Source organism: Lampetra planeri, chromosome 26 (genome assembly GCF_965212315.1).
Source record: "Lampetra planeri chromosome 26, kcLamPlan1.2.h2, whole genome shotgun sequence".
Taxonomy (NCBI): Eukaryota; Metazoa; Chordata; class Hyperoartia; order Petromyzontiformes; family Petromyzontidae; genus Lampetra; species Lampetra planeri.
In genome coordinates, this window is record NC_136132.1 from 873,714 (window position 1) to 1,450,429 (window position 576,716).

Genomic DNA, 576,716 nt, shown 5'->3' on the forward strand with positions numbered 1-576,716 from the left:
GAAGCGTGCACCGTTATGTTACATAAATCACCGGGAGACCGAGTCGAACCACGCCTGCCTCTGGATTGCAAGGCTTCTTACAATTACACCCACTGTGGCAACGCCCTCCGTTTCTCAGCTAAAACGCTAAAACATGTTACGTTTGTTAAAATTAATATTCGTGGCATACCAGTATTTGTTGCACCATTTTGTCTTGCTATGCGGTTACCGGTAACGCAGAAACACGATTTTAAGCAACCCTACTTTGTAAACACTCAAAACAATCCACGCCGATTTGTTTTAGTTCACTCGCCACGTTGCTCATCATCTTAACCAATTTTGTGAGGGTGAGCGTTTTCGTGCACGATCGCATTACTCGTGCAGAGCCTTTTGCAGAATCCACATTTGGGGCCAAACTCACAGCTACCAATTCTGCATTCAGTGCCTGTGAACAGATATGCCCTTTCTCTTTAACTGCGGCGGCTTAAGTGCATGGTACGTACGGAAATAACCTTCAGTAAAGATACTGGCCAAAGTGTCGAATGTCCTTGTAAATTACATTTCTGTGCGAAGCAATTTTACGTGAAGATGCAACTCGGAGCACTTCGCATGATGCACACGGCGACAGCCTGAGTCGAAACAAAGGGGCTCTTTGTGATGTGATGTGTTCATACGAGAGCTCCGCGTGCACGTGGCGTTATTCAGTTGAACGAAAAAGGGGCTTTGGCGCAAGTACAGAAATGTCTAATTAGCGAGATGGTTTAGCATCTTTTGTTTGTGTAGTATAATGGGGCGTGTTATTCGTAGTAGACATTGCGTTATCGGGTTGTTTTACAGTTCAAATACGTGTGAAGGATGTGTTACTTTAGGGAAAGATGTTTTTTACGTAAAACTATTAAAGTCCATGTAATGTATCCACTCTTAGAACAAGTTAAATACAAAATAAATATGTTCACTTATTTGAAATGTAAATTTCATTCATATTTTTATTTAAGTGAGAGTTTCTTACCACATGAACAGTGTGGTGTGTGTGCACACAGCCATTATATTTAAATCAAGTCACCGTGATTCCCATTTGCTGGAAATACGTAAAATAATTTCAGTAATCATGACACTGTTTCTGCAGTGCAATTACGAGTATGCCTATTTGTCAGCATAACGTTGTGTGGTTGGTAGTGTAATGGTTAACACACTGCGCTACAACCCCAGCGATACAAATTCTATTCTTGCTTCTGGTCAAAATCAATTGCGAATATCTAAATTGGTCTTGGGACTCCCCTAGGTTGACTCAGCCTTAAATGATTACCTGGTGCAGTGTGTCAACATCTGTACTAGAGAGATACAGGCGACCCGCTGTGGCCACACCACTTCCTTGTGCATTGTCTCGGCCTTAATAGGTGCATACTAACATCACTTGCCCCAACAGTTTGTTTCAGGCTTTGAATAATGTTAATATAGCTTTAATATGAATATACTATATACAATTTTCATTCCTTAAATCACCTTGCATCACATCAAGAAAGGTTTTTTTTTTGCCAAGGCTGCTGCTGCTGCTGTGATTTCTTTTTTTGAGAATCCCAGTCCAACTTCTTTGTACATTTATCTGCGTGCGATCTTCTCTGGTAGGTGTGGGCAAACACTTCCTCTGTTTTATTAAAGCCTCATTACATTCACTGTGCCCCGACCCTGGCATTCTACCTGCCATATGGTAAACTACAGTTAAGTTAATGTTCCAGAACATTCCTTAACAATGGAAGGTGTAGAGGAGACTTTGGTCGATCTGAACTTGGCCACTTCAGATGGAGGCAAACAAATCCGTTAGGAGGTTGTGTCGCTTTACATGAGTTTGATCCGGACACCGCGGAGATTAAATCCGTGAAACTCATTCTTGCTCCGTGGAATATTCATCTTCCCATCACTCGGTGATTCTAAGTGGTGCTTAAGTCCATTTGCATTCATTTTTGGGCCGTGGCGCGCATGCAGGGCAGGTGGCGTTGTCATTTCCCATGCACAGCTTGAATGCGGTGGCAGGATGTAAGTCCCACCAGTGAGTCTGCCCCAATGTCTTTTGTAAATTAAAAAAATATATCTTTTTATGCTATCCTCAATGCGCCACTGTCATTCAGTGAAGGTCATAAATTATGCACTAAGGGTTTAATTTTCCACATTACCAGTTTTTATGCAAATATTGTTTTTATTTAATCAGCAATACGTTTTGACTTTCGTCATACATTAACTGAAAACAAAACTATCGGAGGTAATGTAATTATGTTTAACCAGTGCAATAATGAAAACAAGATAACCCAAAATAACAGCTTTTAAGCTTTGATTGCTAGCTTGGATGTATTGCAATGCATGTATTATTTAACAACACGAATATATTTATTATCATAATAATCATTATCAGCCATGATTAATCAACTGCTGGATGAAGGCCTCCCCAAACCATCACCATTTCTTGTGATACTGCGATGTAACAATCCACCCAGCACCTGCACATTACCTGATTTAATCACTCCATCTCTTCGCGAATGTCCTCTCGGATGAGTTCTGCTTTGTAGCTGCCACTTCATTATTATTCTTGACCATCTGCCACCATCCCATCTAGTCACGTGACTCGCCAAATCCCGCTAACTTCTCTTGAACAGAACAGTTTGAATGATGCTTGTAACCTGCATGTGTTCTCCAATCCGTGTGTTAATCTTTCTGTCTCTCAATGCAATGTGTTTTTTTTAAAAAAATGCTTGGAGAGATGCAATGCCTGGAATTATGTCACAATGTTTGCTTAACATAAAAAAAAAAATCTCATCATTTGACAATTATGTCATATTAATGTTATTTGAATACGCACACAGATTGAATAGTGTAGGGACAGAGTCAATATATTACATAATGCATGTCAAATTATTTAAAGTTATTCAACGAAAAGTTCTAATGTGTTTGCGTTATGATACCTCTCCGAGGATTAAATATCAAAAAAAGTTAAGCACATATTAATCTTCTTCTTGAAGAAAATTACGTTAGTATACATACTTGATATCCTCATGGAATTCCGTTCAAACAGTAATAAGTGCGAATACATGTCATTGTTACATATTATGCTTTACACTGAGTGGTTAATTTGTACTTTTTTGCTCATAAAACTATATATCACAATTTCAACGTTTTAGATTAATAAAAAAAATCCCTTTCTGTCTAAATAGGTGAGCAACAAATCTGTGTCCAAGACAACTGATAAGTTATGCTTGCCCGCATTTACCCACAATGCTCCACTGCAACACATTGAGTTTGTTCTCGGGCTTTGATTTTTGTATTCAAATTGAGTGCTCCTTCAATAATATCTGGCAATCCGGCAGCATTGCTTGTTTTACAACTCTAACTGCTGATGAGACCCAGAGGGTTGAAACCATTCCAGAGATCGTGAGCTTCATAAGACGCTGCTTGATAGTGTTGGTCTGGAAAGCTAATTTTGCCGATTGACTAAAATATGTTATTTTATATATGTGGCGAGAGAACTAGATCCCTCTTATATATACTGTTACACATTGTGATTGTGTATGAACCAGATACAGTTTGCATTGCCCAAAGATTCATATCGGCATGATGTTGGAATTGCTTCCTACTGACGCACGTTACAATGAGAAGACAGAGACGGCTTCTTGTCAGTAATGTGCTTAGTGAGCACGTGTGAATGAACTACAGCATGTTGCTGTGCAGGGATATGGTTAGTGCGAACAAGCGTGCAAGTAATGAGAGCTCCATGAGTGACTCGGTTGCCTTTTGTCTATTACGACAGCAACAACTTCAGCAAGCCAGAGCAATGGAGGAGGAGGAGGAGGAGACGGCCTCGGTCTGGCGAGCTCGGGGGTCGGCAACCGAAATAACAAGAGGAGCAATTTTATTCAAATTCGGTAAAAAAAATAAAACTCAGTCTATTTCGAGAGCCGCATTGCAGTGCTTTTGAAGATCCGCAACTTGCGGCTCCGGAGCCGCAAGTTGCCAGCCCGTGGGCGAGAGGACAAGTCGGGCTCGATGTGAATGCGATGAGAACACGTAACAAACAACGGCCGTTGGGTATATGCGCATACCTCAAGATGTATCCGTGTGCCATGGATATCAAGGGGAGGCCGAGGGTACATCTGTCCCCACCTTCACCCACCAAACCTCACCTCCATCTCCTAAAACCCCTCCCCCTCCATCCCTTATTTTCTTGCATTTCATTATATACATAATATATATAATAAATGTTTGTTTCCCCTGATTTCATCCCCGTTCCGCACGCCTAATCTGGCTAAGTACAGAATCCTGGTAGCTGGGATAGAGTCACGTTTGGATATTCTTTATTTACTATTTTAAACTTCCAACTCAGCGCTGACAGGGATGATGAACCATAGGCCTTGTTGTTGACTTTAGGCACATTGTACTTCACGTGAAGTTTTAACCAATGGCCTTTGGAGGTGTAACACAACACTTTCAGCCCCGATAAGGATTCTTCATATTACATTTTCAACAATACTACGAACAATATCTTAGGAAAATGTAAAACGTGATATATTGGGATTCATAGCTAAATTGCTTTCCACTCCATTGAATTCCGTTCCCAACCTTAAGCTGTTGGGTGCGTATCATCCAATTTTTTATTTCTATCCTGCATAATGAAAAGTCAATTGGCTACAAATCCCCAGCCTCTAAAGGCTCACACAGCATTGGTTGACTGGCGATAATGATGTCGTTTAAATGCATTTGCACAGCCCACCATCACGCTAAGCCTTTGACAGTTCTCATTTGGGTCCTCCACATTTTACTCGGAGGCACCTACTTGCCTTCGCTGGCTTTCATTGCAACAACAACAACAAGCCCCGTCCCGTGTGAAAAAAAGAAAAAAGAGCTTTTAATTATATGGATAAAAGAAATTAATGTATTGTAACGATTGGGCAAAGGTGATAACTACTTGTATGCTGCAGATTGTTTCTTTATTTCAAAGGGGAGGCTACTTGTGTAGGATTTTCAGGGTCAGTTTTTAGATCCTTTTGTGGCGTTTTTATGATAAGAGAAACAGTGCTTGCATTAACTGGTCGTGGCATTTAATGTTTATATTGAGCAATGATACTGGTGGCTTTTGGAATTAATTATTTAATCGTAACCATATTCTAATTCAGTAAACATTTTACACCGTATTTGTAGAATGCTGATTAAAGAATATTTAAAAAAATCCGTAAGATGAAATCCCTTCCATATACAAACAGCGAATGGAAGTCAGGACGTCTCATTGCCGTACTAAATGTTGGAAAATAATGATGAATCATCGTGTCACTTCAAATCACAACGCTAATTCGTCTTGCTCTGCACACTCACAAACTTGTGGTCCCCAGCCAGCCGGTCCAATGCAGTGGCCAACAAAACATTTGTGGAAGCAAAGGTCCTATTATGCAAATTCATTTCGTTTCAGAGTAATTCTATCAATTAAGAAAATGGGAGGAAAAAAATGTGCCATCATTAGCTGAAATTCTAAATTAAAACAGACTATTTACCATTTGAAACGTGTGAGAGGGGGAGGGGCAGGAAGTAATGATCAACTAAACTGATGAGAGATGGTACGGGCTATCACGGTGTTTCTGCTATTTTGGGATGTAACTTGGGACAATTCCTGTTCCTTCTGAGCTCTGTAATCTGACGTCTCCAAGTCGAACCCTAGGCCCTCTTTCCCCCCTGCACTCATCGATTGGCAAGTCATCTGAGAGCTGCATCTGCCCTCGACATAACCACTGCGAGCACTGCACTGATTGATGGCCTTAATTTAGGAATATATAATTTAGCGTGGCTGCACGTTAAAATAAAAATGCAATCTCTTATGCCAGCCCTACTTAGAATATAAAATTACGGTAGGCATTAAATAATTATTCTTTAGAAAATATTCCGACCTTTTTTTCCTTATATAACTTTCTAAAGATCACAACAGCATGGGCATGTTCCTACACAGCTGTAATTTCGGCTTGTAAGTGGTTCAGTTTGATTTATAATATAATTATTGTTTGATGTTTCGCGACTGGGGTTGAATTCATTTGAAATGTACAATGTATAATTAAAAACAATTGCCTGTAATGATGTGGAGAAAATCATCATTTTAAGTGATGATTGTAATAAAAAAAATTATGATTCAGAATACAAAGAGCCCTAAATTTAATCAAAACCTTGCACTAAACTCCATGGCTAAAAACAGAAAACGAATTATATAACCTCAGGTTATATAATGTAACCTTATTTAACATGTAAACCCTACACATTAATTATTTTTTTTATATAAATAACACTTTAAATCATTTAAAATAAAAGCTGGAAACATTTCTTTATTATTAAGTTGCACAGGGCCAATACAACTGGACATCCTGTGTGAATAAACACACAACTTAGCCAATTAAATTATGCATTGAAAGTGATATTTGTGAATTATATTTTTTGCACAGTTTAATTTTAGGACGAACTTGGAAATTATGACATTTCCATTACCACGCAGAGTGATATTTTTCACGTTTGCGGGAATTTCCACTGCCAGGGAATGCTTTTTATGAGTCTTCATTCGCTCACAGCAGTAATATTTGCCTCTAACCGTTCCTCCTTAAAAGCGAAATGTGATAACACATCAAGAGCCTTCTTTTAGCATATGACAGGTATGTGTACATGACATACCCAGGTTTAGGTTTGTGAACCACGAGTAGCGCAACTAATCCCGTCTGCTCCATAAGAGAGCGAGCGCAGAGTAGAGTTGTTTGCAGTCTTTAATGTTACACTTGTGGAAGAGCTGTGCACAATGACTGCTCGCTGCTGCGAAGAGTTCGACGGAGCAACCAGAGTTGTCTTGGCAGGTCCAAGCCGTGCAGAGCAGTCCTAGGGGCAGTCCTAGGGGCAATGCTTGGGGCAGTGCTCAGGTCCTCGATCACGTTCCGATTGGGAACCTCGGCACCAGAACTCCAAGGCGTTCGCCGGCAGTCTCCGGTCGACCGCCGCTTCGTTCCAAATTGTCTTGCGCGGCGATCCCAGATCGGGTTCCCGGATTTCAGGCGAGTTCGTGGAGGGTCGAGTGGGCGGAGGTCTTGCTGGAGGTATGCAGCAGGCGTTGACGTTGGCCAGAACGGGCGAGGGGGGGGAGAGACAAACTCGGTGGAAGTGCGGTTCGGTTCACCCGTTGTTGTTGTTGTTTTAAGGACGCCGTTCAACTGTACATCCCATGTCTTTGTTTGGACGCTTGATGCCCAGACTGGCGGGCGGTACTCTGCGCTGGAGGATGCGAGTGCAAGAATGGCCTTGCGTCGAGTTTGGCAGCTCCGCACATTGTGTACGGCCAGGCTTTGCGGCACACTTTATCAATGTGCTTGTTGAACACATGGCTTCTAACGTACGATATGCCAAACGTGTTTAGGATACTGCACGTTTTTGACAAGGTTACCACAGAAAGTTACTACCAACTGGGCATTTACGATGCGGTTATTGAGATGGTGGATTGAGATGGTCGTTTTGGATGGTTTTCGGACATAGTCTCCACCTTCGGAAGTAGTCTTATAATAGTCAGGACAGGTGTTGGTGTGTCGTTCATGGACGTCAGGTTTGTTCCCTGTGTAGCCATTGTTACGTCGTCCACATTGATAAATGTGTCACTCATGAGGGCCATCAAGTGATTGATGCAAGCCAGATTTATGGAAAATAATAACTATTTGTGTCTCTCTCATGACTTCTCTTTTAGCAATTAAGACGATGATGATGATAGTGATGGATTAAAACGTGTTACAGTAGTGGGAAATTAGATGGTAGAATACATTAATGGAAGACATTGATGTAAATTACTATAGCTGGGCAAAAGTTATACTACTCTTTGGAGAATTGTCAAATTATAAGCTGATGGGGCATTACCCCTGGAGCGAGATAAATGCTATGAGCTCTTGCGGATGATGAAAGATGACGATTTTTTTTAATTACACTGTGTAACAATTGTTTTTGGTTCCTGGGTAGTAATTGTTATTTCCTAATTGCGTATGCCTCAAAAGTACAGAAAATGGCTATTATTCCCGACAAACTTTGCTTTTTTGACCAGGACATTGATATTTTGAAATTTAACTATTTTCCAGAACATTCCAGGCAGCCATCCTCAGGTGAAGAACAGGTCTGTCGAGAAGACAGAGTCTGAATGACAGACCTGTTCTTCACCTGAGGACGGCTGCTTGCGTTGTGGCCGAAACGTCGTGAGAATTATTTTATTGTTTTATTTTTATTATTTTATTATTTCCATTCTACGTGACTTTACCGAAAGAACCAAGAAGATGAATCCCTGCAGTCACGAAAGCTTTAAATCGAAAAAGTACTGCAGTTCAGCACACGATCTGCAGCTTTATCTGGGGCGTTGTGTTCAATCTGGTGGTCCGAAACCGCTTTGGAATTGAGATGCTGGTGCTTGCAAAGCAGCATGAGAACTCCCATCTAATGGAAACACTTTGACCATGTCATATAATAATTAAAAAATAAATACACAGATCGCACACGATGGTATTTATTGAGCTATGAGGAATTGAAATGTGAATCGGCAAATGCGTTGCTGCACAATACGGAGAGATGATTGAGCACTCAGATACCAGCCGTGCATTAATTTTTGCCGACTATTCCGTGCTCAATTTCGGTACGCGTTTAACAAGCCTTCAATAAAAAAAATGGAATGCCTTCTGCCTATAGATATCCGTGCAAGGTCAAGTCGTGTGAATAGTCACTACCTGTAAGAGTGCGTGCACGTTATGTCTATCTTAAGCTTTGGAGATAAAACAATTGCACAGTCGATTTTCTTGATTCAAGCACACCGTATCTGCAAAGGTTTTATTTCAAATTACTTGCACTGCAATAGTGGCGGACAATACAATTAGCATTAATTTTCAAGGTAATCCGTTCTATCAAGTGTTTAAAAATTAAGGCATTTCAATGTCTTGCCGAAGAACAGCTGAACATTTTGTGTGTTAATGAAACACAATTGGTCCTGTTATTATGGTGCCTCTGAATATATTCTTTGCTAAGATTACTTTTCACAAAAAATATTAAAGTTAGCTTGAATTATTTTTGAACTATCACGCTCAAACTCTCCATTGCACGGTTGCCATCATTATTTTAACATGTTTTATTATTTTAATGATGTGTAAAAATTATAACTCTACAAAACCTTAATTTGTTTTATTTTCACACATCGCCGTAATAGATGTACAAAATATTCAGTTACGTAAATTTTTTAGCAGCACTCAACATTAAAACCTATTTTAACACATTATATGTGAGACCTTTAAGTTGCATTCATTATTAAATTGTATTACCTCACCAATTAACAGGACGACATTGACAAATTGAGTTGTCTTCAGATGAGCTATGTTCAAAGGAATCAACAGGTAAAGAATGCTAAAGGTGCATTTGGCACTCTGGGAAATTAATCTTGTAGAATTTACAAGCTGAGCGCCTGAGTAAAGGGTTAAACATTGGGCCATGTGTTCCGCCTAATTAAATTATTCTGCCCAGGGGTAAGGCCAAGGTTGTTTTCGACGGTTTCAAAATCAGTCATAATTTTAGCCGTGTGATTGCAGCTGCATTTCAGTCCATTCACAGCGCGATATATTGTACGAGCAACGAAAAGGGAAGAAAAAAGATAATCAGCTGTCTCTCCTATTCCAGAAATGGATCATAATTTCTGCTGCCGACTCACGGACACCCATATTCCATAATAGTTGCCGTCACAAAAAAGAGCCGATGAGAAATGTGCACTTTCCAATTCAGAACAAAACTGTATCTACTCGGCAACATGCCAAGGAATATGCTGGCCGCATGCGCTGGGTGGTTCCGTATTCTCATGGGTAGCATCAGGAGGAATAAACGCGAGCCTCATTAAAGCACTAAGCACATCCCTCATCGTGGAAGAGGCATGCAATCCTGGCTGCATTACACCTCGAAAGGCAATTGACTGTGATGATAAACGCTGCTCCTCCCAGTGTGAAAGATGAATCCTGCATGCGACTTTGGTGAAGTCCTCGAGTACCAATTTGCACCTCCCTTTCCTCGTCCAATGCCGTTTCCCATGTTGGCACGGCTACAGCCTCACATCTCCTCCCTCTCCTCGGGGTCTTTATCTCGCCTTTACCAGTGGCTGCTTTCCAGGCAGATCGTAGAGTGGAAAAATAAAATAATTATAAATCGTTGAACACGATGCCATGCTCTTAATGTGAAGCCTATACAATAATTTGAAATAAAATATATATTTCAGTGTCAACGAAGTATATTTTTAAGAAAAAAACGATGTGGGTGTTAAAAAAAAATATTTAAACTAAAACTCGAGAGGATACAAAAAATTGCTTTTGAATGTGAATGTCTTGAAATGAAACCCATTACATCCAACTTAACCGCTGTGCTGTACTCGCAAGCGCGTCTCAAGTTTTCACGGTGTGGTTGCAGCAATGTTTAGCTGTCAAATTAACTCCCCTTTATCAATTCACCAGAGGGCACAACAAAGATAATACATTTTATGAAAACATTACTTTTTTTACCCGCTTTCAAATTTGATTAACATACAATTTGATGGACGCACGTCAGATGCAATTGCTCAACGTTTAAAAACTACCCCGTGTTATTGAAGGGAAACAGTTGTAAAGGCTGCAAAAAAGTACAGCTGGATTACAGTAATGCCGAGATCGCTGTTCAAAGTGCTGACAAACAGAGGTTCCTTGCCATTTTGGTAAAACAGATACATATAAAAAGTCATAATTCGCTGCTCTTTGTCGATCTTCTGCTAGATAAGGGCCTCACCATTCCATACTTTCCTACACTGGTCACTGTTGAATCTTGACTTAAAGCTTTCGTGACTGCAGAAATTCATATTCTTGGTATCTACGTGACTTTACCGAAAGACCCAAGAATATGGTCACTGTTGGTTGATGAAAGGGGTGGCCCAGGACCGGTCGATACCAAACTCGCCACCAACGTCAACCGCGACTTGAACCACCGAAAGGAAGTGATACAATGGCAACTGGCTTTCGCGCATGAAGCCCTTTGTTTTAAACGAATGCGTTGAAGTGGAGGGACCTCTGCCACCTGCCTGGTTCACCCCTTGGGAGGCTGCATGCAGGTGCTGGTGGCCACAGTGGCCGGGGTGCAGATGGGTTCTCTCGCTAAATTGGTTGAAATATGAGCGCTGCGAAGTACAGATGGGGTTGTTGATTGATCCTCGGTGAGACGGCCGAGGGTTCGTACGTAGCCGAGCCCCCCCAGTCACCAGGGGTGGCATTTATCCCCTCGCCTCCTGCCATCTACCCCCACACTTTTGTCGATGTTGGAAACGCAGCAGATGCCGCTACTGGAACTGATCCTGCCCTACATGTGGGCTCCACTTATTAATTTGTGGTGGACCTTGCCGGCGGTGAGTGCGTAATTACTCATCGGCACGCAAACGCGTACAAGTCCTGATCATAGTCGCTTTTGTTTCCACGTCCACTCTCTCGATGCCGCTTGTGCAGGGGGTGTGGATTGTTGCCCGGGCTTGCATATATTCACACTTGACCACATGCTGCATTTCATCTTGCGGCTGCCTTAGCCACAACACATTTTCACACCCAGTCTGGATTACAATTGGACACGATTTCACCTCGAAGTCGCAAACATAGCGAAGAGTTTACACTATGAGATCTCTTTTACCAGTGGCAAAATATAATGGTAGGTTTTTACCCTTTTAACTGGTACAAAACTGACAGTTTTGTACCAGTTAAAAGGGTAAAAACCTACCATTATAGCGAAGAGTTTTATTACTTCGTTACAATATATATTAACGTGGCACCCTTTACCAATCCACTGCTGGATGAAGGCCTCCCCCACACACTGTCCGTTACGTGTTTTTTTGACCATACTTCACCATGCTGGTTAGTGTGAGTTAGTGAAGTGGAAGGAATGCTAAATGACCGGTTCAGATGATAGTTGCCTAGGAATCGGATTCAGGTGATTAAATATGTAAATGTCGAGAAAACTCATCACAACAGAAAAGAGTAACAGGAAAATTTAATTGTCTTTTGAGTTATTGTTGCCTTTAGGCAAGTGCTAATATATCACCCATAGTGTAGAGGTAATCCATTTCCATGCTCATGGAGCCCCCAGGGCACATCTCAGTGAGCACTGCTGATTGTTTGTTTGGCTGCTGCCTGTTGTTGGGACGGCCACATTTTCTCAAATCGTTGAGTCGGTGGTTCCGACCGACAAAATGGCCACACATGCAGTTCCTCTGAGCTGGTTGTCTGAATAAGGCTGAGAGCTTTTGTACATGCAATGCATATCCCTGTGTGAGCGTTGTTAAATGTCTTTGTTTTACTAAACTCTGCGAGTGCAGAGACCTGTGCCCTGTACTGTGTATTACACAGATGCTGTGCACCTGCTGCGTCGGCATGGTGCACGGCCCGCGACGACGAGAACATCTTCGTGAAACGATTGCTTCGCAAAACAAAATGCATTCTTCCACGCCGACGTTGGATTTAAAGATAAATATTTTTCGCGGTGCGCTCAAAAGTTTCTTCTTCCGTGTCAGGTGCCCTAATTTTCCGGGAAGTTTGAAAGTTTTGCGATGAAGCTTGCACTTTTTTTGGCAAGCGAATGCTACACCTTTTCTTTGAAGCGGGTCGCAGCGTATGTGCCGTGCAGCCTGGTAACAGACTCGCAGCCGAGTTGGAATTGAAACATTCTCTGCCGGTGGAACATGTCTCAAATGTCTGAGTTGGCAGGAAGAGGCTTATCCCTGCATTCCCCTTCTCCTTAAACACGACTCCTTTCTCGGAGCGTGCAAGCGACGAAGAGGCAACCCCAAGGTCACCATCGAGTCCGTTGAGTTGTGTGTGCGCGCGCAGATAACGCTTCTCTCAAGTCACAGGTAATACATCCACTCTTATTTTCCTTGGCATAGGCCAATACCACTCTTTGTAGAGGTGCCATTCAGAGAACTGTGGCTAAAACAGAGCGTTTAACACGTAAGATTTCACGACCAATATCAATGCTACAGGTTTTTTGGGTTAGATCGCGTAAATATAAATGTATCGTTAAAGCCGCCACCACCCGGCACAACCAATTAGTAAGGTTTGTCAAGTAAACAGAAGATGTCAATTCGTTACTAGTCCACACAATCTATCCCTCTATTTATAGAACGAAACAGAAGGATTTCTGCACAAATCTGCCTGCTGCCTGATAATGCCGGTTGTAATTACTGGCGAAACATCGGACTCAGATTGTAAATGTTGTGGATTTTCTCTCCAACACACTGCTGTTGCTGAACTAGTAATGAATTGGCAAGTCATGTTTACGTGACAAACCTTACTAAGTGGCTGTGTCGGGTGGTGGCGGGTTTAACAACACATTCATATATTTACGTGATTTAAACCAAAAAAACCCCTCTATTATGGATCAAACAGAGAGGTTGGGTCTGTTGGCCCTTGGATCATTTGAGTAGATGCGCAGTATTTTTTAGTGGGGCAGTTGATGATTATGAATGGAACACGACTGTTGGGTGATTGTTTCCATTGCAAGGATGAGCTAATTGAAAGTCGAAGTAAGCAGATTTTGTGAAGCCATTCAGCTGGTTGTTGAGATTGTGTGTATTTTTGGGGGGGAGTGGGTTTAAAAAGAATCATCGACCTCTAAGGTTGCAATGTGCTCCAGGATTGTGCCTAATTCATGCAGAAAATCCCATGTGATCCCAAAATCCACGTGATCCCAAAATCCATGTGATCCCAAATTTTGATTTGCGCTTGACCTTGTGTGGCCCTTCAAACCCTTCCATATCGTCCTCTCTTTATCAGATCCTGCTTTAATATTAGTTTACCGGGCCTTCCCTACACTCATACAATATCGCAGTCACTTCATGTTCTGGCATACTAATGTTTGCAAATTATTTTTTATGGTGCCTTACATCACGCTGTGTGGTAGAGTGCATGCACGTGTGCACGCATGTTGTGCATATTGCATTGCGGGGAGACGTAGTGCAGTGGTTAGCACACCACGCTACGAACCCAGCGACCCGAGTTCGATTCCCAGCTATGGCTGGCCGTGTCCGGTTGATATCTGAAACTGTTCTCTCCCTCCCGTGGGTTAACTCAAACATACGTGAGTGTCTGGTGTCGTGTCTCAACATCGGCACTGGGGAGACAAAATTACAGACAGCTGGGCTTTGTTTTGGCCACACCAACAACCTTGATAGGTGATCGCCAACAGGACTTGCCCCAACAGTGTGTAATGCTCTATGAGGGATTGTTGTTTCACATCTCTTATTATACAGTGTTGGGCCAGGGTTGGTGTTGTTACTATTTTAATCTTGACAGATGCTTTCAGAGCTTTAGCAGGAGACGAGATAATGGATGGACTGACTAAACTGTCTCGTCAATGCAGTCTCATCTGTTTTAACTACTCAAGCTGAAACATATTGAAATACTATTTTTATAATAGCTCACATGCCATTGCACTGTGGTCAGTAAGTAATCTATTCACGCAGTAAAATATCGCAAAAATTACATTTCATTTTTAAACAAAGCATACTTGGCACACCGTTTCCCATGATGGGCGTTTTTGTAGTAAGTCTAACACTGACATTTTTTTCGTTGACATTCAATATAAAAATGTAAAAGCTCGCCCATCAAACTGCAGTTGCCGCTGCTTGTACGTGCACACCTCCATACAGTGAACAGATGTGCAATCGCTGCGAGAAGATCGCACCACACTCTTATTTTCTATATTAAAAAAACCTCGATCACAGAATATAATCTGGGGTTCTTTGGAGCAAGGCGGTATCTGGACAAATGCATCTCATCCACTGCTGTGCGCAAATGGCATCGCGCGCAGAGGGCTTGGGAAGTTGGAGCGGAGCGTCGCGCAATCAAGAGAAGCGAAATAATGTCACGGCCACGCACATCAGGTGACCAATCACGAGCAGGAGACTGGAGCGGCAGAATGCTTGAGCCCGGGGAATTCTCTCATTGTCCCGTGGAGCGCAGGGCAGGCCACATCGTGCAGTGCACGAGGCGCGGCGTAGCAGTTTTATTTATGGATATGTTTTGATGGCCAATTGCTTATCCAATGATGGTATCTAATGAATCATGTTATTGTCTTCATTTTAGTACCCCATTTTTAACGAGCCATATAAACCCAATTGATTAAGAGGGCTGCGTCTCACACGTTTATCTCACATTCGTAAAAAACGATAGCATACTTGTCACTTCTAAAACATTGCAGCAAAGCATGCATCATTCACATTTATGCCTCAACGGTGTTTTAGGACAGCAGCCAAATGTACAGTATTTACAGAATTAAAAGACCTTCCAGTAAAATGTCTTCAGTCAAACATGATTTTGCAACGCAGTAAGGTATTTTTTTCCACAATTACGTTTTTGTTTGTCACGACAATCTTTGCGATTTTGATTTAAAGCTTTCATGGCTGCAGGGATTCATCTTCTTGGTTCTTTCGGTAAAGTCACGTAGAATGGAAATAATAAAATAAAACAATACAATAATTCTCACGACGTTTCGGCCACAACGCAAGCAGCCGTCCTCAGGTGAAGAACAGGTCTGTCAGAAAGACGCTGTCTTTATAATGTTTTATTTTTATTATTTTATTATTTCTATTCTACGTGACTTTACCGAAAGAACCAAGAAGATTAATCTTTGCGATGTTGCAAAAACTGCTTTGACTTAAAATGTGGAGTGACAAACAATAGACCGAGCATTTCCCGAACGATTATAGGATCACATTCGTTTCTGGCGATTCTCATAAAAATTAATTGGATTTAAAATTGGTGGCCGCACAGATGGTCCGTGATGCAATTAAGTCACAGAATCACCTTAACGTGGCCACTGTCAATGTCAAGGCAACTTGGCATTTTAAAAGAAGAGAGAAATATATTCTGTATCATAAAAAAAAGTTTAAACAATTAAAATGACAAAACGTGTTATTTCATCACACTTTGCTAGCGTGTACGAAGTGCATCCAAAAAGGAACAGCGCCCTTCCTGGTGCAGCTTTCCAGGAGGTTGTGAATGAGGCACATGGCAATATAGTACATCACTCGTACCGTCACATTGATGGCATCGCCGTAATAACAATAATATAATCACAATGCAACTATATACGTAAACTAATGTCGGCTCAGGATTCGATACGAAATAACAAATGGAGACAACTATGGGCTAGCTGTGACGTCCCGAAAAAAAAAAATCCGTTATCGGAACCCACCGCGGAAACCACCTGGTGCCGACCGTTCACCTGAAAGACAATGGAGCATGTGACTCAATCTAAAGTTGCATGACCCATGACAGATCCGGTCACCACCTTCATAAGTGCAACATCAAGGGAAGCCCAGAATGCCGCTGCGGAGACCATGGCCAAACCGTAGAACACGCTGGATGAACTTCACACGTTTATCGGAGGTGCAGTGACTGCAGCAGCAGGAGCAGCAGCAATTAATTCAGCCTTACCTGAAGCCATCACGTGGCTTTCAAATTTGGACATGGATCTTTAAGTTGCCAGTCGCTATACCATAAGCAAGAAGAACAAGTGATATGCAATAAGAACATCTCCTACTACGACAGTTGAAACAATGGGGCAGATATATATATATATATTAAATTCTCCCATTCCCCCTTGAACCACTCACCACAGTCATTACATTGGCAGGTGGTGTGCAGTGGGTTCAAGGGTGAGTACTCCCCTCTCCTCTGCGAAGGCTTCTGGTCTGCTCCGAGAAATTGGCCAAATACCCTCTTGGGCTATTGGAGGCCCTTTGTAAACAAAAAAAAGTATTGACTAAAAAAAACTATTTATTTGACACAAAATCGATCTCATTGCAGCCATGTGTACTGCATCAAATCTGTACTGCTTCCAAAGATGCAAGTCCACGTGCCCAAGTTCAACTTGGAGTGTCGTGTTAACTTTACAGTGAGCACACTTTTCACTCTGTTGGGTTTGTAAGCAGAGTCCAGCATTGCCAGGCACTGATCCACAGAAGAGAGCCACGGTCTCTTGAGCCTGGATCACAGTTTTCGACCTCCTTTTTTACCAGCGTCTGCAGAAAATTGTGAATACATCCGTACCTTCAGGCACGCCAAGCACATTGCAGCATATCATCTCAGAACATGTTGTCTCGCCTGGAGCTCTAATGCATTGTGAACCACACAGACAGCAGTCACACTCCTAGTGCCTCTCCTACAGGTGCTGCTGGACTCGTGTCTGGACCTGATTTGTGTGCGAGTCCACAGCGGGCCTGATGTACGAACACGTTGTCTGTCCTCTTGACAATCATTTGCGGCAATTGCGCTGGGTAATGCACAAGGGTAATACAGTCAGTGGTTTCCTGTTCAACCGAGTGAGGTGTGAATGGCCATATTTTCTGTTTACAGCCCAAAGCCAATGTTCGAAATTCCACATTATTATGGTGGAGGGTGAGATATTCCATAAAGTGATCGCTGGTGACTTCTCTGCAGCGTGGTGCAAGTACTTAGTTTATTGGCCGCAGAGTAATGACGGGCTGAGTTGACCCTGTGTTTCAATTGTATTTATCCTCACTTTTATGGCATATTATCTTGACTGTATTAGGTTTGGGCATTCTATATCTGCAATAATGTCTTTACTGATTAATTATCTCTAGTGCATGGGGGGAGGCGCTATATAATAATGAATGATGTTTGTGATGACGATCAAGTGAGCTTTGAACTTGCACCCTGCTGGTTGCGAGCCACACACCCTACCGCTATGCGACCCAGTGGATAGACAACACGTGTGTACGCAACGTGCACGCATGAAATCTTGCCAATCCTCAAACCGCCAAAATGTCAACAAGGAACACAGCTGCCGTCATTGGACACACCGCGCATGAAACCTCCCAGCCTCGTCAGAACTTGCTCCACGATCGCTCGCTTGTCAGCGTAGATTAGCCTCAGAAGAATGATAGTGCAGCTGGCATGGCTTGCAGAAGACCCAATTAGCTGCGGGATTATTCCAGATGGTGACTTATACCGTGGGGGTCTGTCATGTCGGTGTGCTCTCAAGGCGTCCCGCTTACCTCGGAGTGCTGTTCCAGGGAGCAAGTCTCTCCTCATGGAGCCTTGAGGTGAGGCTGCACTGTGGACCTTCCCAGGGACTCGTGCCATTATCGAGACCAGAGAACCTCCACAAGCACCGCATTGAAGTCATCAATTGACCTTCTTTGGGAGTCTTACTGCTCCATCCACTTCATAAGACTGAGAACCAGGAGTCTGCCGCTTTCTAGTTAAAGACCTTTGAAACTGACCAGCAATTGCTGCCAAGCAGCAAGGTCGGCCCCAGATGCCTTGTTAGATCTGATAAAGTGATGCAGCCACCTTGACCAGATGGAGAGATTTGTCACTTGCGTACATGGTGGGAGTTCGCATGGCTCGTCTTTGGTAATTGGAGGGTGACCCCTTGCGCTGATCAATAGAGCGGTCCTAATCGCCGACTGAGCCCACTCAGGTGAAGAGCTCTGGGCCAGCTGCCGTAGAATGTCACTCTCAAGCCCGTGCGCCAAATCCTATCGTTGTCCAGTGCCTTGATTGATGCGTAGTGCTGCTGCAGTTGGGTGCGGAGTCAAAATAAATTGCCACGTCTGGCAGCCACTTTCCTGCTCGTGGTCCTGCCATCACGGTGCACCTATCAACGCGGTGGCACTAAACAACCCCTTCCAGAGAAAATAGCCACGCAGCGAACTTACACGGCGATCCACTGCTTTCTACAGCACCACAAGCGTCGGTCATGCAGTTCTGAAAAACTCACCCTGAATTTGGATACCTAACGAGATAAGACAATGATGCCTTCTGCCTGCGTGTTGCATGTGAAGAGTTGACATGGCCTAGGGTCAGCCAATTGGAAGGCCAAAGTGGATGTGGTACATAATAATAATAATAAGAGCAACCCGATGAAGTGGTGTGCAGTGCAAATTATACTTGGAACAGATGTAGAGAATCACAAGGCCATTGCAACTCATCTCCCCTCACTGTTTATTTAATCCTGCGTAGATTTAGAAAAAGGAGCAATTCTCTGGTTCTGTAGATATAGCAAGAACATAGAGAGCAAGGAGTACATCGACACTTAGCCCCTGCTGCTGAGTGACGTCACTTCCCAAGTGGACTGCCCACACCAAACCATGGTCACACTTCGGAGCCTTGCCCGTTGTTTCTTGCCACAATGGCAGTATCATGCGACATTCTACAGGAGACAGCCGCCCCTGTAGTTTCAGTCCAGACACAATGATAGGTTTTGATGGAACTCCAAGATTGCTATAATGTATATAGTGTAAAAATAAGTTGAATTACAAAGTTTGAAAGCGTTGTGTTATATAAAAAAAAAATGTAGGTTCTTTTTGCAATACTGTTTATCGGTGCAACGGATGGCCACAGCAACTCATTAGACTGAAGACTGAGCTGAATTCTAGCACGCTTATTAGACCAGCCAACTCGTTTCTCCTAAAGTTGGAAGATAATTTTCTTTGGCACATCATTACCAGCACCGAAAAGTTTAGGGAATTTAGTGGAGACCCGTGGAAGGGATTCACGAACTGTTGGGTAGCTCGAATCAGAACTCAGGTCATCTGAACTCTGAATGTACTTAAAAAAAAATGTTGGTGTTCATAGTAAGGTGTCAATTTTATCCTACGGACGTAATTGCTTTGCTGGATTTAAGAGATTAGAAAAGGCCATATCACTGATTCATGTGCAAACCAGTAAGACATTGTACAATTAATTTCACAATTTGTGTATGCACGTGCGTCTGTATACAAACAGACACATATGGTCGGTCACTCTCATCAGCATCATTCAGTTATGCCATTATTTACAGAGTTAATTACGTAACTAATTAAAAGTCATGTTTTATTAAGAATCGTTAAGATACAAAATATGTTACGGAATATTAATGAACAATTTTAAACAGATCCACACGATGAATACTTCATCTGCACGTCTGAAGACATTTCACGGACCGAGTTTAATTAATAATCTTCTAATCACATTCAAGTGTGCTGCCTTGATGCATAGCGCACCACTTGTATGAGAGATCGAGATGTAACTCCCCAATCGTTTTTTTCTGTTCTTCGGTGGCATTGCCTCTGAGTGCATCCATGCGCGTAATGCTCTCGTCAAATCGCCGAGATCTCTGCACACAATGATTTGGTTTATATTGCGTCATCCGTCCACAGCGAAGGCGACCTCAAAATCACGCTGCAATAATCTGCGTTTTGATTCCCGCATTGATTTCTGAAGGTAATAACCTCGCACAAAGGACTTTCATTAAAAACAAGTCAATCGGATGAAATACCTGTTCTTCTCTATGGCACAACAAAACATGACATCTACAAATAATATCCAGTTATGGCCAACAGGGTTATGGTTTAATGTTTTAATGAAAATGCAAATGTATCGAATAAATGTATTCCCCATAACAAATATCCATATGATTCTTGGCACAAACTCCTTTTGTCGCATTACTCTACAATCAAAGAAGTTTTGATGTCAGCCAACATTTAATAGATGGTGGTACAGTGCGGTTCTTCATATGACGAGTAGGACGAACAGATTGCGGTGATATCAACAAAGGGAATCTCATGAAGTTGTCACGAGGGTCCACGTAGGACAAGACACGCGTTAGGAGGGGCAGCCGGCAGGGAGATTGTGGCGCAGCTCCGTGTTGCGAACGGGATGAATGTGAAGGATGCGAGTGGAAGGTCACGCCCTGGAGGGTGGCAGGGTCACCGTGAGCCACCCCTGCCGTTCCATGAATTGTCACGCAGGTCAGCGCCACGATTTAGCTGAAGAATGTAATCTGTGTGTGTGTGTATATATGTTATTGTTTTTACCACCTCGTTTGTATTGATTCTCATTGGTATATGTTATCCTTTGTGTTGTGTTGTTGGCTCCATTAGCAATCACTGTGACATTAAAATAGGATTTTCATATCATTTTGCCTGAATAATAAATAACCAATTCTTACATACAACCAGCACTGTGCTACCAACCTGGTGACCTGAGTTCAAGTCCCAGCCACGGCTACATGTCACGCAGTGGAGAGTGAAATCTGTTGGCGGGTGATAGGTAGAAGTTGCAGCAAGACTGTTATCATCAGCAGCAGCATCTTAATCGGTATAAAAAAAATCATTTTCATTTATCGTTATGATCATCCTAATTGGTCGGCTTAATTAGTCACAAGGCGAGCACGATGACATCAGCAAAATATGCCCCGATTCGCGTCGACACGGTTCCAGCTGCTAATGGCTGTAATGGCAATAAGTGGATGGCCAGGCGACTAAAGCACAGCAAGTTGGCACAGAGCAAAGGTGGTGCATCTGTCAGTCATCCCAGTTAGTCAACCCATGGCACCTGGGTCTGTCCCGTGACCTCATACCAGCGAGCCTTCGACATTTCACGTGGCCTGAAAGTTTACATCGTCTGGCTCAAGGGCTGTGGTGACGTCACCCTCACTTAGTGGCGAATGACGGTTGCAGTTATATAGTGGAAGAGTAGGCTAAATACCTGCTAAAGGGGCTGTCCAGAGTCCCCTCTATTGGAGGTCATTCTGTCAGCATCGGTGTACGCAAGTGATTGCAGGGCTTCACATGTATCTCTTGTTGAGGTGGTTATGTACTTGTATGCATCTGCATAAGGTGCACCTCAAGGAGTCGTGACAACTGCACTGTTTAATATACTAAAGCACAATGGTGTGATTGACTGTGGTGCAAAAGCTGGAGGATTCAGATTTCCTGGAAGAAAGGAGATTGCCCACACAAAAAGCAATTAACCTGCAGGCATCGCGTGGAATGAGTCTCACACTCTGTTGATTAAACTTCGATTTTGTTTTTCAGTTTGAGGCTCGGGGAGAGAGATTGACGTTTGGATGTGCGGGGCAGTGGTCAAAACGGTGTCTCTTCTTATTGTGTTACTTTAATTGGGTTTGCGGAGCAAAACAAAATCCCAAATGTTCGTTCGTTCATTTCTCAGTCCGCTTGCCCTGGTGAGGGTCGCGGTGAAGGCAACAGCGTGTTGAGAAGAGCGGTCCAGACCTGCCTTTCCCTGCACCACTACACTATACACTACACTACGACACACTATACACTACTATACAATATGCACTGCTGTACAGAGATTCTAGCTCCTTCTGGGGAATTCCCAGGCGTTCCCAGGCCAGCTGAGCGACATCGTCCTGCCGGGCCCGGGGTATTGCAGAATGGGATGTCGAAAAAGTGTCTCCCTCGGTGTAAAATGGCACCAGCCAGAGGGACCTACAATGGTCGCTCCCTACCGACAACACCCAATGACAACGATGTATTGGCCATCTTTCTGCATCAAGAAAAAAATGTATTCAGCTTTGTAGAGAGAGCACAACTCAGAGGCACGAGGAACCACAGACAAGCAAGAATGCAGCCATGCGATGAGCTAGCACCAAGGATTTCCTCAGCTCTGTGGTCCTCCATATAAAGGTGTTCACGGCCAACTAATAAGTATTCTACATGTGGGGGGGAACTGGAGCACCAGGAGAAACCCCAGCATGCGAGGGAGAAACACTCTATCCCACACGAAGCCAGGATGCCTCAACGCCCACGGGAAGGGAGTTTCACAGCATGTATATGATCCACCCCGCCCCTCACTTCCACAGTGCTGGATTACAGGCCGCGTGCATTACTGCGACCGCCCGGCTAAATATACATCGGCACGTGTCAATGTCTGCGTGTACATGTGCAGCTCTTTGTCAATCCACTGTTAATATGAAGGGCTCCCCACGCCATGTGGGTCTTGAGGGCTATTAGACCACCGTACTGGTCAGTCTGGGTTGGTGAAATGAAAGTGTGGAAGCTATGGTGAAACATCTATGTTAATATCTTACCTTCTGCTGCTTGTCCAGTAGCCCCATCGCAGCCGATAGCAACATGCTTTGCATTGCAGTCACCCGTCCAAGCACTCTCCACGTTAAAGTCTGCTTAGATTCTGACATCTTCGGACATTCGAGGCATTCCTGGTGATTTGGTCACAGAATGTCCTGGTGAAAGGATATTATTACAGTCATGACTGCCTCTGAGGGATGAAAGAGTGTGTATTTGACATTTTTTAAAATTGCATTACAAATCAGTCGTGTTGCAAAGACCGAAAGCTCATTATTTTCCCCAAAATATGAATGTAAAACATTAGACGTTTGCAGAGATATGTCTTATTAATGCTCGAGCGATATTACCGTATGTGCATGTGTTATTAATCAAAAAGTGGACAGCGCATGCCCAACAAGAATTCATAGCGTCTGGGCATACGGGTTGTGTTTACGAACGCCTCCTTTCTGAAACGTTTACCAAACATTTAAAAGTGAGGTACCTCATTATTTTAAAACTAAAACTCAACTTTTTAATTCAACAGGTAAGGCCCACGGAACTATAAAGCTCCTTTTCAGAAGCGGCCTGGCCACAAATGATAGCTCAACGAAGTGGCTTATTGCGTGTAAATGTAAAGTAGCAGCCAAATGCTCTAAACGTGTGATGTTGATTCTAAATGTGGAGGGGGAAACCGGAGGACCCGGAGGAAAATTCACACGAGCACGTGGAGAACATGCAAACTCCAAATATACAGCAGCAGCATCAGGCGTCAGGGTCGACATCGAACCCACGACCTCCTGTGTACCAGGCGAGGTAGTTAACATCTCGGCACTGTGGCGCTGCTCCTGCATTCATCTTGCGCGGCGGAGCGGAGACAACGAATCTGTCCGGAACAGAGAGCATCGACACGTGGAGACGAAGGAGCGGTGGGGAGAGATGAGTCACGCTGCAAAAGGAAAACAAATTTCTACCTTGTCACTTACAATGTCTCTCACTGCGACAGCCTCAATGCACAGCAGCCCTTTGAGAGAGAACGCAATGTGGGATTCGGGCCACACTATCCGCAACGAGGTCGATCGAAAGGTTCTCTCTTACGATCGGTGCGACCGAAGCACGTTGGGGATATCTCACATCATACGTACTCATCGTAGAAAGATGCGTGCCCATACTTTTACTTTTTATGTTTTCAACTTGCCATTTGTCCGCTTTGTATCTCGGTTATATGTGTTACTTGTGTTTAAGTTAATCCACGAAAAATGTGGTTTAAATTGCACGTGTATCAAAATTGTAAACACATTCATTCTGCATTCGTGTGTGTGTATGTGGGCTCAATATAAGCCTGGATAAATGCACGTGCTAGCTGGAAGGAGACGCTCTCAGTCTGGATTATCTTGTCAACGCGAACACGTGTTCTCGAGCAGCAGCAGCAGCAGCAGCACTTGTCAATCTCTACAGTCACACAATATGCAGGTAAACAACAGCGCAATTCTCACATTTCGTGCAATCCATGGACTGCCTTCCGTGAAGCTACGTGTCACAAAGTGTATGTGGAAGCAACACGGTGTGATTTGAAGGAGTGCAAGTCACTCATTATTTGTGCCAGCTATAATTACAAATCTGTGCAGGGCCGCCAGATGCTCTGGGTACAACCCTGGCACTTCCTCGTTTCTTCTTAAGTGCACATTGGCTTTCTGCAACAGAGGCATGTCACAACCTTAATTACATCCTGTGGCTCTTTGCCTCTCTAGCTCCGTGGTGCGTGGTGGGAAAAGTCCATCTTCTCGGCGAGGTTTGTGCAAGCGAGTGTGTCGATTCAGTGTTTTTTTTATGCAAATGCATTAACTGACTGAAACGTGAGTCCATGATCTCAATCTGCTATGAAATAGAAACACAGCGGTGTGGTATTTTGCTAAAAATCCTCTCTCTCCAGTTTAATGGATATTTACCAACTGTAATCTTTAGTCAACAGACCTTTATTGGACGAAATAAGGGGCTTCTGGAGCTAATACGAGCTTTGTTTACTAAAGCATTGGCAATTTTCAAAGCAAATTTCATCGGGAGCAATGTGGATTGCTTTGTTTGGATGGTTCTATAGATATCAGGTAATTGTTGAGTATCAATAGGCACGGTAGAACACCGCTTTTACTGGTAAAATATAGCGACAGATATGTGATTAAATTGATGTTTATTATTATTAATTGATTAAAATGTGTGTATTCAAACACGCACTACATTTGGTGGTTTGATGAAAAAAAAACCCTGAGAGAATACGGCCCTACGAAACAACGTGCTAAATGTTTTCTTTGGTTTATAATAACCAGGTAAGAATGGTGCTGCTCGCTGCTGCCCGCTGCTGCCCGCTGCTGCCTGCCTTGCAACCCAGAGGCCGCCGGTTCGATTCGACCCCTCGGCGTCGCTGTCGAAACCACAGCGACCTTGTGGTATAACCCCCACGCCCAGCCCTGTCCCCGCCCCACCTCTGTCCACCCAGCATTGTAAACGGGTGCCGCACCGCAGTTCATCGATGTCACAGATCGTGTGGTGGGCTAAAGTGCGGGTGCTCCCGTCTTTTCCAATGTGCCGAGCCGGTGTGGAAGAGTAGGCCAAATCATCCACTGGAGGGGTTCCGTAGAGCGCCCTCAATTGGAGGCCCTTCCACCAACAATTTTATCTTTTGCAAAACTACACCTTTACCTAAACATTATACCTTCTTCTTCTTAGGTTTTTTCGGTAAAGTCACGTAGAAAGTAAAATAAAATAAAAAACAAAAATCACGACGTTTCGGAGGCAACACAAGTCTCCGTCATCAACATTATACCTTATTAAAACTGCCATCTTTTAAAATTAATTTCGCAATTTTGCATTTGTTCAAATGGGATTTTTTTGGTATTTCTAAATCAACTACATTATAAAGTATTAGCCTGTACATTATTGTAATTCCACATGTAATTTTCAAAAGTTTGCACGTGATGTGTTTAGAATTCCACTGATCAACCTGCATCCAATACAAGCTATCGTTGGTTTAGAAGTTACAGACCAGCCATTGATTAATGGCAGCACATTCCTGCGGCACAGCATGAAGCAAAGTTAGATTAAAATCCATTCGTTCAAGAGCCCATACAAGCAACATTTACCATGGTAGCATTTCTTAATGCAATCAATTAGAAAGTTAACAAATGTTTCAAAAGTTTTGCTCAAAACAGAGAAAGAAAACTTTTCAATATTTTTGTTTTGTTACGACTCTAAAAGTAGACTAAAAACTACGTAACATTTTTGCCAGGGAAGGCCCACCAAGCTATGTAGCTCTTTTTCATAAGCGACCTGGCCACAAATGATAGCTCAACGAAGTGGCTTATCATGTGGAAATGTATAGCAGCCAAATGTCGAAACGCACGTTTCTAAATGTGGAGGGAAAAACCGGAGAACCATGGAGAGAATATGCCAACTCCAAACATACAGGTGTCAGGGTCGGGATCAAACTCCTGAATACCGGGCGAGGTAGTTAACATCTTGCCACTAAAGGTCAATGTCAAAGTCTGCAATTGTAGAAATTTGAAAAGTTTTTTTACGAAAATTTAATCAGTAGAGAGACATCCAGTTCTTCAAAAAGTATCATATTCCAATTTTTTTTTTATATGTTTGTTTATTCAAGAAAGCCTCACTGGGTCTCATGACGATTCTCCAAGAGGCACCTGCTAGGTTGTTTTGCAATAGGGTGGCGATGTTTGCTATTTATATTCCAATTGAGACGTTTGCGATATAATTACTCGAATGTGTTCTAGATTTGAAGCTTTCGTGACTGCAAGGAATCATATTCTTAGGTTTTTTCGGTAAAGTCACGTAGGTAAAACATCAAAATTAATGAAAATAAAATAAAATAAAACAAAAATCACGACGTTTCGGAGGCAACACAAGTCTCCGTCATCACCTGATGACTGATGACGGAGACTTGTGTTGCCTCCGAAACGTCGTGATTTTTGTTTTATTTTATTTTCATTAATTTCGATGTTTTACCTACGTGACTTTACCGAAAAAACCTAAGAATACTCGAATGTGGTTACTGTGGACCATGATGCTGGCACGCATTGACCTACTCTTGCAAATGACTTCACGGGACACTTTACAATTCACTCTGAAGCAGATAGCGTGTCTTTTTACAGTTAATACCCAGAGCTTACTCTTTAGTTATTTCGGTAAAGTCACGAAGCAAAAGCTTACTCGCACATGCACTTAAAATGAAAGTTCTGGCATCACTTACTCTCATATTAGATTTGCAATGTGTTGTTTTCAAATTGCTTGTGTTTAAATGTTTTACTGTTAAAGACCTTGTTTGTAAGTTTGTGGAATATTCATGAAGGACTCTATACTCTACAATATCGATGTTTTGGTCTTTTTTATGTTGCTGCTGCCGTTCTAAAGCACCAGGGATCTCTCTTGTAAAATAACCGGGCAACCGGCTCAACAGGGCCATCCGTGTAACAAATTAAATAAACTCAAAACCCATCATTAATCAGGGCAGCCGATGGGATCACACCACGAACCTCAGTTTGCAGCGATCGCGCTATTACGAAGAAAAGAGTAGATGAGTGATGTTGTAGTGATGTTACCAGAGCGTCATGATAACATGCCTGGCCATAGCCATGTTTAATTTACTCATTACAATGTATGTCACACAGCCCGGAGACACACCAGCCTGCGTAAAAAGAAATCCACAAAATATGAGCCACTTGTTTTGTCGGTTCTATCGGTCTTTCATGGCAACACGACAAACAAAGTATTGTCATCATTATACTTGCCAATCACGCCATTTCACGTGGTAAGCTTCCATTTAAATAAAAATGTTAGCGTCTAACGATGTTCAGAGGTAACGCTTTATAAACATATTTTGGGGTGATATGATAAAATAAAATAAAATGTGTTTTTTACGAAATGTTTTCTTTGAAAATCGATACAACATTGTTAGCCAACTGCTTAAATTATATAAGGTTTGTCAAGTATGCTTCACACTAATTCATTATATTTTTGAGGCCCACATTGTCAGTAGTTTTAATTGGTCATTAGTGACCTGAGTTCACAGAGACGGAGCAGGATTGAAGAGGCAAAAAACATTCTCTTGAATTTCTCACGTTCAGCTCTAACTGTTGTTGTCAGCCAGTCATAACATGTGTGCACCCGAGCCGATACGTTTACTGAGAATCTTACACCAGCAAAATGTTCCCTGCTGCGGCGCAGAGGCATATATCACTCCCTAATTTTGGAACACGCTATTGCCCTCCAAGATGAGCATCATGACAGTTAAAAAGTAAATTGCCCTAATTTGTTGTCTCTTTTGTGTCTAATCATCGGTGACTGTGCATAGATGATTAAGGTTGCTGCAGGGAAAAGCAACCTTCTGTAAAAATCCGAGGGCAGATGCCCCAGGGCTTGAACTCAATCACAGAAGCACTGTTCTGTACCTGACTTAATATGAACCCCAGTCAAAAAAGTTTCCTGAATTAATGCATTGCCTCCATTATAGCCTCGAGCTTGCAATGTTGGGTCCCCTTCCGCATTGATTCATTGCTATGTAGCGACCCAGTGGTTTCTGGAAGCAGTCCTGGATGCACTGCTCTCTCTGATGCGTTTAAACGTCGCCACATCACGCACTTGCAGGTGCGCTTCTGCGGCCGTCTGGAACGCTCTTCCGTCCGATAATAGGAAGCCACTGGGGCCATGCACTTTTACATCATCATCTAGATTGAAAACTAATTTCTTTAAAACTGCTTTTGTGCTTCGTTTCTTGTCCACCCCCCGCACCTCCGATTAACACGGTTGGCTACGTACGGTGAAAAAGAAGTTAAATATACATTCGTACATACAGGGTTGTACCGCGTGTAGTTTCACTCCACGTACCGGGAGCTTATTCAGCTTCTTCAGGAAGCAGCGAGACAAGGGACCCCGTGCCGGGCAGGGCGCGGTATTACCTGGACACGGATTGGAGACGAACAGAGCATAACTGCGAAAACCCCATCCCACCCACCATCTTCCAATGTAAACTTAATTGAAACAAAAAAGTTGCTTTCTCAACATGTTCTTCTTCCTTATATCGTCCCTACTTGATGTAGTTGACTTGAGATGCTATTCTAATAAAACATGATACATTCCAGTCATTCTCGATCCACCAATGGATGAAGCCCCCACCCACCTCCCTCGCCATGCCATCTCGGGTCTTTTTTCGCCATACTTCACTACGTTGGTCAGTTTCGGTTCGTGAAGGGGCGGGGGGGGGGGCAGGAGGAGGATAGGTGGCAAAACTGGGGGTCGGGAATGGAACACGGCTCACATTGCCGGCGCGTTAGCCACGGCAGCGTAGCCTCCAAACAAATACAAATTCCTGCTGTTGTTGTTTGACTGGACCCTTGAGGTACAGATCGATGTTTCCGTACACACACACTATATAAACAATTCAAGATATAATTTACTCAAATGTACGTGTTGAGACAAGCAACTTATTTCTTTTCAATTAAGTGTTATCTCCACTTGCTACAAAATATAGGTCGCAGCTTACGCACATGAACGATGTAAACATATAGCAATTTATATTCATGACAGCGTTAGCCTGCAACATCGCTCGTTGTCAAACGGGTTGCATGCTGTTCACTTTAACCCCTTCATTTCCATGAACCCACCTTCAGCATTACTGAAACAACTCTGGCACTGCACAGGGAATGGTGCACCATCATAAACAATCAAATACGTAGACATCAACACGTCCGTAAATAACCCTATTACGGCCATTTCGCGAAACATCCGAACCGTGGAGCGTATCGTAAACAGCTGTGGTCTGCGCTCCTTCAACGGAGGAGGAGGAGGAACAGCAACACGACACAAACTCTCTGCTGAAGCCCTCTTGCGGCCAGCAGGCCTCGACATTGACACCTAGCTCGTGGACGTATCGCCATGCACCAGAAGAGAATGTCCGTGGCTGTATTCAGGGCGGCGTCATCGTTGAGTGTGTCGACTCCATCTATCGGTTTGCTTGTAGCAGTGTGCAGGGTGATCCATGTATACATACCCCGCTAAATTAATGTGGATACATTATAAAGAAAACAACATTTTATTGCAAGGCTCATCACAAGTCTCCGACCAATATCAAAAGGCGCATTGAATCTTCGCATTGTCTGCCAGTACACTTTGTCCAACACAGGTATTGCTAACACAGGTATTGCTAAAACAGGTATTGCTAACACAGGTATTGCCAACACAGGTATTGCCAACACAGGTATTGCTAACACAGGTATTGCTAACACAGATATTGCCAACACAGCTATTGCTAACACAGGTATTGCTAACACAGGTGTTGCTTTCACAACATTCACTCACCTGTCAAGAAGAAAAGAAGAGAGGTTGTTAGAAATCAATGGGGTATCTATAAACGGATCATCCTGCGCTTACCAAAATGAGATGACGCACTTAACATTCTAAGCGTGACAATGAAGGTTTAGGCTCCTTATTTAATCGCATCATAGTCACGCCACTTGAGCCCATGGGCTGCTCATGTCACTCTGCCTTCGACTTTTTACTCCCCGAAAAAAAAAATCAGCTCCATTGTGTGACCCAATAGCACTGTGGTTGTTTCTTGTTGACGACGGCTTCAGAGAGGAGATTGCAAGGATCCAGATCGGCTGTGCGGGGAGGGCACCGAGGGGCGAAGTTAAATTGACGTAGAGAGACGAGCGGTCCCTTTGCTCCGAGGGCTCTACTTGATCTGAGAAGCCCAAGATGATAACGGCAGAATGCGTCCGAGACGGCCGCTTTGTTCCACTTTGACGGCGTGGAGTTTTGTTTTCGTCTCTGATGCGACGTCGCGTTACCCTCGCCGTTGAAAGCCTAGCCCCACCCGCACCACGTCGGTGAGGTCACACCGGGGGCTCTTTGACCATACTTCACCATGCTGGCCCGTCTGGGTTGGTGAAAAGGGCACCGGCAAGGATTAGTTCAAATCGCACTCATCTGCCGATGGTCACTGCAGAAGAGAAATACAAATTCAGGTTTGCCGGGTTCGCAGTTCAATGAGCTAACTGCTGTGACACCACTCCCCCTGCAATTAATATGAAGTTGAATGTAATTGCTTATTAATTAATATGCAATTAAATATAATTGCATTTTATTTCACTATGCACCTGCTGATTTGAGTTGAAATCTCATCCACAGCTGACATTAGTGGTGAGTGATATATAAACCCCTCCCCGTCCCCCCATCCCCCATCACCAACCCGCACCGACCAGCGTGGTGAAGTATGGTGAGTTTTGTTTTTGTTTGAAGATCACATGTTGGTCTGTATTCCTTGCGGTTGCATTGCTAAATACAAAACCACGCACTTTGGCCACATTGGAGGATGTAAAACCAGCACTCTTGCCTACATTCGTAGCACCTATAAAACATCCCAGAGCCCTCTTTCACAATTTTAATTCCTAGTGCGTGTCCTGTTGCACTAAAACTGTACCTCGACAAATCTCTAAACGAACTGAGTCACAGGTTTCGTGCTGCATAATGCATACTAATCACGTGTGAGTCCCAGTGATTTTCTCGATCAAAGAGCATTGAGGCAGCACTCGTCCCCTACTTACCACCCTGAACCAATCGTGGAAATGACGATTGCTTTTGGCAGGGGGCGAGTTTATCCATGACAATCACTGTTGACTTTGCTGCAAAGTGGTACTAATTTTAGCGACCGAGAGAGATGATGGGCTGAGTCAAGCCCCTAGCCAGAATTTGAGCTCGAAAATGAGCCCGCTCCCTCTACCCCACTGAGCCACTTGTCTGGTTAATTAATAAATAAGTCAATACGTACAAATAAATCAAGACAGAACAATGCTTTTTTTTTACTGTTTTGTCAAACAAACTCTGTATACATCCAAGCTATATTGTCAATTAATAACATGGATTTACGTAAACAACCAGTGTTCTTCCCTGGGACATTTTATAGACCAAATAAAACCGCATGGTTGGGCTCTGAGGCTTCCTACAAATTACAATTTTTTTCGAAAACCGTCTTGTATTCCCATAATTTAAATGCAGCAGCCACCTCTGTTTGACACTCTGCCACAAACTGTTTCCCTCAAAGTTTTTATTATTTTTTTACTCACGAAGAATCTTCACCTGAAACTAATAATCGGTTCCTTTTGCATTGTGGAGTGACGCAAAGCCTCTGCCATTAAACATATCAAGCATCAATTTCATCCCTGTAATTGGCAGAGATTGTATTGACAACATTGGCCACGATTTGAAAGAATTTTCAAATTTACACAGTTACTCTTCAGAGATAATGCTTTGTGTGCAAATTGTGATGAATGCAATATCAGTATTCATGAATTTATTTCTCTCTCCTTCGTATTCTACTTCAGGGTCTGATTTTACATTCAGTGCGGTTAAGAGTGTGCCGCGCCGCACCTCATTCTGAGCTGAAATATTTTTTTCAAGGATAACACAGAGGGCTTTCCCTCCCTCCCCCAAAGCCCATCGATGCATAATAGCATCTGTGCTGTTCATAGCTATATGTTTAACAAGTGACGCTCACCACACTCATCAAAGCAGAATAATCATAAAGACCGTCTGTCGCTTTATAGCCTCACATTTTGAAGGGTTCTTGCATTGTTCGGGAAGACTTTATCTCAACAGCTTTTCCAGAGAGCAGCTCATGGGCAGAATAAGTTACTGGGTCACCGTAAGCTTTATTGCAGAGACATGATGTGTCTGTGCATTGACTGTAATTTAGGGCTTACTCATCCTGGCTGGTTGAGTTTTTTTTCTATCTTTGGGCCTCCACAGAGAGAAAATGTGATTCGTTTGAACCCAGTTTTAGTCCAGTGAGGACACGTGTGATCGCCTGAATGGCTTTCCTGTGATTCTACAGATTTCAAGGTATTCATTTATGACTTTGTGCTCACCGTCAAATTGCCTTTCCTAAAATACGTGGATGTATACCATTCATGATGAGCTGGATGGATACTGCTGCTGTGTAATGGTTTGAATACTCGACTTGAAATCCCAGTGGTCATCAGTTCGCTTTCTTAGGGCAGCAGTTGAAACAATGATGCAAGTTTGTTAAATATCCCCGCCTCTGTCCACCCATCAATATAAACAGATACACCGCAGTTAATCTATTGGCACCTTGTGGGTGATTGGGTAAAGTGTGGATACTCCTACCTATTTCTAAGACATCTGGCCAGCGTGGCTAGAATGTCACAATGCTGAAGGCCCTCTGGAGCCTCATCTAGCAGAGGTCCTTCTGCCAGCATTTTTATATTTACCTCGTAATTTATGACTGCGTGCTCACTCTCCAAATTGCCATGTCAAAAATATTTGGAGTTATACCATTGGCATGAAAAGAAAATCATTAATACTTATTAATATGGTGAAACAGTAGGCTTAAAGCAATGTAGAAGCATTGCGTTTATATTTTTAAATTAAGCATTTTTAACACTTGATTTTTTTCGTGCCAAGCTAACGCTATCTCGAATGAAAATTAATGTATTTTCTTGTCATATAATTTTATCAGGACGTTTTTTGTAAATACAAATGGTGGCAAACATAGTAGATTGCAATGTGTCAAACACACATGTTAATAGAATAGACATTGCCTGTTTTTTTAAATCAGACCCCCAGCAGTGTTATACTCATCACAGGGAAATTGCAGCAGTGCAGTGAACAAGCATGTATGTTTGGCTTGCTCATTTCCTATCTGCACACACCAGGAGGCAATCCGCAGTCCTCTGAGATCCTAATTGAGGGCATGGATTCATTGCGAGCCCTGTGCCACCCGCAAAATAAGACATCGATTTGTATCTTCAAATAAATATTGGGCCTTGTGCAATCTGCGCGACCTTTGCATAGGCACAGCCTTCCTTGAGCAGCACGCGGGCTGCCTTCCTTGATGGCTCCTCTCATCTCCACGATCACGTGATATTTACCGACCTCGCTGAGCACTCATTGTTGTTGGGAATATCTGCGTGGCTGATAAACCGCGTTATTGATTGTTTTATGTTTCATGTCAAGGCGTTCAATTTTAGCAGTTGTTGCTCATGATGCAGCCTAATGTTGCATGAAGTAATAATTGTAAATGACGTACGGCATGTCATAGCTGTGTGCGTATTATGTCTTCTTTAAAATATATATTAAAGATGAGACGAGTACAACTTGCGGTATTTTATCGTGGTTACGCTGGATGTGTCGCTGTTGTGTATTTAAGGGTTGTCCTGATTGTTGTAGGGAACGAAGTCCAACGTTTCGCTTCACGTGCTTGGAGGAAATTCAGTTTCTGAAGCTTCGGTTCCTGAAGAAGCTCCCGGTATGTGGAGCGAAACGTCGGAGAATGTGCCCAACAGAACGTGGTACAATATGAAAATGCATCGGAGAGGTAAATATTGAGAACATTGCCGAAAAGTGTTGTCTGTACGTTTGCACCAAATGTGAGTTTCTAAATCATTAAAATAATGTATTACTCAAGCAAAAAATATATCAAAATAACTCAAGAACTAGTGCCATTTAAAAAGTATGTTCAACAATGCACGCGTTTATAACGGCCCTTCTATGTTGCTATTTCTCAGAAGGAGGAGGCAAAATTATTGTCAGATGTTTGTTCATGGAAACATGAAAAACCCATTAAACACACCCAGGCAATAAAGCACAGTAATGAGGTCATTTATTTTGAAAGCCATTGGCATGTCTCAACTGAGCAATGTATTGACTTTTTTTGACTAATGGGCACAGAGCAACTGTGTCCGAATGTCCTATGCCCTAGTTGTCTTCAATGAGAGTCTCGTCTCTTTCATTTTACCTTCGTCAGACTCTGGCGATTTGATTTAACAACTCTATCATATAAGTCACTGCCCTAGGAAAATAGAGCCCAGGTTAGCGTGAGTCATTGGCTAATGAAAGGGGCTTGAGAAGGAAAGTAATGGATTTTCTCTTCTTGGTTGAAGAAGAAGAAAATAATATTTTTTGTAGCCTTGAAATCTTCGGATTGTCTGCATATTATCAGTGTGCCCCGGGCACCTGCAGTCGGATCAATTAATTAAAAAGTCGCCAGGTTGTAAATCACGCGCGACAATCTATACACACGCGGAACAAGATAACCCCCCTTCAACGGCGCCGCACTTAAAGGGAATGGATCGCGATATTGATGTACAAACGAGTCGCGTCTGGGGCGCTAACCTGCTCGCAGCACAAAGAGCTCTGGGTGATTTCCACAACGATCCTCTGTCATTCTGCAGGGACCAGAAGCGATCATGCAAGTACAACCATTCCTGTCCGCCCAGAAATGCATTTCTCCCTCTCGCCGGTCGTGCACAGCACTCGTGATGTCACGGCCCTTATGCAACGTCACAATCGACGACAGCTGGTTGGGCTCAGAGGAGGAGCGGTGACGCAGTGGTTACCTTGCAGCGCTGTTGAGCCGGCGAACCGAGTTTGGTACCCGGCTGTGGTTCGTAAACTGTGCCAGCAAGTGAGCTATGCCTTCACCACCACCACCACGGTGTGCTGGCCAGTGGTCAGCATGGCAAAGAACCATCGAACACTCCCCACAAGCGACCCACTCGTTGACTGACAACGGGGCTCAGCATTATATTATCAAGTCCATCAAAGCGAAGTCGTTATTTGTTTATTTATTTATTTACACGCTGTTTAATTAAGCCCCCTCCCTCCTCCACAGGCTGGTTGTTTTGTCAAAGAGCATTGTGGCACGTGTGTGTGTGTGTTCTCCTTGTGTGTGTGTGTTCTCGTGTGTGTGTTCTCCTTGTGTGTGTGTGTGTTCAACTTGTTTTCCGCTCCCAACCACCACCCCTGTATAATCGTGACAGCAGGGAGAGAAGGAACCCAGAGAGATGTAGGCGAGATTTGAATGTGAAAGCAAACCGCGTGGATAGAAACCGCGTGGATAAAAACCGCGTGGATAGAAACCGCGTGGATAGAATGCGCCGGCAGCACCGTTGTGAAGGTGAACCGCCTTTGTCAATGTAACAAACCTTGTGTGTGTGTGGTAACAAACCTTTTGTGTGTGTAGTAACAAACCTTTTGTGTGTGTAGTAACAAACCTTGTGTGTGTGTAGTAACAAACCGTGTTTATCGGCAAGCAGCCAAACGCCACTGGGAACGCGGAGCGTAGGAGCAATGAGGGGGCATCCGTGTCTCAGATCAAATGAAGACGGCACCGGGGAGGAGTTTGGACTTCGACAATAGCAGCATATTGACTAAAATAAGCAGAGTGATGAATGTGCTCCGTCACACTCGGCAGCTTATGCAATCCTAAGACCCCCCTCCCCCGCTTCTAATCTCCCCCCCCACTCTCCCTCTTTGTTTCCCCTCGCTCGGCTGCGTTAGAAGCGTGACTGTCAGCAAGTCCCTTCACCAATATCGCATGCAAACATCTGTCAGCATCACAGAGAATGTTGTCTTTTTCTTGAAGGACAGTTGTGGTTCCTCACATCGATTTGTGTAGTGCGGCGTGTGAGTTTTGCTTGTTTTGCCTTTTAATACCGTTCCTCGTGTTACATTGTGAGAAAAACTCACTTTCAAACAACACTAGCACTCGTCTTTGCTTTGGTTTAGTAAAAAAACAAAGACTCGTACACGTGCAGGTTTTTTTACTTCTTCTATTCAAGCAATTAACGATTCTACAATTGTATTTAATGTTTGTTAACTTGTGCTCATTAAGGATACTTCCAAAGGACTGCAGCAGCTGTTTCTGCTTCGTACGTTCGCGCTAAATAGCTTCTACTTTGTACGGCAATGAACTTTTATAGAACTGTATTTAACTTTTAGATGGACTTTCTGATGCTGCACTTTTGTAGCACCTCCGATTTCCAAGCTTGGCTACATACGGTGCGAAAGAAGTTCAACATAAATACTTACTCTGCTGGAAGTGCCGTGAACTTGACTCTAAAGAGCGAGTTCAGAAATGCCATGCTTATCATGCACATTGCAACGCTTTCTGACAGGTGGTTACCCTCGGGAGTATTGAATTAGCAGTAGAGAAGCCGATGAGCGAAACTAATTTGCATGTTTTAAAATAGATTATTTTTACTTTGATTTGTGTCTCAGAGCTATGAGAAACCCCTCGATCCGTGTTGCCGCTTTCAATAGGTCCAGATTAGGAACGCAACTTTATACGGACATTACGTTCATACTGAATGACGTTTACCAGAGTTATTATCATTATTATGCCTTCCTAATTACAAACATAGCGACAGAATGGAGCTAATGCATACATAACCTTCAATCTTAGTAGGAGTGTTAATAACGTAACGGGTGCCTTTTTGGTTTATTTAACAATAAACAATATCCCTCTTGCATTTCAACACATCTAAACACATTTTCCCCACGATGTTTATATTGTGCTTAGATATGTGACCAAAACCAAATCAGATCTCAGAAGCTAAGCAGATTTACGGCTGGATAGTGCTTGGATGAGTGACCGCAATGCATACAACAGGTTGACGTGGGGTTTGTGGGGCTATGTGGTGGACAGCAGAAGGTTGTGTGGCCAAATCCATCGTTGGACTATACTTCTATGTGTTCACGTCTATGCCTCCCCACCTTCACCAACCTGCACCAACCAGTAAACTGAAGCTTATTCGAATAGCCCCTATGACGTGCACGGTGTGCGGAGGCCGTAATCCAACTGTGGAATTGAAATAAACCGCTGCACATGCCCTGATGGTAAAGCCATGATACAGCATTCTTGACAATTAAATTTTTTAAAAAAATCTAAATCTCAGTTGTGGCTAAAGCGATCTGCGACTCTACATGAAACAAATGCCATGTAGCTGAGATGACAAGAGACGGGACATGTATCTGCCTCGCGCAGAGCGTTTGAGCCTGCACCGTGGCGGGATGACCTTGGACGCTCCGTGTCGTTGCAACCTACTGAGCTGATGCACTCCAAAGGAATTCAATTCAGAGTCACGGTTTTTTTTTCCCGTGGTTGAAAAGAAAATTATCCAGGGAATGACATTGTTTTATAGCTTGAGTAAAACACACCGGGGGTCGCTCCCCCTCCCTTCGTCCCTACGTTCCTCTGCTTCCACTCCCTGAAGCAAGTCTGGCCATGCGCATCAGTGTTTTTAACTCATCTTCTCCCAACACATTCACAGTTAAGCCCCCCCCCCCCATTCCTTTCTTCCCCAGCTCACACAGCCTCTTGCATACCCTAGTATCCAGATTATAAGACGCTCTACAAACTAAGACGCACTCCAAGCTTGTAGCCTGCCTGTCAATTGATACAAATCTGGTCTCGCACGCACACACGCACACACCGACTGAATTATACGATACACCCTCACCCTTTCCTTTAAAATACAGGGGCGAAAAGAGGGGCATCATCATTTAAAAATACGGTCAGCATTTCATGTCACTAAGAACCAGGGGACTCAGCTCCTGGAGGCCTGGGGCACAATCCTCCACGGGGCCACGTGTTCTTTCCTTTCAACAACCACAGCGCCCCCAGATCCATTGATGGAGGCGAATTTCCCCCTTGACGCCCCCCCCGACCACCCTCTCTGGCTGCTGATTGGCCCTGCTGGAGACCAGAGTGAATGTGAACTTGCGACCAAAACAAAATCGTCGTGGCGTTGCATATTAATAACCAGGGCGATGCGGCACGCGGGTGAGCGACTAGTGCGTTCTGCTGCGTGTGAGCGATAAGTGGACGGGACCGTGAGCCTAGGAGCGGCAGCTGAATTGACCCCAGCCTCGCGACACGCCGAGTGCAGGGCCGTCGTGCGCGCGGGTCGTTGTGTGGATTGTGTTCGCGCATCGATTTTCTTAGAAAACCATTATGACATTTTTATGATCACCACGCTTTTGCCTTTTCTGTAAACATCAATGGGTTTTTTGTTGTTGCGTGCTGACGTCAAGTGACACCAAACACATTGTGGGCATGATTATTTAAATGCACTCGTCATAATGCTCCCCACGTCGACACAATTTGAGAGCCGGAGGCTTCACAATGCAGGGATTTAAAGGCACAATTGTTGATGTCTGAGATCAAATAGGGGAATAAAGCAAATATTCGTATTGTACCAATATAATGTGGGTGCCAAGTTTCGTTCATCGACATTTGGTTCCCATCACTTTCTAACAAGGCATCTAATATTTTAATCTATTCTCATTATCAATGTTTGGGTTTTATTTGTATTTTTCAATGCACTTGCGTTAATTTAATCTGCATTAATTCCCCTGCATCTTCCAAGCCAGCTATCACTCAACTGGGTGTATTTTAAGTAGCAATTTAAGTTTAAGTGAGTTAAACACGTGACACATTTTTGCGAGCCCTTTCCCATTTTTGTAATATCCATCATAGCAACTTTTCTCACTCCGACGTCTGCCTCTCCCATTATCCTCTCCACAGTGCTTGTGTGGTTCCTCCTCCACCCATTCTTGCACTCTCCCCTTACACCACAGGGCACTTAAGCTAAGAATCGAGCAAGACAAACAATATGTAACTGGTATTGGCCAAACATCTCAATGCTGAAAAAATATCTGCATCTTACTCAATTGGGATAACGCACGGCAACATTCTCTCCCTCCTGCAAAACCTGGCGGACCCTCCTGAGGAAGTCTTGGGAATGAGTGAGGCTTTGCCGGGTAAACAAGTGTAATGTTAATAATACATCATCTGCACGCCATGTCTATTGCTCTTCTTCCCACAGTCAGTGTTCATAATCAAATAGTAGATGTGTTTGTTTTCGTGGCTGTCACTACATTAAAAAAGGTGATTTTAGGAGCTGCAGAAACAAAAACAAAGGTCCCCCCTATAGACGACGGGACTGTGGGGGCAAGTGCGGTAAGCAAGGACAGCACCTACTAAGCTAGATTACAAGGGAGTGGTGGTGCGGGCAGCACTACCAGGATCTGTAGTTCTACTGGAGGAATCCGATGAGCTTTAAAGCTCTTTTTTATAGATGTCCAGTAGAGACAGACTTGCCAGCACATGCACAATATTAATGCCCTCTTGACATGCAATGTATGCTGTTATTCCTCATATGCTTTGTTGTTAAAACATGTTTTAATTGTGTATGTATATTATACTAAACACAATATTAATATCTCTCTTTCTTTGAGGTGGCTCAAAATTAATTTGTACTTTATTAATGCACATTCGTGATGCATGATGATTATTTTTGGAGAAATCTTCAAATAATATTGGTGATTTTTTTTTATACAGCATCATTTATGCAAACTGCATCTCAAAATGCTGCACAATCCACATGCACACGGAGGTGCTTGTGTATTGAGAAGCTTTCAACCATTTAATGAGTTGTTTATATTTTATATTTCTCGAGCGGCTTGGCTCAAGGCGCTACGCATGAAAATCGGTGACAACAGTCGAGTGATTCAGGTGGCAGGGGCATGCAAGTGCCGGGGAGTCAGTGGCCGCAGCAGAGGACACGTGGGGTCACGAAGGGGCAGGGGAGGGACGGGGCGTAGTGGAGGGGCAAGGGGAGGGAGGAATGGGCAATTGAGAAGAGGTGGGACGTTGGGAGAGGACCAGGACACCCGGAGAACAAACTCGTCACGTGCCAGGGAGCAACACTCTATCCCAATAAAGATGGGACAGATGGTATTCGTCTGCATATATGCTGTACCACCTCTGCTGGCAAGTCAGGGTATATGACACTTTGATGCCTATGGGAAGGGAGTTTAGCGACATTTATGTAATCCACCAACCCTTGCCTCCACGATGCTGGATTACAGGCGGGCATTGCAAGGACGGACTCATTGTGGCGTAGCGCACACGCCCAGCTTACATAATCAAGGGCTGTATGGAGTCAGAGTAGCACAAAGTTGTCAATTATGGCAGGGGTGTTGTTATTATTGAGTACATTATAAGCGTGTCATTACATTTAATTGGTGTTTGTAACAATTTGGTATACATTAGCAATGTAATGTTTATCCAATTATATTTATATATGAGAGAAACTAAAATCTGAGATGCTACGAACGATATGTAAAATTATTTATATCAGTAATCATCGCATGAAACAAAAATGCGATTGTAGGCATTAGCATCGTGTAAATAACTTTCACTTTAGCTAGAGGGTACAGTGCCATTTTATCAAAACTGTGCTTATTATGACATTGACTTGTGGCGTGGCGAGTTCCCAATGGTGACGAGATGTTAACTACCTCACCTCGTATACTGGAGGTCGTGGGTTCGATCCCGACACTGATGCCTGCGTATTTGGAGTTTGCGTGTTCTCCCCCGTGGTCTCGTGGATTTTTATCCGGGTCCTCCGGTTTTTCCCTCCGCATTTAGAATCGGCACGCATTTACAGTATTTGTCTGCTATACATTTCCACGTGTTACGCCACTTCGTTGAGCTATCATTTGTGGCCGGGTCGCTTCTGGAAAAGATCTACATAGTTCAGTGGGTCTTACCTGGTAAAATAAAAAAAATAACAATTAAATAGTGCAATGGTACAGGCTGAATGAAACTGCCAACCCCCACCCTCTCCCCATCACTCCACTGCCCCTCACCTCCTCCTCACCTCTTTCCACCCAGCCGTGTATGCGGCTTCGCCCTAGCGAGTCGATCGTGAGGCCGCGCGCGTTGGGGCAGCGTGCGGCTAACTCCCATCTCTTCCAAGACGTCGGGGCCAGCGAGCAAGAAGTAGGCCTCACGCGCCCTCGAGCGAGCTCTTAAGTGGAGGCCCTTCCACCACGAGTGGCGTGAGGCGGCACTTGCAGGGCTGCGCGCTTCATGCCAATCGGTGCATTCATTGCTCACCGTTATGAACCGGTTGCCGACTTTTGGAACCGGTGCTCGCTAATAAGAACGGTTACCGGTTTACCGGTTGTCGTTTAGCAAACCCTAATAGAGATACCGAAGTGAGATTTATGCTGCCGGTGTTTATTTGTAGGAGTGCAAACGGAAACAAAGATTAAAATTTACAGCCGAACCGCGAAGATTTATGATCCTCCGTCGCGTGTAATCCTGTTAAACTTCTGCAGTCGATATAGACGCACATAAATTATACGTCCCACGAGCAGATATTGATCTGTGAGCTAAAGAAGAAAATCAAAACAAAAACTCGCCAGGCCAGGAATTACTCGATGTAAACATTGCTGTATTCATAGAGGAGACATTGCATTCTCTGTAAGATAGTGTGCATGCACATGTCCTCTGTGTATATTTTATAATAATAATAATAATAGCCATGTGATACAGTTACTATTACTTACACAACTCTATCGCAATCCACTGTTGGATGAAGGCCTCCCCCACACCAAGTCAGTCACAAGGGTCAGTTTAACCATACTTCACCACGCTGGTCAGTACGGATTGGGGGCCGTCCATAAATGACGTCACGCAATTTTGGACGATTCCCCCCCCTCAAATATGACGTCACAAAGCTCTGCCCCTCCCAAAAAAACATGCTTCAAATCGCTTTAAACTATTGTCATTGTAGTGCGTATTTAATGTGGCGCTGCACTCCGATGTTGTAGGAGAAAACATGTATTCAAAAGTATATTTAATTAAGTAGAACGTGTTGGCTATATTTATTTAAAGTTGCGCATTTTGATGTGACGTCATATTTCTCAACCCCCCCCCCCCTTGTCACACATCGTCACAAATGTCTGACCCCCCCCCCCCCCCACTAGGTGCGTGACGTCTTTTATGGACGGCCCCTTGGCAAATTGGGAGAGGTGGAAACCGGCAGGACTAGGTCGGATGTCGCTCTCCACTGATGCCAGCCGTGGCTGAAGGCGTCACGCGAACAAGCCACGTGGGCACCGCGTCTGCCGTGTTGCTCGTGTTTGTGGCAGTGGCGTGCTCCTGTCATCCAGCTCTGGGCAGGCAGGGACCATTGCAATGTCCCTGTGCAGAGGCAGTACATCAAGTAGGTCGCCTGGACTCTCTGCGCGAAGTCTGAGGCACTGCGGTGATTCTTCCACGAGCCAAACTCCTGTACAGTAAGCCACTTTGGCCAAACACCCCAAAGCAGAGAGATACCTTATTAAAATGAGGCCTGAAACGTCTGGTGCACTCACAAAGTCCCAATGCCCCATTCCACTTTGCAGGTGCTTGCGGCTGTGCTGTATCGCCGTGCAGCGTGATGTCCGCTGCTTCAGGAACTCAATCGACCGTCGCTTGCAGCTGCTATTGCGACGTTAGCAGCAGCGGTGAGGCAACGCTACGTAATGCCGGGAGAAAGTGAACTGTTCACCTACGTTCCTGAAGAAGCTCCCAGCACTCGGTGCGAAACGTCGGACATCATACTGAACAACACGTGGCACAACCCGGAGAGCTGCCGACACACAATTGTCGTTTTGTTCGTGTATTATTGTTTTATTGTTGTTTCTAGGGTATATCCGGTGCGATGTGAATCACTTAGCAGGGCGCTCAGCCACCCACTGGAGCAAAGAACCGGAACCACGTCTCGCGTGGAGCCCAATTATTTGAGGCACTGTCCGGGGAATTGTCTTGTCCACCAATCTTACGGAATCAACGTCACTGCCTCCCAAAAATCCACTTACAGCAGCACCTTTATAAAACTTTTCACGAGCCGTGTCCTTGAAACCACCACCCCCCTCCCTCCAAAAAAGTTATCTCGAAAAGAGCACACATTGACATTCTTATGCTGCAAGATGTATTTCCAGCAGTTGTTGTGATTTATAAAATTATGACGTCTGAAAGTAAAATAAATAAAATAAGTTGAACCGCAAAACTGTCAAAAGTGAGAATCGAGGCTTTTAAGGTTGTTGGGGGGGCAGGAGGTTGCCCTTTCCTTAAAAATGTCATGAAAAAAATCCATTCCGCAATACTTCTGACAAATTTGCTAAGTGTGATTGATGAGTAATACCACTCAGCCTTTCTTCTGGCTAAGAAAAATACATCACACGTATCAGTTGTCACGAATAGGATTCCATCTGAACCCTATCGGTACAGCAAATGTGCCAGTCGGTTTACAAAAAAGCATACGTCCGATAAGACTGCTGTACATACTCTACAGCTACCTTGGGACTGTAATTGGAGAGATAATTTACCTGGTTTGTCAGAATACCTTTTGCAGCTGTCTAGAATGTGTTTGATTTGACTATATTTGATATAGTCGGAGTTGTAAGCTTTGGTACGCTCGTATATAAATATGTTTTATTGCTCGCAAAGGTGTAGCTGCTTTGCACGTTTTCACTTATCGTCATGGCACTCTTTATCAGTCGTCTTTAGGCAAAGCAAAGTGAAGGCAGAACAAAACATGCGCGTGTGCTACTCACGTGCACAGGTTCGCGTGTGCCTATACATCGGCACTGAGTGCATTTCTGGAAGCCATCAATTTCAAGGGGCAAATGTTAACGTCCCCGGACAACCTCTTTATCTGAAAGTGTCTCACTCGGGCGAGAGCTCTGCGGGCTTTCAAATGTGTCCTTCACAGGGCGCGGCGATCTGCCGAACGTCCATCACAAAGCAGGGGCGACGATTCCAAGTGTGTTCAGCTGCCTACAATGAGCTTGAAATTACCAAACGTAACGAAATGAACAATCCTGTGTCATCTGTTGAATTAAATGTTTTTAGGAAATAAAATGTGAAAAAACATAATTGCACAACATCTGCAACCGTTACAGCTAGAATGCATTTTGTGTGATTTGGCAGTGTGCACCATCTAGTTATTTTGTCTTCTGACTGGGTACAAACCGAAGAAGTTCTATATTTAAATTGCTCATATACGTGTCATTACGCGTTTGCTATGTGATAGTCGACACCCTGGACAACCCTTACAAACGAGATCGTTTCCTCTCAAGGGAATATTTTGGCGAAATACTTTAATAAACTAATATGCAGTTAGATATTTGGTGATGCGTCACGTTATGACCTCGCCATTCATTCAGTCCATCCTGCTGGACGTAGATACAAACGGGTTAAATGAACAGCTTTCCAAAACGTTGCCAGTAAGAAGGAATCATCGGATGACTGCAAACTAAACGTGATAATCTGTGCGGCGAGCACAAGGGGTTAACCTGCCCACCGCAATGATGTTGCTGTGTTGTCTTTGATAACGTCAAACAAACGCAGCGGTCCGTCTCCTCCCAAACCATTCCACGTGGAGAGCGAGTGCCGACTGTATCATGAAGACGGAACACCTGCCAGCATTAGCTAATGACACAGCTCATTAGCACGACCTGATTTACTCGCTCGGGCATCAATCTGGACTCGCAGGCGCTCGAGAGCAGACGGGAGAGCCAGTGGCAGCCAGGGTCGACCACGTGGGCCCTTTTGAGCATGAGACACCGCCGGGCGAGCGAGCGAGCGCCGCCAAAAATCTGCCCGGCAGCCCCCAGCTCGGGCCCGTCTCATTAAGCCGAGGAAACGCACGGAGCGTGGCCGCGACTTAACGACGCAGAAGGGAACGGGCGCTAGCTATCATCATCATCATCATAATCCCCTCATTATTGCAAAGGTGTTCTGTAATTATAACTCATAATACAGTGTGTAAATGCGTGTCCACGGAAATGTGAGTGCGTTAGTGTGTGCACGCTAACAGCACCCGCCCCAACAGTCTGCCAAGGCTATACAGGGGATCTTTGTCTTTGCGCCCACCGTGATGTTGTCATGTGTATCGCGCGAACCTTCTCTAGTGATGGAGGCACGTCGGCACGTACGTTTGAAATGGGTTTTATAAGGAATAGATTCATAATTGTCATCATTATTGGCCACAATCATTCCACTGCTGGAGGAACGCCTTCCCAAGCCATCGCCACTTCTCATGGTCCTGTTATGTAACAATCTACCTAGCACCTGACAACAGCTGATATCATCGCTAATGAGCTGGATGAATTATTATGGGATGGAGTGTTGGTTACACGATGATTAGTGAGTTGAACGTTACACCCCATGATCCAAGTTCGACAGCCAACCGCGAATAACAATCTGAGTGAAGGCCACCAAACTCACGAGTGGAGCCTCGTGCACCACGCCCAGGCCCACTAGACAGGATCACTCCAACTTGTTGGTTCTTTCGGTAAAGTCACGTAGGTATAACATAAATCACGACGTTTCGGGCGCAACACTAGCGTCCGTCATCAGGTGGGAAAGCATGGTCTGCTGCTGAGGCAGACTGTTTAAAAAGGTTTGAAATGGGTGTAGCTCAAGGGTCATAAAGAAGTGGCCGGTGCTAGTGATGTTAATGTGAGAAATTAGCATGTTAATGTAAAATAGGAGAGCGGCCACCTCGACGAGGGCACGGAAGTGGCTGTGTTACACGATTTTTTTTTTCTATGACGGAGGTACTCTGCAAACATACCGGCTACCTTCAGAGATTTGTTCATGAAGCCATCCAGATATATAATCACAGACACACGGAGAAGATGGGTACAAACTGAGCAATCATTGGAAGGACGTTATTAACCAGGTAAAGTCTTAACAGACTGTGATGTTTCCATTCTACCTGCCTATGTCAGCTGTTATTTCCGACTCGCTGTGTCTCCCTCTCTCTATGCCTCTCTCTTAGATCTCTCATGCTCACATATCCTTGGCATTGCACTCTCATGCCTTTGCATTGCACTCTCATGCTCACCGGCCCTGCGGATTGCACCCGCTGGGTTGCGCTCCCTCGTCGAGGAGGCCTCTCTCCTCCTTTTCTACAGTTACATGCTAATCTCTCACATTAACATCATGCTAATCTCTCACATTAACATCATGCTAATCTCTCACATTAACATCATGATAATCCCTCACATTAACATCGTGCTAATCTCTCACATTAACATCATGATAATCTCTCACATTAACATCATGCTAATCCCTCACATTAACATCATGCTAATCCCTCACATTAACATCATGCTAATCTCTCACATTAACATCATGATAATCCCTCACATTAACATCGTGCTAATCTCTCACATTAACATCGTGCTAATCTCTCACATTAACATCGTGCTAATCCCTCACATTAACATCGTGCTAATCCCTCACATTAACATCGTGCTAATCCCTCACATTAACATCGTGCTAATCCCTCACATTAACATCGTGCTAATCCCTCACATTAACATCGTGCTAATCCCTCACATTAACATCGTGCTAATCTCTCACATTAACATCGTGCTAATCTCTCACATTAACATCGTGCTAATCCCTCACATTAACATCGTGCTAATCTCTCACATTAACATCGTGCTAATCCCTCACATTAACATCGTGCTAATCTCTCACATTAACATCGTGCTAATCTCTCACATTAACATCATGCTAATCTCTCACATTAACATCGTGCTAATCTCTCACATTAACATCGTGCTAATCCCTCACATTAACATCGTGCTAATCCCTCACATTAACATCGTGCTAATCTCTCACATTTACATCGTGCTAATCTCTCACATTAACATCGTGCTAATCCCTCACATTAACATCGTGCTAATCTCTCACATTAACATCGTGCTAATCCCTCACATTAACATCGTGCTAATCTCTCACATTAACATCGTGCTAATCTCTCACATTAACATCATGCTAATCTCTCACATTAACATCATGCTAATCTCTCACATTAACATCGTGCTAATCTCTCACATTAACATCGTGCTAATCCCTCACATTAACATCATGCTAATCTCTCACATTAACATCGTGCTAATCCCTCACATTAACATCATGATAATCCCTCACATCAACATAGCCACTTCCGTGCCCTCGTCGAGGAGGCCGCTTTCCAATCTTACATTAACATGCTAATTTCTCACATTAACATCACTAGCCCCGGCCACTTCTTTATGACCCTTGGGCTACACCCATTTCAAACCTTTTAAAACAGTCTGCCTCAGCAGCAGACCATGCTTTCCCACCGGATGACGGACGCTTGTGTTGCGCCCGAAACGTCGTGATTTATTTTCTACCCACGTGACTTTACCGAAAGAACCAAAGAGTATGGATTCCTGCAGTCACGAACGCTTCAAATCAAGATTCAACTCCAACTTGTTGCGCGCAACGTGGACAGAGCAGAAGGACTCATGTGGAAAATGTACTAAATATAAAAGAGTATTTGCAAGGTTGCTCTGGACCAGACATCACAGTGTATACATCCGCCGATGTCTGAGTGCTGTCTAAAGCACGTCTGTGTGGATGTGTAAGTGTCTCAAAAATATATACGCACCATGGCAACCGGGGCCAATGCACTCAATGTAAAGTGAAATTTGCCAACAAAAGGACATTCAAGAGTGGTCTGGAATGTTCTTTATTTTTATAATGCCATATTTCAGATCAGAGCCATGTCTGGAAATCAGGCAAATGTTAATGCATTGCTAGGTGCTTGAGATACTTTCCAAATACAATGTTTTATTTGTATTGCCATATGTTCTTTTGTTTTTTGCAATATGTGCAAAGTGGCAGAGTACGCAGCACTGTGAAGCTGGTGATCTGAATACAATTCCCAGCCACAGTTACCATCAGGAGTGGGTGGGGGGTCAGAACCACTCCAGACATCCACCTTCACCGACCTCCAGTGACCAGTGTGCTGATGTATGAACTCAATGCGTCGGGGAGGAAATAATCCAGCAGTAGATTGACAAAGGAGTTGAAAGTCATTTCATGTTTTTAATTGGTGAATATGAATGCAATAACAGTTCAAACTTCAGTGTGTGTTTATTTGATGGTGCTGATGACAAATTTAATAGAGAATACATCCCTTAATGAATGACTCTAGGGACCTAACTTTGTATCAGCTTTGTTTCCTGTTCATCATTGTTTAAATTGCCCACCATATGTCGTCTGTTGAGTATGAAGTTGCGGTGTTTATCGAAAAACTAAATTAACGCAACAGTCTGTACAATTAGTAATACATTACAATATTTTGGCATGGTCGAAACTCATTACAGAGCTTACGCAATTGAAATTAACCTACTAGGAATGGCAATTGCATTAAAAATAACACTATTATTGGTTTGGACTATATGAATTACCCAATTACTGAAGATATGTTTGTGTGCACATTTTCATTTTAAAAAGGATAAACGCAATTTGTTTTCTCGCTGTGAAAAGTGAGGCATAACCATTAAATGTGCTAATGTGCCTTTCCCAATAATACCCATGTGTGTCATATTGTATACATATACAATTAGAATCACCGTGCCATTTAAATAATAGAAAAAAACGGAATGTTCAAGGCTTCTAGCTGACTGCAAAATAACGGTCGCTCTCTTAGAATCAGTGACAACGTTTATTTTATTATAATGTACCCTTTGGTTCTTTCGGTAAAGTCACGTAGAAATAAAATAAATAAAATAATAGAATACGACGTTTCGATTGCAACACAAGCAACCGTCATCAGACACACACAAAGACACGCAGTGTGTCTCTCTCTGCTTGTGTGTCTCTGTATGTCTCCGTGACAGTGGGGTTTTTTTCCGTCTCAAATTTAGCAATCAACCAGGTAAAGTGTTAACTGTTGTGTTAGTCGAATCTCTGTGTTGCATTGCATTACATTGCTAAGTTTACTTGGTTTGTTTTCTCATTCATTCACACCTGATGACGACTGCTTGTGTTGCAATCGAAACGTCGTATTCTATAATTTAATTTATTTTCTTTCTACGTGACTTTACCGAAAGAACCAAAGAGTAACTCCTGTAGTCACGAACGCTTAAAATATAAAACATTTTACACCATCAGACCATCATGTAAAGAGCTCTATTAGTAGGACATTACCAAAACGAATTGTTGTGACGGTAGAATAAAGACAAATCTCGCATTTCCATAACTGTAGAAACTTACACTGGAATATGCTGATATATATATAAACAGTATTGACTCATTGTTAAAAAGTTTAGCTGAAATAACGAATTCAGAAAAACCTTGAAATAAATATTTTATCTGACGTATACTTGTTCAGGTGAGTCAGTCATCGGGGTTGTGTGACCATACTTCACCACGCTGGTCAGTGTGAAAGCGGGTTTGGCATGATGGTCGATCGTCAAGACTAATGTTTGAGTGCCAATTTGAGGAATGGAACACGTTGGGAATCAGCTCACATGCTGTATTACGAGGATTGTTACATTGTAGAATTATGAGGAATGGTGGCGAGTGAGGCGAGACTTTCATCGAGCAGTGGATTGACAATGGCACATGATGATATGTGTTAAGTCCACCTCATTACATCTTTCTGGATAAGTCGGCTCCGAAGACTTTGTTTTTCCGGCCTGCGTTTCCCATCCACAAAATCCTCCTGCATTAGCACGAGATTTCCCCAAAGTCTCACCCATCCTGGAAACAAACCCAACCACAAATCCGCATTATATTTCAGGACAGTTTTAAGCTGCTACTTTCACCTTTATCAACATTACTTTATCGATACTACGCGAACGTACATTACAATGCCGCGTGCCAAGGGAAGAGCCACACATTGTGTGCATCGAGACAGGAATATGAAAGAGATTGAAGTCAAAATCTTTCCTCTTGATGGGAGTGGGCAGCACATATAATAATACTACTACTAAAATAACATCTCTTTTATGAAGCGCCTTTCATATGGAAGTACTGTATCTCGAAGCTTTGTAAATAAAAAAAACTAAACTCACAAGTAACGATGAATTGTAAGCGAAATAGAAAGCTGAGAATAACAATATCAATGACTGCACTCGAAAATCCAATTAAACGAAGAACTATGATAAAACCTAACATAATAATTACAGAGTAATCCAATCAGACAACAAAATTGTTTTTCAAACCTTAAACTACGGGGAAAGCCGGGGGTACAAGTCGGCGAGCTTCAAGGCGTGGTTTTAAACGAGCGAGCGACTCGCTATCCCCAGCAGGCACTGAAGAGGCTTCCACAATCGCGAAGTGTCTGGGAGCCTACTAGGGTCCGCCTGAGCCAAGCGTCTACGATGTGGTCATGTGGATGTTGAGCAGGGCTGTCGTGCCATGCAGCAGCTGAACGAATCTCCAGCCGTGAACACCGCCGTGCCACCGCCTCTCTGTGTGTGTCGGGTCGTTGTCGTGATCGTGCTCGACAGCTCCCCGAGGTGTTCTCGCGTTGTACCGCCGCGCGTTGTTCGCCAAATTCCGTCCAACGTGTCGCTCCGCATGCTTCGACTTCCTGAAGTTGCCGAAGCCAAACGAGTTCCCAGCACATGGATGTGAACGCCGGGTATCTCCGCACAGCGGGGTATATTCTGGTGTTAACCGTCGGGAGCTGCCGTGTCCCTGTGAGCCACCCGTCTCACCGTACCTCCTGACAAGTTGTTTACAATGTTTTTGTGTATTATACTTCACGAGTCCGGCACAGAGCACGAACCGCAAAGTAGGGGAGAGAGGGGGGGGTACATAAACTCCGCCGACATAAGTCCTAGTGCTGATTTAGGGGAGGGAGAGAGATTGGACTCGCTGCTGCCCTACCGAGTGATGCCCGCGAGTGTGGCGTTTGTCCTCCCATGTGGGGAGGGGTGGGTGAGCGAAGCAGAACTAAGGGAGGAGGGAGTAGAGGGGAATCTCTTGAAGCCAATGCTCTAAAATCGCCATTTCCTCAATTTACACGTGGCCTTGAAATGTGGAGCAGCGTCCTTGCAGGAGTGGGTCCTGCCGCGCTGAGCGACACGCACGCGCCTGGCCAAGCTGCGGCAGGCCGGGGTCGCCAATGGAAGAGAACCCCTCCCTCGCCTCGGATCGCTCTTGCTCGCCACTTGTTCACTCTCGCGCAGGGCATTGTCCTTGATGCCTTCTCTGGCCCCGAATAATCAGAAGAGGGGATTAGAGTGCATTTTCATGATCCGCCATGAAGCAATGACAGGGTGCAGATAAATAAGGGGATAAGTCCTCGGGATTTGCTTACACAAACCTTTGGTTTTAAGGAGCCCATCTGACTATTACACTTAATATCGCGTATAAATCCAGCGGTGTTTCACTTGAGAAGCTCACAGCGGTATAATCTCCATCAACGTCAATGTTTGTTTCATTATATGTGCTTGTACGCGTGTGAGTATGCAGACAATTTGTCAAAGGCGTCCTTTACAGATACAGCGCATATATATTGAAGGCTTTTACATTTCACACTTGTCATTGAAATGCGATACTCATGTTGACGTCGGGTAAGGAAAATGTAAATTTAGATTTTAGAAGAATGTGTGCTCTTAGCCATATCCACCCCTTCACTCCCTCGTGCGTGAACTATCAAAGAGAAACTGCGACACAAATCGTTTGGCTTAACAGGATTGTTAGGATTCAGAGGGGAAAAGATTTAATTTCATTCCTGACAGTGATTCAATATACAGTATATAAAATATATATATATGACCGACATATATCACGCCAATATGCTGTGTATATCACAGCAGTCTACCAAAGTGGATATGACTCCTGAGTGCTTCGTAATTGATTGTTGGGCAACGTGTGTATGGAACTTATTTCGCACAGTACGTAGCCAACCACAACAATCGGAGGTGCGTGTGTGTCGTCCGCCCTCCTCCACCAGACACAAACGTGCCCATGTATTACCGCTTCAGCACGGCGATGTTTTGTTGGAGAGTAATGCGCAAACATTTTACTATTGGATACGGACGTTAATCTGGTCGTTACAACCAGCATCATCATGCAGTCTCCGGAATTGTGCCTGAGTGCGTTGAAGGTTTTTTGCTGAGTAGAATCGGTTATTTATTAGTACTTTTAAATGGTGTAACTCTCAAGATTGCAGTTTTATGGCCCATACATTTCTGGTATTAAAGTGAGAACAATTAAAAAACACAAAAAATATAACGCACGGAGGGGACCGTTACATGAACGTGTATTTTTTTTCTTTCCGCTATCACTAAATGTCGTGAAATGGTTTGTGAGCTTTGCATGCACGACAAAGATCGAGTGAATACGCAGCAAACAGCGGAGCCGATGGTGCAAGTGAAGCCCACGCTCGCGGTCACTGCGTGGGACTGACGCTTGTACCATGTTCATGCCTCTTTGCGGAAAGTTCGCTCGGCCTAAGCGCTTTAATGAGACCACTGCATCATAGAACATATCTCTGCACTGAGTCTATATATAGAGGCAATGTGTACGTGTACACAGCATAGCCCCGTTTGTCAAGCCACTGCCTCCAGCAGTGGATTGTGACAATACTACACCGTGCTTGGCTAGTGCCGATGGATAAAAGCAGTCAGAATATACTATATGGGAGCATAGAACTACAGTGAAACAATGTTTTTGCTGCATTGACCTCTGTTGGCCATCATGTAGCCTCACAGCCCTATGGCAACCTGTATGTGCATGGTGGTTACTCATCCATGCACTCTCCAGTCTCATTTCTGCTTAGCTTCTGAAACCCGATGAGGTCGGACACATTACAGGTGATTTGGTCACATGAATGTGTATTTATGTTCTCATAGAGTAAAGACATTTTTGTTTTCATATCGTGATGCAGCGGTAAGCGCGCTGTGCTACGAACCCAGCGACCCAAGTTCGATTCCCGCTCACGGCCAACATTAGAGCGATTATCTTTACCAACCCTGGGCCTCCCCTAGGTCGACTAAGCCTTAAATGAGTACTTGGTGGGTTGTGTAAACATTACCACTAGGGAGAAAAAGGCGGTCGGGAGTGGTGCTGGCCACCCACCTCCTCGTGTGCCGAGCCGGCCTTAATGGGTGCTCGCTAACAGCACTTGCCCTACTAGTCTAACTGCTAAGGCTATACGGGGGAACTTTGTCATAGAGTAGAAGTGAAATTATATTTCGTTGTTACTGTCTCTTCTCAGAACCTTGGGCTGCCCATGGGACGCTTTGTCTCACTGTAGGCTACTGCGGGAAACTAAGATGACACTTTGCTAACAGCACCATGCAGGAGCGCCGACCACGAAACTTTGGTGGATGTGCTCCTCGCTCCCCATTGGCTGACGCTGAAGCCCGCGCGCTCTGAGTCGGAGGCCCACGTGGGTGGATGGGGCGAAGGGGTCACCCACAGCCACTTGGCTGCATCAGATCGATCGCTACGGTCGAGAATTGGAAATGAAAGGAGCTCACTTGGGGACTTTGTCAGGAAGTACCCCTTGGAAGGGGCTCGCTTTGGGGCTCTGCCAGGAGGGACCACGGGGGTTGTCGTCGGAGGGTGAATGCTGCGATGCGCTTCTTGGCGTATGCTCAACAAACTGGATTTGACTGGAATGATGCCTGTATTGAATTGCTTCTGCAAAAATCAATGCGTTTTATTATACATTTACCCTGCAGCCGGTAGAGGTGCTGCCATTCACTGCATTGAAAGGAATGCATCCTTGACTAAAATCGTTATCAACATTTGCGATATTTAATCGAATTGGCGGGATGGGAGAGGTGGTAAACAGTTCCGCCCTTTAATTTACCCTTGCTGATTAATTCAACACTCCATTATTTATCAAAATAATAACATTGTCACAACGCCATGCTCAACATGATTGCCGTGAATATCAAACCGCTGCTGGCGTGTCAATGCGCCACGTTGCCTCTCTGTGTGTCGACCTTCTTGTCACGTGCCCTCTCTGGGGGGCAGCCACCCACGCGACTTGCTGCCGCTGAAATGGAACACCCTGATTGGGGCTAGCTGCAACAGTTCTGCGATGCAGTCGTTTTAAGGGAACCGTTTTTGCACGTGACGAGAAAGTGCCGGTTCAAAAATGCAATTATGACATTGAATGACGATGATGATTTCATTAAATGACTGGCACACTCGTCGGCAACGTTGAAGCATTTATCTAGCCACTGCATCAACTTGTGAATTGCTCAGCGAACATTGCTTTTGTTGGAAGTGTTTTCAAGGTAAACAAAAACATTCGTACGCATTCACGTATATATATAAACATCTGCTCAGCAAATTAAATAGTATATATTTACAATGATTTGTTTCGAAGCACCAACGCCTCAACTTTATATACTGTCGGTGCAATGATGCATTGCTTTGTCAATTCATATTGATTAATCTCAAATTGTTGGGTGTTGGTTACAAGTTGCTCGTTACCGTTTGTCAGTCCACTGCTGGATGAAGGCGCAGCCATACAGATACGGGGTTATGGGATTTGTTTGGCCATACTTCACCACACTGGCCAATGCAGCTTGGCGAAGAAGGGTGGAAGAATTGGTTCCCATATCACTTGCCACTGTTATTAAGGAATGATATCTTCATGGCCATCAATGAAGTGATATAATTCATGTCTTGATTCTAATAGGTTGAATGAAAGCAGTCGAGTGACTTTGAATTCGATATATGTCACTACATCTGTTGTCAAATGTGAAACAAATTCAGCTCTACTCTATGGGTAACTTTCACGTCTTAAAATATAAATGTATCTTATTTAGGCTTTTGTATATTTCCTGGCTTGACATATTGCTCGTTTTTTAAATCAAAATTTTCATGAGAAAGTGGCATCCTCTGCATGTGTGGCAATCGTCAAGATATACCTGATGATGATTGCTTGTGTTGCAATCGAAACGTCGTATGCTATTATTTAATTTATTATTTTATCTTTATACGTGACTTTACCGAAAGAACCAAAGAGTAATCGTCAAGATGAGAATGACACCTTAGAGGTGGACTCACACCCTGCTCCCCTCTCGTCACCGTGGCGTGCGCGATGAACACCACCACCACCACGTGACTTTTCTCTCGTGTTGTGCGCGGTGCATTTAGCGCCACAGCGCGTGGATTTATACCGGTTTTTTTGTTTGCTGGTGACTGTGTATTTCATATCGGAATTGCTGGCGGCAATAAAATTTGTTTAAAAGTCAAAAGTCTCTCTCTGCACCAAGGACTGCGAGCGTCAGCCTCTCTGCCTGGAACGCCATCCTGCTGCACTTTGACGGCAACGCTCCGTCTGCTCCTCCTGTTAAGAGACACGGCAAGGCTCCACCTCTATCGGCTGGCTGTTAAGCGACACTGTACTTGGCTCCGTGACGCAGAGCTACGGTCATGTATGTCTGCGAAATATTATGTGGGTTACAAATTGTATTATTGTTGTAATGTTGTTAGAAATGCAGCTGCTATGGTGCTTCTTGTTCGCAATCGATACATTTGTTTATTCTAATTATGACTTATAAAACACTACTCTTTACACACAAAGGGATTGCACACAAAATGAACCACAATACCTTGCTGATCTCGTCTAGGAGCATAAACCATCACTCAAACTCCGCTCATCCTCGCAGCGGCTTTTGGCTGGTCATCAAACAAAGACGGCCACTGCATCGCGCGCTTACAAATGCGCTTCTGCGGCCGTCTGGAACGCTCTTCCTTCCGATATTAGGAAGCCACTGGAGCTATGCACATTTGAATATACATTTAAAACAAATTTCTTTAGAGCTGATTTTTGTGTGTAGTTTGTTGTCCTTCCCCCGCACTTCCAATTATCACGGTTGGCTATGTACGATGCAAAATAAGTTCAACATACATACCTGCACGAAATGCAAAATAAGTTCAACATACATATATACACGAAATGCTAAAGAAGGTCAACATACATGATGACGTCACCCTGCTGCTGCTCTATTTAAGACCGGGAGCAAGAGCAGCGCCTCACTAGTCTGGCGAATTGCCCGATGGTGCTGGATGCAATTACCAGCGAAACGTTGTACTCAAAATATGTAAATGTTGTTGTTTCACTCTTCAACACACCGGTGGGCTAAAGTAGTGAACTATTTATCTTTTGTCAACGTGACACTTTTTTGCTGATTGGCCGTGTCGGGTGGTGGAAGGTCACGACACATTTATAAATAACGCGATCTAACCCAAAAACGTGTATTATGAAGTTCAACATACATACATACACAAAATAGATTGGCACCAGATTATCTCAATGTGATTGTAACTGCACAACACTCTGCATGTACATTGAGGTCAGTTAATGCTGGCCCTCTATATATCCCAAGAGTAAACCTCAAAAGGAATGGAGATGCTTTATGCTTTTATGATGCCTGTAAATTATGGAACTCTCTGTTCTCCTTTTTCAGACATGTTCCTTCGATTGCTATTTTAAGTCTAGGTTTAGAACATAAGATACGTTTTTTTAAAAGATGATTTTAACTTCTGTTTCATCTTTGTTTTGGTAATTATGTATTACTTTCCCACATGTTTAATTTAACCAGTACGCTAAATACTTTGGGATGTTTATCATGAAATACTTGGATGGCGCCATATTAAGTTAATAATTAATCATTATTATTTCTACGTTGTGATTATTTATCACGCCGTCCATGACACCAGGGACAATGCCGATCATGCTCCACCACCCGTAGATGTGCATCCGAGATTCGACCTGGCTGCACGCATCTGTCCTCCCAAGGCGATGTGGAGTTCCGTGCCGATGCAAATGTTTCCGAGGCCGAGAGAGCCGAGTGTCTGCCCTCAGGTTTTCTTTTCTTTATTTTTACTCTGAACAAATCTCCCTCAATGTACCCAAGCTCATGACACCACGGAAGTGAAGCAACGTTGAACCTATAGTTAGTACTACATACGGTGCGAAATGAGTCCAACATTCGAGACTGCCTTGGAATACCAAATGTTGCAGCTGGGATTTCAAGGCGGCCAAGCGATATCAGTAGAGCAATGCAGTATGCGATCCATACGTGGGGGACTTGAGTGCTATCCCTTCGTAAGCACAGGTCTTCTCCGGGTCCTCCAGTTTCTATCCTCATGATAAACACTCATTCACGGAATTTGCCAATCATCCAATTACAGAAGCCTCCTAAAAATATCCTTGAAACTCGGTGGATATTCGCATGTACAGTATATTTATTGCGATATATTTTATTCATAACCACCGGAGTCGCCAGCTTTCTGTCAAAGTTCGTGTCACACTTCACAGGAGGCAATTCACTTGGTTCACTGATGACAGGGATCATCTACTTTAAAGTAATTATCATGAGTTTTCAGGCAATGTATAACTTTAGGTTGATGCTGTCGTATGATTGAAAGCTAATGAACCTTTGAGTCACGTTATTTTGTGGCTCCAAATGTGGAAATATAGTTTTTAGGATTATTCTAGCTATATATAAACCCCCGCTATATTTATGTCAAGTTGAATCACTCTATTCATACCAGAACATCACAACAATTTGCATCAATCAGTCAGTCACAATGGTCTGTGTGTGCGCACTTTGTTGCTTGTAATCCCAAAGTGTCAATCTCTCACGAATCCTAACACTCTAAGCGTAGGAGATACACAGCCCTTAAATGTATTAACATATTTACCGATAAAATATTAAGAATGAAGTAAACATAAAGCCAAAACCATGTATAAGACCTTGACAGCTTTTCATGATTCTCCAAGCTGTAATTTTTGCTGCATGAAATATAAAAGCGTGATATTTTGCCAGTTTGACGTAAATGTGTTATGTCATATAAACCCAGAGCTGTAACGTGAAGGGTTTCAACATGTGATGGTCCGTAAATAGGAAAAACATGTTGAAATTACTTCTTGATTAAATGAGCATTGATGTGGTGCTCATCTTTTGTTGACAACCCAGAACCACTGGCGAAAATTGTATATCCCTATGGCAGGGGTGCGTCTCCATATGACAATCACTGTTGGCTTTCCCACAAAGTGTTACTCGTTTTAATGACCTCATAGGGATGATGGGCCGAGTCAAGCCCTAACCTGGATTGAACTCACCACCTTTTGATTGTGAGCCACTCGCTCGACGACTGAGCCACCCAATAAAAGAACAAAATGTATAAGCAAACAATGTTTCCTTCATATATGTCTATCCACATAAAACAATCTATTCTTAACGCAAGCCATCAGCCCCAGAGTCTCCTAGGAGTGAGTAGTTTCAGCAGCATAGATCCAGTACAAGCAAGCGATGCGCAAAGCTAGTCGACTGCAAAAGTTCGTCAACTACATAGAAGCCAGCCAATCGGATCGACTGTGATTTCAGCAACAGACGAGTGAAACTCCAATGGCAACGTGAAGATTTCCACTTGTCCTGCTTTTCCTAGGGTCGTCCTCTTCTTCAGGCAGCTGTCCTGGTAAATATTTAAGTCTTCACTGGACATGAGGTGTCCCAATTCATTGTCTTCTTCTGCCATGTCAAGCCCTGGGCTCGTTGTCCCTCAGAGGCGGCAACCCTCGGCAGCGTGCGTGGGTGACCAATCAACTGGCAGCGCTTTTGCAATTGGATGTGTGTCTCCTCGTGAGTACGGACTCCTCTTCACTGACATGCATCATACATGTCAGTGGACCTATCCACTTCACGAACGTGTCAGTAGTAGGGGATTGCGCGCAAATCGCAGAAACTCCATTTGAAAAGCAAATGCTCGATTCTCTTAGCACGTGGTTACATACCGTCTGCATTTCCCTGCTGCAGACTCTACCAATTAAAAATTGTACATCTGCTTCAGTCATAAGAAAGAAAAGAGTTTCTCCAATGATATGATGATGAGATCCATATTTCCATTGTCAATATTGACTCGAGGAGTAGAATGTGTCCAAGAGGACACCAGCTGAGGAGATGGTTGTTTGTCTGTTTAACTTGTTTTGCTCCATACGGAGCCAACCTGCGCATCGCAGGGTGTGGGGGAAGGACATCATAGATGGTGGCGGCTCAACGTCTTCATGTAGAAGAAGATTTTCCAGGGCTGATGATGATAATAATTGCATCATATATCAGGACGACACGTGCTGAGGTTTTAACCGCAGCACTTAAGGCAATCACTCGCAATATTATGATGCATCGGTTGATTCATTAAAATTGACTGCTACACTCATGATGCATTCATTAAACTACGTGCGTAAAAATCAATAAATTGCGATTAATGCATAGGACATGCCGATGTTTTATTTTGGCAAATCGAACGAGCGAAATCGTATGAGACTGTGAGCAACGAGAAGAATGAAACGCAACAAATGAGACAAAGAAAGGAATTGCAACCTTGAATCCACGAACCGCTGGGAGCAGTGGTGTGGGTGGCAGTGATGGGGAGTGGTTTCATTGTGAGTCGCCTATTAATTCCACGCCTATGCAGACGTTCGCACTGAGATTATTGCAGACGTAGACAATGCAGGCATGGAAATGTTGGACACACTCCGAATTACCCAACATTATAGCATTTGTTTTTATGGCACATCTGGCACGCCGAGCATCTGTGTACATACACAGGCACCGTGAATGTGTACAACACAGTCGAGCGCATGCATATGTTCAAACAGGGGGGTGGTAAAATAAGTGAAAGTGAGATTTGCAACATTATTAAACATTCACACCGATCGACGTTCTTTCATCGCCCCGAGTTGTTGTGTGTGTTTATGAAACTGGATTCCTAGAGTGTGCGAGCATTGTCACGTAATTGAGATGAAGTGTTCCTTTCAGAATTCTCCCAGAGCAGTGCATCATCCAATATCAGAAACAAGCCCGTGGAAGGGAGTTTAATAGAGCTACCTCTGAGATTCCTTCAAGTTAAATCACTTATTTTATCCACACACATAAGTCGGGGCACGTTTTCCCAGACAACCTGATACCGAGGAATACCTGTCATTCCTATACAATATATTTGTTATGCTTTATCAAAGTTGGGTTTTTGCCAAATGAAGTGGAACATGAATAAATAAAATGAATGTGTTTTCGTTCAGTCATATGTGACCAAGGCTGAGACCATCAACTAACTGTACCCGTTTAATCACTGCCGATTTACCCAAATTCAAACCAACGTCTCAGTGGTGCTCTGAAAAAATGTCAAGGGCCACACTTCAACTTTAATTTTCAATAGATGGGTGCATTGCCTTTAAGGTACACCTCGAAATCACATCAGAGGGAACCACACAGCTCAACTGCAAAAAAAAAACCCTACGTGGTGGAAGAATATGTGAATTTGCTGGTGCGACAGGAGTTATAACGAATAACAGGTGTAAAATGTATGTGTGTAAAATAAGGCATACGAGTTTTGGATATATGTGTAGCGTGTGTGTTTGTGCATGCACAACCCACAGTGTTGCGGGGAAATCATCAAGAACAACACCCTTACTTTTCCTGCACAAATAAATAATGAGGATGTCTCTCCTTTCAGATTTCCAGATGGATGGATGCACACACCGGGAACACATACTCTCTCTCTCAGCTCCTACTGCCTCTCTCTCGCACACAGCCTGTGGCAATATTTGCCCAGCTTTATTGGCCCCAAAAAACATAATCAATGGCGAAACACGTTGTGTAATGCAGATGAGTAACTGAACAAAATGTTTCACGAGTTTGTGTGCTCTGCACTGACGCTTATTGAAGAAGTACAGTGAATACATATACCTCCATGCTGTATCGCTGCATAATAATCTTCCTTGTGTAGACTGTCAACATATTGAACCTTCCAGGCTCGGTTAACTAGCAGTATTTGTTTAAGCAAGCAAACTCTGGGCCTGGTTTCGACCTTCTGGGTCTCATCATCAGTCAGGCTTGTTAAATAAATTACTGCCAATGGAGCATAATGAGTTTATATTTGATAGTGTTTGGTTTTGGCAACACTAAACATTTAGCCCATGTAGTCTGTCTGCGACTACAACAAAACATTGATCATCTTCGTGTTCATAAAAGTGCGACCACACGTCATCTTTTCTTCTTGTAACAAATCACATTGTGGAATTATAAACTCGTGTAGCAGTAGTAGTAGTAGTACCAATAGTGTCACAAATCTGGCAGACGCCAAAAGAACAAGAGACTGCCAAGTCAGCACACACAACCCGATAAAACATTCGCGTTTGTCCGAGATTATGTTTATTTAAAGTCAAGTTGTTTTTATACATTGCTTTCCAGTGGAGTTCCATACATAACCTATCAGGAATCAATGCGTAGCATCTGTTTTAAGGAGGACTTAGCAGCGTGTTGTTTATTGAGTGAGGCCTAGTGCACCGTAAGCAACATTCGTTACGTATAATTTTTAAGGAGCACTAAATATATGAAAAGACGATTCAATTACCCTGCTTTGTGGCGACACGAAAATCCGCTGCAACGCCTGCAAGATCATTGCAGCCCATTACGGCCACAATTACGTTGAGGCCGCAAAAGTGGCATTAAAAATGGATATGTCAGGATGAATAAGGACTTCTGTGCTGGGACTTTGTCCACAGTGCTCAAAACAATACATCTTAAAATAATTTCGCTGTTTGAGCACATGTCTTTGTCGGTGCCACAAGAGGCACGGTATACATTCACAATCAATGCTGGCTGCTTAACATTATTTGACCGCGGTACAGCCATGGTTGTTTCAGGTGCCTGTGTTTTCGCGACGGGCTATGGGAAACCGACAAGCAGGAGCTCAATGCGTTGACGAAAGGAACCTGCATGGCCACGGCCACTCAAATCACCATCGTCGTCGTCAGTCATGGTCAATCCACTGCTGGATGAAGGTCTCCCACCGCTGTCTCTGACGATCCTGCGATGTGATAATCCACGCAGCACCTGCACGCGAGCTGATTCCATCGCTCCATCTCCTCGGCGGACGTCTCTCTCTCGCTGCGTGCCGTTCCTTGGCTGCACCTCCATCATACTTGACCATTGGCCATCAGCTCTGCTAGCGACGTGTCATGCCAAAGCCAACTTTTTTTTTTTTCAACAGTGTGGATCACGTAAATTCGCCTGCATAGGTTCTCTAATGCACGTATTCCTCTTCCTGTTTCTCGATTTAATTCCACGCATGCATTCCTTCATGCCTTTTTGTACACTTTTCATATTCCCCCCCCCCCCCACTTCGTTTTTAATGACCCACATTTTTTAACCATATTGAATAGATAGGAGTGCACACCGACGAAAAGCGTTGTACTCTAGGCACATCGGCCGCTCAGTGCTCCATCCGAAAGGTGTTCGTTTTCAAAGTGGAGCGAGATTCTATGTGGGCAGGTGCCAGTTACGGTGATAGTCCATCATTGTGCCGTAAAAACGAGGTCATTTTTTAGTACAATCGCCCAATTCATCTCATCAGGTGTGCTTGGCTTGGCAATAATCGCAGCCTTAATTAAAATTTCCCCCCGTCATGACTCCGAGCTCGGTCATGCCGGGTGAATTTTATGAGCAGCGCGCTGTTGTTGTCGTTGTTGTTATCTCATTGTTTATGGGGTTTTGTGGTGGGTTTTCCACATTACAATTCCGAACCTGTCGTGCCGCATCCTGCGGCCTGTAAAGTCACATTAAATCACGGTACAGAATTCTGCTTTACTCTTTAATAGTTCATCTCGGGCATAAAGCAAGTGGTACACAATCCTTACAGTCCATCACTTTATGCACCGTAGCCAATGCAGTTGCGGGCACCACCTATTGATTAAGAATGGAATAGAAGCTTCTGAGTGTCACAAAATCAGAACGGGGCGATGTGTGTCATCACACAATCACGACAATCCACACGAATCAGTTTAATCTGCAGATCATTCATTGTTAAAACGAATGCAACAGAATGTATGTATATTCTTGGTTCTTTCGGTAAAGTCACGTAGAAGGGAAACAATAAAATAATAAAAATATTATAAAATATAAAACAATCAAATTCTCACGACGTTTCGATTGCAACACAAGCAATCATCATCAGGTGTGAACCCCACAGCAAGAACATTTGAAAAATGTATGTAGTACATGTATGTAGTAAATGTATGTAGTAAATGTATGTAGTAATTGTAACCACTGCCGGTTAAATAATGTTCTCCGTAAATTGCCCTAATTTACCTGGTGCGATTTCTCAAACGTGTGCGTCGGTTTGCATTATACATATATGAGCATGCATATTTAGATTGTCTTCGTGTTATTTTTTTGTCTATGTATTCATTCGTTTGTTTACCCCAGTTGTATCCCGATTGTGCTATCGGCAACACGTCATGAGGCAGAACCCATTTAGAAGTCTTCGCAGAGCAGTTCAGCTCCCCTGTGCCGGGGAATGGCCCGGAGAAGTCATTATTATATAATGGGTTTGAGATTTTACTTAATCGTAAAACAAGCAAAACAGCATTTGCAATAAAGTTCGAAATGCATTTTAAATTTCACAAACAACAAATCGTTAGCCCTCCAAATGCAAAGTTACAATTTACGTTTATGGACGGTTAGACAAATTGATAAACGCCTGTTTTACTGCACAACACTCCGTTTAAAAGCGTGTTAGTGTGCCATTTCAGCATTACGAAAATCACTCCATATATTTTTTATATCCAGATGGGGCGATGCGGCATCTGTACTGCGAGGGGTAGAGTATGTCGTAAGCTTATTTTAGTCTGTTAAAAGCATTAAGCCCATTAAAAGGGCCGCATCGGAGTGGTGAAACGTGGAGAGCGGTGCATTATCACCAAGGATAGGCAAAGGACATGTATGCAGCAGGCTGCTAAGGATGTGTTTTGGGAGGGTGAGTGACCCTGGAAAGGTTATCGCGTATGCCTGGCTGAGCATGTGATTCTAACGGGGGCCGACATCTCATCTCAGGAAATGGGATGCGGTGCTGTGGGAGGCTGACATGGACGTGGAGGCACACGGAAGAAGAAGAAGAAGTGAGAGCTGTTTGATTTTTGTTGCCGTCCCCATCGCCCGTGTATTGTCCGTCTGTGCGCTCTCTGCAAATCCCATGCACGAGAGACGTTGCGAAAACGGCACAGATCCACGCTGATTATTTCATCCCAAGCTGACTTAACTTTCCCAGCGATTATTTTAAAAAGGTGCAATAGGATTAGCCTACTTAAGTGCTCTGCTAGTGCATGAGATGTGTAATAATGGTGGTGGGGGGGGGGGTACACGGGGGGGGGGGGGTGAGTACAAACCCTTTGCAAATCCACTGCCTAATGAAGGCCTCATGGTGTCGATGACAGGTCTGCTTGGCCCTTCTTCATCACGCTGGTGAGTGCAGAGCAACGGCGGGGTTGGGGCCCAGGACAAAAGCAGATATCAATCGCCACGGATGTTAGTCGTGGCAGGGAACCGATACAAGGCGCATGGGTCCATAGTGCATCGTGCTAATCACTACGCCCCGCGTGAAATAAAGTGGAGATATCATTATCAGCCATGATCAATCTGCTGCTGGATGAAGGCCTTCTTCACAATCTTGCAATGTATGTCTGTTGAACTTCTTTCACACTGTACGTAGCCCAACCACACTAATTGCAGGTACAATGTAACAATCTAGCACATTATTTAATGTGCGTACTCGGATGTCCTCTCAGACATGCTTCAAACCTTTGGTTGGAATTTGTTGTACGAAAAAATACTTTTAATGCGTTTATGTAAATTCCAGAATTTCAAATTGTACCAATTAAATTTTATTTTTTTTGGCTTGGGATCGGTGGCAATGAACCCGCTGGCAAATTGAGTTTTCCACTTGGCCTGTCGCGTACATGATTGGGGTTAGTGGCAGTTCTAGAAATAATCAAACTGTGGCCGAGCTTCGGGCCCTCGGCAGCTCAGGGGGTCCTGAGTTCATGAAGAAAGACGAGGGGTGCATTACATGTCAGCTCAAATTCAAACCCAGGTAACACATCACAAGTGAAATTACATATTTTGGCAAGCCATCGAACAAAGGCGGTCACTGCATCACGCGCTTTCAGATGCGCTTATACGGCCGTCTGGAACACTCTTCCTTTCGATATTAGGAAGTCACTGGAGCTGTGCACATTTAAATATAAATTGAAAACTCAGTTCTTAAGAACTGAGTTTTGTGTTTGTTGTCCTTCCCCCGCACCTCCGATTAACATGGTTGGCTACGTACGGTGCCAAAGAAGTTCAGCATTCATACAAACATCAAAAACCAAATCAATCTCTCGCATCTCTATCGTACCTGCACAGCTGCTCATCGAAATACATCTCTATTTTTGTTTACAATTCTCTTATATCACTGCATCTCTACATCTTTGTCTAAATTTCAGTCGTCGTCTCACTCGGAGTTTAGAAAGTGAAGGGGGCAGCCCCCCCCCCCCTCCAAAAAATATTTCTGCTTAGGACCCCCGACAATAGCTCAGCATGATCGCTCACCGGGGGCGTCTTGTGTTGCCGTGGTCGGGAGGCCTGCTTTGGTGCTTGGATGCTCCGAGTTGGGTGACCTTGACTTTTAATGCACGGCAGATTCGCGGTCGCTGCATGAAGATGTCTTTAAAGGAAATAACCCACTGCCGTTCAACCTATTTGTAGTTCTTACCCGTAGATACATGTGAAATGTTTGCCGTCGACTTTAAAGAAACCGTGCTCATTACTGGTGTGCGTTTAACAGATGGGCAGACTACAGATAATCCCTTGCGGTCAATATGCTTTAAATACACAACTTTAGCTACCCATCGGTGTATAAATGTGTGCGCGTTTAATCAGCGTTCAGAAAAGCTGCTGTCTGAAAGACGCATCTTGATTAGATGGTCGGAAGTCAAAACTGATTACAATAACCAATCGTTTTGTTTTTGTTTCAAAATTGTGCACTAAATAAGATGAATGCATCGGATGCTTTGGTTGCGTTGTTTGGGCTCGGATGCGCCATGCTAATTGAGTTTCGTGTCAAACGACGGATGCCCTGTCCCAAAAGTTTCATGGATTCATTTCTTCTCAGGACGTTGCTCTGTTGCTCCTTCATGGATGAGTAGCCTGTGTGTCCACGTGGAGTTTAAGTTTCTTTGACCGGGAAACATTCTGTTCTCCTAGTCACTGCTTGGCAAAAAGCTTGGAGCTTAGAATTTTTTATATATATAAAGAAAATAACAAAGCAAAACAAACACCAAAAACAAACTGCAGCTCGTGCCTACACATACCAAACTTCTCTCGACAAGACGTTATGAGAGTAATGTTAAAGATAAAGGTGCAGCCCTGCAATTTCTTGCTTATGCCACTGCCGTCGGAATGGTCTTTACTAGAGGGAGCTCTAGCGAGCCGCTCTCGTGGATACATGTGAGGGCATTGGGCCTACTCTTCCACACTGACCAGAGGACTTGGAAGAGGTTGGAGTACCCAACATTTACCAAACCACTCGCAACCTGCCGACTGTCTGACTGTGGTTTGTACCCTTTTATACGACTGGGTGAACAGAGGCAGAGGGAGACATTTAAGAAACTTCACCGATTGTTCCAAATGCTGTTCGCTAAGATGTCGAATTGGCACGCTCTGGATCGCAAATCCACCATTACATCGCAGCAGCCGCCACGTTTATATATAAAGGTAAAGGTAAATGTGAGGCCGTGGAATTGCTTGCCCCTGCCACTCCTGGCAGAAGGAACCCACAATTCAAATGAATGCCAGAGCATATTTGGTGTTCTCTTTCACATTGGCCAGACGTGTCGGAAGAGATCCTGTTTATATAACATAACGGGACTCTCGTAGTAATAATAATAAAATAAAAAGCTTAACATAAACCCAAAGGTAAACTGAAGCTCGTGCCAACACATACTAAACTTTGCCAGAGCAACAAATCCTGGGGGCAATCTCGTGAGCTCTTTTTTATTTTACTGCGGAGTGACCCCTTCCTACGGACGGAGAATTAGAGGTCAAACGAGCGCGGCCAGGGCACGGAGCAGTGGAGAGGCTCGCCGAGATGAAGAGCGGCCCGGCCCGGCCTGGGAAACGAACGACTGCCAAATCGGTCACCGGTGAGCGCGCGCTCGATGTTGACGGCGTCGCATCGAAAGGCACCCCCCCCCACTACCCCCCCCCACTACCCCCCCCCCTCCCCCACCACCCCCCCCCACGCAAATTGATTTGCGGCGCGAGTGGAGTGGGACCGTGGCGGTAGCTGCTGGGAGCCGAGCACCGCAGAGAATTTGTTCTCGTGCAGACATCCCCATGCACGTGTCTCCCGCCAAGCCATTAGAGAGGCCCTCCTACTCCCACGCCCAGCACGTCGCCCCCCGTTCTCTAGCGCCTTGCCGCGTGCTCGTGCCGATGTCCGGGGTAATGAGGTAGCCGTGCCTCCGTCACAACATGCCTGCCGTGTGTAACATGCGGGGGTGGGGGGGGTTATAGGCCGCGGGGAATGCTCAAACATTGCTGCTATGGGATATGTTGATTCGCCCGGCAAGGCGCGTTGTGTTTAAGCTTCATGTTTATAAGGATGATGCAGTGGCAACGCATGGGCCAAGTTTGATTACCGACGGTGGGAAGTGAGATCTGAACTCATCCTGTCCCCCACCAATCCCACACTCACCAACGTGGTGAAATGTCGACAAATGATCCCGATGGCCCAACACAGCGGCGGATTGAACAAGGTCTGTAAGTGGGTGAATGATGGGTGTGTCTATAATTTGCTGAAGTATTAATAACAGGCTTTCTTGTTTGTTGATCAAAACATAAACAGTTGACTCGGCTGTGGGTTTCAGGGTTGTTGTGCCTCCTCTCTTGCTCTGCGGAGCTGAGACATGGACACTCAGAGATTCACTTTAGGGGCACAATCTAACTTCTTTGTTCTTACTGCGTCTCTTTTCAGAACCTTGGGCTACCCATGGGATGCTTTGTCTAACCGTAAGCTCCTGCAGGAAACTAAGACGACACTTGCTAACTGCGTGATGCAGGAACGCCAACTCCAGAACTTTGGGCATGTGGCCTCTTCGCTCTCCATTTGGCTGACCCTGAAAGCCCCCGGGTCTCCCTGGGCTGGAGACCCACGTAGTTGGAGGAGGAGGCCACAATGGGGACCGGGGGGGGGGGGGGCACGGCCTCGTGGCTGCATCAGATCGACCGCTACTGTCTAGAATTGGGGATATGAAGGGGGCTTGCTTGGGTGCTTAGCTAGGGGGAGCCCTTGGAAGTGGACTTGCTTGGGTGCTTAGCCAGACGGGACTCCTAGGAACGGAGCTCACTCGGCGCTGGAGGGTGAGTGCCGCTCGGCGCGTCTCGCACACTTCACTGTACTCACAGCAATGTGAGATGATTAAAATTCGAGTATTTATTATAATGCTATCTTAATGTGCCGTGGTAATGTGGAACATAAGTGCAGTATTATTTTTACGTAAAGAGTGCCAATGATTGGCTGAACTAGAAAGATGAGCCCTTCCTTGCCCTTGCGTACGTGAACCGAAACTCGCATCTCGGACGCATTCGCTCCACACCATCCCCCATTGCTCAACCTGGTGCAAGTCTTTAGCAATCACGCGATTCGTGCCATTTTTGCATAATATATGAAGCCATACGGAATCTAAAATACACCTGTTAGCAAGCTGTTAGGATGTAAAGAAAAAATCAATACGGAGCCAGAGTTACAATTTTAAATCAGTTTTATTATCCCAGTGCAAGTAAATTGAATGAATTTACCACAACAACAATGCGGCCCACTGTAAGTGCTACCCACTTAAACCAAGAATACCATTAGGCCGAACACAATAAGAACATTGAGACGTTGGAATGTGGCCCTTCTGGTTGATTTTTAACACCAAAAATAAATGCACAAAATATTGTAGCCAGAACAAAATGAAGCTAAGCTGTCATGACCTGGATATCAATAGTGGTGGTGTTTTTTTTTCGGTTTTAGGAAGAAGAAGAAAAATCATTGCCCGTCTCTTCCCCGTCAGCTGGGGAAGCGACCCCCCGCGTAGTTGTGCACATTGGAAGCGACTTGAGCGATAAATTCGCCCGAGCCCCCGAGGCTCCAAGGAGTTTGGCTGCGACACCGATGTCCTCCTGAGGCCGCGCGTAAATTACAAGACTGGGCGGCCACTAGCGGCGCTCACGGCGCGCCGTCTCGTTATTGATGTAAGTCATTAGCGATGGGTCTACACCTACACAACATTCACGGCAACGCGCTGCTCCGAGCGTGGCCGGGGCCACGTCTTGACTGATGGCATTGCGCATCTCGGGGAATTGCATTGCATTGCTGAAGCTCAGAAAGGTTTGAATTGCTGGGGGTGGGATTGTTGAGAGAGAGAGAGAGGAGCCGCGTGAGGGTTCCGGATGGCGGCGGGTCCTCCTGGATCCTGTAGTGACAAGGCCACCAGAGGAAACGTGACATTTGAGAAAGCACGTTGGGAATAAGTGGCCAAATGTCTTTAATTATAAAAAAAAATCAGTCAAAAGGGTCTCCGTGCCTGATTATCGCGCGTACATTGTTCGAGCACACAGGCTGTACTTGTGAAATCACACCGTGGGGCTTTAAGGACAATCCAAAGGTTGTGCTCTAGATATCGAATCATATATTCATTTATCCATTCGTATATTTACAACCTTTCCACGGCCCAATTTGTGCAGACATACCGAGTCGGGTTTTATTGAAGCCCTCTGTCCAATGCACTGGCGTTGGTCGTGCGCATCCGTTTGACCATACTTCACCACGCTGGCCAGGAGAGTTTGGCGAAGGGAGGGGTGCACAAGAACCGGTTCAGGTATCGCTCCTCACTGATGTTAGCCGTGGCCAGCAATCGAACTCGGGTTTCCGAGTTTAAAGCGCAATCCTGAAACCGCGATGTGCACCGCCATTACTATATCTCAACAACAACAACAATAATACAAACGTCTTCACATATATTTCGCCTTTTGTGAACAGTCGACAAACTATGATTTAGCGTCAAACATCTCTCTTTCATTGACGCTTCAATGCATTTTACTAAATCGGCGTTAGTCCCATCGACTAACGCGTGTGTGTGCTCAGGGGCTCAGGACTCGCGTGTCTCCAGACTAATTATCCCTCTCGGATGCAAGGGCAGCGAGACGCACACATATATATAGGGAATAGCGGTAGGTAATTAAAGTCCATACGTTGCAAAGCCCCAAGGTGTCAACGGAGCAGTGAGGCTAAAGCTCTGCGTAATTAAATTTCACGCTTTCCATGTGGGAAAGGGCAACGGGTTTTATCATCCCTAGGTGTGAGGCGCCGTAAAGTGTCCACTTGAGTGTGACCCCCCCCCCCCTTTCCTTACCGGCGTCATTGAGTCGCACTGCCTCCACTGCTCGTCGGAGCCACGCGGCTCCTGCTGCCCACTGCTGCGCACGGCCAGGGCATCGTCTCTGGCTTCGAGAAAGTTGTCTCGTTTTGCTGCACATGAACAGAGAATCAAATAAAGCCCCACAACACGGAGACATTGTGCGCGCTTGCACTCGTACACGAAATATTGCAACGCTTAGAGCCCGAACAGCGAGTATTAGCAAATAATAACCTTTCGGTAGCTGTTAATGGAGAAATCAATACACTTAAATTTTCAGTCGTAATTTAGTTTCCACCAGAAAGAATACATAATATGTGCAACCCGTTATTCCTAGATTTGTCATCATTCTATCTACAGACCTTTATCGAGGCCTCCTCGTAACGTGTCGGTCACGTGGGGTGTTTTGAGCATACTTCACCACACTTGTCAATGCGGGTTGGTGAAGGGGGATTGGAACCAGGACCATATTTCACTCGCTGCTCGCTTTCGCCGTGGCCGGAAATAAAACTCAGATCGCCCGGGTGCATCGAGGAGAGAACCAACCACTGCGCCGCCACTCCCCCCACTGTCATGCAACACATTCTACTAGAACAGCGACACTGGTAGTCGACTAGTTTTGTGATTGTGGTCGTGAAAGAATCATCCTACGCGGATGCTGAAGGTCAATTTTATTTTCCGTCCTAGTTGCACGATTCAATCATTGATTAAAATAGGTGCAGTGGTCTCCAGGGGTGATCACGTTCAAAATAAAGGCACACGCGTTGCTTAGAGGCTTTTATAATGATCCTATTTATAAAAGGCGCCTGCTGCCCCTTCACACAGAGTCGTCGCTTTCCTTTCCCAATCTCTCCAAGTCTCACAATCCCAGGCATGGGAGGCTGTGTCTGTGGGGAAGTGTTGAGGCCAAGCGTTGAGATTTGGCGATAAAGAATAATGGACAGCAGGATTTGATAAAAAAAAAATGAAGTACCCGACACGCTCGTGTTGCTTCGGACATAAAATGTTTCGGCAGCTTTGCGTCTCCACGAAGTGCCACATTTTTTTCTAATGAAAACGTCTAAGGTCATAGATATTGGTATGCTGCCGTGGTTGTATTGGTTAGCACACTGGGCTTACAATCTAGAGGTCTCTGGTTTGAGTCGATCTCCAGGCGTGGCAGCTGAAACAACGGTGTAGGTTTCTTCAATTACCACGCTCTGTCCACCCAGCAGTATACATTGGTACACCACAGTTATTCGATTGGTATATTCCCCGTGTGTGGGGTAAAGTGTTGCGTATTCCCACCGCTTCCGCAATGCCTGGCCAGCGTGGGGGACGAGGCGAACGCATCGCCTCCACGGTCTCTAACGCTACCTGGAGTGGAGGCCCTCCTGGAAATCTGGGTGCCCTTCCGCCAGCAGTGGTGTTGCTAGTTTGTTATGCTGCCCCTTTACCACAGGTGGTATGTGAGCAAATATACAATTTTTATATTTTCATATTATATACAATTCTCACCCACTCCCCGAACCCTCGGGATTAGTGCAAGCGTCTCTTTGCCGAGGTACAAGATGAACTGAGTTTGAACTTCATTACTGGTTGGCCATTACAGAAGGCGAGCAGGAGTGGGAGAGAGAGAGAGTATTATGGAAACTCTATTTGACAGCTTCAGGATTTAAATTAGAGGGAAAATGCTATTCACCGAACCTCCAGTCATTTGCGATTCACCCAATATACATACTCTGCACATGACCCTTACCCCATGCTTAAACCAGGTACGTGGCATTTATATTATATTGTAGGATGTCGCCGAAATATTCTCCGACCAATTAGAATCGTGGCTGGTATTGGAAGTAATTGTCATGTGTCGCATGCAGATCTAAGAGGCGTCGGCTTCCGATGGATGTATGTTAATGTGGCACAATTCACAGATAATGGAGAGGACAGCGTGTAGCATCCCATTAGCGTCTGGGTGGGTCAGACACGGAGATCGTCTTGGATCTACCAGGAGGCACTCGGCTGGATGTACATACTTTTTTATATGAAATATCATAAATGTGCAAACCTGACAAAATATTAAAATAATTGTTTCGATTTCAATGAAAGCTTACTTTTTGTTTACGTATGTTGAACCTGTCCGGCATTTTACTGCATAGCGGGCATAGCTCAACATATATTTGCCGCTGTCATATTTGTGTCCGCATTTCATAATTAATAAAACCATCGTCCCAAATAGGATATTTTCATACGCAAAAGAGGAAGACAAGGAGATGGGATGTGAGGCGATCCGAGATGATCGTGCTCATTGGCAGCACGGCACATCATCGTTGACCGCAGTAACATTTGCAGAATTTATGGCTGAAACGATGAAAAAAAACACCTCTTGTAGGGCTCGCACAAATAAAAAAGAACAATACATCTTACAACAGGCCAACTCTGCTATGAGGTGGCGAGCTATGCTGATCAATTAAATCCTTGTATATATATAACAAAAATGTGTTCCAGTTTTAACCTGAAGGCAGACATCTCGACCATTATGAGCACTGTCCATTGGTCACAATTTCTTTATCAGATAAAAGTGCTCATTTAATAAATGCAACTTGTCTTAAAATGTAGCTCTAGTCCATGTTTCAGGCCGTGGATTTGAACTATTATAGTAATAATATTACATGTAGGGTTTCATGACCAATAGTATGATTGGTTTATTTTCGGATAGGTCGTGTAAAAATGTTGCGTAGTAAACCCTCCTCCACCCGACATAGGTCCTGTCCACAACCTGACGATGCACCCGTTTAAATGTGATGAGATTACTCTGAAGCTCGTTGTAATTACTCAGATGGTAAATGTTGTGAGATTACCCTCCAACAACACCGGCGGTGCTGTGGAAGCACGCGTACGTTTGGCTCGTTTGAGTCACGTGACACTTTTATCAATTGGCCGTGCCGGGTGGAGGAGGATTTAGGGACACATTTGTACACGTGACTTAACCCAAAATAAAACAATTGTGAATAATATGTTCAGCCCTTTGTTAAATCAATGCGGTCGTGGGGGTTGTTTGACCATGCTTCACCACACTGGTCAGTGCAAACTCATACATTTGGGATTGCCCAAGACCAGCCCAAGATATCTCTTACCACGAATATCCGTGGCATGAAATGGAACTAACTCAGGTCATTGTATTCATCGTGCACAGTGCTAACCACTGAACTGCACCTCCGATTAGCACGGTTGGCAACGTACGGTGCGATAGAAGTTCACAATGCATACGAATCACCACTCACAAATATATCCAGAGTTAAACATATTTTATGAGTACTAGTTAACTTGGAACATTTTTCAACAGGTATTTTTTGTTTAATCCTCTATATATAATAATAATAAGTGCTTCCTCAAGCTCCTGCTACTGGAGGCCCTCCTGCCAGCAGTGGCATGAGCAAAGCAATTGTGCGACTGCGCCTTCACCTGTTATATACAGTAGTAATAATAATGGCACTGTCACGGAAAATAATCTTGTGTTGGTCATGGTAACAAGTAGAATATCAACACATGCTAAGAAATGGACTGTCATGCATGAAGCAGTTGTTCACCCACAGACAGGTCGCCGCGTTATTTTGCTAACACGCATCTAATGCAACTGTCAACAGATTGCTCATGACACATTCTGTCATAAAAACGTAAGTTGATATATCTAACGGCTGTGTTTATGAGCCAGTGATAGTTTTAATTAAATCATTAATAGAGGGGCATTAGGCTATCTTCATTATACAGGCCAATTTTTTTTATGACCGCGACATTAATTGGAAGCACGTTTTTATGACAACTATCAATTCAAAAATTTCAGAACTCCAAACTCAGGTTGCCAAATATTATTGACTTTTGTTGTACCAACGTCTGTACTTGGACAGCGTGTGTAATTGTTGATGGACCGGCAGGATCCCTTCATGAAAACATATTAAATAATCTCAATTTAGCATTCATGAAAATGCAAATGTTTGAAGGTATGAAATAATGTTTTTTTATTGAAAAATCTATAAATGTGCACAGAAGGTTAATTGATGCATGAAATCAATGTGCACAGACATGCGCCGTGGTCCCTGTCACTCGCCCTGTGTAGCTGTAATGGCTCCGCTCCGATTTTAGATTTCACGATTTGTGAGCGTGACCTCGCTATGCTTCCTGAACCTTAAAATAAAATGAGCCCCCACAAAATGGAAAGTCTTTCTTAAAATCACAATAGATATGTCGTGGGTTCAATTGAGGCACACACTCGAACGTGGAGGCAACACGATTATTCACAACCCAACGGGGTAACTATATAACCACTCACAGGATAACGACATAGGGTGGTGACCACCACTGCTAACTACTAAACCACTCGACGGGATACTCTCTATAGTGGTAACCACCGCGGGGTAACTATACAACTGGACCCGGCTAGTTAACATCTTGTCTGGTCCACGACGCCGTGCGCGAAGACCCAAGAGCGAAGAGTTCCGTTCCCAGAGACAGCCAAGATCGGACTCGGAAGGGGGTCCTTCTCGGCCCCCCCTTCCACCTCGTCCGGTCACGTGCCCTCTCGGGTTCACTCAGAGTACCATGTCCTCGCCCGACCCCTCTCTCTCTCTCTCACCGTCACCAGGGCTATGCCCCCGAGAGAGCCCTTCCATGGCGCACTCACTCTGCTGCTGGAGGGAGGCTCCGCACATACAGTACCACTCTTCACGCCGTACCGTCGCTACACTAGTGACACCATTTATGTCACTACAGATACATAACAGCAACAACGCATGTCTATTTTTAAGAAGTGTGGTATACTGCCACGTTGTCATGGGTGAGCACAATGGACTTGTAATGCAGAGGTCGCCTTTTAGTTCATCTTGCCTTCGGCAGCAGCTTAAATTCTCTCACTTCTGTCCACCCAGCGGTATAAATTGGTGAACCGCGTTTGCTGAGGTGCAGTCTGGTTGCTCCCACTTCTTCTGAGACATCTGACCAGCGTTGAGGCGTCGCTCTAAATGCCCTCAAGAGGGACTCTCTCCTTCTACTGGAGGTCCTTCCTTCCTGCAGCAGTGACACGAGGAAGCAATTGCAGGGCTGCACAGCTCTGCATGTGCGGTTCATCAGAAAGGCAGGATTCATGAGGCTCGTCTCCTGACTTGTGAAGACAATAAGCCAAGCCTGATTGTATGCGTGCCGACAGAGGCTACGCTTTAAAGGGCAACATTCTGAGCGTGCCGTGTGACAGCAGGCATGTTGCTCTTGAATAAATAATGTTAGACAGTAGCTTTGCACTATTGCAACAACTAAGGGGATGATACCGAGGTGTGCATCTTGGTCTTGCGCAATTTTGCAAATGGAGAAACTGTGCACATCTGTCAAGTCGCTTCACATCCATTGCTAATCGACATTCAGAGAGATCCCTGTTGTAGTTTGCTGTCAAAACCACGTGCGGTTTTTTTTGCATGTCATGTTTCACAAGTACGAGTGTGGGGCTGCTCCTGTGCATGCAAATATTTATCTGCATTCCGTCGCGTCTTTTGAAAGGCAAGTTGAAGCTGTATGAAGAGGAATATCTTATGCATATGACACTCCGACAGTTTAGAATTCAGTTTTCTTGGATTTCGCATGATTGGATTCATCTGAAACAAAACAAAATTCTATATTTTTTTATCGAGCCCATCTTTTTGGATTTTAGTCTGGAATTGGGAGAAATATCCGTCTCAGGTTGCTACCCGAAGTCAATGTGTACCCGTGCTAAGCTGGGAGTAGTCACCTACTCGATGTGCAGTTCTGGGTGAGTGCAAAACGTTCTCCATTTATACAGCAGGATCTGTATCTCCTCCTCCAGCAATCCCTGTTGACGAATGAGCAGATTTTACGTGACAATGCGATTTGAAATCTGTCTTGTTTGGGCAACATAGCTTAAAACTGCCTTCTTCATGATTATATAAAATTGTGCACATTTAAGAAGAATAAAATGTAAGCAGCTAATTAATCCAGGCTCATGCCCAGTGAACTCCACATGCAACCAAAGTGTGCCAGTGAATGTCCTCATGTGCCAGGATTGGAATTAAACAGTTGCATTTATACGATGGAATTAATCATAATAACAATAAGTAATTATTTATCCTGGAGAAAGCCACTCTAGGTCCAATGACTCTTTTTCAGCAAGGTCCTGGATTGGGTTTTTATATCAAATGCTTTTAGACAATTAATACGCATTTATACGTGTGGGAGGATACTGGAGCACTCGGAAAAAATGTATAAGGCATGCGAGGGAACAACGCTCTATCCATGTATAGTTTCAAACAGATGGCGAGTAGTCGATTTGCTGTGCAGCCTTCTCCTGGCAAGCCAGGGCGTGGCACCTCGACGCCGATGTGAAGGGAGTTGCACAACATCTGTGCTGCTCTCACAGTCCTGGATTACAGGCAGCCACGCGCGGTCTAGCCACCACCACCACCACCAACAACAACGTAACCGACACTGAGCACTGACTTAACAAGCAACGCTGTGCATCGATGGTCTTTCAAGAGCGATCTTTCAATAAATTGCATTACGAAACCTATGGCTTTGATAGCTAATACCAACAGCATTTACAAACGCCAACCACCAAACTTTACGATTACACATTTAAGGGCTCAAATCGTTGGAGGAATGTGGCTGCCTTTGTCAACACTGGTTCTCTGAAGTCGGTTTGTGTTTTTATGAGCAGCCGTTGCTTCTTCAATTTTGATAAATGGCTGTTTTCTGGTTTCGCTGCTGCTGCCGCTGCTTGTGTTAGCATCTCGCAGCACAATCGCACGCACAAAGCAACGTCGCCGCAAATCATTTCACAGGTAATAGATTGATTGGGCTCAGCGTGCATCTCGCGATGTCGCTACCCCTGCTGGCTTGCTGGCGCTTGCCGTGAGACGAGACGGCAGCAGGAGGCTGGTGCGCCGTGGAGGCGCGGACGGCGCTGTCTGTCTGCTCGGCGGCTTCTCTGCTGATCGGCAGCTGCCGGCTCGATCCGACACGTCCCGACGGCGGGAGGAAGGGGCGGTGGTGCCAACATTTCTCGCATTTTAAATACAGCCCCACATTCATAACATATAATTAAATGAGTCGATGTCTTTTCTCCAGGAAATATGAATAAAATATAAATTCCCCAGTGGCATGGGTGGGGGTGATTGCCCCCCTCCACACGCGCCCCCCCCCCACCTTTATCCCCCACTGCTGTGTATGACTGAACTAAAGCAAAGAGCATAGTTTATTATTTTCAGTTGGCTTTAATTGGATACAGCTTCTGTGTGCTTTAGATAAAACAAAGCTCCTCTGTACAAGCCTTCGTTGCTAGCGCATATTAAAGTGTTAACTGAAGGAGCGTAATGTACATACGTTGGACTTCTTTCACACCGTACGTAGATGACTGTTAATCGGACGTGCGGGGGTAGGACAGCACACGGAGATAATGGAACGCTTCACAAATTCGCGTGTCACCCGTGATGTGGACAACACCACACGGGCCAACCTCAGTTTCTCCACTGCTCATGTTTACACCCTGCATCAGATCCTCAACCAAGGCTATATCAAGCTAGCAGTGCTAAGAAATGTCCCACTGGTGATAACTGTGATTGACAATCAATGCAATCCGCCAGGTTCCAATATGCGGAAGTGATAACCATTTCACCATTCCTCAGTTCTAGATAAGGACAAAGATCCCCCGTATAACCTTTAACATGCTATTGTTAGCGAGCACCTATTAAGGCTGGAATAGCCCCTGAGGAGTGGGTCACCAACACCACGCCGCCTTTGTCTCCCCGGTGCTGGTGTTTAAGGCTGAGTCACCCTCGGGGGGGCTCAGATATTAGTCACCGAGCGGGAATGGAACTCGGCTTGCCAGGTTCGGAGCGCAATGCGCGATCCGCTACACTGCTGCTCGCCACTGGAGAATAGACACACACACACCTCTCGGTTTCAAACTGCTTCTTTTATCTCGTGTGTCCGGGCTATTTTCACATGCCCTTCCAGTGAACCTTACTGTTTTAATAAGCATTTTAATTAATGTTGTGTTTCATTATAAAAAAAACACTTTTCATTATAAACGAGGTCGTCAAAACTAAAAAGAGATGGCACCGCCATTAGACGCCTCCACATACATTCACGCGAGCAAATTGGGAAACATCTGAGAGTTAAAAATAAAGAGCAGTTGCAGCAAAACAAAAATAACTAAGGCACAAATGATGATCCAGCCGTGTTGCTCTATAGTTTGTGTAGCCGTTACTTTTGTTATTTTGTGTTTATTCATGAATCCCATTGACCAAAAGGTTTTAACCAATATTTATATCACTTGCAGGACACACCATTTGTATGAGGCTTGTAAAATCCATAGCAATTCCCCTTGTCTGTATTAATATACCGGATTGCATTCCCGCATTTATGTCCCCGTGGCAAGAGAGGGCAGGGTGCCAATTGCATCGACGTGTAAGGGGCAGGAATAACGGAGAACGCGCAACAATTGTGGATTTTAATTGGTGGCAGATGGACAGTGGTAGTGCACATTTCCTATCATTCTCTGATAGCCGTGCAGGGCTCTGCAGCAACGTGCCCTTAGCTCACATGCATTGTAGACCGCTCCTCCGCTTCCCAGCCAATGGTACACTGCCACTCGTGGGTAATAACCCTAATGGATGGAGCGAGCCCGTTCTCAATAAGAGTATTTGATGCTCCAACTAAGAAGACCCCACAAATGGCCATGCAGGCTACCAATGTCTTTCTGCGCTGGCGTGAGGGTGAGGCTGCTTATTTAATGGGTTATGGGAATGCACATTACACAGACCCACACGTGACATAGCAGGGTCTTGACTGCGGCGTAAATGTTAAAAAGAGGCCTTTACACTTTTCTGCGTGCACCGTGCCTATGACCAAATGACCCAAACTATTCTCGATCTTGTCAGATCTCAGGAGCTAAGCTGAATTGAGCCGAGCTTGTGTTTCAGTGGGTGACCCGCATACACAAGAGAATGTTACGGGCAGCTGGGCTACGTAGTGGGCAGCAGAGGCAGAGCAAAATCCATCATTGCTCCAACGTATATGCTTCACCAACCCACACTGACCAGCGTGGTGAAGTATGGTCAAATAACCCTCATGACCAACACAGCTGAGTGAAATGTTCATCCAGCAGTGGACTGACAATGGAAATGCGTCTTGAGCAATGAGACAAGCAAGTGAAAATATCATTCCAGTTGTTTATTATATAGGCATATGCCATTCAAATGTTTCAACATGAAACAATGCAATTGCACAGTACATTTTCCAGCATATAAGATGCAGAATATAACGTCATGAATGGTATATTGGACAAGGATTCAAATAAACAAAGTTTATTTTTAAAATACGATAATAAACCTAGAAAAAGCGCAATAATGTTTTTTTTTCAAATTCAAACTTAAAAATAGAGTGTATGAGCGTGTGTACATTCAGTGTAAAATGTATCTCAGAACATGTCAAATCTCCAAACGTATTTTTATATTCGTACAAATGGACGTCTTTCCCCCCCCAAAATTATTATTCAAGATGTGCTTTCGGCATCATGCAATTAAACAAAGAATAAAATGGGCTTCACACTTTACCATACACCGCGCTTTGAGATTGTCACATGGCACTTAAACCTGATATGTTTAATTCTTAGAGCTGGAATTTAACCAAAAGAAATCGATCTCAAAGCGATGTTTTGTGTTTGTATTGAACAAGAGTCCATTACTAATCACGAGCATTAAGGAGAAAGGGGTCGAGTCATTGCGTGGACGACGAGCCCGAGGCCAGGTGCCAACGAGCCCAAACCCCAAATGCGGTGGTTTGTGTGTGCAGTCGCTGGTGAGCAAGCTGAGAGCGCCAGCTCGCTCTACCCACTTCATCAGTGGCAATTACACAAATTTAAACGAACATCTCAGCGGTGTTTCGGACTCACAATGCTCGACAGCCCGGTTTAGTCACGGACGGCTGCCTGGATTCAAGCCCCAACATATCAGCAGTTCCAGCTCAGTGCTCTGACCTCAGCAGCCACCAATTGTTCCACATTTTTCCGAGACAATATATTTTTTGTTTTTTTTTCATTCAACAGCTTCTAGATGACATGATTACTGTGAAGAACAGAAGCCGATGAAAGCTTGTTAAAATTGCGAGCTGCCGTCCGCAACGCGAAACATTCCTGGGCAAATTGTGTCAAGTTCAAATGCGCTCCAGTGTTGCAGTTACTGACGGTTTGACATTTCGTGGGAATAGAATTTCTCCTTCGAGGTGTTCCCACATAACAAAAGCTGATGATGCTTTGCTTGTACCAGTCAGCGCAAAGAGGCTGCAATCCAGAGGGCGCCGGTTCTATTCGATCTCCCAGTGCGGCAGTCGAACCAATGAGCAAAATATGTAACCCCCCCTCCCCCACCTCTATGTCCACACAGCAATGTACTTTAGCACACCACAGTCCATCGGCAGGTCGCGTTTGATGGGGTAAAGTGTGGCTTCGCTGACCTTATTCAAGACATTAGCAAGTACGGAAGGTTGGGCATTGTGTTATGGAGATGGCCTGTCTTGTTCGAAGAGCCCCCTCCGACATTGATCACAACTGGAATTAAGGGGCAGGTGGCAATCAAATGACACGGTGCACTTGGTATTTGTGCTATGGTTCTAGCAACACTGCTAAGGCCCTGTGGATTACAGACGAGTAGACAAACACTGCGGCATGTTCACAGTAGGGGGTGATGTTGCCATGTGGGTTTACTAAAGTAGGCGATTTGCAAATAATCATAGTGATATTTGGCAGCAAAATTGACATAATCAGAATAAGAAGTTTCCTTCCCAAGTGAAGCATGTTGATCTACAACGCTCTTTTTTCAAGGTTGACTCAGACAACATGCACGCATACACGGCCCGCTGCTTTCGTATAACATCGCAGCATCTATAATGTTGGCAGTGAATGAGATGGCCCACAGTTTCGGCTATGGCACCCACAGTATTAGCCGGAGCAGCTGCTGGGTTTTAACTGAGAATCTCCACCCAGAAAGCGCTGAAGCGTTGCCACGTCACGTCGCTCTGGTAGCAACTGCGTGCACTCTTGCACCAAGAAACCCTTTTCGCTGACAAAATAAATGTTTAAATCAATCACTTGAATTCCGGGTCACCGTGTAGATGTATATAGACTAAACATGTAAAATAAGGACTTCACAGTTAATTAGTAATTGAACACTAATTGTGCAATATAGCACATGGAAGTGATTTCATAATTAGGCTTTCAATTACTTTTCTGTAAAAGTTACATCAGCTATTACTGGGATAAAATACAAGTATTGTTTTAATGGACGAGTTAAATGTGATGACGGCGTTCATTATGAATGTGCTTCGTCTGTGTGGATCAAACCGTAAACTCGCAAAAGCACGAACACCGACAGAGCAATTTTATGAGCAAATATTATGCAATAGTGGCACTAAAACGTAATTAATTGCCAGTGATCCTCAATTAACACCCGTTTATTCGCAGAGAGGAATCGAGCCAAGTGGCATTCATTTCATGACTGGAATACTTCACTCGCTCCTCTTCATTACGAGCATCGGCAGACAAATCGCGCGCGACACAAATTCCTTCGTCTTGCAAGTAGTACAGCGGGCCGACCGTTAATTGTGTTGAACAATAATTGTATTTGAAAAAAATGACGGTAAATAATTTGTAAGTCATTTTAACAAGTAAGTTTATACAGCCGCCTGTATTTCAAGCGGGTTTCTTTCCTCTTCCAGGCTGTGCTGAGTGTTGACAATGTCCTCTCTCGTGCTTTCGCCGTGCAATCCTCAGTGGCATCTTCCACTCCTGCCCATCTGTTCAAACCTGAGTCGTGCTCGTCAACTCACGAAGATGCCCGCAGAAGTGCGTGGCAAAAAGCATGAAAGAATAAGTTCTCAGCACACGGACCCAACCAGAAACATCAATCTTGCTGTGTATGTCATGATATTAATAATTCTATGAAAAACATTGAGAGGTAATTGTAACGGGAATAATTATAATGCCTCGTTCTCTAGATTATAAGATGCTCCACGAATTAAGACGCACCCCAAACTTGCACCCATTCGGTGTCAATAAAGTTATACTCATTTGGTCTCATACACAAAAAAAGACAAAGATCTCCCACATAGCCTGTAACAGACTGTTGGGGCAAGTGCTGTTAGCGAGCACCTATGAAGGCTGGCACGGCACACGAGGGTGTAGATGGCCAGCACCACTCCCGGTCGCCTTTGTCTCCGTAGTGGCGATGTTTACACACTGCACCAGGTACTCATTTGAGGCCGAGTCAACCTAGGGGAGGCCCAGAACCAGTTCAGATAATGGTCACTGGTTTGGCCGTGAGCGGGAATCGAACTCGGGTCGACGGGTTTGTAGCGCAGCGTGCTAACCACACATGCACACACAGACACACACAGAGACACAAAGACACACACACAGACACACACAGACACACACACAGACACATATACAGACACGAAGACAAAGACACACACACACCGACCGGTTTTAAGATGCACCCCCCAACTTTTTCCATGGAAAAGAAGCATGTTATATAATTTAGGGACTGCGGTGAATGTAATTGAAAAACAATCGGCATTGAACATGAATCTTAAAACAATTGCATTGTTGTATGTTGTATTTACAAGCAGTTGCAACCGTGCGGCAAACACAGACTTGGAAAATAATGTTTTTGTTTTCCTTTGCAAACAAAATAAAATATGGCAACGAGTGAACTCCTGCTGCGCATGTAACTCAACATTTGTGTTTTGCTCTGCAAGTGCAACAACCTCAGCACAGTAGCTCACACGTGTTTGAGAGGAAACAAGATACGCAAGGATATTTTGTACGTGTTTGATGCAAAAGAGACATCTCTTTGTGCCTACAGTCTTTTGCAATGGAACGCGTGAGGAAAAGCTGTATGTCAAATTAATATCACATAACTCGATGAAAGCTCTCGAATAATGTATACGCATTTGAAATTGACTTATTATGATGTTTTCATAGTAAATTTGTTAACACATTCATTTGCCCATTATATTATATAATGTTTTTATTTTTTATGTATGCCAGATGTCAAGGTCTCTGAGGGATCCGTGAAGTTTGAGGTAATGATACATTTAGCAGGAGAAAATAAAAATATCATAATGAAATGTCTGTACATGTTACAGCTCTACATATAAACATTTCTACAAATATACAATTTCTTTAACAATTTCAACAACAAAAAAGTCTATCCAGGAGTGGTAAAAGACGAAATGACTAAAATGTCGTGGCGGATTGGTCAGCAGAATCGACTTTCCCTCCAGAGGTCGCCAGTGCGATCTCCTGGCACGGCAGTTGGAACGGCGAAGAAGATTTATTCCATCCTCTTTGTTTTTTTTGGTAAAGTCACGTAAGTGACTTAAGTGTGTGAAAAGTCACGTAAGTGAGTATGAATCCTTGCAGTCACGCAAGCTTCAAATCTAGAATGTCTTCCATCCCCCAGTGCCTCGCCCCTGTGCACCCAGTCGTCCAAGTGGGGGGACACCGGCGGTAGTCGATTGGCGGTTGGTGTGCGGTGGGGCGCAACGTGTCGCTGTGCACAGCTCTTCCATGATGTCAGGCCAGCGTGGAAGTGTGTCAACATGCCACCCAAAGCCGCTCTCCCTCCAGAGGAACTGTCTAGAATCTAGAGCTCCCGCTTCTTCTTCTAGCAAATGGCGAGCTTGGGTAAATTACCCGTCCGGGTTTAGGTTCGTGAGCCACGTGTATCGCTTCGGAAGAAGCGTAGAAATGGGCCATTGTTTGGTTCTGGTGAACGCGATCTGAGCACGGTCGGTCACAGCTCATTCTTGTGGAGGCCCCCTCCGCCAAGAGCGGCGCGAGGAAGACTTTGCAGGTCGACGCCTTCACATGCACGCGGCAGAATGAGCATTTGTCAAGCTGGGCATGGTGTCGGATTCCTGTAATATGGAGCTATGGATGCAAGGGTTGATAGATCATGAAGATCTGTGAAACTCCTAAATTGGCTGAACTGTGACGTTGCGATTATATCATATGGCAGTACAGCAAGTAGATTCATGAGCCTGAACTTATGACCATTATTTCCTCATATGCCTCGAGATCGTGATCGTTTGTGGAGACCGTCACACAGCATGGCTGCTGATCATTTAGATTCACTCCCACCTGCAAATTACTTTTCCCACAAGGAAGTGGCCAAATGTTGCAGTGTAAAACCCTCCTGTAAAAGAGTGATGTTTTTAAATTAAGCCAGTGAAATTCTGTGAGACGCAAGTGCGGTTTTCAGACGCGCTTTAATAATGCACTCATCATATACACGTGCTGTGCTTCATATGACGTCATTTAGACATGGTTTTAAAATTATACGTCAGAGACACAGTCTGTAAACATTGTGGGATTTTTAAATAATATACATTAATTATCAGTCCCTATGATAAAGCTACTCCACAACAATATTAATCTTGAGTGATTGATCATATCATCAGTCGACTGAGCAGAGTGAAGGGACATTTAGTATTTTAGGAGCAAGCGCATGAAATTAATAATTTGCAAACAGAATCTTTTTTTTCATACCTTGAACTAAATTAATTAGTAGTTACCTTCTCTTATAATACACGAGGTCATACAAAATCTGAAGAGGTATTTGTCGTGTTTAATTATGTATATATTTCCACAGATGCCATTCATTATTGAGCAGCATGGCGATGGCAGTGATCTGTTCAAGCACAAAGACGGGGCGGGGCGGAGGGGCTACACGTGACGCTAAATTCACGCTTCGCCCGTGTAGCAGCACATGACAGATCCAACGTTACAGGTGGGTTGAAGCGCCCCTGTGGGATCTCGCAAAATCATCAACACGAAGACACGTGTGTGTGCTTTTGCCTCTCGCAGGGAATGCCGCGATTGTATTTTGAATGCCAACGTTTGAGTGTCTGTGGCTCCCAGTATTGCTCACGCCAGTTTAGAAGTCATGCATAACCTTCCATTCTACTTCACAAATGTGGGCGAAGACTCTGTAAGCTCCATCCCAATCGCACGTGATATCTTAACATGTGCAGTGTCTTGATTTAAAGCTTTCGTGACTGCAGGAATTAATATTCTTTGAGTCTTTCGGTAAAATCACGTAGATAAGGCATGACCGTATCTACGTTACGTAGATAGGTATATAACTACGACGTTTCGATCGCAACACAAGCGTGCGTCATCAGCTGGTGGACAGCAGCGGCAAGTGATGACAACCGCTTGTGTTGCGATCTAAACGTCGTAGCTTTCTGTTATTTTCTTTGAACCTATCTACGTGAGTTTACCGAAAGACCCAAAGAATATGTGTAGTGTTAAGGATTCAGAGACAGAGTTTCTAGGAGGCACCTTCTTCATTAACAACTTCCATGGTCTCGTCCACACACTCTCCCCAGTAGCTCAGCCCAGCCTGTACACAACACTAGCCGTCTAACACTGACGGCGCCGACTGAGATAGCCAACTCCTCTCCTTCGTAGCGCAACGTCTAGCGGAGACGTTTAGCGACGACGGCGACGAGACGACAGCGACGACGAGACCAGTTCACTCCCAGCACCGGCAGCCCTGAGCTCCCTGCTCTCGGCTCCTTTTATGCTCCCGGCGCAGCCTGGCTCCGCCCTGACCACGCCCCCTTCTCGAACCCGCCAGCAGGTTCCAGGGGCCTCCAGACGGGGTCCTCCGTGACCCTTGCCCCAGTTCCTCCGCCCTGCCACACACCGTGCTCGCCGTCACTGGCGTGTGCGCTGTGTGTCCACCACAGCTGCCACTGCTCGCCACCAGCTGGCGCTATTACACTACACATGCATTCTCTTCTTACTGCAGATTAACAGAATGTGTGTTTTATTGTTTTATGCTATAGATGTGTCGTTACGTTTACATTTAGCCCCAAACATGTCTAGAAATTGGCAGCAATGCTTGAACTTTGTTCAATGAGGATATGTATCAATGTTACAATACGATTAAAATATATATTCAGATATGGAAAAATGGACACGCAATTACACTAAGTTGTTTCTTTCAGCGTAGCATTCGCCTATGTGTAGTTTGCCAATGGCTAATGGCTTTTGAAGATGAGTTGTTTAATTACATTGGCATTTCTTATCTCGTCGACAATGAAATGGATTAGCGTAGCAGAGCTATTAAAAGCCACGCATGTGTTATTTCATGTTTCCCCAGAGATTTGAGCTGGAGGTTGCTGGTAATTAATGGTGCAGAAATTAGCTATATTGCAAAGAGAGATGAAACAACTGGTAATGAATCAAGACCTATGTTGTTTAATAGATATTAATTTTGTTTTCATAATGCAGAGCGCTACTTGTATTTCATACAGATGGAATTACTGGCACATCACACATTAGCGCTCCATTTTTTTGTCCAAGACAGATTTACTCAAAATTATGTTTGCCGATGCCTATGAATGTGTCAGTGATGGAAGCAGTCGGAGAGACGTTGTGTCAAAACAAACAAAAACACCCCAATGCAATCGATTTACTTTTTCACAAATTGCAGTCTGTTGTAAGAGATTATTTCGGAGCCGTGCTGGAAAAAAGGCAAGCCGGGCAGCACCCTGGCTTGATATGCAGCCTTACCTCAGGAGTGTCAATTTCTTAAAACCTCCCACAGCGAGCGCTCGCTTTTGTTTGCAATATGGACGGGAGACTGCAGAGAGCCTAAATAAGTTAACACATTGATCACATTCCAATATCTCTCTCACGGTTGATGTGAGGAAAAATGATTTATCTGCGGGGAACAACGTTGACAGCCCAGCAGGGGGTTTCATCAGCGTTGAGCTCAAGTTCAACTTAATGCCGCCGAATCATGCTCGAGGGAATAGTTCTGCGGGAGGCTAGCGTCCTTTGTGGGCAATGATAAAAGGAGGCCCTGCCAGCAATGTAGGCATTAAAAATCCAGTAAAGTGCAAAGGTGTTAACCTCAGTGTGATGGATGCAATCCCCTCTGCAGCTGAGGTCAATAAAATTCTACGTGCCCCTTGCCTTTCCCTCTTCCAGGCTAAATTCTCAAAGAACAAACAAATAAGTTGATGAGTTAATGCAGCCTAAAAAGGAATGCATTTCACTGGCCAAGCAGCGGGACACCTTGAAGAACTACGTCCAACGAGGAGACGAAGCCATGAAATCAGTTGGTGTTAACGGGCGCTCGACAGATGGTGGGACCGTGAGAGGTGGTGGACGCTTTGGGAGGCCTTCATCTAGAAGTCGATTGGCCATGGCCGATTATTATTATTACATGAAACAGCATGCACGAAAGAAAGTGAAGACTAATTATTGTGAATACATGTATATATAGCATTTGAAAAGTGCTGTTAGAAATGTTTCATTGTCAGTATTTATGTAATATTTGTTCTTGACGTAAAATCTGGGAAGGTTTTAGTTTGTTAACATTTGCATCACTTGTAACATGGGAATTGCGTAAATTATCTTTCTCCCTCATGAGGAGACTTTTATCTTTTTGTCTAAGCACCACAAATTATTTTAGTTTGTACTGTTATGACTGCAGAGGGTTGATTTACCCCCTGTGAAAATTATGCTTTCATTTTGCTGCCCCAGATAAAGCGAGGGGATATTAGTCCCATCGGTCCGCCTTGCAATGTGTTAAAAAATGTATCCAGCCACCATATATGGCGTTGGCAGACTTCGTGCCGCACAGTGTCGACATGAAGGCCTTCGTCGACATGAAGGCCTTCGCGTCGACATGAAGGCCTTCGTCGACATGAAGGCCTTCGCGTCGACATGAAGGCCTTCGCGTCGACATGAAGGCCTTCGTGTCGACATGAAGGCCTTCGTCGACATGAAGGCCTTCGCGTCGACATGAAGGCCTTCGTCGACATGAAGGCCTTCGTGTCGACATGAAGGCCTTCGTCGACATGAAGGCCTTCGCGTCGACATGAAGGCCTTCGTGTCGACATGAAGGCCTTCGTCGACATTAAGGCCTTCGTGTCGACATGAAGGCCTTCATGTCGACATGAAGGCCTTCGTCGACATGAAGGCCTTTGGAAAACTCAGGGCTCTGGCCGCCACCCCGAAAACCATAGCCCACGTCTGTGCCTCTGTTGCTTAAATAATAGTAATGTTCAATTGATTTGCAACAGAATGTTCTGACAAATTAAAATATGCAAACGTTATCCACTTTTTGGTGGTCCTTTGAAAAATCAAGAGCACTGAACATTTTGTTTTCAGTCGGATGGAATGTGACGATTAATAATTGTGTTAGTTCTGTGAGCACGCAAGGAGCGAACAGACCCGGGTAATTGCTCAAGCGAGAATTCTAATTAAGATGAAAACCACTGACATGCAAGACGCACAATGCAAGCGTGTTCGGTTGTGGCGGTTTAAAAGTGGCACCACAAGTGTGTTCTCATCCTAAGCCAGCCGTCTTATCAACATCTACAACGTGAACAACCCTGTTTGAGTACTGTCACGTGTTCTGTCGACATGGCTCAGTGGCAGAGTTAAGGGGTGTGCAGAGGTGGGGGAGGGGGGGTGGAGATATTTGTCGTGGGCCTCACACAAAAGATGGCTCCACGACGGGCCTGTGGACAGTGGGGAAATGTATGGCCTCGTGGCATCTGCCCCAGGCCTCCAGGGACCTGTGGGTGGCCCTGCTCAGTTTCTATACTTTGAGCTCAGTATCACGGCAGGTGCTCCTCGTTCACGTTTCAGTTGCGGTAACATTCCACGGAAATGTCATCACGTTACCTTTACGCCATAGTAGCTGTACGTCATGAAAAGAGTCATCTGTGACAGGTATTTACTGGGCATGACACAATTAACTGCACTGCCACTTGACACATTTCACAATTCAGCCCTGAATTGCAAGAAATAAGATTTAATAATTGATTTTTTTTGCACAATTGGATGATGTTGTCATACGTTGATCATTTCTCGTTTGTAAAGCGTGTATGTTTACATGCTGTCTGTCTCGTTTGTTCTATCTCGCGTATATTGTCTCATCAGTAATCTCCTTGTTTGATGTTCTCACTGCGTCTTGTGCATTATCTCTCTCATTTCTTCATTCTGTCTCATGTCCCATGGGCGACAATTGGCGTTGGTATGTACTGTACTTTACGAATGATGTGCATACATCGTGATGCATTGATTGTTGCATGCACAATCCAGTGTGTGCATCAGGAGCATAAGAATACATTTTAGTTAATGAAGCGATCCTTCGTTGCATGCAGGAATTCATTTCCGCCAGGTGTGTCCGAGTCACAACACGTAAACAATGTAAGTAGTTGGCACACAACATCCAGGATACCTCTCGCTATGGATGGCTATGGCTACGAGTCACATGCCACCGACTGCAGTCGTCCAGTGACCTGGAAAAACATATTGAGTGAGAAATGAAAGCCTGATTCACATTCCCTCCATCGACGTCTATGCCTGTAACGACTCACCTCCACGTCGCTGTCCAAGCGACCACCTGTCCAATCAAAGTTAAATTCTGCTGCAGATGTCTGGGTGCGTAGCCAGGCTGGCTGCCTATTATCTGGCTTCAAAGACCCACGTGATCCCCGTGCGTGCACTGCGCACACTTAGAGAACATACATCAGAGAGCAATACAACAACAGCAGCAGCATTGCATTATTCCACTTGTTTTTTTTTACTTAATGAAATAGGAAGAAAGACATCCGTATTCCAATTCATGTTTCCATCCTCGGAGGCAAAAGTCCCGGCTCGCTGTGCCTGAGCACCGCGCTCAGCACGCTGCTCGGCTTGTTTAAAGAGGCGATGTAATCCTCTGCCAGGCCTCCTGCTAACCAGCTTCTGTATAATAATCCGAGGATGGAACAGTGATGGGGCATTGGGCCTGTTGCCGGGCTGTACAAAGTGATGCCATACAAAATGGAATCGCCACATGGGTGAGGATAGTGGAGTGTAATTAAGCAGCGCTTTGCTAATGCATTACCAGAACGTCGCGAATACAAAAGCTAATCTATGTTTATATTACCAGATACACGACCACTGAGCTAAATAGCTCTTTTCAGAAGCGACCTGGCTATCACAAATGATAGCTTACAAAGCGGCTTATCGTGTGGAAATTGATAGCAGACAAATACTCTAAATGCATGTTTATCAATGTGGAGGGAAAACCCGGAGAAGAATCCACGCGACCACGGAGAGAACATGCAAACTCCAAATATACAGGCGTCAGGGTCGGGATCAAACCCATTACCTCCTGCACACGAGGCGAGGGAGTTACCGTCTTGCCACTGCGGCCCCTGTGATTGCCGGAGAGCTGCTGGAACTTGAACTTCGTTTGCACCGCACGTAGCCAACCGTGCTCATCAGAGGTGCGGGGGAACGAGAACAAACTCAAGCAATTAGAAAGCGATGAATCGTGCACTTTTTCTCCCCCGCAAATCTCACAGTTCAACATCGACCACGTGAACAGCTGATCGCCTGCTGTATCGTGCGACGACGCTAAAAACTCAAAGTTTTGCCCGTTTTCGGAATCAACGCACATGCGTAGAAGTGACACCTTACTTTGTAAAGTATAGTGTTGAAAATAATTACTTTAATTATTATATGTGAATTGCATAAAGCGTCAGTATTTATTACAAATATGCAATGCAGTGTACATCATCATCAACCATGATCTATACGCTGCTAATGAAAGCCTCCACCAAGTAGCCACCATCGCCCCACGCTCTTGCGATGCGACACCTCGTCTAGAACCTGCACGCACGAATGATTTCATCGCTTCGTCTCTGCGGTGGATGTACGCTCTGTCACACTCCGTTCCACTTGAATGTTTGGGAAACTCCTTTCACGGGTATTTTAATGTCACATAGGGAAAGATGCCGGAGGGCAGAGAGAATGCCCACCCCGAGAGGGCGCTCATCAACACAAGTGGAGTCCATGTGCAGGCTCGGTCGAGAACGTGGACCGATTCTACCCGTGGAGCGAATTCGTTTCTGCAATGCCATCTGCTGGCACCTTGAAGACCTGTGCAGTCCTATGCATTTTATTTGCGAAATAGTGATTTTTGCTGACACGTTTGACTTTGAGCTGGCAGTCCTTGCTATTAGCGAAAACAACGTTTTCATTTTCGTTTTTTATCTGTATGCATGAATTTAAAAAAACGTGATGTTTTTTGTTAAAGTAAGAACAATGACAGGGCAATACATTAACTTCCTCTTATTATATTTTTAGAATTGTCCTGGCAAAAAAAATATTTGCCAGAATGATTGACCTATACGAAGATAAGTTTGTGAAATTAAAAGGCAGTGTAAAATAGTCAAATTTGAAAATAAGGCGGCGGATTTATCTCTCGTATATCTCTCTCACGACGAAACGCAGTAACAGTTGTGCCGTGGGGGAACATACAGATCGCTGCTCATGCTCACAAAGCGGAGACCTACTTTTAGAAGTTTATTCAAGATAAAAGCGAATTTCATTAATATTCGCTGTCTTCTTTTCTGCTCCACCGAACGTAATCACATCACGCGGCTACTCCAATGATCATCTGCGTGTAAACAGTAAGTATACGTAACCATACAACATATGTGCGTGATTATTATTAATATTATTTATTGTTATTGCTCTATTAACCCACATATTTATTTTTATGACAGTAATAACACAGTGTGTGTGTACGTAATTACAATCGCCGTTTTAAGCTTGACTTCACAAGCTGACCTTCAGAAATTAGTTTGTCGCATATACTTTAGTCTTAGACTATTAAACAATTTGTGACTTTTTTGTTTACCAGGTAAGGCCCACTGAGCTATGTAGCTCTTTTTCAGAGGCGACCTGGCCACAAATGAAAGCTCAACGAAGAGTGGCTTATCACGTGGAAACGTATCGCAGCCAAATACTCTAAATGCGTGATGTTAATTCTAAATATGGAGGGAAAATCCGGAGGACCAGGAGAAAAATCCACGCGACCACGGGGAGAACATGCAAACTCCAAATATACAGGAGTCAGCATTGGGATCGAACCCCCGACCTCCTGCATACCAGGCGAGGTAGTTAACATCTCGCCACCACGGTGCCTCAAGGTCCTGCTGTAACCCTACATGCTCGACACTGGCTGCATTTGGAAGCGTGCCATGTGTGTATTGTTTCAATCTTTACACGGCGCACATGCCCAGTGTGTGACTGTGCTTGTGCAAGCACACCACGTGCATGTTGACGTGTGTGCGTGTGCGCGTGTGCAAGTGGGAGGCGATAGTGCAACGGTTAGTGCGCTACGAACCCGGCGACCTGAGTTCTATTCTCACTCACGAACAACACCTGTGACGACTTCATGAGACCTCCTTTGCCAGTACCAAAATATGAGAAGAGGTTTTCCCCTTTTTTCTGGCAACAAAGCAGGTGTTGAGATGTTAAAACACCAAACTGAAACCTTTTACAAGGAATCATGTCTGTATTAACCACAATACTTGTGGTCAGAATGCAAACAAAAAACAGTCTGATAAAATAATATGCATTGTCTTTGAAACTGATTGGTCCACACCAGAGGCAGCTTTCTTTTGAGCCTCGTCTCAAACGGTGTTATGCCAGAGGACGCCGTGGTGGCTCAATAGAAAGCTGTCTCAGCACCCCCTGCTCGCACTCTACGCTCCAACAACCAAGAACTATCTGTCAAGGCCCCCGTTTAGCCTTCGCTCCGTGGGCGGTCACTCCTTCTCCAACGCTGCCCCCGTGGTCAGGAACTCCTTTACCTCAACCGTTCACGCTATCAACCCCAGACTCAAGACTTCCCTCTTTCCCCCCCACCTATGGATCTTTATTTCGTCCATAATTAAATAAAGGGATACGTTCCCCCAGGATGCCCACGTTCTATTTTTGTTGTTGTACAGCACCTTGAGAGACGGCTGCATTCAGACGATGTATACATCCGAATTGCATCTTAATTGAGATGTGTGTGTGTGTGCGCACAAGGGAGTTCCATTTGTGTCCACACGCGAAAGGTAGGGCGCGTGGTCGTGTAGCAGCCATCCAGGCATACTTTCTGGAGGCATTCGTTTTTGCCAAAGGCATGACATGGCATTTCTAAAATGTCAGTTGTAGTGGTCTGCCCTTTGGGGACATAAAGTAAAATAATAATAAAAACAAACAAACCCCGTGAGTTTCATCCACGTTACGTGTGTGTCCATGCCATACTTTGTGCCTCCAAACTATTCAACATTTTATTTTAGTAGCGTTTGGGCTTGTGACATCCATATGTTAGACGTCATTACAAAACGGTCATGTTTTGCTATCGTGTTCATATGTTATGCTTGGAAAAGACTTAATAATGTTTGAATATATTAAGTTGTGGTGACAAGTGAGCCATGATGCTGATTCTCTTTAATCAATTGCAACTATGAGGTCAATTAACGGAGATTTTTATGTTTTTGTACCAGCTCGACATTTTTTGCAAAGCCCTTGGTCTTTGTATTATATTTATATTTTGCCAAGTGAAAGGGACCAAGTAGGTGAGGTTATCTATAATGCGATGCTAATGCGAAGTCCTGTGGATAAACACAAGTGTCGCATTCCAGACAATTTGCATGCATACCACTGTGTGTTGTGTGGAACGAAAACATAAGCCGTTGTCAAGATATGGAGGCAACAAAGGACACCACCAGAAATGTTTTTCTCATAATTTACTTTGAACAAAGTTCTCTTATTCCACACTGATGAGTCGAGAGTGATTAAAACACGGCAATGCTCCGCCAGTTTGAGTTTCCTCGCAAGCGCCTCCGTGGCCCTGCCTTGAATCACCAGGGGACACTCACAGACAAAGAATCAACACGTTTCATTTTCTGTTGCCGCATAGATTTAAAATCCTCGGCGAAAAATTATCAGTTCTAAAATATGATGAGTCGTTTTTGTCATCACATTTCTTTTCGCTAGCTTTAATTTTAGTTCACTTAGGTTATAATTGCAATTAGCACTTTTTATATCGTTATAGTTTTTATAACAAAAATGTGCTTTAATTTCGATTTAAAGCTTTCGTGACTGCAGGGATTCATCTTCTTGGTTCTTTCGGTAAAGTCACTTAGAAGGGAAATAATGAAATAATAAAAATAAAACATAATAAAATACAATTCTCACGACGTTTCGGCCACATCGCAAGCAGCCGTCCTCAGGTGAAGAACAGGTCTGTCGGAAAGACAGCCCTGTTCATTCAGCCGCTGTCTTTCCGACAGCCCTGTTCTTCACCTGAGGACGGCTGCTTGTGTTGTGGCCGAAACGTCGTGAGAATTGTATTTTATTATGTTTTATTTTTATTATTTTATTATTTCCCTTCTACGTGACTTTACCGAAAGAACCAAGAAGGAAAATGTGTTTATTTTGCTTTGCTTGGACGGATGCATCATATCAACATATATAAATGCACGTGTCACATATTAACATAATGTATTAAATGTAAATCAACACAAACTGAGCATTAAAATTTTATTTCGATTATCTATTATACCTCAAGGCTACAAATGCTCCCAGTGCACTGTTGTGATTTTTTTCCATTACATTTGAAATGACAAAGCTAGGGAGTTACAGTTCCTTGATCGTTTTGCTGAGCATAGTATCTAAGCCAAAACTAATTAGTTGGAAATAATTGTTAAAATGCTGATATACACTTTCCTAGAGGCGCCAATGAAGATCCCAGGCAGTGAGGCCTACTATTATGTTTGTTTACAATAATCATTGCACCCATGCGATGCTTGAGCATTAATATATTTAAAATACTCTCCTCTGTGCGAGTGATCCACATTGCATGAGGGCTGGCCGACTAGACTTTGTGTCCGGGCCAGGGTGTGATGTGCATCGCCTACTTAAATTCTCCATCGCACGCAACAAGCCACATTCGCCTCGCTGGCTTCGTGCTATCGCTCTCCAGGCTGCTCGCACCGAGAAGCACGTCCCAACATGCGCTCACAATTCAAATGACGTTTGAACCAACAATGTGACACGGAACCTTTGGCGGTGGCAAGGTGCCAACGACTTCACCTGGCGGAGGGTTCCATCCCGCCCCTGGCATCTGCTGTATCTTTGGAGTATTCTACGGGTCCTCCAGTTTTCCCCTCCACATTTACAATCAACATCACGCGTTTAGAGAGTATTTGGCTGCTATAAATTTCCACGCGATGAGCCACTTCGTTGAGCTATCATTTGGGGCCGGGTCGCTTCTGAAAAAGAGCTGTATAGCTCAGTGGGCCTTACGATTTAAAATATTTTTTTTTGCATTTTTCGATTTAAAGCTTTCGTGACTGCAGGGATTCATCTTCTTGGTTCTTTCGGTAAAGTCACGTAGAATAGAAATAATAAAATAATAAATGCACATTAAAAAATTGTCCGAATGTATGTACAGAAGTAAAATTCTGCTAGAAGAGTGGCAAGCACCGCAAACACCACCATCAGGAGGGAAAACAAACGAGTGCAGCAAAACGTGAAGCTCCCCACACAGTGAGAGATCACCGGTAATGAGCTGATTGGTCGGAGACTTTGGGAAGAACTCGCCAGATGCCCAGTGATGTCGTGTTCTCAGGTATCGCTCTGCTGTTAGTGTGAGCTTGTTGATCAGCAATGGAATCTTACTTGTCTATATTAAATAATATCTCACTATGCTGCGATGGACAGTGCCTAATAAGAAAGCACTTCGGCCACTCGTTATGCCTCACGTTTAGCTCCAGGGACCGGCAGCTCCTTCAGGAACTTAATTTGTGTACATATGAAGAACTGGGAGCAAGTTCTGTTTGGTCCCACATTAGCCATTGACTGAATTCATGATGAAGAAGCGTGTGGAGTGAAACGTCGGACATCATGCCCAACAGCAACCGGCGCAAGCAGAAAACACACCCACGAGATTGCACGCGAACAAGCGTGAGAGCGGATCGATGTCGGGGTGAGTAAGACCCACAGCGCGCCCGCCTGCTGGGACATTGTGTGTCGTTAATCCCCAAGCCGCACAAACTGCAAGGCCCTATTCTGCCTGTATGCTCAGAAGACACAAGCCACACGAATAAGAATAATAATCTGTCTTTGATATTTATTTTGACAAAGCATTCAGAATTTTGTTCCAATTAAATAAATAAATGGTGAAATCACTCTTTACATTACAGTATTACAACAAGCAGAAGGGAAGGCTACCTTTGAAGAATGTGGATATCATGCCGCTGCTGTATCTTACGGAGGGAGAGCGTAGATTGATTTGGGGTTTTTCTGCAGGCAAACTTCTCGCCCTCCTCAAAGTGGAATGTTTGCTCGCAGATTCAGGCACTTTGCAGGAAGTACTTCTGTGGGAGTTCAGCCCAGCTTGCTTTCCTTCCAACGCAGCACTTCTCCAGAGACATGGCAATTCCACACGCGTTCATTATGTGGGTGCATGTGCCGATTGATGAATGCAGAAGCCGAACAAATGTGCAGTCTTAAGCACATGGAATGCCGAGCTCAATTTTTTCGTGGCGTAAGGTATGAAGGAAAGTCTTAGTGTATGAGCTACGTGCGATCAAGCATTCCTCGCTAACCCCTTCACTACGGAGAACGAATTGTTTAATGATGTAATAACAAAAATAATTACTCAATGATTTCTATAATCATTTGTCAGTCCACTTCTGAATGAAGCCCCCCCTCCCCCTGCTTCATACAAGTCACGAGGACTCTTTGATCATAGTTCACCACGCTGGATGCTGCGATTTGGAGGGGGGGGGGGGTGTTTGGATATCACTCAACACTGATGGTAGCCGTCGCCGGGAATTGAACTCAGCTCACTGGCTTTGTAACGCACTGCTCTAACCACTGCACCATTGCTCCCTCCTTCACAATGATTTAGGGTTAAACAAATGTTTACGGTTATTGTGCAGTCCTATGTTTGATTAATTGATTATATTCACTGATAATTACGTAGAAATTAGGAAGCAGGCAATGGTTAAATATTTGGATAGCCTGAAAATTGATTTCAAATAGTATTATTTTACCACGCTCATACATATCAGCGAAAGGTGCAGCCCTGCAATTGCTTGATAACAGCACCCGTTGGTGGAAGGGCCTCCGATGTTGATGTTTTGGCCTTCTCTTCTAGACTGGCCAGACACCTCCTGCATGCCGCCATTGCTAACCTTGGGACGTGAAGCTCAGTATGACTATCCTACTGGAAGAAAAAAAAACCCGCACACACATATTTCATGAGGCACAATTTCACAAAGCAAATGCTAGCGGACTCCTGAGCTAATGTCAACCCACACGTTCGGCAAACAAGACGGGAATGGCTGCTGTACTAAATGAGAAACATCATTAATCAATGGGGAAGCAGTGGAAATTGGCTTCATTACTGCGTTCCCTTTGTCCCTGCGGCGCTGTTTGTCTACCGTAAAATTCGCTCTGAATGCGTCCTTTAGCTTTGCAATCGGAAAACTGCTGCCGTTACGTGGCTTGTGCTGGGCGACATTAGTGCGAAGTTCGCCATTCCGCTCAGCAACGAGTAACACTGTTTTTCAGCGCGCATCCAACACTGCATTCTCTCGCTAAGAATCACGGTTGCGTTTTTTGGGCGTAAATTATTTATTTATATTTTGCTGAGCAATTTCAGTGATTTGCAATGATGTAATTGTCTAGGCAACATACAAAAAGCCACGCCAGAACACGACACGATGAAGCTATAGAATACTCAATCTCCTTTTATTGTCTTTTTCGCCCCATTTTGTATTCTGAATGTGGCATCAGCGTCACGTCTTGAGACAAACAACAGCCCCTAATCTCTCGCAGAGAGCAGCGCGACCCGCTTCGTTCGAGACTGGTCCACAGAAGTGGACTTCACAGAGCTACCTCTGAAATCCCTTCAAGTGACCTCTGGTCCACGCAGTATGGTGCAGAATTGTCCACCTGCTCTGCCTAAGAGCGACAACGTTCGTCACTTTACGAGCACGATGATGCGTTTCATTCTCCGAGCTTGGATTTAGGCAAATTAAGCGCAGTGCCACATTTCATGTGGTGGGTGTTTTTGCGAATGCATCGAAGTGACCAAACTGAAACCACCATCTCTCTACTCTTGAGACCCCAATTTGGATTAAAACCGATGACAATCTCAGCATTCTAACCTCTGAGCCGCGTGGCCACTTCTATATTCATTTTCTTTAACAAGATTGGCAGGAAGTCTGACGTGTTATGAATAGATATGGAGCCATCTGCAGGCAGGCTGCAGATAGAACTAGGCAATAGCAGGAGTGGTTACCAGCAACAACCACACAGTCCCGGCATCACAGCCTGGCCTAAACCTCTGTAAGGAGGTCTTTCTGTAATTGTGAATCGTCGTCGTGTTATAAATTGACCCACAGGATACACTGGCGCATTCGTCTATCCATATCTACTCGCCACTAAAGGTTTGGTTGCCTAGGTCCAAAGGTTTCTGTGACGCTGTGCTAACAACGTCCAATTTACAAGAGGGACAGATTCCTAAAATTAGGGGATAACACGTGATTCTTACAATCGAAGCTGTGTATATTTTTTCACGCGGTTGGTGCAATTTAATGTAAAATTGCATGCCCATAAACTCTGTTTTTGCGATTTCTCAGAATGTGTTTGGCAGTTGATATGAATCCCCTCCAACGCCCCCCTTTAGCCATTTAAAAATAAGCGACGATACGCCGCCGCTGTGGGATTCTGTGTGGAGTCTCACTGTGAGTGGTGTGATGTACCGGGGAACCTCTGGGCATTAAAACAAATTCAGTGTCTCAGAGCTTCAGACGAGCAGCCCGTGGCTGTGTCAGCTCATGACTTCACTCGCATCGACTCGCGCCTGACAAAGGTCGTGTGTTTTTAGTCTTCTGGTGACCTTAAGATGGCTTGGGAAAAATACCGCCCCGAATAATGCTCACCACATAAATTATACAGACGCCGATCTGCCGTAATGCACAAACATTGCGTGTTACAGTCATGTATCATTGATTTACGAATTAGCGCTCTCCTTGGATATTTATGTTGATGAGTGCTTTAAATTTCACTTTCTTTCCGATACAAGTATGAACTGTTGGCTTGCTTTGCTGGCTCGTTTAGGCTGTCAGCCACAATTCGCCTGTAACCAACCTGATAGGTCATCTGCCTCCTTCTGCCAATTCGTTTTATGCTATGCATCTGCTTTGGCACGATATTCGGAATGAAATGTCGAGCCTGAGTGTCTTAAGCTTCAGCTATTATATCTGACTGGTGGGAGAGAACATAAACGCATACAATTGCGCTTTAATGTGCTCTATTCATGCTGTCACAAAAGCACAGCACATGAATGAATGTAAGAAGCTCAGCATATTTGAACCTGGATGGTGCTAGGATGGGCGACTGCCACGCAATGAAGGTGTGGGAGTCTGCAGGACAATGCTGTGGGCAGGACAAAGCAGTGCAGCAACATCCCTTGTTGTACTCTACTGCTATGCTCCCACGTCTATGTTCCCTAACTTTACCAACCGGTACTGACAAGCGCGGTGAGGTATTGTTACACCGACAGCCTCCATGGCGTGGGGAGGCCCTCATCCAGCAGTGGATTAGTGTTGAACTGTGGCACATCAATGCCGAGTCCAATTCCATTGTTTGTGGCTCATCGAATAATGTTTTTTTTTATTTAGACATGTACACGATCTGAACAAAACAAACCTGTATTATGTATTTGTATTGCTCGAGATCAGGGCTTTCACAACATTGTCTGTGATGCACAATGGCTCACGGCAAACAGAATGGAACTGCTACATTTACGAAGTGTAACATTTTGCATTATTAAAAATAACACCGAGTAGCACTGTGAAAATGCAGTGCTGCAAATGATAGCACAATAGTGGCCCATGCCACTGGAGAACCGCTATCATTTAGCTCGCTGTATCACCGTGACGATTGCACAACATTATCACGGATCTGGCTTGGTTACAGCTCAATAATCCATGCATCCTGGTGGTGAAAATTCCATTTGATATGTTTACTAATATCATAATCCGCGCCGTTTAATCAGACCAAAGCTCTCCTATCAGCCTGTGGCTTGTGGAAATGTTACATTCGTGTCCTTGTATATTCTCTGAGTGTGTCCTGGAATTGGATCAATCCATCTACTTTAATTTTCTCATCTTTATAACGCAGAGCCCCATCATCGGCTGAGCACATCATGAGCAGAAACGCAGGTAGTTTGATTTGTTTCAGCATTGCACTGCGTTCTGCAGTAAATGTAGGGTCATTCACTTTCAGGTTTGCGCTAAATTGGCTTCTGCGCCAGTCAGGGAGGGCCAGCGGTGTGGACTTGTGAAAGCCGGGGGATTAAAAGCGGCTGAGTGAAGTGTTGGTTCATTTCGCGATTAGTGTGCTAAGCACACTTTAATCAGGTGATTTGGGGCACTTAAAGCTCAAGTCGTTTTCTTTCCAAGTTCATCTTTATTCATTCATCATCATTATATTATAATTACCATCAATTGCTTTGCCAGAGCATTGTTCATTGCGTTCGACATTGCTAAAGCACACACCTTTAATCTTGATCTTATCGCTCACCTTATTGACCTATGTGTATATATGTACGTAGGCAAACTGATTTCCTGCTCAAATGAGCATTGGAACGTTTCTCATCTCCTGTTTACATCTCTGAACCAATCGTAGACATGCCGCATCGGATGGTGGGGGTTAGTTGACATCCACAGAGTGGTACGATAACTGTTTTACCGACCCCGTCGGGATGATAGGCTGAGTCAGCCTCACACCCGGATGTGACCTCACGGCATTCCGCTTGCGAGCCTGCCCGCTCTGCCGCTGAGCCCCCCAATTTAGCAACGTGCTAGAAGCACATCGCAAGTCGTGACGTGCGTAAGAGCATCAGCGGCAGGCGCACATCTCAAAAAGATGGACTAAGCGCGAGAGGCGGGTTCCGTGGGGTGGCCGGACTAGTCACCTAAATAAATAAATAACCACACCTCTGGCGAGTCGGATGATGCGGAGCTGTGTTCTTTTGCGACGTATCACTTGTAGCATTGCCAGGCCTGCCGACCTCCCACCCAGCGCACCCGCTGTCCCCAGGCGGAGAGCCCGGCCTGCCGGCTTCGCTCACGAGCGCCCGAGAGCGGCCGCCCAACGCCCGCGGCTGCGCACGTGAACAGACGGGCGCGTTGATTCTCCCCGCCTCTCGTGGGCGCACTGCGGAAGAGGCTCCCGGCCCCCATGGCCCCGTGTGTGTCCCGCCTGCTGGCACGAACTTCAAGTCGATGCACGGCGCATGACGATGACGGCGTGCGGAGATGGACGCGAATATTTGTTTTCGCGCAGTGAATCGTGTTCAGTAAAACATGAACTGGAGATTTTTTACATTAATCATCGCTTATTTAAGTATGTGTAGCGCTATTGGAGGTCCACAGCACCGTGCTTTCTTCAATTTATCTGATTATAATCACACATGGGCTTTAGATTACAGTCGGGCGAATCGCTCGCGATGGCGTATCGTTTGCCCATATTGCCCACCTGTTCACTGAATTGCGGCGTGCAACACGCTTCGATAATGACCGAGGTATTCATGAATTAAATGGGTCTGGCTGCTGCAACGCTTGGCGATCGCAATTGCTGACAGCGGAGTAAACAAGGGCCGTAAATCACATCGCAGGCGCGTCGATGGCGTGGCTTGTGCCCGCAAGAGCTCCTGCTCTTTAGAATGTGTCTCACTCATCCTGACTCGACAATGCTCCCTCCTGCAAGCCCTGCACCTGCCACCGTGACATTCAAACACCGCCTGGCCAACTGCGTTCTTGTACACACCAGCGGCATGCAGAGTGACGCACGCTGTCAACTACGCTGCAGACATAAATAACAACACATCGGCATCATAGTAACTGTTTACAATGGTTAAATTGCTCAGCACGTCCATCAATAAAAACCACCAGAACACATGCTAAGAAGAAAGGCCATTGCCCGAATCATTGCCTATTACGTATCTTGTATATTTGTGTTTCACTGCGTGACGGACGTGTGGAGTTTTTGTTGTTGCTGTTTGTGCCTTTGCACCGCTGTCAAAGCAGTATCGGCGCAACGATTTGGAGCGACAGAATCGGTGCGGCTGGGCGGGGAGGGTTGGCGAGACAGCGGGAAGAGGAGCGCGAGCAGAGAGGGTCGTTCTTTTTTTACGATCAGTGGAAACAAGAAGATGCTCGGTGTAGTCGGCACTTTGCTTCGTTCATCATTTCGTTTTTTTTTTTAAACTTTGCTTTATGTTAACCTCCATCTCTCGTCAAAACTCTCTCGCTCACTCGCTCCCTTCCTCTTTTTTACGATCAGTGGAAACAAGAAGATGCTCGGTGTAGTCGGCACGTTGCTTCGTTCATCATTTCGTAAAAAAAAAATATTTAAACTTTGCTTTATGTAAACCCCCACCTCTCGCTCACTCTCTCGCTCTGCATGCAGCCCTTCTCGCACGTGCGGGCCCCAGACGGATCGCGACATCGCAGCACGGTGGGTCGCAGTGACGATGTGGGGCAGCTTTCGTTCAGCAGTGGCTGCTACTGCTGCTGCTGGTGACGACGACGATGTATGTTGAACTTCTTTCGCACGGTACGTCACCAACCGTGCTCATCGGAGGTGTGGGGGAATGACAACAAGCTAGACACAAAAAGCAGTTTCAAAGAAATTTGTTTTCAATCGAGATTATTTAAAAGTGCATCGCTCCAGTGGCGTCGTCATATAGGAAGGAAGAGCGTCTCAGACGGCCGCAGAAGCGCATCTGAAAGCGCGTGATGCAGCGACCGTCTTTTATCGATGGTTAGCCAAAAGCCGCTGCGATGGTGACCCAACTGCGTGGTCCAGCAGTGTACTGTGTGTACTGCGTGTACTGTGTAGTCCAGCAGTGTACTGTGTGTACTGCGTGTTCTGTGTGGTCCAGCAGTGTGCTGTGTAGTCCAGCAGTGTACTGTGTGTACTGCGTGTTCTGTGTGGTCCAGCAGTGTGCTGTGTAGTCCAGCAGTGTACTGTGTGTACTGTGTGTTCTGTGTGGTCCAGCAGTGTACTGTGTAGTCCAGCAGTGTACTGTGTGTACTGCGTGTTCTGTGTGGTCCAGCAGTGTACTGTGTGTACTGCGTGTTCTGTGTGGTCCAGCAGTGTTCTGTGTAGTCCAGCAGTGTACTGTGTGTACTGTGTGTTCTGTGTGGTCCAGCAGTGTACTGTGTAGTCCAGCAGTGTACTGTGTGTACTGCGTGTACTGTGTGTACTGCGTGTTCTGTGTGGTCCAGCAGTGTTCTGTGTGTACTGCGTGTACTGTGTGTACTGTGTGTTCTGTGTGGTCCAGCAGTGTACTGTGTGTACTGCGTGTTCTGTGTGGTCCAGCAGTGTTCTGTGTAGTCCAGCAGTGTACTGTGTGTACTGTGTGTTCTGTGTGGTCCAGCAGTGTACTGTGTAGTCCAGCAGTGTACTGTGTGTACTGCGTGTACTGTGTGGTCCAGCAGTGTACTGTGTAGTCCAGCAGTGTACTGTGTGTACTGCGTGTACTGTGTGGTCCAGCAGTGTACTGTGTGTACTGCGTGTTCTGTGTGGTCCAGCAGTGTACTGTGTGGTCCAGCAGTGTACTGTGTGTACTGCGTGTTCTGTGTGATCCAGCAGTGTACTGTGTGGTCCAGCAGTGTTCTGTGTGGTCCAGCAGTGTACTGTGTGTACTGCGTGTTCTGTGTGGTCCAGCAGTGTACTGTGTGGTCCAGCAGTGTACTGTGTGGTCCAGCAGTGTACTGTGTGTACTGCGTGTTCTGTGTGGTCCAGCAGTGTACTGTGTGTACTGCGTGTACTGTGTGGTCCAGCAGTGTACTGTGTAGTCCAGCAGTGTACTGTGTGTACTGCGTGTTCTGTGTGGTCCAGCAGTGTACTGTGTGTACTGCGTGTACTGTGTGGTCCAGCAGTGTACTGTGTGGTCCAGCAGTGTACTGTGTGGTCCAGCAGTGTACTGTGTGTACTGCGTGTTCTGTGTGGTCCAGCAGTGTACTGTGTGTACTGCGTGTACTGTGTGGTCCAGCAGTGTACTGTGTAGTCCAGCAGTGTACTGTGTGTACTGCGTGTTCTGTGTGGTCCAGCAGTGTACTGTGTGTACTGCGTGTACTGTGTGTACTGCGTGTTCTGTGTGGTCCAGCAGTGTACTGTGTGTACTGCGTGTTCTGTGTGGTCCAGCAGTGTACTGTGTAGTCCAGCAGTGTACTGTGTGTACTGCGTGTACTGTGTGTACTGCGTGTTCTGTGTGGTCCAGCAGTGTACTGTGTGTACTGCGTGTTCTGTGTGGTCCAGCAGTGTACTGTGTAGTCCAGCAGTGTACTGTGTGTACTGCGTGTACTGTATGTACTGCGTGTTCTGTGTGGTCCAGCAGTGTACTGTGTGTACTGCGTGTACTGTGTGTACTGCGTGTTCTGTGTGGTCCAGCAGTGTACTGTGTGTACTGCGTGTACTGTATGTACTGCGTGTTCTGTGTGGTCCAGCAGTGTACTGTGTGTACTGCGTGTACTGTGTGTACTGCGTGTTCTGTGTGGTCCAGCAGTGTACTGTGTGTACTGCGTGTTCTGTGTGGTCCAGCAGTGTACTGTGTAGTCCAGCAGTGTACTGTGTGTACTGCGTGTACTGTGTGTACTGCGTGTTCTGTGTGGACCAGCAGTGTACTGTGTAGTCCAGCAGTGTACTGTGTGTACTGCGTGTACTGTGTGTACTGCGTGTTCTGTGTGGACCAGCAGGGCACTTTCCCAACTGTGTTGCCGGCAATCAGTGGCTTTGTCAGGGAGTGGGGTGAGTGGGCGGGATGCTTCAGTTCGGTTGGACGCGAGTGGATAATGCCCCTTTTGTCGAGGATGGCACAGCGACAAAACGCTTAATTATTACTGCACTTCATCATCAGCCATGATCGATCACCTGCTGGATAAAGGCCTCCCCATGCCACCTCTTAAGATTTTGCAATGTGATAATCCACACAGAATGTCATCAATTGTACGTTAATACACTTATTATTGACATTATGTAGAGTCTAATATACATATTTATGCTCCTATTTGGTACTTTAAAAATGGGAAATGTTGCCTTTGTTACTATACATAGACATTTGTCAATCCACTGCGGGAAGAAGGCATCCGTTTGCCATGGGGGGGGGGGGGGTGTTTGACCATATTTCACCACGCTGGTCACTGCAGGTGTGTCGAGAGAGGAGGGACCCCACTCATGTTGGTCACTGCCTTGGATCGAACTCTGGAGGTCTAATTCATCGTGCAGTGCGCAAGCCACTCTGCTACCACTCCCCTCGTCATTATTGTATTGTATTAGTTGTTTATTTGCCTCGACATTACTCTTCGATGTTACAAAGGAATGTGTATAGAGGTACTGTCTGACGTCTCTCATATCGCAAGATCCGTAGATTCGTCGCATACCAGCAGCCACGTGTGAAGTTGCCAGACTTCTGTCCCGCACACATTGAAGCCGTGTTGATGTACGCAGTGAAGTATTTTTGTGTAACCAGTAACCAGTTGAGAACTCAGCCTCGTATGCAAGAGGGATATGTGTACATATCACGCAGAGTAGGATCAAGACGGGTCACAACTGGTGTTTCATAGCGAGCATGTCGACATCAGTGGCGTCAGTGATATCGCACTTACCGCCCATGCTGTCCCATCAGGGCCGTGTCTATTTTGCTGTCAACGTCGGGTTGGTCAAACCAGTTCACTTTTGTACCTCGGCTTGTGATCGTTCGGCGTGGCCCAATCGTGAGTTGCAAAAAATGTTGCTGCTGACACGTGGATGTTGCAGTGAATTGTCTCGGCGGACTGCCGCTGTTGATGGTAGTGCTGTTGGTGGTGGTGGTGCTGTGGTGGTAGTGCTGTTGGTGCTGGTGGCGGTGCTGTGGTGGTGGTGCTGTGGTGGTGGTGCTGTGGTGGTGGTGCTGTTGGTGGTGGTGGTGCTGTGGTGGTGATGCTGTGGTGGTGGTGCTGTGGTGGTGGTGCTGTTGGTGGTGGTGGTGCTGTGGTGGTGGTGCTGTGGTGGTGCTGTGGTGGTGGTGCTGTGGTGGTGGTGCTGTGATGGTAGTGCTGTTGGTGGTGGTGGTGCTGTGGTGGTGGTGCTGTGGTGGTGGTGCTGTGGTGGTAGTGCTGTTGGTGGTGGTGGCGGTGCTGTGGTGGTGCTGTGGTGGTGGTGCTGTGGTGGTGCTGTGGTGGTGGTGCTGTTGGTGGTGGTGCTGTGGTGGTGGTGGTGCTGTGGTGGTAGTGCTGTTGGTGCTGGTGGCGGTGCTGTGGTGGTGGTGCTGTGGTGGTGGTGCTGTGGTGGTGGTGCTGTTGGTGGTGGTGGTGCTGTGGTGGTGATGCTGTGGTGGTGGTGCTGTGGTGGTGGTGCTGTTGGTGGTGGTGGTGCTGTGGTGGTGGTGCTGTGGTGGTGCTGTGGTGGTGGTGCTGTGGTGGTGGTGCTGTGATGGTAGTGCTGTTGGTGGTGGTGGTGCTGTGGTGGTGGTGCTGTGGTGGTGGTGCTGTGGTGGTAGTGCTGTTGGTGGTGGTGGCGGTGCTGTGGTGGTGCTGTGGTGGTGGTGCTGTGGTGGTGCTGTGGTGGTGGTGCTGTTGGTGGTGGTGCTGTGGTGGGGGTGGTGCTGTGGTGGTAGTGGTGCTGTGATGGTAGTGGTGCTGTTGGTGGTGGTGGAGATGGTGGTGGTGCTGTTGGTGGTGGTGGTGTTGGTGGTGGTGGTGGTGGTGCTGTTGGTAGTGGTGCTGTTGGTGGTGATGGTGGTGGTGCTGTGGTGGTGGTGGTGCTGTGGTGGTGGTGGTGCTGTGGTGGTAGTGGTGCTGTTGGTGGTGGTGGTGATGGTGGTGGTACTGTTGGTGGTGGTGGTGGTGGTGTTGGTGGTGATGGTGGTGGTGCTGTTGGTGGTGATGCTGTGGTGGTGATGGTGGTGGTGCTGTGGTGGTGGTGGCGGTGGTGCTGTTGGTGGTGATGGTGGTGGTGCTGTGGTGGTGGTGGCGGTGGTGCTGTTGGTGGTGGTGTTGGTGGTGGTGCTGTTGGTGGTGGTGGCGGTGGTGGTGTGGTGGTGGTGGTGGTGCTGTGGTGCTGTTGGTGGTGGTGTGGTGGTGGTGCTGTTGGTGGTGGTGGTGGTGCTGTTGGTGGTGGTGCTGTTGGTGGTGGTGTGGTGGTGGTGGTGGTGGTGCTGTTGGTAGTGCTGTTGGTGGTAGTGCTGTTGGTGGTGGTGGTGGTGGTGCTGTGGTGGTGGTGGTGCTGTTGGTGGTGGTGGTGCTGTGGTGGTGGTGCTGTTGGTGGTGGTGGTGGTGCTGTGGTGGTGGTGGTGGTGCTGTTGGTGGTGCTGTGGTGGTGGTGCTGTTGGTGGTGGTGGTGGTGCTGTGGTGGTGGTGGTGCTGTTGGTGGTGCTGTGGTGGTGGTGCTGTTGGTGGTGGTGGTGCTGTGGTGGTGGTGGTGTTGTTGGTGGTGGTGGTGCTGTGGCGGTGCTGTGGTGGTGGTGGTGCTGTGGCGGTGCTGTTGGTGGTGGTGGTGCTGTTGGTGGTGGTGCTGTTGGTGGTGGTGCTGTTGGTGGTGGTGGTGCTATTGGTGGTGGTGGTGCTGTTGGTGGTGGTGCTGTTGGTGGTGGTGGTGCTGTGGTGGTGGTGATGCTGTTGTTAGTGGTGGTGCTGTAGTGGTGGTGGTGCTGTTGGTGGTGGTGGTGCTGTGGTGGTGGTGATGCTGTTGTTGGTGGTGGTGGTGGTGCTGTAGTGGTGGTGGTGCTGTTGGTGGTGGTGATGCTGTGGTGGCGTTCCGCCTCGTGATGGGAGTGCTGCGCTGTTTGTCCGCCACTCTGCTGAACTGCACTTTCCAGATTGGAATGTGTTCTCTATGCGAAAACTAAAAAATCTCTCTCACTTGTTAGCCTGCCAGCAAGCGTGAACGTCTGCTCTCACACAACTTCTGGGGGAGGTATTGTATTAGTTGTTTATTTGCTTCGACATTACACTTCGATGTCTTCCTCTCGTGTGTTTTTGTAACAAAAATAAGAATATATTTCTACGTTGGTGTCACATACGAATACTGTATACAGCTGGCAAGGTAACTCGCACGTAGAGCAAGTGGCTCGCAATTGGACAGATGTGAGTTCAAATCCTCAGGGAGTTGACTCAGCCAATCAGTCCTCATTGGCGGATAAAATTACTACCACTTTGGGTGTTCGGACATTAAGAGTGGTTTGTCCTCTGGAGAAACTCACCCGCATCATCGGAATGTGGAATTTCCGCCACTGACTTGGGTCAGTGAAGAAAAGACGAGGACTGGCTACGATTTTCCTTTGAAAAAAGTCAATGACTTTGACCTGTTTTGGTATGAGTATTTAATGTTCCATTGACTGTTGTTAAACTTTACAGTTTAAATGGTGCGGTACAATCTGGGAATTACGATTTAACGAGAAAAGATGCGCACGGACGATGTCAAGCCCAAACGAAAATGAGATTTTTACATTAAAATTTATGATCATCAAAAATGTAATGTAAGGTGCCCCATGAATAATACAAGAGCACTTGAATCGCTTGACCTCGTGCATTATCTATCGCCTGGTGGTCACCTGCGGCAGGTGAAAGTGCAATTTGATTTCTTCATCGAGGGCTAATAAATGTATCCTTTCTTTGAACGGCAGGGCAAGAGGGAGGGGTGGAGGTGACTTTCACTTCCCCGAAATAAGAGTGGACACATTCTTTGATGAGCTCCGCGGTGATCCAGAGATATCCGGCGATGCTGTGCCAGCCGCCTGGAGGAGACAGCAGAGAGGGTTTCTCCACGGATGAAGAGCCCCTGATTCAGCCGGAACAACGTGACGACTTGCGACCTCAACATGTATCCCGCTGACCAAAACAAATTGCAACAGAAAACATGTTCCGCCTTTTTATGTGGTCAACGTTTGCAATCTTTGTTGTTTTCTTTCCAGATTTTGAAGAAAAGTATCAAACAATATATATTTTAAACGTACAGTACCTGTACAAAGCTTGCATCGAAGCACGACGTTTAGATAGATAGTCTTTAACAGATTGTGCTAACTCTGTACGCAATTCATTTGATGCAGAAAAGTCTCTGGGCAAGAATGTTGGTGCTGCACATTATCACGTAATGATGCATAGCTTTATCAATTAAATGCGATTCGTATGCTTGTGATGCATGCATAGAACGCTAGTGCAATAATCTATGATCTATAATTATACAAATCATATGCTTATGTTACATTAATGCGAATGGGGCAAAAACATTTCTTACAAATGAGACGGAACCAATAATGAATAAAACAAATGATATTGTTACGAAAAAACGAGACAAAATTTCTCAATTCTTGAATCAAATATTATCATTAAATGGTGACATTTCGTCGAATTGCTCGAGGTTGGGTGAGAGTGAATTGTTGCGGCATAATTCACACGCAAGCAGTGAATGACTCTTGCTGCTGCTGCGTTTTGTGTCAACTGGGCCAGGTTATACGGAACATCAACCAGTACGCTCGGACCAAGACGCTGGCGCAGGGCTTCCTGGACATGGCTCTCTTCACGGCCAACGTCTCGCAACTCAAGCACTTGCTGCAGCAAGGAGCAGCCACAGACTTCTACTACTTCCTCTTCGTCCTGCTCGTCAGTTCCCGCTCACATCCGCCGCACGCACACACACACACCCTATCCTGGGAGTTGAAAGACTTGTGGGAGAGTGGGTGGGAGATTCCTGGGAGCTGGGAAATTTGGGGAGAGTGGGTGGGAGATTTCTGGGAGCTGGGAGACTTTGGGAGAGTGGGTGATTTTCCGACATGCCCCTCCCCCTGACAATTATCAACAACAACCATGATCTAGCCACTGCTGATCGAAGGCCACCCAAAGCTGTCACCATATATCATGATGTCGTGATTTAACAATCCGCCAGATTCCTGCGCAGGGGTTGATTTTATCGCTCCGTCTCCATAGTAGACGTCCTCATGAGCGTATTGTCTCTATTGTCTGGCACTCCACCGTCAGTATAGACCACTGTCCATCGTTCCCTCGAATGACGTGTCCTGCCAAAACCCCTCTTACGTTTCACAACTGGCAATGTGATGATGCCTCTGTAGTCAACGTACGTTTGGTCGTCATGGTAATAGGGCCGGTGCCATTTTCTTCCAGTCGTTTTGCACAGTGAGGGCAGAGCTCTGTTACGAGTTGCCGCCTTTCGCGGTTGTTCCCGTTTTTCATTAATATTAAAGAGTTCCATTGTTATCAGGCCATCGTGAGTTTGGTCATCTTTGACTACATAAGTACGTAAGATGCCGAATTAGAAAGCAGACGAAACCTCTGCTGCCCCTCAGTGTAATTCCCAGCATGCACCTCTCCATGCCTCTTTGCATACTTTTTTCTCTTAGCGAGTAACTTTTCTCTGAACTACAATCACCTAACTCTGACATGTAAATGCTTTTTCTACACGAAATTGGCCATATTGTATTGGCGTGCACATCTTGTTTTCATATCTATTGGGCAAAATGTCAACATACAGAGAGGCATTTGGTATTGAGAGGACAAGTGTATTGTATCCGGTGTGTGGGTAGAGCCCACTGCTGTTTTTACTGTCGCCGACAATGAAAACGAGGTTCCATGTCAATTAATTTATGAAGATTCGATAAAAACGCCCAACCTAAGTAAACGCTAAATGGGCCATCTCACGGAAGCGTAATAACAAGAACAATGCATGCATATTGAACGAGGGAATGACACGGCCTCTTTTATGTATATTGCACCAACCTGCTACATAAAACAGTAAATAATGTATTACATTCAATGCTGTGATTGTTAGGTTCTATTTCGTAGTTTCACGATTGTGGAACTGACCGCATGCATGATAATACAACATTCTTTCCACAAGGCACATTTCTCAACAGGACATGGCATCAATAGTCATTAGCAAATACTGTAACTATTCGTTGAATGTTATTTACAAATAATTATCATTGAAACGTTTTTATTTGCGACGCAGCTTAGCCTATATCAGCTTGACCTAGAAACCCATGCGTGATTGTTCGGGTGTAGTCATTAATCTTTCACTTCTTGCAGTGCATTTCAGTTTTATTGCAGCTTATCGTGGCCGGCCTGCTGATCTACAAAGGCTCCATGAATGTTGAGAACGACGACCCTGAGCGGAAGCTGGGCGACAGGTGAGCATGCGTGAGAGATTGCGTCACAGTGCTGGACAGGTGTTTGTCTGATTTGTCATTGTCGTGGTCTTTGCTTTTACCAAAGAAAGAAAACTTCCCGGCGCTTATTTGAAACATGTTGTTTTCCTTTTGCTATGCCCGCACGAGTGCAGAAACATTAATATAAGGTTGAAATATCCAGATCAATGCTGTCTCGTGCACCAAACAAGGGGTGGAATGGAATAATAGAGCCCTTGCAAGAGAATTGAGAATAAAGCCATCGATTTTCTAACAGTCAATTCTACTGGGCGGTCAATAGCCGCTACATTTTCACTACGCACCAACCTGGGATGTTTTCACGGAGCCGTTTGGGATTTAAACTTTACCTGCTTTACCCTGAAACTCTGAACCATTATTTGCAAAGAGGAGTGGTGAAAAGTGTCTATATTATTGGTGTGTTGATGTTGTTGTTGTTTCATTGTTTAGTGACATTTCCGGACTGCTCTGTTGAACTGTGTGCTCTTGCCAGGCAGGCATTGTCACAGTGGGTGGCTTCATGTGGCACTTGCACTACTCTCTGTCGGCAGTCATCGCATATGCATATTAATTTATGAATAACGCAATTGCCATACAATTGAAAATTAAAATGCACTTTTTTACGACTGTATTTTGGTTTTAAATTAGTGGGTGATTAAACAGGTCTTCTTAAACTTGTTTTTGATTGGGATAAGCATGGTTGGAAATAGAATCAAGCTATTTATTTAAGATGGGATTTTGCGACGTTGGGTTAGAGTGGTAGTACAGTGGTTAGTGCACTAACCAACGAAACTCGGACACTCGAATTTAATTCCTCGCCACATCTGGCATTAGTGGCGAGTGATATCCGAACCGGTCCTGGAACCTTTTCTGTTCACCACTCTACACTAACCACCACAGTGAAGTAAGGTCGAACAACCCCCATGACCAAAAAAGGCACAAGACGAGCCAATGCCTCTTTCGCAGTCGGGGTGGGGGCTTCTTTTTCAGAAGCGAAGTTCCCGGCAGGTGCAGCGAGCGAAACGTCGGACGCGACACCAAAGAGCACGCTTCACAACACGAAAACCCGTCGTCGAGTCATACCGCACGACCACGCTCGTGAGATTAGAGACGCTTCTTAATTGGTGAAAACTATGGGGGGGGGGGGGTGAGGGAGAAAAAAACCTCGCCACTGCCATCCCATCGCAGCAGATAAAACAAGAAAAACAATCATTTACCGCTAGCTTGCTCGCATATCTTCACGGTGTCAGTCCGCGTCACCTTTTCCCAGGTCACGACCTCCACCTGCCCATTTGTGCCTCAATCTGACGCTGCCGCTTTCACGCGTCGTTGACGTAACCCCGGTGGCTGAGCCCCTGAATTTCGAACAGTGCAAATATTATAGTCCATTTGTCGTGCCCGGGCTGTAGTGCGCCATAGGTTTCACGATGGATGATCTTGTCGTCTACGTGAGCCAATCTTACCCCTTTTTTCAAGGCTTCCTTGCTGTCCTCTATCAGCCTCCCACTTAGGTCAAAACCGAGAGCTCACCGCTTTATTCTGTGATGGTCTCGTGTCTATTTTGGGGCAGTCAGGGGGGGGGAGGTGCTTCCCCATACATCAGCCGATGCCTCATCTTGCAGGCAACGGCGCTCTCTTGTTCTGTTTAACCACGCTTTCCTTATATTGCCCCAAATAAGGCCGAGCCACGACAGTAAAGGCCGAGCGTCAGTGCTTCTCGCCGCGTGCATTCCCTGCAGCCACCCTGACACCTCGAGCCACGGCAGGCACAGGCTGCACCATAGGTGCTAATTAGAATTGATGCTTTTAAATTAGTTTTGGAAAACTGTCCTCGGTTTTTTTTTATCCCCCCCACCACACACCCTCCCCCCTGATCATTGTTATTATTTTATTATTAATTATAATAATTAGCTACAGCGGTGGAAATATTTTGCCCGTACATGTCAAGGTTACAAATGATCTGCAGTCTGTAATGGATGAGATTACCTTGTGTTGTTGATTCCTATTCGTGTTTTTTAAAAATAAAAAATAAAATGAATCGTCTATTCACCCACCAGAGAATGTGCACGTGATTCTTCGAATCCCTGTCGTTCCCAAGGGGGATTCCTGAATGCGTGCCATTATCCTCTCGGAGTATTTTTTGCCGTGGGCAATGCTGATACCAACGTAAATAAATGAACGCCGTACGTTTGCTCTAAACGCCGTGCCTAAAGCACAAAGGCTATCACAACGTTTCACAGGTGGGATAGAGTCTGCCATGCTGTTGCCTCATGGGTTGTTTCCCACACAATTGTCCAGTTAGTAAAAAAATATCTCGAACCATCACATCAAGCGCTCTTCGCTTCCCTGTGCCCCGCTGTGCCACGCAGGATGCATCTGGTGAACAACTTGGCAACGGGTCTCATCCTGGTGATCACCGCTGTCAACGTCTTCATCACTGCCTTCTGGTTCACGCCGCAGCCCCAAGGCAATCCCCACTAAATCCGCTCCGACGAGAGTCTCCGGGAGAATCCATATTGTGTGTCAAATTTAGGCCAAACAAATTGCGCTTCGTTTGAAGTGGTCAAAGCTCGCGAATTCATAAGGATTTCCATGGGTGAAGGAACGCGACTTGCGATAAGCTCGCCGGAGAGAAATAAACGATTGTGTTCGAGATCCAAATGCAGCGCGCGGAGGTCGCCGCGTGTGCCAAAGTGGAAACGTCGCTGTCAGATGGAACGGGAAGCAGAAAGGAATTCGATTTGAGTGATGTTGGGAAAGATACTCGAGGAGTGCAGTGACAAAAACGCTGCATCCGGTTCAAATCTGCTGCGATGTTTCTCGGGGTGCGGATGAAGTTCTCATCTTCGCTGAACGTGTGCTGCATTTAACAAGGGTGGCATGAAAATAAATAATCGTCTTGTCTCATGGACAAAGGCCATGTCATTCAGATTGACCCGGCGCACTTTAAAGGAATGCATTAACGTGCGTGTCAAATTCTGGTCAGCTCTGCTCGATGCACCGAGACGAACAAAAATCACTAAAATAACAATGCTGCTCACAGTTGTTTCACCATTTACAATTTAGAGGCACGCATTGTACACTGCGGCTTAATGGCATCAATATATTTAATATAAAAATTATAACAGTTTGGCAAAATTTACTTGCGTGAATCGTTCCAATGTCTATTCTTTTGAATCCGTTATTTGTGCCGAGTAAAAAATAGAGTTGGGACATCATTGAGAAATAAAAAGGTTTAATTGGCTTAAATAGGTTAGTACGGTGACATTTTATTGCCTGCAAAAATAAAGTTTCCTAAACAATTTATCTCGTTCCAGTCACGCTGCTGTTTAGCACTGCAACCGCCATCTCGATAATTGCGTAATGGCATTCTAATCGCTTGTAAATGTATCTATCGGGTCATGAGAGCCACTTTTGGATGTGGCGCCAATTGGCGGCTGCTTTTTGGTAGGCACACTTAGAAGAGAGCATGCCTGAGCCCTGCAGGTCTTGGAAGCGAAGCAGGTTTGAGCCTGTTTGGTAAGCCTGCTTGTGTGGGGGACCACCAGTGCTTGCCAGGGGTTGTCGGAACGTGGAAGTGAAGATGGCCAGCAGAGGGTAGTGGACAGCGGTGGATGCGATTGGCACGTCATTAATAGTCAATGTGCTGGAGGTCGATCTGCGGAACGAGCCTATCTGTGCAAAGCTTGGAGTATTATCTCCTCGTATATGTGAGTTGGATTTCTCCAGATCGTATGTACGTTGAACTTCTATCGCACCGTTCGTAGCCAACCGTGCTAATCGGAGGTGTAGGGGAAGGACAACAAACCAAACACTCATAAGGCGAATTGGCAAAACATCCCAGCTGCAGCAGGAGCCTCTGCAGAGGAGTCTTGAGGCCCGGCGAGGCTGTCCCAAGCAATGATTGAGCGTTCCACATGGCAAGGTTGGAGCGATGGCGCTTTAATCGTGGCAACCCGAGTGCAACTCCCAACCACAGATGCGTGCAGTGGTAAGTGGCATATGAACCGGTTCACCAACAACCAGCGCTCACCAGCGTGGTGCGGTATGGTCAAACAACCCACATGAACGACACTGCACAGGGGAGGCGTTCATCCAGCAGCGAATTAACAAAGGGCTATACATTGTTATCATTTATATACGTGTGTGTGTGGGCATTGAGTCGGCTTCAGTGTGCTGTGTATCTTTTTAGTACAGTATATACCATTATCGCATGGCTGACAAGGCAGGAACGCCGCTGAAAAGGAGTCTTGAGACTCAGCGGTTCTTTCCTGGACGCTTAGTATAGGGAGATGTGTATATATACGTGTGTGTGTGTATGTGTGTGTATGTGTGTGTATGTGTGTGTGTATGTGTGTATGTGTGTGTATGTGTGTGTATGTGTGTGTATGTGTGTGTGTATGTGTGTGCTCGTTGGAAATTCCTTCTGCGCGTGGCGCAACTTTTGTACGCTGTGGGCCTTGGAGCAGCATGTGCTGTTATCCTGTGGCTGCCAAGCTGCGCACGTTTAATCATTGAAAGTCCATGCGACGTTAATTGAATTTTAATCAAAACGCCGCTGCGCCGCTAACGTCGCCCTGATTCGGCTTGATGGGTGCGCGAGGGAGAAGACTGATCTGACACAAGCAGCGATGGTTGCCTCTAACGAAGGTTCTGCAAATATTTTGCCATGATTAAGGATGTGTTGCTATCCATTCACCGGCTCTGTTGTCATGCTCACAAAACGGTGCTCCAAATAAAAATTATAATAAATGCTTCCTACAATTGCGTCCTTGCTTGCTCCGGATAAAATAAATACCACGTGAGATTGTAACACCGAACTCCACCTACCACCAAAGCATCCTCCGCACAACACTCTCAGATTTGTATTTTCGTGTTACAGCCATACGCCGTGAATCCCCCCACGAACCGGCATCATCCAGCAGTGGATTGTGGATTGACAAGGGTTGTCATGGTCAATATTATGCTTTGTCATCACCAGCCGTGGTAAATATAAATACACTGCTGGACGAAGGCTTCCCCAAGCCACCACCGACTCTCACGAACCCAGAAATGTGACAATAGTCCACCCGGCACTTGCACGCGAATTGATTGCGTTGCTTCCATCTCCTCCATCATGGATATCCTCACGGAATCGTTTCATCCTTGGCCGCCACTCCGTTATTAGTCTTTGACCATCTGCCATCATCCTTTCTAAGCGATGTGTCCTGCCCAAGCCCACTCACTCGTCTTTAGTAGGTGGGCTTGCGCAGCACACGCTGAACGATGCCGTGAGATCGAGCGAAATGAGTATACTGTGGACGAACAAAGAACAGACAAAGATCCCCCGTGTAGCCTTGAACAGTACTGCCAGGGCCAGTGCTGTTCGCGAGTGCCAATTCAAGTCGACACGGCACATGAGGAGTTTGGTGGGCAGCACTGTGCCTGACAGCGTGTTTCCCGAGTGCTGATGTTTAGACACTGCACCAGGTACTCAATTAAGGCAGAGGCGACATAGGGGAGGCCCAGGACTGGTCCAGAAATGCATGAGTGATGTTGTCTGTGAGCAGGAATGGAACTATGGCCACCGTGTTTGTAGCGGAGTACTTTAAGCACCGCGGCACCAGTCCCCACAAAATAAGCACACACAGAGAAGCCCATGAGATATATTTGACACCTTTGCGAAAATAGGATTAGATGTGGTCCAGACGCGTGTGTGCTATTCAAGCGCACGTCTACAACTTAAAAAAATAACTCTCTGTTTCTTCTAACAAATGCATCAACTTTCTTCACACGAATAAGACGGTGAAAGAACTGCTTTGCTACACTCACAAACGGACCCGTTTGTCTCTCGCCACCTTGATAACCATCGAACATGGGTGGCTGCATCTGTTGCAAATTCGCAAATGACTGTGAGCGAGAGGTTACTTCACTATAAATAGTCTCTTTCTTAAAAACAACATGGGACATTCATCTGTTGTCGTCGTATTCTTGGCAGCAGCACGGCGTTGTGCAAGCGTCAGGTGAAAGCGATTTCATTCTGAAATGAGCCTTGAAACGTCGTCACTGGTGTGAACAAACTTCTCTTCACAGCCCTGAGCCGGTGATGCTGGAAATTCCACATTCCTGTGGTGGGGGCGAGTACCTCAAGAGGACACGTCCCAATGCGGAACGATGACCTCCGATTTGGATCGCACAATTGCGACATCTCCTCCTGCTGCAAAAGTCTTGGCAGGGCCCTCGTCCTGAACAAGAGACTCAGTGGGGCTATCTTGAGTGAACGAACAAACAGAGAGGATCGTGTGGCCTTGCTCACCTTCGTTGTGTTGTTGGGGGCCGGAGTTGAGTTGACCCTCGACGAAGATTTTAATTCAGATTGCGAGCCTCTCGCTCAACTGCTGAGCAATCTGGCCGAATATGTTTCATATCCTGATTCATCACTCTGTATGGTAGGTCATGTATCCATAACCTACCATACATTTTTCCATGCAAATTCTCTTTTTATCCGGCGAGACTGCGGAAAGTAACGTGTCAACAAGCTAATCCGCGAAGTCGCGGTGTGAGTGGACACGACTTGAGAGAGGAAAGGTGATGCACGCGTCGCTCTCCAACACGTCTTCGGTTTGTTCGGCATGATGTCCGACGTTTCACTCCACATTCTGAGAGCTTCTTCGGGAACGTAATACAACATCGGAGAGCTATGCACGCGTGTACCTGTGTAGAGCTACACAGCAGACCTGAGTGTGTGGTGGTGCTGCTGCTGCTGCTCTGTGGATGTCTGCAAAGCCATGGCACCATTTTCCCTCTCCGTCCGCTGGCCCATCGCCTTCCCTTCCTCTCTTACCCCCCCAACCCCCACCTCTCCCTCCCTGCACCTCAGCAGCACTCACCAAGTCCCCTACCAATCTCTCACCCGCATCCTCTTCAACCAGCTCCATACTCCAGGCTGCCAACGTCTCCCCTCGATCCCACCCGCAACTCCTCACCAACTCCTCACCAACTCCTCACCAACTCCTCACCAACTCCTCACCAACACCTCACCAACTCCCCACCAACTCCTCACCAACACCTCACCAGACCTCACCAACACCCCGCCAACTCCTCACCAACTCCTCACCAACTCCTCACCAACTCCTCACCAACACCTCACCAACTCCTCACCAACTCCTCACCAACAACTCACCAACTCCTCACCAACACCTCACCAACTCCTCACCAACACCTCACCAACTCCTCACCAACACCTCACCAACACCTCACCAACACCTCACCAACTCCTCACCAACACTTCACCAATTCCTCACCAACTCCTCACCAACTCCTCACCAACACCTCACCAACTCCTCACCAACACCTCACCAACTCCTCACCAACACTTCATCAACACCTCACCAACTCCTCACCAACTCCTCACCAACACCTCACCAACTCCTCACCAACCCCTCACCAACTCCTCACCAACTCCTTCCCTCCATCCATCGCTCCCTCTCGACGTGGCTCTCCCGTCGAGAACAAGCGTTCCCCGAGCGACCGTGTGCGCATGCGCGTGGAACTTCCTGCGCACCGTACGTCGCCATCCGCGCCAACCGGAGGATGCGGGGCAGGAGCTGTCGCCCGCCCGCCCCGGAGCCGGGAGACGACTTCGTGGTGCCGCGCTGAATTAGCATGCACGGCGCGACGTGCCCTGCGCTCGGAGTGGGGGGCGCCTTTCGATTTAGCGAGCGAGCCAGCGAGCGAGCGAGCGAGCCAGCGATCTCGTGGGTAAAAGAGAGAGGGAGAGCAAATGCTTTGTGACGCAAATATCTGAGAAGCGACATCGGTGTGGGTGCTTCGCGAGCCCCAAGGTCGCCCCCAAAACACCAGCAACGACTTCACTCTTTCGCGCACATCCTCCGTCTCTAAAGTACCCTCCGGTTGATGCGTTTGTTCTTTTGGTGTTTGTCTCTGTGCGTGTTGCTGCTGCTGTTGGTGTGTGTCTGGGCTATATGCGAGTCCACACACTGGCTTGGTGAGCACGCTTCCTAATTACCGATAGGGGCGGTGGGAGGGGGGGGCGACTCGAGCGCTTGTGCGCAACGCGAATCGCCCCCCCCCCCAAGTCACCATTCTGGCGTGGCGTGTTTGCCAAAGCGCGCAGCCAACCCATGGGATAGGGCGGCATCATCATCAGCAGCAGCAGCGGCGGTGGTGGTGGTGGTGAGCGGCGCGAGTGGATCTTGAGTGAGTGAGCCAACAACGTGTTGGGTGGTGGTAAGGTGGTGGTGGTGGTTGGTGGTGGTTGGATTGTAGGAGGAGGTGGAGCTTTAGGGGTTGGGGGATGATGATGAGTGCTGCAACAACAACAGCAGCAGCAGTTTGTGTTTTCTGGTGCGACTGCTAGAAGGCAATCTGGGGGAGATGTGGAGCCGCTCCGTCTCGGATTAAGCCCCTCGCTCGCTCGCTCTCTCTCCACCCCCTCGCTCGCTCTCTCCTCCACCCACTCGCTCGCTCTCTCTCCACCCCCTCGCTCGCTCTCTCTCTCCACCCCTCGTGTCTTGCAGGGTCCGAGCCGGCGAGTGACACGCACAACGAGCGGCCTCTTTCTTTTTGTTTCATTTGTGAATCCGTGGTTCTGAAAATGGAATTGAAAAGTCGGTAAAATCTACCAAAAAGAAAGCACGCGGAAAAAAGGCGGAACAAGCAATAAGTAAAGCGACACGGGTAGGTGGTTTGATGTCGTGTTCTGATTTCAGAGCGAGATGGAATTTCCGCGGTGTTCATGCAAGCGTCGTTCTGTGCGCTTCGCCAAAACAAATGCTGACTGAATGTTCCCCGGGCTCACCGAATGCGTTTGCGTGTAAAAATAATGACGAGTTTGTTGGCGAAATGTAAATGGATTGACGATTATAATTGTTATTATTATTTATATACATACTAATCATCATTATTATGATAAAGACATGAGAAAAAAGGTTTCAAAACTCTGTGTGCCCGCCATTTCACCCTCGGGATGCTCGAGTCGGGCAGATGCTAACGCACACAGACACACACAGACACGCACACCGACACACACACACAGACACGCACACAGACACACACACAGACACAGACACACACACACAGACACGCACACAGACACACACACAGACACGCACACCGACACACACACACAGACACGCACACAGACACACACACAGACACGCACACCGACACACACACACGGACACGCACACAGACACACACACAGACACACACACAGACACGCACACAGACACCCACACAGACACACAGACACGCACACAGACACACACACAGACACGCACACAGACACACAGACACGCACACAGAACCACACACAGACACGCACACAGACACGACTAGCGCAAGCGACACGCACACAGACACACACCGACACGCACACAGACACGCACACAGACACACAGACACGCACACAGACACACACACAGACACGCACACAGACACGACTAGCGCAAGCGACACGCACACAGACACAGACCGACACGCACACAGACACGCACACAGACATAGACACAGACACACACACAGACATGCACACAGACACACACACAGACACACACATAGACACACACACAGACACGCACACAAACACACACACAGACACGCACACAGACACACACACAGACACGCACACAGACACGACTAGCGCAAGCGACACGCACACAGACACGCACACAAACACACACACAGACACACACACACAGACACGACTAGCGCAAGCGACACGCACACAGACACGCACACAGACACACACACAAACACACACACAGACACACACACAGACACGCACACAAACACACACACAGACACAGACACGCACACAGACACGCACACAGACACGCACACAAACACGCACACAGACACGCACACAGACACACACACAGACACACACACAGACACGCACACAGACACACACACAGACACACACACAAACACGCACACAGACACACACACAAACACGAACACAAACACACACACAGACACGCACACAAACACGCACACAGACACGCACACAGACAACAACAACCGCCATTCGCCACTAAGTGGCGGTGACGTCACCACGACGCTTGTGCCAGGCCATGTGCACCTTGAGGCCACGTGAAGTGTCGAACGCCCGCTGGCAGGAGGTCACGGGGCAGACCCAGGTGCCACGGGTCGACTGACCGAGATGACCGAGATGACTGGCTGATGCACCACCTGTGCCCCCTACTGTGCCAACTTGCTGTGCTTTAGCCACCCGGCGCTCCGCTCGTTGTTGTGAGCGTCGCTCCTCCGCCCTCCGTTGTTGTTGGAGGGCGACTGCCTCCAACTGCCCAGTAGCGTCCTTCACGAGCCTCCTCCACTGAGGCCGATCTTGACACCGCTGGTACCAGTCATCGGCAAGTCCACTCAGCTCCACGTCCTCCTGTACCACATCACTCCATCTCTTCTCTAGCCCGTGCCGCGCCCGTTTAGCCCCCTCGATCCGGCCGAACAAAAGCTGTTTAGGCATGCGGTGGCTGGGCATGCGGGCTACATGACCCAGCCAACGCAGCCTTGCCTGCCGGAGGAGCTCACTGATGGGACTTTGCCCAGATCTTTCAAGGACTTGTGAGCTCCTCACACAATCCAGCCTGGTCAAACCCAGGATGGATCGTAGGCAGGCCAGCCTAAATGTTTCCAACCGGCGAAGATGCTCCACTAGGGGGGTCCACGTTTCGCAAGCGTAGAGAAGGGAGGGAATGACCGTGGCCGAGAAGACCTGAAGCTTCGTGCGGAGCGACAGACCAGGTAGCTTCCACACAGCGTTACGCAACCGATGAAAAGATATTGCCGCTCGACTGATTCGGAGTGAGACCTCTGCTGATAAACTGGAGCTGGTCATGAGCACACTGCCCAGGTATGGGAAACTCTCTACTCTCTCCACAACTGCCCCATCACCGATTGGGAGTTGTGGGGGCGGAGTGCCCGATGGTACAAAATACCCAGGCAGGTGCTTAGTTTTGGTGGGGCTGATGGTAAGGCCCCACCTCTTAGTGGCACACTCCAGCCTCAGCAGCAGCGTCTCCAACTCCTCTTCTGAATGAGCAGCTATTACCAAATCATCGGCATACATAACGTGGTTGACCAATAGGGAGCCATCCCTTGATCGCACCCGGGCGTCGATCAGCCTCCCATTATATCTGTACCAAATGGTAATTCCCCCGGTACAGCTATTGAAGGCTTCACGAACTACGCAGTCGAAATAGATGTTAAATAATGTGGGAGCCAGAGGACATCCCTGTCGCACCCCAAGGTGTACAGGGAAAGGCTCCGACTCCCGGCCACGTAGTTTTACCCGGGCCCGCTCACCATCATGAAGGTCCTTAATGATCGTGAGCAGAGGGTCAGGGACTCCGAAAGCACGAAGAACAACCCAGAGCCCAGTCCTACTGATGGTATCATAGGCCTTGACCAGGTCAATAAAGCAGAGATGTAGGTCTTTTTGGAATTCCCTACACCTCTGCTGTAGCAGACGGACAGAAAATATGGCATCTGTGCAGGACCGCCCTTTCCTGAAACCACATTGGGGCTCCGCAAGCCTCTCCTCAGCATGCCTAGCAAGGCGATGTTGAATAATCCTTGCCAGGACCTTACCCGGCACACTGAGGAGTGAGATGCCCCTGTAGTTGTTACAGTCTGTGCGGTCCCCCTTCTTAAAGAGGGGGACCACCAGGGCATCCTTCCAGTCCTGCGGAACCCGTCCAGTGGTCCAGACTGTTGTTATGATGTCATATAGGGCAGTCTGTGCACAAACGCCACCCTCCCTCAGCATTTCGCCTGGGAGATCATCTCTGCCCGGTGCCTTCCCTGGTCTCAGACTCCGGATCGCCCTCAGTACTTCCTCAACAGCCGGTACCTCAGCCAGCCACTCACAGGGGGTGACCTCTTCCAATATTTGAGGCACCGCAGCCTCAGCAGGGTTATCCCCACTTTGTGCCATGATGTTTTCCTGGCTGAGAGATTTTCCCTCCCCCAGGACCTCACAGAAATGCTCAGCAAATCTGCAAACCTGTTCCTGGGGGTCGGAGATTGGATCACCGTTTTTTCCTCTAATGATGGTAATAGGTGTGGCGCTGCAGGTTACTTTTTTGATGGAGTTAAATAGTGATTTGTGATCGCGGGCCACTGAGGCAGACTCCATCTCCTCAGCAACCCGCGACCACCACCCATCCTTACAGCGCCTTACGGCTCTCCGAACCTCCGAGCGAAGGCTGCGGTAAACCTCCTCATTCTCTGACGTGGGATGCTGTAGGCGATGAGAGTGGGCCTGTCGCTTTTTCTCAATTAACCTGAACACCTCCTCCGTCAGCCAGGGTTCCCGGGGAGGTCTGGACCGCGTACCCAAAGCAGCCATTGCAGCTGCATGAGTCACAGTCTTAAACCTCGCCCATTTACCCTCGACATCAGGTGGAGTGGGGGACGATGCCAACCCCAGCTGCAAGCGATGATGAAATTCTCGCTTGCAACTTTCATCAGCTAACTTAGACCAGGCCACTTTTGGTTGGAATGGGATCCTGGGTGTACACCCACCACCGGAGTGGAAGAATGGCAGGCGCATCTTACAGATGACTAGTCGATGGTCAGAGGGCAGATCAGCTCCACGGTAGGTCCTGGTGTCAAGGACATGGGCTCGCATCCGCTGGTCCGTCACTACGTAGTCCAGCAGATGTTCTTGCTTGGACCCGGCATGCATCCATGATGTTGTGTGGATGCGCCGATGCCGGAAGAGCGTGTTGGTAATTACAAGCCCATGGGCTGCACAGAAATCTAGCAGCCTCCTACCGTTGTTATTGAGCTGATCTGGCCCATGCCTTCCAATCACTCCAGACCAGGTGCCAGCATCATGACCAACTCGGGCATTGAAGTCACCCAACAAGATGACTCTGTCCCGAGTGGCCACTTTAGCCAGCACCTGTGACAGTAGGTCATAGAAAGCGTCTGACTCATCGGCTTTGCCTGCATCCCTCCACGGATGTTCGTCTTCGGTGGGGGCGTAAGTAACCACGACCACCACTCCTCGCCTCTGGTTGATGGGAAGGCGAGCCCAAAGTATCCTGGGGCTTACAGCTTCCCACACCTCACCGCCACGCTCCCACGCCCCCTTCATTCTTTTGTTCAGAAGAAGAGCCACACCCTGTTGTTTGGCAGTCTCCTGCCCCGAGTAGAGGACTGTCCACCCCTCATGGTGGCAGGAGCCAGAACCGGCACACAGACACACACACAAACACGCACACAGACACGCACACAGACACGCACACAGACACGCACACAGACACGCACACAGACACACACACAGACACGCACACAGACACGCACACAGACACACACACAGACACACACACAAACACGCACACAGACACACACACAAACACGAACACAAACACACACACAGACACGCACACAAACACGCACACAGACACGCACACAGACACACACACAAACACGCACACAGACACGCACACAGACACGCACACAGACACGCACACAGACACGCACACAGACACGCACACAAACACGCACACAGACACACACACAAACACGAACACAAACACACACACAGACACGCACACAAACACGCACACAGACACGCACACAGACACACACACAAACACGCACACAGACACGCACACAAACACGCACACAGACACGCACACAAACACGCACACCGACACGCACACAGACACACACACAGACACGCACACAGACACACACAGACACACACAGACACACACACAGACACGCACAAGGGCACGACGTTCATTGTATTGGGCAATACCGCATGCAGTGTGTTCTCTTCTCTTCCCCTCTCTCATGAAGGCCTGCACTTCTAGCCGCTTATTATTCATCACCCCAATTAGGCTAAGTTTAATGTCGTATTAATCGGAGTTTCTATTTATTCAATGCATAAGTCATCAGCGTTGAAATCATGCGAGGAACGCCAGTCGCGTCTCAATCAGAAGCGAGCGCTGAAGCGGAACCAACGTGGAGGGGCAATTAGCCTCGCGGCTGCTGTTGCTGCTGCTGCTGATGATGATGATTAATTTGCATCGATAATTTTGTAAATGCATCCTTGATTATTATGATTCCTTCGCGCTCTGTGTGTCTCAAAAAAAAGTCGTTGTTAATTATAAACATATGTGCAAATATGTTTGGTGTTGAGCGGGGGTGGCAATGCATCCACCTCGTCGTGTTTCACGAATCGCGCAGCGCCGCACCGAATTCTGCCGACACTGAGACGCTCCGAGAAGTCAGACGCGCCCGTAACTACTTGTTCCCGGTGTAACATAACGTCACACAAATCTGGTCACGCGCACACGCGCACGAGCCTACCCGAGTATAAAACGCACATCCCTCAACTTTTGTTTAAATATACGGGAGGAAAAGAGCGCCTTATAATCCGGAAAATTGCGTCCGTATTTGTGTGCGTGAAAGGGAGCAGAGATTGGGGACAGCCAGACTCGTTTACCTGGTCCCGGTAACGGAATAACGATGCGAACCGAGAGCTGTTGGTCTCTCGTGAAAAGCCAAAATCGAGAAGAATTCTTAAGGGAACTGAAGCCGCTTTCAAAAGCATTCGCATACCAACAACGGGCGTGCTTTGTGTACACTGCACACGAGCGGGCCCTGGGCTTGCAGTTTGCGAATGTCAAAAGTGAAAGCGCCACCGTGAATTAATCTCGCACGGCGCTTTTACAACTACGCTCCGTCATCAGCATCATCAGTTATCACCATTCATCAAGGTTACTCTTTAATCCATCCACCACCAGCTCACCGACCAACCTCGACATGAACACATTAAACCTTGTTGATCAACCCCACCGCCAACTCTACCACATTCCCACCATACGAAAAAGCACCATCATCATCATCAGTTATCATCATTAACGCAAGATTCTGCGCCCTTCGCACACGCGGTATAAACACGACTCGGACGTGCCATGGGGGGGGGGGCTTGACTGCAGTTAGAATCAAGCAAGGACGCTCTGAATGGGAGCATCTACCGCCGATCTCACATCGTGGATGTGCCGCGTGGATGATTGCACTTGCGCTGCGCAGCTCGCTCTCTCGCTCCTCTCTCGCTCACACTCTCTCTCTCGCTCACTCTCTCTCTCCTCTCTCGCTCTCTCACTCCTCTCTCGCTCTCTCACTCCTCTCTCGCTCTCTCGCTCCTCTCTCGCTCACACTCTCTCTCTCGCTCACTCGCTCGCGCTCTCTTTCCCTCTCTCTCTCTCTCTGTACATCTTCAGCCTGCGGTCCCTACGGGAGGGTCACAGGAGCTCCCGGAGTCTTTCATCCCAAGCCGGACAGACCCCTCCACCTCTGGACAATTCACACGAAGCGTGGTGGGGGTGCCCATTGTACCCACTTGACGGCAAAGCCATGGGTCTGGCGCCTTTCTTAATTGTGCAACTCCATCTGTTCGCCTTAGCACAGGGTAAGTGCGCTTTTGTCTTCAACGTACAGCAGGGCTCTGCGCCTGACGCGCGAAAGTGCACTGCGCTTGTCTGTAATTGCAAACACGACATTCTTATGCGGCGTTGTCGGTGGTGCAAAAGCACAAAAATAATAAAATCGACGAATTCGTCAACAACACTGCCCCGAAACGGCAGAAACGCGTTCCATTGGACGGTTGGGGCCAATTGCCCTTCTCTGCAGCAGAGATGTTGTCTCTTCATAGCGGCGATCACCTTCCTGCTACGATCAACGGTCACTGTGCCCTATACGTCGTCTGTTTTATACGATAGTTTACTACACGTGAGAACATATATTTGTTTTCTATTGTGGAATTGTTATTGATAAATGTGGTGAGTTGTTGCGGATGTGCACTTACAAATTTCGCATTGCTCAATTAGAGACAGCAACAAGGTGATCTCGTAGGCAAGTCTGATAATAAGTCGCGTGCGTGGGATTTCTTGGTGGGTTTTTTGCTTAAAAGCTAAACGCGTGCAGATACATTTGAGATAACAAAACTCAAGGGCATGAATTGCAGAACAAATTAGCCGATAATGTTTTTTTTACAAAGGCAATGGCGTTGATAACTCTACCGGCAGGTAAATATTCACGGGAATTTGTCAGAACTCCGTGTTGGTCATTAAACTCAGATAAGGTGCCCTCAATGAGTCTCGGGGAGGCGGGGATGGGGGGCGGTCGATACGGGGTTACCTGGATACCTGCAGGTCCCTTTCTCGGTGCTCGGGTCAAAAGAGACGACCTCTAATCCTCAGGGCATCGCGAGAGAGTGCCATCGATGATGATGATGACAGCACCCGACTGGACGCGCGTCGCCATCCACCCGCTCGAGTATCAGCCGCTTATCTCCGCCAAGGGGCAATGGCAATCGCGTTAATAGATTGATTCGTACACACACAGGTGGCTTACTTGTATAGGTGTCTGTCAATGTTATAGTCACATGGTAGCACGACTAAGATGATGTATACATGAATGTTATTTTTACAAATAATAATAATCGCTTGCCTTTGTCGCTATTGTCGTCGTATTTTGGAGGCTACATGTATCTAATCAAATGTTGTGAGTCGTGTGCTATGCTATACAATCTAGTTTGTCAAGAAATGTTCTATATAGTTAAAGTAGTGAATTATAATGTATCTACAAAAGGATGGCGTTCGGTGTGTGTCGGAGATGGAGCGATGACATCGGCTCGCGTGCAGGGTGCCGGGTGGATTATCACATCACGGGCTCGTTAGAGACGGTGACGGATTGTGGGGGAGAGTGGGGGGGGGGTCATCCAGCAGTAGATTTATCATGGCTGACAATTAGTAAAAAAAAACTCTTACGGCAGCACATTTAACAATCGTTGATGTAACACTGAGATAGATGGGTTTTTTTGCTTTTAGCGAGTACAAGCACCGCTTTCTGTTGCCGTTGCCAGCTGTTAATTGCACGACACGCAACACCCCCTTTGAGCACCGTATTGTCATGCAAGCACGGTCCTTTAATATGCAACGCGTCTACGCATTTAGCATGCGCAAGCTTAACCGGCTGCCGATGGCACGTAGATACCGTGCCGGATTAACGCGCGCCTAATCTCTAACACAAGTTAGAATGTCAACATCGATCGAGATTTCTGGGGACAGAAACCCGCGGCCATACGGAGGTGGCCAGCGGATGGCCGTCCAGCAATGGGATTCGTGAATCCATCTGTGCGGTCTTTTTTATTTTAAGAAACTCATCCCGTTATGTGTGTTGTGTTTTTTTCAGCTACTAGAGCTCATCCCATACGCAAACCACGTATTATACATTTGAGCAAACGTCCCAATTAGTAGCAAGATCCTCGTGCAAATTACTCTTGAGACTCAGTGAGGCTGTATTAGAAAACGAATCAAGATTAATTGTCATAGATTTCTGAAATTAATTAGTTTGTACTATGGAGTTAACTATTGTATTTGGTTTAGATTTATTTCCATTAAATTGGTATCCAAAAAAAATAATGATGCCAACAACTGGGTCATGTTGTTATTCAATTAAATCGACTTCACTACAATTCCATTAACCAACATCACACAGGAAAAATCTTGACTTAAAGCTGTTGTGACTGCAGGAATTCATATTCTTTGGGTCTTTCAGTAAAGTCACGTAGATAGGTTCAAATTAATAAAAATCAAATAAACAAAAAAACTACGACGTTTCGAAACGTCGTTATTTTATTTTTGTATTAATTTGAACCTATCTACGTGACCTTATCGAACAACCCAAATAATATCCCACAGGAGATTAGGGTCAGTTCGCCTCCACGGCGCTGTGCGTTTCCCCTTTGAAGAAAGTTCTTCCAAAGCACCTCGGACTTCACGTGCCCGCGTGCTCCACGGTTGCTCTCCAGCCTTCGTGGAGGCTTCTGCTGCATCTGTGCCGCACGCATACAATCACATTGCAAGCAAGTTGCTTTTGAATTCAGATGAGATAGCCACACTTGTCCAATGGTGCGGCTGGTGTAGTGGCGCCCTCTATGGGGACAGCAAAGAAAGACGACTCAACTGCCGAACCCGAATCATGGAAAACATTGCATTGAATGGGGGGGGGGCGGTCTAACAGTAAAAGCAGGACTCGGAGTGGCGTAGCTCTCGAGCGTGCAGGCGGTGTCACTGCACCAGGGCCCACGGGGCGGGGCTGGCTATGCACGTGGGCTGTAACCCAGCCCTGCGGAGGGAGCGGGAGTTGGTGGGTCGCATGCAGATGTCTTGAAACTCCCTTCCCGTAGGGACGTCGAGATGGTGCCATACCCTGGCTCGCCAGGAGAGCGCTGTAAAGCAAATATGGACGGATCTCCATCTGTTCCATTTGTATGGGATAGAGTGTTGCTCTCTCGCACGGATGGGTTATCTCTGTGCGCTCCAGTTTCATACCACCGGTGTAAACACTCTTTTAATTGGCTGAAAACATCTTAATATCTTGAGAACCGCAGAGCTTGGGCTCACCGCCTGATTATCTGTGGTTCCTCACGCATCCGTGCATTAAAAATGTAAAGGCATTGTGAATGCAACGTGCATGAACGGTGTTGTATAAAACATGAATGATGCGATGTAAAACTGAACAAGGTGATGAATAAAAGATGTCTGCCATTAATTATCCATCGGAACATTGTCACCGTGAAGTCGGCTTCCCACCTTTTCCACTGCAGATCAACGCCAACGCAGGCATATCTCTCAGTCAGCCGAGGTCCATTCGTAAAAATATTCCGGACACGGTAACCATATCTCGTCACAAATCAATTCCTGCAGCCAAAACACAAATTACAATACCGGCTCACACCCAGACGGGTGAACACCCTAACGCGTATGAATTATTTACTGAAGTTTTTGAAATTTGGTAATTGCAACTAGATTGAAATGCAAAAATAAATCAGTGATTGCATTGCACCGTTGTTGGTTTATTGAAAAAAAAAATGTGAGCGGCTTGCGACATGAGAAGCAGTGTCCAACGAGGCTGGGCAGTGGCAATAATGGTGTTGTTTATTTCGTGATTATGTCATGATGTGTTTGAAGCTACATTTCTGCCGATACTAATACCATATCTATTAATGGCATGTTTATTTAGCCTTAAAAGCTGTGTGTTTAGTGGCCTGCATTAGGCACCGCTTTTTTTTCACCGCTCATTTTCCCCCAACATATTTTCGTAACAGGGGAGAATTAATTTTATGCCAGTGCATATATTTCAATCTTTCTCAATCCGTGAAATGTATCAATGTTTTTTCGCGTCGTAAATTCTTACGGACTGCGTCGGCGACAAATATACGGTGGTTAAGGCTGAAGCTTGTGTATGCGGTACTGTTTTTTTATTATTTTAACAACCAAAAAAATCCAAGCCGCTGCTAAATGTGACCACTCCATGGATTTAAGTCAGAGCCAGCTGGGTGCAATCCATTTCAGGTGTGTCCACCACAGCTCACGTCAATACACGACTGGAGAGAGCCCCCTATTTAATTACATCTATTGACCACACCTGGCACTTAAAAGTTGAAAAACCCGGGACAAATTCACTCTGCTAACTCCTAAAAGACTCCAGGACTGAACGTTTCTGTAATTTAATGGCGTACCATTGAGCACGATGAAGAGACAACACGGACAGAATCGCGCGTGGGAGTGTTGACAATCTGCCGGCGAGAATTGTTTCCGCGACAACAGTTGGCAACTGCGGAACATTTCCGTTTATTGGGAGAAAATCTGCGAGAGATTGATAGCCAGTGTGAACATTGTACCAGGGGCTTAATTTTTCACCAAATATTTTATCGGTCAGTGCGAGACCGGAGTAGATGCCACGTGACTTGTAAATGGCCACAGGGGTAGCCACAGATATCCTGTATGCAATGTGCCGGACAGCCGGACTGAAACGCAGCCCCAGATTTACCACCCGTTGTCTGTCCCCACCATCAGCAGGCATGTTCACCGAGGTGCCCCAGGACGTGATGGCAGTTGAGGGGGACGACGTGGTGCTCATATGCGCCTACCAGGGCAGCGGCCCCACCTCACACTCCATCGAGATGCAGTGGTGGCACATGCGCGGGGAGCCCTACCGCGGGGGACCTGCCCCCAAGGCCCTGCTGCCAGCCACCAGCCCCGCTCGTCCCCAGGTAGTCACACGGACAGCTCCCCGTCGAGGCTTCAACACAAGCTGTGATGCTGCATGGGTGGCGGTGGTGCACGAGCATGCATAACAGAAACGCAGTGTCAATGACACTGCGCTCAAATTATAATGCTTTCAGTGGATGCTCCTCATAACCAACATGAACAGACTTTCAGTATGAAGAGATGCAAAGTTACCAGCTTGCCTGAGCGCCTCCTGCTACAATACAGATGTTCGTCCATCTATACATCCAGAACAAATATTGCATTTGCAAGTTAAACATGTTTATTTTACAAACAATTGAAATTCACTTTTTCCCTTGCCACAGACATCCAAGAACAGCGACGCGACTAAAATTAGCGTGAGTACTTCACAACGACGTCTTCCTCCCCACCAACCCCCATATCGACATTGCCGCAGCCACAACGGTGCATTTAAAAGCCATGGGCCCGAGGTTTTGTGGGATGGCGCCAGCGTCGTGGTCGCCAAAGGTGCGGTGGGGAGGCAGCCAGGGAGCACGGAGGGGAATCGGCCTCGACCAACGCGGAGGATTTGCAACGGCAGCTTTGCAATTGGCCAGGGGAGAAATTCGGGGTGCCCCCTGGCATCTTGCACAGGTGCCATTCCGTGGGAGTGCTTTGCATTGGCCAATGAGATTGCGAAGATTGGATTGTGCAGGTATCCCTCGATTTACGAAAGGGTTGCGTTCTTAAGCAACAACAAAAAACGCGCAAAACGACATTTCGTGAATGGGAACGGCTTTTCCCATTAATTTAATACAAAAAATGAGGGGTGTGTTTCGGACAGCAATTCCAACTGTACTGCTAAGCCGAAACATATACACCACCTATATCGCTATTCGCAATACAAAAACAATAATAATTATGAACATAATATTAAATAGATTGAATAATGATCAATTTAATACAAAAATAGTTACCTTTTTCAGGAAACTCACCAAAAGATCTGCACAGTGACAATGACTGTGAAGCGGATGTGGAGGCGTCGCTGTTCCACTGCAGGGACACCGCGACGCTGCCGTGGATGAGTGACGACGCAGCCTCCTTGTTTGATGATCCCATGGCACGTGCCGTAGTGAAATTTCGTGATCGCGTGAATTCGATTTCACTAATCGAAAAGTGTCTATCATTTGTGAAATGCGTGAACGAAAAATGTTTGGTAAACCGAACATTTGTAAATCGAGGGATACCTGTACTGGGGCGGCCAGACCAGGTGCCCCATATTTTGAGTCAATTTTTATTGATTCTGTGTAAATCGATTCGAAATGCAAAATACATAAGTAATAAAATATTAAAAATAGCCACTTATTAAAAACCACGAAATTGTAATTTAACAATTTCTAGCATTACAATCAGACACATTTCTGTAGTTACAAGTGCATGATGTTAACTTGGAAGGTGTAACAGCGCCCCAAGCCTAAGTCTAAGAATCGTGGCGACGGAAGGCAGCATTCCGTGCCATTCGCGGCGGTGGCGACGACGGCTGCTGTGTCGTCACGCAGGCCGTCAAGGTGATGGGGAGCGACATCTCCAACTACCTGCGGCTGTCGAGCGTGCGCCGCGAGGACGAGGGCCTGTACGAGTGCCGCGTGAGCGACCGCAGCGACGACAACACCCAGGAGCACAAGGCCCAGGCCACGCTGCGTGTCGACTTCCGTCTGCAGGGCGACATGCAGGTAGAAGCCCCCCGCTCACTCGCTCGCCACTCAACCGGGGGGCCTCGCTAAGATACAGACACCAATGGACACTTAGCGCCAGGTGAGAGTAGTAGGGAACTAGACTGATGCAAACTTAGCACCAGGTAAGAGTTTCCTACACTCTACCTACCAATCGCCCGTACGCCTGGGACGAGGGGGTACGGACGACAGACACAGGCCACCTTGTGCCCTGCCTTCAGGCTGACATGACAGGTGTAGCCTGACTCACGTGCAGGTGTAGCCTGACTCACATATCATATCGTCTTTATTATCAAACAGCAGTGGCTAGCCACCAGGACATCTCGCCAACCCCGCGTCGTGAGTGCTGACGAGGCTGAGTCGTTTAGTCTGTGTTTATTGAGGGGGCGATACACTACATAGTTAACCATGACTCCATTTAGATTACAGTTAATTCTTACGCTCACGATACATGTGTGTAAAATTATCTTATTTACAAGTATAAAGACAGGTAGGCCATGTTCGGTAGAGATTACAAATGAGGCAATACAAATGAGATGGAAAAAAATCATCCAAGACTTACGAACTACAGAGACAGAAAATGCTATCAATATAGGAGACTTGAAGCACAGTCGATACAAACAATGCAAAGCGACCAGAATATGCAAGACGGCTATTACCAGTGAGACACAAATTACATACAACAGAAATAGTGCGAACAAGTGAGAAGTACAAAAACAACAAGACAAAAAAATTGCATATTTTTAATCAAATCACAACCTTGAACCATGACAATGTATTAGGCAGTCAATTGTCAATTTCCTGTGCAGTTTTAGTGGTGACCGTTTAATCATGGTTGGGTTTGGTCTTGGGGAAATGTGTTCAGTGGTATGAGGCTCTGTGTGCTGCCTATAATTGGGGCCAATTGCCGCGAGTTCTTTTTTGCGAATAATACATCGCACTGATGTGCAGTTTTAATGGAAAATATAAATGGTGTGTTACATACATCTCCTGCCATTGCCGATATGACAAATGGAACACATGGCACATTTCCACGTGTGTCTAGTAGCGACAATGGCAATATATATCCTGATCACCGTTTAAATTACCTCCCGGTGCCTCTTGCTACATTACGTACATTGGAGAATGCAGATTTATTGTTCTTAAAAACAAACACACCTGTGTTTGGAGTTCAACTCACCTGCGTGGTTCACATCGTTCACAAAACCGACAGAGCAGCGGGCGGTTTCGGCTGGTGCGTTCCAAATTTACGATCAGCGCAGCTCAGATGGAAAACCCCACACCACATCTACGCAGCACCGCATAACAACAAAACCCTGCATCGTCCAAGTTGTGCCGTGCTGCGCAGTGTCTCGTTTCGTACACGCATGTCGCGGGGGGACTTCCTATACGCATGATATGATTCGGCATGCTCTAACAATGGACGTTGATTATCTTTATCTTTGGCATATAACTAAACATTTAACAGCATCGAGGGCACGCAGCTAATCACCGACATGTGTGAGGTGAGGCCTACATAGGTAGCGGGCATGGCAACATTCACCCATCCCAGTGGTTTGATTCAGCATCGTGATTCGAGTCAAGAATCAGTTTTCTTTTGTCTCGTTTTACTGACTCATTGATCTGGTTTCACCTTTTCACCGCGTTTGTACAGTTTGCTCCACTAGCATGAATGTAACGTGAGCATAACATGTGCATATATTTACATAAATTAGAAATGCAATTATAAATATGTCAATTGACGCGTGTATATGTGAATCGTTACGTTGTTACATGCCTAATAGCCAGACTTGTGTGCTGAAAATACAGAATCAGAATCTGTATTTATCCTGGACGAATCCGATGAGATATGAAGATCTGTTTTCACACATGCCCAGTAAGACGATGGTCCTGTCCGGTGCAGATTACAAGGAAAACATTCAGAGCAAAAACACTCCACACGCTCGTCAACAACACTGCCCAAAACGAAAATAATGTCAATATATGATGACATTTCAGGACCATGGACCCTCCTCATAGCACATCAGCAGACAGGCCAGAGAGCGAGAGACAGTAAGGATGAGAGAGATAATGAGGGTGAGAGATAATGAGGGTTAGAGACTGCATTTAACATGACGGAGCCTGATGAGAACAAAATAAAATATTCATATTACCAGTTTGTAAATATCCCTATACATAGTTGCACTCTTAGTAGCTATTGAGTAGCACACAAACCTTCAATGCACAGAGCGCTTCGACTACGAGAACCGCGCAAATGCCGAATGGACTTTGCGCCATTCTTCCAGCACAACGCCGTCACCATACCGAACGTGCTTACTTACACGTGTTCGCCAAGCGAATATCCTAACGCGTGAGCGCATCATCATCGTCATCGTTGTGGCCGCCATCCTGAGTGCACGGCGCGCGCGATATGCACAATGTACACACGGACTGCGGCGCACACACGCGCACACGTGCACACACACACGCACTCCCACACACTCACACACACTCAGACACACGCGCACACACTCACACGCGCACACACTCACACACGCGCACACACTCACACACATTCAGACACGCGCGCATACACTCAGACACACGCGCACATACTCACACACACTCAGACACGCGCGCACACACTCAGACACACTCGCACACACACACGCACTCACATACACATACACACTCACACACGCGCACACTCACACACACTCACACACGCGCACACACTCAGACACACTCCCACACACACACGCACTCACATACACACTCACACACACACTCATACACGCACACACACACTCACACGTGCACACACTCACATACACACTCACACACGTGCACACACGCGCACACACTCACTCACACACACACTCACACGCGCACACACACACACGCGCGCGCGCATAACGGGGGCGGCAAAGCCAGGCGACGACAACAAAAAACGCGACACAAAAGCAAGCCGCATGCGTCAGCATCACCGTGCAGGTGGCTTGTTTCTCAATGTCCTCCGCTCGCACAAGCACGCTCCGGAGGCTCGGCCGCTCATCCGCGGCAACCCCGCCGTGGGCAAGAGGCAGGCGCACGCCACTCCGCCCGCGCTGCGAGAGGCGGGCGGACACAAGCGGCAGCAGGCGAAGCCGTCGTCCACGAGCGCGCCCAGCCAGGGCCAGCCGGCCGGAAGGCGGCAACCCACCGGTGGGTGAGAGGTCCGCAGCCCTTCTTACGAGCTACAGAATTGTTTTCGATTTAAAGCTTCTTTCGTGACTGCAGGGATTCATCTTCTTGGTTCTTTCGGTAAAGTCACGTAGAAGGGAAGTGATACAATAATAAAAATAAAACATAATGAAAATAATTCTCACGACGTTTCGCCCACAACGGGGAGACAGGTCTTCACCTGAGGACGGCTGCTTGCGTTGTGGCCGAAACGTCGTGAGAATTATTTTATTATGTTTTATTTTTATTATTTTATTACTTCCCTTCTACGTGACTTTACCGAAAGAACCAAGAAGATGAGCTACAGAATGTTCTCCTTTTTTGGTGGGGGCGAGGGTGGGCACGGTGTGTGTCTGTGTGTGTGAGTGACCAAGTGTGGACGTCAAAAGGGTTGCGACTTTTGACGTACAACAATAGCGGGATGTATCGTAGAATAAGAATAGCATCTCGCAATGCTAACAGAGGGGAGACTTCAATGTCAATGCATTGTCCAGAGCGGTGTATTATTAAGGAACTGACAAAAAACTGAACTTTAAATGGCCCGGGAAGACTTACAGGTTTCCCAGGACAGCTAAGAAGAAAAGCAGGAGAATGACAACACGGCATGGGGTCCCAGCAGCTCAGTGCGGCTGACTCTGGTAGAGGTTAAACCGTCTCCCACTATGGCATTCTGACAATTTTAAATCCCCCTCCCCCACCCCACAGAGTACACGGAATGTGCAGAAATTCCCAGAAACAATAATCCTAAATAAATGAATACACCCAACTGACATGTTTGTGTCTGCGCTATTGTTGAGCTAAGCTAAAATACAGGAGATGTGTCTGCATATTTGACAGGGCATTTCCGAATTATTCTTAGCACAATATTTTAAACATTTTCTTTATATAGCTCGTTACCTCATGCCTGAAGGCTCTAATAAGGTCCAGTCCCCAACTCTTATGTAACCGTTGCTGTGTTTGCATCTTCTACTTTGTCTCACCACGTGTGACAAAAAAATCAACCTAAGCATGCTCACGAGTGGCTCACACAATGCGGCTAAAATCACTCCTTCACCACACCTCGCCCGGAGCCATGCGAGTGCCTACGCGGCACACGCTCCAAGCGGGGTGTGAATCCCACCGTGACCTCTAAGCTACCCCTGTGCCCTGGGAAAGTGGACGGCACTGGCCAGTACTGCAAGCGACGTGGTCAGCCGTGCTCAAGCCAATTACATTCAACCAAACGGGCCAATGACACTGGGCAGTTGCCAGAGGTGCCCTTCCCCGTGGGCACAGCCACGTGACGCTGTTTGTGAAGACGGGTGGATCCAGCCTCTGCTAATTTTAGCATGAACAAAGTAGGTCAGGCCTCGTTCATTGTAAAGTATACGGGAATGTGGCTTTGCGTGTGTGATTGCTAGAGCATGTATTTTGCTTTCAGACTAATTCATGTAAGGAGTAAATACTAAACATAATAATGAGAATATGTGATGTGAACATCAGTGAAGAATTAAAACTAATCCATGTTATTACTTATAACACGCTCAGTGAACATGCTGGGTGGGCAGTAAACTGTGCGTCACTATGTATATATCAGGATTCTGCTGTGTTGGAGTGGTTCCCATACTGGACTTCAAAGCCAGAGGTCGCCGGTTCAATCTCCCGGCGCAGAAATTTGGAACATCGGTGCAGGTTTCTTAAATGTCTGCCCCCACCAGCCTCTACCCACCGAGCAGTATGAGTGGGTGCCACCACAGTCGGTCAATTGACACGTCACATGTGGTTGGGTCACAGTGTGGGTACTCCCACGTCTTCTAAGATGTCTGTCCAGCATGGAGTAGTAGGCCAAAGGTTCCCTCTCGAAGCGCAGTGATCGAGCTCCCTTCAAATGAGGTGGGGCCTTCCACCAGAAGTGGTGGCACCAAGCAATCGGAGGGCTCTAACCTTAACCAGAAATATTTTGTTTACTTTTTCGTGATGTCTGCTGTGCAAGTTGTCTTGGGAGTGTGTTGGATGGTCATGGTGCCGCAGGTTCACTTGTGTCTTGTTTTTGGCGCAGGCAGTGGGGGCCCACGCTGGGCCTTGAGCGGGTTCACACTGAGTCTGCTGTTAACACTCCAACTTCTACCTTTCTGAAATCTGCTCAATCCCTGGAAGATTAACCCCGCTCCCTCGGCACTCCTCCCTAGCACTCCCCCCACACTCCAAAAAGAGATCACACATCCCCCGCTCTCCCCGTCCTGAAGATTACGACAATCTCCCCCCGATGACGTCTGCGATCAGAATAAAAACTGCTTGATTTATATTATCTAAAACACTTCGCCCGGGTTTAGACAATACTATAAGCCATTAATAACAGTATTATTAAATAATTGTACCGTGTCAAAATAGGATGACTACAAATTTTAACCGAATGCCCGGTTGTGTTGCATGTGTAAAACATTTATCAGTTGGGCTTCGAACATGTAAGCCTGTTCATACTACACTGGCGGGGCATGTGTCACACGGCGAAAAGTAATTTGAGAAACAAAAGATATTGCTCTTCTTTAGGAATGTACATACTTGTGAATCAAATTGTGTCATCACTTTCAGTGCACTTAATAGTTGAACATCGAAATGAAACCGAGAGATACGTTTGCCGAGTCTTTGATTTTTTTTACATATATATATCTAGAATGCTGTTGTTAAAGGAGTACGTGGATTAGAGTCGTTGATTATTGATATTCATTACAACGGGCGATGTGTTTATTGATGAAAACGTCAATGGTATTGAATTATGGACAGGGTGAAATTTCAAGAGTGGAATGTTAAAAGAGTGTAACGGTCAGAGCGTTTGTAATGTGCTAAGAGTAATTCCACATTTTACAGTGTTCAACAAAAGGATTGCGAATAAACGTTTGGCGGACATATATCCCGAGGGTGTTATTGTTTCACATTTCTGCATTACAGCTGCGATAAAATGGTTCGCCGTATATAGCCTAATAAAACAGTAAAACACTGGATCACGTAAAAAGGAATATCGTGTAAAACATTGAAAAGTAATTAAACACTGAAACGTATGATGTTGCACGAAATTGCACACACGTTACATTTCAATCACATCAAAAATATAAACTCAAGTGGCTTCATTGTATTGCTTCTAAAATATATTTAAAAGGCATTTATAAGTGACGAATTTACCGACAATTACAGCACATATGGGTTTAATTGGTTTTCCACTATTGGAATCATTTTTTACATATGTTATTTACAAATATGTTAATTTAATCAATGCCAACTTCAACAGTAAGAGCAGTGCTGTATATCAGTGTAGATACGAACCACATCACCGCAACAAAACATTCAGCGAACAAAACGGCTGCTTGCTAAGAAAATCAGATGACAGGGGTGATGTAATTCACGCAGCTGTTCCATATCCTTGGCTTTGCTGAAATAACCACTGAACTGCGCCTAAACGCTGTCGGGGAAGAGAGCTCATCGGTACGTACACGTGTATGTATTCTTGTCTGCACTGTGTGTCCGTCATGAGTGGCATGATCATAACAAAAACATCTGGCATCTCCCTCGGCGCAGCTCGGACACCTTCTTGCGGCACTTCCTGTGTGTTGTTTTTTTACGAGGAAATGACGTAAATTCATCGGAGATAGCTTACCCCTTTAATTTCCAGTTGGACACCGAACAAAAAAAATCTTTGTGGACAAACATTAAAAAACATGTGAACGTTGAGAGAGTTCGTGTAAATAAATAAACAACAGCTTCATCCGAATATTGCAAGCTCTGTAAAAAAGACACAAACGATGTATGTGGGATTGTTACGTGAAAAATGTATTCGGTTTGATAGAATGAATTTATTGGATATATTAGTCTTACGCTTATCTGCACAGTAACAGGTGTTTTTTGATTCGCCTATATCTAAAATGGAACCTTTTTAATTTCTTGTCAATTTAAGGACTCATTTGTAACCTTTAACGGCAGTTTTGCCTGGTAATTTCAACAGCACTATTTTAATGTATTTTTTTACGTGGTGCACTTCGCCTACAGGTTCCATTAATTTCGTCTAAGGATGTTCATTGTGCTTGTCAAACACTTTACAATGAAAATGAACTGAATGTATTGTAACCTTGCAATGCTCTTAAACCCAGTAATGCTTCATTACGTGTATTTATTTATCTCATCAGAGTGCACCACCACCACCAGTCTTTGAAATGTAGTTACCGGTATATAAATTATTCTAAACTTGTACAAGAACCAATAAAACACTTTTTTCTGCATTATTGGTTTTTGCTGCATTAACATGATTAATAGATATAGATTTTTTCATTCGACATCTAAGATATTCTTGTTCGTGCAGTCTGCACCAGTCATCGTGTGTATTAAAGTGTCAACACTTTTATGATTTAAATAGCATTACACCAACTGCAATGCGAAATTGAAGCACGTGACCTGGTGCGAGAAATCGACTCGGGCTCGCCTCCCCCCACCTTCGTGGCTCGGTGGCTGAGCCCCTCCGGCCCGTGGGTCCCGTTGCAGTTGCACCGCCTGCACACTCGATAGCTCTGCCACTGCACATTTGTGAATGACCTTCAGATTCATCCGCACCTCTGACTTGTGTTAGCCACTCGCTGCACACATTCTGCGCTATGAATCGAACTTATTGTTGTAATAATTATAGTTTCATTTTTTATAGCGTCATTCATGCAATTACATCCCACAACGCTGCACATCAACTGTCCAGTTCCGTACACAGATAATACAAAAACCAAACCCCAATACTTAACAAATAAAGAAATGAATACATAAATAACGATAAGAAAATGCACGTAACAAGGAAAAAAAATGATCGCGGAGAAAATAAATAAAAATAAATAAATCCGTTTGGTCTCCATACCCCAGACCACAATCCCAACATTTCGCCGGATTTTGGAGAACCTTCGCTGGGAGAGATGGTGGAGTGGCCAACACGTTACGAGCCAGTTGGACAATCTTGTAAATGCCTATTTCCCAGCTTATGCCAGGACAAATAAATAGGCCTTTAGTTCAGCTTTGAATAAGTTAATTGATTTGATTTGTCGTATATGTAGCAAGAGAGTGTTCCAGACTGTGTCTTCTTCTTCTTTAAGTCGTCTGTTTGGAAGCTGTTAGGCCCAACCACAAAACTGCCATTCAGGCGACTACCGCAGGCATGGACCACGCAGCACGGCGACTCAGTAGTGAGCTCCTGGTGGCAACTTCACGAACTACTCTCTCTTCTTTGTATCACAACGTTAAAGCTCATGGAAACGCATTTCATTGTTGGTGGAGTTTTAAGAGTGGCTTTAATGGCCATGATATGCTGGCACAGTATGATTGTGACTCCTGATTGCAATCTTAGAGGAGACAATGATGGAAAAGTTATATTCAATCCACAGCAAAGAAAATGTTTCCTACCCCTGCTTTATATATATACTCTGGACGTTCATGCTCTCACGGTTATTATATACAGTGCAGTGTGTGGTTAGCATTGCTTTGAAAGTAACTGAATGTTGCCAATGTGTGTCACTGCTGGAATGTCATCACAGCAACCAGCTCCAGCTACTTCTGAAGTTGATGAACGCTAAAGCGTTGCACGACATCTGCCATCGTTCCACTACATGGTGGAGAGGCCTCATGGTCAGACACGATCAAATATGCTTCCATTTCATTTAATGTTTGTCATCATTGCAGTATATGCCTCTTTACGGTTTCCCAAATAGTTACGTCACCGCTTATTGTACAAACAGTGCTTGTAGACATTACCTTCTGAGCAATATGATGGTAAATCGCGAGCATGAATGCTGAGGAAGAAAGACAGAAGATTGGAAAGGTCTCAGACGTGGGCGTAGTGTCACAAGAACATTGCAAAAAGTAAAAAAAATATCTGCAGCCCTTTGTCATTCTACTGCTGGATGAAGGCCTCTCCTGCCCACTTGGGTTCTGTCCTGGGGGTTGTTCAGCAGTCTTCTTCAGTTCAGTTTCGAGAATGGCGTTTGGAGAAAAAAACCCAACAGGCTACAATTGTATTTTAATGCTATAAGCCATTAGATGGTATATGGGGTGCCTGCGTGGAGTCTGCTTGTTCCACCAGGATATCGCGTTTTGTATTGTGCAGTTATCAGTGATATCCGTCTGCTGGTTCGCATCTCACCATCTTCAGAGTTTGGTGAGTCCCTGTATTCTTTACCAGTGCGGGGATTGGTGAAGGCCGTGGGGAAGGAGGGATTGGTGAAGGCCGTGGGGAAGGAGGGATGAGGACCGATGTAGATGCCACTCACCACTTGGCTGGGATCGGAGCTCAGGTCGCTCTGCCCATGACTTGGCACAGTCTCTCTCTCTAGAGCACTCACCCACTGCACCATTGAGCTACCACAGATACATTTAATTTATGGAATTAAAGAACAATGAAGTGCTCAGAGGGGTGAGTTCAAGAAGAGAAGAAAAATACTGAAACAATTCAGAGAAGGGAAAATATCCAGATTGGACATTGTTATAGGAGAATGCTTACCAATTGGAGCCTCCTGAAGGACAGATCAGGGATGTATAATTTGAATAATTCAGAGAAAGAAAAATATCTGTAACGGGAATATTATTGAAGTATGCTCTCGAATGGGAAGAGGTGTCTACTTGGATCAATTCTGAGAGGACGCGATGTTTAAATTGTTTATATTGTAAGAGGGAATGGCATGCTGAAGGGAGAAAAGCCAAGAGGTAGAAACATTAGCACAGTGTTCGGTGACTTGAAGTGGATATCGTGTGACGAAATGAAGTGCAAGATGGGACAAGATGGCGGGAACTTGAATGAACTTGGACTTGCCCCGAGGCAGAGAACCGGGGAAGATGCCTTTCCAACATGACATCACTTGTTATAAAGCAAAGTGGCAATAGTGTAATTGCTTGCAAACATCTTACTGAATCATGGCATTGCTATAAACAACTAATGATGTGCAAATAATAATGTCCTTGAGTTGAATATATTTTCTCAGGATGTTTAATTTATTTCCTGACTATAGATTTTGATAGATTTAACAAGTCACAAAGGTGTGCATTGCATGTACAAAAGCTCTCAGCCAGATGTGATTTACAGAATAGATTTTTCAAGCCCCGTTTGTTTGAATAACAAAAATATCTTACTGGCAACCCAGTGGATGCTATCTAAAGAGCCCATAGATGGTCAAACTCCCAATTGTTTACCTAATTTAGCAGATGGTGCACTCATGAATAATTCAAGTTTAATGAAAGGATTCTCCATAGTAAACAGTATTAGATCATACCACGTGAGCAACATGCGGCAACACATCATCTTCGACTCTGATGAAATTGACACGGTGCACATTGAGGTGAAACCAGGCATACACAATAGCGTGTATCAGTTCATCGATTAAAACTGATATATAAACTGCCGTATATGCATACAATGGTGCATGTAAACATTATTTACAATTCATTAATTTTACATGTAAATAATATGCGAATGTTACATTTACGCGAATGGAGAAAAAAAGGCAAAAAAATTACAAGGGTAAAACAAGGGCGATGTGTAGTCGATGCATCGGAAGATAAGCAGGATTAAGCCTGGGTCGTGCTTGGATGGGTGATCACTACCACGCATAGAACACGTGTTGGTTGGAGGCTGCTGCCAACGTCTCCGCTCTCCGCTTTCACCAACCCACGTCTAGCAGTGGATTGACGACAGCGCTGTACATTAACCTTCATTCTCATGGAACGCACGAGACAGAATGAACAAATGACACAATACAACCAATCAGGGCTCAATTTCTCACTCGATATTTTCCGGGACGCTGCTCGGCTGGCTTGGAATGGGGGTTAACGGCCTAAAGCACGACCGCTAGATTACAAGGAACGCCGATCCCAAACAATCCCTGGCACTGTCCTTAAGGACATATGGTAACCCTGAGCACTCGATAATAGAGGTTTTTGGGTTAGATCGCGTACATATATAAATGTGTCGTTAAAACCCGCCACCACCCGACACAGCCAACTAGTAAGGGTTGCCACGTAAACAGAACGTGCCAATTCGTCACTAGTACAGCACGCCGGTGTGTTGGAGAGCGAATCCACAACATTTGCAATCTGAGTACGACGCTCAGGTTAACGTTTAGTGTTAACCTGAGCACTCTATTGCAGACCACGACACACACCCCACCACACACACCACCGCACACACACTAACGCACACACACACACCACCGCACACACACTAACGCACACACACACCACCGCACACACACTAACGCACACACACCACCGCACACACCACCGCACACACACTAACGCACACACACACCACCGCACACACCACCGCACACACACACCACCACACACACACCACCGCACACACACTAACGCACACACACACCACCACACACACACCACCGCACACACACTAACGCACACACACACCACCGCACACACCACCGCACACACACACCACCACACAACAACAACAACAACCGCCATTCGCCACTAAGTGGCGGTGACGTCACCACGACGCTTGTGCCAGGCCATGTGCACCCTGAGGCCACGTGAAGTGTCGAACGCCCGCTGGCAGGAGGTCACGGGGCAGACCCAGGTGCCACGGGTCGACTGACCGAGATGACCGAGATGACTGGCTGATGCACCACCTGTGCCCCCTACTGTGCCAACTTGCTGTGCTTTAGCCACCCGGCGCTCCGCTCGTTGTTGTGAGCGTCGCTCCTCCGCCCTCCGTTGTTGTTGGAGGGCGACTGCCTCCAACTGCCCAGTAGCGTCCTTCACGAGCCTCCTCCACTGAGGCCGATCTTGACACCGCTGGTACCAGTCATCAGCAAGTCCACTCAGCTCCACGTCCTCCTGTACCACATCACTCCATCTCTTCTCTAGCCCGTGCCGCGCCCGTTTAGCCCCCTCGATCCGGCCGAACAAAAGCTGTTTAGGCATGCGGTGGCTGGGCATGCGGGCTACATGACCCAGCCAACGCAGCCTTGCCTGCCGGAGGAGCTCACTGATGGGACTTTGCCCAGATCTTTCAAGGACTTGTGAGCTCCTCACACACCACCGCACACACACTAACGCACACACACACCACCGCACACACATTAACGCACACACACACCACCGCACACACACTAACGCACACACACACCACCGCACACACACTAACGCACACACACACCACCGCACACACACTAACGCACACACACCACCGCACACACCACCGCACACACACTAACGCACACACACACACCACCGCACAGAAACTACCGCACAGAAACCAACGCACGCAAACACCACCGTACAGATACAACCGCACACACACACCACCCACACACACACCACCCACACACACACCACCGCACACACACACCACCACACACACACATTACCGCAGTACTTGGACGACAAATAGTTTCAAGTTGTATGTTGTATATCCAGGTGAGAAGTCAAGAGACCACGATAGTCTCATTTTCAAGGGTGACCTGGGGAATTAGTCTGCCAAGAAGGGGGCAGTGATTTCTGTGTATAAACCATAATGAGTGCTTTGCAGGTAATTTAAAAATTTGGCAAATTTAAAGTCTGCAACCGGCACAAAATGGGCCAGTCTTGCGAATGACTTTACGTAATCTTTCAAGGTATTTATGCAGTTATTACACCCGCAGTAATAATCAGGGCAGCCGCTGGAATCAAATCGTGAACCTCTTCAACAAGCGGCGAGAGCGCTGCACCTCAGGCCACGTTCCCAGAATGAGGCGAGATTGAGGCGGCACGCCGAATTAACTCCCGAAGCAGCAATCCTGACTGCACGGGCTGAACTTCATCACTCCCACCAACACGAGCAGACATCGTCAGCGGTTGGCAGGGTGGCACAGTGGCGGCAGCAGGAAGGACCTGGGTTAAATTCCTGAACCTATCTGTGTGGAGTTTGTACGCTCTCCTCCTGGTCCTGTGTGGTTTTCCTGCGAGATCTTCGGTTGTTGACCAAACATCCAAATGTAGAATCCTCCTGGAAAAAAAAGGATTTATACTCTGTGTAACTTTCCTGGGCGAATACATAATTTATTGTTATATGCACATGCATTGTCACCTCGAATTATAACAATTCTATCTGGATGCGAATGAACAAAGGTCCATTTCGCCTAGATCAGCGTTCTTCACTGCAAGGCCCGCGGGCCACTGGCGGCCCCTGGTGGCCTTTAGTGCGGCCCCTGACAATACACCACGTGACAACAGCCCCTCACGCTGTCAGACACAACAATGGTTTCAGATGTGTGGCGACCCTCACACTGACGATGTCTTATCGGCAAAAGTGCCCCCCCCCTCTGAAAATGTGTGAGGAAAACTGGCCTAGATGATGGTAGAGTATTAGTCATGTTTAAGGTAACATGGCAACACATAACAGGTGGGCCACCGCTAGAAGGTTATGGTTACCCAGCCATATTCCCCCAGAGGCAAGCAAAATACGGGTGAGGGTGCACATGTTCGTGCCAATGATAACCAACCTACCCATCATCAACCCAGGCCTCAACTGTGCACCTCGCCACCACCGAGCCAAGTCCCGATCCCCCTTCTGGGATCGCCTTTGCAACATCCTCACACAGATGCGGAAGGACTCTGGGGATACAGAGAAGAACAACACAGACGTCCAAAATAAACTCCTCATTCGAGACCCAAACGTTACAACCACCGACTGGCTTTGACATTCCTCCTCGTAGACACTGGTAGCGTAGCCATCAGCCGTATCAGAACATCAACAGTCAGATGCGCACATCTCCTTCACGAATTAAACATTAAAGACAAGCCACATTCATGCGATTGTGGCCAGGCAACACAAACTATGGACCGTCTAGTTAACCACTGCAGTCTGCACTCATTCAACGGAGGAATAGCAAATCTACACAAACTCTTACCCCTAAAGCTCTCTCGGTATGGATATCAGACTCAAACATTGGCATGTTTTAGCTCCTGAACATATTTACATCTTCAAGATCACAATAATTATTTCAAAAAATGTATTTTACCATGTAAGGCCCACTTAGCTATATATAGCTCTTTTTCAGAAGCGACCTGGCCACAAAAAGTAATATCTCAATGAAGTGGATTCCCACGTGCAAATGTATAGCAGTGGAATACTTTGAACGCATCTTTCTAAACGTGGAGGAAAACCCCAGAGGACCGGGAGAAAAATCCACGCGACCACGGGGAGAACACGCAAACTCCAAATATATACAACAGGCGTCAGAGTCGGGATCAAACCCACGACCTCCTGCATACCAGGCGAGGCAGTTACATTTCACCACCGTAACAAGTCTATGATGGGGAGGGTAGAGGTGAGGGAGAATTGTCAGAACTCAATGTTTAATTGTATTTTTGCGTGGCACAGTGACGAGGTGGGCTGCCCAGTTTGGGTGCAAAGTGCACACGTCCAGGCACGCTGCTGCACAGTGTCCCATTGTTGTCACCGCCAGTCATGGATCGCCCAGCCCTCGCGCCGAACCACGTACATCTTGTACAAGGAAGCCCAACATCGACGGCAACTGATAAAAACGTTCTCGTATTTGCATTTCACAGTGCTGCATCATTCCTCCGTCGAATGATAGGATGGCGTTGAGCCATTGGTGCAAAGTCAATATTCCTATGACGGGGGTCAGATGATCCATAAGATACCCAATGTTAGTACTGACGTATACACTGATAATAATTGAGTAATGTACATCTCTTTGTCAGGCTATTTCTGGATGACGTCCTCAGTTGAAGGACGGGAAGCTGCGCTGTCCTGTGATGTGTTGTTGCAGCCCTTTGTCAATCCACTGCTGGGTGAAGGCCTCTCCACGCCGTGTTGGAAGTGGGAGTCGTTTGACGATGCTCCGTCACAGTGGTCAAGTGCGTGTTGATGAAGTGGGAGGGCAGTGTCCGTTCTGCCGTCTCTCGCCACTGATGACAGCCGTTGCCTTGGGATAAACCGTCGGTGGTTGGTGGCCAGGTTTGTGCATCTCAAATCACGAGACCCACCACCCCTACAGGACCTCAAATCACGTGACCACTGCTCCTACAGTACCTCAAATCACGAGACCACCACTCCTACAGGACCGGATGGACAAAGACACGAAGTTGTCCCGCGAAGCCTTCAGCAGGTTGAAGCGGCAAGTGCTTGTGAACGAAAACCTGTGAAGGCCGGCACGACAGGACAAGACGCAGATCCCCGTATAGCCTTATGAGACTGTTGGAGCAAGTGGTGTTAGCGAGTAGCACCTGTGAAGGACAGCACGGCACGGGCTGGGTGGCCAGCTCCACGCTCGACCGCCTTTGTCTCCCCAGTGGCGATGTTTACATACCGCGAACCAGACACATACAAGCACAGACACGCATGGTGGCTTTCATCCAGCCATCCGCACTGCACGACTTATTGATGTTTTAAGGCTGAGTCGACCTAGGTGAGAAGGCTCAGGACTAGTTCAGGTGCAGTCTATCTTGGCCACTGATGTTAGCCGTGGTGGGGGTAGAGCAACAACTCAGTCGGCGACACTGCCGTTTGAACAACTAAGCGGCCGCCCATAAATGACGTCACGCACCTGGGGGGGGGGGGTCAGATATTTGTGACGATGTGTGACGAGGGGGGGGGGGGTTTGAGAAATGTGACGTCACATCAAAATGCGCAACTTTAAATAAATATGGACAACACGTTCTACTTAATTAAATAGACTTTTTAATAAATGTTTTCTCCTACAACATCAAAGTGCAGCGCCACATTAAATACGCACTACAATGACAATAGTTTAAAGCGATTTGAAGCATTATTTATTTTTGGGGGGGCGGGGCAGAGCTTTGTGACGTCATATTTGAGGGGGGGTCTGACTTTTTGTGACGCCGTGTGACGAGGGGGGGGGGTCAAACATAGTCAATAAATCGCGTGACGTCATTTATGGACGGCCCCTAACAACACAAACTCAAGACGTTCGTCAATAGCTCTGCCTTAGTCGACGTTTCTGGCAACGACCCTCATTTATGGCACGGCACACACCCACACAGATGATGTAGCTCTTCGTGCTTTGTGGAAGAACCAATTCGGAGGCAGATCGCCCGTGACACACGAAGCGAACTCACCGCTCCACCCCATCCATTCTTTATGATAATCGTGACCATAATTATTTAGCAGGGGAGGAGGAGGAGGGAGGGAGGAGGAGGAAGCCGAGACTCGTTCTGCGCTTCCTACAACACAGAGAGAGAGAGCGCGCGCCAGCACTCCGGACGTTGTACAGACGTGAGTCGTTCTACGTTGTTCAAGAAGGTTCCGCAGCCGGCTGCTTGAAGACACACCGCACGGAGTTGTCCATACCGAACTGCCGCCCCTGGAAGGTAGAGTCTGTGCAGGTTCTACAGATGATCATGACTCTTGAGAGAAGTTAATCACTTGTAACTCCCCCCCCCCAGCCGCTTCGCCCTGCCGGCTTCTGCCGCGCTGAACAACTTACAGCCACATCCCCGTACGCGGGGCTCCGTACAGCGAACATCGACAGCACAGGACTCGGCGACGACATAACCTCCACCACATTGTCCATAGACACACACACGAGAGACACACACACACACGAGAGACACACACACACGAGAGAGAGAGAGCCATGGAAGATTTGGAGGAGCTGCTGTGCCGGGTCCAGTTCATAGACGACACGGACCCCTTCAACAGCACCAACTTCCCGGAGCCATCGCGGCCCCCAGACGTCCACTTCGCACTGCACGTGGCCGTGGGCGAGCAGCTGATCGCCATCCACCGCCTCCTGCACCCGCCGCACGAGGTGAGGAGGAGGAGGCGACGATGCCTGTGGGTGACCATTCTGTTCCGGGGGTGGCAGAAAGTGTGAGTTTAGCACGTCGGCTTTCGCGACTAATATCATCCATCATATAGGGGGGGGGGGGGGGTTCTATCGATCTAAGCCGATCTAGCCCAAACAAACTTTTATTGTGTCAGCAAATGTGTTTGGGGAGTTCGATGCCCCAGGTGTGCTCGCCACGACCAGGCGGCTTCAGCTGAGAGACACACAGAGGGTGCCTCCAGTCGTGCTGATCCTGCTGCAGTAAACCACTGTAGCAGCACTGACTGCAGTGGTTCACCACAGCTTATGATGCACACACTAACATTGCCCAGAGACTAACATTGCCCAGATACTAACATTACCATAGACTAACATTGCCCAGAGACTAGCATTGCCCATAGACTAACATTGCCCAGATACTAACATTGCCATAGACGAACATTGCCCATAGACGAACATTAACCATAGACTAACATTGCCATAGACTAACATTCCCATAGACGAACATTACCATAGACTAACATTGCCCATAGATTAACATTGCCCACAGACGAACATTAACCATAGACTAACATTACCCATAGACTAACATTGCCATAAACTAACATTGCCCATAGACTAACATTGCCCATAGACTAACATTGCCCACAGACCAACATTGCCCATAGACTAACATTGCCCATAGACTAACATTGCCCACAGACCAACATTGCCCATAGACTAACATTGCCCATAGACTAACATTGCCCACAGACTAACATTGCCCATAGACTAACATTGCCCATAGACTAACATTGCCCACAGACTAACATTGCCCATAGACTAACATTGCCCACAGACTAACATTGCCCATAGACTAACATTGCCCATAGACTAACATTGCCCACAGACTAACATTGCCCACAGACTAACATTGCCCATAGACTAACATTGCCCATAGACTAACATTCCCATAGACCAGGGGTCGGCAACCTACGGCTCCGGAGCCGCATGCGGCTCTTTGCGGGCTGCTTCTTGACAATATGTACGTATGTACAGTATGTACTCAGATGCATTGCGGCTCTTGAAATACTGAATTTTGTACCGAATTGGAAAGAAATGGCTCTTCTTGTTATTTTTGGTTGCCGACCCCTGCCATAGACGAACATTGCCCATAGACTAACATTGCCCATAGACTAACATTGCCCATAGACTAACATTGCCCATAGACTAACATTGCCCATAGACGAACATTTCCCATAGACTAACATTGCCCATAGACGAACATTTCCCATAGACTAACATTGCCCATAGACTAACATTGCCCACAGACCAACATTGCCCATAGACGAACATTGCCCATAGACCAACATTGCCCATGGGGGCCGTCCATAAATGACGTCACGCACCTAGGGGGGGGGGGTCAGACATTTGTGACGATGTGTGACAAGGGGGGGGGGGTTGAGAAATGTGACGTCACATCAAAATGCGCAACTTTAAGTAAATATAGACAACACGTTCTACTTAATTAAATATACGTTTTAATAACATCAGAGTGCAGCGGCACATTAAATACGCACTACAATTACAATAGTTTAAAGCGATTTGAAGCATGTTTTATTTTTTGGGGGGGGGCAGAGCTGTGTGACGTCATATTTCAGAGGGGGTCTGACTTTTTATGACGTCGTGTGACGAAGGGGGGGGGGGGGTCAAAAATCGTCAAAAATCGCGTGTCGTCATTTATGGACGGCCCCATAGACTAACCTTATCCTTTACTACCATTACACATAGGCGATTCTCTTCTTGCGTATGGCAGCAATATGTCCGGGAGGAGCTCGTTAGATGCCCGAAGGCTGAGGTCTGCGGCTGTCCGCGACGAGAGAGAGAGAGGGCTTCAGCAGAGCGCGAGCGCGTGAGGCTTCCTCAGCACCACACAGATGTGCTTCAGGGGTTCACCGCGTGACCCCAAGTCTGGATTAGATGGCCACGTGACCGTGGCTGTGGCTTGGCTTGAATTTTTCGTTCACGAAGGAGGTGATGAGAATGCAACGTGATAGATTCTAATACGCCGCGGAGAATAATACCCCCAGAAGTGTGCCCGGTAGGTATATGGTGTGTGTGTGTACCGTCTTTAAATACACAAATCAGCCATGCCATACCTGGTCTAATGCACACTCATCGGGTTATCAGTCGCACCGCCAATTTGTCATGGGGGTTGCGTGACCATACTTCGCCGCGCTGGTCATTGCGGATTAGTGAATTGGCGAGGCGTCGATATCACTCGCCACTGGTGATAGCCATGGATGGGATGCGAACTCTGTTGTCCAGTTCGTGCCCTCACCACCGGTCTATAAATGGCTGCACGTGAACACGGCGACTCCCGCCATCAGCTCTATCATGCACCGTGCCGCAGCCGACTCTGCGTCGTATTTAACGTCGGGCTGCACCGGTGTGTGTGTGTGTGTGCATCCCCTAGATCGACTCATCATTAAATCAGTACTGCACTTGGTTCGGTGGATAATAATGCCAGTTCTTTAACCCAGAAAAGCCCCGCTCTGTCGTAATACTTGTTTTCATGAGAGATGTTAATTGGGATGTTTGGCTAGTTCCATTAATGAACGCTTGGTATGTGGTAACATTTGCTAAATATAAACACTTTTAAATAAAGACGTGTGGGGCCTGGTGCTGGACACATGACCCTCACGCGTGCCCCGCAGGCCCTAAGAGGTGCCCACTGACAGCCCCCAAAACGGTGTCCACAAACCTACATGTGGCTTCTTTGGGTGGACATAGTACAGCCGTCGCTTGGTGTTCACTCTAAAGTAATTTCTGAATTGCAATTGCCCCGAAGAGTGGAAGAGTGATAACGCCAGGCTTGTGATCTCTTCTCATTAATTGACTGCCGAGAATGTTAGCTTGGCTGTCTGGGATAACGTCTTTCATGTTTGTTGCATTCATTTCCATAGAACAATTGCCTGAGTTACAATAATTTTTAGTCCAACCTTGCAGTTTTCTTTATTAAATTCTTGTTTCTCTCTCCATACAATGACATTTACTTAATTAAGTAATTGGGCTTTGTCAGGACACGTCTCAAGAATGGATTATGGCCAGTGGTCGAGGCTTATGATGAAGTGTCAACCATCGTGAGGTCTGTGAGAGATGGCCTTCATCCAGCAGTGGATAGATCATGGTTGCTGCTGATAATGATCGACATGCCGTTGTTTTAGGAATGTTCTCTAGACAGAATGTACCGTTAGTTACATGTTAGGCCTATCAAAATCCCCTTATCCATATGTCTAGGAGACCTGATAAGATATATGAATACTTGAAATAAAAGCCAGAACAGCATTTGTTTTACTCAATGGGCTAGCTACAGGCGCTGATGTAATGCTTTTGTGTGGGCTACTCTAAGCAGAGCCACGGCCATATAAATGTGGAATTTCCTCGACTTGCCCAGTTTGATCAAAGGAGGGGTGAGCATTACCGCATGATTGTGTGATCATTTAAACAAGCCGGTTGCCTTTACAGTGAGGACCTTCCATCTGTGCTCCATATCTGTAACGTGAGCACATTATTCTATTATTAATCCGATTATCATGAAAAGGGTTATATGACAACAATAATTATTGAAGGGAATAGGGTAGACCCAGAACCGGTTCTGACATTAGCCATGGCCAGGAATGAAACTGAGGCTTCCGGGTTAATCGTGCAGAGAGTTACCCACTGTGCCACCGCTCCACGCCCCAGACAGTTGTGAATTGTTTATTCTGAAACTTGGACTTGCACCTCGCCACTGGTGAATGAATAGCTGTGGTGACAACCTGTTCACGCTCCTGGGGAATGCGCCATGCCTATTGGTGCACATTGCGGAGGGTGCCCATTGCAGAGTCCTTTTCTTGCGCATGTCTGAGTGTAAAAACCCTGCACTGCACTGTTTATCAATGCTGCACAATTTCAAACAATTCTCCAATGCCATTTTATTCAGTATTCCACAAACATAGAGCACAGTTATTTCATTATCGTGGCAGAGCAGCGCGCAGATGTTGCGAGTGCCTGATACGCTACTAACCGGTCATGTGGCTCAGCAGTAGGTTTGGGGTCAAGGTTTTATTTTGGCACAGGTAAAACCCATTGGGCAATAAATGCTCAGTCCATCAATCTTGCCAGGGTTGGTAAAATATGTACCACGTTGTGGTGAAATCAACACTATTGTGGCGAAATTTGTACTACCTCGCCGCGTATACAGGAGGTCGTGGGTTCGATACCCACACCCTGATGCTTGTATATTTGGAGTTTGCATGTGTTCCCCGTGGTCGTGTGGATTTTTCTCTGGGTACTCAAGTTTTTCTTCGAAAAAAAGAGCTAAATAGCTCGGTGGGCCTTAGCCGTGGAAATGTGGAATGTTCACCACAGTCTCAGGGCTGTTAAGGAGGAGACGGACACTGGGCCTGATTCTTTATTGGAGCAAGAATCACTTTGACTTCAAACTGGATACACCGTTACGGCGGCGTGGCAGCCAAGTGCAGATTAATGAAAGCAATAAAGCGGCAGAGGACATCCCAGCGAGTCGGCCCACCTGGGGCTTTGTTATTTGCACATCATTGCTGGATCTGTTCAGACTTGCAAGGCATCCTCACTCGATGGATGCAACACTACACGAAGCGATTAACATGTGGCCTCTTGTGTCGCCACGTTATTAAAATGCAGTACATTTGTCGTCTTGCTACTAACTTAAAAGTAGAAGTGTACAATAATTGTACCTCCATTTGTGTTAACCGTGATAGGAAATTGTACTGGTTATGTTATACATGAGGTGCCATCTACAGACTATTGAAGCCTATAAGCAAATTGGCCTAGGTTATATCAGAGCTCCCGCCTGGGCAGTTTTCAGCAAAATGTATGAATGCTTGTCTTGACAGCTTTGCATTGCCAACACAATAAATGCGTCCCTTAGGCCTCGGTTGACATGACTACCATTACCGACGGCGTTAGAACCAGGGCCACCGCTGATGTAATACTCTGTGTGTGTGTGTTAAAGAGAATAGGGTGCAGCAGTGCTGTCAGACACTGCCATGATATTGGTCTACGGAAACCTATATTTTATCTCATCACTTTATCTCTCATCACATTACCACATCACATTCTCTCTCATCACTTTATCTCATCACAGCAGTGTAGAGTTTCAGATGCGATTCGCGGATGGCGAAAATCGCGGATAGCAAGTTTGTGATTAACGAGGGAACTCCTCCGTGCACAGAGACCATCCCAGTGGGCCCTCCCATGTGCTTTTGGAGTGTACCACGTGTTGATCGGCGTGGCTTGCGAAGTTTCGCTGCACGCACTGCGAGCTTCTTCAATAACCGATTTCAGGGCCTCTCTCCACCGATCACGTGGCATTGCCAGCTGCTGCCGGAGAGCAAGCTACGTGTGATGCTGGCTCTTCTTCCGCTGCTGCCGCAGCAAGAGCATCGCACGAAAACGTTTGCGAGGATGAAGCCGATTGGCATCTAGAATGCAGTTATTGTGTGGACAACACGGACCCGCAACAGCTTGAACCTCCCCCCACAGGCACCTGTAGAGGTGCGTGTGGACGCAGCGTAATACCGGCGTGGGGTGTGTGTGTGTGTTGCAGCTGGACGACTGTGCCCTGCAGCTTTCGCACTGGTCCATGTACCTGGATCCCGAGTGCACGTTGGCCGAGCAGATTGAGGACCTCGATGGCTTCCAAGAACAAAATGGGTGGGTGCTGCTGCTGCTATTGCTGCTTCTGTCGCTGCTTTTACTGCCGCTGTTTCCTCTCACCTCCTAGCACTCCTCCCCTCTGACTCGCTTCCATACCCATTGTCCCTCCATCTCCTCTCCCACTGTGCCTTGCCGCCGCCCCTTTTCCCAACCATTGCCTGCTAAGCCCCCCCCCGACCCCACTCTGCATTCCCAGTAGCCACCCACACATCACTTGTGTCCTCATCATTCCTTGTGCCCTTCAGCTTCTCGTGCCTTCTGCAATGCACGCACTTGAACCTTCGCTGGCCTTGATCAAAGCGGCTGCTTGAGCCCATTGCTTGCCCGGCACATACTTGGAGGCCCCCACTTGTCCGGCCACGCAGAAGAATATCCTACCCTTCTTTTTGTTGTTGCCGGTAGAATATTTACGGATTGCCAAAGCTAGAAAATAAAAAAAGTGCTAAATGTCATTTTTGATACAGAGTAAATGCGTGCCAGAACACATTCCAGCCACTCAGTGCGAATGTTGAAGGGCTTTTTGTTCATAGGTCTTGCGGGTGAGGTCACAGCCTTGTCGGACTTCCATTTACAAGTACATCGGGTTTGCTGTCTTGTTGTAAAGTTAGCACTTCGTTTTTCATGATATGATGGAAACACAAAGCGATTCCCTGCTCAGGTGGTGCTCATTTCCTGTTTACAGCCACGAGCCAGCCAGTGGTGATAACTCCATGTTGTTATAGGGTGGTAGGGAATGATGGAAGCTCTCCTATCCACAAAATCTTACAACGTTTTTATTGACTCCAGAGGGAAGATGGGCGGCGTCAACCCCTCCTCACCAGGATTTGACCTCGCGACCTTACCATTTTGAGCGGCTCACTCTGTGGCTGAGCCACCTGATGGGAGCACGTTACGGTGCCTGTCCAGTTTTGCTTTCCCAGTACTTGCATTTGCTAAAAACGAGCACGAGACGTTCGTACCCGGCGCACAAATTACGTGCAGTGCCGAACGAACTCTTCTCTATCATAAATACTCAATGGCACTGAGTAGATAAACTCAAACGCAATTAATTCCCTGCCGCGTTGTGCGCATGTGTTTATGTGTGTGCAAGAAAACTTGACGGGTTTTTTCCCATTACAGTGCCCCTGCACTGGTATTTAAGTGGTTGGAATTTCGAGAAAAAAATGTGGGATTTTTTTTTCACTCTGACATTTACAAATCTCTAAATAGATGATGCTAAGTGATCAGTAAAATAAATGTTTTACTACGGGTGAAATATAAATATGCCTGTTTTATCACGCAGTTAAACAAAGATAATTTTACGTGCACCGACTCAAACGGCTTCAGACTTTTGTTTTTATGTCAACTCATCCGATCTTCGTCATGACGGTGAACCGAAATTGAACATGTGTGTCAAGTGAAAGTACTGTCATCCCCTTGCTCTCTCTCTCTTTCCTCTACAGGAAGGTGAAAAAGCACACTGTTATCCTGCGCACCAAGCTGTCAGTCCGTGTGCACGCCTGCATCGGTAAGTGCACAACATTTTGTTTTGCCATTTACTTACAAAAATTGTACAAAAACACGGGGGAATTACTTTGAGAACAAACAACATAATTTATTCTAGAGCACTTTGCTTCTTCTCCAGGTCGTGAGTCCAGGATGATGCTTGAGTGATTTTATTCCTGCGGTCTTTGACTCCTTTGGCGCGGTCAACAACGCAGAGTGGAGTAGTTTGCCATGAGTGCTTGCTCCGTGTTTTTGCTCATTCGCTGTTTCTCCACAAATGGTCAGGAATGTTTTTTACGTCCCTAACTGGGTTATTTTGCGATTGCCGCAAGTGATGTTGGCAGCATCAGCATTTTCCTTTCTTTTTTTTCTTTCACGAGATGCAAGAGAATTCGGCTGACACAAGGAGTACGCGCGTAAAACTCATTGTTAACGGATAATGAATTTCACACTTTGTTGTTCGCACGCGGGGAACTTTTTGTTCCGTCGTGAACAATTTCTAAAGTCTTTAACGTGGAGGAGCAGCGGAAGCAGCAGCAGCAGCGGGAGTTTGGAAACAAGGTTTGTTACGTTAGTAACATCCGTGCCTGGAAATTAAGAAACTGCTCGTATGAAAATAGCCTGTGACTAAATCAACTGCAGTGCGCCCGATTTTGCCAGATCTTGGAAGCTAAGCAGGGCTTGGACCTGGATAGTGCTCGGATGGGTGACCACCACCACGCATGTGAAGTTGTGACAGGCGGTTGTGGGGCCGTGCTACGTAGTTGCAAGTAGAGAGGGCAGCGCAGGCAAATGCCACGTTTGAACTGTGCTTCTATGCTGCCTGCCATCACTAACGCTCACTAGCCAGTGTGGTGAAGTACAGTCCTCGTCAAACAACCCCCATGACCTTACACGGCAGAGGTAGGCCCTCGTCCCGTGGCGGATTGACGAAAGGGCTGTCACGTGTACACGGGATGAAAGTCGCCCGCAGCGACGCGTCTTTTGTTTGGGTGAACTGCGGCCCACCTTTTACGGCGCTTGCAATATTGGTGGCTCTCTCAAGCTGTAACAGGAAACGTGGGTTGGGCCCCCTTGATGGCTGTCCACCACGATAACAACGCAAGCGAAACCGCAGGCGAGGGCTGGCCACTGCAGGCTGCCGCTGCATGAGAGACAGTCAACCCGCATGCAGATGCACCCGCTGTCTGATCAGGCGGCTGAAGAGGCACCAGTTTGTTCGTAATGTGTCGAGCTTTTTTGGTGTTTAGTTTACATATGTAGCGTTGCCGCGTAAAGCGGCGTACGTTCTAGAAACGTTGGGAGAGGTTTGTTCAACGCAAAGTTAGCCCCTGATATTTTGAGACGTTTTTGAATGCCTCAGAGTTTGCATTGTTGGCCGAGCGCGGCGATAACAAAAGAAACCATAACCAAAATAGAAAGCGGGTTATTTTTTCAGCCCTGAACTCAAGTTTCATTCATGCCCAACAGTGCTGTGATTCAGACCTATAGGGGGCCAACTTTATTTATTTATTTAACATACACTTTATACGAGTAATAAAATAATAAATAAACAAACAAACCGTTTGTTGTTTCATTTTAATAAATATCATACTTTAGCCCCAGCAGCCTCTGGGCCTCTCCTGTCACGTCTCTGCCTGTGAAGACACGCTGTGCACTCTGCGGTATTGGCATATTACCCAGAACATTAGCTGTCACGTTCTTTGGGTCTTTCGGTAAAGCCACGTAGATAGAAAAAAAAATAATCAAAATAATAACAATATCACGACGTTTCGATCGCAACACAAGCAACCATCTTCAGGTGAAAAAAGAGCTATGAATTCCTGCAGTCACGAAAGTCACCTTCATCATCACGAGCCATGGTCTACCCACTGTTGGATGAACGCCTCGCCAAACCGTCACCATTTCTCACGGCCTTACAATGCAGTGACCCATCTTGCCCCTCTGCACACCAGCTGGTTTCATCACTCCCATTCCCACGGTGGATCTTTTAGTCTCGACCCCGGCTATCGTCTCCTCTCTAAACTAACGATCTCGCGACGTGTCCTGCTCAAGCCCGCCTCCGATGAGCACGGTTGGCTACGTACGGTGCGAAATAAGTTCCACATACATCCTACATACTTTAAATAATAAAGGCATTGTCGGATCTGAAAGTTTTACCCTTTCCATAAAGCAATGTAATGCTTATAAATAAAGCAAACAAAAGTCAATGTAGGCCCTCCAGACAGTGCTGTGCAGGAGGATTTATAGAGGAGGCAAACCCTGGAGTGGTTTTGATTTCCTGAGCTTCATCAGCAGTGTCAGATCTGTATATTTGTACACGTGTATAATACATACATATATATCCTCAGGCAGAATTTTAAGTTAAGGAGAGCTTCAATGTGATGGTAGTGTAATTCGGGATGTTACATTTAGTAATGTCCACCAATTTCTATTAACTCTTTAACTTACACATTTCATGTTGTGTCATGCCAAGAGCAAGGTAATCACAATACGGTAGATTGTCCGTACACAATGCACTGTGTCTTCTGCGGTTTAGACACAGAGGGCAGAGGTAGATCAACGGGTCCTTGCCGAGCTCACTGATGAGCATGGGGAAATATGGTCGAACAACCTCTGACCAAAAGTTAAGGGGCGGCCTTCTTTCAGCAGTCGATTGATAGAGGTCTGTAAAGTATTGTTATTTATTGTTATATTGCTTGTGTGCATTAAGCTCCGACCTAGTCTTACAACTATAGTTCTGTTTAAATAACATTGAAATCGGGCATTCCAAATTATTGTTTTGTTAAATCAGAATAAAGATAAAATGATAGCATTTAAATATCCATCGTTACATTGCAATGTCTTGATTTTATTTCATAAGGGTCATGTCATTTGTTGTTCTGCCCAGCGCCACTGAAGAATTGGTGAAATTCGATCAGCGGGCTCTGCTTTGTGGCAGTAAATGACCGCTTTAGCCAAACTGAGCCAGCATGTGAAACGAGAGAGATGCCAGCATCCCTCCAAAAGGGAGGCGGATGCTTGCATTTTGCAGCATTCCTTTTGTTTTGCTAAGACCCCCAGCATTTTCGCACAAAGATCCAGTTCAACTCGATTTTTTTCAGACGCTGCCACGCCATACTTGTTAGAACACTGGACTAGCAATCCAGAAGTTTCCGGTTCGACTCCGTTTCCCTTGAAACGATGGCGCAAGTTTATTAACTCTCCCACCCATACCATAGGCCTCCGTCAGGTGAAGGCCCTTTCACCAGCAGTGGCATAACCCAGTAATTGCAGGGATACGTCTTTACCTTTTTTAAATACTCGCCCAAACACCTCTTCATTGGCAAGGATACGACCGGGCGTATTCCTTTGAACATAAGAAGAAAAGCAATTGTGATTCCATTGCTGTGTGTTAAAAAAGAAAACCCCCCTCAGGGAATCCAGGCTGCAGCAGCCTATTGGGAGATGGCTGTATTTATGCCTTTGATTTAACGAGAACCTTCGCTTTTGGCGCAGGCTTGTGAGAAAATGTAATTGAAAGCACCTGGCCTGTAATTACGGCTGCCGTTTAAAAGAGTTCTATGCGAGCGCCGGGGCTGGAGGAGAGAGGGCCACTGGGCTGTCCACACACTGAGCTGTAATTTGTGTTGTTTTTTTATTTCTCGTACAACGTTTCATTAATGCATGGCTTTTAATGGGCAAAACAATACTCCTAAAGAAATTACTTTCTACCAAACATTTTTTTCAAAGCCACAGCAATACATGTACCATTTATGTTGGCCACTGGCTATGCAACAATTAATCGTCCCCCAGACCCCCACCCTGGAGATGTGATCAATTGTCATTATTCGGAGGCCTGATTCAACTTGTTTTACTCCTGTTTGCCTTGTTTATGTTTTTCTGCCTCTTTTAGAGTTTTGTATAAATTAAATATCAGCAACATTCGCATATAATGTTCACACTATTTGCATAATAAATGTTCACACACTAATGGCCTAGTAATATAATACAGTAGAATATTTTCCCAATGATTCATGAATGCAACTTTATATAATGGTTGAACGATGCATATATTCATCAATTTGTATCGATTATTAATATCATTATACCTGCATAGCATCCCAACTGTGTAAGAGTCGATGTTGCTTACACCCCGTGTACGTTGCACCAAATGGATCCATGCCACCTCTGCAGCCACTGGAGGTGCTACCAGTAGCTGCAATATTACAAAAATAATCATTGAATCTGGCATCAAATCGTGACTGAAGCTGGACAATGAATTGACTCGCCGGAGTTGGGCGTAGTGCGGGAGGGTAGTTAATTGTGTCGGACAACTCATAGAAATGTGTAAAATGTAATTTATTCAAATCAAATTGAACAAATGTGAATTTAATTCTTCCACTCCTGGTTACATGTATATTGGCACCAAAACAAACACTGTATTCAAAATCAAATCGCTGGAATGAAACCAGGTGAAAACATCGTCGACAATTACCGTGTTGTAGCTAAAGCCCTGCAAACAGCAGCCGTGGGTATATGCGAGCTGTTGGTCTTGCCAAACAAACGCTGTTGAAGACTTGTCTGGCTGGTTTAGCTCGTCTGGTTGTATGCCAGCCATGCAGCCACATTGCAGGTCACTTTTGTTGTTACTGAACAACAGTGGTGGAATTTGTGCTCGGGGTGGGTGGTTTCTGTCCAGCTGACGAGGAGCAGCACATTTGCACGAGCTAGAACGATATCGGCAGTTTATTAAAAAAATGTTGTTCTGCGGTCTTGCCCACCTTCACAAACTCCTCACTTGACCAACGTGCTGAAGTTTGGGGAAATATCTCCCTCATGGCCCTCGTGCGTCCAGCGTCGGATTGACAGAATCAGGCTGGATCATGGGGGTATTAATTAAACATATTCATATGAACATGTATTGTGAGTACATAGATCCAAAAATACAAGCTTACACAGGAATATACAAGCTTACAATTATGCGTGGCACAGTCATCTGCGACGCCTTTTATCCGTGACAGCTGTAGGATCCGCAAGAACTCCCCTATTATCCATGACCCTATTTCTTCCTATTATCTGTGGTCACCTGCGATTTTACCCAAAATGAATAACGAAGCGGCTTCATAATCACAATTTCCTACGCGGATGAGAGCAGTTACGTGGCAAATTAATGTTATTATCCACTGGTTATCTGCAAAAAAATTACCCGCAGAGATAAGAGTAAAATAAAACTGTTAAAAATATATTTGTTTTACCAGATGAGGCCCCCTGAACTATGTAGCTCTTTCAAAAGTGACCTAGCCACAAATGATAGCTCAACGAAGTGGCTCATCATCGTGTGGAAATTTATAGCAGTCAAATACTGCGGAGGGAAAAACTGGATGACACGGAGAACAATCAACGCGATCGCGGGGAGAACACGCAAACTCCAAATATACAGCAGCAGGCGTCAGGGTCGGGATCGAACACATGGCCTCGTGTGTGCCAGGCAGTTTACATCTCGTCACCGCGGTGCCCCCTTTCACTCCGCAGGTAATAGGATCCATGCTATTATTACCCCACATGGCCGCTTTTATTCATGAATTCACATCTATATGTATCAAATAGTACTTGTAAGAGACAGCGTGTATTCTATTAGCTTATGCGTTCCATGTTACTGGTTCACTTGACTCGTGCAGCCACAAGAGGCTGCCATATGTATCGCATTGTCAAAAAATAAATAGCACAGACTTGAATCGAATTGCGGCCCTGAATCGCGACAGTTTATTAAATCGCGAAGGCGCTGTAGATCCTCGCTCGCCTTAATGCACAACCCTGGGCTGTAATACACGTGTGTGCTTTAATGAACTAACACGATTGAGTAACCTTTCACGGACAAATACGAACGGCAAACGCTGAAACGCAACCGGACAAAGCACCGTTAAAAAGAACGGAGCGTCAACTTACAAATTACAAGTTGTTCCCTCGCAGGAGAATAACCAGAGGTAAAAATAGACAACCACAGCAACAACAACAGCAGCAGCAACAACAACAACAACGGCGAACCCCATCAAGATGCGGTGAAACAACAGGCATTCCGGACACGAAGGGGGGTCGCCCATTGTGTGTTCGTGCTCCAGGGGCAGGGAAGCTGGAACACGTTCTTGTGAGCGCGCCCACCACTCAAAACCTGCTGCTTGGCAGTTCTCTAACGTCATTCATTCATGCCTCTGCGGTGTTGTATTCTTGTCGAGTGTCAACATAACTTACGCCCCTTCACCAATACGCCTGCCCGATGAACGCCTCCGCATGGTGTGTCAGTCGGTCATGGGGAGTTTTTTTGACCATACTTCACCATGCTGGGTAGGTTCATACGGGTTGGCGAAGTGAGGGGGGGCAGGACTGTATCGGTTTCCACTCGCCACTGATGTTGGCCGTGGCCGGGAATCGAATTCAGGTTGCCGAGTTAATTGCACAATACACTGAACGCTGTGCCATTGCTCCAAACCGCCGATGTGTTTGAACGCAGAGGAGAGAATGGTGCGGCCGTTTTTTTATTTTTCTGCCGTGCCTGCATTTGAATGTGGCATTAGTTTGTATCATGGGGCAGATTAGCTGGTAAGCGAATCGTGTTGATGAACTGTTGTAATGGGGTTTTCTCATCCTTTACAGATTTGGCTTTTCAAACAGGAAGGAGCCACTCCTGCTGTACACAAATACACACGCCTGTAAACATCGCATGCATTGTGTGAAGCTATCTTTAGAGGGGTTGGAGCATTGGGCCAGGGCGGCAAAGATCCTGAATTGAGAGCCAGATAGACAGCTATTATTAACCAGGTTCTCCAGGTGTCTTGAGTTGGTCGAGTTGATTACAGCCCCGTCACAGATGACTGCTCACAAAACACTCATTGTTTCACTCAATGTGCCTCACTCCAGCTCTGATGGTTAATTATGGTCTGATTGCCACGCAGCTATAAACCATCTTTGCAGTGAGTTTAAAGTGGTGCCCTGAGTGTGCGCGAGTCGGCCTTCTTGAAGTAGCTGCGGAGATTCGACCCGTAACATCATCTGAGTGATGCACTGCTTAGCCCCGCAGAGTTCCGAATGGAAAATGTTTGGTCGATCTCGTGCAATGGGAATGAATCTCACCCAAAGTGGAACAATGCCGACGTGCAGAATAAACGCCTCATTCGAGACCCAAACATCGCACCTCTTCGCTTTGACGTTACTCGAAGACGCTGGTATACCATCAACCACATCAGAACACTTCGTGCGTAAATGAAAATTGATGGCAAGCCGCGGTGTGGCTGTGCAACCCAAACTATGCACCGTGAAGTTAACCACTGTAGTCCCTGCGCCTTCAATGGAGAAACGGCAAAGCTACACGAACCTTCTCCTGAAGCCCTCTCCTGGCGAGCACACCTCAACATTGACATTTAACTACGGAACATATTGCCATGCGTGAGATTAGAATTTAAATGTGCTAGGGAGCATATTTTTGTTAAAATGCCAACATGTTGTTAATGATGTCATCGCATATTGGTCTGTCATGCGCCACACCATCAACACTGAGCACACGAGTGCGTCGTCATCGTCGTCATCGTTAATATTCGTACAGTGCCTCCCATGCAGTACATCTCGGCGCCAGGACACACGTGGTAATTGAGATAATTGCCCGGGAAGGAATTGGAGGGATCGTTCCATTGCAAGATCATTAGAGGTGGCGGTGGTGTGGATGATGCCTTCATCCAGCAGGGGATTGATCATGGCTGACGATGATTACAATGCCTTAGTAGACCAGATAAAATGTTCAAAAACAGTGCAGTATAGACAATATGTACAACAAACGAGTGTAAATTAAAATAGAAACCCGAAAAGTGTTTGGGGACTACTCTCTTCCTCGAGGCATCCCAACTCTTTGCGTGTGCACTGAGCACACTCCGTTTGACATGTATAGATGCACACACATGACCGATGACTCTGCCCGTTTTCTGTGGCGATTTGAATTTCCATGAGCAGGCTAGAGTGAGCGGAAGTCTTTTTTTCCCCTTCTGCCCGAGTGAATGGGATTAATGGAAATGGATTCCATGATCCTTCGTTTTCCGCTGCGCTTCACTTCATGCTTCGGCGTCTCGGTCGGGAATTGGGGCCGAGAGTGAAACGACGGCGTGAGCTCGCGGCGTCGTGCCGAGTGCCACTTTTTCAGAAGGTGCTCATTATGAGATTGCTGCATCAGCACAGCGTTGTGTCCTTGAGCATTCTCTTTAATTGCAGTTTGAGGGCTCGTACACCTGCACAGGTGCGTGCGTTGTGAATGAAAAGCGTTTCAAACCATTGATGTATTATCAAAAATACATATATATGCGTTCTCAAAGTTACATTGCGTTTATAATTATGAAGCGTTCAGGCTTTCTTACACACGTGGACAAATATCGTTATGGTAATTGTTTTTTTACCCTTTAATCTGGCAACAAAACTGACACCTTTTTTACAAAGAGTCATGTTTGCATTGACCGCAATACCTGCGGTCGGAATGCAAACAAAAAACACAACTCTGATAATGTATGCACTGTCCTTGAAATTGATTGGTCCACACCCGAGACAGCTTTTCTTAGAGCCTAGTCTCACATGGTGTTGGACCAGGTGACGCCAAAAGGCGCACAGCTCAAAGGCAATGCACCATCAGAGTATGAGAGCTCGGGGTAAGAATTTACACCATTGGAACCTCCTTTGCCAATAGCAAAATATGATAATTGTTTTTTTACCCTTTAATCTGGCAACAAAACTGACACCTTTTTTTACAAGGAGTCATGTTTGCATTGACCACAATACCTGCGGTCGGAATGCAAATAACAAACAAAACTCTGATAATGTATGTATTGTGGTCAATGCAAATATGACTTCTTGTAAAAAAAGGTGTCAGTTTTGTTGCCAGATTAAAGGGTAAAAAAACAATTATCATATTTTGCTACTGGCAAAGGGGAGGATCCAATGGTTTAAATATCGTTATCATCGTCTTTGCGATTCTTGATCCTTGTTTTACCCATAAAGATGTTCTTTTAATAATCTTTAAAATGTTTGCTTTCATTCCAAGACACTGACACGAAGTGACCTTTATGTGTGAATAACATCACGTGCTTTTTTCTTTTAATATCCTTTGGATGGTGACACACCTTGGTGATACCCTGCCGAACTGGCCAGGCGGGGTGGCAGTCAAACCATCAGCCCTTTGCAAATTGTCATCTACGGCAGTCGTGCTCGCCACCGGGCCGTACAGCGAGCTCAATAAAGACGTTGATTGTTATACCCGCACAAATATGCTTGGTGTGCACGCGCGCACGAACAGGCGGCAGCCCTCGGCACATCAGCCACTCGGCTGACGTAGAACGCAGCAGTGTCGGGCGAAGCAAGGTGTGACGGGCATATAAACCGCGAACGCCTCTTTCATCGTCAGGAGGGACGAGCCGCCGAGATGCACGCGGCGGCACGAGATGAGAATCTCCGACGCCACCTCGCTCGGCACAAATCGAAAAAACATTCCACGCGGCTTGCCAAAAGAGTCACCAGATCGCAGTGAAACCAAGCGAGTCATGTGAATACGTTCGCCGCTTGATGGAATTTTCTTTTGAAAAATGTGCTTTTGTTTCAAGTCGTATCTGCCCAAAGAACAAATCTAATTGTAACTCATGAAATCTTCCAAGCGTAACTGTATTTAATTTTTAACTGGCTCCTCATTTCATCTAATTGATCTAAGATGCCGAGTAAATCACGCGTTTATGCATATGTGCGCACGTGTGCTGTATATGCAATGTATTAGAAAGCTGTGTGGAGTGGTCACGTAGTTGGTGTTGGCTCCCTATACAAAGATCATGGTCACCTGAGTTTTATTCCACGCTGTGTCTAACATCAGAGGCGAGTGATATGTGAACTGCTCCTGAACGCCCGCTTCGCGAACCCACACTGACCAGCGTGGTGAAGTATGGTCAAACGACCCCGATTCAACGACACGGCGGCATGGGGAGGCCTTCATTCAGAAGTGGATTTATAAATGGTTGCAAATTATTCTCATTGTGTTGTGAACACTGCTCTCTGCTCAACTGTGTATGCAACATCTATAAACTGTTGTATTTATTTTACTTTCAAATTTAAATTTCGTGGTTCCTTCATAGATGTTTAAACTGGTGAAGGATAGACCACAAATACAGGCAAATGTATTTAACTTGTTACAGCATTGTGACCTTTGCCATATTGGCATGCATGGAACAATATCAATAATCTTCAGCCTTTTGTCAATCCCCTGCTGAATCAAAGGCCTCACTACCATCCTAGAATTCCCAGATGAGATGTGCAATCCTTCAAAATGCTGTTAAGATAGGCCCAAATGCTTGTATAGATATGGACACAGGCACACAGAAGGGTAATTCCTCATTCCCCTTGGCCTTTGGTGGCTAATCCACTGCTAATAATCATTTAATAATAAACAAACATTTTAATCAGCCCAAGCATATATGTATTTAATAGAGTACAGCATTTTTTTCTCACCCAATCACCATCAACCGCGATCAATCCACTGCAAGATGAAGGCTTCCCCGAGCCATCGCCATCTCTCACAGCCTCGCGATGTCACCACTGGCACACGGTCGACTACGCACCTCCGATTATCACGGTTGGCTACATATCGTGCAAAATAAGTTGAACATACAAACAACAATCCATCTAGCTTCTGCACAAAGTCTTATTGTATCGCTGCATCTCCATGGCGGACGTATCTCGGATGAAAGAAGTGTATTGCTTCGTGTTCACTTAAAAAAATGGTGTTTTGTAAATTGCACTCAAAGCAAAAGCGTGGCATGTCTGCGAAGAGTAATGGTAATTTCTCAGGAATGCTAGATATTGCTGTGCTGTTAGGTTAAATCGGACTTTGCAAATCAGTGTGTCACTTTAATAGCACTGGAGCATGAGTGCAGGGTAAGGTTACAAGTGTATCCTGTGCAGGAGCGTACGTCTCAAATGAAAAACATTGACACCACATCTCTCGGGGTCTGTCGACTGCTGTTTGTGGTACCTGCGGTAGTTTTAGTGGTTAGCGCCGCTGTGCTACGAACCCAGCGACCCAAGTTCGATTCCTGCTCATGGCCAACACCAGTGATGAGTATCTGAACCGGTCCTGGCCCTCCCCTAGCTCGACTCAGCCTCAAATAAGTACCTGATGTGGTGTGTAAACATCGTCACGAGGTAGACAAAGGTGTGGTGCTGGCCACTCATCCCGTTGTTGTGCCGTGCCGGCCTTCATAGGTGCTCGCTAACATCACTTGCACCAACAGTCTGTTTAGGTTATATAGTGGAATAGTAGTATTATAGTATTATACAGCCCCATGTCAGTCCATTCCTGGATAAGGCCTCCCCATGCTTTGTTGGTCATGAGGGCTTTTGACCAGACCTCACCATGCTGGTCAGTGTGGGTTAGCAAAGTTGGAGGAGGGGGGGGGGGGCAGTACTGGTTCAGATATCTCTCGCCACTGATGTGCGCCGTGGTGGGAAATCGAACTATTGTGCCACTGCTCCAAACCACCGATGCATATTAACGGGAAGCAGAGGATGATGCGCTATTTGGGTGATGATCCGCTCTGTGGTTAATGCTGCGACATTGTTTTTTTTGTTCGGTCATACTTCGTCATGCTGGTCAGAGAGGGCTGGTGAAGGCTGTTCCCAGGATGGCTTCACACATCACCCCGCACTAATGTTCGCTGTGGCCAGAAATCGCATTTGTCGTTCGTTTTCTAACATTCAGATACCACTCAGCACTGATGTTATAGCTGGTGCCAGGAATCAATTTCAGGTCACCAGGTTCATTCTGCGGTGTGCTAACAACGACGCTGCTATTGCTGCCCTATATGTACACTACATAATAATTCTAATTATAATAAAATAATAATGAAATTGCAATATATGTTAAAATTATACGTGATAATTTATTGTTATGCTTTCACTGTTGCAAGCAGAAAAAAATGTATCTGGTAGAATAAAATAGCATGTGTTATTTACATAACATGAAGGGAAGTCATGGGAATTGCAAACTCACACGGTAATGTTGGTGTTTAAAGTCCGAATTATCCAGTTTGGCTGATAAGTGTAAGTGAATGCAGCTGTGTAGTGTTTACCGACGACGATGACTATTCACCGTGTCATGTCACCCTGGATGGGTGAGCGAGCTTGGAGTGTAGATTCAAGTGAAGCGGGATACATTGATTCTTCAGCTGAAATCTTCTACTCGCAGTACGTGCGTCAAATTGCGTGCATGATAGTTCATAGATGACTTTGTACGAATGCTAATTTTAACGAATGACGTGCCCTCTGATCTGCTGTACGGGGTTTTTCCACGCGTTGCTCATGAACTGACTTTACCGAAAGAACCAAGAATATGAATCCCTGCAGTCACGAATGCTTTAAATCAAAATTTTAAGTGAACAACTTCGGGAACAATTCTGTTCCTGAAGAAGCTCCCAGTACGTGGAGCGAAACGACAGACGTCATGCCTCAAGCTGTAAGAAGCCCCTCTGAGAGCTGTGTCGAGCACAGATTTTTTAAAAAAACCTCCCTCGTTAAATGCTTTGCGAATGTTACCTTTAGACTTATGGGGTAGGCAACACTGTACAAACTAGACAGTCATAACGAGATCAAACTAATTATTAATTTTCAAATTGAATTGCTGTTACTCGTTCTTGACAGTTAATTGAATTGCGTCAATACGTCCTGGGGATTCGACTATTAATGGAAAGAGGAATAAGCCTGGTAACCAGCCACACACATTGGTGTGGGGCTGTTCAGTATGTACAGTTTGGCGACTTGTGTTTTTCCAAAAATACTGGCTCTGAAATGTATGTACGTTGAACTTCTTTCGTACCGTACGTAGCCAACCATGCTCATCGGAGGTGCAGGGAAAGGACAGCAAAATAAACACAAAAAGCAGTTCTTAAGAAATACGTTTGCAATCTAGATGATTTTAAAGTGCATAGCTCCAGCAGCTTTCTAATATCGGAAGGAAGAGCGTTCCAGACGGCCGCAGAAGCGCATCTGAAAGCGATCGATGCGGTGAACATCTTTGTTTGATGGTTAGCAGAAAGAAGCTGCGAAATGAAGTAAGAAAGCTTGAATTGCAGTGGTTCCCAACATTTCCAGAACTTCGGACCACTCTCCACCCTCATATTTTTGCTGACCGCCACACAGTGAACAAACCTGGCGTTGTCTGAACAAAAATGGTATTTTGCGGCGGTTCTGTTGACCACCAGTGGTCCATTGACCACAGGGTGGGAACTACTCTTTTAAGCCGCTAATATTTGCCCTTTTAAAGTTTATAATGTTAAGTTTTAATTGGATTTTTGTGTCAGGTTTGTGCTTGGGTAGTCACAAGTCAAGTGGACTGCGTATACATGCCGTCTGTACAGGAATAGCGTGACCCATCCGACTTGCAAGGCGCAAACATTCCGCTGTTTGGCTGAGCGATAAGTGTGAGCCGGACATGCCTGGGCAGGCATTGTTTTATTGGACTACAATGCATGGAGCAGGAACCTAAAAAAACAAAACAATTGGTAATGCAACGGGAATTTAAAAAAATGTATGTTGTATAGAAGAAAACCACAATTCACTTTTATTGATTGAATTAAAAAAAATAGACATGGGTCTATTTCACCAGAGGTGTGGACTCGAGTCATGTGACTTGGACTCGAGTCAGACTCGAGTCATGAATTTGATGACTTGCGACTCGACTTGGACTTGCATAACAATGACTTTGTCCCACCTATGAGATGTGGACTCGAGTCATGTGACTTGGACTCGAGTCAGACTCGAGTCATGAATTTGATGACTTGCGACTCGACTTGGACTTGCATAACAATGACTTTGTCCCACCTCTGTATTTCACCATGTAAACATAACATAAAATAAGATAGCTCTCAACGCATAAACAAAACCCAGCACACGTGTGTGTCAATAACACTGCCCCGAAGAGGAGAAAGCAATGCCACAGTTGACATTTTCATAAATTGGCCCTTATTCACAGAAGATATAGAGAGGCCAGAGATATTGAGTTGGAGACTCCACGAGACACCATGGGGCCCTGCTACCACGTCCTGGATAGAGGTTTGTGCCCCAATGTTTTCCAGCCTTAATTTAATCGAGCAAACTCTCGATTGGGTCGAGAACTCATGAGCCTCTCCAGTGGAACACTCCTGTGCATCTACAGCTCTTCTGTCAATCTACTGCTGGATGCTAAGGGCCTCCCTACACCATACGGGTCATGGAGGTTACTTAACTGTAACTCCACCAATGCAGGTTGGTGAATTGTGGATGCATGGACTTGGAAGCTTTATAGTACGGTACAACTATGAATTTCGCTACACTGCCCACGACTATCTACAATGTAAACCGCGACCTTTAAAACCTGACATGCATGGTGGTCGACCATCAGAGGGCTATCCAGGCTTAAACCTGCTTATCTTAGACCTGCGTATCTTATACCTACTTATCTTAAACTTACTTATCTTGTGCCTGCTTATCTTAAACCTACTTATCTTCCGAGGTCTGACGAAATTGCCCACATTCCCTGTGATTTAATCAAAGCCAATCTGCAGAGTGTAGTGGCCTGTAAAATTATCCTGGGGTGATTCCATACCGCTGAAAATATTTGTCTCAATAGCATATCAATTCTTCATGATGTATGTGCTGCAGATTATAGTATAGCCACATATCCAGCGAGAAATGCACGTAAAACAACGAGGGGCTTTAAAGGTTTTGTCTTCACACTTACATTTATATTTCTCGTCGTAAGCAAATTTACAGCGATTAATTTGGAGATGATTTTAAAATCTGCCTTGAGAATGAAGTCATTAATGCGCAGCACCCCTTTCCTGCAAGATACCAGCGGCACCAATTTGCTATAATTACGAAGCAACATTAGCCTTCCTGTTTGCATGCCAGTGGGGGGAAAACATAACTCACCCTAGTTTGAAAATGGGTGTTTTTTTCTTTCACAATAAGGTCAGACCAAAAAAAAGATTCCAGTGAATGGTTTTAGTCTTAAGCATGGAATTTGCCATTGTGCCGTATTTGTGCAAACCCAACTTGGGCTAATGTGAAGCCAAGACCATCAAAATAAATACCAGAGGTCTGGACAAAATGAATTTGTAGATAAGCTGTCCTCATCCAATGTGAATATCAGATAAGGGTAATATGTTCCAGATTTGTTCTTTTTAGGTATCATATGTTTACATCATACTATTTGGAATTTTCATGAGACTTTAGCTTGACAAATTTACGCTGGCATGAAAATTGGTTGCCGCTCGCAGGAGGTTTGCATATTATAATTTTTTTATGGGAATATGAAGAACAAGACCGTTTTGCTTGGCTGAAAAAGTCAAAACGTCGTATACTGTCACCAGACATTACTTTCTCCCCGAAATATTTTCTGTAAAACAAGCAGCCGCATAACCAGACAGACCCTGGCCGAAATGAAGTCCCGGCTATCACCGTTAAGCACTGAGGGTGTGTTTCTTCAAGCATGGGATGGACGGCTTTGTTCGGCATAAATTCACAGTGCATAAAGCACCGCCGACTGTTCCGCTCTTATGGGCAAAGGGGCTTTAATTAAAGAGGTTTATCAGCAGCGGAATGTGCACACAGCACAATGCGGAAACTTCGTGACACAAACTTTCTTCCGAAAAGCCTGTGACTTTTTACTTGCTTTTATGTTTAATACTTGACACTTTATTTTTTGTGTTAAACCCCAACCATCTAGATTCTCAATGCATTCGTCTATGTTTAGCTGCCCTGATAATTTGATGTATAATTCATGAGTCTAAAGCAAGTGGGACAAGACTGGTGCAGCCCAGCAGTGCGTGTGTTACGTTCAACCCTTTCACTATCAATCCGGCAACACTCGCCAATACACAAGTAATCGCTGACTACTAAATACCTCCATAATGCAGGTGTTTTGGGGTTAGATCGCGTAAATATATAAATGTGCCGTTAAACCCGCCACCACCCGACACAATTAGTAAGGTTTGTCATGAAAACAGAACGTACCAATTCGTCACGAGTACAGCAACACCGGTGTGTTTGAGAGCCAAGCCACAACATTCACAATCCGAGTCCAACGTTTCGCCAGTAATTACAACTAGCTTCATCAGGCGACGGCCAGATTTGTAACGAATTTGCACGTTCTGTTGACGTAACAAACCTTACTAGTTGGCTGTGTCGGGTGGTGGCGGGTTTAACGACACATTTATATATTTACACGATCTAACCCAAAAAAACTGTGTTATGGATGATATTTGTCGCAAAAGCCTCCTGCGTGTTAAACTTGCCAAATACCTCGTTGGGTAAGGGGGGTGGGAGCGTGGGGAGCGTGGTCTTAAATCGGCGGACTGCCACACCAACGCGTAGAGGGACACCGCGCTAACCGCTGCACTACCCCCGAGTGGAGCGGTGGGCGGTATTTTGCTCTACAGGGGAGGAAGGCCGTCGCGTTCAGAATCTCGCGTTTATCACTCGAGAATCACTCGTGAATGTAGACGTCTTGAGCATCACGTGGTTGTCTGTCTCTTCAGCGTCTCTCATTGTAGACGTCTTGAGCACCACGTGGTTGTCTGTCTCTTCAGCGTCTCTCATTGTAGACATCTTGAGCATCACGTGGTCGTCTGTATCTTCAGCGTCTCTCATTGTAGACGTCTTGAGCACCACGTGGTCGTCTGTCTCTTCAGCGTCTCTCATTGTAGACGTCTTGAGCATCACGTGGTTGTCTGTCTCTTCAGCGTCTCTCATTGTAGACATCTTGAGCATCACGTGGTCGTCTGTCACTTCAGCGTCTCTCATTGTAGACGTCTTGAGCATCACGTGGTCGTCTGTCACTTCAGCGTCTCTCATTGTAGACGTCTTGAGCATCACGTGGTCGTCTGTCTCTTCAACGTCTCTCATTGTAGACATCTTGAGCATCACGTGGTCGTCTGTCACTTCAGCGTCTCTCATTGTAGACGTCTTGAGCATCACGTGGTCGTCTGTCTCTTCAACGTCTCTCATTGTAGACATCTTGAGCATCACGTGGTCGTCTGTCACTTCAGCGTCTCTCATTGTAGACATCTTGAGCATCACGTGGTCGTCTGTCTCTTCAGCGTCTCTCATTGTAGACGTCTTGAGCATCACGTGGTCGTCTGTCTCTTCAACGTCTCTCATTGTAGACATCTTGAGCATCACGTGGTCGTCTGTCACTTCAGCGTCTCTCATTGTAGACGTCTTGAGCATCACGTGGTCGTCTGTCACTTCAGCGTCTCTCATTGTAGACGTCTTGAGCATCACGTGGTCGTCTGTCTCTTCAACGTCTCTCATTGTAGACGTCTTGAGCATCACGTGGTCGTCTGTCACTTCAGCGTCTCTCATTGTAGACGTCTTGAGCATCACGTGGTTGTCTGTCTCTTCAACGTCTCTCATTGTAGACGTCTTGAGCACCACGTGGTCGTTTGTCTCTTCAACGTCTCTCATTGTAGACGTCTTGAGCATCACGTGGTCGTCTGTCTCTTCAGCGTCTCTCATTGTAGACGTCTTGAGCATCACGTGGTTGTCTGTCACTTCAGCGTCTCTCATTGTAGACGTCTTGAGCATCACGTGGTTGTCTGTCTCTTCAGCGTCTCTCACTGTAGACGTCTTGAGCACCACGTGGTCGTCTGTCTCTTCAGCGTCTCTCATTGTAGACGTCATGAGCATCACGTGGTCGTCTGTCTCTTCAGCGTCTCTCATTGTAGACGTCTTGAGCACCACGTGGTCGTCTGTCTCTTCAGCGTCTCTCATTGTAGACATCTTGAGCATCACGTGGTCGTCTGTCTCTTCAGCGTCTCTCATTGTAGACGTCTTGAGCACCACGTGGTTGTCTGTCTCTTCAGCGTCTCTCATTGTAGACGTCTTGAGCATCACGTGGTCGTCTGTCTCTTCAGCGTCTCTCATTGTAGACGTCTTGAGCACCACGTGGTTGTCTGTCTCTTCAGCGTCTCTCATTGTAGACGTCTTGAGCACCACGTGGTTGTCTGTCTCTTCAGCGTCTCTCATTGTAGACGTCTTGAGCACCACGTGGTTGTCTGTCTCTTCAGCGTCTCTCATTGTAGACGTCTTGAGCATCACGTGGTTGTCTGTCACTTCAGCGTCTCTCATTGTAGACATCTTGAGCACCACGTGGTCGTCTGTCTCTTCAACGTCTCTCATTGTAGACGTCTTGAGCACCACGTGGTCGTCTGTCTCTTCAGCGTCTCTCATTGTAGACGTCATGAGCATCACGTGGTCGTCTGTCTCTTCAGCGTCTCTCATTGTAGACGTCTTGAGCACCACGTGGTCGTCTGTCTCTTCAGCGTCTCTCATTGTAGACATCTTGAGCATCACGTGGTCGTCTGTCTCTTCAGCGTCTCTCATTGTAGACGTCTTGAGCACCACGTGGTCGTCTGTCTCTTCAGCGTCTCTCATTGTAGACATCTTGAGCATCACGTGGTCGTCTGTCTCTTCAGCGTCTCTCATTGTAGACGTCTTGAGCATCACGTGGTCGTCTGTCACTTCAGCGTCTCTCATTGTAGACGTCTTGAGCATCACGTGGTCGTCTGTCTCTGCAGCGTCTCTCATTGTAGACGTCTTGAGCACCACGTGGTTGTCTGTCTCTTCAGCGTCTCTCATTGTAGACGTCTTGAGCACCACGTGGTTGTCTGTCTCTTCAGCGTCTCTCATTGTAGACGTCTTGAGCACCACGTGGTTGTCTGTCTCTTCAGCGTCTCTCATTGGATTCACACCCCACGGTTCACAATTCCCATTCTGCTGCCGTAGTCAGAGGGCCAAGCAATTGAAGCTGCACCTTCGGCTTCGCGTTTGCTGCACGTGGATATCATTTGGCAATGAAAGGCAGCAGCAGCCTTTGTGCAGTGTGTTGTTGCCGCTGGCAGTGAAGCTGCCTGGTGCACAGTAAATTGGGCCTTTGCTCCATTAGAAACAAGGTATGTGCGTGTTTATCCTCATCGATTAAATTACTTGTTGTGCCCCCGATACTTTCATCGTTGCGTGTGTGCTTGTGTGTGCAAGAATCAATCGCTGTATTTGTATTTGTGCACCTTGCGCCGTTCTTCACGTAAGCAAGTGTTCTGAACGAGCACGACAGCAGACACTCGAGATTGTTGCAATGAGATGGAATAAAATCGGGGCAGACAATTAAAGAGACCACACATAGATAGCACGCAAACAATATAAGAGCAGGCGCGGGCAGGTAGTACGAGTGAAACCGTACAGGACGCACACGTGAGAACAGCAGGTAGCACAGAGACAGTAGTACAACAGCACCGTACAGAGAGCACAAAGAAAACAATATATATGCAACAGAAAGTACAAACGCGGCAGAGTAAATAGGGCAGACGTAAGGGGAAACCAGGAAACCCATACACTACATACCTACCAACCAAGGAACCAATGAGTCACTTCACACATGTAAGAGTCGGTCACTTGGCATCTACATGCGGCTAGACCTTGGTAAGCTCTGATTTTCTAGAGCCCAAATAGTCCGTTAGCCAATGCCATAATCAGTCTTTTTCAATGATCAGACGTGAGGAGGGTATGAAACGTCACCTGGTGATTCGACGAGTCGCGATTGGATTCACGAATGAATGTATTCCGTTGTGGTGAATGTCGGAGCCTCTAGTGGCTGCAGGGGTCAGCATGTGAACCCAGTGCAGACACCAGCTTCTATGAACGGAAACACATACTGTCATTTCTTACACGTGCAGTGCAATGCAATACATTGTGAGCTTTAACAATTAATATTAATTTATGTCTTTAAACATTTAAAAATAAGATGTATGCAGAGATTTTATTCAGCCAGATCTGTCCGGATTGGTGTCCTGGATAATTACTTACCCGGAAACACCACATCCATGACACCTCTTGCCATGGATGTGGTTATTCGTCACGTGTCTACTCCAGTCGACTGGTGATCTTAAGCCCTCGATATAAGCGTAGCACATGGGTTCTCGCGGATTGTGTCAAAATACCAAGCCCATCACCTTTGAGGTTCAAGAGTTCCATGCCACGGGCAAATCGGTGAAAAAAATGTAATCTCTCTTGTTTTACAAATCAGGAAGTTTGAGCATGTCAGAAATGTCAGAAATTATTGAAAAAAAATCCATCTCAATGCCATTGCGGTGGCAGCAGGATTGACAGCACAGCGCTCTGAAAAGAGTGCAAATGAGGTGATGGGTGGCGGGCTGAGTGGGTCTGTGCACACGTGCGTTAGATACAGAGTTATTGTCCTACCCCCGCTCCTCCGACTATCACACGTGCTTACGTAGGGTGGGAAAGAAGTTCATCGTACATACGTACAAAGCGCGGCTCGGTAAACAGGGCGGCACGGTGATTGTGGTGATGGGTAAATGGGGGAATGGTGATCATGGTGATCGCTAAACGGGGGCACGGTGATCGGCTCGATGCTCGTGGTGCCGCACCTTTGGGGGGGGCGGGGTGTTTAGGTGCCGCTTTGAGAAGCACAAAAGACTGAGAATGGCAGCAATGCGATGATGGTTCTGCTTTTTGCGTGCCGGACATAACTGGCAGGTCGTGTAATCATAATATCGCGAAGAATATTTTTTTTTTTAATAGGTGAAGATGTGCAATGCTGCAACGTCCTGGCTCACGCCACGGCTGGCAAAAGGGCCCCCACTGAATGGAGCTCTGGAGAGCTAAATCTCGAGAGAATGTGGCCTACTCTTCCACGCCAGTGCAGAATAATACGCGTGGCAGAATGAAGCCATCGTAAATAGTCAGCAGGTTGTGTGCATTCCCGCACCGATGTGGCTCTCCCATCTTTATGGCCGTGCCTGATGAATGCTGTGTTGGAATGCCGTATCTATTGTTGGAATCAAATAGCGAAATTGAATGGAGTGGGAGCATGGCATGAATTTGGCGGGACATTATTGTTGTTGTGTGCTGCTATGATAAAACACAAAGATCTCCACCCTTATAGTCCACACAGGCTGATGGGGCAAGTGCTGTTTGAGACCGCCTATGAAGGCCGGCACGGCACGTGAGGCGGTGGTTGAGCAACACCCATGCCCAGCCGCCTTTGTCTCCTTCGTGGAGATGTTTACACATTGCACCGCGTACTAATTTGAGGCTGAGTTGACCTAGGGGAGGCTCAGGATCGATTAATATAATCGTCACTAGTGTTTTTTGTGAGCGGAATCGAACTCGGGTCGCCGGGTTCATCGCGAAGTGTGCTAACCGCGACACTACGGATCCCCGAAAAAAGCACTTACACGGACACTCACACGGACACTCACACGGACACTCACACGGACACTCACTCACACGCACACTCACACGGACACGCACACTCACACGGACACTCACACGCACACGGACACGCACACTCACACGGACACGCACACTCACACGCACACTCACACGCACACTCACACGGACACTCACACGGACACGCACACTCACACTCACACGGACACGCACACTCACACGGACACTCACACGCACACTCACACGGACACGCACACTCACACGGACACGCACACTCACACTCACACGCACACTCACACGCACACGCACACTCACACTCACACGGACACGCACACTCACACTCACACGCACACTCACATGCACACTCACACTCACGCACACTCACACGGACACGCACACTCACACTCACACGCACACTCACATGCACACTCACACGCACACTCACACGCACACTCACACTCATACTCACACGCACACTCACATGCACACTCACACGGACACGCATACTCACACTCACACGCACACTCACACGCACACTCACACTCATACTCACACGGACACTCACACGCACACTCACATGCACACTCACACGCACACTCACATGCACACTCACACGCACACTCACATGCACACTCACACGGACACGCACACTCACACTCACACGCACACTCACACGGACATGCACACTCATACTCACGCACACTCATACGCACACTCACATGGACACTCACACGCACACTCACGCGGACACTCACACGCACACGCACTCACACAGACACTCACACGGACACTCACACGCACACTCACAAGGACACTCACACGCACACTTACACGCACACGCACACTCACACGGACACTCACACGCACACTTACACGCACACTCACACGCACACGCACTCACACGCACACGCACTCACACGCACACTCACACGGACACTCACACGCACACTTACACGCACACTCACACGCACACGCACTCACACGCACACTCACACGGACACTCACACGCACACTCACACGGACACTCACACGCACACTTACACGCACACTTACACGCACACGCACACTCACACGGACACTCACACGCACACTTACACGCACACGCACACTCACACGGACACTCACACGCACACTTACACGCACACTCACACAGACACTCACACAGACACTCACACGCACACTCACACACACTCACACACACTCACACATTCCTACCAGACTGCTTTATTGCAACCACTCATCTTTACTCCATCCCCAGCAATAAAAATGAAAATGCATTTAATAATTGGTGCATCATCCTCCTTTTTATTTCCAGAAAGATGTCTGTCCATTACTCCCATAAAACTTCAGAATCGTGTAGAGTCCAAGGTTGTGAAATACACCAGAAATCAGGGAAATTTTATCTTCCAAAATGCTTTTTTTTTTACAGGGAGAGCGGCAATAACCTTTAACGGAGAGGACTGATAGCTCCGAGCCCGCTGCCTCACTGCCAGCTGCGAGTTGCAAAGCAGTAGATGTTTAGCAAATACGAGAGAGTGGGCAAAAGTGTACGTTTGGACAAGGTGAAGAGAGAGGCTAGCGATTACACGTCATTCATCATTGATGTATCGAGCAACGAACAGATTGCAACTGCTGGGCGATAGCCATGGCAGTGAGATTGCGTCGAAAGTAGTTTTAGCCAAGGCAGTGAATGATTGCTCAGCTCTGTAATTTTCAGATCTTAGTAGTTCAATCGACAGAGAAGAGCCAGTTGAATGAATCATAATTTTTATCAGCCAACATCTATCCGTTGCTGGATGAACGCCTCCGCATGCCATCACCACCTCTCTTGTCACAATGCAGCAATAAATTTAGCACCTATCCACACACGAACTGCTTTCATCTCTGATTTTGGCGACGTTGGATATCACCTCAGGCGTGTTGTCCTCCTTTGGCTTCCATTCTGTCATTAGTCTCGACAGCCAGCCATAATACTACCTCGCGTTGCATCCCTACCCAAGGCCACTTATTATTATTATGAACATCAACATGCTGTTTCTCATGTGTGCATTTTTTCTCATCCAAGTGCTCAAATTTCCAATGTCTTCCTCTCATTGTCATTCCAGGCACACACCTCCCCAATGCTTCTTTGTGCACCCTTCAGCTTTTATTCCATTTTTCCTGTCAATGTCCATGCTTCTGACCCATGTGTCATTGCAGGTAATATAAATTTCCTTCTTCCATTCTTGCTCTTGCCCTTATTCATATCGCACGCCTACCAACCCATTAACCCCCCCCCACCCCTCTTGTCCAACAATCTTTGTTTACTTTCCAACCGGTAATAGATACCTCAATATAAAAAAAGAGTTGGTGCTGTTAAAAACTAAACTGCATGAAGCGTGCAGGGGGCTGTTGGTCACGTTCACACCTTTTAACCGTGCGTCTTGCACGATGAAACAGAGCGAGAAGACAGCGCACACGCAAGGTGTGGCCAGCGTCGCACGTGACGCCAGATCTCGGGCCTTATTCCAGGCCATCGTGCGGCCATTTTGTCGTTGAGAACAAATGGGCCACTCCAAAGGGTCGAGGAAATGTGGTCACTGCCGCGGGCGGCAGTGATAAACGCGCCACCTCTCTTGTGTTTGGGTTTTCTTGTCGTTCGAGGACCTGAATCGATGTGCAGAGCGAGCGTGTTTCTTTCGGACACAAAATGGACTGTTGTTATCGTTCCCCATGACTTATATGGTCTCAATAACCCATTTTACAACCCCTGTTTACGAGACTACTCTACACAGTCCTACGTGGCTGTGCCTGTACAAGGTTGTGTGTTTTGTCTAAGTAATTGAGCCTCTAATATCGCAGCAAATTCACCTAGTGACAGTAGTGTTATAGGAAAGTAAAGTATTCAGTAATTACTTGAAATGCGTTGTTGGATTTATACTGCGTCTAAATTTCTTTACAAGTGTAAGTGGTGCTGAAATGTAACATATCCATTGTATGTAACCCTCAGATGAATTTTCCAGGTTGTACCGCATGTTTTTTCTGCATGATGTCAGGACGTTTCGATTGTAATGTTGGTAGCTTCTTCAGTAATGGATTATGCAGCTCACTTTCTCTGCTGCTCAATTTTCCACTGCTTCCACATTGCGACTAATCCCATCCGCAGATATATGCGGATAGTAAGATGCATTTTTGCCATTTCTCGGGTATTCCTGTTTTCTGTGAAAAAAAACACATCTGGGAGACCGTTTCCAAGTAAACTTATTCGTACATAAACATGGAAACTAGGATGGATTTGCGACAACTTCTGGGCCGCTTCTTAAAAATGATACTGTATTTGTGTGTATTTTTTATTGATTCACAACCCGGAATTGTGACGACACATCACATCACTGGAAGGGTGGCTGCGCTGCCCATTCAATAAAAAAAAGTTTCCCAATCACATATTAACAATTGGTGCGGCAAGCATGGTTGCCCTTGGACTTGTGCATGACCATTCACCATGGAATTGTTTATGATTCACCAGAAGTGGCTGCGTGACGGCGCCAGACAGCCGTGAAACATAAACTACGGCCTTCTGTTAATAGATAAAGGTTTTGCCTCTGGAGATAGGGGCCTGAAGTGCCTACGTTGAGTGAGCATGAATTTCCAACGAATGTCTCAGACGCCGTATGTTGACCGGTAAGTGAACCGTAGAGCCTTTGAATAGAGCTCTTTTGTTTAGACATGCTGAATTCTAACGTCTTAATAAGCACTCTGCGACTACACGTGACCTTCTCCATCAGCCACATCACCGCCGCTTGCCCGGGTTGCGTACATGTGTGTCGCAGACACCTCTCCGTGCCAGTGCCTCTGAAAGCATGCTTGACTTTTGTTTTTGCAGAGAAGCTGTACAATTGCAGCGGCCGTGAATTAAGGAGAGCGCTGTTCTCATTAAAACAGATATTTCAGGTAAATGGGATCCACTTACGCATTGATATACAACAGCAGTACACGTTCTGACGAATGTGCTATCCCCGTCTCTCTCTCTCTGTCTCTCCCGTCTGCCAACGATCAAATTGATTTTGTCGGCTTTTGTGTTTTGTTTCCGAGCAGGACGACAAGGATCTGGTGCACGAGTTTGTGAATGCCGAGGGCTTGACGTGCCTTATTAAAGTGGGCACCGAGGCAGACCAGAACAACCAGAGCTACATCCTCAGAGGTACAGTCTCGTGCGTGACTAACCCACCCCTCTTCATATGTCACGGCCAGACCTTTGAAAGGTCACCCGTAATCGAAGCAGTTTTTTTTATTTATCAAGTCAGGTCAGCACATTCATTGTCCGGTTATATTTATTACGTAAGCCTCGCGTGTCGGTGCAGGGAGGTGATGTTTTATAAAGGGGGCAGCAGTGGCGCGGCGCTTTGCGCACCGCATGCTACGAGTTATATTCCCAGCTGCTGCGGCTAACATCATTCGCAAGTATGTGTCTTTTATGTAATGACACAAGGCATCAAGTCTGCATCAACCAAACATGCCTGTTGTAGAACATGCAAAACAAACATGTTTTGGAAATGTACGGGCGTTGTCCCAGAACCAGATTGGGCCTACACCAGAGGCCGCCTCCTTCATGGCCTTGTCTCGCCACCAGCGTTAGGCCAGAGAATGCCAACAGACGAAAAACAAAGGCAATGCAAATGTCAAAGCATGAATAGGTCAGGTCGAGTAGCTATATCTACGGGACTCTTTTTGCCAGTATCAAGATGATGAACATCTAAACACCTACATTTTTGCCCGCAAAGATTAGGCCTATTTTTATTTTTCATCATCGTGTATCCTTGATGTAACCAGGAGATTAAATAACCCCACTGAGATGCGTGAAACATTTCCTTCTCTTGCAAGAGCGACCCAAGTGATTACTGAGCTGCTCGATGTTGCTCTCTCCCCTTTCACAAACCCGCTGTTGACCAGCACGGTGAAGTAGGGCAAATCGGCTCCCCCAATACCGGCACGGCACCGCAAATCCGACCCGGCGGTGTGGATTGGCTACGATCTCTTAAGTTATTCCAATAAACATTTTGGGCGTAAATTAAATGAAATGCACGCGTGAGAGAATACATTAATCGATGACGGCAGGCCTGTAAAATACAAAACACGAATTCTCATACATATCACGTGACAACAACCCCCGTGCTGTAACGTCGTTGTTATGGCGGCGGTAATTGCGATGCGCCTGCTGCGTGCCTCGGGTCACCCGACAGGCCGGGCGGCAACCACCTCCGGCACGCACCGCGAGAGTCACGAGAGCGTTTGGTCACACCCCTCCACCCCGCGCCGCCCCCCCTCCATTCTGATTCATCTCTTCAAGGCTGCATGCTGAATCATCTCAGCAGTAGCCAGGGGAACACTTGGGGAGTAAACAAAGAGAGAAGTTTGCTGCCGTGCCTCTCAGTGGGATGATGTTCATTTCAGAGCGCTCCGACCCAGGGCCCCTGCAAACAAATTTCCGCTCTCTATTACCTCGACGATTAAGAACACACGAAGCTGCACCGGGTTGCACCTACAGAAGCCCTTGGTCTTCTTCAGACCACCAGCTCAAAATAACTGAGTGTGTGGCCACTTTGACAAAATGTGGCTGTCCCCATACGGGCAGCCTGCATGAATCTCTTTGTTTCCCAGCCTGCCTAATCGATTTTTCTGTTGCTGATGGGTTTGCTCGTCAAGTTGGCAGATTAGAATTTCCCAGTTGCATCGCGGAGTTGAAAAAAAGATGACCCCACTTGCTCTGCACTTGGTCGCGTCAGCCCCATTGTGGACGTAGCGTCTCTTGTATCCGCGTTTTTCCGTTCATCGATCCTATTACCTGTAACTAGCTGTGGAAGAAGCTCACCCTTGTCCGCACAAACAGCCGCGGATAGCTGGGCACTTTAAATCGAAATTGTCCTTTCCCCCCGCACCTACGATTAGCGCGGTTGGCTATGTACGGCGCAAAAGAAGTTCCACATACATGCGCACATGCAATTCGATTCACCGTTACTTCTGGGCTGATTCCTTTTGGCCGAACGACAGTTGCGGGACGATAGAAGCAGTGCATCCAGTCAAAACTGAGCTTTGCTCGGATAAAATTTGGCCGTGGGTGGCAGGAGTCGCGTATAAAAGGGTCCCGTAAAAGGGGTGCTCCACTGCGGATGAAGAAATGCGTCGTAAAACACTTTTGACATTTGCGTGGAGATGTGGCCACGGAACCCAGCAGTACAGTAGCCACAGCGATGGGTCCCTTCCACAACGACGGCTCTCTCCGTGGGCGCTGAGTGAGCTCCATTGAAGGATGCAGTGGGAAAAGTGACGCAGAGGTTCCTCCCCCTCGGTCTGTGTCACCTCCTTGCCAAGATGTTGCAGCAGCAGCAGCCTCCGCTACTCTGCGTTTGCTTGTTTTAAGTCACACTTGCCTGCCGGACGTTGGGAGCAGAGGCCCAAAACGCGACAGCGGCCAGAATCAAAAAGCACCATTGAGGGCGCGATAAAGAAGAGTGAGAATGCGTGTCGATTTGGACAGTGTTTATAACTGCTCGGGGATCGAGGCGATGGGAAGAGTTCCACAAGTGGAGCAGCTTGAGTGAAGCGGCAGACAGGGGAAGCGTCGTGGCGTGCAGTGTGGCGGGATGTACATGGTATGGATGGACGTTGAACTTCTTTCGCACCGTACGTAGCCAACCGTGCCAATCGGAAGTATGGGGGAAGGACAATTAAATGGATGAGTCGAAACAGTCAACAGACATCTCGTCTCTAAAGGACCGTTGAGTTCAGAGAATGTCATTGTTTTTGTTTATATAACGCATGCCCCGAGGACATATATATAAATATAATTCTAAATAAACATTTCGATTAAAGCTTTCGTGACTGCAGGGATTCATCTTCTTGGTTCTTTCGGTAGAGTCACGTAGAAGGGAAATAATAAAATAATAAAAATAAACCAATAAAATGATTCACCTGAGGACGACTGCTTGCGTTGTGGCCGAAACGTCGTGAGAATTATTTTATTATGTTTTATTTTTATTATTTTATTATTTCCCTTCTACGTGACTTTACCGAAAGAACCAAGAAGATGTGTCCAAATAAACATGTTGATACCTCTTCAGCAGAAATCGCCCTCTCTGTGAATGTGTGTGGGTAGGCTGCAGAGGTGATAATTAACAGCACTTGCCCCAAAATCCTGTTAAAGATGACATGGGGGATATTTGATTTGTGAGTGGGTATGCATGTTTTGTGTGTGTGTATCTGCGTCATGGATATGCACATAACGATTAGCCTGTGATGAATGATGGTTCACTTTTTTTTTACATTATAGTGAATATAGCAGAATTTAGCGGGGGTCATAGCAACACTTTACATACAAAATAAATTAAAGTAAAACCATTGATGCATGCATTGTGGCGATGAGATTTGCATCATTATTTTGCATGCGTAATAATGGGGAGTGGTGGTGCAGTGATTAACACGTTACTCTACAATCACGGAAACGTGGGTTTGATTACCAGCCATGGATAACATAATTGGCAAGTGGGATCTGAACCAGTACTTGGCCTCTCCTATGTCGACTCGGTAGTAAAGTAAAGTAACAAGTGGCGTTGTACGTATATACAGCATGCATGTATATATCATTACTGGGAGACCAAGGGCATGGTTCACTTAGGTGGGAGACTCAGATGTGCCACTAGGCCTGGGGCAGAATGCCACTCGGTGCCACGTTACTCAACCACCCGCAGGCCCTCGACAATTTACTCCTCCAGCCTCCCCCCCCAAACTCCCCGCTACCCAAGGCCCTCTGGCCGGCTCCGCCACTTGGTAGGTGTTCACTCACAGCATTTGCCACGACAGCCTAACAATCTAAACTGATGACCTTTGTGTGTGTGTGCATGCCTTGCCAGCTCTCAGCCAGATCATGCTCTTTGTGGACGGGATGAACGGCGTCATCGCTCACAACCTTACCGTGCAGTGGCTGTACGAGCTCACCGCCAGCGACGTACGTGTATCTCGCCACTTCCCATTCGCCAGGGAGTGGAGGGCCCACCTGACTTAACGCCGTCCAAGTCGATGGCGATCATTGACTGTATTGACGACTTCGTATCGCTTTGCTCTGCTTTAAATCTGCCGTTCCCCAGCAAACGTGCGCGCTGCGGCAATCAGAGCTGACTTATATCCCCCCCACCACCCCAAAGCGGAGTTTTATTTACTCCACTTAATAAGCGTTCGCCTCGCTCCATTGCACCCAAGACACACGCGCCTGCGTGCTGTGACGCACGCACACACGCGAGCAAGCCCCGCGCGTGTGCTCGTTGCGTTTTATAACGAAATGAAATTTGCACATTTATTGCTTATTTCGTCTTTCTTACGGGGCCCATGTTCAGTGAAAGTAATGAATAGTACTCACTGTAAACATGCACGCGCTCTGTTCTGCTTGCGTGATATGAACTGGCTTTAGTGTGCGCCGCCGTCTGGATTGCAAATTTTTCCCGGGGCATGAAAAAAATCGCCCGATTCACGGGTCACGATGTTTGTTCCCTGTTCATTATCAGTTAAAAGACACCCCGAGTAGATGATCGCCGCAGCGTATGATCGCTCCACCCTCACGCTGCGCGTTTCCTCTGCCTCATTTGCCGCGCTGCAGAGGTCACCGCAGATCTGGCAGCGGGTGTCACCTGGGCCTTGACAGGACAAAATGAATGTCAATTATTGCCAGGCATTCCAGATTAATAAATGGCAGCAACTATCCCCCCCCCCCTACCGCCCCCCTCGGTGCATCCGATGCCAAGCTGGGCCAAAAACAAGGAGCGCTCCCTCGTCGCTTGACTGCCGAGCATTGGGATGGCAGCAAATATCATAATTTTTGGTCGATTGGCAAAAATACACAATGAACATTCCTGTGACTCCGGGCAACAGCCAACTTGCCGAACTTACCGGTGAAAGCGGGAGGCTGTAACGTTTGAAGTCCTTTTGTCGTGTACCGATAAAAAAAAAAATCACCAAGTTTTTCGTTTTGTGCCAAACTTTTAGGAAGCGGTGCGATTCTCTTTAAAATAGGCATGTGGTTAAACGGTGAAACGAGATTGTCAGCCTACCGCTGAATCGCTCGGATCGATCGCGAGGCAAGATTGGAGGTTACCGGCCGCGTATTGCGATGCTTCGAGGACACGCGGGACCCCCCCCACTTTCCCCCCCCGCCCCCCTCCCCGGCGTCGCGGTGCGAGGGCGTCCCTCACGCTGTGCGCTGTGGGCGAGCAGTCGCGCCTGGTGGTCAAGACGGCGCTCAAGCTGCTGCTCGTGTTCGTGGAGTACACGGCCACCAACCCGCGGCTGCTCATCCAGGCCGTCGGCACCGTGGACCGGCGACGCGGTGAGTGGCCCGGCGAGCGGCCCCCGCCCACCCACACACCACCACCGAGTTGGGTGTTTCATCTCCCGGTCGGGTAAAAAACACGTGAGAACTCACACCGCTGACACCCTATCCTGGGCTCTCGTGTGAGCGAGCCCTTGTGCAGGACACGTCGCTGGGAGGGGTGATGGCCGACGGTTGAGTCTAGCGACGGATCGGGAGTTAAAGGAGTGAGTGGGCCAAGAGTTGACTCGCACCGTGGTGATGTGCAGGAACTAGATGGCTTGTTGCGTCACAAGGCGGCTAGATGGCAACAGCTTGGGGTGGCCTTTATCTAGCAGTGGATAGATCATGGCTCATGAAAATCATCCAAATACTTAATGTAATTTTGTAAAATATGCTATTATTTTTGCACCGTCTTTTCACAGATGGCTGCACAAATTACTAAGTAATTCACCGCAGTGTTCCCCAAAATCTGAACGAATCTCTACAAAACTGTAATGTGCACAACGAACTTTTGTCGGTAGTAAATACAAAAATTCCAGTACAACCCTCAGTTTTCTTCCGGTTAGTTTATAATTTAGTTTAGCAATAATAATAATCGTAATGTACAGTCCTTTGCTACATCTACATTCCCTGCTGGATGCATGCTTCCCCACTCTACGTCAGTGATGGGGCAGTGACGTGGCCCAAATTAATCTGAAATTACATTCACGCTCAAATATTAAAATGCACACACACATACACACACATACATACACACACACATACACACACATACATACACATACACACACATCGGCACAGCAGTGGACTGACAAGAGGCTGCAAATAGCTATTTTCTAAAAGGACCACACAGCCAATCATTCCTGTGGTAATCAAATTGCCTGGTACACTCCCCCTGATCTTGTTTGACCTCACAAGCCATGCAGAGTTGAGGCTGGATAGCCACTGCAGCGTAGTGTAGCGGTTAGTGCACTGCGCTATGAACCTGGCCACCCGAGTTCGATTCCCGGTCACGGCCAACACCAGTGGCGATTATCTGAATCGGTACTCGGCCTCCCCTAGGTCAACTCATCCTCAAATGAGTACCTGGTGCGGTGTGTAAACATCGCCACTAGGGAGACAAAGGTGGTCGGGCATGGTGCTGGCCGCCCACCCCCTCGTGTACCTTTCCGGACTTCGTAGGTGCTCGCTAACAGCACTTGCCCTACAGTCTGTTAAAGCTATACGGGGGACCTTTGTCTTTTTGTGTGTACGTGTATGTGTGTTTCTTCGTCATTGTTTTTTCTCCCCCACCAGGCGCCAAGCCCTGGTGCAACATGATGGCCTTGCTGAGCGAGCGAGACAGCGGCGATCCCGAACTCCTGGTCATCGCCATGACGGTCATCAACAAGGTATCGGCGCGGTCGGAGTAAACAGAAGCCGCCCTGTGGTTTTCCAAAATCTTCATAATGGCCGAGGAGATTATGAATGTCAGGCAATTAAAATGTCCAGCACTGCCGCTCGTTTGCATGGAATATTCACCGCTGCTTTGTCCGTATGTAAACTATGTACGTATGTACGTACGTATGTTTTTTTATTTCACACCGTACGTAGCCAACCGTGCTAATTGGAAGTGCGGGGAAAGGACAATCAACAATCTACATACAAAGAGCAGTTGGAAAGAAATTAGTTTTAAATTTATATTTAAAAGTGCATAGCTCCAGTGGCTTCCTAATATCGGAAGGAAGAGCGTTCCAGACGGCCACAGAAGCGCGCGATGCAGTGGCCGTCTTTGTTCGATGACCAGCCAAAAGCCGCTTTGAGGATGACCGGAGTTTGCGTGAAGGTTTACGCCAAGGCTGTAATTATAATATATATTCAAATATGCTCAAAATGTCCCCCCCAATATATTGCTATAAAATAGATTTCTGTTTATATGATTGTGGTTATGGTTGTACTTTATTAGTCCCGCTCACGGCCAACACCAGTGACGATTATCTGAACCGGTCCTAGGCCTCCCCTAGGTCGACTCAACCTGAAATGAGTATCTGGTGCGATGTGTAAATATCGCCACTGGGGAGAGAATGGCGGTGGGGCGTGGTGCTGGCCATCCACCCCCTCGTGTGCCGTGCCGGTTTTCATAGGTGCTCGCTAACGGCACTTGCCCCTACAGTCTGTTAAGGTTATACGGGGGATCTTTGTCTTTTGTTTTTGTGTTCACCCGTGTCTCCTTGCCGAACAGACACTGGTGTCCCTGCCCGATCAAGACTCGTTCTACGACATGACCGACTGGCTCGAGGCCCAGGGCATGGAGGACATTGTGAAGAACCACTTGAGCACAAAGACGTCCAACCCAGAGTTCGTGGAGCAGCTGCACGCCTACGAGGTTCGGTCGCAACTCTCGCTCGGGTTCCAGGCATCGTCGGGACCGGTGCAAAGCGGCGTAGCGGGCACAGCGTGCGGGCTCGCAATCACTCTTTCAGGTCGAGGGGGCGGCTCTTGGGGTGCCACGGTAGCGAGATGTTAACTGCCTCGCCTGGTATACAGGAGGTCATGAGTCTGATTCTGACCCTGACGCCTGTTGTATGTTTGGAGTTTGCCTGTTCTCTCTGTAGTCGCATGGATGTTTCTCCGGGTCCTCCGGTTTTTCCCTCCACATTCAGACACATGCCTTGAGATTATTTAGCTGCGATACATTTCTACTTAATAAGCCACTTCGTTGAGCTGTCATTTGTGGCCAGATCACTTCCGACAAAGAGCTTTTTAGCTCTATGGGCCTTACCTGCTATAATAAAAAATAGTAACAATAATAGTTGTAAAAGGTTGCGAGTTCAAATCTGGGTTTGGCGGACTGATTGGCTGGTGCACCGCCTTCGTTAGAAGTCAACGGTGGCGATTCCACATTCGACACATTCCTGCGGTTCAGCGATCTTGTCAGGAGATGAGCTCTTCCCTGTGTGTCTTTGAGTGGAACACCACTTTGCATATTTTAACAAAAAATCAGGACGAGTGCTTCCCAACTCCTGACCTTGTGACACGTACAAATCCCTTCTATTCATTGCTAAATTAAGCCACTGCACACTGCACGCACCTAATGTTGTTTGGCAATCATAGAAAGTTGAATCCAGAATCTCAGCATCGCCGGCTCCGCGCCGTGACCCCCTCGTGCCGGGCCGCACGAAGAACGAGTGAGTGGAATTGGCCTCAATTGCGAAAAGCCTCCTCCGACTGCCTCTTTCAAGTGCCATGGTCCCACCGAGGGAGACGGTGGAGAACACGAGCATGAGGATTTGTGTCTGTGGTGCCGTGCGGCCGCCGGTGTGCCGTCCCGGCTTGTGTGCCGTCGCCCCCGTCGCCGCGTTCGCGCTCCGTCTCGGGCCGCCCCCTCGCCGTTGACGGCCGTCGCCCCGCGGCGCGGCAGACGGCGCTCAACCTGGAGGACGGCGAGGAGGAGTCGCGGCGGGAGCGGCGCCGACTCACCCCCGGCGGCGACGCGGACTCGGTGGACCGCGGCGCCCGCGGCAACCGTCGCCGCTCGGGGCAGCTGCCCGCCTCCCCCTCATCCGCAGCCTCCCTCAAAAGCCTCCCCGCCGGAAGCCACCGCTCCGAGGCCGCCCCGGCGACGGATTCTGCGTACTCGTCACTGCCGGTCCCGATGTCGCCCGCCAAGGACTACATCGGCTCGCGCGTGTCCGCCAACGGGTGCGTAATGGGGGATGTGGTGGGGGGGAAGGGGCAGCGATAGTGGGGGGCCTTCCCAAGTTGTGTCAGCGCGTCGGGTGGCATTGAGGCGGTGGCGGCTCGTTATTCGGGGTCGTTGGTGCCCGGGCCCTCACTCGTGACAAAAGAAAAATGAAAAGGAAGAATTCTTTAAGACATGCCGGCTCATGATATCATGATAACGATCAGAAACTGCATACACCCACCCCCCTCACTGCCGCTCTCTCCCGTGCTGCCTGTCCCACCTTCCGCTTCCCACTCCCACTCCACATTTTCCCAGCCCCCGTGGCATTCCACGGATGTACACATGTATGTTGAACTTCCGCACCGTACGTAGCCAACCGTGCTAATCGGAGGTGCGGGGGAAGAGCAACAAACTAAACACAAAAAAACAGTTCTCGAGAAAAATTTGTTTCAATCGAGATGATTTGAAAGTACCGTGCTCCACTGCCTGACGCTGCGTTTGCCGCACTGAGGTTCGCTGTGGCAGCCAAGACATTTTTCCCCGATTAAAAAAAAAAACACCGTGGTGATGCTGCTGCATTGTCAATGGTGTGCGCAAGTAATAAAAAACTGAACACATTCATCAAGAACACTGCCTTAAAAATATATATTAATATAAATAACAAGCGAATTTACGAGCAACGGCTTTTTTTCTATGCACGATAATTCCCTCATTCCTCCTGTCTCAGTGGCCAAAAGCGCCTGTGTGGAGGCAACCTTAGTTTCTCACCAGGAAGACGGGGGAATAGGCGGCACGAGACGGGGAGCCGTAGCCCAGAGTGAGCGCTATCCAGGATGTCGTGTGAAATGCGACCCGCCGTGGGACGTGCGACGGTCCGTGTGTTAATCGGCGATCGTTTCCGTTGCCATCCTGATGCCAGAGCGAATTTACTGGAACCCGTAGAGAGGACTTGGTTCGTGAGATTTTGTTTTGCTTAGTTTCTTGAGTTTATGACCGCAGTTCACTGCTGCGGTTTCTTTTGCTTTTGCACCTGAATATTTTCAAATGAATTCACACCTGCAGATCTTAATTCGATCAGGAAGTACACTTTACCGAAAGCTGATTCGGTGGCTTCTCAAATTAGGAAGTTGTACCACATTAATTAGCCGTTCAATTTATCGTTCCATCGATAATTATTTCCCTTCGTCAACAAGGAAATTCCCGAGAACAATTTGAGTTTCCCACAGTCTAATCACTTCGCTGACGGGTCCACTTTTAAGGCGACACTCTATATTTCTTGGCACGGTCGGTACGCACAAACCCCTGCCATGCCAGTGGCAAGCGCTCTCAAGCGGTCTCGAGCACCTGCGCTGGAAATGGCCTCCGTGGGATTTCACGCCAATCCGCATCGTGGGGGCCCCTGGACGCTGAGCCGCCGTGCGTGAGAACGGAGCGCGGAGATCGGCAACGTTCCCTGGCTCCGACGACATCGCGCGAAACTTATGCGCTTGCGCTCAGGGCCCTGGGAGTCCTCATGGATTTAGAAACCGAATCCTTCTCCCGAGTCTCCTTCATAACCGGAACGCGCGGGGCGGACTTCGGCGGCAAGCGCGCCCCCCAGGAGTGTAACGATGCGTCGGTTCATCGGTTCATCTTCTTCCTTCGTATGGCATGTAAGCAACGGTTTGTGTAGATGATGTCACAGTTGAATGTTGAGGTGCTTCAACCAGGAGACGCTGTGCGGATTGCAGCAATTCCGCCAGGGAGTGCACCCTGGATGATGGCGCACTCATCGGGGAGGCATTTGATGGTTTGCGCTTCACCACGGTCACAGTTTGGCGATTCTTTGACTTTCCATTTATCCTTAGGCTCGTGTTACATGCGTCGATTTGTGTGTACGTATTCATGTTCTTTTGAATTATGCCGATTCACGCAGAAATGCTTTGCGGGCATCAGAGGGGTAGTGCAGCCACATCCATCGCACTTTCTCTGCCGAACTTTCTTGGCTCCAACGTCAATGTTCCCACGCCTTCACAAACCCGCGCTGGCCAATGTGCTGACCAACTGTCATGGAAGCTTCCCCACGACATCTGGTAATGGGGAATCCTGCATCCAGCAGTGCATTGACGAAAATCTGTATACGTACAAATGCTGATGTTACATTTACGCTCGTAAAATGAGCAACACTTTTCCAAAGAGACGGGAAGAAATAAGAAATGCTACAAACAGTACGGTGAAAGCATGGACGCAACAAATCGATGTTTCAATTGCATCACGGCCCTGGATCTACGACAGTTCACCGGGGAGATGACTCCTCACACCTTGAACGCCTTCCTCGTTGGGGTTAAGATCGGCTCGCTAAGATGCTGGTCGCACGTGCGAGTTGTAGATGTTGCCCGCAAGCGAGGAATGTTTGACTGTGCGTCCAAACAGGCAGCCCCTGCGTGGATCACGGGTGCCAACAAACGCTTTCGCCTTCAATTTTTCAAATGCTTCTCCTCTACATTTTAAAGATAGCCACGGCCACACGCACCAGCCAGACGTGCTCACGGCGAGCGTCTGCTCCGCCCCTGCCCCGTGGTATTGCAGGCAGGCTGTGGTGCCCCTTTGAATGGAAAGCTATTATTTACCTACCTTTTAAATACGCTGCATCTCCTACCACCCCGCGGGAGACCTATCGGCAGCATTCCCGGCAAACTAATAACTTCCGCTGGGTTCGCGGCTCGCCGCTGCCGACTTGGCAGAGCGGGTTTCTGCGCTCATAACAGCCGTTGCTTTCGGTGAAAGAGCAGAGTGGCAGGATTTAAAGCCCCTCCGATGATGGAGTTCACGGTTTAATGGCCAGCGTCTTAACGTCTGCCTTGTAGCCCTCCGCAGACCCATTGGCCAGATTTATTTATTACGAGCCGTGCCCCGGAGCGCCGTTTGGATTGAGGGCGCATCCCAACCGCGCGGCATACGAGGTATGGTTGTGAGGTCGCCGACGGATTTTCATTGGCTTGTTTTAGCATGCTGAATGCACGCGGTTTATTTTGTTACGTGCCCTGTGGCTCTGTCGTTGCCATTGAATGCGGTATTAAGTTTCATATTGCTGCTGCTGACGCCGCTAGCAGGCGTGTAAACGGTTGCGTGCGCGGTCGTGCCGCCGCTCCCAAGGCGTGCGTGCCCGTGCCGTGCCGATCCAAACGAGCGTTTACATTTTTCCGTTTGCGCAGGAGGCGGTTTTTCGACAACTCTGGCAGCGTCGAGGCGGACGCGGCGACGGAGAGGAGCAGCCCGGTGTCGCGGCGGCCGCGCGAGTCGTGGGCCACCCGAGGGGGGGACACCCAGGGGGGGGCCACCCAGGGGGGGGCCACCCAGGGGGGGGGCACCCAGGGGGGGGGCAACGGGCGGGCTGCCGTGTCCCCCGGCGTCGCGGAGTGCTTGGTGGACGGCGTCCCCGCTGCTGGCGGGCCGGAGGGCCGGTGGAGGGGGGCGGCCGAGAGGAGGCTGCCTGAGCCGGGGAGCCCTCTGGGAGCAGCGCCCTGCCGGAATGACGCACAGCGGCAGGGCTTCAGTAAGACCGCCGTCGCGTCCTTTGCTCTCGTTCTATTTGTGCGCGTGCAGTTTTATTTTTATTATTATATATATATATTTTTTTATTCCCATGCCAGAACATTCCCAAAATCAACGTGCGCCCGAGTCGCCATGTGTATTTCGTTTGCGCAATAATTGCTTACAAAATACATGAAAATGTGGTCGTTTAAAGCCTCAATTTGCGTTTAAAAATCATATTAAATGATCAGCCTGCTTTTGTGCTTAACAGCAATCTTGTAAATGAGTCTTGCTGACGGGCATGAGGTTTGCGGGACTGGTTATTTTCCACACCTGAATGTGAGTTTCTGGTGCTGCCCTCTTATAATATCTGCCAGCCCTGGCGCTGGTCAACGCCCGTGCACTCGGCCTCGCTCGGCTCAGCCCGAGCCTCGAGGTGCAGAGAGCTTGAGGGGGTTCGTGCTGTGGGACTATTACGTTTTTGAGTCAAACATCGCGCAGGAAATCTACTGCCAATTACAGCTGTGCGTGTGTGTGTGTGCGTGTCTTTGTGTGTGTCTGCGTGTGTGTGTCTGCGTGTGTGTCTGCGTGTGTGTGTCTGCGTGTGCGTGTCTTTGTGTGTGTCTGCATGTGTGTGTCTGCATGTGTGTGTCTACATGTGTGTGTCTGCATTTGTGTGTCTGCATGTGCGTGTCTTTGTGTGTGTCTGCGTGTGTGTATCTGCGTGTGCCGTGCTGGCCTTCAGCACTTGCCCCAACAGTCTGTGAAAGGCTATACGGGGAATCGTATCTGCGTGTGTGTGTCTGCGTGTGTGTGTCTGCGTGTTTGTGTGTGTGGCTCCGAGAGTGCTGGACCGCTGGCGCAAAGTTGCAGTGATTTTTTTTTTCGTTTTTTATGATTCAAAACGTTTTTACGAAATGTGTACACAATGTGCCTTGTTTTAAATTAAAATAAAATGTGGTGCATGCGTATTAATTGGAGCCAGAACGCTTACAGCTTTAAGTTGTTTTAACGTTACCTTGCAAAAAAAAAAAAACTCCGCGTGCAAAACAATGTCCCGCAGCAGAGCAGCCAACTTTGATCCCTAAAAGGCTGCGGAGGTTTTGAATAATAAAGCCGTCGTGTGGGTCACCGGGAGGGATTGCGTGAGTGTTAAGTAAGGTGGCTTGTCGGGATATTTGAATGGGTAAATTATTGACTTTGTGTTTATTACGAAGGGGGGAAAAGTCAATATTAGATTAACACTTTTAAATAAGTAGCTTTCTTGTGATACAGCTTAGGCCTGTTACAGAATTGGATCGTTATCTTAAAATGTATATCAGCAAAATGTCATTTCCTATTTCTTGAAATGGATCCTCCAACAGTTTTCTCTCCTCCTTTGAAGATCATTGTAGCGTTTGACTCTCGAGACGAGAGATCGTCGCCTCACAATCCCCCCCCCCATCCCCTGCGTCGCAGATTCCATCACGCGGCCCCGCGAGCTGAACACGGACTCCGGCCGGGCGGGGAGACAGGCGGAGGCGGACGAGGGGACGGGCTCTGTGAGCCGGGGAGACGTGGCGATCGCGGGTCGCCGGCCAGGTGACCCGCCGCCCACTTCCCCATGTGGCGCTCCTCGCCAAGCCTCGCGGCAGCCTCTCGCGTACCTCGAGGAGTTATCTCGTTTTTAATCAGAATCGTTATTTAGGCGGCAGGAGGAATCCGGTGAGCCGTGAAGCTCTTTTTCGGAGATGTCCAGTATGGGCGCGTCTACTTGCAACTCCGCTCGTTCGTGGAGGATTGCAGCGATTTGAAGGCTGCCGTCGGAAGTGTGTCAATGTTGCCGTGGGGGGGGGTTGTTTTTCTGTCTCTACGACGCGTGCGCGCGAGTCTCCTTCGTAGCACGCGAGCAATCATCGACAAACCTCCTGCCGGATGAATAGGTCAATTGTCAACGCTGCGTTGCGAATCTGGAACAAAACAGTGCTGCGGGCCCAGCTATTAAGTGGATGGCTGGAGCCATGTGGGTGGGGGGGGGGTCGGTGGGGGGCATGTGCCGGAGCGTGCGCTGGCGGGCGTCTTGCGCAACACGTGTGCCGAGTGGGGAGAAGCTGTAGTAGTAGCTACACTAACTCTATAGCAGTGTGTACTGGCTGTAGTAGTAGCTACACTAACTCTATAGCAGGGTGTACTGGCTGTAGTAGTAGCTACACTAACTCTATAGCAGTGTGTACTGGCTGTAGTAGTAGCTACACTAACTCTATAGCAGTGTGTACTGGCTGTAGTAGTAGCTACACTAACTCTATAGCAGTGTGTACTGGCTGTAGTAGTAGCAGGGCCGCTGTCCCCACAGAGCAGCGTGCACTAGAACACCGTAAACAAAGATAATCGCCTCTTTCCTGTCGATTGTTTAACAAGTCGTCAGAACACCGATTACATGAAATACTTCTTCTTGCCCTTGCGGTAAACCCTGCGCGGGAGCGCGCTCCCCGTTTCTAACTGAGGGCGATTGTTCCTGCGATCGCCCGCGGCTCGGCGCTGCACTCTTGTTTACCTTTTCCGCGTCGTGATCTTTGACCTTGGCCGGGCAGCGCTTGCGGCTTGATGTCCGAGTCACCCGGTTGAGCGCGCGCACAAGCGACCGCGAAATATTTACGAGATATTTTTTAAATTTTATATTGTTTTAACTAATGATTTTCCAACCGTGCTGACGCGGAGATAATTCTCCCGTTTTGAAATGCCCAGCAGTGCAGAGGGAACGGGAAGATGGGAGCGATCCCCTGAGCCCGATCTCCGGCCAGAAGCGGTTTGTGCTCGACGTGCTCTACGCCGGCAAGCCGGCGGGGCCGGCGGCCGCCATCGGGGCGTTGCCCGGCGACCGTCGGCGCGGCGAGACGCCGACGGGCTCGCCGAGCCGGGACGGGGCGCGCGCCTCCCGCCCGTCGTCCCGGACGGACGAGGGCGCGGCCTCGAAGAGCGGGAGCGAGCCGCGGGACGGGCCGGCGTCGCAGCACTCGGACAAGGCGGAGTGGGACGACGCCCGGGGGTCGCCTGGGGACGGCACGCCGCGCAGGAGCTCGTGGAAGTCGGGCGAGGCGAGCAGCCCGGAGCCGCGCTACTCGGCGCGGCTCTCGGAGAGCCGGCCGGAGGAGACCCCGACCGACCCGCGGCCGCTGAGGATGAGGAGGAACCCGGCGCGGCTCTTCGACGAGGAGGACGGGGAGGTGAGGAAGAGGTGCGAGGCGGAGCGGAAGGCGATCCTGGAGCGGACTGGGATCAAGGGAATCAGCAGCCGCATCGCCACGCTGCAGAGCTCCGACAGCGAGACCACCAGGGTGAGCAAACGCCGCGTGTGGGCAGCACCGTGACCGTATGCTCCGGATTATACGTGGCCCGGACGGTTTGGTTCATCCCACACGCACACCTACTCTTTACAGCTGTGACCCAACTTAGTGAGAGACCTGGGGTCAATTACAATTGTAAATGTGCAATTCAAAATGAACGGCAATCGCAATGTTGTTTGAGCTGACGATCCTGCTGTAACTGGACCCCGGGTCGGCTCAGAGGGGAGCTTCACACCGACGGTGCTGACTGTTTTCGTTGCAGGCAAAGCCGACGGTGGAGAAACCAGAAATCCTCACCAGCGTGCGAACCCAGGTGGGAAAGTTTGGTTTGCCGCCCGCCGAAACTCCGCGCTCGCCCACTCGCGTGATCCGTAAAACCGAACCGGCGCCCATCTCGGAAGCGCTCGCTCAGAGGCACGGAGCGCACGAGGCCAGCTCGCTATCCCGACTCGAGGAGGACCACACCTGGGACCAGCTGGCAGTGCAGCCCAAGGTGCTGCGGATCAAGGACATGGACTTCACGGACCTGCGCGACGAGGACGACAGGGACGTGCTGCGGCTGGAGCAGCAGGCGGCCCTGTCCGCGTCCCCCGTGCCGATGCCGCCGCCCCCGCACGACGGCGCAGCTCCGCCTCCCCCCCCTCCGCCGTTGCTGCTGGGCTCCTCGCCGCCGCCTGCGATGGGAAGGAGCGAATCGTCGTGGCCGAACGCCTCTCAATGTGCGGCGAACAGCTCCGAGAGTTCGGCTCCACCGCCACCGCCGCCACCACCGCCACCGCCACCGCCGCCCTCGTCGCTCGCTCCTCCCCCTCCTCCGCCACCCCCCATGCCTGGAAGAGCGCCGCTGAACGCCCCCGTGCAGGACTCGATGAAGAAAGTGAAGACCGTGCGCTTGTTTTGGCAGGTACGTTTGGTTGTCTTTGGTTCTTCGTTCGCACGCACGTTGCACGTTTTTTGCGGAGCTGTGTTTGTTGCTTCGGAGTGGTCGCCCCTTGATGACATCACCAAGCGATTACAGGTGAATAGCGCCGCTCAGTTTGTCTAGTTTGCCGCCTTTAATTTAGTCAACTGTTGTTTAGTCCTCATTGTGGCATCCATCATTTTGTGTGGTGGCTGAGTGCCTCATCAGCAGTGTTGGAATGATTTTGCTCGCGTCGATTCCATGTCACGATTCGTGGTCGTGGCTCAATTCAAGAATGTATTTTATTCCTTGTTTTATATTCAGCCAGATGGCAGCTTTGCGGGTTTTACACGAAGCCATTACGGTAGCGCATTTTCGAATCAAAATAAATCGTCTATCCTAACGCGCGAAATTCTATGGATGCATTGGGAGCATAGTAATCTCGACGATACATAGGAGCATTTCCCATTGGCATGACCTTGAAAATTTTGAGATTATCATCCACGATCATCATCTCCCAATCAATCGATTATCGTCAGATCCCACGGTCCCACAATGCGCGAGGCGCTTCTGAGATCGCCGCTGCGCGAACGAACTCCGGCCGTTGTTCCCGAGCCGTCCGGCTTGAGCGACCGGGGGTCGGCGCTGATGGCGCCGAGCGTGCGGCCGAGGTGAGGCCGAGCGGCTGACCGACCGCGATGCGCGCGCCGCCAGGAGGTGCAGTCGACGCGGCTGAACGTGAGCAGCGCCCGCTACGGCCGCGACACGCTGTGGAGCCAGCTGCAGCCCGTGGAGGTGGACGGCTCCCGCCTGGAGCACCTCTTCCAGTCGCGCACCAAGGAGCACCTCTCCAGCAAGGTGCTCGCACGCTCACGCTCGCACACTCACGCTCGCACACTCACGCTCGCACACTCACGCTCGCACACTCACGCTCGCACACGCACGCTCGCACACGCACGCTCGCACACTCACGCTCGCACACTCACGCTCGCACACTCACGCTCGCACGCTCACGCTCGCACACTCACGCTCGCACTCTCACGCTCGCACACTCACGCTCGCACACGCACGCTCGCACACGCACGCTCGCACACTCACGCTCGCACACTCACGCTCGCACACTCACGCTCGCACACGCACGCTCACGCACGCTCGCACACTCACGCTCGCACACTCACGCTCGCACGCGCTCACGAGGGCTCACGAGGGCTCACGAGGGCTCGTCATTGCGGTATGTTTCGCATTGCTGATCGTGTGAGTGCCAAACACGATGATTCAACCCCCCCCGCCGCCGCATGCCTTTAACCTTTGACAGGCTGTCGAGGCAGTGACGTTAGCGAGCAGCGACTAAGGCCAGCTTGATGCTCGAGGGGCGAGTGTAGTAGCGTCACGCCGGGTTGTCTGCCCCATACTCACATTTACTTAACACCTCAGGGTCTCCTATAAGGGCGAGTTGACCTAAATGGGGAGTCCCCGGACTGTTTACATATTTGCTGGTGATGTAAATTGAACTCGGGTTCATAACGCAGTGCGCGAAACGCTACGCGACCAACCCCCTAGGACACAAAGTCAAACTTCCCCCGTGTAGCCTTAACAGACTGTTGAGGTGAGTGTTGTTAGCGAGCACCCATGAGGGTCGGCACGGCACACGAGACGGTGGGTGGCCAACACCACGCCTGGCCGCCTTAGTCTCCCCAGTGCTGGCGTTTACACGCAGGACCAGGAACTCATTTAAGGCTGCGTAGGCCCAGGACTGGTCTAAATATTAGTTGCTGTTATCGGTCGCGGGCAGGAATCAATCTGATCACCGAGTTTGTAACTCGGTGCGCTAACCACGACATAGCAACCGCTCCCCACCCACAAACGCACACAACCGCTCCCCACGCACACCGCACGCGCTCGGGGCTGCCCGCAATCCACCTCGCGTTCTCCCCCCCCCCCCCCTGCCCTGCCTGCCCCCTACCCAGCGCCTGATGAAACGTCTCCACCACCCGTTGTACGCTCGCAGATAACCACGACCGACGTGAAGAAGCAGGAGCTCATGCTGCTGGACCACAAGAGAAGCAACGCCATCAACATCGGGCTCACCACACTGCCGACACCCAGCATCATCAAGGCCGCCATCATCACCTTCGACGAGTTCGCCCTCAACCGGGAGTGCGTGGAGGTGAAGACGCGCGGTGCTCTCGCCTGAATTATGATTCTGTTGTTAATTAACGTCGCCGTGGCGGGATGGTAACTCTCTCGCCTGGTATGCGGGAGGTCCTCGGTTCGATCCAGAACCTGGCTCCTGTATGTTTGGAGTTTGCGTGTCTCTCTCCCCGTGGTCGCGTGAATTTTTCTCCCGGCTGTCTGGTTTTTCCCTCCACATTTAGAATCAACGTCACGCGTTCAGAGTATTTGGCTGCTATAAATGTCCACGTGATAAGCCGCTTCGTCGAGCTATCATTTGTGGCCATGTCGCTTCTGACAAAGAGCTACATAGCGCATTGGGCCTTACCTGGTTAAAAATATAGTAATCGTAGTAGTGGTGTGTAATTGTCATTGTTAATTGTTATTATTGTAATCACTGTTGCCGTTGTTGCCACATCAATGTGATCCTTGTGCCGTGTGTTGCTCGGTGCAGCCGTGAGGTCTCCGCTATCCTTGGCTAAGCGCTCTGCTTCTTCTCAGGTGACGCTCACCTCTCTCAGGTCGGGTTCACCGCTCTCACCGGCCTCTTGCGACTTCTCTAAATCCACGTCTCGTGCCATCGCCGCTTCGCGGGCTCCCTTCTCACTGCACCGCTTTCTTCTATCTTTAATGAGCGACGAGATTTTTCTGACCTCTGTCGACCACGAAAATGTGGAAGACTAGGCCACACCTGCTCGAGAGGGCCTCTCTCATGGCTCCCCGTAGTGGACGCCCGCCCTCCGGCGGTGACGCGAGCAAGCGGCCACACAGGGTCTGTCTCCTCACCTCTCCGCCCAGGTGGCTCAGCGGCTGAGCGAGCGACCCGCAACCAGATTGACCCGGCCAATCATCCTACCGCGGTTGATAAGTTCCACTACATTCGTAAATCAAGAGTGGTTGCCTTATTAAGAGACTTGTACCCGCTATGAAAAAAAAAATTATACCACTGGCTCAGGGCTCTAAACTGTAGATGTTGACCATCTCACTGCTCGTCTGAGCAGGAAATCAACTTGATGTTGCCAATGGACCGTGACGCGCGGTGTCCTCACACGCTATGGTGTGTGCGTGATGCTCGCGGTCTTCCTCCACCACACAGTCCATGAGCGCGAGAGCTCATCAACTGTCGGTACTGTCTGAGGTGGCGTAACTTTAGCCGTTCCCATTTAGTTGTGCGACCATTAACAGTGAATCAGGTGGTAACCACTTGAGATGAGCAGCGTTATTAAATAATTCCATTCTTGTTTGCTGTATGAATACAACGCTATGACTCACGTTTTTTTGTACCTCAGTTGCTACCAATATTTGCTCTGGCTCATGGACTAACACTGCCATTCTCAGCTCTGTCGGTCATCAACCACCGCACACGGAAGCCGCTGGTAGTTTTTCACAAAAAATAATATAGCGATGCGTTAGCGGCCCCCGTCAATCGCGTTTCATCCCATGCGCCAGAAACTTCTCAAGATGATGCCCACGGACGAGGAGAAGCGGAGGATCACGGAGGCGCATGTGGCGAATCCCGACATGCACCTCGGCTCCGCCGAGCACTTCCTCTTCATGCTCTCCTCCATCAGCGAGCTGTCAGCCCGCCTGCAGCTCTGGGCCTTCAAGCTCGACTACGAGGCGATGGAGAAGGTGAGGCCTCGCTCGGATCTCCCAGAGTTCGTCGCCGGATGAAGGTCAACGCAGCAGTTTTGAGCGAAACGTCGTCGCGCGTTGACGTCGAATTCGGTCGCGAGAAGCCTCCGGCCCACCGGTGAGGTCAGAATCCGATCGACACATTGGCAACTTTGTAAGTAAAATCTCTGTCAACGTGACAATCTACAACCTTGTCGGGTGGTGGAGGGTTGACAACACGAATTGTGGCATAAAACGAACACCAACGTGGATGATGGTGAAGGCACAGGGTGAGTTCTGCGGTTCCATGGTGTTCATCGTCGGCACGAGATCACACCGCATGGCAAATAGACCTGCATCTCAGTTGAGGTTAGACGAAGCAGCAGTCATGGTCCCTACAGGCAGGCTAATGCCCCAGGTCACTCTTGCCAATGGGACTATCCTGGTCTGATGAGTTATCTTACCCGGTTAAAAAAAATAAACTTGAAACTATATCCTACTCCGATGGGACAATTAATACTCGCCCACAGTGCGACTGTGCTCACCAATGTCAAACCATCGATCACAAGTACCGCACTGCTGCTCGCTTCAAGCCTTCAACGGTAGAATTTTAGATATACGTCACGCCTGCGTGCGAGAGTTCATAGGTGACTTTGTGAGTCTGCGTGTCTGGACGTAAGTCTAGGAATCTCCATGGGAGTCTATTTATCGAGCCATGGGCCACAGAAGGAATATCACTGCCCACTTAAATACTTGGCGAGCAGCATTTCAGATGTTCACCATGCGGCCTCTCCCAACGCCTCGCACGCTGGCTCACTCTCACCAACCTTGGCCATCTCCCCCACCATGCGATAGAAGCACACGGAGTGCGGAAGGACGTGTAAAGTGGCGTCCGTTGAGACTCATTGTGGCCATTGTCTCAGGTTTAATAATGTGTGGTTGAGATAAGGAAAAAAAATTGAGTGTTTATATTGGAAATATATATATATAATTATTTCCTAAGTTTGTCTCTAATAAGGCAACATTATGGAATTGAACACAAATTATTTGGTGAACATTTTCAATTCAGGCAAGGTGGGGACCGCTTTTTATGAACGTCCCCAACTTAAGCTGCCGTTGGGAAAGCTGGCTGGACTGTGGAGCAACACAAATATCGCTGCAGAGGAGCGTGGCTTGAAAACCCCAGGACGTGCGCCGTTGATGACGTGTGTCCACCCTTGCACGCGCTGCAGGAGGTGGCCGATCCGCTGATGGACCTCAAGGACGGGATCGAGCAGTTGCGCAAGAACTACACGCTGAAATGCATCCTGTCCACACTGCTCGCCATCGGCAATTTCCTCAACGGAAGCAGTGTAAGCGGTTGGGAAGCTAGCGTCTGTTGCGGACATTTAACTCGCGGGCTCAAGAATGGACAACGAGCCCGCGGGCTCGCGTTGTGAGTGACAGAGTATGGCGGTGTTGTACTTCTTGTTGCATGCGTGCTCGCGCGGGGAGCGCGAGTGCAGCGGTAAGCACGCTGCGCTATGTACCCGGTGACTCGTGTACGATTCCTGCTCATGAACAATAAGGGTATCGAATTTCTAAACCGGTACTGGGCCTCCCTTAGGTCGACTCAGCCTTGAATGAGTACCTGATGCAATGTGTAAACATCAGCACCGGGGAGACAAAGGCGGCCGGGCATAGTGCATGCCACTCACCCCCCTCGTGTGCCGTGCCGCTCGCTAACAACGCTTGCGTCAACAGTCTGTTAATGGTCTTTGTCTTTGTGGTGGGCCGTGCAGGCGAAGGGCTTTGAGCTCTCCTACCTGCAGAAGGTCCCCGAGGTGAAGGACACGGTGCACAAGCGCTCGCTGCTCTACCACATCTGCAACATCGTAGTGGAGAAGTTCCCCGAGGCTTCCGACCTCTACTCCGAAATCGGAGCCATCACGAGAATAGCAAAGGTCAGAGGGAAGTGCCGGTGGTTTGTTTGACCTGCTGGGGTTTTTGTTTGCTCGCTCCTTCCCGCGCTCACGAAGGACGCGAGTTTGTTCAAGATGATAATCTCTGACTCGGTAAAGCGGCGGGAATTAAATGATGAAGTGGTTTTCCGTGGAATGGAAATGCGTGGCATTGAATTAGCATTGAAAGTGTCTGGTCGGAGTTTCTGCGAGAGTCTCGGACGGTATGTGGGGGTTTTACAGACTCGGGCAATACGGGGGATCACCCGTTATTGAAGCGGCCTCTCGAGTGTAGCAAGTTGCTGTCTCAGACCGCTCAGCGACGACTGCACATGCACAATAACAGTATAATCCAGTTGATTTCACTTAATTTGAATTATCCCCACTCTGAAATTTTTTCATGTTGGTTTGATTGATGCGTGACAAAGTCTTCACTGAACACTCTTTGCAGGCCAGTGTCAGGTGTTCTCGTGTGGGTAGAGCGGTCCACAGCAGTGACTTCGGAAGTAGTTCTGTTATGTCATCTTCCGGGGTCGTCTTACAGTTCAGCGATATACTACACAGCTCGAAATGGATATTTTTCATAATCATGACATTAGATAAATGGGGGTACATTTTAAATAATTTAGTAAGATGCTGCCAACAATGTTGAGTTCTTTGCCACTTCCACATGTTGCCTGCCACCCGGCACCACCAACACGGAAACAGTTTTGGGAAATTGGCAACATCCCAAACAACCACCTGATCACTCGCTGATCCCACCCAAAAGCAACTCATGGATTGAATTCCTCGAAAACAGTGGCCCACGTGAAATTACATCGGCACGTGTCATGGCAGATCCACGCACCATGGCCTTCACGTGTGGAAATTCACAGAAATCCCATGGTGCAGTTGCAGAAACATCGACCAGACCCTTGACCACACAGCAGTGAACTTTTGAACTCTTTGCGAGACCATGAGCCTCTCTCTGAGTCTCTATGTGATTCCGTGAGTAACGACTATCAGTTGACAATAGCCACTGAACGCCACGTGAGTCTTTGTGTCGATATGTTATTCAACGTGAATCTGCGAGACTGCAGCAGTGAATCATCGTGAACTCTGAAAGTTCATCTGAGGCACTGGAGGACTGCACCACACACCAACTGTTGTGGCAGTTTTCCAACTCGGTAGCAATCCAGACACGCAGACTTCCGCGTTGATATTTATCTAGCTGTGCGCGAGAGAGACCAACGCTGCGTGTGTGCATGTGTGTGTGCATGTGTGCGTGCGTGCGCGTGTTGTTTCAGGTCGACTTTAACCAACTGGCGGAGAATCTGGCGCAGCTGGAGCGACGCTGCAAGGCTTCATGGGACCACCTGAAGGCCGTGGCCAAGCACGAGGCGCGGGCCCAGCTCAAGACGCGGCTGTGCGACTTCCTGCGCGACTGCGCCGAGCGAGTCGCCGTCCTCAAGGCCGTGCACCGCCGGCTCGACAACCGGTAGGCGACCGCGCGGCGCCCGTCTCGCGCAAGCCGCGTGCGTCTGTCGGTGCTTCGCGCCGAGGTCGCGACGTCTTAATGCGATGTCTGAATGCGACGGCTCCGTCGTCCGTCCGCCTGCCAATAGGCCCGTAAAGACGGCGAGGCTGTGTCGCTATTGGGGATCGGCGGGGTAGACAACTGGCTACATTGTAGAGACCAGTGATGGGATAGCAGCCCAAGAAAGGAGCGCGCTGATGAGGACGTCCGCCGGGGAGGCGGCGTGGTGAGATGAGCTCGCGTGCGGCGGCTCGATTGCTGCATTGCGTGACTGTGAGCGGTGGTGACGACTTGGGGAGGCCTTCATCCAACGGTGGATAGATCATGGCTGATTGTAATGATGAGCGATGTTTGTGGTGTCCGGGAGTATCGGTCTTGTGTTCGAAACATTGTTGTTGCGTAAGTAGCAAAACATTTTGGTAAACTTCCTTGCCAAAAGACCTCTATCATTTTTTATTTTAGCCAAATGAGTTTTTGTAACATGGCATTGCTGTAATGAGTTTATGAAGGAAAGAGAAAAAAGGATGCTTTTGAATGTTCAAGATGTTTATAAATCAACTGAATATGAATTAAAAAATGCTGTAATTTTTTTTCCAAACATTCCTTTGTATAGATTAATTGCATCTTATCACAACAGTACATTTGTGCCATGAGCTATCGCACTCTTGCAGGTCCCCAGTGTTCAGAGTTCTTTTGTCGCCCCCCCCATCATTTTTATTGCAGGGAAGTTGCCATGCCACAGCAGTTCGTACGCTGAACATGCTGCAGTTTGAAACGATGGTGCAAGTGTTGTTGTTGTCAATCCCACTCATTGCCTCGTTCCACCCAGCCGTAATAAATGGGGGTGCACCACAGTGATTCGATCGGTGGGTCGCGTGCGATGGGGCCACCTCTTCCACGAGGTCTGGCTATCTTGGAAGAGTAGGCCAAAACATCCTCTAGACCGGTGGTGGGAGACCTAGATGAGCTAGTGGGCCACATCCGCGGCGCTCGCTCACCTCGAGTGGGCCGCAAGCTTGACACCGTCCCCGTGCACTCGTCGCGACCCCCGCGCGTCTCGCTCGGCACGCCGAGGCCAGGCCACCACGAGGGGCTCCGCGCGACGCAGGTCGCCCGCCGCTGCTCCCGAGGAGTTCTCTCCCGGTGCACCCCCCCCACCCGCCGGCGGTTGCGCAGAGAAAGCAAATCGCGCCTTCGGCCTCGTTAAAGAAATGTTCTGACGACTGCAATGGTCGCGCGGCTGGTCTGCGCTGGGCAGGTTCCGCGCGTTCCTGCTCTACCTGGGCTACTCGGTGGCGGCGGCACGGCACGAGACGGCGACGCGCTTCTGCGGCGTGCTCAGCGAGTTTGCGCTCGAGTACCGCACGGTGCGCGAGCAGGTCCTCGCCCAGCGCCTCAAGCGCGAGAACGTGCGCCAGCGTATCAAGACGCGCGGCAAGATGATCACCGAGGTGATGCCACCCCCCCCCCCCCCCCCCCCCGCGCTTCTCCCCGGGGCCCACTCTGTGCTTCTTTCCCACCGTAGAAGGGAGCCGGCCCTCAACGCGGCCTAGGAGGGGCGTGCCAGTTGTTTTCCCACTGAAGAACCCGTGCCGTGCCGAGCCACCACACGTAGATTACGCAGTGACGCGTTGTCCTCGCGGCGTATCGAATGAAGTTACCTGCAGTTAATGCGTCCTTATGTATTGCAGGCTTGTATTTAAATCACTCGGTGTTTTGTAGACCAGCGATATCACGTGGAAACACGATTGCACTTGATGTGCTTTTACTCTTTGTGATAATGGTTGCATATTGAATACAATTCATAGCTTGTGCACTCGTCTTGTTTAGGACACTTGCACTAATTACTTTTCAGTATCTACAGAGAAAAATGCTTTGGCAACGAGTCTCTGACGATGACTGCATAAAATAAGATAAAAAAATACGCGCTTGTATGGGTTGGTATGTTTTATTAAACGTACGAGTCTGGTGGTTCAGGGATCAAAGCACCAAATCAACGGCGTTGAGAATGTGGGTTCGAATTCAGATTTCAACCGCTTGCGGTTAAACCTGAAGTGTCGCGAGTTTGTCTCAGCCCAGTCACCCCGTTACGTTGCTTTTCTTCACTTCAAATTCTCACCGCTGAGTATTTATCATTTCGCTTTGACTGCCATGCAATGAATAACCCTGCACCAAGGCAGGTGAACAAGTTTAGCACCCGTGCTGTCGATGAGAGGCCACTTGAAGGGCTCTCAAAAGCCGTTCTTTGAAATCTGTATCCACTGTCCACTTTATAACACGACGCTATGCACCGCTCTACGGGGTGTTCCAAATGGACATTTATTCACCTCGTGTACCCTGATGTCAACGTCACAATGTTTTTATACGTGTCCTGAAAATCAGAGTTGAAACAAAACATCCGTCTCCCCCGATCGCCGACCCCTGACCCCCCCCCCCCGACCCCCGACCCACGGCCTGTGACCCCCTCACTCAGATGGGCCACTTCTCCTTCGACATGGAGACGGAGGCGACCGCCTCGGCGGAGAGCGGCTCCCCCTCCGCGGCCGAGCACTGCAAGGCCCACGACGACATGACCTCCCTGCTCATGGTGGACGACGGCACGCCCTCTTCGCTGATGCGGCGATCCCGAACACGCAGCAATGGTACGCAGCTCCGTCGTCCGTTCCCGTAGGCGCATCGCGCCCCCCCACCCCCCCCCCTAAGTGCAGCCAACGATCGAGAGTGGTGATGGGATTTATTTTTTAAGCCTCGGAATTGGGTGGTGAGGCGATAGGGTGCAACCAGGCCCTCTGATGCGTCACTTTGGAGTGTAGGATTGCAGTGTCCGAGGTACAAAGAAACCCGGGTGCATCGTGGGAATAATACGTCCCTGGGAATAGGGGAGAAGCACACGTGCAAGCATTGCCTCGGGTTGGTGTGTTGACAACAAAAAATTGGACTTCCCATGTCCCGGGAAGACTTACAGATGTCAAATAGATCGGCGTGAACTATTGTTTCTCCAGTAGAGCGGTGGCACGGTGGCTTGCACACTGCACAGTGAAGCCCACAGCAGATGCTCCATCTCTGCCCTCATGTGCCTCTTCCAAAAACATCGTTGAGCATTTCTCCACAGCTGATTTAGGGCCCCACGGTCAGCGGTGCGCGTACATGTGCCCGACAGAAATGCCCCTCCTGTCCGTTTCCCTTTAACCTTTGGAACGCCTCAAAACGATTCATCGCGAGGTTATCTCGTCGGCGTGCCGAGCCCTGTGCCATTTCCTTTCAGCACGGACGAGCAAAATGAGCCCGGCTCCATCGCAAGAGGACCTGCTGGCCACGGAGGACGACACGACCGAGATGCTGGACTGCATCGTGCGCTCGTCCATGCACGCGCCCGTGCAGCGCGCCACGCCCAAGGAGCGCAAGCGCTCGCGCGCCAACCGCAAGTCCAGTGAGTTTCACTCCCCCCCCCCCCCCATTCCGCCCCGCACTCCCCCAAGGCCGGCGCTGCTCTCTCCCTGTTTGTCGTTGTCGTTTCTAACCCCCCTCGTGTTTTATTCGGGGTTTTTTAAGAAGCTTCCCGGGACCGGGAGCGAATCGTCAGACTTTGCGGTAAAACCCAAAAACGCAGGAGAAGCTCGCCCACTAAGGTTGAAAGTATTCACGTAACACGTTCCTGCGGAGGGAGCTGGTAGGAACGTTGGGTTGCTCGGTCAATGGCCTGCAGGGTCAACGGCGGCGTGGTGTATTCCGCAAATATGCCCGACTGTGAGGACGGGCACAAGCCGGCGTGAGTAGGTTAAACTTTGAGTTTTATAAGGGCACCACGGGGTGACCAGCCCCTCCCCACCCAGCCCCACCCCCCACCCAGCCCCTCCCCACCCAGCCCCTCCCCACCCAGCCCCACCCCTCCCACCCCCACCCAGCCCCACCCTCCCCACCCAGCCCCTCTCTACCCTCCCCTCCCCACCCAGCCCCTCCCCACCCAGCCCCTCCCCTTTCCACCCAGCCCCTCCCCACCCTCCCCTCCCCACCCAGCCCCTCCCTGCAAAATGAACAAAACATTACGATAAAGTTGTGTGGCCATCGGGGACTCTATTTAAGCTGGCCAAATAGATCTCGGGTTTGCCCAGAAAAACTTGGAGAAACAAACCCGGGCAAAAACATTTTTCCTGACAGACACCCATCGGCTTCCACGCTGTTCATGGAATATTTTGAAAAGACAAACGCACGTTGCAACGTTTTACACAATCAAATGCATATGTATTTTCCCCAAATGTCTTTATTCTGCAGTTGACATATGTAATTCATTTCATGAGAACCGATGCCCGGGGAGAGGTGGCTGGGTGGCTAAGGGCTCAGGAGTGTTCAAAATCATCAATCCGTGGTTTAACCACCTGACTGAATTGCAACGATGCATTTAATTGCCGGGGTGGATGGGGCGAAGCGGTGAATCGTTCCACATTGGCTAATGACCGCTTCCCGCAATGCTTTGGCGTTACAGTTCGGCGAACGCTGAAATCGGGACTGTCGTCGGAAGAAAAAAGAGCATTGGGCATACAAGAGGCGCAAGGAGTGAAGGTTTGAGAGATTTGCACATTCGAACTCGCCGAGCAACCGAGCCGCATGCACCGTGCCCTCGAGGAGACCGCTGGCAGTCGTTGGGCGCACGAGAGAGGTGTGTGCCGGCATTCCAGCGCCGTGCCACCAGGACAACGCCGCCGTCGCAGCACCTGATCGAAGCGGCGTCCGCGTCGGTGCTCTTAGATGTAGCGCAGCCATCGTGCGAGCCAGCATTTGAATATTTGGTATTAAAAACAAACACCCCAGATGTTTTGTCGTCCAACATCTGAGTGGCATAATTAAAAATGAATCGAAGAATTGCACTCTTGAATTACCGTCAATATAACTCTTGTGCATACACGCGCGCAAGCACAAAGGAGCCTGACTAAACAGATGGAAGTATTTAAACGTTGCCTCTGTTACTGTTCAATGCGTGGCGCTTTGCTGTGGCCCATTCAAAATGACTGTGGAAACTATTACTTGTTTAAGTTACAAATGCGAAGAGATTATAAGCTACTTTATGAGCATAATAAAGATGTAAGGTGAAAAGGCATTGTGGGAAATTTAGTGATACACTGTGCAATTAGCATTGTTTCCTGTGATTGAATGGCAATAAGCTAAATAGCGTTTATGTGCCAATACTTTAGCGCAGCACAAATGCAGCAATTTATAAAGACACAAATGAAAGGTCAAGCGCTATTTATGTTGTCCGTTCCAGAGAGAACACTTTGTTTTATTTTCTATTAAATTCACACATTACAGTTCACCCAGAGATGGGTGTTCATTTTCAAATGCTAATTTTATAGCGGTGGTTACATCGTTTAAAGAACATCAGTTGCTTTTGTGATACAAGTGCACGTAATACTATCGTACTATTAATGCTCAGTTGTTTTCAGTACTGTGATTGGGAAGTAAATAAATTAACATTCTGGATAGAGGTGTGTGTCCGAGTACTTGAGTTAGTGCGCACGGAGAACTGCTAATCCTCAAGGGCACTTGGCAAGGTGAAGCTCTCTTGTAGTGTTTGTGAACTTTATCAAAGGCACCATTGTTACCAGGCATGTAACCAGGCATCAACATTTCATTCGTAAAAATGTATACTGATTGCTAATTATAAACGTATTGAAACGGCAATCACATTGATGATGTGCGCGAGTTGTAAGCAAATGTTGGCAAATGCAGTGGACAGATCTGTCAAAATGAGACAAAACGAAGAAACTACAGACGAGACAATACAATTGAGACAAAGGTAATTATTGAATTGAAGGCTGCGCCAACAGCAATGATTGACTTTCCATTGATTGTAATAATTGTCCCAGCTCTATGGGCGTAGGAGAAGGTATAGCGGAAGCAAGATAATATATCATGCAAATATTATCAGAGCATGTTTTTTGCTTGCATGTTCACCACAAGTACTGTATGTGGTTATTGCAGACTTGATTCCTTGCAAAAGGTTTCTATTTGGTGTTTGAACAATTTAACATTTGTTTGATTGCCAGAAAGGGTAAAACCTATTCTTATTTTCTCATACTTTGATACGTACAAAAAAAGGTCCCATTTAGCAGAAGTAAAGTTCACAGCGGCTGTGTTGATAAATGTGATGGCATAAAAAAAAATCTTGCGGCTCTCAGTGTTGCCTCTGTGCTCACGTGATGGATGGTACAATGGAAGCGAGTTTCGGCATCAAATCCAGACCGACAGTTACCAGCCCCGCCTCTTGGAGACAGTCGGAATACTAACGGCACTCGCTTTACCTTTGTTAAGTTTGAATTTAAAGAAGTGGCCTCGGGCCAGGGCACATCGCGCGAAGGAATTGATGGGACGACAGGAACAGCGATGATGATGATGAAGTGGCAGCCGAGCAATGGAGATGGAACGCCTCGGAGCGAACGCCCAACGCGGAGACGGAGCGACGAGATCGGCTCGCATGCACACGTGGTGGGCGGAGCGTCGCACCGCCGGACCGCGAGGGAATGGCCTTCATCCAGCAGTGGATCGATCCTAGCTGCTGGTGACGGATGACCAAGAGCGCACTATGGTCATCATCGGCGGCACGTGCGCGTGGCCAGGGGTCAAGAGAAGAGTGGTTGGTGGAGCTGTCTGTGTAAGCGCCTGGGCCTGCACACATTGCACCCTTCTCCATTACCCGAAGTGCCACGTCAACACCGGCTCCCGGTACTTTATGTGAAAAGGTAATGTCTGGAGGGCGACAGCCTTCGATGTTTTGTTTCGCTCTGCCCCTTCCTCTCGCGCGAGCACAATGTTGCGTGTTTTTAAATCGGGATAAACCACGTACATCCCGAGTGCATGTGGGGCATGCTTACATGGTGGGCAACATCTTTGCATGAGATCAGTCCCTCGACGCGATGCACGAGCCAAAAACACGGCGAGACAAGTTGTCTCCTTTTTGCAAGTGATGCCTAAAAAAGTTACGAATTGAAAGCGCTCTGGAACGCGACGTTTCATTCCCCTTGTCTTCAATAACGAGCCATTGTTACGGAGCGCTCGAGTGGTTCAGGGGTCAGAACAAATGAGCCAGCACTGCCGAGATCATGGATTAGAGAATATGCGCGGGCTGCTATCAATTCACAAAAAAAGTAGAGCGAGCTTTTCACTGACGGTTGCGACTCATTGACTGTACGCATAAAAAAAATTCGTCTTTTTTTTCCCCCCCCCCACTTTATTTGCCTACTTGCAGCTGAGAATTACTAGCATCGGTTTGACCGACTGCGTTGCGAGAAAACAATCGTTACAGTGGTGCAAGTGGGGCAAATGACATCCGCTGCGTATGGATAACAGGTCACTCGAGGGAGTGGTTCTGTGAAACACTTCCTTGCGCTCTCTCACCATCACAAGTGTCACGCAGCGGAGCTTGCGTGTTCCGGCACAACCTCTCTCTTAACATTTCTGCAATTGTTTAGGAAAGAGGGGATTTGTGTTCGCCATCATTGTCAACACGTGCCTGGAATCTTCTCCAGGTGGTCTACAGAGCCCGGAGGCACATTTCTTGTGCCATTGTTGCAAAGTCTCAGAAGTGTTAAAAAATAATTTGAAGCATCCTGTGTATAAGCAAAGCATTTGATCCGGTGGAAAAATGGGGGAGGGGAGGGAGGGAGGGGGACGCCATCATGGCCGCACGATGACCCTCTTGCTCTCGTGGGCGTCCCTGATGCGGTCGCTGTTGAAGACCACCGAGAGCAGAAAGGTTCCCGGTCGGCTGGGTGCCAACTCCGCCGCCACGGTGAGCGTCTCCCCAGGGCCGATCTCGGCAGCTCTGTTGAGAAGAAGACAACATCAGAGCTGTGGTTGTGTAGCACTCATCGGGGTTTTATTTATTTATTACAGCCATGCGATACAGCTGTCTGATGCGTTTTCGGGTTGTACAGCGCGTTGTGTGGCACTGTGTCCGACGTTTCGCTGCGCGTGTCGGGAGCCTCTTACGGAACGGATTTGAGCAGCTCCATTCACTTTCAACTCACAAGTGAGCAGTTCCATTAACTGAGCCTCGATGAGTGGGGAGAAAGAGTAAGCTGGTCAATTCAGGTCCTAAAGAAGCTACCAGCACGTGGAGCGAAACGTCAAGACATCACGATTCATAAACTACGTATAACATTAAAGTAGAGGACATCGTATTGATCAACATGCGGTCGAACCAAAAAATAAACCTCGGGAGAGCTGTACAACACAACCGTAAAAGCCTATGTGGCGGTTGAACTGTGTTGCATTAAAGCAGCTTTGCGATGCTGTATTATTCAGTATTGCAGCTTTGTGGATTTGAAAATAGGAGACGGATAAAAGGAATATCAAGACTCACGGCTCTGGGATTTTCTGCAGACTTGTGAGGCCTTCGCCGTCTATAGAGAAGACGGAGTGGATAAGCTTGGAAGGCAAAGGGTTTGTGAAGGAGATTCTGGCCTTTATCTTCCGATTTTGTCTCGGTTCGCCCACAATCTGCAAAAGAGAATGAAACAAACCCATTACACCGGTTTCAATCAGGAAATCTCCTCCAGCCTTTGTGCAGACAGCGCATGCATTGCTTACCAAGGGTCTCCTGCAGACTATGCACAAACGGTTACAGAGGAATGGGGGAATTCACCAAACACCGGTGAACAATATCTTAGAAAACAAACAAAAACACACCGTGCCGCTGATTAACATGTCGCTGAATTGAATACTTTGCGAGAGAGGATCTCTCAATGCTTTATTGACCTCAAAGAGCAGGTGGGGGAACCAACAACCGCACGCAAGTGTTGCATTTGCACTTCCAACAGCGGTAGCAATTCCGGCGACTTTCTGCTTTGGAGCAGCTTTTGCCTTTGATACAAAGGATCGCTCGCTCACTCGCTCGCTTCCAACAGCTGCCACATGCCAGGCTCCCCACGGTGGAGTGTGTGCCGACAAGGTGTCGCACAGTGCAGAGCCAGCCTGCCTGATGGATTCAAAGGCACGATTCTAAGCAATGGCTCTCTGTGTTCCAGTGCGCCGGGCAAACTTAGGCACCGCTACTGCATGTGTATATGTGTGTGCGTGTGTATGGTAGTGTGTGTGTGAGGCATGGGGAGCGGTAGTGTAGCGGTTAGTGTGCTGCACTATGAACATGGTGACCCGGGTTCGATTCCCGCTCACGGCCAACACTGGTGACGATTATCTGAACCGGTCCTGGGCCTCCCCTAGGTCGACTCGGCCTCAAATGACCTCCCCCATCTCCACTGTCACCAACCCACTCAGCAGTCTAACAAAGTAGGGCCAAGTATCCCTAATGGCTTACAAGGCAGGCTCACAGAAAGGGCTGTGTGGCTGTAGATGTACAAAGCGTCAAATGACAATTTTGACGACCTGAGAAGGTCAAAGGTCGAAGCCTACCGCTTTCAGGAGCTGGCAACAAAGGCCACCGTTGTTCACTACGCGACGGCGACATTACCACGGCGTTCGTGCCAGACTAGGTGCACTTCGACTTCCCGCCGCTTCCGCGGACGTCTGCGCGGGGTCAGGCCCTCACCGCCACGGTGATGCGGGGCCTCTTGAGCGTGATGTTCCTCTCCATGATGACGAGCTGCCCTGACGAGGGCTCCTCCAGCAGCGATGTCACACGCAGCAGGTTCTGGTCCGTCAGGTGCTCCCCGTAGTCCTTGTACTTCACACGCAGGGTTTCGCGTGCGGCTGCGAGGCGGCAACAGGGGCCGGCAGACGGGCTCAGGAGGCGTGCGGGCGCGGCACGTGAACGTCTCTGTCACGGGAGTCACGTGACCATACTTCTTCACCATGCTGCTCTCTGGTGTGGCTTGGTGAAGAGGGCCCAGAGACTGATGTAAGCCACAGCTGGGAGTTGCACTCGGGTGGCTGGGTTAATAGCGTGGTGCTCGAACCACTGCAACCCTTAACACTACCTTAGTCTATTTAGATAACTATTACAAAGCATCTTTCTGCACGTCATATCTTGACTGGGAAATGTATTTTAAGTAGTCTGTTCATTAATTTCAAATGTGACTATTGTGGGTCCTCTGCACATTGCATTGTTCAGATATTTCTGATCAATGCAATGATGTAACATCTGTGCTCTTACATATCTGTATACGGGATGTTTGTACGTGACTCCAAAAGTTAAACCACGAACAAGTGTTCACGTACAAACTCTTAATGTGCAATGACTCAGGACGAGGCGCTGGGATTTTTGGCTGGACTCTGATCCACAAAGAAGGAGTTTACTAAGAGCCTCGGTCTACTGAGAAACTGTGAAAGATGCACATTGACCAACGAAGGTGACAGCCCATAGCAGGTGAAATTACAACTTTCAGAAGGCTTTTAGCAATATCGTACAAAGACCATGTTTGCAAAGGTATCTGTGGCGAGAATGAAGGCAAGTGGTGAGAGCGGACTTTTATAAGTAATCAAGCGTGCGTGTGACGAGCACAAGCGGCGACAGGCGGGAGGATAAGCGGCAGAATGATCAAGAGGACGAGGCAGAGCTGGACATCAGCTGGGCAAGCGACATCAAAGAACAGAGCGAGGGGTGGACACGCCGGGGAAGAATAACTCCACAGGCAGCAGCGACGACAGGGGCAGACGAGCCCCGGCGGTTACGGCGAACGACGCAGAAAAAGAGGAGAATGTGAGCATGACAAAAGATTATGATGAAGCTGTAGCAGAAGAATTAAAATAATAAGAAGAATGTGAAGCAAATGAAGATGAAGAAAAACCAACGTGATGAAGAAGTTGAAAAATAAGGAGAAAAATGTGGAGCAGAAAAAAGACCGCGAGATGGAGTTGACAAAGAAGGGTCGCTGGAGGCGACGACTCACTCTGTCCGGCCGGCACGGTGACGCTGCAGGAGCGCGCGCCGCACTCGGCTCCGCACTGTCCCGTGTAGGTGAGCGCCGCGGCGGCCGAGGTGAGCGTGAGCGTGAGGTCGCGCCCCGAGCGGTTGCGCACCACCGTGTGCGCGTCCACGTTGCTGCCCACGAAGGCCGAGGCGCTGAGCTTGATGAGCGCCTCGAGGTCGCGCAGCACCACGGCAGCGTCGCGCGCCCCGCGCCCCGCACGCTCGAACGCCTCGCGCTCCTCCGCCGAGCCTGCGCGTCACCGCCGCCGCCACGCCGCCGAGGAGAAGACGCGCAGCGTGAGCGCGGCCTCGTGCCCAGTTACCGGATTCGCCACATTTCACGGCGCACATTTTGATTCCTCCTCTCCACCTGCCCCTCCCCCTCTGTATTGCAAAGCAAATGTTTGGAGGGATAATTTATAATCCTGCTGGGGTAGGTGTGTGCGTGTCTGTGTGTGCAACACCGGTGACGATTATCGGAACTGGTCCTGGGCCTCTCCTAGGTCGACTCAGCCTCAAGTGAGTACCTAGAGCGGTGTATAAATATCACCACAAGGGAGACAAAGGCGGCCCGGTGTGGTACTGCCCACCCACCCCCTCGTGAGCCGTGCCAGCCTCCATAAGTAACTCGCTAACAGCATTTGCCCCAACAATCGTTTAAGGCTATAGGGGGATGTTTGTCTTTGTGTGTGAACAGATTTGTATAACTTCGTGTTTCAGCCCCTCTTGATTAAACCGGGTCCTCGAGTACAGCCAGTTGATTGACTCGGCCTGGTCACCAATCTTTCTATCTTTCGTATGACCTATAACTACACTCTAAAAAATACCACGTTTAATTCGGTTCTGTACTTTAATTTGGCTGAAGTCTGTCTGAGAATTCAAAATATTGGTTTAACTTCTCAGGCGACGAGCATTGGTCTCAGTCGAAGAGCGGTTGGAAAGCAGTGTGTTGACCCCAGGTCATTTGAAGGGATCTCAGAGGTAGCTCTGTGATATCTGCTTCCCGGGGCCGTTCTCTTAACGTGAAGGGTCCAAACAGATGGTCACGTCTCATGACGCAACATCGATAGATAAATCGGGATAAAACTTCGGTAAAACTTCTTCGTAATAGAAAAGAAAAAAACATCGGCGCCCGTCGTGATTGAGCAAGCGTGCGGCTGACCCTCGGGGTGCTTGTAGAGGTGCGTGATGTCTTCCCGCTCGTCCGAGCCCACATGCTTGGTGCTGATGTTTTGCCCCACAAAGCCCGTGAAGCAGTTCGCGCGCCGCTTCTCTCCGCCGGCCGTCACCACCCAGTTCACGACGTCGGCGTTGACCTCGGCGAACACGAACGCCGCCTCGTAGGGGTGCCTCACCTCCCCGTCCCTCACCGCCACCACGGGGGCCGGCCCCACGCAGAACACGCCTGCGCCACGCCACACGCACACGTGCCACCGGATCGTCGTTATCATCATTGAGCAGCAGCAGCAGCCATGAGCATTCCACTGCTGGATGAAGGTCTCCCCATCTCTCATGGCCCAGTGATGCACCGATCCGTTTAGCCACCTGCACGCCTTCACAAGAGCGATCCGCTCCTCCGGCTGCCAAACGGACGGAAGTCTTAACCACTGGCTGTCATTCCGTCCCGTGACCTGCTCTGTCCAAGCACCACTTACTCTTCATGGAATGACATACAATTGGGAACGTGGCCTCGACGTGTTTCATGATCGCTCCTCTTCGCCGCAAGTATTTGCAATCGTCTTTATCTTTTTCTGACTTCATTTAATACATCCTTAAACTGCGTCACTGCGGCCTGGGCTGATCGTCTTAACTGGCACTTTACAGGGGACGGGGGAACAAAAACCGCACATCGCAGGCACAGCGAAGTGGTGGGAGGCCACGGGTCACCAGCTCGCCACACGGCCAGGCTCCGCTATCACGGCTGCAACGATAAGTACCGCAGGGGGTCGTGACAACAAGATGAGCTGCGAGTGCATTGGTGAAAGCTGGCCGTTGGCTTACGAGGCATGGCCAAAGTCTAGCGAGTAACGTGCTGTGCGGGGGAGGTGGGGGTTTGGTCGTGTCGACCAGATGAAGGGCCCCCCCCCCCCCCCCGGCGCTCACCGTTGCTGCGCTCCTGCGGTGTGGGGTCGATCACCTGCCAGCCGTCGTTCCCCGGCGGGAGGTCGGGCCGCGCCATCCAACTCTCCACCCAGCAGTGGAAGTTCCTGGGGACGAGGAAACGCGCCCCACACCACAAACGATGGCGTCGGCTCGACTGTAGTGGAGTAACAAAAGGACTCTACAGGAATTACCGTATGAAGTTACATTATTCTAACTGTGTCTATCAATGCCCCCCCTTCCGTAATTATCCATCATCGCACAATAAAGGTTTGTGGGTTAGATCACCACCTCCCGACACAACCATTTAGTAAGGTTTGTCAAGTAAACACAATGTGCCGATTAGCTATTACTGAGGACACTGGTGTGATGGCGAGTACACATTTACAAGTGAGAACGACGTTTTGCTCCTTCGCTCGCTCCTTTGGGGCTTTACTCGCCATCTCTCCGCTGAAGTAGTAACTGACTGACACATTTTGTTCACATGACAAGCCTTACTGATTGTTGGGTGTATGTGTGTATGTTGAACTTCTTTCGCACCGTACGTAGCCAACTGTGCTAATCGGAGGTGGTGGTGAGTTAAAGACACGTTTCATTGCGATAAACACCGGTCATGACAGCCCACGTGTTAAATCCATCGTCACGTTCCACCCCTCGTCGCCAAGCCCAACCGCGTCGATCTCGGGCTTTTTCTTGCGGGATTTATGCTCCCCACCACATCCGTCCTTCTTGTCCTGTGACCGGTGCTACGTCGCGGGCTCGCGTTGAGTTGGAAACAAACACAAAAATCCATTGTCGCAGCAGCAGCGTAGAGAGGAAGGGGGGGGGGTGCTCACCACACCGAGTCGTTGCGCCCCTTCAGCACCTGCTGCAGGTCCTCCTCGCGGAAGAAGCGGTCGCAGGCGAGGTTGCCGTCCGTGTCGTGCGCCGACAGGTAGTTGGTCACGCAGCGGCTGGGGATTCCCAGAGCGCGCAGCACTGGGCGGAAGCCGGGCAGGGGGCACAAAGACAACGATGTGTGTACAATGTTCTTCTGCCGTGGGGGGCAGCAAGTGCGGTCTGCGAGCAGCTGCGAAGGTCGGCGTGAAGCGACAAGGAGGCCAGGAATGGGCAGCACCATTCCTGGCCGCCTCTTGTCTCTCCGGTGCTGATATTTACACGCTGCCCGAGTTTCTAATTTATGTCCGAGTCAACCTAGAGAAGGCCCAGGACCTGTTCAGATAGTTACCGCTGATGTTAGCCGTGGTCGGGAATTCAACTTTACGGTCGCAGCGCGCTAACCGTGACCAGACAGGGAAAACAAACGAGACAAAGACGAAAACAAAGTTCCCTTGTACAGCCTGTAACAGACTGTCGGGGCAAGTGCTGTTGGCGAGCAGCACCTCTGAAGGCCGGCACGGCACACGAGGGGGTGGGTGTCCAGCACCACTTTACACATTGCACCAGGTACTCATTTGAGGCTGAGTCGACCTAGAAGAGACCCAGGACCGGTTCAGATAATCGGCACTGGTGTTGGCCGTGAGCGGGTATCGAACTCGGGTCGCCGGGTTCGTGGTGGAGCGCGCTAACCGCTACAGTCCCACTCTCCACGACGCAGAGACACACGTGCACACACAGCGGACACAATATGCATCGAGCAAGTGCATTTATGTTACAAGACTGACCCTGCTGACGAGACCCTGGAGGTCGAAACCAGTGCAGGATTTGCTGCCTTAAACAAATACTCCTGGATAATGTTGGTCTGAAAAGTCAATAGACGGATTGGAGGGTGGTTGCTTTGCTCTCTCCGTGAGATGCCCGTACCTGTCTGTACGTTAATAGGACACTGATTCGCTGGGCTTATTCTAAGGAACCTTTTCCCTGGAAATAATTTATTGCCGAGCGGTGTAAATTAATATACAGCATACATGAGTGGCACTCTAAAGTTGTACTGACTGATGTAGTTCCTTTTTTTACGACGTAAATTGTATGATATATTATCACTTACATCATTTGTGTAACTGCCACCTATTGAATTATGACTCCCTGCTATAAAATGTAGAATAAGTACTTGGTAATATATTGCTGTCAAATGGAATATCATCATCTTCATTTTCCGCAGCAGCTCTATTGAAAAGATTCTTGAACCTCGGAAATTCGATGGCACATTTATATTTCGATGTATTCTACAAAATGTTCTCCCAAGTTTAATGGGGAGGTTGTAAATGAATGACTGAAAAAAATGCGGTAATTTCAGAGCAGTGCTTTCATGCGTGAATACAACACGTTTCAATTAACGTATACTGCCTCTTTTTACCCAAAGCACACTTCTCCACTCACCCTTTAATCGAGAAGCATTCACCCCATTGCAGTGAAAGAAATGCGTTTTATTTCTCGTCGTTTAGATTTTGTCAAATTGAGAAAAAAAACTTTAGTTTTTTTTTATCCATCTATTCATTGATGGCTGGGCTGAGACTGTAAACTCACTACACTTGAGAACCCGTTCTAATCACAAGTGGCTGAAACCTGGAAGCCTCAAATCCAGGATTTCCCCAATGCTCTGACCAGGCGTCTGCAACCTCTGGCCCGCCATGTGGTTTTGAGCGACACGAACGGCGAGCAACTCGACGGGCTGTTCACCGCAAAGCCCGCTGCTCGTGACGCCACGCGGAGAGCTACGAGATTCTCGACGTGGCCCACGCTCAAAAAGTAGTCGTAGAGCCGTGCGTTAGTCCACGGGCGTGCGTCCCGAACGTTACCGGTGCAGGCGGCAGCAGCGAAGACCCAGCACTGGCCGTATCGGACCGGCTCGAAGCCGCTGTCGCTCCACTGCCGGAGGATGTTCGCGCTGCCGGTCCAGTGCATGGGGTTTGTGCCGTCCGTGTAGTGCTCGTTCCACCGCCCGTTGAGCACCCCCCGGTCGTCGTTGGAGTTTATCTGCGTGGGGAGGGCGTGCACGACGGACGGATCAGACGCTCCGTGTGAATCCGTGTGGTAAACGTGAACAGTGGTTCGTGCACTGAGCTACGAACCGTGCGACTTGAGTTCAATTCCTCCCTAAAACTCTGCATCAGTGAGAAGTGGCACGTGTGCCTTGCCCTGGGCCTCCACGAGGTTGATTCAGCCTTAACCGAGTACCTGGTGCAATATTTAAATAAATACAAGGGATGTCTGTATTTTGTGTTAACTGCCACTCCACTTAATATGCTCGGTCTTGTGGGAAAAACTGTGCCGCGGTTACTGAAAACTCAATTCTTGAGAACTCCTTGTTGTGTTTAGTTTGTTATCCTTCCTCGCACCTCTGATTAGCATGGTCGGCTACGTACAGTGCGAAAGAAGTTCAACATACATACACACATACTGGCCAGTTCACAAAGTTAAGTTGAGCACAACGTTAGTTCTTTCAGTTGGATTCCATTGCAATTCATGAAAAGCAGCACCGCTGACCGTCGCGTACCATGGCCGACACGACACGGCTCACGTGGATGGGGTCTGCCCGTCTCGGCACGTCCTTCTCCAGGTCGTCCAGTGCCGAGTTGCTGTTGTCCATAATCTGGAAGCAGATTTCTACCACCCGATCTGCAAACTGTCGACATAACGAGAGGCGCCACAGGTGAAGCCAAGGTGGAGACGAATCTTGCCGGGAGCGAGCAAGAGAACGCAACGCAGCACGACGGGCGGAATGCGAGTCGAGGATTGGTGCGGGAGCTGCTGCAAACGGTGACCTGCGAGAAGTCCCACGGGATGGAGTAGATGTAGTCGTTGGAGCCCATGTAGACGAGCCCCTTCTCGTTGAGGACGTATTCATTCACGCCGATCTCATCCTCCATGTAGACGGCGTCCCCTGCCAAAACGGATTCGTCGTTAACGAATCGTTCCCCAAAACGTCTCCGAAGTGGCCCCCCGCCTAAGAGTCCGTTTTGCTACTCGGCGAGGCGTTCGTGGGCGACATGCATCGCCGAGTTCAAACCCTGCGTGGGCCACACCACATTGCAACGTCTGTATTTTGGTTTGCGTTCTTTAAACACACACATCGCACCGCCTACTGTTTACGTAAAATCAAGGCTTTGTTCAAGCAATCGAGATTTAACCGTGCTGCACCGGCGCTCTTGCAAATTGGGTCTGCTTCCCAGTGGCCATAAACATGTAGAGCATAACCGCTCGCCAAATGTGGACACGAATCTTCTACGCTGGAGCCGGTGACGATGTTTGGGGGTCGTACCGGGACACCACGGGTTGAACACCATCCAGACCTTGCCCACGGTGAAGCCTGTGATCTGCAGGGGCTCCACGCCGACGATGAGCTCCAGGCTGAGGAGGTACTCCCCCACGATGGCGTCCGCGGGACTCCTCACGGACAGACGCAGCCGTCCGCCGGCCGGATGGCCCCCCGCTTCGCCTCCGCCAATCGCGACCGCCGAGAGGTCGAGAGACAGCGATTGTCGTTCCTCCCACGCCGTGGTGCCGGGCTCGGGGACTTCTATCGCTGCTTCCTCCTCCTCCTCCGCCGCCAGCGGCTCCACGTCAAGGCTCCAGCCTCCGCCGTCCCCGTTGGCGGCGCCGTTCGAGCTGAGCAGGATCAGGGTCCTGTCACTCTCCTGTGGGTTTGGGCCTGCGGCACGCGAGGAGCGTTTGATATTAATGGTGAAAGTCTTTGCTTGCCATCCTCTAAAAGTGGCTCCAATACAGCAACCTGGAGTGGAGGCCCATCTGCCAGCAGCGGCCTGTGCAAGCAATTGCAGGGCTGCACCGTTGGCTTTATTTACTAGGTTTGGAAGAATTCGCCCACTTTCCAGGGCTTTGAGGTCATTCACTTAGAGTTGTGATTCGATTTTAAATATATTTTTTTGCCTTTGCCTTGTTTTTCTAATTCCATTTGTATGTTTTCCCCGTTTTGTGTCTCATTGTTCCATGCTCCACTCGTTAACTTCAACCTAAATGCAGACATGATGCGATATGAATTAACGATGTCCATTTCACAAAGATGACCGGTATTAGTTGCGTTTAAGGTAACACAAAAACACGCCACGGGGGGAGCCAAGGTGAGCAGGCTTCCGTCTCCCACCCGAGACCCAACCATCGCACCACATGGATTTGGCACTCCTCCTCGAAGACACTGACGTAACCATCATTTGCTAAGAACAACAACAGGCCTATGCACACATATCCTCCATGAATTGGAAAATTAAAGACAAGCCACAGTGTCATTGTGGCCATGCATCCCAAACGAGAGACCAGATAGTAAACGACACGATCTCTAACTTGAAGCCCTCTCGTGGCTGGCAGACCTCCACATTACCATTTAGCTCCTGAACATATTGCAATACGCAATAATAGAACCAAACACAATGCAATGCATGTATCGTGAGTGTCGGAGGTCATATTAAACAATTAATTGAGGCATTTATACATGCATTTTCATTATCCATGAAATTTTAAGTTTGAATTTTTTTTTTATAATCCTCCGTCGGTTAACTTCTTTTGGGTACTGGATATTTTTTTTTTTCTCATGGGGAGCAAAACTTTCCACTGTCCCTAAAATGTCCACTCGTACAAGAGAACCCTTGGCAGAGAGGTCTGAAACCTACTTTCTCTACTGCCTCCTACAAACACCCCATTGCTCGGCAAGTCAGTGGATCGTGCCCTCCATGACTCCACCAACCCTGCCTGCCTGTGTCGCTGGATTGAAGGCGTGCATCACTGCTTCCACACCCACAGCAAGATGGGTTTCAAATGTCAAAATACATTTCATCTCCCCCACGTTTGCATCCGGATGTGAGCCCACCCTGTATTTAGATACTCGCTAAAAAAAGGCATAACTGCAAATGTCCAGCCAAATTAGGCATGCTCAATGGATTTATTGTCCCCTTGCTTTGCACGGCGTTGCGACCGTGGCATGTCAGCTCTGCCAGAAATGTTTACGAGTCACTCGCGCTGCGAGCTAGCGTCACAGTGAAGCCTTGTCTGCCATACGAGGACTGCTCCGTCACTCCGACAAATTTCCGCTGTTTGTCGACAAGTCGCTGTAACGGGTTGGGAGCGGCAGGGATTTGCCGCCGGTGTTGCAACATTCGCCATGAAACGGGAGCACCGCTTCAGGAAGAATGAGAGCGCGGTTTGAGAAACGTTGCGCAACGCGAGCTTGTGTGTGATTCGTGTTCCTTTAAATACAGCTTGCCTGTTTTTAGTCCCTGCATACCATCTCGGTCATAAAGTATTTATGCTCCCTACCCTTGGGTAAGATGTGAGTTGTGAGCTGCCTTTATTAACTCGACTTTCCAAACGCTAAGGGTTCCAGATGTTTGGCTCACAAACCGCCCGCCCACCTACCGATGGTGGCGAGATATTTTCCGTGGGAGCTGTTTATCTTGGCGTCACTCACACAATCCCTTCAAGTGTCCCGTGTACAGTGTGGCAATAAATCTTTCCATTCTGGCACTTGGCCCTATCTCCCTCAAGCAGTACGTGTCCTGAACAATGTAGGAGAGAGGTGAACCTCAATGTCCAGATTGACAAGTGTCCGTTTCCAATGACTCAAAAATTATGCTTGGGCAACAGTGATATAATTCTCAAGGCAGTGACAGCCCACAGTGGCTCCACTGTGCAGTGAATGCAGAAGGCTCACGTCGTGCAATCATTATCTTGTCTTTATAAGGAGCAGCCCTGCCGAGACAATGTGCCGGGTGGCGTATCTCCACATGGGGATTGGCAAATGCGCGACTCATTTCGAGTGGCGCGTGTCATGGTTGACTTGGCACCCGGTGCTGGGAACGAAATTGGGGCACGAGTCCGATGGCAGCACCCCTCTCGGTCACCTTGCGTCCGGCAGATATGTGGCCCACAAGCACTGGCCATTCACAAAGTTCGTTTTCATCTGTGCGTTGTTTGCGTGGGTGCAGGGGTACAGCGGCGCTGCGACACAAACCCGGTGACCTGAGTAAAATTTTCCGCTGTGGCTAACATCAGTGGCGAGATATATTTGAACCATTTCCGGGCATCGCCTAGGTCGCTTCAGCTTTCAAGGAGTACCTGGTGCGGTGTGGAAACACCGGCGCTGGAGAGGCAACGGGGGACGGGCGTGGTGCTGGCTACACTGATCCCTTTGTGTGCTCGCTCACGGCACTTTCCGCAGAGGTCTCAGTCGGCTACACAGGATTTGTGTTCCTGTCAACACCTTGATGACATTAACAGTGAGGGCACTACACAGGCCCAGAGGGAGCTCAGGTGAAACCGTTGAGCATGAGATGGCATGGGAAGGGGGCATAAGATAGCAGGGAAACATGTAAGTAAACACTCATGAATTGGCCAATAACACCTTAATACCGAGAGAACCACAGAGCTTGGTAAATGTTTGTCACGGCCCATCCGCGTGGCTGCCTTCCTGCTCATCTGCGGTCCCTCGCGCCTCCAAGTCGCTCTCTGTCTACGAGTAAGTGAATACTGTGTGCGGTACAAGTTGAAATTGCATTATCGACATGATGTGCTACGTGCCAGTTGTCGACAGGAAGGACTTGCTTCAGTCTGGGGGGGCACTGCTTTGTCGTGGGGGGCCAGACCCTGTCAGGGCCTCTTGTAGTTACTGGCCTAATTTAGTAATGACAGAAATATTAAAACATTAAGTGTTGTAGCTTTGTCAATTGAATGGAGTATGGATAAAGCTAATCACGTATCTATGTACATATGGGTATAAGCGAGTAAAAAGGACTACTTATATCGTAACCGTGTGTGGGGATAGTGAATTTAGTGATGGTAATAATGAATAAAGTATGGGTACGGTGAGCAAGGGATGTTATATAAATTGATAGATATCGTAAATAAAGTGTGTGTGTGTGTATAGCAGATAAACTGAGTAAATGAACGACTTATGGGATTAATGAATTAGTACGGATAAAGTGAATCAACCGGTAATTACGGTACAGTAAGTGTGGGTATAGTGGATTAAGTGGTAGGTAAATTAAATTAAGTGGTTGGTATATTAAATGATTTATGGGTATAATTAAACAAGTATGGGTATTGCAAAAGAAGTGTGGCTACAGTGAAGAGAGTGGCGGGCACAGTGAATGTAACGCCGGCTGGACTCTCATACCCAAGCGCAGGGACAGGCTCAGCTCATCGCGGTCGGGTTCAAAGCGATAGGAGTCGCCCAGGTGGACATCGATGATAAACGGACGACCCCGGCGGGCGAGCAGGGAGGAGCGACTCTTTGATGGCGAGCTCGCCAGGCCCCCGCCACCCCCTCCTGCCGACGCAAGACCAACTTCACGTGAATAAACAGATCATATATACACAACAACAACAATAACGACAACAACCGCCGTTCACCACTAAATGGCCACGATGCTTGTGCCATTCTAGGTGCACTTTGAGGCCATCAGGTGAAGAGGCGAAGGCCCGCTGGTAGGAGGTCACGGAACAGACCCAGCAGGTGCCATGGGTTGACTAACCAAGATGGCTGCCAGATGCACCGCCTATCCTCCCCGCTGTGGCAACTCTCTCGAGTCGCCCGCCGCGTCACTCGTCGTGAGCATTGCTCCTCTGCCCTCCAAACCCTGACCCCCGTACGGTCCTTTTGTCAATACACTGCTGGATGAGGGCATCCCCACGCAGTGTTGGACAGTGGAGTTGTTTGACCTTACTTCACCAAACTGGTCGGTGGGAGTTAGTGGGATATAAATTAGCCCAAAACTGATTTGTATATCGCCAACGATGTTAGCCATGGCCGGGAATGGAACTGGGGAAACTAGGTTAATTGCACATTGCACTAACCAATGCATCACCTTCCCAGCCCTTATTCATGCTAATATTGCATACATATACTGCACTTCAAATTAAAACGAAATTGTTTCGTATAAGGGAGGGCAAACTGTTGCCTTGGCAACAGTAAAATGGAGACGAATATTATGAATGCACAAAATCATTATGGAAGATGGAAATTGGCTACTTTAATGCTTGGCTCAGCCTTCAGATCACATAAACCCCCTTGTGGTTTGGCTTGCATGAAAAACAACTTTAATGGAACATTGAGGACAAAACATGGAAGGGGTTGAAATGATTCAGAGTGAATTCAATTAACAGTGGGAGGATGTTTCTTTTATCCTGACTTGAATTCTGTCGGACCCCATGGACTCTTATCGGCCTCTGAAAATAAACTCAATTGGGGAAGTTGGGGGAGGAATGTGGTGGCCACGCGCGTTCCATTGTTGCTGGTAATCAGCTCTTTGCAGGGACTCCAAGAGACGCCCCTCGCAGACTTTTTTTTCTATTATCGTCCACGCGTGCGTATGGGTGAGTGTGTGAGTGAGTGTGGGTGAATGTGTGGGTGAGTGTGTGGGTGAGTGTGGGTGAGCGTGGGAGAGAGGACTGTGGCGAGGTTTTTCATGCCCTTCACTTTGAACCCAGTGACCCCAATTTGATTGCCGAACGCGGCTAACATCAGTGGCGATGATCTCAACCGGGCCTGGGCCTCCCGTGGGATCGACCAAGCCTCAAATGAGCACCTGGTTCGCAGTGCGTGAACATCGGAGAGGGGCAGACAAAGGCGGTCGGGCGTGGTGCCGACTCCACCCACCCCTTGTGCGCTATCCCAGCCTCTTAGCGGGTGCCTTGTAATTCCACTCGCCCCAACAGTAGGGCTCACCGCACGGGCGGTGGGATCGGTGTGTTCGTGTGGTACTGAGTTCATGTGAAGCGCTCTCCCGACCTTGCAGCTTGCACAGCCAGCGATTCACTTGGTCGGCAGTGCAGTGGCCCAAGATGTGCGACTCCAGTAGCTCGGGGTGAGTCTCCAAGAAGTCGAGCACCGTCGACTCGCTGGGACTCGTGCGATGATGGCCTGTGCCTGGAGTGGATTAGAGGCGGACCAATGTCTGTATCAGAAACATACGTGGATATCTGTTTTAATAGGTTATCCTTGAAATAAGAAAAGACTGCTAGTCTCAATGGACCCATAATACAGGTTTGTTTTTGGGGGGTTAGATCGCATAGTAGCTAGTCTCAATGGGTTATAATAAATTCAACAGCCCTTGTGTCAATCCACTGCTGAAGGGCCCGTCGTGGTCACGTGGTTGTTTGACCAATGCCGGTTATTTGTGGGTTTCAGGGTGGCCCAAGGAGCGGTCCAGACATCACTCGTCATTCATGCTAGAACGTGGCCAGGAATTGAACCTCGGCTCGCCATGTTTATCGCACAGCGCACCAACCACTGTGCCACTGTTATACCTTAGAGACAATGGTTGTCTGTCTGTTTATACTGGAGGTGACCGCACCGCCCATATAGGTCTAACGCTCTTGTATATGGCAAAACAATACGCTGAGGATAATGAATGTTCACATTCCCGTGGATCATGCTGTTTCTAACATCCATTTAGAATCATTAATTAGCATATGCATTTATCTCCACCTGAAGAAGACTGCTTGTGTTGCGATCAAAACGTCGTGGATTTTTTGCTTTTAATTTTGATTTTTGTTTTCTATTTCCGTGACTTTACCGAAAGAACCAACAATATAGCATATGCCTGTGTAATATTTTATTTTTTACTTTACGTGAAAGCCATTTGTACGCAGTAAACCATGACTGCTGCAAACAATACAGTAATTAATTCCAATCTTTAACAAAAACGTGTTAAAATTGTATCACGCGTTTTCAATCTAATGGCTAAAATCTGTCTTGAAAGATTGAAAGATACTGTTTTTGTTTTTCACAGGGTCAGCGCTTGTAGTGGGACATTTCACAATGTTTGGTTTGGATCCCCATAGGATTCTGCGATTATGAGCAGCACATACTTTCCATTTCCCGTCACAGTATAACTTTGCCATGGTCAGACGTTGGTCAATACAGTAATGCAAACACTGTACAGCCCTGTGGAATCACTCTTTGTGTTTAAGCATGTCACATTTAAAGCATGTCATTGTATGACAGTATAATGAACGTAGCGATAGGCTGTTGTGCTTGGGACATAATGTGTGAGTACTTTTAAGAGTAATACACGGCGCTCCGTGAGTTCAAAGATTAAACAAATGAATGTGCACACGCTCAAACACCATTACATTTACAGAACAACATACGCACGTGCTCTCCATTAATCAAACCCCTGAAACGGAAAGCCACTCATTACACAGCACTGCTCCGCCTAACGGGCACCAAACAATGCACAAGTCTCACAGCGTATCCTCACGCGGTTGATAGATGCGTGAACCTTTTCCTACGATTTTAAACTCAATGTCACTGCACTACGGTGTCAAGGGTCACCGTCACCGTTATCTGTGCTGTGCGGCCATACTTCACCGCGCGCGGGCGGCTCTCTGCGTGAGTGTTGATACAGTCGCGGGCGCTGTGGTGAAATGCACGAAACCACCACCACCACCATTGCTCCACTCCACAAAGCTGCTGTCATGAACAACACTCGATCCACTGCTGGATGATGAACGTAGTTCTACAGCGTGGTCCAGATATCCCGTTACTCCCAATTGATTGACGCCTGAGATCTTTGTTTTACTTTGCATAGTGAATGAAATGGGGGGGGGGGGGGTGGTCACGCTACATCTGGACCACACCGTGCGTACAATAATCATGAAGAGTGTTGACCGCAGGCAACGGCCACTTACCTTCCATCGTCAGCGCTTGCAAACTTGAACTTTAGCGGGTTCGGTCTGCGACGTCCCCCCTCTCTCTCTCTCTCGCAACCTCTCGGAGTCGCAGGCAACTTGCGGCAGGCTCTTTATGTGCGACACACGCGGACTTGGGAGGGCGGAGGAGCAGAGCGAGGAGGGATTGGGGCGGGGTGCGGCGACTCCCAAACGCGAGTGACATCACCGCGAATGGGCCATGGCACATGGGTGCCGAGATCGCGGCTTCGCAGGAGGAAGAGAGTTTTGTTATTCGAGTGGGCGGTGCGCTGAGAATTTGATGGGTTCACACAGTCACTCCAAACTTTTGTTGAACTGGAGGTTTAGTAAAGTTGGGGGTTTTCCGGGGGGGGGGGGCGGGGGGGTTGTGGCTTATTCGGAGAGGAGAGGTCCCAAGAGACAGCAGCAGAGAGATGGCAGCAGCGATGCGATATTAAAGGTCCCGAGGCCACGACTGAACAGTAAATGAGGGAGGTATTAATAGTATTCAATTAGGAAGGTGTTATTATTACGCTTGAAACCCTCGAGTCGCATTGCTCGTTTCCTTCTCTTGGCAATGTTTTGCAGTCAGGCGGTGATGGTTTAACACACAGTCGGCTTTCACGACCAATATCGTGCATTATACAGTAGAACCTCGGAGATCGAACGCACCAGAACTCGAACAAATCGGTGTTCGAACGATATTTCCGAACATTTTTTGCCCCGGAAACCGAACGAAATTCGGAGGTCGAACGGCCAATCGCGACTTGAAAGAACCTGTACGGCTGAGACGCGCATGGGCAGCGTGCATGACGCTTGCCCAGACAAAGGTTTTACCACCTCCTCACCACCTCACCACCTTCCACTCAAGCCATCAACTCTCCTTACTACAGGTAAAGTGAAGTTCAATGTTCATTTATTTCATTTATTTCATATTTTTTCCATTTATTTATTTGTGTTTCTTGTCTTTTTGTATGCTTTTATGCATGTAATTACTGTAAACTTCGTGTAAAAATGCTTTATAATGAGAGATTCCTTGTGTCTGGAACCAATTAATGTCATTTACATTCATTCTTATGGGGAAAATTAATTCGGTGTTCGAACAAATCGGTGTTCGATTTGCCTTTTGGAACGAATTAAGTTCGATCTCCGGGGTACCATTGTACAGGGGTGTTTTGGGGGGTTAGATCGCGTAAATAGAAATGTTTTGTTAAACCCGCCAACACCCGACACAGCCAATTAGCAATGTTTGTAAGCAGAACATGCCAATTCGTTACTAGCACAGCGCACCGGTGTGTTGGAGAGCAAATCCACAACATTAGCAATAGTTTTTATAGGGTGATGGTTACTTTGCATATTCCGATTGACTAATGGTCGTGTAATTCTTCAAATTTGACCCTTTTGAGCCATGGCACAGTTGCCTCGTATTGCGAGCGACGCCATCGGCATCTTTAACGTGCCGAGGTGAAGCAGACGACGCATCCACTCTCGACCTTTCGTGGTCGCTGTGGTCGCTAAGCCCGCGGTATTAATCAGGGCGGCCGTTGGGATGGAACCGGGAACCAAACAGCAAGCGGCGAACGCGCGCGAGTCACAGCGCCTCTGACCAAGAGCGCGAAGTGACGAGGCTGACGACGACGACGACGACAACAACACCGACTGTTTGGTTGGTTACACAGACGGTGGGGTGCTACTCTACGTGACACACGCGACAGGATTTCACAGACCATGTTTTAGTCATAAGCCTTGGTTTGTTCGACAACTTGTGAAATGTGACACGTCTCTCTCTCTGCGCCTGTGGATTTGGCTGGCGGGGCGCTTGGTGGTGGCTACGCACCCGGCCTGTAAGCCCTGTGGAGGCGGCGAGGATTGGTGGATCACACGCAGATGTTGTGAGACTCCCTTCCAGTGGGTGTCGAGGAGGGGCCATGTACCCCGCTTTGCTTGCCAGAAGGCGGTACAGCAACTTTGGAAGACTCCACCAGTTCCGTGTGTATGGGATAATGTGTTGCCCCCTCGCTCTGGTCTCCCCCCACATGTAAACACTCATTAATTGATTGGTAACACCTGAATGCATAGAGGAGCGCAGAGCTTGGGGGGTTGAGTGTTGGCGCTGACTAATCACGTGGCTGCCTTTCCGGCTGCGCTTCGCACCTCTGAGTCTGTCTCTTCGCGAGTGAGCGAATACTGTCCTTTAAAGCAGTCTAACGTTTTGTCATTGTAGTTATTAAATGTTGAGAGGCGTCAGTTTTATTCCTAACCAATATTATTAGGTCATCCAATCAGTGAACGGAGTAAATATTAACAGACGTCAGGCCAATGTTCATTGCACATCGTGGCCCACTTACCCTCGATATGCTGCTGCTGCTGCTCGAGTGCAGAAGCAGGTCAAAAACAAATACCATCGAGCAATGGATTGTGGAGCAGTCTACTCTGCTGCCCACCACGTAGCGTTATATATCGGAACAATAACATTCTGAATTGAGTAGCGTTTCAGTTAAGCGTATTGTTTTGATACATTTACATAAGGGACTTTGTTGCCATCTCGTGGCAATTTTGCGATTAAGTGAAGATGTCAAAAATATATTTGGCTTTACACTTCTCCAAGACATGTATTTTCCCGAAAATTTGTTCAGAATCTAAAAATATTTTACATATTTAACATGTCCCAAAATAACCAAATGGTGGTATTTTTCCAAAATAGCCTCCGTGTTAAACGGTGGTATTTTTGTGATATTTGAAAAAACTGGAGGTGTTATATCTATAACCGTAGCATTGCCAAATGAAAAACTAATTCTAACCTGTCCATCAAAAAAAAAGACTGATAAATAATGGTTGACTTGCATTAAAATGAAACCTCCAGCAAACATGTAAGTTCCCCAAATGTCCAAAATACTGAAGGTGAAAAGATAATAGTGAAATGTGTGAATATTTTGTACAACAATTTTTCTAATATACTTTTTCCAAACTGAAAATGTGCACCAAATATACATAAAACTTAAAAAAAAAATCTGAAAATGGTAAAATTTCGACCATTTAATTTTATTTGACATACTAACATTTTTTTCATGGTTCACTTTTTTTTGTAATATCTGCAAAGTGCAATGGCAAATGTCTTGACAATGATAAAACCAGAAAAAAATACAGAAATTTTGACAAATCCACCATCATACTGTTAAAAAACACGATGTTATTTTGCTTTTGGATAAAAAGTTTCACACAAAACAAGGTATTGAAAAGGGGCAGATGGTTATTATAATAGGCCAGAAAGGCATCAAATAAATAAACATATCCAAGTGCTGTGGTTTTAAATAGGCAAGTGCAACGTTGTCATATATTTGACACACCACATCTATAGTCATTACACAGTGCACAACAGATTCCATTATTGAGGTATCATTGACAGATCATTATTGAGGTAGAGTATTACCTTCAGGAAATCGTCAATAATACTTTCTTTAAAAGGGGACCAGTGTATAATGTATGCCAGGATGGACAATCTAACCATCCCATTAACATAATACAAATTACACACAATACTCAGATTGCAGTTCCTTCAGTATACACATACACAAGCTTGCATAACTTACAGCATACATCATTTTTTTCACATTATCACAACATAAAAATAGAACAAATTATCCCTTAACCCGACACAAAAACCATTTCGTCACCACCCCTTGATGCACGCCGAGATGCCGCTAAGTGACTCGGATGGAACTGGGCTTCATCAGCGCGACAGCAGCACGATCTCGGTGACCTCGGCGGTGCTGCCCAGACGCATGGGCATTCCGTAGAAGACGCTGCCCTGCGAGACGTACACCTGGCTGCGCTCGCCGTGCCGATACAGCCCCGCGAAGAACGGGTTGTAGAGGTACACGGCGAGAGACACGGGAAAGAACTGTCCTCCGTGCGTGTGCCCTGAATGGGATGTGGGAGATGAGGGGTGGGGGGTTGTTGGCATCGGTCGATCATAGCCTTTATTCAAAGCCAGGCGAGAGCTCTGAGACTTCAAGAGTCTCGTTTCCAAGGCAGATCGGCGATAGAAACTATTACAGCATGAAGACAAAAATTCTAAGCATAAACAAAACAAAAGTATAATTGTACAAATGTGAGAGACAAGTTAAATTGTTTACACAATAATTAAATTGATAAAAATGTCCAAATTTGGTCCGTAATTATAAGGCATTAGACATTTAAAAAATACATTCACGATAAGCAAGCAAAGAATATGAAATCTTATTAAAGGATTTCGAGTATAAAGTGTCTGTAAATGTAACATAGATGCAATATAGTAAATGTGGGTAAGGGGAGTGCAGGAACTCGAGAAGACTGGACAAGGTGCCATGGTGTTAAATTATAAGAATTTTATTTCCAACTAAACTTTGACTTTTTATTGTGAAATCTGGGTACGAAGTGGATGGGAGGAGAGGAATTAAGAAATGTGTAGTACTGCTTGTTTTTTTTTATGTGAGGCATATAGTTATGCACCGAGTCATCAATTAAAACATTCCTTAAATCATGATGAGTTGAATCATGCATAAAGTATTAATGTCAATTACATGTCGGCTAATGGAGTGAATAAAACCGTACAAAAGAGCTAAAAAGCAAGAAACAATACAAACGAGACAGTAAAAATTTGGTAAAAAAAATATTTTTCATCGAATCGCGACCTCAAATCACATCAGTGGATTGGTGAATCGTTAAATGTCTATAAAACATCCTGATGTGGCTGTGAGCATCAGATTTGGCTTGCCCCTTGGGATGATGGCCTCATCTCTGTTGCGACCACGTAGGACATTGTGCTGCCCCCTCCTCCACCTCCCTTAGCCCCCCCACTCCCTTGCCATTGTTGAGCGTTGTGATGCATGTGCAAGCACCTGCAAGTACGAGGTCGATGTCCGGACGCTGTTCTAGCGCCGCTTGTGCAGCCCGCGGCTGGTGGGCGAGCAGGATGATGGCGCTCCCTTCCTCGCAGCCCGCCAGCGCTTGTCCCAAGTTCATGCCGTGCCCCGGGTACCTGGCACAAACATCAAAAGCCCTTATCAAAGCAGGATAAGCAAGCAGGAACAATGTTGCTTAAAACAATGTTGGCCACGTTGATCTGTTTAACAGCCTGCATCACCAAGTAAATCAAGTTACGCGTGGCTCTGCAACACCCAACTTTGTTCAACATTTATTTTTCTGCACATGAAAAACACGCTCATAGTAACTTAATGGCTATATTCAATGTGGCTGCAATGTTTTAGAGGAACATAGAGATGGGATGGATATATTTAATCAGAAAACTAAATGTATATATCTTTAAAAAGCAAATCATAAATGTGTGTTTTTACTTGTGAAAAATGCCCCCCAAAAATATTCATAGGCCGAGGAGATTGGCTTTCCTCGCCTAGATCACCGACTGGGCTCCTTGGTCTAGATCCACCACAGGAGGCGAGAGCCAGGGCCAGGCATCGCAGCCGAAACTTTATTGTGGACTTGAGCTTAATGACTTAGTAACAGGCAACTGTGCTGCAAAAATTGCACTCAACACAGGATTTTATGTGACACTTGAAAATTGCAATAAAGTTATGTGCAGTAAAGTTGTACCATATAACTTCAGCTTAATAACCTGATGTGAACATGCTTGCGTGTGCACACATTGAGCGAGGCATTTATCACACTCCGAATAGGGCTGTGCAGTGGTTTTTCAAAGATACAAGGGATGTTAAGAAATATTTTCGATACACACATGACAGATGCGCAAAGTATTGTTGGTGTTCAAAGCGAAGGGTGTTGTTATGCAACAGTAGAAATCATTACATTCATCTATTTAACTGCATTTTCTACTCTCATAAACTTCATTTAGCAATAACTCACTTAAAATTAATATCCACATTAATATTTTGGGCAACTCGAGTCCCTTCCAGTGTCAATATCTCAGTTAAGTGGAGACATTGTGTGTCCTTGCTAAACTCACCCCATTGTGTGTCCTTGCTAAACTCACCCAATTCTCTGCCATTCCCATCTCATCTCACCCTGCTCTCCACCACTTTCTCTCCACTCTGGCAGCCAAGGCATCCTGACAAGGCCCCTTGTTTAACATTTGAACAATGGGCAGTCGCCGATTTCCCCATGGCTTTTTACACTGTTAACTCCATTCCCCTTTGCAAGTTCAGGCTTAAGACCTACGTATTCTTATCTCTGGCTGTCCATTGTCATTTGTAAAAGTGAAATTTATTTTGTCTTTAGTTTTATCTCGATTTGTCCAAATATCTTGATTGGCACTAAAATTATATTCCACAGCACCTGACCTTTCATTTCTTTCCAACTTCACCCTAAACAAAAAAAAACCTTTGCCTTTCCCCCCAACGATCTAACAATGTGCGTGTCTTTTTGCACGGTGTCTTGAGAAGCGGTCGCATTAATAATTGAGACCATTTGATGAAATCATGTTGCGTTATCGCGTGCACATTACGAGCTGAGCTGTTGGCCAGACCCCACACACGCATACCCAATCCTTAACGCCTCAATGTCATCGACACCCGCCAGGCACACGCGCTCCCCCGGCCCGCCGCCAAGGTGCACGTGCTGGTTGTGGAGAGGGTGGACGTTGAGCGAGCGCAGGTACTGGAACCAGGCCTGCACGTCGTGCGTGTAGTACTCGTGGTTACCTGTGCGGACACACAGGGACGTCGTATTGAAACCTTCGCCTTCTAAAGACCGAGCCTGTACTTGCTTCTTGCAGTCCAATTCTCTTGAACGTAACATTAAAATGCGTGCACTTTTTAAAGAATCTTGGATATGTGCATGCTTGAAATTACACTCAGACAGGAAGGTGAAAACGTGGGTCAGAACAAATACAAGTTGGATGTCATATTGATTGTAAGTAAAGTGGCCTTGGGCAGGACACATCACGAAAAGGGATGGAGGTCGATGGTCAAGACTAACAACTGAGTCACATCCAAAGCAGTGAACACACCCGTTTGTATGCCCACGACAGAAATGGAGCAATGCAATAATTTAATGTGCAGGAGCCAGTTAGATTGTTGCATCCCAGCAAGGACTGGCAGTGGCTTGGGGAGGCCCTCATCTGTCAGTGGATAGATCATGGCTGATGATGGTGATGATGATGAAGTAAAACCTACTTTCAATAATGAACGTGTTTACAACTGCATGGCATGCCTGTAACAAAGTATGTGCCCAGGCGTGGGTTCAGCCAGGACAGTGGCTGAGCAGCATCCTTCAAGTTGGACACCAGAGAGTCTGCGAGGTCTCCTACGATGACCACCAAGTCTGCGCCAGTGACAACAAACACACGGTTTAGAGAGGACCATTTTTTTTTCTCTCTTTGATCTGTTGTAGCAGGTATGTAGTTGTACCAAGTTTCCATGGAAAGTCCAATGGAGTCAATTTAAGTGCACTTAGGTTATCAAAGGAGCGGCCTTGCCTTAATTGTCCGAGTTCATCAAATTACGATGGAAGTATGGCTGATCTTTCCAAGAAAAACTTCCGATGCAAGACTTTCCAAGAAGTATTGCAAGCAAAAGGTTAAGAACGTGTTTCTAAATAAAAGTATATGTGCAGCCCTGAAATTATTTAGTCCACTGCTGTGTTAACAAATGCAATGTTAAGTATTAACATAAATGTACATTTAAATGTTCCTGACGCCGATAACAATTTAGATTTTAACATGTTTGTTCGAGTGATGCAATTCCGCTCGGCCCGAGGTTTGACACAGGGAATGCAGGCCAGCCCACGAAGTGACATCAATCCAGTGGATTCGGCCTCCAGGCCCAAATGGCAGCCAACTTTAGCTAACAAAAAAAATAGAAAAACGGATCCTGAGCAGAAACTTCAGACCATACTCAATTCCTGCGGCTCATGGAAATGCAGTACAGTACTGTATTGCACGTGATGTCTTTCATACTGAGAGGCCAATGGCTTTGCTACAATACAAATTGTTCCATAACGGCCGGTATATATAACAATCGAGTTTATGCTTTTAAAGTAAAAAATCCGAAAACCAACATTTTCAAATTTGGGCCCTAAAATAGTGCATCCGTTTTACTCAAGGGCAGGGACCCTCGTTGCCGCTCAAGCGGATAGGCCACATTAAAAGCTTCCAACTGATTGCTCGGACAATGTATAATGCATAATTCAACATGCAATTTTAACTATTTAGTAGGCATACAGCCATCCGCGATGGCCATACGTCTCGCAACATGTAGGCTGTGCACACTGCTGCATCATAAGGGACCCCCATGGTTTATTGGAAGCCGTAATGGATGAGCTTTTTATGGTGGCGCATGGCTGGGAACCAGTCCATTGGTGGCAATGGGTGGTGGATCATGCAGACAGAATGTCAAATGTCCACACCCGATGGACTGCGATATGGCCTGAATTGAGAATGGCAGGAGACAAAGTGTAATCAACCTCGCACGTGTAGACTATTAACCCCTCTCGTATGCGTGGTGGCTTTTCTCCAGGTACCCACATTTCCTTTCCCCACAAGCAAATACAGTAATCCCTCGCCACTTAGCGGTTCAAGTTTCGCGGCCTCAGTGCATCGCGGATTTTTCGAACTGATTTAAAGGCCTCATTATACCTGTGCAGTAACACCATCATCATCATCATTCATCATCACATTCATCGAACTGCACAGGTCTGTCATCGTCATTGTCATCGTCGTTATTGTCATCGTCGTCATTACTGGAGTCAAGTCTCAAGATACGACTGTCATTGGTGAGTGTAGAACACCATAATACGTATCGTATGAGAGAGAGTGAGAGTGAATGTATAATATTAAGGTTTTATAATTAAATAGATTTAAGTAAAATATATATATAAAGTATAAATATACATATTTTAAACATTCTGGTACCCACACACATATACAGAAATTCCTAGGGGGCCAATCCTACTTCGCGGATTTTCACCTATCGCGAGGGGTTCCGGTCCCCATTAACCGCGATAAACGAGGGATCACTGTATTCACGAAATTGACCAAACACAATGTAAAGCCTCCTAAAAATGAGTAAGGCTTTGAATAAATAACAAAATTAAACTAAAGTTACCCGATGTTTCAACCACCGTTAGCCAAAACAGTCTGGCGAAGTTGTGGACAGCAGAGGAAAGTACAGCAAAATGCATTCTTGTAATGTAATTCAATGTTCCCTCACCTATGCTCCCACTTTCACCAACCAGCATGGTCAAGAATGGTCAATTAACCCCCACGACCCACACGGGGTGGGCAGGCCCTCGTCCAACAGTCGATTGACAAAAGGGGCTGCACATGTACAGCTGAATTCTAACTTGTGAAAAAAAATCCAAAACGGTTCAAATGCTTTTGTTCACCCAGGTGCATCACCTACCTGGCCTCAGCCCGTTAGTAATGTCCACCACCTGGGCCAGCTTGCTGCGGCCGACCGTGGGGCCCAGGTGTATGTCTGACAGAAGGGCCACCTTGAGGCCACTCAAGTTGGATGGCAGGCGCTGCAGTCGCACCTCTACCCTGGGTGTGTGGGGTCGCCCGGCAGCGTTGTGCACGGCCAAGAGGGTCATGGACACGGTGAGGAGCAGGGCTATGGCGAGTATCGCGCGGGCCCTCTTCCTTCTCTCGATCTTCTCATCCTCCACCTCCTCATCCTTCTTCATCGCCGGAGTCAGCGCACTGACCGCAAATCTCAGACAGCGGTCCGCGGTGAGCAGGACCAGCAGCCAGAAATTGAGCAGAATGTAGGCGCCCAGACAGGTGCTGGACACCAGCGAGAAGACGTGGGGCTCGATGTGAACCAGAAAGAGGGCGGTGAAGAGGCTGGTGTGGACCAGCAGCAGGAACGTGGCCACGCACGTGGCCCACAAGCCGGACCAAGACTCGCATTTGCCACGGCTGCAAGCGGCGGTGGGCTCGGTCACGCACCTGGTCCAGACGAACTTGGAGGGCAGATAAATGACCACATTGAAGATGGCTATCATCTGCAGGCGGTGCACGCGCGCCCGTGCGACGTGGCTCAGGCGATGGGCGAGGAGGAGTCGCTCGGCGAAGACCGAGAGGACGACCACGGCCCCGGCCACGGCCACTGCGACCCCGAGTCGCAATCTGCTCAACGGCACCTTCATGATTCTCATCAAGTGCGCGAATGGAAGACTGCCACGTGTCGACCACGGCGGCCGGACACTCAATTGTTGTTGTCCAGCGAAGTCGTCGCTTAATGTTTCTGCGAGCGTCGGCAGACGCAGCTCTGGATTAATGTTCCCAGAATTCAACTGTCAGGAGACAATCATAAGAATTATTGCGTTGGCCCTCGCGAGGTCACCCTTGCACCGAGATGCGAGCAAAAAACCCACCACCGTCATCGTGGGCTTCCGCTGCGCGTCAAGTCCACTGGCACTCCTTGGACTGACACGCTGCGTCTGTTTTTAGATTCGATCGCCCCCACGCATGGCACGGCCACACCGGACGGGGGCCTCGTCCCCGTCGTGAGGGTGTGCAGGGTGGTCCAGATGTCTCGTGACCCCCAACATTAATTGACCCCTAACGTTGTTGTACTTTGCTCAGCCATTTGAATACGTTTGCTCAAGTGGAACTGGAAACGTTGCGTAATATTTGTCGAGGAAATGCTGGTTCTCATACACACTTACCGGGCCCCTTTACGAAGACATTGACATACACAATTTAATCTAATTAAGTCGTCATCTTTATATTGCTACACAATTTTTTTTAAGTTTTATATAATTAAATGTGGGGAGGGGGGGGGGTCACAAGACATTTGGACCACGCTGTCAGCTACCAAATCACGGCTTCCCGGCTATAAACCTCCCGGAGCCGTCGCGGCCACCCACGCGGTCGGCGTTGGGCATCTCCGCTGCTCACGGACAACATCGCTCGCTGGCGGTGCCACCGCTGCGACAGGGCAGCACGCACATTCACTCCGCGAGCAAGTTCAAGTTCATGTATTAGGTGTAGCCCTGTGAGCCATTCGGCTCTTGAATCGGGTGCAACCGCAACAAACAAAAAACATGAACAAGCGACGGCGGCGTTCAGTCGGGGCGGTGCAGCGAACGCGCCCGAGCCGGGAGACGGAGCGACGAATATTGAAATGATCTCACGCGCAGGCGACTCGTGGCGGAGTTGTTACCCCGCAGACAACGCCAAGTGACTACGGCTTCTGGAAGGCATTCGTCGAGCGGTGGTGGACTGGCCACTAACACGCACAGAGAGGAGGCGTGGCTCGAGCCGCTTCCGCCAAGGCTCGGAACGATTCGTGGCGGCGATTCCGGCTGCCGTGAGATTCTGGGATCGGTGGCTTTGTTCTCGAGTGCCCTCTAGCGGCCAGGGGGGGGGGGGTTACCTGCGTCGCAACGTGAAAAATACGAATAGAAATAGGTAGGACAATGCATATAATCATCTTCTTGGTTCTTTCGGTGAAGTCACGTAGAAGGGAAATAATGAAAATAAAACATAATAAAATTCTCACGACGTTTCGGCCACAACGCAAGCAGTCGTCCTCAGGTGAAGAACAGGGCTGTCGGAAAGACAGGGCTGTCGGAAAGACAGCCCTGTTCTTCACCTGAGGACGGCTGCTTGCGTTGTGGCCGAAACGTCGTGAGAATTGTATTTTATTATGTTTTATTTTTATTATTGTATTATTTCCCTTCTACGTGACTTTACCGAAAGAACCAAGATGAATCCCTGCAGTCACGAAAGCTTTAAATCGAAATGCATACATTATCAGGGTTGTGTTTTTTGTTTGCATTCCAACCGCAGGTATTGTGGTCAATGCAAACATAACTCCTTGTAAAAAAGGTGTCAATTTTGTTGGCAGATAAAAGGGTAAAAAAAACAATTATCGAAATAGGTATCCCAGAGAATGGTGACCAGTTTGGATGTTCAGAGATTAGCATCCGAATTCTTAACATCGACGGCATCTCAAGAGGCTGCACAGAAGCAATGGGAAGGTGGATTTTATAGAAACAGAACAGCCACAGGCAGAGGGGAGGGGGAAAGAAAGGGAATGTATTGAAGCTGGACACCGACAAAGGTCTGTTAAGTTGACATCACGGATGACTTGGGGCAGCAGTGGAGAATGAGCGACTTCCCACTGAGCCTACGTTGCATGTGGTGTGGGACAGAAAGCCTTTGTTGTTGAAGCAAAACGTGGGTGGGAGCGTAGTGAGATGATAGGGGAGAGGTAGGAGTGTGTGTGGAAGGGAGTAGAGCGAGATAATAGGGGAGAGGTAGGAGTGTGTGTGGAAGGGAGTAGTGAGATATGGGAGAGGTAGGAGTGTGTGTGGAAGGGAGTAGTGAGATGATAGGGGAGAGGTAGGAGTGTGTGGAAGGGAGTAGAGCGAGATAATAGGGGAGAGGTAGGAGTGTGTGTGGAAGGGAGTAGTGAGATATGGGAGAGGTAGGAGTGTGTGGAAGGTAGTGAGATGATAGGGGAGAGGTAGGAGTGTGTGTGGAAGGGAGTAGAGCGAGATAATAGGGGAGAGGTAGGAGTGTGTGTGGAAGGGAGTAGTGAGATATGGGAGAGGTAGGAGTGTGTGGAAGGTAGTGAGATGATAGGGGAGAGGTAGGAGTGTGTGTGGAAGGGAGTAGAGCGAGATAATAGGGGAGAGGTAGGAGTGTGTGTGGAAGGGAGTAGTGAGATATGGGAGAGGTAGGAGAGTGTGTGGAAGGGAGTAGAGCGAGATAATAGGGGAGAGGTAGGAGTGTGTGGAAGGGAGTAGTGAGATGATAGGGGAGAGGTAGGAAAGTATGTAGAGGGGAGTAGAGTGAGATGATAGGGGAGAGGTAGGAGTGTGTGGAAGGGAGTAGAGTGAGATGATAGGGGAGAGGTAGGAGAATGACAAAGGGCTGGCAAGTTGTGGTGACATCGACAACATAGGCCATCATGACCTCGAATAATATTAAACGTGTTAAGATAATCTTGAAAGGAGTTAGAAAATAGATGCACTTGCTTGTCTATTTCGAGTACATGCCTGTTATTCACAGGCGTTTGATTTACAAAAGCAAAGCAATCCAAGAGACTGCGTTAACCACTTGAGTAATGGTTGTATTTTTATTGTCAAGGTAGACAAACGTAAATCATTATATAGTATACCTGCTGTAATGTGTGTTGCACAGCTTCAGAATTAACAAGTGATCCCACCAATACTGGATTTTACTTAAGACTTGAACATAACTTGAAGTAGCCTGGCATACCAAATAATGGGTCAAAATTTGAAATGGGGGTTTTAAAGGTTACAGAACAGAATTCACAAACCTTTATTCGGCATCGCTTTCATCACAATTGTTGCACAGGGTCGTGAGGGATGGCGGTGGCTTGGACAGGCCTTGATTCAGCGGTGGATTTGGTTGTGGCTGATGGTGACGGCGAACTCGTGTATTTTCACGTTTTTCTTCGGTTCATTGTAATTAAGGTAAAAATACAGTATTCCCTCGTTATTCACGAACTTGCTCTTCGTGATTTTGGCTATCTGCGAATCGAATCTGGGACTACACAACTGTATCGAGAAAGTGATGACAAAGTGATGAGAGATAAAGTGAAGAGATAAAGTGAAAATGCGCAGCAGCAGCATCATCATAATTTAAGGTAAGCTCATTTATAAACTAGTATTTAAAACATTATTTATTTAATATCCTTAATATAACCAATTTTTCGTGCAATTATGATCATTTCCATGTATTTTTAAGAGCTTGTTTATGTATTTATTTTCGGTAATTCAAAAATCTTAGTTTTCGTAGGCCAATATCTGAGAAATGTCCTATTCGCCAGCGTCTCCAGAACGTATCCCTCGCGAATAACGAATCAAAACTATGAGAATAAACCTCCAGACTTGTGTACAGTAGAAACCACACATTTATTTCAGACAGACAGCCAAAATTCCGGCTCCGAAATACAAATAGAGCTCAAGACGGCAACGTGAATACATTATTGTACAATACTGTACTTATCGCAATGAAAAACATCAGCGTAATACATAAGATTGTTCCATTCCGCAACGTATTTCACCCTCCAGCACATGCAATGATTCAGTGCAACATATCCAATAAAGCCACCTTTCAATAAAAAATGAACATTGATCACACACAACACATCTGATTGTACGCTGTTCACAATGAAAGCGTGTATAACTTATATCCACACACAGTTTAAAATCTACTTGGTAATCATCCTCCTCTTAACAAATATTTTGATTCCCATCAGCTCATCAAGTAAGCTTCACACTTAGTGACTGTACCAATTAAAGCCCTTTGCATTATGCAACACAGGCACGCAAAGACAACATAATAGTGTACGGACGACCTGAAGTGTAGTCAAGAAAATGTAATGAGCTCTTCAATGATACTTTTGATATACAATGTCGGAGAGGATTAAAAAAAAACATTATCAGTGTACCCTGAATCATGAGCCAACTGCCACTATGGGTAGTGGGTCTGTCTTTCAAAAAGCAATTAGCCACAAGAGCTGAAAAGCCTCTCAAGTACCTACATTGTATTCCATCAATAATAGATGGTGTTTACACATCTTACTGCTGGGTGAGGCCAGAGGAATGATAAATATATACTCACGTACCGCAAGATCTTCAACAAATGTTTAATAGTAATAAATGAACGTGAATTAAACTCATCAACTCGGGGGTTCAACATGTTAGCCTCCACACAGCACTCTCAAAATAAATGTAGCGTGTGATTCATCATGTATACGTCATGAAATTACACTTACAAAGTAATACCCTAACATTTTAAGTAGCAAAACAATTCTACCATAGAAACCAAAACATGAGTCATTAAAACAATCATTACACATTCAAATTCCCAATATTTTAGATGATCTAAAAAAAGCGAATGAATATATTTTAACATTCCCAAAGTTTGAAACCGATGTTTGAGCAAAGAAAATTATAGCAGCAAAATTTGGTGTCCAGTGTAAATTGTGGGGTGGATTTCCCCAGAGAATAATAACGAGCGAGGCATTTGCGTCTGTACAAGTGCTAACATTTCTAAGATGCTGTACAAATGTATGTACCTTATTTTTTCCGCTTCAACATGCTTGTGAACGCAGTACTAGAACTGGTTGTCAGCTGACCAACTTTGCTAAAAAACTTGTTTTTCGCATCTTCCATGAGCACGGGGCTGGGCAGGCTGCCAAATAATATTACGCACAAAACACACAGTTTTTTTTCGTTCAGTCTTTTCCCTCACTTCATCATGAGTGTAACATCTCATTATAATGGAACGTAAATACGTAGAGGGTATTCAAATAAGTGGTAGCAATGCACGTGTGAGTCAACTCATTGTAGAATCTTACCTGGGATCAGCTGTGGCTTTGCCATCCAGTTTGAATTCAAAATCCTTTATCATTGAGCTAAGGATTACCTGCACGGAACGCAGTAAGCACCCATGTTAGATGGATGTATTTCAAGTAATTCAGCAGTTGAGGAGGCAGACTTTCTTACCCAGAAACAAGATAAATGAACTGCAGACTTTATTCAAAGTACACGACAAAACAATAACAATTTCAGATTTCTTAATCGGCTACGGAGAAATACAGTGCTCGCTAACTTTAATGCATTTCGTTAACGATTGTGTGAACGTGGGAATTATTTTGGGAATGAAAATAGAGACTGACTTCATGCTCATGAGAAAGATGCTCCATGTCTGTACGGAGGGCCCGGAGGCCCGGCAGGAAGTGCTGCACCATCACGTCCTCTCCGATAACTGGTGGCCAGACAGCGCAGTCAAGGAAAAATAATATGCCAGAAGAGAGCTTGGGGGTTGGAAAATATCAAAACAATGTAATAATACGAAGAAAAAAAAATCACATTTTCCAGATGGAATGTCCTTGGCGAGAATTCAGTAAAAACACTCTTGACGTGCATGGGTGGTGTTAACATCTCCCGATTTTCCAAGCAGATAAGTGTGTTTTTTCCAAACAGACACTTGTGTGTCACAGCAGAGATATGAAACAATAGAGGAGAAAATATTTGATCGTGATAAATGATAAAAGTACATTCATGTGATTTGGATAAAACAGCGCGCAATAATACGCCCTGGAATGTCCTTTCCATATTTGTTGAAGTGCGTGAACCCAAGTACTTTAAATTCCTGAAATGTGTACAGCAACAACGTGGCAGCGATTCTGCTATGGGTTTTGATGACACAGGGAGCCCCCCCCCCCCATGTGAAGGATACAGCAGCAGGCCAGCGCGCTGTACGCCTCAAAGAGCTGCACAGCCACTTCCATTCGCTTGCCGTCCGTCGCTTGCTGGTTGTTACCCATGCTGAGCACGTGCAGGCTCGGCAGCATGACTGCACATGCACCACAGGGAAAACCAAACAAAATAAAACATTAAATCAGCGGTGAATGACGACCAAAAAATCATCCTCCGTAAACTAACATATTGACCGATCACTGTTTTTTGTTATTTTTCTTTAATTGTATCCTGATCGTGCTATCGTGTAATTTCATGAGACGAAGTATCTCAGGCAGAGCAATGCAACCCTTCGTGTTTAGTGAATGACCCACAAAAGCAGATATCCCCTTCAAGAGATCGCTGGTCCACACAATCTCAGATAAGCACTTTCCCACGCACCCTGCCACATGAGAGTAATGTGACTTACATGACATTAGTAAAACCAATATTTTACGAGTTAAATTAAGTACAAAACAAAATATGTCACGTTTTATTGCATGTGCAGTGGATTGGCGTCTGGGCTAAGATCATCAACTTAATTGAGAACCCGGTTAACCACGGGCGTCTGCCTGTGATACAATTGTAGCGAGGATGCACGTGTGCACGTTGAGGCAGCCAGGTGGCGGCTGAGCACCGAGCCAGCGCTGCAGAGTCCTGGGTGCTAAGCTGGTAACCAGCCGTCGTCTAACCCGATGCTCAATGTTGCGCGAGAACGGTCTCAAGCTTGACACACAAATGTCACATTTGCTCAAATTTACTTTTATGGTTTTCTCAGACACGAGGACCACAATGCACTCTTTTCTAGGAAATGCTGATGGTTATTTTCTACATCCACAAAGGCTATGTGCTTTTACACATTTTAACATCTTGTTATAGTCTGCACTATTATTCTGTTTTGATCGGTTTATCTCATCATTTACCAATTAGATTTTTGTTGCGATAATGGTATCAGCCCAGTCACCACAGATCCACAAAAATCATTAAAAAAAGTTTTACTCTGGATTCATTGAAATGCTGCAATATTTGCAAGACGTAATGATGTATGCTGCTAGTGTTTACAAAAAAACAAGTTCAAGTGAGTTCAGAAATAGTTGTGCGATGTCTTCATCTCGGGCGATTCTCCGACAGATTGGTATAAGATTAGCTGCAGAGCTCATTACGGAAAGGTTTTGACATGACGTCCGTAGCTAAATTGAACTATAATGATGAACAAATGTAAAAAATAATTATTTTAAAAAATCCATGTGCGTATGAAGGCAGTAACAATGCCAGCTTTAACAGCACACATTGAGAAGACGGCTGAAACCACACCAAGTGCCGGAATACTGTATATCCTGCGATCACGCACGCATTTACAGCTGCACGTTTGTCAGTGCAGACATATTTATAGACGATGCCACTTTACAAAACGGCCAAAATAATTGCCTTTGTCAAACCACTTCAAAGTGCCCTCTCTGCGATGTGTTTTCAGGTTGTACCTTGTGTAGGTTGGCATGACTGACATTTAACTGTGCACGCACCTCCGATTAGCAGGGTTGGCTACGTACAGGTGTGAAAGAAGATCAACATACATACATAACAGCTCCATACAAGTGGGGAAAATCAATTCACTTCCTGAAGACGCTCCCAGCATGTGGACCGGAAGGTCGGACACCGTGCCAAACACCACGCAGTACCTTTAAACACTTCAGAGAGCCACAAGGCACAACTGCGAAATCCTACGCAGTAGAACTTCCAGAGCAGTTTCAAGATAAGGAGCAGTCACCCTGGTGGGGCCCCATCATCTTTGGCAGTGTTGGAGGAACTGTGATAAGCGAGCGAATGGGCTGGGTCAGTGGCCGAATGAGCGCATCTCACATTCGTCCCGGAAGCGCGGCTCTGCATTGGGCCCGACGCGGCCCAGGGTTCGGATGATCTCCAGCTGCAGCGCGTGCTGCTCCTCGCCCGGCCCGTCATCCAGGAAGGACGCCAGCTGCATCTTCACCCGCTCCAGCAGCTGGTCGCGGGGGTGGGGGTAGAAAACAAATGGCCACGTAAAATAGGTGAACACATCTCAATTAAGTACTGCAGCACGTCCATCTAAAAGGAATAAGGCCAGTCATTTAATTGTTAGTAAAAGCCAATCACCAAGAAAACTACTTGTTTTATTAACCTGAGGATGTAGAACTGGGTCCAAGAGACCGTGCATTATGGCTTTGGTATACACACTACAGGCGCTTGCATGCCCTTATACAAAACATTTAACACCTTATTACAAAATAGAACAAGTATCATTGCTAGTACAGGTCTTCTTAGACCCAACCACAGAAAATCTAATGTTACATCAGTGAAAGTCACGAGGCTGAGGTGTTGGGCGTTTATATGGGTTTACCAGTCGCGTGCTTACACTTTGTGACCATTAATTAGTTACAAACATGCTTATAAGTGAGGTATGGTAAACAACGCAAGTTGTAAGGTCAAGGTTTACATTTCTCCTGAATGTTAAATTGCCATTTGTTACGTTTGAATACAGGATACAGTTTCACTGGTGACACCGGCAAGAAACACAGGGCACATTTCATGTGCGTGCGCATGTACAAGGAACACATGCCACGGCCGTGGCAATAATGAGCTAGCAGCAAGTGGGATAAAAAAAAACGAGTTGTGTTGACAGGGCTGTACCCTACTGGGTGCCTCTTATCTGCCAAGGGTTTCGTTCGGAGCCCACGAGGTGCCTGGCTCCACAGCCACCACCATCAAGAGTCTCGCGAGGGGTGTGTTTTTGGCACCAGTGGACAAAGCCAGGTTTTGTTTGGTTGACTAAGCGCAGCAGAAGGATGTAACGTACCTCTTTTTGTGTCACAGTTTCAATTATAGCTCCCAACGCAGGAATTGTAGCTATTCGCACTGAACTGCAAAACGAGAAAAAAGCATAATTAAAGTGAGCGAAACATACTTATCAATAACTGCACACCGTGCTTTCCAGTGCACTCCACTTCCCAAAAAAATTTATTAAATACACCCTCCCGCCATGTAATAAATGAACAGTGTGTAATTTACTAAGTCTCTTACCAACAGTGGCAGACGACAATAAAAATTAAGCGACGATAACGCTACCGACAAACACTCACAATTCCGGGTCGCTTGAGAGGGTGACGAGAGCAGGTGCCACTCGCTTGTCGATCAGGGCCTCGTGCATCCCTCTCAAAGCCAGCTGAGACAAAAAGCACCGATTTGTTAAGATCGTGGGTAGAGTCCATTCATCAACAGCTCGATAAATGTGGCTTCGCGTGCCAAAGCTGCCACACGGTTATTGGTTCTGCATACAGTTTCCATTACTTGCAATGCAACGTGATCAATACTTTATAAATGGTGAAAAAGTAAAAGTTATGGTGTTTTCATGGAACAGCCAGCAGGAAAAAAGCTAGAATGGAGGAAAGCAATGTTTGCGACGAGTGTTGCGGTGAACAATACTCACAATTTCTATTGCACAAACTAAAAAAGAATACTAGCATATCCAATGTATTATTTATATTCAGCTAATTGACGTGAAATAAATTGAGGTTCGTCATTTAAACTAAAAGGATACTTGAAACAACTACATCACCGGTCGCAAACATTCGGTGGTGCGCGAGGGAGGGGGGTGGAAAAACGGAATGTGAATGGGACGGCACATGTAAATAGGTCGTATATACACAGAAGCAAACATTCCTGCACAGAACCCCACACTTACTGTAAAGCATCCCAGGGAGTGCAGAGAAGGCTAAGAGCAGCGACAGGCCTCAGTGCTATCAGACTGTCACACACACCCTCCTGAGTGGATACCGATGCACAACAGAAAACATACATGCCACTGGATGGAGGAACAGAGAAGAAGGCGGTGGGGCACGATTACCACTACACATATACAACAGGTCATACGGCGGACAAGTTACACAATGCAGCAAGGCCCGTATGACACTAATCAAAGAGTGTAAAGCCAAAAAAACAAGAAATGACAAGAACTGGAAGAAGAAGAAGATACAGCAATATGCAAAACGTGTAATGACTCTGTAATGCATTTTCAAAAGCATGTATGCTTAACGAAATGCCATAATGGAAAATAAAAATGAAGAACTCAACTGTCATACCTGTAGATTCTAGGCACTTTGTCAATGGCTCTGAACACTGGACGTTTGTAGATTAAAATTTGATTTGTGTGTAAATGTATTATTTTGAAAAGCAATGTTTTTTTTACTGCATGTACGACTTCAAATTGTGTTTACGTTGAACATTTTTAACCGGAATAAAAAAGAAAAAACTTTTTACATAAATCTCATCCCAGTTATTAAATAGAAAAGTAAATTATTCAAACCTCCCAGAAGAACTATGTTCGAAAATGAATAACTACGTCTAGACGCCAATGCAATGCATTAAATAGACTCTCAAATGAAACATTGAAACTAAATTTTGCAGATGTCAGAATGACTTACATAATGCGTATGAATCAGGAATATTTTTTTAATTAAGTCTTTAAGGTCACAGTGTTGTTGAACAATAACATGCCAGCTCTCATTTTATAAGACAAGGCCTTCATGCTCGACTGCCTAAATCCCCTACATAAAAAAAACATTGTGTGCATGAACCCAACATACAAGAGTCTATTCAATCTCTTGCTAAACTTAGAATTAATTAATTTTCTTATTTCACGAAACAACATATGCTGGTTAACGAGTGTGAGACATTGCAGCAAGCGAGGTCTCCTGGCTGACAGTGACATTGAGCACCTCCTTCATTTCAGAGTGAACCTGCCCTTCCGTCACGCTCTGTGGCGTGCTCCCGATTCATTGTGTGCACGGAAGTCCGCTCGTGAGCACTGCACACATCATGGTCACGAAGCCCTCGGTGTGTTGTCGGCATGTACACGCTCGAATTCAGTACCTCAAACATCTTGGCGGCCGTGCAGCGCACCTGCGGGGAGGTGTGCACCACCCCGCACCACAGCACAGCCAGTAGCATCTCGTGGTAGGCTGGGTTGGCCCTGAGATGGGGAGGCACAGAGGTAGCAGTGTGACCGTACAGACTTCTCGTCACACCACATCATCATTTAAAATGTATACGCTGCTTTTCATGCAGTGCATCTCAAGGTGCCAGAGCAAAGGGGTATTTGAGATCGGACAAAGTGAGAGTCAGTGATTTCCTGCTCAAATGAGCATTGAGGCAGTGCTAATCTCTCGTTTACAGCCGAGCCAGTGGTGGACATCCAACTAAGCTATGGCAGCAGCGAGTCCATCCACATGACGATACATGAATCCTATAGTACATGATTGCACACTAAATACGTTGCTTAAAAACAATAAAATATATAGACAACATATACAACACGAATAAACTAAAGCTAACGAGTGATCGAGTCTTCTCTCTTTCTTGTCCACTTCATTTGAATTATTCAAAAGTTATCTGGAAATAATGTCTTTAATTTCATCAAGGGTTGATGAATCGTGAGTGCATTAAGGACATTGCTGAGCAAGCCATTCCACAGCGTTAGTACCAAAACACCAAATGCCCATTGGGCCATTCCGAAATTCCTCCACCGTTCTCGTCATTTAAAATATCTCTCTACCACAGCGGAACCACGCAGCACGGAGCAATGCCATCTACACCGCTTTGGCGTGCAGAGAATTTGAGAGTCTGCAACGGATTCGTGTAAGTTCACATTACCGTCCCGGAATGCTCGTTTGATTGTATTACTCGGGAAGAGGTGGGGGGGGGGGGTAGGAATGACAGCAGGATATGGAAAATTTCGTGCCAGTTGAGAGAGTGCTGAGCTGCAGGTGGATAATGGAATTACAATGCTGCCAGCTAACCATAAGGGAGGACGCTACACACACAACACCTAGCGCCAAGACTCGGAATAACAGACATTTTAATGGATATTCCACAACAATGTTTACAGTTTTTGGATTCTGAATGCAGTACATGCTGGTATGGAAAATTAAACAAAAGTAGTAATGACAAGAGATTTAATAGAGGCCCTCCATGCCAGGATATATATGAAGGGATACTGAGCTGGTGGAGGACAAACTTCGTTGTACGAGTTCACAAACAACATGTGAGAAAGTAATAACGTGGTGCTGACAGAATATTTAATTATCTTTTGGAATAACACGGTTTGGAGGGGTTTGCTTAATAACCATTCACTTGTCAGCTCATGAAAATATATTTACGGATTAAGCTAAGGGCAAAACATAATAACTAGAAAGTAAAATTACATTTTGGGAAAAAAATCATTGTATAGGCAGTCTTCAAAAGATAAGCACACTCACCCAAGTTCTACAAATGTGACCTTGAGGCTGTCTAGAGGCAACTGATTTACAGAAAGTTTCATCATGACATCCTCCATGAAGCTTGAAAGCAGCTTACGATCGGATTCCTAAGATGAAAATCCACAAAAAAACGATTAAATAAACTTCAAACACCATCACTTTCACAAAAAAACCACTGCATAACAGGAACATTAATTCGTGGATGCGGTGAAGCAGTAATAATTTGGCACATTTGATCACGTGACTAGCTTAGTTATTAGCTACGTCGCGTGAAGGTGGACGATAAATATATTTTACTTCATCGATCGGACCCAAAAATCAATTATGAAGCATGTCTTAAGTAAAGAACGTATACAAACTACATCATGTCAATCCACTGCTAAATGAGGGCACCCCCACATTGATCGTGGGGTTATTTGACCGTACTATGCCATGGTGGCCAGTTGGTGAAGGAGTATAGATGTGGGGGCATACAAGTACAGGACAACAATTAATCTTGCTGCACTGCTACCCACCTCGAAGCCCCACAGCCAACTATCGTACATGGTGGCCACCCATCCAAGCCCTACACAGGCTCAAGCCTGCATTTTTCTTTTGACAACTGAAGAGATCTGATGAGATTTGCAAGTACTGTACTTGGTTTAAAATATATCACGTAATGTTATTACAATCGCAGTTCTTATTGCCAATGCACTGTTACTTTATCATTAGCATTTGAGTAAAGTGTATGGACTCTTATATACCCAAGCCAGCTGGTTAAAGCATTCAATTGTTAATGAATGCATCCGTACCTCGGTGTAGCAGGTGAGGATACCCAAGGCATAAACAGGCACTGTGGCTTTGGCCAACAGAGAGTTTGCAGTCACGGTGGCAGCATCTATTTAAAATACAAAAAATACCTGTTAATAAGTTAAACGAGACTTCCGATGTAGGAAATATTAAATTCTTTTGCAGGGCTGTACATAGAAAGCAAATTATTACAATGAACTCTGTTGTGCCACCTTACCAGGATTGTTCTGTAATGCGACCAAATGCTTTTGGAACAGGGGTTTGACCTGAAAGTAAACACCAGCAGATACTGTTCTTAGTAAACTGTGGACAATAAATCGTCAGACATGTTCGTAAAGACCAGTTCAAGCGTTGAAAGAAATTGCCTTATTTGAGGCGGTATCCACTTGTAGATAACGCCACGATGAAAAGCAATTCAAGTTTTGGAAGAAAATATATTAACCACAGTCACAAGCTGCTACAAAGCAAGTTGACAATGTCACAAGACCACTCGTAAGTTGTCTCACTTTGCCGCTTGTGAACTGGCGTCCAAAAGTCCTGCATAAGGTGGACACAAAGGTCGCCAAATCGTGAACAGCTGATGGCGACGTCACCGGGATTTTACAGGCCACCTCCACCAGCCGGGGTAGCCTGCGAACAGACAAAACACAGCAAGCCAGGAGTTAGCTCTGAGCTGGGCACCAACGCCTTCCGAGTTGCGATTGAACTTTAGCTGGTTTGCGAAATCTGCATGGTACAAGTTGTGTTATCAGTTATGGCATCGGCACTTCAATGGGGGGCAAAAAAATGTGATGCAGTACTGAAATGAACTCTGTCTTGGAATATAAATGAGCATTTTTTTTCATGCATCTTCCCCAAGTTTTATTTGCGTTTGCTTTATTGGCATCTTGTCATCAGATGAAGAAACCATCAGGAACTCGCAGAGCAGTGTGACACCCTGTATTAGAAAATGGTCCGCAGATGCAGATAACACAGAAGTACTTCTGAGAACCTTTCAAGGGACCACTATTGAGAGGCAACCCTTGTCCACCTACCCTATTATAGAGATACATCTTCATCACATTACAGTGAATCTGATATTTTAATTCTCACAAGTGGAATTTCGTCAAATTAAGTCCACAGAACTACATTTGAGAGCCTAGTGCAATCACGGGCAACTCTCAGCGGTAACCAGGCGAGCGCTCCGACCTCTGAGCAGCCGCTTGGTCACCTGTACGTGCGAGTTTTACTGTGATACTCTGTTCACAATGTGTGCTACGGCATGCTGACATGTTGTGCTGGATCCAGCGCATGCTCTCCCAGGCCTGGGTGTCCGGGTCGTCGGCCAGACCACCCAGCCGGCGCTCGTACAACACGAGCAGCGACGAGAGCCTCTCTGGACCACCCGCCGCCACCGTCACTTCCGCGAGACGGCACGCCGTGCTCGGGAAACGGCCCACTGGGAACACACGAGACACACGTGTGGAACACGAGCGTGGTTGTTGATTAAAGCAGAATTTTACAAATACGCCTACATGGCTCGATTCTTAATTTCTGGGTATAATTAAAAAGTGAAGCCGATGCCGGCAGTAAGGTATGGTGTGTAATGATGTATGTTGATCTATCACACCGTATGTAGCCAACTGTGCTAATCGGAGGTGATTCTCCCTTCGCCATAATTCAATGCAATGTCATGATTCGGGGGAATCTATTCCATGTCTCAATTGTATTGTCTGTTGCTTCTACTCTTATATATATGTTTTCTATCTCATCCATTGCATAAGCTGAAAGGTAACTTGGATGAGTTCTAAATACAGTAATCGACATATGATTCGATGATTGAATGTATCGTGAGCTCAAACATCAATTTCGATCAAATAAATAACTTTCAGGCTCGAATACACCAACAGCAAAGTTTTGTACCTTCGATTTTGGGGGCGTTGGTGCAGGCCTCTGCTTCTTCCGCGAAGGGAGATGTTTGTAGCACAAACAGGAACAGGAATGGAACCAAGGACTGCAGGGCCAAGATATACTGATGCAACTTGCTCTCGTCGAGAATGGAGTTCTCTTCCTGTTGATTTAAAAACACGTTCCACAGAATTGTGACGTGCGGTCAGTTTAAATTACACAAGAAGAGTTTTTGCACTGGAGTGCCTCGTGTGGGACTGACCAGCATAGGCCATAACCTTAATGGGGGCAGAGGGGACTACATCTCCCTTACCCCTGGCAGACTCTGGGGGAAAACAAGAGACCTCACTTCAAAACAATAAACCTCACCAAACATACTCGTGCACATCGATGGAGAGAGTCTTATAGCCGAGGGGGTTGAGGGAAACATCATGTACAGTCAACTGAAGTAGGGAATCATACCAGAAACATTTACATGTTAAACTAAGAAACCGTGTATTCTATCCCCTCGACTACAGCACCTTCATGCAGTAGGAACTGATTCTTTCCTACTCCATATCGACAGCGTCACTTATAGGCATTCATACCAGCTGCTCACCCACTCAATGAGCCCCCCCCCCCCCCCCCCCCCCTCTTAACTTGTACAAGGATCGGAATGACAGCCAAAGATTGTCCGGCACCGTGCTCACTCACCAGGACGGCCGTCTCCACCTTGCTGAGCAGCGAGTTGGCGAGGTGCGTCTGCACGCGAGCCAACTCACAGGCCCACATGCCAAAGGCCGGCAGGAACGTCTGGTGAGTTGCTGCCAGCACCCGCTCCGACGTGTCCCGTAGAGCCATGAGCAGCAGATCAAATGCCTGCAGGAAGTAGAGGCGTTCGTCGAGTTGGTCAGAAAACCGAGCATGCACAGCTGCAAACACGTGCAATATGCAGAGTTGTTTTTAACATTAGGCATGTGACAATGCAATGATTCGTCAATAAAACATGAGTCTTATGCTAAAAATATATGCATCATATTGTGCGCGAGAAGAGATCATTTAAGGTTTATACAAATTGAACGAAAACAAATAATGTATATCCATGTGCTTTGATGCCACCACCAATTCTACCATTTTATTTACGCTCTTCAACTGAACATTATTTTTACGTTTCAGACACTTTGGCTTTTGACCTGGAAGTACTTGTCAGGGTCATCAATGTACGAGATGACGACTCCCAGGCTCCGAACCGACGCCTCCCGCACCGTCTCCGTCTTGTCTTCGTGCAGCATCTGCTGCAGCATGGACAGCACCAACGAGCTGCGGATCGCCATCTGGAAATGTGCCGATGGGGATGGGTGAGCCATGGTTAACCCGCATCTGTCAAGTCACGTTATATCCAACCACTACCCGGTGGCGGGCAAGTTACTGGCATTGCATATGCTACAGGAAGGAAGGAATCTAGAGCTCATATTGAAACAACACATTTGTTTGACAGCAAACCTCCGGGTCTGGCAGTGGACTCACAGGCAAGTAAGGAGCCAGGACGCCGCATGCCTCCGCAACAAGCTCTCGCCTCTCCGGGTACTTGTGACTGATCTGTAACATTAGAGAAATACACCACAAGCCAGTGTATATATTCAACAAACATACAATATTTTTTTCCATTACTTTCATTTTGTGTGTTTTCCCCAATTTTATCGCAGTTGTGCTATCGGTGTCATGTCATGAGATCTTTCGCAGAGCAGTGAACGACCCTTCGTGTGAGAGAACGTCCCATGCAAGTGAATCCCATAGAGTTACCTCTGCTATCCTTTCACGTGACCTCTGGTCATCACAGTGGGAGCAGCGCTTTCCCACCCATTCTGCTACAGAGCAATATTCATGGCATGAAAGTCAAACCAATATTTTAAAATTTTACGAGCTGTAATTTATCCAGACTTAGGTGCAGAAAAAAATTAATTCGGTGTGATTACTTTTTAGTGCACTCATTGTTGGCCTGGCTGAGAACATCATCTTATTACACGAGAAAAACCCAGTTTAATCACAGGCGGCTGCTTGGATTGGAAGCCAGGATCTCAGCGGTGCCAGCTCAGCGCTCTCATAGCTCTGAGTCACCCAGCCACCTCAAATGAACATGGAATACAAATTCCCAAGCTAATACAAAGTAGCTGTGCTGGTACACGCACCTGTTCCCAGCACTGTGGAAGGAGTTCCGATTCTGCCCTGGCTGGTCCCACGTGGCGTGCGAAAGCCACACAGCCAACCAAGATCGTTTTCCTGATATTTGCAAGCACGCACATGAAAACCAACATGAATCATCACACCCTCGAGTGTACAAATCAGGGTCCTTGTCCACAAAATTTGGCAGTTCACCAGCAAACGGTGCAAACAAACCTGATTCAGTTGTTGAGACAATGCGTGTCGAAACCAGTCCAGGGTTTGCTTGTTTGGAACCAACGCTACTGAAATCATTCACTCCCAGAAAGCTATGTGGCTGACAGGATGTGTAAAATCTACTTTTATTTTTTATGTGGATAGAGGGAAAGATATGAAGAGGAAAAATATGCTCTGCTTATGTATTGTTACGCATTCTCCACAATCAGGTTAATGAATATATCGTGTTATACCCCCATAGGTGAGGCTTTGTTGCAAACATAAACAAACCGCTTCATGCAAAAACTATGGCTACGCTCGAATTAACAATTCGTTAATTACCGCTGCTGCTCGTCTGGTCGCTTGATGAGGTTGAATAGGATGTTGAGGAGTTCATCTCGCTGCTTGGATTCTGGGTGCAAGCACGCCGTGCATAGGAGCACAGGAATTAGCTCCTAGGGAAAAAAAAACACAGAGGATTACGAGAAGCGAATTTCACAAATCAGCCAATCGTGTAATCACGACTCAGGGCAGGTTTACATGAATTTGTTTTGTTACATTAACTGTTTCACTATGCTGTGAATATTTGTGACTTCTGAAAAAAAAAATTCTGCCTTTAAGAACCCACATGGCATGTAATATATGACCGCTGTTCTTTACGAGATATGCGTCTTCATAATGGAAAAAATATATTTGCAGATGGAATAAAATACAATCAAATCCTACCAATGGCTGCTTATACCACACTATGATTGAGTGTGGTATAAGCAATGCTTGTGTTTGGGTTATGTATTATTTGTATACATGCTTTTTTTTTGCTGACAAAGCAAAATAAATTAGAATATTAACCAATTTGTTGTTCTCTGGTTTTGTGGAACGCTTTGATCAATCCGACCAGTTTTCCCAAAGACATCATACCAAAGTGTCGTTCATGTCGGATCATCGTTACAACGGTGATCATGATGGCATCTTACCAAACAAAAGGACAAGCGAGCGGATGGACAAGAGCCAATGCTGGAGCGCTTTCAACCTCAACTGGATAGCAGCAATAAAAAGGCAATGGTCATCTCGATGCCTAAGGCATGAGGAGTACCATCAACGAAACGCACCTCCCGTTTGGCGAGCAGGACATTGGGCACAATGTGAGGCAGACATCGCCCCAGCACAGAGATCACACTCTTCTCCGAGTCGGCAATCTTCGCCACCTAAGAAGTGAAAGTTGACACATTTTTGGCTCAAAGAACATCCGAGAGGACAGCGACTTCGCAATTTCATCTGCAGCTCAGCGTTGTTCGACTGAACTAAGAAATCCACCTACCTCACAGCCAAGCCTTGAGTTGGAGGTCGTCATGCAGCACTGCATTAAAGTTCTCATAAATGTTTCTGGCAGTTTCCTGAAAGATAAAATAAAAAGCACTTACAGGCACATCCTGAGGACTGACAACCATTTAGGGTTAAATATTTTTTGAAGGTGCAAAAAAGAAAAACTCGTCGGAAAAATTATACCTCTTAGACTTTTCAAGCTGCACTTGGTCATCCAGGTCTTGTTCGCTGATCACGTGATCGTCGACGTCGCGGAGTGTTAGATTATCTGGTGGGCTGCTGGAGCTCGGGGGACTAGAGGCCACATCTGAGCGTGTAGTCTCTCCCTGTAGTGTGGCATCTAAAAGTAAACGGAGGAATGTTCAGCATATTAATGTGGATACATTTCACGTATGCAATTCTTATAAAACATCACGCATCTTTAACAGAAATCTATTTTTTATTTTAATATATCCAATCATCATCGACAGCCGTGAACTATCCACTGCTGGATTATGTCCTCCCCAAGTTGTAGTCATCCCTTACAATCTCAAGATGTAACAATCCATCTCGCTCTAGAGTTGATCTTTGCGCTCCATCTTTTTGGTGGTTTCCCTTTATAGGAAATGTTTCCTCCTTTGACTGCTATTTTGTTGTCAATCTCAACCATCCGGCATCTTTCCTTCTTGTGATGTATTCTGCCCAAGTCTACTTACTTTCTACAATTTATATAGTGTGCGATTGCTCTCTGATCCATTTGTCTCTCGGTGGAATTCCAAGTTTGTTGAACTCCTTTTGCGCCGTACGTGGCCAACCGTGCTAATCGGAGCGTTGAGATCTTGCACCTCTCCATGCTTCTTTGCATACTTTTCCAATTTTGTGCCATCTTCTTTGATATCATCAATGTTTCAGATCCACGCGTCAAATTAGGTAATGTGCACTGAATAAAAGATGTGTTATCTAACACACTGGTAGGCACTTACTCCTCTTGATGTTTCACATTGCTGGAATAGAGGCAATTTTTGCGAGATATCTGCAAACAATTTCTATGATTATTTTTAATAGTCTTAATCGTGTTATAGCTTCATCGCTGTCACCAAAGGTTAACATTTGTGGATTACCAAAAATCAACCTCCTTTGTGCTGCTTTAATGTTTGTCATTGTTTATAAAGATGTCTTCAGTAATGTGTCCGATTTATTTTTCTACTTCAATGCTTTCATTCGTTTCCTAAACTATGTCATGTCTTGGTTCTCCAAAAAACAGTAACGAATTCATTTCCAATAGGTACGTGTATTTTTGCTTTCGAAAGGGTGTGGGTGCATTTGCAGTCTGAACGCGCAAGACTAGTCATGCATATTAGCTGCGGGGCTGAACGTAGAAGATTAACATGCACATAAAATTAATACACCTGACCTCGCGAAAATACACAGACACAACATGGCGACATGAAAAATTCCATCGTCACCATTAATGCTCACAAAACAACAGCCTTCCATATGTAAACAACTCAAGGCAAATTACAAATATTGACAACCAATTTCAGGAAAGTATCTCATCCGTGATTTAAAATAATATACCAACATACAAATGTGCCGTTGTCATATCGAGCGCCTTGAGCCAAGGCAGTCTATAAACATAAGATATGTTTTTAAAGATACCGAGATCGGTCAATGGCCATAAGACATGCACAAAGTGTATTTGAAGGATTGGAATTAGATACTGGGCAGATTTAAATAAAATACATAACTGTGTAATTGTTTATTTTTCTTGGATTAGCATTTTTTTCAGAGCTGTTGCTCTCATGGTCATGAGATAACGCATCTATTCAGAACTGTTAAGGAGACGAGGGCAAAGCTTACGTTTCAGAGAGCAGCTCGCAGAAGAAAATGTTCACAGAAATTATTCTGAGATCCCTTTAAGTAGCACATTATCAGGCACACTATCAAACAAAACCTCCTATGGAGATACATATTCTTTGTAGGACAGTCAACCCAATCATTTTACATCTCAAAGTTACTATTTAGCCAAATTAAATAAAACAGACTGAATATGTTTTTTTACAGCACAGCTATTGCTAACTGGACTGAGAACCCAGTTTTATCACAAACGGCTGAAAAGCAATCAGAATCTTTATTTATCTTTGAAGAATCCGATGAGCTATGAAGCTATTTTTGTTTACAGATATCCAGCAGAAATGGGTCAGCGAGTTCTATCAACAAACAAAACAAAAGACAAGATGAGTAAAAGATAGAGAAAATGTAATAAAGTCGCTAAAATAAATAAGTATAAAGAATGGAAGTATAAATTGCACAAGTACATGAATTCCTGCTGATTTGTCAAAACCAAATGCAAGCTTGGGCAAGGCATCAAACAACCACAACAAGAGTCCCAGACCACACCAAGACAACACAGCTGGATTCAAACGCAGGATGTCAGTGGTGCCGGCTCCGTGCCCTAAACGTGAGCGTTGAATAAACTCGCTGGCACTAACCTTGTACAGTAGCAGTCTTCTGCGTGGGGGCCACATCACGGATGGTGATGTAGAGCTCCCCTTCGTCTCCTGGGGACCTAGGGGTGGCAGCCTCCTCCTGCCTGTTTTCTGGCACCGTGACGGACATCCCGGCAGGGAACTGCAGTGCTGCAATCTCACTAAATGTGGTGCAAAGTCATACGAATCGAGTCAATAAGCGCTGCATACCTACCTATTCGCATTATAATTAGTACTCTGAAACAAATCTATGCAACTTAAACCAGTAACAAAAATTCATTTGTATTCAAGGTAATATGTGGAGATTGGAACTTGCCTCTCGAGTTGTCTGATCTGAGCAGTGAGAGATTCATTTTCATGTCGAAGCCGTTCCACCAGCTGGTTTAATTCCTTCACCACTTCTGCCTGTTGGAAGTTGAAATTGCAAAGTTATTTCTCAGACTAATGACCATTGATCTCATTATTATTTTCCACATTTCAATTGATATTTAAGCTACCAATGTAATAATCAGAAGGACCTGGTTGTTGGACAAGCTGCCGTCTGGAAGATCTCCAAGGGTCAGGCTGGAAGGGTCATCCTCTGGGTCGGGGTCAGGATTTTCTACGTGGTCAGGCCCCACTCCAACATCCAAGGTATCACTGGGAGGCACGATCCTGCTCCCATAGTCTCGGTAGAGAGTCAGTAGATCAGGTGGCTTGGGGATATTGAGTCCAACATCATCCCACACTTCGATGTCCTGCAGGAGAAATCAATATCATTGGTTACATAAACCAAACAAAAACAAGAAACATCATGAATATGGATGGATTCTGTAATGTTTTCCCACATGCGTTTGTCTTGGAGGTATTTAATGAGCAATAACAAGAACGTTCCATCCATTGGGCCATTTTTCTCGAGGGCAAATCCAGAAATAAAAACACAAATTTATGGAAAAGTTTCTTCATGTTGGATCATCTTTAGGGAAGTGAGTGTGCCCCTACCTTACAGATAGACAGAGTATTAATGCTCCCAACCTAAATTGGAAATCTTTTTTAAATACAAATGCGGAAGATGCTAGAGCAGAGCTCACCTGTTCGCCGTTCTCATCTGAGAATGTGATGGAGGTTAGCTTGAACTCGTTCTTCAGAAGAAACTCATTCACGAGGAAGTTGAGGGCTCGCTTTTCCAAAGGCCTCATTGGATCCTGGTATGTGACAGGGAAACCAGCTGATATGCAGTGTCATCATCTTCAGCCAGTACCTTTTCTCGGTGAAGGCCTCCCTTAGCTGTCACCATCTCTCATGGCTCCGCAATGCAACAATGAATCGGAGCCAAATTCATTGTTCTATCCCCAGCGTTAATAGCTAGTCAATTCCTCATGCGATCGTTTTGATTTGTTTAATATTAGTTTTACTTTTGTAATTGGTGACCCAAATCACTATTGTGAATTAAGCCATCCTAGTTTCTTGAGTTCTCACATGGTTAAACAAAGTGAGTTTGAAACTTAAACCCAAACTTGTACAAAGAGTCACAATAATGAAGCACAGCTTACACAGTCCTACCGAGGCATCAAGCTCGATATTGTATGTATGGTGAACTTCTTTCGCACCGTACAGTCAACCATGCTAATCGGAGGTGCAGATATATTTAAATCTTGGACCCTGCAAAAACTATGTTAACAACTGCCATAATGGTTATATTAACAACCACAATTGTTATGAATATAATCTATAATAATATAACCAATGCTATGACATTCGTTAGAGTGCCAAGTTACCTCACAGGCCGGCATTTGTTCTTCATTGTTTTTTTCCTGGGTGGGTGTGTTCGTTTCTGGAGAAAATACAGTTTCAAGAATCCGTTACAATATTTAAACAAGTTGTCTTTGGAAAACCAGATAATGTACATTCGCATAATTCACACATGAAGAGGAAGATTCTTCTTCTAACCATATTTGGGTATGGATCTGTGTATTAATGGAGGTAGAATATGAACTGTGATTTAGGTAGTAGAAGCCTTTAATCTAGAGGGCGAGGACGTTGAGCTTAGCTCCGCACCTCAAGAGTCCACGGTGAATCATGTCCGTGGAATATTCACACGCATTATAAATTGCATTATAATTATATTTGGGTTATAATAATACATCTAGAGGGCAAGGACAGTGAGCTGAGCTCTACGTGCCTCAGAGCCCATGGTGAATTATGTCCGTGAAACATTTTGAGGGCATTGTAAATTGCATTACTATTATTATATTTGGGTTACGTTTCATAGGTGTTGTAAAACACGCGATAAAAATGTCCATCGTGAAGGTGATAGCGGCATTACCGGCAGCTTGTGTGAGGTCGGTCCTGAGTGCCTGGATGGTCTCTCGGGCTTTTCTGAGCTCAAACTCCAGCACTGCCGGTGGGTGGCACAACACAAAAACGCGAGACGTCAACTCGACGGTGAGGTGCTCCCAGAACGACCATTGAAACGAACATACTTGCAGGAATGCCACATGCCTAGAGATAAGAATGTGCCAATGTGTGTGCATTTTTCTCTCTTTGCGGAAATGCATGTTTTATAGCAACCAACATAGGACACGCAGGCGCACGGCATCACACAACACATTACAGCACAGCACTGCATACTTTGAAAATTAAAATTGCGTGTGATAGAAAGCCTTTGAGCCACTAATGGATTGAAAGAGCCTAACGATGTTGCCTCTCGGCATTAGGAGCACACAGCACAGAGAGATCACAGCACAGCAATTCAAACAGTGCAACTCTAATTATGGAATGAATGACCAGCGATGTGGGAGTGTCATAATTAACATCCAGGAAATACAAATTTAATATAAGATTTTAGATTGTTCTGTTAATCCTTCTTTAAATATCATAGTCGGTGTAAAAAAACATTTTCCAAAATTTAGCAGAATATTTTTTTTATACTATTATTATGTACAACTATGGATATTAATAAAATAGCATTTTTATCACATGAAATCATTCTCTTGTTGTATTTAAGCATGTAATGCTATCAACTGTAATTGTATTGCCACACTTGTGTGTCACACCGAATTTAAACCCAACGCTCTGAACTGAATAAAACACAAGGCGTCTCACTGTTGCCCAGCACGCATGGGCACAAAGCAATTATCAGGCCTGGGTGTAATACGGTGAGACATTGATTATCCAAACCATCTGGGAATAAATGTGGAGCTCAATTGTGTCAAGCAGCTACTGTAATATGCAGATAAGGATACATAATGCACGATGTTAAGCCTTCTTTGTTAGAATGTGCTCGTTCATTGAATAACATCAATGAATAAATATTGTATGCTTTACAAATGTGAAGGCAATATTCCACAAAATCCCAATTTTTCCAGTCAACTCTCGATTATGTGGGGTATGGTGCAGGGTGGCTCGGATAAAACAAAAACGGATAATGCAAAATACATGTACATTAGGCGATATAAACCATATTTTAATTTTACATCAGGAAAATTGGGGTAGAGACGCAGACTGCTGCCCTCCGTTTTTATTGCCAACATGTTTGCGGTCACGTGGAATCTGAGTCATTGGCATGAGATGAGTGAGATACAGCTAATAATTAAACCAGCTTAACACCTAAATATATTTTTCTGCAAGAAAGGTTAATCTGCAACCCGAACAATGCTTCCACAGATAATCGAGAGTATTTCTTTGGATAATCAATTTTTTTTTCACAGAAAGCAAATGCACTTTATGAAACCGCTCGTGTCACAAACGCCCGTTTCATTCTCTTTTATTTTGCGGAGCCAAACGCCTCTGCGGTCTCCGCACTACCATCCCAGAGCCACAATCCCAGGTGAGTACCAACCCTTGACATGCTCCTGCCACTCATGAGGACAGCTCCGGCCCTGCCGGGCGCCTGGCAGGCAAGCCGCAAAAGCAAGGAAGCATCAGAGAGAGAGGCGGCGAGTTGTTAGGGGCGCACGGCATCTTCAAATCTAAGCCTTTTTTTTTTGATCTGGCACATAAACACATGGAACGAACGCAATCCGGCCTATTGTGCACACACAAAAACAAAAACCAACTGGCTGCTGCGTGGAGCACGTGTGCAATCTCACGCGCTTTGTCATGCATTCATGCAAAGGTAACCGTTTACATTATCGCTGCACAGGCACTGGCGGGCACTGTACAGTATTTTTCCTAATGAGCCCATTAATGGTGTCGTTTTGTAAATAAGTTCAATTATTTTGTGGGATTTAAAGAAAATGCATTAGATTATAACAAAATGATAAACATTTGCAAAGAGTTAATTTTATTTCTAAAATAATTAACAGCTTTGCAGCTGTTGATTTCGACAGGGAGTAAACAAGCTATAACCTTTCAAAGGTCATAAGTGTGTAGTTTTCTGCATGTGTTTTCCAAGGGCGACAGGGTTAAGAGGTGCAAACACAAACAATATCATTGTTGCCACATAGACTGTTGTCATACCTGCCACACGCTCGTCCACGTCTCTGTTTCCGTCATCCGAGTATCGCGCAAAATCCAGCGAGTCCAGCGTTGTCAGACTGCCCGCACGGTCTGCAGAAGAAAATTCATGGTACCTTTTCAGACTAGAAATACTTAATAACATTTCAATAGCACTGTTGAGGCACAACATATTATAAATTTACCTTTTCCTGAAAAAAGCAAAAAGGAAATCTAAAAAGGAATGGATAAAATAACCCCCTTCAGAACGGCTTATTTACAACCTACCATCATCCCTTAAAAAAATGGTACACAGTGCAAAGAAGGTAATCTATGTAATGTCCATACAGTAGCAAATGTCAGTTTAACACGTAGACTTTCGCAAGCAATAGTATCCATAATAGAGGAACGACACATTTATATTTATGCGCTCAAACCCAAAAACCTCTATTATGGATAATATTGGTCGCGAAAGCATACGTTTTAAACGGACTAACTTCTATGGGGAGGATACTTTTCGTCAAACAGTGGTTGCGGGCTTGACGGCACATTTATATTTACGCGATATAACCCAAAAAATCTCTATTATGGAGTACCAAATATGCAATTTCAATGGCACAGAGCTTACGGTTTCTCTCTTTTAAATATTGGCGATATTTTTTTCTCTGGATGCATAGACCGTAATTATATATCTGTTGTGCTTTCTTCAAACTGCCCCATGGTGCAAGTTGCCAATATCCAACAACTTGTAAACAAATAAACAATCTGGAATTTCACCGAACATGATACAATGCGACTGTTTCATGACGTTATGTTATTTTCCACAGGTTTTCACAGTTGTGCTATGTGGCTCCCTGGTGTGTTATTCGGTTGTACCACGCGTTGTTACGGTTGTACCACGTGTTGTTCGGCATGATATCTGACATTTCACTCCATGTGCCAGGAGGTTCTACATTCCAAATCCTGAAAATTCTCCCAGAACATGAAGCGAAACGTCGGACATCATGGCCGAACGACACGTGGTGCAAACAGAGCTAGTGCTTTTGTTTTAACTTCAGAAAATAACCTAAAACTTCTGTCAAGGCCACAGTTACGAATAAAGAATGAGCTAGACACATCAAATACAGTCGCATACGATTACGTAATAGCCACACAACTCCACCCAGTTCTAATTTAAACTGAAAAGTGTGTAACATGCACTTTAAATACATGAGTCACATGCAACACATACCGATGCAGTGTTACATTCCTTTTCACACTGCGGGGAGGTAGATATGCTATGCTTGTATAAAGACAATACAGTGCGAAGCGCGGGGGAATGATGTCAGCAAAACAAGATACTCAGGTAAATTCTTTTGTTGGCAGAATTACTGCAGGCAGAGAGACCCCACCTTCTACAGTAATACAATGGCAGTCCTTAGGTTGGAGAGAATGGCACAGCTCCTGCGCCCCTTCAACACGCTTTTGATAAAGCCTCAAGTTTTCTCCAATGGGTTCAAATCCAATACTTTCTGTAAATTGTGTGAAAATCCACCACAGCAGGAAAATGAATGCAGGGCGGAAACAAATAGAAATACCAACATTCGAATGCGTGCTCACAAACAGCAGGAAGGCATGACTCCCATAAAACACTGCATGCACGTCATGTGACCACCACATTAAATTCGACAAGGCTCAGAACATGAAATGTGTTGGTCACATGACATGTATGTGAGGAGCACATCTCATTTCTTGAGAACAGCATTGTGTTTAGTTTGTCCTTCCCCGCACCTCCGATTAGAATAGTTAGCTACGAATGGTGCAAAAGATGTTCAACATATGTACCTACATTTTTGTGTGTTTTTAAATCGATTTATTCCATATGACCAAAGCAGAAGCAGAGGCATAACCAAATAAACAATCTGTACATCACGTGTCGCCTATTTTACCATGATTCGGTTGCCTGCGTTCCACATCATCGTTATCACTATCAACATCATCAGGAACTGTACTTAAAGATTATGAACTCTGTAACACAATGTCTCTCACCTAATGTCCCCTGCTAATCTCATGTGAAGATGCAATTCCTGTATCAATGTGACACAAAACTAATGTCTAAAGTATTCTAAGCATAATCAGTTTCCAAAAATTTGTACCATATCACCTTACCCATTTTCACTGAACTATTTATATTCTGAACTCTGTAGGCTTGAATCTTTAAACAATTCAAGTACATCTGAGCTATGCTAACACGACAACTTTGTCTCTGAATGATTACCTTAAGTCAGCCGATGCCTATCCCAGAACTCACGCCAGTAACGACACGTGGTAAAATAATCTCACTTTATGTTTATGTATCATATGAGTACAGCCACTTCTCAAAGTTACATCTCGTTTTAACCCAATAAATGGCATCTGCACCATACAGAGGATGAATGCCAATGAGAGCAGTTGCAAAAATCCACCATACATACGGGTTATTGTAAAACAGCGGATGCTTTTCTTGCGTAAGGTTTTTGAAGGACTCCACATGAAAACTCTAAAACGCTCATGAAACCCAACAACACCCTCATCGAATGAAACGACCCACAAGTTGCATCGCGTAACCAAGCCAACAGGGAGCGGCCAACACGAGGGTCAACGGTTATGTTCACTTACATTGTTTAAAGGAAAATCTCCAACGAAATTTCCATCAAACGCACAAGTTACTTATCGAAATGACAGGGCACATCGATGGTTGAGAACAATGAAAGAGTGGCAGCTAACGGAAGGAATGTGTCGCATCCCCCAAGGAGATGGAGCAATGAAATCCACTCATGTGCGGGTGTCGTCTGTGAAAAAGAGCTTCATAGCTCATCGCATTCCTCCAGCCTTAAACAAAGATTCTGATTCAGGTGGATTATTATTCAGGCGGATTATTACAAGATCAAGAGAGATGGCAACGGCTTGGGGAGGCCTTCGTCCAGCAGCAGATCGATCATGACGACTTTAAACACACAAAACCTGCTGGAGCTGAAAATTACGAACGTTTCTTTTGGAAATCGTGATTGTGACATTTACAGTGAACAGCAGAGGTGTGGACTCGAGTCATGTGACTTGGACTCGAGTCAGACTCGAGTCATGAATTTGATGACTTGCGACTCGACTTGGACTTGCATAACAATGACTTTGTCCCACCTATGAGGTGTGGACTCGAGTCATGTGACTTGGACTCGAGTCAGACTCGAGTCATGAATTTGATGACTTGCGACTCGACTTGCACTTGCATAACAATGACTTTGTCCCACCTATGAGATGTGGACTCGAGTCATGTGACTTAGACTCGAGTCATGAATTTGATGACTTGCGACTCGACTTGGACTTGCATAACAATGACTTTGTCCCACCTCTGAGATGTGGACTCGAGTCATGTGACTTGGACTCGAGTCAGACTCGAGTCATGAATTTGATGACTTGCGACTCGACTTGGACTTGCATAACAATGACTTTGTCCCACCTCTGGTGAACAGTGAAGCATCAATAACTGCTGTTGATGCATAACTTACAGATTTATATATATAACCAGAACTCTCGGCAAAATAAACTTTCAACATACTGTAATATAATTGCGTCTGGAACAATTTGAAGGCGAAAGGCTTACTGAGAAACTTGTGGAGCCTAAGTCTCAAACTCTCGTCCGGAAAAATCATCGATGCCCCGAAAAATCACTTCGTCCGACTGGATCTTGTAGTTTTCATAAAGTAAACAACCAACTCCCAAGGTCTGCTCTTGCAGAAGCCAAGATCTGGCTTTGGGTCACTTCCAAACATGACCATCATCATCCATGATCTATCCACCGCCGGATGAAGGTATCTCAAAGCCATCGCATTTTCTCACGATTTCACGATACAACCATCCATAGAACTCCTGCACACGAGATAATATCACCGCTTCATCTTTGTGGCAACGTTCCCCCTGGCGCTGTTCCCTTCGTTGACTGCCATACCGTCGATTGTCTCATCCACCCGGTTCATCCTCCCAAAGCACACCTGCTTCTCAAAACAATCCCTCCTCAACGTGACGTTAAATACAATCCACCCAAGAGGCATATTGTGAACCCCTATTCATTAAGAGCTTCTTAATAGCAGGGTTCAGCAACTACCACGTGTGTCCATTCGACAGCTTACTTTAATTGGCCAGATGCGGTTACAGCTGGGGATACAGTCTCAACTCTAAGCCCATTTATCTTCCGGACGGATGTCACAGAACACCACCAGTGTATAGACGACGCATGGGTGCTCAAGCGTGAAGATGTGGGAAGTTAAATGGCTCGTCCAGCTCAGACCGAGCATAACACATCAACATAACTTTTGCCAATGCACTGCTGGATGACGGCCTCCACATGCCGTGTGGTGGGTTGGATGTTGGTCGCTCTCGGCTTACGGTACAGCCATGGATGTTGCTGCAGTGCCCTCTGTGCAGACCCACAGAAGCCTACACAACAACTCGACACGCATAGTGGTCACCCCTCACAGCACGACGCAGGGTCAACCCTGACAGAGCTTCCGGGATCAGGAAAACACAACGCAACAACATTTCACTACACAGATGTTAACCTCAATCCGCCTCCACTAACAATCAATCTTATCCACTGCTGGATGAAGTTCAGGCCTCCAAACCCACACTGACGACCTCGGTGCAACAATTCCACGAGCCAGCAGCCTGCACACACACCAACGTAGGTGTCTTGTCCAACTCACGCAGATGTGTGGGCTGGACAGACAGCTGCAGGTGATGCTGCTGCTGCTGTTGCTGCTGCTGAACTTGCTGCTGCTGCTGCTGCTGGGACTGGAGGCCGGGTCTCTCGAAGTTGCCGGGGTTGGAGAAGAAGTCCCGCAGCCGCGGCAGCTCCTGGTCGCGTTCGAGCAGCTCGCTGTGCAGCTCGAGCGCCGTGAGCAGCAGCTGGTCCCGCAGCAGCTGCGCCGCCACCACGTCCAGCGGCAGCGGGCGCGACGCGTGGCCTTGGCCGCGGTCCCTCTCATTGCCTTGGTCGTGGCCACGCTCCAAGCCCGTGCCCTTGCCAGGCCCCTGTTCCATGCCCGACTCCTGCCCATACCCAGATTCCCACTCATTCCCCTGGCCCTGTTGACTCTCACTCCCCTGAACATTGCCCTGCCCCGACTGCTCCTCCATTGACTCCATCTCCTCGCCACGCTGGGATGCCCGCGTCTCAGCAGCAGCAGCGGCTGAGGAAGACGACGGGGACAAGGTCCGTGAAGACGGGGTCAGGTCCTGGCCCCTGTCGTCGTCGTCTCGGTTCGAGTCCCGGCGCAGGACCTGCTGCTGGTCCTCCTCCTCCTCTTCGGAGTCGCTCACGAAGGGGTTAACAGGCGTGGACATGGCGACCCATGGGCATCGGGGCTGTGCTTCCAGCTGTAGCGTGTGGTGACGATGCACTTAGTGACGCTCTCGTCGTGATAGATGAAGACGCGCGGTCGTCGTGGTCGTTGTGCTGCTGGAGACGCCGCCACTGACGCCCAACGAACACGGATCGGTGGGGCCTGATTCTAGCTTTGAATTCCCACAGCGCGTAGGCGCGTATTGACCCAACGCGGGCACGCTATTGGCTAGTGCTCCGACACCGATGTTAACGCGCGAGGCTGATTGGTTAATCTGGGGCTGGTAGGCGGGACCCCAGCGCTGGCTGTCAACGCTCTCGTCCAATGGGAGACCGCGTTGTGCTTATCCGCTCTACGGAATGTAATCGCGTGGATTCACTGTCGGCGGCCAACCACCCCAGGTGGCGATTTCCTGGTTCCAGAAATGTTTTTAAAAATAAATATTTAATAAAATATTCGTGACTTTACGTTTCGGATTAAATGTCGTAATTAACACGTCTTACATTTTTTCACGTTATAAATTGTAAAGTAAAAAAGTATATTAAAACGTTGCCTCTGAGCGGTTGGGAGTCCCAGTCCCGGTCTTCCGGGTTGGGACACGCGTGGAAGAAGGTCCCGGCATGTCCCCCACGCGTCTCTCTGTGTCTCTCTGTCTCTTTGTCTCTCTGTCTCTCTCATCCATGCCATGCTCTCCGTACCCAGTGTCTCCTGTGTCTATGTCTGCGTGTCACTGTGCGTGTATCTGTCCCCGTGTCACTGTGTCAATGTGTTGTGTCAACATGTCACCTTTATCTGCCCCTCTGTATCTCGATGCCCCGTGTATTTGTGTTCCGTCACCTGTCCTACTCGAACTTTATATCACCTGTCCTGTGTTTCAGTGTCACTCATCGGTATCTCTGTGTCCCATGCCCCCTGTCCGTGTCTCTCGTGTCCCTGTATCTCCACGTCTTCAGTCTCCTCATCCCCGTGTCCCCTTGCCCATGTTTGCTGATCCCCGTAGCAGCAGATCCACCTATCCCACCTCCCAGACACTCCCCGTGTCTACATTCCCCACATGGTCCGTGATTCCGGGTGTTGATGTCTCTGTATTTTTAGGTCCTCGGAAAGTCGCGCGCTCCACTCCCAGAGATGCTGCCCAGATCCAGCGTGGGTCTGCGGGCATCTGTGCAGGATGGCAGGTGCCGTAGGAGATTGCTGGACATAACGCAGTGATAATGACATTCACTTGCATTTCACTTTTGGGATCCGTTCATTCATTCGTTTCACAGACGTGTACACACGTCGCTGACACGGATATCCCAGATATGCCGTTTGCACCGATGGGCCCTCCTATGCAGACTGTAGTTCCAGTGCTCACCTCTACACACACACACGTGGAAGTGTTACTGGTAGGAACCTCCTGGTTACACCAGCCCACAGGGGATTATACTGGTAGGAACCTCCTGGTTACACAATGTTCCATTGATTGTCCCATTGGGGCATAAGAATGTTCACCTTAAAATCACAGAATAAAATACATGCAATTGCCTGCCAAATAGGCCCCCTGTAGAACCTGACATTCAACTTACATTTTACTCTTGTAAAGTCAACACCCGACCTGCTCTTACCATCTGGCTTCGGTCCCCAACCTAACAGGAAGACAATATTTGCTAACCCACGCTGTACAACCAGCATGGTACCTGAGAGGACTGCTCAGAGCTTGTACTGTATATCCAAGCAACATCTGAGCCAACATGTGGGGCATTTGGTGGCTGGCAGGGAAACACTGAGAACACATACCACTTACAAACAAATCTAGAACAAATCTAGAACAAATACAATAACCTGAAACTTCACCCCACTCCGTGTCGCAGTGTCACCGACGTGCGCTACCGTCGCTTCATCCTGGTGGCGCTTGTCATCCACCTGGTGTTTTTCGCCTCCATCTTCGAGATCTACTTCAGCTCCCCGCTGGTCCATGGCGCCAGCCCCCACGCCGCGCCAGGCCCCGCGCCCGCCCGGCGCCTGGTGTTGTTAGTGGCGGACGGGCTGCGGGCAGACTCCATCTACCGTCCCGTGAGCCTCGGACAAAGCCGTGCACCCTACCTGCGGTGAGGACATGGAGAGTGGAGGACACGGAGGCGCAGCTCATTGTTTATTTTTGTCCTTGATGTTCCTCGCACGTGTTATGGGAATTTGATGTGTTATTTGGTCACTGGTAAAGGATGCACTTTTGACCTGCAGTATTTGTGAATCCCTTGCTGGATGAAGGCCTCACTATGCTATGCCACTGATGGGGGTTGTTTGACCATGCTTCACCATGCTGATTAGTGCGGGTTGTTGAAGGGGGTGCCTAGGATCGATCTATATATCCCTTGTCGCTAATATTAGCCATGGCCAGTAATTGAACTCGGGTCAACAGCTTCATAGTGCAATGAATTATCCATTGCACGACCACCTCTCCATACCCTCACATAGTACAGCTAAAATGTATCACGCTGGAAATATTTTTCGTTTATTTTAGATTGCTGAATTATTAATTGCTGTCGGACATTTTTTATGTTTAATGTTGAATATTGTTCATCACTCTAAATTTGTTCTCATGTGTATGGTACTGGTTTGTGACAGATTCCCCTTGAAAATGAGACTTTTAGTCCTAGTGGGCTGTCACTTGGTTTAAATATCGACTTTGTGGTTTCATAGGAACCATTCATAAACCGATCCAGTGATCATCTCTCATTTTCATTCCCGGCTCTTGCTGCCATCCACCTCACCTCCACTATCCTGCCTTCATCACTTACATTATACGAACAAACACATTACAAGGTCGCACTCATTACACACACAGTGCTTGCTACAAATGAACCGCAATATTTAGCTGATCTCGTCAAGGAGCATAAACCATCACACAAACACCGATCATCCTCGCAGTGGCTTTTGGATAACCATCGAACAAAGACGGTCACTGCATCGCGTGCTTTCAGATACGCTTCTGTGGCCGTCTGGAATGTTCTTCCTTCCGATATTAGGAAGCCACTGGAGCGATGCACTTTTAAATTTAGATTGAAAACTGATTTCTTTAGAACTGCTTTTTGTGTTTAGTTTGTTGTCCTTCCCCTGCACTTCCAATTATCATGGTTGGCTATCGTGGGGATGATATTGTGATGTAATCCAGAGGACACTGGTTCGGTTCATTCTACTGGCAGGTCAGAAACGATGTTGTAAGCTTCTTCAATCCACATCGCCTCTGTCCACCCAGCAGTAGAAATGGGTAGACCATCATTGCTATGCAAGTCACATGTGGTGGTTGTGGTGTAAAGTGAATACTATCACCTCTTAGAAGATGGTTATTGAGGGAGACGAGACCAAGTTCCCTCTCGAGTAACTCGAGAGCCAACTTCTATTGAAGACCACCCTCCAGTAGTGGCATGAGCAAGGCATTGCAGGGCTGCACCTTTACCTTTTTTTTTTATAGAATCGTGACTCGTAAGAATTTGCGAGAAGCGCAGGGTGCTTGTAACATGCCTAATAACTTGCTCACAGCTCGCCAGAGATTGCAAATGTGTGGAACACGCTGCTATATGAATCGCTTCTGTTGTGCAAACCGAGATGATGCAGGAGAGTGATGGAGGAATTTGGCAGCTGGGGCATCTCCCACACGCGGGTGCCTACGGAGTCACGGCCGGGACACGTGGCCCTCATTGCTGGTTTCTACGAGGATGTCAGTGCTGTGGCTAAGGGTACAAACACTGCACCTTAGTCCACATCAATTGAAGCCAATTCTTTAGCATCATTAGTTCCACGGGCTAAAACATCTAACACTAGTTATTGGCTGCATATTTACACTACCCTTTTAAAATAAAGTAAATCTTATCGCGCAGTGCTACATTTGGGGCCAGCAGAGGACGGTGCAACAAAATCTGTCGTTGTACAGTTTTTCTATGCTCCAACGTCTTTGCTCCCCACCCTCACCAACCACCACTGATCAGAGTGGTGCAGTTTAGTAAAATAACCCCCAGGACCCGTACAGTGTGGGGAAGCCCTCAGTAGTGGATTAACAATCCGACTGTCCATGTGCAAGTGGATGAGCTCATAGTAGCTTCGCTCACAACTATTTACAAAATCTGATTAATATTGATGTAAAATTTTTTCACGCAGGTTGGCAAGAAAACCCAGTGGAGTTTGATTCCGTCTTTAACGAGAGCAGATTCACTTGGTCATGGGGAAGCCCTGACATCCTGCCCATGTTTGCCAAAGGTAAACAAGGCTTGCAGCACACAATCTTTAAAAAAAAACACGGCTATTTGACAAAACTGTACAATCCTGTGCTGGGAAGTCTTTCAAGTTGTTTATGATTAATTACAGGAGCAAGTGGGGATCACGTTCACACATTTTCCTACGATGCAAAGAAGGAAGATTTCGCTTCGAAAGACGCCTCTAAATTGGACACTTGGGTTTTCGATCATGTCAAGGTAATCTCCCCCCCCCCCATTCAGAAGAGGCCATATTTAGTTTTATGGTAACCCTACGGTGCATTCGCGGTTAAATTTACCGTGTGTGAATGTGTTAACCATTGCAGAGCTTTTTAAAAGATGCATCCTCAAACGAAAAGCTGGCCACCCAGCTGTCCCAGGATAAAATCGTTTTTTTTCTACATCTTCTGGGACTGGACACAAATGGTCACGCCCATCGTCCTGCATCGAGGTACATCAAACACTCGCTCTCAGCGTGACATCTCAGTGGATGAAATGTCGACGACACACTTCCGTTTTGTTTCATCGTCGCGTAAATCCTGCATCGATGGCGAGTGCACACGTTGTGTCGTTTTTATTCACATATTTATTTTGTATTTATTTGCAGGGAGTACTTGGATAATATCGCAAGTGTGGATCACGGGATTGAAGAGATTGTGTCTGTAATCGAAGATTATTTTGGCAATGACAAAAAGACCGCTTACGTATTTACTTCTGATCACGGCATGACTGACTGGGGTGAGCTGTGCAAAATAATAAAGACATGTACTGGATTTTTGCACAAACAGAAGGCAACTTGTAATATACACCATAAATATAGCGTGCTCTTAACCAATTTGCCAAGTACACCATAATAGACCTGGAATTCAATATGCAACGGAGTAGCCAAACTGCCTTCGTCATGCATTACTGTTTAACGGCCTTAGTCAGAGAATATAACCGCATACGACCCGCAGTGGATCTCACACCACGTTCAGTAATTTTGCACCACTGCTGACATGAGTTTGTGAAATGACGTATGTTCATAATGAACATCACTGGATAGTAGGTTTCTCAAACATTTAGTCATGGCAGAGATCAGTCTGTGAGCAGCCCGTGCCTTCCAATTTGAGCCTTCTGGACCAATGTAATCACATGCTTCTGTTCAATTCAAACATTTATATTCTATTGAGAAGCCCATTGCGATTCAATGGAAGTAAAATACTTTTGAGGGGAGGGACACACGCTGATGGGTAACTCATCACTGGCACCCACTCCTCCCTAATGGCACAGAGCCACCCGTCGTAATATTTTGTAATGTGGTTTGTGTCACATTTCAAACCATTGTAAATGGTGGAGCCGATAAGCAGCATTGGGGCCAATGAGCCAAACTACCTGTATTTTCAGGTCAATGGTAAACAAAAACATCTTGCTCCTTTTCTATGTAACTACAAATAATACACTTTCAAATGATTACCCGTTCATTGGAATTGGTGGAACGGAGTAGTAGAGTTACTCTGGATAAACAAACACACATACGTGCCTACACATTATTTAGTGATGCTGCGTTGGCAGTTGTGCACAAATAAAACAAAAATCGACACATTTGTAAATAATTCTGCCTTAGAAAGTAAAAAATATCTAAGAGGTAACGTTTTTGGCATTGGCCCTTCTTCACAGAACATAGGCCAGAGAGGTAGAGTGGATAAGAGTTTCTATACCTTAGGACCTGATAAGAATTGAAAGAATGTGTTCAGTTTTTTCTGTGATTCATACGTCCATGCATACAGGTTAGCTGTGTATTATGTAGATGCTCAGCCCTTCAACGCGTGACACCGTCGTTACCACCGCAGGGTCCCATGGCGCCGGGCACCCGTCTGAGACTCTCACTCCGCTGATAGCCTGGGGTGCCGGGGTGAATAGACCACATCCCCCGGGTGGACAGATACACACAGACACTCACTCACAAGGTAAGCGTGATGTGTTTGGCTCTCACTCTTATGCAGGGCACTCCGTGCTAGCAAGAATTGCTTGTGCACGCCTGTCAGAGCAAAAGGAATCATTGACTCATCGGACACGAGTTGTGAAGTTTGTACCAAACTTTTTTTCAATTTTATTTCAGATTGGGGTCTTGGCCACCTTAACAGAATGGATGTGAACCAGGTGACTACATTTTCATTGAGAGCACCATTTGTTTTAATGTACTGGTTTATGAGTGTTTGTGAAACGTAAAATATCATTTCATTTGTGTTATGCAGTTGAAGATTTTTGTTTATGTCTCCAAAAGGCTGATGTGGCGCCTCTTATGACTTCTCTCCTTGGGATTCCCTTTCCTCTCAATTCAGTGGTGAGTCCAGCACAGACAAATTAAGGCGTAGTAGGATTACCACTTTTTTTTTCCTTATGCTATAAGCAAGCATGAAATGAGTGATGTCGCAAGTGGTACAGCTCTGTAATTGTAAAACGTGACCAGTTGTGAATGTCTCACATTTATAATTGATTAAATGATTATATATATATATATTCTTGGTTTTTTTGGTAAAGTCACGTAGAAGGGAAACAATAAAATAATTGTAAAAATATTGCTTTTATATTTGTATTTAATTTTTTATTGTATTGTTTCCCTTCTACGTGACTTTACCGAAAGAACCAAGAATATGAATCCCTGCAGTCACGAAAGCTTTAAATCTGAATAAATGGTTGTTTTACAGTTTTATCCCTTGTTGTTTTGAGGAGATTAGGTTCGTTAGTAGAAGATAAAAAGGAATGGTATTTTTCAGAGGTTGTGAGTTGGAAAGTTTTTAAGTGTGTGGCTTGTGTGAAAATGTGAGTGTTTATTAAAGCACTAAAACACACCAGTAGTGCAACTGTCATTTTTTACAGACACATTTAAAGGAAAATAATACAAATTTAAGCCACGTTTGAGCAGTTTTTTTACGAATTTTCTTCCAATTGTATCTATTTGAATTCGTGCTGGAGAAGAGCCAGCAGGAGTTTACTTTTCTTAACCAAACGTCAGAGAGCACTGCACTTTCCCACACTGCTACAGAGAAATGTTTGTCACACAGCAATTAAACCGATATATTTTAATTGTCAGGGCTGGAGAATTTATCCAAATTCAGTTAAAAGTCACATTTAATTTGATGTACTTTTTGTGCAGTCATTGGTGGCCAGGCTAAGATCATTGACTTTTTACACTTCACAAAGCACATTCAGATGGCCTACCCAGATTCTAACGCAGAATCTCAGAGGTACCGGCTCAGTGCTCTGACCCCTGAGCCCCCCGACCACCTGTGTGTGTGTGCTTGTGCGCGCGACCGTGCGAGCGTGTTTTAATGCATGGGATGTGTTTGGCAGGGCGTTCTGCCTCTGGGCTACCTCAACAACTCGGAGCTCTTTAAGGCAGAGAACATATTTGCAAATGCTCAGGCAATATTGGAGCAGTTCCAGGTCAGTGGAAAGTTACACGGGGTTTTTGGTGTATTTTGGGTGGGATAGTGCATTTTCGTAAACTAGTCCATGTAATTTGGGAAAGCTGCACAAACTTGTCCTGTTCTTGGTTCTTTCGGTAAAGTCACGTAGAATGGAAATAATAAAAATAAAACATAATAAAATAATTCTCACAACGTTTCGGCCACAACGCAAGCAGCCGTCCTCAGAGCTGCTTGCGTTGTGGCCGAAACGTGAGAATTATTTTATTATTTTTTATTTTTATTATTTTATTATTTCCCTTCTACGTGACTTTACCGAAAGTACCAAGAAGATGAATCCCTGCAGTCACGAAAGCTTTAAATCGAAATTTAAACTTGTCCTGCTTTAAGTAATGTGTGTCTATTTAATGATTGTATGCATGTATGTTGAAATTCTTTGGTATCGTACATGGCCAATCGTGCTAACGAAGTAATGACTACTCGTTTCCTTGTTTTCACTTTTGCAGCTGAAAATGAATCAGAAGAAGGAAACTCTGTCCCCTTTCTTCACACCTTACAAGTAATGTTCTCCTCAAGTGTTACATTATTAAAAGGCTTTCTCACACTAATTCTTCACTGTTGAAGGAAAATGGAGCATGATGCGAGGTATTTTACTGTCCATGTGTGCTATTGAGACACTGCTGTTTTGGTTTACCCCCTTCCTTCCACCCCCTGGCTCTTGAACCCTCAGGCCTCTGTCCGACAGCAGGTGGCAGGATTTGTTGGCAGTGACCAGGACCCACATTGAGCAGCGCAGGTTTCAAGAAGCCGTACGTCCTTGCTTGACAATATGTTCATGTTGCAGCAGTCTGTATTTGCTTTATTTGCAAAGTCATGTTTTGGATCGCTCTTTTCCTCTTCAGCCAGGTCTCCTAAGAAAAGTTTTAACTAAAGGTATGGCAAAGGGCCCCTCTCTTGGTCTATTTGAAATGATTAACAACAATGCCATCTACTTAACCAAGCCTTATTGAGTTTCAGGACCCTTTCAGGAGTTGCTTGGCCAATTTCACGAATGAGTATGACACGAGTTGTATAAGGTCCAATCTAAATATAACAATGACAGCAGTGTCCTTTGTTTAACACGTAGGAGGCTTTCGCAACCAAAATATCATCCATAATAGAGTTTTTTTGGGTTAGATCGCGTATATATACAAACAGTGTCCTCTGTTTATCCCGTAAAACCTTCAGGGGGGTTTCTCGTATTGTAATGTCTGACTGAATTAATTCAGGAGTGTTTGGTAAGATTGCGAGGCCCACGACGGCCAGGATTCGTGCCAGACTCCTCCCTCCTACTGCGGTGTGCAGGTCAGTGCCTGCCGAGGGCTGATTGACGTGGCGCTGGACGGGCTGCGGTATTACCACACCTATGACCGGGCCTTCCTGGGCACCAGCGTGGCATTTGGTTTCCTGGGCTGGATCAGCTACGTGGTTCTGCTCGTGCTGCGCAAGCACACGGGCGTGCTCACGCCCTCCAGTGCAGGCACAGCGGTGCGTACCTCTCGCACGCATAGCGTGTGCACCTCCGATTAGCACGGTTGGCTACGTACGGTGCGAAAGAAGTTCAACATACATCCATAGACTACCTGTGCCAGATCCGGTTACCACCTTAATAAGTGGAAATCAAGTAAAGCCCGGAATGTGACTGCGGAGACCCTGACCAAACCTTAGAGCGCGCTGTGGGAACTTCACAAATTCATCGGAGGTGCAGCAGCAGCAGGAGCAGCAATTCATTCAGCCTCACTTGAAGCCTTCGTGTGGCTTTCAAGCTTGAGCATAGATTCTCATGTGCTGTGCACTAAAGCCATGCACAATAATAAGAAGAAGCAGGTCCTCAACATCAGGGGTGGGGTTCTCTGGTGTCTGCATTTAAATAACAAATACCAAACGTTTTTTTAATGTAAAACAAATTTAGCCAATTGTTCTAAGTGCTCAACAATTCATACTGTATTTAAATAGTGTATAATATTTAGATCTACATTAACTTAACATTATTAAGAAACTTGCCATGGTTTGGAGGTGTCCTGGAGCGGTACTCTGCTGTAGTTACTCTGTAGTGCCTTACTGAAATGGGACGGGCTGCGTTGTGATATTTCCGTGTAGCATAGAGACATACACGCGGCGTCTGCTCTCGCCGTTGGGGCGGCGGTCGTCGTGCTCCTGCTGCTGAAGTTCTCTCCGTGGACTCACTACGTCTACTGCCTGCTGCCCGTCGCCACCTGGGGCGCTGCTACCCAAAGGTAGGCAGGCGCAACCCGCCGGTCTCACCGTGTCACCAAACGCCCGCGCTCAATGCATGCGTGCAGCCCACACATTAACGAGATCTGTAAACGATGAGGAACAGAATAAATAGTGCAGGCTGGAAAACCATGTGTTTCAGACATCACACAAAAATGTGTATAAAGCACACGGCCTTTTTTGCATATGTATGTATGTTGAACTTCTTTCTAACCATACGTAGCCAACCACAAATAGGAGGTGCCCTCGAGTTAACGTTTAAGCAACGTGACCATCCAACACTGCTGTGTGCATTGCCCCATCGTAAACAATACAGGACAATCTCATTTGTTATTATCAATTTTGCAATGTCCTTAAAAAAATATATATTGTATTTCTCTAGGTCAGCGGTAGGTCAAAAGTTTTAGAACCCATAAGAGTAAAGTGAAAAATATCACGTAACATTCTGTGGTTTAGGAGGAACAGGTTTCAGATTGAATACACAGCAGCATGAGACTTTCATAAGGACATAATGGTTAATGCATTCTCCCCAGAACAGTTCAAAAGGGTGCCCACCCAGCTGGATCAGAAGCCTCATTTGGCTCAAATGATCCAAGGAAAGATCCACAGTTAACAAATGTAATATTTCTCTCTTTAAATCCGGCCGCAGCACGGAAGATTGGCGCAAGGTTATGACGACATTGCGGCTTTGTGGCCTCAAATCTTTGCTCGGAGGTTTGCTCTTGTCAGTGAGTGGAATTGAAATAATGGTGAGTGATGATTAAATTACTCCCCTCGGTTTTGTAAGGCTTTTATATCACACAGCAGCAGCAGGTTTCTTCAGGAATTAATTTTAAATGTATACCTGTGCCTTGAATCCTTGCAGGTTTTGAGTTTCTTTTACCGCGAGATGCTGAGTGTGGGGCTCGTAGCGTTGGCTGTGTGGCCTTTTACGACTGTCCTCTGGACTAAAGACAAGGTGAACAAAACCTAGCCCATCCAACATTTCAATACTGTATTCAAACCCAAAGGCTATGAGCAGAACAATCTATAGTAGATGTTCAATCTCCGAGACAGTGGCGGTGCTTGCTGTGATTCGCTGGCGTCTCTATCATCCTGTCTGCAGCTCGTGTCTGGGAGCTGGTCACTCGCCTGCCTGTTGCTGGCCATCCACCCCCTGCTGCCGGTGGTGGGGAGGGATGCCAACATCTCCCTCGTGTGGGTTTGCTCGCGTCAGCAGAACTCCGTGTGCAGACGGGCCGCTGCAGCGACTTTTGACATCGGCGTGTTCACAATGATCATCTTTTGAAAATGTTGTTTGTTCACCTTTCAGAGTGCTGGCCGGTGCTCTCACCGTCCTGCTGTCAGCACTGTTGATGCTCGCGCTCCATCGGGTGTTGAAAACGTCTGACTTCTCATGGTGGCAGACCGCCACATGTCTGACACAAGTAGGCTTTGATGTTCAACAAACTCTGACTAAGCTGTACGTTGTACACAGTGCCCACAGGGCTAATGATACTGGAGAGTAATATCTGAACCACTCCTGGGCCTCATCCATCCAGCACTGACCAGCGTGGTGAAGTATGGTCAAACAATCCTCACGCACGGCAGCGTTGGGAGGTCTTCATTCAGCAGTAGACTGGCAAAGAGATTCAAATTACGATTATTAATATTCTCCTACATGCGCAAGTCTACATTTACCACATGGGCTGAATGTAGAGGGTACCCAAAATGTACCTGGAGCAGCTCCTTCACCAGTTTGCAGCACTGTAAACTACCCACTACACGAGTTTACCATCCCCACGATTTGATGACGTCACAAAATCAGGGCCACGATTTCAATCAAGAATCTATTTTACATCTCGATTTGTATTAAATGTCTCGATTGTTTTACCTTGTTCTGTCTTATTCGATCCATTTACATGGAAGAAACATTTGTATAGAATGGTCACATATAAATAAAGCGTTTTTGCAAAAAATATTTTATGAATGCATTATGAGCATAAGATTTGATTCTACTCAATGAACCGATTAAATGTCACACTTCGAGTGTGGAACTGCTCAGTGAACAGAGGTAATGACATAAAAATAATACGTGATTTTAAACACCGCTCACTGGCACTGAAATAATGTTGATGTACGTCTTTGGATGACATGCTTCTCTCGTCTCTGGACAGATGTGCAGCGTGGCGATGTCGGTCTACATTGTGAGCAGCACACATGGCAGTCTTGCCGCAAAAGAGGGCCTCCCCCTCTTCAACCAAATCACCAGCTGGGCCACGCTGGGTCAGTGTTTTCACGCACAATGAAGACAAAGATCCCCAGTATAGCCTTAACTGACTTGGCGCAGGTATTGTTAGCGAGCACCTGTGAAGGTCGGCGCAGCACACGAGAGGGTTTGTGGCCAGCACCACGCCCAGCTGCCCTTTGACAATAACGTGAGAGTGTATAGTTTTTAATTATGAACAATGCATTGCTAAGACCAATTTACTAATCATTCGAAGGTGCGATGACGCACTGGTTAGCCTATTGCTCTGTAAACTCAGAGACCCGAGTTCAATTCCTGGCCACAGCTCATATCAGTGGCAAGTGATAACGGGAACCAGTCCTCAACACTCCCTTCACAAACCCACGCTCGCCAACGTGGTGAACTGTGTTTACACAACTTCCATGGCTGACATGTGGAGAGTCGTTCATCCTGCATGGATTGATAAAAAGCTGCGAATTTTTGTTATGAAACCATGCATTTCTACTTGAACGTAAATGCGTTATTTTTGCCATGCCATCAGGGTCGTCTCTTCTGGTGCCAATGCTGAGTCCCACCCTGGTGATTCACCGCCTGCTCAGCGTGTACCTGGCTTTCATGTCCCCCTACCTCCTCATGAGCACATCGTATCCTTCGAAAGGCGCATTATTGCGCAGCACATTCAGTGGGAATTCTCTTGTAATTTTCAACACCAATTTATGTTTTCAATTACATCTTTGGGCATATATATGACACATACATACATAAATAAGCAGAGAAACGTCCGTCTCCATGTAAAACATAAATATTGTACTAATTCATCAACATGATCCTTCCAGACTTCCTTTCCAGCAGTAATTGTTTAAGGGAGCAAACTCATTTTCAGTCTCCTGGGCCTCATCAGCAGAGTTAGCTCCTTAAATAAATGATACTGGGTTGGCAGATTTTGTAGGCAACAGCCGTCTAGCAAGATCGCGTAGCCTGTTCAGAAGACCCCCATGTTTATGAACTCAAACGCATTGCATATCTACGTGTATAATATGCCAATTGTCTAATTGTTTTATTCACCATAGTCCCCCACGGCAGTACTTATTACACTTCTATAACAGCTACATTTGTAGGCAGACCACTGTGAAGTCCTTTGATGGCGGTGAATTTTGAGGCATCACACGAACCCCCGCCACCACCCCCCTTCCGATGCGACGGCCCTTGAGCCTCCTTGACGGAGCCTGCAGACACGAGGCCCTGTTCACGCTCTCGCTCGAGGGCCTCATGCTGGCCTGGGTGTGCGTGGAGGCCAGGACGGCTCGGCTCCAGGGCCTGGCACCTCGTGGCGAGGTGACGCGACGACTCCTCCACCACCACCACACGGCACATGTTTCTACGCTGTGCGTTAAGCCGTAACGTGGGGCGCCACAGTGGCGAGGTGTTAACTGCCTTGCCTGGTATGCAGGAGGTCGTGGGTTCGATCCCGATCCTGACGCCTGTACACTTGGAGTTTGCGTGTTCTCCCCGTGGTCGCGTAGATTTTTCTCCGGATTCTCCGGGTTTTCCCTCCACATTTAGAAACGTGCATGGAATCGTGTGTGTGAGAATTTTTTTTTAACAATACGTGTAAATTATAAGCAAATTACATGCTAATGTCATATTGCAGTGACGTATTCAGTAAACAAAACTGTTGAAATCAGATAGAAAAACAATAAACAGAGACTTAAATAACGATACAATATAATTGATTATTGAATTGAATTGCGACCCTTAGTCATCGTTGAGAGTGGTAAACTGCTCAACAACATTTCTTAAACTATGTAAATTTTCTATCATATTTGCTCACACTGGTAAAATTGGTGAACAAAGGTATGCCAAACGATTGTTTTTTTTACGTTGCAGAAAACTACGCAGGTTTCCTCAGGTACAATACAGGCAAGATGGCTAAACCCCCATAAGGTCAAGACAATAATTATTGCTATGTTATTGCTTTTCATCAGTTATCAAAAATGGATTTCACCTCGTCTGCCTTTGACACGTGGAGACATCTCAAACTGGATGACATCCGAAGGGGTTACTTTTTTGTATCCTTTGAGCAAGCTTGCACACGCGTCTTATTTGATTCGTGAACACAAGAGCACTTCATAATATTCACGTCCTTTTCGATATACCATTGTTTTTCTTGACTCTCATCACCAGGTGTTTTTTATTATATCGGCTTTTTTTGGAACCGGAAACATCGCCTCCATTAACAGGTAATTACTGTACCTGGCAACTACAGTCATACACCGGTTTGCGTTGGGGATGCGTTTCCTAAAAGGTGAACGACGAATATCGCAAACGATGTCAATCAAAGTGAAGACATATTTTGTTCTTTGCTCTCTCCTAGCTTTGACCCTGCATCAGTTTACTGTTTCACAACAGTGTTCAGCCCCTTCTTGATGGGGGCACTCATGATGTGGAAGGTAAGTCCCTTTCACGACAAACCTCTGCACACCAACCATGGGCTGATTTTTCTCCTCTTATCGACTAAAGGTCATTGTACAAAGACAGTGAATAGGCCGGTGGGGGGGTGCAGGAAATTACCTTTTTATTTACATAACACAAACTGTAGTGGGAATAATATAATGACGCAGCATTCCCTCGGCAACCATTTGTGGTCAAAACATGATTTAGCACAGCAACTACACATTCCCAGACTTCAGGAGTAAGATTTCATTTCGACAGTTCGCTAGTAGAGGGTGTAACAAACAACTCTTTATCAATTCATGTTAATGCTTAAGCTCACGATAGATGCATCTATTCGTGTTTGTAAGAAGCAATGTCTTTCGATTTGTATCTTGTGATGGGTTCACGTCACCGTTATAGCCACTAGAGGTCGCTACATTCACCATAATGTTGACAGACGAGATTGAATCACAATGTGACCGAATAATGACAATTGATTTTCCATCGGGGTGATTTGCTACAGCCCAACTTTCTAGACAAATTAGCTACCTACTTTGCATTTAAGTGATTAGACAATATCAAAATCCTTGCAAAATTGTTACTGGTGATACCATCTTACCGTATTTATTGTCTTATTTCCCCCCCAGATCCTTATTCCTTTCATCATAGTTATGTGTGCTTTTGAAGCTGTTCAAGATTGCACGCGACTTTCCTCTAAGAGGTAATGTAACGAACACCACTACATCTACACGAGTACACTTTTACATATTTGCAATTGTAGTGTATACCTGAGAGCCGCCACTATTAATAAACATAGCCACAGGGAAGACACTGAAACTAAACTTTTTTTACTTTACCCGGCAAGGCCCACTGAGTTATGTAGCTATTTTTCAGACGCGAAGTTGCTTATTATGTGGAAATTGATAGCAGCCAAACACTCTAAACGCATGTTTCTAAATGTGCAGAGGAAAACCGGAGGATCCGGATAAAAATCCACGTGACCACCGGCAGAACATGTAAACAGCAATGAGATGGCCCTTCAATGACCCCAAGGTCATGTTTATTGTTATTTTAACTACAATAGTTACATAAAATGATCGGGGTGATGTAATTAGGTGGGAGTTGAATTGTTTTGTGACCACATTTTTATTCTGCCCAATTCCAGCCTTTTCCTGATTGTGCTCATCTTGTCTGATATTATGGCGGTGGTGAGTACCAACGCAAGAACACGTCACCATCAGACTGTTATAATCATTCGTCACAACTTAAAACACCTATTAAAACTCGCGGCATATATTTAATATAAACTGTGTGCATGTATAAATACTAGCCAGAGTGTATTCTGTTGTCAAGCCATGAAGCATTAACATTCACTAGAAAGGCACAATATATCACATTCGGTGTCTCGAGGTACAAATGCATTGAAATATTTATTAAATCCATCATTGTATTGTCTTAACCAAATCTTGATAATTTTTCCAGCATTTTTTCTTTTTGGTACAAGACTATGGAAGCTGGCTCGACATTGGAACAAGGTTTTTATTTCATTTTTTTTTATCTCAGCAGCCTCTTGCCATCACATTACTTTTCTACACCCACCACTGTTCAATATAACATTGAGCATTGTGACTCACTCTCAGCAACAATTTCGTTTGTAAATGGCAATGTGCACCTTTTGCGTGTCATTTTCTTACCTCTTGGAATGTATTTTCTTTCTCTGCAGCATCAGCCACTTTGTGATTGTGATGTTAACAACGATCTTCCTCATGCTGCTGAATGGCCTTGCTCACATCCTGACGAGAAAATGCATTGCATTTCACAACCACCACGTCAAGATTCTCTAGCCATGAGTGAGCTCCAGGTTTTAAGGGTTCATTTCGTGATGGGTTTAACTGCAAATGTTTTAGTCAGTAATGTGCACGACTTGGAAGGCGAACATTGTCATAACGTCCTCATATATAAACTAAGCACGTGACGCTATTTCACTTTTACAGAACTCTGCTCACTTGGAGCAGTTGTAAAAGCCTGTTGGAATAATGTATCGCCCCAATAATTGACTATTAAGATTGCACATTTCGCCGTGTAAATATTTTTGGTTACCGACCGATGTTCACTATTATCATGGTGCAATGATTTTTGTAATTGCATCGCCAATGTTGTGCTGTAAACATTTTGTATTTATACCATTCTAAATGGGGACCTACTTATTTAAATAAGCTGACTTACAATGAAGCATTTTGTACTCTGGCCTAAAAGAAATGAATAAAATTGGTACAAATCATCTTTGATACACATTAGTACTCAGTATCTGCACCTTTATTGAGTTCGACGTTGGATGCACTGGGCAGTTTCTTTATGATTTAGAGTATCATGTCACATCGCCAACGAGTTGGATATGGAAACGTATATATGCACGGCCACTTAAAAGCCTTCAATAACTGTCATGGGAAAAAAAAACTGGACCTAAAAAAGGAGGAACGTTTGTGGACACAAGCTTTTGCGATTACTTGGTTCTGATACTGGCACCCGATGCGACAAGGTGGTGCTGCCGCACGAGCGCTTTACATCACGCAGCCAGCACCTTTAAAGATGCACCTCCAGTGGATGCGGTCCCCCCTTTGAGCACACACGTTGACCCAAAACCTGGCCTGCAAACGGGCATTAACCTACCAGTAGGGGGCCAAGATTGCGATGTGTCATCACAATTGAGTTTGCAGGCAATTTCCAATTTGCACCTCTGACACTGGCACACAATAGCCTCCTCTTGCAAATTATGTCAGGGGATCTTTAGCGTCCACTGGGAAGCACTGTTGCTGTATTGTGGTTATTACTCAGTGCAAACCTTGAACCCGAACACGTGGTGAACGCGCTCCTGCTAGTACATGTCACCCTGTTGTATATATAGTCTTGAAAAAAAGTCATTTTAAAATGTAATTATGCAAATGCATGCAATTGTGATATTTGGGCTCGGCTTCGTTGTCTCCGGGTGTATTACCAATTGTGATAATACAATGATTCTCGCTGTAACTTTTACTGATTGTTTCAGTGTATTTATGTCAGGTCTCAAAATTCAGATTTCACCACAGGATACAGTTCTTATAATTCAGATTATTATGCATGATCTTAGGAAGGAACCACTCAGACTTGTGTTAAGCAACTTTAATATCTAAAAACACTCTAATATGCGAACGCTTATTGCTCGGAATTGTCAACACAGTACTCCGGGAGATGCCCTAATCATTGATCCGCACAATTAACCCTCAATAGTTAGGTTTGTTCAAACTCAGCAACAGAACAATCGGCTAATTTCTCGGAGTAGCGCGACCATGCACGGCGATAGGAAGTCCTTAAAAAATAATGACAATATTCATACGAACAGTGATAAAGAAACAAGTGCCCAAGACAAAAGTAGACACCAATGAATTAATTGGTAAGATTATGTAGTTAAGAAATGTCCCGTAACAATATGTGCGAGTGTATGTTTAGCTAACAGACGCTTATCAATTGGCTAATGGGTTTAATTAGAACAATAGGCTACCCCTCAAGAGTAGCGCGACCCCACACGACGATGGGATACTTATGTCTAGTGTGTCATAAATGAGTTAATTGGTAAGATTATGCAGTTAACGAAATGTCCTGGAACAATAGTGTGCGGCAGTGTGCCTGTTTGCCTAGCAGATGCTTATCAATTGGCTAATGGGACATCAATGAATTCGCGGTCAAGTTTACGTGATCAAAAGAAAAATCTCAACACTAGTATTCCTATGAGTGTGGATTCGTAACATAGATGCTTATAAATGTTTAGTGTATCATCAATGTATTCATTGGTAAGGTTATGCAATTAGCGAAAACGAATGACTAAAATATGCTTAACTAAGATTTATTGTATACAATAGTTGTTACCAAGGGTATTCCAAGAGTTTATTAACCTTTGTTCCCCGTCTGTATCGCCAGGGATCCGTGCTTCTTATTCTCAAGTTATATTTTGATATCCTGAGGTTGAAGATATAGCTACTTCGAATTTCACTGTTGTATTTTAAAACCCCAGCCCGCCCGCAATGCCCAACCCCGTCCCTGGCTGGCTCTCACTGTCCGGGGAGCTGCGTGACCCCTGCTGTTTGTCCGGTGTACGTGTTGTTCTTTTATGGCATTTTCCTCTTGATGTCAGTTTTGGAATTTACCACAGAATCTCCTTAGCCCCCCTGCATGGGGGTTTCTTTAAATTACATTTTATGACCTCCACAGCTGTCCCTTGTGTGGCGAGGCAGGAGGCAAAATTATTAAAATTTCAACAAGGCAGAATTATTAATATTTTTTTTTAAACGACATATATACAACACCCCTCCCACCCCGAGTTCAATGTAGATGAATGTGTAATGCTATCGCCATTTGGTGGATTGAAAACATAATTTGCATGAACTTCCCAAGTGTACAATTGAGCAATCTTATAAAGAATTCAAAATCATCAAGATCCAAAGCATGAACACAGCTCTTACGGATCCCCTTACACATTAGGAAGTAATACAACATTCAATCCGTAATCCATTACACTTTATTGAATATTTGCATGGTACTGTTAACAATGTTAACATGCAAAATAAATCAAGGTCTATACATTTGCACTACACTAAAGTGAATGCATTTAAGTGAATTTAAATGGGAATTAACATTTTCATCAGCAAAGTGTGTTCGGGAACTTATAATTTCCATGACTGTCCGATTAAAGTAACATCCACGTTGTAATTTAGTACTGCAATTACACAAGCAAACAGCTGCCTATGTCAATGTAACACACCGCATGCCCGTCTTGCTGCATCTCAACTTTAAGACATACAATCCAACCCTTCTTCCCCGATCTTCAGTCCTAGGGGAGACTATAACTTGTGCATGCAAGCGTGCACAGGCAATAACTAACTACTGTATAAACCAATACATGACTCAATAGAAGAACAAAACCCCGAGGTTTTGTGTACTTAGGACAGCGGGCAGCCAATGCCTTGCGAGTATTCATCAACATGTGGGGTGTTATTACTCCTTAAAGTACTTACCTGCATTTTACTTGTTTGGCTTCAGAGGGGAGACGTAATCAGGAAAATTAAGGGTTGGTGAGGTCATAAGCGCCATGAGGTTTTTGTTAAGTGAAAGAAGTGGCACACTGATGTCTCACCAACATTGTTACAATGCTTTCTGCTGGTATAGAATAATACGTTTGACGACTGATAAACTGGATTCTGGTCCATTTCAAGATATTTACCATTGTTCCGACCGAATAATTTTTCACCGTTAAAATCATCGACACTCGCATGACATGGCTACATGCCCCTACCGTACAGCCCTATGGGTAAACGTATGCATCGACTAACAAAATGTCGATTACTCTTTTCCTAACGCGAAACGAGTACCAGTGGTACGCCAAAGCAGTGCACCCCACTTCGAAGTGGTTCATTTTTACAAATCATGAATTCCTTCCATCAGCTTAGCTGCAACAGAAACAAAACTGCAACCTGAAAATTAGTTTAATGCTTGGAACGTGATTTTACTCTCGGAATTTCTCATCCATGCTTTTAACCTCTCCACATAAACGGAAATGACACTGGAAAGAGTTGTGTTCATATTGTTACACTAACAGTGATAATTAAACTGCACAAGTGTTGGAAGTTTTAAAGGTATCTAAGTTACACATTTTTTCAAAGATACTCAAAACATTTGTAGATATATGACAAGACAAACAAACATAATGATGCCCAACAAGAAAACTTCATTAAATCACGATCACAACTTGTTGCAAGAGAAATATAGAATTCCTCTGTACACAATTTACCGATGGGATTAGTTACAAAATAAAAATTTGCACAAGAAAAAGCATTGGGTCCATACCAACACTGAGTACATATTTGAATTGGCTATAACATAGTAGCATAATTTGTAAGTAAAACAAAAAAAACTACTCCCTTCCAAAGTAGTAGCCCATGTCCAACGATTAGATCCCACACCTGTTTCAAAACACTCGTATAACACCTTTCAACAAGTGAACTCTCATCCAACATGCCAATGACCCTAAATGCAGCCATCAACTCAAGCACAACACGGACATGTGACAGTTTTCAATGCAAAGCAGTTGGAAAGTCAACTCTGGTAGGACAGAAAATGTCAACCCTCATCACAAATGGCCCCAGTATCCACGGTTAACATTCAACATAAGAGAATGTAATAATTTACAGTCTGAAAAGCTACAACTCTTCAGAAGCAATATATCCATCACCAATTAATATTGGTTGAGAAGCAATATATCCAGAACATTAATCTGCTAATGCTGTTTTTTGAGCTTGTGACATATATTATGGACAGTAAATACTGTGTCCAATTTTTTTTATAATAAAAAGCATGGAAAATCACATAGAAACTGACTTGTTTTTCCTATTTTATTTTAAACATGGCAATAAAGCATGAACATCCACTGATTTCAGTAAACAAGTCCTTTACAACGTTTGGCAATTACTTCCTACAGAAATGTGCAGAGGTTAAGCAACTAAACATATATCTGCAACAATATTAAACAGGATATGGGTGGCTGGTAGTAGCTATTCAATTATGGATCAACAATATTTGCTAAATAAAGTTTGTGCCCAGATTACAGATTCATGTAGATTCTACATCTAACATGCATTGTCTAAGGGGAAAATATTAAACAGGCCCAGACAAAATAAAGGACTCAAGTGATGTTAAGAATGTCATACTTGTAATGTAAATTTGAATAAGGCACATTCCTAATGCATCTTTCTCTGCCAGGTAAATAATTTCGGCATGCAAGTTGAGAAACAAAAAGTGCAACAGATGTTATGAAATATTAGTTTGTAATCTGTGAGAGATTATCACGAAACAACCATCAATACTGGGATGGGCAAATAAATGACAAGGCCAACAGCACAGAACAAGGCAAAGTGAGCCAAATAATAATAAGGTACAGTCAAGTCATTCAGCACGTGTCAATTCACCCAAATAACACAGGCCACTGCCACGTGTGAACGAGTGCATGCAGCCTGCACAAGAGCCCAATAGGAGCACATTGAGGACGCACAGGGTCAGTGCTGGACTGAGAAAGATGCAAGAGGAGCAATGGACAGAATGTGTGGGTGTTCGGGCACAAGAAGCGGCGCTGGAGGGGGGGGGGGGGTTACAGGACAAGGCCGTCGTAGGAGGGCCCGTCAGATTCAGGAGACTCCTGTCGCAGCCGCAGGTGCTCCAGCGTGTTCTGAAAGTGCTTGCTCAGGTGTTCTGTCTCCTCGTTGGACTCCAGGTTGGGAAGCTCTTCCCGGATCTTTTGGATGAGTTGGTTCAGCACCTGGATGCTAACCTGCAGAGCAACATCAGTTTGGTTAGCCTGCACATGTCGGTATAAGGGTGAGATCCCAGTACGCGTTGTCAGTTTAAAAAATAAAACTACAATCAAAACAATCTTTCAAGCCATGTACATGGATTATGAATTGGGGGGGGGAGCATAAGATAAAAAGGAACATTTGCTGATTGAACTTATCAAATTTATAAAGTAAATGACGGGAACAAAAATGTGTTAAGCCATACTCACAGCTTCATTTCCCTTCTCATAGAAGAATATGTATCTGTTGAGGATCTCTGTGAAGAGCTGGACCTGCAAGGAGGTGTCCATGCACTGGTTGGCGATCTTCACAGCTTTCTTCAGGCACTCCATGACCCGTTTCCCATCACGGAGCTAGTATGGAATGCGGAAAGATATGCAAGTTTTTTTCTTTAATAGTTACAAAGCAAAAGTTGAATGATGCGATACATGTGCATCGTTTCTAAAATGATATAATTACAAAATATATAAAACGGCATGGCTATGCACTACTTAAAAAACACTATTATACACATTCCGTAATTACGTAATGATAAGTGCACTGGGTTGCATAGGACACCACAATCTTTCTGTAAAGCACAAGACAGACGTGGACAGGTCGCCAAGGTCAGGGCACGGAGCCCCACTGCTCAGATTCTGGGCTCAAATCTGGACAGCTGTCTGACTAAACTGGGTTCTCAAGTGCAGTAAGCTAATGTTATCAGTTTGGTAATGAATGATCGCATAATACAACATTATATTAAGTATGGTTTTGCACTTTATTTGGCTAAATTCCAGATCTGAGAATTACACTGGTGTAAAGGTAATGCAACAATATATTTCATCGTTCATGTGAAAACGCATCCCCCTACCCTCGAAAGGATTTTTTTTTTTATTCCACTTAAATATTTTTCACAAATCCTATGTAAAAACCTCTTCGACGGCTCAATCTCTGACATATGCAGCAAACTGCTTTGTGATATTTCCAAAGTAATCCTTTGTCTCATGACGTGACGCCAAAAGCAAACTGGAGGAAAAGGCAATGAGTAGATGGGAATACCACGATCCACGCCCTCCCGTTGTACGCACTGATACCCAATCCCGTTTTAAATACTGTGTGACCTCGCCGTAACGTACTCGAGATTTACGACTTTGCCATTAACAACACCACGTTAGTTTAACACAGACTTTCGCGACCAATATCATCCATAATACAGGTTTTTTTGGGTTAGATCGCGTAAATATATAAATGTTTCGTTAAACCCGTCACCACCCGACACAGCCAATTAGTAAGGTTTGTCACGTAAACAGAACATTCCAAATCGTTACTAGTCCAGCACACCGGTGTGTTGGAGAGCAAATCCACAACATTTACAATTTGAGTACAACGTTTTGCCATTAGTAATTACAACTAGCTTCATCAGGCCACAGCAACACCACGTTGCTGACGTGGCACGGCGACATTCATCCACCAGATGGCGCCAGAGCGTTAGCGTTTCTGATTAGTCATCTTTCATACGTTCACGTACAGTTAATATTTTTTCCCCCCACATATCGTTTCTATGGCACCTATGTTTATACAAGTGTAAAATAAGTCTTACATGATAAACTAATAATAGTAAATACAAAATAGCAGAAATCGCAATACAGTTTATCATCGATTATCTGGCATGTGGTTTTCCGGCTTTCAACATTATCTGGCGGTCCTGGGCCAATCCGGCAAAACTGCTCCAAAGGCTGTACCAGTTTGGCGATCGGCATTGTGTGCGTGACAAAAAAGCAGCTATGCTTAATTTCAGTGTGATATATTAAATACAGTAAATTATACACTACATAAAACTTAACATTGAAAATACTGCACTATATTATATTTTTGTGACTAATAACAACAGTAATAAAAAATAAAATATACAGTGCGATCTGGAGAAAAGCGAGTGTAATTCAGTGTTTGCCGGAGCACCGGTCTAAAGGCTGCATCGGTCCAGCGAGCGTCAAAAACATGTTTTAAATAAGCGCGTACGTACATCACCCCATGCAGAGTTTCCGAGATTAGAGTGGTAAGTACGGTACAGTAAATAGCAACTTTTACAGGATATATATTTTGTCTATTTGTATGTTAATGGCGATTTCAAATAATAAACAAATGTAAAACACGAACAAATAAAACACCTAAAAACATGTAATACATGAATGTGCAAAAATAAGATATTTTAAATGTGATTATCCAGCATTTTAAAAAAAATCTGGCACTTCCTTGCCCCCAAAGCCACCGGTTAATCAATGGTCTACTGTATATCAATAATATACACTTACCTTTCACACCAATGGTTTAGCAATATAGATGTGCAATGGCTTACCGAGCATCCTATGTTTATGTTCTGTACTACGTTACGATCCACCATCCCATCTCTTTGCTTCGATTCAAGTACTTTTGATTACCGTCCAGGTTTTCAGGAACGCATGCATCCTGGGCGTAAACTGGGGTAGGCCTGTATATCTAAAAGACAGCGAGTGTTCACATTACCTCATTGCCCCCTGACTCAGTGGTGCGGCCAGACCAGAAGAGGTGAGAGCACACGGTGACTGCACGGCACTGGTCGGGCTTCTTGAGCAGCTTGGAGGCCGCGAGGGCGCACTGCGTGCGCAGAGGCTCGTGGTTCTCCTCTGAGAAGCAGTGGCAGCGCTCGAGAGTGCCCAGGATGAGTGTGATTGCTGCCAGCTGCGCTTTCGAGTCGCTGATCTCATCCTCGTACAACGAGAACGCCTGCAAATCGACAAATTTGTTTCCTGAATGTGTGCGCGCAAAGTAAGAAAAATCTAATCAAATCATGCCAACAGCTAAATGTAAAAAATTACAACCAAAATTCAATTCTAACCACAATAATTTAATTGAAAATTATGCCTGTTCCTTTTCCAATAAAAAGCCTCAAGTATCAAGACCTTTTCACTCATGTTCTGAATTGTGATATTTTTGAAGTGGCATATAAGAGGGCACCAGAGACCGAGACAACCCATGCATGAGAGACAATATTCACATATATGCAAAGACAGATTGTAGAATTCATATTCTATACTTTGACCTATATGATCTGCCAATCCTTGTCCCTCTGTCGTACCGAATTATAGGCATGAGTCAGAGGAAAACGATTGCACCGACATACATTTCCATGCGACGTCAGTCATTCTGAAATGTCAGTTGCGGACATTTCAAAATGTCACCAGCCCCAACTGCTGTGGTTCAAGCCCTCACAAGAGAGCACGCAAACGAACCTGTGACATGAACTCGTAAGCGACCGTCTCGTGGTTCTCGAAGGCAATCTCTCCAGCTGCAAGAGCCCCCTGGAGGTAAAGGCGCAAAGGAAGCTCCGCAAGCTCTGCCTTGATCAGAGCACCGATGGTTTGGTGACAGAATGTGAAGATCTTCTGGCATTTCTTTTCCCACTTGTCATCCTGCAAGTAGATCAATAGATATTCAATATTATTTTCTAAATGAAAATAATTTAAAAACTAGGAATGTTTATTATGACAGGGAAATGGTGCAGCACGTAATATATCCACTGCAGCATGTGGCCGAGATCACCGTTAACACATTCTTTCCATCTTCTCTCACTTACCATCTGCGCACATTCCTTGTACCAGAAGGCCAGTCTGTAAGCAGCAAAAACCAGGGGTGGCAGAGTATGCCGTATTCTTTGGTTTCCTCCGGCTCCAAAGTGTTTTCTCGCCGTGTTTAGAATCTGAGAGGGACAGAGTAACACCATGACTTATGTTGGTCTATATAAAACAAGTGTGCAGCCCGATATACAGATGGGGAGACGTGAAACTCACATGACACGACATTCACCTGACCCATGTCAGACATTCACCAGGCACCTGACACTGACCACTCATCAACGCAACCTTCTCTTTACCACTCACCAGTTTATAATAATGTCAACTTGCAATGCGCACAGTGTTCACTCACTTTTGAAAAAAGAGAATTACTCGAGGTACAAGGAACCAAAGACAAGCAGGAAAGGCAGCCAGGCTGTGAGCTGGTGCAAAAATCCCCAAGCTCTGTAGTCCTCTATATATTGAGGTGTTGCCACCAAATTAATGTGTTTACAGGTCAGAGAGAACCCATAAAGATAGAACAGGTGGGGTCCACGTTTGCTATCCTGTATTCTTCTGGCAAGCCAGAATATTGCACCCCGACACCCATGATGTATGCCTCCAACATCAGCTAAATATAATGGAAAGCCCGTTGAGATTCACTGGCTCACCGCACACACCAATGGCACATGTCTCTGTGATCTTATTGTTAAGGACTGCAGGGCTCAGGTCATGCACCAGGGCTGATAAGCCAAATTATTGGGTGAAAGGTATTATTTTTTTGTAATTTCAACCTTGATCGCATACTCCATGTCATAAGCCCATAAATAATACCTCATTGACCGAGATGGATGGAGCAGTCTAAGAGTTCTTCAGACAAAGATACATAAACACAAACACACAGAGGAGAAGCTTATTACGAGTATATAGATTCTGATGATGCACGAGTTTGATGTTCTAAGGGCAAATCATATGCATGGATACATACTTTCCTATTGGTATACATGAATAATATACAACGCTGCGGTGGCATGAATTGAATATTCTTCATAATTTGAATTGCATTAACGTCAGTGTGTGGCATACAACCAAAATACACAATTAGATAAGCATAAAGTAGACAAAATACATGATGGTTAGATCCATATTTAGCAAAGTCCAAAAATGACCTGCAAAATAAGTGCATGTTCCTGACTATTTTAAACGAGATATGATGGAGAGCCCTAAAGACCTGCTCGCCCTAAAAAAAAGGTTAAGCACATGCAGTAAACTGTGTATTTATTCTCTTATATTCCTTTAAAGAGAAGTGGTTTATTATGCACTCACTCTCAAAGTATATGTCAGTTATTGTGCTGAAATACTATCCAGGAGAGCTTCACTCAGTTTTCAAGACTGTTTTAGGTGAGTTAGCCAATTCATTATAAGACTTTTTTATGTGCTGAAGGAAAACAGTGCAAGAGTAAATGGAGAAAACCGACTTGAACAAGAGGATAACTAAATTCTGCAGACAGGTTCACAAACCCATAAAGTGCACTATCATCTCCTGGCCCCCCAGCAGTTTGGAGAGTTTTACGAATCAGCCTGATACACTACCATTGCCTCCTAAGCGCTGGATTACAGGCATGCACCATTACAACTTGCTGTGGTGAGTGCAGGAGCCTGTTAAATGTAGGCCATCACTTTATATTCCAATGGTGGTAAGTGTTTAAAAGTTTCAATGAGGAGTGTATGTGTGCAGTACCAGGTACTGCTGGTCAGGGCTCTCAGCCTTGAGCAGGTGGATGAAGCGCCCCACCAGGCCCTGCTCCTCGGCAAAGTCCTCGGGGTCCGGCTCCTCAGTTGGCTGGTCTGGCTGGTCTTGCACCAGCGATGAGACGAGGGTCAGCAGCGAGTCCACCTGGGCGGGATGGCAAGAGGGTTCCATGTCACTACGATGCCACAGTTCACAATTTTGGACTTCCTGTAGAGATCATGCACCAATGACAATAAATATCTTATCTTGTAGATTCATTGTCATACTAAAGCCTACGCGTTAAACTTGTAGATACATACCTAGGGTGTGTGCTGGGCTATTAGACATGGTCTATTAGACGCGAGTGCTAAAGTTTGATAAGAAATAAAGAGTTTACAAACATTAAGTGCATAATTGGCAATTTAGTGACATCACTTCCACATGTTTTAACATATTCCATTTAATGACATCACTGCAGAGCAAAGCTTTCGACTGATGTTATGATCTTGGTTTTTGTCCTCATTGATGACGTGTATCCATAGCCTGGGAAACACTGCAGGTGCACATCTATAAAGTATGTTATTTGTATTTTGGGTTCCACACTGTACAACATTCATGTTCACAAGTTTATATCGACAACAAGTATTTTTTTACAGCGGTTATATTGAACCTCTTGTCATCCACATTGTATTATGCGTTATTTATGTAATTACAAAAAAACTCCATTTAATGGATAATTTTCTCTAGCCTAAAAATAACTATTGATAATATCGCTGTATAAAATAAATATTCGCTTCAAAGAGTGTCTTTTCAGCTTTTCATTAAAACGATTAAACTATTTACATTTTACCAGGCAAGGCCAACGGAGCTATTATAGCTCTTTTTCAGAGGCGACATGCCTACAAATGATAGCTCAATGAAGTGGCTCATCACGTCGAAATTTATAGCAGCCAAATACTATAAATGTATGTTTCTAAATGTGGAGGGAAAACCGGAGGATCACAGAGAGAACATGAAAACTCCAAATATACAAGCGTCAGGGTCGGGATCGTACCCATGACCTCCTGTATGCTAGGCAAGGCAGTGAACATCTCACCACCTCGGCGCACCCATAAAAACTATTTCACTACTTGACAATCCAGCCTGTATATTTATGACTTTGATGCAAAGCATAATTCTTCAAATGTGCACAATATACATGTCTTTAAGCACCTCTGAATAATAAGTATGAGACGCATGCATCCCACACAGAGACAAGGGGGAGGGGGGGTCACAAGCTAACCTGATCCTGCATGGGGACATTGGTGTCATGCTCAAGGGCATTTCCCAGCACATAGCAGCTCATGTTCTTGCGCGACTGGTAGTCAAAGTACTCGAACAGCGGGCGGAAGTGCTTCAGCTGCAGGATGGTGAGCACGTTGTTGTACGAGTCCACCGGGATCTTTAGTAGACGCGTCAGCTCCTTGGACACGGCACTGCTCGTGGCCACACTGCAAAAACACAAGAAAACCAATTTTAATTTCTACTTTTCTTCTCAAGTCTTGAATGCATTGTATTAGTAATGGCAGCGCATACATCTTCTCCACAATTAACTGTTAATTTAAACAATATTCGTAAATGCATTTAGTTTTCATGAGCTTCACGTGTATAAAAAAACGATGTTATCCTAATTGTACTATCGGGTGTTATGAGATGAAGAATCTGTTTGGAACTCTCGCAGGGCAGCACCGCATGTTAGAGAACAGTCCATGGAAGGAGATATCACAGAACTACTTTTGAAACCTCAACATTACAGGGCAGCACTTTGCCACCCGCTCTACTACAAAAAGAGACGTTTACGAGTGCAACAACAAATTCATTATTGACCAGGCCGAGACCATCAACTAACAACTTTGCGAAGCCGGCGTAATCACGGGCAGCTTCCTGGATACACACCCAAGATGTCGGCAGTACTTATTATTTACTAAATACAGCCAAACTTATGAAAACATTATTCTGACCATTCGTAAAACACAGGTTGACTCACTGCTCCAGGTTGAGCTTGCCAAAAATGTCAGCTGTAGTCTGCAGGACCTTGTCCACATAATCCACTCGGTCTGGGTAGCACTTCATCGCCAGGTTGATCAGAGACACTTGTAGTGACACCACATCCTCCGTGGGCATATCTTGCCTGGACTGCAATTCCACAGTACAGTTACAACCAACATGAAATTAAGCATTTGTGCCTGGAAATCTCAGTGGCACCATTTACACCAATTGCATAAAGAGGGCACAATGTATAGTATGTATTAAAACAAAGTCTGTTGAAGACTTACTCCCATTTATTATGTACCTGAATGACAGTTGCGACCTGCTGCGAGAAGATGTCAAACAACTTCACTTCTTGTGGAATGCCAGGCCCATCCTCACGGTGTGCAAAAAGAGCGAGTCTGCAGCAAAGAACATGATCACTTCACTTGAGCTCTTTGACACAAAAAGCTGGTTTACCCCTTCGCTAAGAAGCAGGTTTTACAGCAAAGTGTGTAGGCAGCTATTCAAATACATGCCCCTGCATTACAAGAGTGTGAACTCAATATCTCAACACACACCTGTCAATCAGGGCGATAATAATGTTCTTGACATTGACATTCTGGTGAAGCTCGGCACATGCTCGGAGGAAGAGATTCAAGGTCTGGAGGTGGAACTCATCAGGGAACACCTGCAGAGATTATGAACAGAGATTATTTGTGTGCAACTGCTACGGGGAACAATATTTTTGGGTGCAGTGGATGGCTGCTTTTAGAAAACAACTATTTCAGCTCTGCATCTGTAATTACTGCTTCAAGTGAATATGCAGGGAAAGCAACAAGGCTCTGGCCAGCACACACCTGTATGATGCATTCCATCAGGTACTCCTGTGCGATGGCGTCTCTACAATTCACTACTTGCTCCAGAATTCCGGGCAGCACCACCTTAAAAAAACACATTCCATTTACTAATTGACCAAAATATTTCGTAACATTCTGTAAACGAAGCAAGCAGCACATCAACCATACAGACAGCACAACAATGAAATGCCTAAAGTGAAAAATACAACAAGGGTACTCTCTTGCGAGTGGCCTACATGTGGAGACAAAACAATTGAAAGAGGTCACCGACCTGCTTGAACCTGTCCACATTGACGCCCTCCAGCTGGCTGAGCCGCACCAGGTTGGTGCCGACGAGGATGCGCAGCTCCTGCCGCTCGCGCTCGCGCTTCTCCTTCTCACGGCTGTGCCCCTGGTGCTGCATCCGCACCCACAGCTTGTTCATCTCCGCAAAGTTGAGCAGCACAAAGTCCAGCGAGTCTCCGATCTCACCCGTCGCCTTGTCACTATCGGGGGTAGCAGAGGAAAGAAAATGTTGCATTTACCGTGTCCCTGACTTATTTACATAAATATCGTAGATTACATTGAGCTACGTAAAATCCCTCTTAAATCAAGAACTAAAGAGGTGCATGAAAACATGTTGGAATAATGAAAAGCAAAATACCAATGTGCCTGAAGAAAACATTTCTTAATCATAGATGATGATGATGATCATATACTTAAAAATAGTTTAAATGCACAATAGAGGTAAGATCCTGTGGTTTACAGATGATATTACAAATGTACACATACTGGTGAACAAATAGAAAGGAGTGGTAACAGTACTCACTCGGTAACCTCTCCCTCATCCGGCAGCACGTTGCGTGTACACTGCAGCAGGTAGTTTCTCAAAAAGAGCCCGCGCAGGGGATGTTGAACTCCCCTGCACATCTCCACCAGGTCCTTTAATATATCTTTGCGTGACTGCGCAAATGTCTTGATGTAGACCACCCCAACAGTCACCAGCAAGTACCTTAGATTGGAAAGTGCATGGCCAAATGTTAACAATGATAATGTTCTGGGTGAATGGCACTATGCTGATCGTCACAAAGATTTAGAAACATTGTTGAAACTAGAAATGCAACCATCTGGTTCCGTGGTAAGCTCCTGGTGACACTATTACTGCGATGTATGGGAGAGAAGATGCTCACAGACGGGGGATGATGTTTCCGGCATATTGCACCAGTTCATAGAGATCGGCGACTTTCCGACCCTTCGTGAACTCGTCAATAAGGAACACCTCCAGGTGATGAAGCTCATCTGTCACAGCCATGTCTGTGCACCCACCAGGCGTCAGGGAGTGTAATAATACAATATGAATTTAATTAACAATGACACCGTTGTGTGTCCTAGACTATAGCGTAACATATCGGTTTCGTAACAGTAAACTAAAAACGATTCGTTACAAAGCGTTGTGCCAATTCTAGAAAGCACTGCTCATTCTAAGATGTGCGACAGTAGCCAAATGTGTGCGGTCATGTGAATGAAGGCATTTCATAATACAAGTGAAACAGTACCTTTATGTATTCTTTGGTTTTTTTCGGTTAAGTCACGTCTAAAAATAAAATAATAAATTAAATATTTTATTTTTAGACGTGACTTAACCGAAAAAAAAACAAAGAATAATTCCTGCAGTCACGAAAGCTCCTAAATTACCTTTATGTATTCATCATAATACGATTTGAGGTATGCAAACCAACACTGAAAATAGCTGGAAGAATAGCAAATCAAGTTAAAAGGATACACAGCTCATAGTAGCACTTTGGAGACAGCATAGATGTACGGAGCTCCCCCAGCATGTTAGATGCATGTTTCAGTCCATCCATAAGCTTGTTCTTGTCCTTTCACAAAAACAGATATACATTTATAAGAAAAAAGTAGATGCTTGCTAAAATACCCATTTCCCTCGTGTTATACTCACAAATAATATTTTGAAACCACATGGAACAAGACAGTGCACATCAGAGTGTAACACCATTTTGGAAAGAATGAAAAAGGATTCTTCAGCTTTGCATGAGATAACTTAATTTGTATCTTATTAGTGTGAAAAATGGAAGTGGACAGGTAGCCCCACTTTACCGTACGCTACCAAAACCAACCCTGTTCATACAGCTCTTTCATCAAATAAACCGATTAACTTTTGCAAATGTTCTAACTAAAAATGTGATTTCCACACATTAATTCACTGTGCGTAGCAATGGGGTGAACCGTTTGTAATGAAAAACAACATTCGTTTGAGAAAAGAAAAACTGCCTTACCAGGCACCGTTTCATCTGGAAGGACTGCACCTTCACCACCTGCAGGGCTTCATCCAGCAGCTTCTCTTGTTCTTCCTGGGCAGATCCCTATATCACAGGCTAAAGCGTAAGCTAAACCCGCTCTGTTCCACCAGCATAAACCTGGCAAATTTCTAGCCATGCCGACAACCGCTTTTTAACATTTCAATCGCAAAATGCACACCAGCATAAGTATTTCTAAGCTTGTTCATACAACACAAGACTTTACACGGCACATTGTTTTACCTGATTTTCAAATTTTAACAGGATAACGTGAAATAAGGATATTTAATTAAAGCCCTTTTAACAGCCCTATAAAATAATTGCAAAAATAATCACAAACAGTTCCTGTAAGTTTTTATATCTACGAATGAAAATGTAAAAACATAAAAAACTACTTATTTTTTGTGTCGGGCACAACACAGAAAAGGAAAATACTGTACAGTAGTTCCTTTTTAAAGCACAACTGCTAATTTTATTTCATTTTCAGGTTGTAATAATAAAAGCTCGCGCCTTGCAATTATTAACTTTTACTTACAGCAAGGTACAAACCAAACAAGAAGTTACATTCCTGAAGGGAGTTTTTTTTTCAAGAAGACTACAGGACAAACATGTTTTGCCCTTTCAGGGAAGCTTCAACACAATTAAACGTCCATAATTTAGAGGACAACATAGAACTATGACACAGCAAATGAAATGCATCATGTATAAAATTGGTCTCTTACATAACACTCATTCAAACACACTTGTGACAAATTCCAAACGGAAAACTGAACAAGCGGAGGAGATTTAAAGGAAGAGTACAGGATTGTACTTTACATTTAACACATTCTCAAATTCACGGGAGGCAATGGTTAAAGTTGTATAGTACGGTATGCAATTATTAATAATGCAGCTAAATGCACTGCAGTAACGGGAAGACAAATTACACAAATAAAGGATGAAGATATGGACTTCTGATCTGTCAATTCAACAGTGACTACTGCAATACATCTCTATGGCTTCTTCAATGTTTAACCTGAAAATGATCTAGACCAGTGTTAGTGTTCTTCACGAATTTCCAGAAGTGGGCCACTTTCGCCTTCAAGACATCAGTGGGACAACCGCGACACATTTGAAAGCATTGCGGTTGACAGCATGATGGGGGTCGCACTAAAGGCCACAAGAGGTCGCCAGTGGCCTGCGGGCCTTGCAATGAAGAACGCCGATATATATGGAACGTCACTGCAAATCTTCTCACTCGTGACCATAATCGAGAGCAGACCATCTCAAGTCTTCAGATCCTTCTGTCGGCTCTCACTCCAATCTCAGATCAATTGCAGGATGGCGTTAACTTCCTTAAAAATACCTCCATATTACCCTTTGGCTACTTCTCTTCTCCTCTTGACTCTTATCGCTCAAAATCTTCACCAGCTTCAAGAACCTCCATAGCCTCCCTGGCAATAACTTCTCCCATTTCATCTCGCTCTGCCCCCCTCTTTGTGCCCTCTGCTTCAGTCAGCAAGGCATCCTGCCTGAACCCTCAGTCAAGATCCACTGACTGGAAAGTAAATCTCTGCTGCATGCCGCTAGTGTGGAACGCCCATCTTCTGGCCATCCGCGACTCCTTCTGACATCAATCCCCATATTCACGTGCAGATTTGAGTCCCTTTCTGTTCTCTATGTCCAACTCTCGCAGTGCCTTACATGGTATAGTTCTCTTCCCTCACTTAACATGTACATTTAATCATTCTCAACATCAAAATGTCAGTGGTCTTTACTGGTACAATCCGGAGATACGGTGGCATTTAGTCGATTATTAATAAAAAAAAATTGCATTACATTTAATAGTTGACGGGGGAGGAGGGAGGCGCCTATCGCCCTACGGAACTTCCCGCTCCCAAGCCCGGCAGGGAAACTAAACAACACAGGAGGGACCGTAGCGGCCTAGCGGATGGGGCCCCCTCAAAACCGCTCGCCTTTCTCGCCCACACCGCGTTGACCCAGCGGCGCCCTCCATGTGCACGGTCGACGCCCAAGCGCGCCGCCGTGTACCGTGACGCGAAACAATAATTGCTGAAGCAATCCGAGACGTTTGTGAGGGATGTTAGAACTTACCATGATCGCTGAGGCCTGGCCGCTCGGGTCCGATCTGCGCCCTCGTCATGTGACTGCGTCGCGGGGGGTGGGGGCGGGCGGGGGGGGACGACGACGAGAGGGGCGGGGTCGTGAGGGGCGGCGTGCGGGCGCCGATTGGATGGTTGGGGCAGTGGCGACGTCATCTCGTCGTTGTTCGTGACGTCGTCGCGCACGCCAACGTCACGCCGCTAAGGTTGACGTCAGCGTTCATTTCTCGTGTACGCGCGGTGGGGGGGGGGTTGGAGGGTGCGGGAGTGGTGGGGAGGAGGGGTGTGGGAGAGGGGGGGTTGTGGGGGGAGGGTAGTGGGGGGGTGTGGGAGTGGTGGGAGGGTGGTGGGGGGAGAGGGGTTGGGGGGCATCTTCCAGTGCGCGGAAGACTTCTGCCGGAAGTGGTTTAACGCGAAGCCAATGTTCACCACGCGGCCCAATCAGTTCGCCTTGTCACGTGACACAAAACGTGGCCAATGAGTCGCTGCTTCAGCACTCACCGGCGGTGTGTTGGGGAGAGTGAACCCACCACACATTCCCTTTCGCTCATCCGCCAGGGCTTCATTTGAGCCAGAAAATGCTTGGCACCCGGCACACCACGTCAAATATACCTCTGTGTACATAGCTGTGGGTATAGAGAGTATATGGTGTGCGGAAAAGGCAACCCGATGGACATAACGTTTGTTATGAAGAAGGGCTATTGCCTGAAACGTCCCTTATTTAATGTTTCTACTTTAATTGTTTTTATATTTAATTGTGTTCCACTGTCTACCCAGCATCACCAGCTAACTTTGGACAAAATATAATTTCATTTTTTTGTTGGCGATAGTTCCACATTTATTAAGTTATCCACAATTCACTATTGATACATTTTTCTAAAAGCAGTGAACGTACGATCCATTCGGCAAATGCTGACCATGCTAGCGGCTTTAAATATTTCTGACCTATCTGTACATATTGTTTCTATAGTCTATACGCATGGATTGACTGAATAAAAGTTGTCTGAGGCAGGACAAGTAACGAGAAGGGATGGAGGCAAGTGGAGTGGCTGTCACAGGAGGGACACCAGTCGATGTCCTCTGCGGAGATGGAGCGATCAAATTTGCTCGTGTGCAGGTGCTAGATGGATTGTTACATTCATTGCAGGACCATGGGAGACGGTGATGGTTTAGGGTGGCCTTCAGCCAGCAGTGGATTCATCATGACTGATGACGATGCGTGGATTTCTGCTGGTATTGTGGCTTCATTCCGTGTGCGATCGTTACGCATTAAAACACGCTGTGTTGTGTTGTCGATGAAAATACTGCGTTGGTAATTCGACAAACATCAGTTTCACCTCCAAAAACCGTCGAACAACATGTAGTTCAACCAGGATACAGCATGTACTTTAAGACCAATGTTTAATAGGCCACATTGCTGACGAGATTTAGAAAAGTGATTCAAATCCATGTTTTACTTATTTATAAATCACTAAACATACAGGGTATCCTGTAAAATCATCTGGATATCCTTACTAATCTTGATTTGAAGCTTTCGTGACTGCGGAAATCCATACTCTTTGGTTCTTTCGGTAAAGTCACGTAGGTAGAAAAATAATAATGGTTCAGCAGTTCCACTGCTGGATTATTTTTTACGCCTGAGGACGACCGCTTGTGTTGTGATCGAAACGTCGTGATATATTATTTTATTATTTTATTTTATTATTTTTCTTCTACCTACGTGACTTTACCGAAAGAACCAAAGAGTATCCTTACTAATGTTAGTGTTTTACCAAAGTGATTGAAGGTTTGTGTGTGTATCCCTCTATTAACTCCGAGGGTCTGATGTGGCTTTGTGACAGCACACCCACAGGGCAAGTGAAACAAGTGACTGTGATTGGCTCATTGATGTTGCTAAACTATGCCAGTGCCCACTGACATGCCTGAGTAAATGTAGTTATGTTAGAATAATCCGTAAAATATATTTTGGCAATTTAGATTCATGCTCATACTGTATTCGCATTCTACCGTCAACGGCTAAAACGTGTTGTTTGTAACATTTAATGATTTTTTCAAAGGAATATAACAATATGGAAAGATTTATATTTGACATTCTTTATTAGTTCTCCATGTAGACTTACACAAACAGACATATTGATTACAACAATAAGTTAACAGAAACTGTAACTGCCATTCCATTAATCTGAACCTCACAACCCCATCATACGCAACCTTCATGGAAGGCGACACGTTCTTTATAAACTATTCACTGATACTCAAAACTGTGAACTAAACTAACGCTCCAATTTGGGTAGAGTCAACGGTCTACGCAATTTTCCAAATTTCCCGCAAATCACGACTGGCTAAATGACAGCCCACAATTCTACTTCCCTTGATATTTTGGCGGCTTATCGTCGAGTGGAGATCTGTAGAGGACTTACTGCACTCACCTAAATCTTAGCCTGATTTTAGTACGGATCAAATCATGATTGATCCCTGGGTGGTGAAGCAATATCATTAAAAGTCAACTGTATACTTGCATTAATTAAATTGACTTTCAATAAGCTGTGCAATTCATGCGTAAGCCACCATTTAATAATGTATGATTTTTGACGCAATGTTTTTTTAACATGCAGGACCAAACTTAGACGTACGAAAGAAGCATTGTAATCCAATCCACAGCAGGTAAATATAATAAACCCATTCTTTAATATACAGTATCTTCATTATTAACTCATGGATTCATTGTTTTAGTGAGTTCAATTACATATTTTACGTGAATCTCAAGTGTGGTGTTAAGGGTCATGCTGCGTGTTGAGCTTTCTCAAGTCACCACGCAACACTGCGGGCATCTTCAGGAGTTGAATGATGTCATCTCGCCCGAGTCTTTGCACATTTAGGATACTAGGTGAGATTATCAATTAAACTCCTGAAGATTCCCGCAGTAGTGCATGGCGAAAGATTGAGAAAAGATATACAGTAATTAACGTGCAGCCCAACCAGGAACACCACACTTTACGTTTTAAACTTTTTTTTTCTTTCACAGGTAGCACATTAAACATTGTTCAAGGAGCCCAAATTAAGTTTTTACTTTGCAGTTTAAAGAAAAGTGATAACTTCCACAATGGCAATTCCGTCGTTATTTCAGTAAAACAGTAACACAATTTAAATTAGGTTAAACAATTGGGCGTTTGGGACCTTGCAAATTAACAGCCGATGAACCGATCTCGTCTTAAGAGTTGACCCTGAGTCAATGGCCTACAATTTAGTCCCATCAGAAGGGTGGTAGCATAACGCACAATGCCGTATAATTTTTTTTAATAAAGTTGAACTTTACATTACTAAGTTTTTAGGTTGTACCGCGTTTTATTCAACACGATGTCTGACATTCCATTCCGCGTGTTTGAGAGCTTTTCCATGTGCCGGGGAGCTTCTTCAAGAACTGAATGCAGTTCCTGAAGCTCCCAGTAAGCGTAGCAAAACGTCAGGCACCATGCCTGACGGCACGTGTTGGGACAACACGACAACACATTGGGTAGCTTGCCTTTACTTTGCTGAATCAATACACGCCTACTACATTGCTGAGAGAAAAAAACCAAACATTTAGATCTCACAGCCTTAGGGCAAATAATTTTCGCAAATACCGCTTGGGAATTTTTTAATGTGATTTTTAAACAATCTTTTCCAAGTACTATCATGAGATATTTCTAATTTTGGGATAAACTGTGACCTTAGAGATGATTTTATATGAGCACACATACATAGCTAACAAAAATCACAATATTGTGCATAGGGGATATTTTTTTAAGTTTTAAAAACGTCAGAATAAGTTTGTTGTGTTAGCTTATCGTGTGTATTATTTCCCTAGCCCGTCGGTAACCCTTTATAAAAACAGAACAATAAAAATAAACAAGTGCATTGAATATTGAACAAAACATCCTGGTAAAACAACTTGATCTCTTGAGATTCTAGCAAAATAAAGAGCCATCGTCATCCACATCTCCATGACTTTGGACGAACTAATTAATTCAATTCAATAATATGCAAATGTGCAAATTACTTTATACAATACCACGTGCAAGGACATTGACAAATGATCCATCTATCATCAAGAAAAAAACGGTATTCCTCAAAACGTTTAATAATGTTTCTGCCAGTATGCAGTTGCGTAAAAGTTCACATACCACAAGTTAATTTTTTTTTCCACTCAATCCAAGAGAGTGTATTCCCAGTGTGTGTATGCAAGCGTAACTAGGCTAGCCGATATGTGCATGGAGAATACAATAAAGTAACATACTCTGTCACTCCACGTAAAAATATATATTTTTTTTTCATCCCATAAGCCAAATGGTCTTCCAGACTTACATTCTCCAGCAGCATTTGTTTAAACAAGCAAACTTTGAGTCTCATGGGCAGAGGCTTGTTGTGTTAAAAATACTGATAAGATGACCAGGCGTTATTGGCAAGAGCACTCCCTCTTGTACATAGGGAAGGTGGATTAAATACGGACATCGCTGGTGCTTTGTGCCTGGTGTGCGAGGCAGTTTGACCTAACCCGCACTCTACAATCAATGGGTTCCGCCTCTCCTGTACGTGTGCTTATGCAGCAGTAACATAAAAGGTCAAACAGGGAGAGAGGCATGTGCAAATTAATTGACTATATAATATATGCATCCTCATAGCAGTTATCATTTCCTCATATAAAATACAATGCCTGCACAAATTCAGATTTACTTCGTAATTCCCTACTGTAATTAAATACTCAAGTTGCTATGTTGTTACAAAAAATAAGTCGAACATGCTAAATGTAAAAAAGAAATTCAGATAAACCACTCCAAGCTTCAATTTATATTGAACGTCAAACTCTTTGCTTGGCATTGCATTACCCTAGAGTTTCATGATAGGAATATAAAACCATCCAGATATAATGTACAATAAAATTACAATTTATTGATAGTTAAGTGTATAAATTCCACGCAAACAACTTTATTCAATGTTGCGTTTCTTAAACAGTGCATGCTAACCAATTACTCAATGAGAAAATATCACGTAAAATTTCCGCATACCCAAACACTGTCGTGTGAAAGGGAACGGTGAAGGTGCAGCCCTGAATCTATTTCTCCCACCCCTGCAGGCGGAAGGGCCTCCACTAGGGAGCTTTGGAGAGCCCATCGATAGGATATCTGGCCTACTCTTACACGCTTAGTAATGCTTGACTTACAAATACATGATCTTTCCATTTTAAAACATGAACTTTCCTTTAATCGCACTAATCCTAAAACTAGTTTTTATTTGCTACATTGGGAGTGAAACCTAGTGACGGAAGTGAGGAGGCTCCACATTAAAATGCCTGCACAATTTACAGCCGCTTCCATCTCGAGCACACGCCTGACTTCATGAACGCCAGACTCATTCCATCTTTTGTGGAGATCGGAGCTCACTGACTCCGCTGACATTTAGAAACCAAGCCACGTTTAGAGGTCAATTTTAAACAATCTCAGAGGCGGCTCTGCGATATCTACTTCCGTGGGCCATTCTCGCACACGAACGGTGGCACTGCACTTCAGGAGATCCGAATGGATACTTAGTTCTGTCACATGACGCTACTAGTACGATCGAGGTACTTTTGGGAAAAATGGTTAAAGAAACAAGCTAATCTGAGTGACTCGTGCAGAGCTGAGCAATGCACTGAACAACTTGGTTTCATTTTTCACTTCCTTCCAAGGCCAGGCTGGTGGAGCTGCTGATTTTGCGAAGTCTGTTCGCCGCTGTTACAGCAAAGAAGTTTTTCTGTTAAGATAAAGAAGCGCACACTTCAAATGAGACGGGAAACAAATAAATGCCATCACGTGTAATGTGCAACCAATAAAAACAGAGTCCCTGGCATAAAGAAGCCCATGAAATTCCTGTTTCATTCCATTGGCTGTAAATGTTAAAACTGACATGTCTACACTGTATTGCATACATCATTAAGTACATTCATTTCTTTAACGTTGCCCATATTAGAGAGCATTCTGTGTAAAACGAGAGCCCCTGAGCTTATCGTCGTTATGTAAATACAATAACCTATTTGCTTATTTTAGCCGAGTTCTTTACCAAAATGTCCATTGCACATCGCATGCATTGCGGGAAAGTGATATCAAAAAGGTGATTTGTCGTTGTGTATGTATTAGCCTAAATATCCCTCTCTAATTATTAGAGAGATACGCAAGCCTCGATTTCACTCCAGGGCATATGGAAAGGTTAATTGGAAAGTTAATAATGTTGTATATCACGTAGTATACAATAGATGTATTAGCTACACTTAACCTTAGCACTCCAATAAAAACACACATTTACCAAAACCACTAATTGGGATGGATTTAAGGTTCATCTCTTGTACATATGAGGGCACAATTCACGATTTAGAGGAGGCCTTTTAAAACCTGGTGGAGCTGCTCTCTGTGTGTGAATGTTAGCTCTGCCATGAACGAGAGCGATGGCGTAATCTATCAAGTGTGCAGGCGGTGGAACTGCACCGGGTCCCATGGGCCCCGAGGGACTCAAGATGCCGGGCAACACCCCTTGTGCCAGTCCCATGCCAACCACCGCACGATGCCACTTATAAAGCTGCTGATGAATAGCCATCCGGCAACACGTGAATAATGGCACTACATTGCACATTATATCTATTCAATTATTTTTTTTAAACAAGAGCTTGAGGTCATATTTTTTTTAATAGACAATGATGATGCTTTTGCACATTTACACATTCTTGTATATTCAACAGCGTTCAGTAAATTCCAACTAAGCGCATTATGCATAGGCAAAATGCACATGAAACGCTTTCTTGGTGACGCAAGTCAGAGCAAGTTCCATAGATTACCATCCTCTGCATCATCACCCCCAACATTTAATCTCCCAACATTTAATAGCACAAAATAACACACAGCATAAGCAGAATACAGCACAGTGAAACACCTCGTGTGCCCACTCTATACCCAACTCTTGCTATTACCTGCAAATCCATTCTTCCTGTTATCCACACTCAAGCACGGATAAGAGGAGGAATCAAGAAGTTGCGGCAAATTCATCCTTTTCGATCTGCCTTCATCAGTGGACTTCACCCGATTAAAATCCACTCAGAACGTTGTTCATCCGGTTATCCACTCTCTATTAAATAAAGATAAAGGTGCAGGGCTGCAATTGCTTGCTCACACTACGAGAGGGAGCTCTAGAAAACCTCTCCTGCGCATTAATGGCCTAACCTTCCACGCCGGTGAAACATCTCGGAGGAGGTGGAAGTACCCACACTTTACCCCACCACACGCATTCTGCCGATCGGCTGCTGATCGGAGTAAAATGTTTGGATCAGCACGGACAATAACATCTGCACCTAACACCCTCAATATCAGTGTGGGCACGAGGGGGTTCACTGCATTAATGTGCAAAAAGCAGCGGGGGAACAATGGAAGACACGGCAAGTGATGTTAACACAAACAAAGTTGCAGACCAGAAGTCTTAGTAAGCGATACTCTTCTTGTATGCTCTGCAGGTGTAGGCCAGCCAGTGTTGAGTGAATTTCCATTACAGGTGTGAGTGTGAGTTAATTTCGATTACAGGTATTAGTGTGAGTGTGAGTGAATGCCGACTTATACCGTGGGGATGGGGGGAGGGGCAGAAAATAAATAAATTATAAATCGCCGAAACGAGTAAGAAAAACTATCTTGATTTGGCTAAGAGATTTCATCACCCCGATAATTAACGTTGTTCTTGTTCATAGGCGAGGTGCAAGTCTCGTCGGAGGACGCAATGCCGTCTGCTTGTATCGCTACCAACACTGCGCTCTGATAATTTGCCGGAATAACAAAAACACACAAGTCCATACGCACATGCAGTCGGGTCGAGCCACCACGTTCGTGTCAGTCCACTCCACACGCCACGTGCGGGGCTATGTAGCCGTACTTCACCCCACGCCGGTTAGCGTGTGCGAAGACGTGAATGGTAAGTCCAGTACAACACTGTCCCCCGACTGACAACCTCACCGTTACCGGATGACAACAAAGACAGAGCAGTCTAAGCCGTCTCTGTAAAATCATTCGCACCGCCACCGTTCCGAAACTAAAATGCAGTCCGTAACAAATTGTATAGCAAAGCAATTGAAGCTTGGCGATTTGTATTCGAGTGTTCTATTGCGGGCAATTTGTAAATAGAGCAGAATTTAGAGAGAAACAAATGTGATGTTGCATTCACTGGCAGAGGCGCATTTGCACAAATAACAAAAATTCAGCACATCCTTCAATAACACTGCCCTCAAAGGGAAAAAAGCACACAGATGCGATTTGCTATGATGAAGGGTCATTGCCTGAAACGTCGCCTATACATTATTTCCTGTCCGGGCGGTGTTATTGACGAATGTGTTGAGTTTCTGGAATTTCTAAAATATTTTCTCATACGTTGCTTGCTTTGTAATGTGCATTCTTAACGCAAGTGTTGCAAAAGCGAGCACTTCAAGCGGAAAGTTACGTTCTCAAATTTCAAGGCCCCAGTGGACATGGTGCACGCTGCGGACAGCTTTCGGCTATGGTACATCTTTTTCATACGACGTGAATTACGTTTTTCCTGGTATCGCATTTTGTCTTTTTTTATATAGATTACAAGAGCTAAATCAATACCGTATAGAATTACCTAATCGCCTTGCAGAATTTTTTTGTAATTGAGTCATTAATTACAAATTGACTTTGAAATTGTTACACTGTTGCATCATCGGTGATTAAATGAGAGGATTAAAACACTTAAAATATAAATGTTAGGGAAGGCAGAGGGTGAACAATTAGGGTTTTAGTCTTAGCAGAGAAAAAAATCATTCGTGGAATTATTACATGAGGGAGTATATGGATTAATGTTGACAGTTAGATTTTGTTAACATAACTAACCAATAAATTTGAAACTGTTATTGAATTAGCTCGTGAGGTTATTTAGTAACATCGACTGGACACGAATGAGATGTACCTTCCACATTCGTCGCACCATGTACGTATGCAGAAGCAGCTGTGACTTCAGGCGAACCTTACATTTCTTTGCGCGCTCCGAGAGATTGACTAGCCAATTGTGCTTCAGGCACTGAGACGCACTCATTCGGCCACTGCAGGGGGGGGGGGGGGGGGACAGAGGCCAAGGTTTAAGCGAAGACATCACACGCAAAAAATAATGACGACAACAAAATTGGTTGTGAAATTTAATTGGGTAAAATTCCAGCTCTGAGAATGAGGATGTCGGTAGAACTCTCGTATACAGAGGCAGGTGGGAAAATGCTGTCTGCTACTACTTTGTGGACCAGGGTTAGAGCTTGAAGGGACCTCGGATGTAGTTATGAAGCATCCAATTATGTGGGCCGTTCTCTAAGACTCAGGGGTAGCAACTGCTGTGCGAGAGATCCGAATCAATGCTTCGTCTCACGACATGATGCTGACGGCACAATCATTATAAAAATGGGGAAGAACAAAGTATAGAAATAAAAAAGACTCCACGACAAACTACAAATATTGGACATGGTACATTCTATAACAGTGCTGAGTCTACGAGACTAAATTCATTTCTCACCAGCAGAGTGCAGATTGAACAGGAAAAATAATGTTGTGTTAGGTAACATTTACTACAAGCCAGCGCCACTGCATGGATGGCATGGATCTTGGTGCAAGGGATGATTTGGAGCCCCTTGTCCACATTCACCCCTATTCATAGCCCAGAGCCTGAGCCCCTCTGCTCTGTGAATCCTGGTGCAGTTCCACAGCCTGCACACTCAATAACTATGTCACTGTGCAAGCATAACATGCCTTTATCCAGCAGTGAATAATTGCTGATGATGAATTGTAAAATGTGCGGTGACAAATGTAAACACATGTATTAGATATTCTCTGAATGTTATATCATCATCATCCAAATGCAATATTGATGAAGATTAACCCTACCCAGCTTAGCACAAGGACATTTTATCCCAGAAAGCATTGAAAAAGGGGATAGACTATAATTTTTGTATTTTATTTAGTTACTACGCATGTTCTAAATACATGTAGCACTGCAGTATATATATTGCCCTGTTGCCGCCAGTAATGTCAGCAACAACTGTTCACACTTCATCCTGTTTTTTGTTGTTGCTGCAGCCACCGCGATAAGCACCACATGACAATGGCATGGTGACATGCAATGCTTACCCCCTATCGTGCAACAGGCCCCAGTATCCCCGTTTCAATTCGCCCTCTGCCATTCAGGCCTGTGCCAGAGTAGAGGGCATTTTATCTCGTGCGTAAAATGGAATTGCCTGCACGCCACGCTGGCCTCTAAATAACCACTCTGGATTGCCAAGCTTCTCAGTGTCCCCTCCATTCTGCCTCTTGCTCACATACCGTCCCTGGCTTTCTCTTGGGGGCATGGCAGGAACATGGATTTAGTTTTTTGGGGTCCGATTCAAATTTGTCCCTTCTCCAGTGATTGCGCACAGCTCAGCATAGACCAGTACATGTGGATCTAGTCTTTCAAAACTATGACCCACATGTCTGTCCAATTGATATTAAACAATTACGTTTGTGAAGTGTTCTTTTTTTATTTCAGATCTAGAGCAGTGGGCACGGAACATGAGCAAGGCGATGGCAAACACTGGAAGCACTTTCACTCCGTCACAATTTAGATTTTCAGTGGGGGGGGGGGTTCTGCTTTCTACAAGGCCAATGCCCCCTGATTCTCCCCATGACTGCCAACTTGATAAGGCCAAACAACTGATGTTACCCTGTGTAAATAACTGATTATGTCTGCATTTATGTTGAACCGTGCATAGCCACCCTTGCTAATCGGAGGTGCGGGACATTTTTTTTAATAGTATGTTTTAGAAATGGTTATTCAACCTCTGGCGAGTGGTTAGTGCACTACACAATGATCCTTGCGACCTGCAATAATTTCCTAATCCTGGCTCAAATCAGCGACGGGATATATGAACCGATCCTGGGACCATGCCCCTTCACCAACCCATACAGACAAATGTGGTAAAGTTTGGTCAAACAATCCCCAGGACTGACATGGCATCAGGAGGACTCATACAGCGGTAGGATGGAGGCATACAGCAGTGGGAAGGGTGGTGAATTCGATTAAACTTTGAAAAAGAAGCTGTATTTATGGCCATTGTTTGCTCGTGTTCTAAAAATACAGTGTGCCCCTTGTCAATCAATGCATCTTTATTTTGCGTGCCAACAACGGCCTCAATAAAGTAGTGCATCGGTGTACATTACAGCAGAACAGGAACGCTACGGGGGGCATAGAGCAACAGGAATGAAAAAGGAAACCTGTCACGACCTCAGCGGCTGACACCGACTGGGCAAAGTAAATTGCAAGCGCAAAATGAAGTGCAATCAAGAGGAAGTCATAAACTGTCACCATTGAAGTGACACGAATAATTGACATATTGACCCGAGCAAAAAAAAATTTAATCCATGAAAAATATTCAATCAAACAAAAGGAAGAAAGTTCACAAGGTGTGAAGCTGGTGCAATACCTCTTTTCCTTGATGAGTAGCCGAGAGATGAAATCTTTGGCTTCTTCCGACACGTTCTCAAAGGCTTCGTCGTCAAAGTCCCAGTTGACGTTCACGATGTTGGTCAGGGTCTCGTTGTCGTCCTCGCCCATGAAGGGGGACAGCCCGCTTAGCCTGGGGGGACAACACAAAGAAGGTGGCGCTGCCAGTCAACGAGTCACCGAGCACGAAGCCTCCGCCTCCTCCTCCCCCTCTCGGCGCAATCCCGTACTCGTTACAATCTCGCCGCAATATTTACGTTGCACACTGCCTCTAAACCGACCTTCTGGCATCGAAGTCTGAATTATCAATAATTTACCAAGCGCAAATTCATCAGCGTGGCGCCCCAAGTCCCAGATGCAATTGGCTGGGGCTCCGCGTGGGGTCACGGATGCCGTGGGGGAGAAGCGACGCGACTCACAGCATGTAGGCGATGACTCCCAGAGACCACATGTCGGTAGGGAACGAGACGTAGTCGTAGTTCACCACCTCCGGCGCCAAGAACTCCGGGGTTCCAAAGTGCACCTTCAGCTTCTCCCTCGGCTTGTACCTGTAGCACACAGCAGGGTTTTTTTTTCTTGGTAAATAACAATAGTATCATTATTTTATTTTCCTAACGACTAAATCACCTGGAAATACGTCCGGCCTCATCAAATCTCGGAAGCTAAGCAGGCTTGAGCCTGGATACTACTCGGATTTACGACTAACACGCACAAAACAGGTGTTGTAGGTTGCTGCTAGGCTCCATTGTGAGCAAAGCAAAGTGAAGCACACATCCGTTGTTGTACTGCACTATGTTGTACTGCACTATGTTACAAAAGTCTGCACTCCTTTGCCTTCACCGACCTGCACTGACCAAGTGTGGGCAAATAGCCGCCATGGCCTAAATGGTATGGGGAGGTCGTCATCCAGCAGCAGATCGTCAACAAGGCCTTCACTTAATTCCATGTAGTTCTTACAGCAGTTCGGCCTGATGACACCTCAACTCAGTATGCGGGATTCTTTACAGACAATAACAATGATACCACGACTGTTTTTGTTAACGGTTCTACAAGAATTGGAAAGAAAAAGAACTCGTGTAAAAAGGGGAAACACTTACATATCAAAATAATGTACACGGAAATATTTTGCACGCGATGTTCATCAGGCTGCGTTTAATTATATTTAACTTAGCGTCGCACGCTGATATACGTCAGGCAGACTGAGTTGCAGACGCACCTCCTGGCCAGGCCAAAGTCAATGATCTTGATCTGGTTTCCTTTCCGGTTGACGCAGAGGATGTTTTCTGGCTGAATGATAGAACAGCAATGAGAGGAGAGAAGAGAAACAAAGGGTCACTCAAACATGCTGGTACTATAAGAAGGTGAAGCCCTGCAATTTCTCGCTCACACCACCGCTGGCAGAAGGGCCTCCAAATCGCGGGAGCTCTCGGCACCCATCTAAGAGGGGATTTGTGCCGACTTCCCCACACTGGCCAGACATTTGGAAGAGGTGTGAGTGCCCACACTCTACCACGTGACACATGATATATCGATCGATGGTCGTGGGTGCACAGAGGAGTTGGGGGAATCTTGTTTCAACTGGCACGCTGGGAGACTGAACCGACGACCCCTGCATTGCAAGTCCATTGTGCCGCTGACCATTACACCGCGGCAACATCCCTGATACAATAGGTAATGTCAGCAACACTTTCTGAAAAGCCTAAGCTAAAAATTCAATCTGTACTGCCGCTAAGCACAAAATCCCTCGGAGGTTTAGGAGTTACCAGCTCTCTTGATGTTCTACAGCGGCCAATGATACAAGCAGCAGGGCATTGACTTGGCCCTGCAAAGGATGCATACAACCATAGACAAGAGCCATAACGCCAACACTGCCCTGGCTCAACTTTGGAATTTTGCCAAGGGCAGGTTCATGTCCACGGTTCAAGCTCTCTGCATCACATTTCATTCTGCTCCCCACTATTAGCCATGCAATGTCACACCCTGCACCAGAGTTGCTGAGCCCTAACAAGCGAGGGAGAGTTAAGGTGGCTTCCCTCCCCTTCCTCACCGGTGTTTCTTTTGGGTAGCACCATCAGTGGATGCAGTTTAATATCACACCCAGGACCAGGGAGCATGTCCACCTTTTGTAATATGGAGGCATCGTCATCATGATTGGTCCTTTTGGAGATGACAGATAGGATCCGCGACTCAGCACTGAGCCTACTGTTCGTGCACTTGTGTGTATTTAAAGATTCCATAAGCAGCATAACCAGAACTTCTGTCACCTTGTCAGAAATGCCAGGGTTTTGTGTCGTGGTATTTTTTGCAGGGTGTCTATTACCAAAAAATGTTGGGGGTGTCCAGTCACCCACCACACCCAGAGTTGGCTGGGCACCAGCCAAGGAGCGGACCGTTGTAATGTGCACTGATGCCTACTTTATTGAGGGCGATATTGGCACCTAATATACAAATGTATTAATTGATTGAACCATGCGAACTGTGGCCAATCTCGAGTGTATGGGCCACGAACTGCCGTGGGATTGGCTGCAGCGGTGAGTCCCAAGTGCGGTGTGGGAGGTGCAGGCGACGCACCTTGAGATCCAGGTGCAAGATGTACTGCTGGTGCATGTAGTGGATCCCTTCGCAGATCTGCCGGATGAAGATGATGGCGTCCAGCTCGGTGAGATTGTAGTCCTCGCTCACAATGCGGTCAAACAGCTCCCCGCCGTGTATGCTGCGGAGAGTCGACCAGGCGTAGACCATTATTAAATCCTTTATATTAAGTTCACTTGCTTGCTTGCGCGCTTACGACCGTGCAAATCTTTCGGTCGTTTTTTAACCCACTTCCCGTGATCCAATCGAGCTGAAATTTTGCACACAGACTCGTTGTGCGTGACAGTTTATTTTACACTTTTTAGGAAAAAATAAATAATATTTAATTACAATTGCTTAATGGTGGCAGGCAATCATCTGACCCATAGGTGGCAGCCATCTCAAGCCAGAGGACGAGAGGACTCTAGCCGCCACGCATATAAAGGATTTATAGTGAAAAACTTTGTTTTTACGGGTACATTTTTTGCCTCTCTCAGGTTGTCTTTCCTCAAGGCACCATTGTCGAGTTTGCCGTGCACACAAGAAGCAGTTTGTGTTACTCAGTGTGAATTTCCCTAAACCGATATTAACCTATCTAAATCCATCGCAACAAATATGCGTGATGTTGCTTTGGCAGTGGTGCACAAGCACAATCAACATAAATGCAACACGTTCGTCAATAACACTCCCGCAAAGGGGAAAATACATATACGTAACAGGTGATATTTCGAGCAGTGGATATTCTTCGTCGTGTAGAGACAGAGAAATTGAGAAAATAATCATTTGAGACAGCGTAGAAATGTCATTTTAAGAATTCTTCAAGGTGAACAGACTCAAATACAAGTGCGTATGACATATGCACACACGTTTTAGAGCGAACATGAGATTATTTAGTAATAAGTGTAGAGAGCAGCTTAAAATATATCTGACAGAAACACTTTGGGCTGAATGTGTTTTTGGTAGTAGTTAAGCAATTTAGATTTCCCTTATGGCATCATCTGGTTTTTGTTGCCTCTGTTGGATTCGGTGCCTCAGCAATAAAACGATTCCAGGAAGTGATGTTCTAATTTTAACTTGGCATACACCGTCCATAAATAATCATTTACAGCCGTTTGTCAACTCATTGCAGTTTGAAGACCTTCCCACACCGTGTCAGCAATGGGCGTTGTTTAACCACACTTCACCACGTTGGTCAGTGTGGGTGTATAAGTCCGGTGCCAGCGGTGTCAAGATCGGCCTCTGTGGAAGGGACTCGTGAAAGACGCTACTGGGCATTTGGAGGCAGTCGCCCTCCAACGACAACTGAGGGCAGAGTAGCGACGCTCACAACAATGAGCGGAGCGCCAGGTGGCTAAGACGCAGCAAGTTGGCACAGTAGGGGGTACAGTTGGTGCATCTATCAGTCATCTCAGTCAGCCAAACCTTGGCACCTGGGTCTGCCTGTGGATCTCCTCCTGTCAGTGAGCCTTCGACGCGTCACGTGGCCTCAAAGTGCACCTGGCCTGGCACAGGCGCCGTGGTGACGTCGCCGTCACTTAGTGGCGAATGGCGACTATTGCTATATCCTTCACCAGAGACGTTGCCTGCGGCTGGGAATCGAACTCGGGTGGCCAGGTTTATCGCGTAGTGTGCGTATACGAACTGCGTGGCTGTGCAGTGATGCACAGCCCTTTTGTCAATCCGATGCTGGATGAGGGCCTCCCCACGCAGTACGGGGTCATGGGGGTCATTTAACCAAACTAAACCACGCTGGTCAATGGAGGCTGGTGAAGGCGGTGAGCGTGGGCTGCAGATGTGAAGAGGCAGGCCATATAGTGCACGTATATTTAAAGAGAAACCTTATATATTCCATCTTTACGACTCCAAAACGGAGTTTGTTTTTAACTGTCATGAAATGAATAGGCGTTGTATTTCACTCGGCGTTGTAAAAGAGCCAGATGTGGGCCCTACGTCTAACCATGTCACACGCGTGACAAATCGAAGGGTGGCTTCGTGTGCTGTGAATGTGTGCGGCCAGGGGAGGCTCGGCCATTCGGGGCCCGGTTGGGCCATACAAAAACATTAAAAGTTTAACACGTAGGCTTTTGCGACCAATATCATCCATTATACAGTTTTTTTGGGTTAGATCGCGTAAATATATAAATGTGTCGTTAAACCCATCACCACAGCTAATTAGTAAGGTTTGTCACGTAAACAGAACATGCCAATTCGTTACTAGTACAGCACACCGGTGTGTTGGAGAGCCAACCCAAAGCATTTAAAATCTGAGTACGATGCTTGCCTACTCATCACAAATATGATAAACGGCATCCATCAAACACCCCACCCCTCCGGCGTGAGTGGGGTGGCACGGGCCAGGATGGGGCGGGCGGGGCAGCTGCCCCAAGGCACCACCAAGCAGTTGGTGGTTGGTGGTTTAAGATCTTTGTTGGGGCCGCAACAGTGGGGCTGGGAAGATGGCACCTTGGGCCGGGTGTCAAAATGAAGGGAAATGCCTCGGTGCCCACGGGCCACCCCGTGTGTGTGCGTGAGTGTGTGTGTGCGTCTACGAGCCACTCACTATTCCATAATGAGGACGAAGTCATTCTTGGACTCGAACGCGTCGTACAGCTGCAGGAGGTTGTTGTGCTTCAGCTGGTTCATGATGCTGATTTCGTTGTTCACTTCGTCCTGCTCGCACGTGCACACACATACAGGCAAAGATCCCCCATGTAGCCCGCACAAACTTATGGGGCAAGTGCTGTAAACTAGCAACTAATAGGTGCCCACAAACAAAAACAAAACAAATATCCCCCGTATAGCCTTAACAGGATTTTGGGGCAAGTGCTATTAGCGAGCACCTATAAAGGTCGGGACAGCAAACGAGGGGGTGAGCGGCCAGCACCACGCCCGGCCACCGTTGTCTGCTTGATACAGCAGATCTGGCTGTGACGGTCCCAGCTGATGACGGAGACTTGTGTTGCCTCCGAAACGTCGTGATTTTTATTATTTTATTTTTATTAATTTTAATTTCATTTTTTACCTACGTGACTTTACCGAAAAAACTAAGAGTACAAATAAATAACGTATATAAGTTCCAATTGCATGAGTACATCAATTTCCAAGCTTGGGCAAGGCAGCAAAACAACAGTAAAACAGTCCCAGACCACACCAAGACAACAACACACAGTCCCACACTAAAATGGCACGTGAAAGTTGAACGAGGATACGTGGGCAAGGATGAAAGTTACAAATCACGATCGCAAGTGCGGTCGTATCCGGCACGAATCGCACTGTACCACTCACCTTTTCCTTCACTCCTTTGGCCTTGATGACCTTGGCAGCCAGCGTCATTCCAGACGTTCTTTCAACACACTTGTGCACTCGTCCAAACCGTCCCCTGCGACAACAGGCGAACGCGTGTGCTTTCATTGCGACACTTCGTTTACATGAAATACGAAGAATGATTCCAAGAACACAGGATGAGATGTTACTATCCTTTGTGCAAGCACTTCCAAGAGTTCATTTCAAAGCAGTTTTGGCAGTACCAATTGGCAGTACCAATTGTGAAAATTCGGTCACAGTTCCTATGACCACTGTTTTATTGTTTTTATGGCTTTATTTTGGTGATTTGAGATACGTTTTTTGGTTTGGCCATGTTTGTTTGTTGTAGTACAGAGTTAGACTGATGGCCTTAATCTAAGTTGTCTTGTGGTTGTTGTTGTTTGACTTCTCATTTTTGTGTACGGTGCTTTCTCTGCAATATTTTACTGTCTTTTCTTAGATTTTCTGTTTGCACTCAGTCACATATTCACTTTAAGATGTTTTTTTGTTCATGTTTTTGTTTGTTGCGGTTGCACCCGATTCAAGAGCCGAATGGCTCACAAGGCTATACCTAATAAATGAACTTGAACTTTAGATATCCGTGGAAACAACTTGCGTGAAATTTCCATAACGGCAGATTGTACACTTGCCTCGTGCGCTTTAAGTCTGATTATTTGATGTTGAATTGGACAGAAAAATAAAGTGACTGCGTGCATCGGCACAACTCAGTTATCATCTCATTGCAGGAGTGATAACCTCATGATAAAAGGTTTTTGGTTTAGATCGCATAAGTATAAACTTGTCGTTAACGTATAAATGTGTCGTTAACGCGTAAATGTGTCGTTTACGTTAACAACACATTTATCCATAAGAGCGATCTAACCCAAAAACCTTTATTATGAGTGATAACAAATTAAACGTGACGTGTAACAGCTGCGAGCCCTGTCGGAGGGTACAAAGTGTCGGTGAGGTGTTGCCTACAACTTGGCGAGGACAAAGAGCGACAATCAAGAAGCCTTGTGAGCCTGAGTGATGACGTCACACGCCACGCGCAGTGTGACGTCACCTCACTGCGTGGCTCAGTAAGGTGACGTTATCGTCGCTAATTTAAAACTTCCGAGGACGTGCGCTCAGCTGGAGAGCGTTTACAGAACGCGGCGCGTACGAACGACGATTCGTCGTCACTCCTTGTTCCCCAGAACTGCGAGGTGTGCGCACACTCACCCTCCGAGCACGTCCTTCTGCTTGATGGAGTAGGAGGTGCTGACCGCTTCGCTCTGTGGCACCACCATGCGGTGTTCAAACGGAGCCGGAGGTGGAGGGCAGTCATCTACATCACACACACACAAAACATCCGCAAAGATCCCCCACGTAGCCTTCGACAGATCGTGCTCATGCAAAGTGCTGTTGGCGAGCGCCTATGAAGGCCGGCGTGGCACACGAGGGGGTGTTGTGGTCAGCATGACCGCCTTTGTCTCACGAGTGGTGATATTTACACATTGCACCAGGTACTCATTTGAGGCTGAGTCAACCTACGGGAGAGCCCGGGAGAGAAGGGGGGGGGGTGCCATGCCAACCACACTAAACCACCGGTCTCAACCAAACAGCAACAATAAGTGCATGCGTGTTGCATAGTAAATGGCACTTGATCACCCGCTTACAATATCATTGACACACATGACGAGTGGGATAGTCCAGAGTCGACACACTTTACTTCTACCGTTGCTCGAGTGCTCGCCATGGGCATCACGACTTATCGGCTCGAGCGACGGCATCGCGTGCGCGCCACCTTCATGCGACTAAACCAAAAAACCCCGTCGCTGCCCGCGGGCCGCGAGCAATCACGGACTACAAACCTAAAACGTCGTCGGAAGCCTCTGAGTTCGGCGTTTCTTCAGACTCGGCCTGCACCGTGCGCACTTGAGTCTCACTCGAGTCCTTGCTCTCAGTCGCACTCAGTCCCTTGCCCGTCGGCTTGCTCTGGCCATCGCTCGGCCCCTTGCTCGGAGCGCCGCCCGTCGGCAAGCTCGGCCCGTCGCCCAACGTTGCCTTGCTCGGTGACTTCTTCTGAGCCTCGCTCGGTATTTTGCTCGGGGCGTCGCCCGGAGAGGCTTTGCTTTTTATCTTCAGCTCCTTTGTCTGGGTAACAACGGGCGCAACCTTTGCATCGTTCCCCTCGTCGACTTTGCTCTTCTTGCTGTCTTCTTTGGGACCTTTCCCCTCGGTCGCCCTCTTCTTGGTGTCTGCCTCCCTCTTGTCCTTTCCGCCTTCCGCACCCTGGGAATTCGTGCAGCTCGATGGGCCTTTGTCCTGCGACCTTTCAGATGGGGCGGGGCTGTTGAGACGCGGGTAAAACACACGGAGAGATTATTGAGCACAAGCCCCGACTGCTTTTGATATCACAGCAAACAGGCAATTGATTGACATAAAAACCTCAACACATTCGTCAATAACACTGCCATACAAGGAAGGGCCAGTGTTTGCTATATGTGCTTGTGTACCATGGCCAACAAGGCATTATGTGTTTTTGTTGAACTATTTGTATTGGTTCAGCACAAGCTCTGCAGCAAAAGAGCACACAATGTAAATGTATAAAGCATCTCAATGCGACAGCGTCACAAGATGGCGTCGATAACGGGTCTGGGCGACTTGACGATTTTCGTGATTTGTTCTTGTAACGGTGGTTGGGGACACGGGAGGGCTGATTGCTGGGGAACGTCACTCGGCGCGCATCTCACTTTGCCGAGAAGTCTTTACAAGGACTCGGCAGAACAGGAGGCGGCTCTACGGCAGCAGCGGCGGCGGCGGCGACAGCTTTCTCTGCCACGAGCGAGCCTTTCCTAACTCTCGCAATGTCCACGCGGGCCTCGTCGTCCGTCGGTCGCCCATTGACGGCGGCGGGGCCCGTCGCGACCGCCCCTTCGCTCTGCGGGTCGCTGTCCCCCGCCGCGGGCGACTCCTCGTCCGTCTCCTTCTCCGTCACCGAGCCCTCCTCCTCGTCGTCGTCGTCGTCGCCGTCGTCGCCGTTCACGCCGCTCACGTCCCTCTTGGTTTTGCGGGCGCCGGGCCTGGCCAGCGGCGCGTTGCCCGGCGTCACCTTGGACTGCACTCGCTCCACGGCGGCTCGCACCGACCAGCTGCGGCTCTGGCCGAGCCCGGCGGCGGCACCGTCGCCGCCGGCCGCGCCCATCGACGCCCGCGACTTGCGCGAGTTCTCCTTGTTCAGCTGCTCGATCGCGTCGTCCGATTTGTCCGACTCGGAGTCATCGGGATCTGCACGGTTGCGCCGACGACACAAATCGGATCATTTCACGTTTTGGACGTTTGCCCGATCGGTTTAATTTAGTCGTAACTATTTTGGCCACTCCCCCGCCGCTCCTCTGTAGGTTTCCTGCCTTATGTGAGAAGTTGGGATTGTGGTCTGGGATGTGGAGAGTTAATGGACGAATTTATCAGTCATAACTTTTGTATTTTTTTGTCTTTTGTTTTCGTGCCATTTCCTAATTTGTTTGTTCAGTTTTATCAAGCGACCAGCAACAAACATCACTATTTGAGTGCGTACTAGATAGCAGTTAATAGAGTTCTTGAATTGAGCAAGGTTGTAAGAACTTGGGAAAAGAGACGTGGGGAGGGAATTGCAAAGCGGAGCAGTGCAAGGGAAGAAACAGAAAGGGAAGTGTTTAGATCTGCAGTGTGGTGGTTGAACACAGGATGAGACAACACAGTCAGTCTGATAGAACATTTTATGGAGCTATCAATGGGTGAAGATCATGCGGAACATTAATCATGGTAGGAGGTGACTAACCGCCAAATCATGAATGGAAGTTACGCTGTGGGTCTCACGACATATGTTTGGGTGAGGTCATTATGTGGCCTAATTAAAAAATCTATTTTTAATAGGAATATTGGCTGTGAATAACATACTTGTTAAATTCAATGTGAGTCACGCAAGCTTTCCCTTCCCCACTAATAATTATCAGCAAGCAGCTCTGTGTACTTACCAGTCTTATCATGGTGCTTTTTCTTGTGGCAAGGTTTTATTTCCGCCAGTCCAATCGGTGTCTTAAAATGCTTATCCTTGTGACCTTTCACCTGGTGAGATACGAGTACATTTATACACACAAAGGAAATATTTATATTTTTTTAAAATGTCATTATGATTTTTGTTCAACCTATAAATATTTGTAAAGCCACTCACTATGCATTGCTGTGTAGCATTGTGGGTAACGTGTCTTCATAATTCTTACGTACCACATATAAGTATTGAAAATGCTCAGGAAATTGTGTAATACTGAAGCTGAAGGAATCGTATAAAATAATATGTGATTTAAAAAGCATCGTGTAATTAAAATATTATTTTTAATAATTAAGAGATTAGGTCTGAGCATTTACAGAAAATATAAAAATGACACATACAACACTGAAACGTATTTTTTATAATTTGAAAGTGGATTTGTAGAGACCTCCTATGACTGACCACATCGATGTGCTTGCTCATGCCTCACTCAGTACAGAATTTCTATTTCCCCCATGATACTCTCTTCTCCTCAAGCCTCATTTTGCTGACAACGCACCCCCCTAAAAGTACCTGATCTCCTCGAATCTCGGAAGCTAAGTATCGTTGAGCCTGGTCAATTCTCTCCCGCAGAAAGACAGACAAAGAGGAGGGCATAGTTCAAGATGAGCAGCAGGAGGAGAGAATGAAGAGCACCGGGCAGGAAAGGGACAATGAAAGGCCGGGCCAAGACGTCGCGGCTGACAGGGTGATGATGAGACGGGAAGAAAGAGAGGGGGGGGGAGAAGGGAGGCGCAGTGTCCGGTTTCACGGGCGGGCAGCAGCAGCAGAGCGGTGCCCGCACACAAGTCACGTGACCTACGGGGTGCCCGCACACACGTCATGTGACCTACGGGGTGCCCGCACACACGTCATGTGACCTACGGGGTGCCCGCACACACGTCATGTGACCTACGGAAGGCTTGAGCTGATGTGGTTGATATATTGCAACTGCTACAGCCCACGCCACAACATAATGGCAGTGCGTGTGCGCACATGCAAAGGAAGATCGCCTCGGTTCTATATAAAGCTCAGTGCTCGCCTGTCAATCTGCGGCAGGTGACAGGATGGTTACGCGATATCCGCGACCTTCCACCTGGAAGTCTACCTGTTGTTCCTTGACAGTCACCGCGTCGACAATACGCCTGATAAACAACTCGGCTTATTCTATATTTGTTTCAAATAGAAGTTGAGTAATTTATATCGCCGTTAGCCATGGTGATATAAATCCACTGCCAGATGATCGCCTACGATGCAGGCACCGTTTTACAAAGTGGCCTTATTGCTCTTTAACGGCCACTGCTGGTCATGCTCACAAGTAGAAAAGTTTTTATATACTCACATAAACATCTTCATACTTTGTATTTGTTCGCCCGGGGTTTCTGAAATTCCCACTGCCTCTGTCCATCTGCCCGAACAACATGAACGGCTGCACCGCAGTCAATCAATCGGCAGGTCACGTGTGGTGGGGTAGAATTTGGGCACTCTCACGTTTTACAACAAGTCTCGCCTGCGTGGCAGTGCAGGCCAATGTAGCTGCGTCTGAAGGAAGCTCTCAGGAGCTCTCCTGAGTTGAGGTTCTTCTACCAGCAGTGGCATGAGCAAGCAATTGCAGGGCCGCGCCCTTGGCTTTTTTCTCTTATTATTTAATTGTCACTGGCGGTCCCTTTCCCTTGGCGTGATTTGTACGTGTCTCACGGTTCAACGGGCCCCTTCTCGGGAGAATATCAAGGGATTTTTTTTTAAAGCTGTGCACGGGGTGGGTGGGGAGGGTGGCGTGACGGCCACGCAAGCCGGACTTGGGGTTACAAATTGGGACAACATAAGCTGACGTGTGTCACCCCCCCCCACAACTCACGTTCAGATTCTTCCTGACCAAGTTTGGAGGGGGCCCCCGATTCGGTGAGTAACGACGCATTGATTCATCGATTAAAATAGATGCGTAAGCTCATGGCGCAAGAATCCGCGTATCAAATTTCGCGTATTTAGAATGGATTATAACTGACCAGGACAGTGATATTTAGAAATTTACTTATTTTCAATGAAAAAACGTGGTGTGTATTTGTGCCATTCCTTCACATAAAGTCCTGGTCACAAAAGCAAACTTTGTCGGGAATAATAATCGCCATTTTCTATACTTTTGAGGCATAAGAAATTCGAAAAGAACACTTACTACCCAGGAACAAAAAAATCATGTTACCACCGATTCGTCGACGCGAACCCCCGCGGCCACTCGAGGCACTGCACGACGCCCCCGAGTCGTAGAAATGAGGAGCGATTTCAGTATTTGCAATTTGGGCCCGTGGTGGTGCCCATTGGTGAGCGCGCGATCCATGGCCACAGCTAGCATCAGTGGCGAGTCATCTATAGACGGGTCCTGCCTTCGCTCCCCCTCCCCTACCCCCACCATGCGTCACCCCACACCGAGCAGCATGGTGAAGTATGGTCAAATAACCTCCACGACCTACACGGCACGGGTAGTCCTTTCATCCAGTCGTGGATTGACAACGGATCTGTAATTATTATAATTATTACATACCATTATGTACAACGTATTCCCTGTGCTGCTACATTTAGGCTACTTTGGGAAAACTTCAAATTAAGATTAAAACTAAGACTGTACAAATGATGAATCGTGAATTATAAACAATACAAACAAGACGGTAACAATTACACGCAAATTAGTTCATCCTTGAATGGAACCGCTATGCTGAATTGTGATCATTATCCAATCGCCGGGAGAGGAGGGGGTGGCGTAAGAATTTACTTGGCGCGGTGACTTGTTGCCGAGGCTCTCGGTTCGAATCTGGCAGGCGGCCCTGGTTATAACCGTGGGCGTATTCGCCATGAAGCACACACACCGCCTGCTTCGCAGTAGGCGTTTGAGATCTTTTGACATCAGTCGAAATTAATTGAGCCATTTGTGTTCCGGCGCCATGGCCGGAACGTATTGACGGTACACCGGTGATACGAGGTATATATATAAAAAGGAAATTTTATCAATCATTCTTTATTTTCCCGCGATTCACAAACCCCGGTCAGAAAATCTTGTGGAGTGCGTCAAAATCAGTTCTCGTGATGTCGAAGCAGTCGGAAGACGAATGTTAGGAGCGGCTAAACACGAAGCTTCACAGCCTGTTGCTGTAAAGCAGCACACAGCCTGATGACCATTGGCTGCTTCGTGTTACAAAGGCAGATTTGACTCCTCGTGCGCTAGACTTGGTCGGATGGTTCCTCGATTCAACGAACCCAAATCAACGATCAATATTGACCTCAGCAGACTGAATAAACTTTCGAATCGCGTCAAACCTGGGGACAGGGTCAATTAAAGACCGATAAACAGATTTGCAGATTAAAATTTAAATTTTAGACTGTTTTATATGGACTGGTGTGTTATGCTGTACCGGTGTACGGCCAATACGTCCATTTATCAAGTAAAAAAAACCTACCTACTAATTGCTCAATTGGTATTGCACACAGTAATCATCGCCCCCCCCCCCCTACTGGCAAAAACAAACCATCATCATCATTATTACTGCATGATGAGGTCCAAATGGGCACCGACTTTACTGTGGGAAGGAAGCGGCAGGAAAAGTTGGCTGACGACGTAGAGCCCCATGTGTCACAGCCCCATCTGCCCCTTGACAGCTGATGGAGTGCACGGTGGTCACCAGTGATGGAAAACAGCAGCGGCCCTGCTGCGCTATTGTGCTTAATTGCATCCGGGAGGATCCTCGCTATAACACTTTATGGAGTGGCGTTTGTGGTCCATTTGCCAAGTGGAAACCTCAGTGCGGAGCCTGCTAAATTGGGTGGACACTCCATCTTTGGTCCGGAAACTCCCTGGATGGGCTCGTGAATACACGAAGCTCTGGGCTGCCTGCTCTTATGTCACTCATTATTATGGAATTTCACACCACAATGGGTTTACCCAAAGGATTGTATAACAAACACTTCCCTTAGAGCCCGTCAACCCTGACACATGAACTGATAGCACGAATAATTGAACAAATGTCAAACAACAGGACACCTCTTGAAAATATAAATAGATCCCTGAGGCCTGGTGCAGGCTTTCTCGGGTAACGTGCTTTAATCATTATCATTGTAAACGTAATTGCCTGCTCATCAGTGAGGCGGTACCCATCTCCATTTACATCCCTGAGCCAGTGGTGGAAATTTAATTTAATTAGACCTTCCTATAGCAGGGACGAGACTCTCTGTAGGACAACCACTATTGACTTATCGACCCCAGAAAGACGATGAGTCAACCACCAACAAGGCTTTGAACTCGCAACCTATTTCCCATCACGAGCCACTTATGCTCACGCAGAGCCATTTATAAAGAAAACAAACAATCGATCCTAACCATCAACATTTTCATGATAAAGTTTTTGGGTTAGAACGCGTAAATCTAAATGTGTTGTACACCCACCAGCTAAATAGTTAAGTTGTCGCGTGAGCAGAACATGTCAATGCATTACTACATCAGCGAAAGCCTACGTGTTAAATAAACGTCGTTATTCCATAAGTTGAAAGCAAACCGTCGTGGCAAAATTTGAGAGCGGCCATTGAATGCCATGGCCAAAAAAGAAAGCGCACAACAACAGTGATTCCAAACGGCCCATTGTCCACTGACAGGGCTGATGAGACGAGGCAGATGCCAGGCTATTTTCTGTCCAAGTGCATCAAAGTTTATCAGGCAAACGCATCGCATGACAGGCCCTCAACGGACATGCGCATGCCGGTGGCCCTTAAAACAAAGGCGGGCAATTCTATTTTTCTTGCTGTGTGCAGCCCATCCCGTAGGCAAGTCTGGGAGTCCTGTGGTTTACTTAAGGATAAAAACTAAATCTTTATAAGTCTTGGCAATTCATCGCTAGATGAAAGCCTCCATAAGATGCCGGCCGCCTCCCATGATTCTGAGATGTAACGATCCAGCTAGCACACAAACCGATTTCATCACTCTATCTCCTCTCGAACGTGTACCATTCAAAGTACTGTACAGTACTGTATGGTCGAGCGCCCACAAAAAAAATGGGGAATAATGAATAAATGTTGCACTTGTTTAAATACAGCAATGGTATAACGCTCGTGGCATGTATTGGCTGATTGGCTCACAAGTGACGACATCACATGTATCCCTCTAATTAAGACCGAAGCAGGAGGATTTCTCCACAACTTTGGCTGTCCGTCTGATGATGCTAGTTGTAATTACTGGCGAAACGTCGTACTCGATTTGTAAATGTTGCAGATTGTAATCTCTAACACACCGGTGTGCTGAACTAGTAACGAATTGGCATGTTTTGTTTATGTGACAACACTTACTGATTGGCTGTCGGGTGGTGGCAGGTTTCACAACACATTTATATTTACGCTCTCTAACTCCCCCCAAAAACTTTATTATGGATGTATTTACTGCACTGCCACAGTTGTGTGGCCCCCCTAGGTGGATTGCCTGGTTTATAATGTCCAGCCGTGACTGCTCATGTCTGGCTTTACATCCAGGTGAGATCCAACGGAGGTGTGCAGCCTCTTCTGCAAGCAATGCCAAATTTGGTCATAAATGAGGGTTTCCTCAATTATATATCACGCATTCATCAATTATGTATAATTAATCAATAATTAATTGCCTAAAATGCTTGACGATATAGAGGACAACAGACCTTGTGCAATAGTTTGAAGCACCAGCTCACCACTTGACTGCCTTCCATCTTGGCTGCGGTTCCTCAGCGATTTTGAGATGCGATGTGCACGAATAATAACATTTTATGAAACTAAATATTGCATATTCTTTCCTAAGATGACCCATGCTTACTTCATTGGAACAATTTACAATCCACTTTTGCTCATCTAGCCACAGATGGCCACACAATGAACATTATGATTAACTTTTGTTGTCCACTTAATCTACCAACCCCCAACAAGATCCTGCTCTTTGGACAATGATATTTGGAGGGTCTTTTTCTTTCACACGGCGGCTGATGTAGATGCAGTACAACAACTACATGGTCACATTCAGATGGTAAAGCCAGATAACCGCGCCAGAAGTAGCTGGGTGTATCGCTGTGATGTCTCCTTCGTATTTGTGGATGGGACATTGCGTCGTTATATGTTGCATGGTCTGTTCTGGATGACCACAGTCGCACAATATTATCGTTTTTTATTACATTGTTATTTTTATATTTTTTGGAGTAGAATATGGCAGCCTTCACGTGGCCCACTCTGTTAAGAGATAAATCGCGACAAATTCCATCAATTCCGTGACCGAACATCGATCATCGATCTCCCGGTCTCCAGATCAAAAACACATTTGGTGAGATATCAAGTTTTATTTTTCCAGGACAACCTTCAATCATGATATTGGACTTTTTTTATGATCCATCGACAGCTGCATAACTGTAATGCCTAGTATTTGAGCGATGGATTTGCCACAATAAACCAGCAGCCTTGCTAAAATTACATTGCATGAGGCAGCACGCACTTTGGAAATGCCCTCCAGCATTACTGGGTAGCAGTGGGGATTGAAATCCTTGTACCCAGGAAATGTGCTGGCTCAGAGTCAACAATGCAGACCACTAGACTATCACTGCACCGTGGCATGCTCCCATCTTGAGGCTCAAGGTTAGCCAATGGAACCCCCGCCCCAACACCACATCATCACCCCTGACAAAGTACTGGGAGCATCGTAACGACACGCAAGAAGCCACGAGCTTCTCGGCCAAGTCTGTCGACAGTTTCGTGTTACGTCAGTACCCAAGCAGTCACCGTTGAGAGTTTCACCGACAGCTGAGTGCCATTTAGCATCAGCGGCCAATTGCACTACAACGGAGACTTATTTATACCTATTGTACGTGCGCACATGTAACAGCCCTCTTGCCAATCCACTGCTGGATGAGTCCCTTCGCACGCCACGTGGGTCGTGGGGGTTATACGACCGTGCTTCGCTACGCCGGTCAGTACGGTTGTGTGCGGAAGCGGGGGAGCATAGACAGTGGGAGAGTAGTACAACAGTGGATTTGGTTTCTCTGCCTTCTGCTTCCCACAACGTAGCTCCACAGCAGGAGGAGTCGCAGCAGCCTATAACACCGCGTTATGCATGGTGGCTACCAGTCCAAGCACCAGCCAATGTACATAAATAGATTGGATAGTGCTCGGATGGATAAACACCCATCCATAGCAAAGAAGTTATAGGCTCCTGCTGAGGGACCACGTGGTGGGTAGAACGAGGTAGAACAAAAATGGTGAAAGTTTATAGATACAGAATCGAAGAAAACATTGTAAAACAATGAAAGATCAGAAATTGTAAACAGTGATAGGTACAACTGAAGATTAATTGAAAAAAATTTTTGATCTGAATGGGGTTTCTTCTGGTTATAATAAAAGTAAAAATACATAATGAAAGTACAGAATAAAAGTTTTGTCTTTGTCTGATTAATTCCAGTGCTGGTGTGGATTTCTATAATCAGGATATATACTGCATATAACAGTACATGTAGAATTCCAATATCAGGTATCTCATGATAGGAATACAATTATGAGTAGTCTTATTGCTGGTACATTCAGATACCACACTTCAGCACCTCACGGCCATGAGGAGGTGATTGTGTTAATCGTTCATGACCAATGGTCAAAAATAAAGAATAATTGTTTTACAAACATTTGTCCATCCACTGCTGGAGTAAGGCCTCTCCATGCCATGTCAGCTGTGGCCGTTGTTTGACCATACTTCTTCATCGTGCAGCTCAGCGTGGGCTTTGATGGTGGGAAGCTCAGGACTGGTTCTGATATGTATTGCCACTGATGTTAGACGTGGCCGGGAATCAACCCGCTTGGTTCATAGCGCAGTGCACTATCACCACTTTGTCAACGCTCCACCTGTTCCGAAATAAGTTACATTTAAGAGGCATAATTTTGTCTGACATGGCATTACTTATTTACAAAAACTAACATTTTGCCGATATTTTCAATTGTATTTATTCCCAATTTTGTGGTAACACAATGGTACTTTTAAAAAAAACTTTTCCATCTTCCAGAAAATGTCGAGAATGGACATGAATCTCGCACATGGCAGTGCGGCACTCACGCCCTGTAGCACACAGCACGGACCAGAGTGTCCTTGTGGGAACCAAATCGTCCTTGCCCACGGCTTTGCGATTGTGCCCCTCTGTGGCTCCCTCCGCGCCAACATCTCTGTCCATGGCCGCCCTTCTCGGCATAGCGTGTCATAACACGAGCGTGGAATGCTGATGGATGGATGGCATATGTTACAATGTTGTGCTTAGGGAGCTGTTACACAACACCGAGTTGGAACGTCTGATGGAGCTTCTTTGGGAAATATACCTCTGTATAAGTCATATAGCCACTCGCCGAAGGTTTAATGCCACCGGACGAACGAGCCCCTTGTTACGTAAGGCTTCGTGAGAATGAGAGCGAAATTAAAATGCGACGACGAATTAGCGCGCGACGACACACGAGCGCCCACTTTTAAAAATAGCCACCGCGTGAGAATATTTTGAGATTATAACATTCTTCATTAGAGAACAAATGCAGCGGGAGTTGTGTGTCATTTGTGAGAGAGGGGGGGGGGGAATTCCGTATATGCATCGACGCATCATTGTTAATTCTATCCTTTGCTCTGTACTCAAAAGATAAACTTTCATGCGGGAAATTGAATATGTAGAGAGAGAAGCGCCACCCATAAAGTTTGATTTTCGTGCCTCTGCCTAGACCCACACTCACATAATCTACCTTGACATCTTGCTTGGCTCTGGAATTCGATATCCCGTCTTCGTCTTCGCCCCTTTCCGCCACGCTCCCATGCCGAGACGGCGCGCGTCCCTTCAGAACGAACTCCACGAGGCGCGAGTTCTTGAACGTCTCTCCGAGAAAGGAGATGACCCCCTGCAGGCCGGACATCATCCTCTCGAGTCCCTCGATCTTGCGGCCCTGCTTCTCGCTGCTCTGCTTCATGGAGGTCATCATGCCGCTCATCTCCGCGTAGAGCTCCTGGATCCTCCGCTGGCTTTCTGCGTCGACGCTCTTGCGCCTGACCTGACTCACGCCGCCCCTGACCACCTCCTCCTGGTTCACCTTGATCGCCTCCACGTCCTTGCCCAGGTCCGTGATCTCCTGAGACATCTCGTCCAACTTCTCGAAGACCTTGTGCTGCATTTCGAGCAATGCGTCGACCTTGAGCGTGAGCAGGTCCAGCTTGATGTCCACGGTGCTCACGCTGTCGATGGAGCTCTTGCGGGAGAGCACCGGCAGCTTGCGTACGATGCCGAGACCGCCGGCCGGCCCTTGACGCCGACAGGCGTTGGCGTCGAACACCTTGGCCATGTGGTTCACCAGCGTGGCGTCGATTCTGCCGACCTCCCCCATGCTGCCCCACGCTGCCCCCGCGCTGCCCCCGCGCTGCCCTGCGCTGTTCCGGAGGAGCGAGGGCACCGACTCACAAATCGCCTCCTAACTTTTGTCAACGAGAGGTGACACAAGTTAAGAGAGGTGACACAAGTTAAATTGAACAAGAGGCAAACGGCCTCGCGGTTGATTTGGCGCGTGGGAAAAGGAAAACAAAGACGCAGGTGGAAAGGCTTCGGCGATTTTCATTCAAAACCTTTGGCACGAAGAGCACGAACGAGGGTGTCGATCCGTGCGCAGCTGTCGTCGTCTCGTCGAAGCGGAGCGCGGCTTGTGGCGAGCGCACGGAGCCCCGCTGGGAGCCGCCCGCCTTGTGGCGCTCCGGGGCCGCTCGCCGCAGCTCTTGGACCCGCGCGTTGCCCCCCCCCCCTCACTGGGGGAAGGGGGGGGGGCACGGTGGTCAATCCCCCCCCACCACTAGCACCGATGGCGATGATGAATGAGAGGCAAGGGGCTTTGCTGCCCCCCCTGCGCCCTGCTGCGTCACGCATCTCGGCAGAGTCGGGGGGGCGGGATTCCTGCCGCGCCCGTGGTGGTGGTGCCAGGCAGGTGAAGTGGAGTCACGGCTCAGGTGACGTCTGTGTTCAACTCAGCGCAGGACTCACGTCCCACTCGATTTAGAACTCGAATCACTTTTGCGGCGGCGGAGTGGGAGCGCGATTATCAGGGCAGAGTGCTACGAACACGTCAACCTGAATTCGATTCAGCCGGCCACGACTAACATCATCAGCGATCGATATCTAAACTGGTTCTAAGCCCTCTACCCTTCACTAGCTTGCACTGACCAGCAGGGTGAAGTATGGTCAAACAACGCCCATGACTGAAATATTGGGAGGCCGTGTTTTGACAATGTACTCAAGTTTGTGATTGATGGGTAAACCCCATCGACAGGAAAACCTTCTGCATGTCCATATTTTACACAGTTTGGAATTTCGCTCGACACCAGCACCTAGCAGCACTGACATTACACGAGCACATGTCTCCTTGTAAATATGGAAACAGAAGTAGCTGCCAAAGAGGACTCACTCGCGCGTCACCTTCACGTCAACGAGCTGCAACCGCTCACTTTTGAATACACAAACTAATTTGCGTTGCTATGGAGCATTATGGGTAATGGCAAATATAAGCAGAACTCCATTTTATCTTCCCCCATTAATGTAAAACTATTTATATTTTTGCCTATCAGTCGACTGGATTTTGAGAGCAATGTGTAAAAGCGGCGTTTGTTTAAGCAAGCCAACTCTGGACTGGTTTTGATCTCCGCGGTTTGCGTACTTAAACAAATGTTGCTTGATCAAATGTTGGTGTGGAAAGCCATAGATTGAGAGACAAAACAACGTACAGTACTGTAAATTTGTTGATGTACAGACACAGAATGGAGTGTTTTCTGGTACTGACATTGTAAGTGTACGTAGTTTAAATACATGCCGCAGGGCAAATGTGGGCAGAGAAAGGTAGGGAAAACTTCCAAATGTATCCGAGTGGGATAGAACTCAGCCAGCGCGAGTGAGGGCCTCTTGTAACCGACTATCTCAGCCCAATCGATCAAGACCGACGTAATACGCTCATTCAATTGTCATGTTGGTTAAGCTTCATCTCGCTCAGCTCTACGATTACAAAGTGCATTTAAAAAGCATCTCAATATAGCTGCATCTCGAGACAGTTTATCACGGGAGAGAGGAGGAGGTGGATATAATGGTTTAAATTCATCACTATTTTTTTTAAGATGAGGCAATCAGTCACTGGCAGAAGCGACGAGGAAGGGCATGCGTGGTCCTGGGCTTGGACAGGGGACAGAGGGAGTCAGCAGCACATTTGGCAGAGAATTTCAGATGATGGCTCTGCATAAACCGAGGCTCTAAACAGAGTAGTATAGAGCCATCATGTGGCCTTTCTACTGCGTGGGGTTCACACTTGCGGACGATGCTGAGACTGCCGGCCGGCCCTTGACGCTGAACACCTTGGCCATGTGATTCACCAAGGTGGCGTCTGTTCTGCCAACCTCCCCACGCTGCCCGGTGCTGCCCCACGCTGCCCACGCTGCCCACGCTGCCCCAAGCTGCCCGCGCTGTGCTTGAAGGTTTTCGTGGTTGAGCCGCGTCGCTCTCCGGGGTGGTTCCAGGTTGTCCGGCGCGTTGCCTCGGCACGATGTCCGAAGTTTCGCTCCAGGTGCTGCGAGATTTTGCTCGCAAACCGAATGGCTTGCGATGAGAGAGTCCCCTTGAGCATTGGAGACGCTTCTGTCGGCTGTACTTCTGTGGCGCCTCTTCAAGGTTTATTTCGCATCCTCACGAGTCGCTTTTGTTTAGGAGAGAACATCACCGTGATGCGTGGCCCCATGGCTCGTGAATTGCTCTCCACAGTGCCATTGGCACATACTTGGCAATCATGATCAAGCAATTGCATTATATATGAACATCATTGACGTTGATTAATCCACTGCTGGATGAAGGCCTCCCAATTCGATCACCATCCCTCTTACTGTGTAAGCTGAACTCATTGCTCTGTCTCCGTGCTGCTTGTCGTTTTGGGTACGTTCCCTCCTTTGCCTGTCGTTCCATAACCAGTCTCACCCATCGGCCAGCATGCCTACCAACCACGTGCTCTTATCAAGCTTGCTGACCTTCCTTAGCAGTGAACGTGCGGTAAGTTCCCGGTGGTGGACCTCGGTATCAGCCCGTCAGTATACACCAGGATGGGCATTGACAGCATTACACGGGCAGCAGCACATACGTTTCCTCGGCAATTCCACTGGCATCACGATCCCTGCCTTCCTGCCGGAATGGCGTTCCAGGCTCCACGCAGCCCGATCACCCCACAATGCCACAAGACTGCTGATCCCCAGGATAATTTAACAATTTTACCTTTGCGTTGACATGATGCTTTGAATGCCTCGACATCTCAAAGGGTATATCCTCAAATGTCTTCCTCACGCTTGGAAGGGAACCCCCCCGCCGCAGCCATCCCTGTGATTCGGCAGCGTCCTGCACTAGTCTGCCAGCAGGGGTAGTAATCGTGATGCTCTCACGAGGAATCTCGTTTGATTCTCAGAACGTAGTTGGCAGGAATCGTGGACATCACCCAGGTCAAGTGCATGCCATCGATCTGATCCTGGGAAAGGGATATTAATATTAAATACTCGGCGGGTGGCGGTGGCGACGCACGCCTCTAACCCAGCACTGTGGAGGCAGCGAGGGTTTGTGGATGGCACGAATGTTGCGAAACTTCCTTGCTGTGGACATCGAGGGGCCATATCCTGGCTCGCCAGGAGAAGGCGCTACAGCAGAGGGCGACTAATGTCATCCATCCCGTCTCGATGGGATAGCGCGGTGCCTCCTCGCTCGCGTGGGCTGCCTCCGAGTGCTCAAGTTTCCTACTACACGTTAGAAACACTCATGAATTGGCTGAAAACTATATATATATTAATATAAAGATAACTGCCTGGCTGCCTTCCAGCTTGTCTGTGGTTCCTCGGTGATCGTGAGATGCAATTTGCAGGGACGATGCTACAAATATCACACTAAACAGTATACGGCTGCCCTTTGCAGAGACTGAAAAGGCATTTAAATCAGTGGAAATTGTTGTAGTCGACCTAGAACTCACAAACGACCACCTTTTCAGGTGACTGTACACTGCACGCACCACACTTATTCATATCACAAGCTGAGAGCAATCGACATTTCACTGCCCAACGCGCAGATACTCCACCAGTAATCGTGGTGTTAACTGGCTCGCCTGCTATACAGGAGGTCATGGGTTCTATCGCAACCCTGACGCCTGCTGCTGTATGTTCGGAGTTTACATGTTCTCCAACGTGGTCGCGTGGATTTTTATCCGGGTCCCTCCGGTTTTTATCTCCACATTTAGAATCAACATTTGGCTGCTATAAATTTCCACATGATAAGCGACTTCATTGAGATATCATTTGTGGACAGGTCACTTATGAAAAAGAGCTATATAGCTCAGTGGGCATTACCTGGTGAAGTAAAAATTGTTTAGTTTTAAATAGTTGAGTCACCATTGACTTCAACACAGTTCTTGATTTGGTGACAAAAACCTGGTTACTTTCAACAAAGCAATTACGGTATCATATGAGGCTGAAAGTTCCAATTTCCTCCCATCATATTTAACAATGATATTTGTATCCATAGTAAAACCATGCATCTCCTTGGCACAATGATTAAAAGTTTGAAGCAACAAACAAAACACGTGCAAGAATCACTCACCGTTTGTGCCTTATGCCAAAACAATACCCAACAGCAGTTGCTGATATGATGGAATAGCTTTTTATCATCATTTACGGATTTGACAACAATCTCATCCCATCTGTCACGAAATGCCTACACGACTTATCTGGCGAAGGAGGAATCCAAAAAGCGTGGTTTTCTTCTCCTGCCAGAGCATTCTTTAACTCCAAACAATAATTGCTGCGATTACTCCTGTACAAGACACACATTCGGTCAATATTGAAACACCGTTGTCATGTCCTGTAGTGGAGCATCAAGTCTCTACATCGCAATACGAGACTGGATTCAAGGTACAGCAGTCGGGTTGATTGATGACCCAGCACTCACTGACTCACTCCGCTCACTCGCTCACAGCAGTCAGCCATCTCTCGATCACTCATCGTTCACTACTGCCGTGGTTACCGTTCACGTGCACTTCACTCAACGATTCCTCCACCCATGTTGATGACTTGGTCTACAAGGCTGACTGCTTTCAACCACCACCATACCGCAGGTCACACCACGTCTCTTTATGCGTCTTCCCACGCAATGCTTCATTTGAAATTCCCTCCACTCGTCTCTTTACCCGAGCTCTAATGACCTTGCTCAATTCAAGAAACATGTGAACCCATATTTCTTGCGGGCCACTTTGCATTTGAAAAAGGCCTTCATAAAAACGATGTATACATTATAACTACTAGCTATCACTATGGAACCACTGCATTGAGTTTTCATGAGGAAAATATTTTCCCAAAAAATTGGGTGACAGAAAAAAAGGTATGAACTTAAATGGTGAAAGTATTAGTCAATTTAGGTTATGCTGGTGACATGGTCATTATAACAACCAATAAAAATAAACCAAGGGAAACGATAGAACAACCTAACATATATATTGAATACCTACCTTTAAATAAAAAAAAGTAGTACGACTCAAAAGAACTGTACTGAAACGTTTGAGTGTGAGTTAGCTAACAGGTCACATTTCAAAGCAATGCTTTCGTCACCAGGCCACGATGATCCGTGAATTAAATAGTTCCTGCGGTGCCACGTTACGGCCCCTGCCACTCGAACAAATACATTCCTCGCGATGGCCAGCGGATTAATGGCATACGACTAATTAGAAACACGACGATTAAAAGTATCGTTGGAGGTGATTGCCCTTTAGCGGCTGCGCATTGCGATGGTCATAATGGAGTGGAAGCGAAGTGTGCGCTGAGTTAGACGGCGCGTCCTGTCAACGGCGCGCTCAGCCTGGTGCCCCGAGGAATGGGAGACACGCAGCAGCGGCTTGCCACTCTCGCAAGGCCCTCTCACACCGTCTCCAGGCTGACACTTATTTATTCAAGCGAGTGTCACGTAAATACATAAATGCGGGGGGGGGGGGGGTAACTGCACTACATCCATTCTCGATCCACCAAACGATGAAGGCCTCCCACACCATGTAGGTCATAGGGCGTTGTTGTTGTGGGTGGTGGTGGTAGTGGTGTTTTAATTTAAACCATACTTCAGAACGCTGGTTAAGCTCGGGTTGGTAGAGGCAGGACCAGTTCGGATATCACTTGCCACTGAAGTTGACCAGGGCCAGGGATCCAACTCAAGGCTCCATGTTCAGAGAGCAGTGCGCTCACCACTACGCCACTGCTTCGTTTCTTATTTAATAAAAAAAACTGTAACTTTGATAAATGGATGAAAAAAATATCCTTCCAATAAAACGCATCCTGCTCACAAACAGAAAAGTAAGTATGTGAACGTCCTTCATATATTGTCAAATAAATGCGTGTAGGGCGCAGCGAATCGGTTTTAAGTATAAATTATCCATATCAGAAGTACCTAATGCCAGTAGTTGCCGTTATGTTCTGGGGTATGGTAGAATGTCTAACATCTAAAATACGTGATTGAAATAAGTTGGGCTTTTTCTCGTAATTATCGATGGAAAGAAATCCAGTGTGAGGTGTTGTGACGAGACTAGTGTGTGGTGGTAACAAGAGCTGCACAACGTGTGAAGAGGGAACCCTTAAAAGAGTTGAACTGAGCTTCACTGTCGTCCATGTATTTAAGGCACTGCAACATGTAATGCTTTGTATCGTATAATTTAATCCGAGCACTGATGTTGTAAAACATTTATGTTGAAATATAAAACTACTCATGTGACTGGGCATAATATTCACGGATTATTTTAGTAGGCAACTCTCGCGACTGAAGAAGAGTAACACATCCACTGTCTAGAATTAAAATGATACTTTTAAATATTCCGTTTTTATACACCATGAAAATAAATAGAAATGTTGAATCTATTGGCCTATTGGCTTAACGGGCCAATAAAGTCCAGCAGCATTTGTTTGAAGCAAACAAATTCTCGTACAGCAATAAAAACAAATAATAAAATAATAAAAATAAAACATAATACAATAATAGAATACATTTATTATTTCCCTTCTACGTGACTTTACCGAAAGAACCAAGAAGATGAATCCCTGCAGTTACGAAAGCTTTAAATCGAAAAACAAAAACAAACTCCATCAGCTGGGAACGGGGTGGACCGACAATTACATTTAGAGTCATATCGCTGACGAGGGCGGGAGCCAACTGATATGCCCACTCACACTGGTGCCCTACGTACACTGTGTGTCACTTGGAGAGTGCTACCCAGCAGGGGTCCGTACAGGACAATCATGAACCATGTGCTGCCACCCTCCGCCGTGTCAGGTTGCGTGCAGCGGTAGCCCGGGAGACGTCACGCAAAGTGGGCAAACCACGGCAGCTGTGTCACAAGGCGCCGCGCTTCGTCTGCACGCGTCCCAGGCCGACAGGGACAGGGGAATCTCTCTCTCTCTCTCTCTTAGCTCTGTCTCTCTCCCTTGAGAGTGAGAGAGAGACAGAGCTAGCCCCTGTGTGTATGTATGTTGAACTTCTTTCGCGCCGTACATAGCCAACCGTGCTAATTGGAGGTGCAGGGGGGGTGGGACAACACACTAAACACAAAAAGCAGTTCTAAAGAAGTGAGTTGTCAATTTATAACCCTTGAACTCAACCAATGCTCACCCTGCCAGTGACAACAATAAACGCCCTGCTTTGTACCCAGCACGTATCAAGCTGAAGGACGTCAGGACAGACAGTTGAACGGTCGGACAGAGGGGCGGACCGACAGGATGGTCGTATATATTTAAATATTTATATTCTGTGGAATGTGAAGTTTGGTCATATTACGGGCCGCTGCCCACATTGTTGGAGGGCCCTCATTCAACCATGCGTCGACGAAAATGTATGTAGATTTACACAAAGTATCGTTTCAAAAAAATCTCACAAACTTACCACAGCAGTGCTCTGAAAATGGCAATTTTCCAACATCAGCCGATTCCATCTTATGTTGGTTATTCGGCAGGGTTAATGACAATTACACCGAGTGCTTATTCTTTTTTAAACTCGTGCCAGCGCAACGCAGCAGCTCAACGGTTGCTGTTGATGACGATGATGACGAACGCACCGCTGACAATCAATGCACACGTGTGCCTTCACTTTTCTGCCATTTTCCCCAAAATTGTTGTGAGCAAGGAAGCAATTCCGTTTACTGTATTTGTTTTTCTTTGCTGGAAAATACCCAGTGGCTCTGGAGGGATCCCTCTCCGATGCTTTTCCTCTGCTTGTCCCGAGAGCTTCTGTGGAACACTATCACGATCGGAATCAGTATTTATACTGGAGGAATCCGATGAGCTATAAAGCTCTCTTTCACAGATTTCAAGTAGTTCCTCGAGCGGCTCCCAGCACGGTGAACGAAACGTCGGACATCGTGCCGGACAAACACGCGGTACGAACCAGAAAACGCATTAGGGAGCCGTGCAGCGACAACCCGCGAAAGCCTACGCAGTAGTTGAGCTCAGGGGGAATGTTCGCGCATGAGCTTGTGCTCCGGTTAGGTGAGCGTAGAGGTGACAGGGCCCAGCTAGCTGCTGGAATGGCTCAGGAGCTCAAGTCTGGGAGCATTGGGGCTCTCTATTTTTGCACAGGCTTTGACGCAGGTCTTGTCAACACCTCTGGCGAGAGCCAGATGATTTTCCACGGTGACGCAGGGAACATTTCGCACATCCTGGTTACAGAGTGTCGCCCGCGGCCTAACGGCATACTTTCCTACCGATTCGCTATATATACACACGGCAATCATTTTGAAAACATTGGCAAGAGAATAACGTATGTTTTGGTCATTCTGATCTGGCCAGGTTGGAGGTAAACGATGCAGGGGCCAAGGTAGGCCTCGTCATACTGACACAGAATGCAGGAATAATAAAACGGTATGCTGACATGTCAATCTACTGTTTGATGAAGGCCTCTCTGAGTCATAAGGGTTGTTTGAGAATAACTCATTCATGTAATTTACAATATTAGCCATTGTATACTCCACAAATCGAAATGGAAAACTGATAATCCAAACTAATGGTTAAATAAGATTATTAATGATGTGCAGTTTCTTGGTTCTTTCGGTAAAGTCACGTAGAAGGGAAATAATAAGATAATAAAAATAAAACATAATAAAATTCTCACGACGTTTCGGCCACAACGCAAGCAGCCGTCCTCAGGTGAAGAACAGAGCTGTCGGAAAGACAGCGTCCTAATGTTATGCACCTGAGGACGGCTGCTTGCGTTGTGGCCGAAACGTCGTGAGAATGATCTTATTATGTTTTATTTTTATGATTGTATTATTTCCCTTCTACGTGACTTTACTGAAAGAACCAAGAATATGAATCCCTGCAGTCACGAAAGCTTTAAATGAAAAATGATGTGCATCACAATTGTGAGTGCACTGATGGATGCATGTCGGCCTCCCCATTTAACGTTGGTCATGACGGTTGACCATACTTCACCACGCTGGTCACTGCGAGTTGGTAAAGGGGGCAACTTGAACTGGTTCGGATTTCGCTGACCACCAGAGGTGGCCATGGTCAGGAAACGAACTCAGGTCTCAGGTTTCACGTCACAGTGGCGTGAGTCAAGGCACCGCGGCGTTCTCCGTATGCAGTGGCGTACGTTGACATATTTAGCATTTAATAAAATGCAGACCTGACTGTCCACTCTGCTGTATGACCAACATACGTCGTCAGCCAATTAGTAAGTGCGAGAGGGGGGGGGGTTAATTAATGCATATAAATGACTATGGGTATCCATTGCCGGTTGGGTTATTCATATGGTGATGAACGAACATTGTGCATGCACATTGCCCTTGTACCTCCTGTCGTTGGCGTGTATTACAACAGCAGTGCCTGTTATTGTCCCCATTCACGACTGGTGACCTGGAGAGGCATCCATTTAAACAGACGTCGTCTTTCATGAATCAGCGTCGTCACAAGTGGCTGTGTTCTATCAGCAGCTGGATGACGACGGTCTCCCCCACAGGGTCCCGAGATACCACGACCCATCTCACTCCTGGGCAGGAGGAGCTGGTCGCATCACGACGCCGCCTCTGCGACGTTCATCCTCGTGGACACGTGCGGCCACTGTAGCGCCTATAGTGGCGGCAGTGCGTGCAGCACGCACGTGCACATCTACAATGTGGGCATCCTGTTCGTGCACGGACAGGCCAGTGCGTGTGTCGGTGGGAATAAGAAGCAATTGCAATCGACAATTTAATGCATTGTTACAAACCTAGCCATTGGGGGCTAATCTTACCTTCCTGCTTAGCCTTTTACTACGTGGGGCTATGTCGTCAGTCTAGGGCAGTACCTCTAGAGTTAAATGCAATGTTGTCCTGCACTTGTTTTACTCCAATGTCTATGCGTCCCGCTACCGCCCAACCCTGCACTGCCCGGCGTGGTGAAGTATGGTCAACCCCCAGACCACCCCTCGCCGTGACCTGCACGCGGCACCAGGAGATCCTCATCCAGCAGTAGATTGGCATAGAGGCCTACACACGTAGAACCTACATACAGCATTTCAGACGACGCTTGATTCATTGTTTGGTTTTCAAAGTCAACTCTGACCGCGTCCACAAGACGAGTCCTCGTATCTCTCTCCACCCTGAAGCCGCTGCTGTGTTTCGTGCACAATTTGAGTCAAGTTCACCAACCGCACTCACACATCCATGCGTGGTATCTCATGGCCATGTGCACCGCGAGTTAATCCACCGGTTCTCATCCTCCTTGGTACATATAATGATGCTAATAAGTTACACTTGGTAATTGACCTTTCACTCAGTGGTTGCAAAGCGCTGTAGAGCGCAAAAAAAACAGATTTTTTTTAATTATTAGTCGTGAAAACCGAAAGCACGCAGTCTCGTCATAAGAACACCCCACCAAAGAAAATGAAAACAAAAACCATGGCTAAAAAAATATAATATTAAGGAAGTGAAGAGATATTTTAGAATAGATGCAATGTCGGATTATCCTTGTAGCAAAAATAGCATATGCTATGGGCCCCGCACTTTCAAGGGCCCCTCGCTAAATGCTTTAAAGCTATCAATTCAGGTTCAGTGATTCTGCACTTGCTATATTACTATAGTACTGTACCGCCTTCGAGTTTTGCGAACGACTGGGTGTTTAAGGTGAGCGATTTGTCGTATTATCTGGTTGTATAGCAAATAAAAAATATACAATAAATTTACTATGCAAATGAAACATTTGTGTTTTAATATTTAAGTGTTTATTCTATTTAGGTCCCCTTTATAACATATGCTGCAGGCCCCGCACTAAATAGATGGTGTCTCAGAGGCGGGATTTGAATAGGCTGAGAGATCTCGGCACGGACCGAATATCTGGTGGAAGAGAATTCCACTGGCCGGGAGGGCGTGGGAGGTAATCCCGGATCACACGTCAAGCGGCGGTATGGAGGCCCCCCAGTCGACAGCACTGCCCCCCCCAAGTCTCCAGCCCAGCTTACGCAGGCCACTGTACACAGAGAGATCCCATGTCCAAGTAGGGTTGTATGTAAGTGTGTTGAACTTTTGTTCGCGCCGTATGTAGCCAACAGTGCTAATCGCAGGTGCACAAGGAGATCGCATGTCCAAACTCGGACGTGTTTGTCGGTCACCCTAGGTCTATGAAGAACAGTGTGCATGCAGTCTCAAGCGATAAAGTTCAACACATTCCTCGAGTCAACGTGGTGTGAGTGGTGCATGTGATTCATGTTGTGTATTCATGTATTTTGTTGCATACATGAATACACAACATGAAATGTATCCTGCACGGTATCCATGCCGTAGCCTGCACCCCCCCCCCCCACCCCCACCCACGGGGTAATGCACAGCTTAAGAAGCGTCGATGAATCGCTCCGTCTCCTGCTTTGTTGGGCATTTGCTTCCTCTCTCGTGGATGCTGAAAAGTGTAACGGTGCCAGATAAAGAGAATGTGCCTGCAAGGTCACACAACCACCACGACATGTCGAAGAAGCACACAGACAAAGCTACCACGTATCGCCATACAGGGTGTTGGGGCAAGTGCTGTTAGCGAGCACCTGTTAATGGCAGAACGACGCGCGAGGGGGTGGTGTGGCCAGCACCACACCTGCACAGATTTGCCTCCCCATTGCTGATGTGTATAGGCACCTCACCAGGTCATCATTTAAGGTTGAGTTGACCAAGAGGTGGCCCAGGGTAGTTTATGATACAAACTTGCCACTGATGTTATCCATGGCTGGGAATCAAACTCAGGTTACCGGCGTTGTAACGCAGTGTTTTCGCACACACACATACACAAAGACAAAGATCCCCCGTGAAAGCCTTAATCGACTGTAGGGGCAAGTGCTGTTAGCGAGCATCTATGAAGGCCGACAGGGCACACGAGGGGGTGGGTGGCCAGCACCACATCCTTTGTCTCCCCAGTGGCGATGTTTGCACATCGCACCAGGTACTCATTTGAGGCTGAGTCGACCTAGGGGAGGCCCATGACCGGTTCAGATAATCGTCACTGGTGTTGGCCGTGAGCAGGAATCGAACTCGGGTCGCCGGGTTAATAGCGCAGCGCGTTAACCGCTACACATACACACACTAATAATAGTCGGTATAACAGTTTCCAAAACAAAAACTCTACATATGTATTGTCAAGCGTAGCGATTTGCTATTTTAACTCCTTGCATGTTCCCTTCACCGATCACAAGACGGCTGTTTCCATCGCTGCGCGGATATCCACACGCAGCGAAGCCGATAACTAGAATCACAATGTAAAATATGCAGTATTTGAATTCGCCACCGCGCTGATATTTTTACACGGAAGGATCAATGACACGCCGCCTGGCACGATGCCGTCTTGCGCCAGTGGCCCCACTGGACGCTCGGCTGCCACTCGCGTCCTGCCGCAAGCCCAGCGCGCTGCTCGGCTGCACGCTGAGAAGCCTGCCCTCTGGCGCGGGCTTGGACACGCACGCTTTGATTTAGAGTGGAGCCCGCATCGGCATTGTTGGCTTTTTGAGTGGGGTGGGCAGTGCGGGCCTCAACAATGCACGGGAGAAATGCAGGCGTTCCTCTTGCGTTATATTCGGCAAACGTATCAATTCCACTTGGCTTAAGAACCGCCTTGTTACCCTGATGGGTTGTGTGATTTGTGTGCCGTACAGCGAAGCACCACGCATATGTGCTAACAAATTCGGTTTCAGAAAGCCCGCCACTCCGTTTAGAGTTCCGAACGCAAATTAATAAGAACATGTATTATTGTTATCATACATACAATCGTGAGCATTTTCACGCCCATAATTTTGCGACCGATATCACGATTCATAATTGATTTTTGCGTAAGATTGTGTGAGCAACAAGTGCATCGTTCACGCATCCTCCACCCAGCGCAGCCAATTAATAAAGTCCTCATTTGAGCAACAGTGCCAGTGTATTACTGCCTCGGCACGTAGGCATGTATGTTGAACTTAAATTTCGACTTATTTCCAACCGTGCTAATCGGTGTATTGGGGAGCAATCCGCTATCCAATTGTTAAATGTTGCGGATCGCTCTCCAACATTTGGCACAAATGTTGACGTGACAACTTTATTCACTGGCTGCGCTGAGCGGAGGAAGACGTGCGACACACATTTCACTCACGTGATCTGACCTACAAATCAATTACGTCGTTTTAAATGATGATTATTTTCTGAGAAAGGCGATGAGCATAGAAGCACCAGGGCGGAGACAGAGAGGACATCCTGGAAAGAGGTCGTTTGCAGTGGTGAACCGGGATACGAATGACTTAGAAGTGGGCACATATGTGCCACTGAACTCAGACAGCTTTTCACTCGGTTTAGAGTTCCATAAGCAAAGGAATGAGTAAATGAGATACCGTAGCGGGAAGTGACCTGGATAACAATTTTCTAGAATAACGACGGTTTCGAAAGAGGTCATGAAGATGTCAGCACCAGATGGGAGACAGAAAGGCGGGACTGTAAAGAGGTGGTTTGAAGTGGTGTCTATTTACAGCCACATACGTCAAGTGAGTATATCCCGTGATAACGGCGACATTCCTCTTAACTGAGGTCCTCACAGTCATGGCTGTCCCATTTGATCCGTGGAAAATCCTGTCACCTCCGTATTGATTCCTCCATTTTTTCTGTCGTTTTCCACAGATAATTGCAGTCAGCCAGAAATGAGAATTAATTAATTCAGCCTCTCATAATCCGATGTTTCGGCAGTCATGAGTCACCCGGACATTGTTTTCTGAAAGCGTTACATCATCGCTACTATCTGCATCTCCTCCGAGATAAGAGGCGTACACACTGAAGTGGTGGAAATTTCATCCTAGGATCTGCATCTTATCCAGGGATAACCACGGCGGATAACGGAAGGAATTTCCACGGATAAATACGCATGACGAGTTCCTCCAATAGCGACTCCAACATCTCCAATATCTAACATGTTCAGTGTCGTTAAACACGAAGGCTTTCTCGACCAATATCATGAATGTCATTACCGTGGCATGGCCGAGTGGTGGCACGCGTGGCCGCCTGTTGCAGAGATTCGTAGTCAAAGTCCGGAGGCTGCCCTGCCAGGTGGATTCACCATGCAAGTGCGCGCTGTCTGCGTCACAGTGGACGTTACAGATCCCGCGATAACGCCATTCGAAATAAAGTTAGGCCACGTGTGCCGGCTTCGTGGTCCAAATAAGCGTCGGATAATTGAATCAGTTCCTCGCAAAATTAACCGAATTGGAAAGCCACCACAGAGCACTGTCGCGACCTCCTGGCAGACTCATGCCCACCCGCTTGGCTTGTGCTGCATTCACATTGAGTCGCACAGGGACACCCCTGCCGCACGGCACGTCAAGATGTAGGTGGGGGCTGTATAAATGTCAAGTGACTAAAGATTTACTTTTTGTTCATTTGACGCTTTAACTTAAAAAAGTACTCAGAACGTTCCATCCAGCTGTCGGATAGCAGCTGGACACAGCAGCTCAAGCAAAAGGAACGTTCGTAAATTACACTGTAAACAAATAACTATTGGAAAGAAAATATTAAGTATTAACACCTGTTTGATGCCATTAGCAAAAAAAAATGCAGCTCACTGTATGCGTATGCCCAACCAAGCCGAGCTGGAAATGATCGATAAACGTGGTACCTTGAGCTTCATAACCAGCAGCAGAACCCTGTCCTTGGAGCGTGGCCGTAACCAAGAAGCCCTCTCGCCACGCAGAGTCGTGGCCACTCATCACGCCGCTCCACAAGAAGGCGAAGAGCAAGGAGTGCGTAATGCACACGGCTGGGTACGCTCTGCACGCGTTTGTCGTTTACAACTTGTGCTTTTACAGCTTGAAATTAATATTTTTTCCATGACGACGATGGCTTTTCTCGTAATTTGCAAATTTGGGGCCGTAAACTCTTTAACGTCACAATTGTTGATCCACTGCTGGATGAAGGCCTGCCCATGGCACGTGGTGTCTGTCTGTCGCGTGTGGGTTTGTTGGAGCATACTTCACCGCACTGGCCAGTGCAGTTTGGCTACGTACGGTGCGAAAGAAGTTCAACATAGCTCCATACATGGTTTCAACTGCCACACCGGATGATCGAGTTGAACAGGGGACGTCTGAACAGTACGAATGTAAACGGCCTTTATTTACCCAGGAAAGACCCACACAAGTCTCAGGGCCCTTTTGCAGCTGGGTTCTGCATTGACACGCTCCGATTGTTCCACTGCAGCGTGTGCTCAGTGGGTTCTCGCTATGTTAAGTAAGGAATATCATTCTGGTAATGTGCAGGCAGGAATTTGTGGAATGATAAACATACGCCATGAAATGCAAACATCCCCTTTGTTAGAAAGTCAGCAGTGGTTGTTACCCTTTAGATCGGTTCCAGCTAATAGAAATGTGGAATTTCCACCACAGGATCAAGCACTTAAGTAGATACCCACATTACCCATTCATCATCATGGTCGTATTCGTCTTCATCATTATAGGAGTTGATATTCCACGTAATAAAAGTGCCTCTAAGCACGTAAAAGATTCAACGCATGATACATATACGTATGAATGACCATATGTTTGCAATATATAAATATATGATCAAATATGTACAATACGACCATGTATTAATACAAGATATATTCTTGTTAATGAGTCATACATGTACGACTCTACATCCGACCAGCCCTTATTTCTCATATATGTATGGCCAAATATGGGCATGTATGATGTTACAAGTACATGTATTGCCATGTATGTATATCTATAGCCATGCATGTATTGTGATATATGAATATGTATGGAGGCATGATATAACTCTGAGGTTATTGCAATGATGTTTTTGGAGATTTATAAATGTGAGTTAGAAAATCTTCAAAGAACAACAGCATCGTTTGATTTAGTTAGCATTTAGAGGAATCTTTGTGTTTTTCATTTTACGTAAAAAAAATTGGTGAAATTGAGCAACTGAAAATGAACACTGAAAGCAACGACAGTGATAGAGAACCTGAAAGTATACGATTTTTCATCAACATTTCCATCAATGAATGCGCGATTTTCAATCAAAATTCACGAAACACAAAATGTCATTCAAAGTATATAAAGTGTAATGTCACGTACCATAACTTCAACAATCATCGCATCGTAGAAATGAGAAGTCCTGCTACTTTTCACATTTGTACGATCCGCCTGTGCAACATTGTTCCGACACTACGACGCTTCAAAACATATTCACCCGCACGATGTTTTCTCTTTAATCGGAAAATTACAAACCAAAATATCGCAAGTGCCAAATGGGAAATGGAAACTTCTACCTTGATATCTCGCGAGAGTGCCAACGTCTTATCAGCCACTTGAGCAAAAAATATGTCCAAAGCCCGTCTAAGCTGCCGTATAAATACAAGCTCCCCGCAGCCCTCCCTCCCATCCTCCAACCCCTCGGAATGTCACTTTCAGTGTGTCAGACTTCATAACTGTCTAAGCCCAGCCAAGGGGAGCGAGCGAGCGAGCGAGCTTCCCCATAATTACATTTACATACCCTGGGAGGGCAGCACTGGCACAATCGTGTTCAGTAACTGGGATCGGTCTGGCTATTAAATAATAGAACATTGTGCGCACTGCCTGCCATGTGTTCCCCCTCTCTTGCCAATTCAAAGAGTGCCCAATGTTTTAGGAGTTTTAAGAGTGGGCACAATTGCTACGACGTTTGAACTGGTGGTTCATATATCGATGTGGATAACAGATACTGCTGCCACGGCGTAGTGCTCAGCGCACAGCAGCTTAAACAGCGGCGCGAGTTTCTCGTTGTCCACCCGACAGTGTGTGAGTGTGCACGCTGAACTTATTTCGCAGCGTGCGTAGCCATCCGTGCTGATCGGAGTAGCGGGAGAAGGACAACAAACTCAACACAAAAAGCAGTTCTAAAGAAATTCGTTTTAAATCTAGGTGATTTAAAAGCACATAGCTCCAGTGGCTTCCTAATATCGGATGGAAGAGAGTTCCAGACGGCTGCAGAAGCGCATTTGAGAGCGTGCGATGCAGTGACTGTCTTTAGTTCGATGGCCTGCCGAAAAGGCGTGCCGCAGTGAGTTGATCAGTAGGTCGTGCCTGCGGTCGGGTCAAATGTGGGAACCTGAACCTTCTTCCAAGATGTCCTGGCCAGCATGCGAGAGAAGGCCAAATGCCCTCTACACGGGCTCTCGAGAGTTCGCTGCCGTGAAAATCCTTGTGCCAGAGGTGGCGTAAGCGGAGCACTTGCAGGGCTGCACTTTTGCCTCCATTTCACTTTGTACACGTACCCCTGAGCCATGCCGGGTCTTTTTCACGGGACGCCTTTATTATGATGATCATTTATTTGATTTTATCCTTTTATAATTTTTATTATTCATCTAATTTATATTACGTTTAAAAACATATATTGTTTTATTGAGGCCATGCGCGGACCCGATACATCACGTTGTGATGCACGTGCACACACCGTCAACATAAGCTGAACCGGTTATGGAAATCGGGGAGGGATGCTTTTTTTTGAAGTACAGAGCAAAGCAGAATTCAAACTTCAAAACGTTTCTGGAAAAATAGCATCTGTAAAGAAAAAAGGAATGTCCAACACAGTTGATAATACGTGAGCAATAAAAGCTACTTGTAACAACACTACGTGGCGTGCGTTGTGACGCTTTTACATGTTCAAGTTAAACGGGGTGTGCAGAATAAAGTCCTCAAGATTCCGGACGGAGGGGGGGTGGGAATCCACTGCCGCTATAATTACTATTTTATTACTATTTTATTATTACTATTTTATTATTACTATTATAATAGCAGGGATAATTCATTGTAGTTTAGCGCATTCTATGTTTTCAGTGTTTAACATGATGTAAACAGTTCTGAAATATTTGTCAGCCCTTTGTCAATTCGCACCTCCGATTAACGCGGTTGGTTACGTACGGTGCGAAAGAAGTTCGGACATAGGTACACGCACTGCTGGATGAAGCCCTCCCGATTCCATGCCAGGTTGTTTAGACTTCGCCACGCTGGTCAGCGAGGGTTGGTGAAGGCGGCGCGTGCACCGGATTGATTGTGATATCACCCGCCGCTGGTGCGAGCCACTGGCACGAAGCGAATTCAGATCGCTGGGTTCATGGTGCCCCCCCCCTCCTCCTGTGATGCACAGGACAAGTGCGTCAAGCCATAGCCAACACGCACACCGGCTGGTGGGAAATAATCTACGGCTGTTCAACTAAAATAACATTTCCTGCTGAGTGAGATAGAAATGAAAATAATTTTAGTAACGTGATTGTTTCCCCCCTCGGGATGAACATCTCTACCTGTTCAGTGTTTCATTTGTTTAATACACACGCCCCGCAATGTTGTGCAAACTCTTGAGATGCGAACGAGTTTAAATGTCAAGGAGCTTTTCAATTAAAGTAGAGGGTGCCAGTTAACGCGGTGCCATGTGAAGAGGACGGTGCCAATTGAAGAGGAGGGTGCCAATCGGAGCGTCCCGTCTGACAAGGAGGTTGTTGTCTGAGCGGTGTTCGCCGTTCCCATGGGAGCCCCATCGCCCGCGACACCGTCAGCCGCCGCGTGTGGCCCACGGGGGCGGCTCTCTCGCCCCCTCTCGACCCAGCGGCGCGGCTCTGCGTGCGGGACCGCCTCGTGCATCCATCACTCCGGAGGCTTTGCTCCCTGCGCATATTTCGCAAGATTTACGGTGACTTTAGGAATCGCGAGCGTTTTAATCCCCCCCCCCGCCCCCCGAAATGCGACGGTAAGCGGGTTTCGACAACCATCTGCGCTGTTCCATCAGTCGGCGGGCACAGTCCGATCAAGCCGACCGGCTATGAAAACGACGCTGACGGCACGTCAATGAATGGGTTTGCTCTGTCCATCGGCAGACAAAAGCTGCCTTCTTGCGTGGTTTACATATTTAAATGAACTAGAGACCGAGACTAAATCCGTGTTACGAAACACTTACAGTATAGTTTTAGTGTGATAAGCATTTATCGTGAATGTGTTTGTTTCGCAAGCAGTGGTGCATTTTTTTCGTTTTTGAATCATTTACAGAGCCGTGCTTCGTGCCTCTCGCATCTTGGGCGGTTTTACAAATTAAGCAGGTTCACAGTCGAAAATATTAAATCATCCGGAGAATACACACGGCTACGGCTGGGCGATTTGAAGGGTCATCCGTCACGAGGGTTATTTGTTAAACGAGTTAGCGGCTTGTTAGTTATACACAACTGAATACAAGCATCACCAGCATCTTAGTATGGACGAAAACAACACACTTCGTCTGACTACATCCGACACCACCGTGATATCTTATGAACATTTCCGCCCTTATCTTACCGAATTGCAATCCTGATTGGTTTCCATACCGTGCCCAAGTAAATACCCACTTCATGATAACACGATTGATAACGGGAGTCTTTTGCAATATCTGACGTTGCATGTCTACAATCGTGGAACTGCCCGTTTGTTATGTATACAACTCAAGAATGTCTACAACTATTCTTCCGTGACCGTCGAGTCAATGAAAATGCAACAACGGCAAATCATTATTTGGCTTTGAATCACCCGGCCTGTGTGTGGCTCAAGTACATCTTGGACGAGTTATCGAGCCCCTCTGAGCGCTCAGACAGACGCTGTGGTGTCGTGCCACGCAAATCCCGCGGCACAACCCGAGGCGGATTCATTACCCCCCACGCAAGCCAGCCCCAGAGTTTGGACAGGAAATTTAAATCCATGTCAGCATCATCAGCAGTGGGTCGAAACGAAAATGCGCATATGTCCATATGACAGCACGGCAACCGCACCAGTCAGCGTTCCTATGACAGGCACCGTAAGCTCTCTTCACTCTTAGTGGCCACAGTCAATCGCTCACTGCTAATTCGACCCGTGGGTTAACTGGGTGCAACGTTGGGGTTTGAGGCTGCACTGCGTAGCTCTCCGATGTTTATTTCTCGGGTTGTAGGGGCAAGGGGCGAAATAAACTGATCTGAGCTGAGCACAGATCGCAGCGAGGACCGCCGGCAGAACGATGGAAATGAGTGAGTTTAAGTTGGCGTCGGATGTCGAAAAAAAAGAGGCGAATGGGCTTCAATAATGCGTCAACAGGGACCAGGTCGCCAAGCGTTGAGTTCGTTGATTGGTGTGGGTCACCAAAAATGTGCTTTAAAAATAAAGTGCCAAACTACGAAGTGACATCACCCAAATCACTCAGATCTCGGAAGCCAAGCAAGGTTGTGCCAGGATAATGTTTTAGTTGGACGACCGCCATGCATGCTAGGTATTATAGATTGCTGTGGGGCTACATTGTAGGCGATACAAAGTCACGCATCGAAATTCGCTGCTGTACTGTACCTCTGTGTCCCTGCATCTTTACTAGTTGACTTCACTAACCTGCACTGATCAGCACATGCAAGCATTGTATTGGTCAAATAACCCACATGTCCCACACACAGTGGGGAGGCCTACATCTGTCAGTGCATTGATAAAGGACAGCGCATGTTCAATTAACTAATACACTTTAACAATCAGTTTAACACGTAGGCTTTCGCGACCAATATTATTCATAATAAATGTTTTTGGGTTAGAACGCGTTATTTATAAATGCGTTGTAACCCTCCACCACCCGACACGGCCAAACAGTAAAAAATGTGTTACGTTTACAAAAGACAATATGGCTAAAGTAGTGAACTATTTGTCTTTTGTAAACGTGACACATTTTTTACTGTTTGGCCATGTCGGGTGGTGGAGGGTTACGACACATTTATAAATAACGCGATCTAACCCAAAAACCTTTATTATGGACACTTTAACAATGTTCTGTAAACTATGTCAGTACGTTTATGGTCAAGATTGCAAAGTGAATGTTTAATCTTGTTCTTGTTGCAGATATTGCTGTTAGGTCTCAGAAGTAACATGCGCTAATGATGGTCTCACAATTGTACAACTATGAATAAGAAGGGCAGAGAGTTTAGAATTGCTGTTGTTGTCGCCCAGATTAGAATGTAAAGGTAAAGTGGCATGACGCTGCAGAATCTGTATGTCCACTTATCGCGATGAGTGCTGTTGAGTGATTCATTCATGTTCGTCTTTCTTTCAAAATCAACCTCTCGACACGCGCAATGACGGCTGGACCTGAGGCATCTTCTGGCCTGCCGCTTCTGCTGTCGTCACAACACACACTCTCCAATTTCAGACAATCCACCTTTGTTTGTAAATGTTGCAAGGATGCATGAAGTCATCATCAACATTGCGTCATTCCTCAATACATTGTTACTCGTCTTTACACCATCGGAGGGAAAAAGCACGAATAATAGGTGACTGTTCTTCTAATGTGCAGTTGTGCAAGGGCGCTGGCATCTAATCACATGATAAATTGAACCGTCTAGTGATACAATATCGAAGAAAGTATTACACATGCGTTCCACAGATGTTCCCTATTAACGACGCGATTTTGACCAAAATTGCTCTCACATTAGTTATGGAATTATCAGCGTTTTTTTACATATTTAAATACGCCTGTGTTAGTTTTTATATCATCTCATTTATCTATTAAGTTAAGTATAATTGCCATGACCTCTTGCAAGGGTTTTGACGATTGCAGTTATAGAGTGATTACAGTAAATGTTTACAATTCAGGTGTGGGTCACTTTGACATGTTTGTTACGAGCTAACCGGTACACGACATCCCTTCTTTAGAACCGCGAGTCCAGAGGTGGCTCATGTTCTTTATGGCGATAGCATTCCTCGGCACTGTCACACGAAATAGAGTGGCTAAATAACACAATACACGGATGTGGTACCATACACTCAATTCAGGTCTAAATCATACTTCAGCGGCTCTGGCCAGACTACATGAGTCATCTCATGTTTACAACTGATGTGCCTTCAATAGAATATTCAATAAAATAATAATATTCCATTTACACAGCGTTTTTCGTCAAGGATCTCAAAGCGCTGTACAGGACACATATATTATAAATATATTTTTAAAAAGCCATTTACTAAATTAACTCAACGTTACATAAGCGGAAGCATATCTAAAACTTTAATGATTTTTTTTATATAGCTTAAACATTTACTGGGATAAATGCGAATAATAAAATGAGGGCAGCAGGAATGGCAGGGTAGCCCCCGTGCACTGCAGGACACACAGAGGACGCACAGCCCCCGTGTGTCCTGCTGGCATGGATCATTGCCCCGCGCTCGTAGACGTTAACCCGTCCGTGTAGTGCGCTGCACTGCAGAAGGAGGCAAGGCACTGCACCCAAAACTGTGCTGCGTGGACGGGGCAGGCAAGAACATTGTTGTCACCCTCTGTCTGGAAGTGACGGATATGCAGAGGAAATATAAATTGTTTTTAAGCAAGGACATCCCCTGCAGCTACGAAATGACAAAACGGATACCGTTTTTACTCTGACCACGCGTGCTCGTTTTGGTCACAAAACAGAGCGAAGGAATTTTGAAGCCGCGTCTGTTACTTTGCAGCTTTATTTTTCCACAAGCAAAACACCAAATGGCGGTCGTGGGTGATGTTACTACGCGCCATTAATACATCTGCATCACGAAATACAGACAGCACAAAATTACGACCATTGATTGAAATTAGACACCACGTGTGGCTTTGTGGTTATATGGATAGGTATGCTGTCATTTGTAACGGTAGGAATGCACTCGATGTTGAACTTCTTTCGCACCGCACGTAGCCAATCGCGCTCATCAGAGGTGCGTGGGAAGGGCAACACTGAACACAAAAAGCGGTTCGAAAGAAATTAGGTTTCAATCTACATGATGATTCAAAAGTGCATAGCTTCAGTGTGTGCCCAATATCGGCAGGAGAAGCGTTCCAGACGGCCGTAGAAGCGCATCTGAAAGCGCCACGCGATGCGGTGACCGCCGCCTTTGTTCGATGCAGCTGCTGCTGCTGCGAGAATGATCGGAGTCGTCGCGATGGTGGTTCATGCTCCTTGACATCATTGCCGCCCCTCGTACATTTGGGTCTAATTAAACATCTGCGGTGTACAGTGCAGTCTCCAAATCGTCTCCACTCCATCTCTCTCCGTGCTACGAAGAAGATTGACCATTCTCAGGAACGTCACCTTTCATACACTTTGGTTCCTGTTCATGTTGCATTTCAACAAAAAAATGCAATCAGCGATGAGCGTGTCGCACTACAAACCTAGTGACCCAAGTTCAATTCCCAGTCACGTCTGACGTTACTGGCGAGTGATATGTGAATCGGTCCCGGTCTCTCCCATCACCAACTTGCACTGTGCAGCACTGTAAAGCATTGTGGAACAACCCCCATCACCGATCTGGCACGGGGGTCATCTTTATAAAGCAGTGTATTTACAAGCGACTGTAAATTATTATTGTATCATGACACTAGGCAGTGCAATAAATAAGTTGTTGCCGCAATTAATTCACTATTTGAGCAGTGCCTGGACACCAATGCCACTGCAACCCTTTCATATTTCTGCATAGTGACAAACATCTTGCTGTTTCTTCAAAACTCAAAAGCAATCGTACAAAAGCTGCTACCGTGGCAATGTCACGCGAGTTGTTCCGACAAATTCCAAAGTAGCTCGATGGTTTGCGCTTACCAACATTTTTTTTTCAAAGGGCCCCGAGGTGAGAAACGCGCAAACATCTCTAGCCGGCCCGCACGCAGGTCATTACGGGCAACAAGACGGGCAAACAGCAGGTGGGCCAGGGCACCACGCTGCCCACCGGGGGAGAAGACCATGCAAGGAGATCGGGGATATCACAAGAAACATGACACGGCCCCGCTGCTATAAGAGGAGTCCCGTTTAAGACCGCCACGGGAAAGTCGTGTGGTTACGAGCCAAAAGGTGAAAAGATAAAAAAACGACAAACTCACGCCGAAGGACGCTAACAGCGGCACGGGGCCACTCACCAAAAGGGGCGAAGCGAACTGAGTTGTTGTTGTTGTTGCGCCTGGCCCACGCGTGTGGGCAGCTGGTGGTGGGGGAAGCATCGTCGGTGTTGGCTCCGTGGGTGGGGTTGGTCATGTTGGGTCCGTCAGTATCCAGGGAGCTAAAATGATGCTTTTCAATGACATGTAAACTCAATAAATGTATTTTCTGTTTTAAATAACAACTTGATTTCGCCCTTTTCGCAGCTGTTTTGCAATTGTGCTGTTGGTGTCATTGGATGAAAAATGCCTTTGGAAATCTCGCACAGAAGTCTGCAGAAGCAGACATCACAGAACAACTTTTGAGATTCCTTCCAGGTGACCTTTTGTGTCCTAACAGTGGGTGGTATACTTTACTACACACCCTGCTAGAACGACATGCTTAATAGACGGCAGTACAACTGACATCGTTTCATTCTCGTCGTTTAATTTTAGCCAAATTAAGTGAAACAACAAATGTAACATTTAGTTGTTGTGCAGTCTCGTGGCTTGACTGGATTTAGCCCTTCAACTAACTACACGTGAAAGCCCAGTTTGATCAAGGGTGGCTAAAACCCAAATTCTAAACTTGAATCACAGCGGTGATCCCTCAGTTACCTGTCGACATTGAACTGTCTCAGTTACGTTTTTCAAAAAGCCACAAATAATACTGACTTCTTTTTGTTATTGACTAATGTTCATGATCGACAGGTGTTACATCATAGGAATTATTGAAAATATACAAAAGGAACAACTACTTAATCCCGTTAAACAAAACGTAAATTCAGTTATTTGGGAACATCAATAGATCTGTAAAACTATCCCAAATCACCCTTTCATGCACTATGGAGGGGACTTGAGTGTACAACGTGTCACGCTGGACGGACTGATACCACAACCAGCTGATCCGTGAGGTTGAGGACCAGCCAGAGTTGACGGGACATCACGACCAGGGCGTCCAGCGTGAACTAATATTGCACGTCTTTGCAATTGGCAATGAAATTTACTTTCTGTCACATTCCGCTATAATTTTGCACTTACTCATCACCTTCGGAAAAAAATGCGTTTCTCCCGTCCATTTATCTCACCCTTAAAATAACAGCCCCCCCCCGCCCCCCCCGTGGGGGTAGATGTCGTCCTTGCTTTGTTTGTGTGCCCATTTTCACTCCAACCTCCAGCGGGCTGCTGACCTTGCGTCGGATATTAGCGGCGTGAAATGCCACACCTCAATAATGTAATAATATCGTGTTGTCACAGTGGCACTTGATACTTTACGGAGGTCATCGCCGGGAGAGTAATGGTGTATTGATTCGTCAATTCATACCGATTCTTAAGCTCGCGATGCGCGTATCAGATCGATCGTGAAAGAATTCACGCTCTTTCATTTGCATGTCGTGTGCGGTTAAGTCGATTGGCAGGCCGTGTGTGGTTGGCCTCATGCGTGGGTACTCCCATCTCTTCCAAGGTAGCTTGGCTCACGTGGAAGAGTAGACCACGTACTCCACTAGAGCTCCCTCTAGTGGAGCAACTTCTGCCAGCAGTGGCATGAGCAAGCAACCTTAGGGCTGCACCTTTACCTGTGTAGTGTGCAATGGGTCAACGTGGCCACTCTCCACCACACTTGTCATAGTGTGAATAGAAAGTATCAATTCTCAAATCGAATAGTGGCGCTGATTCTCAAGGATCCATTGAATCACAAGAGGAAGGCAGGGGGGCAGGGACAAGCAGTGACACCCCGAGACAGCACTTCGCCACAAGGATGAGTCAGGAGGACGACTTAAATTTGGACGATGTAAGCATGCCCCTTTGTACATACAACTATAAACCTCTTTTGTACATAAAATTATAATAAGACAAATATTTTACCAGGTAAAGCCCGCTGAGCAATGAAGCTCTTTCTCAGAAGCAACTTGGCCACACATAACAGCTCATCGAAGTGGCTTATCATTCTGGAAATTGATAAGCAGCCAAATATCCAAAACGCACGTTGATTCTAAATGTGGAGGGAAACCCCGGAGGACCCGGAGAAAAATCCACAGTCCAAATATACAGGCGTCGGGGTCGAACCCACGACCTCCTGTATACCAGGCAAGGAAGTTAACATCTTGCCACCATGGCTCCTAAGCAACATCAACGTCACTGAGACACGAGGGTCCTTTGTTTGATCAGGTCAATCGGAACGAAAATTACAAACAATCTGGAAGGATGTAAGAGAAAACATCTTCTTGCGAAGCACAGTACTGTGCGTGTGGACATCTGAACATCTGTGGAGAAGATCCTCATCGCTCATCGGATTTCTCCAGGATAAATAAAAAGATTCTGGTACCGCACCACGTCGGAGATGGACTTTATGTACATGAACGACCATTTTGTCAAACCACTGCTGGATGAAAGGCTTTATGTGGGTCCCGGGAAATTGACAAACAAAAATGAGGATGCCCGCTAATGAGCCGGAACCAAGCAGTGCGGAAGGAGCTAGCATCTTGCAGGAGGCATTCGGTTGGTCGATGTGCAGGTGACAAGGAACAGACTCGGTACTCAGCGAATAAGTAAACAAAATAATTTAGCAAAAAATATTCCTCCTTCATACATAATTTATGTCGCTCCACATGTTGAGAAAAATTCATTCATGAGCTGCGCGACATCCTGGCAGTGCATCATTTCAGCAGCAGAGCATTGCTCCAACACCAACGCAACACAAACACAAGCTACTGGACCGGTGTTAGCACTCAGCGTCTCACCAACAGGCGTGCTTGAACCAATGATGGTGATCTGCCAGGTGTGTGTTTAGGCAATGAAGGACCTGTGTTAGATATGGGTCCGATTTCGACGCTGCTGGTGCAGGAGAGACACACATAGAGGGAATGGAACAGGACAGTTCTATTCTTGCAAATGGTGACACATATATATTCAGGAACTGCCAATGTTGAGGTCTGCTCGCCACGTCGAGAGAATTGGTGCAGTTTTTCTTTTCCTCTGTTGAAGGGACGCAGACGAGAGTGGTTTACTATACGGCCCATAGTTTGGGTGGCATGGTCACGATCGTAACGGATGCGGTGATCACGAAAACTCCGGTCATCCTCACAGCGGCTTTTGGCTAACCATCGAACATCACGCGCCGTCTGGAACGCTCTTCCTTCAGATATTAGGAAGCTATTGAGAGCTATGCACTTTTAAATCTAAATTGAAAATTTCTTTAGAACTCCTTTTGTGATTATTTTGTTGTCTTTCCCCCGCACCTCCGATTATAATAATTACGGCTGCCTGCGTACGGTGCGAAAGAAGTCCAACAATGGGCACAGAAAAGAGGCGATGGCGCGGTGGGTACCTCGTCGTCCTTGTGCAGTAGCAGGTGCTGGGTCGTGTGCTTCTCCCAGAACCCCGTTCGCGACTCGACGCGCTTCAGGTAGTGGAAGAAGGCGAGATGATGTCCCAGCCGACGCTGGCTCCCCCTCCGCTGGACCGCTTTTGTTTTGCGCTGCGTCCGAGGCTTCCCCCCGCCGCCGCCGCCGGCGTCCCGAGCGCAGCCCTGCGCCTCCTGCCGCTGGTCCTGTTGTTGGTTGGGGGGCGAGTCGGCCGTGAGGACATCGGGCGGCCGGTCCGGCGAGCCGCGGCCGGCCACCACCCCGGCGGAGGAGCAGCCGAGGGGCAGCAGGGTCCGCGTGGTGTCCTCATCCACCTCGCAGACACAGCTGCTGCCCTGGTGTTGCGTCCTGCGGGAAAACATTCGCGATGGCTTTGTCGGTGTTTACAGAACCGTCCCGGTGTATTATCATCATCATCAGCAGCAGCAGTAGCAGAAGTCGTGGTCAATCAGCTGCTTGATCTGGATGAAGGCCTCCCCCAAGACACTGCCATCTCTCGCTATTCAGCAATGCACGAATCCGTCTAACACCGGCGCACAAATGTAATACATTGCTCCATCTCCTTGTGGTGGACGACCCAACGGACATGTTCTGTTTGCCGCCACTCCGGTCATTATTCTGGATCATCGCTTCTCGTGATGTGGCCTGCCCAAACACGCTAAATGTTATATAATCCATGTTTTCATCTTTCTGTCTCTCCGTGTAATTGCAAGCAGCTCTTTTAACACTTTTCCAACGAAGGCTGTAAGCGTTACGCATCACCTCGACCCTCTGTCTGTGACGTGGCTGACAATAACTCTCATAAAGATGATCCAATGTGAACAAACGTTTAGTGTAACGCTGCGTTACGATGACGGACTCACCCTAGATAAATCCTGGCCTTGCCCGCACTATCCCTGCCAGAGCTGATATTCCAGCCCCCGAGCTCATCACGACGTACGGACGCACTCCTGCTACTGTGGCTGATTAAATACAGTACAATTACATATTTTAAAAGGTTAATGCGTTTCACGATAGATACAGATGTAATATTATCCTTCCATATTTATGGACTGTAAATGACATAGCAGTTAATGAGATTGAGTTAATATGTAAAAAAGTGTAGAACATATCTGTAATATTTCCATGTTGTATTGCCAAATGTGACACTTGAGTAATTTTTGGATGCAACACTATATCTAATTTTACACAGATATACACGGTCTGTATAATAAGAGGGCTGTAAATTATGTTTTATAAATAGGGTAGGGCGGAATGGTTGATACACTGAGCCATGAACCCAGCGACATTAATTATATTCCCGACCGCGGCTGACATCAGTGACAAAGTGACATCTGAAATGGTCCTGTGCCAAAACTTCAACAATGTGCACCGATCAGCCATGGTGAAATATGGGGGGAGGCGGTTTACCGGCAGTGGACTGGCAAGGGGTTGTGTTTAGTTGAACAAATATAAAATAAATAAGCAGGGGCGAGATGGGAATTTGACCATTGCAGGATCATGAGGGACGGTGATTATGTAGGAAGGTCTCCATCCAGCAGTGAACAGATAACAGCCGATGATTCTGATTATTAATAAACCACAATATTGTCAACAACCGTGGTACCACCTGTGATAGCGAGTTACTACATTTTTTTCCCCATAGATTTACATCGGTCAGGTGGTGAGCATCAGTTGTTGTGACTGACTGCATTCCCTCTTAACGAGACATTCATTTTCTATAATGGTGCAAGAAAAGGCATTGCATAACATATAAGCGCTCCGTGCAATGGGCGGTCCTTCATGTAACACATCTTAATGAGAACACCAGATTTCCTGGTGGAGTTATACGCATGCCGACGCTGTTTATACCCAACGTCATGCTCATGTAATCAACTTAAACTACGCTTCATTATGGCTGAGGCTGTATTTACTGTTTAATCACGTAGGATTTGTTTTACATTGTTTATAAATGCTGTTTATTGTTTATCTTGTTTGCAGTAAGGTCTGTTGTAGGTTTCGTGTAAATAATTTGCCGTTTTTTGATGTCGCTAATTTGCACATTTCCATCCTGCGACGATGCCCGGCAACTGCCAGCACGGCCGACAAGTCTTTGGCTGGGGTCTTCCTCGTGACACAGCTGCCTGGCTCGATTGCCTTACCAGCTGAAATCAAGCCGCTGAGTCTGAACTCCAGGACAACGTCGCACATCAGACTCGCCGGGGGCCGAGGTATGGACGGATATGTGAGCAGGTCAGGAATGTGACCATTCCTTGGAGCATGGCAGTTTCACCACGCACAAAAATGCGTCACCAGTGGAAAACGAAGTGCCAACTCCTCCATCCCACTCGACAAACAGGACAATGTACACGAGGTTAAGAGCGCACAGCTGCATTTGATAGAAAATGAGAATTACGCCGAGCAAAAATATTGCGCTGGGTGTGGGCAGTTGATGGGTCAGGACGGATGTGACGGTCGGATTTACTGTACTCTCATGAGATATGTTTTTTTTATTAAACAAAACGTGTTTATGTTGTTCAATCGGTTGACCACTTGCTTCAGGACAATTGTTGGAGGGACATAACCGAAACGCATAGCAGAACGTGTGCAACTCGGGGCAGTGATTCAAGGTCGTTGGGAACGAAAGCGATGACAACAAAGAGGTGAGAGAAACAGCTGGATGGCAAGACGAATCACTTTGATGATCAAACTAATTTGATCATCAAAAGCAACATTAATGATCCTTAAGAAGAAAGTTTCCATCTGTGTATATTACCTGCCTTGCCATGTTAATTGTAATATGGAGGAACGTGGAACAAACGGTGAAAATAATGCATCACATTGAGAGACCGTAAAATAACCACGTGGATCAAATAGCACAGTAGAAAATTAGACTCAACACACTCTTCAACAACATAGCACGTAACGAGGAAGGCCCATTGCCCGAAACGTCGCCGATTATATACATCTTCTTTTAAGGCAGTGTCGTTGACGAATGTGTGAAGCGTTTGTGTCACTGTGCTTGTACCATTGTCAACGCAGCATCATCAAATGATTTGTTTTTAAATAAGTAACTGACCTTGGGCAGGACACACTGTATTGATGTATCAGTGATGACAGCCAGTGGACAATACGGGTGACAGAAGAGCAACTAAAAGAGTGAACACTGCCGACATTATGGACACTACACTGAAATGTCACAAATTAAATCAGTTCCTCCACAGGAGTGATATGGATTGTGGCATACCTCAACCATGAATAATAGTACCGACTTGGGGAGGCCTTCATCAAGCAGTGGACAAGCAATGTCTATGGATGATGGGTGATGAAACGCGTTAGGCCAACGATCACACTCGTTTTTGTAAAATGGCTTTGTCAAAGGGGCATAATCTCCCGAGAGGTGATGGAATGTGCCTTGAGTGCTTGGCACTTTGCTGTCCACACGACCTCTGCACCCCGATTCTAATCCAGATTAATCTCTCTTAATTTGCATGCCAGGGACACTGGCTCGTCGTCATCACCACGCTCTTCACATACCGTCCACAATTACGCCATTCTCCACCAATATTACCCAGTGAAGTCAGCTGCTCATTAAATGCACACTTGCGAAGATAGTATTTGCTTTCCTCCCACAAAAGTTACAGTAATTTGTAGGTCATATTTAGTGTGCTCACAATATTTAATCATTCAGTGATGTAAAATATTAAGTTTAATTTGACACTCACACATGCTCTTGTAAGAATATTTTTTTCAGAGTTACAACTCCCGGCACAACAAAAAAATAGATAAATAGGCACTATCTCATTCAGATATCTCCACATAAATAAAGTATTTCTTACACAACACATTGCCCCAATGGCCTTCTGGGAGTGCATAATCAGTAGCATGATTCAGCACAAGAAAACCGGTTTTGACACGCAATATCTCATCAGCAATCTAATCAATGCTGGTTAAATTGCCAGATGTTAAGTGAAATATTGGTCCTAATCGACGCAAAATTATCAAAGACAAAATTATCAGTTTGCTTGTGCTGAATCAACACTGCTGAAATTATGGATTCCCAGTAGGCCACTGAGCCATTTATCTTTTTAACGTGGAGACACAATTATGTGACGTGTCTGCTTACCGATTGCTTATTTAATTCTCTACAGTACTGTATAGGATAAGCACAATATACTTGACACATCATCATCATTTACCACAGCCAATAATGATGAATGTTACTTCAGTAAGTTTTATGTTGTTTTCTAATTTATTTCACTATTTTATGAATGTTTTTAACGGAGGAGCTCTGTGTGTTCCACGGTTTTTATTGCAGTTTTTCAAGTCAAGATGAAATGGCGACACTTGCATGCAGTAACACAACACCAATCAGGACTCAGGCAAGGAGATACGCTCTCACGAAGGCCATTCACGACAACACTAGTCCATCATTATAATCATCATCAGTCACGATGAATCATCCACTGCTGGATGAATTTCCCTGCCCAAGCTGTTGCCACATCACGGTCCTGTGACACAACAATCCATTTAGTTACATTGTGCCAACTGTCCATATATACACACACACATAATACAGGATGTTCATGGCCCAGTAGATATTTTATTTCGTGCAACATATTTCACTTTAATTTATAAGAAGCACCTCGCCTCGATGTCCCCTGCGTGTTTACCCTTAGCAATAATAATAAGAAGAATAAGAAAAGAAGGTTCTACACTGAAGCGCTGCTGTAATGTGCGCGCGTTCTCCGATGTCACTCGCGCTGGTGCTCCGGGATGCCCTACAGCCGCTGTTTACACAACGCGTGCGAGGAGATGCACTTCTCGTTTGGCAGTGGCCCTGCTCCCTTTCCTCCACCTCCTCCTCCGCCGTTTGATGTCGAACGAGGGCCGTGCCGCACAACAATTAACTGCGGTCTTTGATGCAGCACTTACACCGGGGGGGGAGGCTGCGGGCGGGCAGGGGGGCACAGAGGCACTCACGTGATGGCCCAACTGTTTGATGTCGACGCATACTTTCCATTTCGTACGCCATACCTGCCAGCTATCGCTCCATACAAAGCTGGCAGTGAATGTGTGTCCCGTGAATGCAGGGCACACAGCGGGGCAGGCCCACAACGCGGCGACACAGCACGCGCGGCATTAGCTCGCACAGCAGCGGGCGGCTCAGGGTCACGGGCAAGTGTGAAAACATTCATCTGGTAGAGGGAAAAGTTCCACTGCATCGCCACGGGATGTTCAATTTGCGGGACTCATCCAAATGGGGTTGCGCGAGCAGTGGCATGGCTGTCGAGTGTGCAGGCGGTGCAACTGCGCCACGGACAAATGGCCGCAGTGGAGGTCCACGCGTGGGATGATGGGGAGAAGGGGGTTTCAGTGTCACGCCATGTCACAGGGCCCCGTGCTCATCACACTTCGCCACTGGTTATAATAAACTAATGGCAAGCCAGTTGAGATTAAAAGGCAATAAATTATTCTTGAAGGGATATGCTGCCAAATTCTCGTGTTTTCAATGGAAATTGATTTGACGTGCCAGGTTTGGAGGAAGGGGCATGTGCTCACGGGTATCTTGTCACGCTAGCACCCTCCCCACACACTCCCAAGACCCCCCTCCCCGACTCCCCATCCCAATGACACCCCCCTATCCTGTGCATGCTTTTAAAATGGGGAACATGTCACAAACCGGACCATTGTAAATGGTGGAATAGATGAACACGCTGGAGGCCAATAAACTGAATGAGCTGAATTCGCTGATTTTTGGGGTCAAGGGCAAAACGTGGTTCTGTAATTTCAAACCGATTTGGATTGACTCCACGTTATACGCTTTCAAATGACACGTTAATTTAACATTGCTGGAGTTTTCCACACATCATCATCCGTCCACTGTCAGATCGGCAACGATGGAGCCAAACAACTTCCCGCCATGGTGCTGTCGTTCTTTAGCCAGTGTCACTGCGTCGCACAATCTCAGTCTTTGTCTTCTAGATGTCCTATGGCTCATTCTATGCACCCAGATTTGTCTTCCCGTTACTTCTTTGTCCGTCCACTTGTGTGTGCATCTCCAAGTAGCACGGGATCCTGTCCGGGTTTATTCTCGTACCGTGTTGGAACCACATGAACAACCATAAATATATACATGCGAACACACATACACATAGTCAGCGTATCTAGCAGATTGGTAGCGTACATTGCAAAAACATTAATACGGCTACTGAAAGTGTGCCCATCATTCCTGAATCCAACACTGTGAAAGTGATCATCCACAGCGGCTGCATTTCATCTAACAGTACTGGATATATATAGAAGAGTAGTGTGAGCTCATAATAATATAATTGACTGGTATTTAAATAAATTATAAATATACATACATGTAATGTTTACATCGATGCCCTGTTGACACACAACTGTAATGCGACGTCTACATTTAAAAATCACTTATAACTAATTTTAACAATGAAAACATTTCAAATGACGCTGTTTTTGTGACATAATACGCTGCTCACATCATAAAACATTACCTCGGTGTGTTGCGAGCTTTGACAAATCGGAGTTTACTTACCATGCATTTTCCAAGGGTCCCATACTCATATCAGATCCAGCTGTTGTATGGCAGTCTGGGACAACACTGTACAGAAACTCAATGACGCGCTTTTAAAGAGCGTGCTGTCACGGCCCCTATGCCAGGCCGAATTAAACCCTACACCCGGTACAGACCTGCTGATGTGAACGATGCAACCACCTATCACAACATTGTTCTCAATGAGTCGGGCACCATCGTGGGAGTAATAATGTCTTGCAGTGGTCGCCTTTTTCATTATGAGGACGTCGCTAACAAGCGGTCCAAAAATAACACAATTGATGGGTGGCCGCCTGGCATGCCATGGGTGGAGCTATCACGGAACAAACAAAGCCATGCTCCCACCAGCCAGGAATGCCCGATTTTGTTTTTCAATTGCTCGGCACATCATTGTGTTACGAGCACCACGGGAATACAAAACGCATCTGAGGTGTAAATCAAAACCATAATGTTAGGACCTACTCTCTCTTCGGAAATCACACGCTGGTACCAGACCAAAACGAGCGTGTGATCAATGAGCTAACCAGTCGTGTCCTCATTAAGCAGACCGGATGAAGCATGTTATTCTTGGCCTTCGAACCAATTATAGTTGAACAGTGTCTCATTAGCCCCACTTGCTACCTTTCGAGTACAAAGGCCGCATGGACACTCCAGATTGGCACATCGTAACCGAGCCTTTCCGAATTACTTTGCCATGTTAATATCGCGCAGCTGTATGGAATACTTTTAATTTAGGGTGCAACTTTAATTCACGGCAATATATGTGCGCATGACCCAAGATGACCTCAGCGTTTGTCAACCGCTATTCGAGTGTGGTTCTATTAAAAGATCAAGTGCGGATATAACACCACGCTCTGGCGTCACGCTTATCTCCACCACTTCTGCTGGAATTCACACATGGCTGGGCACTCGCTCAGACCGATCGAGCCTTTTCAGGATATCTTAGCAATAGTTCATTTCTGCGTTTGACCAGAAGCTGTGGCCGGTAAACAATGCATGCGCATACCACGCAATGGTGTCATGCTTAGGTCATAGTAAGGTTAGGGGCGTGTGGATGGCTGGATACACGAGTCCTGTTCAGGCATAGTCTATTTCACATTTGGGTGGCGATTGACCCCTGCTGGAAAAGTTTGTGTTGCAACACACTCCACTTTGTTGTCCTTTAAAATGCAAGTTTACGGTGCGAAAGAAGTTCAACACAGGTACATGGTGTTGCATTTACAGGCACCCCATTAATTTCTAACGACCCTTTTACTCTTCCTAAAAGGCGATTGTATACCATGAAAAAAATGCCTCCACGTCTTAGTGTTAAAATATTTAGTAAGTGTATCGAGATTTGTAGGAGTCGCATACAGGGTTTTGAAATAAAATATTTTCTCGAGAATATATACCCCTATTATTTAGTGAGGGTATCTATGATAAATGGATCAATGCGGTTGATGAGAATAATTATTTATACTGGAGGAATCTGAGGAGCTGCTAGGCTTCTCTTTCACAGATGTCCAGCAGAGGGCGGGATTGAAAGACTTTCTACAAGTTGGTAACGTTTGCTGTTGGCTTTACCAAAGCACTGCACAATGTATTGTTGACGAAACACATTTATCGTTAACAGAATTGGTAAAAATGGCAAAAAATTATCACATAGAAATACATTAAAGTAAATATTCCATCAGTAAATGCAAACATGCTAGGAGAAAAATTACAGACTATGGGTAGGTTTCTGTGAAAATAACATTGGAGCCAAATTGAATCAGATCCAAATTTCAGCCGAGCTTCCAAAATTGAAACTGAATGAATCCACAGCTTTATTGCTCGAATTAAAAATGCACATTAAGAAAACAATTGACAAAGCAAAATACAAATGTCAGAGACGACATCATGGTAGTTAACTCGCACACCATGGTACCTGTTTACTCTCGTATTATAGCAACTGTTTTTTAACTCTCAAACTGCATTTTTTTTTTATCACAGTAACTGTTAATCTCTCGTGTGTGCTTCCGGGTTGTGTCGTGCGTTGTTTGCCACGGCGCCGACTTCCCTCCATGTGCTGGGAGCTTCTCTAGAACATGAATTGCACCATCGCACATTCTTCCTTGCTGATGATTATGGCTCCTGCTGGGTGTCTGATGTAAGCTGCCCAAAGTTGTTTAATTGCTTTGTCTGAGAGTAAAGCAGATGACAGGGATCTTTTTTCCCAGTATCAAAGTATGAAAGAATAAGAATAGGTGTGTACCCTTTCTAGCAATTAAACAGGTGTTAAGATGTTCAAACACCAAATAGAAACCTTTTGTAAGGAATCATGTCTACACATTAACCACGCGTGCTTGTGGGGAACATGCTCTAATAATAATATGCATCGTCTTTGAAACTAATTGGTCGACACCACACAGAGAGAGCCTTCTTTCGGGCCTCGTCTCACCAGTGTCAGACCAGAGAACGCCAACTGTTCGCCTTTTAGCGTTCTCTGGTCTGCCAATGGCGAGACCAGGCCCGAAAGAAGACTCTCTCTGGTGTAGACCAATCCGTTTCAAAGACAACGCCATATATTATCAGATCATGTTTTGTTTGTATGTTCACCACAAGTGCGTGTAGTGAATGCAGAAATGATTCCTTGCAAAAGGTTTCTATTTGGTTAGAACATCTTACCACCTGTTTTATTGCCAGAAAGGGTAAAACCTATTCTTATTTTTCATACAAAGTACAGGGAGTAAGCTCACCACGCGTGCATGCGCGGTGAAACCGTCGCACATAATAAAGTTCGCCGGAGTCTATGAGCGGGAGGACCTACGTAACACGGTTACTTTAAAAAAAATTCTTGACACCGTGATAACTTAATTCTCACACCATGGTAACTGCTTTTAACTCTCGCAACCATGGCAACTCCTAACGTTCATCATCAGTCTTCATCTATCCTTTTGCTGGATGAAGAGACCTCCCCAAGTGTCACCCCTCACAATACTGCACACGCTGTGGAAACTCGCCAGCGTTCCCTCCTTTAGCTGGCACTCTAAGTCACGTGTCGTGCCCCGGCCTCTAGCTTGCGTACGTTCCAGTCCTGCAGTGTGACCTTGTTTTAAGGGGAGCATACACAACAACAAAAACCCAGCAGAGGCATGGCCGTCAACGTTGAACAAACTTTAAATAAATGCTGAAACCTATACAGAATAATTAATTATATAATCAGCGTTGTATCTATAATGCATGCTCGTCTCCCACACCATATAAGAGGAAAGGCTGCGACACCCATTGTTTTCTCACTTGACGTTAAGAATTATGAAGGGGGCTTTGTCATCACACCGATGGGGGGGGGGGTGCTCGGGCCCCCTCCAGCTATGGGACTGCTGTGACGTCTGTGCACAGAACATGATGCGATTTTATGGTACAAAGCATGAAGTTTTGTTGCAGCGCATGCCGTGATGTCACGGTGTAGATAGATCCCACCCTGACGTCACAGTGCACAGTGATAAGAGTCCATCAAAGCACGCGATGATGTCAGGTCACAGAGCATGATATGATGTCACATTGCACACAGCATACAGTCACATTATACAGAGCACACTGTAATGATCCAGCCCTGTAATGTGACATTTCTTTTAAAGGGAGGAAATACAAAAACACAGAGGAGCAGGACAGGGTATATTCTAAACACGTGACACACACGTGTAACATGCATATTGCTCTAGTTGACTCACTAGGTATGAGGAAAGGCTGTGAAGCCCATATCTTGAAACTGGTGTTAAATACTGTACCAATATTCTGATTTTTACGAATTTTCCAATAAGTGTTGCCACGTCTTTTGCAGCCACGTGCGTGCCACGCCACCAACGAACACCAGCCAAGAAAACACAGCCTTTGTTTCCGCCTATAGACTCAAGATTCCGTGATTCTTTAAAAAGTGCCAATTCTGAATGGAATTCAAAAATGGGATTTCAAATTGTCCCATTCAGAGCTGAAATGTATCAAGTGTCAACATTCAGATCCAGTTCCCAATTCAAAAACCAAAATAGTCATCATTCCATTAATATTTTATTTACATTTTATTAACTGCAACAATATACTGTCGTAACAACCCTAGGTTCAAAGCTACTGAAGCTGTGAAATGGCCTGTCCATTTACTTTACTTGGAATAGATGGATGAATTCAGTATGTACACACTAAAATCATGAGTGAAAATCCTCAGAAAACAAAATTTAAACACAACAAAGGAGAGAAACTTAAGTTGGCAGAATAGAAAGAACATATTCAAGGCTTTTGCAGACTTACTGTGCGAGTAAAGTTCATACATTTTACACAGAACATGTTTAAAGGTAGGTATACAGTATTTGACAAAAACCATGCAAAACAGTTACAAAACCCAACGACCCAATAATATGACGAAGCTTTTTTTTCTCTCATACAATAATCACTTAATGAGACAGAGGCATTTGCACTAGCCTTGGGGAACAGCTTGTGAACCGGGTAATGTTTGCGAAACCTTGAGCGGTTTACAAAATGCTAATTGGCAATATTAAAAAAAAAGTGGGAACAAATATCCGGGTTGTTTTGTTGTTGACGCACATTTCTCACCACCGTTAAGAACGACGGCCATCCTCTAGAGGCAGCTGTAATGTTTACAATTTGGCGACAAGTGGATTGGAGCGTGCATTATTTTGAAACGCACCCGTGTGTGTGTTCACCATTAACATGCTCATAATGCGCCTGACTGGTCATTTGATGACATTAATAAAATAATTGGGGGGGGGAGGGAAAGTCAGTTAAGTCATAATAGAATTAATGATTCTAAATAATCACCTGTCGGTAATACGCAAACCAAGGGAAAGGGCCTTAAACAGCTGTACAAGTACTTATCCTGCGGTATAAATGTTGGCGCAATCCATTGATAAATACCAACTTCTAGCCTGTCTCAGCCCTCTTGGCCAAAGTCGTCTGTGAACTTCTGGAGCTTTTTGAGGTCTTCAGAGTTGACGGTGGGCCGTGTAGTGGCGAGTGAGCGCAGCATGTCCGACTGCAGAAAATATTTAACAAAGCACAATTATTTAATCGGCAAATGCATAAAGAGTTCCATGTCATATTCAATACATAACATTATCTGTATATGAACATGTAAACAAAAAATAAATGCAGCTTATGATTATATATATAAAATTTTACTACATAACTTAGCATCCGTTTAGATACATTATCTCATTGTCAATTAACTTTCAAGCAGGAACCCCAATTGGACAAAATAATTATAAAATATAATCTCTTCCTCGCTGCACCAGTCACAGTTCCACTGCTGGGTTATATTGTTTCCGCCTCAGGACGACCGCTTGTGTTGCGATCGAAACGTCGTGATATATATGTATTTTTTCTACCTACGTGACTTTACTGAAAGAACCAAAGAGTATGGATTCCTGCAGTCACGAAAGCTTCAAATCAAGATTGACGTACATAAATTTCAGTGAGAGTTTTTGTTTCACTTAGTATTAAAATAGCAAGCTCAAGGACTCATCGGACACTAAAACTAATTTTAAATCCCACATTAATCTTAGAAAAGATGCATACCAAAGTACAAGGCACCACCGCACACTATTACATTTCCCAGGGTTTCTATTGGATAAGTCCCTAATAGCAATGGAACATTATATTAAAGTTTTGTTAGTATTGAATGTGTACAGTAGTTTTTATGTCCCTCCCCAATTTAGACAGAGCCAATACATAACCATTTAAAACCTTGGTGAAAAAACATTGAAAAGAAAACCAGAAACGGTTTTACCGCAGAGACGACAGGCTCCAGCAGCTTATCTCCAGGGACTTCCATCCAGGTCATCTCAATGGCATTGGGGTCCCCAGGAGAGCATGGAGTCAGCAAGTCATCCACAATCATATCTGGGTCATCTCTTGAAGGTCCTCGTACCTGCTCGACACAAACAACAGTATACATGTGAGCTCAACGCAGAGCTAAATAGAACTCTTACACAAAACCAACAGAAAGCAGCAAAGGTGCTCTTTTCATCGAGACAAGTGGCTGGTGGGGCAAGCAATGTGAAAACAAATCTATTGCAGCGATAGTGATGCACCATTTTCTTGACCTCAAAGTTGTCAACAAAATGCTGAACTGCAGCCTCACTGTGTATGGGCTCTACTAAATCATCAACGCACTGGACAGGGTCAATAGATGGTCAACGAGGCCAGATGGGGCATCCAGGATAACCCTGTAAATGCAAACAGGTGCCAACTATGACGCATATTGGTGGACTTCAGAAATGCTCACAAGAGCGTGAATTGGGCACGAATAACCCTGGCAGTAATTTTACTCCACAGTGCTGGTACTCATACATAAAATACATAATTATAGTTGATTCTACAATTGCATTCAACCTCTTCCAAGATGATGGTAGAACTTATTTCGCTAATCGGAAGTGCGAGGAAGGACAAACTAAACAAAAAACTGGTCTAAAGAAATTCGTTTCCAATCCAGATTTAAAAGTGCATAGCTCCAGTGGCTTTCTAATATTAGAAGGAAGAGGGTTCCAGACAGCCACAAAAGTACATCTGAAAGTGCGCGATGCGGAAACCGTCTTTGTTCAATGGCTATACAAAAGCCGCTGCAAGAATGACCGGAGTTTGCGTGATGGTTTATGCTCTTTGACGAGATTAAGGAGATGTCCGGACATTGTGGAGGTGGAGGCCAAACGACAGATTAAAGGTGCTCGAGTGCTATTTCTAATAAAGGCCCTCTGCCAGCTATGGCATGAGAGAGCAATATGCAGGGCTGCACCTTTTCCTTTACCTTACACACACACACACACTATGCCACTTTGTGATGTTATGGTTTTGTAACATGAAAGAGGTTGAAAGTCTTTTCAGTATCAATAGCACCAATAGCAATTGAAAGACTCGCAAGTTTAACAGTCGAACTAAAGTCACTCATCGTGAATTATGTACAGTGAAAACCACGATGCAGATATTCCCTTAAAGTATGCACACATAAGAGTGTTTTACTGAAAACAGCAAAGACAGAATGATGTATTTCCAGGTTTATACCAGCTGGGTTACCCACATTGATAAGGGTATGCTAATGTGAAGAGCTGGGACAATTAGTCGATTACTTTGTGTGTAGTCGAGTAGTCTACTTAATCGACTAATTGAAATGGCTAACTTTCCCAATATCCTGCATCCTGGAGGCAGGAAACCCCCAACACACCACAACCAAGCAAGAGACAGCTGATGATAACGCTGTGACCCAGAGACACATGTGGGGTGAGACCTTTTTCCCCCCAGATATGTTTGTGTTAGTGACCAGTGGAGTAAATCGAGTGGATGATCAATAATCGCTTACTTATAGAATCACAGAGTCCAGCTGCTCTACTCATGCAGACACCACTCACCCTCTTGAAGTGTGTGGCGGACTGCACTTTGCGCACAGGCTGCATGAGGGCATCGCGCACAACGATGCTAATGTCGGCTCCAGAGTAGCCCTCTGTCTTTTTGCCGAGTTCACGGAAATCCATATCCGACAAACTGAGCGGAGTGTTTCCCAGGTGCAGTTTGAACATGGATAACCGTGCCTGTTCCTCTGGCAGTGGAATGTAGATCCGTTTCTCAAACCTTCGTTTACAAAAACACAAAGCACCACCTTAGAAAATGTAGGCATACCACACGATAAAACACTTTTCCTTGCTGGTCAATGCTTTTTATCGCAAAAACTTTATTTTTTTTTAACAATTTGAAAGTAAATGATACTGAATCATACTTCATATTTCATACAACAATTTACTTCTGGAAAAATGTAGAGTAAATATGGAAACTTGCAATGCTGCTCCTGCTTCGTTGTACTGAAGAAAAGAATGAAGACATTTTGCTGGTCTTTATAATAAAAAAATAACTGTTTTAACTATGTACTGTGCTATATAGGTTGGTAAAGGGGGGTGCACAGCACCGGTTCAGATATAATTCACCACTGATGCTAACCAACCGTGGCTGGGAATCGAATCCAGGTTTCTGGGTTTATAGTGCAGTGCGGTAACCACTGCCGACACCTGGCATTTGCTCATACGGAAGAAGAAATACTGTTCAAAGATAGGACAAAGTGTGGTGTTACAACCACTTCATCAGATAATGATGGGAAGCATTTGAGGTGGAAGCCACTCACCTCCTGCGAATGGCAGAATCCAAAGTCCACGGGATGTTGGTTGCCCCCAGCACAAGAATACCATCATTGTCAACTCCAACGCCTGTGAAGTGTAAAAAGCGTTCATCAAGCCACAATCCTTAATGGCAAAGAAACAAGCGTTAAACCGGTGGTTCTCAATCTTTGTGATATGGCAGGCCCCAAAGAACAACACTGGTTCCCATGCCCCCACCACAGTCCCCACAACACTCTTCCCTCAGGTTCCTAATACAACAATACAGTCGTAACTCGGTATACGACCACTTTGGAATACGTCGAATTTGGTATACGTCGTGTTTTTACGAGACAAAAATGTCTTGGGATACGACGTCTTGCTTGGGATACGAGGCGCTTGCTAGAACTTGTATGGGTCGGGATGAGTCACCGCGTACCTGCGTATACCCCGTTCACGACTCCTCCCCTTCCTCACCACCATCCTCGTAGGCTATCAACTAGGAAAAGTGATGTTACATTTTATTTTTATTTCAATTTATTTAAATTTATTTATGCATTTATTTTAATTTATCTATGTATTTTAGTAATAAGTAGTGTCTAAATTATTTTATACAACCCCATTAATGTATATGCCATATAAAATATAATTTCTTATACTCTGGAACGATTATTTCCTTTCCCTTTATTTCTTATGGGAAAAATGCATTTGTATACGTCATTTTCGGTATAAGTCCTACCTTCTGGAACAAATTAACGACGTATACCGAGGTACCACTGTACATCGACCACATGTCTATGCCTCAAATCAATGCTGCGTTAAGGCATTTTAAAAATGTTTTTAATTAGTGTTCTTTGGCACTGCAACATGTCGCTCACATTCCCCACGCATATTCAAAATGTATCTCACGCAGTATCCATGCCGCGGCCTGCGCTGCCCACCGAAAGGCTTAGTTGAGACCCGCTGGCTGCCTTACAGGAAGTGATATTGTGCCACATACCCTGCATCTGGACCAGGAATTCTGTCTTGATGCGACGTGCCGCCTCGCTCTCATTTTCATTGCGGGAGCCACACAGGGAGTCTACTTCATCGATGAAGATGATGGAGGGCTTGTGCTGACGTGCCATCTCGAACAGATTCTTCACCAGCCTGAATAGAAAATGAAATTACATGTGCATGTCATTGTCTACCATGAGCCACTGATCACGGGAAAAAAAGAATAAGCAGAGATGAGCTGAAAGACTGCCTGGATATACTGAGTTTTATATAGACTTGGGTTGCAATGTGGACAGTAAATGACAGTACAGTAATGGATTTCTGAAGCTATCTGTATACAGTTTTCAGTGCTACACCCTTTGTTTTCTCCAGGTACACTCGTTACCTCCCACATGCCAAACACCAATTAAAGGAATTCTTCAAAGAATGCAATACATGACTTTGTTGAGTAAAAGGGTTTGGATTAAGGGAGGTTTTCCTGGGCTAATTTTTACAGGCCTTTGTTAATCCACTGCTGGACGAAGGCTACTTTACCCTGAATCAGTCACGGGAGTTGACTACACTTCACTGTAATGGTTAGTGAGGATTGGTGAAGGCTAGTGGGGGGGGGGTCCAAGAGTGGTTTCAGATACTCACTAAACACATTAGCAGAGACCGAATCGAAATCACGTTGCAGGGTACATAGCGCAGCACGCTAACAGCACTTGCACTCCTGCTACACCCCACTGGTTAAATACTTTGCATTATTATTGGGCTTAACAATGATGTCAACTGCTGATTATACACAACTTTTCAGTGCAGGAACAATACTTACTTTTCACTCTCACCCAACCACTTGGACACAAGGTCCGATGAGGAGACAGAGAAGAAAGTGGAGTTGTTAGCTTCAGTGGCCACAGCCTTCGCCAGGTATGACTTCCCTGTGCCGGGTGGTCCGAAGAGCAAGATGCCACGCCATGGCGTGCGTTTGCCTACCCACCATATAAATGATTAGGCGAATGATAGCAGAGTTGAGTACATGAGAGCCTGCAAAACCAGTCCTAATACACATTACAAAGACAGTGACTAACAACCAAGTTTGAGGATATTATGTTGTGCCGTTATAGAGTACTTTTCGGGGATTGTTACGTCAAAAAAAATGTACGCTAAACAAAGAATCATTAAAGTAGGTCTAATGACTGAACACAATGTTCACATTTAAGGGACATACAAAAACCATAGATATGTGATGAAAACATGTGCACATCCAAGTTTGGCTTAAATACAAAAAGCATAAATGCATGAATGCATCTTCAAATGGCAAACACCAAACAATGAAAACTTAAATACAAACATGAACTTAACATAAAACTATAAACGCCTGAAATAAAAATAAATGTAAAAGATACATAAAGGAGTATTTTGTCAATGGCACATTATGTAAAAAAATGTAACCAAGACAATGCTATAGGAGGGATCTTCGTTGCTATTACAACAAAAACTAATTTCCTCTACCTGTGAAAAGATGTGGGAATTTTATAGGCAGAATGACTGCCTCCTTCAGCGCCTCCTTGGCCCCTTCCAGCCCAGCCACGTCACTCCATTTCACATTTGGTTTCTCCATTACAATTGCACCTGAGGGCAATATTAATCCATGTCAATAAAACCATCAACAAGCCGGTTTTCTCAGTCACCGACTCAAGACTTATTCAAACAAACTTACATGTTAACAATTCAAACCACTAAAATAAAGCACCAGCAAAAAACAAGGACACATTGCGATACTGCATTGGCAGTGGTACACAAGCACAAATAACAAATGTATAATAGGCAACATGGCCCCTCTTCACAGCAGTCTGCGGAAGGCTATGAAAAAGGGTCATTGCACAAAAACTTGTCTATTATATAAATGTTCATCCCGAGGGCAGTGTTATTGACAAACAACGTTGTGTTTTTAACAATCAACAGTCTTACTTTGAAGCTGCTCTTGCATTTTTTTCTTTTCTGGATTTTCACCTTCACTGTCACTGTCGCTGCTGGTGCAAATGGTAAAAACGCATGAAGCTCAATCACTGAACTTCACTGAACAGTAAGTCTTGCATTTTATAATAAAGCACAGAAAGTACGTAGAACTGTCAATGTGTGGATGTGTACAGGATGTTTTATTCACCCTTTGTCGTTGGACTGCGACTCCTTGACAGGCTTCTTGCCACCCTTCTCCTTGGTCCGGAGGTATTCTTTCAGCTTCTCGGCGCGCTCCAAATACTGCTTGCATTTGGCTCTAATGCTCTCTTTGGCCTTCTCGCTTTGGGCTTCATCTACAAGACATTCAAAACCGTGAGTGATATTCACGTACCGCATAGAACGTAGTCAACGCAGCGTAAGGGCGCAGAAAAAGCAAATGTATCAGGCCCTTAATTGCAGAGAAAAAGGTCATTTGACTTCACCAGTCTTTGTGGACATGGATAAAAACAAGATGCCTTTTACGTGTTGTTCCTTAATTAATTCCACTTTTATAGTTGAAACTTACACTTAATGGCATGGAGAAAATACTCCACAGAATGTTGGTAAAGCCTCAGTGCTTCTTCATAATTCTTAGCTTTGTCTTCCTCTGTAGCTTTGGTGACAAGATCTATCGCTTTCTGTAAATGGAAAAAAGTTGAAGCAGTAATTAAAACAAAGTAAAATATCGCCAACGGAATGCACACGGATCAAGTGGATGAGACTTTAACTCACTTATGCCTTTTTACACACAGTATATGAGTACATCAGAAAATATCAAATACAGTGAACAATATAAAAAGATTAATACAGATATGTCGGCATTTTTTCTCAAGTAATAAAATGATCTGCACGATGCACATCTTTCGTGGCATTTTCGCTGTTCTGTAGTTCCATAAAAAAATGTGCATTGTTTAACCTCAAACCATAACATAGTTGTGATATGTCGGGAACACTGACAGAGCCACGTATATCTAAGATAAATAGAGTTTCACGTAAAAAACCATGGCATCCAATTAAGTGAAACACATTCCTTATTCAGCATTGATATTGAATGAAGCAGGTATGCTGAATAAAAAAAGACAACCAAGGTGGAAATTAGTTTGGTCCAATTGTCGCTAATGTGCTTAGAGAAGACAAACAAGATGATGATCCTCAACTCATGTAGCCATATTGGACATGCACTCAAACATTTTCATTCAGTACAGTATATGTATGCAGAATATTTAATGCTTAAAAGAAAAACACATTTGAACCTGGCAATTCAATATCACTCGAATCTTAGCAATTAACTAATAATTTACAAATATCAAATAGTGACAGTGGAGGGTAAGAGATTGTAGCATTACAGGACCATGAGGAATAGGCAGCAGCTCATGATGACGCATTCAAGCATCCTCTCTGAATGACAAAGGCGTGATGCTGGCCACCAACCCACTCGCGTGGGATGTTGGCCTTCATAGGCGCTTGCTAACAGCACTCGCCCCAACAGTCTGTTAAGGCTGTAGGAGGGATCTTCGTTTTTATATGGGGGAAAAGTGCAGTGGATGGAACACTCTGCTATGAACTCAGCGACACAAGTGCAATCCCAGCCATGGCTAAGGTCGGTGGCAGGTAACATCTGAACCGGTCCAGGGCTTCCTCTAGGCTCTCTTGGCCTTTATTGAGTGCCTGATGTTGTTTGTAATCATCAGCACTAGGGAGGCAAATGTGGCTGGGTGTGGTTCTGGCCACACCATCCCCTTTTGTGCTCTGCGTGCCTTAAGAGGTGCTCCAGAACATCACTTGCCGAACAGTCTTAAAAGTCGATACGGAAAACTTTGCCACCGTAAATGTGTGGGTGTACACATGTTTACATTTAGATGAAGCAATCAGACCAGTTAATGTGTAGGAATAAGAGTGATTGCGGAATTTCAAGAATGCAATGGATATTGATTTGACGAGGAAGATTTTATCCAGCAACGGAGACGTCTCATGATGATGCATGCCATTATATCTATGCATGTGTACATCCTGTGTAAATGTGTCAAAAAATATACAAGTGCACGTGTGTATAAGCGTGTCATTCTGAGTTTAATAATAATCTATGTGTCATGACTACCAGCCATGTTCTATCCAATGCTGAATGAAGGCCTACCCAAGTCGCCATTCATGACTGTCTTGCGATGCTAAAATCCATCTTGTTTATACTTACGAGCTGATCTCATCATTCCACCTCTGCAGTGGTCTTACTCTCAAGCGTGTTCCCTCCTTTCGCTATCATTGTCAGTCCCGTTCATAGGATATCACCCCTTCTAGCGATGTGCCCTACCCAAGTATGTTTACTTTATTTCACAGTAAATATGTTCAATTTGCACGAGTTCCCCAATGACTATATTTATCTTCCTGTTTCCGAGCGTAAATCCCAACACGCATCCTCCGTCGATCTTTATGCAGTTTTCATTTTTCGTACCTTTCTTTCCCCCATTTTCTGTCAATGTCCATATTTCTCAGTCATGTTAGGCAACACACACTAGTTGGACACTTACTTTTAGAACACTGCTTTTCATTATAAAATGTTAGTAACCAAAGGACATTCCTGTCCTTTCTTACCTTTCTTATGTCATCATTTTTATCCCACCTGGCTACGATAATTGCCCTATAAACTCTTCCAATTGTGTTCTACCAATTATTATTTCCTTTTAATCTGGAAACCTGTTTTATATGACATTTAATTTACTTACATTCATATTCAATCTCACTTTGTAGTTTTCGTTAACTGCTTCCATAATCCCCTGTAATTGCAATCGGTTGTTGTATGGACTGTCATCAGCAAATGTGAGACGTTGATAATTTAAATTTTCATTATGCCTTATTTTCTGAAATCGAACTCATGGGGAATATCTAATTCTATCAAGAGTATCTCGCTGTTCGACATCTTCTAACTTAGGTGGAGATATGTATAGTTGGAATTCCACGAAAAAAACTGAAAGATGAAGAAAGCATGGATCCGGTCAACAATCACAAGTCGGTGCCATCACATTGACTTTTAAACCGTGGACTTGGGCAATGACATGGCGAGGGGGGTCGTGGCTGATGGACGAGCGAGCCCGAGAGTAGCGCTGCCGCAGAGATGGCGCCATGAGATCAACTCATATGTAAGAGCTCGATGAAGAGTGCCATCAACAGGACCGTAGGGACACCTTTCCTACCAATAGCTCGACAATTGGCTGACAACGAAATTAACGTCTTAAATGTTGGTGTATACGCGTGTAGGCCAGAATGATTTGAATACTCGAGGAATTCTATGCGCTATACAGCTCCTTTTCACAGATGTCTGACGTACATACGTTTAATGTAAAAGTCGCATTCATCGAGCACTGACCAGTTGACACACCACGTCTCATAGCTATGAGATGCTAAGGACTTTTATATTTCCCAACTTCAAAACCCACACGACACACGCGCAGCAAACCTTATCCGATACTTTTTCGACATTAGCCTCACTACGACACCCAACCGCGGGAGTGGCCGCTCCGCTTAGCGCCGCTCGCCGGCCTCGGAGCTCCTTGTCGGGCTAAAAATTCCAGGCAACGCGTAGGTGCCACAGGCCCAACTAGGCCTCCGGGCCATCGCCCAAACAGAATGCTTCGGGGATGGGGGCCGAACGCTCGCAACCGCCTCGTGGCAGCCGCGGTGAGCGGGGGATGTAAGTCGGCGCAGCAGCAAGTACCTGCAGAGTCGGTGTCGACGCCATCTAGAAGAAGTGAGAGACGTCCCGGGGAAGCAAGGCGCCACACAGGGGCTGATCGCGCTCCCTCTTCCGCGTCTCGGCAATGGCGGAAGTGTACGTCACGTGAGGGGGAGGGGGGGTTAGATTCCGTAGCGTGGATGAGTGGCGGGCGGGGGGGGGGGCTCAAGGGGGTTGGTGTGAGGGGTGTTTCGAGGGGAATGTCAGGGTTACGACGGTGTTGGTGTGAGGTGAAGGGGGTTGAGGTATGGATGAGGAAACGGTGAGAAGGTTGGTGAGGGAACATGAGAGTTAGGAGTAGGGATGGTGAGGCGTGTTCTCTCCCCGCGTGCGCGTGTGAACTGGGGAATGTAGAGGCCGTTGACAGGTGACGTGAGCCCGCGTGTTGCAACCCGCATCACGTGGGTGACGTCACTAGCCCGTGGTGGGCACACACCTGAGCCCCCACCCTCCGTCCCTCCCACTGTTGAATAACATTCGACAATGGGGCAGACACACGCACACAAACTCAACAATTGTTTATTTTACCAGGTAAAGGCCCACTCAGCTACCTCGCTCTTCTTACCAAAGCGACCTGGCGATCACAAATGATAGCTCAACCTAGTGGCTTATCGTGTTTATAACAGGAGCCAGATACCAGAGGTGGGACAAAGTCATTGTTATGCAAGTCCAAGTCGAGTCGCAAGTCATCAAATTCATGACTCGAGTCTGACTCGAGTCCAAGTCACATGACTCGAGTCCACATCTCATAGGTGGGACAAAGTCATTGTTATGCAAGTCCAAGTCGAGTCGCAAGTCATCAAATTCATGACTCGAGTCTGACTCGAGTCCAAGTCACATGACTCGAGTCCACACCTCTGCCAGATACTCTAAACACGTGATGTTGGTTCTAAATGTGGATGGAAAAACCGGAAAACCCGGATTAGAGAAAAACCACAAACTCCAAATATACAGCAGCAGGCGTCGGGGACGGGTTCGAACTCACGGCCTCCTGTGGACCAGGCAAGAGGTAGTTAACATCTCAAACTAAATTTTTTTTTACCAGGTAAAGCCCGCTGAGCTATTTGTTTATTTTTCAGAAGCGACCTGGCCACAAATGATAGCTCAACGAAGTGGCTTATCATGTGTAAATGTATAGCAGCCAAATAAATGCATGTTTCGATGCCCCACTGATTTCAAATGGCCCTCTTTTTTCACAACAGGTGATTGAATACTGTACAGTCAACCCCCGGCTAACCGGGCTAATTGTTAAAAACAAATGCTCCATCTTTACAGAAGAGATTAGTGTTAACACATGTAACACCGTGCATGACGATTGGGAGCTTATGCAATGTATAATTCTCGCCTATTATTTTAGTGCAGTATTTATAAATAAATGACCCTTTATAATCCTTAAATTTCTGAGATAAATGATGAGTTGTATCCAACTGTGTGTGTCCCTCTTTGCACATTGCGCAACACGCATGGTATTGTTTTCAATCGTGAGATTTCAGCAAGGGGTGCCTCTTACACAATTTCCAGTGGCATGTAGTCGTTGGTTACGTAGGTCATGTTACTTACAATGTACAGAACTGCACTTTGTATTCCAAAAGGGTTCTAATGTTATGCAGTGTAATAAAACATTACATTATCGATACATTGTTTCTATATTCTTGGGTCTTTCGGTAAAATCACGTAGATAGGTTTAAAGAAAAGAATAAAAAATAACAGAAAACTCAGTTTTTTTTTCCTGTTGACGATTGCTTGTGTTGCGATCGAAACGTCGTAGTTTTTGGTTATTTTCTTTGAACCTATCTACGCGACTTTACCGAAAGACCCAAGAATATGAATTCCTGCAGTCACGAAAGCTTTGTCAACATTGTTTGTCGTCTATTAAGACCCTAGTTTACATCATCTGTGATTGTGTAACAAATCATTATGAACTATAATTATCGTCGTATTTCAGAAGCTAAGCTGGGTTGAGCATGGTTAGTACTTGGATGGGAGATTGAATGCCAGGTGTTGTCAGCTGTGACTGAAAGGTCACCAGATGGCAGCATAGCAAGTTGAAACCATCTTTACAAATTTTGTGTATCATCCCCCTCTGGGTACTTCAGTTTCCTCTCACATGCCACCGAGTAATGGAACTGGCTAAACATCCCAAAGCATGATCGTCCAAAAATGGCCTTGAGACTTGAGGCTTTTGTGAATGGGAATTGTTAGGTAAAGTACATTCATTGAGCTTTTTGAAGGCCTTGGCAGTACCCACCAGCAATAAACAATGTATCTTCCCTGGGTGGTTACGAGCCATGCATAGAAATGTGTTCACTGGTCACCGATCAAAAACCAGACTAAATAGTACACCACTGCCCACTTCCATCATGCCCTGGTATTTCAGATATTCATCAGGATACTCCTGAAGCTGTTCACCAACTAGGCAAGGACCCAACACACCAAGTCTCATTAAGTTATTTGGCAAATTACTATCACCTGCTTGGAGGGGGCAAAGATGGCAAAATAATCATTTTGGTAAATTTGGATTCCGATGCCAGTACACAATGGTCTACTATTGTGAAGGACAGATGACAGATGCTCCACATGGGAGCTTGCAGCATTCTGCCACTCGTCATGGCTGGAGACCACACATCCAGCACGCAGCTTTCCACAGCAGTTGGCAGAATCTGGCCGAACTTCATGGCCGTTTGCGGCATTTCGATGCTTTAAACCAGGGGTCCTCAAACTTTTTAAACAGGGGGCCAGTTCACTGTCCCTCAGACCATTGGAGGGCCGGACTATAGTTAAAAAAAACTATGAACAAATTCCTATGCACACTGCATACATCTTATTTTGAAGTGAAGAAACAAAACGGGAACAAATACAATATTTAAAATGAAGAACAAGTAAAGTTAAATCAACAAACTTGCCAGTATTTCAATGGGAACTATGGGCCTGCTTTTGGCTAATGAGATGGTCAATGTCCGGTTCCATATTTGTCACTGCTAGTCGTAACAAGTGATGCAAGTGTGCATCCGTTAGTCTAGATCTGGTTGGAGATGTCAAATGTTTCATTCTGGAAAAAGTTTGTTCACAGACATAAGCGCTGCCAAAGATGGTTGCCATTTTGAGTGCATGGTTCCTGAGATGAGGATGTCTCAGAGGAGAGAAATGCATAGAAATTATGAAGGCTGCTTGACTTGAATGCGTCTTTCAGTCACAATTCTGCAGTTCAGCCATTTGGTAAATTGTATCCACATTTTCAATGTCAATAGAAAATGGGTTACGGAAAAGCTGTATGTCCTGTTCATGGAGATGAAGCTCTTTAAATCTAAATTGGAACTCCTTTTGCAATTTTTCCAGTGAATCCACACGTTTTGTTTGGGAATGCAACCAATGGTTTTTCCGCTAACAGATTTTGAGTTGTGGGGAGATGGCAGAAGTTTTCCTCCTTCACTTGTTTGATGAGGAGGCCTAATTTTACTTCAAATGCTTTGACATGTGATTGCATATCACAGATGAGCTTCCCCTTTCCTTGAAGTTGCACATTGAAACTGTTGAGTAGCTCTGTTACATTTGTCAGAAAGGCAAGGTGCCATTTCCATTCTGCATCATTGAGCTCTGGTACTTCTTTGTTTTTCGAAAACAGAAAAGCTGTAATCTGTGGAAGTAAGTCATATAAACGTTTCAAAACTCTCCCTCGACTCAGCCAACGGACTTCTGTGTGGTACAGAACATCTCCATAGTCAACATTTAGGTCAGACAGAAATTCCTGAAATTGTCTGTGGTTTAGTGCATGAGCTCTAATGAAGTTAACAGTCCCACTTCAGTGATTTACTACACAGCGCTTGTTGGTGGATGAGGCAGTGTATGGCTATTGGATGAGAATGGTTATGTTTGTCCATCTCTTGGTTAATGCGAGCAATTACTCCTTTCTTAGACCCCACCATGCTAGGAGCACCATCAGTTGTCACACTGGCTAGTTTAGCCCAGTTCAGCTCCAAACCATTCAGTTTGGCAAACCTTTTCATAGATATCCTCTCCTGTAGTTGTTCCTTTGATGCTTTGCAGTGCAGAAAGCTCTTCTGTGACTTTGAAATAGTCATTCGTCCCACGAATAAAAATTAGAAGTTGTGCAGAATCACGAACATCATTGCTTTCGTCGAGTGCCAAGAAAAAATAGGAAAGTTTTTTTGTGGAGTTTTGCAAATGCTGATGGAAATTGTCTCTCATTTCTTCAATCCTCCGTGTAATTGTAGGTCCTGAAAGACTCACTGTACTAAATAAATCGGCCTTCTCTGGACACATCTCTTTGGCAACAGAAAGAAGGCATTCTTTAACAAATTCTCCCTCAACGAATGGTCTGCCAGTGCACACTATTAGCTTGGCAACTTGAAAACTTGCTCGCAGTGATGAAATATTTAGCTGCTTCTGCTTCACAAAAGTATTTTGCTGAGTTGTTAATGTATTCTTTTCTCACTTCTCCGACCAAACAATCATATTTATCTTTATGTTGAGTTTCAGTGTCGACGTAAATTGTATTCTTTGAACACAGACACTATATTCTGGCATATCAGACACACAGCTCTTTCCTTGTACTACATGAAAAAGTAATCATAAGTCCACTGTTTTTTGAATATCCTACACTCCGAGTAAATTTCTCTTTCTTGACATCATTGTTTCCTAGGGAGTCAAAATTGATATTAGTAAAATACCAATATACAGCGCTACAAAAACAATATACCAGCAATAACTTTGCCCACACAGAGACATACAGACTGCACTGCCCATCAATGCAGTCTGATTGGGGGAACTCCGCTTTTACCCCAGGCTCACACTGGTGCGGGTGCCATTAAAAAGTTAATTACACCTGCAGTTTTGTTCACAGATCGCAGCCCAATGAGTGCTCACCAGCGCAGCCCAATGAGTGCTCACCAGCGCAGCCCAATTAGTGCTCACAAGCGCAGCCCAATTAGTGACCATGGGCCGGATAAATGCCCTCGGTGGGCCGCATGTGGCCCGCGGGCCGTAGTTTGAGGACCCCTGCTTTAAACAATCTCCACATTGGCCTGCAGCCTTACCAGCTGAATGCCCATTCAGCCATGCGGATTCATTCAGCAACTCGCCAGTCCTCAGTGCAACGGTCGAGTGTTGGACTGAAGAAAAAATCTTAAATGCAGCACTCAAGTACGAAATTATCTACCAAAACATTTTATTTTTCATATTCAAGCACATTTTCAAAAATCTCACAAAACTGTTATACATTTCAGTTTCCACAGATGGCACACATCCACTGTCAAATGCCCAGGCTTAACCCAATATGCACCTCTCAACCCCATTTGCAAACGCCACATTTCTTACAAGCAGCACTACACCTCCTTAAGAAAAAATATAAACAATACATGATTTTTGTTAAAGATTGCCATCAAGCAATTTAAAACTATGTAACATTTACAGATTTAATAAAATGCAAAGCACTCAAATGAACACATATGGCAGTAATGCGTATCTATAAAACAAAGTGACCATGATTTAGCACTCCATCCAGCACTTGTTAAAAATTCTAAAATGCAAATTCATTGTGCATGTTGATTCATATTAACTTAATATTAAAGAGCCACGTATACATTATATTTACTTAAATTCATGAAATATCCCCAAACTGTTGAATATGCAGCAATTCCCCACATACAAGCCTGAAAGTCTTTTACAACCTTCAATAAACTAAAATACTGAACTTTAAAATAAAACTTGTCTTGGGTATGTTTAATTCAACAGATTATCAGTGCTTTCAACATGTGCTTCGACGAAACATGTACGTGTATACAAAGCTATTCTATTTTCCCTTTGATCATACTAAGAAAATGTATTGACAATCAAAATCAATGCTGGTATGTACATTTAATCTTGAAACATGTCATCACGGTATCTAGCGTGTTGAATTTTGACAGACCATACATATTGCTTTACATTTTTTTCATTTCTTACAATATAGTTTAGTAGTTGAAAATAATCTATGGTATCATGCACTGTGATGTGCCTTGAAATAAACACGCACATCCACAACCATCCAAGAGGATTTTACTTTACCTTAGTGTGATACAAAAATAATACTGGTTGTTAGCTATGGACAAGGCTGTTGTGGGAGACCATTTTATTTTCCAGTTGTCCAAGACTTCCTCGAAGCTCACAATGGGAGGAGGAGGCATCACTTCTTGTTGCTGTTGGGTGGAGTGAGAAGCATGCACGGTGTTGGAGATTCCTGCGATGATCTGCTCAACTCGAGCTGCAGGGCCTGTGCTCTTTCCTACAGCACATGTGGTGTGAAAAGGACGATACAATTTTATGTTTTTATAAATGAGTCACCGATAAAGAATGGAAACATTTTGCACTTGAGCATTCTCTATAGTTACTGCAATATAGTACTATAATTGAAAGTCTATATACAATTTAGAGAAATAGATCAACTATTGCATGAAGGCCCCTTGTAAATGGGGGCTCTATAAAGACAAATGCACGATTATTTTGCAAGAAAGGTATACAGGAAATCTACACAATTGTGGTTATTACCAGTAACCACATTGCAAAAACTGGTATAAAACCAGTAACCAGTTTACCAAACGCAGAAATGTGGAACAAACATAAACTTACCGTGTTTGTCTGTCACCGTATGTCTTTTTTTATCATGTGCTATGAAAGGCCATTGGCCAAACGTTGCCCATTTCTGTACATATTTTCTTTAAAGTCCAGTGTTATTGACGAATGGAGCTGTTCGAGTGTAATGGTTAACACAATTGACTTGCAGACTTCAGGTGAACTACTCTTATCCACAGTAATGTGGGAGACCAATTTTACTCTTATGAATTTGCCACACCACTTCGCTCATCAACCAAAACAAAAATCACAGATAAATAATCTGAGTAATGATGCATTGTGCACACCAGGAAAGGGATCAGACAATAGCCATGGATAAACCACAGATATTTGCTGTCATTTAGCAGGCATTGACACTTATTCGTGAAAAATCGTGGATAAGTGAAGGTGCATTTCAGTATCTGTGGGGGGTATCGGTCTGAAGAGCAGAGGCGTTCGTTAACACTCGTTGTACTGACAAACGTCTGACATGTGTCTGTGCTTCAGTCGCTCTCCATCTCCTGTATTTGTACTATACCTTTCCCTGTCAATATCTCCATATGTATCCGTTCATTACTATGTGTACCATGTAATGAACGAGTGAAGGGAATACATCGATACAGAATCCGGCACGAGAATACATTTTGGTGCCTTCATTCCTAACATTTCACAACAATGGTTGCTGGTTTTCAAGACATTTGGAACTGGTGTAATTAATGGTACCAACGGTAACTGGATTAGCAGTTGTCGTATAACAATCCAAAGAAAGCCCAAGTCATAAGGTCTTCTTTTCAGAATCCTGTAATAGTAATAAGTTGGCAAAATTCTATGTGAGTGAAGATGGAATATTTCACAATGCTTATGGCCCATGTATCCAGCAGACTGAAAAGACAAAACTCAGAAATCTAGATTGCCTGTCTGCACAACAGACAGGCAACCTCCAAGATGTGACCTCGCAGTATCTAACCATTAGACAGAGCAAAAAAATTTGAGACATGGGTGTATGCGGGGTCCCACCAGCAGCAGCATGCTGACGGAGTGCGTCTGGATGTTGTGTTGGTCCTCCTCTGGCACGTTCTTGAAACTCTTGAGCGTTGCCCGTGGAGACTCGCGCATCACCATGGCGAACGGCAGCGTCCACCGTACACACTCCTCCATCTCGTCCCAACGCAGCCCTGGGTCATAAGCGCAATGCATTTACGCTACTGTGGGCACGCGATGGTGCACCAATTGCGATGCTCACACGCTTATAATTGTGAGTGTAAGACATTATTACTTTCATTTGTTTACAAGTACAATATTTTGATGGAATCCCCATGCCATGCGAGTCATGGGGTTATTTCAGCAAAAATCACCATGCTGGGCAGGGTGGGTTTGCAAGTGAGAATCGTAGACATGGGAGTAGAGAATCACAGAAAAACAAATAGATTTTTCCACACCGACCTCTGCTGCCCACCACGTGCATTGCAATTTTGTCATACGCGGATACCCATCCAAGTACTATATAGGATCTACTCCATTTAGCATTCCGGGTCTTTTAGCCAAAAGCTCAATTGGAAATGTAATTAATTTACTTGCTTCTTGCAACTGTGAGAGGTGTTTATCACCAATGTAAAAAATACCGTCAAATTTAAAGAACCCAAATGACAATTCATTGTGACGAATGGCAATCTGGCTGTATAGTACACTCATATACATCCATTAACATGTCACTGAGATTACACTTCCAAGCATATTGGTGTTTACATTTAAACAGAATTTAACATTTGCTATTCAAATCTATTTTTTTAAAAACCCTCCTGAGGCACACATTTAAGATACAGTGTCATCAATCTAGATCAGTGTCATAATTAATTAAAGGAGGCTGAAATAATAACATATTTTACAGGCATAAGAATCCACTTGTTGAAGGAATAATTCTTCATATGCCAAATAGGATAACACACATAGCTTTCCCTAATTTCCATACCATCTCCACGCCAAAAATAAAGCATAATTATATCTGAGCCACGGATATAGCTCTCAAAAAGGTATTTGGCAGCATAACCAAGTCTACCACTCAGAAATATGGTAAGAAATGACAATAATTTTATTGACACTATTTAAATATGCAGTGTGATGCTATCACATACCCGAAACTTTCTGCACTAGCTCCTGGCATGAGAAATGAAAGAGCACGGATGCAGCCAGGACACTATAGGAGAACTCCAGGCAACCCACATCCAGTATGCACAGGTCCAGCAGCTGGGACAAACACAAACCACAATGTAATTTCATTTCATTGACATTGTGCTCCAGATAAGCAACGAAAAGGGAAATCAATGCATCCACTAATTGAAATTACATTACAATAAAATGTAAAGCATAATAATACAACAAAAAGCAATGTTGATGCACAGCTTGAGTATGTATGAGAAAGACTAGGTACCGTCTTTAGTGTAAGACCAGTGCTTTAAATTCAAAAGCAACAATTCAATTAAAATGTAAGGTTCCAGTTAATGCATACTGCAGAGCATTAAAGACTGTACACTACTTATGAAAATGACTCGTGACTTTAAAGCATAATTGCCTTCTTAAAATACATCTTAAGGTGTAAAAATTTAAGCTAAACTACTCCAAAACCTTATCTGGAACGTTGGGTACATATGCATTAAAAACCATCGATGTCAAGTTTCTCAAATACAGCCGACATCCCTTGAGCAAGCATAGACACGAGATGGCATTTATGCTGAACTTCTTTCACGCTGCACGTAGCCAACCGTGCCAATCGGAGGTGCGGAAAAATCAGGTGTGGGCATTGAGGCAGGCGGCTTCAGTTCAGACCTGGGCTTTCTGTACAAAATCTTCCCGTGAGAACTGTGGTTCGAGGAGGTGTTGGTCATCAGCGATTGTGGCCACTTGCATGTAGAAGTTGAGCCAGAAATTTAAAGTAATGGGACACAAATTCCACTGCAATGCCTGCGGATATAAAGAGCAAAACATTTCAGGCAATACATTCAGGTGCTTGATTAACAGAAAAAAAATCACCCTAAATGCAAACATTCGTATCACAACCATGTAAGTTTAGCAAGATTGACCCTGGTCATTACTTGGATGAGAGACTGCCTGGGAAACCAGGTGCAGACCACAGGGTTGCTAAGAGATGGCAGTACTGCAGTGGATTTTTAATCCATCCCTGCCGAGCTCTCATCCCCTCTTCATCAGTTACCTTCAGCAGGTGAAGCTCCATAAGGATAATTTCATCTTCGCTGCAGGCGCCGTCTGTTATATAGGAAAATTCCACCAACTTGGGTGGATACATTTCCTACAGGGAAACATGTGTGTGCAGATATAGAACATTGCATTTACATAAATGGTATGACTACAGGGCGATCCATTTATTGAGATACCACACGGATTTTTAATAACTCCCTTCTCAATAGTTTATTTAATAATCTGAAAGCGATGGCTCCCCATCTTACTAAGGAGTGTTAAAATATGTTACAAGTATATTTATATTGGCGGGAGACAGAGGCTGTGAAATAAAACGTTTATATAATTTGGCCATTATTTAAGAGCGGTATTTATAAGTGGATCACCTTCTATTACACATTTCTGTACAGCATGTCCTTGCTTAATGCATGTTCACACGACACGTTTTTGCTATAATACTGATCTTCTACAAGAGAACACTTTTCGCACAACGCGAAAATGCGCCTGTTACAACATGTTTTCTGAACGGTCGACGACTAACTACTTTCTGGAGCTGTGAGGCCGAGCGGTGTGGGAATTCGGGGTATACTCATGGAACGATACAGTAGACTGCGTATCCTCATTTCAGTTGTCCTGCCATCTTACTTAGCTGATATAAAATGTGAACCGTATGCTTCTTGACCAACCAAATAAAAAGCAACATGAATAGCTACCTCAGCCTTGGCCGCGATGAACAGAGCGGTTATGCCGATGAGCTGAAGCCGAGACTTTCCGACATCGTTCTGGGTGGACATGTAACGGTCGATGAAGTCCTGTGCCAGGTAGAAGGTCTCCCTGTGCATCTTGTACTCCTCGCACACCTACACCAACACAAGACCCGTATAACGGCACTCCATATATATATATATACACACACACACAGGCATTACGCCCAGGACGCACGAGTTTCTGAAAACTAGAATATAAATCGAAAGTACTTGAATCGAAGCAAAGAGATTGGATTGGAAATTAGAAACAGGTATCGCCAGATCGAAAATATTCCCCTAGAAACAATTTAGTGGGGCCGAAATGTTTGCAGTGATGGATAAGTATCATTTATAGGCCCTTTCAAATGGGTTAGCTTTATCTGCATGCAAACCATATAAATAAAGTGGGGGGCTGAATACAGCCCGTGGGATATAAGTTTCCCTCGCCTGATATACACAAACTATACCTGGTAGTGGGGAACCACCAATTCAGCTCTTGTGAGAAGTAGGAAACTTGCAACTAACACTGAGGTTCTAGGGCAAGAGGAAGACCACGATCCAACTGGATGTCAAACATTCAACGTTTGATGGGATGGCAACTAGGTCAGTTGAAAGATGCAGTTGACGGGACAGTAGTGGAAAAGGCATTGCAAAGAGAGATATTGATTAAGTCATGACCCAATCGCCCAAAAGGCCAAGGGACTAAAATAATAAGAACTGATACCGACCTATTGCTCTGGTGAATGCGTTGAGGAGACAGAGCTTGCAGTACCCTCACCTCAGTTAGCCAGTCCAGGAGGATGGCTCGCATCTTTGGTTCCAGCGACAGATGGTGTTTGAAAAAATCTCTGTCCCGTACGTACAGTTGCTCTCTCTCCAGGAGACTCGACCAAATCTCCCCACCATTGACCATGCTGAGGAAATGCAAAAAGATGTTAACATCAATTTTGCTACTCCAATTTTCTATGACTCCCATACCCTAGCCATCTGTTCTGTCGATTCCATACCCTGCTTCAAGTAAAAAAAAAAATTGGGATGTGATACGTCTCAAAGAGCAATGCAGAAGCGATAGAAATCCAGGTTTGATAGTATTATATATTAATTAAAGTCACTATCTATAAATGCTTGCCCTTATCTTAAGAGTAGCCTGTGAGCAGCAGGTTTTATAGGTCAGGACAGCTGCATAATATTAATGCCATTTATTTATCCAGAAAAGTCTCACCTGGAAATCACTCTTTTTCAGTGGCAATTCCATTATTATTGTTTTAAATGCAGATGAAATCAGAGTACATGGGGAAAGCCCCATCATGCAAGGGGCTCACACACCAAGGTCCATATGGGTTCACAACCTATTTACTGTGCTGTTATCTCATGCCATTCACAGCTCAATTCCGCACGATTCACAAACCTTTGCCTGCACAAAGTTCTGGGATTACGGCAGTGGTGCCAACGTGGCTGATATAACTGTTACAATGCGCCAATGTTTTATCCTACAGTTACAGCATCCACACTGGGGTACAGGTTTCTATATTTAGAACCTTCTCCACTTATCTCTCATTAGATAGTGCACATGGTTTGGCAACTGCTCAGCAATGAAGATGGACTACTGGCAATTTAAGCAACATTGACATACATATACGGTCTACGCAAGGGGTCGCAGACATTTGGAGTGAGGAGCTCTACCTGAGGATGAGCTGCGGACACGGCCTGCTGGAGGTTAGGAAGAGGTTTGCGAGGCGGCACTGGTCAAAGCGCGTGCCGGCCGGAGGAGTACAGTCCTCGTTCTCTTTTTGTGGCGTCAGCACAAGGCGGCAGACTCCAGGGTTGGCCGAGACCGCACCATCCCAGCATGCCTGAGCAGCACAGAGAGGCATGTATGAAAAACAACAAACACAGCCATGGAGCAGTGGAGATTTTTGAATTTGTGCCGTTTAACTCTTAGTATAACCCAAAAGCATATCGGAGGGCTACAGACATGTTGTTGAAGTCTTCTCTAATTTACGGACAAATAACTCAACTCCGCTATAAACAACCACTTAAATTTAGACTAATTTGTTCGCAAAATGTTCGCATAGCTAGCGGAGACCGATCCAGCGTATGCATTCCGTGTTGGCAGGGTGAGTACGGCAGCCAACAGCCATTCGTTTACCAGTGCTCCTGGACTGCGTGCTCACGTATTTCATATTGTGGGGGAGGACAGCCTCGATGTGGCACTAATGGGTGGGAGAGGCAGCACCAATTAATTTCAGACGCTGAAGACAGGCGTCTGCAAGCAGTGGTTCTTAAATGGTGTGATTTTGATGTTTTATTACTTTAAAATCATAATTCCTATTTCGCGTGAAAAAAAGTTGTTCAAGAATGGAAAATTTAGGGGCTGAAATATAACTCAAGATTTTTTACATGGGAGTCAATGGGAAAACGACAATCGTTTAACGAGTTTTCGCTTACCGAGACATTTTCACGGAACGTATCTCGCTCGTTGAGACACGCCTGTATCGAAGAATGGATTCTTCCTATTTTCCACAATTTTGTAGATAAAGGAGGAATGACCCAGAATTTGTGGCAATGTCATCCTTTTCATGTGGCGGGGCAGTGGTGAGCGTAAGACAAGTTAGATTACTGGTCTCGGAAAAACATCATTAAAGAGTGACATCTGAACTGGTCTTGGCACCGCCTGGAAAGCAACCCAGTGAACGACGTGAAGAATGAATAAACAACCAATGACTGGCACGGCCATCATTAATGAGACTGACAAAGTGATGTGAATTCAAATAAATGGTGAAGTGGTATCCCACAAGAGATTAATTAATTCTATTTGCATTATTGCAAGATAGCGATAGTAAATCAATCCTATTATCCATGGAGAACTATGCGAATATCTCGAATTATTTTTACACATAGGCACAGAGAAAAAAATACGATCCACTACCAGTGTCCCCCCATGTCGAAGGCGAGTTTCACTGCAGCATAATGGCGTTTAAAATAACAATGAGTTAGTCATACGAGAGTCTAATTGCTTAAACAGGAGGCCCAACTGCAAGCCACTGCGCACACCTGTTCTGCTTCATTGTGATGTTAGTAGGGCAAACACATGTCGGCACACATGCCTACAGGGCAGTCCAGTCCATTATTCATTAGTCAGGCTTTCAACCCCCTCCTCTCAAGTTGTTAAGCACTGTATAGTTGTAAAACAAAAATAGGGTCCCATCCATTATTTTTTTCAACACCAACGGCACATGGAATATTACCGCAATGTACTGTGGTAGTTTACTTTGAAATCATAATGATCAATAATCAAGAGGTGTAGCAAAATAAGTAAAGCTTTCTAAATTGTAGAATCAGCAGTCATTTCACATAACAAATTAATCATATTAAAACTGTCCAGGAAACAGGATGTGTGCTTTTACTTAAGTGGAATTATCCACAGCTTTCTCAAAACTTCAGACACAAAAGCGTTAGCATCGCTTTATGTGTTTAACTTCTTTCGCACCGTACATAGCCAACCATGCTAATCGGACATATATATATAAAACGCATAGTAATGTCCCCAGTACTACAGCACATTTAAGACGTATACCCTGCCTTCACTAACCTGCATTGACCAGTGCGAAGTATGGTCATATAACCCCCATGGTACATGGACATTGACAACATAGTTTATATGCGTGCAGAAATATAGTATACATCATTGGCTGTATTTGAAATTAATTTGCTTTGGGAAAGATAAACCAAATAGTGAAACAATATGCAACTCCACAAAGACTGAGAACAAGACACATCAAACACCATGCATTTTCACCTGCATTTCCAAGGACTTCACTTCATCATGGTCCTGTTGAGTGTGTTGTGTCCTGTGATTTGGAGGGGTCTGCAAAAGATACCATGTGGTCACATTACATACTCCAACACATGGGATGCTGTCGTGGTGTAATGGTTCGTACATTGGGACTTGCACGGTGCAGCAGTTGAAACTATGGGCAAGTTTTTTTTATATCTCACCCAGCAGAATAAATGAGTCGATGGAATCGGCAGGTCGCGCATGGTGCGGGCAAGTGTGGGCAACCCCCACTTCTTTCAAAGAATCCACCAGCATGGAAGTGGAGGCCAAAAAACTCTAGAGCACCCACTAAGTGTAGAGGCCCTTCCACCAGCAGTGGTGTGGAAAAGATATTGCATGGCTGCACGTTTATCTTTTTTACAGAACATAAGCCAATACAGTACTGTACACCTTTATCTGCAGCCCTTTGTCAATCCACAGCAAGATGAGGGCATCTCCACACCATGCGGGTAGCTTGGGTTGTTTGACCATACCTCACCACATAGTGGCAACCAAGTTGATGAAGGCTGGGAGCATAGACAGACGTTGGGGCATATACGTATAACAATACAGTACTGTCCCCCAAAAAATGCCAGTATAATACATAGCTCAGCTTTAAGAGCAGTAAGTTCCCAATTGTGATATCACAAGTTCTAATCAAAAAGGCAAGCTCACTCAATGCGATCACCATCCCTTGGTAGCCGATAAAATGGAAGTTCCTGAGGTGCATGGTGATATGGCTCAAAAATAGTAATTCTCGTTTGGCGAGACTGATTAGAGCCAGAGTAATATGTAATGGTCAGTCTGGTTGAGATAAAAGCTCGGTATGGCATACACACACACACTCTTGGTCATATAAAAAAGTTTTAAAAATAATCATTGATATAAATATTGGGAGGGAAATGGCGAGTAGTGTTACATTTTAGCGCCACTCACTTTCCTCCTCCTCGCACGCAAAATGAAGGGCCCACTCTCTTCGGTCTTCTGTCTCTTGGCTTTCATCGGATCTTCTCCGACTTGCAAGCAGACGTGCATACTCAGATTGCTACCTGTACATTAAAAGATACACAAGCAGAAATATTACCCCAATTGTTATGACGGTTCTGTATCGCAATATTATTATTATACGCTCAGTAAAACTCGCTCCCGTGTCTCTCTCTCTCCCCTTCCTCATCCTAGTTCGGAAAATGTCGCCACACTTTTTTTTCCTCCGAGCGAATTCTCGGAGCAACCCGCGGAGTGCAAATCCCTCACCGCCCATCGCACACACAGACAATTGGCGAGCACGACCCCCTCATCAGTACTTGGGTATATTACACATCCGTGAGGGGGTATGTAACTCTACAGAGTTATGATGATACTTTAATGCGCACACAGCGCCGAGCGTCTGGAAGGCCACGGGGCTCCACACGTCACCAGGCCGCGAGTCCACGCTCCCACTCCACAAGTCGACAACTTTACATTAAAATAACATCGACGAATGCCACAAACTACAACGGGGGCAGACGAAGCCCCGATGCTGATACAGATCATCATTTGATCGGCATTTGTGGATGTAAAATTAAGTTTATATATTGCGAGCCGCGGGACCGGCCTTAAGCGCCTGGTGATTTTTTGGCGCAATAACTTCGCTCTCGAGTAATTGGCGCGACTGTGAACGCCGCCGATTCAGTTTCCATCTCCCTCCAAAACAACAAAATGTAGTGGCACAGTTGACAACGACGACGATATCTCGCGGGGATAATTAACGTTGGTAAACTTAGCACAAAGCAGGCGCAGACATTTCGTCAAAAGGCTTTACCCGCCAACGTGGAGGCAGACGGCCGTGGTTCGATACAAGGCCCTGGGACAGGGCGCGGGTAATCCACGTGAGATTAAACGACTAAATTAGCCAAATAACCGATTACATACCGAGCAGACGAGTGAATTACTTGTTAAGGCTAAGAAGGAATGAAGCCAAACGCTTCTTCGCCAAGATTAAACGGCGCCGCTTGCGACACCAGCAGCTGTCACTGGGAGCCTCTTAGGCAACTCTTTACCGGTGGCAGCTGCGAGACACAGCACGCTCTGAACGGGCGCTATTGTTGGTTTAATCCATCACAATCCTCGCATTTATAATACACAAGTCAAGTATCGCTCAACGTAGATGTGACTTTGCTTTAACAAAATCCAACGACGACCCCCCACCACCACTTGCTTGCTTGCTTCAACACACACTCCGGCCATTGTTAACACAGCAACAGCGGCAGCAGAGCGGTAATTACCCACCAATAACAACAACTACTACAGAGAAAACAACACACACATCTGCGACGAAGAATCGCTGTTGAAGAGAGAGAGATATGAGCAGATAAGGCGACGTGACCTACGAGCGCGAGAGACGAGCCCGCGGTGTTGTAGCAGCAGCAGCGGCGGCAGCGGTGACCTCCCGCCAAACTTCACTTCCCGCGTTTAAATCCCAGGGACCCGGCCCGTGACGTCACCACACTTGGGGTGGGGAACCTCCCCCCCCTCCCCCCACTAATAAACCCATGCTACAAACAATTGTGTGTATTTTTATTCAGCACCGCGCGTGTCAATCGCTTGCGTCTATTTTCTCCGTGAATTATCAAGAAGCGGATGTTTTTTGTTGTATATTTTTTTTTTGGGGGGGGGGGGAGCTTTGGTTTAAAGTTGCGGCGCACCAGGAGGAGGGGTTTGAGAGGAGGAGGGGTTTGGAGGGGGGTTTGGAGGGGGGCGGAGCCGGGCCACAGCTGTGGCTGGATGCGGAAGTGCGCGGGCCACGTGGCTCGCGCGCGTAAACACGGCGACCTGAACGCCGGCCCCGGGCCGCGGGTTCGCAGCGCGCCGCGCGGAACGAACTCGCCACGCACGCGGTTCGGTTCCCGACACCGGCGACGAGTAGCCGTGCCGGTCGCGGGCCTTCCCTCGGTCGACTCAGCGGTGTGTTGTCAACGTCGCCACTGCGGAGGCGCAGGCGGACGGGCGTGGTGCTGAGCTCCCCCCCCCCACCTCGTGTGCCATGCCGGTCACCCACACTCCCACCTCGTGTGCCACACCGGTCACCCACACTCCTACCTCGTGTGCCGTGCCGGTCACCCACACTCCCACCTCGTGTGCCACACCGGTCACCCACACTCCCACCCCGTGTGCCGTGCCGGTCACCCACACTCCCACCTCGTGTGCCACACCGGTCACCCACACTCCTACCTCGTGTGCCGTGCCGGTCACCCACACTCCCACCCCATGTGCCGTGCCGGTCACCCACACTCCCACCCCGTGTGCCGTGCCGGTCACCCACACTCCCACCTCGTGTGCCACACCGGTCACCCACACTCCTACCTCGTGTGCCGTGCCGGTCACCCACACTCCCACCCCATGTGCCGTGCCGGTCACCCACACTCCCACCCCGTGTGCCGTGCCGGTCACCCACACTCCCACCTCGTGTGCCACACCGGTCACCCACACTCCCACCTCGTGTGCCACACCGGTCACCCACACTCCCACCCCGTGTGCCGTGCCGGTCACCCACACTCCCACCCCGTGTGCCGTGCCGGCCTGCATCGGTGCTACTCGCTAACAGCACTTTCCCCAACAGTCCGTTAAGACAATACGGGGGATCTTTGTCTTTGGGGCGACTGTGAACCCGGTTTTAATTTCCCTTCGTGGAGGAGTTTTAAGTACCTCGGGGTCTCTTTCGCGTAGTGGTGGTGAGTGGGAGATCGGCCGGCGTGTCAGTGCGGCGTCCTCAGTGGTGCGGGCGCTGCGCCGTTCCGTGGTGGTGAAGCGGGAGTTGAGTTCTCGCACAAAGCTCGCGGTTTACAGGTCAATCTACGTTCCCACCCTCACCTATGGTCATGAGCTTTGGTTAACGACCGAAAGGATGAACTCGCGGGTACAAGGGGCCAAAATGAGGTTACTCCGCAGGGTTGCCGGGCCTCACGCTTCGTGATCGAGCTCGGTGCTCGGTAGTGCGGGAGAGCCTCCGAGTCGAGCCGCTGCTCCCTCCGGATCGAGAGGAGCCCGTCGAGGTGATTCGGGCACCTGGAACGGAACCAACCCCGGCAGACTCCCCTGGAACTCTACTGGGCAGCAGCACGTCCCACTGGGGCCGGCCCAGGCGACTGCTTAAGGCGGGACGATGTCGCTCAGCTGGCCTGGGGACGCCTGGGAATTCCCCAGAAAGAGCTGTAGTCTCTGCACAGCAGTGTATATCAGAGGTGTGGACTCGAGTCATGTGACTTGGACTCGAGTCAGACTCGAGTCATGAATTTGATGACTTGCGACTCGACTTGGACTTGCATAACAATGACTTTGTCCCACCTATGAGATGTGGACTCGAGTCATGTGACTTGGACTCGAGTCAGACTCGAGTCATGAATTTGATGACTTGCGACTCGACTTGGACTTGCATAACAATGACTTTGTCCCACCTCTGGTGTATATTGTCTAGTAGTGTATAGTGGTGTATAGTGTAGTGGTGCTGGGGTCTGTCGCCACTACCGAACACGCTGTTGCCCTCACCAAGGCAAGCGGACTGAGAAACGAACGAAGTCCCAAATATGTTCTATGGACGAGAAACAACCACCTCTCCCCCATGACCCCCCCTCCCTCCCCATCATCATAGAATAATGTATAATTTTACGCGGGAAATCTTACACAAAAATGCAAGATGCAAAATTTAATGACGAGATATGCATCAAAACCGCAACACTGACACCAACACGAATCTCCTGCCTGGATCCCTGTTCTGGCGAAGTCTGTCATCAAATATGCGCAGAGACGTGATCACACAATGCGAGGGAGTGTTTTTAACGTGTTCCTGCCAACGAGAACCACATACCCATCATCGACCAAGACGTCAACAGTGGACCTCGCGTCTGGGATCGCGCTATGGAACAACCTACAATCTCGGGAGTAACTGGCGAACAACGTGGGACATCCGGAATAAACGGCTCATTCGATACCCGAGCACCATCGCACCTCCTCCTGGCTTTGACATTCATCCTGGAAGGCACTGGGTGTTAACCATCAACCGCATCAGAATGTCAACAAGCCGTTGCCGCACATCTTCTTCGTGAATGGGAAAATTAAAGAAAAGCCGCCAGGACTGTCGTGCGAGTGTGGCCACCCAAACTATGGACCGTATAATGGTAAACCACTGCAGTTTGCACTCCTTCAACAAAGGATCTCGACATTGGCATACTAATCTTAATTTTGCTTGCTGTGCCATCGTACTCGCAGCACCACGTTTCTTTTGAACCACTCATTGATATGCTAATTTTTCTAACCCCCCTCCCCCTCTCTCTGCCTCCGCCCCCCCTCTGTCTATTTAAGGCCACCCCACAGAGACGATCACCCCTCTCTGTCACCTGTGTTGCTCTCGCTATGTATGTATCTTGTGATATCTGTCTGCTAATATGTCTGTCTATAGTTTTCTGGTTAGATATTATGTCGCTATTTCATTATACCTGATGATGATTGCTTGTGTTGCAATCGAAACGTCGTATTCTATTATTTAATTTAATTTATTACTTTATCTTTAGACGTGACTTAACCGAAAGAACCAAATAATAATTCCTGCAGTCACGAAAGTTCTAAAATTAAAATCCATTGTATTATACACATGACTCAACGTCTATGCTCCGTGCTGCCTTCAACCCACACTGACCAGCGTAGTGGACTGGTCAAATACACCCCAGGACATACACGACATGGGGAGGCTGTGCATGTACAACATCATTAGTGGCGCACATTCAGTCATGGATTCACTTGATCGTTGCCCCAATAACTCCAGATTTTCCATTCTCAATGGAGCCTCGACCTTACTGCAAAGTAGTTACTTCAGCTTCGTGTACAGAATACTTTAACCCCCCATGAATACTGTGTTTAAGAAAAACTTCCAGACATGTAACAACTGATTTGACTGTCATATCATGATCTTTAGAATAACTTTTTACTCTCGATCATACACTATAATTGGACTGAATTTACAGTGGTTTCATTACAGCCATGATTAATCCACTGCTGGATGAAGGCCACTCCAAGCCATTGCCATCTCTCATGATCTGATGCAACAAATCCCCACACCTCCAACTAGCACACATCTTGCCTGCACACAAGCAGATTTCATCGCTCCATCTTTGTGGAAGGTGTCTTTTTTGGCTCGTTCCCTCCTTTGATTGCTACTCCAGCATTAGTCTTGACCACTGGCTCTTCATCTTCCATCTCGTGGTGTCCCGTTCATCACAGAAACAGTGTTCATGGGTTGTCATGACTTCTCTTCAGGATATCAGAGATGATGAATATATTTTTATAGACTGTATTTATACATTTCTAGAAACCTATATGTTTGGAAAGTATCTCCTCATGGCAATGAATAACTTTGACGAAAGCGTATATCCATGTCTGACTCTCACAATATGTATTTTGGTATTCTCAACGTAGGTGTTATTTAAAAAGAAATGGTTTACCTTTAATACAAATAAGTTCCGTCTCAGTGAGAGCTTAAATGAATATAGAATTCAACCAAGTAAAAATGAATACATTTGTTTTATATACGGCACTGCGTTGGTAGTAGTACATATGCATGCATACCAAAAAAATCTGCACATTCATCAATAACACTGCCCTAAATGGAAAACACTGAAAAAATAATAGATGACATTTCGGGCAATATCCATACTTAATAGCACATATGTGCTTCCTCAATGTCTCAAGACTTATGGATATTAAATAATATCTAGTCTTTAAATCTCTTCATGGTCTTGCCCTCTCTTATCATCTTCATTCAATATCGTCTCTCTCTCTGTCCCTCCTCCTTGTGCCCAATCCCATTTTCAGTAATTCTTCCTCCTAGAACCTCGCCACTGGAATCAACTTCCCTTGCACATTAAGCACAGTCCCCCTTCATTAACCTCCTTCCATTCCTCTCTTAAAGCCTCACCTTCTCTCCTGCTCATTGTCTTCCTCTTCCCTCCACTCATCCCATCCATACCCTACCCTTTCGCGATGCATAAGTACCCCCTTATCACTGTCACCCATTTCTCAACCCTTGCACGCCCCTGCCATCTAAATCATTCGATTCTGTCACCGTTTTTTTACCGTCAAGTGCCGTCAGTGAAGGCGCTCTATAAATATAAAATTAGATTAGATTATAAAAGGCAGTGGGTTACAAGGGGAAAAAATAATGAATTATCCCTCATACGCCAGTTTCTATATTTTATGCTGCGTAGTGATGTTAATGACAAACTTGGTGCGAGTTTGGTTTTGCTAGCCAACACTGCACTCAGCTATGGAATCTCATTGCATAGGGCTACAGTGCTGTACACACTTCTACAGAGGCACTTACTGAATAACATCGTGCATATTTACTCATATTTACTCAGACTTAAAATAAATGCAATTGCCAGCGTGTAACTTTTGCATAGTTTTTTATTATTTGTTTTTTTAAACGTATTTTAGTTTTTTTTGTTTATTTTATATTTTACAATTAAACAGTTTCGTGATAAAAAAGGCACAATTTACAGTGAACACAGAAAAAGGCAAGGTTACACAAAAAACGCCAGAAGCAAACGTGCTTGAAATAAAGCTGTACAACAGAACCCAAGCTCAAGAGACGCAGCAGCGACTCAACAGCTTCTCAGCCATTTACACTGCAGCACACACACGTACATATGTCAGAACATCATTTACACATGGCAAGCGTCAGGTTCATTTCTTGAACTTTCTATAGTTACTTACAGACTCGACATATTCAAACGGAATAAAATGAATATAAAAGCGACGGATTATATACAGATCACCATCATTTGCCCATATACCTACTAAGCATTACTACCATAATCCAAGAAAGTTGTCGTCTTGTTTACATGAACCTTAAACCAAAGTTAGGTTTTTATAGTGGATACGTTCTAACGGTGATATGTGCTAATATTATTCCAATTAAGGACTCTACACATTGACTTTGGAATGTGTATATCCTTTTGCTGAATACAGTGGCATATTCAACTTCTACTGATCATGAGAATTTTAAACTTTAAACTTTTATACCACCTTACATCTTTAAATGTCGCTTTCACTCTTTAAATATAGAGTAGCGGAATGTACGGACACTCACAATCACAGTAATGCAGGCATAAATAAAGTGAACACCAAACTGCTTTCAGTCCAACAACCGTGTGTGCGCGACTGTTCATGTTACGGATGCACAACATTCTAAAACACTCACGCCATGCGTTCACCTCAACCATATGAGATATGTCAGCTCACCATAATGACCACAAAGCAAGATTCTCACAATGCCCTTTTCTGTTGCTTTGCTGAAACAATTACTTCCACACATCAAGTATACCCTGAGGTTTTTTTTGCTACACTGTACACATGCGATATTACACAATCGGACCAACCGACGCCAGACCACAAACACGCGTAAGTTTTTTAACAATTTTTTTTTTAAACACAAGTTCGATTCCCGACCGGTCCTCAGAAAGAACTGCACTTTCTATATTTATGTTCATTTCCACCAGCATTTTGCTAAATTGTCAAGTATGACGCACTTCAACATTGTCGAAATCTTTAGGTCAACATTTCTGTGAAGACAGAAAAGGCTTTTCTGTAAACTGTGTTCTTGTAGCACCATTAACACAGAACCCGAGATTGTAGCCGATTGGCTTTAGAACCTAAACTACACAGTACATCAATTTATGTACACAAATACTCAAAACATGTTTTGTCTTCTCATAATATGACATTAAAACACAAAGCAATTGCGCCATATGTCTCTATTCAGTACAGGTACTTCGTTTGAAACTATGAAACTGGCAAAAAAATATATACATTAATGTAGTGGGTCACATTAACAGCATGTTCATCTGCACTCGGGGGCCAAACCACGGTTTCCAGAGTGTCAGCCTGGTGTAGAGCTGACCTTATATTATCTCTCAATTTCTGCTTAATTTGATTAATCAAATACAATAAACTAGCATGTAATTTGCACAATTTTCATAAATAATGATGCTGGACGCAAGATTGAGGTAGGCAAGGATTAGCGATGTCGTCATCAGTGCATCACGCTGGGCGTGCACCGCTTTGAGTTTCCTGTGTATTGGAGACTAATTAATTAAAAAAATGTATAATCAATGAATCCAATAGTTTCAACGAGAGTATGGTGCTGCAAATATATATAATAAAATACAAAATGATTTACTGGTCACATGTGCGCACTCAGAGGGCTCACATCTCCTGTTTACCATCCTGAGACAGTGTGGAAATGTCACATTCTTATGGCGGGGGCAAGTCTATCCATAGGACATCAACCGTTGACTTCCCCGCAGCGTGTTACTCATCTATCAATCCGGGGAGGGGAGGCGGGTGTTCAACCCCCAATCAGGACTTGAACTCGCAACCTTCCGCTCACGAGCTGATGGCTCTAACATGGAGCTACCTGCAAGTCATGAATAGCTACCAAATGTCATTCTATTTACTGGCTAGACATTCGAGTGGCACTTCGGGACAACCGATATAGCATTTACTACAGGTGAATATGCTGGCAATTATTTCCCACAATACCCTTTCATTAATGTGCCATGCTTGCATTTAAAACAAAAATCATAATATGAAAACAAATATTAAACAAAAACGTTTCAATCTAAATGTATTTCAGAGACGTCAATCACTCAATATTAATCATTGTGAAACATGCATTTTCAAAGCTTAGCATCAAATGGTAGTCAAAGTACAACTAATAAAACATTACTCAGTTTACAAAGATAAAATAAAGCACAATAAAATATCCTGAAAGTGACAAATATTAGGTAAACACACAAAAATTACCTTCATGAACCATAAAACGGTCAACAATCATTTTAAACAGATGATGCCAATGCAGTACAGTACTTGAGTACAAAAAACCTACATAATATGCTAGTAAAAATGTTACTTTTAAACAAATATATTCAAAAGCAACTGTAAGGACGCTGTGAAACCAGAATATTTAAATACACTACAGCACAGTATTAAATTAGAAGGTGCAATATTGGGGTTGATGTTTGACTTTGCAATCTGTTGAACATCTACTTTTCTTGTTTACACTATTAATTAATGACATTCCTGATTGCGTATTGAAATATATTTTCCCTGGAATATTTAACTAAAAATAATATTTTACAGCCCCTAGTCAATTTACAGCTGGATGATTGTGAAGGTTTAACCATATTTCATCGTACTCGCAAGTACGAGTTTATGAATCACATTGGCCCGGGACCGATTCATATATCACTCACCACTGACTGTGGCTGGAAATAGAACTCAGGTTGTCGGGTTCATAGCGCAGCACTGCTGCACCCCAAAAGGAGATTATTTACATTTGCAATGGGTTAGACAAGAATGACTAAATATTCATAGCGGTGATTCACGTTAGTAAATTGAAACCATTACAATAAATTTTATTTATTTATTAAATATTCCAGTGAAACCAGATTGATTTTGGTTTTAAATCATATAGCAAGCAGGGGGGGGAGGGCAGATAAAATATTCACTAATATAGCCAAGCTACAAAACTGCACATTTTCCATGTTGCTCACATACGGCAATTAAACAGTTGTGCACTTTGACAATTGCAATAGTTGAGCCGTACATGACAAGGGTAAATTATATTATTAAGCTTTTTCGGAGATTTGGAGTGTAAGTATGGCCATGAATTTATAATTATTTGTTTCTGGCAGCAAGTTGAAGTTCATATTATTTGTTACATGGATCATCCCGTTTAGCCAGTTTCCTGACTATTTTACAAGGGAGATTCATGGTGCGTGAGATCCACGTGAACGATGTCCTCATGTTTTTTGTTTGTTTTGGCACTGTGAAAAGCCTCAACTGAATTCGAGAACAGCACATCGTCACAGGGGCAAGTTACTTTGCTTCTACATTTTTTTGCAAGACATTTACTGGATAATTGGTTTTTTACCCTTCTATCTGGCAACAAAACTGACACCTTTTTACAAGGAGTCATGTTTGCATAGACCGCAATACCTGCAGTCATAATACAAACAAAAGACATAACTCTGATAATGTGCACTGTCCTTGAAGTTGATTGGTCCACACCCGAGACAGCTTTCCTTGAAGACAGCTTTCCTTAGAGCCTAGTCTCACATGGGTTGGACCAGATGACGCCAAAAGGCGCACAACTCAAAGACAATGCACCATCAGAGTATGAGAGCTCGGGGCAAGCATCTACACTATGGGAACCTCATTTGCCAGTAAAAATATGATAATTGGTTTTTTACCCTTCTATCTGGCAACAAAACTGACACCTTTTTACAAGGAGTCATGTTTGCATAGACCGCAATACCTGCAGTCATAATACAAACAAAAGACATAACTCTGATAATGTGCACTGTCCTTGAAGTTGATTGGTCCACACCCGAGACAGCAATCAACTTCAAGGACAGTGCACATTATCAGAGTTATGTCTTTTGTTTGTATTATGACTGCAGGTATTGCGGTCTATGCAAACATGACTCCTTGTAAAAAGGTGTCAGTTTTGTTGCCAGATAGAAGGGTAAAAAACCAATTATCATATTTTTACTGGCAAATGAGGTTCCCATAGTGTACATTTACTGGAGTTGTAAGGAAGTTTCTGGCCCGAGAATATTTTATTTCTTCCAGAACATACCTATTCAATAAGCCTGTTTTATGTGTACATTAACCGTCACAGCAATGCGTTAACAAAAACAGTTGTAACTGCAATTGAGTATTTTTCTTTTATCCTCCGAATGATTTGGAACATTGGGTGAAGGGGGTGCGTTTTGGTCCTCAGTCTTCAAGTCTCTCATCTTCAGCCTCTTCTGCTGCTCTGCGAGCCATGAGTATATTTCCACAGTCTTGTGTCGCGCCGGGTACAAAAGTACAAAATGTCCATGTGAACACTTTCAAATCAACACCATCAGTGCAAATTAAACAGGGGCAGGGCCTTGTGAACATGGTTCCATAAATAAGGTAATCGATTCAACATTAAAACGCAGACCCACCAGAAAAATAAACATTTTGATAAAATGTGCATGAAATTCTGACTCCCCCCCCCACCCCGCGTGAACCCGTGATGAAAGGTTGACAACGTGAGAGGGGGACACACAAACGTAACTGGGTGGTAACAGGGTTCCTTGATTTACCAAAGAAGCATCACAAACAATATGGAAGAAAAAATATTTGAATATGCACATTTAAAACAGAAATGAACTATACCTTACGATGTAAAGGTACCTTTGCTTTTAAGTGTACTAACTGTATATTTGAAAGGCTGAACTCTATACAACCATTTTATGGTGTAATATTTCAGCAACAACTTGTCACTGGAAATCACTTCTAAAAAGACCGCATTGCCTACCTTTGCGCCTGCTTGTGAATCAAGATCCAGGTGATGTTTAGTCAAGTCGTTTGAGAAAAAAAGCATGCAGCTCTACACAAGTCTACTCAAATTCCAGACATTTACATCTTAAAAAGCGCAACCACGTAAAAAAACAATAAGCTATGTTCATAAGCACACACACACACAGAGAATGACACCAGGGCATGCAAACACACTGACTAAAAACAGTCCTTTTCCCATGTAACTCATGGCTCCAGTCCCATCAAAATTTGTGAGACCTGAATCCGGGCTGCTTTATAACATTTCCCCGGTGCTTGCCAGAAAAGGAGGCCCGGTTCCTGGCGTCATTCTGCCTCTGGAGCTGGCGGCGGCTGGGCTGCAGGCGCGGGCTGCGCAGGCTGACGAGCGTCGAGCGGTGCAGGCGGCGGGCGTTTTCCAACAGGCTGCGGGCCGCGTTCGCTGCCACGCTTGCAGGGGAACGGCGTGGTGCACGGCGCGGGGAGCTGGGCGCTGTGTTGCTGAAAAACAATGTCCATTTTAAAGCTAACTGTAAACGACACAAGCTCATATTCGACGTACAGTAATGCGTATATAAGCTCTCCGATGTGTTTTCGGTTGACATCGCATGCTGTTCGGCACGATGCCTAATAGGCAAAGAGCTTCCGTTCAGTTCCCGATGACGATAGCACAGCACATGCAGTGTCTCTCGTGACGAGAGCACAAAACTAAAAATTGGGTTGAACAGCGTATTGATTGACACGTACGACGTTTCACTCCACGTGCTGGGAGCTTCTTCAGGAATTGAAGCTCCTACACGTGGAGCAAAACGTCACATCATGTCCAACACAACATGCAGTACAATCTAAAAAGGAAACAGATCTATACAACAGAATGACAAAAAAACATTTTTGGTAATTTTACTAATTTTATCCCGATTGTGCTCTCGGTGTCAGATCATGCGAGGTGGAATCCATTTGGATCTCTCACAAAGCGGTGCAAACAGTCCAGTTAGAGAATGGCCCACAGAAGCAAATACTACAAAGCTACCTCTGAGATTATTTCAAGTGACCTGGTCTACACAGTAGAGGGCAGCACTGTCCTATCAACACTGCCATGAACGTATTGTCACATGGCATTCTAACCGATATTTTAATTCTCAGAGCTGGAATAGCCAAATTAATAGCAGAAACAAATGTTGCGTGACTATTTTTTGTGCGCAGTTATCGGTGACTGGGCTGAAACCATCAACTCACTATAATTTCAAAACTAGTTTAATCAGCTTCAAACCCAGAATATCAGCAATGCCAGCTCAGCACTGTAACCTTTTCGGCCACCGAGCCACTGAACTTATTCTAGGTGTTAATTATGCATTTAATGATAACAGTTATAATATAATTATCGCATTAGTACACCATGTGAAAAACACAAGGCTCTTTCACCACTAAATGGGCACTGCTTGCCAGCTAAAAAAGGCACAAACTTGGTCCAGCCTGAATAATCCGCATGTAACGATGCACACATAGATTAAAAGTAATTCTTACGATCATGATACATGTATTGAATCGTGCTTGGGAGAATTGTTTTATATTCATACATGTTGTAAATAATTGGCTCATGTTATCTCTGCGGCCACTTTCGGTTGAATTAACAAGTTAGGAAAAATCATGCATACGCATGGATTATGTAACACTTTCCAACATGTGTTTCTCTTTGGAAGTATTTCATTATCAGTATGAAAGCCATTGGTAGCTATCAGGGCAAAACGCATTTACATCTTAGCAATTCATCTTTTTTATATCTGGTTTGTGTCTCCAAGTTTTGGGAAATTATGACCAATTTGGCCAATTTTCAATAATCTAAGTCCCAAACGGCAAAGGAACTTTATATTACAGGTTAATTCATATTGGATCATAAGAGTTACTGTGCCCTTCGGTTCTTGACTGACAGAGAGAGTTAATAAAGACAGAGTTAACACTTTCAGCCTTTATTGGAAAGCGTAAAAATATGTAGAAAAATAAGTAGATCTTGAATCAGACTACAACCTTAAACGACGACAACACATCACATCGCAAGGGCACAGATTCGTCACACGCCGTATAATCTGTTACCTTTGCGGAGACTCTTGCCCTCCCCTCTGCACGGGGAAGCGTGTCCGATTCTCCGGCCTGCGGCCCTTGGCCTTGCGCCGGGAGGGCTCCTGCCGCGTCCCCCGCGCTGCGGCTGCAGCCACGGCACCATGCAGAGGCTGCCCGCTGGGCCGGCGACGGCGGAAGGCGGCATACACCGACATGCTCGGGTGTTCGATGAGGAGGTTCTCCAGAGGGCTGCTCTCGAGGCCCCGATTGGAGCTGCCTTCTCCCGGTGCTGAGAAACACGGCGGGGGAGCGAGCAGCCAGCTCTCCTCCATGCCCCTCGGAGTGCTGGGCTCGCTCTGGGAGCTGCTCCCGTCAGAAAATTCCGCTGCCAATGCACGGCCGTCCGGGAAGGAGAAGTCCTCGTCATCGTTGCTGCACTCGGGACAGAGCGGAGCTGGGGGCGAGCCCACGCGCTTGGGCAGAATCCAACTTTCCTCAAGTGTGCGTGGACCTTTAAGGCCACTACGCGCTTGAACCGTCGGGCACTCAGTATTTTTGGCTTCTATAGAACAGGCTGAGGAAGTGGCTGGTGGAGGCTCAAACCAATTGTCCACAAAAGAGATCAGCTCGGTAGGTGCAGAATCAAATGAACTGTCACCGCAAGCATTGCCGGTAGCACCAGGGAAATTCACCTGCAGTGGTAGCGTAGGCTGACAATTTCTCGAATCTTCTGCCTCTCGTGAAGTCTCTGCAGGTTGTGTTGGAGTGCCATCCTCAGAGTTGCTGGTATTGGAGGAAGTAGGTTGCTGGTGAGGAGGGTTAAAGCTGTCATTGTCAACTTCATCCGTAAGGGCATCGCGGGTAATATTGCCATTCACGTCTTCTTCGTTCAACGTTGAGTTAAGATTCCAAAGTGACGTTGGGAAAAAGGACAAGCAATAAACACCACAATTAAACCCATGCATATTCATAGCAGACATTCATATAATAACAGCTTAGGTTTATTTAAATGTTTTAAAGAGCGATTAAAACAAAAATAACATTAACAGTATGCTATAAAACCGTGGGCTACATTTTAACTACATATTACACTCGTGGCAATGCTTATGTGATGGATCATTATACTAAATACCTATGATCAAATAATCCGGCACATGTCCAAACCCTTCAGATTTCAGAAGCTAAGCAGATTTTTGCCTGGATAGTCCTTGTATGCCAAGTGTGATCGGCTATGTTCTGCGAGGCTGCGGGGTGACAGTATTGTTGTACTGTAGCGATAAGCTCGAAACATCTATGCACCCCCCGTCTTCATCAACCCGCATTGGCCAGTGAGCAGAAGTATAGTCAAGTTATCTCCGCAGTTCGCATCGCGTGAGGGATGCCCTCATCCAGTGGATTGTCAAAGGGCTGTGCATAAACACTTCTACACACATACTAACCAAGATGTCACCTCACTAAGCATCCACATCAAGATTATATTCTCAACACCTATAGATTCTTAGCTGCATACTGTAATTCATATGAGTAAAGGTGCAGCCCTGCATGTGCTTGTTCACACCAATGCTGGCAAAAGGGCTTCAGCTAGAGGGATCTCGAGTCAGCTTTCTCAAGGTGGTATTTTGGTCTACACTTACAGGCTGGCTGGACATTATGGAGTTAGCATAATTAAAATCACAGTAATATAAGTGAGGTGCGTATCACTTGCCAGTAAGGTCGATGATTATCCAGCCTTCGTCGCCGTCCGACTCGGTCAGTGAAGATGCGCGCCTGGACTGAGGGGCTGGGTTCTCTTCCTCTGGGAACAAGAACCCACTGAGCCTCTGAAACATGGCAGGTCCCTTCACAAGTGAAGGAGGAATGTGTCCGCCCAGGTGTGGCAGGCTTTAGCACCAGTGGTGGCTCGGTCGAACCGTCCCTCGGCAAGTGAAGGTCTCCCCCCTCTCGAGGATGTTTTCATGCGACCCTGAGACACTGCAACAGAAGATGTAAAGCAACTTTTAACCAGCTGAGAATTTTTCTGTTCAATCAAAATGCCTTGAAATTAATCTTTGGGAGAAAATAAATGACATGTAGTATGGATGTTGAAGTAACTTATAATGAATTGATGTGAATTCGTTTTTTTATCAAGTTGGGAAGGGGGGCTATGACAGCTCAAGGTTGAAGGAGACTCAAGTTTGTAATAAGGCATGTCTGAACAGGCCCTTTTCTGCTAAAGTCATCAGAATCCTTGCTTCTGGTGAAGCTAAATGTTATTAGTCACACAAAGTATTGCGCACATACAAATGCCAGGGCATAGAAGTGAATTTGATAAAGGTAAACAGACCTTTCTGCGTGTTCAAAGTCGTGTCAATGTTTCACAGTTATCGTCGTAACAATGTGCAGCAAAATTGGAAGGTGGATGACCCTTTGACCGCATTCTTTCTCATGGAACCAAGGAGCTGGGAGGGCAGATGTGACCCAACTGCGTCAGCTATTTTGTGATCCATCACTTTAATTATGCGCCCACTAACAGTTGGAACAAAAAAATATCACATCCCCTTGTTGTGTGGCTCTACCCGAGCACTTGGGGTGGTGTGAATAAACCATCGCAGATCCATCACTACCTCCAAGAGCAGATTCGAGGCTGAAAACCACAAAGCATTATCAGCATGTTATGTGGTAACCCTGGACCATGCCCTTTTTATCTGCTGCCCTACAAAGTATGGCAGGAAAATATCCCTATGCTTGGTTACGTTGATGTTTTATATACACCACATCGACACGTATACCATTAAGCGGCTAATAACAAATTAAATTCATTGGTGTTGTGGGCTTAAATCACGCAACTTTACCTCCCTGGGGATGCTCTGTGGTAAAGTATAAGAGACAACAACAGGAAGGCGTATTTGTCTTATAACTGGACCTTATTGAAGGAATGTTCTATATAAACCGCAGCATTGACATAGATGGGGCATGGAAAGTCATATCAAAGTAGCCACAAAATGTGGGAAGTGCCAAAAAGCCATCGACAACACGTTGCTAAGCTGTTGTGCAAGATCTGGAAAACAAACGTTAGTGCAAATAATTAATTATTTTAAGGGGATTATGACCATGTCTTTAATACCATCACACTGGCATAATGCGGTCCAACAGTTCTGTGTTAACCAAGGCCGTAGCCATGGAGTCAACATTGGGGGCCCCCAAACCTTCCAGGGGGTCTGGGGGTCCCCCCCCTCAGAAAAAAAAATCTGAATTTGAAAAGAATTTCCTGCCTAAAATATTAAAAAATTCACCAACACATAAGATGGACTTTTTATTTATTTTTTACAATAATGTCTAATAGTGTATTGTATTACATTGCTCTGTTTTTTTTTATTTTTTTACCTTATCTTGTTTCATCATATGTAATGGCAGAGATTACGGATTAATAAAGTACAATCATAACCACAATCATATAAACAGAAATCTATTTTATAGCAATATATTGGGGGGGATGTTTTGAGCATATTTTAATATTGGGAGGGGATGTTTCCCCCCCAATATATATTATAATTACGGCAATGGTGTTAACAGCAAATCATTGGGAGCTGCGTATTGTGTGGAGAACGAGCGTGATTCACACTGTAAAGGGCAGATGGATCTTTGACGCATAAACACGTTTCATAACAGCGAGGTCATAAAAGCCATATATATACACACACACATGTAAACACAATTACAGGACCATTAACTAGTGCGGTAAAAATAAAGTCTTATCAAAATGACGCTATTTGTTTGGGCCATGCGTTGTTAGATGTGTTTACTCCCCCAAGGTGTTATTGATGCGCAAGGGGACAAATGATCGATCACGTTCACGTCACGGTGAGGAGCCGACGTCTCAACTCTCGACCAATGGCAACGGCGACAAAACAAAGCACGTCACGGAATCCTGTTTTGAACCAGGCTCCAATTTTTATCCCCGTCTCTTTATTTAGCTGCAGTTTCTGGTTTGGCATGCCGCTCTCTTAGCAATTTTTTTTGGGGGGTTACAAAGACAACAAAACGTTGCGTTCCAAAACTTGTGAAATACTTTTTTCTCCCCCTCTCACTTTATTACTTATCGTACAAGTGTCATGATAAGATGTGCAAAAGAATGTAGCGCGATATATAAGTGTTGGGCGAAGCAGCGGCTGCTCGGGGCATGTTTGGACTCGTCCGCTCCACACGCAAGTGCGAGAGACGTGGTGGTGGTGGTGGGGGGGTCATCTCTGACAAGGCTACGACAGGGACTGCGTTGACACGGAGCAACAACAAACGTGGATTGCACCAGCCATCGAGAGCAGCCCTGCCCATTGCCTGGGACACCCAGCCCACAGTTTATTTCTGCACCTCAAGCATCACCGTGAACCCTATATACCCAGGTCATAGCTTATTAAAATAAACATCTATTTTGCACGTAAGAATTGGGGATCAATAACTGTGATTTATCAGCAGCCATAATGAAATTATCCCCCAGTCTCCGTCTCTCACGGTTTTGTAATTCGCCTAAACACCTGCACACGATCTGGTTTCAATAATAATAATGTTCAAATCTAGAATAATAATGTTCATTTTAATCTAATAAAGCCTCACCTCATTTTTTTTTCAGGAGGGTCCTACATTGGGGATGTTTCGTCAAATCCAATTATAAGTGGCTTGTGGGGATAAACTGTAGAACTCGGAAAACCACTTAAACACACACACTTGGGGATAACACTCAGAGCGCAGCAAAGATAGATTCAATAATCTGTACTGTCCCACCATACTGGCCACCTCGCAGCACACAACCCCAAACCCTGGTCCGCATCCTTCTCTGTGGGCAGTGTTCCATCCAACTACAGTCGCTAACCAATCCTGCCCCTACATCTTTACTTAATTCCTGCCCATACCCCCACCCACCACCACCACCCCTATCGTCCCATCACCAAAATTCAACCCTCAAAATAACATCCCGTAACAGCCGCTCTCCCGAACCAGAACAAAACACTCAAACCCCGGCCTGCGTGCTGTGTTCCCCCCCCTCTCTCTCCACCCCTGCTTTTCATTTATTATTTATTCGCTTTTTGTACACGATGTTCCGCGGGGCCCCTGTGTGCGCGTCGCTTAGCCCAAAGGACGTCATCCGAAACACTGGGAAGGGCTTCAAACCTCGCTCGCTCGCACGCAACCACCCACACCCACCCACGCCTCCTCCTCTGCCCTGCCGAGCAGAGGAGAGACCTCGGCCCCATTCAGCTCTTTGCCTGCACACCCCCATCCATTGGCGCCTAGTAACAAGCCTTATTCCGAACCGGGCTGCCCAATGATTGCTCAGCGTGTGGACGTTGCTGGGTCATATTTCTAGCCGGCGTCAGCGGAATCCCACAGCCACCACCAACCACCACCACCACCACCACTTTGTCGTCCACCACTACCACCACTATCCCCCACCATCAGCAACTACCTCTTTCTTCATCCCCGCCACCACCACCACCACAAATCAACAAGCCACTGCCCCCCACTCTCCTCCGCCCTCCTGCCCTCAAACAAAGAGATTTCCTCGACATCACCGCTGCTAAGGGACACGAAGTTCCTCCCCAGGATTATGGTCTGCAGCTTTAGGGACAAAGACGCACCTAATGTTATTACCCAGTCTCACGTGTTAACACACACACACGCCCAGAATCAGCAGCTGTATTTATGCTGGGGGAATCCGATGAGCTATAAAGCTCTTTTGCACAGATGATGCCCAAACGCACAGTAGTAGTGTGCATAGAAATATATTTTCTTTTCAACCAAAAATGTGTCACTCTACCAGTGTGTGTGTGTGCGACACCACGCCAGCCTCACGTCAATGACCACCACAGTCCTGGGTTTATATTGACGTGAAATTGTTAGCAGTCTCTGCTGTGCCGATTTTAACACGTTTAATTGTTGGTATTATCTTGTAAAACAAAACCAACAACCCACGTCTCATTATTAACGTGTAGACATATATACGTGTATATATATGGGTATATATATAGTCCTTCAAGCCAACGTGTGCCATGTACTGTATAATACCACAACAACAGCTTTTTATATAATTATTATTATTCTCACGCTCCGAACGCGGATGTATCCAGATACAATAACATTACGCAGTTGATGTTGACTCTGGAGTAACAATGTTGGCGATTGCTCAGGCCAAGCATTGGCCATTGCAGCAGTGAACTAGGAAGGGAGTAAACAACTCACGGTTACCGCAGTCCACAGATTATACAATGTACATACCCCATGTGTACACACGTACATACATATTCCATGTGTGTAACATACACATGGGCGTACAGTGATGTGTTACAGCACCATCTGTAGGGCAAGTGTTGCCTAACGGCAGTCTGGTCTACCACGCTACACACACGAAGACAAAGATCGCGTCCCCACCACCATCCAGTTCTTGCGAGCACCTATGAAGGCCGGCACGAATAAGTGGTGGTGTCGTACATGGTAGGGCCAGTACCATCCCCGCCAGGACGATCTTGTCTCTCCCCAGGTGCTGGTGTTTACACACCGCAAGCACGCACTCGTTTGAGGTCAAGTCGACCAAGAAGAGGCCCAGAACAAACGCACACACACGCATATTCCCTGCGCAATAACAAAAAAACCCAACCTCAAACGCACCAAAGTCAGCCAGCTGAATAGGAGCCAAGGGCAGGGGAGTCTCGAAAAGCCCAGAGCAGGAGGGAGAGACGCCATGGTGAACGAGAAAGTCGTAGCAAAGACAACGCCAGGCGTCTACGGCAGCAGCAACAGCAGCAGCCACACAAGGTGGTGGAGGGAGAAGACATTGGCCCGCAGAGCATAACCAGAATGCTGGGGGTTCAACCCCGGGATGTGTTGTGTGTGCGTGCGTCTCTTACCTCGGGGGGGAACAGGGCAGCAGCTTGCACCCGCCGCCGTCGTGCACCGCGATATTCGTCGTCGTCGATTTAAACACACACACGCGCACAATAATGTAATAATTATAGATATATATTTAAAAATATGATTTTATTTAATTGTTTGTTACAAAAATACGGTATATTTCCCCGACGCTCCGAGCCTGCCTCCGCCTTTGTTTATCCCGAGCTAAGTGCTTTAATACTTTTCTCCCCTCCTTTTTTGTTGTGTTTTTTTTTCCTGGAGCCCGAAACAGCTGATCGCGCGTGACGTCACGCCCCCAACACCATACAGGGCGAGGCCGCGCCCCCCCCCTTCCCTCCCCCCCCTCACAGCTGCTCGAGCACGCGCAACGCCCCGCACCGCCCCCAGCACCATATAAGGCGAGACCACGCCCCCTTTTCCCCATAGCCACTCACAGCAGCTCGAACGCGCGCGACGCCCCGCCCACCACCAACACCGTATAAGGCGAGGCCACGCCTTCTCTGTTCCCCGTAGCCACTCACAGCTGTGTTTTTTACGAAGTCGTCGACACGCCCACCGCCACCAAGCTCGAGAGGCTCAGGCGAGGCCCCGCTCAGCTGTTCGGTAAGCCGGGGGGGGGGGACCCAATCGGGAGAGTCGCACACCCGCCGCGAGTTTACGGGGGTTGGTGGGGGGGGCGTGGCGATGCCGCTGCACCAATCGGGAGCCGCCCCCCCCCTTTCGCGGCGACGTAACGGCGCGGAATGGGCAGCGGTCACGTGACGTGCCCAGGCCACCGCGCTGTTGCTATGGGCGCGCGTGCGGCTCCCAGGCCTCTCCTCCCTTTCTGTTCCGGATTATAAGACGCACCGGAGAATAAGACGCAGCCCAAACTCGTGGCCCCGGTGACAAGTGTTAAATCTGGTTATACCCGCACGAATACCGGATTCTTAGACGCACCCCCCCCCCATGATTTGCATACGTTTATTGACATTGGGCACACGTTGGAAGCGCGTCTTTCAGTAGCATACGGTGACAAAGAAAAATAAAAAGTTGCCGTGCTGATTTGGCAGTGGTACTCTGCAATGCAGAACGTCTACTGCTCGAAATGCCGCCTATTATATATTTTTTCATTTTAGGACGGTGTCATTGATGAATGTGTTGAGGTCTTTTTGTTATGTGCATCCGTTTAACAAAAGTGAGTGAGCAGACTGCATTATCTGATCAGAATCTCAAGCATGCTAAGCATGTTGAAGCCTGGTTAGCACTTGGATAGGAGACTACCTGCGAATACCCAAAGCTTGGCAGTGATGTGGCCATGACATGGCAGTACAGCTATTATTTAATCCATCTGTGCGGAGTTTTTTTGTTTTACCCACTCGTATGCTTGATTACCTTCCATGTGAAGACAGAAACTCTTTAAAAGGAATTCACCAAATACCCCAAAGCACGACCCTCCTACAAATTAGTATTGAGGCTCAGTGAAGGTTTTCTTGGAAACTAGGCATGTAAATACTACGAAAGGTCAGTCATGCAGGGACGGTGAGGAATGCATCTGTGCATAGGAATACAAACATCGCAAATGAAGTATTTTGTTTGAAAATTAGTTGTGTAGTAAAGTACTAAACGTTGGGTTATCCGAAAAATGTTGCCGTAGGAAAGGTTGGTTTTGCATCTTGAGAAGTACAAGATTCGCAGAATTAGCTATAGAGCTGAAACTGGCTCTACCGTCTCCTTAGATACTGGCTAAGAATAGAGAGCTCAGTCACGACATCTATGCAATAACCCAAACCCTAATGTTAACCCTTTACTCTTTTATGAGGGTGTATTTTTCCATCACGACTGCATACGAACTAAGCATGACAAAATTCGACTATTTCAGCACTGATGTGGATATTTTGGAGTTTATATTTTTCAATCGCTGTTTGTTTATCCCCCCCGCCCCTCCGACTAAATAAAGTTATGTTTGCAAAAACTCCCATCCAAATACAGCATGAAATATGCCAAAAAATAAAAAAAATAACACCACGTGACAATTCATCTGGAATCACTGCTTGGAAATGTTGAGTGCAAATGTGTTTTTGTTTATTGTTCTACCACACTCATGTAACTTCTGTAATAGCTTTTGAAAATGTCCACCTTTCAAGTTGGAAAAAGTAACGTTTGTGATATATACCTTTGTAAACCAGGTCTCTTGAGAAAAGAGATGGTATTCTCAACGAGCCCTTAGTGGGTTAAAATAAAAGCATACCTACCTATTTGCACAAGTCCGAACCAATGGGAATGCGCCCACTCTCGTCAGGTCTCGGAAGCTAAGCAGGGTTGAGCTGGGTGGCCTTATTTGGTCGACCACCATGCATTAAATATGTTACAGGCTGGGGGCGACGTTGTAGACAGCAGAGAGAAGTGCAGCAACATCCATTGTTGCACTGCACTTCCATACTGCCGTGTTTATGCCCCTGCCTTCAGCAACCATCACTGATCAGCGTGGTGAATTATGGTCAATTAAGGCCCGCTGCCAGGGATGTACGGCATTGGAGACGCCCTCGTCCGGCAGACGATTAACAAAAGAGTAGTTAAAACACTGTGGGTTTAATTATTCACTGAATATTTCCCAGGTCGCTGACAGACTGGAGTCGGAGGCATGTGACTAGTGGCCACAGTCAAAGCAAGAGAATACACTGGATGTGATGTGCTGTGCGTGCAAACATTGTCGAGGCCATCAAGCGAAAATACTTGGCTGAAATTAAACCCTGCATGTACGCCTAATATAGCCTCATCACAAGCTATGAATGGATAGAATGTGAAGACACAGTGATTCTGAATTAAAGCATCTGTTGGGACAGAAGAAGCCACGCACAAAGCCACAAGCAGTGTCCATGACTCTTTTATTACCCAGCCTCAGAAGGAACAGTTTTGGCACGCGGTGATTCGAAATTGATTTTTTTGTTCAGATTGCGTAAGTAAAATGTGTTGTCAACCCTCCTCCATCTGACACAGCCAATTCATAACGTTGTCACGTGAACAAACGTGCAAATATAGTACGGTACTGCTTCAGCACACCGGTGTGTTAGAGGGCAATCCACATTTAACAATACCAGTTGGAACAAGAAGGCTTGGCAATTCCATTATCCATGATATGGGTATTTCATATCAAGGCAGATAATCGAAGTGGAATATCTACTGAGGTTTTGTACTATAAACATGCCTACAAAGGTTATACCTGCAAAGGTTATACTCGAGTGTATGGTCACACTGCTGAGTGTTTTTAATTTTAGGTTAAACGATTTGTGGATTAATATAGATTATCAGGTCCTTGATACATGCATTGAGTTGCTGGTGTAAATATCACCGTTTTACAATTTGTAGATATTGTATTAATTGGCTTCAGGTGATCCCTGAAATCGCTAGAGAATGCTGCATTCAAGAAAATGTTAAACATATCATTGATATTTTCATGTATTCGTGACGAGTCCTCGAATCTACGAGGAGCGGGATTGTGGGCCTCAATTATTGCACCTCTGTTTTTCACATGAGATTCACGATTGCCTCTTTTTTTGTTCCATTTTCGTCATTAATATCCATGTTTTTTAATCATGTAATTTACAGTAGGTAAATTCAGAGTAATTTTAAATATAGAGGGTTAATGCTTGTTGGAACATTACAGAATTAATGTTTATGCTTAATCGTACTTCCACGTATAGGTACTGTTTTGGGAAAAAAGGGATGTCTACGCAAGTCAAACTCAGTCATGGGGCAATATTTGCCAGTGTGTCTGTACATCATGGACACGTTAACGTTGATGCTGATGTCCAATGGGGATTAGAGTAAAGCATATGTTAATTATTGTCCTTGATCATCCACGATTCCAAGTAAACTTTGCTTTAGAAGCTAAGGCGATACGAGGTGTAAATACTTCAGTGGAATCGAGTTTCGTGTACCAAAGTTATTCACGCAGGCGTGGCTCTCACGTTGCGTTTATTCATTACTCTTCGGTCCATTGTGTGAAAGACTAAAAGACAAAGATTCCCAGTGTAGCCTCAACAGACTGTTGGGGCAAGTGCTGTTCGCGAGCACCTATGAAGGCCGGCACGGTACACGAGGGGATGGGTGACCAGCTCCATGCCCGACTTCCTTTGTTTCTCCAGTGGCGATATTTTTACACACCGCACCAGGTACTCTCATTTGAGGCTGATTCGACCTAGCGGAGGCCCAGGACCAGTTAAGATAATCGTCACTGGTGTTGGCTGTGAGAGGGAATCGAACTCGGGTCGCCGGGTTCATAGCGCAGTTCCTGCTGACACAATACACACCTGAGTTCAATTAAATAATTTCACCTCCCCGTCTACAACGTCATAGAACATTTTAATGATGAAATAACTGAGAGCCCTTTGTCAATCCACCTCCGAATAAAGGCCTCCTCCCCATGCTGTATTACGGAGGTGTTTAATCATGACGGTCTGTGGGGGTTGTTGAAAGGGGACCCTACTACCAGTTGACATATAACTTACCATTGATGTTAGCCGTGGCCACGAATCAAACTCAGGCAAGTGCGCTAACCACTTCGTCATCGCTATAGAAAAACAACCCATAATTTTTGTGCAAAATTATGGCCCATCAAATCAATAAATAGGCTTCTGTTCATCTCTCCACACAACAATATTGTGTACAGTACATTGACTACAAGTCTAGCCTATCAACATATCGGTCTTTCATACCAATATCCAGGATATGTTTAAACAGCAGATTCTGGACCGGTTATACCTTCAGAATCCCAAATCTGGAGTTTGTTAAATCTCGTTGGCTAGAGCACTCCTACAAGATTGGTCCCGAGTCAACATACAAAGCAATGCTGCTCAGTATAAAAACACATATATATTGAGTTGTGGAACATTATGTAACAGTAATATATAACTCAAAGATGGGAATTCAAAATAAACGCAAAGACCGTTAAAGTTGGTGTGACTTTAAGAAACTTGTAAAAACTTTCGTTTACTAACCATCCATGAATGTATGATTACTTACCTGTTGATTGTGTATTAACACATTTTGTCACTTATTAACATGTTTTCCATACCTGTCATTGACCCTCACTGGCCTGAGTGGTGACGTATGTTAAAATAACCCCCATGACCTGCACACAGCGTAACAAGGGCCTCATCTAGCAGTGGATTGACAAAGGGCTGCGCTGTATATGTACCTACAGCATGGGTAGATTTCCAGTGAACATGGAGTGTACTTTGGGGCAGCGGTTGCAACCACGTGCCCAAGTTGGCTCAACGTTTGCTCAACGTCAGCATGTTGACTGGGTGTACACCTACAATCCTTGATATGTAAAGATCTTTACCAAATCACCCTGCTCTGTACGGAAACACACTCATAATGGCAATGTCCACATGGACATTGCCTGCATTAGGGTGTTTCTGCTGCCAAAAACACGGTGTTCTTGAACGTCGTATTTCTTGTTGTTGTTGTCCCACCCCCTCCCCCTCCTCAGAGACTGGGATTGGTGGGCGTCGTCGGGGGGAGATTACAAACTTCTACAAGCTTGTTATTGTACTGCCTTCCTCATTCACACTGTTTACATGCGTCAAACGCATGGCGTTTTCCTGCCCCTTAAACCCCAGCCTATCATGCAAGACACTACTGCGCACTGGATATGTCATGTAACTATTTAACTCGTCCCCACCCCCTGTATTTGAGGATGCTGGCTCCGTCGAGCAATGGTTTTCAAACTGGATTTGCCATCCACAGGTCACCGGTTGTACGGCAACGATCTCCCGGCGTAACAGTGGAGAACAATGGGGGCATGATTCTGAAACTCCTCTCCCTTCCCCCTCTGTACGCATCTCTCTACAAATGAGTGACACCACAGTGAGGGTCAATTGTGGGTGCTCCAGTCTCTTCCAAGCCGTCTGGCGGGCGTGGAAAAATAGGCCAAAAATACCCTGCAGAAGTCCGCCTAGTGGAAGCCCTTCTGCCAGCAGATGGCTGGAGCAATACAATACAGGGCTGCACTTTTGCCTTTACCCACGATTCTATCACATTTTACTTTGTGATTTTATTTTGTTTTGGTCTCGTTTGTATTGCATGCAGTTTTGCCTGTACTTTGTACGGTTTGTACTGTTAATTTGTGACTGATATACATTCTTCCGTGCTGTTTGTATGTATATAATACTTTATTATTCTTCCTGTCTGAAATGCTTCATCTCCTGTCTCGTTGGTAATGTATGCTTTCTTGGCACGTCTATGTTATGATCTGTTTGTTCTCTCTGTATTATCTGCTTTGTAGTGTGCTGTTTGTAGATGTACGTAAAGGACGGTACTGTATATGCCAATGTCACGGTCAAATGTCGCAAGGAAAACTGTACGAACGAGACACAACGACACGAGAAGCACTATGGATCAGACAGTTAAGAGGAAACATCGATTATTGAATATAACGGCAGCCTGAGTCGCAATGGCTGTGAATATTGGACCCTATAGTCGTGTTGAACGCAGTCCCATATTTTATACGGACCACTCTTGAAAATAACATCTGGTAATCAACACGCCTGACTCGTCTGCTGGTGAGACCCAGAAATTCGAAACAGGTCCCGAGTTTGCCTGCTTAAACAACAAGCTGTTTGATTATATTTGGAATCGAGAGCCAATATTCTGATCGACTAAAACACGTTTTTGTTTTTACGCGGAGATACAGACTGGAATTCTGCTTTACATTTGCAGAGAGTACAAATGAATAGTTGTGGAAACCTGCCGGTACTGCTTTCTGATGCAATTCTCATGCGAAGTGGCGTGCCCTCTGTCGACTGCTCCGGATCGTTGGTATGAGTCAATGCTATCGCCATTTGCGTCACCTTCGCGTGTTACACTTCGCCCTGGCCCTGAAGCACAACATTCCTGTCATGTTTTGTGACTGAAATTCAGTGCAGGCAAGTAATTTATACCACATTTTTTCGTGTGTGAGATTCATTTTAAGCAATCCGCATTTCCAGTACAGTGATATCTAATAAGGTACACCCTTCAAATGTCTTTGTGTGACAAGCAAACAAACCAATCAATGGACAATTGATTCGGAGCTTTGATTGATCAAAGTAATTGATTCGCATCTCAGTGGGCTGTCGCATGGTTAAATAAAGTGCGTGACTCATTGCGTATACGTTCTCTTGTATATTTAGCGACTGTACGGAACATTACGTTTACACATCACCGGAATTCGGAAAGCTTTGGAAAACTTTTCACAGGCGGCTTTTGCTTAAATTCCGTATGCGCATGTACCCTAGAGGTATGATGGTGGTGGTGGAGTGGTGAGCGCACTGCACAATACACCTGGCGACCAAAATTCGATTCCCGTTTGTGCCAAGTGGCGTCTTAACATGTCCTGCCCCCTCATTCACCATTCCACACTGAACAGCGTGGTGAAGTATGGTCAAACAATAGTAATGATGTACACTTATTAGGCGCCTTTGACAATGTCTCAAGGTGCTATGCGTGTTAAGGTCATTGCTAATTAGGAACTGGGTGACAAGATGAGTGCCAAAGAGAGAGTTAAACAAAGCGAATGAGAAGGAAGATGTTTTTTTGTTGCTGTGGTTTTCACACCTGATGATGATTGCTTGTGTTGCAATCGAAACGTCGTGAGAATTGTATTGTTTTATTTTTATTATTTTATTATTTCCCTTCTACGTGACTTTACCGAAAGAACCAAGAATATGAGAAGAAAGCTGTTTTAAAACGATGTGTTGTTGTTTAGTCTGGACTTAAACATATCAACACTGTCAGAGAGCCTGGTCTCTCACGGTCCTGAGTTACACACAACCACCACAGCAAAGGCCCAATCACCCTGAGCATGCGGCCCAGATCGAGGTTTGTAGATGTGGCCGGTGTGAGCTAATCTGCGATTATTCACACCTTGTATAATTGTGCATTCTGTAGCATATTACGACCAAAGAAACCATTATGTATAGCTGCGGGTAGCGGGTGCGTTGTTTTATTATGATTCTACTATTGTAGGGCTGTTACGGGAGGGCTGTAAGTGCATACGATCCAATGGGTAACAAACACAGTGGGCGGAGTTACGGGAGTACACGGGGGGGGGTGCCCGCAGCGACGTCCGCATCAGGCAGCCTGGGGGGTTGTGATCCTGTTGGGGGGTATAAAGGGGGAGGACAAAGAGAGCTCGGGGCTCAGTCTGGGAACGAAGGAGGAAGAGTGAAGATCCTCTAGCTAGAGCCCTGGACTCCCCTCGACGCCGCCCTTGTCAGGGCTGCAGAGGAGCGAGCCAGAGGCGTGGTTCCGTGAACCAGGGTTAGACCCTGGGACTCCGGAGACCGTAGCCCGACTCACCAGTGTCGGGCCAGTTAGCCTCCCCTAGCTCGTTAGAGGAGGACTTGGGGATAGGTGAGATTAGCTAGGGGGTATCCCCAGTTATCCGGGTGAGGGGGCCGCTACCCCCTCTAGTGTTGTCCTGTACCGATAAGCTGAAATAAATATACGTGTGCCTCAACTTGGGTGTCCAGCGTCTTCACCGGTACTTCATCTGGTGTCAGAAGTACTACGGACATGGAAACACGTCAGACAGCTCGAGCCAGAGTACCGGAGGAGGACACTGCTGAAGTCGTTGAGCCCGAGGCGGCTCACCAAGACATGGCGCAGCCGGGGGCCGACGCGTTCCTACCGGGGCATCGGCATGAAGAGGGGCCGCAGCCAGACGCGCTACGGCTGGCTCACGAGAGACTGGCGGAGCTACTGTACGCCGCTGCCGCCACGCTGGAAAACATCACGCGGCTGGGGGCTGGTGGTCCACCACGGGGCGAGGGGAGTCGTCAACCTGAGCGCCTTCCCGCCATTTCTGAAAACTCAAACTTTGAATTTCCCGCCATCGTCACGGCAGCTGCGGAGGGCGTGGCCGGGCTCAACCTTGGGTCCGACACCGCTCTCGCTGGGACAGCTGCGTCATCTCCAGCGGAGGGAGCGTCATCACATCCGCGACAGGCGATTCCATCTGCCATTCGCGCCGACGCACAGCCGAGTCCCGGGGATAGCAGCCTACAGACGTCCAAGGCGAACGCTGCGCTACAACAACGGCTGCCTCCGCTGAAAGAATTTGTTGGTGCAGAGGGCGACTGGGGCGGCTTCCAGCGACGCTTCATCGCCCACCAAGAAATGGCAAGGTGGTCCGACGATGAAGCCCTCTGCGCGCTGCCGGCGCTCCTCGACGCAGACGCGCTCGCCGCCCTCACATCGGCGCCGAAAGAGAAGCGGTCTACTCTGCCGAAGGCACTACAGCTGCTGGCCGGGGTCTATGGACCTTCAGCGGAATGCAGAGAGCGGTTCTACGAGCGCAAGCGGGGTGAGAAGGAGTCGCCCCTGGCATACAGGACGAGCCTCCTAGCGCTGGCTAAGACGGCTTTTCCCCGTATGGACGACGATGGCGTGGACGCGATGGTCACGGAGAAAATACTCCTCCTGGCAGACGACCTGGACATCGCTGTCGTCGCACAGGAGGACGCCGAGATGACCTCTCTTCAGGCGGCGCGCCTCCTTCACGCCAACCTTCTGTCCCTGCGGCGGAAAGCCAGCAGGGCATCGGCAGGGCGTGCGGTGGCTGCAGCCACCCTTCCGACGGAGGAGCTCTTCGCCGTCGACCATCGACGGCAACAGGCGCAAGAAGTACGGTCGGCCCGGGACGGGTCAAGCCGTTTCAACCGCCCGTCGTCTCCACCGGGGCTCCCGCGGTGTTTCAACTGCGGCGTCCGGGGCCACGTCGCCTCGGGGTGCCGCTCTCCTCGACAGCGGGGGACGACGGCTCGACGGGACGCCGGGCCTCCTCCTCCCAAGCTCCAGCAACATGACCCGGCGAGTCGCGGCACCACACATGTTTGGCCAAAGCACCTACCCGTTGCACGCTCTCGCACCACAACAAACGGGGGGCCGATGTCGCGTTGCGAGGGGCCAGCGCGGATCACTGCGGGGACTCAAATCGAGCCCAAACAGTGGTCCGTGTTGGCCCATCGCGTGGTAGCCGCGTCGTCAGGGTCGTCGGCCGTAGTCGGACACATTGACGGGGTAGAAGTACGCATCTTGGTCGATACGGGGGCATCGGCGACAATCATTTCGGAATTAATTTACAATATTCTGCCCGTACAAAGCCGGCCTTTACTGCCGGTTAACGTCCCATTCTATGCCGCTAACGGGGGCTCTCTCGGCATCATGGGACAGATTCGAGCGCAAATTTCTATTGGGGACATCAAATTGTCGGGGCCGATTTTCGTTTCCTCCTCGCTGGCGGTTCCGTGCCTGCTGGGGACGGATTTCTTAGGTAAAATGCCCATTCGTATTTTGATCGACCAAGGATGCATTGAGCTTCCATCGGGGCGGCGCATGGCGTTCCTGCCATCCCCTGCGGCGGCTCGGTCGGCGTTCGCGACGGTACCGGCGTTCGTCGTTGAAACTGTTCGTGTGCCGCCGGGAGCTCAAATGCTAGTGCCTCTGAAACTTCGTAAGCCCTTCGCTAAGGGCATAGGGGATCAGGGTGTTTTGCTGGGACCGTCTAGGGCCGGGGTTAATGGGCCTCATTTGATTCCGGCCCAGACCGTCGTAAGAGGGGACGGGGACCCTTTCATCGCGGTCCTAAATGTGGGATCGCAGACGGTGGTGGTTCCTCAAGGGACGGTGCTCGCTCACGCGACGCCAGTGCCCTGCGAGGAACCTGTCGCGAACCACGTTGGCACTGCTTCCCGGATGCTCCCACATTCGGACAGCGATGAAGGGTGGATCGACGCGCTTTGTGCGGGATCGACGGACCTGACAAATTCAGAGCGCCAACAGCTTAGAACGCTACTGAGGGAATTTTCCGACGTTTTCAGTCGTGATAAATATGATTTGGGTTGCACTCACCTGCTGCGTCACCATATTGACACGGGTGACAGCGCGCCAATTCGCCAAAATCCGTTTCGGTTAAGTCCCGCCGAAAAGGACCATGTCAAATCGGCTGTTGATGACATGTTAGCCGCCGACATCATTTCTCCCTCCACCAGCCCGTGGGGAGCGCCGATCGTCCTGGTTAAAAAGCAGGACGGCTCGTTGCGGTTTTGCGTGGATTTTCGGCGCCTTAATAAAATTTCGGTTGCCGACGCATACCCGCTCCCACGGATGGACGAATCGCTGGACGCTTTGGCGGGAGCGCGATTCTTCTCCACACTAGATTTACTTTCGGGATTCTGGCAGCTTCCTCTGGACGATGATTCTAAGCCTAAAACTGCTTTCCGTACACCGCACGGCCTGTTCCAATTCAACCGGTTGCCGATGGGCTTACACTCAGCGCCGGCAACTTTCCAGCGATTGATGGAATTGGTTTTGGCTGGATTGCAATGGGAATCGTGCCTGATTTATTTGGATGACGTTATTGTCTTTGGTAAAACTTTTGATGAACATCTCCAGAGGTTGCGGGCGGTTTTCCTAAAGATGCGGGCTGCTAATTTGAAATTTAAGCCCCAAAAATGCCATTTGTTACGCGAGTCGGTGCGTTATTTGGGGCACATCGTAGGGCGCTCGGGTATTGCTACCGATCCCGCCAAAACGCAGTGTGTCAGCTCCTGGCCGACTCCCACCTCGGTGGGAGAGGTCAGGAGTTTTATTGGCTTCGCATCATATTACCGACGCTTCGTCGCTAATTTTGCAACAATTGCCAAACCCCTACACGCGTTAACATCTAAAGGGGTTCGGTTCCACTGGGGTCAGGATGAGGAAGCTGCTTTCTGCTCCCTTCGGGACGCGCTGGTGAAGGCTCCTCCCTTGATTTACCCAGATTTTTCGAGGCCGTTTTTGCTCGACACCGACGCGAGCAACACGGGTATTGGAGGCGTGCTTTCCCAGGTGGTTGACGGCGTGGAACGGGTGGTCGCGTACGGCAGTCGGGTGTTGTCTCCAACGGAGCAAAGATATTGTGTCACCCGTAGGGAACTGTTGGCAATTGTCTATTTCATCCAACAGTATCGCCCATATCTGTACGGTCGGCATTTCACCGTCCGCACAGATCATGCGGCACTGCAGTACGCCCTGAAGGTTCAACAGCCATCGGGACAATTGTCCCGATGGCTGGAGGTCCTCCAGGATTTCAGTTTTGAAACCACTTATCGTAAGGGCGTTCGCCACACCAACGCTGACGCTCTGTCACGGATGCCAACCGCCTCCGAATGCGCATGTCTCCTGGGGTCGGGGCGTTGCAAGCCAGTGGGGGACGTGATGGTTCCGGTCCTGGCGGCGGCCGCCGACGATGAAACGGTAGTCCCCATTGATATCGCCGAACAGGGGAGAGATTCCCTGCTTGGATTGCCCGTTGATGAATGGGGGCGCCTCCAGTTGGAGGATGCCTCCCTCCTCGCGTTGCGTCGTCGCGCCGGGGAGAGGGGGCGTGTGACGGGTCATGCCGACGCATGGGAAACCCATGCGGGCTTGCTTATGCATTGGGACGGGAAATCCCAGCGTCACCGGCTGGTGGTCCCTTCTGGCCTACGAGGTAAGGTGGTGTGGGCTGCTCATGAGCGCCTCCTCCACCTAGGTACCCAGAAAACACTCGCCTTGCTTCAGCTGAATTTTTTTTGGCCGGGTATGACAAGGGATGTCGCTGATCTGTTGGCGGCATGCCCTCAGTGTGCGCAGCGCAAACCACCGGCACGGGAGTCGAACCCGCCCTTACAATCCATCCAGGTCTCCAGAATAAATGAACTGGTCGCACTGGATATTCTGGGGCCATTCCCCGCCACCTCCAGGGGAAATAAATATTTGCTTACTGGGGTCGAATATTTTACGCGCTGGCCTATGGCCTGGCCCCTGGCGAATCAGTCGGCAGCAGCCATCGTCGACGCCTTTGTCCAAGGTTATGTCATGGACAAAGGTGCCCCGGAGCGGTTGTTGACCGACCAGGGTAGAAATTTTTCGGGGAAACTCCTAAAACAAGTCTGTGATCTCCTGGGAACGAAAAAAATTCGAACCTCCCCCTATCACCCGCAAACGGACGGGATGGTCGAGCGTCTGCATCGCACCATCACGTCTATGTTGTCGCAGCAAGTTTCGGACTCACAGGCTGATTGGGACTTACAAATTCAAGGGGTTCTAGCGGCATACAGATTGGCTCCCCATGCTGCGACGGGGTTTTCACCTTTCTTTCTTATGTATGGCCGCGAACCCGACCCACCTGTTCGGGCACAGTTGCAGATCCCCGTGCCGCTGGGCAAATCTAAATTGGACGATCACGTTAAATTTAACCTTGACAAACTGACTGAGGCGCGGGATGCGGCGAGGCTAAATTCTGACAGGCGTCAGAAGGCGAACGAGCGCCTCAGACTGGCTCGCGCGCACGTGCTGCAGTGGAAGCCGGGGGACAGGGCATGGCTGCACTGTCCCCAGGTACCACTCGCGACCTCCTCTAAACTCGTACGCCCGTGGCGGGGCCCCGTCGAGGTTATTGAGGTTTTGAGGCCTCAGTGCGTTCGAATCCAATGGGGGAGGCGCCGGTGGTTTGTACACCCCTCTAGGCTGAAGCCGTTTGTTGCGGTGCGGGGGCCCACGCCACGCACGCGAGGCCAAGCATGTGGGGGGTCGACCGACTCGGAGGGTCCGTCGCTGCTCTCGCCTGATGTGTTGCCGGCTGTCCCACCCACAGGTGCACCGGGAATGACGGGCTCACGCCCTGGAACCCCCACAGGTGATGCCGACAGTCGCGCGACTTCAATCGCGACCTCACCTCGCATGGGACAGCCGCCACCGGATGGTCCGCCGTCCGGGGTTGCCCCGTGTGACGGGCCTGCGGCAAGGACGCGCGCTAAAATGCGCAGACTCTTATAATATACAGCAGGAAGAAAAAGAAAAAAAAAAAACTTTTCTTATTTATTTTCCTTCACGTGTCATGGTTACTGTATGCTGCGTCGGTGGTGTGCTCCTTGCACACTGAGTGTGTTGTGTTGTGTGGGCGCGGTGTGTGTGTTGTGGGTGCGTTGTGTGTCGTGGGTGTGCTGTGTGTGATGGGGGAGTTCCTGGCTAGTTGTACATACGTGCTTACGGATTTCGTATTTATGCGGGGGGGGGGTGCGTCGGACATTCCCTTCGGGGGTATGGTTGTTGTTCTTGTTGTTGTTCTTCTATTTGCATTTTGTTGAAAAAATGAGGCACACACGGGGTCGAGGGGTAATTGTTCCTTTATTTGGAATTGTTGCAGCCGGGACGGCTGCGAGCTGTAATGGGGGGGGTGATGTAGGGCTGTTACGGGAGGGCTGTAAGTGCATACGATCCAATGGGTAACAAACACAGTGGGCGGAGTTACGGGAGTACACGGGGGGGGGTGCCCGCAGCGACGTCCGCATCAGGCAGCCTGGGGGGTTGTGATCCTGTTGGGGGGTATAAAGGGGGAGGACAAAGAGAGCTCGGGGCTCAGTCTGGGAACGAAGGAGGAAGAGTGAAGATCCTCTAGCTAGAGCCCTGGACTCCCCTCGACGCCGCCCTTGTCAGGGCTGCAGAGGAGCGAGCCAGAGGCGTGGTTCCGTGAACCAGGGTTAGACCCTGGGACTCCGGAGACCGTAGCCCGACTCACCAGTGTCGGGCCAGTTAGCCTCCCCTAGCTCGTTAGAGGAGGACTTGGGGATAGGTGAGATTAGCTAGGGGGTATCCCCAGTTATCCGGGTGAGGGGGCCGCTACCCCCTCTAGTGTTGTCCTGTACCGATAAGCTGAAATAAATATACGTGTGCCTCAACTTGGGTGTCCAGCGTCTTCACCGGTACTTCACTATGTTAAACGATTTTTGTTCCTGGGTAGTAAGTGTTATTTTCTATTTGCTTATGCCTCAAAAGTATTGAAAATGTCTATTATTCCCCACAAACTTTGCTTTTGTGACCAGGACTTTATGTGAAGGAATGACACAAATGCACACCACGTTTTCTCATTGCAAATAGGTACATTTCTAAATATCAATGTTCTGGTCACAAAAACAAAGTTTGTGGGGAATAATAGCTAGTTTCTGTACTTTTGAGGCATAAGCAATTAGAAAATAACACTTACTACCCAGGAACAAAAAATAAATAAAGTTGTTACACAGTGTTATTCACGGAGTGGATTATTAACTTTGCTTTTGTATCCTGGTCACAAAAGCAAAGTTTGTGGGGAATAATAGCCATTTTCTGTACTTTAGAGGCATAAACAATTAGAAAAAAAACTTATTACCCGGGGACATTTTTTGTTTGTTACACAGTATTGTTTAAAATCAGGCAAATGGTGATCAGAGATTGGACCCCCGAGGCCCCCCTCGTGCACCGGAGAGGAGGAGGTATGCCCCCAATGTAGATGTGGGGAATATATTCTGAACCGAGGAATTCAGCTGCGGTGTTGTGACGTGGAGGGTATCTCTGATCGCTATTGCAGGTACACCATTTGCCCTTCTGAAGATGACTTTTGAACTAAAATTGTGCGTGTCACACCCTTCTACCCTGGTGTTCAACTGTTGTCGAGTCGTCCACTTCTCCGGAGGACAGGACACAACGCAAAATCTCTACTCATCGTCTCCGAACTTTATAATGTTTTCTTGTTATTGTCTTTGTTATTGCCGACCTGTCTTCCCCCTTGAAAGGATTCACGACTGGAGGAGAGGAGACAGGGCTGACCGGCTACATATACAAGGGTTAACAACCCCCCATGAGCAACACAGTTAGAAACCTTCATCTAGCAGTGAATTGACAGAGGGGCTGTAAAGTTCGCCTAACGTTCACGTTTTGGAACCTGAATAACATTGATGCGCATTTAAACTGAACTTTTAAACTATTCATAATGTTACTTGGTAAGGCCCGCTGAACTATATAGCTCTTTTTTCGAAGCGGCCTGGCCACCACAAATGATAGCTCAACCAAGTTTGTCACCACATGGGAATGTGTGGCAGAGAAATACTTTCAATGCTTGCTTCTAAATGTCGAGGTAAACATCTGGAAGACCCAGAGAAAAAGCACGCAACCACTGGGAGAACACGCAAACTCCAAATATACAGGCAATCAGGGGAACCCACGAATGTATACCAGGCAGGGCAGTCGACATCTCGCCACGACGTCCAGTCAATGTGTTTATTTAACACGTAGGCCTTCGCCACCAATATTATCCATAATAAAGATTGTTTGGGTTAGGATCACGTGAATATAAATGTGTCGTTAAATGTGATGACATTACCATTGCTCTATTGAAGACCGACACGGGAGGATTTCTTCACATGTATGGCTATTCGCCTGATGAGGTTGGTTGCAATCACCAGCGAAACGTCGTACTCGAAATATAAATGTGGGTTTACTCTCCAACATACAAGCGGTGTGTGGAACTAGTAACTAACTGGCACGTTTTGTTTACGTGACAAACCTTACTAATTGGTAGTGGCGGGTTTTACGACACATTCGTACTTACGCGATCTAACCCAACACACCTGTATTATGCAATGTACTTATGGTAAAAGACAAACATTTTGTTACATCATAACAACAGCTGCACTGCTGTTCACACTGCATTATGAGATCAAGATGAATTATATACTGTTTTGGAAAATTGACTTTAGTGCAGTAACAAGAGCAAATATATTAACTGACGTGAGGCATGATAACTATATTCTTTGGGTCTTTCGGTAAAGTCACGGAGATAGGTTCAAATAAAATAACCTATCTACGTGACTTTACCGAAAGTCCCAAAGAATATGAATTCCTGCAGTCACGAAAGCTTTAAGCATGATAACTTCTTGACTTTGGTACCCTGGAAATCTGAAACGTTTAAATGACGTTTCTATGAACAGTTTTAAGGCATTGTCAATGATGTTACATTTATTTGATTTGTCCTCTTCACGCCACGTTCTGTGTAGTCTCAAATGTTGTTTCGCTTCCCTAAGTCGTCCACATACAGTATTGCCGAGTTTATTTTATTTGTAATGATCCGTAAGCATTTCCGATGCAAACACATACCTTCACTGGCCGATTCTCAACGTAAACCAAACAGCTGCTTGTCGAATTTTTTTTAAATGTGGCCGGTGACCCACGTGATGTAAAAAAAAGGCAGCCTAATGCGAATTGTACAAACACCGCATTTATGCAAGTCTTTAAAAAGATTGCAGCACGCACGCATGCAACCCGGCCCACATATTTATTGAATTCTTTCATTATTTGTTTGTGAAAACTATACCCAGGATACACCCGGACTAGTGACACGCATCGCCAACGCAGTATAATCGTGTTAGCCGCAGCATTCTTACACGTCCAAGGCAAATTCCATCTTCGCCCAACTCTAAACTTAGACTCGCACATCCCACAGACAACTCCTGCAGCCTGCAGTGGCATTCTCGTGTCACGAGGGTTCTGCGTGTGTGCATGCGGGGGCGGCGGTGGCGTGAGTGGATTGGTGGCTCCTGGCTGGGATGACATCTGCACATTTAGACAGAAAGTCGGGTTGTGTGTGACTCTTAAATAAAAACATTTTTTCAACAAAAGTGCGTACAGATGCACTGGATCTGGTCCATGATTACCGAATGTTTTAGTGGAACGCGAATGCTTGGTGAGTCATACTCCTGTCTTGATTCATGGTCACAATTTAATTATATAATGTATCCTTTTTCTATAATTTGTGCTTTAAAATAATATTTTTTTCGTCTCTTTTGTGCATTTTGGTTCAATCCATTAGCCTAAATGTCACAGCAGCACATCGTGCATCGTTCCATCCCTAGGTATCGCATTTCACACTGGATACTAACCAATTTACTCAGAAAATGTAATTAATATATCATCATATCGTAGGACAAATGCTGTTATCCAAAGTGGTAAAATAAATGAAAATATATTAAAAACAGCAAATGTAACTTGTAGGTATATCTATTTTTATTATGGTTATCCAAAATACCAACACACATTTAACATGTTATAACTTGGACATGAAGGTGGGTACCATAACAAGTTTTTTTTTAATCAACATTTTGGCTGCACCTGAGAGGTCCATAGCTACACACGAACGGCATTGTTCACACTCTCAGCTATTCGCAGGCTTTGCAGGAGACACCCACGTATACCAGCACTGCTTACGTCTTCAACAAATTCAGCACACATCAATATAGCCAAAGAGAGGTGGATGCTAGTTGTAGATAACGCCGAGATAGTGGACATCAAACATCTGGGTCAGTATGAAGCTAACCTTATATTAATTATGAGCAAAAGACTGAAATGCCTAAAGGAGCAAATTTATGAAACGGGTGTCGCTTGATTGAATCACGCATGGACTAGCAGAGTAATGGGCAGCGGATCGGAAGTGGGAGGAAAGGTTTTGAAGCAGAGAGCAAATGGTTCAGGAGTAGGTTTGTTAAACAACATCTGGTAAACCGATAACCATATTCAGAATCAATTACCGATTCAGAACGTCAGGAACCATGAACCTTTTTGCTGTGGAAAGAGAGTAATTAATCCACTGATTTTACACGCGCAGGCGTACAAACCGCACGGCGGCCGAAGTTTATTGACCCTCGTTTCTCATGTCAATGATAAAGGTGTAATCCCGCAATGTCTTGCTCACGCCACTGCTGGCGGAAGAGCTCCGGATAGTGGGGGCTCTTGGGTCTATTTTGTCTCCTCTTCCACACCGACTAAACGTCTTGAAACAGGTGAGTGTGGGCGTAACCCACAGTCTACCCCATCACACGCAACCTGCCAAGCGACGAACTGTGACGCCCCCATTCGTACTGCTGGCTGGACAGAGGCAGGGGATTTAAAAAAAAAACTCCCCGTTGTTTCAGGTTTTAACTGTGATGCAGGGAGATCGTGTCAAACCAGCAACCCCTGGATTGCAAGTTCACTGCTAACATTAACACCATGACAGTTACATTTCTTTCTGAGTTAAAAAGGTAACAGCGTCATGTTTATTACTTGACATTTCTATGTTAGTAAAAAAACAGTTACTATTTTTTTTCATTTCGTTACCGGAAATGCTAAATATGATTGTTATTGATAAATTTTGATCAACAAAAAATTGTAATGCACACAAATTGAACTTAGAAAATGAGACATTCAGAGGTCCTGGGGAAAAAAAATTGAGACGAAAGAAAGTTTTAAGATTCTGACAAAAGATCGACACCAACGTTGATGTGCAATGCAGTCTTATTCCTCTTCTTCTTCCGTACGGCTGACGTAGATTTAGAGCATCAACTCCGACCTCACATCCAGGTGGCCAAGGCAGACACGCGTGCCAGTAGCAGTGGAGTTTATCCATGTAATGTCTCCGTATGTTGTGGATAGGGCATTGTATCCTTATATGTTGTATGGTCCGTTCTGGATGACCACAGTCACACACCGGAGAGTTGTTTTTTTTTATCAATATGTGCATCAGGTATTCGCATCTGCTAAGGTCTGTGCGGATGCTATTTAGGGTGGACCATGACCTTCGTGGAGTGAGAGAGGGGAGTGAATTCCAGACGATAGAGGAAGTACACATCATGTGATAATGGATTTCGGATCTTAGTACGCAACTCTAGCGGTTGCTATTTTACACACCATGCCAACGACTAACAACGCATGCGCAGGTAAACACACGGTGACTGAAGACGGTGGCGAACAGAGGGGCTGGGCAGCTTTTGCCATCTCCCGTGACCCATTTTCTTTCTCCGCTTTTGATGTCGGTCTCACACATCTTCGGTGCCCGGGTGTGTGTATTTCAAACGCCATGGATACCTGGGTCTACTTGGCTATGTGTTTATTTGAGGGTGTATATTTATATATTTACAAACAGCAACCAAAAACCCCTTTTCTATTTTCCCTGCATGTGGCTTAACCCCCCCCCCTCCACCAATAAACGACATAGCGACTGGCTTTGCCACCACCACACACTGTTAAATCTTTGTTATGTACGAGTGGACAACAATGACGTTCTGTTCAGTCTGCCTGGCAAGAACATGATTGAGATATAATAATAAAAAAATGTCCCCTCTGATGTGTGCAGCTTTGCTTGGTTGCAAAGCTGCTGGAAATTTTCTAATAATTAAAACAAGTGCAATTACTTGTACGCAGCCGACGAGACACAGTGAACCTTACTTCCCATGCCACCGCCATACATCACAACGGCGGGGATTAGAATCACCAGATGGGATTTGACAGAATGTCCTCTTTTTTCCCCTTCTCTTGTTTACATCCAACGAAAATCTCTATCCTCATGCACGTGTCCGCATGCCAGCACTTGTGAAACATTAGAAGAGAGACGGAGGACATGTCTATATGGAATTGTAGCACTGTAAACACGCAGGGATGATGCTGTGTTTGTAATGGACTCGCAATGCAGAGAGGTTCGATCTCCCAGCGTGCCATGTGTAAACAATGGTGCCCAGTTATTAAATCCCACTGTCGCGGTTCCCCCGATAGTATAAATGAGTGCACCGCAATTGAGTCGATCGGCAGGTTGCGTTTGGTGAAGTCAAAAGTGTGCGGTTTTCTCACGCTCTTCCAACACGTCTGTCGAGCGTGGAAGATTAGGCCAAACACATTCTCCTAGGGGTTCTTTAGAACTCGCTCTGGTGGTATACATTCCGCCAGCAGTGATGTGAGCATATCCTTTCGGGGCTGCACCTCTACCGAAGTGGATACATTTGTAGGGTAGACAGAGCAGTTACTGAGCGTGTGGAATTGTCTATGACGGTGATACGCAGACCTTAGCTACCAGTGCCACAGGACAATAACACAAATACGGATCACGTGACATGTTCTTGCGAGAAGCACGCTTTGTCCATGTTAAGGGTGGAACTATTCGACTCACCCCCTAACCCTACCTAATTCACTATATATAGTTATTACGTGTAATAATCAATAGTGTTTACGTTGTGACGAGTCTAGCTGCCGCTCGTGGCTGGAGTGACAAAGTGAATATAATATAACGCATGTACTTGTTACGAATCGAACAAAAAAACACCCCATTCATTCTTATGCTATCGTGAACTATATACAGTATCTCTTTGTATTATAATGCGTAAGACTAGAATCGTCTAAAGTCACTAAAAGTTAAGTATTGACGCAGTGCTCTTCTCCCGTTAATAGCCTTGCACCAGTGGTACATCCATAGGAAACAACCGCTGCTGACTTCACTACAAAATGGAGCATTATTATTATTGTATCGACCCCGGAGGAATGATGATGGGCTGAGTCAACCCCCAATCAGGATTGGAGCTCGCAACCTTGTGATTGACAGCCACTCTCGCTTTGCTTACTTTAATATGAAGCATTATTTATTATACACACTTATTTCCACAAATACAGGCAAACGTTGAGTTGACGGATGTTAGAATGATTCTAGTAGGTGCATTATTGTTCCCAAGTTTAATTTTATATATTGGCCCAAGCAATATAATAAAATTGCTCATTTGACTTTCATGTACATTGTCGTTTTCGCGTAACAGTCGGAGCCCTGTGGGAGTGCTCTCACAAATAACTTCCCTGCGGAGCCATTTGTCAAACCACTGCTGTCCTGGTGACGGACGTCGTTTGACCATACTTCACCACGCTGGCCAGTAACGTGTTGGTGATGAAGAAACCCAGACATGGCTGGAAATCAATCGAGATGGTCTCGGGTTCATGGGGCAGTGCTCTGACCACTGCCCCGGCAGTGATGTCAGCCAAACCCAGACATATTTGCCTAACACGCCTGACCCTGCTGATGACACCCAGAAGGTTGACACCGGTCCAGAGTTCGCGTGCTTAAACACATTCTGTCGGTTAACGTAAGTCTGGAAGAGCAGCACGTCTAGTTGTATCTATGGGACCATTTTTTGCTGGTATCAAGATGATTATATGCTTGGGTAACGCCCATTCTATTTTCACCATCTCTCGTTGTAATGCACTTCTATGCTCCCTCGTCACGGCTCCCAGCCTTCACCAACCCGCACTAAGCAGCGTGGCTGCAATATGATCACACAACCCCTCCACAAATCCACACGGTGTGCATGGGCAGGTCCTCATCCAGCAGTGGGATGACAGGGCAAGGGCTGTTACGCGTGTAAATATTGTTAAACGCCAGAGTCGTGGAGGTACTGTGGTAGTAATAATGCATTTTATTTATTACAGAAGCACACACGCGCGCAGAGAGGGTAATGGTTAACGTGGAGAAATGGCCACAGCGCTGGAACAGTGTGTTCTCATTATGCTGCTGGGGGTAGACGCGTGGGGTTGGGTGGGTGGTGGGGGAGGTGGATGGGACGGGTACGGGTGATGGGTTTGGGATGCTGAGAGTCTCGATGTGGAAGGGCGAGCGAGGGGGTGTTAGGGGAGGTCGTGGGGTGCACGGTGATAGTGCAGTGGTTAGCGCATTGCGCTGTGAACCCGGCGACCTGAGTTCGATTCTCGCTGTCGGCCAACATTGGTGACGAATGTCTGAATCGATCCTGGGTCTCCCCTAGGTAGACTTCAACAGACGTGTGTACAGCACCTGGTGTGGTGTAAATCTTGGCACTGGAGAGACAAAGGCGGCCAAGCGTGGTATTTCAGCCACACCACCCTCCACGATAGATGATCGCTCGCAGGACTGAACTTGCTCCGGTCATCTGAAAAAAAATGGTTTTGGGGGAGGGGGTGAAATCTGTGTGTGTGTCGGGGTGGCCGTGAGCGCAAAGGATCATTACAAGAAGCGAGACAGATAGAACAGAGAGTACTCCCAATTGCGTATAGCCGATTGATCCATCATCATCACCACCATCCAGACTCGCAGGCTGCAGAATGAATCATGCGCAGCCGGGCAATTATCGCAGCGGTCAATTGTTCTGTCCCGATCAAATGCACCGATTTGTCACGGACACGAGATCAAAACCATGCCCAGCGATTTGGCGGCATGCAATAGCCGTGTTTACACAAACGGGGGCCGAAACGATTACTCGTCGATTCACATCGATCCCCAAGCTAGCAGCTAGCTTAACGATCAGAGAGGACTCCACTATTTGGTTGGAGCGGGCGCATACTGGATGTGGTGTGCCGGGTCAGGAACCGTGTGGGTGTTTTTTCTCCCCCTCCCGGGTCGCGGACTCGGATTGAGCCGACAGAAATGAAGCCCTGCTTTATGAATTCAATCGAATCTCGTTTGCAAACACAAGCTCACGTTCTATGGATTGGGGGCCGTGTGATCACCACCAGCCACTAGAGGCCGCTACAAAGAACCACAGGCGTAAACACACACGCGTACGGTTATTCTTGAATATAATCTCTACCCAGAATTACGACAATCGTCAATGTAGCCAGTCGGCGAATCGTCATGTGAATAATACAATACACTCCTAGGTCAATCTGCTCCGGGATGAAGGTCTGCTTGCGTCGTGGAGGTGGGTGGAGTGGGGTTATTGGCCATACTTCACCACGCTGGTCAGTGCGGCATCGTTACAGCAATAATAGTGATTGTATGCACTGTGGTGTGTACTGTTAAAGGCACAGCCAATAAACCGCCCAGGCTGTAACTGTTAATGTGACAGCCACAGGGCACTTTATCTCGTGTGCCCGTGTGTGCCCAGAATGTTAGTGTCCCCTGATAACGAGGTCGTAACCGTGCCCTGCCCATGATCTCGTCGGGCATGAACCATATTTTCCGGACTATAAGACGCTCCGGAAAGTAAGACGCACACCTTACGTTTGCCCGGTTGCAAAGTTCTACGTGAGAAAGATTTTCTGTATCACCTTAACAGACTCTTGGGGCAAGTGCTGTTTGCGCGCATCTATGAAGATTATACAAATCTGGTCACACACACACACACACCTGTTGTATTCAAAGACGAACCCCACATTTTTTATTTAGAATACAGGGTAAAAAAGTGCGTCTTATGATCCGGAGAATATGCTACATGTACAGGTTTTGTTGTTGTTGTAAATCCATTGCTGGATGTCGCCATGTAGGCCTCCCCAGGTCGTGTGAGGTTTCTTTCACCAAACTTCACGCGGGCCAGTGCGAGTTGAATGCGTGGGAGCATAGACAGTACAGTATAACAATTTAAATTCCGCATTGCCCAGTGCTGCACACTTGGGTTAGACGGATTATTGCATGACGCGACTGTGGGTGATTACGATGACTTAGGGAGGCCCTCATCCAGCAGTGGACAGATCAGGTATTTATATTATCTGTATTTTTTGCAGCTGTTTATTGATCCCCTGCTGAATGAAGGCTTCCCCCATACCGTGTCACTTGTCAGGGGTGTCTGACCATACTTCACCAAACTGGTCAGACCAGAGAGTTCAAGTCAGTTTCTAGTCCCGCCTCTAGTAGACTGGAATAGACACATGACTCGTAGCCACAGCCATATGGAGATGTATACTGGATGCAGTGTTCCGGGTATAAAAATAATGTCTGGGTCGTTGTTGGTCAGCCACCTCCTCCTGTAACGCGAACATGGGCGGGGTAGAACATCTAAAATTATCGCACCCACCCGATGAGCCAGAGCAGAAACTGGCACCACCTAAGAGAGCACCATTTCCTGCTACCAGTATATTTATATGGCTAACATCTACGTATTTTAAAAGCCTTGCGTTCCGTGTGTCCGTCAACTAAATTCTAAGAGCCCTTATAGAAATTGGAACCTCTCTCCCACCCCCCTCCCAGATGTGGGGATAAAAAGTTAGTCCAACGTGTTGCCAACAATTGTCGACAATACATCTATTTTGTGAGGTATTTATGCCTATAAGAGTGTTTTGTTAGATCGCGTAAATATATAAATGTGGAGTTAAACCCGCCACCACCCGACACAGCCAACTAGTAAGGGGTGTCACCTAAACAGAACGTGCCAATTCGTCACTAGTAAAGCACTAACTGGTGTGTTGGAGAGCCAAGCCACAACATTTACAAACTGAGTACGACGTTTCGCCAGTAATTACAACTAGCTTCATCAGGCGACAGCCAGATTAGTGGAGAAGTCCACCTGTTTCGTTCCTTATATAGAGGCGTAGATGTGGTGACCACGCTTCTTGCGCTCTTGGATCAAGGTTCATTATGCGTGCGCGTTGATCTTGTCCTATATGTCTACACACCCTACAAACAATAGAGTCAGTAGTTTGGTTCTTTTGGTAAAGTCACGTAGAAATAAAATAAATTAAATAATAGAATACGACGTTTCGATTGCAACACAAGCCACCGTCATCAGGTAGAACTAAATTTGAGAGTCTCTGTGTGTCTATGTTGTGTGTCTCTCCCTGTGTGTCTCTGTGTGTCTCTCTCTGCTTGTGTGTCTGTCTGTGTGTCTATGTTGTGTGTCCCTCCCTGTGTGTTTCTGTGTTGTGTGTCTCTCCATGTGTGTCTCTGTGTTGTCTCTCTCTGCTTGTGTGTCTGTCTGTGTGTCTATGGCATGTGTCTCTCCCTCTGTGTCTCTGTGTTGTCTCTCTCTGCTTGTGGGTCTGTCTGTGTGTCTATGTTGTGTGTCTCTCCCTGTGTGTCTCTCTCTGCTTGTGTGTCTGTCTGTGTGTTTCCGTGTCTGTGTTTTGTCTCTCTCTCAAATGTAGTTCTACCTGATGACGACTGCTGGTGTTGCAATCGAAACGTCGTATTCTATTATTTAATTTATTTTCTTTCTACGTGACTTTACCGAAATAACCAAACAGTAATTCCTGCATTCTAGATTTGAAGTTTTCGTGACTGCAAGGATCCATACTCGTTGGTTCTTTCGGTAAAGTAACGGAGGTGAAATTTAGTTATTTCAATATTTTTTGTTATTCTTAATTTTCATTAAAAATTTCACCTAAGTGACTTTACCGACAGAACCAAAGAGTATAGTAATTCCTGCAGTCACGAAAGCTTAAATATCAAGTTCGAGTCAGTAGTATCTGCACACATTCGGAGAGGGGGCAGAGTGGCGAGAAGCCCTCCGCAGGTAGCGGCGGTCGGCCGCCGAATTTCTCGTGAGTAAAATGATGATCACATATCTCGCTGTTACTGGGCACACGCGTGAATTTGAACCACTAAAGTTGCGTCGCCTAAGGTGGCACTGTACCGACAAATTACATATCTGGCCCGGGCTGATAGACGATCAATGTGGTAATAAAGAGACTGAAAAGTGTGACGTGGGTAGACAAGGTATGACGTGTAAGGTACGTTGGACCGGCCGACCCCGTGCGACTTCGCCGATAAGTTTGCTCGGGAACTCCCCGTCTGGGCCAAGTGTGTGAGCCTGAGTGACGACACTGCAGGTCGCAACGCACACGCGACCCATTGAACATTTACCTCTAGGCAATGCGACGATTACGACGACATTGAGTTTTATTTTTGTTCACTAGGCAACCTCGGACGAAACAATGCACAACATAGAGAGCGAAGATGGGGGAGAAAAACTGAATCAATAAATGCATGTGATAAAACAAATCATATGCCCCCATCCAGCAATGGATTGACAAAAGGGTTGTGCATGCACGTGATGTACAATAATGGGTGAAATGTTACATTTTGGCTTTCGCAACCAATATTATTCACGAGAAAATTGTTGTGGGTGAGGTCACGTAATTGTACATTTGTTGTATACACACCTCCACCCAACGCGACAACTTGAGTCATTGGCTGTGTCGAGACGATGTGCGGCGTACGACACATTGACATGGACGCGATCCAACCCAAAACACTTTGCCATGAATAGTAAATAAAATATATAATGTGCCTTCATACTAGGCATTTAAAGTGCTGCACTTCTCGTAAATATGTGCAGGGTTTGACAAGGGGAATGAGTCCAAGTATCGCAGGTCATTAACAAAACAAGAGAAAATAAAAATAAATGTATAAGGGAACGTCCATAAATGACATCACGCGATTTTGGACGATTTTTGACGCCACCCCCCCTCGTCACACGGCGTCACAAAAAGTCAAACCCCCCCTCAAACATGACGTCACAAAGCTCTGCCCCCCTCCCCCAAAACCATATTTCCATTTTGAAAATGAAACATGCTTCAAATCGCTTTAAACTATTGTCATTGTAGTGCATATTTAATGTGGCGCTGCACTCTGATGTTGTAGGAGTGTTATCACAATTAGTGTTGTTATAACAATTCTATATTTATCTAAAGTTGCGCATTTTGATGTGACGTCACATTTCTCAAACCCCCCCGTCCCTCGTCACACATCGTCACAAAAATCTGACCCCCCCCTAGGTGAGTGACGTCATTTATGGACGGCCCCTAAGATTACACATTCCACCAACATCTATAATAGTTCATATGTAAAATCTTACATATGGCTTCCCTTTGATTAAATCGTTTTAATGAACTGGGCCTTGTCAGATCTTAGAATCCAAGCAGGTTTGAGCCTGATTAGTTCAGTATTTGTAAAGGGTGACCGACAGGGCTTGCCACGTGTTGTGGGCATGTGGCTGCGAGGTGGTCAGGTCTACGTTGAGAGTTGGCCTGACATCGCAATCCAAGCCATTCCTGGAAGAGGTTTCAGACTTCATGGGTAAACAATTATCACGATTAACGGTGCTTAATTTCATCCGGAGCAGTTCAGATCACTGTTCCGGGAATTACTTTGACGTAATTTAAAAAATACATTTCGGCTACATAACCTGTTCATACGAAGTATAACAATATAGGGTACCATAATATAGCATTATAGATCGGTGTACTTTGTAAGTGGCAGTGCCTTATGCCAATAATCTAGGTCAGCCTAGCAGCATTCCAGTAATTGTCAAGTGAACAATCGCTCACTGGTTATTAATAGTTTGTAGGGAGTACTGCCGGAAATGCAGACATGATTACATCCTGCAGAATAAACAATGGCTTCGACTTCTCAGCATGCGACAGCAACCACCAGGTGGCGCTTTGTTTCCTGCCCTGGGGATGCGTTGATGGTGGTCGGTTGAGTTGACCCAGGCGTTGAGGTATGAAGCACTCTTCAAACCGACATTGGATCCGCAAATAGCTGAGTATACTCCACGTCAACAGGAATTCCACAATTTGTTGAAAAAAGTTATGGTGCGCATTCCTGTAATCAATCTGGCTGGTGTATCAAGTACCGTACACTTACGAAACTCTGAAAGCTGTTTGGGCCGGGAGGTGGCGAGGAGTTCATGAACCATGGACTTTTGAGTGTTGTGTTCTCGTATGTGTGACAGCGGCATATTCATTAGTCTTAATTTTAGAACTTTCGTGACTGCAGGAATTATTATTTGGTTCTTTCGGTTAAGTCACGTCTAAAGATAAAATAATAAATTAAATTAAATAATAGAATACGACGTTTCAATTGCAACACAAGCAATCATCATCAGGTATAATGAAATAGCGACATAATATCTAACCAGAAAACTATAGACAGACATATTAGCAGACAGATATCACAAGATACATACATAGCGAGAGCAACACAGGTGACAGAGAGGGGTGATCGTCTCTGTGGGGTGGCCTTAAATAGACAGAGGGGGGGCGGAGGCAGAGAGAGGGAGGGGGGTTAGAAAAAATTAGCATATCAATGAGTGGTCCAAAAGAAAACGTGGTGCTGCGAGTACGATGGCACAGCAAGCAAGCCTGAAAATCAGGAGAAAGACACACTAAAATTAAATAACCTAGTAAAATATCGAAATGTAATGTAATACAACACAGAGGGTCGGTCAACACACAATTAACGCATAGCCTGGTTGATTACGTATTTCAAAGATTGCTAAGTTAGAATTTAAGTGTGAACATTCTAAAGAGGACACAGGCAGAGAAAACAAGTCGCCAGAGAGAGAGAAAAAAGATAAGCTTAAAACTTCCCCGTAGAAGTGGTTCAATCTTAATTTTAGAACTTTCGTGACTGCAGGAATTATTATTTGGTTCTTTCGGTTAAGTCACGTCTAAAGATAAAATAATAAATTAAATTAAATAATAGAATACGACGTTTCGATTGCAACACAAGCAATCATCATCAGGTATAATGAAATAGCGACATAATATCTAACCAGAAAACTATAGACAGACATATTAGCAGACAGATATCACAAGATACATACATAGCGAGAGCAACACAGGTGACAGAGAGGGGTGATCGTCTCTGTGGGGTGGCCTTAAATAATAATATTCATTAGTGTTTACATGTTGGAGGAAACCCGCGCGTGCGATGGAGCAACACGCTATCCCATACAAGCGGAAACTAAACTTTTTACATTTTTTATAACGTAAGGCCCACTGAACTATGTAGATCTTTTTCAGAAGCGACCAGGCCACAAATGATAGCTCAACAAAGTGGCTTATCATGTGTACATTTATACGAGCCAAATACTCTAAACGCACGTTGATTCTAAATGTGGAGGGAAAAACCGGAGGACCCGTCAGGGTCGGTATCGAACCCACGACCTCCTGAACACCAGGTGAGGTAATTAACATCTTCCATTGTGGTTCCCAAACGGAACCGCATTCTCCAGGCAAGCCAGTGAGGGTATGAACCGCATTCTCCAGGCAAGCCAGTGAGGGTATGGACCACATTTTCCAGGCAAGCCAGTGAGGGTTTGGACCGCATTCTCCAGGCAAGCCAGTGAGGGTTTGGACCGCATTCTCCTGGCAAGCCAGTGAGGGTTTGGACCGCATTCTCCAGGCAAGCCAATGAGGGTTTGGACCGCATTCTCCAGGCAAGCCAGTGAGGGTTTGGACCGCATTCTCCAGGCAAGCCAGTGAGGGTTTGGACCGCATTCTCCAGGCAAGCCAGTGAGGGTTTGGACCGCATTCTCCAGGCAAGCCAGTGAGGGTTTGGACCGCATTCTCCAGGCAAGCCAGTGAGGGTTTGGACCACATTCTCCAGGCAAGCCAGTGAGGGTATGGACCACATTCTCCAGGCAAGCCAGTGAGGGTATGGACCACATTCTCCAGGCAAGCCAGTGAGGGTTTGGACCGCATTCTCCAGGCAAGCCAGTGAGGGTTTGGACCGCATTCTCCAGGCAAGCCAGTGAGGGTTTGGACCGCATTCTCCAGGCAAGCCAGTGAGGGTTTGGACCGCATTCTCCAGGCAAGCCAGTGAGGGTTTGGACCGCATTCTCCAGGCAAGCCAGTGAGGGTTTGGACCGCATTCTCCAGGCAAGCCAGTGAGGGTTTGGACCGCATTCTCCAGGCAAGCCAGTGAGGGTTTGGACCGCATTCTCCAGGCAAGCCAGTGAGGGTTTGGGCACCTTCTGGATGCCTACGGGAAGGGAGTTTGATCCAACAAGCTCAGCTGCCTCCACGGTGCTAGATGCAGGCATGCACCACCACTGCGCAGCAAAAAAATATATATTTGTAGTTTTAATAGTGTGGTTATATGGCTTGAAAGAATGGCAGAGGCTACATGGATTTAATAATTTTGCATCGTAGTGGATTCTACAATGTGACAAGTTGTGTAGACTACTGATTATTTCATGATGATACGAGGATTTTAGCCGAACTTGGTTCAAGACGTTGTTTTTCTTCATGTCGGTTCTACTTGGAATGTTGGCCAGTCGTATGTCTCAAGGTTATTTTGGCGTGTGGGAGAGGACATTGCTTTAGCCAAAAGCAACCTCACACACAGCAGAGGAAATTAAAACTTTGAAACAGACAGGTCCGCAAAAGATGCTACACCGCCCTCTACAGGCACTTTGTTGCCTTTTCGCATTTGACATTTTTTTCTAAATATTAGTATTTTACCGATTTTGGTCATGTATTTTATGAACTGCATTGCATCGTACACGTAGTCCTTAATCATATTACGTAATTAAAAGGGTGAATGTATTATCCTGCTTCTGACACAAATAATGTTAATCAATTCAATAGCTGCATACACTGAAGCCGAGAGAATAAGCCTGCCCGTGCCTTTGGCGTCATCTCGTGGATATTTTGTGTATATCTGTGGTATACACGGGGCTCAAATCTGTAGCATTGCGTGTGTAGCTTCATACTCAAATAGTCTACATGGCTGGTGGCAGTTACCTCATAATAATAATGATATCTGTTTAGACAGGAACGTCTCACGGAGTCTTAAGACGCCTATGCAGGAGGGTCATGCATTTATTTGATTGGACAATTCCGTGAACGAGTGATGGAAATGAGCACCGGAAATAAATACAAAAACCTGTTCTTATAAAAGGGTAAACATTAAGAGCTCTGTACAGATGGATTCAATAATCCACTGCTGTGATGTCTTGTGGTAAACTCGTAGGCCGAGCCTATAATGCCTTGTATTCCTGTGTGGCTTCACATGCAAGTACTCACCAAAGGCTTAACCTTGCTTAGCTTCTGAAATCTGGTGAGATCAGGCGCATTAAGGGTGATATGGTTGTAGGCATGTCTTCAATACCTGCAATGCTAGTCTACGCGTTTTGATTTATATTAAGAATATATCCCCATACTATCAATGCAACTATTATAGGTGAATAATTATTACAATATTGAAAATGTTAATGTTAAAATTGTGGATTAATGATTGCTTTGTAGTATTGTATATTTTTTGAGTAAAAAGACACATTGGAAGTTAATTGCAAATACTTTTAGTTTTTCGCTTGGCAGTGGTTGTATGTGTTAATGAAATCAATCTCTTCGTAGCCATCATTCGACTCGGCAATTTCCGTCACAATGAAATTGAGTAGTTATTTTGAACCATGTTTAATTAAATAATATTTGCAAAATATTACGTTATTAAAATGTAATTAAAGCCATACAGAACAACACATTAAAATAATTTGAATACATATTTTGACAAGAAAATAAATGTATCACATAAACTATACAGTACCAATTTAGGCCACTTGTTCATACCGACATTGCATGTTAAAACAGTATTTCCTGTATTTTTTCCCCAGTTAAAACCCAAAAAACACCCTATACATATCAGTTCCACTCTTTCAGTTGGGTCTCGAATAAACAGCGGACTCAAGCGGGGGAGGAACGTCACCCATCCTCGTTTCGCTTGTTGAGAAGGATGTGCTGAGAGCTGTGAGACAAGATTTACATTTATTTTCCCTTAACTTTTCCTGAAAAAAATAATGGCAGTGCTGTTTCGTTTTGCTTTGCTTGGAATCAAACAGACTAAGGGGATGGAAACGATCGGAATATTGGCAATGGATTCTGAATACTGTAGTATCTCCTGAGAACAACACGTACGCTACTTTGCATTGCGAAAAGCATTCACGTGGGTTTAAAGCACTTAATCATGCACAATATAAATACACGTATAATAACAACATGATTTACAGCCCTTGGTTAGTCTACTGCTGGATGACGATATCCTCTCGACTTTTAATTTTTGGGGCGTGCGACTATTCCTCACCATACGGCCCAGGGCAGGTTGGGGATGTCCCAAACGCGGCTGGTTCTATTTCTATCATTCACCTCTAGATGGCTACACCAAACTCTGCCTGGCATGTTGTTAAATACAACAACAACAGCTCGTGTTTCGTTCCAGATATCTACGTAGTTTCACAGATTCTGAAACATGCAATGTTTGTTGGTGAGTTATAATTTAGGAAATAGGCCCCGAAAAACATTATTCTGTCTCTGATAAGAAAACAAGCCCAGCCAAAACATGCATTGCAGCAACTAAAATAGATGCGGATAGACAAATCACATGAATGTCCTCTATCTCATCGGACCTTGGAAGCTAAGCAGGGCTGAGATTGCTCTACTGGCCTTTATACTTGCATTGGGAGACTGGCTGAACATATAGCAGGTGTCGTATAGTCGTCGGTGTCGAGGTGTCCGGGAGATGGCAGCACAGCAATTATTGATTTAATTTATCTGTGCAGAACTGTGAATGTTATCACTTCATTTCCATGGGTTTAGTTCATATGCCAAAGACTCATACCTGTCAACCCCTTATCAGTGCCCTACCTTATTACAGACAAATGCAGACCTTATAGGTTACCCCATGCCCTTATAAATCGCAACGTTTATCCTACAAAGTCCCATCACAAAGGAAAACACAAACAAATAGACACATTCTTTTTGCCCGTATGGACCTGAAAACTCTATTTCCCAGTACAAGAATCCGGGTGAACCGTATGGGTTGACAGGTATGAAGACTCGTTAATGAAATTGGTCAAACATCCCATTGCTGATACTCATGAAAAAAAGTATTGAGGACTTTCCGAGGTAAATAATTGGCATCAGTTATTGTGAATGAACATGTTCCGCTATAAATGGATTGTTCATGAATTTCAATAAAACAACACCTGAAAGCACAAGAGGTTACATTGCAATATTGTACTCTACTATGTATGGTCAAACCTTGAAAACTGTGAAATGTATTTATTTCACTTCCCTGAAATGAACCTTAGCAAACAATGAACACGTGGTCTCGGTGTGAAATAGACACGTGGGAGGCATGTTGCATGTAAAGTAGCACTTTGTGTCTGTAGCGTGCACAAATTAAATTCCACAAATGATCAAGCCTTAGATCACCTCCAAAAAACCCAATTATCACCATCTTCAAAATCCTCCATGGATATTGAAGATCCTTTCCTTCCCTCCGTGGATTTTGAAGATGGTAGTGAGCGCCACGGTGGCGAGCTGCTAGCTACCTCACATGGTATGCCGGAGGTCTTGGGTTCGATCCCGATCGTGACGCCTGCTGTATGTTTGGAGTTTGTGTGTTCTCCCCGTTGTAGCATGGATTTTTCTCCGGGTCCTCCTGTTGTTTCCTCCTCCCACATTATTCAGCTGCTATTCATTTCCACATGATAAGCCACTTATTTGAGCTATCATTTGTGGCCAGGTCGCTTCTCAATAAAGCGTTACATCGCTCAGTGGGCCTTCCCTGGTAAAATATAAAATAGTAAAAAAATAGTTAAATTCCTCTCCTCTCTCATTTCACTCTATTCCCCTTTTCGTATCCCTCCACTTCAGAAACAAAGGGCTCCTTTCAAAACCCTCGGCCAACCTTTGCCGAGTGGGAAGTCGCTCCTTCTCTCATTCTGTACCAGCGTGGACGGCACCCTCATGTTCACCTTCTGAAGCGCTCGGCGTGCGCGATGACCACCACCACGTGACTTTTCTTTCGTGTTGTGCGTGGTGCTTTTAGCGCCACAGCGCGTGGATTTGTAGCGTTTATCTTCATTTGTTTGCTGGTGACTGTGGATTTCATATCGAAATCGCCTCCAGTGCTGTTGCTGCTGGCGGCAACAAAAGTTGTTTAAAAGTCAAAAGTGTCTCATGCTGTTCCCAATATTTGGAATTAAATTCGGGCCATCAGTATAGTTGAGACCCTTCCCTTGTTGAAGTCCAGACTCGAGACTTTTCTCTTCTGCGTATGAATTAGTGTCTATGTCTATTTCAATTTGTATTACTTTAACAGAATCTCGATTCCCTCTCTGACATTCTCTGCCTTCAACTCAGCTGTCAACAAAATCCTCCCTTTTCCTTCAAATTCTGCAGATATTTATTTTTTACCGCAATTTGTACAGCATCTTAAGATACCTTTGCATTTAGACGCTTTATAAATCCAAATTGTAATTGTATTGTAATTGTCTGTGCGGTGGATTGAGTGACACGGATTAGGAGGCCTGGATTTGTATGACTGATGGGGATTATGGGCCACGATTGATTTTGGTGTTCAGCTACATAAAGGTCACGCTGATCAATACGCAGTGGTCGGGGATGAGAAGAGACGAGGTCAATGGAGTTATTCAATATTGCGTGCAAATATACGTACATGCACAAATAATATACGAGTTGATAGATAAGTTGCATGCTGTTATTCTTTACATAGGCATTACAAATACACCGTGGGTTGCACAATGCGCATGCAGAAAGCGAACGACACGCGTGCATTCCTCACAAGGATTTAGTTTTTTTGCATAATCAATGCGATGTATCCAAGAATGTGATACCTTGTTAATTAAAGTGACAGCAAGGTTAGCTCCTTTTTAATGAAACCGGCAAAATGCAAATCAATACGCATACACCGCACCTCGGCGGTGCATCACTAACGTCGGCTCGCGTTCGTGCCAGGGGTGTACGGCCGGGTGGGTGGGTCGCTCTAATGAGGATGGATTTAGCTAATGCCGGAAATCAACAACAGGCCAGTCATGGCACTGGGTTGGTGGGTGTGGGGTAGGGCGAAAAGGCTGTTCCACCTCATTTCCCTGCCACCATGTAATTGTTTGTAATGCCAGTTCGCCGTACGTGAAGCTCTGCGATTAACAAAACAATTGACCTTCAGGTCCCTTTGCCCGGCTATCTCTGACCCGTCCTGAAGTCCCCAACCCATCTCGCCACCCTGGCCCCCAACCCCTGATGTCGATAAAATATTTCCCCAGGACGGTTTGGAAGAGTTGATGGAGTATTCTCTAGAAATGCATCTTCAGCAGCAACAATGCCTGTCGGCTGATCAATTCATCCAATTACAATAAACGCGCAGCTCATCCCATAGGAGATTCATATCCTCTCTGAAGGTGGCATTGTAAAGGCGTGTATTTAAAAAACACACACACGAGCACACAGGAGAATTCACTGTGGATGCCAGGAACAATATGTGCTGCAATATCAAATCAATTTCTGAATATCTTTCATAAGAATAAAGAAATCACCTTGGATTTTTGTTGTTTGATGTACAGCACTATGCATTCTTTGCACGTTCAACGTCGCCAATATCTTGGGTGACCGCGTGCGGTTGGATATTCATCAATGCGAGCGAGTTGGTTCCCGCGCGAAGGTTTGCCGTAAAGCAGCGCTCTTGTATGCGGCAATATGTATCCAGTCCTGAAATTTAGCCACTATCGATTGTGCCGTGCATTTGCCGCTAATGTGTTTAATGGCCCTGAACTGCCTCTCCAGATAAAGGCACTTTTCTCATCCCTTAAAACAATGGGAGCCTTACCCAGTCGGCAAAGGGGGGTTGTGGGACATGACCAGGGCGTGAGTGAGCGTGCGTAACCTTTATTACCACTGATGAATTCCCACCCATGCGAGCACCGTTTGCAGGGTGCAGCCGGCCATCTGAGCGGTCAGCAGGAGGTCGCGCCGGTCTGGCAGTTCAAATAATCCCGTCTGTGCTCGGCAGGCCGAATGCGGCGGGTATGATAAATAGTGATCCGTTTATAGATACCCCATTAAAATAACAGGGGAGAAATAGAATGTTATGTCAAAGGCCTAACATGTCTCCCACCAATCTCAATACGTTTATTAGACCAATACACTTATTACACCTCCGATCCTCTTTCGGACATGGGGCCATCGCTTTCACAATATTCAATCACCTGTTGATAAGAATCAGGGTGATTAGAAATCAGTGGGGCATCTCTAAATGGGTCGCCGTGTATACACAATGCCGTCGGCTTCAAAGCAGGCGCGCGAGATCCTGCGGTATGACTCGCTTGAGCAGGCCAACATTTACCAGCGTCACAAACGCATTAAATGTGAACGTCACCCACAGTGGATAATTCAGGAATTAAATCGAATGAGAATTGGATGCTGTGCCGTACTTTTTTTCATTCAGTTAGACACGTCTATAAACGAGACGTGCGCATTTCAGTGGCTGTATCCCAGCATACATGTTTCAAATAAATAGAAAATAAACAACCTTCAGTCATGAGCACATTGAACCGCATTGCCTTCAAACCATAATCCATTACCCCCAGCTATGGTGGGTGAGGGAACCTCAAGGCAAAGCTTTTGAAGTGCCAATCCTTAAATTGACCTTTAAAACTGTGGGGCTCTTCAATATTTTATGTTAAAGGAAAATTAGACCATAAATCTGTGTCGGCAATATGCCGAGAGGGAATGGAGAAGGATGCACATTTGTAGGACAAATCAATGTTGGACAAGCTCCATTTCTTAAGATTATTGCTAAGTAATAATCTTGGCCTATCTTAACGTGGCTTATCTTAAGGACCCTTTTTATTAATTGATTGCACGAGCTTTTATTGGGAGGCATGGCTACAGCCAAAGCCCTGCACCTAAACGTGACCGACTTAACCTCTGCGCAATCGCACGTTCAAAAGATACGAATCGTTTGAGGCCGAGAAATTGACGTTGCATTAATCATTTTAAATGCTGCTCGAAAATTTACTTGAACAATAATTCCATCCCAATTTAGTGACCTTGTTCCTTAACGCAGCAATATGCTGGCGCCCACGAGGCTGCGACGGATAAACAGGAATGCATTAATATCGGCGGCAAAGTGGGTAATTCATCATAAGCCTCGGGGCATGCGGCCAAAGATCAATTCATCATGCCGTCACCTAAAAATGAATTACTTTATATTACTCGCTGGATGTACGAACACGTACGCGGGCAATATATTGCATAAGCCCTGCTCATACTTAAACTTATCCCATTACTTATTTAATTTATTAGCAGATATTTTTTTTCTCTCTCACTCAGCTGTGCGAGCAGCTGCCAGCGTTGCCAATTGGCGAGGGCTTTTCGCGGGGACCATCATCGCGATCGTTTACGTTCCCCATCTCTGCGAGCCAGCCTCGGTCGGCGGTGCAGGAGGAGGGGGGGGAGAGGAAGAAGATGCATTTGCGGACCCCGTCAGTAGAGATCTGCGAAACAATCGCTCCCAATATGAACCTTTGGGGCTGCTCTGACTCCCTGACGGCCGGGAGGTCCCTCTGCGTGTTTTAACAGCCACGCGGGCCCTCCGAAGATGCCAGCGGACGTTTCCGTCGTGCGGGTGATGTCGACAGCAGGCTCAAGTGGTTGCTGCTGCGGCTGCTGCTGCTGCTTCGCTCTGCTGCCTGGTGGCGCTCGCCCGCACAGCTGCTGCGGCAGCCCAGCTGGGGCTCGCACTGCGGCGGCTTGGCAGCACCCATCGACGGTGGCAGTGCCACCCGTGCCGCGCCACGACGCGGCGTGTGTCTGTGCCCGCGAGCACCGCGCTGCTGCTGTGGCAAGTACCTCTCCCTGCCACCTGGGCTGTGAGAACTCATTCGTGAGGTTGCATTTCGTGAGAGGCAATTTGCGTGCGGGGAAACTTGAAATGGTGTTTTTGTTGCTGTTTGGGGGTGAAATATTACATTGCTAATTCAAAAAATATTGATTTTTTGCACCACACCGGCTAAAGATCATATACTTTTATAGCAATTTAAAACAAATATTTGAAATAGTACAGCCTTAATGTACACTTGTTAAGGCTCATTTGTGACTGCATTTACTGTTAAGCTGACTACATGCCATAATTTCAAATAAGATAATAAACTAGATTAGTAACACTACATGCCTTGCTTCTTCATTTGCGTAACATTAAGCTAAAGCTGTACGCTCCATCGGATGCCTCCAATCCTTGTCCTCGCAATCAGCTGGATTACGATGATGTATTTATGGGCTGCATAAGGCTAAGCAGGATAATTGGGGGTCCATCCCATAATCAAGTGCATTTAATTAAGTGAACTTACGACCCGTCATCTGCAGCCTTGTATAATTCATGACCACACACCCAGAGCACTGCCAGCTGCAGTAGCCGTGATGTGTTTTGGGAAGCCAGTCAATAGTATTGGTTTAATCTTCAACCACAATTAATAGATTACAGTGACTAAGGGTGCATGGGCATTTCTGTTAATTGTCATAAAGATGTAACAATTGATTTTGTCTAAATGAATATACATCGATTAGGCTGTATAATTGATTATGAAATGCATTCATATGTCTTCTGGTTAAAGTTAACCATTAAGCTTCCTCCGGTCTGAGCGTGAGAATCCATTTGTTAGTGTATTTAGTTAAGCATTAATTTTACCCCTGAATTTTCAGGACAACTTCTATTATGATTAACCAAAAAATATTACGATTAAGCAATTCTTTAAAGTATAATCAGTGAATAAGACAGCAGAGCGAGGACTTTGGAAACGGACCAGTCCAGTGTTGGCATGCGTGTGCATATGCATGTGCATGCGTGTGTGCGTGCGTTCAATGCGATGGGTGTGATGTATGGGTGTGTGTTCATCGTGATGGGTGTGATGGAGGAAGATGGGCTCTTTCATCATTGTCAATCAGGAATAGTCAATAAATGCCATGTAATGAGCAGAAACAAATGTCTTCTAGAGCACCCAATCAAGGCATTGGGGGCATTTAAATAGTCTACAAAAGCTTCACTCAAAATGGTTTTCAGGTCTCTCCGCTGACTCCAAATCCAATGGAGAAACATTTACAAAATTGTCCTCACTGGGTTCAAGGACATTCCTTGGACTATTTCTCCCCTCTTATCTCAACCTACTATTTGCCACATGGCCCTATCCTCCAGCAAACAGGGCTTACTGTCAAATCCCCCAGTCAATCTCCACTCAATGGAAGGTCACTCCTTCTCTGCTGCTGCGCCCGCAGTATGCAACTACCTCCCCATGGCCATTTGCACTGCAGACTCCATCCCTCATTTCAAGTCTAGGCCTAAGGCCTTCTTCTCCTTCAGCTCTGACTGGCAGTTGCCAGCTGTCCAAATGGCCGCATCAGCACTGACATAACATTTACCCGAACGTTTCCAACTTTTCACATCAGGATCAGTGAAGCACAATTCCTCTCATTATCTCCCAGAATCTAGCAGCGCACACGTGCCTCTTACTTTTCTTTTTATCAAGAATATTGAGAGGTGGTCGCATTGAGATGCTTTATACATTCAAACGCAATTGCAATTGATAGGCACTTCTGCCAAAACAAATATGCTGTACTCTTAATCGGTAATATATGTTTACGTGATACCAAACTGTCCTCTGTAGAGGAAGAAACACATGCACAACAAAGCTTGAGTGTACGTATATGAGACACGTACTCTGCTATGTTACGCATTCTGTCCGCACTGCAATGTGGTTACTCCGCGTGTAGGGTTTGCTGACCACAGAGATGACGGCACTTTTGTTTTGTACGTTTCCTCGTCCCACTCGAAGAGGGCGTCGTCAAAGGCGTGGCAGGCGATTTTAAAGGTCACCTAATGAGGGGTCACGGAGGGGGTCCCTCCCGGTGTCTCAGTGAATATTTACTACCACGAAAATGTGCCTTAATACACACAACCCCAAACACAGGAGCCACCCCTCGTCTCACCCACGTTGAAGATACAGAAGAAATCAAACGGAAAAGCGCAATGCACCTGTGCATGTTGGAGCACATTGGAGTCGTCAAACAATGCAGCGACGTGTAGGCTGCTACATGCACATGGACAGTCATTGTGTCAATCCACTGCTGGATGAGGGTCTCCCAACATTGGGCGGCTGTGGAGGTTATTTGACTGTACTCTACAGTACCTGTCCTGGCTGCTCAGGGCGGGTTGGTGAAGGAGGGGAGCATATAAGTACGGTCCAACGATTGATTTTGCTGCACTGCCGTCATGGTAATCACTCGTCCAGGCACTGACGACCCAGGGTCAAAGCTGCTTGGCTTCCCAGACCTAACGAGAACAAACGCATTGCGGCTGATTTGGTGATAGGCGGAGGGTGGTAACCTGCTATTAAATAGGAGGCTCCTTTTAAAATGTGGTGCCCTTAGAAGGCCATTGGCTCTCTTGCGCCATGGGAACAGCTCTTTGAGAGTGACCCGGGCTAAACATTGGTTTGGGCAGCCAATGGGAGCACCGCGTCCTATCCGAGACTGCGAAACGGAGAAACCCCAAATTGGCACGAGCCCCAACTAAATGAAGGGATTGATCCCCGCTGGAGCGTGCTGCTGCCATGCGGCACCATCCCCACTAGGTGGACCCCTGATACCTCTGAAGAAGCTGCTGCACGCAGGCTTTGGGGCGAGATGCTTCGCAGCGGTCAGTGAGCAGTGCTGGCATTCACTTGCAACGGAACGTCGCCAAGCGAACCTCGACGAGCTGCTGGATGTCGCACGATAGACGCTCAAAATATCGACAAATGTCACCGGAGAGTTGATCGAGCGCTGAACGTGGTAAACTGGTACCGGAACGTTAACACACATTCGTAAATATGCATAATCCACCATAGAGGTTTTTGGATTAGATCACGTAAATATTGGTCGTGAAAAAAGCCCTGACGAGTAAAATATGCATAATGTCCACGTCCCAGAAAGTCGCTAGATTAGTCGCTTTCAAAAATGTTGCCCCTTGGGACCCCCCCCCGTAAAAGTCTATAAATCTTACTGACGACATCGCAGAGTTGGCAACACCGCCTGTGGAGCGGAATTCTCTGCACGTTGCGTGCATCGCGACGCCACGGCACTCGGTTAGCGCGCGTGCTCGCGTCCTGTAATCGAGTCCGCTGGTAACGCGATGCACTCCCAGCCAGCCCAGCACGCTGGGGGGGCCCTTCGCGAAAAGTCGCCAACGTCGTTCGATCTGCGCCGTCGACGATGATAACGCAACGGGAATGTCACCCTACAACGGGCACATGTGTCGCCCCATCGGCGGCGACGGCGAGGAGGGAGGGCGTCATGTTCCTCTGGTCGTTCCGTGCTCGTTACGTTATTACTTGGCGGTGCAAATATACAAAACAGCATCGGCAGGTCACCGTGTGCCCTGTGTGGTGGCTGCATACTGAACGTGTTCCAGTTTGGCAGATTACGTCGCCTTTGGCATTATTCACAGGCGGTGGTGCTCTTTAAATAGCGGAGGTGGATCAGCAGCTAGAAAGGTCTGTGGCGCATAAACACATCGCATAAACGTAACAAACAAAAATGTACATACTGCGTGTACCTGCAAAGACAAAAAGTAGACGCATATTTTACAGCTGTTGACGCGCATCTACGGCGTAGGCGTTTTCATCAGTGCTGATAGAGAGGCTCTTCCACACCTTGCGGGCAATGAGGGATATTTGACCATACTTCACCGTCCTCGTCAGTGCGGGTCCATGACGTTTGACGTGAGTATCGATCATCAATGATTGTTCTGCACTGCCCTCTCCTGCCAACAATTCCTATTACATCTGCCTTGTATGCATGGTGGTCCCCCATCCAAGCACTATCCAAGCTCAAGCCTGCTTAGCGTCCGAGATGTGATGTGACTGGGAAGATTCTGGGTGATTAGGACACGGGCCAACTACGTCACACAAGTCCATAAATGTGTGCACATTATTGAACTGATGTTACACAATGGGACCCATTTTGACAGTATCAAAGTATGAAGAATTGAGAATATGTTTGACCCTTTCTGGCAATAAAACAGTTGTGTTAAGATGTTCAAACACCAAATGGAAGCGTGCTGTGACAATTATATATGAATTGTCTTTGAAATTGATTGGTCTTTGTACTGTTCGCCTTCTGGCGTTCTCTGGCCTGATGCTGATGAGACAAGGCCATGGGGAAGGCTGACTCGAGTGTGGTCCAATCCGTTTCAAAAACAACGCGTAGATTATCAGAGCATGTTTGTTTGCATGTTCACCACAAGTAAGTGTGGTTAATGCAGACACGAGTCCTTGCAAAGGTTTCCATTTGGTGTTTGAACACATTAACACCTGTTTTATTGTCTGAAATCATGTTAATCAGTGATACACGCTCAAGCGTGCAAGCGTGTCTGTATTATTGACACAATGCGTGCTGCAATGCGTCACATGACAGAAGCGGTGCTGTATATCCATTCCTTAGTATGAATATGGATAATGACAATTCAGAAGCTGGTTTAGTGATTGACTTTAATAGTCGACCTTTGCAACACGCAACTCAACAATCGCGCAGGCCTGATAGCTGGAATCATAAAAAAACATTGGACCTCGTGAGTGCCAATCCAATGCCAAAGGGCTCTCCACTTATGTTTTTGTTCGTGGCTGGCATCTAACACGAGCAAACGGGAGTTCACGATGAGCACAGCGAGCAAAGGGCAAGGTGATCAGGCCAGCTGCCCTCTTCTCTCTCTCTCTTCTGCATGACACCTGGCGAACATATCAAATCGCGCTCCCCAGTAATAAAAACAAGGAAGCATTTCAATTACATATTACACATTTTATGTCATGCTTGGATCGCCGAGAGCACGGGGTTATCCACTCCAGCCGAGGCCTCCTCTTGGCTAACTTCGTTCCCGACGGGGGCTGCGCTACCCCGAGAAGCCGAAGCGGCAATATCCAAGATGTCTCAGCTCATCGGCAAAGGCATACATAACATGGGTGGGGCGCGGGGGGGGGCAACGCTCCCCGCGGCTCCCGCCTTAAAGGGGAAAAGATTGCCTATCGATCCATCGCTAAATATTCAGCACGGGATTCTGGCAGGACGATGGTGAGGCCTGAAGGGGAGCAGCGACCCCCGTCTCCCCCCCCCCCACCACCCTCCTGGCAAGATTGGGGAGGTGCTGTCTCATCCAGCAGTGGAACTCGGCACAAGCAGACCGAGCAGAAGCTTAGCGGCACAATCAGGCCAAGGAAATCCGGATTCAGGAAAAAATCAAGGGTCTTCTCAAATTATAATCCTAATACCCACAAGAAGCTAAGTAGCATAAGAAATAAATTAATGTATCTCATCTCTATCTTGTCTGCATCTCTCTTCTCTCGTCTGACTACGCCATCTCCAATTTCGTCGACAACTTATCACGCGTCATTACATCTCGCATCTTCTGTCATCTCACGAAGATTTTATACATTGGAAATGGAGGGGGCCCACCCCATCCACAAAAATAATCTCTGTTTTGGGCCTCCCCTCAAATGGTCTGGAAAACACCGCCGCTCTCCACCGCGGTGGAGAGATGTTAACTACCTCGCCTGGTATACAGGAGGTCGTGGGTCAATCCCGATCCTGACGCCTGTATATTTGGAGTTTGCATGTTCTCAGCGTGATCGCGTACATTTTTCTCCGGATCCTCCGGTTTTTCCCTTTACATTTAGAAACATGCGTTGAGAGCATTTGGCTGCTATACATTTTCACGTGATAAGCCACTTTATTGGGCTATCATTAGTGACCAGGTCGCTTCTGAAAGAAGAAAAAGAGACCAGCTGTATAGCTCAGTGGGAATTACCTGGTTAAATAAAAAAACACCAGTTTAGTTTCAGGTGCCGGGAGTCGAGGTGGCCGCAATCGGAGGCCGCTCCCTCTCGCCGCCTCGACTCCACCGGGCACCGGCGTGGGCCCGGCCCGAGGTTCCCCGCGACACGCGGCGGCGGCGGCGGGCCGAGCGCGGAGCGGCGGTGATGGAGGGTGCGACGTGACCGCGCTGACAGCTTTATACTTTCGGCTTTAAGCCGCTGATGTGTTATTAAATGTTCCCGTCAGGGCGCATTTGGGTGCAGTGACGAAGTGACGCGCGCTCCGAGTGCATAAAAGTTGCCGAGGCGTTCTCACGTGCGGCACGCGCTGCAATCATCGCAGAGTTTGGGCCGGTGGCCGTTGATAGATGTCTACTGAGTTCACGTAAACTCCGTGAGTAACCCTGGAATCATAGGGTTGATAAAATATACCGTCATCATCATCAGCCATTTTCTATCCAGTGCTGGATGAAGGCCTCTCTCGCACCGTCGTCATCTCTCCCGGCCGAGTGCTGCTTCCATCCACCGCTGATCCCAGCCTGTGAGTGTCACCTTCCGGACGCGTTCCCTCCTCTGGCTCCCATTCCAGCACCGCTCTCGACTATCAGCTAATTGTCGCATTTTGCCCAAGCCCATTTGCTTTACTTAATTATTTCAGTACAATAGGGTAGGTAGATTTTATGACAAATATTTCTTTGGGGAACCACTGTGCCCCCCCCCCCCCTCCACACACCAGAATAAGGAAAAACCTGCTCGCGAATAAACTGTGTATTTATGTGCAATACTCCTGCAAAAACAAACAAACTTAATAACGCGACGTTCAAGTTGAGTGTCAGCGAGCATACGGATAATGTACTGTGGGGATTTTTAATAAGCCATCATATTAAATAGGTAATTAGAATAAAATGTGAGTCGCGTCGGCTTATGTTCCCTTAGACAATGCGCGCGTTCTTCCCCCCATGCCCCTTGAGAACACTCATAATTAAATAGATTTGCATAACATTTTAAAAACCTATCAGCTTTTAATTAGCGTGCCGCTGCAGAGTGCGCTTGCCGCTCTGTGCGAGGCGCCAGATCTACATTGTAAACTGCTAATTTACAACTGTTACATTACCAGCTGCAGCGGCTCATTTAGACTTCATAACGCAACTAATGGATCTCGGCACACAACATCACAATCGCATGTGCTCCGTGCACAGATGTTGCCTGAAACGTTAACGGATTAAAAAAAAGTCTTTCCTTACTTTGAGTGTTTGTCACAAGGGTGAGAGGAAATCTGCTGAGCTACCTTTACCAACATTGCCTGAACGTCTGTTTGGACTTTTAACTTTTATGTAACTATCTTGCTCGTGAAATTTGTTTTTGTTTCTTTGATGCCTTAACATTCAACATTATTAGTGAGCTCACGGCATGTAAACTTGACAGAATATAAATAATAATCATCGTCATCATCACCACCATCAGCCATGGTCAGTCCACTCCTGGATGAAGGTTGATTATTAATCTGGTAACATGGCTCGTGCAGAGTTTCGCGGTTCGATCCCAGCGGCCACCCTGATTAATACTGCAGTTGTAATAACTGTAATAATACGCACTGTTTGCTTCAGAGTGGACGTTAGGACGGCCTGATGTCCGTCGCAAGAGTCGGCCATTGTGTGTCAGCGTCAGGGTCCAAATTTGCAATATTTTTAAAATTACCCGCCATGTCCTCGTTTGGGATTACCTGGTTAAACAAAGTACACGATAAGCTGGAAGGATCGTAATTTATATGTTGTTAATCATTCACTATGCATTATTAAAGTATAGGTATAATAACTACAGGTAATTTTGATTAAATATATCCTATAATAATAGAATAGTTATAAATATAGAGCAATAGCTATAGATGAAGTAATGTGGGAAAATTGCTGGTTTATTTTTAACTTTACTGACACATTTGCCTTGGAGACCAACTGCTTTAACATTGTTATTGCTTCATATAATGTATGTAAACGATGTATTTGGTAAATTGTCATGTTTTCTGTGCAGTATCACATTGCTTTAATACGTGAACTTGCACTGCTAATTCATATTGTATTAATATTCAAAACATGCATATGTAAATATCAAATCTATAAATACATTGTTTTAGATGAACCTTATATTTCCTATACGATGTATTCTTTACATCAACCTTCACAAAGATGTCCTCGATTACGGCAACCAAGACGATGAATTGTGGGTTCGAATGTGAGAAAAGTTAAACAGAATGAAACGTAAAACATACAAAATAACGCTGTTAACAGATTCACAGTTTTGAATCTATGGAAAATGTCTTCTTGGTTCTTTCGGTAAAGTCACGTAGAAGGGAAATAATAAAATGATAAAAATAAAACATAATAAAATACAATTCTCACGAAGTTTCGGCCACAACGCAAGCAGCCGTCCTCAGGTGAAGAACAGGGCTGTCGGAAAGACAGCGTCCGAATGACGTGACTTTACCGAAAGAACCAAGAAGATGAATCCCTGCAGTCACGAAAGCTTTAAATCGAAATATGGAAAACGTGTTTACACAGGACGGTCCCTGCTGACATTTAATTGCACCTGGATCCCAGCAGCACAGACTAAGCAGCACAGACTAAGCAGCACAGACTAAGCAGCACAACAATGGACACACGACGGCTCCTATTGCATCGATATCTTGGGCAGACAAGGTTGCCGACTGCCTCGTCCACCGTGACATCTGGTCGACGCCATCTCTGCACTCGCGGGCTCAATCCAGCGAGATCTGGGTTGGCGACCCGGAAAATAATTCCGCACCCAGAACACCACATCCAGTATACTACTCGCGATGGTTGTGGCGACTATTCACGCGTGCCTACTCCTGTCTACCGGTGACCCAAAAACGATTCAGTGAGAAATGAAGCCCAGCGCGTATGCTCCCTTGAATGTGTTCGATCGCCGTGCACGTGTACACCTGTTTGTCAATCCACCGCTGGATGAAGGCCTCCCCATGACGTCTCCATATTTCACCGCGGTGGAAAGTGTGGGTTGGTGATGGCGGGGTCCGGAGGACCTGTTTAAATATCACCGTTAGCTTTGGCCGGGAATCAAACTCAGGTGATCGGGTTCACAGCGCAGTGCACGAAACTGCTGTTCCACCGTTCTCACACCTCACTTATTGAAGGGAGGAAACAGTTCAGTTGGAAGGGCAGTGCATCTGCAGTGTTGGTGGTGACATCTTAAATCTCAGCCAGGGACAATTTAGAACCGCCCATTGCTAATTTCAACATGGACACGCCGACTCGTTTTTGACTATTCATTTATTTGCTTACATCCTAACAAGTTAATTAACATTATGTTTTGCTCTCGATTTTAATTTGCGGGATGGCGTGGGGGTAGGGGGATTGCATGTGACACGTGAAGCACGCTTGCTTACTTGCAAAATAAATAGCGGACTGACCCAATTTGGCATTCCAATGCTTAAGTAGCGCTGTACAAATATGTCCGTGTGATGGACGCACAGAGGCGTACATTGCAGGGACTCCATTTGCACAACACGTGTTGACATTGCCGGACGTCCACGTCGTCGTCGTTAGTACAAAGCTTTGCCGTCAGCGTAATTTGCTCGGCAACAGCTCGGGCGGGCTTCACTTTCCCGGAATAATTTACAGGGACAGGGATCAGAGGTGTGTAATGCTTGGACGATACGTTAGCGCCGATGGCTCCTGTGTAACGAAGCGTGCGAGGAAAGTGGACACAGGTTGATTTAGACCTTGACTACAGGGAAGGCCCCCCATCAATTTATTACCATGAGACCGCCCGCCAGAAGTGCCCACGACACAGTCCAGTTATGCATTAAACATGGGCCTTGAGAGAGAGAGAGAAACACACGGAGAGGAAATTGCTTGTCATACTCGGTGATCACATCATTACAGACCATCACACACGGCAGTAGCAGCAGTCCGGTACGTCAAGTTTGCATAATAATAATAATGGATTCCACAGCCCTTTGTCAATGCTCTGCTGGTGTAACGCCTCCTCCACACCGCGTCCGTGGGAGGGATTGCCCATACTTCACCACGCTGGACAGTGCGGGTTGATTCAAATATCTATCGATGTTTGCATCGCTTAGAATCGAACTCAGGTGGCTGGGTTCATAGCGCGGTGCATGAATCAAACGCACAATCGCCGCTTGACGCCTTTCATAGGATCACCGAGTCAGACGCCACAGCTAATTCCGTTGCTGTTAGGCACGTAAAGTGTCCGTAGACACGCATCCATAAACGTGCAATGTGTTCGGAAATACACGCACCCCTGTCCAGGGGATCGAACTCAGGTTGCTGGGCTCAGATTGCAATGCCCTAAACACTTCTCTACCCCCCCCCTGCCCCCCCCCCCTCCGCCTACATGGCAAGTTTAATGGGGGGCACCCCGTGACGGACGTCCACAGCGGAGGCACCAGCACGGACAGGGGCCAGCTGCTGCTGCTGCTGCAAGAGAAAGGGATTCGTGGGGTGACGAGGAGAAAGGGCGCACGTGGCCTCCTTGCCACCGTCATGGGAACCTCTTGCTGCGATAAAGCGTCTCGAGATTGCATCTTCTCTCTTCCCCCATCCCCCCCCCAGCTATCTGACGTGACGTGCCAAAAAGTTGGGCGATTCATCGCGATTTGAAGCTTTCGTGACTGCAGGAATCCGTCATCAGGTGTGAAAGCTTTCCCACCCGATGACGGACGCTTGTGTTGCGCCCGAAACGTCGTGATTTATTTCATACCTACGTGACTTTACCGAAAGAACCAAAGTGTATGGATTCATCGCGAGTCAGAGCAGAAGTGATTTTCACAGGCCTGTGAGAGGAGGTGTGTTCACAGATCTTCCCACAGGCTGCCGTGTGCCGGCGGACGCCTGAGTTATGAGCGATGGATGAATGGGGATTGTTTTTTCTTCCCTTGCTCGCCAGTGCAAAGTGTGACGTTGCCTGCCAACACAATCGACCCGTTTGCTAAACCACGAAAAAGTTACAAAGCATTGCAACAGCCAGCACTGCACGACGCGACGCAATACAGCGGGCAGCAGCTATTAGATGGATCTTAACCGACTCGACTTTTCCTACCCCACTAAATGCATTTTGGGTCTCCCAATGTAGTTTCTAGGGATTGAAAAGTACTCTCTTCAGTTGAAGGAGCGTTGAGAAGGCCCCTTTTTTAAAACAGCGACTAGAAGTTAAGTTTTACGAAGGCCGTTTAGGAAACAAAACAAAACGTATCACGTTTTAAGACCGTACAACCTGCAAGCACGGGTAACGGTCAAATGGTAATATATTATTTCATAATGACCACAGTTTTTTTTATTCCTTCCTGCACCCCCAATCGCAATACCTGTTATTTATCTTTAGCGATTCGGCAAAATGTAAAACAGTTTTTTTCTCCTCCCCACATCAAACGTTCGGCGCTGCCCCGGGCATAAAGCATCCGAATGAAGATGTTTAAGAGCTTAAACGGTGAGCTGGCAGGTAGCGATATATCCTGCGGTGTGCAGCAGCAGCAGCACTGCCTCTCAGCACGTGCAAACAAAACGAAGGCCGGGGCAGGACTCGGCTCGGAAATCCCCGGCATCCTGGGGTGCCTCCCGCGGGGGAGGGAGCAGGAGGAGGGGGGGGCCCAGCCTGCGCCTCGTGAAGAGCACACGGGGGGGCTGCAGCTCCCCTCCCCAAGCGCGCGGAGGGCTCCTCCGACATCCCGCTGATTTGTCGCTCCCCCAAGCCCCGGGGCCGGCAGCGTAAATCCCGCTCGGGGTTTTGGCTACTGCGAGAGAATTGTCAAACGATGACCGCGGAAGATACATCTGGAATTATGTGCGCACCGAGATGCCTCGGCGGCTGCGGCGGCCGTCGCCGCGTTTGAAACCCCCGTCCTCTGGGCGGCACTTCGTCTTGGCATTTGCCATCAAAAGCCGCCTGCTGCTGCTGCTGCGAGTTGGTAACCGCGCGTGGGATGGGGAAAACAAATACCAACAACAACAACAAAAAGGGCGACTCCTTCAGACCTTTCACATCGTGGGGTTGGTTTACCGTCTCCTCGCTAGCTGGTGCCGCTGTACAACATGTGCCGTGAAGTTGTAAAGAAAGGCGCCGGGCTCAACGCACGTTTCTTGAAGACTGAAGGAAACGTATCTGGAAGAAAAAAAAATGCTCGCTTGCCAATAGCATCGGCGTTACCGGCGGTGCATCGCAATGCGTTGTTCACGCTGCCCCTTTGATGCAAAACTCTTTCTTCAACACGCTACCGAGCGACGCATTTCCTGGCCCTGCGATTGATCTGGACGCTCATCGACCCTGGGCGCCCCTCGCGACGCAGGCGGCCGGGCGGCTCGCGCGCCGCGTAACAATTTAGCGGCAGCCTGTCACTCGGGGCTGGTGTCTAACTCAGTCGGTCAATGTGCAGCCCCGCTTTAACAGAGAGGGATGCTGTGACAGCGGTGGAATGGTTCATACACTGGGGGAATCCGATGAGATATAAAGCTCTTTTTCACAGATGTCCGGTGGAGGTGGGTCCGAATGCTACAACAACAAACAATACCAACAATACGATAGGAGTGCAAAGCATAGGAAAGGTAAACAAATCACAAACTAGATCCAAGTAAAACTAAATTATTTTATTCTACCAGGTAAAACCCACTGCGCTGTTTCGCTTCTTTTCAGAAACGACCTGGCCACAAATGATAGCTCAACAAATTGGCTTATCGTGGAGATTCATAATAGCCAAATAATCAAAATAATCTGAAGTCATGTTCTAAATAATCAAAATCATGCTAAGCTCGCCAGTTTGATCTCCCGGCGCGGCAGTTAAGACAGTGGGGCATTTTTTTTAAAAATCTGCGAGCCCCTCCCCACCTGCGTCGCCAGCGATATAAATCCGTCCACGAGTCAACAGGCAGGGGACGTGCGGTGGGGTCAAGCGTGAGCACTCGCACATCTTCCAAGACGTCTAGCCAGCGTGCAAGGATCTCTCTCGAGGGGAGGCCTCTTCCGCCAGCAAGGGCCTGGACAAGCAAGCGCAGGGCTGCACCTTCTACATTCACCTTGAACGGCGAAGGAACGAATCCCGTGCCACGTGTAGACGACAGCTGGACACGTGCGCACGTATGGGGTTTGTGTTTCCTTCTTCACGGTGCTCGTAGGAGAAACGTGTATATATATATGCAACTTTAAGGTACGCCGAGACAGGGTGGAGCACTGGAACACCGCTCAGAGCAAGTCTAATAATTCAGACACATCAACTTTTATGGGTTAGTTCCTAAAAAAGTGGAAAAAAGGCAAGTTATGATGCTCCCCACAGGTCTCATTAGTTGGCAAACCAGAAGGAAAAACAAAGCAGGATACGCCACACACATTGTGGCTCGGAGGAGCGTGTGCGGAGCGAATCTCTCGGAAGCAAAACAAAAGTTTGTCCGATTTGAGTGACCTTGGTCCTATTTGAGTGACCTTGGGAATGAATCCCAGGTCCAGGTATCTGTTGACGTTCTCTTTAGAAAAAAATAGGTAGCAGGGTGACTCAAAGATGAGAGCTGGCAGGCTCGAATCGTGGGTTAGAATCCCGGCAGCTGCCTGTGATTAAACTCCGTTCTCAAGTGCAGTCAGTTTATGGTCTCAGCCCAGCCCCGTCATCAATGACACGAGGGGGGGGGGGGGAGACACCCACCATAACAATTCTGGCTCTGCACTTAATTTGGTAAAAATTTCAGCTCTGAGTATGAAACACATTGGCTTGAATGATTTTGTGACATTCACTTCACTCAGTTGTAAAGTAGGTGGAGGAGTGCTGCCCCTACTGCGTTGACCAGAGGTCGTTTGAACGGCTCTCAGATACCTGAGATATCTGCTTCGGAGGGTTCTTCCTTCGCGTGAAGGGGTGCACCGCTCTCTCTCTGTGAGAGATCCGAAAGGAGACTGTCTCGCGACGTGACGGCGATAGCACAAGCAGGATGCGACTGGGGAGACAGTTGTAAAAAACGTAATTAAAGGAATTACATCAACAAACTCATGCCTGGATACTGTGTAAGGGGTTTCAGATAAAAGCAAGAACAAAACAAGCTTCAAATCTAGAATTAAGCTGCGAAGGTTCAATCAGCATTGCAGCTGCTCTGCCATGGCCTAGTGGTCGCAACCAGGGCTTGACTAGCAACTGAATATGTTCCTGGTTACGGGTAGGCTGGAGTAGGCACATGACTAGTATCTACATACATTGAACAGAAATACTGAATGTGGTGATCCGGGTATGGAAATATTTCCCGTGTTACTGGTAGACGGAAGGAGGTGGCACGTGATCAGTCGGGATATCCATACCGAGATGTTTCCTGAGCGTGGATTGCTGGTGTGCGGAAATTGGTCCTGGGTTCGCCGACCCAGACAGCCCGGCTGAAATGAATCCCTGTTCATCATGAGCTCACCGGGCCGATCTCTTCGCTGTAATCTTACAGAGGAAGTCGCCAGAAAACGTGAAATTTTAATGCACTCCCAACCTTTTTTCTCCCAACACCTTCCATTCATTTTCAGCTGCCGATTGATTCTGCATTAGGTTTCCCAACGATGTGCTTAATGGGCCCCGGACTGCGGCAAGGAGGAACAAAAGCCTTTGCTTGTGGACCTGGCAGAGCGTTGTACGGACACGTTTAGCAGCGCGATCATCAGAGCGGAATCCCAAACCCCTAATTGCTATTGATGAGATCTTAAATGATTTTTCTTCGCCCCCTCCACCCCCCCACGACACGCCCCGACTTTACAGATCGCGTATTGCGCCACCCCAAAAAAAACCGCAGATGGTTGTCAGCACTGTTTAATTCTTGTGAGGCTGATCAGGTGATGGACCGAGCAGATTTACAACAAGAAGCAAACATTGATCCTTAGGCTAATGTTCTATAAGAGAATGCATTAAATTACATGTTGTGTTAAAGCACTTTCGTTGAAAAGAGATAGAGAAAAAAAAACTTTATTGTTGAGTAAACTTTTGGGCGTGACAGTGTGAACATGGAGTGGCTATTAACTTTGAGCTATTCCAGTGTGCCGTTTAGCCTTGCCATTTATTCCAATTAAATTCATCGTAGTAAACGAATTAGGAAGAGCGGTGGAATAATAATTAGCGCACTCCGCCACGCCAATGATTTTGATTCCAAGCCACGGCTGACATCGGTGGTGAGTGATATCTAAGACAGTTCTGGGCACCACCATCGCCCTTCCTGTCACCAACACGCACTGCCCCCAGCGTGGGGAAGCATGGTCAAGCAACCCCCATGAATGACATGACTCGAGGAGGCTCTCATCCAGCAGTGGATTGACAATGGGCTGTACCACAGTAAACACGTTGGCACAACAGTTTACTGGGACATTACATTACTTCGTAAAATAGTTATTGACATTTGATACTGCAGATGTTGAGGCAAGGATGCTTGCAACTTTTCGAAAAAAAAGACGTATTCCACGTACAGCATTTGACAAATAATAATAGACTAAGTGGCTGTGGTGTTTGACTCGATGTAATGGTTAATGACCAATCACTGAGAGCCCTTGCATGACCCCTACCAGCGGGGGTCAAACCTTTGACCCCTTGAACCCACACAAGGCTCTAACCGCAAGGGCAATCAGCCAATGCAGTGGCACGCTACGTCTGCGAGGCTTGAAACCATCACACAGCAGTCTCGAACCTAAAGTGCCCGAGTCACGCACAATCAACTTGTGCACATTTTGCACAAATGCAGGAATTCCATTTTAGTTTGGACCATGAAGTATTAATTTATGCGAACATATGTTTTCTAATTATCTAAAGCCTCTAATACCCAGGAGTGCAATGGAGAAATTGTAATGCCTTAATAGGTTCTTGCGAATAGCACTTGCTCCAACAGTTAATGTAATCTTTAAGGGAACCCGTTGTCTTTGTATAACAATTATAATTATCGTCAATGTCAGTAAAAGTTATATCCTGCTCAATTGAGCTTTGACGTGGTGCTCATTTTCTGTTTCAAGCCCTGAGCCAGTGGTGAAAATTCCCCATTCCTATGGCAGGGGCGAGTCTATCCATAGGACAATCGCTGTTGGCTTCCCTCCGCAAAGTGATACTCAAAGTCATTTAAAGTCCTTTGTTAATCCGCTGCTGCTGGATGGATACCCCGTGTCGTATCATGCGCGTGCAAGTTGTTTGACCATACTTCACCATGCTGGTTACTGCAGGCTGATGAAAGGGGGGCGGGGGGGGGGTACGGAGCAGGATCCGTTCAAGCATCACTCGCCGCCGACGTGAGCCGTGGCCAGAAACCAACCCCCAAGTGCGAGAACCACCGTGGTGGCGTCGTCTTCATTTGCTGGCGATCACCGACAACAGCGTCAAGGACACACGCCGGCAGCGCTCCCCTTGTGTTTTCACACAGAACTCAAATGGCAAAGCGGGAACCCCATCGCCCCCCCCCCCTCCCCGAGTGTTGAATGGCTCAGCACAATAACTCGGCGTGACAATGAAGAGAGCACAGCGGCGGAGCCTCTTATTAAGCGTGTGTGAGCCACTTCCCGGCTGTTCCCCGTGCCGTCCGATATTAACGTCACTGATGGGGGCCGAGCGATGCATGCACAGAGAGAGAAATCTAAACGGCGGAGTGTCTAGCATCGCTTGCTAATACCAGAAGCCCACTGATTTCCTTTAAGGGTAACACAAGTGATTATATTTTGATTACCGCGGCAAAATAGAAAACACCATTTACGACGGCCGCAGCGAGGTGCGACGTTGCCACGATTTCGTTTTGGATTCGTAATAATGAGTCTCTTACTGCGCAGGTGTTCGCGCTCGTCCTGAACAGCTCTCCGACACGTTTTTGTCGGGATGTGCCCGCGCGTGTTGCCACGTCGGTCGAGGAAGTGTGAAGAGGCTCCGAGCCCGTGCGGCGACACGTGGGGAATCAACCCGGACAAACATCGGAGCACCTTTTTTTTGCTCCCTGTCAGCCGTAAAAACGTAAAATTTAAGTTTGGGAGTGCACATGTGTACAAAGTCCAAATGCGTACAAAGGGGATAATTGCACTATACATCTTACGTCTCCTTTCACACGCAGTTATTCCATACAAGCCAGCAACTACAAAATGAATGCCCCACGGGGTAATCAATACGAACTCAAAAGCTTTCACTTTTATGTGCCCATTACTTCGTCACCTTCCCTCTCCCCCAATCTATAAGCTGTCTGCGCACAGATTTAATTTTGCTTTTAAAGTACATTAAGTGACTTGTAAACAAGAATAATGCAAACTCATATGCGCAATACTTTGGTAGGTCACCTTTCAGCTCGCCCACGAGAGTAACATGTTTTTGTTTAACTTTAACCAAGAAGCGCTTTGTATTTAGTGTTTCATTCTTGTAATCAACTGACAGGCACGGTCAGTATAATTAAACTGATAACTGGTAGAGGATTTTGCGCGCTTCCTTTCGGCTTTCGGGTCACACCGCACAGGAGGAGAATTACTTTGGGTGGCTGACGATGATGGGGATCGCACGATTGTATGTGTGTGTCGTGAGACTTTTAGAAATGTACTTTGGGCCGACTTTGCCTTGCGACTAAAAGCAATTAACCTCCTCAGTTCTTGAGGCCTGATTTAGACAATTTTAGTTGGTCGCGTTGTCAAGTGTAAGCAAAGACCTGACTCTATTCACTTTCAACGTTCTATCCCTTCCATGACATCATTAGAATATACATCTGTCACTGAACCGCTGATTCTCTTTTTAACATTAACGTGAATCGAGCGGGGTCACGTGATCCCTGGACTTTTACCTGCACTGCTGGATGAAGGCTTCCCCACACCTCTCAGTATTTGTGTTGTTGTACCATACTTCACTTACTCTGGTGAGTTGATTAAGGGAGCGCTAATTAATGCAGATATCACACACCACTCCGCGACCGACCGCTCCAACCCACAAACAACACATCATCATCATCATCGTCAGTGATGGTCAATCCACTGCAGCAATGAAGGCCTTCCCAAGCCATTTCTATCTCCCACTATCCTGCAATATAACAACATAATGTATATATGAATAAAATCATGTTGACAATTGCATTCGTTTTATTTGCATTCATTGTGTACTTAAGAATCAATATGAATGGATGCTTCGGTACACCCCTATTTGATACGTCAACTTCACGTCAAATATACATTCTTTATGAATAAGTAAATACGGTAACTAATTAATGATTTGAACTAACAGCCGCCTTGGGACAGGACGTTTTTGAACTGGCGTCAACGTATCAGGATTCCCATCTCTTTGGCCAGGAGGCCTGGCACCGATTTCAAGCCACGGGGAGTGTCTTGGCGTGGGTGAGTGTTGTAAATTATGCATGCTGATGGGTTTTGGTTTTGAGTGCGGGCAGCCTCTGTTTATGGAGAAGCCTCGGAGGGATTTATCGTCCCGGGGTCTGAGCAAGATCACGGCAATGGGGAGACCTCCACGTCACAGCACCTCTGTAGGTTCCATGAAATAAGAAGTTTAATTCGTGGGATTGTACTCGTTTTCTTGTTTTGTCACGATACTAGCCGTAAAAGATGTAAGTTGAATATACAACACGTATAAAACATTTGTATTGAAAACCAAGACAACCAGAATGAAATCCGAAGTAATTTTAAAACGTATCTCAAATTAGTCAAACAAATTATATCTTGTGATGACCCAATTGTAAATTACCGAGTCACAACACCTGTGATAATTGCACACTTACAGTGAAGTTGCAAAACAGAAAGGCACCATCACAAAGTAGCAGGTCTCGCTCGGCACTTTGATGAAATCAAACTAAACCAGGTAATGTACAAACACACAAACTACCAACAGCCTTCGTACCTAACGTACTCACTGTACATCGAGTTGCCACCGCTGACGTACGAAGAAACGGAGACATATGCAGTGGGGGAAAAAGTTTCTCACAAAAAAACACTAGAAACGGAGTAATTGTGTGTAAATGCCTTGTCTTGAGTGGTGCATTATTATTTTTACGCAACTGACAAATGTTCCGAGATGACTTACAGGTTTCCCAGTTGCCACCAATCCCAGGAGAAACCAGGACAGACGGTAACCTTGAATGAACATGGAACATACATTTTGTTCATAACAGTTTTTTTGGGGGGTTAGGTCGTTTAAAAAAACAAACGTGTGTCGTCAACCCTCCTCCACCCGGCACAGCCAATTAATAAAGGTGTCGCGTGAACAACCGTGCTAAATGTATTACTGCTTCAGCAGTACCACGGGTGTGTTGTTGGAGCGTAATCTTACCACATTCAAATGGGTGCGACGCTTCGTGGGAGATTACATCCAGTATCATCAGGTTAACAGCTCACATTTCGAGTGAAAGCGCTTCCTGATCTGGGTCCTTAACGTATAAATGTGGTTGTTTGGTCAAATAAAAATATCATGAGTTTGGTAACCAACAAAAACATTTGTGCAAAACGAATAATAAGAAAGGCTGGGCAGGAACAGCGATTTTCTTTTCGCACTGGCAGCAACAAAAGGGTTACTGCTCTATTGTGTTTATTTGAAAATATATTGACGAGAAGCCACAAACTCCACTGTTTCTCACACGTTGCTGGAAATATGAGGTTAAAGGTCATAGTGGTTGACCCTGTGATGTCACTGCGGCGAGGGTGCGTTGCACCGCGGTTCGCTAATCAATGGCCCACAAGGACGCTCGCTGGGATTATCATCGTTTGACCTTTAATCCTAGGCCGGAGCCTCGCGGAGAGGGCCTGGCAAGGAGGCCGCTGTGGCCGCTGCGTAATGGCTAAAGATTTACTGTCATGCCCGGCCAGATAAACAGCCTCCAACCACGATGTTTGCACCAAAAGAATTCGCTCCCTGCAGAAAAATCATTCAGCGGTGGGGACAGATATGATCAGCTTATTACTGCGGCGACAATGCCCGCTCTCCTTACAAACCAGCTTTGAAAGAAATAAATTGTAAATATTGATTTTTAAAATGAACTGTCAATCTTAGCGGGAAAACATTTCTTCTGTAGTGGTATAAAGTTAAAAATACTCTTACAAAGTGGGTTATTGGATTTTTCTTTGACGGTTCAAGTACTTGAAGTACAAAGCATTAAACTAATTATGGTGTGGCCTCTTTAATACCATTTCCGACCATCTCCGACACAAAATCGTTAAAGTACATCATATTGATGGATGCTTTTTCAATATATAAAACAAAATTTACAAAATTAAATAAGAACAACAAGATTAAGCAAGTGAAAACTCGATGATGCAGCTTGACAAGTGAAAAAAACTGATGTGGATTGCAACCATTATATTTCAAACCTTATAAAAAAAATTAAGAAAAAATGTTCGCCTACAATGATTTTCTGTCATCGCAGAAACAACATGAGTACTGACTGATTCTGTACGTTCTTAAATAAGTCAAAACCAGAATACAAATAGTTTAAAATCAGAGTTTGAGCCGTTCATGTTAAATGAGATCACCGTTCATGTTAATGAGGTTACCGTTCAAAAACAGTTTGTTAAGTTATTTGTAATTGTGGTCATGTTAAAGCATTATGCGCAACATTTCTGAACATTTTCCTTTTTATGGTGAACACGCGTTCCGCTGTGGAGTGGCAGTGCAATGGTTCACACTCTGCTCTTTGAACCGTGCATGCCAAATTTGACTCCCGATCACGGCCAACACTAGTGGCAAGCGATATCGGAACCTGTCCTAGTGCCACCCCTTTACTCACCCGCACTGACCAATGTGTGTACGGCCGTATGTTGAACTTATTTCGCAGCCCACCGTGCTATTCGTAGGTGCGAAACGTGGTTACGTATGGTCAACAAACCCCGTGACTTAACACGGCGGAGGAGGCTTCATCCAGCAGCGGATAGATAATGGCACAATGCTACTCTTTTACATTAGTTTTGTTTTAATCCAGTGACAGCAAAGCTAAAAACTGTACGAATGCGTTATAATTAAACGTGGAATATTTTGTAGGTTGAACTGGAGAAAAATGTGTTGCAATGATAATAAGTAACAGCTATAAAGTGCCTTTCTGCAAGGTATACTCAAAGTGATGTAACAACACAAAAAAATGGTTGGCCAACGGGAGGAAAAGCTGAGGATCATAGCGGCTAATTTCGAGGAGAACCGAACGCAAGAGAGAATCCACGCGTCTCGGGACGACTCTGAGACTGCCACCGTTGTCTGTAAATTGCTACAGACAGGGCGCAGTGCAGCAGCAGCAGCTCTAAACCCGCGAGCAAGGAGGAGTTGCAACACAAGCTCCCACCGGAACCATTGTTTGCGCGCACCCCCTGCTGCAGTGATTACACGAGGATTCCAAATCAGACGGAGAAAGCTACAGCCACTGCTGATGGCTCCTCTGAGGGATGGGGTTGGTGGGGGGTTGCTGAGAGACGTGGCTGTGGGATCTCCCACTCAGTGCCCATGAACCTGTCCTGTGGTGGGTCCGTCATGCGGTGTCGACAACAACCGAGATTCATTGCTCTGCGGCGGCCCAATGTCAAGCACTGGCCACACGAGCGAGGAGTGCCTGGCCACTCACTGACAGAGGCCGTGAACGCCTCCTGGCGAAACACTTTGAGACGGAGGACCGCTTCCTCGAGTTCGGCTTTGGTTCCCGCTAGAGAGCAATAGCAGGAGGTGATTCTTTATTTTGGATGTTGCCCCTTTGTCCGTCGACTGCTGGGGGAACGCCTCCGCCCACACGGTGTGTTTGGTCATGGGAACTGTTTGACCACACATCGCTTACACTGGCCAGTGCACGTTGATTAAGGGAGTGCCAATGGATTGAGATATTACACACCACTGACGCTCGCCGAGTTGGCTGTTACATGTTGAAGGTGGGGAGCGTGGACATGGGACAATAGCAATACAGTGCAACGTGGTTTGTTTACTGCACTGCCCTCTGCTGCCCACAACGTAGCTCTGCGGCAGGCGATAACAACTTATACTCTATTGTGCACGGTTGTCACCTCTCCAAGTATTATCCAGGCTTCAACTTGCTTAGCTTCCAAGAAAAAATACGCTCGGGCACATTCAGGGTATTTTGGTCAATAAAAAATGTACGATGTTATTCATGCTTTCTTCTCAATAGGCGAACGGTAAGTTTATTGAACCTCTGATACACACAGCTCAACACTTACATTCTTATAACCACACGTGCGCTGTTTGTGTCCTATTCACTCCCAAACATTGCAGAAAAACAACTATCGTTCTGCAAAGGCAGATTGCGTGCAATGTTGAGGCCTTGATTACAGTCCCATTATTTCATAAATAGGATTATTTCTAGGGTTTATTCATATTTTATTAATACCCGCCCTCCTAATGATCACAATCATTAACAACGTCTTCGTTAATTCACTGCTCGATGAAGGTCTTCCTTTTGGCCACGAGGGATGTTTGACCATACTTCACCACGCTGGTCAGTGTGTGGCTGAAGTGCTGAGGCCCAGGACCGTTCCAGATATAATTTGCCACTCGTGTAAGCCACGACCAGGAAGCAAACCGAGGTCGCCGTATTTGTAGCACAATGCGCTCACCACCGCTGCACAGCTCTACAGCTCTACTCCAATATTCTTTTTACAGCATTCAGTATAGGCTGTGTATTTTCTTTAGCAGTATTCTTCTTAATTTAGTTTCTCCATGATTGTTTGTTAACCAAACTAATGCAAAAATGTGTTAAACAGAAGTGTCTACCCCCATGGATTATCACTAAATTTTATTGTTAATTAAAAAAGGAATCATAAAAAAATAGAAACATATAAACCTCACAGTTTTATAGTACAATTGGGGATAACTCGCAGCACTTAATTTTTTGTGATGTAATTATTTGAACTTGCGTAGACATATCTGCTGCGCTTTCCTTGTGGCCAGTTTGAATTTAAATTGGTTGCCTTGTAAGAGCGAAATTTATACGCTCCTGTCTCTAAACAGCAGCACTCAAAAAAACCGTATTGATTCTGTTTTTGTTTAATTGTAAAGCCATAATAAAGATGTAAAGCTTCAATTGTAACACTTTAAAACCGTGATTTGAAAAAAACTCCAATCGAGATGAAAATAATCTTGCATTTCAATTTAGAACTGTAACAAGGTAATATCATATACAACGGTTTTTTTACACGTGCAATCAGCTAGGGAATAGCAATCCATTTACACGAATGACCCTTGGTTAAATTAATACAATTATTTGTTGTTATTCATGCTTGGGTAAATAAATAAATAATCATTGCAAATTACGTGCTGTCACCAAAACAATGTACATTTGATGCTTATTTCAATAACCGGTGTTTAAAGCTTGGAATTTTTCAATCCAGGCGCCAATTTAAATTTCCAATTATAATCACAGATTATTCATTGCCGAATGTGTAATTCTTCACAAATACAATTGGGTTCCTGCGTTTACATGTCCTCCAATATAAAATGTAACTAAAAATAAATTACTCGTCTTGTACGATCCAAGGTGCGGTGGTGTCCCTGTGACAGACATCCTTTTGTCTGCTGATGCTGGGCAAATGGGTTTAGAAAAAAATGTATAAATACTGTCTTGTACTCAACCACTCGCTGAAATCACCAACACACCTCCTGTAACCACAGCAATAGCTATGATTTAATACGTGTGCATTAAAGTGTGGAAATGTTTGACTGCAAAACCGTAATGTAATATTTTGTTTTATTAGATCCAAATAAACAGATACTGGTCATAAAGGAATTGTGGCACTGGCAAATGTATTATTTGCATGGCAAAGCAAAGCGGTATAGTTTACAAGGAAATGTAATTTTGTATGCAATTCTAAGTTAACTGAAAATGATTTAAAAATATATAAAAATATATATATATAGTTTTTCAAAAGTAAAAAAAAACAATCGCTCTGTATCTAAAATGTAAAAGTCAACATACTATGTATATATATTTTCACAATTGAAATTTAAGGTCGTATTTACACGTAAAATATATTACGGATGCGTCATTGACACAGAAACATCAATATAATTTATAATAAATGTGACATAAGGTGGAGCCGGGTGGAGCGGTGGCACAGGAATTAGCGCATCACGTGATGGACCCCGTCATCGGAGTTCAATTCCCGGCCATGGCTGACATCAGTAGCAAGTGATATCGGAACAATTTAAATGTTATTAGCTAAGGCCCACTGACAAACGAAAGCTAAACGAAGTGGCTTATCATGTGGACATTTATAACAAGCAAATACTCGAAACGCACATTGATTCTAAATGTGGAAGGAAAAACCGGACCCTGGAAAAAAAATCCACGCGACTGCAGGGAGACAGAAATGCGTACTCCAAATATATAGGCATCAGGGTCGAGATGGAACCCATGACTCCCTGCATACCAGGCGAGGTAGTTAACATCTCAGCACCTTGGGCCTCCTCCTTTATCAACTCCCATGCTGACCACCATGGTAAGTCTAGTCAAGAATCTCCCCCATGGCTGATAACAGCACGAATGGGCCTTCCTCTAAGATTCAATTGACAAATGGGCCGAAAATAAATAAATAACCGCATTGTTAAGAATATATATTTTTTATAGACAGTACAATCCAGCATGTACACGATGTATTTACTTGTTGAACAATACTACGCATTTTGACCTATGACTCAAAAATACGGAGGTAAAAAAAACCCCACGCACTTTATTGGTAATGTCCCCTTCGGCAACGTTTAATACAAAAAGCAGGGCTTGATTTTAAAAGGTGGAATGCTCGTAAAAGCTTAGTTCAGCCAAGCGGAGTGGCCTTTGAAGTGTTTTTTTTCTCTCCCCGGATTATAGTTATTGCATAAAACAAATTGAAAGTGGCCCTTTGAGATTAAGGGTGGAGGAGGCAACAGATGTAAGATGAATGTAACGGAAGTGTTCATGGTTGGGCAACACTCTTGATTATTTTGGGATCAGTCTATTTTTCTTTTTGTTTGGCTTGCAAACGAGCGGCTTGCGTGTAGGAAGAAGCCTGCGTTATTGTCAGCATATGAACGCACGCAAAGCAGCGGAGTCACAACAACACTTGAGGAACGCAGCGTTTGATGCGCCAATTGCTATTTTCAAAATGTGGTAATATTCCTCAAAACAGTTGATGTGACGTGCTACGTCTCACATTATGTTATTATTACTATTATTACATGCCAGATTGCTCGCGTCGCCTTGTTACGGCCTTTAATGTTTCCCGTTGAGCCTGACGCAACGCGTTCACGTGGCGCAGGTGAGCGGAATGATCAGAGATGCGGCGACGGGACTGAGATCATTTTAAGATATGTCCAGGGCGGCGGAGGGCGTAGCACAATTTTAAGTGTCATCCCACAATCTGCATCGCCTCGGTGTGCCGGACACATCGCAGCCAAAGTGATCCGGAAAACGTTTTGAAGAGAATGCGACCGATAGCAAATGTGCAGCGTGCGACACAGCCCCAGAGATAAAGAATTTCACGCCATATGGGCGCGTGAGCGTTAAGGACATGAGTGTGCATTGCCAGCAATAAGACAATGTACAAGTTCATATAAGGGGTTCCTTTGTGCTCGCTGGGTGAAGAACCATATGTGCCGTTTTGAAAGCGTTTGGTGCAGATGGCTGAATGTGAAGGAGCAATTTAAGCTGCCTTTTCAGTTTGCAATAATTGCACATTTAAAGGCAGCAATGAGATTCTTATGAAGCGACCTATTTTTGTTCTCACTTTGAAGGCCGCCGTGACACGGACGCTCGGCCCAATTTGACATTGGTCAAATGTAAGGGCATCAATAGCCGGTGGCGCTGCCTTCTCGTCATATCATTCCATTTATGGTTCGGTTTTTCCAGATAATTCCTGCTTCATCAAGATAACACCGCAGTTCCGTGTAAGTGACATGGAGAGCCGCTCCCCCGAGAGTTGGAGTGTCTCGTTTTATCCTCTGCGATTTTCCTATATTTCAGAAGCCTTTTAAAAAAAATCAATTCAGGAGATAATCTCCGAAATGAATAGTTTTTATTGATCGGTGGCCCAAGTGAATCCTTTGTCCGCGACTGCATTTGGCTGATAACAGTGACCATAGGATCCAATGACAAAAGCACGAGGTCTTGAGTAATGGGCCTATTTCGTTTTACAGCCCTCTGATGCTGGGGATGGAGGACAACTCTTCAACACACTCTGCAGATGACGACCAAGCCCAGAGGGAGCCGCCGTTCGGCAGGGCCGCCCAACGCTGCCAGCAACTTCTCCACAGACACGCGGCCTCCTCATGCCAGGCCCTCAGCATCGCCAAGGACACCGCTCTGCCGCTACGGCGCCACCGTCACCAACATCAAGCGTCTTAGAGCGAGAGAGAGAAATACATAAATAAATAATTGGTAAGTTAATTTATAAACGCGCAACTCTTATAACCTAGGTCATCACGACTATAGAGCTAAATGTCGAGTTCGAACCGATTCTAACAAGTTCTGTTTATGCAAATAATGTGACACTCCGCGGAGGGAAAATTGAGTGCACGATGTGAAGGATGAGGAGGAGTGGCAGCAGCAGCATCAGTACAACACGCAGGAGGTTGATGTCGATGTGAACACGAGTTCGTCACCATTGGCTCGGTCCTCCCAGTGAGCCTTCAGCACTCCACGTGGCCTCAAGGCGCACCTAGCCTGGCACAAGCGCTGTGGGGACGTCACCGCCACTTACAATTGCGACCGTTGCTGTTGGTTCCCCACACCATACCTTGCATGTCATGTGACATCGCCACACACCGAGTGTGTAAGTACACAGCCTTGTTTTAGACCGCCGACGAAACATTGTGTTATTTCTTAAAAGTTTTCTTGAATGCACCCACGCTCACCATAGACTCCTGGCTATTGTTGCCCAGTGATCAATGGGGCAGTTACAAATGTACATTTATTCTAATATTATTTTAAGTACAAGGATAAGCAGGTGCTTAAAACCTGTGCATATGATTGTAGTAATAAACGTGGATAGGAGCACCTTGTATTTTAGTGGAAGTGCCTTTCGCCAATAATCCCTACTCAAAGCCAACCTTGGCAGTGTTTCAAAAAATATCGAGTTGGGAAATCAAGCCCTGAGCCACAAGAATGAAGTTTATGCAAATGGAAAAAGATCCTTTCAAGAAGTGACAGAAATGATGAATGCACAAAATCCTTAGGGTCGAATCAAGTTTTATTTATTTTTTGTTTCCACCACTATACCGCGCAACCAGATTGAAATCACCGCATAATTATCTATATCCAATCACCCGCAGATAGTGCAGACTCATTAGAATAAGGAAATTAAAACAAATAGATTGCAACTGTTTTTGCATTAGCTTAATGTTTTAGGGAAATGAAATATTTACATACTAATCGCTTCTTAAATGCACGCTGTTAATTATCTCTCTAACAGCTCTCCTCCATTGCCACTGTGTGTGTGCTAACTCTGTACATTATAAGGCTATTGTCGGAACATAAATTAGCAGCATTAAAGGGGCAGGAAGGAGTGCTCAATGGGAGGTAATGGATCGTCCATTATTCTGTCAGGAGGTCTAAGGTGAGCCCTTTCTGTATTATGGAATGTTAACCAGCCCGTTGCTCATTCCCATGTTGTGTTATTAGACGATGCTGATGACTGTTGCTAGTGTAACTCCGCTCTACCGCCAGTTGGACGCGCACATAAGCGCATTAACCTCCAATATCCCACTCCGTTCAACATTTATTTTTTAAACGTGACGACACAGTGATCGGACGTGGCGTGATTGCAAACAGCACCGCCTCGGCATTTGAAACCAATTCCAAACATTCCACAACCAGATTTTATTTGCCACGACTCACATTTGGCTTTAACTTACACACGTTGTAGGCTCCAGACGTGTTTTTTTACGTAAAAAAAATCAAAGTTTTTGAGGCAAAATAGTTTAGATTTCAAAGTTTCATTCTACACGTATGTGTAAAGAACGATTGATTGCTGGTTTTGACACTGAAGCAGAGTACAGTTTAATAATCAACACAACAAGTATTATTATACCTGGTGGTTATAGCCTGACTAGGCCACAGTAGAACACCGTGCAGCCCAAGATGCCTCCTGACCGCGATGCCGGGGCTTACCGTTGCTGTCCAAGTGTGCGATAACCACAATTTCTCAACTAAAACTGCCGTACAGGGCCAAAAGGTGTAAAGTGACAAACAAAAAAAGTCAAGGACGCATTGCCCCAAATAGAAACATCCTCATGGTGTCCATTTCAAATGACCAACAGGGCACACCAAATTTTCACAGGTTGATAACAAATAAAAAAAATGAATTCAATGCCAATGTTTTTTTTTGTTCCCAGGAGGAAGTGTTTATAAAGCCGCGTGCTGAGGAGCTGTCAGAAGAGTTAAGAGTCAGGTCATCGGGGTAGGGAATGCGACTTCTCCCTGCTTGCCTGCTCAGTGTTAAATTGCACTTTGTAGGCAAAGAACGACGTTCCATGTTTTTCGCCCGCTGGAATGTGTGGCGTTAAAACCGCTCCTTTATATGAACCTCATCATGCAGTAATTTTTAGTCTGTTGATGGTCGGCGATGCGGCAATCGACTCATCTCGACACGAGCTGTACACGATGATGCACCACTACGGTGCGTACGAGCATTCAGGGTTTCAGCGCAATCGTCCTCGCTGCGTTTCGACATCGCGGAGTGGCACCGATTACGGATTGATTGGTACCCCAGTCGCGGAGTTAAGTACACCCCTGGAAAAAAATAGTGTCCCAGAAATAAATTATTCAATTACCTCGGCCAGTTTGTATTATTTGGTACCCCGGGGTACCGCCATGGGGATCAGACGGCCAAGCCGAGGCCGGCGTCGTTGCTAAAGCGCTCGTTCAGCGTTGAGGGATGCACCAGGAGGGCAAACAAAAAAACAAGACGCAGCTTGGATGTACAAGTACATGATTGTCGCCATCTGTTATCCAACATGTGCCACTAACTTCATTATAATTTTTAATAGAGTCTGTGGTCAGGTGGGTTAAGGATGCTGCCTGTAATTTAATAAATTAGTGCAAGGCGAATCTTGAGCTCTCTCCCGGTTATGTCATTTCAATTGATTTCCCCTCCCACTCCTGATTATAATAAATTAAATTATGGTCGAAAAAGCCATTTTAATGGAAAAGTTATTATACTGGGGGGAGGAATGGAACTCAAACCATAATTAAAGAATCGATGGGTTTCAAGTTGACATCAAAAGGTCTGTTAATTGCAATAAGCAGATTGCATTGATTGCTCCGCCTTTTAATGTGAAAGTGTAATTTGATTATTGCTGTGTACTAAATTTAATGTGTTAATGGACTCCAGCCTTATTGGCATAGAATCTATGGGCCCTGCTGACCGTGGGAAATAAGAAGCAGCATCTGTCAGCCTAAAAATAATTTAGAAGATGGAAGATGGACGGTACTGCCAATTGGCCAACTGGAAATTGCATTTCATGGGTTTGTGCAGCATCTGTCCCACGTGTCAGGGTGAGCGTGCGGCTTTTGTTTAAAAACATTACTTTCCTATTGCTGACCTTCAGTCGTTAAACAGACTGAATATTTGTTCGTACGGTGGTACATTTTTAGACGTGAATTTAAATATGAAGCAAATGCACAAATACCAAAATTGGAGGCAAAACTCCGATGTTACTCTGCCACATGGCATCTTGTATCAGAATGTGCACACAAAACTAAACATATATCGAACATTCAGTGGTGGTGTTACTACACTATCCGTTAACCTGTAATGTTCAAGCACTAATATCTGTTACCCCATCCAACCAAGTGGTGGTGCTGTTGTATTATGCTTTTCGTTCAAGATAAACTAACAGTCCACTTACTTAGCATAGTAATATTGCCCAGCAAATTCAAGCCAGCCATTAAATTTACATAATTATGTTGTAATGGCTTTTTTTTAGGGAGTATTAGTTTCATAAAGATAACGATAAGGTAATACTATCATTGAAGTGCATTACACCTTTTCCCCTTTATTCAGCGATGTGTGCACACGAGAAGGCACGGGGCATTTCAATGTCTCGTGCTACTATTAATGATGCCATTGCAATTTCAACATGACCACCTACAAAGGCAATCCAACGGGGCATCTCAATAAACACAAACGCTGTTTGTGTTTGGGGTTAGCACAAGTTCGCGACATCAATTTGTATCCAACACAGAAGCATAAAACACATAACCGGTAACCAAGTAACAAAAAAAACCCACTTCACCCCTTGCAGAATGGTCTTTGTGAAAATACACACATTCTGTCACGGGACCTCGCGGACCCTGGAGGAATAGAATGGAATCTGCCAGCGAGGCTGTATTCCACCAGATACACAAAAACCATTGGCCTCTGGGTCGGCAAGCAGCCCGGTGCCGCCCGGCGTGAGCTTCCCTCTGACCCGATCTGTTCGGCGGCCACTTGACAGGGCAGATGAGCTGCCAGTCAGATTGAGCTCTCCGCTCTCCGCTCTTCTCGCCAGACGCCCCCTTCCCAAGCTCCGATAACAACGCCTCTGTCTCGCACCTCCTCCCATCCTCCGTTCCCTCCCTCCCCGTCCAGCTCACACCCCCCCCACCACACACACCCATAGCGGCCTCTCCACCCCCTACCAGTTCTCCGAAAATTGGATTTGATGTGTGAGTGACCGGATAGGAATGGGCTGTTCGCCATCCCTTCCCACCTCTGACCCACCAGGCCGGGAACATTTACAGGCTAAGTTAATAATTTTTGCCCTCTGAATCTTTGACAAAAACGGGGTCTGGTGGTAAATTTTGAGACGTGCATCCACACTTGTTAAAACTCTTTTCATTTATTTCACTTTAGCTGCAAAACTACATTACACCGGAATAGCATTTGTATTAATTGGCATCGGTTATAAATGCACCGACTTACTGCTTGCTTCTAAGTTACAGTGGTGTATTTGTGGTATTGTTGTTTTCTCAAAAGGAAAATCAGCATAATGTTGTCAGAGGGAATGGTGGTAATTGTTCTGCAGGTATCCAGCCCGCAACGCCGCACAGAGTCTCGAGGCAATTTCAGAAGTGTGCTCTATTTTGATGTTTGGAAATGCATGTTTTTGGGAATGATTTGCAAGCATCTACGATTTATGTGTTCACCTCATTGCCCAACACACACACAGAGAGCAGCTCGTTACCTAGCATTGCTCTATACCTCATTCCGCAACGTACAACTATACAGTCCGCACAATATATGCCAATATTAAAAAAAGAGCCCGTGGGATTAATAAAGCAAAACATGATTTACGGCTAACATCATTTTATCGACAGTCAACCATTTACTAAAATAAAAAACCTCTTAATTACCCCCCACACATTCCCACCGCCGCCACCACCACCACCAACGCTGTCGTGGCCGCCGCCGTTCCGAGTGAAATGAAGAGTCGCCCAACTCCCGCTCGCCGCCTCGCGCCTTCTGCCTTCATTACCGGGCTCAAGTCAATTACACGGCCGCCCGCCAAGCACGCCGGCCAGTCTCCCTGCCCCGACTGCCGATCAGTCACTGCGCGGCCGGGCCCCGGTCTCGGACAGCCATCAGGCGGCATTAGGGCCGGGCCCCGCGAGGATGAGAGCTGTCAGCTCGTTCCGCGGCTCCGCTCGCGAGCACCGCCACCCATTACACCCGGGGCACCGACGCCCTGACCCCCCCTCCCCACCGAGCGTTTGCCTGAGCGTGGCAGGAAAGAAAGAATAAAATAATAATACTAAATCGGACACTCAAACGCACTCGCCCCCAAATTGAAAATTTGCAACTTTATTGAAAACTGAAATGATTTCCCAGCTTTCCCCCCGGGTTGAGGCGTCATCGCATTCTTTGCCATCGCAAATTGTAGAGATTGCATTGAAATGGCTACTTTTTTTGGTGGAGGTGGGGGGGGGGGTGCAGAGGTAGGTGCGTGAAGGGGGGGGGGGGGGTGGAAGTCCACTTTCTTCATGTGAATATTTTCTGGGAACGGATTACCTTTGCTCCCATCATGTGACAATACTGAAATGTTTGTCAGGCTCGCGGCCGCTTGCGAACGTGTCCACTTTCACCGGAATTCATCACCTCGGTGTGTGCGCGTGAGCGTATGTATTAACAGACGTGTAATAGCGCGGAGATATTTCTGAGATTGCGAAAGGGCGACAAGTAACCCCAATCTCATTTGATTTTTGTTTTGAAGATTCAGCCTCATGCGATAATCATATCCGTGCACCGATGTGGGGAAAAATATCAAGTAATCTGCGCTTCTGTCCAATGACATTCGACATCACATTTGCAGCTCTTTGTCAATCTACTGTTGGACGAAGAGGCTCGCCGTGCCGTGTAAATTGCGGGGCTAGTTGTGAACATATTCCACCACGCCGGTCAGTGCAGGTTCGAGAGAGGGGGGCCAGTCACGGTTCAGATATCACGCGCCGCTCATTTCATCCGTGGACGGAAATAAAAGTCAGGTCGCCGCATTCATCGCGTGGCGCGTGAATGAAATGCACCATTGCTCCATCCTTCTTATCGTTATTAACATTTACACCAAATCTGACACGAGCTAACTCGCGTTTTGTTAGTCTTTTGATTACACGTGCATACCTACATCAACTGCTAACTAGCACTCAATGGGCAATATAGTATTTATACTTTTTTAAAGTTATCAAGGAAATGGAATTCGTCTGAGATGACATCTACCGAGGAGATGTAGCGATGAAATCAGTTCACGTGCAGGTCCTGGGTGGATTCTTGCATCTCAGGATTGTGAGAGGTGGCGGCGGTTTGTGGAGACCTTCATCCGGCAGCGGATTAACTCTGGCTGCTGATTAAGATGATGATGATGGTGAAGAAGACAATGTTTGCTATAATGTTGGGTAGGCTGCTTTCAATGTAATGTCTTGCCAATTTTTGTATACCTTGCTTGAAAAACAAAGTCGAAGTGCTTTTCCCACTGAAAACCAGCAATGAGCGACACTCATCTCCCGTAAAGAGCCCTTTAGCCAGCGGTGGAAATTCCACATTCCCATGTCTGTTGGCGATAACATAAGTTGGACACTTACTTGTCCCCCCCCCCTCTAGAAAAAAAAAACACGGGGCGGTCGCGTGTGCACCGCACAAAGCTGGAGCGAGAGGGCGACGAGGAGGAGGAGGAGGGGGCGCGTTGAGCAACGATGGATTTGTTTTAGTGTTCACGATCGCCGCTCGGCCCCAGTGACATGTAACTGCCACGGGGAAGTGCACCCTTCACGGCGGCATGATGGACTGGCCGCTCCAGTGGATAAAGCTCGATAGCGCGGGCGCTCGCAGCTCTCCCGATCCCGTGATTCTATTTACACATGATGTTTTGACAGTCACGGATTATAACTTCACTCGTGTCAGTCGTGACATTTGTTTTTTACAGAAATCGATTTCCTGCGACCCATCACACGGAGGGCACTTTGATCAATGTAGTGTAACAGGCGTTAAATTAGAATCACATCCTGCAATTTCCCACTTTAAGGATGACATATACAGCGTCCGCGATGACAGAGAGGGCTTGTGCGCTTTGCCGTTTATGCCAGTGTTGCTTTGTGGCAATAAAAACGTCTTTATCAAAAAAAGTTACGTTTTTTCCACAAGTATCGCTCGTGTATGAATCAAAGTGCTAATCATATTTTATTCATCATCATCACCCATGGTCAATCCACTGCTGGATGAAGGCTGCCATAAGCCAGGGCCACTCCAACGATCCTGCGACAACGACACGAAGCACCTGTACACGCACCGACCTCACCGCTCCATCTCCATGGTAGACGTAATCTCGGATGGGCTCCGTTCCTTGTTGGCTACCATGCCGTTATTATTCTGGGCAATCGGCCATCAGCCCTTCGAGCCATCACTGTTCCGAAAAATGTATTTATATTATTGGCGTGTTAATGTTATCGTTAATGAATTGAACAACAGTCCCAGTAAAAAATAATTATTTGAAAAAAATAGAAAAGCATTGGCACTAAAAATAGAGCAAAGGTGGCAATTTCATTTGTTAGCACGTTCAAACGATTTAACAGTGCCATTTCTTTCCTTTGTTTCAAACGCCAGGGTCCAAAGCAATACTGAGGAAAATGTAAAGCTGCAAGATGATACAGAGTGGAGACAGAAATAAGATTAAAAGTTCTTAATTCCATTGTGTAAGTAATGATGGACTAAAGATTGGGGATGTGATAAAGCACAGCAAGGGACCAACTAAAAAAACGCAATCAAATAAAAAGCGGTAGTGGGCGAGAGAAAGAGTCTTAATTAGAAAAGGGATGACCTAAAACCTTTCATCACCATCTCATACGGGGAGGCAGTGCAATATAATCACGACGCCTTAATCTATTGATGCAAACAAAGAGGGCGGCTAACTAAGCCACGGGACATCTCTTTTAGAAGACGTGAGTTCCTGCACTTATTGATCTGGCTCCGAAATAACCATCGCAGGCGCATGGCAGAGACGAAGCATTTGGTATCGGAGTTAATAATCTGATTTTGGGGCTGTCGCCTGCAATCCACGAGCCGCCCCTTCTTCATTTAAGGGTGGGCTTCATCTCCAGCCGCCGGCGCCACGGGACCCTTCCCCGCGGCCGGCGCGACACTGATTGAGGATCCACAGAAAACGTCTATACAAATCACATTTCCAGTTTGCCGGTTTAAGGTGCCCCCCCCCCACCCCCCACGAAAGATCTCATTTCACAGATGCAGTTTAGCAAGCCGAAAAGTCTCCCAAAAACAAAAGCACTCGGAGCCACAGCGGAGATACTTTAAATTCATTTTGATGTATCGCAGCCAGTTTCGAGCTTTCGTTCTTTTCCCCCGCCGTTAAATTACCGTAGCCTTACTTATCAAAATAAATGCTCCGAATACTTAAATCCTTTCACGGGCAAGCCTTGCAAAATTGTTTCTATTTCCACAGGTGTGGGTGTGCGTGTGTGTGTGTGTTTTTGCGTGCGTGCGTGTGTATGCTTGTATTTACAGCTCAGTGACACTTTGAAAATCGCGGTGAACAACTGCGAAGACCGCGAAGTCGTTGTCACGATCGCCGCTTCGCGTGCCGCTGGACGGCAGTGCAGAGGACCGAGTGAAATCTCCCCAGGGCCGGCACTTTGCTGTCGACCCACGTCACATTAGCCGGACCATTTTTTCTGCCGATAAGTGGCTCACGATTAATATTCGAGAACCATCAACCAAAAGGCTTAATCAATTCCCTTAACCAAAATCCTATAGCGGGTGCATCGGAGGCACGGACTCGCCATCACAACATGATCATAGCAATAATCCTCGCAACCGTGTCGGACAGGTCATTGTAGTAGAATCGATATTTGTAATTTTCTCCTTTCACTGTTCATTTGCACAAAGATTCAGAGCCACTGTCCGCACACACACACAAAAGCGGACAATATCCACCTGAGCAGCAGCACTTTTTTTTGGTGACTTGAATTCCAAATGGGTTTTCTGCTCACTTCATTTCCAATTATGACAAAGCTTGGCCGTCTCTAAATAAGGCGACGGATGAGTGGACACACACACAAAAATGAACGGCCATATATATGTATACTTAATCTATGCTTGTATCGACAATTACAACACCCAAATAGTACGAATTTGCTGAGCCTACAAATGAGCAATCGTGGTTATTTGCCAGTGGTTATTGACTCAGTTGTACCGCATTGGCCACACAACACCATTATAGAATAACAATTGCAGGTGAAAATCATCTGCAGTGCTGGACTGCCAAAGTGCTGAGAAATTCAACACTAACAGGTTTTTTTTTGTGTTGTTTGCCCCTAGCCCTGCTGCCCATAGAGATCAATTCTCTGCCATAATCTGACACACGCCATTGATTCTACAAGGGCCTTTTCCCTGAAGGTCAAACCTGGCTAACAATGGAATGAGAGAAACTTTTCAGCACCTTGGCCAGTACTTTGCAAGCCAGAGAGCAATAGGTTGTATCGCCTGGCAATGACACCAATGACTGCTGCGTCCGACCGCATTATTTCGAAGTATTTTTGGCATCTTTTGTGGGTTTTTACCGAGCACAGTATTTATCTGCCTTTGACAACAGCTGTAACTTAAGCCAAACTAGACGGCCATTCTCGAGGAATAAAGGAGACGAGAGCGATGTCATCCTGCACTCCAAACGCTCTGCCGTTTTACATCTCGTGTTTGACCTGGTCTCTGTGTGTACTCGGCGATGCAATGAAAAGTGGAGGAGCAACCTTCGACTGAAAAATAGAGCAGGTGCCGTCATATATTTCTTTGGTACGCCGCAGTTGTAAGTAAACGATTCATGACAGGTGAATTAATTCATACATATTTTCACTTGCTCAAATCAAGGAAGGTGTTAATGCTTATCTATTATACCTTCAGTTTGTGCATTACCGTTGCTGGATGCTTTGTGATTTAGGCCTTTTAGGCCTGGTTCTAAACAAACGTGATAGAAAAATAAAAATAAATGTGTATTCTTGATTTGAAGCTTTCGTGACTGCAGGAATCCATACTCTGTGGTTCTTTTGGTAAAGTCAGGTAGATAGAAATAAAATACAAATTAATTTTAATTTTAATTTATTTCTTACTACGTAAATTTTGCCGAAAGAACCAAAGAGTATAAATGTGTATTATGAATTCTTGTGGAATATTGTATTTTAGATGCATTTATTAAGTTACAAAAACACATTTCTGACTTCGTAATCTTGGCCAGAAAACAAAGTAGCTCTTTCAAGATGCTTTGCTGGGGTCACCACTGCAGTGAAGTGCGTTTTTAAGCAGATTAAAACAAAGTTCACGGTGGCAAACACATTTACAATATTATTATGGAAATATAAGCAGCACTCCATCCTGTCTCCACATATAAAATACAAAATAGTGTTCGTCAGTCAGCCTATTGCTTTCCAGACGAATAATTTCAAGCATAATTTGTTTAAGCAAATTCTGGACCAGTTTTGACCTTTTCGGATCTTGAATGCAGATAAATGAGCGGGTATTTTTTGGCAAAAAGCACTGCATAGGAACCATGGGGTGTAATTGAAAGCAAAAGGCAACACTGTACACAAACTGCGGAACAATGAAGGTGGTGTGAATTTTAACATGCAACTTGAGGGATATTTGCGTTGGCGCATCGCCGCGTTAAGCGCGCAATACCTGTCAAGAGCAGTCACGAGCATCGAGTTGGGGCTGTGCTCTTGCCAGATGATCCATTATGGATTTTGAGTCTTGATGTATGGATTGAGGCTCCCTCAGAATTGCAGTAGCAAGGCACGCCAGGTGAGGTGTTCTTCCTTTTTAGGATTCCTAGGATTAATTGAAAATGGCTAAGACTTAAATTTCAAACTAAGGCAGCCAAGTGAGACGGAATGACAAGGCAGTGGTACGGTGGAACATTGAGTGGACATTTACGACTGATTTAAAGATATTCCGTGTGGGTGTGAATGCGCAAGGAGAAAGTAGATTTTGGCAATAAAAAGAAGCCGTCTTATTTCAGAAAACGAGCGTAAATAATTAGTGGGGATAATTCTGCACGGGAGTGGAGGCTTATACAATTAGCCTCAGACCGAATACCAATCTTTTATTTTTTGCAAAATAAACACATTTAACTATTTAATGTGTTAATAATGATGGCAGGTGATTGTATGACAGCTATGCAAAGAGATCAAACGTTTAAAAACGCACGAGCGTCGTTGTGGGATATAGGAATAACAAATTAAATACGCAGACTATAGACAAGCCATTTTAAATTAACACATGGATAGGAAAACAATGTTTTGCTTTGATGGCATGGCACTGGAGGGTTCTGATAGATTGTGTTGAACATACTTGCATGGACGTATTACCTAGTCTTGAGCAGCAATGGTCATTTGACGATATTGTAAATGGCCTTATGTTTGCCTGCTATTTTTCATGCGCTGAAAGAATCAAATTCATGTAACATCAATTTGCAATAATTATAAGGACGGCCAAATAGTTATTTATGTAACAACCACCAACTAGCTGACACACCAAGCATCTATTCCAGGGATGAGCTTTGGATTTAAAATATTTATAATTTGGCATTCTGAATATTTCAGGAACATTCCAGATGGTTTTCTTCGGAGGATTTTCTTTCATTTACATTAACTAACAATGCAACGCGCCTTGGCGTTGGCAATTGTGACATCACCCATTGCTGCCACGTGACATCATTTTTGGCGGGAAAAAGCATGGCAGTGACTTAATACGAGCGGCGACATTTTATGCGACGTCCTATTCTTGGGTCTTTCCGAAACAAAAAAAATGATCGGATCGTCTGAAATGTCACATCCAGGCCTGATTTTTGGATATATCGGTTTCAACTGAAACATTAGGAACACATCCCAAACACAGCATATTAATGATGATACGTGGATGACACAACGTGGCGCGCAAGAGGCGTTGTGTCCGGGAAATACAGAGAACAAGGACATCGATCTATGCAGCTCGTCTCCACCGCTGAATAACACACTAGTAGTGCCATACACTAGCTTTCAGAAGAGGCATAATCACAGCTCCCTGCGGACGTGTCCAATTCATTTGCACAGCTCTAAGCTTTTATGTGGTCAATTTCATATCGCCATGGCTCTTGCCTTCATAGACTCCCGAAATACGGGTGTGTTCTAAAATGTAAACTTTAAGTATTGCTGTATTTAATAACATCAAATCGTGATTCTTAAACAGTATAGAAATATATATATATACACACAGTATCGTCATTATAGTGTAATGCTTTATGTAAATCTACATGAATTTGCAGTACTGTATAAAAAATATGTAATAATAGTTTCCAGGAAAGTAATTCCACTGCTGGTTGAAGGCCTCTCCACACCATGCCAGTCACAAGGTGGCTTCACCACGCAGGTCACAATTAGACAACACTTTTGTGGTGATGCTGCTGCTGCTGTGTTCGCAGCGGTGCACACATAACAAACACTACATCCAGGTGCCTCAATGACACTGTGGCCTTAGAAGAAGAAAAAAAATGGGTGTCATTTTGGGCAATGGCCTTTCTTGATAGCACGAACAATACTGTCCAATGTGGGTTGATGAAGGGTATGTGGGGAGTTAGTGGATCATTGCAGGTTTAAATATCAAATAGCAGGTGTAGCCATGAAATGTTCTGTTTTCAGAGGCTTTTGTTAATGCCCCTAATGTGTGCACACATCATGGAAATAAAACAAACATATACAATTCCCGTAAATTGGAAACATAAATTCAGATTTTTGGGAAAAAATCAGAAAGGATTTTATTGTTCTCCGAGCTATTTTTTTTTTACAAAGGAATAGGCGGGGAAAGCCACGGTATTCAATTCTAGTTCCGCGAGATGAATGGGAGGCACATATGCACAAAAATTATAGGCTTGCTCTGCGCGCCATTTTCGGGGAATGCGTGCAACATTATTGGAGTGATGCTGTAACATGCCATTTACTCCTGGAAGTAAGGACGTAAAAAAACACATAACACTGCCCCAGAATTAATAATTGCCTGCTATGGTAGCATTTTTTATATCGACAAACCAAAAATAATAAGCCTAGTCATTCACCATATGAAAAACGCCATCATTATTAATCTGCATCCACAATTGAATTCACATTTGGTACACGGTCTTGTTTTGCATGTTATGCTTTTTATTGGGGTGGGGGGGGGGCTGCATTGAACGCTATTTCCACTCGCGCATGTCAAGAGCATATTACTAGTTTCAAAAAATACATTTTATGGCTGCAATAAGCTTATTGAAATGCAGGAAATCACAAAGGCTTTACTTTCAGTAAAGAAAAAAGGGGATTCAGATTAACAAACTTCCTGGTTGACCCTTGCTGCAGAGTGATTGTTTATTGATCCATCCTAACATTTTCATTCTAATCCTGAGCAGGGGATGGGAGGTTTGGGATCTGAGTGAATAATCTGATTGCTGGCCTGTCCAATCCAATCCCATCTTTCCAGACGGCACACTTACCCCAGTCCCTTGTTCACTCAGCGAAGCCTGCCTCTAACTTTTTAAAGATTAAGAGAGCGGTATATTACACGCGCGAGACTGGCACATCCCTGCCCCTCTGCTCGAGACTGTGTGTGCAGTACAAAGTAGGCATCGTCAATAAGTTATGACTGAGATTTATTGTCCGTCGTGCTAATAATACACGGTGTATGGGCCCAGGTAGGTCTGCAATTATGTTGTCCTGTAGTACAGAAAATAGCGAGCAATAATCAATACCATTCAATGGTAATTAATTCTCACAAATACATGCCAACAGAGAGGGCATCAAACCATATATAGTAACATAGTTATGTGGATGCAGCATATGCAATGTTATTGCTCTGTCTACAACAAGCGGCCACCATAGAGGATGCATGCAATGTTGAGAGCTTGATAACATTTTCAATACAGTATTCCATGATATTACTTTTCTGGGATTTCCGAAATATTTGGAATAGTGAAAATAATTAATATTATAATGTTGAGAGCTTGCTAACATGTTCAATACAGTGTTCCATGAATATTACTTTTCTGTGATTTCCGAAATATTTGGAATAGTGAAAATAATTAATATTATAATGTTGAGAGCTTGATAACATTTTCAATACAGTATTCCATGATATTACTTTTCTGGGATTTCCGAAATATTTGGAATAGTGAAAATAATTAATATTATAATGTTGAGAGCTTGATAACATTTTCAATACAGTATTCCATGAATATTGGTTTTCTGTGATTTCCGAAATATTTGGAATAGTGAAAATAATTAATATTATCCATTGTAAATTCATTGCTAGATAAACGATTCCTTCCCCATGTAGCCATACTTCACCAGGCTGGTCAGTGTGGGTTCATGAAGGAGGGCTGGTTTAGACATCACTCACCACTGATTTTAGCTTGGAATTTAACTCAGCTTACTGGATTTCGAGTGCAGCCTTCTTATACTGCACCACTACATGTTATATATGGTTGATAAAACGTGAGTAAATACATTATAAGATTAAACAAACATACTATTTCATTACCATATTTAAAATACTCTGTATTATTTATGCAAGCATAGGGAGATTACTACAAGTATGCTATAATGTATTCATTCTAAAATAAATGTATCACTCATGGCTGTGGGCGTAGTGATGCATCGATGAAGACAGATCATTCAGCACATGATATGTGCATAGAATCAGGTGGCTAAGAATCAGAGCATTTCTATCCGTATATGTGAGACCCCTGCAGCCAATGGTGGCAGCTATATTTACCACGCTGTAAAGAAAACACAAACGTGTTATTGAATCGAATTGTGATGGAGGTGGGTGGGAGTCGTTACTATTCATGACAATTATTATCCAATATCAAGGATATTGTAATGGGGCTGATGTTTTTTTTAAAACAGACTTTACATTTTTATATGGAGATACAGACATATGAAGGGAAAACATTGCTAATCGATTAGGTGGTTTCATATCTTCCACAATGACTCGAAAGATCATGTCGTACAGTATTCCCTCGTTATTCGCGAGGGATAAGTTCGATATTCGTGAATAGTAAATTTCGCAGAGAAGGATATTGGCCTAAGAAAACATATCTTTTTAATTAATTACTCTAAATAAATACATAGATAATCAATGGAATATATGAAAACGATCATAACAAAAACAATTGGTTCTAATAAACATTTAGTAAATAAAAATAAATATTAACGTATTAAATCATAGTTTAGGAAAGAGCTTACTTTTAATTATGATGCTGCTCAGTAGCATCATCATCATCACTTTATCTCATCACTCACATCACATTCTCTCTCATCATTTTAGCTCTTCACTTTATTTCTCTCGATGCAGTCGTGTAGAATTCCAGATGCGATTCGCAGATAGCCTAAATCACGAATAGCAAGTTCTTGAAATAGCAAGAATACTAGAACACATTTGTAAACGAGAAGCTCCTTTCCTATAACATCTGACAGCTTACCAGCATTTGATTGAAGCAGGCCTGGCTGCTGAAATTGTGAAGAGTTTGCTTGTCCTGAATCAATGCTGCTAAAATTGTGCACTCCCAGAAGGCGATGGAGCGAATGGGTTGTGCCAAAAGGACATGTGTATTTATTTATTTATTTTAAATGTGGAGATACAGATATAGGGAGGAGACATATCGTTCGCATTATTTGTACACTCCGCATTTACGGGGCGTATTATTTCGTGTTGCCGTGATGGAGGCTCCTCGCACGCAATGCCGTCTGTATAATGTGCCACGGTGGTGTCGATTGCTTGGTCATAATATATATATTTCCCCGGGTTTTATTTTCCTACAATGTTAAGTGGCGCTCTACTTGACAAAGACCATTTCACAATTGAGCAGGCTCTTCTGTTAACGTGTTATGAGAAAATTAAATATGTCAGCCTATTAACTACATAAATGCCACGATCCTGTGTGCTAAATTGGATTTGGTCTACAAATTACTTCTGTGATATTAACTCACCGGAGGCTAATTATGTTACTACATTTACATAGCACTCCTATCAAATAAAAATAACATTCTAATTATATAATTACACCTCCTCTGAGTGTTTCGCTCTTTAGCCCTGGGAAGCTGGAGTATATTATTCTACAATTATTGCCACTAATTATCGCAATTTCTATAATAAACAGCCTCAAGCATTACATTTTATTTGCCTTTCTGAAGCTTACGTCATTGTGCTATTCAAAATGTATAGTTTATAAAAAATAAAACTCCGTGTTTTATCTCTACAATATTATTATGTGACTAGCGTATAACACGAATTATTTTGACTGTAACTCTTTCGGTTCGTGACTATCGTGCCGTTAAGTTAATCGTCCTCGGTGCATCGCCACAAGAGTGGTGTGCTGGGCGAAGGAAGGGCGCTATACGACGAACCCCGTGACCTGAGTTGGACTTCCAGTCACGGCTAAAATCAGTGGTGAGTGATATCCCTAATACTTCAAACTCTGCAAATAATTTAATCTTTTTTGAAATTGCAGTAAAAGTATGTATTTTATGATTTGAAAGATGATACAATAGACGCAACGAATATTGACGTATTTGTTAAAATACTAAAAAATATATATTTTATGACCAAGGTAAACAAGGATGAATGCTGTTTATACCATCCTAGTAAATTATACGTCCTTGAAACATATGTTATTTCAGCGTATTTGCCAGTGGTGAAGTAAAAATGTACTTGTATCTGTACCCCCTCCCCCATGCACTCCCCGTTCCCCCATCGCCCCTCACCCCTTTCACCAACCTGCATTGACCAGCACAGTGAAATAGTCGCATTGACCAGCACAGTGAAATAGTCGCATTGACCAGCACAGTGAAATAGTCGCATTGACCAGCACAGTAAAATAGTCGCATTGACTAGCACAGTGAAATAGTCGCATTGGCCAGCACAGTGAAATAGTCGCATTGACCAGCACAGTGAAATAGTCGCATTGACCAGCACAGTGAAATAGTCGCATTGACTAGCACAGTGAAATAGTCGCATTGACCAGCACAGTGAAATAGTCGCATTGACCAGCACAGTGAAATAGTCGCATTGACCAGCACAGTGAAATGGTCGCATTGACCAGCACAGTGAAATAGTCGCATTGACCAGCACAGTGAAATAGTCGCATTGACCAGCACAGTGAAATAGTCGCATTGACCAGCACAGTGAAATAGTCGCATTGACCAGCACAGTGAAATAGTCGCATTGACCAGCACAGTGAAATAGTCGCATTGGCCAGCACAGTAAAATAGTCGCATTGACTAGCACAGTGAAATCGTCGCATTGACCAGCACAGTAAAATAGTCGCATTGACTAGCACAGTGAAATAGTCGCATTGGCCAGCACAGTGAAATAGTCGCATTGACCAGCACAGTGAAATAGTCGCATTGACCAGCACAGTGAAATAGTCGCATTGACTAGCACAGTAAAATAGTCGCATTGGCCAGCACAGTGAAATAGTCGCATTGACTAGCACAGTGAAATAGTCGCATTGGCCAGCACAGTGAAATAGTCGCATTGACCAGCACAGTGAAATAGTCGCATTGACCAGCACAGTAAAATAGTCGCATTGACCAGCACAGTGAAATAGTCGCATTGGCCAGCACAGTGAAATAGTCGCATTGACCAGCACAGTGAAATAGTCGCATTGACCAGCACAGTGAAATAGTCGCATTGACCAGCACAGTAAAATAGTCGCATTGACTAGCACAGTGAAATAGTCGCATTGACCAGCACAGTGAAATAGTCGCATTGACCAGCACAGTGAAATAGTCGCATTGACCAGCACAGTGAAATAGTCGCATTGACCAGCACAGTGAAATAGTCGCATTGACCAGCACAGTGAAATAGCCAAACAACGACCCACAAACTACCGCAGCGTGGAGGGGTGGAACGTCTTTATCCGACAGTACAAAATGTCTGCACGTGACTACGAATGAATGACTCGAACACGGCGGTGGTGTAGTGTGCCCTTCGCGTGCGGCATCGCGACACCAAGTGTGCCCACGTCGGCGTTGCGCAAACTCTAAGCAAGCTGACAAAGTGCACATCCAGTGAGAACACCACGAGGCAGTGGCTGGTGTCCGCGATTTATAACATCTCCCCCCCACTCCAAATCAACGCACAGAGGCGGCTTTGAACGCGATGCCGTCACACCAAGGCGACCCGCATGGGAATATGTTTCCAGAGTTTTCTTTAACAATATAAACTTGGGGTGGTGGGGGGGGAGGGTTCAATACAGAATTATTTATCTTTCTTATTTTTTTAATAAGTGTTAGCAGGTTCCAATTTTGCCAAAGGTAATTGAACATTCAACCACCCATGTCTAATGTTGTGGGCATTTTTTTTTATAAGAACCAACAGAGTTTCTATGCAAAGAAGATCAAAGCTCGTGCAGTATTAACGCAATCATGTGGAGCCAAACAAGTCGTTCACCATTCTATCTCAAATTGGTCGTCTTGACAGCCGCTATTTGTCTTACTGTAGTACATTTATGTAAATGTTTTAAATTGACATAGGATTTTAAAATCTATACTCTAAACCCCCCCCCCACCACCAACACAATCCTTGTCTGTTGCAATTTCAAAGAATTGTAGCTTACAGCTTAGCAGTATTAATACCAGCCTTAAAGCTTTTAAAATAGTAGGATAATACATCAGGTATACTCAATAGTGTAATTTTTTTCCCAAGGGGTAGGGTTACAATCCAATTTTTGTAGCCACTGTATAGTTCCCGCGCACGCACGCACCCATTTTCAAATGCATTGTCTAAGGATTTGTGGCAAAAAAGACAAAGGAAGGATTAACCGTGGGTTTCTTCTCGATTCCCACTCACAGTTTAAAGGAATATTTCTATTTCGGTTCGCTGTGTGGACACGCTTTGTCTTCCCACCGTCACTGCACGGTCCATCTACATCGGTTTGCTTATCAAAAGCACCACTCCCCGCTGTACTGATAAATGAAAATCTGCTTTTGCCCGATGCCCCGTGCACGCATAGGATTGTATGAACTACAATTTAGGTGGGAAATATTTATTTCCGAAATTTATTTTTGGAGGGCTGTTTACCAACTAGGGCGTCATAAAGGAACCTCTGTGGCCCAATAAGAGAGCGATCTCTGATTTTTAAAAAACATTTTCCCCAATTCAACAGGGCATGTGTTTAATCTCGCAATCAGGGTTTGCTCGCTCGGAACTCGGACGATGTCCAATGCAACTCTTCGGGCTGCTTCGCCTGGTTCATCTCACGCTCATTTGGCTCCGTGAATGTAACGTTTGTGCAATTGCAACTTGTGTCACATTTATTGCTATTTTGATCATCATCATCAGCAGCACCGTCACTATTCCATCAGAAATACTGCCACCATCATCACTCTCATACTAATGTGTGTGCACTGCTGGATGTGGGGATTGGTCAAAACCGGGGCATCGACCGCGGCAACACAGGGGTGTGCAACAATGGATTTGCTGCATTTCCATCTTCTGCCCGCCACGTCTTCTCCGCTGCAGCCTATTGTAACCTGCAGTGCAGAGTAGTCACCTCTCCAAGCACTATCCAGGCTCAACCTGCTTAGCTTCTGAGACCTGATGAGATCAAGCACATTCTGGGTGATTTGGTCATAAGCCATGATTATTTCCTTGTAGCTGCATGGTCCCTGCGAAACCGTATATCTCTCTCTCTCTCTCGGCACACACACAGATGTCCTTTCCACGCGATATATTTCATGTAATATTCAGGGATTAATTTATCACCGCATATTTTCCAGGCCACAACCAGAGCGGGTGATGTACTGGATGTGGTGTACAGGGTGCGGAGATATTTCCCTGGTCGACGACCTAGATAGGCGCGGATAACATCTAAACTTAGTTTAAATGCAAGAATAAATGTTCTTGCGTTTGTTGAAAGCGATTTTAAAAAGTTTTCGTGAATGTTTGCTGTGACTCTCTCGTAAACAATATAGACAGGGCACACATGACGTCAACTATTGGAAGATATTCCACCCTCCCTCCCAGCTCCCCGCTTTCAATATTTGACCTATGCAGTGAATGGCTCTAAGACCCTGAGTCTAAGTCGCGTGGCATACAATTCGGCGCAAGCTGCGCGTCGAGGATCGTTGCATTGGGGGTCCACTGCACAAATCATCTCGGTGGCCATGCAAAGCTGCGTTTGACCCAGAGCAAACACAAGCAACAACTCTTGTGTGGTGAACACTGGGGGAGAGAGAGAGAGGGAGGGAAGAGAGAGGTGTGTTTGAACAAGGCATCCGACACGCCCTCCCAAGACCCCTACCCCGCCCGGGAGAGTGAGAACTAATCTTTAACCCTTTTATTAAATATTTTATGGCGATTGTTTTATTAATGCCCCGACCTTTGGTGACTGGGCTGCTTGGAAATCATAGCTAGTTACAGTGCACCTCCTTTGTGTGGCTGCTCCCTGTGGGCCGGGGTTTTAACGCCTCCTTTTCTCCCCTCGTTCGTGCTCTTCCCTCCCTCCCTCCCCTCCCCTCCCAGATCCCTCATGCGTTAATGTCATTGCTATGACTACCTGCAGCTCTCTGCAACTATTCTTTTAAAACAACCTTCCAACACTTTCTGGAGAAATCAATTAAAGGCTTAGTGTACATTTTTATCTTCCTTCAGAAAAAAACTCGCCTTTCAGAAAATCCAGAAGTCTCGATGAGAATTGTCTCGGTTGAATTTTCTCACCCACAAAATGAGAATTCATCGTGACGAAAAAACTAAACTTTGTTCGAGCAATTTTTACGTGACAAATTAAGTGCAAAAATTATACAATCACCTTGACACCTGCGTGTTATACTTGCAAAGCCTCGCCGGGTTTACATAAATGTACTATGTAAGTATACGTTTTAGGCGGTGTGCATGAAGTATATAATTGAGACTTTTTTACGTGCAGTAACTGCATTACAAGTTACTTCCAGGCTTCGACTTAAACCACCAAGAGAATGTTTTGTACTCTTTCTATAGGAAAAGAAGCGACAATGAACATTGGAAGTGGATAAAAGCCACAAGAGTTTCACAATAAAAAGAAAAAAGTAATTATGGCATGTGCACGAACCTCAGCTACCCTGAGAACTAGATTAAAAATTAAAGAGGAATCCCAGCACAAGCCGATGTATCTTTCCAGCTTTGGTGACTTTTAGGGGAGGGGGGGCAAGTGGTTGCTGTAGGCCAGAATTTATGATGCCATTAAAAACAACACTCAATCTTTTCATTATCCCGTTCCCAGCAAGGGGCAGGTGGCTGGATGGCTAGTTATTGAAGAGATCAACTCAAGGGTGACTAATTGTACGTCTAGCCCACAGCCACCCCTGCATTTCTCCCTGCGGCAGATATACTGTAACCATAACAAGTCACACACACCTCCTCATCTCAGACGCAGCGTTCACATCTTGAGAGCGCAATAGCGATCCACCCTCCTGCTTTTACTCCTCCTCGCTGGGTACGTTTGACCCAATTGGTTGCATTACACCGCATGCATTTCATTATTTTGCTCCCCATTGGTAAAGCAAATTAATTCCCATGTCTGAGTTGCCCTCCTCCTTGGCAGTGTTTATCTGCTTATATAAACATCTCAGCAGGACCCGAATGGCTGAATGATAATGCGTGCCCACCGCAATTAGATAAACACACTCAAATAATGCAACCGGGTAGCTTGCAATAAACCTGGTAATTAATGGAATTAACCGAGTCTTTTATAATTTAATTACAGAAATAGCTTTTACCAGTTGTGCAAGACATGAGGTGGTGGGGGGGGGGGTAGAGTTTTTTTGCGAGCGAAAATGTTCACTGCGGCTCATTTACACTTGAGACTATGATGCACTTCGTTTGTGCCCGTAGCGTCCAAGCAGGGTTTCTGTGGGCACGTGGGATGGGGGGGTTGGAGGCGACTGAGCACCCCACGTGGTGTCAGCCGAGTTGCCCCCCGACATCCCCTTCCTTGTATTTTGCAAGCTTCGTTTGATATACAAACTGTCCTCAATCACTGGAGGAAGCTGGAAGAAAAATGTAAAAATGTGTTACGTACTGAATAGATAATTAATCAATGGGTGTCACAGGCGTTGCTCGTGCACACGGGAGGTGAGAGTGAGAGCGGAGTGCACTATTGACAGAAGCAGATCGTATGGTTACTCATTCTGTTTAGCATCTAGCATTGCTATTACCCAACTGCTGTTTGTATTTTACCAGGTAAGCCCCGCTGAGCTATGTAGCACTTTTTCAGAAGCGACCTGGCCACAAATGATCGCTCAGCAAAGTAGCTTATCACGTGGACATTTTCAACAAACACTCTGAACGCATGCCGATTCTAAACGTGGAGTGGGAAAACCCCGAGGACCCGGAGAAAAATCCGGGCTACCACGGGGAGAGAGAGAGAGTCAAAACTCGAAATATACAGCAGCAGGCGTCAGAGTCGGGATCGAACCCACGACCTCCTGCATAGCAGGCGAGGGAGTTAACATCTGCGAGCCACCGCGGCGCCCCTACGAAAACAATTCCACGACTTGACAATGCGACGCCTTTTGTCTCACGCGATGTTGTCGCCCAGCACCCTTCCCCCCGCTCTACACCGCCCCCCCCCCCCGGATCTTTCGTTGTCCCCTCTTTAAACAAGGTCACATTACCACGGGGCTGGTAAAACTCAGCATTTGTTTTCAACGAAGGGCAGTGCTCCAAGAGCACACAAGGAGGCACTCTTATATAGCGCAAAACAATATCAGCAACTGCTCTCCGAAAAAAAAGGTTTAAGATGTACAAATTGAAAGCGAAATGTAGAAACTTGGATATGGAAGAGAAGTTAACAATCTAAAGATGTGCTCTTCGAACCAAGTGACTTTGATCAATGGAAGAGCCACCCGGCGGCCTGCTGGTGGGTTAACCGAGCCCATCATCCCTCTGCGGTCGATAAAATAGTACCACTTTGTGGAGAAGTCAACAGTGGTTGTCCTATGGATAGAATCACCCGCTGCCGCAGAAATGTGGAACTTTGCACCACTGGCTTGCAAAACAGGTGAGGAGCACAGTCTCATTTGAGCAGGAAATCTATTTTTTGGAGTTTTAATTGGGTGAGCGAAAACCTTTTGGCTTCAGCAGTGACGCCAGGTCGCTGTGAATGTTGGGCGCCGTGTGCTCTGCGTGCAGTCACCGAGCGATTCAATGCGTTTCCTCTTTGCTTGCAGGCCTCGGAGTGTGCAATGCATCTCCAAACACTGCTACCAATAAAGCTCCCACACTGGCCGTCAGAACACTAGGCCCGGCCGCGGTAGCATGAGAGAGTATATTGAGAGAGAGAGAGAAAAAAAGTGATACATTTTGTCTTCAATGTTTTGTTGTTGTGGGGGAACGTGAGAGGAAGGGAAATCAAAACAGACCAAAAACAAAAATCCCGAGCCGGCTGATTATCATACGGCGTAATAGCGGGTGGATTTAAACTGGCGCTTTGTACTCGCGAAATAAAGGGCTGGCGAGTGTGTGGAGCAGGTATCGTATGCCGACCATCCAGTGCCGCGAAAACATTGTTGGAGAAGCACAAAGGGGGGGGGGGGAAACATGGAAAGTCCACAGGCCTATTTAACAGCTTATAAGTGCCCACAATGACCCAAGAAACCCGGCGACCGTTCACCTTCCAACACCCCCCACCCATCGCATTATTTGCGGCCATAAATATCCCTGGAACAGCGCTCAAGTTTTGTTTCCCTGCGTACCGCTCGCTCGCTTCCCATGCAGCACGCAATGTCTTTTTGAACGCGTGAAGTACACCCAGTGCCTCGATTTGTTTTAAAGCAAGAGACACAGGGTTGTGAATTAGTTGATAATAATAATACGACTACGCCGTCCTCAATGATCGCGGGAGCGGCATGTTCTCACAAGGGCTCGTATGAAACGAGACTTAGAGCCGTTTTGGCCTCTTATGAGTATGACATCATTTTGCCTGCGTTTGAACCCAGAGTACCTTAAAACAAACCAGAGAAAAGACCACCAGGACAGGGGTATTTACAATAAAAAATAGTTTCTCTGTGTGTGGAGGAAAGAGGGGATGAAAAAAAACCTTACCTTCCCACCACCCCCCTTACTCCCCCCCCCCACCTCTTGAGCGCAAGCATGATTTGTCAAATTTCATTACTCCAGTCAATACAAACAAGGGCCGCTTTGTGCCCTCTCCCGTTCCATTCAGCGATTTCTCACATTAATTATGCCACGGCAATGAGGCTAATTGCCGGCACTGAGATTAGCCCATACAACCTCAAGGCCGAGGGGGCGATCGGGGGTAGGCGCGCTCGCGTGAAAAAGACATCTGCAGAAACGAACGTTATTCAGGCCCCCCTCCTCCCTGCTCACCACCCCCCCCCCAACTGGCTCACTGTTGGAAACACGTGGAGAATGTATAATTCCATTAGCCGCATTATTTCAGACCAACTTGGCAAGGAAACCAATTATGTCATGCTTTTTTTTTCTTTCAATTTTTTTTTTATGAATTGCACCCAAGGAGGAAAAAAAATCTGGGGAGATTAAAAAAAAACTCTTTTATATCTTAACAAGGGAGTTGCTCAGCCATGCTAAATTCCCATGGCTTTTCTTTCACTTTATACAACCTGAGTTTGGTTCCAGTGGAAACAGATGGCTGAGAATACGAAGAGCTGAAATGATTAAACGTTGGAGGCATTACGTACTGGTTTGTGCCCTTGGAAGTTTGCCAGCAACAAGTGTATAGGGTACTTCTGCTGTTTATTCCAGTTACACATAATAATGATTTATATAATTTACAGCCTTTTGCCAACCCGTTGCTTGAATGAAGGGCCCTCAGGACTCCATGTTGGTTGAGGAGGAAGGGTTGATGACCATACTTCACTACACCGGTGAGTGCAGTTTGGTGAATGCAGGGGGGGGGGGGGGGGGGCGGTGACAGCACCGGTTGAGATATCACTCGCGACTGGTGTTTAGTGGTGACCAGGAATCTAACCGAGGCTGCCGTGTGAATAGCGGAGTGCGCAAGCCGCTCCACCGCTCCATCGTTCACGCAACACAGATACTGGATTATTGTTCATGTTGACAAAAAAAGCTCAAAAAACAATCGCAATAATCCTGGCAATTAATTTGCTTTGCCTATGCTACTGACGAGTGTTTGGCTTCATGTGGGAGCAAAGTGGAGACCCCGAGACAGAGGCACGCACACGATGGGGTGACACTCGGTACTGTCATCTGCTGAGCCACTGAACGGCCCAAGCCTTGAACGCCACTCGTTTTCCCGGGCAGTCTCCCATCTTTGTACTAACCACCATTAACCCTGCTTAGCTTGCAAGATGCACAAATACAAATCACCGCAGATGTTATTTTACTTTTCTTTTTTTAACAGAAGCACCTAGGAGTTTAAAACGTAGGCTTTCGCGACCAATATCATCCATAATATAGCGATTCCATCCAGCTCTCGTGTGATGTCATCACATCTACCCCTCTATTTGAGGAACGAAACAGGAGGTTTTGTCCACAAATCTGTCTGCCGCCTGATGATGCCGGTTGTAATTACTGGCGAAACGTCGTACTCAGATTTGTAAATGTTGTGGCTTTGCTCTCCAACACACCGGCTAGTGCTGTACTAGTAACAACTTGGCATGTTCCGTTAACTTGACAAACCTTACCAAGTGGCTGTGTCGGGTGGTGGCGGATTTAGCGACACATTTATATATTTATGCGATCTAATCCAAACCCCCCCCCTCTTGTGCATCTAGAGGAGCTGTCATCACTGCCCATCTCATCAGACGACGATGGCTGCCGCATCTTCGGTGAGCGGTGTGTCGGGGCCCTTCCGTTGATGGTTCAGCAGACTCACCAGCGTAAGTGGTTGCACACATAGAGGCAGTTTATCTATTTATATTCGAGGAATCCGATGAGCTATGAAGCTCTTTTTCACAGATGTCCAGTAGGGGGGGGGGCAGGTCAGAACGTTACGACCACCAACAATACGAAATCACAATAGGAGTGCAGAGTATAGGAAAGATTAGCTAATCACTTAAAACAAATATATACAAATAAAACGAAACGATTTTTTTTATCTTACCAAGTAAAGCCCACAGAGTTATTAGTTGATTTTTTCAGAAGCGACCTGGCCACAAATGATAGCTCAACAATGTGGCTTATTAGGTGGAATTTATAGCAGCAAAATAATCTAAATAATAATCTAAACACACCGATGACCCAGCCAGCACCTTGGTGGATCACGCAGATTTCAGAAACTTCCAATCCCGAGAGGTGGCCGTGAGCTGGCAGTACAGAAACTTCGGTGCTTGAACACGTTTTTATTTTGAACATGGAGTGTTATTCCCTCACCTGCATCGGATTTCTCTGCTATTCCAGTTTCCTCTCACAAGCAGAACACAGAACAATCCTAAAAGTATAACTTGCCAATCATTTCAGTGCAGAATCCTACTGAAAAACGAGTCTTGGTTACTCGGTGAGATAGATTATATTATGAGTATTAATAACAATTTTTACAGTGTTTTTGTCAATCCACAATTAAATGAAGGACATCCCCATGCCATGTCAGTCATGAGAGTTTGTTTGACCAAATATCACCATGCTTGCCATTGTGGGTTGGTCGTGGCGTTGGTGAGTTCAGTTATTGCTCACCACTAATGTTGGCGATGGCCAGCAACTGAACGCAAGTCGCCATGTCCATAGCGCTGTGCTTTGCCACACATTATTTTAGATCGGCTTTATATTTTTTGCATCTTTGTTATAGCAGATATATATAGAGTACTGCTGACATTACGGCAATGTGGAAAGGTATGGCTTGCAGTTTATCTCGCTTATATTGATAAACAACAGAGCACGTGTGTGCAACAATGTAGTGCACATTAATCACATTCAAAACACAACTCTGGGCCACATTTTTTGTGATCTTTACAGTTTTATTTTTAAAAAATGAAAATGTTTCTTTTTGCCAATCTATTTTATGGGAATCTGAAGATATGGAGCTATGCATGTTTGCAGAATTGAAATGGAACATTGTAAACAAAGTAACTCCTCCAACGGGCTCTAACATTCCATAAAACGCATCAGAGAGAAACTCTGCAATGTGATTATTTGAACGTTGGTCACGGTGACCTAAAAATATTCATCAACTTATTAAAATAAGCTCTGGGCCTTCAAAGGCATTACCTAGACCTGACGAACAGTAAACATTTGAGAGAGATAGGCGCACATAAAAGACACATTTTTTCTAGTTGTTGCCCCAATTGAACATTTTGCAGTTCTGTATTTCACTTGCTGCATGCCGCTAGCAAGCAAACGCTGCCGCACTTGAGAAGGATTAGAGATGATGATTTTCATTCGGATGGCAGAGAGAGCGCTTATCAGATTAACAATATTTTACCATGTACATAAGGTTGCTATTGCGGTGTCAAACAGCGATGCCATGCGTTGAGCACAGAATTAATTTGAAGCGGCTGGATGCGAGCACGAGAGAGATGACGTTTATGAAAAATGCTGAATATTCTCAACTTATGGCTTCATCATCAACACTGCTGCACCAGTGAAATCAATGTAAGTCCCGTGTAATCTTGTCTGAATAGAGTGACTACATAATCTTTGGAGCATTGCTTAACAACTTAAAAAAAACTGTAAAGCTTGCCCTCCTAATCCATCAGATAATTCCGGTTTTTGGTTGCAATAATTATCGGGAACCCAAATCCCCCCTTTTTGTCACTGTCGATCTCATAACAAGTACCTTCAGCTGATTACTGCTCCCACAGTGTCTCATCACTTGACCCAAGAGGTCGGCGAAGGAAGCCACCGCTCAACAAAGGGGACAGAGCGGCTCGGGGTGTTCACGTGACTCGGCGCGGCCGAGCAGCCTTCATTTCTTTTTCCACGTGCAAATCGCCGGCCTCTCGAAAACATGTTTGTCTGCCCCACTCATTGATGATCTCTTCTTCAAGGGACAAACACTGAAGTGTTATTTGAATAAGAGAAAGGGTGGGTGGGGGGGAGAGCTCATTGCATCTCTTTTTTATGTCAAGAGTCAACATTTTCATCGGGTTTTGGCAAAATCGTACAGCATACAAAGCAACAACTGTAGTCTCAAAGTTAATTACAGTCCGGTTTTCTTTAATTTTTTTGCAATCGAGTAACTGTGCATTGTAGGCACAATGTCCTTATTTTTTAATTACTCTTGCATATAAATAATACGGATACACATTACTGTAAGTATCTAAAGATATACAATGCAATTGATATTGGCCAAACATCACAATGCAGGTCCCTCCTAAAAAAGTGTTTGGACTCAGAGTGGTTGTTCTGGGAAAATAAGTGATAATTATTATTATTATTTAATGGCATATGACCAGATCACCCCAAATGCCCTCATCTCAATGAATCTGGGAAGCTAGACATGTTTGCGCCTGGATAGTGCGTGCATACATGCCCACCAAGAGCAGAAGGCAGGCGAAACAGATATTGTGGGCAGTCGTGGGCACTGCAGAGAAACACATTTTTGTGCACCCCACCTTCAACCCAGACCGATCAGCAAGGTGAAGCGTGGTGAACAATGCCCAGCATGGCCCGCTAGGCATTGCAAGACCCTCGTCAAGCAGTGGATTCACAAGATGGGCTGCACATTTTATTTCAAACAATGTTTGTAATGACGATGACATTTTCACACAATGATGTCATGGAGTCCTCAGAGCCCATTGACAAACAATCCAAAATTCTCTTTCAGTTAAACAAAGACAAAGATCCCCCGCATAGCCTTCAACAGACTGTTGGGGCAAGTGCCGTTAGCGAGCACCTGTGAAGGCCGGGACGGCACACGAGGGGGTGGGTGGCCAGCACCACGCCTGGTCGGCCGCCTTTGTAAAACAAAAGCCACACACATACGATTATTAAGTACATTGTAACCGGGGTTTAATTTCTCACTCGATATTTTCCAGAACGTCAGGCTATTTTGGAGTAGACACTACCACGAGAGTAACCGGTTCACCTATTCATCCATAATAATTATATTCTAATGTGCCCTACATTTCTATGGTCCTATGAATAGGTTTATACTGGTAGGAACCTCCTGGTTACACCAGCCCACAGGGGATTATTGTGTCCGTCCGTCCGTCGTGCAGGGAGGGGCTGGGTGGGGAGGGAGGGGCTGGGTGGGGAGGGTGGGGAGGGGCTGGGTGGGGAGGGACTGGTCACCCCGTGGTGCCCTTATAAAACTCAACGTTTAACCTACTCACGCCGGCTTGTGCCCGTCCCCACAGTCGGCCATATATGCGGAATACACCACGCCGCCGTTGACCCTGGCCATTGACCGAGCAACTCAACGTTCCTACCAGCTCCCTCCGCAGGAATGTGTTTGAAATATATTTTGGACAAAATAAGGTTAAATAGATGTGGTGTGCCACAATATTTCACGGAAAAGTGTTCCCGATTGTTCCAGCCTGAAATGATGATGCCAATCCAACACGTAATGTTACTGACCATAAACATTTTAAATACATTTGAAGACGGAAGCATCTGTTGTGTAATTGAAAATAAAATATTTGCACAACCTATGACTAAAAAAGCATGACATTCAGCTCAGTCGATAATGTTCACTTAACGTGTTACATTTGTTTTTTATATTCATGAATTATCATCATAGATCTTGACAAAACGACCAACTGCTCCTTGGCAATTGAATGAAATTTGTATTTATTTATCAGAGCCGCACGCCAGTGTTAATTACTTAACGTGTGAGATAGACGACGAATGTCAGAGCCATTTTTCTCTCTCTCCCTAAACGTAATTTACCATAACAGCACACGAGACGAGGAAGCAGTGGCACAGAGGTTGGCACACTGGCCTGTCAACCCAGTGACCTGCGTTCCATTTCCGGCCGTGTCTAATGTCCGTGGCGAGTGACATCTGAACCAGTCATAGCCCCCCCCCCCCAACTCCCATCTTTCCCCAATCAGCACTGCCTAGTTTGGTGAAGTATGGTCAAACAATTCTAGATTTGAAGTTTTGGTGACTGCAAAGATTCATACTCTTTGGTTTTTTCGGTAAAGTCACGTAGGTAAAAAATAAAATAAATAAAAGAAAATTTAATTTATTTGATTCTATTTTATTTATTAAAATTTTTACCTACGTGACTTTACCGAAAAAAAACAAAGAGTATGGTAAAACAACCCCCATGATCGAACACTAACATGGAGAGGCCTTCATTTGGCAGTTGGATTGACAAAGGTATGATGATGATAATAACAACAAAATTAGTTGTTATATTTTTTGTGTGATAATACACTCTTGAAAAGTTGTACTTACCATTAACTGAAACCTTTACCATTTCACCTTCGGTGGGATGGCTTCTGCTGCTGTTGCCGCTGCTGTGACTTAAAAACCTGTGCTCCGTAGCATGTGTCTGGCCTCTATTGTATTTCTCCTGGCACGTGTTATCCATCTTGCAGACACGGCTGCATTTTGGATTAATTGAACTCACTCGGTAAATATTGATCGATGAGTTATCAGGCCGCAGCAGTTGTGTGCCCCCCCCCCCGCTCTGATTCCCAGAGTGATTTACTATCATATTTGCAAAATCATTCTGTGTAATTACACAAGGAAACAGCCCTTTGGGTAGATATGCTTTTTTTAACATTGATTTTTTTCCCTTTCCATCCCCCCCTCTCTTCTCACAAGTGTTTAAAATGCATTACCTACACTACCAGGTACTTTATACACCGTTACCTGAAGTACGTACCTGAGCTGTCTACCTCTCCCCAGATAAAGTCATAAGATAATTGTACGAGCGTGCTCGTATTGTTTGCGTTTAGCTTGTTGTTCCCCCACCCGCACCTCCGATTAGCACGATTGGCTATGTACGGTGCGAAAGAAGTTCAACATACATACACACTTCATGGAATCTTTCCCAATGGGACAATCATCAATGTAACAAAGCTGTCCTGTGTAACTTGCATTTCCATGTTTCAAACAGGAATGCAATTATTATTACATATATTTTTTGTGTTCCTAGTTTATCGTTATCAGTTTGCTATGCGCATGTGCTTTTCATGTCTGAGCATAGAGTGACTTAGCGGTATTTTGCTGGTAGTCTCTCACTAAATTTACCATCGGAGATTAAGCAACAAAAACGCTTCGTCTTCTCTGTGGCTTCCTTTTGTGTGTTTTTATATATATATATAAAAAGCCACCGGGTATTGTGAGTCATACATAACTGCTACAAAGACATCTCCTATCTTTGTATTTTCACAAGGTAAGTGGATCAATTTTAATTTCATCGCACCAATAGGGGCACCGTGCTATCTGTGACCCGATCCGCGATGGGAGCCCTTGAGCACAAACGTCGCTCTGAGCGCCGTCACTTTTCCGCGATCAGATGGGGGGGGGGGGGGGTGGATGGGGTGGGAGCCGACGTGCCGGGCTTGGCGACCCACGGTGGGAGCTGGAATGCCGGCTGCAACACTTAGGGCCCACCACACCAAACAACAAAAATTGCCATCCGTCGGGCCCATCATGGCCTGAATGATGCGGCCATTCATCATGGGAGGTCTCTGCGCGCCTCCCCATTGTGGCTCCTTATCTCTCCGCAGATGCAGAGGCAAGCGGCCGCTCGCCAATCGATACTTCTTCTGCTTTTTCTCCTTCTTCTCGTTCTCCCCATCCCCACCGCATCCACTTTCCTTTCCTTTGGGCCGATTTTGCAGTGGCAGCTTAACTTTTGTGTGCCCGCGTACCATCGTGTAAGAGGCTATTTTTTATTTATTCATCCCGATCCCCTACACGATTTCACGTCCTGCTTCTTGGCGTGAAACTGCTGAAAGTATAACTGTGCACACCTCAGCACTCTTGTTTGTCTAAGATTTTTTAAAATATACATTCCGTTTTATGAACTTTGGGGAAAATAAAGCAAACAAACCACGAAAACAATTCTGTCACTTTGCTCTGCATGACGAGAAACTCATCAGGCGCGCGTGCAGGCTGGATACAAATCAGTTAAAATAACGGAGTCCATTGTTACTCGCAAATAAAAACGCCAATGTCAGTCTAATCATCGAAGCTAAATATAGGAATATAGGAGCTGTGCTTTCTTTATTCGGTTGTGTTTGTGCAATATTGTCGACGAGTAATAACCATAAAAATGTTTTGCCTTTAGAAAAAACATGCAACATTCTTTAAAGTGAAAATGAGAATAACAACGATGCCTTACACCTACCCAGAGTGGCTTCGATCAATCTTTTTTTAACTACGCTGTCTTAAAAAATATATCACATAGGCATTCATTCCAGAATGACAATGTGTTTAGTCAATTTTAAAAAATCAAACGTGGCACAAGTAGCTATAATATAATGATGTACATAAAACGCTATTCAATAATGATGTACGGTCTATTTCATTGAATTTCGAGAAAGGCATTGATCAACTCACACAGGTTATTGCAACTTTAATCGACTGCACTGAATAAGACAAAAAAGAGGTGATAAACTTATCTGTCACGGCAGTCAAAATGCTCATTTTAAAATCAATTTCACAGCAAGTGGAAATGGAATAACGCCCCAACACACTGGCAACGTAGAGTGCTGATGATGTATAAGTGCGGTAAAGCCAGCGGCATGAGTGGGCGAGACATCGTTCAGCCACGGAAAAATGAGAGCCTGGTGTTGACTTTAAAAAAGCTATTTGACCTTACAGGGCCACTCGCTGACGTTATGTATGATTGTCTTTGGAATCCTACAAATCTTTCATGGCCTTTATTTCTTTTTTTGTGGCCATGGTGCAAATTTGACTTTTGTATTCATGGCCTCAAACATTGTTTTTTTTGTTTGCATCATTCTGTGAACAAACGTCCATCGAAACGTCGTGAGGATGCAACAAGGGTTGAAGAATTTAGACAAAAGGTGAGTGGGTCACACTGGCAAAATGACACATACACAAGGTGACCGCGTGATTTAGTGTCACAATGATTCCCATTTTAAAGCTTATTTTATTCTTTCATGTCGCCAAGACAATGTTCACATTGGCCTGCCATGCAAACAGCGATCTTTGTGGTAACCCAGGGGGCATTTATCCACCTGCAGTCCATTACACTGTTTTAGCCTTATTCACAGAATAGGGTTCAATCCTTGCTATGCACACATTGATTATTACGTCATAAATCAGCTGGACCTGACTTAAGGTTCCAATAAGCAGCTCAAATAATCATTGACGTCTGCTTTTTGGCAATACCTAATGTGCATTCAGTGTCTTAAATTACGAAGCACTTTGATGGGCGAAAAGGTTTACTACCGAAATGCACTTATGCCAAGTTATGAACTTTCTTCGCACCATACATAGTCAACCGTGCTTATCGGAGGTGCAAAAAAAAACGAACAGTGCTATGGACACTATGGGAACCTCATTTGCCAGTAAAAATATGATAATTGGTTCTTTATCCTTCTATCTGGCAACAAAACTGACACCTTTTTACAAGGAGTCATGTTTGAATAGACCAAAATACCTGCAGTCATAATACAAACAAAAGAACATAACTCTGATAATGTGCACTGTCCTTGAAGTTGATTGGTCCACACCCGAGACAGCTTTCCTTAGAGCCTAGTCTCACATGGGTTGGACCAGATGACGCCAAAAGGCGCACAACTCAACGACAATGCACCATCAGAGTATGAGAGCTCGGGGCAAGCATCTACACTATGGGAACCTCATTTGCCAGTAAAAATATGATAATTGGTTCTTTACCCTTCTATCTGGCAACAAAACTGACACTTTTTTTACAAGGAGTCATGTTTGCATAGACCGCAATACCTGCAGTCATAATACAAACAAAAGAACATAACTCTGATAATGTGTGGACCAATCAACTTCAAGGACAGTGCACATTATCAGAGTTATGCTCTTTTGTTTGTATTATGACTGCAGGTATTGCGGTCTATTCAAACATGACTCCTTGTAAAAAGGTGTCAGTTTTGTTGCCAGATAGAAGGGTAGAGAACCAATTATCAGTGCTATGGACATTGGACCGAAAACATTGACGAGGACCATGAAACAAAAATCTCAAGTGTGTGCAGAGAAGCGTCTAGATGTGCATGCTTGGGATTATACCAAGAAATATGTATGTATGTTGAACTTATTTCGCACTGGACATAGCCAACCGTGCTAATTGGAAGTGCGGGGGAAGAACACCAAACTAAACACGAAAAGCAGTTCTAAAGAAATTAGTTTTAAATCCAGATTGAAAAGTGCATAGCTCCCGTGGCATCCTAATATCGGAAGAGCGTTCCAGACGGCCGCAGAAGCGCATTCGAAAGCGCGCGATGCGGTGACCATCATTGTTCGATGGCCAGCCAAAGCCGCTGTGAGGATCGCCGGAGTTCGCGTGAATCATACACAGGCTCGACATAGGCTTTCCACCACATACTTTGGCAAGTCATCCTCAACTAGATCCCCTCGCCTCTTCCTCCTCCACTCCCTCCACTGGCTTCCCATTGCCAGCAGCCTCACCTGCGCCACCGCACCTCTGGTTCCAGTCGTCCGCCATGTGTATCTCTCTCCGCTCCCGTCACCATGCGCTGCAGCTCACGGCGCGTCTCACGACCTCCTCCCTCTCGACACCAAGGCCTGGGACAGTCAACTGCCAGGCGTCGTTTCTCTGCAGCAACCCCCTCCGACTGGAACGCGGCCATCATCATCGTCATCATTATCATCGTCGTCGTCGTCATCATCGTCGTCATCATCATCATCATCGTCACCATCATCATCGTCACCATCATCATCGTCACCATCATCATCGTCGTCGTCGTCATCATCATTGTCGTCGTCTCGCTACTGCACATTCGCAGCAGCAGCGTTCAACATACACCGACTGTTAAGAGACAAAGGTCCCACATCTTTCAGACATTTGAAAGACACCAAGCTTGACTCCGCACCTTAGAGTAATGGTCATGAATGTCCGTGAAATGTTACGTGCGCTGTAAGTTAGATATTTGTTTTAATTCAAGACATCATATTGACTGTTAAGAAAAGTGAGCTTGGGCAGAACGTGTAGTGCGGATGATGGCTGGTAGTAAGACTTGGAATGGAATGGCAGCCTTAAAAAGGGAACATGTCTAGGAGCACGTCTAGCGTGGAGATGGAGCAATGAGATTGGCCCAAGTGCAGATGTCACGTGGATTCTTGTATCTGGGAGACATGAGGAATGGTTATGGATTGGGGAGGCTTTCATCTAGCAGTGGATCGGTCATCGCTGATGATTACGTATACATGTTAGTTTCGCACCGTACGTAGCCAAAGGTGCTAATTGGAGGCGCTAATTAGGGCGACGTTACACAATACGCAAACATAAAAAAAAATCACTTCTACTTTCTTGTTTTATTTACAACAACAATTTTGCATTACATTTAGAGTTGACCTACACCCGTTGATGATTGCCACCCTATGAATGCTTGAACCTCATATCGTGTAACTGTCTACATTGCCAAGGGCTGCCCCTTACGGCGGCGGCGAGGAGGAGGGGGAGGAGGGGGAATGAAAATGCTGATTGAACTCGATGACTTGGCAATGAAGTTGATGAGTGATTTGGATATCTCGAAGCGTGTGACGGCAAACGCAAGACGACGACGCCGCAACGGAACCCGTTCGACCGCGAGAGGGGGCCGCTGTTATCGGCACGCGCGTGTAGCCACACGTTCAGTCAACAGAGGGCAGTGTTGACACTTTTGAGAAGAACATTTCACACCCCCGCCGGAAACCCAACAACACACCTCCTCCGTACACCGTTAACTATCGGAGCCGCGTAGGCAAAAGCTTTGAGCAAATCACCATTCGAGGTTAAACGTAAGCTACTGCCACTTATTAACAATATTCATGCGTTGTCGCCCGCTCGGTGACATCTCAATTAAGCCGACTTTGTAAGTTTTAGTTTGCACGTGGGGTGGTGGTGGTGCTGGTGACGGCGTTGGGGGGGGGGGCAATGCAGAGGAGGGCTTCTGTGTTGTTTCCGAAAATGTTGTTTCGAAGCAAATGCGAGAGAGGGCCATAAAACGGTGACGAATTCAGTCCGTACGATGACAAAAACAGCTGGCGAGGGGCAAAACCACAAATTCCACCGCGCGCTTTCGCAAGTTATAAAAATAAGCAGGGGCTAAACTATGGGAAAACTCTGTTTGATACGTGATCCCAGTGCTGATATGAAGAAATGTAAGCGGCACGCCACTGGCTGCCCCCTGACGCTCAGCTGTTAGACACAACTTGCCATCTGTCACACATCTGCCAATGAGGGGAGGGCCCATGTGCTCACGCACGCACGCAAGTACGCAAGTAGCTGCTGTGTCACCCGGCTCAAGCATGCGGCCGTACTGGTCAGGCCAGTAGGAACTCACCATTGTTAGTGTTTTGAAAAACAGAAAAATAACACGAAAGATCTCATTCATACAGAGCCCGATTATTACATTATTTTTCTTTTGGCAAAAACTAACCTAAAAACTACTTTTTGTATTTTACCAGGTAAGGTCCACTGGGCTATGTAGCTCTTTTTCACAAGAGACCTGGCCATACTTGATAGCTCAGCGAAGTTGCTTATCATCAATGACAGCAGCCAAACACTCTAAATGCATGCTGATTCTAAATGTGGAGGGAAAAAGTGGCGGGCCTGGATACAAATCCACGCGACCACAGGCAGAACATGCACATTCCAAATATACAGGCGTCAGGATCGGATCGAATCCACGACCTCCTGTAAACCAGGCGAGGTAGTTAGCATCTTGCCACCGCGGCCGTATTTCAAAGTTCATGAAAAAAATATCAATAGTAGGGGTTTGGATGAAGCGGGGTGTTTTGTGCGGAGCGGTGATGGCAGTGGAAAGCATGATGTGCTGTGAACCCGGTGACCAGAGTTTGATTCCAGGCCACAGCTAAGGTCAGCAGTGGTGATTGATATCTCCTCATTCACGCCCACACCAACCCCACCCGGACCGGCGTAGTAATGGCGGTCAAACAACCGCCACGACTGTCGGCACGAGCAGGCTTTCATCCAAAAATGGGTTGACAACGGTTAGATGATTACATTTACTAAGAATAACAATAATGCAGTAATATAGAATGAATTTAACATGAACTATTGTAACACCAGAGTGTCTATGTCAGCCTTGGATAAAGTAAACAAGTCGACAACGCCACACGGCACGTGTAGGCCTTCATCCAGCAGTGGATTGGCAGAGGATTGCAAATTCACAAATTATTTAACCACAATAGTAAGAATTGCAGCACGATAAACAGGCAATTACAACTGGTTGGTTACCGTCGATTTCATTGGCGGTTATGGAAACTTAAAAAAAGCGCTCGCATGCGATAGCGAGCGTGGGACAATGTAGAATGAAATGCATTGTGAGCGTTTTATGGGCTAGGTGCGCTTTAGAGGCGGCATTCCCATCGCGCGCGGGCATGGGGCGGAGAGGGAGGGCTTCGATCGGCCACGCAGGGGCCGTGCAGAGGCCAGGGGGTCCAGCCGCCCATCGTGAACCTCACAGGGGAGGCAGGAAGTGACACAGACAGTGATCACAGCCACCCTGGGGGGGTGGAGGGGGGCAGGCAAACATCTGTCAATTATTCTGTCGAGCCACAAGCGCTGGTCCAAACGGGGTGCAGTAAAGTAACAAAAGAACACGAATCCCGATCACACATCAGAGACGTCGCAGGTTTTTTTAAAAGTTTCTACCCAAAAAATATGTTCTCTGGCCTCAAGCAATGATTTTCACGGCCGTCATTTTATTGGATGAAAAGTCCCAGCTGTCAGGTCTCTCTTTTTTTCTATTCCTCCCAGCTCTCTCCAGAGTTTTCTTTTTTAAATGACGTAGCGTCGTAATGTAATCGGTGCTAAAAACAAAAATCTCTGCGATCGCAAAGCAATTCTTGAGTGTGGGCGAGTCGCGGGGGGGGGGGGAGAAGTTGGACCGGCGCAAAAACACGTGATGAGCAACTCGGGTTGCGTTTTGTATTCATAAAGAAACAAAGTGTATTTTTAAATTTGCTTTAAATTTTTTTAAAAAGGTGCATGTCAGTACAAGTCATGCTTTTTACACTTCACGCTTTTGTGCTGCCCCATTCTCACCCTGTCCACTTCAATAAAAGTAAGCCAATTCTCTAGGTCAACCAGCTTAAATTAAAAGCAGAAACCAAGTCACCAGCTGTTAACCCCAGCCGCAATGATCCCCATTTTACAAATAGACATTTAACTTTACTTTTACACATTCGAAATGCTGAACAAAAAGCAGCGTAAACAAACCCCGACACATTACGTGCGTGTGTTCTTGGCTGTGTGTGTGTGTACGCATGTGCGCGTGGGTGTAAGCCGAAGAAAAAGAATCACAAACTGTATATAAGTTAGTACGAAACCGTACGCCGTTTTCACTGCGTACGCCTTTTGCACGCATGAATTCACGCGCGGGCTTATGCATGCACGTGTGTATCATAAAAATAACATGCTATAAGATGACAATAAAGTGAATTGGAAGATTAAAACAGAATGGACTGCCTAGCAACCAAATGAGCAGGAATGCCAAACAAAGATTATGGACAAGAAAGAGAAATCTTGGCCCTGAGCTGACTACAGGTCAACGGCATGCATAGAAAGAAGTCACAATCCATAAGCAATTAAGGGGGTTCTCATGTCCTTGAGAAGAGGCTAGTGCCTAATAATATAAATTGTTGCGGGTCAGCATAGAGACAATTAAAGGACCATCGCAGCGGAAGAAAATTCCCTCTTTTTTTTATTCAACCAATAACTCACATACCACCCAGAGCCGGGGGTAATTTAAGACCACATTTCTTTTTTTTTACAATTGTGGTGCTTCACCATTAAGCAATTACAAGCAAATGTTTCTAGTTATTCCGAGGCCAATGTCAACTTATAACGAATGCTTCCATGCATAAATATTGAAGGGAGAGCTGCAGTGTGGCCCTGCTTTGCACGTAAATTTAAACTTAAAGGCCTTCTTTTTTCTCTCTCGTGTCATACAACCACGGGCACAATTCAAGCATGTGGAGCGTATTTTGCGTCTGTCTTTGTGGACGTACGGCTTTGGGTATTGTCGGAGGGGGGGGGGCTGCATTGGTACATCGGTCTGATAGCAGAGGGACCAGCAGCCCACTGTTCTGCATATGCGCTTAGAGGTCGGGGTATAATGTTCATGCCAATGACAGCTGTGAATGCATTCCAGTGGAAACTGTAGCTCGTCAAACTTACGGGAAAAATTATCAAACTGTTTGCGCCCCCTGTGACCCCACCAAATCAAATTTAGGCTAATGCGAGCCCTGCCAATAATCAGTGTCTAATAACAGAGTCAAAGGGAGGCAGTAGCAAGGGAACGACCCTTGACCTGGCACACTTTTGCACTTAAAATATGAGAGTAATAAAAATTACAGCATGCAGCGGGACTGTGAAATGCATGAAATTCAAAAGTGAGGTTTGGCGTAAACAGCAAAAGTGTTGGTGGGAGTGCCAGTGGGGGGGGGGGGGGACAATGTGCGCTGAATGCAGCAACTTTTATTTATGTTACACTCTTTATATACGCGTGTGTGTGTGTGCTCCAGTTCCCATCTGGCATAATGCACCTCGTGACACGAAATGCTTTTTATTGCTTTTTTTTGACGCTCTGACTTGTCAATGCTCACGCCTTAGTAATTTCTCAGCTGCAGTGCCACAATGTGGCTCTCCTTGAATTAGAGAGCTGTTCATGTTTACATTATGTGGCCTCTGAATGGAGGCAGGAGATGACAGCCACACAAAAGGGCCACCTTTAGACTTATACGCCGGGCTATGTGATGAATGTTTGAAAAGGACACTTCCATTTGGCTGTTTGGCTTTTACACCATTATATAAAGGAAAAACACTTTTTTCAAGAGCACATTTTCAACGAGCATATTATACATATTTTGTTCAGGCCTTCATTTGGTAATAGGGAGGAGGTACTAGCTGGTTGTGGCGAGGGCGTGTGGGGGGGGGGGTAAGGTTGAAAATATGTGTGGCCATTAACTTTGCTGTACGCAAATTTATCGAGGATGTCTTTCTTCTTGGGAGTTTAAAACGCGAAGGAGAGAACGAGACACGGCTTCACACAGAAGTGGCCGTGTAAGTGACTTCTTCTGAAGTGCAACGTCGAAACAACGAGGTCTGCAGTGGCTATTCACTAAGGCGCACACATCTATTATTCAGACGTGAAGGTCTCATGTAACGTATGCCACATTAAATATAAACGATAATAATATTTAAGAAAAATAATACCTTATTTTAAAGCTTACATATGATGTACATGTACATGTTCATGTGTACGTATACGGAAACATACAAACGACTCATACATAACTGCAATCAAGTTGAAAATAAAATAGAGTTAATTTAGTAAATTGGTAACCTTTAATGTAGGGTTTTCCCCACCCCCACTTTGTTAATTATTTATGCGATTTAATGCGGGTCGTTTAAAGAGTATAAAGAATCCAATGCAATAACTAAGTTAATAAAGGATATTTGTTCCCATTCTTGTATGAAAATTAAAAAAGCCCTCTGGGTCAAAGAAACAAAGTTCAAAAGTGTGCAAGGTCGGGTGGCGACTGGTCCATGCAGCACGTCTCGCGCGAGCCTTTGCGTTTATAAATGGATAAAAACAAATCAATAAAACCACTTGCATATGACTTATAGCCATGGGGTTGCAATATTTGGTTTATAAATCTCTGCGCATTGATAAATAACTTAAATAAAATGACATTTTCAATTTTGTTATCCAAGTGAATCTAACAAACGATACATTCCGTTTTTTTTCCATGCTAGAAACAGCGCCCTAATGTTTGGTGTATTGCACCCCCCCCCCCCCCACATTACTACTCGCCCATCACCCGACAATCACACCGCCGTCGTTGGGTGGACAGCACACGAATATCCATGGGAGCGACTTTGCTTGCAGATATTTTTTTTCGCAAACGACACAGAAATTACAGCGGTCATTTCGTAATTAATTGTAAAACATATCCCTGCCGCGCTGCCCACGGTGTAATACATGGTTTCCAACTAAAATATAATTAATTGAGTGAATTAAATATCATTTTTAATGGAATATACCCTCCCCCATATCAGTAATAAAACAAGCATGTCAATATGACAAACAGCGGCAAAGTCGGGGAGCATTTTCTCATACGTCAGCCGCATTAATAAGTAAACAGCAATAATTCACCAGATCATACGTTAAGCCGTACATCGCCGTGCGCTTGGCCACATATAAAGAGATTTATAATAACTGTACACAGAGTGGTGTGTTAGATAACGACGGCCCGGCGTGCATGTTCGAATGACATTGTTTGCACTGCTGGCATGAAATTAATTCTTGGTCACAGCATGCATCTACTTGGTAATCCCCACGCTGTTAATCTTCACACCGAGACAAATATTTGCAAGTGCAAGCAAATATAATTCATACATTTTCTTGTTTCCACGACGTGCATATTTAATGACTTAGATTATGAACAATGTATTTTATTTCGTCTTTTTCTCTCCAATCGTTAAAACTTTCATAACAAAGCATACATATTTAGATGTTTTAAATGATAAACAATGGGCATTGCAGCTTAACACATATTTCTATCTAACCAAAGCTCTGCAAATTAAGCCAATGCACATCATTATCATGACCGCTGCATTGCTTGCAATTCTGAAGACTGTTACTGAGTAGGTTTTTTACGGTTGGGCCGTATAGCTCACCGTATCGCTGGACCGCGTGGTCTTCTTCGGCACGATGTCGCACGTTTCACCCCACGTGCTGCGAACTTCTTCAGAAACAGCATTTTCTGAAGAGGCTCCCAGCACACGGAGCTAAATCTCAGTCATGAATCACATTGGTTGCGTGGAAAAACACAACGCCCAGCACACGGGAGCGAAATCTCAGGCATCGCTACATTGAGTTAATGCAGAAGGTCCCATCACGTGGAGAGAAACGTCGGACAAAGTACCGAACAAGATATGGCCCGACCCGAAAAGGCGCCGGAGAGCAACCCTGAAGACCCGCCACGCATCTCGTGCCGACGCGCTTCAGTCGCAGAGCCTTCTGCGGTTGGCTGGAGCTAAGGCGCGCACAATGCCCCCACCGCTGCCAGACGAGGCTGCCCAACACAAGCGCAGACGCAGTCACCGGCGGGCGGGCGGGCGCGGGTACCGCCTCACCCGTGCCACCGCTCGCGAGGCTGCCACTCGCGCCACCGCACGCACGGTGACAGATGTTGCGCGACCGTCAATCTGTGCGGCGGAGCAGCTGAGAAAACACAGTCCGTCCCTCCAGGACGGAGCGTCCTTACACGACGACAAAGCTGGCATCTCTGCGAAAGAAATGCGCGCTGCAGCTGAGAACAACGCTGGCCGATGGTTCGCGTTTTGCAACGCAAGATGAAGCAATGCAGTTCTGTGTCCGTAAAACATGTATACAACACGGGGGTTTGACGCAACAGTCTTTAAGATGTGGGGGTATAAGATGTCATGGTCATTAAATTCACTGGCAGATGACCGTTAATGGGGAAACGTATTCTACTTTTTTTTTCAAGTGAAACAGGTTTATTGAGAATGTGCAATTCAGCATCCGGATTGACATTTATATTTGATGATTGATGCAACGAGAAAATTAAGCCGTGGCAATGTCGTGGTGCCAAATAGGTAAATTGTTCTCCGAAGACAGATCAGATTGCTTGGCGTAAGTTAACAAAAACAATCAGCTTCGTCGATGCGAAATGCACAAATGACTTACAACAACAACAACAAAAAAACACATTTTAAAGTAAGATTTTAATTTAAAGGGAATTAAAGAAGGAGCTGAAAATTACAGGAAAATGCAAATGACAGGAAGGCAAAGTCATCGCTATCTCAAGTGACCTTAGTGCACGCAGAGCGATTTGCACAGGACGCACAGAACAGCTCCAATTAAGCAGCAGCAGCCGCAGCCTCTCATCGATTGCTTATTTCCAATTTTGACTCAAAATTAGGCATTTGTGGACACCCACCACCACCCCCCGAAAAAAACATCTTCCCCTGACAGTTTGAAAAATTACAAACAGAAGAAGCCGCCACAGTACAAACGTGAACGTCGCTTTCTTAACGCAGCACCATGAACGCTTTTCAATGAACTTCTCCCATTGGCCTTAACCCATTCTCCTGCGCCGTGATTACGACTCAACTCACTGCCGTCTGCAACAACAACACAAAAAATAGCTTTTGCATTATGCCGAGAAACAAATGAAGAGGCAGTTTGAGCCGTGATCGTTTTCGCATGGGTCACCTGCGTACCCCACGTGGTGTATTTTTGTTGCGCTGAAGCTGCAGGTCGCAGATTAGCTTCAGCCAGAGCGAGCGCATTTCTCCTGCGGCATCATCAAGCGTAATCCCCGCGTTGGGCGCATCGCAGGTAAAAGGGTTACGGCTAGTGATGCTACAGGTTAATGCATTTTAATCCCAGTAAATCAGTTCATGTAAATTGTTGAATGCAGTGGGACCCCAGTTTATTAGCACCAACAGAGTTTTTCGCTCGCTTCCATTTTCGCGAGAGTGAAATTTACATGAAGGTCACAGCGCGAGGTTTGATAAAAAAAAAAGTCTTCCGATTTACTTTTACCGCGGAATAACGACGCAATGATGACCCCATATGCACAGCAGCACGGCACAGGAATGTGGGCACGCCTGCGACGAGCTGCTGCAGCATCCATTCAATTTTGTTTGCGCGCAGAGAAACAAGTTAACAAAAAATAAAAGCAACGCAACCTGCAAAGCATAGCACAGCGATAGCAAAGGGCAGCACCATAAAAAAAGGAAAGCCATCTCATGGAGCAGTTCGGCAAATTAAGTAGACAGCTCAGGTGAGCCTTGCCATCAATACTATTCAGATAATCTGACATCACGCCAGCCGTCCCTGGTAATGCTCTCAAAGCCAAGGAGCCGCACTCCCATCCATTGGTGGATGATGCGTTCATTGATTTGTGACACGCAATATTACTGTTATGACTCCCGGATCCATAGTCAAGTGGTGCCACATGTGCCGAGTCTCGTGGGGGCCTCTAGCCGCCCCCCCCCCCGTCTGTGCTAGGCCCTTGAGTTGCTGTTGCGTTGTCCTTACAGCCCCCTCCCGCCCCCACGGGGACACTTACACCTTCTGTAATGCGATATGTGGCCATTTACTCCCCTTTAAGCCTCTGCGAAAACATTTATTTGAGTGTATTCGCTGCAGTGACTTCTAATAATTGTCGTTTATTTTTTAGTTGGGAATTTTTGTTTGGTTTTGTATTTGTTTTTTTTTCTGGTCGGAATTAGGCAAATGTATTTACGTTTAACGCTCAGTTTTTTTTACGATGTTTATTCTCCTGTTTATAGGAACATTCGGGAGAGTCGAAAGGTTTCAGATGTTACTTTAGAATTTCCGGTAAGGGCAAATTTCAACGATCACTTTATTGGCCTTCGTGAACGCACAAACAATAACATATTCTCTGTACATAAAAAAAACCCACAGAGATCACCAATTCCACTGTGACACGATAATACAACGAGGGGAGCGACGTTCGCACCGCGAGACACCCTGGGACGGCGAGGGTGCGGCGCGTTACTTAAACGCAACCAAAGGCCGCATTTTCTGGCTCGCTCGAATAACGCGAGGCAAACACACAAAAAAAAAACACACCAATAACAGCGGCGGAGAAAATGTGTCGAGGCGACGTGATTTATGACAACTTCTCTCGTAACCTTGTAACCCCGGCGATAAAGGCAATCATCACCCGCCTCGCCAGCGATCCACGCAGTTTCCCAGCCAGCGATGCGTGCTGCACTAGACACTTAACCTCGCCTCTCGTCTCCACACGACGAGGGGAAGCCCAGAGGCCGAGTGACACGCGGCGGGAGCGGGAGGGAGGCGGCCGTGCCGGGCCGTGGGGTTCGGGAGACCCCCACCGCCACCACCACCACCACCACCGCCACCACCACCACCGCCGCCAACACCACCGCCACCACCGCTACGACCGCCGCCACCACCGCCGCCACCACCGCCGCCACCACCACCACCACCGCCGCCACCACCACCACCGCTGCCGCCACCACCACCACCACCACCGCTGCCACCACCACCACCGCTGCCGCCACCACCACCACCACCGCTGCCACCACCACCACCACCACCGCTGCCACCACCACCACCGCTGCCGCCACCACCACCACCACCGCTGCCGCCACCACCACCACCACCGCTGCCACCACCACCACCGCTGTCGCCGCCGCTGCCGAGCCGAGACGAGACCGAAGCAGCCCCCCGGCCTATTTATCACTCCCTCCTCCTTCCTTCAGCCCCGGCTCTAAAAACCGCCCGTCCGTGCAGTGTGACAGATGCAGTCCACGCAGACGGCGCGGACAACACTATTCATTGAAGGCCTAACGCACCGTTGAGGGAGGGAACATGACATGCATGGCAATGTGTATTATGCACTTGTCAAAAATTGCACCCGACGGAGCGCCGGGGACACATTTGTACGTGATTCTTTTTCTTCTGTCCTAACGGGTTTTTTTTTTTTGCCCGCGCACGTAGGTTTACTTTTTGTCTCCAAACAAATGTTACGCGTAACTTTTTTTTTTGCCAAAGTTTGAGATTTCGTTGAAACAGCTCTCCAGCGTCTTCTCTGGTCTCAACGCGAGAGGAGGAAACATTCTCCCGTAGTTGTATGGAATATACCAATGCTATGAATAAGTTCAGCTATAAAAGTCTAAGACAGAAGTAAATAGAATACAGTCAGTTGAACACGTAGGCTTTCGCGACCAATATCATCCATTATACAGGTTTTTTGGGTTAGATCGCGTACATTTTTCAATGTGTCATGAAACCCGCCAATTATTAAGGTTTGTGCTGTACTAGTAATGAATGGCTATGTTATGTTTACGTGACAAACCTTACTAATTGTCTGTGTCGGGTGGTGGCAGGTTTCATGACACATTTATATATTTACGCGATCTAACCCAAAAAAAACTGCATTACGGAGAATCTTGACCTAACGCTTTCGTGACTGCAGGAATTCTTATTCTTGGGTCTTTCGGTAAAGTCGCGTAGATAGGTTCAAAGAAAAGAACAAAAAATAACGCAGAATATTGTAGAGAATATACAGCAACACCCAGGTTCACGTCGGGGATGCGTTCCTGAAAGGTGCGACGACGAATATCGAAACAACGTCGATCGCGGCGACTTACGGGGTAGGGTGGCGGTGAAGGCTCATGAGAGGCGATGGACGACGAGAACAGATGGACGATGCTGCCAGCGACGTGAGTGTGGGGTCGTGGTGTTACTAAAGTGACGACGTATTTGTGAAACTACATAAAAGGGGGAGACGTAAATTGGGGTATTGTTGCATATGGATGAATTGTCAACGGGTTATGTAAAATAGAGGTATAATCTAGTGACAACAAGTGTTGAGCTGCTCAGTTCAGTTCCTGAAGAAGCTCCGAGCACGTGGAGCTACACGTCGGACATCTATGACGTCAAAAACACACACGATTCAGTGTGAAATTGAGTGAACAAAAATGTTTTTCTACACAAACGAGTGTAAATATGCAGAGAAACTTTCATGTCGCGTTAATTTTTCTGGTCTGCCACCGAGGGTGGGAAGTCCACATGCCATCTCCGTCGCGTCTACAGCAAGTGGCACCAACGACCACCCTCCACACAGCCACGGCTCTGAAAATAAAATAATAAACAACCTCTGGCATCCTTCTGCAGGAATCAAACGGGCGTGAATGATAATAGTGACGCAGGACCAGATATCTGAAAATATTGTTCCAGCTTCTAAGATTAATCAAGAGGCGCTAAATATTAAATGGGAGGGGGTGGGGGGAATAATGGATTTCGCAGCCGTATGCAAATACTGTACACATTTATACATTAGTAGCAGCGCAAATTCAAAAGAGCAACTTAAAAGCAAACAATCCATGTCTACTTTTTGTTTGTACGGATTAGAAAGAAAAAAATTCCACACTGCTGCATAAAGAGGCAGACAATTTGCCAGCACATTTAACAATCAGATTGGATAATTGAATATTATTGCACATTAGACTGCAATTTACTGCAATATAGTTCAATTACTGTTACTGAATCTAATAGTGAACCTAATAATGCAGCCTGCCCTAACCCTCCATAGCCCATTAGTTTCTCTATTAGACTTAATTGAAAGATGATGAGAAAAAGTTGCACCCCTTAATTCTAGTTTGAGGTTGGACTCATACGGGCCAAAGCAATGTTTGTGCTCTCTTTCCTTACCATGTCGCCGCCTTTCAATTTATTTGCATTTTAATAACGACGTCCTTTACAATTAGCAATTTGTTCCTAATCCGCGGCTGTAAAGCAAATCTATTTTCGAAAAAAATGTGCCGATAGGTGTTTTAACTGATGAATTAGCGCCACTTGCACTCGTTGCAAGTAATACACCGCAATTGAACACGCGGTTTTATATTTTATATTCTTAGGTTTTTTTCGGTAAAGTCACGTAGGTAAAACATCAAAATTAATGAAAATAAAATAAAATAAAACAAAAATCACGACGTTTTGGAGGCAACACAAGTCTCAGTCATCAGGTGGGACCGTCACAGCCAAATTAGCTGCATCAAGTGTTTTTTATTATTATGTTTCTTAATTTAAATGTTTTGTGTGATGTACTCACCAGTTAAGTATGGTGGGGGTGGATAAATCGATGTTCGTGCCATTTCCATGCGACATTCGGTGATCATTATTTTATTTTACAGTTTGTGACGGGTAGCCAAAACAATGCAAACTGAGTATGATAACACTCGCAGTCAAGCGACGCAGCAATGTGCCGAAAGAACAGTTTTTTAACCGGTGTGCGGAGATGGAGCCACGAATGAGCTTGCGCGTAGGCACTGGATGGATTGTTACATCGCGGAACCGTGAGAGATGGCGGTGGCTTAGGGAGGTCTTCATCCAGCAGAGGACTGATCATGGCTGATTTTGAAACCCGATAAACTATCATTATCTGAAATTTTTATTTAAAGCTTTCGTGACTGCAGGGATTCATATTTTTGGTTCTTTCGGTAAAGTCATCATCAGGTGTGATGATGATTGCTTGTGTTGCAGTCGAAACGTCGTGAGAATTTTTATCGTTTTATATTTATATTATTTCCCTTCTACGTGACTTTACCGAAAGAACCAAGAATATCATTATCTGCTATAACGTATGAATCACAGGAATGTGGACATTGACAAAGAAAACTGAAAAGGTGAAACGTGCCCGAAGAGGCATGGAGAGGTGCGTACCTGACATTGCATCGAGAGGCAGGAACAAACGAATTAGAAAAACAAAGCGTACGCAGGTTATAGACGTCACATTGACTGTTGAGAGACGTGGGCTTGGGCAGGACCCTTCGCTAAAACAGATGATGGACGGTGGTAGAAACTACCAGAATTTTTATTCAGACTGCACGACTCCAATGAGGTATGAAGATCTTTTTTTATTCTTTTGACAGATTTCCACTATGTGCCTGATGATTATGATGATGAAACGAGTACACACTGTGCACGGCAAGCCTGGCCCTTTCGTCCTCAGCGGTGGAGGAGTACTTCTCACCAGCCTGGACCCACAGCTCACACAGGACGCTCCTGAATGCTCAGCCGAACCAAGCAATGCGGACTGTAACCGGTGCCTTAAAATCAACGCCCCACCACCACCCATCGGTTTCCAGGACGTGGTTCACTCCACACCGCCGCACATCCGCAGAGAGCCTCAAACTCTCGGCGGGTACTCGCTGACAACGAAAGCCCAACCCTGCCAAGAGCTCGCAACAACTCCAGGTTCCAGGCTCGCAAGCTTAGCAGATGGAAACGAGCATCGACAACAGACAAATAATTTCCACCCCGACACAAGAACCCCCCCCACACCCCCCCCACCCCCCCTCCCCCCCGGGCTTCAATGTAACCAGAAAACATTGGACAACACTCAACCGCATGAGGGGCATCATGCCTTCTCATTCATGAATGGGAAATTAAGAAAAGCCCCAATTGCGACTGTGGCTCAACGATGGAGCCAGATCCTCAATCGCGGCACCCCCAAGATCGTTCGGTGGAGGAGCTGCACACGACCTCCGCAAGCACCATCGAATTGGCTCAATAAACTGGAGGTAAATGTCTAAATTGTGTTTCGACTTTGTTACATTCAGCCACATGCAAGAAGAAGAATAACAAATGAACCAACCAAATGTCATCATCATCATCAGCCGTAATGTACCCACTGCTGGATAGATCGTGGTTAATTCTTGACTTAAAGCTTTCGTGACTGCAGGAATTCCTATTCTTTGGTTCTTTCGGTAAAGTCACGTAGATAGGTTCAACGAAAATAACAGCAAACTGCGACGTTTCGATCGCAACACAAGCAATCGTCATCAGGAGAAAATGAACTTTTTTTCTTCCTGATGACGAACGCTTGTGTTGCGATCGAAACATCGTTGTTTTTTTGTTATTTTCTCTGAACCTATCTACGTGACTTTACCGAAAGACCAAACGAATATCGTTGTTGATGTTGACTATTAAAGAAATCGACTTAATGTCGTGTTAATTTTAATTGTAGTGTAATTATGTACCACTTGCATAAGATACCAAATGCACTGGTATTATTTAGAGTCGGCGATGATAAACCATAAAATACTGTTTTTATCAGTACCTTCTATAACAATCCCTTTTATAAACAAACAGATTGCATTACAGCATACACAGTAGTGTGTGCGTGTGTGTGTGTATATGATAAGCTCTCTAGATGAAGTGACAGTGGCCAAATGCGGTGCACGTATGCTGAGGAATGCTGGTTTTCTCGCATCGCAGGCTATGCTACATAACAACCGAGAGGCGAAGTGACAGCCAGTCAACAGCTGATATCAAACCCTATCCATTTCTGGAAGAACGCAGCACGCCTATGAGGTTAATACATTTCCCTCCATGCCTCTCCTCCTCGCCTTGGCTCGCAGAGGCAGAGAGCAATCTGTTGAGACAAACCTCAAATTGAGGAGGACAGTTATTGAAAATTGACAGCACTCGCAGGGCGCCTTTGAACACTGGGGCTCGCGGCTCTAAATCATGTGTCTGTGTTGCTGGTCGCATCCTGCCGTGTTTGCTGGCCACCTAATAAAGGCCGTAAGAGCTCTGTTGATAGCATTTTGATTTGTTTAATACAAGCTCTTGGCACAAATGAAATCGAAGATTGGTGAAACATTCTGGAGCAGGGGTTGAGACAGATGGGACCTGTCACTTCTGCTCGGGAAGTGAGAGGAAAGCCTTGTAGGCTGACGGCACAACGGGTTTTTAAATTGCTCAGCCTTATTGCGCCCTGCGATACGCCACGTTACTGTATGTACCCCGCAACACTCCGCTATCTCGGGCAAAAGTGCATTTAGAATTGCTGGTTACTGCAGACGCGAAGTTTCTGCCTGCTTTTTTTTTGTAGTCCCAAGTGTGATGAGTAAACCCCAATTTTATCGCCATGTAAAAAGAAAAAGTTGACCGAAAGTTCTTAGTTAACTGTGAAAGATTTGAACGACGGGCCGATATTAGTTTGTTGCATGCAGTACGGTCGGATTACATAAAATGTAAACACCATCTGCTGAAATCCTCAACAGAAAAAAGCTATTTATGTATTTACTTTTAAATGCCACTTTAAAAAAATAAATTCTGAAAATAGCCCCACATACCAGCATCATTTTGATGGTAATGGCGAGTGATCGCAATTTGCGACTGTTTTCCATCAATGCAGACCTCCGCGTAATTAAAAATGCTTTCTGCTGCTCTGTATAATTTGGCCAATTTCTCTTTGCCCAATTAAGCAGCCCTGGCCTGGCTGATCCTTCGCATGACAAAGGTCATTTTCTTGGTTTAAAGGTCGCAGGACCAACATAAATTACTGACCCCAGTGTTTAAGGAAAATTAAATGCTAGAAAACATATGACCATCAAGGCGGGATCGCGTTTCCAAGGTCATTTTTAAATGATTGTGTCAAGACTCCAAATTAGTTTGCCGCATTGAAAAAGATGGCTGGTCAGTTTTTATACTTGTGATGTGTTGCTAACACACCGTAAGAGTCACATTCATCTCAATGGGAAATGTATTGGTCACCAGCATCGGCATTCGAGGACTTGTGCAGAGTTATGTGGAGCTCTGCTGTGTGCAGATTTAGAATCGTGCCCTAGTGATAACAGACGCATGCAAACTAATTTTGCGTTGCTGTGGTGCATTACGAAAAGTATAGCCAAAGAAGAACCGTGGTCTGTCTCCACATGCAAATTAAAGTATTGTTCAGTCCAACGACTTATTGGATTTCCAGAGCAAAATTATCCAACAGAATTTGTTAAACACATATGAATCTGCTGATGAGACCCAGAACCTCGAAACCGGTCCAGAGCTTGCTTGCTTCAACAAATGCTTGATGAATAATTGTTTATATAGTATTATGTGCTTTATATATGCTTTATAAGAAATGCAGTGATTTCCATACTGTGCTATGAACCTGATTACCTAAGTTCGATGAACCTGGTCTTAGTACCCCTTTCACCAACCTGCCCTAACCAGAGTGGTGAAGTATGGTCAAACAACCTCCATGTCCACATGGGGTTATCATCATCATCCAGCGGTGGAGCGACAAAGCACTGTACATTTTCAACATTTAATCACATTGCACTGATCCTACTTTAGTAAAAGAGGACCCACATTTACAATGAACATTAGCACAAATAATCACAGTTCTGATATAGGCTTACAATACACTGGTGGAGGTGGTAAAATTTCAACTTATGATAAAAGCACGCAACTTCGGATATACGCACAGCTGTCCCTGCTCCCAAGAGGTGTGCTTACATCCATACAAAAAAAACGAAAGGATACAAATATGAAACAAAAGCTGTAAAGCTAAAGACGCAATTCTGACAGATCCCAAAAATAACACGGACATCTGGCAACAAATTGTATCTTTAGCAATACCTATGGGTGTGGCAGCATTCCCAACGTGTCACGTCGGTCAAACATTCGCTGTCAATCGGTGCGTGTCACCTCGTCAGGACGAGCTGCTCTGGGACAATGGGGGGGGGGGGGGCGTGGAAGAACTGCGCCTGCTAGCCGATGCTCGCATTTGGCTGCACCAGCTACCGGTTTCACCGTCAATCAACATCAGCCATGATCAACCAACTGCTGGATGAGAGCCTCTCCACCAAAGCCGTCGCTGTCTCTCGATTTCTGGGATGTTACCAATCCACCGAGCAAACCTCCTTCCTTGCACGCGGGACGATTCCGCCGCGTCTCCACTGTGTGACACTGTGGCTGGGTTCAGCGACCTCGCACCTTCAATGCCGAACCCGGTAGACGGCGACAACGGCGATGACGATGCTCAGAGGTGAAGGAGGGCGGGGGGGGGTCGCGGGCTTCCCATCATCATTATCACCCCGAGACACGCCGCAGCTCCCTCGCCCCTCGGTTTTGGCAAAACACCGCGGGAGTCGCTCGCTCGGCTTACTCCACTTGCACTTCCCCCTCGGGTAACGTTGTCCATCGCTGACCACCCCCTCTCGCCACCACCACCACAAACAGCACCACCTCCTCCTCCCCTCTCCTGCTCCTCCTCCTCCTCCTCGACAATCTGCTCCGCACCCCAATCGCACGCTCTTGCTTCGTAAGCCCTGCACGCGGAGATGCTGGCGGAGCTACAGTGCATCATCATCATCATTGTCATCATCATCGTCGTCATCATCATCATTGTCATCGTCGTCATCATCATCATCATCATCGTCGTCATCATCATCATCGTCGTCATCATCATCATCATCCTCGTTATCATCATCCTCGTCATCATCGTCCCCTCCTCCCTCAGTCCTTCTTGTCTCGTCCGCTGCGCCGAGGAGAGGGGAGGTTCTGCCACTTGCCACAAAGAAAACGTCTCTGAACTAACTTCCTCCCGGCTATTTCGGTCTAATTGTTTCCATCTGGTTAGCACGCCAACACGCGGCACCAGGCACAACTTCCCCGTGTAAACATTGGCAATAATTCAGGCCTGACCGAGCGGCCCCGTACGGATGCATTTGTGCTCCATTCTCAAACCACATCCTGGTACCGCAGGGATTGTGGGGGGGGGGGGCTTTCGGTTAATGCCGCTTTGAGATTATAATATCTTAAAGGCAAAACATCGGTCTTATGTGGTATTAAACTTTACTGTGCTAGGATTTCATGCAAGTAAAAACATATGAAGCTGCAAATGCAGAAGGGCATCATCAAGGAAAAGATTGTTGCCGCATCTTGTTTGAATTGAGCTGTTATATTATCAAATTCAGCCACAGATTAGATTATCATCATAGGCACGAACGTACCAAAAATAAACATGACACAAAGGCGCACGCTCCCTGGTACAAAAACACATTTCACGATCTTTTTGGTGAAATGTTTGTTGATAATGCAGATGTTAAATGTGAGCGATACAGAAGCGGAAGGATATATTTAAGAGTCGTGGGTGTCAGAAATGCTGAAACACAATTTGCACTGCACTGTTGGGACAGTTTAGTATCCCTGCGTGTATCAGCGTGGGTTGATGTCACCAGCAAATCCTTCTGCTGCCAGGAGCATCTTGCGACTGAGAAGGCCCCAATTACATTGATGTCGTCACGAATGAACCAATAGCAATTCTCTCGCCAATGCTCAATGTATCAATTGTCTCTCATTAAATGTAAAAAAAAATCAAGGTTTATATAAAACTGATTTTAAAACGTTTTACAAGTATTATGCAAATATTACACGTTTCCTATTTCAGTATTCATTTATTTAGAGCCCTTTGTAGATCCACTGCTAGATGAGGGCCTCCCCATGCCACTCATAAGTGTTGTTTGACGACACCCACCACACTGGTCAGTGCTGTGTAGGTTGATCATTGCGGGGCAGGAGGCTCAATGTCAGTTAACATATCAAGCCACAAATGCCACACGTGGCCAGGTTGATAGCACTGTGTGCTAATCACCCTGTCACCGCTTCACCCTAAAAACAGATACCACACTTGATCTCATCAGCAGCCTTTGGAAACATTCACAATTATTGTGTAATTAATACTTTATGAAAACGTATGTTTACGTACAATGCATCGAGATGATTTTGATAGAGACTGATATACATTCTGTTCATATATTAGAAGGGATAGAAAGTAAACTTAGCAATAAAAATGGACAAACGTATCCTAATCACTATAAAATACAAAAGGCACATTTTTCTCATTTGCAATCCCAGAAATACAGCCCAGAAGTTGATTGTTTTTTTCCTCAAAGGGCAAGGTCAGCCTAAAGTTCTACATTGCTTTATCCCTCATGTTAAACTCTTAAAAATATACAATCTCCCTCATCAATGAATCAAGTAAATTGCCTCCCTGATGTTAAAAGCTAATGGGAAAAAAGGCTAAGGCTGCTAACTTGCACCGGATTTAATGAGAAGTAATAATACAAATAATAACATTCTGCATTTTGTCAATCCACTGCTGGATGAAGGCCTTCCCACAAGATGAAGGTCATGGGGGTGTTTTGTACGAATCGGTAGAGAGTCGGAATCAGTTCAGGTATCACTCGCCACCGATGTTAACCATGGCCTGGAATCCAACAATGCGGTGTGCAAGCCACTGCGCGCTGCTTTCACTACCCGCCAATATGAGTAATGCCCTTGTAATAACGTAACAGTAACGCGATAACGTAAAAAAATATATAATGCTCTTAAGATTATAAATCATACTGCATAGCTGAGCACGCCTGATCCAAAGTTTAAATAACAAAGTAGATAAATAAATCAGTCAAGCTGTCTGGCATACAGATATCCGGACAAACACACGCTCGCAGAGGCGTAAATATGGCCCGTATAGCCTGGGTATCATCACGGACACTTGACATACGCGCATGACGTCTCACTGCTGTGACAGTGATGAAGAGACGAGGCCCTGCTTGTGGTCGCGAGATTTGGCCAGAGAACGTTCGGCATTCTCCCCGTCGGCTCGACACATCGATTCGCACTGGAAAATTGATACGGAAAATGCTTCCTTCATTTTTATAACAAATAATAATGATGATGAAAGAAGAACAAAACACATTGTCACGGCGCATTTGTGTTTTAAAGCAATTAAATGCGTTACTCAGTTAAAAGGTTTGCCTCTTACTTTCAAACAAGTATCACAATGACAATTCGGTCATCTGTAAAGAATAACCTGGATAAAACATTGTCGCATTGCATTTGGCAATGCGTTTTATTGTTTGCTTTAATGTGCAATAGCTCACCGTCGTCTAATAACATATATACACTTTAAGATATTCCAATGTACTCATTTTTAGATCTCGTTAATGTGTAAACCTTTTTGTTTTGGCTCGTAAACGATAGCCAATTGTGCTCAGATAAATTACGACAGGAAATGCAAACATAAAGCGATCGCTTAACGCCACAAGCTGCCAAGTTTTCATTGGGGTTATCAACTTGTGTCTTCACAATAAATCCCGTTTATTGTGAAGCACCAGAGCAAAGCCGCTGAGGTTTATATTAGAAAGTATAAATCTATAGCGGACAGTTGACTGAGGCACTGCGCACACACACTCTCTATATATATTAATACGTTGTAGATAAACCTTTACATAGAAACGAGGGCGTAATTTTTTTCCCACCCACTCTTTATTTCCCCCTCCCCCCCTCTCTCTCGTTAAGTGACGCATCATCAGGGAGGCGAAAATTCTTCCGGCGCGTTTACCGCACGCAAAGCTTTAGGACGGGACGACCGCCAATTGATTTGGACACCGCCTATATTGCCGTGGACAATATTAATGTTTTGTGACTTGAAGTATTTCCTGAATCCGGCCAGAGGGGCGTTGTCTGGGGGGAGAATGCATTGGGACTGCCGACCCAGCACGGAGAGCCTGCAGGCCCCCTCTCTGTCTGCTGATCTAAATTGGAAACAGCAAGATACTGGCTTCTCAAGAGGCAGAGCGGTGATAACCGTACAAGACAAGCCACGGAGTAGCATCGCACGAGCTGTATTTTATACGCATGCTATACACTCACTATTGTATATTCGTATATGCACACACTGTACAGATCACCCCAAATGTGCCCAATATCATCAGATCTCCAAAGCTAAGCAGGCGTATGCCTGGATAGTGCTTTGATGGGAGAATACTGCGCAAAATACATCTGTTGGAAGTTGGGGTCCTGCATTGCCAATGAAGGGCAGTGCAAAAAAAACATTGTTCTGTGCTCCCGACATCTGAGTTCACCACGGTGGTGAGATGTTAACTACCTCGCCTGGTATACAGGAGGTCGTGGGTTCGATCCCGACCCTGATGCCTGCAGTTTTTTTTCCTCCACATTTAGAAACATGCGTTTAGATTATTTGGCTGCGATACATTTCCACGTGTTAAGCCACTTTGTTGAGCGATCATTTTAACCAGCTCAGTGGGCCTTGCCTGGTAAAATAAAAAGTTTAGTTTAGAATTATGGTCAAATAATCCCAGGATCCGCATGGCTTGGGAAGGGCCTCAACTAAACAGGCCTCCAAACGTACACATCTAAACATGTACATTTTCTCACCATGGAATGATTTAACTCTCGAGCGATTAGAAGAATTGTTCAAACTCAGTACAGTATTGTGATTCGATTCGTGATCTATTGTCATGTATTTTTATATTACGTGGCGAATGGTAATGCCTGTTAAGTGACCGTTGAGGTAAAAGGAACCCGTGACGTGTAACGCTTAAGAAAGGAAGAACTACTGATCGTCGCGCGTGTGAAATGACACACGTGTCGTAAACTTATGTCTCGACCTGAATCAATGAATCAATGAATCGCCTCACCCCAAGTGTCTATACACAGGCACACCCCACGAGTGGTCAGGTAGAATGAGCGTTAAATACTCAAAACGGTACATTTGTACGTAACCCCTGGCAAATACGCTGAAATAACATGTTTAAAGGACGTATTATTTGCTACGATGGTAGAGACAACAGCATTCACCTTTGTTTATCTTGGTCATAATGATATTTTTTGTATTTTAACAAATATGTCAATATTCGTTGGGTCTATTGTATCATCTTTCAAGTAATAAAATACATACTTTTACTTAAATAAAAAAAATATTTGCAGAGTTTGAAGTATTACAGTATTGTCATCCCTAAGGAAACATTTCTGCTGATATGTCTATGTCAGAAAGGGTGGACACCGCACCCTGTTTTCAATGCCAATCAACACCCATTGTGTACATTTCAACATCACGAGTCACAATTCGGCGAGAAAATGTCACATCTTTGGCTCGCGGCATTTTTGGTGCCATAATCTGCGAGGAAAAGAAAAGACGACCCAAGAGATGTGCAGGGCGCATCGCAAGAGATGTGCAGGGCGCATCGCAAGAGATGTGCAGGGCGCATCGCAAGAGATGTGCAGGGCGCATCGCAAGAGATGTGCAGGGCGCATCGCAAGAGATGTGCAGGGCGCATCGCAAGGAGGCACGGCGGCCGTAACGGACGACGCAGTGGCGGCCCAAAGAGCGGACGCGCCCCAGAGCACGCCCGCCGTGGAGATGGAGCGGTGACATCTGCTCGTGCGTAGGAGCGAGATAGATTACTGCTGCGTAGAGTACTGCACCTGTGCTGGTATTGCTCTCTCAGCTGCGCGTTGTTCGGCACGGTGTCCGACGATTCGTTCCGCGCACCGGTTTGACTCTTCAGTCCCCGAAGGCGTTCCACTCGACGCGTTTGCCAAGTTTCTCGAGAAGCTCCCGTCATCACGCGGGAGCGATTCGCTCGACCCCGTGCCAAAGGTCGCGCGATACAGGCGGCGGCGGGGGGGGGGGAACTCGCCATAGAGCGTCACGTGCAGGACGAACGTTTCGGCTCGGGGCCGTGGAAAGGCTGGCGACGGCTTGGGGACGCCGTCGTGCACCAGTGGATTGAGCATGGCTGACGACGACGACGACGGCGAATGTGCGCTAATAAGACGACGGAGAGAGGCCATGGCTGTCGACTGTTTCGTTTTTTTTTGTTCACGCCACAGCAGCGTGCGTGAAGGAGGGAAGAAAAGGGCACTTGAGAAAGAGCAGAGCCGGGATGAAGATAGACAACTTGGCGGGGGTCAATGTGGAGGTAACCGTAAACCGTTACTGCCACGTTTCACATGCATCCCACGGCTTCCTGTTGGACGGCAATTCTACCGTGTGCGTTTATTTTAATCTAATGTAAAAACAAATTACAATCCAAAAATTTAATCAAAGTGAACCGCGCAAAATAAAGTTTTCGCGGGTATAATATACACAGCACAAAATTGTCACATTTACCGAGTAGATCGGTAATGCATACGTAACAAGTAATTTAGACATGCGTACGAAAGCAAATATGCAGAAACATTATATGCATAAGCTCATACACCTGTGCACTAATAATACTCTAGAAAATGGTTTGTGAACTTTCACAGTCCCTCTTTCCGCAACGACTCCATTCGTCCCAAACATGTTTCCCAAACCTTTATTCATTTTACAAAACTATCGCCAACTGTTAACTCAAACATAAAAGGAAAGGAAAGATAATTTAGTAATGTTCAACAATTCTGGAAGATCAGCGTAGGGGACATTTTGTTAATGGGACATTTTTTGTTTGTTGCCAAGGTCAAAAGTCATCATCGATGCTATCGGTCGCCTGGTCCCCTTCAGTCAGAATGAGTCAATTATGGACTGTATGGGGGGAAAAAAACACTCCAGTGCAGTGCCTAACCGTCCAACTTAGTTTACAGATAAAGTGTTGACATATTGGGCTACGTGGGAGGCAGCAGAGCACAGTGCAGAAACATCCATTGTACAGTACTGTACTTCTATGTTCCCCTTGGTAAAATACCCAAATGACCCACGTGATGTGGGAAAGGCCCCATCCAGCAGTGGATTGACAACGCGTTGCACGATGTACATATATGCAAAGAAAGGTAATATTGACACGCAAAGCATTATGGGATTCCAGTTGAGTTTTGCCTACAACGCCGTTTTAACACGTCCATTATAATTGATCTAAAACCGTATTCATTTGGTTTTTGATCCGAGAAACTGGCGTTGACTCACGACAACAAAAATCACCGCAGGCAATCGTAGACAACACAAATGCGCGGCTTAAAAATCACGCGATCGTACGACGAAGGGGACGGGGCGGGTGGGGGGGGCGAGAACGGCTACAGAGAGAGAGAGAGAGAGAAAAAGACGACGGTTTGAGGGAAGCAGGTCCAGCATTCGTCTCGGGTGGCAACTTCGGCATGGCCCGTGGGCAGAGGAGTGAAACACAAGCTGGCAGCGCCAACGCGACCGCCGGGTATTAATGGTGAGAAGCAGCGGCACTCAGGTGCACCCGAGTCGCGAGGCACTGTGGGCCCACATCACTCAACAATGAGCTGTTTCATATTTAAGAGTCGGGCAGCATAATATTTCAGGAGTTAAAGGATCAAGATGAAAGATAGAGTTTGCGAGAGTCTTTTTTTTTTCTCATCGTTGCATCATAATATTAGCGGAATAACAGAAGTCTGCTCTGTGAGTACAGAGTTGCTTTTGTTCCAGTCGAGCTGGGTTTCTCGATGAATACACCCTTTCTCATCCAAAGATTTAGAATTTAATGACATACGGCACTCAGTTTAATTTACAGTTTAAGCATTTCCCAGTGAAACATGATAAATAGTTCATTTCAAAGCAGCCCCGCTTCAAATCTAAAGAAGAAAAAAAATCCTTAAACTTGAAATGATATAGTAATACGCTTTTTCTTTTTTTACGCTGAATGGGAACAAAAGCAGCAAATTCAATACCTGTAATGAGACAGATACTTGCGGGATACGAAAGCTTTTGAGTAAACTCAGCGACAGCCTATCTTAAGACAATGTTTCCCGTATGATAAAAATTGACAGACATCCCACATTTCAAACGTTAACAATGACTGACCCGAAAAAAACTTGCAACACATTTTCTACTTTTAGACGCAGAACATAAAACGGACTTTCTGGTAATGGTTAGTGACCAGTTCATACCACTGGCAGTAAATGGTTGAATATAATGCAATTGTTAGGGAGAGTCAAAACCTACGGCTTTTTGAGAAATATTTGGCGACACGACTTTTAACTTTTACTGAAGAAAAGTGGAACCATCCTTGCACCTTTTGAGCGGATCAATTACAGTGTAAGCGCAGCACATGTGCAGTGTGCTTTGGATCTTCCGCTATCATCCCTAAGGAAAACATTTCTGCTGATATGACCAAAGCATTTTACATCAAACAGCGGTCAAACATACACCGAGCTTGCAACCTTTGACTTACAACAACTGTCATAAAATTGGCAAATATATCGGATCGTGTGGATTATGTGAAAGTAAGTCTATGATTAGTTTGGTGAATGTTTAGCTGATACATTTTCCAAACATTCACAACACAAAATCGCTTATTTCATTTTGCTGCGCTACGAACCTGGCGATCCCACTGCGACTCCCAGCCGCGGCGAACACGAGCGGTGAGCGTTTGTGTTCACCGGTGCTGCTGCCCCTACCCCCAGCACCCCTCTACCCATCGCCAACCCACACGGAACCAGCGTGGTGAAGTATGGTCTTACAACCCTCCCCCCCCGAACCCCAACACCCGAGCGGCACGTCACGCGGGAGGGCCTTCGACCTAGGAGGAGGACCGACAAAGGTCTGTACATATCTCTAAAATAACCGGCGGGCTCAGAAATGACAAGTCGGGTCTCGGCAGTGCAGCTGTGAGCTCTGACAGAAAACAGAACAAGGCCCTTTTAACCCGCTCGCTGAGGACAGCTCGTGCGGAGCGGGTTTCGTTCGACCCACACACGGTTTTGGCGCAGCGGCCCAACAGCTGGGGGAGCATGGGAAACATCTGCGCTCCGCAGGCAATGCGCCCGTGCCAGCTCTCCCCGGCGAATTTAAAGCAGCCGACAAATTGATCGGCAGCTCTTGAAGGCGTCCGAGGGAGCAGTGTAGCCCACCTGCCCACGGCACGGGACAAAGTCCCGTTTGAAAAATCAGGACGGTGGGTGGGTGGGGGGGAGAGAAGACGAAGAGAGAGGCGGAGTGAGGGTGGTGGGGTTAAGTGAAGGACACGAGGAAGGCAAAAAAAAATACGAAAAGATGTTGCGTTGTCAAAGAACGAACTTTCAGCTCGTTAACCCGTGCATGTGCGCGGGCCGCAAAGATGAGTTATGTAGACAACTCGACTGGATACGAGAGCCGCGAGGAGGCCCACTGTGGGACTCTGCGGGCGGGTGCGCAAATGAACGCAGGCAGCGGCTCTCACGTCCAGGAATCTCCTCCCTCCGCAGCCGAGTTTCTCGCACAATGTGCATTTGGTTACAGAGATCATTTGCTGTGCATAAAAGGCCCTTCAGGTAGGGTGTCTGGACACCATCAACTTTGGACTCCTGGGCTGCTGCAGAGTGAAGTGAGGTGGGCTTTTAACAGCACCGTGCTGTGCTCACTAAAAATAACATCACTTTGACATCTATTCCCAGTCCAACAACTACATATAGCGGACATGATACTAACGGTAACTCCCCCCCCCCCCCCCATACAACTTTTAAATTTACTTTTGTCAGTTGAGTATTGGCTAAGACGAAGAGACGAAGGCTGTGTTTTGCTTCGAAAAGTTTATTCTACAGCTTACAAAGTCCACTGCTCCAAGAGTTTTTAATTGCCTTTGGGGTATTAACAGTTGCAGCTGCAGTGATCGCAGACAGGCCGTGGCCCGTTTGGCCGCTGGTTAGCAGTCGCGAAGCTTTCTACTTCGCCCTTGCTGCTAGTTCAGGCAGAAACGTGACTCCTAGTTGTTCGGCTTAGCGCAAACTGCGTTTCATCGCACTATTAACGGAGCCTCATTCTCCGTTGAAATCAAATAGAGAAAACAGCTTCCTCTCAATACTCCGCTAATGTGTTTTAATAACAGGCGCGGATAGTATTTCACAGTTCGTATGATCACTGCCCAATAATTGTTTAAATCCGCAAGAAGGGGGGAAAAAAGACAGAAAAGATTCATACTGAGCGCTCAATTGAGCTGAAATTACCGCGCATTAGCACAATTATATAAATATGCACTTAATGTCAAGTGATATGTTTGAATGCTAATTGCGCGCAATTACAACATTTTACACGCAGATAGATAATGTGATAGTGTAAAGGAAAGGGTTTTTTCCACTCCCTCCCTCCTTGCCTTGACTCGGGGCTGCCTCCCCGCGGCTCCGTCGCGCGAACCGGTCGGCGCTCCCGCCACCGCGTTGACCCCGGCACGACCCCAGCAAAATAAATGCTCACTCTTCATAAAATATTTGTTGTTGAGACGTGCACATATGCATAAAGCTGCCGAATCGATACCCCCATGTTTATTTGTAGCTAAAATATTATTTCGCCGCTCTGCCCGTGGCGATACAACTCCACGCAATCATCACGGCCACTGGCAGCCGATCATTTCTCCGGTAAATTAAAAATATGAAATATCTGCGGGAGAAAGTAAGTAATGATTTCTTCGTTGTAAATATTTAATGACATTTGGCAATCAGTAACGACACATCATACGTTACGACCTATGATTTCGAAGCTGTAATTGCTCAATAACCCACTTCAAGTCACAGGGCCCAACTGCCGATACTTTATTTTCCAAAACAGTCCATTGCACAGTTCTCGGGAGACGCCTTTTCTATGGTACCCTATTAGGCCCGGTCACAGCTAGTTTGGTATTTATCAAGCTGTGTGAAGTCGATTGAAGTGTGCGGGGCTTTTTGTAACAAGACAGATTATGATGTGCATGTCTATAATGGGCACGGCTAAAGATCAATGTGCGCAAAGCTTCAAAGCAGACTCGGGTTACGCAGTTCATCTGGGAAATGGCATGATCTTCGCTTTCATATGTAATCATATAATCTAACGTTGGCAGATAAACAAAATAGAATGGAAGTACAAAACAGTTTGGGGGATTAATGCTGCCGAGGATTTGTGAAACGCCGAGGGATTTATGACAGTTTTCAATCACCAGCGCAACGCGTGAATTACCCAAACTGCTTATGTGTACACGACCCATATATATACACACACACACGCAAACACACGCGCGCGCACAAGCGCCCTACTCAAAATGTTTGGCGATAGAAATGGAAAAGAGTATTTCACGGAGTATTATTATTTAACATTGTTAAACTTGCTTCCCCAGGAACGCTTGACCGAGTCTCAGGACTCTTTTTCAGCAGGGTCCTGCCAAATGCGTGCAGTTGGGGACGATGTTGTTCGGTGAAATAACAATTTAATAATTTTCAGTTAAGTTCTCAGGATTGGAAAGTTTGGCAAATATCAGTTACCTTTTATGGTTTTTTTCAGCTACGGCATGAAAGCAAACAACCTGGAGAAACCCCATGCAGACAAGGGGCAGAATGTACAAACTTCATTCATTCACTCACTCACTCACACGATGCCGGATAAGGGGTAAGAACATACAAACTCCACGCACAGAAAGGTGCCCGAGCCGAACCCAGGCCCTTCCTGCTGAGAAGCACTGTGTCACCCTGCCGCCCCGTGAAGGGCGACCAGTAAACTACTTCGATCAAGTCTGCTGCGGCAAATCGGCGTACATACTCTTTCCATTCCCGTTCTGGCAGAGTTCCTCGCGGAGCGAGACGAACAACTCGAAGGCGGTTATTAGAAGCCCGTCAGAGAGCAATGTCTGTAACGGACGGAATACTTTCAACGTTCAGCGAGGAACATTTTCCAATTATGGAATTTGCTGTGGATAACAAAGGGGGAACTTGCAGGAAGATAAACGAACAATCCTGGCAAGGCATGAAAACTAACGGACTGCCAATGTAACTTTGTAAATGTACTTCTTTTAAATGCACTGACACCGGTGGTCTGATAGCAAAAGTGATAACATTCACGTTGCTCAGGACGCAGTGATGAAGGTGCGGTCTCTTGCTTTTGTTTCGTGGGTAATTTTGCCTCTGTCACAATATACCACGGCCAGAAAAGGGCTCCTGAACGCAAGCGTTGGGTACGGAGTCACGCTGGCGGCCTGTGGGCCAAAACGAAATGTATATGTTCCCTGTCTCGTTCGCTGGCATGTCCAAGTAATGATTTTTTCCGATGCCATTCAAATGACTCGGTCAATAAAAAGCTTTGTGATACCCAACTCAAATGTCACTTTATCCGATCATTAATTAAAAAAAGGAATTGTGAGGGAGAACAAAAAAAATCATTAAGTATAAAAAGATGGCTGAAAAATACATAAATGTCACCCCAAAACAAAAAAATTAAATCGATGCTTTTGTAGTTTTCAGAGCACATAGAAGGCAGGTGCAGTTGCTTCTGTGGATGCATCTTTGTGAGCGTAAAATGAATGTGAGTTGATCCGATGGCATTGAACGGGGCCCTATTCACCGACTGTTACTTCACAAGCACTTTCGACGAACATTCCCTTTGCTTTAGCGACAACAAAGAGCAGCTTAATGAGCAAGCAGCATTTATGCGGAAAATAATACCATCCCGTTACTAGGGAATGCCTCCAACTGAGGCTTGTGACACTTTTCCAGGAGGGCCCTGCATTGGGATCTGGGGCCAATTCGATTCGTGGAGATTTGCCATCACGTGGAAGGAAACTGGATAAAACTCGAAGCTCCGCACAGATTGATTTGAGATGCCAATGCTCTACTGCCATTTCTCGGGCAACTTACAGGCCGAGCCTACCACCCTTGGTGTTCTCACGGAGCTTCTCGTACAAGTACTCACCAGCCTCGAGCCCGATTCGCTTGCAAGGTTTAACAATATTGGATGCATCTATTGTGATTTAACTTTAGGTAAATATGAATATGTTGGAGTCGGGGGGGTGTGGGGGGCGGAAAGGGGGAGAGTGGTGGTGCAGTGGTTAGCACACTGCACTATGAACTTGATGACCTGCATTCAATTTCTGGCCATGGCTAACATTAGCATCAAATTATATCTGAACGGGGAATAACCTTTCCAGTTCACCAGCCCGCGATGACAAGTAATGGTGAAATATGCTCAAACGACACCCCGTGACCAACGCGATGTAGGAGGCCTTCATTCGGCAAGATTGTCAAAGGGCTGTACTCAATTTTACCTTACATTATAAAATGAATAGTAAATACCAAGACACTGCATGACACACTGTGAATCATCATCAGGCATGGTCGATCCACTGCTGGATGAGTGCCTCCCCAAGCTGCCACCACCTCTCGTGAGCCTGCTATGCAATCGTTCGCACACAGCACTGGCGTGTGGATCAATTTCATTGCTCCATCTCCTCTGTGGACACCACTCTTGGATGCGTCCCATTCCTTGCCCGCCTCAAGAGTTTACAGTAAAAAGAAAATGTGTAAAAAAAATCTCAACAGATAAGTACTGCAAAATCTCACGTGCACCTTTATCAGTTACACAGAAGCTCCCTGGGGTGGAGGGGGTGGGGTGCAGCACATTGCACATTGCACGCGTGTGTGTGCGTGTGTGTGTGCGTGCGTGCGTGTGTGCGTGCGTGCGTGTGTGCGTGCGTGCGTGTGTGCGTGCGTGCGTGTATGCGTGTGTGCGTGACACCGTGCACATGCGAGCTGAGTGCATCTCGTTAGGCACCGGGCAACACTTATGCAAAGTTTAGTGCCAGACCCCCAACTCGCACGGGAGTGATCTAAGCCACTGTGGTGTCCCAAGATCTTGCACAGAGATGAACCCCCGCTCTGTGTGCTGTGATGGTAATAATCCACCCAGCACCTGCACAGAGACGTGCTGGTGGGGGGGGGGGGCGGGCAACATGTAGTACGTGGCATCAGATATAGAAGATGTTTCTTGGCATACAAAAAGTAATTAGGGGCAATGATGACGTTTCACCCAAACCAAGCCAGCGCCACTCCTCACAATGCCTTGATGTGCCGATCCACCTCGCGCCGGAACACAGACCGATTTCATCACTCCATCTCCTCCGGGGGAGCCGTACGCTCGAACTCGTTCCATTCCTTGGCTGAGCATTCCGTTATTATTCTTGACGATTGCCTGCAAAATTAGATTGTTGTGGTCCCCCCCCCCCCCGCTCACAATTTCACCACCCACAGAAGAATGATGGATATACAAGATCAAGTTATAGAAAACAGCTGTTTGTTATCCGACTTAATAAATGTCTAAAACAATTCAAAAATCACAGATAAAAAGAGACATAGCTAAGCAAACATCAGTCACCATCCTAAGAGTGCGATTGACCTCACATTAACCTATCTTATAAGCTGTTAAAACATACTTTATTGCTACGGCCAATGTTCATTTTATTAACCCAGCATCTTTATATGCAAGCCAGGCGTACTATAAATAATTTGTAACGAGCAGCAATAGCACACAGTGGAAACAGTATTACTCGGATCAATACGCGTTCCCATGATACTTGTATTGCCCAAGTATTTTTCAGCATTGGAAAGGGAGAGAGGGGGGGGGGAACAAACAGCCCAGGCAACCTCTGAGAAAACACGTGCCATCGTGTATAAATATATATGCGTGCAATTTGGCTTGAGTCATATCCTGTAAAAAAAAAATTTAATTTTCAAACCGCACCTCCTCAAATTATCTATAATGCATATTGTTGCCAGACACTACTGGGATCTCCCCCCCTCCCCCCACCTCATTATTGCTGCAGAGGGCAAGAATCCACGAATGGGTGCTGTGCTGGAGAGGGAGCGGAGGGGTCTGGGTGGACGGCGGGACTGGGGCAGGCTGGTGGCGGCCGCTGTCGGTCGGGAGGGGAAGAATGTTGCTGTCAATAATTCTGGTTACCCTCGTATCGACTTGAAGCTATTTGTCAGGAACTTGTGAAATCATACATTATCAATCATACGCGCTGATTGATGGAGGGAACGTTGAGTGTCTGCGTGTCGCCTATGTGACCGCTACGGAAATAAAATAAAACGTCACGGTTTGCGGTAATTTGTGTCGGTTAGGCCAGCTAAGCAGGTAAATAAATGCATGGGTCGTTAAATAAATAAACATTTACTGGTATTGCCGACGTTGTCTGCCTTTTTTTCCAATCAAAACTCTCTTCACTTTACAAGGCTTCGGCCTTAATAATGATATAATCAATCTGGAGATGGACAGTGGTGGTCTGCCCTAGGACATGGGCTGCCCTGCAGACCTCAGCCCTGAGCAAATAGAAGATGGGAAAAATCATTAAAGCTGACATGCTTGTTATTACATTATTTTCCCTTCAGTCTTGTGTGTAAAAATTACAGGCGAAAATCCATGCTCTTGTGACCCCCTCATGTCGTCAGTCACGGGAAATGGCGAGCAGATATCGTTCATCAACATTAAACGGAGACAATGGGAAATTTTCAAATTGTGTTATGACCCGGCTAGGACTCCTGGCTTCACGCTCGCTCGAACTAAAATATCGCGCTCGTTGGAAACGCTCGGGGAGTAAAATAAGCTAGCGTTGAGATGAAGGCCAACGACTGAACTTTGTGTGTGTGCGTTTGTGTGCGTTTGTGTGCGTGTGTGGGCGCGTGCATGTGACAATATGTTAGTGTAGGGGAGCGGTAGTGTAGCGGTTAGCGCACTGCGCTACGAACCAGGCGATCCGAGTTTCAATTCCCGCTCACGGCCAACACCAGTGACGATTATCAGAACCGGTCCTGGGCCTCCCCTAGGTCGACTCAGCCTAAAAGGAGTAACTGGTGCGGTGTGTAAACATTGCCACCAGGGAGACGAAGGCGGCCGGGCGTGGTGTTGGCCACCCACCCCCTCGTGTGCTGTGCCGGCCTCCATGAGGTGCTCACCAACAGCACTTGCCCCAAGATCCTGTATACATCTCTACGGGGGCGGGGGGGGCCTTTGTTGTTTTGCGTGCGACAATAACTCTCGCAACTCTTCTCTGCCCTGGTCATGACACATGGGGGTAGCTGGAGGCTCGAGTGGCAATATGAAACGTTTCCATCAGGACCTCAGCTTGCGTTTTGTTTTTCAGCCGAGTGCCCTTCTTTATGAAAGTAACATATTAGCGGTGTATCCTTCTGGCCCTTACACACCAATCCTCTTTGCAATACACATGCCGTGCCCCCGTGTTTGAAGGAGAAGATTCACCGAAAATTGCTCTGGAATATCGGTGCTTGCGTTATCACGTGCTCGCCAAAAAAAAGCCTTCTTCACCACACGTGGCACTCCACTGCATTTACAAAGCCCTGCACGATGTGCCACGAGTTATAATTTAAAATGTTCAGCTGTTAACACATTAAAAACATCGACAAAACGACAGAACCTACAGCACGACCGTGCTCCTGGGACCTCACATATGCACAACAATATTTGAGTCCGACTTTAAAGCTTGCTAAACCAATATCGTTACATTCCGAGATGTCACATTTTTGTGGTGTGAAAACCACTGACGCTAACCAAATTATTTTCTATATTTATTTATTTAACGCCTAACCATACATCAAAAAGAACATTACATCCACGCGCAAAATCCATAACCTTGTTCGGGTGAAGCAGGCGCAGGCGGGGGAAGGTTAGAAGGCACACCACGTGCACCGCCGTGTTTGTCGATCCACTGCTGGATGAGACCGGGCCTGACAACGGCTGTGCAGAGCATGGGAGTCATTCGACCATCCTTCTACCGTCCGGCTCATTGCGGGATGGTGAAGGTAGAGAGACACAGAGATGTGGACACGTAGAAGTACAATGCAACAATACATGTCGCTGCACTGTGCTCTGCTACCCACCACCACGTAGCTCCTCAAGCCCGACGGCAGCCCGTGTGTGCACGGTGGTCATCCGTCCAGGCACTATCCAGGCTGAACCATGCTTAGCTTGTGAGATCTGATGAGGTCTAGCGATTTCCAGGTGATTCAGTCACAGGCAAGCTAGGAGGTAAGGGTAGAGTAATGACCCCTCTCCCGCCCCATAGTGATTAGATTAATTGTTGTGATTCCTGGTCGCGATATAATTCAAGAGCTTGATTATTTCTCTCATAATTGTTTTGGCCTTTTTCCCCGAATTTCATTTCAATTGTGCTATTGGCATCGTGTCATGAGACTAAGCGTCCATTCATAACTCTTGCTGTTCCTGGAAGCAGGGGCATCGTCCCATGCGATAAAATGGCCAGCAGAAGCAAATATCATTAAAACACCTCCGAGATACATTCAAGTGACCTCTGTTATCCATACTAGGGGACACACTTTTCCATATGTCCTGCTACAGATTCACGTTCATCACATGACAGTCAAACCGATGTTTTATCTTTATTCTCAAAGCTGAAATGTAGCTAAGTTAAAACACATTTTTTTTAGATGACGGGATTGTTTTAATGCGTAGATATTGGGTTTAATTTATTTTTTAACACTGCGGTGAATAGTATCGCCTCTAGTGACTGCAGGTAGCGTTGCATGCAACATACGAATCCAAACAGACAGACTCTTTCTTACATGTGCACTGTCAGGCCCTTTAATGTTTCTGTAACCAGACGAAAACAATTAAACCAAGGCCGTAATTATATAATATTTGGGGGGGGGGGGCACATCCCCAATACACATCCCCCCCCCCCCCCAATATTCAAATATGCTCAAAATGTCCCCCAAAACATATCGCTATACAATAGATTTCTGTTCATCTGATTGTGGTTATGGTTGTATTTTATTAATCCCTAATATCTGCCATTACATACAATGAATAAAGGAAAGGTAAAAAAAACAGCAATGTAATACAATACACTATTAGACATTATTGTAAAAAATAAATTAAAAGTCCATTCTATGTGTTAGTGAATAAAAAAATATATTTTAGGCAGGAAATTAGTTTTCACATTTCGATTTTTTTTTTCTGGGGGGGGGGGGACCCCAGACCCCCTAGAAGATTTGGTCCCCCCAAATGTTGACTCCATGGCTACGGCCTTGAATTTCCATGTATGTTGAGCTCAAGCATCGATATTAAACAAATGAATCAATGGATCATTCCACTACCTTCCAGGAGGCAAGGTCTCAGGGCTGTGTCACAGGGGGGGGAGGCGGGGGGGGGTAGCCCCCCCCCCCCATGCTGAATGGTCGCTCAGACCCTCCCCTATTCGACATTTCTTGGTCGAGCCAAAACATGTTGATACAGAATGTAACACCAGTGGATGTTTTCATTTACAATTCGCACCCATTACCCTTCATATGCCGCAGATGTCTCTCTTTATTTGGATGTCTCATTCGATATACAAACTGTCTGCAATCTTTGTCGGGGGTACTGAACAAAATGCTAAAATTAGCACAATTAATCGATGGGCGTTGCAGACTTTCCTTAAATACCCAGCGGGCGAGGGTGATACCAGAGTGTATGACAGACATGAAGACGGATCGTATCGTTTCTCATTTCTTTTATAGCCGTAAACTTTTGTTTAAAGTTGGTTTAGCACTGACTCTCTGTCGTGCCCTCCCTGGGTCCTGGTATGCCCCCTCCTGTAAACAGTACCAAGGTCACGCATAAAAAAAAAACTCGTCTGCAGGCAGCTCTGCTTAAGTTGTAAAACATTTTTTTTTATCTCTCTCTCAATACGCATGCCAAGGATGTTGCTTTTGTGTCATTGTGAGCACACACTCGACTTGCAATGTAGGAGTTGCCCGTTTGATTCCATGGCCTACCACAAGCGTGGAAGCAATGTTGCAAGTTTCTTAAATCTCACCGCATGAGGTTTACCCAGCAGTATGAATGGGCACACACCACACTAATTCGATCGGCAGGTCATGTGTGGTGGAGTAAAGTGTGGGGGTGCTTTCACAACTTTCAAGATTGTTGGCCAGCATGGAAGGGGAGGATTCAGCCAAAATACCCTCTAGTAGGGCTTTCTAGAGCTTCAGCCGCACCGAACCTCACAAAAATAATATTCAGGGCCTACCTTGGCTCCTCCCACCCTCAACCAGTATATATAAAAAAACGGGTTTCTTGGAATTTCTCTCACTTGATACAGCTATCGTGCTGTGACTGTTCCACCTGAAGACGGAAGCTTGTGTTGCCTCCGAAACGTCGTGATTTTTTACTTTATTTTACTTTAATTAACTTTAATTTTTTACCTACATGACTTTACTGAAAAAACCTAAGAATATGAATCCTTGCAGTCACGAAAGCTTCAAATCTAGAACTTTCTAGAGCTCCCTCTCGTCGAGGCCCTTCTGCCAGAGTGTGCATGGGCGGGCAATTGCAAGGCTGCGCCTTTAGATTCATCCACGTCATCCATACCCGCAGCAGGCAACAGCTTGCAATGCAGCCTGGGTGCTGGTGACGGCGTCTGAAACGTGATAGTTGTTATCCTCTTTTTGTATTTCTTTTTTTCTTCTCTCTGTTGAGGTAAAATTAAATATGACATAAAAGCACCTATGGCACTCGTGAGATCTAGAATAACCGTTGCACTCAATTAAATAACAGGCAGAAAGCCCTCTTTGTGTCCACCAGGGACCATCTCTGACAGTAACTGATCCGTGATATATGAATACGCTGCCCTTCTCGCCGGCACCAGAAGGAGCAAGCGGTCAGCCTCCCTCGCAGAATGAATCTCCCCAATTAACTGCAAAAGGAGATGCTAAGTAAAAGCTGTTAGCTACGGCTACATCTCCTCGGGGAGACATCATATTTCTACCTTATCGTGCAGCCACAGGACCCACGGTAACCTTTGCGATTCGTTATGCACGAGCTAAGCAAGGACGCATTTTATTCATAACTACCATACGTTAGCTAAAGAGAGTGGATTGTCAATAGCGGGAGGGAAGGAAGGTGCTTGGATAGGGGGGGGGGGTTCTCTCGCCCGCCCCACCCGTCGGTCTGTCTTCTTGTAAAGACTCAAAAGAAACTCAACGGATCACCGACATAAAGGAGCATGCAATCGTTTAAACATGCACACTAAACTGAAACAGACTTCAAATAGCCTTCATATTATTTTTTATATCGCAGCAATAGCTGTATTTTCATTCAGTCATTCTGTTATTAGATAAATAAAACATTGTTTTCACTCTACAGGTTTAGCCCCTTTGACCTATCGTGAAACCTGTTCAGGGTGACCCCAGTTTCAGGTTTCCGCTAAACACTCATAGGACTAACATATGCTGTTTCTCATTATGGGAAATTCTGTATAACCTGCAACGCCTCTGTCATGTATAATTCAAAACCCACTTTGTTATTTCTCTATAAGAGTGTCTGCCCTTTTTTAAAATGTATTTTATTTGTATTACTTATAAACTATACGCCATCCACGATTATATATATACTGTGTCTATACACACATACTGTATTGTACGTACCTCTGACTAGCTTGGTTGACTACGTGAGAAGGATGGTGTTTTTTTACACATTTGACAAGACTTTGTCTCAAACATGGCACCTTTGCTTTGTATATAACATAATTGTTTTGTTATACTATAATAATACATATTTCAATATTTATATTTATTATAATTAATGAGATACTGTAAATTAGCACGACCATTTACACAAATCTATTATTTGTCAATCCACTGCTGGAAGAGAAAATCCGCGTACAATGTCGATCGCGGAAGTTGTTTGACCATACTTCACCACGCTGGTCAGTGTGGGCTGGCGAAGAGAGGGTGACCAGGACCGGTTCGGATATCACTCACCCAGTGGTGTTTAGACATGGCCAGGAATCGAACTCAGGTTTATAGTATAGTTGCATAAGATTGATAATATTATGGAGCCACGTAAAATAAACATTGGTATGAGGACAGCACCACAGAAATGGAGTGATGAAATCAGCTAGGTTGCAGAAGCTCTGTGGATTGGTGCATTACAGGACCCTGAGAGATGGCAATGGCATGGTGAGACATTCATGCAGCAGTAGATAGACAATGGCTTGCGATACTGTATGACTCTAGTCCCGTACTGTATTAAAAAGCAAATAATTTAATGGTGCACAAGCACAAATAACAAATATACTGAAACACATTCATCAATAACACTGCCTTGAGGTACAGATATATAATAGGTGGTGGTTTGGCAATAACCCGTCGCAAAATGGATTATGCCTCATAAGTTGGATGCACCCAGTCAGAGATTTATCTTCATGATGATGATTGCCTTGTTCTCGCCACAACAGGTTCACCCATAATGCAATGTGCCAAAAACATTTTAAAATATTACTATAATACGACTTTATCTTGTATGAACTTACACGTTTTGATTATTGATGGGTATGTCTGTTACTGAGTAGATACCAAGAAAATAATTATTCAAGTGCCAATTAAAAAGTAACGGTTCATCAGGATTTAGAAAAAAAAATCATTCTTATCAGGCCCCATAGTGTATTCTTACCTGACTGAACATCTGTGAAAATAACTTCATAGCTCGTCAGATTCCTGCAGTAGAAATACATTTTCTGATTCTTAAAGGGCAGTCTCCAACTCTTATGATCCACTCCATCTCTCTGGGCTCTCCATCCATGTGCCATGCAGAAGGGCCATTTCCTGAAACATCACCGATTATATATTTTTATTTTCAAAGCAGTGTTATTGTCGAACGTGTTAAGTTTGTTTTGCATTGATAACCCAGACACTCATACAGGACTCCAATTACAATGGAAACGACACTGGACAATATATCCACCAGGGGCGCTACAGTGGAGCGCCTCAGCCAAAACAATATTTTTAGTTTATCCGAACAAAAAATGTTCGGTTTGTTTTAAGTGTTCATACATTATTTAGCCGTTTTTCTACAGCACATTATTCAAACGTATTTTGAGTTACATTTTATTCGGCAGCCACTGGAGCTATGCACTCTTACATCTAGATTGAAAATTCCTTTCTTTAGAACTTCATTTTGTGTTTAGTTTGTTGTTTTTCCCCCACACCTCCGATTAGCACGGTTCGGCTATATAAGGTGCGAAAGAAGTTCAACATCCATACGTACATTTTCCTGCCTAAAATGAATGCAAGGCATTGTATTAGACAGCTGTTAAAATACGATGTGTACAGCACTTTACGATTCTATTCGTCGTTGTAGTTGGTTATTGAAGTCAAGCGGTTCTCCCCACCCCCACGCCAGCATTGTGCCCAGTAAAATGGCACTGAATTAACAAAAGCCAAAGTATACGTTATTCATAAATCGGATACCACAGCAACACAAACAAAAGCCTCACAACGCCGTGACGTCAGTAACGTGCGATATGGAGCGTCTCGAGACCACGAACACTGAGACATGAATTGCAAAAAAAAGGGGCGATGGAAATAAATACGAGTTGGTGGCTGGGGCAGTTTAGGAAGCTAATGCTCCTCGCAAAGCTGTCAGCCCAGCACATCTGTAATCCTTGGTTTTAAAAGAAAAAGCAAACAAAACAGGTTGTTCTGCTGCTGTGAAAATGTTTCTCACGTGCAAAGTGTAGAGGCAGGAGAGGTCTCGTGGTCATGGCTCGGTCACCGATGACTGGGCAGAACAAACATGTCAGCTTTTATTTTATTTTATTCGGCGTTGTACATAATTTAGTGGCATTCAGTTCTGCGACCACACAGCTGTAAAAGGTGAAAAGAAATATCTAACCGGTGGACCCACACCTTCATCACGGAAAAGTCGGGACGGTCTTGGCACGATCAGAGTTAACTGACCCCCGGTTGGCTTCATTGCGTTAGCACGCAGCCTCTGACAAAATGACCCTGAATCTGCCCGTTCTCGTCGGGTCGTGGACACGAAGTGGGGTTGAGTGCGGTTGGTACTCGGATAAATCGCCCATCCAAGTACGGTACTAACTGAAACTCATTATTTGGCGATTCTGCTGCTGCCACGTTGGCAGTGGTCGCACAATCAACAACAAATTCGAGACATGTGTCAGTGACAGCACGTGTGCTCTGAAGAAGGGATATTGCCAAAAACGACACCGATTACGTGTCATTTTTAGTTCAAGGCCACGGCTGTGATGACAAATGCGTCTTTGTTGTTGTTGACTCTGCTTGTACTAACTCGAGGCTTAACCCCACCTGCCCCGTAATCGCTGTGTAAAGTCACACATTACCAGGCACGTCACATTTTCAGAGGCAGACCTCGAATTAGCGCTCAAGATGCGCTCCTGGAGAAGTGAGAGCACATCGAATGATCGCCATTGTGCTAATATGTGGGGATCCGCACTTCCTCTGATAGTACGATGTTTCATATCTAGACCTGATATTGGAATTTTTCGAATGCATCTAAAATACATGGTTGTCATAGATATCATCCATTACTATATAAAAGCGGCTCCCCTCTGGGAGAAACTAAAAAGACTTAAATATTCATTGAGGCTTTTCTCAGTAAATAATTGGCTTAAATTGGCACTTTAACATTGGAAATTTTACTCGGTGAAATTCAAGCACTCCAAAGGCTTGCAGTGTCATTACATATGCAGAATAGTAGTTTTTAACATGTGCATGGCTTTTATTTGTTTGTATATTGCATAATACATGAAGGCTGCATTTATTATGTAATACTGAGAGTTAAAAACAGCTGCCATGGCTTGAGAGGTAAGAAAAAAGGAGACTTTGGCATGAGAATTAACAGTTGTCATGGTATGTGTGCGTATGTATGTTGCACTTCTTTCGCACCGTACGTAGCCACCCCCGTGCTAATCAGATGTGGGGGGGAAGGACAATAAACTAAACACAGAAAGCGGTTCGAAAGAAATGCGAGTAACAAATAGTTGCACGGTATTTCATGGTCCTCTATTCGACAACAGTTACTATCCTATGAACCTTAAAACAAGTCTGAACAAATAAACACATGAGCAGTTTAACATTTAAATCCAGAACCATAAATAGTGCATGTTTATCTTATTGCAGAACTTAAAAGACAACATTACTATCCCTCTAATGTCGCGCATTCCTTCATTTAACAGATGACGGCTCTTGCAATGTGATATCTCTTCCAAATAGGTTGGCATAAATATTACAAACAAAATTAGTAATGTACGGGTAGCAACAATAGGTGCAAGTCTAAATTGAAACAACTGGGCCAAACTTTTGTACCACCCTTCTCCCCAGGACCTGATTGTCAAAAATGTCAACACCATAAACTCATTAAAACACACAAACATACGTCCCAAAGATATTTAACGTGAGCAATGGTAACAAGCATGGTGAGGTTGCTATCCAGCAGTGGATTGATCAGGGCTGATAATGACGATGATGTAAATATGGTTGAACATACCGTTGTTAGATTATGTTCCCAAACAGGAAAATGTTCAGTGGAGGCATTGCAAAACGCGCGCTCAAGTCGTGGTTTCAAGAGAGCAGCGCTCCCCTATATGGCGCAACTATCCATTGTTTACAGCCTCGAGTGGGAGCGATTTCTTGAGGGCCCTTGTCCCAAGCACGTGGCCAGGCAGTAAACTCGTAGCAAATTCTCGCAAGACAGTGACCACAGTGAGGGCCGGATTCAGTTTTGGTGAGGAGGATTGCGGGCGAGTGCGGTTCCAGGCGTGAGCTGTTTTTTATAAAGGGCCCAATACTCACGCCCAATACCAAAAGTAGTCCACTTTTATTGAAACACAACATTACAATTATTTAACACATTTATTAATAACACTACCTTAAAAGGGGAAATATACGTATAATAGTTGACGTTTCAGGCAATAGGCCTTCTTAATTGCAGAGATGTTATTTACCTTTGGCTATTTCAGTTCTGGTTTCTAAATGTACTGTATGATTTGTGAAGCTATATCGAAGTTTAAACGAACAAACATTTGACATTCTGCACAAAACTGGTGGCAGTAAACAATGTTATGCTGTGGCTTCAACTACCAACTTACTTCCAGGGTTTGTAATAGTGCCGTACTCTCACATATCGACCATTGCATAAGCAGTGTGATATTTGTGTGGCCTCAAAACCTGAGGTTCCGGGCTGTAGCTCCTAAAGCCCCTCACATTAATTGAGCCCTGTCCCGCAGTTGAAGAGGGCGGTCATGATCGCAGTGTGGGAGACAGAAAGACAAACTTACTGGTGCAAATACACAGCACGTTAGCATTCAAATAGTGGAGAGAAAAGGAAAAGCTGCTGCCTCCACCCACCGCTACCACTCTATGAGAAAAGAAAAAAAAGTTTATGCATTTGTAAAAAAAGAAAAAAACAGAGAATGCACTTTGTTCGCCCACATATGGAAAGCAAGCGGTATTTAGAAGAATAATAAAATACGTCGCCCTGTGACAGTTGGATAAGTGATTCATCATGAAGGTTGTAAATGGGTTGGCATACTCCAGGTACAGCTATTCACTAAAACAAATTAACAATGCGAAGATGACAGTGCATGCAGGGCATGTTTCTCCCTAGTCCCGAACCAAACGGTCGCACTTTCCAGACACAATCCCTCAGTTTGGCCGTGACAAAAACAAACATGGGTTTGTTTCTGTAAGGTAAGAATTATAGTACGTGTTTAATCCACTGCTGGATGAGGGCCTTCCCGCACCATGTGGTGCTTGGGGGTTATTTAACCACACTTCACCACCCTGGTCAGTGTGCGTCGGTTAATTGGGGGAGGGTGGCGGTGAGCATAGACGTGGAAGCATACAAGTACAGGACAACAATGTATTTTGCTGTACTGCCCTTTGCTGCCTACCATGCAGCTCTGCAGCCATCTCTAACAACCTGCTGTGTGTTGTGTGTATGGCCGCCCAAGAGGTATCCATGCTCAGCCCTGCGTAGCGTCTGAGATCTAAGAGGATCCAGCACATTCTGGGGTGATTTGTAACAGGCAAGAATGATTAACATTGCAATCTCGTTTCAGTATTTCGTTTTATTGTTTCAAACGTTCCTTTTTTTGCACGTACTATTACATTGCGTTTTGTTTTGTTTCTGCAGTGTTGAGATGTGGTTACAATTGAGGGCACAAGACAGTATTACAGAGTGTTTATTAGTGTCGTGAGGGATTCATTTAATCTGGAGCTGTCAAGACTAAACTCTGGGAAATATTTCCCCTCACACCGCCCTCCCCGATCAGAACTTGATCAGGAAAACACTCGTCACCATTGATACACGCCTAAGGGTTAAGTCGATTACAGTCGTTATAAATGTTAATGGTAATCAGATTTTCCCTGTAAACATATCCAGTGCGGTAAACAAAACCATATCAAGACAGCTTGGTGTTTAGGATATGCTAATGTGCACACGAATAATAATTATCATTTCTAAAGCATCCTTAAACAATCGTTCTCAGGGCGCTATATACATACAACATATATTGGTCGTGAGCAATGAACACCAGTCAGCGTGGACGGGTTTACGAAACCTTTGTGGGGACACCTGTTGGGAGGGGGCAGGCGGGCTACGATTGAAAAGGGGAGACACAATGTGAAATGTTGATACGAAAGTGGACAAATAATCCACTGCCAAAAAGAGCCGCTGGTGGAGGAGATGGCGGCTTCGTGGAGGCGGCTCGGCCGAAGCGAAGCAACGCAGAGCGCCGGGTCCCGAGGAGCTCAAAGGTGGGAAGAAGGCCGCGATGTATGACTTAATATGAGTGCATCAAATATCTCAAATTCCAATAAACAAGATAACAACCATAAATTAAAGCCATCGCTACCTTGTGTGCGTCTCTCTTTTGTCGTCTCGCAAGCTTCGACTTGATTTGCACATTTCTCTTATTTAATTGCGTCGATGCCTCATCTCTGTACCATGTCATCTCACGAGGCGTCGACAAGTTGAAAGGGGCGGTATGATACAGCAATCGTGCTGCGACGGTTCCACCTGAAGACGGAAACTTGTGTTGCCTCCGAAACGTCGTGATTTTTATTTTATTTTTATTTTACTTTTATTAATTTTATTTTTTTACCTACGTGATTTTACCGAAAAAAACCTAAGAATATGAATCCTTGCAGTCACGAAAGCTTCAAATCTAGAATGAAAGGGGCGGGTTGAGGGGCGGGGTGAGGGGAGGGGTGAGGGGCGGGGTGAGGGGAAGGGTGAAGGGCGGGGTGAGGGGCGGGGTGAGGGGCGGGGTGAGGGGCGGGGTGAGGGGAAGGGTGAGGGGCGGGGTGAGGGGAAGGGTGAAGGGCGGGGTGAGGGGCGGGGTGAGGGGCGGGGTGAGGTGGTGGGGGGGAAGGTGCCCAAATATAATTTCTGCTGCTTGTGGGCCCTCCCAGTTGGCGACCACCACCATCACCACCTGGGATTCGGAGTGAGGGTTGCACTTAGCGCACACACACTGCTGCTGCTGCTGGCACATTGAGCAGAGAGAGAGAGAACAACAACGAATCCCTGGCCAACACATTGTACCCATAATACATTGTATCCGCCACGCCTGTGAATTGCCCAGCGAGCTTGATTTAAAAAAAAAAGCCGGCAGAAACAACCCCGGGTAATTGCTGATTAGAAATTTAAGACTGAAAGCCGAGAAGGCGCAGATGCATTTTGTATTTAACAAAGCACAAAACAAAGAGGGGCATCCAATGCACATCAAAAAAGCCCACCGATATATTCATTTGAACCAGGTATGAAACCTCTTTTCATAAAAATCTGGCCATCTGTCAGGTATGCGACATAAAGGAGGTGGGGTCACATTTCACGGATATCATTGTACTATGGCCCCCCGCTTTCATGTTTTTTGACAATCGTCAGTGAAAGCTGCCCATTAGATCATAAGCGAGGATACATGTGGATGCAATCTGTTGTCTGTGTTACTCGGATAAGTGATGGTGAAATTAAGCCACGTTTAGGCATGATATTTGTTGCTATGTTTGATTCTTCACATACATTTGACTTTCGACAACATATCTAACAAACTTATTGAGTATATCTTCAATTATCGACAACATTAAAACGCATATTAAATATGTACTTAATTATCCACAACTTATGAAATAATTTTCAAGGACTTAAAAAAATATTATATTATATGTCCTCGATTATTTTGATAATCGAGGACATATCATGCCATACCGTTTTGTGTGTCCGAGAGTGTTTTTATTCCTTCTAAGTGGCCACAAATATAGCATAATAGGGTAATTTGAGTAAATGACCGTGGATGAAAGAGAATGTTTTATTGATAACTGGCATACAACAAATAATTACTGCTCGAACATTTTTCTGTGAGCATATGTAATGATTCAAATGTGTCCCCGTCATCAACTTTATGAACCCAAAGGGGGTCAAAGTGTTTCATATCAGAACCTCCGAGTGTATGCAGCTCAAACGCAATACTTTTCGTCCGCGTCGCGTCCCTACACGTACACAAGTCCTGCACGGCACACATTGAGTCATCTATGAACAACTCGCAATAGAAACATTAGCGTCGCTGTGAAGAATGCAAGTAACAGCGTTAGTCCATCCTCGCTTTAACCAATGCTGGTCATAGGCAAGGGCCCTCCTCTTGCCTATGAATATCTGGAAGTTTACCATCATTCGTACAAACAGGCCTGGGTTTGCTGATGAGAAACTGAATGTCGAAACCGGTCCAGAATTTGCTTGTAATGAACCTAAGTTGCTAAAGTAATGTGCTACCAGAAGGCCGTGTGATCAAGGGGATGTGAAACAAAAACTTTTATTTTTAGGCAGAGCGAGAGAGATATGTGACGGTGGTAGATTGTCCGCTTATTATCTGTTTTTTTAGTTATGCATTTATTTATTGAATTATTCAGATATGTGTGGTGGGGATGGGACGGTAGTGCAGTGTTTTGAGCACTTTTTTTTATGCCAGGCTTAGCAAACATCAGTTGCTGCGTGATATCTAAACTGGTACCGAGCCGCCCATTTGCCAAACTTTCACTGACAAGCATGATGAAGTATCGCAATAGAAACTCCTACGACTAAGGAGGGCTTCATCCAGCAGTGTCCTCACAAAACGACACAATTATTTTATTATATGCAAGTGACAAAAAAACAAATGACCATAATGCACGCCGAGACTCAAAAGTAAAATATATAATAATAAATAGTCGATGACAAAATAAATACGTTTGCACAATAGTCTATTAACCATTGTGAGAATCCTTTTCAAAATATTCTACATCCTCCTTTTTCGACCACAAAATTCCGTCACGGGTTCATTATGCACGCATATAGCGTGCTGTCGTCAGGCAGCGCCCGGGGCAAGGAAGTTTTAAGGAACTTTACATTCCTTCCTGCAGTTCTCAAAGCCAAGCCGGCCACAGCCCATAAAGCAGAGGAAATTGACAGGCAGTTACAGGGAGGAAACCTCGCTGGGCACACTTCCTCCCCACCAGCTGGAATTTTATGTCAATTATTCTGAGCCGGGGGGTTCCACAGCAGCTACTGTACCACGCTGGACACGAGGCGCAACCACTCAAGGAACACGCGCGCAATGGCCTTGGATGCCGCCGACTAACGATGGGCGACGATGACTGCGAATTCCCCTGGCATGTAAATCAAAAACAAAACTAAGTGGGTGAATAAAAACAAAAACAAAAAAGAGTTTGGGGGCTTTGTAGTTCTCCGATGGGGATTTTTGTTGTTGTTATTGTTGTTGTCCGTGTTGGATGTTCAATTGTCGAAAGAAGCTCACGACACGTGGAGAAAAACGTTGGACGTCACGCCAAATGATCCGCGTTAACGACCTGCATGCACGTGGCACAGCTGCCACTCAGAGATCGCTCGCAATGGCTGCGGATGGCCGCGCCGACGACGACCGCCAATTCCGTCGCGTGCAAATCGAAAACAAAACTAAGTGGGCGAAGCAAAAAAACAAAAGAGAGTTTTTTTTTAACGTCAATGGTTCGCATTGCCTTTTATATTTAAATACAGGTGGGCTGGCTGCTTCTGACCAGTGGCCGAATTTACATTAGCAGGCATCTCCCAGAGCTGTCCTTTAGTTGTGCAAACAATTGGCAGGCAGCACCACCTGTGATGGGTAAAGATTGAATCACGTACAGGGCTTTATTTCAAGCTCGATCTGTCTATAGGTCGGTGACCCAGAAAAAAATATGTATTTGCACCTGGCACACTACATCCAGTATACCCCATCGCTGTGGGCTGCGATACACGTGCCTCCCGCAGTCTACCAGGGACCGGGAAATATTTATTGAGACATTATGCCCCAATAATGTGTCATTGTGCAGCACTGAGTGTTATAAATATGCCGCGATGTTACATCGGCAACCGGTTAAAGCGCTGCCAAAATTACAGTTTACAAACTCGAAGTGAAATGATTAATCATCCTGGCGATTCAGTTATTTGTCGCGAGTCACAAATACATTTTTCTTGATCATTGCGGTGAATGTAGCGGGCCATCAGTGGCTGCTTGAGTGGAGTTAATCCATTACACAGGGATATACACGAATCAGAACACGTTAACAGGAATCAACGTTAAATTAACGCATCGTCAAACCTATTGTTAAAATGTTCCTACTCATAATAGAGGTTTTTGGGTTAGATCACGTAAATAAATGTGTCGTTAAAACCCGCCACCACCCGACACAGCCAACGAGTAAGGGTTGTCACGTAAACCGAACATGCCAATTCGTCACGAGCACAGCACACCGGAGTGTTGGAGAGCCAACCGGTGTGCTGTACTAGTGACGAATTGGCCACGTTCTGTTTATGTGACAACCCTTACTAGTTGGCTGTGTCGGGTGGTGGTGGGTTTTAACGAAACATTTATATATTGACGCGATCTAACCCAAAAACCTCTATTATGGATGATATTGGTCGCGAAAGCCTACGTATTAAACTGATGTTCCTACTCACAGTGAGTTTATCGTTGAATTAGTGTTTAATGACGTATAAATAATTACAGCGATGGCTTGGAGAGGCCTTCATCCAGCAGTGGATCGATGATGACTTCCATTAGCTAGAGTTATTATTTGCTAAGAAATCCATAATTTCATTTAGAATAGCACCACAACTTCCATACGTTAACTAGGAAGTAGCAATAATAATGCCTTCAGGACTGTATAATTATTGGGATGTTTGCTTTTCCCCTTTTTTTGTTTTTGTTTTCGCATGGCTATGCTTTTGAAGATAAACGCGGTCCAGATCACAGCACCATTGAAGCCGATGCCGAATGTTGGAATGTTCCAATGTAAGGCCGTAAGAACAACATGAAAATAAACACGAGAGATAATCTACATTTTTAAAAAAACCCACTCGTTTTATCGTGAATAAAGTTGCTCAGCTCTGAATACAAGTTGTGGTTCAATTGACCTGCCATTTTTAAGTAGAGTGAAGTGAATTAAACTGTCCTTATTTGCCAAGATCTCCCCTGCTACACGTATGCATTTATCCCATTGGTGTTGTAAAACCTAAAATCCCAAAAATATAGAATTAATTTAGAACAGGTACACAATCACTTCAGGACATCTGCTTTCATATCCTCATCACTCTTTACCAACTAACTTTCATTTCTAAAGCTTTCGCACCACTCAAACACATCACCGAGCGGCATAGCTAACATACATTGAAATTCTTTCGTACCATACATAGCCAACCGTGCTAATCGGAGGTGCATTTGTCAGCTGGTTTGACATTTTTCTTAACCAGACATTTCAATTAAGCGATGTTGTTCCACAGCACATGATACAGTATTCGCTGTCATCTTGGAAAAAAAAACAGACTGCTTTGCAAAACTGTGGCATCACTTCACCACAGCGGTTGCCAAATATTGTCATAACCACTCCACAAACTTTCAGCAGTCATCTCTTACTATTATCTTCCTATTATTTTACTATTTTCTTGAATGAAGCGTGCAGGCTACTTTACACCACCCTAGTAGATTCAGCCCTCCAGTATAAACATGTCCACAATAGGCCCAAATGTCGGACACTTTTCACTCTAATGCTTTATGTTAAGAAATGTTGCATTTGCAATAAAACACACATTTTAAATAAGTGTATTGCTACTGCTCGATTGCTTAGGGATGCCTTCATCTAACAGTAGATAGATTTAAGGAACGAAACAGGTGAACTTCTCCACAAATCTGGCTGTCGCCTGATGAAGCTAGTTGTAATTACTGGCGAAACGTCGTACTCAGTTTGTAAATGTTGTGGCTTGGCTCTCCAACACACCGGTTAGTGCTGTACTCGTGACGAATTGGCCACGTTCTGTTTACGTGACAAACCTTACTAATTGGCTGTGTCGGGTGGTGGGTTTAACAACACATTTATATATTTACACGATCTAACCCAAAAAAACCTGCATTATAGATGATATTGTTTGTGAAACCCTACGCGTTAAACAGTAGATAGATCAATGCATGACGATACATACATTGTATAACTATTACAAATGATGATGCTGCAGCAAGTGCTCAGCCAAAGTGAATCGTCGTCACTGCCACCCAGCTCGTTTTTTATTCTCTCTCTCGAACCGAGAGGATGCAGGAGAGGCCACCGCGATGGATGAAGATCAAAGAGCAACACGTCCACTCATCTGGTCCAGACCGCGGATGCCGGGAGTTAACTGTTCCTCGAGTTTACTCGGCAAATTCCGCACCCGTCAAGCCGCCGTGAACAGGCAACTAACCGGGCACGAGGAGGCGTACAAGTAAAACTCGCCGTCCAGCTGGGCAAGTTCTTACATAAACAAATGTTAAAGGCCATCGGCCGTAGCCTTTAATTATCGATGTTGTTTCTCGCACTTACACCCGACTGCGAGGCTGGATCACTGAAACGCGCACGTGCTGCTCCAACACCGCTGTGCGTACATCTCAAAAGCATGGCCGGGCGTGTATTTGGACACAGCGTTACAACTACGGTTGCTACCACCTTTGAATTTAACTAAAATATCGAGCAGAGCTCAAACACAAAGGCAATGACCTTCAAAGTTCCACTGTAATATTGTGGTAAATAGGTACAGTGTTTGGGACAACGGTGTAATTTAAAGAGTCAACAAAAGTAAAAGTATTTGCTGAAGAGACCCGTCTGAAATACGGTAAATGCTGTCCATACTGATGAACATTAACTACATCGGGTTGCTGCCACGGTGTGGTAGCATGCTTGCATGGTCGCCAGTTCAGTTACGAAATGAATTATTTATTCTTACGAAACGAATTATTTATTCTTTTTTTTTAGAAGCGATCTGGCCACAAATGATAGCTCAACAAAGTGGCTTATCACGTGGAAATTTACATCAGCCAAATACTCTAAACGCATGTTTCTTAACGTGGAGGGAAAAACCGGCGGACCCGGTGAAAAGTCACACGAGCACGGGGAGAGCACCCAAACTCCAAATATACAGCAGCAGGCGTCAGGGTCGGGATCGAACCCACGTCCTCCTGCATACCAGGCGAGGTAGTCAACATCTCACCACCGTGGTGCTGCAAGTGGTGAGCTCAGATGTCAGAGCATAGCGCCACCGGAGCGCCCCTAGTGAATTATTCCGGCACGGCTGTTGAAAGAGTGGTGCAAATGTCTTAAATCTGTCCATCTAGCAGTAACAAATGAGTATGCTGCAGATAGTTGAATGAAATGTCGCATGCGGTGGGGCAAAGTGTGGGTACTCACATCTCTTCCAATACATTTGAGCAGTGTGGAAGATCAGGTTAAATTCCATCGAGATAGATCCGTCAGATGCCCCTGTAGTGGAGGGCCTTCCGGCAGCAGTAGCAAGAAATTTCAGGGCTGCACTTTAACCTTTAACATACTATTTATGTACGGGTGGCAACCCGAAATCAAACACAATCCATACTTGAATTTCTGCTATTAGCATGGCTTATTCAAATGCATGGTACCCAGGCGAGGCAATCTGCAGTTGTTATTGTACATGTTTATTCAATCTGCTTGCAACCCCAGTCAAAAGGTGGTGGGTTGGAGCTTTTGCTTACACAGCAAATTGGTGGCCCGTTCTCCCGGGCATTATTTCAAGGCCAACTATAAAGTGCGGAGGAACAACCAGTGGGAAAGACAATAAGAGCAGGAATGTTTGGCTGATCTCTCTTACCCGTGGGCACCCATGTGGCAATTTACATAGAGCCACAGCCGACGGCCCAGCCTTTACCGATGTAACAATATACGTCTCACTGGTACTACCTTCCGACTGACAACAGGTGAGGAGTTGGTGACAGCAGTGGCTGCACACTTCGTTTCCAGTCGATTAGAAACTGATATCGGTGATGCATATTGCAAGTGCTGAACAATGCAGCTTTGAGATTTAAAACAAATTGATAAACAAAGCCTCCAGAGAGACACATGACTTCTTAGTTAAAGCTTGGAAGATCACTGCCCTTGTGTTGGGAAAAGACTTTGCTTCGCTTCTGCACATTTAAATGGAAAGCATTTCAACCCAGCAGCATTGACTTATGGCCAGAAGCCAAGTCACATTGTCCTCAACCCTGGAGATCTGAAGTCGTGGATGTGCTTGGTCCCCAGGGTTGGGAAGGTGTACACAACATCAGTTGCACGCCCGTTCAAGCAATGACAATGTACGAGCAACGGCTTGCACTCATGTTTGAGTAAATTTGGTGGCTTCCTAACTCGGATATTGGACCATGGACAGGGGGAAATAACAAAAACAATGAGAGTGGCCGGGGAGGAAGAGAAGTAGACAGAAAATAGTCGGATGAAATTAGAATATTTGGAAGGACGCATTGGATGGAGATGACCAGAGATCGTAAATAGTGGACCGCATTTTACGCAGGTGTTGTCAATGCCTACGAAAGAGATTGCTACTGCCTGCCAGCCAGAATATTTGTGCATCTTTTCTATTGTGAGCGGAAACTATTATTCTGTGCCACCAGGTCTCGGAGTGGGTTGAGCAGTGAATATGAGTACGGAAAAGGATAGAGTTATGAATAAGCAGGACATCCAGAGCAGGATAAAATATACTCACTGGCCGAGGGGGCCAGGCAGGTCAGGGATTGGAGTACTGCGCTGGCACTGGTTGATATCCTGGGTTTAAATCTGGGTTCAGCCACCTGTGATTAAACCGGAATGTCAAGTTTGTCGAGTTGATGTTCTCAGGCCAGTCACCAATGATTGCATAAAACCCGTGAGAATAAACAGTGTTCACTTAATTTGGATAGATTCAAAAATATCTGTTTTAAAGCCACGTTTTTACTGAAACGCAATGAACACCCCATGGTGTGGACAAAAGAAGATCACTCGAAGTGGTTTGAGAAGTAGTTTTGTGACATCAACTTCTGTGGGCCATTTTCACCCTGTCACGGGTTGATGCACTACTGTGTGAGGGTTCTGAATGAATGCTTCTCATGGCATGACGCTGACAGCACAGATGGAATTGAAATGGGGGGAAAAAGACAATGGTAAAACAAATTATGTAAAAAAGACGACGTTTACTCGTTACCCAATACCTTGGTGAAGGCTGCACGAAACGCACGCGTGATATGCTCGGCTGGAAAACAATTGCACATTTAACCCATGATGCCACTGCGCGGTTAAAACAGTTTCTTTAATATATATTGAACTAATATGTACCTACACGCGACTCTCTTGCGGCAATGTTGCATTATTGACTCTGCCACTCTTGACACGTCCACCACAGGTTGGGCCCGACAGTCCGTTAGGATGCGGCTCCCTCCCTCCCACTCTCCCCTCGTTTCTGGCTGTTGCTGCACACGTCATGGCAACACGCACAAATGCGTTGTCTCTTGCATAATATGGATAATCTTTCCAATGCACTGTACCTTCACAAACACATTCGAAACGTTTGTAAACTGCGCCTACCTGCAGCTTTCGCTTGCATCGGTGTCAGTAAGTGTCATACTTCACCACATCCTAGCGTACAGTGTCTATGACAACCTCTATAATAAATCAAAATTTAGTGTATATTATATATATTTAAAACTAGATTGCAAACTCATTTCTTTAGAACTGTTTTTTTGTGTTAGTGTGTTGTCCTTCCCCCGCACCTCCGATTAGCACATTTGGCTACGAAATAAGTTCAATATACATACATAGGAATGAACAGATTAAGATGATGCAATCGATGGTGTAATAGAATAATAGATTAAATAATTAGAATGGATAATGTTCTAAAATGGGGTGGACCAGTGACACAGTGCGCAAGGGCACCGCATTATGAACCTGGTGGCCTGAGTTCAATGCTCAGCTATGGCACACGTTCGTGGTGAGCAGTATCCGCACCGGTCATCGGCGACCACCCATGCCCCTTCACCAACCCGCGCTGACCAGCACGGTGAAGTCTGGCCAAATTATACCCATCACTCACATGGCTCGGGAGGGGGGGGAGGGAGTACGGCCTTCATCATGCAGTGGTTTGGAAAAATGAGCTTCCCTTGTCCGTCTCCACTTATAATATACCATCGCGTTACTTTTCCCACATGAAGTCAGTGTAACAGACTAGTTGTTGCCGAGCTTTTTAATGTATCTAAATAAGTGTTTTATTCAGTCTTTGGTTTATAAGAGTTAGAATTGCCACATCTCCACCGAGTCATCGTTGCAGCCACAGAAGCATGAGCTATAGCGACGGCTTGGGGAGGGGGTTGTAGTTCATCCAACAGTGGACAGAGCATGGCTGGCGACGATGATGCAGTACAATTGGCATTGTTTCAATGTGAGGTTTGTGTGGCTGACGACATCAACTGTGAGTCTTTTTTCCCCCCATGCCTGTTGATGAGCTGACACGTGGCTTTGCTGCATTTAAATCATACAGACGGGCCCTCTGCGAATTACTCTAAAGGGCAACACAAGACGTTGCACACATATTCTGCTCTTCTCCATTGCCAAATATGATGCTCCGCCACACTAAATTAACGCGGAGACGCACAGGGGGTTTAGGGGTTTGGCAAAAAGCACGAAGGACAACGGTTGATGGAACGACTTAAATGTTGTTTTTAAGTGCAGCATTAAAATGTTGTGATCCAGAGCGATGTTGGAAGAAAAAAAAAAGTTATAAAACACAAGCTCCTTGATGGCAGTTCTCCGTTTTACGAGGGGGGGGGGGTGGGGGCGGGGGGCTTTTTTCCTACCCTCTCTTTCTTGTCCGGATGGCTCGGTAGTCTCGCACCTGCCTCACAAAGCTCACAGCTGGTGGTCACCCCCAGCATTGACACATGGCTACCAGTTGTTCCTCAGCCTCGTGCTCAGCACTTGTAAAATTGCCCCGCCAGTAACAAGGTGCATTCTGCGATGTTGGCAGGGCGAACTCTCATCGTCGCATCGTCGCTTCGGCGGGGACTTGTTTATCGCCTGATACTCCCACTAAAGCGACGCACAGACCGAAGCGCTTCCACGCTTCTACCCAAAAGCACTGCAGGGGGGGGGGGGGGGGTTCGCAGAGGTGCTTGAAAATGGGTGCAATTTTCAAAGCAAGGGCTTCCGAGTGAACTACTTCTTGAGCGTGGCATATGGGAGATGCGGCGGTGGCGCGCTGGTCAGTACACCGCACGTGCTCTGAATCCAACGACTTTGGTTCAATTCCCACTCGTGGCAAACGTCGGTGCCGAGTGATGTCTCAACCAGTCCTCGACTCCCGGTCCACCCAGTGACTTTGTCCCGCTAGTTTAGCTCATCGGGCACCGCTCAAGTTGGTGGCGAGAACCCAGCTTCCCCCTTTAGCGACCCGCAATGGCGAGCGTGGGTGAAGCATGGTAACACCATGACCTATACGGAGTAGGGGAGGTCTTCGTTCAACAGCGGATAGACAATGAATTATTCGTGTTTTTTCATCGTCACTATCGTTACGTGGCATAAGTATGAGCGGACCTGATTTTTGTTTTAAAGCAGCCGAATGGATTCGATGTAAATTGTACAGAAATATAATCAATAAATCTATTGACAGTATTGGCCGCATCTGACGGGAGCATCGTCAAACATCTGGGACAGATCATTTTTACTCCACACGTGGACATAAAACAAAACACTTGCGTTAATGCCGGCCTGAGATCCACCAGAAAAAAACATAAAACATCAACTTCGGCTCCTTTTTATACAGATTACGGTGATGAATATGTGCGAAATATAGCGGCAAAGCGGCATTGCGGCGTGCACTTGTGTACAGTGATGTAGAACAATAATCGCAACATCCGTCGGTTGAATGTGGAACGTCGTCGCAAAGCAGCTGTCTCAAGCAGCTTAAACCCCCCGACTCGAAATATTCACGGCAGCGCCGCATCCGTTGCTGAACGCGCGCCCTCGATGTGGTCCAAGCAGAGCTTA

General features: G+C 45.9%; 13 protein-coding genes across 27 annotated transcripts; 4 read left to right on the plus strand and 9 right to left on the minus strand.

Moving 5' to 3' along the window:
* The first annotated feature begins 107,838 nt into the window (after positions 1–107,838).
* On the plus strand, positions 107,839–115,041 carry LOC144727836 (ninjurin-2-like). The gene is made up of 5 exons (XM_078606994.1): positions 107,839–108,496; positions 109,206–109,402; positions 110,029–110,181; positions 111,622–111,722; positions 114,107–115,041. The coding sequence occupies exons 2-5, from the start codon at positions 109,268–109,270 to the stop codon at positions 114,216–114,218; spliced, it is 501 nt and encodes a 166-aa protein (XP_078463120.1). The 5' UTR covers positions 107,839–108,496; positions 109,206–109,267; the 3' UTR covers positions 114,219–115,041.
* Positions 115,042–120,247: 5,206 nt separating this feature from the next.
* LOC144727837 (V-set and transmembrane domain-containing protein 2B-like) lies at positions 120,248–139,621 on the plus strand. 6 transcript variants are annotated; one of them, XM_078606998.1, is made up of 7 exons: positions 120,248–120,416; positions 127,004–127,191; positions 131,645–131,841; positions 132,163–132,195; positions 133,357–133,530; positions 136,539–136,713; positions 138,770–139,621. In XM_078606998.1, exons 2-7 carry the CDS (start codon positions 127,137–127,139, stop codon positions 138,844–138,846), a joined length of 711 nt encoding a protein of 236 aa, XP_078463124.1. In that variant the 5' UTR covers positions 120,248–120,416; positions 127,004–127,136; the 3' UTR covers positions 138,847–139,621. The 6 variants fall into 6 exon arrangements, with proteins under 6 accessions (XP_078463124.1, XP_078463127.1, XP_078463125.1 ...); XM_078607001.1 differs by having other exon boundaries at positions 138,774–139,621; XM_078606999.1 differs by lacking the exon at positions 120,248–120,416 and having other exon boundaries at positions 127,010–127,191; positions 131,648–131,841.
* A 10,043-nt stretch (positions 139,622–149,664) lies between these two features.
* LOC144727543 (FH1/FH2 domain-containing protein 3-like) lies at positions 149,665–212,475 on the plus strand. The gene is made up of 24 exons (XM_078606403.1): positions 149,665–150,515; positions 156,145–156,251; positions 157,697–157,761; positions 182,881–182,948; positions 183,093–183,198; positions 186,905–186,999; positions 188,259–188,370; positions 189,652–189,746; positions 190,577–190,720; positions 191,756–192,036; positions 195,214–195,554; positions 196,991–197,113; positions 198,257–198,846; positions 199,118–199,759; positions 200,471–200,614; positions 201,765–201,923; positions 203,378–203,560; positions 204,775–204,894; positions 205,324–205,485; positions 206,769–206,959; positions 208,257–208,449; positions 209,472–209,640; positions 210,264–210,428; positions 211,482–212,475. Exons 1-24 carry the CDS (start codon positions 150,342–150,344, stop codon positions 211,562–211,564), a joined length of 4,512 nt encoding a protein of 1,503 aa, XP_078462529.1. The 5' UTR covers positions 149,665–150,341; the 3' UTR covers positions 211,565–212,475.
* On the minus strand, positions 211,242–231,832 carry LOC144727547 (protein-glutamine gamma-glutamyltransferase 2-like). Its single transcript, XM_078606412.1, has 14 exons — positions 231,543–231,832; positions 229,639–229,776; positions 228,025–228,177; positions 224,161–224,550; positions 223,664–223,782; positions 223,396–223,524; positions 222,698–222,875; positions 220,796–220,937; positions 219,963–220,066; positions 219,022–219,264; positions 217,840–218,109; positions 216,540–216,700; positions 215,355–215,491; positions 211,242–214,814 (listed from the first exon to the last, which is right to left on the minus strand). Exons 1-14 carry the CDS (start codon positions 231,547–231,549, stop codon positions 214,667–214,669), a joined length of 2,319 nt encoding a protein of 772 aa, XP_078462538.1. The 5' UTR covers positions 231,550–231,832; the 3' UTR covers positions 211,242–214,666.
* A 2,731-nt stretch (positions 231,833–234,563) lies between these two features.
* TMPPE (transmembrane protein with metallophosphoesterase domain) lies at positions 234,564–245,086 on the minus strand. The gene is made up of 6 exons (XM_078606413.1): positions 244,793–245,086; positions 240,899–241,793; positions 238,710–238,820; positions 238,039–238,198; positions 236,423–236,562; positions 234,564–235,463 (listed from the first exon to the last, which is right to left on the minus strand). The coding sequence occupies exons 2-6, from the start codon at positions 241,653–241,655 to the stop codon at positions 235,273–235,275; spliced, it is 1,359 nt and encodes a 452-aa protein (XP_078462539.1). The 5' UTR covers positions 241,656–241,793; positions 244,793–245,086; the 3' UTR covers positions 234,564–235,272.
* A 280-nt stretch (positions 245,087–245,366) lies between these two features.
* LOC144727544 (RAB11-binding protein RELCH homolog) lies at positions 245,367–272,790 on the minus strand. 2 transcript variants are annotated; one of them, XM_078606404.1, is made up of 31 exons: positions 271,968–272,790; positions 267,274–267,363; positions 266,654–266,704; positions 265,139–265,210; positions 264,591–264,646; positions 263,904–264,017; positions 263,352–263,570; positions 263,150–263,238; positions 262,837–262,994; positions 260,549–260,705; positions 260,361–260,436; positions 260,152–260,247; positions 259,385–259,497; positions 258,856–258,946; positions 258,194–258,265; positions 257,860–258,000; positions 257,381–257,545; positions 256,703–256,850; positions 256,070–256,238; positions 255,307–255,430; positions 255,018–255,066; positions 254,803–254,888; positions 254,012–254,118; positions 252,627–252,726; positions 250,838–250,920; positions 250,555–250,618; positions 249,585–249,723; positions 247,726–247,842; positions 247,163–247,251; positions 246,842–246,909; positions 245,367–246,675 (listed from the first exon to the last, which is right to left on the minus strand). In XM_078606404.1, exons 1-31 carry the CDS (start codon positions 272,605–272,607, stop codon positions 246,561–246,563), a joined length of 3,858 nt encoding a protein of 1,285 aa, XP_078462530.1. In that variant the 5' UTR covers positions 272,608–272,790; the 3' UTR covers positions 245,367–246,560. The 2 variants fall into 2 exon arrangements, with proteins under 2 accessions (XP_078462530.1, XP_078462531.1); XM_078606405.1 differs by lacking the exon at positions 266,654–266,704.
* Positions 272,791–272,936: 146 nt separating this feature from the next.
* On the plus strand, positions 272,937–289,463 carry PIGN (phosphatidylinositol glycan anchor biosynthesis class N). Of its 5 annotated transcripts, none has more exons than XM_078606406.1 (30): positions 272,937–273,007; positions 273,702–273,784; positions 274,460–274,696; positions 276,204–276,325; positions 276,744–276,842; positions 276,951–277,057; positions 277,165–277,289; positions 277,446–277,576; positions 278,671–278,787; positions 278,940–278,980; positions 279,105–279,164; positions 280,175–280,267; positions 280,755–280,807; positions 280,979–281,057; positions 281,593–281,775; positions 282,388–282,524; positions 283,172–283,271; positions 283,388–283,480; positions 283,628–283,719; positions 283,835–283,949; positions 284,679–284,787; positions 285,291–285,393; positions 285,982–286,117; positions 286,735–286,818; positions 286,934–286,989; positions 287,124–287,199; positions 287,830–287,903; positions 288,348–288,390; positions 288,665–288,717; positions 288,906–289,463. In XM_078606406.1, exons 2-30 carry the CDS (start codon positions 273,735–273,737, stop codon positions 289,024–289,026), a joined length of 2,889 nt encoding a protein of 962 aa, XP_078462532.1. In that variant the 5' UTR covers positions 272,937–273,007; positions 273,702–273,734; the 3' UTR covers positions 289,027–289,463. The 5 variants fall into 5 exon arrangements, 4 of the variants coding, with proteins under 4 accessions (XP_078462532.1, XP_078462536.1, XP_078462533.1 ...); XM_078606410.1 differs by lacking the exon at positions 272,937–273,007 and adding an exon at positions 273,174–273,218; XM_078606407.1 differs by lacking the exon at positions 272,937–273,007 and having other exon boundaries at positions 273,174–273,784; positions 285,982–286,084.
* Positions 289,464–291,718: 2,255 nt separating this feature from the next.
* On the minus strand, positions 291,719–307,199 carry VPS35 (VPS35 retromer complex component). Its single transcript, XM_078606411.1, has 17 exons — positions 307,118–307,199; positions 305,003–305,089; positions 304,489–304,585; positions 303,896–304,019; positions 303,535–303,717; positions 302,998–303,211; positions 302,727–302,810; positions 302,448–302,557; positions 302,192–302,288; positions 301,886–302,034; positions 301,142–301,349; positions 299,869–300,024; positions 298,151–298,273; positions 297,807–297,986; positions 297,061–297,300; positions 294,768–294,911; positions 291,719–294,536 (listed from the first exon to the last, which is right to left on the minus strand). Exons 1-17 carry the CDS (start codon positions 307,118–307,120, stop codon positions 294,357–294,359), a joined length of 2,379 nt encoding a protein of 792 aa, XP_078462537.1. The 5' UTR covers positions 307,121–307,199; the 3' UTR covers positions 291,719–294,356.
* Positions 307,200–311,427: 4,228 nt separating this feature from the next.
* LOC144727790 (uncharacterized) lies at positions 311,428–365,723 on the minus strand. The gene is made up of 13 exons (XM_078606901.1): positions 365,325–365,723; positions 328,524–328,614; positions 327,261–327,795; positions 326,379–326,857; positions 325,747–325,852; positions 324,505–324,598; positions 323,780–323,889; positions 321,220–321,361; positions 319,865–319,935; positions 319,068–319,196; positions 318,629–318,781; positions 316,096–316,228; positions 311,428–312,894 (listed from the first exon to the last, which is right to left on the minus strand). The coding sequence occupies exons 1-13, from the start codon at positions 365,721–365,723 to the stop codon at positions 312,808–312,810; spliced, it is 2,529 nt and encodes an 842-aa protein (XP_078463027.1). The 3' UTR covers positions 311,428–312,807.
* LOC144727782 (uncharacterized) lies at positions 336,440–339,965 on the minus strand. Its single transcript, XM_078606895.1, has 4 exons — positions 339,911–339,965; positions 338,193–338,338; positions 337,325–338,041; positions 336,440–336,451 (listed from the first exon to the last, which is right to left on the minus strand). Exons 1-4 carry the CDS (start codon positions 339,963–339,965, stop codon positions 336,440–336,442), a joined length of 930 nt encoding a protein of 309 aa, XP_078463021.1.
* A 9,686-nt stretch (positions 365,724–375,409) lies between the features above and the next one.
* LOC144727550 (vacuolar protein sorting-associated protein 4A) lies at positions 375,410–387,078 on the minus strand. 2 transcript variants are annotated; one of them, XM_078606420.1, is made up of 11 exons: positions 386,714–387,078; positions 383,531–383,642; positions 383,171–383,318; positions 382,975–383,033; positions 382,516–382,635; positions 381,836–381,992; positions 381,026–381,174; positions 380,055–380,136; positions 379,291–379,510; positions 377,676–377,816; positions 375,410–376,922 (listed from the first exon to the last, which is right to left on the minus strand). In XM_078606420.1, exons 1-11 carry the CDS (start codon positions 386,735–386,737, stop codon positions 376,821–376,823), a joined length of 1,314 nt encoding a protein of 437 aa, XP_078462546.1. In that variant the 5' UTR covers positions 386,738–387,078; the 3' UTR covers positions 375,410–376,820. The 2 variants fall into 2 exon arrangements, with proteins under 2 accessions (XP_078462546.1, XP_078462545.1); XM_078606419.1 differs by having other exon boundaries at positions 382,975–383,036.
* A 4,821-nt stretch (positions 387,079–391,899) lies between these two features.
* LOC144727549 (G1/S-specific cyclin-E1-like) lies at positions 391,900–403,626 on the minus strand. 4 transcript variants are annotated; one of them, XM_078606415.1, is made up of 11 exons: positions 403,458–403,626; positions 402,029–402,141; positions 401,075–401,143; positions 398,959–399,128; positions 398,054–398,189; positions 397,243–397,389; positions 396,546–396,641; positions 396,161–396,295; positions 395,470–395,581; positions 394,355–394,512; positions 391,900–393,011 (listed from the first exon to the last, which is right to left on the minus strand). In XM_078606415.1, the coding sequence occupies exons 2-11, from the start codon at positions 402,125–402,127 to the stop codon at positions 392,913–392,915; spliced, it is 1,221 nt and encodes a 406-aa protein (XP_078462541.1). In that variant the 5' UTR covers positions 402,128–402,141; positions 403,458–403,626; the 3' UTR covers positions 391,900–392,912. The 4 variants fall into 4 exon arrangements, with proteins under 4 accessions (XP_078462541.1, XP_078462540.1, XP_078462543.1 ...); XM_078606414.1 differs by having other exon boundaries at positions 402,029–402,137; positions 403,458–403,625; XM_078606417.1 differs by lacking the exon at positions 403,458–403,626 and adding an exon at positions 403,004–403,101.
* A 4,882-nt stretch (positions 403,627–408,508) lies between these two features.
* Positions 408,509–422,627, minus strand: LOC144727551 (uncharacterized). The gene is made up of 4 exons (XM_078606421.1): positions 422,410–422,627; positions 417,237–417,502; positions 415,565–416,411; positions 408,509–413,974 (listed from the first exon to the last, which is right to left on the minus strand). The coding sequence occupies exons 2-4, from the start codon at positions 417,358–417,360 to the stop codon at positions 413,719–413,721; spliced, it is 1,227 nt and encodes a 408-aa protein (XP_078462547.1). The 5' UTR covers positions 417,361–417,502; positions 422,410–422,627; the 3' UTR covers positions 408,509–413,718.
* Positions 422,628–576,716: the final 154,089 nt, after the last annotated feature.

Bases quoted from the DNA above. Each gene is read 5' to 3' on its own strand.
- LOC144727836 (XM_078606994.1), top strand. From the start codon at position 109,268: ATGAGCTCCGCGGTGATCCAGAGATATCCGGCGATGCTGTGCCAGCCG. The intron at 109,403-110,028 runs GTATCCCGCTGA...CAACTGGGCCAG, and splicing joins ACGACTTGCGACCTCAACAT to GTTATACGGAACATCAACCA. The intron at 110,182-111,621 runs GTCAGTTCCCGC...CACTTCTTGCAG, and splicing joins ACTTCCTCTTCGTCCTGCTC to TGCATTTCAGTTTTATTGCA.
- LOC144727837 (XM_078606995.1), top strand. From the start codon at position 127,137: ATGGGTCTGGCGCCTTTCTTAATTGTGCAACTCCATCTGTTCGCCTTA. The intron at 132,196-133,356 runs GTGAGTACTTCA...GTCGTCACGCAG, and splicing joins GCGACGCGACTAAAATTAGC to GCCGTCAAGGTGATGGGGAG. The intron at 136,714-138,773 runs GTGGGTGAGAGG...TGGCGCAGGCAG, and splicing joins CGGAAGGCGGCAACCCACCG to TGGGGGCCCACGCTGGGCCT.
- LOC144727543 (XM_078606403.1), top strand. From the start codon at position 150,342: ATGGAAGATTTGGAGGAGCTGCTGTGCCGGGTCCAGTTCATAGACGAC. The intron at 195,555-196,990 runs GTAAGACCGCCG...CCTGCGTCGCAG, and splicing joins CGCACAGCGGCAGGGCTTCA to ATTCCATCACGCGGCCCCGC. The intron at 198,847-199,117 runs GTGAGCAAACGC...TTTTCGTTGCAG, and splicing joins CCGACAGCGAGACCACCAGG to GCAAAGCCGACGGTGGAGAA.
- LOC144727547 (XM_078606412.1), bottom strand. The intron at 220,067-220,795 runs GTGAGCACCCCC...CCTCGTCCCCAG, and splicing joins GGGCGCAACGACTCGGTGTG to GAACTTCCACTGCTGGGTGG. The intron at 216,701-217,839 runs GTGAGTCGTCGC...GCCGCCTCGCAG, and splicing joins CACCGTGCCGGCCGGACAGA to CCGCACGCGAAACCCTGCGT.
- TMPPE (XM_078606413.1), bottom strand. From the start codon at position 241,655: ATGAGAATCATGAAGGTGCCGTTGAGCAGATTGCGACTCGGGGTCGCA. The intron at 238,199-238,709 runs GCATGCCATGCA...GTGTCCGCACAG, and splicing joins GGGCACATACTTTGTTACAG to GTAACCACGAGTACTACACG. The intron at 235,464-236,422 runs GTGCTTGCACAT...CATCCCATTCAG, and splicing joins CATCGACCTCGTACTTGCAG to GGCACACGCACGGAGGACAG.
- LOC144727544 (XM_078606404.1), bottom strand. From the start codon at position 272,607: ATGTCCACGCCTGTTAACCCCTTCGTGAGCGACTCCGAAGAGGAGGAG. The intron at 263,239-263,351 runs GTCCTTCTGATT...AACTTCCAACAG, and splicing joins GCAGCTTGTCCAACAACCAG to GCAGAAGTGGTGAAGGAATT. The intron at 247,252-247,725 runs GTATCCTTCACA...TCTGGCCACCAG, and splicing joins CAGCGCGCTGGCCTGCTGCT to TTATCGGAGAGGACGTGATG.
- PIGN (XM_078606406.1), top strand. From the start codon at position 273,735: ATGCTGCCCAGATCCAGCGTGGGTCTGCGGGCATCTGTGCAGGATGGC. The intron at 280,808-280,978 runs GTAATGTTCTCC...TTGAACCCTCAG, and splicing joins CCTTTCTTCACACCTTACAA to GCCTCTGTCCGACAGCAGGT. The intron at 287,200-287,829 runs GTAAGTCCCTTT...TTTCCCCCCCAG, and splicing joins GGGCACTCATGATGTGGAAG to ATCCTTATTCCTTTCATCAT.
- VPS35 (XM_078606411.1), bottom strand. The intron at 303,212-303,534 runs GTGAGTACTGTT...TACCCCCGATAG, and splicing joins GATGAGGGAGAGGTTACCGA to TGACAAGGCGACGGGTGAGA. The intron at 302,035-302,191 runs GTACATAATAAA...GTGGAATTGCAG, and splicing joins AGGTCGCAACTGTCATTCAG to TCCAGGCAAGATATGCCCAC.
- LOC144727782 (XM_078606895.1), bottom strand. From the start codon at position 339,965: ATGGCCAAGGTGTTCAGCGTCAAGGGCCGGCCGGCAGTCTCAGCATCG. The intron at 338,339-339,910 runs GTGTGAACCCCA...CGCGGGTCCAAG, and splicing joins AGTCTCAGCATCGTCCGCAA to AGCTGCGGCGAGCGGCCCCG. The intron at 338,042-338,192 runs GTTTTGAATGAA...GACAAAAGTTAG, and splicing joins TCGTGCTCTTCGTGCCAAAG to GAGGCGATTTGTGAGTCGGT.
- LOC144727790 (XM_078606901.1), bottom strand. From the start codon at position 365,723: ATGTTTTCCCGCAGGACGCAACACCAGGGCAGCAGCTGTGTCTGCGAG. The intron at 323,890-324,504 runs GTGAGTGGTACA...ACGTGCGAGCAG, and splicing joins CCAAAGGAGTGAAGGAAAAG to GACGAAGTGAACAACGAAAT. The intron at 319,936-321,219 runs GTGCGTCGCCTG...TCTATCATTCAG, and splicing joins TCTTGCACCTGGATCTCAAG to CCAGAAAACATCCTCTGCGT.
- LOC144727550 (XM_078606419.1), bottom strand. From the start codon at position 386,737: ATGGCGTCGACACCGACTCTGCAG. The intron at 383,037-383,170 runs GTGAATAAAACA...CATTTGCACCAG, and splicing joins TCGCAGTCCAACGACAAAGG to CAGCGACAGTGACAGTGAAG. The intron at 382,636-382,974 runs GTAAGACTGTTG...TATTGCCCTCAG, and splicing joins AATGCAAGAGCAGCTTCAAA to GTGCAATTGTAATGGAGAAA.
- LOC144727549 (XM_078606415.1), bottom strand. From the start codon at position 402,127: ATGCACGTCTGCTTGCAAGTCGGAGAAGATCCGATGAAAGCCAAGAGA. The intron at 397,390-398,053 runs GTGAGGGTACTG...GTGTTGGTGTAG, and splicing joins TCCTGGACTGGCTAACTGAG to GTGTGCGAGGAGTACAAGAT. The intron at 393,012-394,354 runs GTGGGACCCCGC...CATGTGCTGTAG, and splicing joins CCGTCAGCATGCTGCTGCTG to GAAAGAGCACAGGCCCTGCA.
- LOC144727551 (XM_078606421.1), bottom strand. From the start codon at position 417,360: ATGTTTCAGAGGCTCAGTGGGTTCTTGTTCCCAGAGGAAGAGAACCCA. The intron at 416,412-417,236 runs GCAAGTGATACG...TGAACGAAGAAG, and splicing joins GATAATCATCGACCTTACTG to ACGTGAATGGCAATATTACC. The intron at 413,975-415,564 runs GTAACAGATTAT...ATTGTTTTTCAG, and splicing joins GGGCAAGAGTCTCCGCAAAG to CAACACAGCGCCCAGCTCCC.